Source organism: Pteronotus mesoamericanus, unplaced genomic scaffold (genome assembly GCF_021234165.1).
Source record: "Pteronotus mesoamericanus isolate MK-2021 breed Mesoamerican mustached bat unplaced genomic scaffold, CSHL_Meso_final contig_25, whole genome shotgun sequence".
Taxonomy (NCBI): Eukaryota; Metazoa; Chordata; class Mammalia; order Chiroptera; family Mormoopidae; genus Pteronotus; species Pteronotus mesoamericanus.
The window spans coordinates 3,578-557,865 of NW_026555105.1; the positions used below are offsets into that span (position 1 = coordinate 3,578).

Here is a 554,288-nt window from a genome sequence, read left to right on the forward strand (position 1 = left end):
GTTGCAAACCAGGAGCCGTGGAGCCCCAAGGCCTTTCTGGCCGTTACTAGGCGTTTCTGGAGGGGCGCGTGCCGTGGTCTCGTGCGTCTGGGAAAGCTGTGGAAACAGAGCCGGCCAGCGTCCCCTCCAGGGCAGGGCATCGAGGGCCACCCCTGCTGCCGCCCGTGTGAGGCTCTGGGGCGCAGAAGGGCCTGTTGCAAACTCAGGATCGACTAAAACTGGGACACTTGCCCCGGCTGGTGTGGCGCAGCGGCCTGGGCGCCGGCCTGCCAACTGAAAGGTCGCCGGCTCAACTGCCCGGCAGGGCACACGCCTGGGTTGCGGGCCAGGTCCCCTGTTGGGAGCGGGCGAGAGGCAACCACACACGGATGTTTCTCTCTCTCTTTCTCTCCCTCTGCCCTTCTCTCTAAAAATAAATAAAAGTTTTACAAAGTATATAAATAAGTAAATAAATGGAAACTGGGAAACTTTTCGGTGGAATGTCTTGTAGGATGCTGGAGTGGCCGTCCACCTTGCCGAGGGGACATTTGGGTCCACTCGGCTGTCCGCCCTTTGGAATTAGAGCTGAAGGGCAGGCAGGGAAGCAGGCACCACCAGGACCAGGTCCGACGTTGCTGTACCACACGGCCAGCGCTGGCTTCCACGCCCATTGTCACCTCATGGCCCGAGATGGCTGCCTGCGCTCCAGCCCTCACATGCATATTTGACAAGGAAGAAGGTGGAAGGGAAAACACAAGGGCAGAGGTGGTTCCCTCTCCCAGAACCTGCTGAGCACCTGCTGCCCCACCAGGGGAGTCAGCTCTCCGAGGGTCTGATCCTGAGGACACGCCAGCCACCTCCTCAGCGGCCAGAGCGTCGCCCCCTCCCGCCCTGGTGTGACAGCAGTTTAGCCGAGTGCATAACGCCAACCCGAATGAAACAGAGCGCCCGGGGGAGAGATCACGGGCAGCCGCCTGACAGAGGACCTGTGCTGACACCACCCAGAGCCCTGTGGCCAGGCCTGCCTTCGGCCTCCAGGTACCCTCCGGCTTCGGCCCAGGAAGGCCCAGCACTGTGGACACCTTGTGAGGCGCGGGAAGAGGGCCAGTGCCGGGGTCAGACAGAGCTCCCGGCTCTCAGTCCCTGACACGCTCGCCACATTCAGCCTGGGCCCCCGCCACGCACCCCCGCCGCGCGCCCCCACTGCGCGGCCCAGCAGCGGGCGGGGCAGGAGCCGCGCGTGATGTCCCTGGCAGCTGACGTGCTCGCAGTGGCGGCCTGTGGTTTCTGTTTTCCTGGGTGTGCTCTGAGGGCTGGCAGTGGCTTCCTCTCGCAGTACCTGCTGGGCACCTGCTGGGCACCTGCTGGCCCACCCTCGCGGGGCGGGCGCGGGCAGGGCGCGTGCCCTGGAGAACGCAGGGCGAGCGGGGGTTCTGGGCCTTCCCTCTCTGTCTTCCTGGGGGCTCCACACAGGGACCGGTGGGGCGGGCAGGAGCGGGAGGACAGACAGCTGGGCTGGGGGTAAATTTAACTTGCCGGAACTGCTGGCCAGGGAGCTGCCAGGCGCGGGGGCGGGAGGGGAAAGTTCACACAGCCTGGGGAGCGGGGGTGGGGTGCGGGGGGGGTAGTGCGATCCAGTTCTCTTCCTGCCAGTGGGGGGCGGGGGGGGGCTGGTGGCAAGGCCCTCCCCCAGCTCCTGGCAGGAGCACCATGCTCCGAGGGCGGGGTAAGAGACAGCAGGCATTTGGGTTTTCCTGGTGATAGGCGTGCCCCCCGCCGCTCCATCCGCTCCGTGGGAGAGGAAGGCAGGGGAGGGGAGGAGGGGATGGAGACAGACAGCCAGGCACGCCCCGCGCCTGCCCTCCCAGCTCACCGTGGAGGGCGAGGGGGCCCCGGCAGGCTGGACAGCGGGCTCGGAGGGTCAGGGCTCACAGCGGGGCAACCCGGGTGGCGCAGGGGGCACCGGGCTCCACAGACTGCCCGGCTGTCGCCGTTTGAAGCTCCTAATTTGGGGGAGGGGTCCATGTTTCCGCTGGGCACTGGGTCCCCCGTTCTGTGGTCATCCAAAGCGAGGAGGGTTCAGGGCAGGATTCGGGGCCAGGCTGGCTCCGGGGAGGGGGCGAAGGGGCTGGCAAGAGGCCTCGCACTGCGCCGCCCACGCCCAGGGAGGGCAGCCTCCCCAAGTCGCTCGGCCCAGGGGACCCCCGGGAGGCTGCCCTCCAACGCACCGAACCTGGCATCTCCAGTTACTCCCTGGCTCCGGTAACAACATGACTTTCCGGGCTCCTAGCCAAGCTGCACATAGTAGGTGCTCAATAAGCTGCCAGAAGGTGGGGGGAGGGGGTCTGAGCCGATGGCCAGCAGCTGGGATGAAACCGGCGGCCTCACGCACGTCCAGGCTTGGCCGCTTGCTGAGAGAGGGTTTCTGTGGGCCTCAGTTTCCCCGGGGCTGGTGAGGCCGAGGAGCTCCTGTGGGTGGGAGGGCATGGGAGCGGCTCCTGTGACACATGGCTGGTGTCCTGCCCAGCACCCACCCTGTCCTTAGGAACAGCCGCAAGTCCTCCTGGGGGGACCCCCACCCCCAGGCTGACCTCACCTCTAGCTCTGGACGGGGGCCCGTGACCGGCACCCGGGACAACGGCACACCCACAGACCCGGGGCCGAGAGCTGTGGGATGTCAGCCGGGAGGTGCCGCACGAGGGGACGGCTGCGTGAGCAGGAAGCCGGCCAGCATGGAGGGCAGAAGGACACAGGCTCGGGGGAGAGGCGCCGGCTCCTGGATCCAGCCGTGCCTGAAGGAGGGCACTGCCAGTGGACTGTCAGATTGATGCCCGTTGAACAGTGGTTTCCGCGCCCCTTCTCCACGCATGGGGAGGACAGCCAGCTGCCTGGGCCCCTCCTCTCTCCATCAGGGAATCCCAGGCTGGCACCACCCTCCAGCTGGCGCGCAGGTGAGCCTCCCAAGGACAGACTCCAGGAAGCCCCAGACGGTGCCGCCAGGCGGCTTACCCAGTGTTGCATCATGGTGCAGGTGGGAAAACTGGGCACAGGAAGGAGGAGAGCCCCCAGGGAACCTCATCGCTCGCCACAGGGGCACCCCCAGCTCGGCCCAGGTCGGCCGAGCAAATTGAGAAAAGGCGAGAGGATCGTGCAATGCCAGGAGAAGGTGGGCCCACGCTGAGGTCTGGCAGGGCTGTGGGGGAGTGGGCGAGGGTCCCACAAGGGTGGCAGGCACCCCTTTCCCCGGGGCCGTGGGAGAAACTCCGGTGGCCCCCGCGACATGCAGAAGGCAGAGCTCTGGTCTAGGGCTCAGGGCTGGGACTCCACTGTCCTTGGTCGGCACCCAGAGCTGCACTCGGTGCTCCTGGCCGTGGCCCTTGCGAAGCGCAAGGGGGCCAAGCCACCTGGCCGGGCAGGTCCTGAGCAAGCCAGCCAGCCTCCCGAGCAAAGCCCCAGCAAGACCGAAGAGGGGCTGCTTCCGGGTACCCCGGCTCGGCCGCGGCCCGGACCCCCAGCCCTTCCCCGCTGCTGAGCTCCCGCCGGGCCAAGGCCTGGTGGCCCCCGCCCGGCCTGGGGGCTGCCCGGGAGGGGCCACTGGTTCCTGTGCTCTGGGTGACACTGGCGCCCAAGCCCGGGGAGGGGGCTGACTCTGGAGCCGCCTTCTGACTTTTACCCTGGCCCAGTGGACCTCACCGTGGTTCAGGGCACCGAGGAAGGAGGGGACACGTCTCTGATCTGACCTGTCCCCATGGAGAGAGAGGAGACAAGCGCCAGCCTCCTCCAGGAGCCCTCACTCCTGTTGCAAGTCAGAAACACACCCCCGAGACACACAGCCAGACCTACCTGTCACGTACAGTCATGCACAGGGAGACACACAGGCACACGCCCTGCCCCTGGGGGTGGCCCCAGCCCCCTGCTCCCTCCCCCAAGGCCCCAGGGGACGCCTTCATTAATTGGATCCCGCGCCTTCGACATGGAAGCAGCGGCTCACCCATTATTTCCGTGCCAGGCAGCGTCTCCCCACGGAGCCGCGAGTCCCCAGGGATGGCGGGGAGCAAACAGGGGGCTGAGGCCCGGCTCCGGCTCCGGCTCCCGCAGGAAGCAGCTCCCCCCGCGGCCTCCTGGCAGCCCCTGCGCTGTCCCCAGGGGCCGCCTCTGGAGGAAGCGGGGCCCAGGGCGCCATGGGGGGCGAGCCTGCCCAGGGGTGGGACCACAGGCACACAACACACACACGCACGTTCCCACGCACAGGACCGGGGAACCTGAGGGTGTCTGTGCCAGGAGGCGGAGGAGCGGCGCAGGGAAGACCCCGGGCGGGGGCGGGGCTGAGCCTGAGGGCTGGGCTGGGGCTGAGGAGTTCGGGCAGGACGTGGACCGGGCCTGCAGAAGGGATCGGGTCACCCCCAGGGCCACCCCACCGGGTCACCGCAAGAAGGCCCGGAGCAGGACAGGAGGCTGCGGGAAAGTCGGGTTGGGACCGCGGGTCCCTGTCCTGTGGCGGTCCCAGGGTGGCAGGCTCAAAGCAGGGGCACACGGTGGTGGGGACAGGACCCCCAAGGGCAGCCAGCGGCGGGCCAGGGCCGGCCAGGGGTCCAGGCAGAAGGACGGCTCGGCGCCCCCCAAGCTGAGGCCGCAGGCGGGGAGCTTTGGCCTCCCGCGGGGTCTCCCATAGAGCCCTCGGCGCCCGGCCCTCTGGGGCACAGCCAACAACACTTCCTGGGCCCCCGGGGGCAGCCGCCAGGGACAACTATGACTCTACCCACCTGACGGCCCTCCCCCTCCATCCTTCCGCGCCCTCCACGGATGGTTCAGACGGCCGTGACCCCCAACCCACGACCCCCACCGCGGCAAGCTCGGGCAATGCCACCAAGGAAGCTCGAGCCAGGCCGGCGGGGCGGGGGCGGGGGCCGCTGTCGGCGGCTCCCCCTCCGGCCTGGGGAGTGAAGGAAAGGACGGAGACACGGGGGGCTTCCCGGGCCGTCCTGCGGCGGGTGAGGTGGGCGCAGGGGGACAGACGGGCAGAGGCGGCCCCTCGCTGAGCCCCAGGATGCAGCCGTGTCTGAAGCCCACCCCCAGGGTTTCCAGGCGAGGGCAGCAACGAGCGCGCCCCTCCCCGGCCGCGCCCCAGCAGCGGTGCCCTGGCTGTGCTGGGCTCGCCCTCCTTGCTGCTGCCTGGACCCCGGGCCCACGTCAGCCCTGTCCCTGCGGCAGGGGCGCCCGGCTTTTACCCCAAAGCGGTGGCCTGGGAACCGCGCTGATCACCCCACCCCCGGCGCCTCAGGCCGTGCCGAAGCCGGTTCAGAATGTCACCAGGAAAAAAAAAAAAAAGGGCAAGGAACAAAAAAGAGAGAAGCCTGCATCTCTCTGTTGCAACGAGCTCCCGCAGGAGAAAGCCAACACCGGTCCTTCAGAGGGTGGCAGCGCCGGCCTCGGCCATCGCGGGCAGGCCAGGCATGGCCGCCCGCTGCCTCGTTGCTTCTCGTTAGTGGCGTGTCCCCACGCGCAGGGGCCGAGCTCTGCGGAGACAGCGCCAGGCCTGCCGCGGGTCGAAGGAGGAAGGCTTCTCTAGCACGGGGAGAGGGTGGGGGCAGAGCCCGCCGTCCGTGACAGCACCGGTCACACGGGACACGTGAGACAGTGGCCCGCCAGCCTGACGCGGGTGCCCCGGCGCTGTCTCCGGCCCGGAGCTCCTTGGGCCCCAGGCCCGGGCGGAGGCGGGCGGCCGCCACGGGGCCAGGCTGCGACCCCAGGGCCGCGGGCCGGACCAGCGCCCCTCCAGATGGCCCGCTTGGTGCCCGGCTCGACGCTCTGCCTCCGGCCGGAGCAGCACCCCCCGCCGCCCGCCCCACCGCCGGCTCCTCCCGCAAGCTCCCCAGCCCGTTCCCACCAGCGCCGTTCTCGGGGCGCTCGAGCCAAAGCCCTGTCAGCCCCGACCCCTGCCCCTCCCCCACCCTTCATGCGTCAGCTTCCACACACACCCCCCGGCCCAGTCGGCAGGAGCGTCGTCCTAGATGCCAAAAGGTTGGGGGTTCGATGCGGGGTTGGGGCCCGTGTGGGCGACCACTGGTCGATGTTTCTCTCTCATATCAATGTTTCTCTCTCTCTCCCTTCCTCTCTCAAAAGAGAGGCAGACCCCCAGCGTCTGGCCAGGTGTTTGCCCCCTCACGGCCCTCGGCCCGGCCACCATCGTCCTCGGCTGGAGGACCGCAGCAGCCCCCGGGGCCCTCACCCTCGGGGGACTCGTGGGCCCTGCAGCGGGGGGGCCCTGCCAGGCTCTGTCAGCACCGTCCTGGGCCCCCTCCCAGCCTCCTTCCCACGGCAGGGGGAGTGCAGCTGCCCCCCAGCCTGAGCTCCGGCACGGCTCCCCCACTGGAAAGGACCCGCACACAGTGCGCCGTCGGCGCCCCGGGTTCTGTCCCCAGCCCGTGGGGCCCCCTGCGGGGGGCCCCTGCCTCTCCCCGGGGGGAGACGCAGAAGAGGGGGGCACACGGACGTGCTCGCTCCTCCTCCTCCACTCTCCAGCGGGCTCCCGGCCTCAGGCGTCACCTCTGCAGGGGGCGGCGGTTGACTAGGGCGTGACCCGCGTCCTCATTCCTTCAGGGCTGAGCCCTGCTTACTGCTCCTTCTCAGGCTGGGGGTGACGCACAGTCCTGTCATGGCGTCGGTGGCTCAGGGACACCACGGCCCCAAAGTCCACTGTTGGGCCCCAGCCTCGCCTCCTCCTGCGGGTGGGGGCCATCAGAGAGCCTGGCTCCCCTGCCCACAGCTCCCGGCCCGAGGGGCCGCACGGCCTGCCCAGGAGGCAGCCGCAGCTAGTGTGTCGAGGCCCCTCCCGTGGGCCCTCGGGGCAGGGACCTCTAACCCCGCAGAGCCCAGAGGTTCGAGGCACAATTTCCCCAGTGGGTCGCTGGCAGGGGGCCCGTGGGGCCAGGCCAGCTACTGTCCCGGCCCTGGGAGCTTGGGCTCTTCTTGCTGGGCAGTGCTGGGTGTCTGGCTGCACCCCTAGGGTGGCGCCAGATCCGCCGCTGGGCCCCCCGGGAGGCCCTTCCTGGGTCCCTGAAGCGAGCTGCTCCAGGAGCAGGTGGCAGCCACATGACCGGTGTGTCCTCGTCTGGGAAGCAGGCCCCGGGATGCGTGGGAACCCACACCTGTGGACCAGGCCGCCGCGAGCCCCCGAAGGCAGTGCAGCCTCCATGGGCGGGGCGGGGAGGGCCGCCCACACCTGAGCAGGTATGTGAGGGCTGTCCAGCGCGGCAGGGCCTAGTGTGGCCGCCTCGCCACCAGGTGGCGACTGCTTCTCCCAGAAAAGGTGTCACACCGGGGCTCAGCGGCGTCTCAGTGGCCGGTGGGGTGAACGTCCAGAGGTGGCAGGAGCCCGAGCAACCCAGGCAGGTGGGAGTCCGCCCTCCTGGCGCAAGTTCTGGGGGCCTGTGCCAGGGCCTGCTCAGCCGCCTGTCCCCTGCGGGTGCTTCCTGGCGGGTGCTGGCGTGTGGCACAAGGGTCTCTGCACTGGGGCCCGCTGTTGCACGTCTGTCTGCAGGGCTGCAGCGCCTTGTCTCCGCCAGGCCCTGACCGGCCCTCGGGGACCTTGGCCACTGCCCCCGAAGCCGGAGCTGTGCTCGCCCGGGCGGCTGCCCTGCCCACACAAGGTGCAGGGCCCGGAGCCTGCAGTCCCGCCCACTGGGAGGAGGCGCCCCCTCCGCTCCAGCTCAGCAGCAGATGCCAGAGGCCTCGCCACCAGGGGCTGTTGGCGACCTGCGCCCACGGGGCAGGCTCCCCTGAAGGGGGGCGCGCAGCACACCCGGCCCCAGGGCCCGCGCCCTCCGTGCCCGGCCTTGCGGCCCCCCCCTCCCCGCCAGCACCTGGCACCTGCACACACGTCCCTAGGACTGTGTGCACCCTGCTCTTCCCTGGCGACGGCAGGGTGCCCGATGGCGCGCTCCGTGGGACCCGTGGACGGACAAGTGGCAGCCAGCCCACCCGTGGGCGAGCCAGCTCCTGGGGATGGCTGCGTGCTCGGTTTTGCAGACCGGCGAGGGTCTGCGTGTGAGCGGGGCCTCCTCGTTGGACTGGGCGTATCGGCCCCAGATGCCGACTGCTTCAGCGACGGCCAGGCCAGAGCCCCAGGCCGCTCCCTCGGTGCGGGGTCCGGGAGCCCGTGAGTGGGGGCCTGCCCTCTTCCCCGGCCTCAGCCAGCCTTTCCCGGGGTCCCTGCCACCCTGGGCCTGGGCTTGTTGGGACAGAGCCTCCCCAGGGCAAGATGCCCTTTGGACAGCCACACGGGACCTGCCTTATCCACCCTGAAACCCCGTGGCTGGGTGGGCCCCCCCCCGGCAGGACACTAGGCCTCAAGGGGTGGCGCGCTGGCTGTCCTCAAGGCTTGGCCAGGGCTGTGGCCATTAAGAGGGGGTGCTGGCCTCGTGTGGCCTCGGGGAGCAGTGTCCAGCTCTGCACAGGGCCCCCGGGTCCCACCCCCCTCCCAGGGTGATCAGAGTAGACTAGCGAGGCCATGCAGGTAAGTGCCAAGAGGGGGCGCACACCCCCGGGGCTGGCCCGGCCCTTTCCTGAAGGGCTCGTTCCTGAGAGGCTGGGGAGCTGCCCCCACCTCTCTGCCGTGTCCCCAGGGCCTGGGGCCTACGGAGCCCGGCCCCCACCCCAGCCGCAGGGGGGGGGGTGCGAGACCACCAGGGAAAGCCCCAGAATGCAGGGGGCCCCAGGGTCACCAAGACTTTAAGGCGCCACCGCCGCACAGGCACCCCCTTTACTCGGCCCTCCACCCCAGACAGCGAGCCACACACACTTCCCAAGGTGGGGCGCTGAGCCTGGGGGGGGGCAGCCAGGAGCGCGAGAGCCAAAGCTCCCCTCAGTCCACGTTCAAAGCCCTCTCCTGAGGCCAGCACGGGGGAACAGGATGGCCGGGAGGAGCCGGGGCTGGTGGGGTCCCCCTGCAGGGAATGGGGGTGCCAGTGAGCCGACCCAGGTCCAGGGGCTCAGGGAGGCTTTGACACCAGGAGCCATGGGTCCGGCCACCCTCGAGGACGGCGCACAGACTCTTCACCTTGGCCTGAGGGGGGCCGGCCCGGGCGCAGCACCGCCTGCCCATCACATCGCAGGGCGGGTGCTGACAGGAGGGCCGCAGCCAGGCCCTCCGAGGGGCCGGGAGAGAGCACCGTGGCTCCCAGCTGTCCCCCGGCACAGGCTGCAAGGAGCGATGGCCTAGTGGGCCCCCTTATGCTGTGGGTCTGGGGTCTCCTCCCTGCGACCAGCCCAGCCCCCCACTCCCCAAAGTTTCTGAAGCGCATCTTGGGGCTGGAAAGAGGGGTGGGCCCGCAGGGTCCGCAGGCTGCGTGAGGACAGGAGCGCCGGGGCGCGGTGAGCCGGCGTGAGCCGGCGCCCCGGGGGCCGCCTGCAGCCCCTGCCCCCGACCCGCGGTCGCCGCCCCATGCGCAGGCGCGCGCGCCCGTGGCGCCTCTCAGGCCTCCGCGGCCGGGCGACTGGCCCGGGCGGGCGTGGGCGATGCCGGCTTTCCTCCCCTCCGACACCGGCCCCTTCGCTGTCGCTGCCTGATGGGCGCGTGTCTCCCGGCCGTTCTGGAGCCCCAGCCTGACGCCGAGTGGCTGTTTCCCTGGGCTGTGGGTGTCTGTGTGTGTCTGTGTGTGGGCGTGTCTGTCTGTCTGGCTGAGTCTGCAGCCGACTCTGTCCTTGACCCCGACTGTCTGAACGTGCCGGGGGGAGGAGCGCTGCCTTCCTTCGCTTCTCCTCCCCCATCCCTTCCAGCAGGCGCTAACGCAGCGGCAGCCGCCGCCTTGGCTGCGCCCTCGCGCAGTGACCTCGTCTGGCCACGCAGCCGTGACCACCGCACCGCGCTGTCCGCCAGGGGACCTGCAGCTGCCGCCGCTCCCCCCTCAACGTGGCCCCCCCGCCCAGCCCGCTCAAGCCCCGGGTCGGCACCCTCCCCTCCCGGCGGGGTCTGCTCGCTCCTCGTCTTTCCTTATGTAACTCCACATCTGTCTGCGCCTCGCGGGTCACCCTGGACTCTGCGCCGGGCCCTGCCCACAGGAAGACTGAGACCCACAGTCCCACGCAGATGCAGGCGGAGCGGACGCCGGGCCCGCGCACAGGCTCACGAAGACCCCTCCCATCCTTTCTCTCTAAGACGCCTCCTTCCCCAGACCCCCTGGCCCGAAGAATGGAAGAGGAGGGGCCCCGCGGGGCAAGCGCCCCTGAGCGCGCGAAGGGGTGTTTTCCCATCCCCACGCCAGGTCCCCACAGACATCCCGGTTCCCGGCAGGGGCCGGCAAGGGTTCGCCGGGGCCGAGAGGGCGCGGGGCAGGCCGAGCGGCTCCAGTGCGCACGGGTCGGCTGACAACCGGAGAGCCCCGGCCCTGCCCCCGCCGCGCCCGGCCCGGCCCGGCTCCCAGCCTGCAGCCGAGCGCACCCGCGCGGGGCTCGGCGGCCGGTGGGCACGCGGCGCTGTCCGTGGTGCTGCCGGCGCCGGGCGGGGCGGGGGCGGGGCGGGGGCGGGGCGAGGGCTGCAGCCAATGGCGGGGGCGCTGCGCGGGGCGCGGGGGGAGGCGGGCTGGGCGCGGGGCGCACTTGGCTGCGCGCTGCGCTCGGGGCGCACAGACGCTCTGGCAGCGGCTTGGGCTCTGGCTCTGCTCCTGCTCCGCTTCGGTTGAAGCGGTCGTGCCGCTGACCCCATTCGGCCCGGAATCCGCCCGTTCCCTCGGTGCCGACCGCCCCGGCCTAGGCGCCCGCGGACCATGCGCCGGGCATCCCCCGGGGAACCCGGCCGGGCCGAAAGCCCGCAAACACCAGGCTCCCGGCCCGGGGCCCCTCCCGGGCGCCCGGCCGGCGTTCCGCACCCTGCCCCGCGCCCCGGCGCCGCGTGAGCCGGCGGGGCCATGGAGCGCGCGCCACCCGACGGGCCGCTGAACGCGTCGGGGGCGCTGGCTGAAGAGGCGGCGGCCGCAGCGGGCGGGGCGCGCGGCTTCTCCGCCGCCTGGACCGCGGTGCTGGCCGCGCTCATGGCGCTGCTCATTGTGGCCACGGTGCTGGGCAACGCGCTGGTCATGCTCGCCTTCGTGGCCGACTCGAGCCTCCGCACCCAGAACAACTTCTTCCTGCTCAACCTCGCCATCTCCGACTTCCTCGTGGGTAAAGCCCCCAGCCCCTGCCCGAGTCCTGGAGCTCCCGGCCTGCCCAGGCAGCGGGAACTGGAGCGCTGAACTAGGGTGCCTTTTGCTCGGGCACACGCCCCTGCGGGGGGCCCGCCCTGGGGAGGGCGCGTCCGGGACTCGTGGGCGCAGTGGGCGCGGGCGAGGTGCTTTGCCTCCCCGCCGCGGTAAGGAGGGTGGGGAGTGACGTCCCTGGGGAAGGGGCCAGGGCAGGCGGGCGCCCAGGGAGGCGCAAGGCTCAGCGGCCTCGGGTGTAGCGCTGGCTCCTGCGGTAGCCAAACAAAGGCTGCGGCGGACTCAGAACGCGCCGAGGGCGCTGGGGGGAGGTTTGGTGGAGGGGACGTGGAATGAGGAGTTTTAGAGCCAGGTTGGGGGAAGGGGCCGTGGGAAAGGCAGGGGTGGGGGTGGGGGTGGGGAGAGACTCCCAGGAGCGCGCTCTCACGTGTCCGTGAGCGGCTGCCGGTTGGGAGGCGGGGCGCGCGGAGGGGGCCTGAGCGCCAGACACCTGTTGGGGCTGCGAGGAGGAGCTCGCGCCAGACGCTCCGAGCGGGGCTCGGCTGTGACCAAGTGCCCTGTGAGCCAGGAGAAAGGCTTCCCTGGTTTCTGAGCTGAAGAGGGCAGGCTGTTGGAAGACAGGACAGGGTGTGGGACCCAGCAGGCCAAGGCGAGGGAGGAAATTCTCCTTCTTGCTCCCTTCGGGGACTGGAGGGCTGGGCAGAAGGCAGCCTGGGGCACACAGAATCCAGGGTCACAGGCTCACTGTACACGGAGGCCCCCCCGGCACTCCCCGAAAGATCTCCCCTTCTGCCCCCAAGTCCAGGGGCGCTTGCGGGGCTGGGAGCTGGGCAGGGCCGGAAGGCCAGCTCAGGGCAGAGCGGGTGCCTAGGAGGCTGAGGGAGTGGGTGGGTCGGGCGGCGTTGCTGCCGCGAAGGCCTCTGGGCAGCGGTGCGTCTGAGCCTGGCCAGGCCCAGCCAGGCCCAGCATGGCCCCGCTCCCCCACAGGAGCCTTCTGCATCCCCCTGTACGTGCCCTACGTGCTGACCGGCCGCTGGCCCTTCGGCCGGGGCCTCTGCAAGCTGTGGCTGGTGGTGGACTACCTGCTCTGCACATCTTCTGTCTTCAACATCGTGCTCATCAGCTATGACCGCTTCCTGTCCGTCACCCACGCCGTGAGTCTGGGGCGCAGGGATCCCCACGCACGCCCGGGGGGAGAGGTTGGGAGGGGCCCCAGGAGGCAGCCGGCGGGCGGTGGCTGCTGCTGAATGGAGGGCACTGCCCGGGGAGCGTGGCCCCCACCAGCCTCGCGCCCGACAGGCCGGGGGCTCTGTGCGGCCAGCTGCCCGCTTGGCAGCCGTTTGCCGCCCGGGGCTGGTCCTGGCGCAGGCCGAAGGCAGCGACTGGACTGGGCGTCAGGCGTTCCTCTCCCGGGCGGGTCCGAGGCCTTGGAGCTGAGGGCGAGTCTGGGCCTGAGCGCCTTGGGGGCATGTCCCGTGTGTGTGTGTGTGTGTGTGTGTGTGTGCAGGTATCTTTCGTGCGTGTCTGTGTATCTGTATCTTTGTGCGTCTCCCTGTGTGTCTGTGTGTGTCTATGTATCTGTGTCTGTGCGTCTCCCTGTGTGTCTGTGTGTGTCTGAGCCTGGCTGCTCCCTGGGAGACAGCCATCGGCTCCTGGCTCCCCAGGTCTCCAGGAATCAGGGCCCGGAGCTCCCTGGGCCCCCGGTGTTGGTGCCGCTTGGGCACGCGGTGGCAGCGCTGGTGCAGGTCTCTCCTCGCCCTCTCGTCTCTTCTCAGTGCCATTGTCTGGCACCCGCGGGCCCTCTGCTCAGGGGCCACGTGCGTCCCGTCGAGAGAGGCGGGGACAGGGCGCCCGGGGCACGGGCTCGGGTCAGTAGGCCTGGGTCGGACCCCAGCTCTGCCCCCTGGCCGGGCCGCCGCCCTCCCTGAACCATCGAGAAAGAAAGTGGGGAGAATGGTGGGACTGTTGTGGGGACTAAGAGAGGTGACATCCGAAAGGTGTTGGGCACGGAGCCCGGTGTCCCCTGGGCACTGAGGAGACTGGGACAATGACAAGCACCCTCGGGGAGCTTGCAGTCGGGGGGATGGTAAGCGTGCAGCCTGGCTGTGGGACGTGCGGCCAGGCATCCGCCAGCCCAGGGTTCCCTGGGGGTGGGGAAGGTCGCGGGGGGTGGGGCAGGGAGGAGAGGGGACGGGGATGCCGGGCGCTCAGAGGGCCAGGGGCTGCAGGGGGCCCCCGGTCCTGCAGAGCTGCTGCCGCTGGGGACAGCCGGCCGGCCAGGGCGCGCTCCCCGCCGCCCCCCCCCCCGACGCGGCTCGTCCCACGTCCCACGGCAGGTCTCCTACCGGGCCCGGCAGGGCGACACACGGCGGGCGGTGTGGAAGATGGCGCTGGTGTGGGTGCTGGCCTTCCTGCTCTACGGGCCGGCCATCCTGAGCTGGGAGCACCTGTCGGGCGGCAGCTCCATCCCCGCGGGCCAGTGCTACGCCGAGTTCTTCTACAACTGGTACTTCCTCATCACGGCCTCCACGCTCGAGTTCTTCACGCCCTTCCTCAGCGTCACCTTCTTCAACCTCAGCATCTACTTGAACATCCAGAGGCGCACCCGCGGCCGGCTGGACGGGGTGCGCGAGGCGGCCGGCCCCGAGCCCCCGCCCGCGGCCCAGCCCTCTCCGCCCGCCAGGCCCTGCTGCTGGGGCTGCCGGCTGAGCGGGCGCGGGGAGGCCGTGCCGCTGCACAGGCGCGGGGCCTGCGAGGCGGCGGCGGGCCCCGAGGCTGGGGGGGCGGCCCCGGGGGGCAGTGGCGGGGGCACCGCGGGCTCGCCCACGTCCAGCTCGGGCAGCTCCTCGCGGGGCACGGAGCGGCCGCGCTCGCTCAAGCGGGGCTCCAAGCCATCGGCGTCCTCGGCGTCGCTGGAGAAGCGCATGAAGATGGTGTCCCAGAGCGTCACCCAGCGCTTCCGGCTGGCGAGGGACAAGAAGGTGGCCAAGTCCCTGGCCGTCATCGTGAGCGTCTTCGGGCTCTGCTGGGCCCCGTACACGCTGCTGATGATCATCCGGGCCGCCTGCCACGGCCACTGCGTCCCCGACTACTGGTACGAGACGTCCTTCTGGCTGCTGTGGGCCAACTCAGCCGTGAACCCGGTCCTGTACCCGCTGTGCCACTGCAGCTTCCGCCGCGCCTTCACCAAGCTGCTCTGCCCCCACAGGCTCAAGGTGCAGCCCCACGGCTCCCTGGAGCGCGGCTGGAAGTGAGCGGGCCGTCCGCGGCCGCTCCGCCGCCCACGCCCCGCGCCCTGGGCGGCCGCCTCCCGGGTGGGAGCCACGCTCCGTCTGCGGCCCCCCTGTGTGCCGCAGTGGCCGCAGGCCACCTGCCTGCGGCCGAGGCAGCCCGGCCGGCGGGCGGAGGGGCCCTGCTGCCTGAGCTGGAGTGGAGGTGGCCGGCCCTGCCACCCAAGCCCCAGGCCCACCTCGGAGGGTCTCAGCCACGGTGTCCGCCCCCCACAGACCGTGTGACGGCCAGTGATGTCCACCCTTCGCACAGCTGCTGCTTGGTGTGTGCTCCGCGCTCCCTGCCCGGCCGGCCCGCCCCTGCGCGGGCGCACGCCGCACATGCCTGCACACACCTGCACACCTTCCCCGCCGGCTCCAAGCAAGCTGGGCCACCGGCTCTGCTGCTGGCTGTCCCCTGCTTTGGTCCGGCCCGGCTGCTCCGGCCCTCTCCCCTCAGACTCTCTGTGCCCCCAAGTGCCGCCGGCCCCCCCAGGAGCCTCGCTGCTGTTTTCTGCTTTTCCATTCCCGGCGTTTCAGGAAGACAAAGAAGAAGAAAACACATCTGTGAACTCGATGTTCCTTGGATGTTTAATCAAGAGAGACAAGATTGCGGAGCGCTCTGGGCAGGATTGGCAGGTGTGGGCTCCCACGCCCTCCCGCCTCCGGCTGCTTCCGGCGGAGCCGCGCCGGCTGCTCCTGCCCCCCTGCCCCGACCGCCGCTCCGGGTGTGGCCGGAGCCGGACGCCTGCTCCTCTGCTCAACCCGTGTGACCTGGGGCTGTTGGTCCGAGGGCCCGGCCCTGCCCTGAGGGTTCTGGGGCTCGTGGGGTGGTCGGGGGACCGGGGCCAGGGTGCCTCGTGGAGGGGCTGCTTCGCCACATCTCCCGCACCCGTGGGTGCCCCGCATGCTCCGCCTCCCCTGTGCCCGCTGTGCCGGCCCTGCCGAGCCCGAGGCCCCCAGTAAAGTGTATTTTTTATTGGTGCTGATTCCTGAGAACTTTGTGGGGGGCGGGCCTCAGTGGGGCCCTCGGGACCCGAGACCACCCAGCAGGCGGACCTGGTGCACTGGCCGGCTCCAGCCTCGGCGTCCTCTCCCATGGGGGCGGGGGGCGGCTGCCGTGGGGGGAAGAGCGGCCTGGCTGGCGCACCAGCGGCGTTTAATCCTAGGAAGGGACAGAGGCCCAGCAGGGCCTGCCCCCCAACCCCCAAAGGCTCCCGTCCTTCTTGGCTGTGCTCTTCCGTCTGGGAGCTTCTGGGGGTGTGGGCCCCGTGGGTGGGGGTGAGGGCCGGGCGCCTGGTGGGGAGCCGTCCCGTGCTCAGGTCCAGGGGCGGGGCTCCGGGCGCCGGGTGGGGAGCAGCGCCTGACGGGGCTCCGTGGGCCCCGAGTGGGGCACCCCTGGCTCCAGCCCAGGAGGGGCGCCCCAGCCCAGCCCAAGGGAGCAGGGCTGCCCTTTAAATATCTCCCACGGACCCCGAGACCTTCCTCCAGGTTCCTCAGCTGGCACGCCTCCCCTCCGTCCTGCTCCGTGTTCGCGAGGACCCCCGGTCCCTGCAGGCCCCTCCCCAATGACCGAGGGCTCCTCTGGAGTCCAGGTGCTGTCAGAAGCCCAGGCGGCAGCGAGCGCAGGGGACGGTGGCGCAGGGACGGCGGACACCGCCGTCTGCAGGGCCCAGAGCTCGGGAGCCCCCGTGGGGGCTCTGCCTGCGGGCCGGCCACCCCACTGGCCTCGCACGACCCAGCCGGAGCCCCTGCTGGCGTCTGTCCCGCAGCCCAGCGCCAGCTGAGCAAGGACAAAGGACCCGTCCTCCATGCCGACCGCACAGCCAGCGCACGAACTGCCCCTCCGCCCAGCCTGCTAAATGGCTACAAATTGGAGGATAAAAGCACAGGCTTTCAAGCAATTTTGCCTTCAATCTCTGGGAAGTGCCGCTCGGGCCGGCCGCTGCGCGGGCGGAGGACAGAGGCTGGCCCGAGATTGGACCTGCGCCTGCCTGCGGCAAACACACGGGGCGGGGGCCCTTCCTCCTCCAATCCTGCGCTGGCCGCAGACAAAGCCTCCTCTGCCCCCGCCTGTCCCCCGCTGAGAGTGTTTACTGAGCACCTACTGTGTGCCAGGCCCGCAGCCAGGAGGCACAGAAACAAACAGCGAAGGGGGAAGCGGCTGGGCCCACGGGGTGCGGACCACAGGGGCGGCCCCGCTCCGCTCCGGCGGCACCGAGGGAGCCTTTCTGAGGAGGCGGTGTTTCACTCACCGCACCTGCAAGTGCGGGGCTGGCCGGGGCCGGGGCGGGCGGGGGCGGGTGGAGGCCTGGCTCCCTGAGAGGCACAGGCCGGGCTGGGCATGGGCTGCAGGGCCCGAGGAACAGCTTCTGGGCACGCGCTGGGGGAGGGTCCTTCCCCGCCTGGGACAGAAACCCTACGTTCTCAGGGTGCCCAGGAGGCAACCCCTGACCCTTCCCGGAAAGGCCCAGCCAATCTCTGCTCCCTCCGGGGGACCAGGGCCGCGGTGGAGGGGCTGGGCTCACCCCAGTGGGGTTCCGGAGCCGTGGGACGGGGGCACCCACGTGGCAGCCTGGCCCCTACCTCCCTGCACCCCCACCCCAGGCAGACCTTCACGACGGGGCTCGGGGACGCGGACTCTCACCACCACCCTGCACTGGAGCAGCAGGGGTCCTCGTAGGCACCCCCCACCCCGGCGGTCACGCCCGCAGATGCGAGAGCTGGGGCCCCAGAGGCGGGGACGTGCCTGCGCCCCACTCGGCAGTCACTGGGGCCAGGACGCCCGTGCACACCCCGCTGGGGTTCTCCCCAGGCCCCACAGCACTGCGCCCTCCTGGGGGACCACCTCGCGCCCCGGGTGGGAGCAAAGTGGGAGACGCATCCTGGCGGCGCGCCCTGGGGGGCCCGGGGGTTGGGTGCCCATGGGCTCCGGGGTCTGAGACAAGGACACCGCCCCCGGCGCTCGGGTGGGCAGAGCTTCAGGCTCAAGTTTGTCAGGCCAGCAGCGACCGAGCACAAAACCGTCCTTCGAAGGCGCGAGAGGGAAGGGGGAGGAGGAGGAGGACAGCTTCGCGGGGGAAGCGGGAGGTGGCAGGTGGCGGCGCTGAGGGAGCCGCCTGGGCTGACCCCTCGAGGTCACACCGGTTTCCAAACTTGGACTTGACGGCCTCAAGTGCTTGCGCTTTAAATGCTGGGCGGCCTTCCAAGCGTCCGGCAGCCTCCGGTTCAGAGCTGAGCTGCGGGAACAGTGAGGGGGCGCGCCCCGTCTGCCACCCTGGGCCCCAGCCCTGGCGGCCCCCGCTCCCCGCGACTCCCCACACCATGTGGCAGAGCCTGATTCCTGCGATGCCAGGAGGGCGGGCAGGGTGACCGTGCCCCCCCCCGGCCCCTCCCTCTGCCCAGCAGGATCCCCGGGCTTCCTTTGGATGGTGTCGGCCCCCCGCCCGGGCCTCAGCTGCTGGCCCTCGTGCGGGACAGGGCAGCGGGAAACAGCAAGGCCCAGAGGCTTCGGTGGGGACAGGCCAGCCGGGCAGGAGGCAGGGTCGGAGCCCAGTGCCTGGGGGAAGGCGGGCAGAGCCGTGGCCATGGGTCGCCAGGGCCACGTCCGAGCTGCTGAAGGAGTGCGGGGTGCCTCCCTCGGGAGACCCCCAGGGCAGCGGGGCGGCCGGGCTCCCCCGGTTTTCCCAGGCCCTTCCTGTGCCTGGGAACAGGTGCGTGTCCACTTGCTGCCTGAGGCCCCGGGACGACAGAACGGGAATGAGGAAGTGACAGGCACGGGAGGGCCGGAGAGCTCCCAGAGGCTGGCGGGGCGCGGCCCCTCGGGGCGGGGCTGCTGCGGGGTGTGCAGGAGCCCGGCGGGATGCGCGAACTCTGGAAGGCGGGGCGCGGCTTCAGCGCTGAAAACGGGGCGGCTTGGGAAACCCTGCGTCCCGAGGTTGAGGCCCTGCGCTCAGAGCTGCCTCCAGGGAGGCCGGGGCACCACCCATCGGGGCGAAGAAAGGGGGGGCAGCCCCTGCAGGGAGCTCAGCAGCACCCACGTGGGAACAGCAGGCCAAGGTCGCTGGAGATGCTGCCTCCAGGGACGCTGGCCTGCTGCAGGCGGGACCGTCGGCGGGGGCAGGCGCCGGGACCAGCATGGCGCCCAGGGGCAGAGAGAAGACGAGGCGACAGAGGGCCGGGCGGGGTCAGCCCCCGGCCAGGGCGGCGCCGGGCCCCGCCGCACACGCGGCCGGCCTGCCTGCAGACCCAGCCGCTGGGGGCGGGCACGTGAGGGAGCGACGTCCGCGTCCACGGGCGAGATGTGGATGGTGGTGCCCAGGCAGATACAGAGGCAGCGGCCGAACATCATCAAGGCGGACGATTCTCGTGGAAGTAGGCGGAGGGGCGGCGGTGGGGACGGGGGCGTTGGCGGCCCAGGACGGCGCCTCAGGCGTGAGCCACGCAGCGCCCACCGCCTGCCTTGCATAAATGTCTTCACGGCGGAGGACACCACCCACCCCCTTGTCCCACAAGCAGCTGCGGCGCCTCCCCTGGGCCAGATCCTGAGGCTGTGGGGCCGCAGCCAGGCAAGCAGAGACCGCGCCCTCCCTCAGGGCGCTCCCGTGGGGAGGCAGCTCCCACGCCCCCTCCACAGGGCGCAGCCCCTGAGACCGAAGGACGCGGGCGCCTTGCGCACCTCAGGCCTGGCTCCCCGTGCACGGAGCCGTTGAAAGCCAAGCGAATGACCGGACACAGAAGCCACCTCTGGTCCTGGAGCACAGAGCGGACCCCGCGGGACCGTGTGGGGCAGTGGGGGCTCGCGTCCCCCCGCAGGCCTGGCGTGGGAGCAGACATGGGCTCCCAAACGCCCGTCCGTGGTGCGCTGATGGCCCCCGTGTACCCACCCAGGACCCTGTGGCTGATCCCCAGGGCCCAGGCCCCGCCTCCTGAGCCCCTTCCATTCCCGCCACAGCCTCCCCGCAGGGCCCTCAGGGACAAGGCAGAAGCAGCAGACTTTATTGGGGGAAACAGCAGCTGTATTTCTTGGACAAGCCAGAGGGAGGTGGCGGCGGCGGCAGCAGGGAGCCCAGCCATCGCCACTGGGCCCCTTGCGGTTGGGGGGTGGCGGCTGTCGGGGCCCTCAGCCAGGTCACTCCAGGAGAGAACGTGCCCCGCCCTGGCCAGCCTGTCCCCCAGGGCGCTCTGAGCTGGCGGCAAGTCTGGTGGCTGGCGTGGGCCCAGCGCCTCCCACCCCCGCAGGGACAGTGTGGTGGGGACCCAGCGGGTGTCCCCGCAGACGTGGCCCACGGCCCACAGCCCACCCGGGAGCCCCGCCACCCGCAGAGAGCTGTGAGCTGCACAGAGGAGCACCGGAGGCCGCGTCCCCGGCCGGATATTGGGTGCGCTCGGTCGTGACGCCAGTGCTGGGCTCGGCTCCCCGGCTCGGACAGCTGGGGACAGCGCGGTGGCGCCCCCCTGCTTCCCCAGACGCGCGTCTGAGAGGGGCGTGGCGCCTGCAGACGGGGCCTGACCCCGGCAGCTCTGCAGCTGTGGCGACAGCCAAGGACTCACAGGCCCACCCGTGGCAGCCGCTCCCTGCAGGCTGGTGCTGAGGAGCCGGACGGGCACCCTCGACCCGGTGCCACATGCTGCCCGGCACAGGGCCGTCTGGTCCGTGCTGCTCGGGTGCTAGTCACGGGGACGCGCCGTCTCTGCGAGTCGGAGAGCAGACTGCAGGGCGGCCGCGCGGAGCAGGGAGGCGGCCTTGCCGCTCCGGCCCGACAAGCCGTGTGCTACCACCGGAGCGGCTGGCGGCCCCGGGCCAGCTCGGCGGCCATGCTCTCATCGTGCAGGTCCTTGAGGCGCAGCAGCAGCTCCTCCAGGTTCTCCCCGGTGACGGCTGACAAGGCGATGGCCGTCCCACCCAGGCGGGCCTGCAGCGCGGGCAGGTTGGCTCGCGCCTCGGGCAGGTCGGCCTTGTTGGCAACGATGACATGCGGTCGCTGGGACAGGCCCTGCTGGTACTTCTCCAGCTCGAACTTCAGGTCCTCGACCTGGGTCCAGGGCTCTGGGGCCGCCAGGTCCACCACGAACAGGAGGAAGCCGCAGCGCTCGATGTGCCGGAGGAAGGCCAGCCCCAGGCCCCGGTTCCGGTGCGCCCCTCGGATGATGCCCGGCACGTCGGCCACTGCGGGAGACAGGGCGGGGCCCCGGGGTCTAAGACGTTCCCTTCAAGGAACACCTCAAACCCAGGCCATTTGGTTTCCTGCCTCGGTGACTCTCAGTCCAAATGCCAACGGCCGGGCTCCAGGAGGGCGGAGGCATCGAGGAGGAGCCGCAGCCGCCTCGGGTCAGAAACGTACATGCACAGCCTGGGATGGGGCAGGAGGGAAACCGCACTCCGGGGCAGTGACAGGCCCGCAGCTGCCCAGCGAGAAAGGCCAGCTCTGCGTCTCAGAGGGCAAGCTGCATGCCTATGGCTCTGGGGGACCCCCTCACGGAGCCCCGCCCCCGCACGCGCCAGAAACCTACCTGCCACCTGCTGGTGGTCCTCGTAGTGCACGATACCCACATGGGGCTTCAAGGTCGTGAATGGGTACGCGGCCACCGCTGGCTTCGCATTTGAAATGGCCCGGAGGAGTGAGGACTTGCCTGCATTGGGAAATCCGACCTGCGAGACAAGGGACATGCTGCCACCTCCTCCGCCTGCGCCGGGCCGGGGCGGGGAGTCTCAGGGCCGGGCACCGCACGGGCGGGGCACCACTCCCAGCCGAGGCCAAGGGATGCTGGCTGCTGGGCGGACAAGCTGGGCCGCTGCTCTCCTGCAGGCCAGCGCCCACCCCGCCTCCGGACCCGTTTCCCACGGCTCAGCGTGAAAGGCCCCCTCCCCCCGCCGGGGCTGTTGGTGACACCCACCATGCCAGCGTGGGCCACGGTCTTGAGCTCCAGCAGGAGGACTCGCTCTTGCCCGGGTTCCCCAGGGGTGCAGGTGATGGGCGCGCGGTTGTCGTTGGCCAGGAAGAAGCGGTTGCCCTTTCCGCCTGCCCCGCCCAGCGCGGCGACATACTCATCCCCTGGGCGCGACAGGTCGGCCACGACCTCGCCTCCTTCCTTCACTAAAGTGCCCACGGGGACCTGGGAAGCAAGGTGGCATCTGTCAGGTGGGGCCGGGCTGCTTTCCCGGTTTTGGAGGAGGATGTGGGGGGCGGGGGGGAGGGTGTGCAGCGAGGCGCCCTTCGCAGAGCCCGGGAGTTCCGGGAATAAGGTCCCAGCCCGCCGAGGACGCCACGGGCGTGGGGACACCCTGCGAACCGCGCAGGCAGCCTTTCAAACGGGGTTTCTAACACAGGAGGTGAGCGGGTGCATCAGGAATGCAGAGCTAACCCGCGAACAGGGGCCCCTGCCTCAGAGGGCCCAAGCGGCGGGAACGGAGGCGAGAGCGGCAGGGCCCCGTGGGTTCCCGCTTGGTAAATGCAGTGACTGCGATTTTCTGAACAGGGCCCGCACGCACAAGGTGCACATCGGCACAACGGCCAGGCCGGGGTTTGCTTTGTGGGGGACGGCGCGTGGCCCAGGCCGGACCACAGGCCTGGGCTCGCCGGGCCGGCTCCGCCGCCGGCGCTTACCTGGACGTAGAGGACAGCTCCGCGTCGCCCAAAGCAGTTTTTCCTGCCACCGTCCTCTCCGTCAAAGCCCTGATACTGGGACAGGACGGAGGACAGCGACTTCACCTGCCGATCAACTGCAAGTGAAGAGGGAGAACCTTCACGTTCCTTTGGGTTACAACAAGACAGGCTGCCCGGCGCCACCTTTCCCAGGTGCAGGGCGGGGTCCCCGAGAACACGCAGGGGGACCGGGCGCGAAGCCGCTGCAGAAGCCTCTGCCGGGGCAGCGCGCTCTTTTAAAATGCTAACTTCTTGCCTTCTTTCAAAAAATACAATTTCTGAAAAATTCACAATGACCCCTAATGCCGTCGATGTAAACACAGCTACACTTTATTATGCTGTGAACATTTGCAATTTAAAAATAACTACGTTTTACTGTTGCGATGTTTACTAAACTTCGAGTTTACTGAGCATCTTGTGCTCCAAGTGCTGAGCAGCAACACTCTCCCTGCACTTCCTCAGAGCAGCGAACGTTCACCCTGTGCCGTGCTGTACCTTAGGTTTCCTGACAGTAAGGAGTCTCCGTTTACCTCAAACCAAATTAAGAAAAGAAAACCCGCTATTGGAGTTGGGTTTTGGTGCGTTATTTAAACGTGAACATCCACATAATTTAACAAAAATGATGCCCATTCCTCAGTTTTTGGACGCAGATTCCCGCCAGGATAAGGGGTTCCCGCCCCGAGGCGCGCGCCCCGGCCCGGGCTGCTCCCCAGCACCTGCCTCTCAGGACGACATGGCCGCCGCTGCCGCCGTCGCCGCCGTCGGGGCCCCCGAACTCCTTGCGGGGCTCGCTGTGGAAGCAGCTCGCGCCGTTGCCCCCGCGTCCGCCTCGGACCAGCACCCGGCGGTGGTCCACAAAGTGCCTTTTCTGCGGAGAGCGCGGCGCCGGGCGTTACTCAGGCCGCCACCCTCTCGAGGGCCGAGCCACGTGTCACGCATGTCGCGTGGACCTTCGCTGCCTACGGTGGGCTCCCCAATGGGAAGTGCCTCTCCAGGTCCCCAGGGGGCTGGAACGAAGCGGCGACTGTTTGATAACTACCCGCTCACACGACGAGAAGATCGGCCGCCCAGGAAGCCAGGTGTGGCATCGAGGTGCCAGCCGGCAAGCGCACGCCTGCCTCCGGCTCCGTACGCACCGTGCGCACAGACAGAAGGCCACCTCCCGGCCCCGCCCCTGGGCCCAGGGCGTCTGCTCCTCCACCCACTGCTTCCTCTGCAGGCCTTTTTTTAAGAAAACACAAATATTTAAATCTTGTTTGGCCACACTGCGTGGAAAAACCATGAAATACTATTTTAAAAACTTTGTCTAATTTCGCCCTCTGTCTAAGTCTCCAAAATCCACCTGAGGAGCCCGGGGAGGGCAGGCCAGGCCTGACACGCGCGCAGAGACGGGGGCAGCAACCGGGGCCGCCCTGAGCGCGTCGGCACGGGCAGCGCGCTGACTGGAGCCCACTTCGGGGGGCACGAGGTGGGGCCGAAACCCAACGCGGCTCTTCCTGAATTCGGCTGAAGCCCCCGCCGTTTGCTGAGTTAGGAAAGACCAGGCCTGTGGAGAGCATCCGTGGCCCCGCGGGACGGGTCTCGTCCGGCCTCGGGCCCCATCCCTGCGCCCGGCAGCTTCCGTGGAGCTCGGGACCCCTTCCGCTTCCTCGTTGCCAGCACCCACCTGTGCCCCTCCAACAGCCTAATCAGAGCAAGCGAAGGCCCGACAGCGAGGCCTCAGAAGGGCGCCCAGCGGGCAGCTGCACAGGCCCTCCCCGCAGGCAGCCTCACCAGTTTCTTCTCGGAGAGCGGCTTCTTCCCGGGCGGCGTCTGGGCGGCGCGGTCCGCGCGGCCAAGCGAGAGCGGCCGGGGGTCGGCGAGCCATGGCGGGGGCCGGCGGAGGGCTGCCCCTGGGGACACAGTCCAGCGCCCCAGGCCCTCGAACACGCCCCGCCACCCTGCTGGGAACAGCCTCAACGGCACCATGGCTCCCTAATGAAAGTCAAATTGGCAAAATAAGGAGCCTGGACATCAAGCAAATGAAATCTCAATGTGCGTTTTTGAAACAAATAAGTAAACCGATGACCACGATCTTGGCGCGTCCCTGGCCACGTCGGACCCTGAGTCGTGTGAGTCACGTGCCCCCATCAGCCTCTGGGCTACTAGGGGGCAAGATGTGTGTGTCAATACACAGGATTCACCGTTCACCGCCGCGACCGGAGGCACGCCCCGCGGGATAGCCCACATCTGCTACGTGAAAACGCCACAAAGGAAACCCGAGCCTCGGGTCGGAGCCCTCGAAAGCGCCCGTCCCCTCGGACGCTCTGCCGTCGCCTCGTGCGGTGCGAACGTCAGGCCAGGGGCAAACAGCCCCTCCAAATAGCCTGACAGCACACGAAGAGATCCAAGGAGAAACTAGGAAATGTTCTGGCCTGCGTGACCGTGACCGAAGGACACACCAGTCCATGGGCTGCTGCTAACGAGGCGCGCAGGGGGCCTGCGCGGCCCTGCCCCTCACGCGTGGAGGGCGCGTGCCCAGCCCCCGCGCCGCCTGAGTCCGGGGAGAGTCCTGAGCCGCGCGGATGCTGTGTTTCCCCTCCTACGTGCCTACGGTAAAGTTCAGTTCACAAATGAGACACAATGGGGGACTCACAACAACGACGGGCAATAAAGTAGAACCATTGTCACAACAGGCACAGAGCCCCGTGACGGCGGTTGCTCGCTGGCTCGCGCGCCCGGTGTGATAACCAAGGTGGCTCCTGAGGGACTGACCGCCGGGGAGGTGGAGACGCTGGGCCAAGGGAGGGGTCATGCCCGGGGCGGGTGGGAAGGGACAGTAAGAGACTTCATCACGCTGCTCATGACAGCATGCAATTTAAAACCCGTCCACTGTTTGTTTCTGGAATTTCCCATTTCCCATTTCTGAATGTCCGTGGACCGCGGCCAAGTGAAACGCAGAAACTGAAGCTGGGTAAGGGAGACGCAGCCGTAGGTCTAAATGCCTCTATCAGTTAAGAAGAAACATCTGCGATCCATGAGGCAAGGTTCCCCATCAAGAAAGAGAAAAGGTAACTCGGAGGAAGGAGACGATAAAGACCAGAAAGACACGGAACAGAACGCGGGCAGACCGTGGAAGCCGCGCGGCAGCCCCACCCTGGCCCGCTGGGAATGTAAGCAGGGCAGACAGCCCTCACTAGAGGGACCGAGAAAGTGAGGAGACACGAGTGATAATGTCAGGAATAGAGAGAGCGTCACCAGCACAAGCCCGGCACGCAGCAAGGGCCAAAGGACGCCAGGAGTGGCCTCAGCCCATAGCTCAGCACAGCCCATGGAACGTTCTGGAAAGAGGCACCTGACCACACAGACCCACGAAGACAGAGAAGTCTCGGCCGGCCCGTGGCTGCTAACGAGCGGAAGCGGTCATAAAAGGACATCCCCAAAAGAAAACTCCAGACTCAGGCTGCCTCACTGGTAAATTCCACTAAACATTCAGGGAAGAAGGGACAGCAACCGCACGTGAGCCATTTCCAGGAGACAGAGGTCGTGAGGCCACACCCGACCCGTGTCACAAGGCCAGAGGTGCCCAGGACCCAAATCTGACGTCACAGAAAAGCAACTGCAGCCCGGAGCCCTTGGGACCGGGGATGCGGAAGACGCGTCCAGCAGACGCACCCCAGGACCACGCAGGACGACTCCTGGGGCGCAAGGTGTCGCCAGCAGGCAGGCCCCACACCGGCCGTCACACACGTCTGACAAATGTCACGCCCACTCATGAGTGGGGACATGAAACCTGACGGGGAAGGGGGGGCGCTGTCAGCCCGACAGAGGCCGCGGCCAGCGCCACGCCCGCGGCCCGACGCCCGCCACTGCCGCACGGCGCTGGCTTTACATGTTTTTTTGAGGAGGAACAAGCTGCAGAAGCTCTGATTGTTTCCACAGAAATCTGTAAAACTTGACTATACGAACCGAGCAAGGCTGCGGGTTACAAGGTTAACGCACAAAAATCAACTGTACTCTTATAGATGAGCAGCAAACAGCTGCGTTGGCAGTAACACCAGTTACAAAAAGTTCCTGGAAGCAAGTTTATGATAACATTTGAAACCTCTGCCTCCCTATTTGCAGGATGCGGTTCTGGGCGTCTTTCAGGGATTAGGTCATTGAGGCTGTACAACAACTCTATAAAGAAAATGGGGAAACTGAGGCAACAGAGGGCAAGTGAGGCACCCAAGCATGGGCAGGGGTGGAGTGTGAAAACAGGTCGTTAAAAGAACACCCAACTCACCGGTTAGCAACACTGCAGCGAAGCCCGCTGTGAAGCTCCGCCGCGGCTGCGGGTCGGGCACATGGCGTCTCGGCCGTGGTGACGTGAAATCTGAAGGAGAGCAGAGCAGGTGAGAGGGTGACCCACGGCAAAGCCCCCCAGAGACCTGACCTCTCGACGGGCCTGATTTGGAGCCCTTCCCCGCTTCCCACCCTGCGGCTTCCGGGCGCCCCCTTGCCAGCTAAGCATGTGCAGCTGTGACTCAGCTGCTCTATTTTTCCTTCACTTTCCTTCTAATGCTGCCCCTACACTGTCCAATAAGGTGTCCACTAGCCACACGTGGCCACTCAGTTTAAGTCAATAAGAATTGTAAAAATGTAAAAACTCAGCCCCTCATTCCCAGCGCCCAGACCCGTGTGGCCCGTGGGTGCCGCCCTGATGGCCACGTGTCCACCGCCACGGAAAGTCCCACTGGGTTGCGCTGGTCTGCACTGGCCGTCTACCCCCCACTGGGGTAGCCCAGATGACGCGGAAGCTCTGGGCCGAGTCGGAGGCACAGGGGCGGGGACTCAGAAAGACTGCCGACTGCAACCGACAGGCAGCGAGGGCCACACTTCAGACGTCGCGGCTTTGAAGCCCAGCTCTCCCAGGCCTTGGGAGCCATCATTTGCCAGGACCCTCTGCTAAGCCTCGCACGGACGTTTCTAAGTTTATTCCTCATGACAACCGTGTGAGGGGGCGGTAGTACACTTGGGCTATCTTGTTTGCTTTTCCAGAGCCAATCGGAAAAAAAAATTTATTTTTAGAGAGGAGAAGGGAGGGAGGGGGAAAAGAGAGAGAAACATCAGTGTGCAGTTGCCTCTCATGCACTCCCACCGGGAACCTGGGCCTGCATCCCAGGCACGTGCCCCGATGGGAGTCAAATCGGTGACCCTTTGGTTCGCAGGGCAGCGCTCAATCCACTGAGCTGCACCAGCTGGCGCCCTCACCCACTTTTGACCCTGTTGCTGTAAGGGGCTCGTTTGCCTTTGGCCAGAGACTGGAGGGAGGAGCAAGAAACGAGGAGAGGGACTTCCCTGTCTGCCTCCCGCGTTCAGACTGACGTGGAGCCGGGTCTGCAGGGCGGTCTTCTGCAGCAGCCCCTCCCCTTATGCTCCGGCGTCTGGGGGTGGAAGCAACTCCACAGTCACCTCTCCAGGCTCCACCTCCACCGGTTCCCTACACTCTCCCTTTACAAACCCTCCTTAAGTTATCCTACGTGATGCGGTCATGACTCCTGACCCACACATTTTCTTGTGCCCATTTTAAAGCAGGGCAGGCTGAGACTCAGTGCGGAGCTGCCCGTCCAAAGCCCTCTGGCCTCGCACGCAGGCTGCTGCGCCGCACTTCACAGCAGGAGTCTTCAAAGTGGAGCTATGCGCACGCAACCACCTTGCGAGCATAATTCCCGAGGAATAAAACAGCTCTGAGCGCGAACCTGCATAGAAAAGAACCGTGTTCTGCTGCCCCTTCCTCCTTCAAAAAGCGCAGGCCAACCCCACGGCTGACCGGCGTGAACATGAAGCCTCCGTCTGCGTCTACAAAGACGCAGAGTGGGACTGTGGACCCCAGCCTTGCTCCGCAGGCGGCGGCGTGGTGAGTGAACTCACCGGAGAACGCCCCATCCACGGAGAGCTGCATTGGCAACAAAACTTTGTTTAATGAAATGTTTATCAAAGCCTGGTGTGTGCTTACGCTGTTCCGTGCCACCGTTCATTATGATTAAACATCTGGCCCTGGCTGGTGCGGCTCAGTGGACTGAGCGCTCACCTGCCAGCTGAAAGGTCACCGGTTCGATTCCCGGTCAGGGCTCCTGCCTGGGTTGCGGCGGGTCCTGGTTCAGGGCGCGCGAAGGGCGACCAATAGTTGTTTCTTTCCCTCTCTCCCTCCTCCCCCTCTCTCTAAAAGTAAGTAAAATCTTGAAGAAAACGTTCAGTATTGAGGACCTTGGGTCAAAGGAAACGCCGCACCCCCTACGTTCGGGTGCGCGCGTCGGGGGCGGAAGGAGCTGGGAGACGGCACGTGGGCCCCGCAATCCGCTCGCTCGTGCGCACGCGCGCGCCGCCGGAAGCCACGGGGTCGCGCGCACGCCCGCGGTGACCGTCTCGCTATTCGCAGGACGGAGATGGCGGGCCGGTCGGCGCCGCTGGCTGCAATTCCGGGCCCCTCCCTCCGCCAGCGCCCCGGCCCGAGCCCCTGGAGGCCCCGGCCCCTCTCCCGCACTCACCCACTCGGAAGGGCACAGCACTTCCGGGGCCTCGGCCGCCCGCAGCGGTTACTTCCGGGGCGGTCCGGACCGCGCCTGCGCAGGGCGCCACCAGTGCGCCGGGGCGGAAGGCGGTGTGCGGAGTCTGCGCCGAGCGGGGGCTCGGGATCTAGGGGTTGGGGACCGGTCACGCCGAGTCTGGACCGTGGGGGCGCGCTGTCGAGGACCAGATGGAGACGGAGGAAGACCGGGCCTCCGTCCACCTCTGGATTCCCGGCTCGGCCAGCGGTCTGCTTGCCGCGTCCCCGTCCTCGGTCACGGGTGGTCTCGGGTCACCTCCCGGGCCCCTCCCCGTCACGTGTGCTGTGGACCGAGCGCCCGGGGTCAGCTCCCTGCCACCGCGGGCCATCACTCTGTACCGGACAGCCTGCCCTCAGGCCGCCAGTGGCCCGTTGGACACTGCCAGGTAATAGGTCCCCCAGGAAGGCGACTCTCCACGGGGACAGTCACCTGGGTCCGGGTACAAATCACGGGGCATCCACCCCTTTTGACATCGCAAAAACTCCCTTTTTGGGATGACTTTTGAAGAACCAGTTTATTAATTACACCAAAACCGTAAACAATTTATACGCCAAACTCTGGCTGGGGGGAGAAAAATGAACCAATAAAGATGATGTTCAAAACATGTCCTGTGCTCACCGATAAGACGAACCCTGACCTGTTCAATAAATAGAAGTGAAGTGAAGCAATGGCTGAACAGTTTAAAACAGAAACAGAATCGGCCTTCCACGTTGTACAATTCTGAGCAGAGGCCCGACACTCAAAGCAGTATTTATAAAACCGGCACAAACAGACGCCGGCGCAGGCTCCAGCTGGAGGAGCCTAAGGCTTCCCCGGAGGCCCGGCGGGGCGCCTCAATACGGTTCTCGTGACGCTCGCACGAGTGCCGAGCACTTCGTAACGGAGCCCGCAAGTGCCGAGCGTCTGTAGACCAATGTGAAGTTGTCGGCGCGCGCTTCTGGTCGTTTTTCGAATTCGCGACCTGTGAGGTGCCAAGGACAACAGGAGGGAGGACAGTATCAGTTCCCAAGTCTGTCCTCGCATCGCCACTGGCTTCCATGACAACACAGCACCATCCGCCCCGCGGCGGGGCACAGACAGTCCGTCTTAGCCGAAGCTGCTGCCAACGCTCAGGTCCCGGCAGAGAAAATGTAACAGTTCACGACACACAGAGTTGCTGCCATCACGTTTTCCCCACAATATTACTTAAAAAACGGACAACACATTAAATAAACATTCTGTTATTCATCCTTAAATATATTAACACCAAAAATCATGTATAAATTAGGAAATAAATGTACAAACTATTTCACAAAGTGCTTTTTAAAATATATACACAACATTCAAGAAATTCTTAATGTAAGACATTTCAGATTGAAGTTTTGGGATAACTTTTCAGTGTCCTTTTCAAAAAGTATTCATACAGCACATGAACAAACCACACACACACACACACACACACACACACACACACAGAAGGCGTACGGCCAGGATGACAGGGAATAAAAATAAGCTAGTTTCACATTATCTAAAATGTTTAACATTTTCAATGGGAAATTTTAGTCCCTGATTGAGTTTGCAAATTAGTTCTACGAAAACTGTCAGGAAATAAGAGAACAGGATCATCAAGGGAGATGACGTTGCTACCACCTGTGCCATTTCAGCACTTAAGAACTCCCATCCCAGTAATTTAATCGAGACAATGTATTTTTAAGCCCTTACCAATGTTAAGGGTTTTCAAACCCACATGCCTACAAAATAAACACTTCTATCCTGGTACATCTGATGTACAAAGAACTGGATTTTTTTGTATTTTCTTGGCTGTTCTTGGAAATACATCAGCATCTATCCAAAGATGTTTTTAAAGGAGTTAAAATGGATATTATGAGCCAAGTGAAGATTGATAAAATGTGTTACTTAGTGAAAGGTAGGATTTTTCTTCTGACCCAGTTTTTCCCAGTGAGCTCTCTATAATGTTTGCACAGAAATTAACATCCTGGAAATGTAAAAATTACTCAAATTTCTCTCTATGAAACCTTTCCTTTTCACTAGGAAGAACAGAGTAACCTCAGTGGCACTCTTTTTTTAAAAAGAAGTGAATTTTAGGTCTCTCTAAAAAAATAAATAAATAACGCTGGCCGGCACATCTGAACAGACAGGTCCTGGGAGAAAGAATGTAAAGTGAATAACTTGCCAGCTGTGTGGGAAACCTGGTGCCACTGTTTCCAGCTCAAAGTTGAGAATGGGGCACGTTAAATACGCAGACCCCCACAATGATCCTCAGACTGACAAGGGCCGGAGCCCGGGTGACGTTGGAGAGCTTCCCCCCTCCCTGCCGGCCCACAGCTCCCTGGTCAGGCTCGACCGCGGCCTTCGTGGACGCGCATCGGCGACACCGTCGTTGATCCCTCTTTACATTTACGACAAGGACACGTAACCTTCTGGACAAATGGAATTGGCTGGAGACGCAGGTAACGGGTGAGCTCGGGAAGCCACAGGGCGGTGCGCAGCCTCTCCGGTGCCGTGGATCAGCCTTTCATGGAAGCAGGCCCACAGCACATGGAGCCCCGCCCCACCCCAGGCCCTGGCCGAGGTGCGCCCAGGGCAGGGCGAGCGGCTGAGGTGGGGTCGCCCGTGAGAGACGAGTTTGCGACCCACGTTACAGCTGCATGAGGCGATCTGGACCCAGGGCCTGTTTCTATGGAAACACTGACTATGGCATCTCGTAGGTATGTCCCATCGCTGGGCACAGAACACTCCGATGACGAGAGGACCCCTAAAGCTAGCTAGAAACATCGAGGTGGGGCGAAAAGGGACCACCTCTCCCTTCCCGTATGGACAGATGAGACTGTACACAGCACCAGGGACGTCACACCAGCAGCGCGCGGTCCCACGCCCCGGCGCACGCGCGGCGTCCTACCCAGCATGAAATGTGCACGTTTCACATGCAACACGCGTGGGGTGAAGGGGCAACCGACAGGCCACAGTTCCTCAGAACTGCCACAGGCCCGGGCACACCAGTGCAAGGCTCCGCCAAGATCGCCTGTCCCTTACTGCTGGTAATTCCCGTATTGGCCCTGCAAGAGACCAGGACAGAAGTCACAGCCCCATCCCTCCAATGTCTGGGGTGACACAGGGAGGGGGCCCAATGGGAACAAGTGGACGTCTCCTGCCCTGATCTGCAAAGGGCCCCCGTGCAGGTCCACGCCGGCCCAGCCACCCTCGCTCTGTCCCTCGGCCCCTCGGGGTCCTCTCCCTAGAACTATCTGCCCGGCTCCATCCCGGCCCCCACGCAGCGTCTGGCCCTGTCGGACGAAACCCAGTCTCTAAAGGTGCGGCTGCCTGTGTCTCGTCACCGTGTGTCCCCAGCACGTAGCAGAGAGGGCCCCGGCGAATCTCCACGGCCGGAGAGAATGCCAGACTCTCTGTGGGTTGAGGACCTAGAGAGCCACCTGTCTGACCAGGGTGAGCTACACGTGGAGGTGATTTTTTAAAACAGGGCCAGAGAGTCACACTCTGGGAGGGACCCTGGAAGCCAGCCGGCTCATCTCCCTATTCCTCGTGGCCAGAGGAACCTTGGTTACGTGCGGGCAGGCACACGGACCGGCGGGCGGGGAAACATCCAGACAGCTTGCCTGTTCGTAGCCATATGGCCGCTGCTGCTGCGCGGATGGGCCGGTCTGCGACGCCCTGTAGCTCCCGTACTGTTGGCCTTGTCCTTGCTGGTAGCTGGAGTACTGGGAGGGGGCTCCCTGGGCTGGGCCTGGGGACAGAGCAGCCATGAGGCCGCCTGGAAGGCTCCGGACAGGGGACCCGTGCCTCCGTGGCCCGGCCTGCACAGCAGGGGCACTCACCCCCGCGGGTGGCCGCCGCCCCACACCCACGCTGGGTCCCCTGAGCACTTCCTGTCACGGTGGTCACTGTGACCACGCGAGGTCACAGCAACCAGGGAACACGTGTGTAAGATAGACAGCGATCCTGTCTGGGGAGACTGAGCTGAAGGCTCTGGGAAGGACCCAGAAAAGCCGAGTACGCTTTCTGAGGGTGCTGCTCAGTCCCGACTACGAAGGGCTGAAGCAAAGCCTCGCTCCCTCTTCCCTTCCTCACCGTGTGCCAGCATCACCTGGGAGCCTGACAAGAACCCCCACAGGGGGGCCCCCAGGACACCTGATTTCTCAGAGGTCCCAGGAGGCGTCAGCAGCAGGGCAGGCGGAGACCCAGCGGCCTCGATGAGCTCCCTCAGAGGCTGCGGCATGCAGCGCACGCAGGGAACGGCCGGCTCCGGTTGGCAGAGCGGCGAGGGTCAAGTTTAAGCTAAACTGAGAGGCTGCAGGTGGACTGTAGGGCCGCTCACTGATCTCACTTTTCACAAACTTACCACCTACTCTTTTGGGTCACACCGGGTTGGACACGGCCAACGCCAGAACCCAGCTACCCTCGCAGCTTTTCTGCACACCCGAAACTGTTTCCGAGTAAACGTGTCCTCGGCGTGTATCCGGAGACAGTGCTCCCACCGCGGCGTCTGTGTGGGCGGCGCCCCCTTACCGTAGCCTGGCTGCTGGCCCGGGTAGCTCTGCTGGTTGGGGTACTGCTGCTGGTACCCCGCCTGCTGCTGGGCCGCCCCCTGCTGGTACCCCGCCTGCTGCTGGCTGTACTGTGAGTTCCCTGGGGGGCGGAGGAGATGCCGTTCGTCAGTAAACGCGGCCGCGCACCAGCCACGAGGAACGGACAAGCGACCGACTCGCTGGCTGACATTTCCTATAAAACCGCTGCTTTCCGAGCCCGGGTGCACCCCAGGGACCCCATGGGGGCTGTTCCCAGGAGGAGCCGCCCGCTGCTCCCAACGTCCACCCACAGGCAGGTAGACCAGTCCCCATGGTGAAACCGTGAGAAGAGCCCAGGATGCCGGCTCTGCAGCCACAGGGCTTGGGGTGTGGGGGGTCGGGGCGGCGCAGGCCTGGGCTCTTTGATTTCAGGAACAGCCAACGTAGCCACCCCTTTCAGCTTTAACTTCAAGGGATTCAGAAACATAGAAAAAAAAGCCCTGTTTGGTGAGGCTCTGGGGACTGAGCGCCAGCCTGCGAGCCAAAAGGGTCGCCGGTTCGATTCCGTCAGGGCACAGGCCTGGGTTGCGGGCCAGGCTCCCAGTGGGGGGCGCGCGAGAGGCAACCAATCAATGTATCTCTTGTGCCTTGATGCTTCTCTCCCTCTCTTTCTCTCTCCCTATCCCTCTAAAACAATCAATAAATACAATATTTTTTAAAAAAAAGAGAGAGAAAGAAACATGAAAAAGAACGGGGCGCACCGCAGGGCCAGGGCCCGGTCGAACCTCGCGCCTCCAGCAGTCCGCCCGGCCTTGCGGGGCTCTGCCCGCACTGCGAGCCTGCCAGGCCGTCGGAGCCCCTGCCCGCCGCCCGCCCGCCCGCCCGCCGCGGCGCTCCTCACCGCCCTCATAGTAGTGCTGCGTGGGCTCCTCGAAGGACCGGTCGTAGCTCTGCTCCGAGTAGGACGACTGCTGGTAGGCGTAATCGCCGTGCCCTGCAAGCAGACGGCCGCCGGCAGTCAGGGGCCGGGCCCCCAGACCCGGCGGGGGGACAGCCACGAGCCAGGCGGCCGCCCTGCGGGGTCGGGCAGCGGCCAGAGCCGGGCACAGATGGGTCCCCGCAGAGGGCGCCCACAAGGGAGCCCGCTGTCAGTCCCCTTAGGGAAAACGCAGATGCCACGCTGCCCACGGGTTTCCGTGAGGACTGACCACATTCAGTGCCCGACAGCGTGACAAGTGCCGGCGGCCGGCGGCCGGGAGCGTTGCCGCACAATGCCCATCGTGCCGTCTGCCCTGGGAGGTGGCCCCTCAGAGGCCCTGAGCGGGTCTCAGCCCCACCCCCAATCACACCGGGTCCCTGTCTGGGAGCCCCTCCCGTCCCCAGCCATCGCCTCCGCCCACTGTAAAAGCCACCTCCAAAGCCCCTGGGACTACTAGAGATGACCGAAAGGTGACAACAAAGAGGAAAACCCTTGGCAGAAATTAACGCCGAGCAGCTGGGAGCGGCGTGTGACAAGACACGAGCAGCCCAGCCAGGTCTGCCACCGTCCTGGAGGCATTTCATGAGGCCACTGTGTCCCTCCAAGTGCCCACAGCCACCTGTTCAGAGGGTGGCACAGCCCCAGCCCGGGACTCCGCTGCCTCTTGGGGAGAGACGGGCAGCCCCGGGAGGCGCGTGGCCGCGGCTCGTGCCGGCCGTGCCTCTGGGCAGGGATCGGGCTCTGCTCCGGTCACGCTCGGGCACGGGGACACTGGGTGCTGCCACGCCGGCGCGCGGGCCCGAAGCCTCACCGTCCGCATAGTACTGCTGGCCGAGCGGCTCCGAGGCGGCCTGGCCGTGGCTGTACTGCTCGCCGCCGTAGTACTCCTCCTGGCCCAGGTACTGCTGCGACGAGCCTGCGGCGGGGGCGAGCGGGCGGCGTGAGCGGGGTGGGGCGGGGGGCCTCCGCCCCACAGGCGCCTCCGCGGCGGGGACGCCAGCCCAGCCCTCAGCTCCCAGTACTGTCCACCGAGACCCAGCGGCCCACGCCCGCCCGCGAACCCCACAGCACGCTCTGGCCTCGCCCAGCCCCGGGGAGGCGTCGGCCCCACGCGGCCCCAGCCCTCGGCCCCCAGCGCCCGCGCACGGCCACCCTGCCCCCGCGGTACCTTGCTGGGAGGGCCGGTAGGGCGCCAGGGGCCGCTGCCCCATCATGCCGCTCCCCTGCCCGCTCTGGCCCATCAGGGCGATGGACGGCTGGCCCTGGTAGTGCTGGCTCCCGCCCTGCGCCGAGCTGTAGTGGGACGCGGCGGCCTGCTGGTGCATCATGGACACTGGGCGGCACGACAGACCCGGGTGACGTCCTCGCGTCCTCGCCCAGGCACGGGGCGGCCGCCTTCTCCTGGGCGAGCGTCCCCCGCTGTCCCTCGGAGCCCCGCCCCCGAGACGGTCCCCTTTCGTCCCCGTCATCCTTCCTACCCGTGAAGCTCGGCGCCCACTCTCACAACATGTGGCGCTCAGACAACGCCGCCTCGACACCCCGCCACCTGACCTGTCCTCTCGTGTCCCCCGCTCAGAACCCTCCAGTGCAGCAATGCCCAACAGAGCGGGACGGGAGCCACGTCACAGAGCAAAGGGAACGGGTGACGTCCGTTGTGGTTACACCTTTGCTCGACCTAACGCACGCAGAGTATGCGCCTTCTCCACGTGTAATTACCGCTAGGAAGGGGAGGGATGGCTCACCCCGCTTCTGTGCTGAGTCTCTGGAACCCGCTGTCTGTCACTCGCAGGCCACCACGCCCAGGCCTGATGCCCCCAGCGCTCGGCCCCCAGCGCTCGGCCCCGGCCGCTCGGCCCCGCCCCGCCCGCCCGCTTCTCCACGCCACCCCCGCCCGGGCAACCCTGAGCCTGTCCCCTCAGCAGGCACAGGGCGCCCTCCTCAGAGCCTTCCCGGGGCCGCCGCGGGGAGCAGCCTCGGCCCTCCAAAGCCGGGCCCCGTCTGACCTGTGCCCCCCACCCCGCGGCCCCAGGGAAGGGCCCGGAGGAGGAGGGTGGCCCCCGAGCGTGCGAGCGGAGAGGCCCGGGCGGGGCGTTACCTGGGTTGGACTGCATGTTGATGTTGGCCCGCGACACGTAGTTGCTGATGGCGCCCTGGCCCTGCAGGGGCACGCTCTGCGAGCCGGGCCCCGAGTGGCTGTAGCCAGGCCCCGAGCCGTGGCCGCTGCCCGACATGCTCATGGAGGTCGTGGGCAGCGTGCTCTGCGCCGTCTGCTGCATGGACACGTGGTTCGGACCTGCCGGCAGGGACCACGCGTGAGGAGGCGCCTGCCCCCGTCCGCCGCTGCAGGCTGGGCCTCCCGGCCGGATGCCCGGGCTCCCCGCAGCCAGCGAGCCGCGTGGGCCCTGGGACGCTGGGATGGGGCCCTCCGCAGGGCCCGATGGCCGTTGCCGCCCTCCCTGAGCAGACAGGGGCATTCGTGTCCTTGGGAGGACCTCCCCACGGACCATGAGGCTCTGGTTGGACGCGGCCCCGCCCCGAGGTGCCGGCCACAGCGGGGGCTCTGGAGGGAGGGCTGTGTTCCCCGCAGGCCGCCCCCACCCCCACTCCTGTGCCGGACCGCGGCCCACCCGCAGCCAGGGCCTCCGTGGGCAGAGGGGCGCCCATGCCCAGCCCTGCGGGGCCGCCCGGGGGCCCGTGCTGGTGGGGTTGCAGGGACCAACCACAAACCCGACGTGCCGCCCGGAGGGCTCACCGTTGCCGATTTGGCCCTGCATGAGGGAGCTCGGGGGCAGGCCGGTGCCGATGGCGTCGCTGAGGCTGCCCTGGGAGTGCAGGCCCTGGCCGGAGCCGCTCTGGGACAGCGCCCCGGGGCCCAGGCTCATGTTCTGGGTGGGCGGCTGCGGGCCACAGGGGGGCACGGGAGAGCGGTTAGCTCAGGCGGTCCCCGGCGACCAGCAGCCACTCCACAGATCTGTCCCGCTGACCGTCCCTGTGAGGGGAGGGCCCGCCCCGCCTCGCACCCCGTGGCGGCCTAGGCTGTGCCAGGCAAGACCTCCGACCTCTGCTCCCTGGCCGGTGGCCGCCTGACTGTGCTGGGCAGGGGTGGGGCCCCGCGCACCCCGCCACCCCACCCCGCCACGGGCACTCACAGCGGGGAGCAGGGACTGCATGTTCTGGTTGGAGTCGGCGATGGTGGCCAGGTAGACGAGGTTCCGGTGCAGGATCTGCTGATACCTGCAGGCGAGGGGCGCGCGGTGAGTGCGGAGCCCGCAGGCCGATCCCCTGGGTGAGAGCGAAGTCCACCCAGGAGGGCCTCGCCCTGCGGCCAGTGCCGGGATGGTGACCCCAGAGGACCCCCGGGGACGGGGCGGGAGGCAGAGCGCTCTGCGGTCCAGGGTGGGCCTGCCGGGGGCGGGCTCCCGTCCACTGACAAAACGCTGCGAAGACCCCAAAGTGGCGGCCGAAGGGCGGGTGCCACCCGGTCTCTTCAGAGAGGGGCGTGGACAAGCCCTCCTCCAGGTGAGGCCAGCTAACTTGGTGCCGCCCTGAAGAGGTGCCGGGGGAGACAAGGAAGCTTAGTGTGACGTGGGACCACCACCCCAGGTGGGTGAGGCGGCTGCTCACCCGGGCCGCCCTCCAGGCGGCTCTGATGCCCGGCTCCTGCACCGGCTTTGCCTGGACGGAGCTCGCTGTCCCTGGTGTGTCCAGCTCCTGCCCAGGGAGCCGCCCGCAGCGTCCAGCCTCCCCAGCAGACCCCTCTCTCCCCATGCTCCCATCCCCCCGCCCCCGCGCTGGGGAGCGACCTGGGGCAATGCAGCCACCCTCCAAAGGGCGACACTCAGCGGCCTTCGGTGGCCGCAGCCCAACGCCCCCAGCACTGGGCAAAACCACAGCCCGCACCGCGGCAGCTGGGCGGGGGCACTCACTGGGCGCACTCGGCCGCCTTGCCCTTGCTCTGGTGGTCCAGGATGCACTGTATCAGGTGGTGGTTCTCGTCCAGCATCTGCAGGGGAAGCAGGCGTAAGCGCGGGCCTAGGTGAGTCCGCGGTGCCCTGCTGGCAGCGGGGTCATGTCCTCGGCCACTGGCGATTCGAGCCACTGCCAGCCCTTAATGTGCGGGCCTCCTATGTCTGCGCTGCCTCCCTTATGTGGAACCTCGGCCGGCAGGATGGAGCCCTGTCCGCAGCCCACCTCCCCAGGGGCGGGCCCAGGTTCTCTCACCTGCAGACGGGTCCCACCACCGCCGGGACCCCCCAGCCCCGCACACCCGCCCAGCGTGCGTGCGTTCGGAAGCCACGGCATGGACCCCGGACCCTGAGGCCGCGCCTGAAGGGTGTGAGGTCAGCGAAGGCCAGCGCTCTGGGGAGGCATCCCTGCAAGCACCGTGCGGACCCGCAGGAGCCAGCTCTCCAGGGCGGCCACACGGGGCGTGGGGGAGGGGCTGCACACCGGGCGGGCCCAGGGGTACGGGCCCCCACCCGGACGCGTGAGGAGACGCAGGAGCCTGCGGGGTCCCTGTCCGCGCAGCCAGCCTCCCGGCTACACCCTGGAGCTGAGGCCCCAGCACACGCCGCCTCCCGTCCAAAGGCCTTTTCCCAGATGCTGTCGCCGATGGGAAAGCCTGCGCCTCCTGCCTCCGCTGGCTTATGCCCCGCAGGCAGGCTCAGCTCCGTCAGCCCCCAAGGGGGTGAGACCCCGGCAGTGAGGGGGGCAGGGAGCCGTCTACCTGCCACCACGCGGGCGCCACCACGCGGGCGCCCCCACACGCTGCCCCAGGGCCACCCCTCCCCGTGCACCACGGCCGCCTAACTGGGCTCGGATGGGGGTTCGGCCGCTCGGAGCCTGGGGCCCACGCTGCCCACCAAGGAGAGAGGGTGGCGCCGGAAGGGGCACACGGAGCGCCTGGCCCCAGGACACCGCCGGGCACGGCCAGCCGCCCCTCCGCCCTCGCCGCCGCGTCCCCAGCGGTCCTCTCGCTCTGATTTGTATTTCCACTGCCACTTCCTCCTCCTCACACTGTTCCACTCCGTCCCCACTGCGGAAGTGGGGCCCCAGGTCCCCGCCTGGGCCCAGGAGAAGGGGTGCCACCAGGGGGCGCTGTGAGCCCAGAGCTGCCAGCCACGCGCACCTGGGCTCAGGTGCCCGGCGTTCGAACACGCGAGGAAAGGGCGCCGCTGTCATCCGCACATCGCGGCTCTTTCCTCCAGGTTGGCTGACCAAGGAAGACCACCGTGACAGAGCCCCACTCCTGGGACGCTGCCCTGAAAGGCCGCACGGGTCCGGCCCCCTTGCCTCGCGTTCCAGGAGAAACGAATTCTCTCCAAGGACACAGGGTCCACGCCACCACTTCTCTACACAGGCATTCCCCTCCAGGGGCAGCAGACGGAACCACGCCAGCAGCCCCCGCCAGGTCCTGCGCCCCCAGAGGGGGACGACGTGCAGCTCTTGCAGCCTTTATCAGCTACAAAGTTTATCAGCTGGAGAAACTGTGACAAAACTTACCAGCATGAGAAATTGTTACAAAATCTGCCAGCATGAGAAAATGTTACAAAATAGGACCAAAAAACCAAAACACCAAAAGGAAGAGGTGGGGCACAGGGTGCCTCCCAGCCCCGTGAAAACCCGCAGGAGAGGAGGCCAGAGTGGGGGGCAGGGGGGCGAACACGCCAAGGGGACACTGGCTGAGCCGCCAGCCCTTACAGAGCCGTCCCCAGTGAGGATGGGCGAAACAGGCAACGAGGGACGAAGGGACCGGGGCAGAGCCCGCTGTGCCGGCAGCAGTCCTCCAGGAGGGCATGGACGAGGGGCAGCTGGATCCGCGGGCCCTAGGGTGCTGAGCGTGACCCTGAGCCAAGCTGGGGGAGCGGCACCAGAGAAGCCGCCAGGCTGGAGGCGGCTGACATCCCTGGACCTTCCCCACGGCTCACCTGGCAGGAAACGGGGCCGCGTGGGCTGGGGAGAACGGGAGTCTGGGAGGAAGCACACAGGAGGCAGGAGGGCACAGGCCCTCGCGCGTGTGGACGGCGGGAGGAGGAGCCGTCATCAAGAACCGAACCGAACCTGCGGCTGCGCGACCGCAGGCTCCCAGCCTCCAGGAGTGTGAGAAAGAACTGTCTGCTGTTCAGGCGCCCTGCGCCCCCTGCCCCCCTCCAGCCGCGGAGGAGCCCACGGGGGCAACAGACAGTGCCCAGGACTAAAGACGCCCAAGCAGCAGCCCCTTGGTTTAGCCATGAGAGGGGCGAGAGGGTGCTGCTGGGAAGCGGGAACAGCACTCCCGATTTTCCACACCCGTGCGCTGCCTGACGGGTGTGCGGGTGAGGTTTTGGCGCATGGAGCATCTAACCAAGGAATGAGAGAGGTGCCAGCAGGGGGACCTGGCTGCCTCTGGGCCACCACCCAGCAAAGGGGGCCAGCCCCACCCTCCCAGGGCTGCCCAAGGGCTGGGGGGAGGAGACAGCGCCCCCTCCCGCGCCTGGGGAGGACGTGCTTTCATAACAACTGCCTGAAGGATCAGTTAAGGGAGGCTCGGAGTCCACAAGCCGGTTTCAGTGGGGGGACAGATCTAGTTCTTGAAAATGGCCAGTGTACCTTCCTTACCAAACCAGCCCACGGTCTTGATGACAACGAGTTCTGGATCTGAGCGAGCCTAGCGCCCCCCCTCCCCGCCCCCACCGACGAGATGGCCCTCCTCTACCCCCGCGCCCCCACCCCAGCCCCGCGCCCCTGTGCCTGGACCAGGGGGCAGCGCTGGCTGGGTTCCTACCCCTGCCCCGGCTCTGCGACCCTGGGCGTGGCAGCTGCCCTCGCCGGTCTCACTGCCCTACTCCCGGCCCACGTGGCGGGCGCCCCAGGTGCCCACCTGCCTGTCAGCTCCGTCCTGTTCCCGTGGAGCTGGTCTCTCCCTGGTGCGGGAGGGACAGAAGGGCAAGACGCCATGCTCATCCCCCCAGAGAGAAAACTGGTCAAGAGCCCAAAACAAACAGTGACAACGAAACTTAAGTTTATTAAGCAACTGCCTGTGCCAAGCAGCGAGCGGGCACCTGCAAGCCAGCCAAGGGCCGGCGCCCCGGGCCCCTCGGAAGGGCCAGGCCCGGTCTCGCGGTCCGGGGGCGACCGCGGCAGGACTCCCTGGTCCCAGACCCGCGGAGAGCCGCGCGGGGCAGGCGCTGGGTCCGAGGGCCACAGGGCTTCGCTGCGACATTGCCGTCTCAACCTCAGAGTTCCCTGTGGTTGCCCCCAACGCGCAGTCCCGCCTGCACCTCAGCCGGCAGTAGTGTGGGTCACCACCAGCTGAACCACCTGAGCCCCCTACAGCCACAGCCGCTGACCGGCGGGCACCCAGCTTCGCCCTGCCTCCGCTGCCTTATCCATGAAATGAGGGCGGCAGGATCTACCACGGGGAGTGAAATGAGTTAATATCCGCAAAGCCTTCGGAACAGCGCCGGGTAGGCAGTAAGCACCACGTAAGTGCTTAACAAATAAAAAAGCCCCGCTTTTAAGTCTGTGTTGCTGCTGCAAAGACTAGTCTCTCTGCTGCGCAGAGTCGACTGAGGCTCCTCGTTTGGGAGACCAGCCTCGGCAAAGGCGCAGACGAGGCCCACAAGGTCCCAGGGCTGCGGTCTGGGCGCCGCGGAGTCCTGTCGCGGAGTCCTGTCGGGATGGGAGAGGCCCTTGGGAACCAAGCAGCCCGGCTGTTAACCCCCCGAATTCCGAACTTAGAAATCAACAAACCCACCAAAGACATCGAGAAAATTCAATCCGAAAGACTAGCATCGTTTTTTCTTCTGAATTTGCCTTCTAAAGAAAACACCAAAAAATTTTAAGTCTCAACTTAAAAGCTTAAGGATTTTGTTAAAGGTGCCCCCAACTCCCTGTAAACGTGCTCCCTGGAAAACCACAAGGCCGAACGCAGACACGCGGGGAACGGCCGTGAAACGAGTCCTGTAAGTTAGGCGAGGAGCCCGGCCCAGGTGTCACGTTGGAAAACAATTTGAGAAGCGCGGAAGGGCGGCGAGGCTGGGGCAGTGCGGGGACCCCGAGGGGCAGCGCGCTCCCCAGAGGGCCGCGGGGGAGCCGCAGCCGCGTCCCACACTCGGGACGCGCCCCTTTGTGCCTCGGAGCGCCAATACCTTGCTGAGAGGCGAGCGCGGCCGGCTGTCCGGCCGGGTCCCTGTGGCCCCCGCTACCCGTCCACTCGCCAAGCTCTGCGCTGAGGCCAGGGGCCGCCCTCAGGGTTGCGCCACTGACTTAGCCAGCCAGTTGGGTCCCCCCTGCGCCTGTCGTGGCCCGGCTCTTATCAGTTGGGCCAAGGCGCCCACTCCGCAGACACCACCCCAAGGGCTCCGTCTCGAGGGCGCCCGATCACGCCGCTCTGCGCTCGTCCGTGGCGCAGGGTACCCGAAGGCGGCGGGTCCCCACTGCGCCCGGCTTGGCCCACGGACACCACCTCGGGACACCATCGCGAGGGCGCGCAGCCCCGCCGCCCTGCGTTCCGGCCCGCGATCCCTGCGCACCCCGACCCCGAAGGCGGCAGGTCCATTGCGCCCACCCTGGCCGCGGACACGACCCCTCGGACACTATCCCGAGGGCGCCCCGCACCGGCGACCCTGCCCGCAGCCCCCGCCGCACTCGGCGCAGGCGGGCGGCAGTGCGCTCACGGGCCCCGCGGGGTCACGGTCGTCGGCTGCGCCCCGGCTTTGTTCGCGCCCCGCGCCCGCCGGCTGCCCGCGCCCCGGCCCCGCGCGCGCCCGCCCGCACCCCGCGCCGCCCCTGGCCTGCGGGCCCCCGCCCACCTTCTGGATGGTTTGCTGCGTGACCTCCCCTTTGCCTCTCGGCCGGGCGGACGCGAAGGCCACCGACATGGTCCCGGCGCGGGCTCAGCCCGAGATCATCGGGGTACCTTCTCCCGCTGCGCTTCGCCGCCTGAGGTGTTCATTCTCCGCAGTCGCTGGGGGGCGGGGGCGCGGGGGGGTGCCGCCTTGGGCTCGTCCGCCCCGCCGCAGTCGCCGCACTGCCCCCAAGCCCACCTCCGCGCCGCCGCGCACGCCGCCCGTTCCCGAGGTCCCGCCCCGCTCGTCGCCCCCCGGCGGTCGCCCCGCGCCCCGCACCGGACCCGCCGCGGACGCACCGTCCCCCGCGCCTGGCTCTCGGTGGTTCGCCCCGACCCCGCCCCGGCGCGCGCACGTCCGCCGGACGCTGCCGACGCTACCCGACGCCGCCTGAGGCCTGCAGCGCAGTGGGCGGTGCCGGGAACCTCGGTCCGTGCGGTGGTGAGTGTGCGCTTTTCCCCGGCCTTACCGCGCCGCTCGCCGGCATGAGCTACGACCGCGCCATCACCGTTTTCTCGCCCGACGGCCACCTCTTCCAAGTAGAGTACGCGCAGGAGGCCGTGAAGAAGGGCTCGACAGCGGTAAGCGGTGAACGCTGCGCCCAGGCCGGGGCAAGGGCGGCCGGAAGCGAGCGGGCCTAGGGGCGCCGCTGGAGTGTGGGTGGCGCGGGGATCCGGCCGGGGCTCTGGCCAGGGGAGCAGGGGAGGGCCCACGACTTGAGGAGCGCCTAGGATCCTGCGAGGTCCCGCCCGGCTGCTCTTTGGGGGCGCGGAGAGGCCCCGGGTTGGGGGGGGTGGCGGCCGCGGATCGATAGGGTCGGCCGGGGCGGTCGTGGCCCCGGCGCGGCTCCGGACAGTGGAGGGTCTGCAGGAACCGCGTCTCTCTCGGTCCTGGACGCCTGGAGCGCGGCATCTGCAGCCGGGCGGGTGGGGCCCGGGCGCGCGTCCCGCCCTGAGCTTCAGCCAGGTGGCGGTGCTGGCAGTCTCCTCTTTGTAGTCGGATGCTTTCTGTCCGACATTTAATGTCGGATACCTTTCGGAATTAGCACCTTGGCGTTAGTTGGACGCCGAGGAGCCGTGGCGCTGGTGTTGCAGAAGGAAGTGGGAAGGGGCACGTTGTGCACGGTGGGCCGGGGAGCCGGCGGGAGAGGCCGGTTGGACGGGACTGCTCTCCCAACATTGGATTGTCACCAAGGGCAGTTGAGGTGGAGGTTTGCTGGTGACCGAAGAATGTTGTGCAGACTAGCGAATTGGGTGTGAGTGGCGAGCTTCCCAGTGCCACCTTCCTGTCCCCTCTTAGTAGCGCGGAGCGGGTCGGCGCGCCTGGGCGAAGACGCCATCTTGGCGGCCGCTCCGAGGCCCCGCAACGGGCTGGGGCGCCTGCTCTGGGAATGTTGAGCAAGCAGGTGACTTAGGTGAAGTGCGCCCGGACCGGTCCCCGTTAGGGACTTCCCCACGAGAGAGAGCGCTGCTGTGGAGGTGCAGGTGGGCTTCCAGAGCAAAGGCGGAGCGGGGGCGGGTCTTGCTCTGAGCTGTGTGCGGTTCCACTGACCCCCCCCCCAACAAGGAGCCCCCCGCCCCCGAGGCGGGCAGTGCGCGGATCCACTGTCCTGTTGGCTTCTGAGCGCATTCCTCCTGTTTTGACCACCGCTTGAAATGTAAATCCTGGGGCGTCTTGGAGACACCTGTCAGTTTGCTTATCCGTCAGTTTCCCTTCTGTCACCTGGTATTTCAGAGGTTTGAGCGCCCGGCAAAGGAAGCACACACAATTCTGTGAATTTTGGTGTTTTTGATCCCTGAGTATCTTTTGAAAGTTAGGCCCAAAAACCCACGGTGTGGCCCACCTCAGCTCCAAGAGGACCAGTGAGGAGGCCACGGGCCCCTCCCCTCGTGCAACCTCACCCCCGCCTTTTGCTGAACCTCCCCCCTCTCTGGGCCCCTCCCTGGGGAACCAGGAAGCCTGGGGACACGGTGGGTGAGGAAGAGCCGGGAATCACACCCTGTAGACCAGCGCTCCCCCCACACGGACATTTGGCAACCTGTGCAGCTGGGGCTCCTGGCTGGCGGGAGCAGACACGGCAGCCGACCCACGGCCCCCAGGCCGAGGAGCCCTGCTTTCCGCGGATGGGCCCGTCTGTGTCTGCGCCCGCGCCTGCCTGGCGGCAGCGACTGACATCTCTGTGTTTTTCACGTCCCCTCCTCCCCTGTCCCGTGTCAGCCGTGAACACAGCGTTGCCCTCCCGGGAGCAGGTGATGCAGGTGTCCATCCCCACAGCTGCGCATGGCGGCCGGGGGGGGGGGGCGGCGCGGGGCGGGCGGGCACAGCCGCAGAATCGCAGCTTTCAGGACACCCGGGTTTCGTGAACGCCAGGGTCTCGGGCTGCCAGGCCGCACGCGGGACTCCGACTCTGTGGGTTGGAGGGACACAGGTGCAGGCTGATGACAGGGCCGTGGCTCATCGGGGGTGTCGTCACTGAAGCTACGACGTGCCGGCATCAGTGGGGCGCGACGCTTGGCCGCGGGCCCGTTGGGCCCCCCGGGGCGCTCGGCCGCAGGCTGGCCCGCGCCATGGCCGGGGCCGGCCCTGAGGTGCTGTGCCGATGGTTCTCGCAGGTCGGCGTCCGAGGGAAAGACATCGTCGTCCTCGGCGTGGAGAAGAAGTCGGTGGCCAAGCTCCAAGATGAGAGGACGGTGCGGAAGATCTGCGCCCTGGACGACAACGTCTGCATGGCCTTTGCGGGTGCGGCTGCGGCCGGGGCTGCGGGTGGCGTGCGCGCCGGGCGAGCGGCGGCATCCTGGTGGGGGCTGCAGGGGGCACTGCCCGGACGCGGACACTGTAGTCACCTCCACAGTCATCAGCACGTCCTGGTCGTCACTGTGGTCTAAAGAGAGGGCCGGCTTCCCACGGCTACTGCGCCTGCGCCGTGGGGCCCGCGGGCACAGGTCTCAACTCTGCTCTCTTGGGGTCCAGTTTGGGGGCGCCCAAGTCTCCTGCACTGACCCGGGGCCACCCTGCCCGGGTCCGCAGGGCCCGACACACACCGTCCTCGGTGCCCCCGGGCGGTTCACGGAGGCCGACCAGCCCCGCCTGGTCCGTCTGGGTCGGCGCCTCGGATGGACCCAGTGCAGGGCCGTAGGGGACCCATGCTGTCTGCTCTTGTGACCTGTGTCTCCGAGCAAGCGCGGCCGACACAGTGATGTTGTCTGCTTTCACCGTAGGCCTCACTGCCGACGCGAGGATCGTCATCAACAGGGCCCGGGTGGAGTGCCAGAGCCACCGGCTGACGGTGGAGGACCCGGTCACCGTGGAGTACATCACCCGCTACATCGCCAGCCTGAAGCAGGTGGGCCCTGGAGGGTGCCTGCTGCGTGGGGCGGGCACGCGCCCTTCCCAGGAGTCGAGGCCTGCGCGCGTCCCACGCCCTTTCCTTGTGCGTGTGTGCTCTCACTGGCCCAGGCTGCTGGGTCATCCTCGTTGACGGGCACAGGGCACTGCAAGTGCCATTCGGAGAAAGTGGGCCGTCTTTAGAACCAGGTGTTCCCACGCCTCCGCGTGGCCTGGGCTGTGCGCTCCACGGGGTGGGCCAGGCCGGGCGCACGCGTGGCACGGCTGTCTCAGGGTGGGCGTGGGACGCGGCAGGGACGCTGATGGCGCTCGCCTGTTGCGCTCGTCCCTGGAACTGGAGTGACCTGAAGCGGGGCCTGGGGGTGTCCTTGCTCCTCACTAAGCGCAGCTGGGGCGTCGGTGGGCTCTGGGCCCGCCGTGCAGAGACGGCACAGCGACCTGTCCCCTTTCCCGCCAGCGCTACACGCAGAGCAACGGGCGCCGGCCGTTCGGCATCTCCGCCCTCATTGTGGGTTTCGACTTCGATGGCACCCCCAGACTCTACCAGACGGACCCATCGGGCACGTACCACGCCTGGAAGGTGAGGCCCCGGGGGTGGCGCCTTCTGCGCGTACGTTGGCCTCGTGCTACGAGGTGCGCACACAGCCTGCTCGTCCCACGATGCTGCCACTTACGCGGGAGGGAGGGAGTCATGCGGCGGTGCTGGTTGTAAGAAAGGGTCAACGAGCTGCGCGGACACATGGCTTATGGTGAAAGGGCATTGCGTCTCTCCGCAAGGAAGGAGCCTCTGTCAACGGGGAAGTAGCGTGTTGCTGGGGAGAATTGGTTCGCTCCAAATAGCCCCGAGGCAGGCTCGGGGGGAGGCCTGGGGCCCAGCCCACCGCTCAGCCCAGCGCAAGGACAGGGCTGCAGGTCTGGGTGGCGGCCACAGCGTTAGGCTGGCTCTGGATTGCCCTGTTCTTTGCCATGGAACACACGTCTCTTTCAGGCCAATGCCATAGGCCGGGGTGCCAAGTCCGTGCGTGAATTCCTGGAGAAGAATTATACTGACGAGGCCATCGAAACGGACGACCTGACCATCAAGCTGGTCATCAAGGCCCTTCTGGAAGTAAGTCTGCCTCTGGAATTGGGGTGAACCGGCGAGGCGCCTACGTTGGGGCGGTGGCCCTTGGGCTGGGTGGCCGGGACGGAGGCCGCGGGGGCTCGCTCCGCTCCAGCAGGCCCCGCACACAGCCGGTGCGGTTTGGGCTCAGCTCACAGCTGGCGCGCGGCCTCCGAGGCCACAGCTGCTGTGAGAGCCGAAACTAGTATGGCTGAGCCCCTGCTGGGGGCCCGGGGAGGGGGCGCGGGCAGGCGTGGCCGGGCTTTCTAGAGACCTGGGTGATGTTGGAGGGAGAAGCCCAAGGCAGGGGGGCTGGATGGATGCCTGGGCCCACTGTGCTGAAGGCGGCCTGCAGGCGGGGGCGCAGAGGCTGCAGGGCCTGGGACTTGAGTGTGTCCGCCTGGACCCGAGGGCGGCAGGGCGGGGAGCTTGCTGGTTTGGTCCTGGGGTCGCTGAGACTGTCCGAGGCTCTTCTCTCACGCCTACCCCTCCCTCCCCAGGTGGTTCAGTCAGGAGGCAAAAACATCGAGCTGGCTGTCATGAGGCGCGACCAGCCGCTCAAGGTAAAGGCCCGGCGTCTTGCCTGTAGCAGTGCACTCCCAGGACCCGCGAGGGGGGCGCCGGCTCCAGTCGTGGTGTGGCCTTGGCACTGGGCGGCGCCCCACAACCAGGGCGGGGGGATGGGGAGCGGAAGCGAGCGCCTGGCGCTGATCCCCGTGGTCCCAGGTGGTCCTCGCGTGCCTCCCCGCACGCGGACAGGCCGGTGGCAGCTGTGCGGGCGGCTCCCGTGGCGCTGGGATGCCCGGCCCAGAGCCCAGCGGCACCTGGCTCTGCCGCGCTGCGGGCGCCCCTCCCCCAGGGCTCACCAGAAACTCTCTCTGGTAGATTTTAAATCCTGAAGAAATTGAGAAATACGTTGCTGAAATTGAAAAAGAAAAGGAAGAAAACGAGAAAAAGAAACAAAAGAAAGCATCATGATGGATTAAAATGATCTTGCTGGAGTGATTTTTAAATTCAAATCACGGGCGACTCTCCGGACGACGGGGCAGCGTTTCCATTCTGTTCCTCCGTGCAGCCAAGCGTCTACAATAAACTGCGTTTTTTACCCTCGTCTTCCTAGCAGATCGTACATGCCCTGGGCGGACCTGACCTGCCGCAGCTCCCGGCAGCGGTCTCAGCCCACCCCCCCCCCCACCCACGGGAGTGCGCCTGGGGGACGGAGCTGTGGGGGCGGGGCCATGGGCGGGCCTTGGGGCCCCGGGCACTCCTGATCTGGGTGGAAAGCTCATTTCCCTCCTGAGGGCTTCCAAACAGTCTGTTTTTTGGGCCTTGCTCGAGCTCCTCAGCACAAGGGCAAGGTCACGAGCAGAAGAGCACTCGGTGTAAGTGTTTGGCCCTGGCCTTGGCCGAGGGGCAGCTGTTGTTTCTGAACCAGCCTTGTATGTCTGGTTTCAGAGGATTGTCTTAGCGTCTCCGGTTCCCTGCGCCCTGCCCGCTCCGAGGCCTGCGGGGCTGCTGTTCCACCTGCTTCGCTCTTTGGCCAGCAGCAGAGTCACTGCTGAGCCACAGAAGCCCCCGTGAAAAGCCAGCTGCACTGCCTACACAGCCTTGCGGCTCCGCCCCACAGCGGCCCTGCCGCCAGCCCTGGCGGCAGGTGAGTGGCTCTGGGGGCTCTGCCCTCAGGACCCCAGGACCCACTTTCTGCGTAGCCCATGCTCCCTGACCCCGTGCCCCTGCCTCCTGAAGGGCAGCCAGGAGGCCCAATAGCTCAGCAGGGAGCAGGCAGCTGCCCCACGGGCAGTCCCAGGTGACTTCCACTTGTCTAGCAGAGAAAATGCCTGGATTCCAACTGCTGCATCACATGTATACAGAACGCGTGCATTTTTCCACGTACAACGTGCAGCATCTGCCCCGATTTTTTGAAGAATGAGGATATGCATTGTACACGGGTGCAATGATGGGCATAATCACCCTCTGTGTGCTGTGCACAAAAACCTGGGTCTGCATTATACACCCAGCAAAATAAGGCACTTTCAGCCTTGTGCTCGGCTGCCCAAATCCAGCATGTACATACGGGACCTCTGTATTGGTCAAGGACGCCAGGAGCTTAAAAACATGGAAGGCAGCCAACAATCTGTCGCGTTCGCGAGGCCAGGCCCAGGTGCTGGAGGCCTGCTGCCTGGGGGGCCGGGCAGGCACCGAGGGGGACACCGTTGACTGACAGGCCCCGGTCCTGGGCAGCGGCTTCACAAGTCACCCCGAAACCTGCTCCAGTGGAGGGGATGCCGGGAGCCTGAAAGCAGCTTTTCTGTGTGGTCCCAGGGCCCCGTCCTGGGACAGGATCTGAGGCTGAGATCGGGCAGGGGGCGCCATGGCGACCAGGTTCTGCCTGGACCAGCCAGGCCGAGCATCAGTGGACCGAACCCGGCCAGGCGGGGCTGGCTCACACCGGCGTGCAGACAGGATGGGGGTCAGGCAGAGCCCAACAGGACCATTTACTTTCAAAGCAGAGAAGAGAGTCCTAAAGTCTGCGTGTTTATTTTAATTACAATTTACATTACTCCCAACAGAGCTGCCCCATTGCTATGTTCTAACTCTCAGCCGTTAGGTCCTACAAAAATAAACCCAAGCTTTTACAGTAACGTAATACAGAACCAAAATCCTCAGAGCTACCTGGGGGTCAGTGACCAGGTGCTCCGCTGACCGCGACGCCCTGCCCCAGGGGGGCGCATGCTTGTACCAAGGTGCCCACTTGCTCATGCGACAGTTTATAGCCCACCTCCCTCCACCCGCCTACGAAAAGAAAACTATTTACAGCTCAGAGGAATGTGCTCTCGGTCAGCGGGGCTCACAGAAAAGACAGGCTGGTTTCCAAGTGGAGGAGATGCTGGCGCTGGCCGGAGCCAAGCCCCACACAGCCGGGTCAGGGGCTGGCCGGGCGGAGGACGGGGACGCCACCCAAACCTGATGCCCGTGGAGCCAGGCTCCGAGCAACACAGCCCCCAGCCCGGTGGGTGCCCCCCAGTCCTGCCTCCAGCACCCCTCCAGCCTCCGGCAGTCTGCGCACCCACACACCATGATCTGCGGGACCCTCGCCCTGCCCGGGCCCGGCTGGCCCTGCGCACCCCTGGGCTGGCCCTGCCTGCCTCCTGAAGCCCCACCGGTGGCAGTGCAGGTGCCAGGCCAGCAGCACCAGGGCCAGCGGGGCAGCAGAATGCGCCTGGCTGCCACGCAGCCACAGGAGATTTGGTTCCACTTTTAAAGTCAAAGTGAAGATCGAGCTTTCGCTCTAGAAATTTTTTTCAAAAGACCACAACCGTAGTTGAGACTGCAGAACTGAAGAGATCCCGAGACCCCAGGGGTCCCCAAAACTCCCCGAAAACAAGCAGAACCGTGCCCAGGTTGCGGGACGACCAAAACAAAAGTAGTAACAGCGACCCAACATCTGTCTCCCGTCGGTGCAGCGTCCTCGCCCCGCTTCTGTCTGCCGCTGCTTTGGCCAGAGCCTGCAAGAAGGGAGGTGACACCACATGACGCACCGCACAGCCTCCCGCCCGGCCGGGCCTGGGCCGCCCGACCTGCCCTCCACCCGGCACAGGAGTCCTGTCCGTGTGCACGGCACCCAGACCCTACGGGCACATGTCGCCTGGGACCTGTCAAAGAGGCAGGACCACCTGCACCGAGACCCTGGCTTCTCCCCAGCCCTCCAGCTGGCCCCATGCGAGTAACAAGCCCCCGCCCCTGCACAGGAGCCCACTCCCACAACGCTGGGGCCCCGGGAACATGGTGGCGACGCGGAGGGTCAGGGCCCTCGGCGCTAAATATTTCCAAAGAGGCTCCCTGCCTGGGCACCCCCAACCCCACACCCTCCCTCAGTAGACATCCCCAACGTACCTCCGGCCGCCTCCTTACACCCGGCCGGTGCCAGCTCTGTGGGAAGTCGGGTTGCGCCGCGCGGGGCCGCTGCCCCTGCCCCCTCGCAGTCCGCCCCGGAACCCGCGGCCACGAAGAAACCGCCCTGACACCCCGAAGGTCTCCGTGTTGAGCTTCCTCTCCTCGGCCCACGTGGTCCGCCTGGAACTGAGCCGGACAAGGGCGTGACCCTGATGGTAGGGCGCCCACCCCCGCTTTCCGAACCCCGGAAGGACGGACAGGCGGCCACCGTGCTCCCCGAGCCCTCCGAGGGGTGACCTAGCCAGCGCCCCGCCGGTTCCTCGGTGGGCCAGGCCTGCTGAACAGAACCCACGCTGCGGTCACTCAAGGTGCACTCGTGACATGCGTGCCGGGCCCCTGAAATCGCCAAGACTGCAGCAGGTCGTGACCCTCCCCAACGGATCACTATGAGGGGCTGAGCTAGACAGGCAGGGCCCCCTGACACGAGCTTAAGCTCGGCCCCAGCAGCCACCGTGCTCCCCGAGCACCCCCGGCGAGGACCCGTGCCCTCCCCAGCCTCCCTTAAGGCGCAGCCGCTGTCCCTGCTGCCCTTTGAGGCCGACACCCCGCTCCCTTGCGTCCCGGCAGCAGGCCCGCGGGCCCCACCATCAGAGCCGTTCAGGAGCAGAGCCTCCACCGCGTCCCACCCCGGCTACGGGCCGGTGGCCACGTGGGGCTGCCCAGTGAAGGCCCACGGGCCACCAGGGCAGTGGGCTCCGATCCGGACTCCCCGCCTCTGACAGCTGCCTGCAGCACTGCAGGCAGGTCACCGGTCACCCGCCTGTGCCCCTGCGCCCCACCCCCACCCTCATGGCCCGGAGGCCCAGCCCGCCCCTCTCGCTCTCGCCGCCTGCCACAACCCCCCGCCCGCCTGGCCGCACCCCCGGTTCTCCCCACACTTGCATCTCACGTCTGTGTACCCCCCTCGCCGCGTTCCCCATCAGAAACCCCACGTGCGGGCGGCCGTGGCCCTCCGGCAGGCTGCCCGCGTGCCCGCGTGCTCCGAGTGGGCCTGGCCCTCCATCTGCAGGATGGACAGACCGGAGCTTGACTAGCACACCCGCTCCGCACCCTCCAGTCAGTCTAGTTTGCTTGCATGGCAATGTCTGAGCCCCATCAGCTGGGTGCTACAAAGCAAGCCAAGACTGGGCCCCAGGCTGCAGCCATCGGGTGGAAGAGCACCCAGAACAGAGCCCTATGAACACCTCGGCAAGTGGCCTCTAGTGGCAAGAGGCCCAGGCTCCCAGGGCCAGCTGGGGTCCAGGAAGCCAATCCCCAGTCACCGGCGGGGAGGGGCTCCAGGCTAGCCCCCAGGAGAGTGAGGAGGGGGAGCAGCCGGGACGGAAGCAGGAGGACCTCCAGCAGACCCGCGGTGCCTGTGCCGCCCGTGCCAACGCCACTGGGGCCGATGCATCCGCCAGGGCGAAAACGCAAGCAGGACCCATAGAGATGGACCCTGAACGCGGCCCTCGAGAGTCGACTGCGATCGCCGAGGGTGGGCCCCAGGGCCCCGCGCCCACCCCACCTGGTCTTGAGCTCAGATGAGATGTTGTCAAAGAAGGACTTAGACTTGTCATAGTAGCAAGAGGGCCCCAGGTGGTCCTCCTCGGCAGGAGCCTCGTCGCTCGGGGTCACCACTGCTGGGTCCTTCTCCTCCCCCTTCTCCGCTCTGTCATCTGCACAGAGGAGGCGCACCCTAAGCCGCGGGAGCAAAGCCCCCGTCCCGCCGGCCGCAGCTGCCCAGGCGGGGTGGCCCACCCACCGGGCCCGCTTTGGTAACCCCTCGGACCGCGCAGCCCCCACGGCCCCCACGGCCCCCGCCCGCTGAGGCTGTCGTCCTTGGACCCGCTCCGCGGACACGCCTCAGGGGAACGGGGGCAACTTTCACATGAGGCCTCGGACCTTTGAAATTCAGTTTCTTCTTAAATTCCTTGTCCAGCTCCTCTCGGTTGAACTGGGCGTTCGCACTCTCAAAATCAAAGTCGCCCTCAAACTTGATCGTGTTCTCCTTGACATCCGTCGGGCGGCTCTGCCCTCTGGAGCGGTTCCTGGCTCGTCTGTTCCCTGAGAGGAGAAGTGACAGTCACGGCTGGGAGCCGTCGGCCGCCATCACTCGACGTCACTGAGTGAGAGACAGGCGACAGGGGACCGAGCACGCCAACGCCACGGGCCTGAGCCCGGGCGCCCGCGCCCCCAGGGCAGCGGGTGAGCAGTCAGAGAGGACCGGCCGGCCCCAGGGTCCAGGGAAGGCGGCGCTGGTACCTGATCTCCTCCTCTGGGGCCTCCTGTTCTCGTCGTTCACCTGCCCTGGTGTCTGCGCAGCAGCTGGCTGAACCACGTCTACGGCACAAGAGGGGACTGTGAGGCAGGCGCCTGCCAGGGCAGGCACTACCCCAGGGGACGTGTAGCAGGGGCCTGCCTGGAAACGCCCGTGGCGTTTGGGGGGGCACGGTGCCCTCCACAAGGCCCCCGAGCAGGGCGAGCAGGGAGAGCAGGGAGAGCAGGGGCGGGCGCCCCCGGGAGCGCGTGTTTTAGTACCGCTGGCGCTCTTGCCACCCGGTGGGGCCGGGCGCCCGTTGAGCTGCACCCCCACGGCGCCCTTGCTGCCAGGTACCAGCTTCTTGGCGTTCAGGCTATCGAGGGAGCCAGTCTGGACGGCCTGTTCCACCATGGGGCTCTTGCCGGTGGGGACTGACGGAAAGCCGGCTCCTGCGTCGGGGAGGAAAAGCAGGCTGGAAAAAACGGGGAGATGACTGCTCCCCACCCCCGTGGACACTCGCGTTCTGGCTGCAGGTCCGGTGGGGAGGAGCAACCACCCAGGGAGGATCCGCTCAACCCAGGCAAGGCGCGCAGCAGGACCCCTCCTCTGCGCGAGGCCCCTGCGGCCAGGCCGGCTCAGCCAGGGAGCGCCGAGCCCTGGCTCTGCGTCGGGGCACCAAAAGGAGAGACACCTGGCCACAAGCGATCACTCCCAGGCGGTTTAGAAACAGCCTTCCAGAAACCACCACGCTGTGGCCCCAAGGGGGCTTGGGGGTCCCAAGATGCTGGTGTATTCTTGGCCCGAGACCGTGTTTCTGCCAGTCCACGCCGAGCAAGAACCAGCCAGCCTGGGACTGTCCAGAAAACGCAGCGGTCAGCCACTGGAGCCAAAGGGGAGAACACTGCCGTTTCTGCGTAAGGCAGGACCAAAGCAGAAAGGACGAAACGACACGCGCCGACGACGGCACCCGGCCTGCGGCGCCCGAGAGGGACGGCTCGTCCTGAGGACGCGAAGGCTCTGGGGCTGCCCTGGGCGGCGGGGGGCACCGCCAGGCCCCGCACAGCAAGGGTCCTCGGAGCCACACGAGTACAGAAGAACACACCCTAATTGGCAGCAGCTGCCTCCCCGCCTTGCCCAGTCCTGGCATGTGGTGCCAGAGCACAGGGGTCGGGGACAGAGAAGACCAGCCCTGACGAACCTCGGGCACCTGCCCGTGAGGGCAGCCCAGGGCGAGTGAAGGTCACACATTTTGCTGTGTTCCCCTGTGGGGCAGAAACCACAGAAATCCCTGTGACTAACCCCTCGTAACCAACGTGCCCCCAGACTGATTGGCACAGGGTCCCTACGCTGGGCACAGTCCGAGGCGCCCCCTGGGGCTGCCACCGCGCCCAGCACGGCCTCCCCGAGACAAGCGCCCAACTGCTCCGCACACACGGACCTGGACAGCGGGGGCAAGGACCCGGGGCGCCTGCTTTCTGTGGGCGGAGCAGCTACACTGTCCTGCCGCAGCGTGGCTTCCAGGTTCCTGAGAACAGCTGCACATGCAGAGTAACTTGGGATGAGGGAGAAAGCATGGCTCCTTGGCGGCCACAGAACACACGCAAAGCACGGACCAGCACTGCCCTGGACCACGTCTCCGCCACGGTGTGGGCGGAGCTCTGCCTCCGGTCACACGTGTGAACACCAGACCTCGGGCAACACAGGAAGAACTGCTGCCAGCTGAGGCCCAGCAACGCCCACCGGGCCGGCGCGCCCGCAGACCGGTGGTGCTGAGCAGCGGGGACACGCTGGTCATCAGGACACACTGCCCACCTGTCAACAGCTCAGGCTGGTCACCCAACTTTAAAGTGGCGTCATCCTCCGAGACCTCCCGAGCCCCTGATTCTGCCGGCTGAGGAACACACCGCGGGTCAAGGCGGCGCACGGGGGCCTCCCTGGCCGGAACGGCAGGCCCTCGGGAGACAGCGCCCTGCGCGGCGGGCACCGCGGTGGCTGCCCCAGCGCAGCCGGAACAGGCCCCAGGAGCAGCGCGCGCAGCGCTCCCTGGCTCTAACCCTCCTTCCCACAGGCACTACTAAGTCAGCACCACACGCTAAACCAGAGACACGGCTCAGCTGACCAGTGGGCTCGGCACACTCTGTGACGGCCACCGTCACTGCGGCATACGCTTTACCCCTCGCTCTCTGGACGGCGAGACAGCGTGCAGTTCTCCCCGACTGCCATACCCTTGGAAGCGAGCTGGTGTGGCTCTGAGGACATGTCAGGCTCTGACACAGGCTGTGGAGATGGAGAGGAGCTAGGGCTGGAGGCTGCGGCTGAGGCTGGAGGGCTTACCAGCTTCTCTAAAAGGAGAGAGAGGAGAGAAGAGCACAGAGAGAGGGCACAGGTGAGGGATGAGAAGCCCGTCCTGCGCCCGGCAGGCTTGGGAAGAGCCGAGCGTCCATCCCAGGACGCTGTGCTCGCACAAACCTAGCCGAGAACCTTGGGGAGCCGGCCACACCGGCGGCAGCAGTGACGACAGGACTTTCAGAGGCCAGGGCCCCCCGGAACCACCAGGGCCGGCCACACCCTATCGCTACAGCAGGACGAGGAGCCGAGGCCGCGAGCTCCGCGGGCCGCCAGCGTCGCAGAGCCATGGCCGGGCTGGCAGACCCTCGCTCTGTGTGTGGGGGAGTCTTACTCCAGGGCCATCCCACCTGAGGAAACAGATTTCTGAGCGAGGCGCCGATGGAGACCGGAAGGGGGTGGGGGTGGGTGCTGTGAGTGTTTTACGTTTACGGGCTTACAAACGGGTAGAAGTCACACACGCGGCAGTCACACCCGGCCGTCGGCTCCAGGTCTTCGAAGCAGAAGTGCCACGGCCTCCCCCCAACCCCTGCCAGACCGACATCCTCGCAAAGGTGGGTTTGGGGTGTCTGTTCCAAAACTCAGGCTCCATCTCCCTGCTCCCAGTGCCCAGCCACCGGGCGCCCAGCACCTGGCCTTTTACTGAGTCATGTAGCACGTGCGCCCCACAGGCTGAACATGACAAGAACGCGGTGTCCCCCCCGCAAGCTGAGGCCTCACTTCCTAGAGGTCAGAGCGTGGCAGCCTAGCAGAGAGAACGGGTTACTCACCGAGGCCCAAGGACGCTGCGTACTGCTGGCTGAGCAGGGAGCTGGCGGCCAGCTGGCTGTAGGGCGGCATCCCTCTGAAGGGGCTGTAAGGCACGTGTGGCTGGAAGGAGGAGCCCGAGCCCAGGGAAGACTGAGCAAGGGGACACACCAGTGAGATGGCGCCAGGCCCTCCTGTCGCCCTGCCTGGAGAACACCGTTCAGACAAAGGCGGCCACCCCTCTGTCAGCCACACAGACTGGGGTGGCTCCTGGGGGGGGGGTCCCTGCTGCTTTCTCTGCGCCCCCCCCCAGCCCCGCCTGTCCCGGTAAGTCTCAGGCGCGTTTCTCCCGACTCAAGCCTGGGGCTCCCCACCACCTGCAGTCAGGCGGCCACCCTTGGATCGGCCCTGCCCCCCACAGGGAGGAGAGCAGCTGTGGCCGGGGATGACTCTCGGCCCCCAGGCGCCCCTGGGGGCTCCTCCGCCCTGCACCCCCTGAGCCCCCCGCAGACGGGCTGGCCAGGACAACTTGTGTGGAAAGAAAACACTGACGCGGGCTCCCAGCCATCCCTGGGAAAACACACCCAGGACCAGTCCCTCAGGCGAGGTGAGCGCCCCCAGCACCGCAATTCATCCTCTGGGCAAAGTCGGGGAGGAGCCCGCAGTCCAGCCAGCGCCCGGCGCCACTCACACCAGCCCCTGGGGCTTTAGGCTGGTCCAACCCGGAACTGCGAGACAGGCAGATGCAATTCCCTGCACACACCTCCTCCGCCCCCGCATTCGACCCCCACACAGTCCCGCACACACACAGCCTGTCTCAGCCCACACGCGCACGTTACCGCGCGCCGTGACACAAGGCTTTCCACGGCAAGAGGAGCCTGGACAAATTCTGAACAGCTTTTCATTAAAAGGCCACTCCTCGACTTGAGTGCTCTGGCCAATCACGTGATTAGGAGCTCCACTTGGGCACCAGCTCCTCCGAGGCACCGCGACCCCACGGAGCAGAGCCGGCACTCACTTGGACGATGGCAGGGTCCTGAGGGAGCGTGTGCGGAGCTTTCGGAGGCTCGCACACGGTAATGTCTTTGATGTCACTTCCCCGGAAAATGATGTACTCGTAAATTTCCTCTCTCGGAGGAGCAGGCCTATCTGTGGGCCGGTCTTCAGTACCAAAGGACCTCACTTAGGAGCAGAGAAAAGACACGTCAGTGGCCGTCCCCAGTCGCGTGCCTTCCAGCAGCCCTCTGGCGGCGGCCACTGCCTGGGGCGCCTTCCGCAGCCCAGGGCCGGGCCGCCACATGTCCACTCCACCACCGCCTTCCAACTGCCGATCCCAAGACCCCCACTGGCAAAGCTCCAAAAAGTCCCGGGTCGCAGACGACGACAGGGAACGCTCCCGCTCCTGGCAGCCTCACGGAGCTGTGTCCCCAGGTGTGAGCACAGGCTCTGTGCTCGGCAGAACGGGGTCTGCCCTGCAGAGCCCCCTCACGTCCCCACCCGTGGGCGGAGAGCCCACCGGCTGCTGTCTGACCTCACAACACATACCCCGCAGGTTCCTCAGGAGAGGACTGAATAGATCGGCAGAGTCACCCTCCCCATTCTACCCAGCCAGCCTGGAAGGAGCCCTTGCAAAGACAATGGGGGCGCAGACCTTGACCCCCACCGCCGGCCTCTGTGCCTAGGTTTCTCGACCGGAGTTGTTTCTGGACCCCGGGCACAGGAGCCCAGCCGAGCCCCTCCTCTGCGGGCCCCTGAGGCAGCCTCTGTCTAGTCTGGGCACGGTCCCTGCCTGGACCGGGCTGCTTTGGGTCGCAGCTTCTCCACCTGGGACGTCAAGCCAAACGCAGTCAAGCACCCAGGGCAGGAGCGAGCGTGCACCTCGTGACAGGGAACCACCTCCTGGAGCAGTGGCCTCCCGGCCTGCCCGGGAAACTGAACACCGGGCTCTGAGTGGGGACAGGCCCCGAGGCCTGGGGCCGCCCGCTGCCTGAGGCGCGGGGCAGCGCGGCCTTGACCCCTAAAGGCCCAGGGGCGGGTTCTCCAGCCAAGAGACCCATCCCACGGCCTCTGCAGACCGGGCTGCCTTCGGCATTTCTCTGGAAGAGAGGCAAGAGAGGACACTCGCCATCTTCCCTGGAGAACGAAGACAAAGAAACTTCCAGGCCACCTCCTGCCTGCACAAGGCCAGGGAAGAGCCACAAGGCAGCCGCCTAGGAAGCCTCTGTGTGTCCCCCAGGGCGCACAGGGACGGACCTTGCCACTGAAGAGCAAACCCTCCGACTGAACGCGGGGCAGGGTCGACAGCGCTCCGAAAGGGGGCACCGGGCGGCCGAGGCGGCCGCCCGGCAGTAGGTCCCGCTCGGAGGCGGAATTAGTTCAGGCTCGAGGCCCTTGGGGCCTTAATAGGTTCCAGAAGGGCTCGCAGGAGCCGGCTCTTCGCCCCCGCGGCCTTATGGGGAGAACCCGGGAGACTCGGGCCCTCGCCCCGCCCCCGCGGGGACCAAGCTCCGGCGCCAGCTGCCCCTCCGGCAGGTGGGGAGGCTGCAGCCCAACGACCGACCCCCACCTGCAGAGGTGGGCTCCGCGCAGGAGGAGGGGCGGCGCCGCGGGAGCTGGACCCGCCCCACCTCCCCACCCTAGCGCCGGCTGGGCGGGCCGGCCGCGCACAATAACGCCGCAGCTGGGGGAGACTATTGTCCCGGCCAAGCCCCAGCGGGCGGGGTGGAGGCCGGTAGGGAGGGGAAAGGGGACCCCACGGAGGTGGGAGCAGGCGGGGGGCGCCCGAGGGGCGGGGGTGGGATACCCGGAGCACAAGGGCCTGAGAGGGGCGGTCTGGAAGTGTGGGCGAGGGGCGACCGGGAGTGAGGGCCTGCGGGGGACGCGTGGCCGGGGGGCGGAGGTCAGGAAGGCGACGCCGGGCCGGGGGCCTGCGGGGGGTCCCAGGGGTAGGGGTGGGGGTGGGGCCGAGCTGTTGGCGGGCGGGGTCGGGCGGTTGGGGCGGCCGCGGGGCCGCTACCTTTGGCGAGCGCCACGGTGGAGTTGTCCGTGTCGATAGTGTAGAGAATGCCCTCGTAGCGGATCTGCGCCTTGGAAATGAGGCTGATCTTGCTGCCCAGGTACGGGGTGCCCGACGAGCCGCTCATGGCGACGGCCGCCCGGCCGGGCCCGGCCCGCTCGCCTTCGCTCGGTCGCCTCGCCGTCCGCTCCGCCTGCGTACCTCCACACCGCTGCCCGAGGGGCCCGCGCGGGGACCAGCTAGTGAGTGGCGGCGCGCGGCCGGGGTCTCCGAGGGGAGCGCGGGGGAGGAGGGGCCGCAGCAGCCACATCCGGGGCCTCGCGCCGCCACGCCCCGCCCCTCACGCTCGCTGCCTATTGGCGCACTGCGCTGACCGCCCTTTAAATATGGCCGCGCCGACCGCCTGGGGGCAGTCCACGCCCAGCGCCTGCGTAGCGCGCCCCGCCCGCCCGACAGGCTTTCCCCCACTCTCCCCCTCCCACTTAGGTCGGCTCCCGGCGGGCCCCGCGCTGGGTGGGAGCACGGGACCAGGCGGGCGGGTCGGGGGGAGGGGTGGGAATCGAGCGTCGCGGAATGCGCGTGCGCAGGGTGGGCGGGCAGGCAGGGACGGACGAACTGGGTAGGTAGGCGGGGTTGGGAAACGGGGGCGGGGCGGAGCGCGCGTGCGCTGGGCGGGGAAGGAGCTCTAGGCCCCGCCTGCCGCGCGTGCCGGCTCCGCCCGGGCCCCGGCGCCCGAGCGTGTGGGCTGTTCCCGGCTGGCCTCTTGTTTTCCTTTTGCAGACTCGTGTTCGCACCCTAACACTCCCTGGGCCTGAAGGTCGACCAGCTGGGGCGCGTCGCGACACTCCCCTTCCCCAGCATCGGGGAGGCGGGGCGGGAGAGTTCCCTGTCCTGGGCGGTGAAGCGTGGGGATTCCCTGTCTTGGGGGATGAGACCGGGGTTGGGGGTCCTTGTCCTGTCGGAGGTGAAGCCGGGGTGGGGGTGGTCCCTACCCAGCGGCGCGAAGGCGGAGGCTCCTGTTCGGGGGGCGAAGTCGCAGTGGGGGGAAGTCCCTGTGTTGGGGGGTGAAGGCGAGGGCCCAGGTCCCTGCCCCCCGGGGTAAAGGCGGGGCGCCCTCCGCGCGGGGCGCAGGAGCAGCTGTGTGTAACGAGCCTTTCCGGCATGTCAGGCACTAAATAAAACGAGCTGAGTGCTTCTTCCCTTTAACCCTGCTCCTCCCCCAAACCTGCGCTGGCGTTCCCAGTTCTTAAAATAAATCCCTCTGCCACCAGGGCCTCAAAGCCCCGCCTGATCTGACCTGCCAGTCGCCTAGCCCGGCGCTCCCGACGCCGGGCCGCCCTCTGTGGGCTCAGACCCGTCTTCCCCGCCCAGCGCTCAGCTCCAGCAGTGACTGTGTGTGCGCCCTGCGCTTGCTTTTTGTCTGCCTCTCCCTCCACCGTGCACATCAGGTCAAGAACCACTGTTGATTCCTGGAAAAAAGCTCGGTGGGTGGTGACCAGTATTTTATAAAAATAAAACAGAGTAAGTTAGAAAATATCAGGGAACCTCCTGCACAGAGTGTTGTTTTATGAAGCAGTTATTTCACTGAATGCACAGTATTTAAGTGGGTGCTTGCTCAAGACGTGAAATGTGTTTCTTTCCACGAGTGCTAGACAGAAAAAAGGGGAGGCCACTTCAGAGAACTCACCCACCAAGCAACACAGGCGCGCCGACTCCCCTTTTCCCAGACAGTCCAGAGGAGCAGGCCCCCTGGTCTCACCTGCCCGGGCAACCTCCAGGAATAGAATGGTAATGGGTTTGAGAAAAGGGAGCATTAGAAAAGAAAATGGAAAGGTCTTCAAAGTTATCCGCTGAAATATACATGTGCATTCCAGAGTTGCTTCTTGGCTCCTGGAAAATTCTACAGGGAGAATGGGTGTAGCCCAGCCCCAGGAAGAGAGGCCAGTGCCCCGGGGCTCTCCCTTCCCCAGGCGCGTACCTGTCTGCAGTAGGTGCCCGCCCAGGTCCCTGGAGCACCCCATCCTCCTTGTCGCCCTTTCAGGTGCAGGACATGACATGCCCAAGCTCAAGGATTCCATGTCTCACACCTCCTGGGTCTGAGCCACGGCCTCTGTGTGTGTTGGGGCTGCATTCTTCCCCAACAGGAGCTGATTCTATCTTGGAAAAGGGAGTTGGACCCAGAACCCCCGGGCCAGGGTGGGGTGTACTTCCTGGACACCTCCCGGAGTTCATCAGGCCCTGGGCGTGAGTGTAGCTGGGGAGCTCCGGGAGGATGTCAGCCGCAGTGCAAACAGGTCGGCAGGACAGAGGCCCAGGGATGCCAGCCCTGCCGTTCGTTCCGGGGTCTCCCACCCAGAGCGGAGGGCGCTGGCGAACGGAGCTGGTGAACGGTCGGAAAGGGGAGCCCTTGTGCCACACACTAAACTGGACTCAGGAGCCAACTGATGCGGCCTGTGTTCATGGGACGGGGCCCACCTACCCGGCACCTCCGACAGCTGCTCACAGTGCCCACCCACTCGGCGATCCCCGAGCCCGAGACTCCTGCGCAGAGGGGTATAGAGAGGCAGGCTGAGAAGCTGGGAGACTTGGGCAGGTCAGGCTCCCTGCCTCACTCTCCATTTAGCGAGTGGAGATTACAGCTCCACTGCCTCTCTCTCTCGTGGATGTGAGGGTCCTGGGAGATATTGTCTGAGAAGGGCTCTGAGGGGGGCCGTGGCCCCTACATCAGAGGCCTGGCGTGCGGAGGACCCCAGAGGCAGCTGGCGAGGTCTTCACGGCAACCACGAGGCGCTTACTAAGTACCTGCTCTGTCGGGGGTGGGGAGGCGAAGCGACATCCAGTAAAAGCAGCTGTGAGTTTGTGGACCCGGGACTCTGCCCTGGGGGCCACCACCAGCCCTGCTGGGGTCACACGGCCAGGGCCCTGCAGCCAGTGAGGGGCACACATCACAGAAAACACTCCCGTGACTCTAACGGACAGCTTCAGAAAGAAGAATGCACAACCGTTGATTTCACAGGTATTGTTGCTCAGGGGGAGCAAAATGGAACAGGTGAGTTGATTCAAAGAAACATCCCTAACAGGTGGCCCACAGATGCCGCAGCGGTCAAGGCAGCGGTCTGAGGTGCAGGACTCAGCCAGTGAGGCCGGATCTGGCACTGGGAGGGGCGGGTGTAGGTGCTGGTTCCTTTTGTGAAAGTCCCTCCGGGGGAACACTCGTGACCGGAGCACTTTCACACCCGTGTTACCTTGGCGCCGGCTCTTCACGCTCTTCCTAAGGGGCTGGGACGGTGGGTCCCACTCTGCCAGCCCAGTGTGCCTGACCCCTCTCCAGTCCTGGGAGGCGGGAGGCTGCCCTTCGGAGGCCAGGAAACTGGCCAAGGACAGGCGCTCAGCGGGGTGCGGGGAGGCAGTGAATCAAGGGACTCCCTCCTTGCATCCTGTCCTCTCTCAACCCCTCGCAAAGGACACAGGATACGAGCTCCAAGGCTGGGGGGCGCCAGCCTGGCCGAGCCGCAGCCCCGGCCGAGAGTGGAGTCCTGTACACACAGTGGCGGTGGCGGAGACCAGGGGAGACGGCCCGGGCCTCCCAAAGCCCGTCCTCGCCGGGCAGTGCCCATCCGTCTCGGCGGAACCTGCCGGCTGAGCCTGGCAGCTGCGTGGGGGTGCGGCCCCTCTCCTCCGGGATGCGCCCAGCCATGGGGTGGCTTAACCCGTCACAAGCCTGGGGGCCTGGCCAGGGTGTGGGGACAGCTTCAGAGAAGCACCTGTTGTCTCGTGGGGGAGAGAAACCTGCGTTGCGTCCCCGGGGACGCGCCCCACCTGCACACTCAGCTGGTGCAGAGGCCGTGTCTGAGGGGCCCCCTCCCGGTGCCCACCCCCAGGGGCCCCGGGTTCCCAGCCAGGGCTGCCGCTGGCGAAGCTGCCAGGCTCAGCTAAGAGCTTGGCCTCCTTGGAAGGCCGCTGAGGCTCCAGCAGCTGGGTTTGAACTTGAGGTGAGGGCCCCTTAGACGCTGCTAATGAGGCCAGAGCCTCTCCTCTCGGTTTCCAATTGTTTGCTAATTGCCCTCCCCTTGTCATTATCATCTCCAAGTCATTGCCACTTAGTTAACAGCCGTCGGGGTCCACTGCAAAGGACCGAGGCAGCTCCTGTCACGACCCGGCCGCCCTCACCGCGGCCCCTCCACCAGCCCCTTCTTCCGAGTTGTCCCCAGGAGGGTGTCAGCCCCGGGGGGCCAGCCAGCCGGGCTGTATGTCCACCCCCCGCACCAGGGACAGGCCTCCTCACTGACGGGCACAAACCCATCCCCCCCCCCCCGGCCGCGGCGTCTTGGCTCCTCCTCCTCCTCCTCCTCCTCTCAGCTCCTCGGCCACCGGGAAGCAGGTGCCCCGAGGAGCGGGGGATGCGAAAGGTTTCTGGAGAAGTCGCACCTTCTGGAAAAGTAGGGAGCGGGGTGGGGGGGCGACCACTGACGGAGGTGGGCCAGCCCAGTGAGCATCTCCAGATCACACCGCCCGCTGCGGGGGTCCCCTGCTGGCGGGAACCGCTGCCCTTGTCCCACCTCCTTGCTCAGCAGTGGCTGGGGTCACCGCGGAGAGCGCGCCCTGGGCTTGGAGCTGGCCGCTGGAGCCGGCCAGGCCACGCGCCCCGTGCCGCTGGGCGGGCGCCCTCCCGTGCGGGGGTCGGCGCAGCGCTCCTGCACTGGTACAAGAGGCGGTCGGCACTTGTGGGGTCTGTCCCCTCAGGGGACTGGCCTGCCGTTGTCCCCAGGCCCGCTCTGACGAAGGCTGGCCTGAACCCCGTGCAGACTCTCCAGAGCAGGTGAGCCCCTGAGGGCGAGGGGTCCTGACACAGACGAGAGCGCCGCCCGCCCCCCCCCGCCCCCCGCCCCCCGCCCCTGCTGTTTGCCCCAGAGTCGACTTCTGGCCCAGCAACCCCGCCCCGAGGGAGGGGCCCCAAGAGAAGCGAGGACAAACGTCCCCACGAAACCTTGTGTGCGAATGTTCACGGCAGCTCTTTTCCACAACCGAAACGACCCCAGTGTCCCTGTGAAAATTCCCTGGGCTGTGCCCTCTTCAGTGTGGGTATTTTACTTTGCAAACAAGTTAGAAGGTGAAACACTGAGCGGTGCTTCTCTTTCTGTTATAAGAGAAGGGCACATGCGTGGAAGAAAATTTGGAAATTGCGGAAAACATGCGAAGGAAAAGGGAAGCCCTGACCAGCGCCCTGCCGGCTCTTCCTCGGCAGCCTTTTCCTAGGGGGCCAGAGCGGGGCCATGCTGGTCAGCAGCTGGGGGGAGCCGGTGGGAGCCGCCGGTTCTGCTTCTGGCCCATAAAACCCACTTGGTCCTGGTGGCCTGGGAGCTGGAGCCAGGGCAGACATTCCCTCGGGGTCTCCAGGTCATCGGTTCTTGTTTCAAGAATGTGCCTTGGTTCTTTCTCACAAGGCTCAGGGACAGCGAGGCGTCCGGCTCCTTGTGAGAAGACTGGACCCCTACCCACTCCAGAGCCGGCCCGATCACTGTGCTCTGTAAGTTTTAAAAAGCAACACATGGCTCTGGCTGGTGTGCCTCTGTGGGCTGAGTGCCGGCCTGCAAACCAAAGGGTTGCAGGTTTGATTCCCAGTCCGGGCACAGGCCTGGGCTGCAGGCCAGGTCCCCAGTAGGGAACGTGTGAGAGGCAACCACACATTGATGCGTCTCTTTTTCTCTTTCTCCCTCCTTCCCCCTCCCTCTCTAAAAAGAAGAAAGAAGTGGTCCATCCGTACCATGGACTATCATTCAGCCTTGAAAATTGGCCTGGCCGGGTAGCTCAGCTGGTTAGAGTGTTGTCCTGATAAGCCAAGGTTGTGGGTTCAATCCCTGGTCAGGGCACATAAAGGAATCAACCAGTGAATGTAAACAAGTGGAACAATAAATCGATGTTTTCTTCTCTCTCTCTCTCCCTTCTCCTTCCTCTCTCTCAAATCAACCAATAAAATAAAAATGTAAAGAGGAAGGAACTCTGACACCTGTTACAACATGGGCGGACCTCGCGGACGTTACTCGCAGTGGTATGAGCCTGTCGCAGAGGGACAGACGCTGCGGGACGCCACTCGGCAGAGGCGCGCGGGGCCGTCAGACTCACAGAGACGGGCAGCAGAACGGCGGGGCTGGGGCTGGGGGCTGGGGGCTGGGGGCTGGGGCGCTGCTGTTTAACGGGGACAGAATGTCCAAAGAGATGAAAAACTTCTGGAAATCTATCACTCAACCATGCAAATGTTCTCAAGTATGAAACTGCACACTTAAAGGGGTTACGATGGAGGATTTTACATCACTTTGTACCACACTTAGAAAAAGGGCTGTTGCCAAGAGGGACGGCTGCACTGGGGGTCGCCCGGGCCTGGTCCACGCGCTCCCACGTGGCAGGGGATCTGGGCGCGGGCTGCCTTCGCGCACACGGTGGCGTTTGCCCCAGGCCGTCCGGCTCGCCGAGCTGCGTGCGCAGGGAGCCTGACACCGTCTCTCACCAAGTCTCCCTCGGGTGACATCTGCAAAGGACGACACCCAGCAGTCAACACGCGCACGAGCCGCACACCCGCTCAACGCCGCTGTCTGGCGGGCCGCCTTGTGTGTGCCCGCTCCACGGCGGAGGGACATTCGCTGGGGGGTGGCTGTGGGCCGGGCGGCTACGGCTGTCCCAGCCCCTTCCCTGGAGCACGGCGGGCGTGCCTCGGGGCCGTCGCCCGTGGGGACAACGGCTGGCCCCAGCCGAGCGGCGGGCGGCTGTTGTACTCAGGGCCCGTTTCCAGTGCCTGCTCTCGTCAGCTGGTCGCCTGGGTCCTGAGGGGATGGTCTTGGCGGTGGGTCCGGAGCAGTTTCATCCGCCTTCCCTGGTGACCAATCCTCCCCGCTGTCCCCTGTGGGGACTTGCCTGTCCTAGTCTTTTGTCTCTTCCGATGTCACGCAGGCCTTACTCAGCAGACAGGCTGCCTTCCCATCCCTTCGGTCCGTCTTGCTGAGGTGTTCCAGAGGTGGTCCGATTTACTGATGCTTCTCTTTCTAGGGTTTAGCACTTTGGGAGGGATTAAAAACTCTTCACTTCCTCCAAGCCCTGGCTGGTGTGGCTTGGTGGACAGAGTGCCAGCCTGTGAACCATGGGGTTGCTGGTTTGATTCCCAATCCAGACGCGTGCCTGGGTTGCGGGCCAGGTCCCCCACATAGTGAGCGAGAGACAACCACACGTGCATGTTTCTCTCCGTCTCTTTCTCCCTCCCTTCCCCTCTGCCTAAAAATAAAGACAAACAGTACAAAAAAAAAATCTTTACCTACTCCAAGATCATAAACACATTTCCTTCTAATAGTTTTATTATCTTACCATTCCTTTGTAGATCTTGGATTCAGTGGGGGTTGTTTTTTCTGTACGGTGTGAGGTTTGGGTCAAGACTCGTGCTGCCCAGGGCGGGGCCAGCTGCCCCGGCACCAGTTGTGTGGAACAAACATGCTTTCCCACTGCCAGGGGTCATCTACTTCGTCATAAATGAGGCGACGGAATACCCGCACCCTACTTCATTCTGCTGGCCTGTTACCTGCTCTTGCAGCGCGGCCCTGCTCTCTTTGGTGCCGCAAGGACCCTGAAGGGCGGAAGGGCAAGTCCTCGGCTGGGTCCTTTCCAAGGTGACCTTGGCTGCATCGGACCCTTTGCATTTCCAGAGGAATTTCAGAATGAACCGGTTGTTGCCTCACGTCAGCATTAACACTGAGATCCCTGCCGGCATCGCGTTAGTTGCAGCCTATGCATTTTGATGTATTTTCTTCCTTTAAAAAAAATTTTTATTTATTTTTAGAGAGAGGGGAGTGGAGGGAGAGAGGGAGAGAAATATTGTTTGGGTCTTGCACGCCCCCAACCGGGGACCTGGCCCAGCAACCCAGGCTTGTGCCTTGATGGGGAATCCAAACAGCGAGCCCTTGGTTCTCAGGTCAGCGCTCAGTCCGCTGAGCCACACCGGCCGGGGACAATGTTGTATTTTTAATAACATGGTTCCAAATATTTTCATATTTCCCCTTGATTTTCTTTTTGACTCATGGGTTATTTAAATATCTCCAAATAACTAGAGTTTTTGGAGCTGTCTTGTTGATTTTAATTTCATTGTAATGTAACCGAAGGGCATTTTGTGTGATTTCAGTCCTTCCACCTTTACTGAGACCTACTTATGTCCCAGCATTTGGTTTGTCCTGCTGAGTGTACTATGTGCAATAGCACAGAACGTCTTGGGTGTCGTGTTTGATAAATGTTAGGTCAGATATTAGTGATTGATAAATATTAGGTCAATATTAGCTTATAGTGTTGTTCACATCATTTGTGCCCTGAGTTTTTTGCCGTTGAGGAGAGATGGGTGTTAAAATCCCCAGCAATAATTGTTGAATTATCTGTTTCTCTGTTTAATTCTGTCAACTTTTCAAAAAACGACTGGTGGTACGTTCTCTTTTTGAAAATTTAAAAAAAAATTATTTATTTTTAGAGAGAGGGGACGTGAGGGGGACAGAGAGGGAGAGAAGCAGCAGTGTGCGAGAGAGACATCCGCCAGGTGCCTGTCACATGCCCCCTGTGGGGACCCAGCCAGCAACCCAGGCACGTGCCCTGACCAGGAGTCGAAATGGCGACCTTTTGCTTCACAGGCCAGCGCTCAATCCACGGAGCCACACAAAGCAGGGCTAACTTTTATTTTTGATTTTAGAGAGAGAGAAGAAGGGTGTGGGGAGAGAGAGAGAGAAACTCGGATTTGTTGTTCCACTCATTGACGCATTCGTTGGTGGATTCTTTGATTCTTGGATGTGCCTTGTCCGGGGACTGAACCCACAACCGTGGTGTATCAGGGAGAACACGCCAATCAACTGAGCAACCCAGCTAGGGCTCAGTCTGCCATGTTTCGCTTCACGTGTTTGGCAGCTGTTACGATTTTGTCTTTTGGATGAGTTACCGTGTTTCGTGATGGCACGCCCCGCTGAAGCCGTTGTGTCCGGCTGGCTGTCTGCGTGGCGCGTACGCCTCTCCCTAGAGCAGCCCGGCGACCGGTTGCTGCCCCCGTCGGGGGTTCATCGGCTGACGCCTGCGCATGTTCTGACCGGGGTCTCACACCTGCAGCCTTGGTGCCTCAGGATGACACTGTAACCGACCAAGCAGCCGGACCAGGCCCTTTCTTTCTTTCTTTTTTTTTTTTTTTTGGAGAAAGGCTAACATTCTCCATTTCCTTGTGTACTGAGTAACCTTGGACTGTACCCTGGACACTGTGAGTGTTACTCTTGTGCTGATGTTGGATCCTCTCAGGTGAACTCAGGAGTGTTGAGTCTATCGTTGTGGTATCTGTGGCAGCCCACCGCGCGCGAGAGATGTCCCCTGTGAGGAGCTCAGCCCTCCCCCGACCTCCTTCACCCTCAGCCCAGCCGCTTGGACTCCGCCCCTCGCCGGTCCTGCAACATCACCTGCAGATTTAGGCCCTGTTTACAAGCAGAATCTGGGGCTCTCCTTTTCCTGCGGGTCCCCTCTAGGATGTCCCCCTAGTTTCCGGAGGGTGTCGTTGCCCCAGCTGTGTCTTCTGGCTCCCAGGGCAAGCAGACGGCAGGTGTGTGGTTGGTGCTGTGCGCGCCCCGCGTGGTGGGGGCTGTGGCCTGACCTGGGGCCGGAAGCTGTGGAAACCAGCAGCTGCGGCGTATTCTCTCCTCCCAGGCGCCGACCCCGCCCGTCGCCCGCCGGCCCGGCACGCCTGGCGCAGGTGCGGCCTGTGTGCGGTCCCGGGGTCAGTCTGTCTGCGGGGCAGCTCCGCCGGCGCCCTGGAAACGGAGGCCCTGCTCATCGATTTCCGTGACAAAACCCTGCTGGGACCTTCAGATCCTTTCTGCACTGAATTTGTACATCACATCAGGGAGAAGTGACATTTTGACAATATTGAGTCTTCTGATTCTTGAGCTTGGTTTGACCCTCCCTATGTCTATTTGTCCTGTAATTTCTCAGTCCTGTTCTATGATTTTGTGTCTATGGGTCCTGGGCTCTGTTTTGTTAGTTTTGTTCCGAGGTATTTGGGTTTTTTGATGCTCTTGTAAGTGGTGTCAGTTTAAAAGTTTAATTTTTTACACCTGAATTGCCATTAAACGGTCAGAGCCTAATACTATGGGTTTACGGAATAGACATCTTGTCCAAGCAATGGGCACTCGCTACAAAAACTTGACCAACGACTAACCCCTGGCAGTTCCCAGGGCACCTGAAAGGAGGCTACAGGTTTGTGGGGATCAGGCTTGGGCTGTGTATACAGCGCTGCAGCTGAGGGAGGCGCCACGGATGTAGGCAGTGACCACAGCCCCGAGCCGCTGTACGGAACCACGGGGTGAGCGTCGTGCCTGGCCCGGCCGGCCTGACAGTGCCACACTTTCCAGCGAAGGGGCGCCCGGATGTCACCAGGCCGCGAGAGGACTCGCTTGAGCGCGAGGCTGCTCCCCGCTTGCCCCGGGCGGGGGTCCAGGAGGCATCGAGAGAAAGCCGGCCCGTTGGGGGGACGTCGGGAGAGGGGCGCTCCCAGCGGAGCTGGGATGCGCGCACCTGTTGTCCGAGCGAAGCTAGTGAAGTCCATGCAGAAGGGCTCCGGTCAGCCCTCGGGGGCGGTCACCAGAGACACGGCTGCGGGCGAGTCCCCCGAGGGCGGCAGCCAGCCAGCCCCCGGCCAGGACGTCGGGGACAGTCTCCAGGGCAGAACGCCGGCCTCCGACTGCCATTTGGGAACAACACTGAAGCAGTGGGGCTGCTGTTCAAGAGGCCGTGTGGACGGAGGGGCCGGTCAGCTGTGGCAGCGCGGCGTCGGGCAGCTTTGAGGTCCGCGCCCTGGGTTTGTCCCCGAAATGAGAGACTTGGGTCACTGCCTTGACCGGCCCAAGCTTCAGTTCCCTCTTCTCCCGTGCATGCTCGGCTCAGCGTGGGGGGAGGGCTCAGAGCCTCGGTCTGGGTGTCACAGCGGCCACCCGCCCAGGTCGGAGCAGCGTCCCTCTCTTGGCAGGGCAGAACGGAGGGCACCCACTGCAGGCCCATCAGGGCCCAGGCTCCTGCCTCGGGCTCCAGCCTCTCGCAGCCACGACGCTGGGCCGGCCGAGGGGCGCCTTCGGACGTTTCCGGAGGGTCTTCTCTCCACAAGTGGGCAAACGGCCACCTGTGTATTGGGTTGAGAACCGTCCACCCCCCACTCCCCAAACTCATGTGCACTGAGAACCTCCCGTGTGACATCCCTTGGAAATAAGATCTTCACACATGTAATTAATTAAGGAGCTGGAGAGGAAATAATTTTGATTTTTTAAAAATCCTCACCTGGGGATAGGTTTATTGATTTTTGAGAGAGAGGAAGAGGGGGTGAGAGAGAGAAGAGAGAGGTTGATGTAGGAGAGAAACATCGATCTGTTGCTTCCTATCTGTGCACCCAACCAGGCATTGAACCCACAAACTTTTAGTGTGTGGGATGACCCGCCAAGCAACTGAGCCACCCGGCCAGGGCTGAAATAACTTTGGATGTACATGGGCCCTAAATCTAATGACTGGTGTCCTCATAAAATGAGAGGACATGAAGAGAGAAGCCATGTGAGTAGGATAAACGTCTGCTAAGTCCCCGAGTCTGCGATAACGTTCCGAAGGCCCTAAGAAGTGAATGTGTGGGTGTTTACAGATTAGTTCTGTGTTCATGCTCTTGCCTGCGGGGTGCTGCTGGCTGGGGTCCGAGGCCCCCCGGGGTGAGTAGGACCCTGGGAACCGCCCCCCCCCCCCGCCCCTCGCCCCATGTAGCTGCATGACTTTCTTCTTTCTTTTTTTTTTAAAGGTTGTTTTGTTACATAGTATTTCAGGCAGACAACAAATGCACAGGTAATAGAACACACTCCATACCGTTTGCACAGTTACAGCCAGCTGTGAAATGATCGACTCTTGGTTATGTTTATTCTTATATTTAAGTGAGCATGTCTGGAGCTTTCTCTGCATTATGGAAAAGACAATAAACTTCATAAACTTCAAGGGCGCACACAGCTGCCAGCCTGGGAGGCTGCCTCCAGCCTGCAGCCAGGCGGGTGCGGAGGGGGCCGCGGGGAGGCCGCACTGCTTGGGGTTCTGCCCTACTCTCCGCAAACACCCTCCATGTTTAAACCTGGTGTTTATATTTACACTCGTTTTCACTCCCCTCTTTTCCTTTTTGTGGTCGTTGCGATTTTACTTTCAGGCTACAGAAGCCGTTACTGCTCCCGGCAGCAAATGAAACCACACAGATATTCAGAGAAAATTTCCCGAGTCCCCAGGGTAACCCACTGGCAGGCTGGCAGGCTGGCAGGTCCCCCCCACCCCGATTAGGGGGAGGGCGGAGCCGAGTGGCTTCCGCACCGCGCCGTTCCCTCCCCGGAGAGCACCAACCAGCCGCTGCCTAAGCTGTCGGCGGCTACCACCTTCTCCTGGGGGCGCAGAGGACACTGCCTCCCCCCCGGGAAGCTGGGGCAGTGGGGGCAGGGCACAACGCTGAACCTCCCACACTTCCTGCTGGACTGGAGGGTGCCCCAGAGGACTCTGGGGGGTGATGTCAGCACCGATGCGGGAAGAGGCCTGGTGCAGAGGGGAGGGGCCGGGGCAGGCGCTCAAGGACGCACGGAGTCCCGTCGGCGGAGGCCCGGGGATCTTGCTCTACGGAGGAAGACCCCCGGGGCCGCAGGAATGGCCATGGGAGAGGGCCGCGCCCGCGGGATGGCGTGGGGGCCCCGGAGTCGGGGCTTCCTCCCCCAGGCGCCTTGCAGCCCGCGGGGGGCGTTTCTACCACGACTCCCATCTGAGTGTTTCAAGGGCGTAGAAGACCCCGTGTTTCCCACGATAGTGTTGCACACGGGGCTGGGCGCTGAAGTCGTCCTGCGGACGCTTTGTGGGGCTCGCTCTGAAATGTTCTAAATTAAGATCTTACGATTCCACATTTCTGCTCGTTTCACGGGCCCACGCAGGGCGGGGCTTCCCTTCCTGCCTTCTGGGCGCTCAAGTTCAGGTGCACAAGGCCGGTCACACGGCAGGCGCACTGGCCCTGACACTCCCCGGGAGGCACGTTCCTGCGCTCCGGCCCCCACCGCTCCGTGCTTAGAAGCTGGGGGGCGGGGACTCCGCGGACCGGGCGTCACCACGCGGCTTTCAAAGGCCGCTCGGGCCGCCCGCACCCAGTCGTTTTAGGGCGGCGCAGGCCTCATTCCCGGCGCCACGTTTCCTCTCTGTGCCGAGCTCGGCGTCCCTGCCTGTGTCTCCCATTGCCGGGGGACACTCCACAAAACAGGGAGAAGAAAGCCGCTGGAAATGCCCCAGGACACCATCTTTTGGTGAAAAGCCAACGCTCCCCCCCCAAAAAAAAACAAACACAGAACTTTATCCAAAATATTTTATAACGTGCTCGTAAACACGGGTTCCGGTGACTTACAGGAAATAAAGGACGGAAGAGGGGCTCCGGCTGGCACCGGTCCCCGCGGCGCGGTCGGCTCCCTAAGGATCTATCACACGCGTCCGGGGACCGAGCGGCCGGACAGGGTGGTCGCCCCGGGGAGACATCGGACGGGCCCGACTTGGGCACTTGGTCCTCCCTGCGCGCCTCGCAACGTGATGCGCCGGGCCGTGTTCCGGACACCCCGCGGGGACGGGTCAGGTCCGCGTTCGCCCCGCCCGGTGCGCTGGCTCCTGCCCCGCTGCCACCACCCCGCCCGGAGCAATGGCGTCCGCCGCCTCTCTGCCCCGGCCCACATCCTTCCTGAGCGCACGGCCCCCGCGGCGGCGGCGGCGGCGGCGGGGAGGACTTCGGGGCCGCGGAGCACGGCGCCCCCGCTCCCTCGCCCGCCCGGCCCCCCGTCCTCTCCCGTCCTCTCCGGCCGCAGCCATTTTGGAGCGAGCGCAGACAAAGAGCGAGCTCCGACGCCGGGCTCGGCCGGTGTCCAGCACGCTGCCCGCCCCGATCTGCCCGATGGCCCGCACCCTTACACTCTGTAGCGACCGGGAGCCCACCGCCCGCCACCAGGCCACAGCGCCCGGCCGCCCGCCCGCGCCCCGGCCTCTGCCGCTCGCAGCCATTGGCCGCACCTTTTAAGTGCGCACATCGGCCAATCACGAGCCGTCGGCCGGCCGGGCGGGGGGCGCAGCAGCCAATGAGAAGGCGCCGGGCGGCGGGCGGGGGCGGGCGCGCCGCCGCGCCGGCGCAGTGCGCCGCCGCGGCCCTCCCCCCCCCGCGCCGGCCGCCCGCGCCCCCCGCCCGGCCGCCGCCCCCGCCCCGCCAGGCGCGCGCCGCCCCCCGCCCGCCCCCGCCGGCTGCCCGCCTGCCCGCCCGCCCGCCCGGAGCCGCCTCCCCGCCCAGCGCCGGCCGAGCGGCGGCGGCGGCGGGCCGAGGAGGAAAGATGGCGGCGGGCTCGGATCTGCTGGACGAGGTCTTCTTTAACAGCGAGGTGGACGAGAAAGTGGTGAGCGACCTGGTGGGCTCGCTCGAGTCGCAGCTGGCGGCCAGCGCGGCCCACCACCACCACCTCGCGCCCCGCGCGCCCGCTGCTGCGCTCGGGAACCACGCCGGAGCCGGAGCGGCCGAGGGCGCGCCCGCCGCGGCGCCGGAGCCGCCCCCCGCAGGTACAGCGCGGCGCGGCCTGGGGCGGGCGGAAGCCGCCGGGCCCGGTCCTCACCGCGCCGCCGCTTGTCCCCGCAGGGCCCGCCGCCAAGCTGAGCGCGCTCGAGGCCGGCGCGCCGCCGGGGCCCGGGACCGGGGCCTGCGCGGGGCCGGGGGCCGCGCCCGCCGCCAAGCCAGCCGCCCGCAACGGCCCGCCTGGCGGCCCCGGCGCCGCGCAAACTTTGAATGGGAGCGCCGCGCTGGGGAACTCGCTCCGCGCCGCCGCCGCCGCACCTGCTGTCAGCCTCCTGCACAACGGGCCCCCGCCCGCGCCGCCGCCCAAGCCCGCTGCCGCCACTGTCATCCAGACGCCGCCCTTCCGCGGCGCCCCCGCCGCGTCCGCGCCCCGCGCCCCCCTCGCCCCCCGCGCCCCCTACTGCGCCTGCCGCGCCCCCCGCGCCCGCCGTTGCCCCGCCGCCGCCGCCCGCCGCCGCCAGCCTCGTCCGGCCGTCCGGACACCCGGCGGGACCCCCGGCGGCCGCGCAGAACGGGGGCAGCGCTGCGCCCGCGCCCACCCCGGCCCCCGCGCCCGCCCCAGCCCCGTCCCCGGTCCCCGCGCCCGCGCCCGCTCCGGGCCCCGCGCCCTCCCCCGCGCCCGCTCCCGCCCCCGCGCCGGCCGCCAACAGTCAGCCCGGGCCCGCCGCCGCGCCCGCGCAGGTGGCCAAGGCCGACTCGCCCAAGACCGCGGTGCAGCCGGCGCCCCAGCCGCCGCAGACCCTGGCGGCCAGCTGCCCGGCCGGCACAGGAGCCGGCATGATCCTCGGGCCAACTATGCAAGGGGCGCTGCCCGCCGCCACCGGCCTCCCTCCGCCCGCCCCCGGGACTCCCACCGGGCTGCCTAAGGGCTCGGCCAGCGCGGTCACTCAGAGCCTGCCCAGGACTCCCTCGGCCACCACCAGCGGTATTCGGGCCACGCTGACGCCCACGGTCCTGGCCCCTCGCCTGCCACAGCCGCCTCAGAACCCGGCCAACATCCAGAACTTCCAGCTGCCCCCAGGTGAGTGAGTGGCCGCTGGGCGGTCTCTGCTGCCCCAGCTGGGAGTCCGGGAAGTTGTAGGACTGGAGAACCTAAGGTCATGGGCTTGCAGGAGCCTGCAGCAAGTCAAGGTGGACGTCTGCCCAGGTGCCGGGAGAGTCACCCTGTGTGTGTGTGTGTGTGTGTGTGTGTGTGTACATGTGAGAATTTTTGCACACCCCGTGTGATGTGGCAGCTGCGATCGTTACCTTGTGCGGTGGTTGGTTTTATCTCAGGTCTACAGTTGCAAAGTTTCTGTGCCGGGGCTCACAGTCCCTCTGCTGGCCCTGTGAGTCCCTGCCCCGGTCCCCTCCGCAGAGAGCAGCAGCAGCAGGGGCTCCCGGGGCACCTGACTGCGTTGTGCAGGGCTCGCGGACACTGCCATGGTCCTTGGTGCTCCCACACCGGGCGAGCGCCCCTCTTGGTTCCGGGGTGAGGCCTGTGGCCTGCCTTCCCACTGGGCTTTCCTGCCCTGTGCCACTTGGGCTGTGATGGTGTCTTCTGATGGCGGTCCGGCAGCCCGATGCCCCGTCCTTCAGGCTGAGCGGTTCTGCGCAGAGAGCTGCTGCCTCCCTGCTGACATGGGGGTGACCGAGATCCCGGGGTGCCTTGGGGGGTCCTGGGTGCACGCCCTTCCCGGGCTGCAGCGGTATTTCAGTTTTTCTTGTCGTCACGGTAACGCCAAGCACAGTGTGGCCCCTGAAAGGACCATGGTTCCTTTGGGTGTTACCGTCCAGCGACATTAGCGGTGGGCACGCGCCCTTCGGTCGGGGGTCTCTCGGAGGCACGGACGGGCAGCATGTGTGTTCTCCACTCTCGGCTCCCTGCCTCCTCTCCGTCCTTTCGGGCTCTTCGGTGTGACAGTGCGAGATCCCCACAGCCTGACGCGTCGCGCTGCTCCGTGTGGGGACCCTCAGGCAGAGAGAAGCGGGGGACCCTCAGGCAGAGAGAAGCTTCTCGCTCCCGGCGCCCAGCTTGCTGCTCCGCCCGCCCCGCCCCGCCTGCGTGGACTGCGCGCGAGCTTCTCGGGAGCTCCTCCTTTGCTGTGTAGTAACATGTGCTGGTGTAGCAGCTGCCGCGGTGGCAGGAGTAGTAGAAACAGCACCTCCTGTGTCCCCGTGTCCCTTCGTGCTGGCGGGAAAGAGCCGTGGGTCACCCTGAGAAGCAGCCCAGCCTGTTAGGAAAGAGAGGCGTCCTGTCAGAGCAGGGTTGCCTGCGTCGCAGGCAGGGCCAGGGCCGTGGGGGGTGGTCGGGTCTGCGCCCGCCGGGGTGGAGAGGCCGCGTGATGTGAGTCACCTGAGCGCGGAGTGTTTGCGTCTGAGGCTGGAGGGGACTGTTGTTGACGTCTGCTCCGCTGGTTTTGTGTCTCTTGACCTTTTAGTGGAGGGCAGAGCTGGTGGTTGGCATGGCTCACAGGAGGGAGTACCTGGAGGGAGTGTGCGGTGGGGACTGTCGGGGAGCGGTCCCCTGTCCGCGAGCGTCCCCGCAGCGGCCCTGCCGGCCTCAGCACTGCCTGGCCCCGCCGAGCGCGGCCCGCGCACTGCCCTTTTGTTGTTTAGACCTGGTGTGAGCTCATCCGTGAAGCAGGCGAGGTGGGTGCTGGCCCGGCCTCCAGGGGCTGTGAGGAGGCGGTGTTTGGGGTTCCCGGGACCTCCTTGGCCTGAGTCCGGCCCCCGCCTGCTCTGTTCTTGGGGGAGGAAGCCGCGGTTCGGACGCGGTGACCGTCTTTGTCTTGGGCGACCCCGCACGCACTCACACCTTCTGTCCTGACCCAGCGTTAGGGATGCCGCCCGCGACAGCAGTGGCAGGTAGAGAGACAACTCGGTGACAACTGCGAGAACGCGGGCTCTTGGCCTGAGGTTCTGAGTCTTTGCACAAGTCCCGGTGTGAGAGCGGAGGACAGCTCGTGTTGACATTTGGGTGACAGATGCTGAGGGCTGCGCTATAAAGGGCCGAGTGCTTTCTAGAAAGTAAAAAGTTCCTGCCTGTCCCCCCGCCCCCCCCCCATCTTGTGAGCAGGGGCTCTGATTATGGCGCCTCATTTTAATAACAGTGGAAGCAAAAAAAAAAAAAAAGCACTTAAAACTACGCTCAGTACCTGAAAGCAGTGTCCTCTCCTGAAAGTACCGTTTTAATTCTGTCAATCGAAGTGCTAGATGGGAGTGTCCCAGTTACATAATTGATTGGCCAGGAAATACTACGTTCTGCCTGACGTCTCCTCCCTGGGGGAGACTGTCACCGTACAAAGGTGCAGGGCTGAAGCCGAAGTGACTTACAAAGATGGCCGGCAGCACGTTCTTGTCGCAGCTGTGACACAAACGCGTGCAGGGGTCGGGGTCTCAGGGTTGTCGAAGCCGTGCAGGGGCGTCAGGTGCGATGGCGGGCTGGGGGCCGCGGGGGCGTGTCGGGGTCGGCCCTCTGGCCGCTTCCCGGTCCGTGGGGGCGGGTGGGCTGTGAGGCCGCGCACGCGAGGCCAGGGCTCTCCCAAGGGCCGGTGGCACCTGTCCCTCTCCTCTTTCACACCCCGTCTGTGCGTCTGTCCGGCCTCCGCAGAGGCTTTGCTGTCTTGTGGCTCTGAGGTGTGGCCAGTGTGCAGGTGCTCTTCCCGGGACTGGCCTGGGTGCCTGGGCTCTGGGGACGTTGCAGGGGCCTGACCTGGAGCGACCTCCGGGGCCTGACGTGCTGGCGGAGTCCGGGGTCCAGACGCTGCTTCACCGCCGTGCGCACTGGATGGCGTGGTGGGAGGGGAGGGGTCTGTAGGTGGCCGAGGGGGGTGTGTGGGGCCAGCTGAGGCTGGAGGGTCGCCACCTGCTGGGTGCTGGGTGGTGGGGCGGGACGGCCCTGCACCGAGGCGACAGGAACTGGAAATTCCGGTGGCCGGCCTGGGCGGCCAGGGCTTGGGCCCAAGGGACGCGCTTAGGAGTTGAGGCTTTGCTGTTTGAGGGCGCCCTGGCTTCCCGACCTGGGCTGGGACGCGCGTGTCCTCGGGGCCTCGGTTGTCACGTCTGGCAGGAGCTGGGCGTGTGGGGAGCCTGTGGGGTTGCCTTGGGTTCGGGGGGGCCTTCGATCCTCGCGTGCTTCCCGCCCTCGCGGGTCCCCGACCGGCGCGCGGCTGTGGCGGCAGCGGGGCTGCGGGCGGCCCGTGCCCACCCGAACCCTGCCCGGGACGGGCCGCGGGGCCGGCTCCGCGCCTGCCTGAGGCGCCTGCTGAGCTGGGCGGTGGGCCTCGCACACGCAGGGGCCTGTCCTGCCGCCGGAGGGCGAAGGCGCAGCTGCCTGCAGAGGGCGCGGGCCCAGGCGCAGCTCTCGCTTTAGGCCGGAGGCCGTGACCAACTTTCCTCTTCCTGTGCTTAGGTGGCAGTGACACTTGGAGAGAAGGACGACGACCAGCTCCCTGGGACCGTCCAGCCGGCGCCGTCCGGGGGCCAGGCTTGGGGTGATGCCCTGCGTGTGTCGCTGTGTTTTGGGGCTGGTGGCCCCCACATTTCGGCAACAAGCAGGAGGGGGCCTCTGGGCGGGCTGTGCAGAGGCCGTGGGACCGAATTTCTGGGTTTGAAAAGCGGGCGGCTCCCCTGGCGCCTCACAGCTGGCCCCGGGTCGGGGGGCGGGGGCCGCAGGCCCTTGTTTGTTCAGGCCGCGTAAGAAGGGGTGCGGAGAGCCGGGTCCTGGCCGGGTGGGTGGTCGGGCAACGCGAGGGGCTGGGGGGGCGGCTCTGTCACCCCCAGGAGGCCCCAGGCCTGACTTTCGGGGGCCTGCGGGAGTGGCCCTCGGGCTGCCCCGGGTTTTGGACAGCGGGGCGCCGGCACCCCCGCCTCTGGCAGTGGTGTTTGGTCAGCAGGGGACAGAGGCGGGCCAGCGGCCGCGGCAGGGCCGCGTGTGTCCGAGCCCGCGGGGGGGCGGGCGTCGGTCCGTGCCCCCGCCGCAGAGTGCGTGCGGAGCCGGCCTCTGTGAGGAGCCGGTCGCCGGGGCGGCGGCCAGAGCGGCCCCGCTGGCTCCGAACCCTGGGGGCAGGTGTGAGGGGGTTCAGGAGAGTTGCCTGGGGTCTGGGAAGTCGGCGCAGTCCTCAGCAGTGCTCCGGCTTTCCTGGGTGGCGACGCGGGGCGGAGTCTCCGACCCTCCGTGGCTGTGGGGACAGTGATGCTCGGGGCCGTCGGCTGAGGCTGTGGCCTCTGCTTAGCGGGGCCTCTGACCCAGAGGACGCGGGCGGCGGCGGCGGCGGCACCTGCCCCGGACCCTCTGCTGCGGGCGCTGTGCGCCTGGGGCGACCATGCTGGGGGTGGCGGGACCCCTTTCCCGCGGCGGCGGCTTGTCTGCCTCGGCTCCCGCGGCGCACGCCCTGGGGTGAGTGCCCGTGGGCCCCGCGGAGGAGGCGCGCGCCGTCCGGCGGCTCGGGGCTGGGGCCGTCTGCGCCAGGGCCTCCGACGCCTTGCGTTAGAGCTGGTGATGTTTCCACGTCTTTGGGTGCCTGTCCCATGTAACTGGAACACTTGGGAAATTGAAAGTTAATAAAAATTGCCCAAACTTGAAAAGTGCATGGACCACCCCTCCGCTTGTCTGTCCGCCGCCTCTGGCTGCCCGCCCGGCTGCGCATTACCGCGTGTGAGCGGACGGAGGCTGGGGACAGGTTGTGGATGGGGGCAGGGGACAGAGGCCACGGGGCTCCGGCCCTGCTGCTGTGGGTGTTGTGAGCTCAGCCGCCTGCAGCTCCATGGGTCTGTGACCTTCCCTCTTCCGTCCTGAGGTTAGAGCCTGGACGGCTCTTCCGGCCTCTGCCACGTGGCTGGGGACGGAGGGTTGCACATGCTTCTCTGGACCCCTGAACTCGCGCCCAGGTGAAGGGGGGCGGGGCGGGGTATCCTTCGACCCTGGGTAACTCGCACCCGGAGGGCCTGTGCCCACAGGGTTTCAGGCCCAGGAGGTCGGGAGAAACGGAGGCGGCTCTTGCGACATCATCAGATGGGTGCCAGGCTTCGGAACCTGAGTGGCAGGCAGTAGAAGGTTCTCTAGCTGGAAGTGACTTGCTTGGGGGGTCAGGGGTCTGAGTGGGCAGAGCGGGATGGTGGGAGCCGGGGCAGTGAAGCCCTCCCCCCGGGGCTGCGTGCGTGCGCGTCCCGGTGGTCAGCGCGGTGGCCGGGGTGGCGGCCTGAGAGACTGCACACTGCAGGCGGGGAGAGGGCTGGTGGTGGCGGCGCCGTGCCCTGCGGATGTCGCGTCTGCGTGGGTGAAGGGAAGGAGGAGGCTCTTCCCGCTGCAAAACTTTTGCTAAAGCCCACAGGGCAGGCAGCTGCTGGGGGGGAGTTTTTTTTTGTTTTTTAAAGATTTTATTTATTTATTTTTAGAGGGAAGGGAAGGGAAAAAGAAAGGAAAAGAAACGTCCGTGTGTGGTTGCCTCTTGTGCGCCCCCTGCTGGGGACCTGGCCCGCAACCCAGGCCTGCGCCCTGCCTGGGGATCGAACCAGTGATCCCGTGGTTCTCAGGCTGGCGCTCAGTCCCCTGAGCCGCGCCCGCCGGGGCTTGAGAGGTTTTTAAAGGCGCAAGCTTGTGTCCCCCGGAGGGGCTTCGTCCTTGTTGGCTCCACCAGAGTCTGCACGCTGGTGTCCCGGTGTTGGCGCATGGGGTCACGGGACAGGCCCGCTGCCCCCCGCGCGCCCGCCCGCCCGCCCGCGTGCAGATGGGGCGAGCCGGGGCACGTGAAGGAGGACGGTACTGGAGCGCGAAAGGGAAGTCGTCCGGACTTCGCTATTAAAAATTAGCTATTTGAAAGTGAGCCTTCTACCTTTATTCAATTATAAAATTAGTTTGTTCACTGTAGGAAGTTGGGAAAGAAAGGAAAACTGAAGAACATGAAACTGCTGCGCGCTCACCTCGCCTCGCTGCGACGCTGTGGCGCCTGCCCTCTCAGCCTGGCCCCCGGCCGCCGCGCTCCGACCTGCGGCCGGGCCTCCGCGGTCCCCCAGGTGCGACCGCCCGTGCCTGCCCGTGGTGGGGTGCGTCCGCCCCTCGGTGGCCTTTGAAGTTCCCCTGTTCTGTGGCCCTGGGGCACCGGTGGGCCAGCGTCCCCTTGCCTGTGATGCGTGACTCTCGGGAGGGTGCCGTGCAGAGCTGCGTGCGTCTGGTGGGTTGAGCGTCTCCCCGGCTTTCGTACGCACGACCTCTGGAAGGCCTGAGGATGGTGCTTCAGAAACCCACTCGCTCCGAACGTTCCCTCGAGGGAGCCGGCTCTGGCGCGCGTTTGGTGTCCGTGAGGGAGTCCACTCTGGCCCGTCCCCACGGCTGCCGTTCATTGGTTCCTGCCGGGGAGTGGCCGCGGGGGCCGCGGGGGTCCCGGTCTTGCCCTGCCGTGGGGCCGGCCGCTTTCCGCCCGGAGTGCGCCAGCGGCAGAGCGAGCGGCCAGCCCGGCCACGGGGCCGAGGGGCCGAGGGGGCGCTGCTGGGTGGCTGGGGGAGGCCCCGTGGGCAGCTGCCATGGGAGCTCAGGCTGGGGGGTGGGGGGAGCCCGCTGTGCGCAGCCCAGGGCCTAGGTTCTAGGCAGAGGGCCCGAGGGGGTTAGCGTGCCAGGCCTGGCTGGAGTGGGTGAGTCGGGGGGCCCTGTGAGGCGGGTGGGGGCTGGCCAGCGACGGAGCCGCCGTAGCCAGCTGTGCACGGGATGGAGGCACGTTGGGGAGCCGTAGGAGCATCCAGGCGGGGCGGCAGACACCCCGATTGTGCCTGTGGGTGTGGAATGCAGGGCCGGCGGCGGCTGGGGCTGCATCCAGGTGCGGGCAGGTGGCCGGGCCCGGGCGCCGCTGGGGCCGCAGAGCGCTGGGCACGTGCTCGTAGGACGAGCTGACGGGCTTGAGGCAGCGGCTGAGGGCGGGTGTCCTGGGCTGGCTGAGACGGGGACCGCCTTCCCAGGGTCCGAAGGGAGGCGCGAGGACGGGTGTCCCCGTTCGGATACGCTGAGTTGGAGACACCTGTTCCCGAGAGGAGGTGGCCGAGGTGTGTGATGCACTGACTGTTACGCAGGGCCTCAGGGAGAGGTCAGATGAGGTCAGAGGTCAGACGAAGCCAGGATCTGGGTCGCGGCTTTTGATGGTGTGTTCGGTCACAGGACATGACCCCATGGGAGTCTGGTGCTGGACGAGGAGAGGCGTCCTCCTGGGCGGACTCTCTGGGGCTCGGGGCACAGGGCAGAGGTGGTCGCCGAGGAACGGGGGCGGCCAGGGCTCGGGGAGCGGGGTGGGTGCCACCAGGCCTCAGGGGGAGAAAGCGGGGGCACTTGGAGAAGCTTTTTACAACGTAGGAGTTGCTACCTTTGTTGTTAAGGGAGCAAGGACCTTTTGGCTTTTTTGCGTTTTTATTTATGAGATGACTTTGCTCGGATGTCGCTCCCGATGGACTCCGGAGGCGGTAACTCACGGGGCTTTGCAGCCTGGGTCTGGGTGGTCCTCGACGCCCCGCCGAGCGCTGCCGGGGTCCCCCCTGCCGCAGGCCTCTGGCGCCCGCGGGCCTGTGGGGAGGTCTCCCTGCACGAGGACCTGCGGCCAGCAGAGGCCTGCAGCTTTCCAGGGACCCCTGAGCGCCCCCTGGAGGGGCTGGCCGTGTGCTGCCGTGGCTGCTGCCTGGGGCATCTCTCATGAACAGGTCCTCAGATTGGATGCAGAGGGGCCAGGCTTTATTGATGTGCTTTTAGAGAGAGGGGAAGGGAGGGAGAGAAACAGCCACGTGTGAGAGGAGCATCAACTGGTTGCCTCTTGTTCACCCAGCTGGGGACCTGGCTGGCCCGCAACCCGGGGATGTGCCCTTACCAGGAATCGAACCGGCGACCTTTTGGTTTGTGGGATGACGCCCAGCCCCCTGAGCCACAGCAGCCAGGGCGGGCCCAGGCTTTTTAAAGAGACAGCCCCCAGGGGGGTGTGTTTGCGTGCAGGAGCCCAGGGCGGGTCCGGTGGCTGCTGGGCTTCTCGGGTTGGCAGGGGCTTGTCCTTTGCGGTCCCACCCTGAGAGGCGCAGAGGGTCCTGCGGGCTCTGTGGCGGCCCCGCGGGCTGGGGGCAGGAGCAGTCAGGAGCCGTGGAGGCTGCCGTGCTGGTGGCCCCGTGCCCAGGGTGGGCTTGTGAGTGCAGCCTGTTTGTTGGTCAGGAAACGCTGACCGAGCCCCAGCTTGGGCCTGACCGACCTTGTGTCCTGTCCTTGCTGGGCCTGTGGGGACCACATTGGATCCGTCCGCAGGGGGCCGTCCTGCTTGCACTGTCATTTCCGAAGTGGAGTCTCAGCTGGCGCTCTGTGCCCCAGGCCGGTGCTCGGTGCCCCAGGCTGGCTCTGCTCCGGCTGGCGCTCTGTGCCCCTGGCCGGCTCTGTGCCCCAGGCCGGTGCTCAGTGCCTCAGGCTGGCTCTGCCCCTGGCCGGCACTCTGTGCCCCAGGCCGGCACTGCCCCAGGCTGGCACTGCCCCAGGCTGGCGCTCTGTGCCCCGGGCCGGCGCTGCCCCAGGCCGGCGCTCTGTCTGCGTTTGCGCGGTGGGCGCTGCAGGGCTTCTCTGCTGCTTTGGGCTGATGAGGTAGCAGGTCGGGGCCCTCGTCGCGCACTCGGCAGCTAAGAAGCTCGGTTCGGAAAGTCTGCTTTGAAAGCTGCGGAGGGACGTGGTGAAGGCGGCCCCCGACGGGCCTCAGGCCGTGGTCCGGCCCAGGCGGCGCAGAGGGAGCCCCGGGCCCAGGCGGGGTCCCTGGTGCCCTGCCGCTGACTCCTGTGTTCTTGTCGCACTGCGCAGGCGGGAAGCCGCTGACTGGAGGCCCCTGAGGCTGCTGACCCGGCCCAGGCCCAGGCGGCCCTCGTCCAACAAGGGCTTCCGGCCCAGACACGCCTCCGCGTGGGTCCCTGAGCCTGTGCGGCGGACGGTGCTGCCCGCCTGCCTGGGACCTCCTGCTCTGGGGAGCGCTGTGTCCCTCGCTGGGCTTGGCCTCGCCTGGGCGACCCAGGCCGCGCCGCTTCCTTGAAGGCGCCTACGCAGGGACGACCGGTGAGAGCCCAGGCTCGCGCGGTGGCGCTTTCCCGGGCCACGGCTCTCACCGAGGCCGTGCCCACGGGTTTTGGCGATGGGGTGGGCCGCCCCGAGCCCGTGCAGGCGGCACTCCGTGGGCTCCCCGAGGGCGCAGGGCACGGTGGCCGCCCTCGGTGCGGCACGTCAGCGCTGGTCAGCGTGGCGTGGGCGGGGTGGACGTGCCTGTGGCCTTAGTCAGGAGTCTCCCCGAGGCGCTCGTGGTCGGTCCCCGGGCAAACAGGCCGGGGCTTCGGGAGGCCTGTAATTGAGACGAGGGACTGGGGGGGCAGGACCCACGTGCGGGGACCAGATGTGCGGCGTCGAATTAGTCACAGCCTGCGGTCCTGGCGTGGCCTGGCTTATTTAGGTGCCACTTAAACAGATTACTAAGCGCCTGCAAACGCCACCCTGGAAGCGTCCCTGTGACTGTCGGCCCCGCCTCTCTCGCCCCCTTTTCCCGCCTGCCCTGGTGGATGGCAGGACCTTGGCCGCAGGTGCGCTCCACACGGGCGCTGGCCTCGCCCGCCCTCCTCGGCGCCGTCTGCGGAGTCCCCGGGGGCCCCGCGGGGCGGCCTGGTCCTGGGGTCAGGCGAGTGCCACAGGGACGTCCCCCCCTGTCGCGTGCCGGCGGCCGCTGGGGAGGTGAGGACGGCGCTGCCTTAGGGTTCGTCCCTGGAGGCTGGGTGGGCCGGCCCCCAGGGGAAAGTGAGGCCGCTCCCTGGGGGTTCAGACCATGACGTGGGGACCCGTGTTTCCGACGGGGAAGAGAGACGCGAGTGGGGGCTCTAGGGACGCGTCTCCTGCTGTTCCTGGGCCGGCTCCTCGGAGATGGGAGGCTCCAGAGCAGCGCTGGCCAGCGGAAGGGAAGCGCGGGCCACACGTGCGTTCGGACGCAGCTTCCTTGTAGCCTGTCAGGAAGCACAAAGCACATGAAGGCACCACAAGGCGGTGTTGATTTCCTTCACGTATGTGCTCGCGGCTTGATTCCTGCGTGTGCCTTGACCGGGACCGACCCGCAGCCTCGGTGTGTCCAGACGGCGCTCTAACCCGCGTGCCTCCGGCTGGGGTGGCGGTGCTGGTGGCCGTGCACGCTGTGGACCCCCACCCCCCGGTGCTCCCACGTCCCCCACCCCCTGCAGTCGGGGCTGCCTGGGCCGCAGGTGCCCCTGGCTCTGGGCCGCGCTGGTGGGACCCGCATGTCTGCGCCCTCGGCACGGCCCGGGCGGGTGCTCGGGGCCACCGCAGCCCGTGGGGGTAGTGCCGGCCACAGGGGCTGGAGAGGGGAGCGCGGGGCAGCCAGCAGGCTGCAGGGGAGGGCGGTCCTTGCCGCTGTGGGGCCCGAGGTGTGGGGTCACACCCCTCCGGGAGGTCAGGGCTGAGAGGGCGGGAGCTGGAGCTGGCGGGAGCGGCGTGGACGCGGGGAGGGCAGCCTGGTCTTCCTGGTGCTACCCCTTGTGGCGGGGGGAGGGGAGCCCCCCCGTGGGGGCGGCGCCGAGGGTCTGCGAGGTGTGGGGGAGGCAGTGGGTGGCCCCGGGCTGGGCTGCAGGGAGGGGCTTGGGGACCAGAGGCTGTGGGCACTCCCGCCTCCTTCCCTGGGGGGTGGGGAGGCAGTGGCGCCCCGGTTCCGTCGGGGGGGTGCGCGCTGGGGGGCCTGGCCACTGCACGTTGCCACACAGAGGTCCCCGCGGAGGCGCTCTGGCCGGAGAGCAGGGTCTCAGCCAGGGCAGCTTGTTTGGCGAGTGCGGTGTTGACAGAGGTGGCCAGGGCCAGGGTTGGAGGTGTCACCACGGCGCGATGGCCCTGTGCAGAGTGGGAGGAGGGCGGGGCTGAGAGTGGAGCCGGAGGGAGGCGTCGGGCTCGTCCAGGGCAGGGCCCCGGGCACCCTGCTGGCCCGGGCTGGGGCCCTGCGGGGGCTGGTCCCAAGTCGCTTGCTTGCGGGGAGGCTGCCGTGCGAGCAGATGCTGTGTCCTGCGTGTCTGAGGACCTGAGATGGAGCCCTGTCTGCTGCAGCCTGATCCCCACACGCGGGCGCCACGTCCCGCAGTGTGTGTGGGCTCCTGGGCGCGCACCCGTGGCTGTGCCGTTCGGGGGTGGATAGCCCAGTCCCGCAGGTCAAGCGTGATGTCTCCTCGGGCTTCTGTGGGGACCCCCTTCGCTTCTGAACAACTTCCATCCGGCCTCTCTCTGAGGCGCCTTGTACCCGTGCCTGGATGCTCTGGGGGCCCCATCGGCTTGGCTCCCCTGCCGTCCCAGCCTCGTCCCCCATTGCTCCATGAGAGGGGAGCTCCGAGGGTCCCCGGCGCCCAGGATGGCAGGCGGCGTGGTGCGGGGAGGCCCACAGGACCCCACCTTATCGGGGCCTTTCTGAAGCGCCCGGCAGTGCCGGCTTGTCTGAGCAGGGGAGACGCGGGCGCAGAGCCGTGGGGCACCCAGCACCCATGTCGCGGGGGTCAGCGGGGACTCTGGATGCCGGGGTGCCTCATTTCTTAGGAAAGGACCTTCCTGCCCCTAATTCTCTGCCTAGAGCCTGGGCACACGGCTGCGGTGCGCTGCCCACAGGCCCCCTGGCCCCCGTCCACATGGTTCCTGTCCCCCACCCCCAGCCCAGCCCTCATGTCCGCGCCCACCCAGGCCGCCGCCCTCCTTGCCGCCTGCAGCGGGCGCTCCCTGCCCTGCCCCTCTTCTCAGCGGTCTCCTTCCCTCTAGCGCATCTGGTGGAACCTCTGGTCCTTCCCGTCCCCTCTGCTGGGGGCCGGCACCACGTGAACGCCCTGCTCCCGGTTCTGTAGGTCTTGGCGGGAAGGGGTGTGGAGAGACGGACGGGCGGCTGCTGCCAGCGACCCACGGCTGCTGCTCCGTGGGGAGGTTTCCTGAGGGGGTTTGGGGCCACCTCCCTGGAGGCTCCGGTACTAGGAGAAGCAGATATAATGTGTTTTTCCTTTCTCCCTAAGTAAAGATAATTTGTTTAGAGCAGTTTTAGTTTCACAGTTGATTTACCCGCCCGCCTGCTGCCGGCGCCTTGGTGGCTTCTTGTCCTGTCAGTCAGGGACGGAGCTGCCGTGAGCCTCCACGTGCCGGTGTTTGGGAGGACGCAGCTCTCGACGCCTGTGGTGAGTTCCGGGGAGCGTGGGTGCTGGATCACGTGGGCCTGTGGAGTTTTGTAAGAAACCCCCGAACTGCCTTCCAAAGCGGCTGCGCCACCTGCACCCGACCAGCGGGACCGAGCGTCCCCGCGGCTCCGCGTCCCCAGCGGGCGCGTGGTGTCGCCCCGGCTCTGGGTTCTGGCCGCTCTGACAGGGGTGCGGTGCCGTGCCGTCGCGCAGGGTTTAGTTTGCACGTCCCCGATGGCGTGGGGTGGGCGTGTCCTTTCATTCGCTCTTTTGCCGCCTGCGTGTCTCCTTTGGTGAGGGGTCTGTTCAGGTGTTTAGCTCGCTCTTTAACCAGTCGTTTGTTTTCTTACTGGTTTTAAGGATTCTTCGTATATTTTGGAAAACAGTCCTGTATCAGATGTGCCTTTTGCAAACCCCTCCCCCTGCGGGGCGTGTCTTCTCGTGGTCTCAGTGGGGGCTTCCGTCACGCAGACACTTCTAATTTTAATTAAGTCCAGCTCATCGGTTTCCCTCTCACCGGCTGTGGCTCCGGCGTTGCAGACTGAAAAGGTCAGCGCCAAACCCAAGGCCACCCGGGTTTTCTCCCGTGCTGTCTCCTGGGCGCTTTCTGGTTCTGGGGCCCGCATGTGGGCCTGCGGCCCGTCCCGGGTCGGTGCCGTGAGGGGCGCGGGTCCGTGTGTGGGTTCGCGGTTTTGCACGTGGGCGTCCAGCGGTGCCGGCACCAGTTAGTGAAGGACGGTCCTTCCTCCGTCGAGCGGCCTTTGCTCCTTTGTCAGAGGTCTGCTGACCCTGTTTGCAGGGGCCTGTGTGTGCCCTCCGCATAGCGACCGCGTGGCCCGCAGCCCCACTCCAGCGCCCGCTGGTCCCAGGCCTCTGCGGGGTGGGGGGGGCTTCCTTGGGGGCGAGCGGGAGCGCCGGGGGCCGGGCTGCAGGCCGGGAAAGCCCCGTCCCTGCCCTGCAGGCAGTTCTGCCGTCCCTGCTTCGGGGACCGAGGTCAGGAGGGGTTCCCACGGGAGCCACACGCCGCTGCTCGCTGCCCGCGCCCTGCAGGCTCGGCTGTCCAGCCCCACCTGGGTGGTGGGCAGCGCTCCGTCCTGGGCTGGGGTGGGGAGTGGGGACCGTGCAGGCGCCGGGCCGTGGGCCGTGGTGCCCACAGCCCTGAGGGCGGCCCCTCAGCCGGGCTGCAGGTGTGCCGGCCACCCGGGTCCTGTGGCCCACGGCCCAGCCTGGCCCTCGGAGGCGAGCCTGGTGCACGTGGTAGACCGTGACCGTCCGCAGTGACAGAGGGGCCTCCCGGTGGTGGGACTGAGGGGACGCGGTGGCACACAGCGTTGGCGGCCCTGCCCGCCTGGGTGGCCGGGGGCGGGGCGAGCCCTGGCAGAGGCTGGAGGTGGGAGCAGGCGGCCAGCAGCAGCAGGGTTTGGTGTCCTGGTGGGGCCCGGGGCACACTGCCGGCCCCTCCGGCTCTGTCACCGCCCACGGCCAGCAGGCGACGTGTGTGGTTGTCGTCCCCTGTGCTCTTGCCCGGATGCCAGGCCCCTGCCTGTGGCCCAGCCTGGTTTGTCCCAGAGCAGAACGGCTGCTGCCCTCAGGGCGGGGGGCGGGGGGCTCAGCGCCAGGCATCCTGGGCGGGAGTCCCTTTTGTAAGGTGTCCCCGTCCCCTGCAGCTCTCTGCACGGGCTCGTCACACGGCGGCCCGGGCCGCTCGGGCTAGGCCTTCGCCGGACGGCCTGTGGGCCTCACTCTCCCTCTGTCGCGGGAGCCTCCCTTCCAGGGGCGGGAGCGTGGGCGGCACCACGGTCTTCCCTGTGTCACCTCGGAGCCTCGCTCCTGCTGTGACTCACCAGCTTGGGAGAAGCCGGGGGCCGCGGGGAGGCGGCCTCCGTGGGGGCGGCCCGTTCCGGAAGGCCAGGCCGGGCCGCGGGGCTGGAGCACGGCCGCTGGCCGGCCTCCCGAGGGGCCGCGGGCCCCGATCCGCCTGGGGACTGCAGAGTCCCCGGAAGTGAAAGTGCGTCCCACGTGCAGAGACCCTGAAGTTCCATCCTGAAGAAAGAGTGACTGTAGAGAAACCGGGGGCGGCGTCTGCGTGGCGCGTTGGGTTTCTTGGGACCGGCGGCACGAGCCAGGGCGCAGGGCACAGGGCGCGGGACTCGGGCATCGACGGGAAACCCGCGCTGGCTGGCAGGCGTTGCTAAGAAAGCGGAAGGGGCGTGGAGTGAGGGTGCAGCTGCAGAGAACTTGTGTCCGGGGGCGGGAAGGAGGGACCCCCAGCTCCAGGCAGGAAGGGGCAGTTCTGTTAAGAACGGCAGAAGTGTGTGCAGACAGGAGGAGGTGTAAAAGGAGCCAGCAAGTGTGTGAGCCATGCCCACGTTCCAAAGGGCCATGCCAGCCCCGTGGCACCCCCAGGAGATGCCACCCCAACACGCTGGCACGAAGGGACCCCCTCCCGCCCCTCCCGCGGTGGACGTGGAGGCGTGGAGCCAGCGGGACCACTGGGCAGCGTGTCCTTGTGTGTCCAGCAGTCCCGCGCTGAGAGAGGGAGCACGTGCAGGTAACACAGGTTGGGAAGCTTCGCAGCTTTACTGATAACAGCGCAAACTGGAAAGAACCTAAAGGTTTGTGAGGCGGCTGGTCCGCGCCCTGGGACGCACTCAGCGACGCCTGCTTCGCTGTGGGGCCCTGAGGCTGTTCTCCCCGGGCGGGAAGCCAGGTCCCGGGGCCCCTCCCGTAGGCGCGAGCTTCTGGCGGAAGCTCGGCTGCAGCAGCAGGGTCGCCGCGGGCCCCCAGGCACAGGTTGGCGGGAACCTGGGAGGTCGCCCTAGTGGCAGTGGCTGTGCACCCGTGCGCGTGCGAACCGCCCCCAGCGGGCGCCTGCCTGGGCACGTTGCACCCTCTCTGCGCTGCCCCTGGGTGGGGCTGTGTGGGAAGGTCACAGGGGCCTTTTCTGCCTGCCCTGGGGTCATGCAGTTTGGGAGGAGGGCTGCATGGGGGTGGCGGCCGGCGTGGCCCTTGTTGGTGTGAAGGCCAGGTCAGCGGAGCGAGGCGCTGGGTGGCGCGCTGCCCGCCGGCAGGTCTGCGTCTGGTAGCCGGACCTCCCCCTTTCCTTTTACAACTAAGGCGGAGAGCGGAGCGGGGCCCTGCTGGCCTGCGGGTCGGGGGGTTGTGCCTGGGCCGGGCGGCGAGGTGGGGGCGGCAGGCAGCCCTGTCCCCCCTGCCTCGCCTGTCCCCCGGGGAAGGCCGCGGGTCCCTCGGGGGCCGTGCACCGCGCCCGCGGCCCTGGCAGTGGGCGGTCCCGAGAAGGAGCCGCGCACATGATCTGTGCTTCCAGGTTTTCAGGTATCTGCTTTCTTCCCGAGTCCCACGTGCGCTCCGTGGAAAACGCGACACCGGCAGAAATGTGTGGCGCGGGGGGGACAACATTGGCGGTGTTCTTGTCCCCGAGAGACCTTCACAGTCTCCCCCGACATTGTCCCCTGACTTCTTTGGTTGGCACGACTTCCACGGACATGCTGTGAGGTTCTGTTCGCGTGTCCAGGGCCGATTGAGTGCCCGCCCTGTGCTGGGCACTGTCCCCGTACAGGGGAGCACGTGCCACCAAGTGCGGACCCCAGGAGGCGGGGCAGGGCAGGGCGTGGAGGGGAGCGGGGGTTTGCGGGGTGGCGAGGGCAGCCTCTCGGAAGACGATGGGGCAGGGAGCCCCGCGTGCCGGCCCAGGGACCTTCCCGGTGGCGGGCTGAGCTGCACCCCGGGAGCAGCCGGAGGGGACAGTGGCGAGGGATTGAAAGGGGGGCAGCCCCGCCCCGCGCCCCCTGCCGCCACCCGCGCGTTTCCCTCCACGCGCAGCCTGTTAATGGAGGAAGTCACCACCTCCTGTCGGTGCCACAGCGAAGATGTCGCCGTGCTCAGGGTGCTGTCTGGCGCGGTCGCAGCAGGAGAGCTGGCGGTGCGGAGGGGCTGGGCCAGAGACCCCGGCCTCCGGCGTCGGCCGGGCGCTGGGCGGGGCGCTGGGCTGGGGCGCGGGGTGTGTGCCCCCTGCGGCCGCCAGGCGGGTGGGGCTCCTGTCTGGTTGCCTTCCCGGTGACGTGGGACCGGGCCCATGGGCCCTGAGGTGCTGCAGGCTCACCTGCACCTGTAGGTCAGCGCACACGCACCTTTTCGGGGGTGTAATCCGCGCGCAGTGGCATGTGCCCGCTGCGCGCGTCCCGGCTGAGTGTTGAGAAGTGTGTGCCCGTCTTCCCACCATCGCCACGCGACGTGGGCGGCCCTGCCGGCCCCCGGCGCCAGGCCTGGCGTGGCGGACCCTTCAGCCTCTGCCCGGTAGTTGGGTTTGGTCTTTCTAGAATCTCACGCAGTCTCGGCTCACAGGCTGTGGTGTGTCCTTCCTCCTCCGTGGGCTGCTCATGGCAGCGGCGTGTCTGTACTGGCTGTGGCCCACGTTCGGACACGCCGTGCCCCCGCCTGTGGTGGGCAGGAGCTCCCGTGTGGATGGATGTGCCCGCTCACCGCCCTCGGGCGCACGCCGGGCGGGGGCCGAGCCGCGTGGCCGGTGTGCGATCTGCCTCTGCAGGGGCCGCCGGCACTAACCCCGCGTGGCCCGGGGGTGCCGTCGCCCCGTCTGCCACACGCGTTGTCCTCGCTGGGGCCGGGCCTGTGCGCACGCAGCAGCACTCACCCTCCGTGCACAGCTCTGCGAGGCTGAGCCGCCACGCGAACCGTGGCCTGTCCCCTCAGCACGCTGCCGTAGCGCGCCCCGGGGAGCCGGCCCCCTCCGCCCTCGTCCCCGCGCTGCCGGCCCCGTCAGGACGCTGCTGCCCCTCGGAGGGTTTCGCGTCTCTGAAATGGCCGTCCCGTCCGGCCCCACGTGCGGAGCCGGGGCCCGGGAGCCTGCCCCGGGCGCTGCGGGTGCAGGAGGCCCCGCCCTCTCTGCCGAGGCCCCCGGGCACCAGCTCTGCACTGTTTGCAGCCCCGAGTGTTAGGAAGGTGCTTCTCAGAGACAGGCCTGCGCGTCTGCGGGGGAACCCGAGGTTCCGACTCTCTCGGGGGGACACCAGGAGAGGGCTGTGCGTCTGGCAAGTGCCTGCCAGCCCCCCGAGTGGACGGTCAGGCGGTCCAGAGCGGCCGCGCCCACCCCCCGCCCCCCGTCGGAGTGCTGTTTCCCATCCCTGCCCAGCGCTACTGTGGTCAGTCGCCTTAACTTTAGCCCGTTCTGGGTGTGAGGCCAGCCCTGTGAGGCTTTAATTTGCATCTCCCCAGTGACTAGGGCCGTGCGCCTTTTCACGGGCTTATTGGGCATTTGCATATCTTTGGTGAAGCATCTATTCAGATTCTCTGTCTGTGTTTTTAAATGGGTTGTTTGTTTTATTATTATTGATTTGATAAGAATTGTAAAAATACATTCTCACTGAAGTCTTCTGTGAGGTTGGATTGTTTCCTAAACACTTTCTCTGGGCCTGTGGCCTTTGCCTGCGCCTCACAGCGCGGTTCTGAGCGCGGCCTTTTGCTCCAGGAAGCCTGGCGCTCCCTCCGCTTCCTTGAGAGCTCCTGGGTTGTCAGGGACGCCTGTGCCCAGTGCGGGGCACAGGATTTCCCCCCATGTTTTCTTCAAGAAGCTTTTATGGTCCTCGCTGTCACCCGGTCCGATTTAAGTTCCAGATAGTTGTAAAGGAAGGGCTGAGGTTTACTTATTTTCTGCAGGACACCCAGGTATTCCTGCCCTGTTTGCTGGCTCTGTTGGTCTCTGGCCACGTCTGCTGAAAATATGTGGCCCCTGTCTGTTCGGGCTGTGCCTGGGCTTGTCCTGGGCCGTCGTTGGCACATCTGCCCCAGGTGGTAGAAACTTGACCGGTGTAGCCCATCGGACGGGCCAGGGCTGAGACTGAACCTCCTCCCCGCTCTTTTTCAAAAGTGTTTATGGCTGTATTTCCCTATGAGTTGTAGAATCAGCTCGTCCGTTTCTGCAGAAAGTCCTCCAGCACCTTGCCGGGGACCGGGTGGGGTCTGTGTGTGGGCTTGGTCACAGTCTCCTGGCCCACGGGCGTGGTCAGTGCCCCCGTTTCTGCAGGTCCTTCAGAGCTGCCCGCACCGTTGTTTCGGTTTTCAGTGCTTGTCCTTCACGTGTTTTGCGAAGTAGGTCCTTATTTTCATGTCATACAAATGGTGTTTTTGAAGATGGCAATTTCCAGTTATTTGTTGCTGGCATTTAGAAACATAACCCCTTTCTGAGTACTGATGTAAATAAACCCCGTGGCCTCCCTGAGCCCACGTGCCGGTTCTCAGCGGTGCTGCGGCTTCCTCGGGGCTCTAAAAGGACAGGCGCAGTGCCCGCCATGCTCCGCCCCTCCGGGTCAGCACGCGCTCGGTCTCGTTCCTGCCGCTCGGAGCAGGCGGGGGGCGGGCATGCGGGCACCACGCTTCCCGTTGGGGGGCAGTCGCCGCCCCCCCGCTCCTGTCCCATGGCAGCTCTGGGTTTTCCGAGAGGCCCCTGGTTGGGCTGAGGAGTTCCCTTCTTCCTCGTTGGCGCGGCCTTGCGCTGTGAGCGACGTGTGCCCTTGGCCAGTGCTGCTCTCCCTTCGCTGACGCTCTGGACCTGTGTGGGTCCAGGGACCGTGTCAGCCTGTGTGGAAGTGTGTGGCATCAGTCAGGACCCCTCTTCCACCTCCTCGTCCCCCCCGCCCCGGCAGGGGCCCGCGTGTGCGTGTGTGCGGGGTCCTTAGGCACACCACTGTGTCTGGGAACCTCTAGGGGACGTGCTGCTGAGGCCCCAGGTTTCACCAAGACTGGGCGCTGTCTGTGTGGGGAGGCGGTGGGGAAGGAAGGTGTCGGGCCCCAGCTGCGTCTCAGGCTGGCCTGCTCTGCGACCCCCGCCCTGGGGTTTGCAAGGGCAGCCGGCAGGCGTGGGCCGGAAACCCCGTCTGGAGGCCAGAGGGAGCCGGGAGGCAGCCGCCTGTCGTGGGGCTTTCGTTGGCGTGTGTATGTGGATCAGCCGTTGTCTTTGCTGGTCCTCGGCGTGGAAGCATCGACGGCCCCGGGGAGGTGGCCTCGACCTGTGCGTCAGCCCGGTCGGCACTGGCCTCTCATTGCTCCTGCCCTGCCCGGGCCGGCTGTGCTCGCAGCTGGGTTGGCGGGCGCGCTTTGAAATTCTCTTCTCTTCTCTTCTCCGGACAGCAGATAAAAAGCCGGGGATACCGTGGACTGACCTGGGCGCTTTCCTGTGCAGACAGGCCTCCCGCGGGATGTCACGGGTGCCCCCAGACGGGGGGTTTATGAGCAGTGTTCTCACACGACTGGAAAATGATTTCGATTTTGGGGCTGTTTTAAGTTATGTGTGCGCTCACACTGTGCGTGTTAGACTTGACGTCGCGAAGCTAGGCCGTGTTGCGTGCGGTGATGAGACATCTGTGCCATCCCTTGCGTCTGTTCAGTGGACGTGCCGGGGTTCACAGCGCTGCCCCTGGCTCTGGGCAGTGAGGACGCACCTCGTGGCCCCTGTGCCCCCGTGCGGCTCCCAGCCCGCCCGGCACCCGGCGCCCGGTCACACCCTCTGTTGCATGTTGTCCGGTCTTGTCTGCCGCCTGGCCAGCTCCATGCGCTGTGGTCCTCTGGCTGCCCTGCTGGCCCAGACCCGGCGGGCCCTGCACCTTACGGCCCTGGTGGGTACGTGTGCCCTCTCCTGAGGCCGGGGCCATGCCCATGCCCACACCTGGCACTGCGTGACTGAGACTGTGCGTGTCTGCAGGGGAGGCCGTGGGGTCCCGGGGTAGCAGGGCCCCGCCACGAGGGGCTTGTCCCCGAGCCCCAGGGCAGATGAGGGTGCTGGGACTGCACCCGTTCACCTCGTCCATGCCTCCCCTGGCCTTTCCCCCAGCCAAACTCGTGCCATCTGTGTTTGCGTCTGGAGAGCAGAGCACGTCCTGGCTCCGGTTTTCATCAGGACAGACGGCAGCCTTAGAGGGGAGACGTCCCACACTCCGCTCTCCCCGCCGACTCCCCTGTCCTGACCGGCTCATCAGAGCGCTGTGGCTCGTAGCGGACGTGGGGTTGGTGTTTGCGGGTGCCAGCCTGTGCCTTCCTGCGTTCTTGGGGACACTGGCAAAAAAGTTGGTGGCTTCTACCCGTTGGTGGTGTCTTACATGTTCAGCGCGCCCTGGGGAAGGCGTCTGGCGGGTGCGAGGGGCTTCGGGTGGGAGCGCAGAGCCGCTCTGCTTCCAGCCCCGACGGGCTCGCACGCCCGCACTCACACCCTCGCCCCCCACGCTCGCTCACGCTTGCCGTAAATTGTACATCACACGTCAGTGTGTTTGTGCGTTGATAACTTTGTAATCGTACCAAAGTGTGTTAGTCATTTAAAGCTGTACTTACAGAGGTATAAGGTGCTGCTGCGTGTGGGCGTGTCGGGGCACAAAGCAGCCCCGGAGGGATGAGGGCGGGGGCCGCCAGCCCCACTCCGTGCACCAGCAGTGGGACCCCTGTGGCCATGTGCTGCGGCCACCGCGTGCTCTCCCCCGAGCAGACCCTGTCCTCGGGGCCCTGGGCCCACTTCCCTGTGCAGCCCGGGGAGCCGCAGCTGCAGGAGTGGCAGCGCTGAGCCGCGCTCGTGGGGAGGGGCCGCGCCGACGTCATCAAGGCAGTGACATTGCCTGCACGGAGGGCTGTCGCCAGCTGCCTGGCTTGAGAGTGGCAGGAGGCCGTGGTTCTACCTGAGCAGACTGGTCACGTGCCCTGGCAGGGCCACCGAGTCGGAGGGCGGGTGGCCCCTGTAGCCTCTGTGTCGGGGGCAAGGGTGAAGGGCCGGGGCACTTACTGTCGCGTGCGCGTCCTTTCCGCGTCAGTAGGTGACGTGTGCCCACTACTGTGTGCCAGCGTGTGCTGAGCTGTCATGACTCTATGACTTAGATGTTCGTGAAGGTGAAGTTGGTGGGTGTGCAGTGAACCGACGCAGAAATGCTTTTGCCAAGGACACTGTCCCGTTCTGAAGGCACAGAACCGGAGAGGACAGTTCCGTGGGGAGGACTGTGTGGCCTGGGGCGGCCTTCCCTCTGGGCTCCGGGCTCTGTCCAGGCTCCTCCTCCGCCCGTCTTTCTGTGGGTGCCGCGCGGGGTGACCTCAGGGTGAGTCCTCCGCCGTGTTTCAGACAGTGCCTCTTGTGTCTCTGCTCTGCTCCCTTCTCCGGGTCTTGCGAGCCAGCGTCAGGGCTCAGGGGCAGTTCCCGTCTGCAGGGCTCGTTGTGCAGGGCTTTGCCTGCTGTACCTCCGCTTCGCAGACTCTGCCGTCCGCCCGTCACGGCGCTGGCGGCCCTCGCTGGGCGCAGGGTGAGCGCAGGACTCCGGGCCCTGTGCCTGCCATTGCGTCCTGGGCCGCTTTCCCAGGTGACGTGCCCTTCCAGGGCCGTGTGTGAGAACAGTGCGTGCAAGGGACCGTGACGGGCTTGCTTGTGCTGAAGCGCATCCCCAGCAGGGATTCTTCCAGGGGAAGGTCCTCAGGCGCGTCCAAAACTGCCTGGTTCATGTGCTGGGCAGCCTGGGCTGACCTACATTTTCGTTCCGGATACAGTAAAAAAGTTGGCATGAGAGGCATCAGAAAACCTGCTCCTGGGTAGGAACACTTGGCCTCGCCTTGAACTTTGGTGGGTCAGGGAGGGGAGGGCCCGTGCAGCCCTTCAGATCTGGTGACCGAGCCTGGGCAGAGATGGGGGACATGGTCTCCCACTGCTCCTGCCACTTACCACCCAGGGGGGACACCCTGGGCCCCCAAGCAGGTGGCTCTCGGGGGCCCTGTGGGAACAGCAAGCGTGCGAGGTGCAGGCACGGCTGGCGGCGAGGCCTCTGTGGCGCTGGTGGGGGCTCCACGCTGCGCAGCATGACCTTAAAACCTGAGCTTCCCTGATAACGAAACACAGAAACTAGCTTGAGTTTCCACTGATAAGGAAATTACAGATACCTTCTGGGTGAAATACTATGTAACCACCGAAAATTATGTTTTTGAAGAATGTTCAGTGACAGGACATTCTTATGATGTAAGGAGTGAAAAGAAGAGAATACATTGCCCTGGCTGGACTGGTGGGGCTCAGTGGATTGAGCGCTGGCCTGCGAAGCAAGGGGTTGCTGGTTCGATTCCCAGTCGGGGCCCAGGCCTGGGTTGCAGGCCAGGTCCCCCGTGGCGGGTGTGTGAGAGGCAACCGCACATGGATGTTTCTCTCCCACCCTTCCTCTCTCTAAAAATAAATAAACCTTTAAAAAAAAAGAACACAAAGCTGAACACCCAGAGGACGACCTCGGTGGTCTCTGAGCACGCTGTCCCCGTGCGGTGCAGGCAGCCCTGTGCAGCCCCAGTGACCACGGGCGGGCGTGGGGCGCTCATTGGGGAAGGTCCTTCCTACTTGTGTGGCTCCTCCTTCCTCCAGTTTCCCCTCACGCACGGAATGAGAATGTGGGTTGTCTCTCCTTGACTGAGCGCGTCACTCCTTGTGCGGACTGTGGCCGTGGTGTCCTGTGACCCGAGGGCAGAGGAGGGGCACCGCACGGAACTGGCCGGGGGGCTGGGGGCCTCGGCCTGGGGGTGCGGGGAGGGCGCCCCTGCGTGGTGGGTGTGACCAGGGGCAGAGCCCCAGTCTGCGCCTCCTGCCGTGCCCTGGCTGCCTCTGGGAATTGACCTGTTGGCCTCACTTGGCCACGCTGGCCGGCAGGCAGGCCGGAAGGGTGTTTTGAAGTGGAGGCTGTGTGCTGCCCCCCCTCCCCCGACGTGAGGGCCGGGGGAGCGTGGCCCATGGGACGCAGCCCTCCTCGGCCTCCGTTGGAACGATGCGCCAGAGGGCGCGTGCGGCGTGGGGGAAGGCGCTGGGGGTGCCAGCCGCTGCTTCGGGGTGCCCCCGGCCAGCCTCGGTGGGCCTCTGAACGGCAGGTCCCTTCCCTCCTGGGTCAGGGTGGCGGGCGTCCCCGGGCCCAGGGGCAGCCTGTAAGCTCAGGCTGTTATTTCTTCTCAAGTTTTCGTCTGAAATTCTTCAGTTACATTTTGAGAGAAAGTTGTGCCTCTTGGCCTCTGCGTAGATCCTGGGCAGCTACGTGTTGGGCGTGAGGAATCACACCCAGAGTTTACGAGATCTGGAGCTGTGACCGTGTCACCGGAACACGGCGCTGGCGTGGCTGTCGGTGTTCCGACGCTTGCAGGGCCGCTGAGCGCGTCCAGCTCTCTGTCCGTGACGGCGATGCACTGTGCCAGGGCAGCCAGCGGGGAGCCCCCCCGATCCCCGTCCCGGGCCCCTACGCCAGGCCAGCGCGTGCAGACACTCCCCTCCCCTGGGGGCGTGTGCAGAGCAGAGCGCCTCACCGCATCTCGGCTGCACTGCAGCCTGGCAGGTACCCGTTACTTCTGTGGTCCTTCCACTTTCTGTAGATGTAACTTTTTAATCCCCAAAGCACCTGGTGGTCGGCGTACATGTGTCGACGGCTGTGCTAACGAGTGTGACGTTGGGGCGGTAAGCCGTGGGAACTGCCGAGCCTCACTTGGTGCTGGTCCTGCTGGTGGGGACGCTTGGCGTCCAGAATCCATGAGAAGGAGCAGGGGGTCCCGCATGGACGGATGAGCGTGACGGCTGGTAGCCCCGAGAGGATGGCGTCGGGGCGCTTACCAGGCTTTCACTTTCGTGGTCTCCGTCCCAGGCGTGGCCTGGGTGGCGGCGGGGCGGGCCCCTGACGTCCTGCGCCTGTGCCCGCCTAACTGGGGCACTGGGCTGGGGAGGGCAGCCTGGTCCTTGGCTGGGAGGTGATTTCAGCGTGGCTTCGTTTAAAAGGGATGGCCGTGGACAGAAGAGGTGGTTCTCTGGGGGCTGGGGTCAGGGCGGGAGCCCGAGGAGGGCCTGGCACTTCGGGGCTCCTGACAGGTGCGGGAGGGGGGCCTGGCGCCAGCAGGGCCCTCAGCCTGACGCCCCTTCTGAGAATTCCTCTGCCGGCCGAGCCCTGGGGGAGGGCGGGGCTCGGCCACCAGGGCGGTGCGACGCCCCCACCCGGCCGGGGTGCTGGGCCGGTGCTGCAGCCCCGCCCGGCGGAGAGTGTGGGTCCCCTGTCACGGCTCCGTCGTGCGTGGAAAGTCAGTGCGCTGTTAGACACTGCCGTTGCTGCGGCTGATCACCTCGGGGCTCTCCACTCGCTTGCTGGTGTTTGAAGCTAAAGTGAATGCCAAACCTGCGCGCTTGGGTTTGCTTTGCAGCCGTGTGGCTCAGGCGTGTATGGTGTGAGTGGTTCTCCCTGTCTGCGTGGGGGGGCCCCTGCCCCCCAGCTGAGGACACCCCACAGCCGGAGGGCACGGCGCCTGGGCTCCACGGGGTCCAGCTGCTGGAAGGAGGAGTTGTTTGGGGCTTCGCAGGACAGCTGGCTGGGAAGCCCCCGGGGGTGGCCACACCTTTCAGGTCTCAGCTGCCCGTCAGGAAGTGGGAGGGGGAGGGCTGGAGGGACCTGTCCCGGGCAGTGTTGGGTCTGAGGCCCCAGCCAGCAGCCTGTGTGCGGGAGAGGGTGCTCCGGGGGCTCTGCTAGCCCTGGGTGTCCTGGCTCCTCCCCGAGGGTGTGCCTGCCCCAAGGCTGCGCGGGTGGCCGAGGAGGACAGCGAGGCAGGCAGGAGCCGGCTCACAGGCAAGGAGGTACGGTTGTTCCCCAAGTTCTGCGACGCCGGCCCTGCCCGCGTCCTTGTCCCGCGCTCCATCCTTGGCAAGAGTTTCCTCGTCCGGTGGCTCTGTCTCACCCCGGTCCCCCTTCCTCCTCAGTGCCGCCTGGCCTCTCGGCAGAGCCACTGCTTCCTGGGCGCTGACGCCAGGTGTCCTTTGTCCCCAGGTATGGTCCTCGTGCGCAGCGAGAATGGGCAGTTGCTCATGATCCCTCAGCAGGCCCTGGCCCAGATGCAGGCGCAGGCGCACGCCCAGGCGCAGCCTCAGACCGCCGTGGCGCCCCGCCCCGCCACCCCCACAAGTGCCCCGCCCGTCCAGATCTCTGCTGTCCAGGTGAGTGCGCGCCCCGTGCTGCCCCGGGTGCCTGCGGCTGGCGTCCGGGACGGCCCTGCCCGGAGGGGTCGGCTCTGAGTCCCCACGTGGGGACGCTCGCCCCGGCCCTGCCCTTCTCCCCGTGACTCCACCGCCTGTGCCTCGGTTTCCTCTCTGCAGCGGGACAGCGCAGTGGTGCTGATGGCACCGGCCGGTCCACACCTCTAGCTGAGGCCCTGCGCTGGCCTAGCGGTTAGGGGCCCCGGGAGAGCGCCGGCTCTCCCAGGCGCACGCAGGCGCGGGGCTGTGCGGGAGGACGGCCCGATGCAGGAGAGCGTGCCGGGCTGGCCGCGTGTCCGGGCCCTTGCTGTGGCGTGATTTCCCGGTGGGCATGGCCGGCACGTCCCGCCCCTGCCGTCCACGAGGCCGTCCTGGCTGCCGCTGTCTTTCTGCTGTCCTCGGCTAGTCGGCTGGCTGGGGGCTGGCGCGGGGGCTGGAAGCCTCTAGAAGACGCCTTCCTCTGCGACCTTGGCCGTGCTGCCTCTGGGCGGGCGTGCCTGCGCTGAGGTGGCTCAGGGAGCGCCCCTGAACTGGGGTCTGCGGCCGCTCAGCCCGCTCCCCGAGTCTGCTGTCAGGTGTGAGGCGGGCGTCGGGGGCCCGTGGCATCCTTTCCGCTCTGGTTGCGCGCGTCGGCGTCCGGCTGTCGGCCTCGCGGTCCTTTTGCTCAGGACTCGAGCTGCCTTCCTGTCGGGGCTCAGGTGTGACCAGTCTTTAGAACCAGGGACACGTGCTGCTTCTTGCCTTGGTCACTCCTTTCCGTGTTTGGGCACGAGGTCCCAGGAAGCCCCCACGGGGACCGAGTCCCCAGATGCATGTGTCCTTTAAGGACCGCGTCACCAGCTTTGATGAAGGCGTCTGAGGCATTTCCCTCACACACTGCAAGCCTGCGCTTTGCCTTTGGTAACAAGCACTTAGAATTCGGGCGGCTCTGTTGAGAATTGTGCCTGAACTGTAGACGCCCGAGAGTTTCTGGTGCTGTGTTCAGGGTTGATGTGGGGAGCGCTGGGTGGTGGGCAGTCACCGTTGCTCCTTTTAGATGAGTCTCGCTTGTTTTCTAGGCACCTGGGACCCCGATTATTGCCCGGCAGGTGACCCCAACGACCATAATTAAGCAGGTGTCTCAGGCCCAGACGACGGTCCAGCCCGCGGCTGCGCTGCAGCGCTCGCCCGGAGTGCAGGTGAGGCGCGGCGTCCTGGCCGCGGGGACCGGCCGCGAGGTGCGTGCAGGGCGGGAGGCAGAGTCTTGGGAGGAAGGTTTTCTGAAGACAGTGGTTTCCCCTGACGATGGGCACACGCTGGGCCAGGGCTCCCTCTCTCGGAAGCTGCGCTGAGTCAGCTGCTGGGGCACCTGCGGGAGCTTCCCCCCAGGCCAGAGCCTGTCGCGTCACCTTGTTGACGCGTGACTGTGAGGCTCCCCCGAGGCCGGGACAGCCCCGAGGGGGGAGTCCGCGTGTACTGGGCGCCTGCGAAGGCCGCTGGTGGCGGCGCTGCCATGGACCCCGTCCTGGCCTCGCTGTGCACGTGCCGTCCTCACTGGGGCGCGTGGCAACATGCCCGCCCCTGCCCGCTGAGCTCGGGGAGACGGGAGGGGCTGGTGGCAGCCGGTGGGGTTGGAGCAGCCAGAAGCAGGGCGGCTGCAGCGGGCGAGGTGGCCTTTGGAGTGAGCGCGGTGAGCGCAGGGCTGTGGCCTCGGCTGGGTGTCGCCAGGCGTCTGCGAGGGCCAGGACTGCGCTTCGACGTGTTGCCGGCCCGGCGTGATTTCCACGGCAGCGCTTGGCAGCCGGCTCTGTCCCCTCCTCTGGACGAGGAAACCGCGGCCCGGGGAGGGGGGTGCGTGGCGGGTGGAGGGCCCGGAGCAGCCTGCGCCGGGCTCGCCTCTCCCTGCGTCCTGTGTCCCTTCCCCTCGGGCGTCTGCACTGGGTGTCGTTTAAGCTGGGAAGCTGCGCCCAGGCGTCGGGGACTTTGCAGGACGCCGGCTTCAGCCTCAGGTTCCGTATGATTGGCGCGTCCGCGTTCCAGCTCGGTGAGAGGCGTTTCTAGAGGGCGGTGAAGCTTAGTCAGCTCTGCATCTGCTTCTGTGCAGTGTCTCAGTGTCGGATGTGGGGACAGGCTTGGTGTGAAGAAAAGCTTGGGGGAGGGGCGCCCACCCGCCCCGCGTTGCCCCCTGCTGCCCAGTGGCGGCGGCGGCGGCGGCGGCAGCGGCAGCGGCGTGGTCTCCCCCTGTTCCCCCCGAGGCTCGAGTCCGGGGTTTGCCGCTGCTGACAGGCAATGGTTCAGGCTTCACATTACCAGGGACAGAAGACAGGCTGTGCAGGAAGCCCGTCGGGTTACCACCTGCAGCCCCCTGGGCCCCCGAGCGGGTGCCCAGGACGGCCCGTTCGGGGGGCGGGGGCCGGGTCAGTGCTCCGACGGGATGCTGGGACGCCCACCTGAGGCCCGCGGAAGGGTCGCACTGTCCCTGCCCCCAGGGGTCGTAAGAGAGGGGTGTTTAAAGAATAGGAGGGGCAATGGAGAAGACCGGTGAACACGGTGGCACCGGGCCGGCCTCGCGGCCGGGCGCCCGTTAGTTCAGCACGTGGCCCTCTGTCCGGCTCCCGCCCCGCGCTCCCGTTGTGCGCCAGCCTCTCTTGTGCTGCTTCCTGGTGAGGCTCCCGGTGGGACTCGCTCTCGGGGAGCAAGGAGGGGCCGGCCCGGCGGCCGTGGGGCCGGGGCCCCAGCGTAGCCCGCCCCGGGGCTGCCCTCCCGCCAGGCTTCGGACTGCCGAGCGGGGGCGTTCCGGCTGTTGTTTCTCTGGTGGCTGTACTTTCTGAGCACGAGGTCTGGTTCGCGTGTCAGAGGTGATTTGTGTTGGTCACCGCAGGACTTTCAGGACCCACTTCCGAGAACCAGGTTCTTTCCGTCAATGGGCCTTCCCGGTTTCCGCTGCAAGTGCGGACTCTACGTCTCGGGCACTGAGGACGGCAGTGCCGGGTGCGGCCTGCCGGTGTCTGTGGGTCCCCCTGCCTCTACACACACGGCCGGCAGGGCCCATCGCGGAGGACGCGCGCCCCCCAGGCGCACGGCCGCTGCCTGCAGCCTCTGTTCACCTCGTGTTTTGGGTTCTTGCAGCCGCAGCTCGTTCTGGGGGGCGCTGCCCAGACAGCTTCGCTTGGGACGGCGGCGGCTGTTCAGACGGGGACACCTCAGCGGACCGTCCCAGGGGCCACGACCGCCTCCACGGCGGCCACGGTGAGTGCTGCCCCGTGCGCCCTGCAGGCCGGCCGCGTGGGTGGAGGCCCCGGCAGTGGCGCTGCAGGAGGCACACGCGGGCCGTGGGAGCGGCGCCCGCAGAGCAGCGCGCCCGTCGTCCCCGTTCAGCGCCTGCGGACCAGGCAGCGCACGCTCCCGGGAGCGTTTTCCTCTTTCTTTGCCGCGTGTTCCCATCAGCCTCAGTGGCCGTGGCCCACACCTCAGCGCCTTTCATTGCGCGTTTGGGCAGATGCGGCCTTTCTTCCCGATGGGCAGCATTGCGCTGCCTGTCGCAGGGACCCGCCTCTGTGCGGAGCGGCTTTGACCTGGGCACCGCCCTGGCGGGGACTTGCCTGCTGAGCGGGGTGTGGGCGGGACCCCCCATGGGCGCCCGTTGGGTTTGCCCCGCTGGCAGCAGGCCAGGAGAGTCCCCGTGGCAAGGTTTAGAGGAGAGAGACACGTTTCCCACGCGTGTGTCATAGGTAAACCACAGCGGTGATGAGAATCTGCTTCTGAGGCTTTCTCACTGGCGTCTTCTTAACTTGAATTCAGGAAACGATGGAAAACGTGAAGAAGTGTAAGAACTTTCTGTCCACGTTGATAAAGCTGGCCTCGTCCGGGAAACAGTCCACGGAGACGGCGGCCAACGTGAAGGAGCTGGTGCAGCACCTGCTGGTAAGAGCTTTGTCACCAGTTCTGTCCTGCAGGTGACATGAAGGCCGTCCTGGGGCCCTGCAGGAGGGCCAGGCGCCTGGGCAGGACGTCCCGCCAGAGCCCCGGCGTGCAGGGCTTCCCTTCCGGAGGTTTGGGGCCTACATGGGGTGTCGTGTCCAAGGAAAGGTGCCCTGACCCCCTGCCCCTGTGCAGCAGCTCTGGCCGTGACGGGGAGGTCCCTGCGGGCTGATCTGCTCCTGGCAGCATGTCGAGTGACAGCTGGGTGAGGGGACCAGCCGTGGGCTGGCCAGCGCCGCCGCTGAGCGCCCAGTGCGCGGCCGGGACACGCTGTTGGCCAGAGCCTGCAGCGCTGACGCTCCGGTGGCCTCCGTGCCGCCAGGCCTGGCGAGAGCGCAGGGACCGTGGGCCCGGAGAGTGGAGCGCACTGGGCCAGGGGCTCGGGCCTGGGCTCCTGTTCGCGCAGGGCCTTCATGTCTATTTCATTTTTCAGGACGGAAAAATTGAAGCCGAAGATTTCACCAGTCGGCTCTACCGAGAACTCAATTCTTCACCTCAACCTTACCTTGTGCCTTTCCTGAAGGTAACGGCGAGGCCCGTGGCCCGTCCCTGTGCCTGTCGGGGCAGGGGGTGGGGTGGGCCGCACAGTTGGCACCTGCGCGTTGGAAGCTTACAGTGCCCTGTGGCTGGGTGCCCGCTGTCCTCTTTGAAGCGTTTTTGGGAGTTGGGGACCTCAGCGCCGGGGGTGTGCTGGGGCGTCGCAGAGCAAGCACAGGGTCAGTGCGCCGGGTGGTCCGTGGGGGGCCCTGGCCCACCGGGGACCCCGGGTTTCAGCAGCACCGGCTGCCCTTGAGGGGGTCTCCATGCCCTGACGTTCTCACGGGCAGCGCGGAAGCGCCATGCTGTCTCCCTGAGTGCGGTCCCGCTCGGTGCCGGTGGGTGGGGGGGACTGCATCAGACGCCCGGCCTCCGAGGCGGCCCCCGCGGGCGCTGACACCTCCGCTCTCCAGCGCGCGTTTCTGCGTTGGGGAGAGGAGACCTGACGCTGCTCCGCCCGCCGACCCTGTGTCTGCTTCCGCCCAGAGGAGCTTGCCCGCCTTGAGACAGCTGACCCCGGACTCCGCGGCCTTCATCCAGCAGAGCCAGCAGCAGCCGCCGCCCGCCCCGCAGGCCACCACCGCGCTCACGGCCGTGGTGCTCAGCGGCTCCGTCCAGCGCACGGCCGGGAAGACGGCCGCCGCCGTGACCAGCGCCCTCCAGCCCCCTGTCATCAGCCTCGCGCAGCCCACACAGGTTGGCGCTGGCAAGCAGGGGCAGCCCACGCCACTGGTATGCAGGCGACAGCCCCTCGCCCTGCCCGGCCGCCCACCACGGCCCCGGGAGGCCTGCGGGGCAGCCCTGGGTGTGCGCTTCGCGGTTGGCTCGGTGGCCGGGTGCGGGCCTCCGTTCCTTGGCGACATGATGTAAGCAGGTGGCCAGTCCCTCACCTGTGTTGTTCGGGGTGTTCCTGGTTTAAAGGGACGTGGTGTGCTTGTAGCGACTCTTACCTGGACGTACCTTGGCTTAGGAGCAATGGTCCAGCCCCAAGAAACAGTGTGTACTAGTGCTGGTCGCGCAGGTGGCCGTGGGGGCCTTTGAGTTGCAGTGCAGGCCGGCTCTCGGCGAGTTTGGCCTTGGTGCCCGGCGGCCGCAGAGGCATCAGGATGCCGTTGCGCGTTCGTGGCCGGGTGAGCCCGTCCTCGGACGGCTGCAGCCACAGCAAGGCTATCTTTGCTCCTGTAGGCGGATCGGGGGCAGATGAAAAGAGTTTGTTCCTCTAGAGCCACTTACAGGTGAACATAGCACAGGCTCCTTGGCACTTACTGGCAGGTGTGGAGTGTTCTTTATGGTGGCCCAACATCGTGACCCAGTGGGTGATCGAATCCACATGGGGCCCTGTCGCCTGCTCAGGGTGAAACCTGCTTGGATTTTGCCTGGATTTTCAGTGAGGAAGCAGGGTGACCGGGTGGCAGGGAGGTTGTGAGCGGTCGGGGCTGGAGGTGCCTCGTGGCAGCTCCATGTTCCTTCTCACTCCCGAGGGGTGGGGGGGGGGGCACATTGCTCCGCCTTCTGCTTTTGTGCAGCGTCGCGACAGAGCTGCCCTGTTCAGCTGCCACGGGGGCTGGTTTACGCAAAAGCTGGCTTCTCTTGAAGAGACCCTGTGGGAAGCCACTCTCTGTCAGAGGTCAGCCTTTGGTGTGTGGCGTGTGTGACGTCACCAGTGTTCCCGGGCTTCAGAGGCCGCGTCGAGCAGCAGGGTCCTTTCTGCGTTCCGCTCTGCGGGTTTGGTGTGCATGCAGTCAGCCTTGGGCGGCCGGACCCGGGCCTGACCGGTTTCCTGCTTTCCCTGAAGCCTGTATAGATGGGAAAGCTGGGAGCTTTTCCCTGGGTTTGTGGCTAAACCTGACCTGACGCGTCTGAGGTATTGCCTTTACTCATCCTGCACAGTGCGAATTTTTACAGGTTTTCTTGCAGAAATAGCTTGTTTTTAAAGAGAGGGGAAGGCGGTGGGAGAGGTGGACAGAGAGAGAGAGAGAGAGAGAGAGAGAGAGAGAGAGAGAAACATGGATGTGAGAGAGAAGCACCCATTGGTTGTCTTTCATTGGCACCCTGACTGGGGACTGAACCCACAACCCACAACCCACGCACATGCCCCGACTGGGAATCGAACTGGTGACCCTTCAGCTTGGAGGACGATGGTCAGCCCGCTGAGCTGCACCCGCAGGGGCTGCAGAAGCCGTTTGATCCCAGGGCACTGCCCCACCCGTCTAGGCTTGCCCCGTAACACACCCACCGGGTTACCCTTGGAGACCTCAGAAGCTGGGTCCTGAAACTCCTGGCCCAGAGGTTTGGGCCTGGCTGCGTGAGGGCAGCTGTGTGGCGTTGGAAGGGGCCTTCGTGTCAGGGCCTCGCGGGGAGCGCTCAGTCCCAGCAGGGGCGGGGTGCCGCTGCGTGCCGGGGCGGGCCTGGCTGGGCAGGGGGACAGGTACAGGGGCAGGCAGGAGGGCGAGTGCGCGCTTGGTGGTAGAGTCAGAGGCAGGCGGAGCCCCGCGGGCCGTGCCGCGAGGGGAGTGCCAGGCGCACAGCCGGGTGGGGCTCTGGCCACATCTGGTGGGCAGTAGGAGAGGCCCGTCTTTAGGGTCAAGTTCAAGGCAGGATACAGGGAATCTAGCCTCGCCCCAGCGTGAACGCCACCTCACCTCTTAGAGAAAGTGAGGAGGAGAAACAGAGACTTGCCCTGTAGACCCCCGTGGCCATATCACCTCCCTGACAGGTGGGGGGAAGTGGCCTCTCCCCAGCTGGGTCATGTGCTTGTCCAGCCAGCGAATCTGACCCGAGGCGCTGGTGGGTGCCGGTGTCTGACCTTGTCCCCACCTGGGCCACGGCAGGGGGACGGCTGGGGACAGGGCATCAGCTGCTGCCGCTGCTGCTCACGGGGCGGTGGCTTTGCCTCAGGTGATCCAGCAGCCGCCCAAGCCCGGAGCCCTGATCCGGCCCCCGCAGGTGACGCTGACGCAGACGCCCATGGTGGCCCTCCGGCAGCCGCACAGCCGCATCGTGCTGACCACGCCGCAGCAGATCCAGCTGAACCCGCTGCAGCCAGGTGAGGCCGTGCTGCCAGGGCCGCCCGCCGCCTCCCCGCCCTCTGGTCTTCTTGCCCTTCTGGGACGCACGCAGAGAAACCGGCCCTTCTAGCCGCTGAAGTGTGTGCGTCAGTGGCGCTGACGACCCCGCGGTGCTGCCCACCGTCGCCTCTGCCTGGCGGTGCAGGAATCAGAGGCTTGAGGGACGCCACCTCCACTGTCACCCGTCAGTTAGAGTCGGAAATCCGTCCCCTGTGGGACCCTGAAGGCAGTGGGTGGGGACCCGTCCCGCCTGGGTGCTCCAGGCACTGGAGCCGCGCTCCCGGTCTCCGCCATACGCGGCAGGACACGCGCGCACGCACGTCAGGGGCCTTCCTCTGTCCCTTGTTTTGCAGTCCCGGTGGTGAAACCTGCTGTGTTACCTGGAACCAAAGCCCTTTCTGCTGTCTCGGCCCAGGCAGCTGCTGCTCAGAAGAATAAACTCAAGGAGCCCGGGGGCGGCTCGTTCCGGTGAGGATTTCCTCTGTGAGGCCCCAGGACGGCCATCGGCACAGCCTCGCGGCCCCGTCTTCCAAGAGCACACAGTCACGCTGCGCGCTGCCTCATGCCCGCGGCGGCCTGCTCGGGGTCTCCCGGCCAGGAGTCCAGGTGTTGGGCGTGGCAGGGGAAGGGCTGCCACGGTGACCACCATACGATGAGGCCGTAGGAAGTGTCAGGGGTCAGGAGGCTTTGCAGGGCCTTCCGCTCCTCTCTGCCTGCGAAGCCTGGCTCGGGGGCAGCGTTGCGGTGCAGGGAGGGGGGCGTGCTGCAGCCAGGGTGGGGTCCCCCATAGATCAGCACTGCAAGTGGACAGGCTCGGAAGCCTCGGCTTCCCCTGGAGTGAAACGCAGCGTGGAGGGGGGCCGCGTGGCCCCTGTGGGGGTGTGGGTCGGAATGGGGCGCGCAGCGGGAGGGGGTCAGCTTGTGGTTCCGTGTAGACAGGTCTGAGGTCGGCACACAGGGAAGGGCCCCGCCCCCCCCACCGAAGGAGCCAGGAGCAGTGACACCTCGTGGCAGCGAGCACCCAGGTGGTCAGATCTCACCTTCTAAGTGTGCAGGGCGCCTCAGAAAGGCAGCCCCGGGGCCTGGATCAGGAGAAGGCGAGGGGGCTGGCGTGTCTCCTTAGGTCAGAGAGCAGGGCTGGGCCAGGTCAGAGCTCACAGAGGTGGCCGGAGCGGCTTCCCTCCTGCTGGCCGCTGTGTAGGAACGGACAGTACCCACGGCGAAGGCAGGAGGTCAGGAGCCCATAAAAGGAGTAAACTGATAGTTTACAAGGAGTGGGATGTGGCACGCTGTTTCCGAGGGCACACGCGTGCACACACACTGGGTTGTCACTAACCAACCCTGAGGGGCGGGGGGCCCTGATGGTGGGGAAGCTGGCCGGAGGCCTCAGGGCTGGGGCTCAGAGGACATGTTAGCGAGGGGCCTGTGAAGCCCAGTCTGCGGAGGCCGAGGCAGTGAACGGGGCATGACCTGTGTGAAATTCCTGCTGAAGGTGCGTTCCCACATCTTGTCATGAGGGGACCTCAGTCCGATGGAAAACAAGGACAAACTACAGAACAAGTGGCCCGTGACCTTCCAAGCGTGAAAGGCCTGAGGGTCAAGGAAGGGCTGCGGAGGGCGCCCAGCCTAGGGAGGCAGAAGAGGCGCAGAGGGAAAGGCAGCGCGTGGCTCCGGCAGGGCCCGCTGCCGTGGGCGATGCCCTGGGCCAGTCAGCCGGAAAGGGCGGGTCAGCGTGGCTGGGGGTCTGCGAGCGCGGGGGGCCTGCTTGCTGAGGGCGCCTGGCTCTGCCCGGGATGCCTTTGTCCACAGGGGGCTCCAGGGCGCTGTGTCGGGTTTTCAGCGCACCCTCAAGTGGCTCAGGAAGAAGTTCTTCGTGTTGTGCGCCAGCTTCCCTGAGAGTCTGTGGTTGTATTGTGAATAAGTGAATGATCGTGATTTTACAAAAGGGTTCCACTTGGGGGAGCTCCTTGAGCAGTGAGGAGAGTATCGTTGGGTTTTGCTGTCTGAACTTTGGGGGAAGCCTGTGCTCACACTCATTCATCTGTATGCAGAGACTCACGTCTGCTCTGACCCCGAGTGGGTGTTCCTCTAAAACACCAGGTTTACCGTCCAGGAAGACCCTGGGCTTCCTCGGTCAGGTGACAGCGCGGTACACGAGGCAGCTGGTGGGACACATGCCCGGGCAGCCACGCGCTGTACTTTCTGCAAGGGGCCCCTCCACCCCCAGTCATAGCCCCTAAGTCGGGACCAGCTGAGTGTGCTCCTGCGGCAGCCCTGGCTCCGTAGAGTCATCTTCTCCTCTTGTCTGAAGGGACGACGATGACATCAACGACGTGGCGTCGATGGCTGGAGTCAACCTGTCGGAAGAAAGTGCAAGAATTTTAGCCACAAACTCTGAGTTGGTGGGCACACTCACGCGGTCCTGCAAAGATGAAACCTTCCTCCTCCCAGCGCCTTTGCAGAGAAGGATATTAGAAATAGGTACGTTCCAGCCTCGTGGCTGTCACTGGATATCTGTATCCCTCTGTGGGTTTGGTGGGCACCACGACCCTCGTGCTTAGGGTCAAGCTGCCCCGCCAGCAGCTCTCCGCCATGTGATTTGGCCGGGTCGTGCCGTGCCGTCCATGCGGTCGGCGGTGACGGTGCTGAGCCCGCGGGCCTCCCGGGGCTGCCCGAGGCTGCGCAGGGCAGCCGAGTGGGGGGGGAGAAGTGCTGAGATGCCTGCACCGTTGCCTGGCCCCCAGGTAAGAAACACGGCATCACGGAGTTGCACCCTGATGTGGTGAGTTACGTGTCACACGCCACGCAGCAGAGGCTACAGAACCTCGTGGAAAAAATATCAGAAACGGCCCAGCAGAAAAACTTCTCTTACAAGGTAACGTGCTGCTCTCCGGACGGGCTGTCCTGCTGTCCCCGCACAGGCAGGCGGCTGTGCCGGCTCGTGGGGGTTCCTGCAGAGCGGGGTCTGGGAAGATCCCCCTCCTGTGGCCGCACAGTGCTGTCGGGCTCCATGGCCCAGGCTGGGAGGGTGGAGAGGGGCAGCCAGACAGAGGCGGGGGTGACCTTCAGCTTGGACACGATGGGGTCTTGGGCCTGGGTTGCCCCGGGGTTCCCAGCTAAAGCTGCAGGCGAGGGCTGCGGCCCGCTCCAGTGACTCAGACATCGGCCCTTGTGTTCTGTGGAGGGTCAGCCGCACCAGAGGCCCAGGCTCCATAGCAGAGGTCAGAGCGCACGCTGCTTGCTCTGCAGCTGCGAGCACTGTCCACGGGCATCGTGGGCAGCACAGGCCCGCGCGACTGCACCTGCAGAGCGGCAGTTAGAATGGAAGCGGGGGCCGTTCCGCTTTAGAATGTTCATGTTACTGTAAAAATGTTTAAATATCACTTGACTGAAACATCGAAGTGTACGCCGAGGAACGTCCCCGTGAGCTCACTGGGCCTTTGCCTCCTTGTGTGAAACTGCGGCGCACGTCGGGTGCAGTGTCGGGGTGCACGGGAGGGATTCAGGTCTGGGAGGCAGCGCTGTGGGGACTGGACCCCGGGAGGGGTTCACTGACTGTCCCATTGGGTTTCCAGTTCGTGACAAACCCTTTTTTCACCTTTGTAGGATGATGACAGATATGAGCAGGCAAGTGATGTCCGGGCTCAGCTCAAATTTTTTGAACAGCTTGATCAAATTGAGAAACAGAGGAAAGATGAGCAGGAAAGAGAGATCTTAATGCGAGCAGCCAAGGCAAGTGTTTGCAGTTGGCCAGGGTGTCCTGGGTACCCCAGTCGGCCTCGGGGGTCCATTCAGCCAGTGTTCTGGGCACCACGGATGCCCTCTGAGTTCCTGGGTGGCCAGAGTGATGTGTGGGGTGCCGCTGGGAGCAGGGCTCAGGCACGAGGCCTCAGGAACCATGGCATTTAGGGCAGGGCCTGTCCTGGTGCCCTATCCTCAAGTCCCATCCAGTTAGGTCCCTGCAGCTGGCAGGCTTGTCAGAGACCCTGTCTTTGTTTTTCTGTCCAAATGATATCGCTTTTAGAAGAATTATGTTTGTTTTTATTTCTCATGATATGCAATACAAATTTTATCTTTTGGTCTTAAGCATTTAAACAATTTAATATGTTTTCTGTCATGACCTTGGTATTGTTATATTGTAAATAAGATAATGCGTTTGTCAGGTGATGAACCTTTAGGACATAACTTACATTTCTTCTTTATTTCTCTGAAAAATAGTCTCGGTCCAGGCAAGAGGATCCGGAACAATTACGGCTGAAACAGAAGGCGAAAGAGGTAAGGGCCTTTCGTGGTCAGGGAACCTTGTCTGCCACTGGAGATACGTGCACATTCACCCAGAACATCCAGCAGAAGAGAGGGGTCAAAAAGATGGCATTTCTGTAGCTATTTAATGTGTTTTGCCCTGGCCGGTTGGCTCCGTTGGTTGATTCTTAGTCCTAGGCACGAAAAAATTGCAGGTTCATCCTTGGTCAGTGCACATACTAGCTTGCAGGTTCAATCCCCCTTTGGGGCATGTACGGGAGGCAGCCAGTTGACGTTTCTCTCACACGCTGATGTTTCGTTCTCCTTCTCCCTTCCTCTCTCTAAAATCAATAAACATATCCTTAGGTGAAGGTTAAAAATTAAATAAGTGTTTGCACAGGTGTTTTCCGACTTTAAATTTGTGGTAATTTCTCATGGGGTGCATTTAATTTTCATATGTTCTAAATTTGTTCACATGTTCTGAGTTTTTTACAATGAGCATCACTCTCTGTATTATTTTTCTAATTGTAGAATATGGTTTCCATTTAAAGAAATTTTAATTTAGAAAACTTGTGCCAAACTCTTGATGTCTGTGTGCCACATTGTAGTGAGAAGACTGTTCTTGTTCCCTTGTCACACAGATGCAGCAGCAAGAGCTGGCGCAGATGAGGCAGCGTGATGCCAACCTCACCGCTCTGGCTGCCATCGGGCCCCGCAAGAAGCGGAAAGTGGACTCTCCGGGCCCAGGCTCGGGGACAGAGGTACAGCAGCATGTGGGGCTGGAGGGGACTGTGGGGCACCTGGCAATTCACCTTCTCGGGCAGTTAGTCTTACACACGGGAGTGGCTGTTCTTATGTGTGTGCTTGACACGTTCCATGCAAATCAACTTAATTTGTGAACATCACTTGAGCTGCGTTCCTTCTCGTAAGACGTTTAATCACCATAGTTGAATATGATAAGATATAGTGATTTTGAAAAGAATATGGGAGATGGTAATTCTCAGGAGAATGGCCCTCACGGGGTAGCTGTTCTTACTGGATGGGATGGGGACCCACACAGGGAGCAGTCATTCCCAGCACGGTGTGTCTGTCCAGGCTTGTCAGTTTCCTGCTTGCTTTGTTGGCATGTTTTTATAGTTAGAAACCCAACCTTAAAATATACTATTTTTTGCCTTAAACTGTCAGTTCTTTTTAACTAAATTACAGGAAGAGAAAACCTTTTCCCTGATAAGGTCCTACTTCTGTACCATTTTTGGTGTCTACTCTTCCCTATTCCTCCTGCCTGTGTCCATTGACAACACTTCCTTCGTTGTTACAGTGCTGTTTGCAGGTGGTCGAGTCCTTGCTTCTCGTTACCGAAATGGCTGTACTTCTCCCTCAGTTTTGAATAATGTTTTCCCTGAGTATAAAATCCTGGGTTGACAGCCTGGTTTTTTCTTTCAACTCTTTTTAAACTTAAGATTCAATTTCTCTTATATTCTTGAATAAGCCAAGCAAATTGAGAGCTATATCACTTTACAGAACAACAGACTACAAAGGATAAGCGAATCCAGGAATTAGCCATCCTTTATGTTTTCCCTCCATTCCTTGAACCCCCTTCTATTTTACCCTTGGGCACATTCAGTTTCTAGTGCAGTGGTTTTTTTTGTTCATATGACAAAAAAGAAGAGAGGCTGTATGTGCTTTGCTGGATTGCAGACTCATGTTCTTAAACCTGATAAACAACCACAAACATGTAACCACCTTTCTACTTCTCAGAGCTGTTCCTCCATTGTTATCTGGGTCCCAGCGGAAGAGATTACAGATTAAATTTCCAGCCTTGTGCCTGTCTGTCTCACTTCTCTGCCTGTTTTTTTTAAGATTGTCATTTTAGTTTTTAGAAGCCTCTTTGTGCTATATTACGACTTCATTCTCTTAATATATAACCTCAGGGTTTTTAGATCTGTTGGACAGCTTTTCCCCTCAAATTTGGAATGTTTTAGCCTTTATTTCTTCAAAATTCTTTTCTGTCCAGTCTTATTTTTTCTACTGGGACTTTCAGTTGCATGTATATTCAATCTTTTTTCAGACCGGATAATTTTTACTGATTCATCCTTGTTCCCTGACCACATCTCCAGTCAGCTGTTAAGCCCCTTCAATGAAGTTTTTATTTGCTAATGTGTTCTGTAGCTCTAGGATTTTCATTTAGGTCTTCTTATGGTTCCCATTTCTTTGCTGAGATTCTTAGTCTGCCCACTTGTTGAGACCACATTTTCCCATTATTCTTTAAACCTGTTGATAAAAGCTGCTTCGTCAAGTCCAGCATCTGGACTGTCTCAGGTTTATCTCGGTTGGCCGCCTTTTTCCTTGACTGTGGGTCACACTTCCCTGTCTCCCTGCATGTCTAGTGATTGTTGTTTGAAGGCTGGATATTGTGCGTGACACATTGAGTGACTACATTTTATCCGCCTCTGAAGAGTGTTTTAGTGGGCAGTTAGCTTTAGTTTTCACTTTGGTGTGAACAAAGTGCAAAGATCATGGCATTGCTGGAAACCCCTCTGACCTAGTAGACTGGCCCGCAGACTCTGCCTTTCCTGCCCAGGCTGGTGTTAGCCGTTGTTAGGGTAGGTCTCACTTTAGGGGGTGATCCTTACTCCTGGATGCCAGGAGTGTGATTGAGGTTCCCCCCTCAGAGAGGCTGGACTCCAGGGGGGATGCGTTTGCTCACTCAGCAGTGATGTGCTGCATGGTTCTCTGTAGTCTGCTTTTTCCCTTTAGCCTCCTTTAAGTCCCAGTTTAGGAAGTAACTGTGTATTTAATACTGGTGACCAGTCTGTATGTTGATGTCTGTTTAGTTATTTTGTTTTTCTGAATCTAACTCTACCATACTTTTTTGGAATGGTTCACGGGGACACCATTCCCTAAATTCTCGCATGTTGATACCCGTGCCCTTCTTACTTGAAGGTCAGTCTTGACGGCCATAAAATCCTTGGCTCACATTTCTTTTCTTGAGAACCTTACATTGTTTCCTGGGATAAAGTGTTGTTGTTCAAGCCTCATGATAATTGCATTTCTCTCATATGTTGTGTGTTTTTTATGCCCAAAGAATTCTTTTCCTTGAAGCTGTTACTTTTAGTTGGAGTTGCTTATTCTGGATTGGGTTTCTCAGTACAGATTGTGTCCCTTCAATGTGCAGTGTCAAATCTTACTTTATTCAGGAACATTTTCTTTAATGACTTTTTTCTATTTTGTTTTCCCTCTTCAGAGATTCCTGTTATTCTGTGTAGTATCTTCTTTGCCTGAGTCCTTTCAGTCTCTCTCCTTTTAAAAAAGAATGTATACTTTGCATCTTTTTCACCTTCATAATTCTGTATTAAGGTCTTGTGCTTATTTGCTCTTGTGTTCTTTTTAGTTTAGTCTTTTTTTCTCAAATGAAGTTTTCTAACTTCCGATTTTTGGCTTTGTGACCTTATTTCTAAGTCTTGCCAAATCTGATTTTTGTTGTTCTTTCATGCCTGTAATTATTTCCTTACTGTTTTTAGCTTGTTTTGAATGAGCACATTACAATTTTCACCTGTTTGGGTGTTTTCGTTGTCTGTACAGATGCCATTCTGCTCCTTATTCTCTCTTTTCCTCTTGTGTGGGACTCAATTCTGACGCTTTTCAGTTGCTCGCTTTTGTGAGTTTGTTTCCCTGAGCTCTGCAGAGGCAGTGCGGTTCGAGGCAAGGTTGTGCCTTGATTGGGCTCCTCGAACATTGTTTCCATGCAATGTAAGTGCGGGTGCTCGTGTCCTTAGAGTCCACGGCTCGGCTCCCTGCCCTTAGTGACCTGCACCTTCCCCTGTCCCCGCGGTCCTCTCCTGCTCAGCTGCGTTCCCTGACTGGGAGCGCGGCAGGTCCTGTGAGGGCTCCCAGCGCTGGGCTGCTGTGTGAGTGGGCAGATCCTCCCAGGTTTAGCTCCTGCTCTTGAATGAGCCTGCGCTTCCAATGAAGGCGCTGGCCTCGGGGGTTGCAGGCCTGGCAGTGCCCAGTTGCCTCCCTCTGAGTGTCCCACACGGCTTTGGGATGCCATTCAGGCGTGTGGCTGCTTGTGGTTCATCTTCGCTGGCTTTGTTCTCAAGATGGTCTGCTGATTTAGGTTTTGCTACCTGGTTGCTGTGTTTTCTCTGGGCCTTTGGCAAGATCCTAAAAAATGCTGCCTGTTACTGTGTCACCAGAATGTCAATGAACTTTCAAAATGTTTTTCTTTTAATTTAAAATAGTTTCGAACCTACACAAGAGTTGCAGAAATAGTTCAGTCCTCATTCCCTCTCAATTATGGACACTATCACATTTTCTTCCCTCCCAGCCTCACGTATGTGCGTTTGTGTGTGATATATATTACATATATATATATATTTTACATTTATAGGGTTGGGCTAACGTAGGTTTACGTTGTATGCAAAACAGTGTATTCTTGTATTATTATTCATTATTGTATTGTTTCCATCCGTGCAGTCTGTTTTGATACGCAGCCTGTCACCCCAAAACACTAGTGCGTCGGCCCTGTGACCCGCCCCGCTGCACCGGCGCTCCCGGTGGCGCCTCTTTCTCTTGGGCGCCGGGTGCGCGCGCCCAGTTAGTCTCCTCCGCGTTGCCTCCTCCGGAGCATGAGGTCGGGCCCGGTGCTCTGCTTCTGTCACCAGCCAGGCGGCCCCCGTGCAGGCCCTGCACGCGGGTGACCTGGCGCCGCGGGCATCCGCCAGGCCGCTGGCGGCGCACTCCCCGCTATGCCTCCGGGAGCGATTGGCCCTGCGCGCGACGTTGCTCTGCAGCCCGCCGCTTGCGCCCGGACACCGCGGCGGGCCTGGTGAGGGGCGTCTCTCTCAGGCCTTGCCTGCCGCCCTGTGTGCGGACTGGGGGGCTCCTTTTGAGTTCAGCGGGTGGTAACCAATACTCTCGTTCCTTCTGGATTGGTCACTGGACGCCTCTTCACACTGTTTCTATGTCCTTTGGCAGTGGCGCCCCCATCCTTCAGCGTCGCGTTTTTACCAGCGAGAGGCTCCGGGCGCTTGCACACCTGCCCCACCCCCACCAGAGGCTGCGCCTGAGCCGAGAGGCCTTTCAGGGCGGGGCGGCTCCTCAGCGGTCGGAAAGGATGGGCGCGCACCGGTGTCTGCGCCCCTGTGCGCCTGCGCCCGCCCGTGCCTGCTTCCGGAAGCGAGCTTTGCGGAAGTCCAGGCGCGGGTTGCGCGCTCCGCGCCCACCGCCCCCCCCCGCCCCCCCCCGCCCCCGCGCCTTTTTCCAGCGTCCCGCTGTGGCCTCTGGGCCCTGAGGCGAGAAACCAGTTTCCGCCGGTTTCAGCGCATTTGGTGCTTTGCTCGATGGAACTGATTTCCCACTCTGTCGGCCGCCGGGGTCCCCGAGTGAGGCAGCGAGGGTGGAGGGGACAGGCATGTTGATTTATTCCTCAGTCAGGTCGTGAAACGGCGGGAGTCAGACGAGGCGGCCGCCTCCGAGGGGGCGTGGCGCGGGGGGGTGCTCGTGGGGGGGGGCGGCGGACTGGCTCGAGGACAGAGCCCGCGTGAGGCGGGGACGAGGCTCCTCGTCGAGTGTGCGGTGCAGCGTCTCCATGCGAGGCCGGCGCCTGTGTCTAAACGTGGGGGCTATGAACGTGGTGCGTCCGTGAGAGCAGCGCCGAGCCCGGAGCTCAGTGTTTCCTGTTTGAATCCTCGACGAGGACCGGCGTCGTTGCTTTCGGAGGGAGGGACCGGGAGAGAACCGTCGGCCGGACGGCGCCACCTTTGGGCGCCGGGCGCCGCTCCAGGCAGTCGCGCCCCGGTTCAGAGCTGTGCTCGGCGTCTGCACCCCCGCCCCCCTTTTTTTGTTAAGTATAGGATTATTTCCTCAGGCCATGTCTTTAAGTGTTTGTTTTTTTTTTAATTTGAGTTAATTTTAGACATACAGAAAAGTTACAAAAACATTAGAGGGTTTCCGTAAATCCCTGACGCAGTATTTTCCAATGTGTATCATTGGTGTGACACTGTTCGCTAACGACTCTCTTTCATTTTGTCTTTCAGAACTTAGACTCTGTGTATTTTTAGAGGGGAAGGGGCGGGGAGAGGGAGGGGGAGAGGCCCCCAGGCGCGGCCGCCTCTCGCGCGCCCCCTGCGGGGGGCCTGGCCCGGCGGCCCTTCGGTTCGCAGCCTGGTGCTCAGTCCCTGAAGCCGCACCCGCCGGGGCAGGGTCACAGTTCTTTACCAGATGGGTTATTTGCATCTCGTTCTGTGGTTTGATTTTTTTTCCTGGTCTTCTCACCCCCATCCTTTTCCTGCTGCAGGGTCCTGCCCAGGACCCCTCCTGGCCCCCGGGCTCCTCCAGCCCGTGGCAGTTCCTCATTTTGCCCATCTTTTCTGACCTTGACACTTAGGGAGAGTACGGGCCGGTCCTGTGGTACAGCTCCTCAGTTCGGCGCGGCCTCAGGAGTCCTCGTGGTTAAACCCAGGTTACGTGGTTTTGCTAGGCTGTCACGGAAGTGGCTCTGTGTCCTTCTGGCCCTTCCTGTCAGGAGCCCTGTTGCTGGTGACCACTGGACACTTAGTTCAAGGGGGCCCTGCAGGGGCCTCCGCTGTGAAGCTCCTGCTTTTCCCTCTGTCATCAGTATCTCGCGGGAGACACGGGGGCCCTGCTGCTGTCCTGCATCTCATCCGGTCACTCCTGGAGTCGCCCGCGTCCGCTGTCGCTGCAGCGTTTGCCTGGTGCCCCCCACTGTTCATCCGTGGCGCTGCTGTTCTGGTGGGGATAGTTATTTTACTCTGGCGACAGTGATCCATCACTGCCATCTGTTTTGTTGCCCAGGTGGCCCTGGCTTTGTTCACTGTGCCCTCCTCCAGGTTGGCTCCTGTGTCTTTTCAACACGACACGTTGTTTTTCGAAGATTCCTTTCACGCGCGGCAGACTGTCACAGGCTCATCTTTACTGTTCCTGCTGTAACGGTGGGTCGGCCGTTGGTCCGGGGAGCCCTGGTTCCTTCTCTTGGAGAGCCGTTCCTGGGGAACAGGCCTGGCCCCGGCCGGCTCCTGCACGGAGTCCTGCCCCCAGCCCTGCAGGCACCACGCACACAGCTTCATCTGCCTGTGTGAACCTGCGCTGCGTGCACTGGGCTCGTGCTTGGATCTCACGTTCAAGTCTGAGGTCACGGGGCTCCTCCCAGCGACCCCCCCCTCTCCCCATGGGAACCTGCGTTTTGTCATCCAGTGGGTTGAGTGGCTTGTTCAGTCCTGGCGGCAGATGGCGGAGTTCGGGCTCGCCCGGCACTGTGCGGAGGAGGGGTGCCGTCTGGGCTGTAGGGCTCTGTTTGGCTCTTGTCGTGTTTCCGTTTTGCTGTTGCAGGCACGGTCCTCGTCCTGAGGTCGCCTTCCAGGGTGCCCGTCGCTCATTCGGTGCAGCGATCTTCTGGTTGCCGTCTGTGTCCAGCTGGGACTCCCCACACCTGGGTCAATTTCCGTGGCTGGAAAGCGCATGGGGTGAAGCGCAGCCGTGGTCTGATGGAGCTGTGCACACGCCTGCACTGGCTCCTGCACCCGCTGCCTCCTTCCCACGTAGAGCCCTGTGTGCTTTCTGGGTCCCCTGCCTTCTCGCCATCCGCAGAGCGCCATTTCACGTGACATGTTCCAGGCTCACTCGGCCTCACCACAGAGGCGCCCTCCTTAGGCTTTTCGTGGTGCGTGGTGCGTCACTGGCCATGCGCCGCAGCCTGGTCGGCCGCACGCTCACACACAGGCGGTGCTGCCCTGTGCACGAGCTTCTTTGTGGTGTCGGGGGTAGAGGTCAGTGCACAGGGGGTTGGCTGGGGTGCCCCAGCCCCTGCCGGGGTGCTGCTGGTTGGCACCCCCCATCGGGGAGCCGAGGACCTGTCCCCACAGCGGCTCCAGGGAGGGTGTCGGCATAGTTCCTGATGTCCCAGTCTGAAGGGTGATGTGGCGACTGTGCAGTGGGCACCGGCGAACAAGGCACGTTGTCTGGACGGGATGTGGATGGAGCGCGATCCATTCCCTCGCGGTGTGCCTGTTAATTGGCCGAGGAGCCTGCTTTCTGCTTGCTTTGTGCGCCCGCCGCGTGTTGAACCAGGCGTGGTGTTCAGAGTCTGCGGACGTCCATGGGCCTTTCTCCTCTTTGCTGCTCCGGCAGCGTTTGCTTTGTGGCGGGGGTTGCCGCATTGTTTGGTGCATCTGTCCGTAAGTGTGAATTGTGACATTTAGCATCAAAAAGTGTCTGCCTCTGTTCATTGGGCTTGACGTTTGCTGTCCTCGGTCAGGACTGTCAGCCCCGATGGTTCTGCCCCACGCTGTCTTCAGACTCTGGCCCGTGTTGCAGGTGCTCCCGCGCAGCCTGTGGCTGGGTCTTGTTCTTGAGCCGCATTGGGAACTTTTCCTTTTCTTAGGGAAGTGAAGTCCGTTCACCTTGATTGATGTGGCTGACCTCTTCGTCTTGACTTCGTCCTAATGCTTGATAAGTGCATGTGTGTTTTCATTCGCTGTGTTTCTCTAGGAAGGCGTGTTGTTTGCTCTCGAATAAACAGTGTGTTTGTATTTCTGAAGGTCTATAATTGTATTCTAGTGGTTACTTTTGCACATGAACTTTTTACAAGTGTTTGTTCCCTGGTTTTCACATAACTGTTCTTTGGCCTCTTCCTTTCTGTGGTGCTGCTGTGCGGTCATGTATTACCGGTGCTCGTTTCCATCCGGCTGTCCGTACGCCTGTCTCTCCATGCCATGGCTTCCGCCCACCCGCAGCCTGTGCACAGTGCCGGGCACAGTCTGCAGGCATGCGTGTGAGGCGTGGTCCCCTCGGCCTGCGGGGGCAGGCGGACTGGAGAGCAGCGGGGGTCCGCCCCGCCCCCGCCCCCCCCCCTCGCCGGGGGCTCGGGCAGCTGTGAGGAGCGGCCGGCACATCTGCTTCAGGCTTTTGCGTCTGCGTTCTCTTTATGCCGCGGGCTGCGCCCTGTCTTTGAAAGTGAGTGGCGCTGTGAGGACAGTGGGGGAGGGCTTTTTCCAGGGCCCTCTGCAGCAGGACCATTTTGTTTTCTGTCTCTGGAGTGTTTCCCTTCAGCCAGGCTCCATTCCCGAGCGGGCTGCCCTCTCCGTCAGGGCTCCGAGGGCGCGGAGGGCGCTGCCCGCCCGTCGGCACGGCCCCCCAGCGCTTTGCGCGCGCTCTCACCTCCTGCTCTTTGCTCCTGCTGTGCTGCAGTTCTGAGTGTGTTCTCCCCCGGGGACCTGCAGTGAATTTTTTCATTTCTGAGATACTTTCGTCTTTTCTTTCTGCTTATTTCTTGTGTTTAATGAACTATTATTTCTTTCCGTTTTTAAAGTTCGTTCGTAATTTTTGTATTTTTAATTTGTGGTAATTTTCCTATTCTCAGATGCATATATATACATACACATATATTTTATTGTTGAAATTGTTGCCTTAGAGTGTTCTTGTCTTTCCAGGCTGTGTGTGTCTCTGATGCAGGTGGAGTTTCGTTCTCTGACTTTTTGCTGTGGCTCTCTCTGCCCGGGCTCACCTCTTGTTTCGGGCCTTTTGCAAGATCAGCAGTTCGTTGGCGCCCTCTTGCGGCAGCACTGCCCAGCCGCGGAAGCTTGGCCGGATTGTTATTGGGTTAGGCTGGCAGGAGGGCACATGTCCTCTGGGGTGACATTCTGGTCTTGCAGGACCTTAACCTGCCCTGCTCACCCCCAGGCTCTGAGGCTTCCCTCCTCCAACTCTCGCACACTGGCGGCTCCCTCACCCCGTTTGCGCCGTGCGTGCCAGGCCAGCTTAGGGCGTGCAGATGGGCGGAGCTTCCTGGTGGAGCTTTTGGACCATTCCGCCCCCCATCCCCCGCCTCGGTCCCACCTCTGTCAGCCTGGGTGCAGCAGGCACCACTGGGGACAGGGCTTCGCTTGCTTGTTCTGTGGGCGTGGGCACTGCCCATCCTTTGATGGAGCAACGTCCATGCAGTTGGCGTTTTTTTCTTGTTCCGCATTGGTTTTGGGGAGACAGTGGGGGGTCGCGGGGCAGCTCACGCCAGCGATGGTCATTCTCTCAAGCCGCATCCCTGAGTCGTCTGCCTGTGTCATGGCTGCTGTTCTTCAGAGTGTTCTCAGACTGCCGGTCCTGGCGTGAGGTTGTAGAGATGGGGTGCAGGGTCAGGGAACACGCTGTTGGGGGGACACACGGAGCCCGTGCTGAGCATCACTGTCAGCCCGGGCGCTGGAGCAGGTTAGAGGTGCCTGTCACCGGGGCCCCTTTGCAGTGCCCTGGCCGCTGTGGGGGTGGTGCTCGCGCTCAGCATCCTGGACGGGTCCTGGGGGCCCGGGGGGGCCCAGGAAGTGGGGGGCAGCGTCGGCCAGTTTGCCGAGGACCCCCCGCCTGCAGGCCTCCCACGGGCTCCCTCGGGGCACCGCTGTGGGCGCCCCCAAGCCCTGCCTGGCATTGGATGTCGTCCGCCCGTCAGGCTGACTAGAGGCTTTGACCCGGGAAAGTCTGTCCTGAGGAGTAACCACCTTCTTGGCCTGTCCTTTCCTGAACCCCTTGTCAGAGCAGGACGCTAGTGCTCGGGGACAGTGTGAACGACACGCCCAGGGTCAGTGCGTCCGCCTCGTCACTGCCTGCGGGACAGGCAGGTTCTGTACCTCAGGCCCCTGCCGGGGCTGCTGCGGGCGGAGCTGTCGGGCACCCGGGCCCAGGGCTTCTTCCCTCAGGTGTCCCCACCCCGCAGGCTGGATCCCCCTCCGCAGCGAGGGTGCCCTGGCGTGACAGGCAACGTCTGCCCACCGATTTGGGGGAAATGGGGAAAATAGCAGCCATCTGTGGAACGAGAGGGCATTTGAGCTTCAAGTTGGGTATCTCTGAGCCCAGGGTTTTTATAAAAGCCCACGGACGTGAGAAACGCTGGCCGGACCTGGCCGCGAGGCGCCTGCTGTCCTGGCCCTGTGGGCGCTTGCTCATCAGGATTTTTGGTGATGGCTTTGATTTTTTAAAAAGTAATTGCATTAAAACATGTTTTAAAAAGAGAGATAGTTGACTTACAATATTACATTGATTTCAGGCATAGTGATCTGCTCTCTGTGTGTTACAAGGGGTCCCTGTGGTAAGACTGTGCAGCCACCGCCTGTCACCGTGCGGAGACAGCACAGCGGTGGCGATGACGTCCTCTGCGCTGTTGGCCACGCCCGTGTGACGGGCTCTGTGACTGGAAGTGTGCCCCCTGTGCCCCCTGCTACCGATTCCACCCATCCCGCCTCCCTTGGCCACCATCAGTTTGCTCTCTGTGTCTGCAATTCTGTTTCTGTTTTAGTCATTCATCTGTTTTGTTTCTTAGAAGATACTGTTTATCTTGATTCTGACTCTCACCACCTTTAAATCCGACGCCTGTGGCGCCCGCCTCGCCCTTGTCTGGTTGTCAGCAGCTGAACGGAATTTTCAAAGTAGGACCATCAAATGTGGTCCAGGTCGACAGCGTCAGAGACTCGTGGCCCCCGATGGAGGAGCGGTGGCTCTGCTCCTCCGCGGGGACACTGGCCGCCTGCGCTCGGACGGGCCGGGTGGCCGCGTCTGCACTGCACGGTGCACCGCAGCCCTGTCCCAGGGCCTCCCCGGTGTCCCTGCCTGAGACTGCCTGTGGCCCCGCCTGCCTGCGCCTGCGGGCTGACCCAGCCCTTCCCTGACCCGCTTGTTCGCGTCGCAGCCTGTCCAGGGCCGCCCACGTCTGTCTCTGGAACCGCTCTGTTGGGGCCACTGTGGGGACTTGGGAGGACCGCCCGGGAAGCCTGGGTAGTTCTTTCAGATGAGGAAAAGCAGTCACCAGAAGTTTCCCAGGGTGGCTCGGGATCCAAGGGGGCCCGCAGACAATGGAATTACTGGTGGAAGTCACACCTGAGACAGACAGGTCCCCCACGCCCCCCGGGAATGAGGCTGCGGTCCGCTCGACCGGGCCTGGCCTCGCCTGCCACCTGCTGGCCACTTGCAGTGCTACAGCCTCATCCCTCTGCTTCCACCTTAAACCTTGAGAAAATGCTGTAAAAATACCATGGTGGTTTTGTACTTGAAATGTGCACAAGCACCTTTAACCATCAGACTCAGACACTTGGCTGTCACTCCACATGGGAGAATGAGCGCTGTCTGGTTGGGAGCAGCGTGGTTCGTGCCAGAGTGTCCGATGGGGACGGTGCCGTGCTGGGACCACAGGGTGCTGCCGCCGAGCGACACACAGATGCTCCCAGGGGGGCCCCCGGCTCCATCTCTGAGCGTCAGAGACGCAGACCCGCCAGGGGCCCGGGGTGCAGGCCTCCCGAGCCCGCTCAGACCAGCAGGGATTCCCCTTATGTCCGTGGGAAACCGTGGTGACCACGGATCGCTGCGGCCCTGCCAGCTGACCGTCGGCCTCTCTGGTTCTGGAATTTAGACCTTGTGGCATTGGTAATGTGCCTCTGTCATTGAAGGAGGGATGCCGCGCCTGGCCCCAGGCACCGCCCCCGCGTGAGCCCCGGCTGCCAGGAGGTCGGGGACGCTGGCCTCAAGCCCAGCAGTGGCCCTGTTTCCCTCCTCAGGCCGCAGGGGCCAGAGTCTGAGGCCCGCGGGGTGGGGAGGGGCGGGTCAGCGAGCCGAGCAGCCCGCAGCCTTGCAGCCCCGCAGGGCGTTTGTCCCGCCTCGCCCTCCTCCCGGGGCCTCCCGCAGCACGTCATTGCAGGGAGTGGGCTGAGGATGGCCCTGTCCCCGGCCTGGCCCCCCACCGTCGGCGTTCCTGGGGACCCTGGGGGAGACTCCCTGCCCCCGGGAGTGCTGTCCGGCCCCTCCCCTGGCCCCGCCCTTCCTGCCTGCCCTTGCGCGGCACTAACTTGGCTCTGTTCTTTCTCGCCACCAGGGGTCGGGCCCCGGCTCGGCGGTCCCAGGCAGCTCTGGCGTGGGAACCCCCAGACAGTTCACACGACAAAGGATCACACGGGTCAACCTCAGGGACCTCATATTTTGTTTAGAAAATGAACGCGAGACAAGCCATTCACTGTTGCTCTACAAAGCGTTCCTTAAGTAGCACAGGACGGGCGGCATCTCGTCGGAGACGCCTGGGGACGATTTTATATATTTGCAGATTACGCCTTTTTGTAACAAGCAAATGGGATATTGTTTCAAAAACAGCCACCTCTTTGCAATGGAACCATTTTATATTCCTGTTTCTAAGTCAACTCTTCAGTCGGAAGAAAACATGTTTCTGTAACAGAGAACACAGCGGCCCGCGGGCGCTCTCCAATAAGGACAATTAAATCCTAACTCATCCTTGATTGAGTGGCCTTCTTGCCAAACAAGCCATATATAAAAACTGACGGAATCGTTGAGCAAATAACTAGCTGCCCTCTGTCAGCTCCTAGCGGTTTCTACATGATTTGTGCGTTTGGTTTTAGTTCAGCCCCACTCCCTGCGTAGGTGTGTGTCTGCAAGCCGATGACCTCATTTCATTTATTTTATTTTGTATTAGTCAGTTGGCAAAGCAAACTGATTTTAGACTATTTATCTCCCCCCGCCCCTGGGTTCCGAGTTCGCGATCCTCGAGGGACACGATCCGGCGGGGCCGCCGCGGCGTCACTGTCCGGCCTGGCGGAGCTCGCCCCGCGGCCCCTGGTCCTGAATGTGTGGTCGGCATCTGTACAAATGCATTTTATTTGCTATAGTTTGTAAAGCTGTAAAGTTAAAAGAAATGAAAACCTTTTCAGCATAAATATATTTTACTTGCACTGTGTTTTTTAGCGAAAAGTGAAAACTTAGATGAAATAAAATCAAAGTTGAGAAGAATCATCAAAAGACTGTTTCTCAGTGTGAATCAAGTGTTGAAAAATGGTCGGTGTATTTTGTCAGTAATTGTACATAATTTTTGGCACATGACATAAAATGGCTATGTAAACTGTAATTATTTTGCTACGAGACTGTGCGCGAGCTGCGGCCCGCTTTACAGATGTCCAGAGCAAAGCCCTTCTTTGTACCTATTTTTTTATTACAAATATACTAATTGGTTCTTTATATTTTCAGAGGTTATTGTATTAAATTGTCTATTGATAGTACTTTTACGGCTGTAAATACTCGGGCTTTCTCCGTGTGAGCCCCACGGTAGACTTTAATTCGCGTGAGTGTGAGCTGAATGATCAGTATTTTTTACCGACACCTGAGAACTGTTACACCTTTTATTTTGTCTTTTAGGAAATCCCGTCTTTCCATTTTTTCATGTAAATTTTGCACAGTTACTTGTTCATATGTAAATATTTTACTTTCAAAAAATGAAGTTTTTAATTGCTATTGTTTTATATAGGGTTGAAAGAAAATTAACTCCTTTATTAAAAACAAATTTATCTGTATTTGCTTTGCCTATGTCTCCCAGTTTCCCAGTTTCAGATTCTGCTGCCACAGCCGCAGGCCTGGTTCTGCCGAGGTGCTCGCTTGTTAGACTCGGCACCCGACACCCGGCGGCCTCGGTGGCGCTGCCCTCTCACCGAGGAGGGCCTGGCGGGCGGCGAGCCGCGGGCTGGGTGAGCCCGACCTCACACGCGCCCCCCGCCCGGGCTGCCCGGCCGGACGCGGACGGGCCGCGCTGTGTGGACCTCGGGGGTTCCGTCCGAGCAGGTGAGCCGGGCACTGCTGGGCGAGGCGGGTAAGGCGCTGGGGTGGGGCCTGGGGGCCCCGCCCTGATGGGGGCCCTGAGGGTGTGGAAGGCGGGGTCTCCCAGCCGCCCTCTGCCCCGTCTGTCAGTGAGGGTTCCGGTGGCCCCGGGCCAGGCTGCACCGCACCTCCTGAGGGACCGTCCGCACCTCCTGAGGTCCTGAGGGACCGTCCGAGGCTCAGCTGCCCGAGTCCCCCCCCCCCCGCCGCCCCCTCCCCCTCTCCGGGGCCGGTCGGTGGCGCAGCTGGAGTGAGTGTCTGGTTTCACACTGACTTGAACCAGTTTGACGGATCTCCCGCAAAGGGGGTTTATTTACAAGTCACGCTGGGAAACACTGCTCACCGTGTGCTGCCTGCTGTCCCCGCGCCAAGGCTGCACCGCCCAGCACCGCAGAGAGGCTCAGGTGACAGGCAGGGATTGTCCCAGTTCCGGGGGCCAGATGTCCCTGGTCCTGGCACGGCAGGGTCATAGGTGATGACTGTCCCGGGTCCCCCCAACTCCTGGCTTCCTGGCATCAGGTGTTCTGGGCTTGGGGAGCATCACCCCTCACTCCTCCGTGGTGCCTGTCGTCTCGCCAGTCACTGAACCGCAGCCACCAGTGACTTCAGGTTAACTCGGTGACCCCTGTACAGACCCTCTCCCTGTCGGGTCACGCGGAGGTCCTGGGGTCAGGGCTCCAGCACGTCTTTCTTGGGGTGGGGGCCCCTGTGATGGCAGGCGCTCTGCCTCAGTGGGAGAGCAAGAGTAGAGGCAGGATTTCCCCAGGCCACCAGGTGGCGGTGTGGGCCCTCGGAGGGCTCCTCTGGGGGGAGGGCGGCTCGGGGTGGGAGGGCAAAGCTGGCTTGACGTGGACGGCGGCGGGGGCAACGGAGGGCGGGGGCCCAGGAGTCGGGGGGTGCGTGGGCGGCGGCACTCTCGACACGCCGGGGGTGGGGCGCAGGGGAGGGGCCCGGAGGCTGGAGCAGGTGGGGGTGGAGTGCGTGGAGGTGGGGCGTGCGGGTTCACGTCCCCTCTTGGGCTGCCCAGCTCTTCCCCGCTGGGGTAAGAGTCGGCACCCTGCGCCCCTGGGGACGAGCCTGGGCCTGCCTGGGGTCACGGGGCCCCCCCGCAGCTCTGCGCACCCTGGGGCCTTGATCCCAGTCCCAGGCGCTCTTTCTGGTGGGGACCGAGAGGTGCCAGGGCGGGGCGGCGGCGGCAAAACCCGATTTTCCCATGTTGAAATTGTGGGTGGTTGGGAAACGGCCCCCAAGAGAGTGGTCCCCATCCCCGGAGCCCGTGACGTGACCGCATTTGAAAAAGGGTCTCTGGGTGAGATTCAGCTCAAGATCTCGAGGTGAGACCCTTGTCTCCTGCCTGGGTGGGCCCTAAACCTAGCGACAAGTGTCCTTGAGAGAGGGAGGCAGAGGTCAGGGTGACGCGGTCACAGGCCCGCGCCCGGGCCGCCGCTGTCGCAGCAGGGGAGGGCGAGCCCGGAGCCCAGCGGGAGCCCGGCCCTGCCCGCACCAGGGTCCGGCCCAGGGACTCCCGTCTGGGACTTCTGGCCACCAGATCAGGGAGGGAATGAATCGGCCCAGGGAACTCGCCCTGCAGCTGGTTCAGCGTTCAAGGTGAGCTGCGGAGGTCGAGTCGCGGCTGCGGCGGTCACCAGGGGTCGTCGCCGGGAGAGCCCTCCGCGCCTGGTGCTGCCGTCACGTGGCTTTCTCTCTGGCACAGCCCCCTCGGTGGCCCAGGGGCAGGGCTCTGCGTGGCTGGTCATGGCCCGGGGCGCAGGCTGGGCCTTCCCAGCGGGCCCAGGGGACCCGTGTCCTACAACGGCTCCTGACCACGGGCCTGTTTCCACGGCAACCATCCCCCAAATGTGAAAGGAAGGGAAAGGCAGGGTGGTGGGAAGCAGAGGCCACTCTGGGCTCCAGCTGCAGCGAGCTCACCCTCCCGCCTGGTCCCTTGGCCAGTGGGCTTCTGGAAGTTTCCCTCTCCCTGCGTTGCTGGCAGAGTCCCCCCCTGGGGACTGAGCCCCCTGCTCTTCAGGGGCTCCTCCCTGCTCCTGGTGACCGTGGAACCTAAGAGGCCAGTGGGCAGGAGCCCGGCCACGCCCTGCCAAGAGGTGGAGCCCAGAGGAAATGTTCAGGTTAAGGCGTGTGACGGTCAAACAGTTGTTTGAAGAAATCAGAGAAGCAGGGCAGTCAGGCCACAGGAGGGTCCGGGTGGGGAAGCCTCTCCCGCAGAGAAGCCTGGGGACTGGCCGCCCGAGGGCCTTCAGCCTTGCAAGGGGCGGCCCCGCGGAGCCCTGAGCCCAGGAGCGGCTGCAGGGCCGGCCGCCTGGGCGCCTCCCCACGGCCGAGGTGGCCGGGCCGGGTGGGCGGGGAGCAGCGCCGCGGGCCGGACCCCGCCCCTCTGTCCCCACCCTCACCTCTGAGGTAAGTTTCCGAGCAGACGACTTACTCCTCAGCGGGCAGGGGTCCCGGCGGGCACTTCGCGGAGCCACAGAGCCGCAGGGCCAGCACCGCGGACAGCGCCCGCAGCCCTGAGCGGGGAGGGCGGAGGGCGGAGGTGTGGGCAGTGGAGCGCGCCGTCTGCTGCCCTGGGTGGGGGGGAGTGAGGAGGGGGACGCCGGCCTGAAGGCGGCCGCGCGTGTGGCCGGCTGCTGGGCCACCTGGCTCTGTGGGTGCCCAAGGGCCTTGTGGCCCCGACTGTCGTCCTGGGGGCCCACCCGGCGGGGCCCAGTGCCGACCAGACGAGTCACTGCTTGTGAGGCCACCGGCCCCCAAAGGCCCCTCCTGCTGACTTGACTCCTGACGGCTGCGTCGGACGAGAGCCCTGCCCGCAGGCCCCCGGGAGCAGCCCGGGCGGTGGGAGCGGCGTGTGTGCCAGGTGCTCCAGGGCCGCCCTCCTCGGGGAGACTTGGGGCTTGGGTCCCCTCACAGAGGGGCCGCTCACCCCGCCCCCCGCCCGCGGACCAAGGGGCCGGCAAGGCCCGTTCCCTCTCCCGAGAGGCTGCTTCACACCGCAGGCTGGAGGGCCCAGGGAGGCCCCGAGTGTCCCCTGCACCACCCCAGGCACGTCGGGCCGGCCGGGTGAGCCGCCCGCCAAGGCCGGGGCTGCGTCTCCGCCCGTGGGCCCTCGGCACTGCCGTGGGGGCCCGGGGGGCTGGATGGCCCGTGCGTGGCGCGTTCCTGGGGACGGCAGCCTGGAGGGCAGAGTGCAGTCGGAGTGTGTCTCGCCGTCTCGCCGGGAGACGCTGCGCCTGGGCTTCCAGTGCCGGCAAATTCACGACCGCGGCCTCCCCACTTCCTCCCACTCCATGGCGTCTCCTCTCGGACGTTTCCACACCCAGGTCCTGCCTCCGACCCCGGCCCCCAGCCTGGCCTCGGCTGTCGGGGGCTTGGTGCTGGTGGCAGGCGGAGGGAGGGACGTGCCCCGTGTGAGAGCACGTCCTAGGGCCCAGGGGGGCGGCAGGGCAGGAGGTGGGGCGCCTGCCCGGAGCCAGGAGAGGCGGGGGCCACGTCACGTCCCTCAGCGGGAAGGAGGGTCAGAGTGGAAGCCGTGTCTGCCTGGCATAAAGCTGCTCCCATGTGGACATGCCGGGACTGGTGTGACGGTGGCCCCCTGCCTGCATGTGCCGCCAGCACTGCCGTGGGCGGGGGGCGGTCACTGTCACACCCTGGCCTGAACCACGGGGGCCTCTCACCTGGTCCCGAGTCTCGTGCGTTCTCCTCATCGCAGCCCCCGGGACGGCTCGGCCGCCCCCCAGGGTCTGCCCCACACTTACCCAAGTCGCCCCAAATCCGCCCCCGCCCGGCCTCCCCCGGCCGCGCCTCTGGGCCAGCCCGCCTCCCCTGTGCGGGGGTGGGGGGCGCCCATGAGCAGACTCCCCCAGGGCCAGGCCCCAGGGCCTTTGTCCCCGTCACAGAAGCAGCCCTGGCTGCCGGCCTAATTGTGACTGTGTTAGCTGACCGCACCTCCACGTGAGCAAGTGGCTAATTGCGCCTGTAATTACCAGCTGCCCAGGAATCAGCCCCGGAGTGACTTTCTGTTAGGAAAGTCACCGTGGATGCACATTCGTGCCCGAGCACGGGCCTGGGAGGGGAAGCTGGGGCCGGGGACGGGCGTCGGCAGGACGGGCTCGGGGCTGACTGCCGCTCAGTGGTGGGCGACGAGGCGGTGCCCAGCTTTCCCGAGTCCGGTTTCTCTGTGGGTCTGGCCTCCCGGGCCACTCGGGCAGGTGGGCTCTGCAGTGAGGCGCTGTCCACGGGGCTCCGCGTGGGGCTGTGGGACCAGGAAGATCTGAGCCGCTGCTGGGGCTTCGGCAGCCCAGACTCAGGCCGGGGTCCAGGGCAGGCTGGGTCACGTGGCCAGGTTTGGCCAATCAGAGTGTTCCAAGGCCAGCCGAGCCCCGGTGGGGTGGGGTGGGGTGGGCGGGCCTGTGTGTGGGTTCTCCGCCTGGGATCAGCAGGGTGAGCGAGTTTGAACCAGGCTTCCAGGGGTCTCATGAAGGTTTACTTGTGATGTAGGACAGGGACACACACACATGTTGTCCCCGTGTTGTTAGCTTGCGTCCGACTGGCTGAGAACGTCGACAAACTGAGACGCGGGTGCCGGGGCGGTCTTCGCATGCTCTCCCTGGGCCTTGCGGGCGGGAGGCGGGGCTGGCTTTGCTCCCCGTGGCGCGCCCAGCGCCCAGAACCGGGCCACAGGTGGAGCAGGCACGCCCAGGCCCTGCGCCGTGTGGATGCGTCCCCCCTCCACGCTAGTCCCCACTGTGCTAATCAGCTCTGCGTCCCCGAGCGCCACCAGCTTCCGAACATGGGGACAAAAACAAGGCAGGTGAGACCGACTATTTCAAAGGGGACTTTATTTGCTCCTTGGAGCAGCGTGCCGGGCCGACCCGCGCCAGGACGCGGCGCCTCAGAGCCGCTTCTCCCTCGGACCCAAGACCAACCGCCAGGTACCAAAAACACATGGAAAACATCGACGTGCTTCCCTTTTTTTCATATTTTCTTTTCTTTTTTTTTTTTGGTACAAAATGATACAAACGACAATACAAAATAGTTGTGCTGTTGACGATTACAAAAGAAGTCGGAACGTCTGTGTAACCGCGCGATGCTTACAGTTGCAGCGTGAACACATCATACTCCAAAACCTTTCCCGAAACAGCCACGGTCATGCGGGCTGCTGCACATTTTGTCCATTTCCAAAAGAAACATGCAAAAAAAAAAAAAAAAAAGATCTGCATGGAGAAGGAGAGAAAGGAAAAGTAGAACGCGTTCCAGTTATACAGAGAGGCGCCCGGTCTGCGGCGCCAACGGCCGCCCTCCCTGCGTCGCATGCGTGAGCTACGTCACCTGACGCCTGTGCACGCGAGAGCTTGTCACGTTTTGGGTGTTATTCCTTTAAGCATTGACAACAGTTGGGACTCCCCTCCCCCAGCTTTTGACCTTGCAGAGAACGGAGCTGTCCTCCCCAGGGACTGAGTGCTGGCTGGTGCTCCTACTAGGGACACTGAGGCATGTCTGGGCCTAACGCTTGGCCCTTACCCTGACACTTTGGATGTGCTGAAGGACACAGGAAAGCGGAGGCCTTCTTGCAGACAGGGGGGCCCCGGGCCTCCCGACCCTCCGCCCGCCCCGCCGTGCCAGACCGTCCTGCTCACCGGACAGGCTTCCGGGGAAAATACACCTCGCCCTGGCTCTGTGCCACGGCCCGGGCCGGGCCTCCACACGAGTGGGTCCCCTGGCCGGGGACACGGATCTACAGGCTACGTAAGAGACGTTTGACACTGATTGTACGCTTAGCTAACACTGACCTGTTGGCCTTGGAACAGGGTCCCGGCACGGATCTGGGAGGGGGTGGGCGCAGCGCTCTGGGGGCGGGGACAGACCTGGGAGGGCCCCGTCCCTGTCCCCGTCCCCGTCCCCAGCGGGCTGCTGTAGCCTCAGCCCTAAGGAGCCAGGCCCCTGGCAGTGATGAGAGGCGGGGGAGGGGAAGGAGCGGAGGGAGGCTCACGAGTCAGGTGTGGATGTCCCGGGCCTTCTCGCTGTGGACTTGGCAGAGGGGCTGCGGAGGGGTCGGCAAGGGCTCGGCGCGCGGGCTGCCGCGTCCCGGCCGGGCCGGCCAGGAGGCCTTGGGGTTTCAGAGAGAAGGGTCCCCAGCAGCCTCTGCTCCTGAGCCACGTTCACACTTAGAACTGGGCCCGGAGAGCAGACTTGCCTCAAACAAACAAAAAGAGCCCAGTGGCCTCCCCCAGGCGGACCCCACCAGGGGGCGCTCGCCCGGCCACGCCCGACGCTGGACGGTCTCTACCCGACCCGGACGCCGGACGTTTTGCATAGCACGGCTTAGGACGGGGCCGGGGGAGGGGGTCCTGGCCCCATGCCCTTGACAGGCCACCCCCTGACATGCCGCACGTGACACAGCGACCTCCTCCCTCCCTGGGGAGCCACGCACGGGGCCGGAGCGCACAGAGCCCGCCGCAGACCCTCCGTCAGACCCGCCGCCGCACGCAGCCCGGCTCGCCTCCGGGAGAAGGGACGCAGCCGGCGAGGAGTTTGGTTTGGGGAGGACCCGGACGTCCGCCGGGGACGCACGCCGGCGCTTTGCACACCGCACGCTCGCTCGGGTTCACCTCCAAGGCCCAAGCTGCTCAAGGAGGAGGGCGTGGCCACGGAACGGGGGACAGGCCGTGGGAGGAGGAGCGGCTCCAGGAGCCACAGGGGGAGGTGGGGAGCCCTTGCCTTGCTGCAGCCCGACCTCCCAGGCCCTCCCTGTCCCCGGGAGCAGGCCAGCCCCCTCGTCCTTCGTCACCTGGGACTCCCCTCCCCCAGCGGCTCTGAGGCCACGTCCTGCCCAGACCAGTGGCACCGGTGTCCCTTCCTCGGGGGGCCTGACAGGGACCGGGCTCAGGGACCGCCCCTGGGGGGCGCCCTCTCCCTGTGTCCTGCTGGCCGGCGGCGCCCTCCTGCCCAGGGATGCCCGGGGTGCTGCTTCGCACCCAGCACAGGACCCCGGTCGCAGCAGGATCTCCCGGGGGTCCCTGGGACACAGCCCGCCGCCGCCCGCCCTGCGGAACTGACTGCCCGGGCCCTGGAGTGAGTCCGACCAGCGCCCTCAGGGCACGTCCAGCTCCGGACCCTGAGCCGCGACCCCTCCGCAGCTGCTGGGCGCCGACCCGGGTCCGGGGGCTGCTGTCTCCAGCAGGTGCCACCCCGGGCGTCGTGGGTGGACGGGCGGCAGGATGGGGCTCCCAGCAGGTCATCGCGTGCATGTGCGCTCCCAGCATCGGAAAGCTCTGGTCCGGCCGCGTGGGGGGGAGGGGCGGCACAGAGGCTGCCCAGGCCTTGGGGTCTGCCCAGCCCTGGAGGGCTGGTGGCGCTGGGCGCGGCCGGGGGCTGGACTGGCGCGTGCCCGCCGCATCTGCGACACGTTCGGTCTGGAGGACAGGTGGGCCCAGGCCAGGGTTTGTTGGGACGCTGGCTGGTTTGAGCTGTGGCTTCTTGGGACCCCGTACAGTCCCGGACCAAAGGTGTTGGGGGTGATAGCTATCCCTGGGAGAGGCCTCATGGTTGACTCGGGGGACACAGGGGACAGCCAAGGACAGACAGCCCCTGGGAGCCCCACCCACCCTGGCTGTCTGAGCATCTGGGAGTGAAGGCAGGTGGCCAAAAATTCAGAGACGCCGGACGCACGCGGTGGGGCCTCTGGCCACGGCTCGGCCGGCTCCGGGGGGACAGGGAGGCCCGGCCGCGTGCGGCCAATCGCGAGGACGCAGAGGGGGCTGTTGCGAATTTGACCCCACACTATTTTTTCTTTGCAAATTTTGTCAAGGCGAGTCAGTCACCCACTTTTTTTCTTAATAAAAGGCCAAAATATAAAAAATAAAAAAAGAGACGACGTTTCCCCCGATTCCTAAGTTGGTGCCTTCGGAGCGAGGATGAGCTGGGGCTGGGGGCCTGTCTGCGTTAGTCACTCCTGAGTTTGCGGGAAACTGATACATGTACCAAAAGGCACTTTCATTTTTTTTTTTTAAACAGTGCTTCTGTTCTAAGAAATTCAAGTTAAGACAGAGTGCCTCTCACTGTCCTTTAGTGATGAGTCAGCTACCGTGATGGGCGGCAGGGCGAGACGTGTTCATGCCACACAGCTCAGTGTCGGGGGGCGGGGGCGGGGGGACCCCTAGCACACCGCTAAATGACGCGTCGGCAGGGCGGGGGGCACCGGCGCCCCCCCAGGCCTGCCCCTCCGGCGTCCGGCGTCCGGCGTCGGTCCGAGCGCCGGTCCCGCGGTGGTCCGGGGAGGAGAGGCCGGTCAGTCCTCGCCGCCCCCGTACATGTCTGCCAGCTTCTTGAACCGGGGTCCCCAGTCGTTCAGGTAGTTGTAGTCTTGGTCCCCGGAGCTGGACGAGTTCAGGGAGCTGACCGAGCCCGCGGTGGAGCCGCTGCCCTCGTAGTCGAAGACCAGCAGGGAGTCGTAGGGGGGCGCCGTGGGGTCGTTGTCGGCCGCCCGCAGCCCCTGGGGGCCGTGAGACGCCGTTAGGGCGGAGGGGGCCTGCGGAGCAGGGGGTCGGGGCGGGGGAGGCCCACCATCGGGCCCTGCGTGCCGTAGGCGCTCAGTGAGTGCTCCCTGTGTTTAACCGAAGGGCTTCTCAGAGGACGGAGCAGGGAAGGGTGTTTGTGGAAGCCGCCGGAAATCAAACGGTCAGCGCCAGCCTGGGGGCGGGACGGGGGGCCTGGGCGGGGCCCGTGGCTGGCGTCCAGCCCCTCCCGGGAGGCCGGTGGGTCCTGTCTCCCTGGCCATGGTCACATGGAGTGTGCGCCTGAGGTGGCCAGAAGTCAGAGTTCTGGAGGTGTTAACTGTCCCCATGAACACAACCTGGCAATGTAGCCGGCCTGGCTGCAGCCGCGCCCGGCGCCAGCCTCCGCCCTTGACTGTGGCCCCCGACGGGGGTCTGGGGAGCGGTGGGGACAGGCCCCGCCCCGTGCCTGTGGGCGGGACGGCTCGGAGGTGCAGGGTCGACACCGGCTCTGGGAGGTCCCCGGGGCGGCCCCAGGGCCGCGGGCTGTCTGATGCGCCCTACTCCGCCACGCTGACCATTGCTCAGCACGGCCTCTTTGGCAGAGTCCATTCTTACTTCCTCAAAGGGTAGTCAAGGGCGGGCTTTCTCCCTGCGGGCTGGGGGGGCCGTGCTCTCGGGGATCTAAAAGCCCTGTGACATCAGGGGCCGTGAGTGCTGCCTGGGCCGGGCTGAGCAGGGGCCGAGGCCTCGCCCGTGGCCTGGGACGTACCGTGGGCTGGGCGACCTCTACCTCTCTGTGGGTCCTGCCTGGGTTCTGCCCTGCTTCACTGATGGACGCAGGCGGGGATGTGCATGCGGCTGGCCCCCCCCCAACCCCGCCGGAAGCAGAGGGCTGGTGCCGCACGTCCCTTCGCGGCGCTGGTGCCGACGGCGAGGCTGGCCCACGGCCCACAGAGGCCAGGCCGAGTCTGCGTCCCCTCAGCCCCCGGGCCCCACGGTGGCCTGTGTGTGTTTGCAGGGTTTTACTTCTGGGGGAGGCCTGCTCGGAGCTCCCCTCTGCCCGAGCACCCACCTCGTTGATGAAGTCGCCGATGTCCCCCGGGTGGGGCACCACGGGCCTGACCGGGTACTGGGGCTCGGCGCCCACGGGCCGCTCGTCCACCCGCCGCACCCCGGCCGCCTTGCTCAGCGCGTGCTCCATGGCCTCGGGCTGCTGCAGCTGGCTGAGGTCATAGTCCTGGCGGGACAGGCGGGCGGAGGCACGGGCGGGGCATGGGCAGTGGACGCAGGCAGGGCCCCGGGAAATCCGCGGTCCCGGCCCTCCTGTCCCCTGGTCTGCCTTCCCGCCTGCCCGCCGCCTCTCTGTCCGCCCGGAAGGCACGCGTGGGGCCCGTGTCCCCCAGGCCGCCCTCATGGGCCTGGCGGCCCCACAGGGGACCCCACTGCCCACGCTGTGCAGCTCCCGCGCGTGTTCCTCAGAAGAACTGGGAGCCGGGGCCGCTGACACCCTTGTTCTTGGGCGGGGGGCTCCGCTTTAGTTGGGTAAGGACTTGCCCTGAGCCCCCCATGGCCCCGGCGGGCCCAGCGTCCAGCCCGGCAGCTCCCTGCAGCCCCGCCCGGGCGCGCTGCCCCTGTCCCCACAGCCCTGGGGCGAGGGTCCGTCCTGCCCGGCCCGCGGGGCGCGGGGGTCCGGGCCCGCGCTGCAGTGCGCACCGGAGGTGGGCCGCCTTCCCGCTGCGACAGAGGACGCGTCGTCTTCCCACCGAGACCCCCGAGGGCGCGCGGCCGGCCTCACCTGGTCCTCCTCGCCGCCACCCTCCTCGTCGTACTTGAGGATGTTGTCACGCACGTCGTCCTCGGGGTCGATGAGCAGCTGCTTGGTGTGGCGCTCCTTCTCCCGCCGCTTCATCCACACGATGAACAGCAGGACCATGGCTGTCGGGGGTGGGGGGGGGGGCGGGGGCGGGGGCGCCGTGAGCCGGACGCGTGCGCCGGGGCGAGCTTGCCACGCCGTGTGCCCCCCAGCATGAGCACGGGCGGGCCTGTGCGCATCCGTGCGCGCGCGGTGACCGTGCGCAACGCTCCGGCGGGCGTCTGCGAGGGCCCCGAGGCGGGCGGGGCGGGGAGAGGCGGGCGGCCGGCCCGGCCGGCCCGCAGCGTGGCGCGCGCCCCCACCCCCGCCGACGCCCGCCCGCGGCGCCCGGCCACTCACTCAGCAGGAGGACGACGCAGACGAGGATGGCCGCGATGGCCCCCGTGCCCAGGCCGGCCGCTGCCACCGCGCCCACGGCCGTGCAGTCGCCGTTCTCGTCGCACGGGCACACCTTGACCTTGATGACGGACGTGTTGGACAGCGGGGGGTTCCCCGAGTCTGTCACGACGATGGGGACGTCGTACACCCCGGCCTCCAGGTAGAGGATGCGCAGGCTGAGCTGAGCGTAGTCACCTGGTGCAGGGGGACACGCGGGCTCTGTTAGCGGCGGCCGGCCCTCCGTCCACGGCGGCTTCTGGAGGAGGGACGGTCTGGGCGCCCGGGGCCTCGGCGTCCGCCCGGTTAGCACGCGCAGGCGCACGCACACGGGCACGCGCGGGCACGCGCACTGCATTTCACCGTAAAGGCAGAAGACGTTGGCAACTAAATGACGTTCCAACGTGTAGGATGAAGAAATTATTTCCTTACTCTAGGAAGAGTTTTACCAAATCACTTATAAAGCAAAAAACGTCAACGAAAAACAGGCAGGGGCACGGAACAGACCATTCACAGAAGAAACACAAAACAGCCAAGAACTCTGTGAAAGAACGTCCACCAGGGGTTACGACAGAAACCGCAGTTTTGGCTCAGAAGCTGGGAAAATGCCTTTTCAAACAGCAGCGTTCCCGCGTCAGTGAGGCGGGGGGAGCAGCTGCCCGGCCGGCTAGTGGGGTGGGGAGTGCGGGCCCTTCCGACGCAGCTTCGCTGCGCTGGCAGAACTTCAGGATTTGGGGCCCTTCCATCTGCCCCCCCTGCTGCCCCTCTGCCAGGGGACGGGCCCGGGGGCTGCGTCCCAGACTCCGCTGGAGTCTCCTGGTGCCCCGGGTGGGGCGGGTGGTGGTCTCACCGTTCAAGCGGGTGATGGTCCAGTTCCTCCGCACGGCGGCCGGCACAAAGGGCAGCTCGAAGACATAGGGGCCGACGTTGGGGTCGATGTCGGCGTCGGCAGCGGTGATGTTGATGGCGCTGAGGTGGGGCTTCTCGCAGATCTGGGCCTCCCTGGGGATCAGCTCGGGGGCGTTGTCGTTGATGTCGATGAGATAGATCTGGAGGGTCCCGGTGCCACTGGCTGGGGGGATCCCTGTGGGACAGATGGGGGGTGACCACGTGGGGCCACGCCTGATACTCCACGACCACCGGACAGGCCACAGCGCCCCCTGGGGGGCCCCGTGGCTGGGTCCTGCACGGACACCGCCACCACTGCACACGTCAGGCGGACGGACAGCTCCAGAGCACATGCATGCACACGCACGCACACGCATGCACACACACTGACTGCGGCCGCCGGAGGCGCGCCCTCAGCGCTCACAGCCACACTCGCGACCCCCGCCCTCCGGGGGCCCCGGAGGCTCTGTGGGGCCCCGCCTTCCCCTGCCCTCCAAGGGTCCTGCCCTCCCACCCCCAGCAGGGCTCCCGGGCGCTGACACCCTGCGCTCAGACTCTTGTAACCAAAGGGGGAACCCCGGGAGCCGTCCATCTGCGGGACGGAGGCGTTTGGGGTTGGGTGCTCTCCCCAGGGGCTTCCCCCGCGCGCCTGTCGGGGGTTGTGCCCGCCGCCCGGGGTCCCCACGCCTCCGCCCGGGCCGACAGCGCAGCAGACGCGTGCTGGGCGGCAGAAAACGTGTCATGTCGCCCCCAGGCCTGGAGGGGCGGTGGCAACCACGTTCTCGGGGCAGCCGGGCCTTGTGGGGCGGCCCTGGGCTCCGGCGCCGCCGACACCCGCATTTCTGGGCCGAGGCAGGTGGAGCGTGTCAAAAATACACCCCGTGGCACGTTCCCGAAAACACACCGAAGCCCCCCTGCGACGACGTGGCTCGGCACCCGCCCCCGGAAGCCGCTGCGTGGCGTGCAGGACGACGCTGCGCACAGCCAGGAGCTCCCCGGCGGGGGCTGTTCACCGATGGGACTGGCCGCCCGTTTGGGGGCCCTCCGCGTGTGCCCCGCTCCGTGGGGCCGCAGATTCCGTTAGCATGTGCTGTGTCCTAACTGGGGTCCTCGCCGGCCACCCCGCCGGCCCCCGGCTGCTTCCCTCTCGCCCTGCAGGCCAGCTGGAGGCCGCTGCCCCTCCCCGGCCCCCCGTTTTGTTTTCCTCCAGCACTTCCTGCTCCTGAAACGATCAGGTCGACTTGTTTCTCACCTGAGCCCCCAGGGCAGACTTCCGGGTTGTCCTTCAGTGTCCGTTTCCCTTTCTTCCTTAGTAAAAGGAATGGGGGCCCCCAAATTTATCTGGGCTCATCCCTACCCAACCAGCAGACTGCATTTCTCAGCACCCCCTGCAGCGAGACATTGCTTCGTGAGCTGTGAGCGCAAGTCCTCAGGAGGGCAGGGGTGTGTCCTGGCCCTCCCCACTCCTCCTCCTGTTTGCCGGAACATGGCCGTGATGGCAGGAGCACCAGCAGCCGTTCTGGACCATGCTGCAGCTCGCCAAGGAGGCAGGAGCGGCCAGCGTGATCTGGTGTCTCCAACCTGACCACGGGCTGCCCGCCTCCTGCCTTCTTTGATGTGGGAGGAAATTAACCTGCCGTATTCTGCCGTGTATGGTGCGCTCCTGTGTGTACCGCGCGCCATGTTTTTGTGCGCATCATATGCGGGACTATCATACCCCTTATTATGCCCATGGTGTGTAATCATCACACCCACATATAATGCGCATCCTTATTTTTCTTTCAAAAACTTGGGCAAAATATGTGCGTTCTACCCGGCAAATACGGCAACCGTGGCGCAGTTGCTATCATCGCCCACAGCTGACCCCAGTGCTAGCCACACACACCGGCCCCGGGATGCCAGCCGTGCACGGGAGGGGCCTTGGTGCGGCCCGTTCACGGGGCGGTGCCGGCACAGAGCAGGGCTCCGGGGCCCAGCCCGGCGGCAGTGGCAGCGCTGCCTGGAGCCGCCCGGGCCCCAGGGTCATCGGCAAGGGCTGCTGCGCTGACGTGCAGGCGGGCAGGCGGGGAGGCTGAGGAGCAGGTCGCCCGCGACAGGGCTGGGCAAACCCTGGCCCCACGGCCGCCATCCCCGACTCCCCCAGCGCCCGCCCGTGAGTGGCCATGCAAACGACCAGATGGGCCCGAGAGCGCCGGCGGTCAGCCGGGGGACGGTGCTTTGAGTGGACGCGGGGAAGGCGACGGCCTGGGGGCCCCAAAGCATGATGGGGCCCAGGCCCCCCGCCAGCCGCCCCCTGGGTGCCGGTGGGCCTCCCTCGGTCTCCCCGCCAGAGCCCGCGGCGCCGGCGAGCACCCGCAGCCCCCGGGTGGGCCGTACCGTTGTCAGCCGCCAGGAAGGTGGCCTCGTAGACGTTGTTTTTGATGTAGAGGGACTCGCGGTCGAGGACGGCTGCCGTGGTGACCTGCCCGTTGGTGGCGTTCATGTGCAGCCAGCTCGCGGGGTCCGACAGCTTCGAGTACCTGTGGGGGGTGGGCACGGGAGGAAAGGTGCCGGCTGGGGACGGGGCGCCCGGGGTGCCCGCCGCGCGCTGGGTTCGCCGTGGCTTCCCCTGCAGGGGAAGGTGGGAGGGTGGCGACCGGGACTCATGGTCGCCGAGGTGGAGGGGCTGCGTGTCCTCACCAGGACCCCAGGGGCAGATGCTCTCCTGGCTCCCCTCACAGATGGGGACACTGAGGCACAGGTGAGTGACCCGCAAAGTCGTGTGGCTCGTGCGGCGAGGCCGGCGCGATGAGACGCGCCGCGACTCCCGACGTCGCTTGTCGGCCCGGACGCCGCCCGCCTGCGGCTGCGGGCTCGTCCCCCAGCCCCTGGTCGCCTCCCCTGGCCTGCGTCCCGGGGGCCGCGACCCCCGCTGTCCCCGGGACTGGGGCCCCTTGCTCCCCCCGCCGGGAAGGACGCCGCAGGTGGGGCCGGGGTTGCAGGTCCCATCGGGCGGGCGTTCGGGCTCCTCTCCCTGGAAGGGGGCTGAGGGCGAGGAGCCCCGGGCGCGGACCCACCTCACCGCCTGCTGCATGAAGCGGTCGGGGTCCACGGCCGAGAAGGTGGTGAGCGCCGTGCCGGGGGGCACGCCCTCCTCCAGGCGGATGAGCTTGTGGTTGGAGGGGAAGTAGGGGGCCTCGTTGACGTCCACGACCGAGATGGTCACCCCCGCCGTGGACTGGAAGGACATCTGGATGCCGCTGGCCAGGGGCGCCTGGTTGGCCACCATCACGGTGAGCATGAACGCTCTGTTGAGCTCGTAGTCCACCGCCTGGAAGGGGGGCGGGTGAGCCGCGGGGCCAGCGGGGGTGCCCGGGGCTGGGGCGGTGCCTGCAGGGCGGATGGTCAGCGCCCCCACCCTGTCTGTTGGTGCGTCCCCTCCCTGCTCTGCGCCCCAATGGACACCGTCCCCTTGTCTCTGGCTTCCTGCTGGCATTGGCCAATGGGAGGAGAGAGTCTGGGCGAAGGACTCCCGGCTGATAATTGCTAGATGGGTCTACAGTCTGTCGCTAAGGTTAATTCCTTAATGCGCTTGATTGTACAGAGAGAAGGGTTTAAAAACTAAGTGGGTGAGACCGCGAAGGGCCCGGGCCCAGAGACGAGGCGCAGGTCACGGGGGCGGGAACCACTGCGCGGGAGGGGCCGGAGGCAGCGGCAGGGGCCGGGGCTCTGGGCCTGCTGTCCCGCCGTCCCCTACAGCCCCCCACGGCCCCGGGTGCCCTTGGGAACCCTCACCGCCTCCAGGCCTGGCCGCCCTGCCCGCCGCAGGGAGGGGGCTCCCTGCTGCCTCGGGAGACGCAGTGACGCGCCGCCTCCCCCCACGGCGCGCGCGTCCTCACGGCCCAGCTCGGGGCCTGGCGCTCAGCGTGGTGCCGGGGACGTGGGGGACGGTCCGACGCCCCCCGACTATCACGCTTGCCCACCACCCGGCGCGATGCTGCGTGCGCTCAGGCAGGTCTGTGGTTATGGGGGGGCCTGGCCCCCGCCGCCGCCCGTGGTGTCCCCTGGCAGACCCTCGGTGGCCCACGCGGGCGGCCAGCCTGTCCAGGCGCACAGGGCAGCATCGATCGCCTGTCACCTCCCTCCTTAAGGATTCCGCCGGGGACTTCCGTCCAGAGGCATGGCCGCCCCCTCGCCCCCAGGGGCGAAGGTGCGAACCTCCCTCCCTCTCTGGACTTCACATGCGTCCACGCGCACAGCACCCAGCTGCGCCCACGCGGCGTCAGGTCCGCCCCGGCCGCAGCTGATGCATCAGCCCCCCCGCAGCCGCCCAGGTCCCTTTGAGAACTGGCCGCAGACAGCGCTGCTCTGTTTGAATGCGCCGTCCCGTAAAGTCACGGCGTCTTGGTCTACAAACGAGCCACTAAAGGCCGATCTGCCTCTTGTGTCTATGGGTCTGTGTCCCTGGAGGGCGTGGGACAATGGTGTGTGTGAGGTGCTAAAAACTGTCCCCAGCCCAAGTGAGGGCGCCTTCCAGAAAGACTATTATGGCCAATAAAGTCCACAGGAGAGAAAAGGAAAGCAGGTTTGTCATGGAGGAATCGATAGGGAATTTGCTCCGCCAGCTCCAGTGAGCGCGGCAGGAGCCACGCCCTCCCCACCCCAGCGCGCTTCTGGGGACTCGGTGGTCCAGAGGGCCTGAGAGCGGGGACGCGTCGGCCTGGGTCGCCCAGAGACGCCCCGGAAGGATCCTCAGATGCTAGCAGAATGAGCCCTGGCTTGTCATTGCAAAAGTACTGTCCCCAGGGGAGGAGTGGATAAAGGGACTGCCGGACATTTACACAGTGGACCCCTGCTCGGCCGTAAAAGAGAAGAGAATTTCACCCTTCGCGGCAGCGTGGACGGGCCTGGGGAGCGTTAGGCTCAGTGAGCGTCAGAGGAAGACAAACATCGTACGATTTCACTCAAACGTGGAATCGAACGAACACACGGAACTAACAAGCAAAACAGACAGACTCAGGAGGAGAGCAGGTGACAGTTGGTGGCGGGCGGGGGGGGGGGCTTGGGGGTGGAGGGACCGAGCAAAAAGGAAAAGGGCTGTGGACAACAGTGTGCTGAGCGCGGGGCGGGGAGGGCTTATCACGGGGTTAAATCGTAATGGAAAAAATGCAATTCAAAGAAGAACAAGGCAGACCCCTCCAGGACCAGGCAGGCTTTGTCTCCGGATGCAAGGGCAGTTTGACGCCAGACAGTCTGTCTGTGAGTGGATCGTGCCCTTCGGGGAGGGGATGGGGGTAACTTCCTGGGTGGGGTCAGCTGCTGGTCACATGACGGGTCTGGGCGGAGCCCATCTCTGCCGCGAGTGGGTTGGGCGCCATCCTTCGTCCCTGGGTGTAGGGGGTGGCATGCAACTCCCCGGAGGACCATGTCTGCTGGATTTGTCGTGGGGCACGTGCCGGGGGTGGCCCGGGTGCCCGGCAGGAAGCGAGGCGAGCACCCACCTTCACCACGGTGACCAGGCCCTCGTTGGTGACGGGGTCTGTGCGGATGACGAAGTGCCCCGAGGGGTCCCCGCTGATGATGCGGTAGACGGCGTTCCAGTTGGGGGAGTGGGGCTGATCCCGGTCCATCACGGTGAGGTTTGCGACCACCGTCTCTACCCGGTTCTCGGGGACTTCCCCGGCGAACTGCAGAGCGCGACAGGGCAGGTGTCACGGACCCTTCAGAAGCCGGAGAGGCCAGGAGAGACGCCCCAGCTGCCCCGGACCTGGGGCTCCCGCAGGCGGCCCTGCCTGTGTTCGCGGAGACCCCTCGGGATGGGGCTGAGGCTCGCTCTGCCCTGCCCCATCCAGGCGGAGCCTTGTCTGCACGCGAGCGTACCCCAGGCCTCTCCCAGGCCCCTCAGGCCCGCCCCGTGCCAACAGGGGCCGACGCCCACCCGGGGACACACGGGACCCGTGGGGCGCCCGTGCAGGGTGGGCGTGAGGAGCGGGGAGTGGCCGCCCTGAGCAGAGTCTTTCTGGGCCCCCGCCCGGCGGCTGGTCCTGACGCCGGCCTGGGTCTCAGGGTCAGCGCCGCAGCGAGCAGGTGATGAAGCTGGGCACTCGGCCCTTGTGACAATGAGGGCTGCCAGCCACTCCCGTCAGTCGGTGTGGCCCATGTGGCGGGGCAGTTACGGGAAAAGCGTGTGCGTGCGTGTGCATGCGTTGGTGCAGCATGGCCCCAGAAACCTGCGCACCGCGCCCCTGGCGGGAGTCTCGCTCGGCTGGCTCCGGGGCCCGGTGGCCGGTGCTGTCCTGGCCCAGCTCAGAAGGGCCCCGAGGTCACCTTCCTGCTCGGCTGTCCCTGCCTTGAAAACGGTTATGGTTTGTGGACAAGGGGCTGAGTTCTTATTTTGCAAATTCCCATTCTGCGAACTGCGTGGCCAGTCCCGTCACTGTGTGGTGTGATTTAGAGGCACAAAACCCGGAGACGAGGTTTGTGCAAACACCGAGTGATTCCCGGCTGTATCCACAGCAGAGAGGCCCCAAGAGGGACGGCTGGGCAGCCCCCGCGTGCCCGCGCCCGGCCCCGCCGGGTCCCCGGGGTTGCCTGGTTCTTGCCCCCGTTTATTGCGGCGAGAGAGGTTAAGACCCTGGGGAGCCACAAAGGGGAGGGGTCCAGAGTGTTCGCCCCAGGGCCGGGCTCCGTGCCAGGGCGGGCCTCCCCCAGGGGCGACCCCTCGGCCCGGTGCCGCTGGGGGTCGCAGGAGGGCTCGGCCCTCGTCCTCCCAGGATCCCTTGCACCGGCCTGACTTCAGCCAGGTGCCCGAGGCTCCCCGCCAGCAGCCCCCGCTGAGGCGCAGTGCCCCTCAGTCCTGGCCAGGCGGCCGCCTGCGTTCACACCCTGGAACGGACTCGCTGCCACTTCCTGCCCGGGACGCCCTCCCTGCACCCGGAGGCCCCAGCCCGGCTGCAGGCCTGGCCGCTGCCCCTGAGCGACTTTCAAAAGCCCAGGTGCCTGTTGGGGCGCGTGGGGCAGCCAGCTGCGCGGCCCCCACCACCCAGGTGTTTTTATGGCTTCTGCAGTGGCAGGTGACAGGATCCCATCCGGTGTCGGAGACGGGGGCCAAGGTCCCTGTGCCTGGTGCAGCCCCCGCACCTGCTGGCTCCCGGCTCCACTTCAACTCCAGGGCAGACTCAGGTGGTGTCCCCGGAGGGCCCCCGCCTCAGCCCAGCTGGGAGGGGCCGCCAGGCCCGGCGAGGCCCCGTGGGAACGTGTTCCCGTCCCCGAGTCACGGGCCTGCGGTTTCACAGCACAGGCGGTGCTGTGTGTCCCGGGTCTGATCCCTTCCAGGCGTTGGGGCGAAGTGTATTTGCAGAGTCTATTTAAATTCATGCAAGTTTAATAAAGGCTCCTAGACAGAGGCCTAAGCCGGTAAATCCAGTGTAGGATTTTCATAGGAGCATCTCCCCGGATGTAACTAGCTTTCAATTGCGCGAAGGCAGTGATCTGGGGAGGGAAGAGCTTTAGGAGTGTCCTCGCCCGGAGGGTGAATCCAGAGTATACAGAGGCCCCGGTCCCAGAGGTGGCGCGCTCCAGATCCGGGCGCGCTCCTCGCAGAAATCCACGTGCTCCCAGGGGACGGACACGTGAGTGTAGAGGTGGATTTCGGGGGGGACGGTGAGCGTGGATGCTGAGCGAGAGGTCTGACACTGGCAGCCTGTCACACGCCCAAGACCCCTGGACCCTCCAGCGTCCTTGCCACACGGACACCACACCCCCAAGACGGCACTTTGTTTCTGCCCCAAATTCCCGGATCCGTTGCTGGTCCCAGCTGCCCCCCTGTGCTGACATCTAACTGGCTCTCCCAGCCGGAACTCAGGGATGCGGCACCATGATGCCCAGAGCCGAGACCGCTGGCCCGGGCGGCCCCCGTCCTCCCAGGATGTGTTCCAGGCCCCCCACCCCGGCCTCGGGTGGGAGGAGCTGTGCACGCCCAGGAGGGGTGCCCACACACAGCCTGGTGATGCCGGGCGGGGCAGGAGGGCCTGGAGGAGCCGACTCCCGCGCTAGGGGCCTCACGCTGGGTCTCCAGGGCGTCCCTTGCGGCTGAGGCCTTGGGAGGGGTCTGCAGGCTGTGCCCCGGGACGACCGGCCCTCCAGGAACCTCCCCCCGCGCCAGGCTCACCCTGAGAGAGCTGAGTGCCTCGCAGCGGGCAGAGCGCCCTGCAGAGCAGGCCGGGCCAGGTGAGGTTTATTAACCTTTAATGGGAATCAGGTTGCGCTCCACCCACCGCAGTCTGGGCTCCGGGTTGGTCCGTGAAGGACCGCCTGCTGCGCGAGGGGTGTGGCCTGCGCTCGCCCCCGCCCACCACCGTGCCTGCAGAGTCTCCTAGAACGGCCCCCCCCCCGCCCCGGCACTGCTCCGGAGGGGACAGGCCATGGGCCATCAAGAACCCAAGAACTTAAAAGATGCCCAGAGATCCCGGGTGGCCCGGAGCATCTGCCGCTGGGACGGAAGACCCGCACTCAGAGGAGCAGCGCGCTCTGCCTGGGTCCGTCTGGACGAGGTTCCAGAGCAGCGACGCCCACTCGGGCGGTGGACGTGGGCGGAGCTACTGCGGGGGGCGGGGGGGACGGGCCGGGGCTGTGCTGGCGGGGAGGCTGTGTGTCTTCACGGGGCGGAGAGGGTCGTGGGCGCAGACGTGGGGAGATCCACAGGCAGCTCTCCCGGACTCTGCGCCCTCGGCCGCGCGCCCGTCAGACCCCGGGAAAGGGGACAGAGCTCTGTCCGACGCAGAGCGGAGGCCGCAGCCCCGGGGGTTGACGAGACCATTGACTTGGGCTCCTGCTCAGTCAGGGGCCGGCCCACTTGGACGTAAGGCCTGGGTGAGGGCTTTGCCTGCCTTGTGCGGGGCCTCCTGGCTCCCCATCCGGCCTCAGCCCCCCATCTGCGGGGTTGCCTGTGCACCCCGCTGGCCACAGCTTTATCCGGGGCACCTCGGTGCAAGAAACCCCACCTGTGGGTGGGGAAACTGAGGCGCAGGCTGAGATCGGGAGCAGGCTGGGGCTCTGAGCATCTCAGGCTGCTCTCTGAGGGCTCCTGCCGGACCCCAACTCCCTGGGGTGCCCCCCGCGGCGCTCTACACCAAACCCAGTGGGACCTGGGGTGACCAGGAGGGCGGGGCTGAGCCCTGAGCTGCCTGGGTGGCCACGGCGGTGCCTCAGGCCAGAAGCCCATCCTTCCCTCGCATCAGGGGCAATCGGCTTGGCTTCCCCGCCCCGGTTTCCATGGTGACCACAGTGGCCCTGAGGCTGGCCCCTGGGGACCCGGGGGGCGGGGGCTGTCACGCCCCGGCTTTGGAGGTCATCGGCCGGCACCGGGACAGCGTGTGCTCCTAGGAACAGTGTCCTCGCTCGCACCTGGGCCCCTGCCCCTGACCACCTGAGGCCTCTGGCTCGGAAGATGGGCCTGGGGCACCGTGGGCTGGCCGTCCGCATCCCTGGCCGCGGCCAGCTCACCCCAAGGTTGCCGCGGGCAGGGCTCCCGCTGTGCGGGATGCAGGATGAGCGGTGTTCCCCCGGGAGCGCGGTGGGGGCCGCGGAGCTGGCCCAGGCCCCGCCCCCCGCGGCCTGGCGGGCCCTGCAAACAGCCGGGCTCCCGCCACCGCCGCAGAAGGCGGCACAGGTAGGAGGGCGGCCCGGGGCGGGCCAGGCCGGCACGGGGCCTGGGGCCCGGCACCATTGTTCTCCCAGGGCCCCTAGGGAGCTGCCCTGCCCCCATGTCCCGAGTCCCCGGGACACGGGCCCTGGGCCGGTCCTGCCATTGAGGAGCTCAGGAGGCCTGCACACTGCGCCCTCCGCGCGGCGATCTGCGCTATGACCACCAGGTGGCGCTGCGCCCTCACGGCGGAGCGATGCAAGGATGTGGGATTTGGGGACTCTGTGGCCAGAGAAGGGGGTGCCGAGGCGCAGGGAAGCAGGATGATGGGGTGATCAGAGGTGGGGCTGAGGCTCGTCAGGGGGACTCTGGCCCGTGAGATGCCTTCACAGCCAGCTGACTGGCCCGCCGGAAAAAGAAGGGGTCCCCTCGCTGCCCCCTCTTCACTGCCCCCTCCCTTAGCGACTGAACTAAAGCACAGCCCCTGGGCGCCCGTCCCAGTCCCAGCTGCCCCGCTCCCAGGCCCTGTGGCTCTGAGCAAGTGACAGCCTCTCTGGGGCCCGCGTCCTCCCCCACCTAGTTCTGACCGCACGGGCTGGGCAGCGGGCGTGGGCTGCAGCGGCCATTGCCTCGGCCGCCGCGCCCCGCGGGCCTATCAGAGGCGGCCCCGGCCCCCGCCTGGCTCTGCGACCCCTCTTGGACCCTCCCCGCCCGTCCCAGCCCCCGCCCTGCCTGCCACCGCGCTGCTGGACGGGCGTGGGGGGCCCAGAAAGACGTCCTGGGGACACAGTGCTTCTTGCCAAAGACCTGGGAGTCGTGAGCGAGACCCAGCTGGGGGTGCGGACAGGGCAGAGCCGGAGGCCCTGAGGCCGCCGCGCGGCACAGAGGGGCTCCTCCAACGCGCTGGGCTTGAGGGTCTCATGCGAAGGGGCCGCCTGGGGACAGGAGCCTCGTGGCCCGGCAGCCCCACCCTGGGGACGGTCCCCACGTGTGGGCGCGTTGTCTCTGTGGCTTGTGGGCTCTAGACCCAGGGTGGGCGTCCAGCAACCTTCTGTGGGTGAGCGGATGAGTGGATGTCCACTAGGAGGCCTTGGTCACTTAGGCCCGGCCTGGCCGCCACCCACTGGCCGAGCCTGACAGGGAGGAAGGTGCCATTTGTCCTCATGCCCCTGCTCTGCCTTCTGCTCACAGAGGTCGCGGGGGGCCAGCTGAGGTCCTCCTGCAGGGACCCCCTGTCCCCGGCCGAGGCCCCACCCGGGCACCCCCAGCAGGCCCATGGCACACGCAGCCACACGCGTGCCTCCAGGAGTGGCTGGGACAGCGGCCCCTCACTGGGGCCCAAACGCCACCGGTCCACTCTGCCACATTCAGAAAGAGGGACAAGCTCTCCCTGCCCTGGGAGCCTCTGGGGGGCCACCCATCGCTCCCTGTCCGTGCCGCTGTGCCAGACTGGAGCGCCGGCCGGCCCCTGGCGGAGACCCCGGCAGTGCCGCTCTGCATCAGCACCCCTGTCCGGGGCCTCTGTCCCCCCGCCGCGTCTGTCCGGCTCCTCCTATCCGCCACCAGCAAGGACAGAAGCGTGACCAAGTGTCGGCAAGGGGCTGGCGTGGCCCCGTCCCTGTGGGGCCCCGGGGACTCACCGTGCTGGCGGTGAACTCCGGCGGGTTGTCGTTCACGTCTGCCACGGTGATGATGGCGGTGGCCGTGTTCGAGAGGCCGTAGTTCAGGTTTCCCTCCATGTCCGTGGCCTGGACGATGACTGTGTACTGCTGCACTTTCTAGAAGGAACGAGTCGGGAGAACGGGGTGTGAGTGTGGGCCCGTTCACAGGCTGCTGACCCTTCTCAGGAAGGAGCGCGAGTTCGCCGTGGCCCTCAGGGCCAGGCCCGCGGGGGGCACCCTCCCTGAGGGTCCACGCAGGCCCCGGAGCCGGCCGCCTCTCCCCTCGGTGGCTCCGGCTGTTGTGAGTAGGGACTGAAATGGGTGCCCACAGAGAGGGGGACACGGGCCAGGAGCAGAGTGCCACATGCGGTTTGGAAAGCCACGGGCAGGCAGTTTGGGGAGCAAGTGGGCGATGACCCCAGCCACGAGCCGGGAAGGGCCTCATCCCCGTGGCGTTTCCAGCGTCCGGCGGGCGGCGGCTAGACGTTCACACGGGAGGCAGGCCCACCTCCCTGCTTCGCAGGCGCGGGGGGGTGAGCCGCGCTGTTCGAGCCAGGCCCAGCAGGAGCGCGCGGTGCTCGGGGCCGGGGCGCGCGAACCGCAGGCCCCGCAGCACCTGGCCCTCGCCACGAGTCCCAGGGCAGACGCCCCGCGTCACAGAGGCGGCCTTTCCCACACCCCTGCTCGGAGCCAGCGATCGCAGGTGCTTCTGGTGTGGCCGGCGAGGACAGGCCTGGTGGCGGCTCTCTACCGGGACCACAGCCCACCCCCGCTCCCTGGCGCCGTCAGGGGTCCAAGGCAGAAGGAGACCTTATGACATGCCTTCCAAGTGACCAACTGTCTGGGGTCCTACTGCTCCAAGAGGCTAAGGGAGAGGCCCACTCCCAGCTGTGTGGCTCGGGGCGTGGCCTCAGGCTCTGGAAGGAATTAATTACCAAGAGCAGATGCTCATCCAACGGTCTCTTCCCACCCTCTCCCTCCCTCCCTCCCAGACCAGCCACCCTGGTGGCAGGTGGCAGAGCCAAGAACGAGCCCGGCCAGGGCCAGAGGAGTCTCAGGCTGAGCCCAGCCCAAACCGCCCCTCCGTGGAGCTGAGAGCTAAATGAACAGAAACCAGCGAGTGCCGTTTGAGGCGCCGCGTTCTGCCGTGCACCTTTGTGCGGCAAAGCTAACCGCTCGCACCGGAACCCTCCCCGCGGCACCTGAGGCCGCGGGCCTGGCTGCGGACCCCTCTGCGGCCTCGTCTGAGCCCGGCTCCCCGTGCCCGCTGCGCAGCCTCCCTTGGTCCCGCCGCCGCCGCCCGCTGGCCTCTGCACGAGCTGCTCCCGTGGGGAACGCTGCTGCCCCTGCGGTTACGGCCGGCTTCCCCCGGGCCTTGGCTCAAATGCCCCTTTCTCGCGGGACTCTCCCGACGCTCCGCCCAGCCGGGCCCCCACACCCTCCCTGTCCCCCGGCCGGGTCCCGGGTCTGTCACGCCGTCGCCTCGCTGCGCCCGTGCCCCTGGCTGCCTCAGGGACCACGTGCCCCGGGGACATTTGTGGGCCGTTGGGAGGTGCCGAGGGGGCTGTGAGCGGCGTCACGGGAGTGGGTGCCATGGGCCGACCGCTGCTGATCTGTGCAAATAAAGTTTTGTCAGTGTGCGGCCACGCCCCCTCGCTCACACACGGGTGGTGGCTGTTTTTTAACGACCACAGCAGAGCGGAGAGGCTGGGACAGAGACTATGGGGCCTGCAGAGGCCCCAGGGCTGGTGTGCGGGGTGGGGGCGCGGACCCTGGCGCCCACCCGCCCTCATCGCCGCGGAGACAGGGGTCAGTAGGCAGCCCCTCGGTGCCGGGTGAGGCAACACAACCTGGGACGCTCCCCAGGTGCCGCGGGTACTGGGCGCAGCAGGGCCACGGTGCGGGAGCCACCTCAGAGACAAGGGACGCACGCACACGCCTGCTGATGTGTATGCGCATGCATAGTGCATGTACACGTGTGTACCCGAGCATGCACGCGTGTGTTAGATACGGTGTATCCGTGTGGATCCATTGTACGCTCCGGAGGGCATGCCTGTGTGTGCAGAAGGCCGCCACTAGAGGGCGCGCTGGCCCTGCTTTCGGGCCCGGGGTGGGGTCTTCCCCAGCCTGGGTCGGGGCGCGAAGCAAACCCAGCAAAAGGGAGGAGATGCTGGCGGGGACCCCCGCCGGACTCAGTGTCCGAGCCCCGTCCCAAAGCGCCGGCAGGGGCTTGGGTTCCTCCGCGAGGCCTTCGGCTCAGAAAGCGTACTTTTCAGGCTCAGCTGCAGTCGCCGGTTCCTTCCCCCCACCCCCTGCAGGAACGGGGTCGGGCGGGAGTCGGGCGGCGGGACCTGTGCGTGTCCCGCGAGCTCGGGCGTCCCCTGGCGCCTCTGAACACGGAGCCCCTGTCCGGCCTCGTGCCATCTGCACGCAGGGGTGGCCCTTGCGGGCCAGGCCTGCGTTAGGAAGCCTGGCCCGGGGGGTTGCGTCCTGGCCCTCTTGCTGGGCACCCTGCCAGGCGCCGGGCGAGCGCGGCCGGTCAATGCGTCTGGAGAGCCGGACGCGCGGGCTGTGCTGCAGCCCTGACCTCGGCCGGCCTGCCCGGCGCCCGGCGCCCAGCGCCCCTGTTCACCTCCCGGCCCGGGGGGGCCACAGGGAATTTACCAAAACGGGACTCGGCCACTTTCAGGCTCAAGAGGAGGGATGAAGCTGGAGGAGGCTGTCCTGGGGTCTCGCGGCCTCCCCCAGCTCCGCATCCGCCTTTTGCTGATCAGTGGCGCGGCTGCGGCCGGCCCTCCGTGCCCTAGAAAAGCACCGAGCCTCCTCCGCGCCCTCCGCCTCCGGCTCCCACGCGGGGCGGCTTCCCCTCCCCGAAGGCTGCGCTTCCCTCCCGCGCTGGAGGCCCTGCTGCAGCCGCGGCCCTCAGACCCGGGGAGGCAGCGCCCGGGGATGTGGCCACAGGACTCGCAGAGCAGACGCCGCGGATGAGGAACCACCACGGGCTCGGTCCTGTTCACTCGGGGCATCGAGACGCTCGGGTCCCCAAAGCGGCCGCCGGCGGACATGACCCCGACGTCCCCAATGGAGGAGTGAGCGCCCGGAATGAAGTCCAGCCCCACGACAGGACGATTCAGCCTCAGAAGGGAGTCGAGCCCCCCAGGGCCCCGCCCACCGTCTGGCTGGGAAGCCACCACCTGCAGCCGAAGTGCCCGGAGAGGCCTGGAAAGCAGCGTCCGGGATGAGCGGCCTGCGGTGGCCGCTGGGTCACTCCGTCCGCAAGGGCAGAGTCGGGCCGGGAACCCAGGAGCACAGACAGGACCTTTTGAAACATTTTATTTATTTTTTTAATTTATTTACAGAGAGGGGCAGGGAGGGAGAAAGAAGAAGAGAAACATCAACGTGTGAGGAATGTCTTGAACACCTGCTGGGGACCTGGCCCGAGACCCAGGCCTGTGCCCTGACTGGGGATCAAAACGGCGACCTTTTGGTTCGCAGGCCGGTGCCCCATCCACTGAGCCGCGCCAGCTGGGGCTGGACAGAGCCTTTTAGTGGGTGTTTTTCCTTCCATTAGAAGGATGATGTGATTTCTCTTGCTTTCTCTTGGGCTCGCTGCTTCCTGGGAGGTGAGCAGAGGGAGCTGGCGGGGAGACAGCGCCCGGAAGCCCCGAAGTGCTGGAAGCCGGGGTCCCCGTGTGTCTGGACGCATCCTGTCGGGTCGCAGCCCTGGCACAGCGCAGTCGCACACGCTGCCTCCGCCCCCGCTTCCTGCTGACGCCCCAGACGCTGGGCCACAAAACTCGCAGCGGTGAGCCCGCCCTCCCTCCCTGGAAGAAAGCCCCTCCTTGGAGCCCAGGCTCCGGCAGGACAGGCCCCCGGATGCGGGGATGCCACGGGAGGGGGCTCAGGAGAGGGGGGCGGGTCACAGAGATGGGGGAGCGGGCGGCCCAGCACAGCGGCCAGAGGTCCGTGGGGATGACGGAATCGGAGGCCGGGTCAGGGGTCCCAGCTTCCACGGTGAGTCGAGCCTGAGGGGCAGCTGAGTTTTATTCAACAGCCGCTGACGCTCCACTGGTGACGGTTGACCGGTCCCTGTGGTCAGGGCGTGCTTGTCCCCTGCCCGGCCCCAGTGGTCGCCGCCGCAGAAAACTCCTTTCTCCTCATGGAGGGGGGGTCAATGGCGTGTGTCCGGCCAGGCACAGCCGCGGAGCCACGCAGGCCTGCCCTGGGCCTGGCGGAGGCCGGGGGGCTGGTCCAGACGCTCTGCAGAGCCCACCCGGCAGGGCCCCCTCTGGTCTCGTTGGGCGGACGTTTCAGGTCGAGGAAGGCGATGGCCGGCCGCACGGGGTTCTCGGAGAGGGATGGGCTCCGCCAAGGAGCGCGGGGCCAGCAGGGCCGGCGGGGGGCTCTGGGTCGGCCGGGCTGCTGGGCGATCGGCCCGTCCCAGCAGGCTGCCCGGCCCCACGTCAGGAAGCCTGGCAGGCGCGCGGGGCCCCCGCAGAGGCGCCTCCTCCTCCGCACACGAGAGACACTTGAACCGCGCGGCTCCTCTGAGTCTCTCCTGACATTTTAATCGCATAGAAGCGCTCGATTTACATAGCTCTGCCTAATTAGACACGGTGGCAATTACGTGTGTTGATTTTGCCCTTCCCCGAGACGGCTTCCTCGGTCGAGCGGGAAGCGGGTTCTGCAGAGGAGCGTCCACAGAGCCTCCCCCTGGGCGCCATGGCCCACCAGCCGTGGGTTCTACGCGCTCACGGAGGAAGGAGGAAGCAGGCGCTGCCCACGTGCCCCTTCCGGAGTCGCTTGTGTGGATGTCCGGCCAAAGCCAGGCCAGCCGGGTCCTGAGGAGACACGGCCCACGTGCGCCTTCCCTTCGGCCTGGAGTCCAGAGGGTCTGAGGGCAGAGGCGGCACCAGCGGCTGGGGGGAGGGCTGGACGGCTGCGCAGGAGGCGGAGACTCGGTGACGAGGGACATGGGGCAGTCGGGGTGGAGGGTCATCGGGGATCAAGAGGCCACCCGCCGCTCCCTGCACCCCGCGCCTGTGAGTGCCGGAGGCTGCCTTCCCCGAGACCCCGCGGCCCAGGGTCCCGGCACAAGGGGCTGCCCCGCCTCGTGCTCAGGTGATTTCTCAGGTGCGGGGCTTCCGACTGAAGTCCTCCCACCGCCCGTTCTGGGGCAGCTGACTCCCTGCTGCGATGGGAACACTGTGTGCCCTGTGCAGAGAGGGCGGCGGGGGGCCGGCTGGGAGGCATGCGTGCGGCGCCGGCCTGGCAGCCAAGGACCGGAAGGCGTTTTTGGCGGGACTGATGTTCACTGTGCTCCCTGAAGTCAGGGCGCCCTGACAGCCCCCGGTGACAGGCACCCACGCCCCCCGGGCGGCGACAGAGCCCGGGTGCCGGCGAGCCTGCAAAGGCAGGCGCCCGCAGCCGCCGGGCCGGGGCGCGCTCAGGTCCGACGCCAGGGACGTGCCCCTGTGGCGGCTGCAGGCGGACGGCTCCGCTCCAGGGCTCGTGTCTCGGGTGACAGCTGGCCGGCTCGGCGCCGGTCGCACGGATCAAGCCCGACGGCCCCCCGGGCCTGCTGTCTTGTCTCCCTGATCTGCCGCGCCCGCTCTCAGGGAACGCGTCCCCTGTCAGCTCCAGCCTGGCTCCCCCTCTGTCAGGTGTCCCTGCGGTGCCGGGGCGGGAGGCCCGGGAGCAAGCCGGCTTCTCAGAGAGGGGCCTTGCGGGCGGCGAGGCTGCCTGCTCGGTCCCTGTCCCAGGCCCAGACAGGGGCTCCCGGTGGACGGCGGCTGCTGGGGCAGGGCTGCGGGGCAGAGCAGGGGAGGCAGGGGGCAGCCTAGCGTGCACGGGACACACGCTGCACGCGACTCGCCATTTGCCCGGCGCTCCGACCCAGCTGGGCTCCCCGTGTGGAACCCAGGGGTGGGCACGGCCACTCCAGCCGACGCCGGAGCCGCTCCGGGGGGCCGGGGGGAGGGTCGAGACGCCGAGCTCGGTGGGCAGGCACCCAGTGGACTGGTATGTTTTCAGAGATACCTTCCTCCGTCTGGAGAGAAATGCTGTGGCTAGAGTTCTCCTCCAGGGAGGTCTGGACGATTAATATACGGCCCCTCACAGCACACAGCGCCCGGCCGGGTGGGGCTCCCCAGGCTGCCGGGGAGGGGGCGCTGCCAGGTGTTTGCTAAAGGGCTGGAGACGACAGGCTGGAAGGGTGGGCGGGGGCCTCCCCTGCCGTGCCCAGCGGGCCTGTGCTCTGCCCCCTGTCCCCTGCCTCTGCCCCTCCAAAAGCCGCCCATTCGTCCACAAATAAATGAAAGTCAGGAGCAGCCCCCTCTTCGCCCCCAACACAGCACAGCTGGCTTGGGGAAGCCGAGGCGTGGTGTCCTGAGCGGGCTCAGGCTGGGGAGCCAGCAGTTCCTCCGAGGTTCTGGGGTTCGGGAGTGCACCCCCGCTGTCTGCGGTCCCCTCCTCGCTCTGCAGAGGCTCTGGAAACACCCTCAGCCCCGCAGGCCCCACAGCCCCCGAGCTCCCGCCACCCGGCCCCCGCCCCTCGAGCACACGCGCGGCACATGCTGTCAGCTCCTCGGAAAGCGCGGCTGGGCGGGGCTCCGTGGGGCTGGGGGCAGGGGTCTGCGGGGGCAGCGAGGCAGACTGCAGCTGCTCCCCAAAGGTGGGAAAGCACCCGTGTGAGACACGCCTGGACATATGTGTGTTGCTTTTTGTTTCTGAGCGACAAAGGGGAGCCCTCCCCGCTCAGGGCCGGCAGGGCACCGCAGGTGGGGGGAGGCCGGGGGGGGGGTTGGGTTTGCTAACGTCTGCGAAGACCTCACGGAGGGGCCTGGCCTGGCGCTGCAGTCACGGGGTGGGACGCTTCCCCAGCCCAGGGGCGGCAGGCTTCTAGGAGCCTGGAGGGGCGGCGCCCCGCCAGGATCCCCGGACCTGCTCCTGCAGGGCTGCGTCCCGCTGAGCAGCACCGCCCTGCGGTCACTGGGGGGGGGGGCGGGGGCCTCGCCGGGCCTCCAGCGCATGAGCGAGAGAGGTGCCCAGACTGGCCGAGGCCCCCACCCCCACCGCCTTGGCCGTCCTGGCCTCCCAGCCGGCGTCGGCCCGCCTCGCCACCCCGCCGCCGGCCCCCACCACCGATGGAAGCTGCTGTGCCCCGAGCTCAGAGACGTCCTCTGCGGTGCCCCCGGCCATGAGCCGGTGGGGACCCTGCCTGTCCCCTGCGGAGTCGTGAGGCTGCACGGATTACCTGTCACGTGGCCGCTTGACCCCGCACCTGGTTGTGCCACGCGGTGCTTCCCGGGATGGGGCGGGCGGGGCTGCCCACCGCCTGGCAGGGAGCCGAGCCTGAGACCCAGGCTCCAGGCCTTTGGCACCCTCCCCCACCCCGCCCCCGCCCCCGCCGGCAGGACCCCGCGAGTGGGACCAGCTCAGGGACTTGGCCGGGGGTGAGCGTGGCGCTGGCTTTGCTGAGACCCTTCCCCCAGGCGGGGCCGGCCTCCCGGTCGCTCCGTGACCGGCCCCTGGAGAGCGCGCTCTGCGGCCCTGCGGCCTTCGTGGGCCGGGCCCGGCCGCCCCCCGCCCGCCGCCCCGCGCGCCCGCCTCACCTCCCGGTCCAGGCCGGCCGCCACGGTCACGATGTCCCCTGTCTCGCTGTTGATGGTGAACATGTTCTGGGAGGGGCTCTGCGGGCTCTGGGTCAGGATGCGGTACCGCACCATCCCGTTGGCCGTGGCGCCGTCGTCGGCGTCGTTGGCCGTGACGGTCATCACGTAGGTGCCTGCCACGGAGAGCAGCTCGGTGGGCGCCACGCGTGCACCGGCCGCCGCCTGCACCTGCTCGCCGCGGCGGCAGCGCCGGTCGGTGGCCGGCCCCCCCACACCCTGGGCTGGTGCCGCCCGTCCCGGGGGGGCCCCAGGGAGCCGCTGGAGGGCCCTGTGGAGTGCAGGGCTCGGGGGGGGGGGGCCAGCTGCCCGGACGCCACCCTTTCCCGGCCGGGCCGACCCGGGCTCCGGGGAGAGGCACACGGGGCAGCGGCCGGGCCCAACCTGCGCCCCCTCCCGGCCCACCGGGCCCCCAGCTCCGCGCCCCGCGTGTGCTGAGGCTCGGCCGGTCCCGCATGGAGTGTGGCGGGGACTCAGGGGCACGCGGTGGAAGGCAGGCCAGGCCCGTGCCCAGGCCGGGCGAGCGGACAGCGCCCGATGAGCCCTGGAGGGGGTGGCGGGGAAGAGCCTAGAAGAGCCCGGGGGGGGGGGCGGTGCCCGTGGGACGCAGGGAGTCAGAGGGGCGCAGTCGGGGTGCACGCGGGGCGAGCGGGCGTTTTCATTCCGGAGCCGGGGGCTGGGAGAGCGGCCCGCGCCCTCGCTCAGGCAGGGCCTCGGTGTCCCCGTCCACTCATTGGGGCTGAGGTCTGCGGGGGCCCTGGCGCGCCGCCTGCCTGAGAGTGGCCCTTGCAGGTCCTTCGGTGTCCGCGCGTCCCCGTTGGGAGGCCCTGGTGGGACCGGGCGGGGCCCCGGCCGGCGGGACCCAATTTTCTGAGCTGTTATTCCTCCGGTCGGAAAGTTCCCGTGTTCAGTGCACGGGCGGGCCTTCCGTTCCGGGGTCACCGCTTAGAACGAAGCACTAATCAAGCACCGATCAGGGTCTGAAGCCTGCTGGCTCTTCGGTTAAAAATAATGGAAGTCACATTGGATGTGAGCAACAACACCCTCGTTTTGTGCTTCCTGCTCCGTGTGCTCAGAGGACTGGTCCTGGGGCTCGGCCCCCTCGCAGCCCTGGCCCCCCTCAGCCCCTCCCCGACGTGGGGGGCCAGGGTCTGATCACATCAGTTCCTCACCCAGCCGAGACGGTAATGACTTTGAACTCGTGCCACACAAAACTCCTCCAGCTTTCTCCCTGCCTCCCTCCCTCTCTGCCCCGGCAGTGGTGGGGGCGGGGCGGAGCGTGGGGGGCGGTGCAGGGGGCGGGGCTCTGAGCACGTGGAAACCCTGATCAGCTGGGCCTCTCCTGCCGTGGGAGCAGCTGGACAAGAAACCCCTGTTTCCCACACGGGCCCCCGACTGGCACACCAGGAAACAGGAGCTCCCGGGGGACACTCTCCCAAAGCTTCAAGTCCGAGGTTCCGAGTCAAATTTCCTGGCTCCCGGGAGGAAGTTCCGGGGAGAGAGTGTGTGTGTCCCCGTGGCTCAGCCTCTGCCCGCCTCCCACGCTGGGTTCTTGCGTCGGTTGGGTGGTGAGAGGCTCCTCCTCCCGGGCCCTGCCCGCGGGTGTGTGCCCCGCCCCGGGGTGGAGGACGCAGGCGCCTCTGCCTCTGGACCCCCATCTTTCCACCCAAATGCTTTTTAAACCAACTTTATTATCGATCAGTGAAGTAGGGGGAAGACATTTTCCACTCGGCAAATCCCCGCCTAGGAATTCCGCAAAAAGGCTGAATCACGCCCTTGGCGCCCACGCGGACGTGGCTCCCGCCCGCCACGATGAGGTGCTCGCCCCGGGCGCCGCACCTCCGCCGCGCACCTGCTGCAGGCGCGGCGCAGGGCCCTTCCGGGAAACCCCGGGTCAGGCGGGGTCCGTCTGCCCGCTCGGGCGCTGGGGGCGGGCTGTGCTTCTTGCCTCGTGTCTGTGTCACTCTGGCTGTCCCCGCTGTCCTCACGGGGCCTGCACCTCATCCCCTCTTCATATAAAGACAGGGCCACAGGGCGTCAGGCCCCCCGCCCCCCCCCCCCCCCCGCCCCCACCTGCCGCATTTAACTGCTCACACCTGCAAAGGCTCTGCTTCCAGACGAGGCCCTGCTCCGAGGCGCCGGGTGCACGTGACTTTGGGGACCCCTGTTCCGGCCCTTCAGGGATGAGGCTGAGGCTGAGGCTGAGGCGGGCGGTGGACAGGCCAGATGGGCCCGGGCCTTGCAGACCAACCACGGTTCCGTGGCCTTGGGTGGCTCCGCAGGGGCCGGGGCTCGGGCTTGGGCTGGATCCGGGTGTCACTCCCAGCACCTGGCTCCAACCGTCACCGAGCCGCTCAGAGCCGGGGACCCGCCCCCAGAGCCCAGGTGTCCCTGAGGGGGTCACTGGGAGGAGTTGAAGAGCCACCGTGAGCTGGGTGCCCAGGGAGTGGGCAGGGTGGCCCGTGTGTCTAGGAAGGTATGACCCTGGCACTGAAGGTCCCCAGTGGGCCCCCAGCTCCCTGATGCCACAGGGAAGAGCCTGGCCGCCCACGGAAACATTTGCGCACAGTCCCTGCACATGCCCTCTGCTGAGGGAGCTGTCACACTGGCATTCAGGGTCACCCTGGAGCAAGCGAGGCCACACTGTAACAAGCGTGGTCCCACGGGACACGTCGCCCCATCGCCTGGGCTGCGGAAGCGGGAGGCAGCTGCCTCCCAGGCCTGCCTGCGCAGGAGAAAGACAGCCTGGAATTTTTCTCAGCAAATGAGACAGAACGTCGGGATCGTCTGCCGCCGGAGGAGGGGCGCGGCGGCCGGACGTCGCTGTATTCATCCCGGTGACAGGAGCGGAGCGAGGCCGGGCGGGCCCTCCGAGGAGGTCGTGCGTGCACTGCCAGGCGCCTTAAAGGATTAATTTCACCAGCCTTAAATTGCAGTTTAATTTGAAAACTAATTCAGCCCCATAATTGGCTTTCTGCTGAAATCACTGAGGCTAAAGATTTAAATTCTTAATATTCAGATGACTTTCAAGTATCTGCGCCATCTGTGCGTCGGTCCGCAGTGTTCATCTCGGGGGTCCTCTGCCAGCGCGGAAATAAAATAAATAAAGAGATGGGCCCACTAATAGAATAATCTATTTAAGCATGAGTCCCGTGTCCTATAGAGGAAGGTTTCTTTGCCTTCATTCGCTGCTTGTAGGTTTCTCTGCCGTTTAATATTTCAAAGTGACATTAATTTCAAAACATATAAGACAGGCCCTCACGCCACCACGAGGGCGAGGGAGGCAGGGATTCCACCTCGAACCTTTTTGAAAAAGAACTTGGAGGCGTCTGCTCTCGGGAAGTTGGAGAAACTGGGCCAGGCCGGGTGGGGGTCGGGGGCAGCCTCTGGGGTTCCCCGCGGGAGAAGGGCTGGCGGCAGCTGGTGCAGAGGCTGCGGGGCAGACTTTCTCTGTCGGTTTGTTTTAAAATAAGACCAGGGAAGTTTGAGCCATGATAGAAAACCCAGGCACCTCTGTGGAGTGTCCTGGGTCTCGGGGAAGGAGGCCCTGCCGCCCTTGTTAACAAGACACCCCCCTGCCCCCCAGGCTCAAGAGGGGGCTGCCAGCAGGGCTCATTCATTTTCTTTGACTGCTTGCGGCTAATTTGCCCGCCTACCGCCTGCCTCTGCCCCTCACGGGACCGCGGGGACTGGCCATCCAAGGTTCTGGCAGAAATAATGTCGCATCCTGTTCCCTTCGCTTGCCCTCGCCTCACGATCCTGAGACAATCAATCGAAAACACGATTCACCTTGTTGAAATAACAGCCCCAGAGACAGAACTGTGACAGCCGCCGGCAGCCGCGGAGCGATGATAGATGTTCGTCCTTGCTGCCCCAGATGGAGCCGCGGCTGACCCCGCGGCGGGCGGCTGGAGGGCGGGCGGGGAGGCCGGCCGGCGCCACGTGCTGTGCCCGCTCCCGCCTCAGCTGCCCAGCCCCGCGGGCCGGAGCTGGACGTGCCCCTGGGGCCAGCACCCCCGGACAGCAAACCTCCGCCAGCGGGGAACACGGCATAACCACGTTTACGCTCCGAGCATCGCGCGGGCCCCCCCTGCGTATGGAAATGGTTTGGGGTTCGTTTGAACTTCAAATGAACACCGGTGTCCTGTGTTTCACGGGCTGCTTCTGGCAGCCCCAGGGAGGCCTCTTCCGTGACACGTGGCCCAGCGTTCTCGTCCAGCCCACGCCGGACATTTCTCCCAAGGACAACTCACCCCTCCCCGTTGGAGACAGCGGCACAGGGCTGTGCTGCTCAGACTTGGGCGCCGCAGAAACCACCTGGGAGGCGCGTGCGCCTGGCCGGGGGCCCCACCCGCAGGGTCTGCGTCCGCGGGTCTGGGAGGCAGGATTCTGCGTTTGGAACCCACCCACAGGCGACACAGCTGGTCCCCGGACGAGGCTCCAGCGGCCAGGGATGCCGACGCCCCTCTGCACCGCGGAGCCTGGCTGCTGCCTTCGCCTCTTCGGGCCCTGGTCTCGTCTTTGCTGGAGGGGGCGGGAGGGGCCTCCCCGCCTGCAGCCGCCTCCCGCCCCCCCCGTGCACCGGCCCTGGCCCTTCTCTGCGGCCTGGTCCTTCGACACCTCCGCTCTCGGCCTGCGCGCCCCCTCGGCGGAGGTGCCCCGACCTGCGGGGTCCCCGTCTGAGCCGCGCTGTCGCCGTGACACCCGTGCCCTGGGTTTGGCTCATCTCCCGCCTGTGTCCCTGTCCCGGCTGGGAGGGCCCCGTGCCCCAGCGCAGCGCCTGCACGCGGTGGGCGCTCCGCGGGCACCCGCTACATGGACTCATCGGCGGGCGGGGCTGGGGCCTCCCGATCCCCGGGGCGGCGCTCACCTGGCCTGGAGCCCTCGGCCACGGAGCCGTTGTAGACCTGGTTGAGGAACTCGGGCCGGTTGTCGTTCATGTCGATGACGTAGATGTACAGGTCGATGGGGTTCTCCACCTTGTTGCCGTTCATGTCCACGGCGTGGGCTCGGAGCTGCAGGGCAACGCGGGCGGGGTCAGTGCCGGCGCCGCCTCCGGGGCCAGCACTCCTGGCCGTCCAGCCGGGGAGTGGGCGCGGCCGCTCTGCTGCGCGCCCTCCCCAGGGAGGAGGTACGGGTGCGCGCTCGGGCCGCCCGGACCCCGGTGAGGGACCTGGGCGCGGCGCCGGCACCGTGGGCGCGAAGCCTTCTTTCCGGCCACCCCGCACCGGCCCAGCTGCGGGTGCCCCGCCAGCGAGGCCCCGGGCGGAGGTACTCACGTGGTAGGAGGCCCGCTCCTCCCGGTCCATGGGCCGCGTGACATACATCCGGCCGGACATGGAGTCGATGCTGAAGACCTCCATGGGGGGCTGGTCGGCGCCCACGCCCGTGACACTGTAGCGGATGGGGATGTCGTTGTCTTTGTCCGACCGAATCTGGAGGGGGGGCGAGAGAGAGGGGGTCCGTCGGCGGCGGAGTGGGGCGCACGCCCGGGCCCCGACCCCGCCCGTCTTTCCTGCGCACCTGGGGCCTCAGCGAGCACCTCACCCACGCCGCCTGTCACCGGGGTTTGCGGAGTGCCCCCCGTCCCCCGACACCGCATTCCGAGTGAAAGGTTCTGCAGGCCGTGGGGGACGCCCAGGCCCGATGCCACCGAACCTCAGAAAACACAACGGCGAGAAGACAGCAGCCTGTGCGCAATTTGAGGGGAAAAGGCTGGGACCCAACGCATTTACACCCCTGAGGGTTCATCTGCGCGGGAGGGCAGGGGATGGATCTGGTCTTTTGCTCCTGGGAGCGAGGCCCTGGCAGGGGGTGTCGGTCCCTGAGAGGCGGCCTCGGGAACGGGTGCGGCAGAAATGACATGGGCCCAGCATTTAGGCACAGACGTTCGACGCTGAAAACGGTCGCTGGGCTAAATGCAACCATCAGAATCATTTTTATAGGAGCTGTATCTTTGGTTTGGAGAAACAATCAAAGAGCGGCGATGTGGGCCCCAAACACCCGGAGGGTTGGCGCAGACTGAGACCCGTGGGGAGACGTCAGAGCAGATAGGGGCGCGTGGGGGCTGGGGGTGCGGGCGGGCCACGCCCAGGCAGCGCGTCGCGGCCGACCAGGTATCGGGGTCGTGCATCGGTCTTTGGGGAACGCAGAGGACCCCCGAGGGAGGACGAAGACGCACGTTTGCTTTGGAGGAAGCCAAGGCGCTCGATGGTGGGGGGCAGGTTGGCGCCGTGTCACGGACGCTGGGGAAGGCCCCAGGCCCCCGGGAGCGTGGGGGCGTGTGAGGAGGCGGCGGAGATGGGAAAGCCATTCCAGTGGGGTCGCTTTCTCAGACCGGCATCCACCGGGAACACGCCTCCAGAAAATGCCGCGTTAGCGCCGGCCAGGTGGCTCGGTGGGTTGGAGCATCGTCCGAACACCAAGAGGTTGCGGGTCGATCCCCAGTCAGGGCACGTCCGTCCGGGAGGCAACCACTGGGTGTTTCTTTCGTACATCAATCTCTCTCTCAAATCAGTAGGTAGATCCCCGGGTGAGGGTTGAAAAAAAAAATAATAAAGAAAATGCCAGTTTAAATCAAAGCCCAGGGGACCAGGGTCCCATATTATAATAAAAGGGACCACCATGAAAACCTCAGGAAGGTTCCACAAAGCGAAATCGAGCCGGGCCTCTTATCGGAATAATGCAATTAAGACTTAATGCTACTACTTAGAGACATTTAGGAATTTTAAAAACATTCTGAAATAACCATGGGGTTAAGTAGGAATCAAAACGGCATTTAGAGGCTATTAAAAACCGGCAACGGCAGTGAGACCACATCGCACAGAGAAACCCGAGGAAATCGGCCGGAGGCCGTGTCTTGGCGCCTGCCCCGGCGGCGGTGGCAGGGGGGCCCCGCCCCCGCCCCGGCCCCACGGTCTCACTCACAGCGCCGGGCGTCCCAGGACAAGGCCCTGAGCCCTCTTCTCACACGTCTGTCTCTGCTGCCCCCCGGCAGCGTCCCTCAGACCGAGCAGCCGCCCCCCAGGCAGCCGGGCAGGACTCAGGCAGGCGGCCGCCGAGCCGACAGGGGTCCCGGTCACCCAGCTCTGCTCCGGGGGGCGGTGCACAGAGAGGTGGCCCTCCATGGCCGAGGCCCATCTCCTTTCCTCCCGCGGGGGGTTTGCATCAGGAAGATTTGGTCACCCGGGAAATGGGGCAGAAACCGGCGAGTCTGTGTCAGAGAGAAGCAGGCCTGGGGCCCGTCCTTGGCCGCCTGGGCGGCTGGTCCCTCCGGGCTGGGAGAGCGGCTTCAAAGAGACCACACGCAGCGAGGAGAGAGGGGAGCCGAGTGACTGATGTAAGCAGTCAGTCAAGGCTCGCGGCTCAGGAGACGCCAGTCCTGCCTTCTAGGAGTGCGGAAGGTTCCAGAAGGGTTGCTGAGTTCGGGGCTTATTTGACTGTAGGCGAAGAGGGGCGCACAGCTGGCCCTCAGAGGACACTGGCCAATGGGAGTGGGAGGAGGGGGGCGTGTGAGCGGGGGATGGGGCCATGGTTCTGGGGACGGGGGTGGGGGGTGAGGGTGGAGGGCTGGGGCCTGGCGGCCTGGGTCTCCCGCCCCGGCTGGTGGACAGACGACCCGCCGAGCAGCCTCCACGACATCCTCTGGGCCAGACAGCCCGTCTTTCACAGGGAAATTCAATTATAAAACTGCTGAAAAGAACCCACTGCATATTTAAGAGATTCTATTTTTCGCAGAGAAATCTCATTACGTTTCGACCATCGGGCCGCATGTTCTGAACTCTCCAGGCGCTGTTCAGCGAGGCCAGCGACGCCCGGCGCGGGTGTTCCGCGCAGCGAGCCCTCCTGCCGTTCACCGTGTCAGGGAGACACGGTGCGCAAAGGGATGCGCCCGGCCAGGGGCCGCGGCGGCGGCCGCGGGGCCGTGAAGGAAGGGTGCAGACAGGCCTTTTCATCGCGCGTCTCCCTTTTATGATGCTGCTGAGAATTACGCTCTTTTGCATTTGTTATTAAAGGACACAACAGATGGTAAAAGGTTAGTTTAAAGGGACGTCTCCATTAAAATAACTTATGGAGCCCGCGGCTGCGGTCACCCAGGGACATCTGCGCGGGAGGCCGGCTCCCGTCCTCGGCAGAGGCTGGGTGGACGGAGGCATTCGGGCAGAGTCCCCCCACGGAGCAGTATTTGCCTAATTTCAAATGAACTTGAAACTGGAGAAAAGTCACCGCGTGTGGTTTTGCATTGCAAACACCTTAGAGATTTAGCCCCGAAGCAGCGCGGCAGGAGCGCGCGCGGCGGGCGGCCGGCCCACCCAGGCTCCGCCGAGGGGACGGCAGGTGGCGGCTGCGCCCGGCCCCACCTCCCGGGGCCTTTCCGCTGCGCCTTCCTCAGCCCGCCCTGCACGCTGTGTGACGCTGCGTGACGCTGCGTGACTGTGCTGGCCCAGGCTGGAGGGTCACAGCGTGGCCCCCGCGGCCCACGGGCCGGGAGAATTAGAGGTGTCCCCAGCAGGGGCCGCCCCCATGGCAGAGTGTGACAAAGGGTGTAGAGGGAGGGACGGGGGCAGTGAGAAGCCCCGTGGGAGGACTGAGGAGTCCCACCGAGAAAGTCAGGGTCCAATGGGGTGCACACGGCTCCCCGACACGCTGGCGCACACAGGCGCACCCACGCACTTGTGGGTGCGCGCGTGCCTGCGGCTGGCCGTCTCAGAAGGCGGGGCTGCTAGCCCCTGAGCGGGTCTGCCCGTTGCTGTGGCCTCCCGGGACCCCCGACCGGCATGGTAGCCACGCTCCCCGAGCCCTGCGGTCACTCCCTTCCAGATGGACTTGCTTCATAGCGAAGCGCCTTAGCTCTTTCTCCGCCCTCGATGTTAAATCCGGAGATTTCCTGAGAAAACAGAGCGTGAACTGTTCTTTCCAGCACCTGCCGGGCGCTCTGAGCTGCCGGCGCAGCCCCCTCGTCCCATCCATCGGTCCGGAGCCCTGAGTCTGAGGGCGGAGGCTTCCCCCTGCCCCGCCCCCTCCTGGGACCGGGCCTGGACGCAGGTGCCCGTGGCCCGCCAAGAAGGGAATTGTGTTTGAATCCCACCCCGCCGAGCGCAGAGGTGAGAGACCGTTTCACGGGGATGTGCCTGCAGGGGGCCATGGCCTCAGCCGACCGGCCACTGGCCCTTCAGCGGGGCGGCTCGGCTTCCACGGGGGCAGTCCGGGTTTGCTCAGGCTCATGGGCTCTGTGCACACCCGCCTGGCTGAGCCTTGTCCCCAGGGACGGCGTGGCCAGGCCTGACAGAGCAGTGGGGGGCCCGGAGGGGCGCCTGGTGGGGGCCGGGCGGGCAGGGCGGAGACGGGGCCTCTCCCCAAGCACCACGCTCGCTGCGTGAGGGACAAAGAGAATGAGTAGAGAGGCAGGGAGGGTGGGGAGGCAGGGCAGGGCCGGGAGAGACGCGAGGTGTGCCCTCTGCCCGCCCCCGCCGGCGGGCCTGGTGCATCGGGGCCGGGCGTGGGCCCTGCTCTGCAGAGGACGGCGGGGTTCCAGCCCTGGGTCTCCCAGAGAGTCCACCCCTCGCCCGGCCTGTTCCGCAGGCAGAGACTGAGGCCCCGAGGGAGGACACCGGTGGGACAGTTTCAGGGGTGACTGGAGACCCGGGTCCCGTCTTGGTCACGTGCGTTCCTAGGAGCCTCAAAAAGCAGCAAGGAAGCTGTGGACAGGGATGCTGAGCCTGGAAGGTCCTCCCAGGCCCCTCGGCTCAGCCGGAGTCACCAGCCCTGGTCGTCACTGTGCGTGGCTCCCAGGCCCAGGGCCGGAGCTTCCCTTTAATTGTCTTGGAAAGTGACTGTGGAGCTGCAGGCGAGTCCTGTGTGCGCCTCTTTCAGCTCGTGGTGAAATTGCATGGAAAAGCCCTTTGTCTCGGCCCTGGGTGAGCAGCAAGATCCAGCCACGACGAAGCCGTTCTCAAGGTAGCGGGGCCGACGTGGGGCGCGGGGTGGCTGAGGACTCCTCGGGTGTTATTCCCGGCTCCTCCTCGATTCCTGAGCAGCCGTCTCGTGAAGATGTTCGCCAGGCGGTGTTTCCTGGCCCTTTGCCTGCACGGTGAAGTTCAGCCTTTGATTACTTTCAGTTCGGCTCCTGTAACGAGCAGGACGCCTCGCACGGTGATGGGAAGAGGCATCGGCTGCATCGCACCGACTCCGGCACACGGCACCGTCCCTCGTTTCCTTCCGTTTTATAAATCATGGAAACCCCTCCAAGTCGCGCGAATGCTAATGAAGCTACGAGCATGTTCTTACAAAATTGGCTGGCGGGGGGCGGGGAGGGTGAATGAGACGCTTCTCAGCAACGCCCCTCAGGTTGAACCAGGCAAACGAGGACAGGCAGCTACTGAATTTTGCGTTGCACCCCCGTTGTGACTGGTCTTGGGGACACGGTCAGGCAAGGGGCGCCCCGCGCTGCCCTAGCCTGCCGGCCGGCCCAGAGCCACGCGGGACCGTCAGCGTCTCTCTTTTGAACGTGGATCTTGAGTCAAGAATGAATCAGGGAGAGCCCAGCTGTCCCCGCCCAGTGCCCGGCCGCGTCCCTGCCAGTGCGCAGAGCCCGGGGACACCAGCCGGCCAGCCTTCCCTTCCGGCCCAGGGGGTCCCGGGAGGGCCCTTTCTGGACTTGCCTCTGTCCCAGCAGGCCACGCCTCCGGCGACCCAGGTGCAGCGTGGAGCGTTGACGCGCTCTGGGCAGGGAGCTGCGGCCAGAGGGCGATGTCACCGAAGCTCAGCTTTCTGCCCCCGGCCCAGGGAGGCCCACCGATCTTGGTCCCGGTGCTGGGTGGGTGGGGGCGGGGGGGCAGTTTCCCACAAGCACAACCCGAGCCCGGGACCCTCCTGTGGGCAGCGGACAGGGCAGGAGACAGGAGAGAGCCGCCCGGCCCAGCCCTAGGAAGCGGGAGCGGGCGCGTGAGCTGCTCCAGGGAGAGGGGAGCCTGCAGGCGGGAAAGCCGGCTCCGCGGGCTGCCCTGGGCTCCCAGGCCCCTCCCACCATGACGTCATCGCCCTTCGTCGGCCTGTGGTGGGGGATGGAGTAGCAGGGGCCCGGGGTGGGGCTGGGGGCCTGTCCGGTCCAGCCGCCTGCACAGCCCTTGCACGGCTGGCGTTTCCTTGCTCATGTGGCTTGCCTTCCCTCTGTCCCCGTGGGCGGCGCGCTCAGGAGAGCTGTCCGGCGGGGCTGGCCCAGCACCGGGCCTCACTGCCTGGACAGCCTCCTCAGGGAGGGGCGACGTGGAGCGGACAGTCCAGGCACATGGGTGGCTGCCAAGGAGCTGCTTGCACTTGACAGTTAACAAGGGCTGTCGTGGCGGCGGAGCCGGAGCGGCAGCAGCTCTTCCTCCCGAAGACCCGGGCGGTCTGTTTCTCTGGAGAGGCTGGCTAACACGCCGCCCTCTCCCCCTCCCGCCATGGACGGGCCGGTCACGCCGTAGGCCACCGGCCAGGTGGGCTACACGGGATCTTCAACCTGCTGCCCTGGAAGTTCTATGCTCAAGAATCATGTGGGTGGGATGTGCACCTCCTGTTGTGTCACGGGGTCTGTCCAGGGATGGGCGGTCCTCATCCGTCAGGGAGAGGGACGAGGGGGCGGCCGGCCCCTCGGACGGGCCCAGGGGCCTCTGGCCGGCCACGCTGGATGGAAGCCGGACCTTCCCACCAAAAACTTGGTGAAGCCCGAGTACTTTTCAGCGACACCCTGGCTGGGGACATGCCCTCTCGTGTCCGCCCCCTCTGGACACCGGGGCGGCCGCTGGCTGGACCACAGCCGCGCGTGCCCCACCGCGGAGACCCCGGGAGCCACAGGTGTGCCGGCGTACTGCCCCCCTTTATCCGCTTTTATTTTAGCACCGTAATAAAAATCCTGATAATCTAAACACGGCAATAGCTCTGCTCTCTAGAAACGGCTCTCCTCCCGCGATTGCTGCCGTCGGAGGCTCAGCAACAACTCACCACACGAGACAAGATGGTTATTGTGCTAAAATGAATAAATGATAAAGGTTTTTATTCCATGAGTGATTTTTCTAGGCATCAAGATGCTTTTTATGTTGTCCCCGCGTAATAAACACATAACTCACCGACACATTAGAGCGCCGACCTTAGCATTTGAAGGCACAGTCACTGTGAACCAGTAAATTATTAATGAGAGGGTGTCTAAAATTAAAACTGCAAAGCCCCGCCTTTCTCCCTAAAGAAGGAAATAAAATACCTGGTCACTCGCGAAGCCAAAGGAGCTGGGGAGGCACCTGCCTGAGGAGCCTCCTTGTGTGTGACTGCGCGTGGGAGATGGCTGATTCTCCTTCCCTGTGTCTCCCGCTGTGGCTAGAATTATGCCAACTCTTTGCTGCCCCCGCCTCCCTTGTTCCTCGGGGCGATCTGGGGCCCATCTCTAAAGGATGGACCATAAGGGATAGTCTGTGAGGATCCTGGATATTTTCGCTTTCCCGACAACACGTATGAAAAGAAGTGGACAAGATGGCAGGCGCACTGGCAGCCCTCTTGCAGCCAAGAGGACACAACGCCAACTGCAAAGGTGGTAGAGCTAGGAAATAGAGTCCCCGAGGGCATCAGTGAGCTAGTGAACCATCACCAGCTCCCCCTTCACTTCTCTTAACAGGACATAAAGACAGAGTGCTCAGGCCACTGTGGGTTGGACACTCTGTTCCTTGGAAGGAAAGCAGCCCCAAGGGGCAGAGAAGAGCAGGGTGTCCTTGCTGCGGGGCAGGGGGCTCTCGGCGGGGACGCAGGGGCTGGCTGGCCAACCCCAGGGCCTGCTTCTGAGGCGAACAGGGTGCCTGTGCGTGGAGGTCTCGCAGGTCTCCTCCGGACGGCAGGAGAGAACCTCACTGGCGCGAACATCTTCGTGAAGCCTGTTTCCATCCGGGTGCTTCCGGGCCCAAGTGCTCCAACGTGGGGGTGTGGCGGGGAGTCCTCTAGCGACCGAGGTGGCTGGAACCCTCGGCTGTCTCACCCCCGCAACCCCTGGCTGACCCCGCTGGCCGCGAAGGCAGTCCTGCCGGGACTTCTCCGGGGGGCCCGGCTGCTCGGCTGGTCCAGGCCGCAAAATAACAGCTACGGGGCTGAGCCCCAAATTAACATGCGCTTCATCAGCAGGGCTGAAAGGGCTCTGCGAGCCGGCCGCCCCCACGGCACGGAGCGGAGAGAAGGGCTGGTGGTCACGAGCGTGTTGTGCGTCGTCCCAGCGGCGGCAGCTGCGACCCTCACGCGAATGGCGGCGATTGGTCGGCGGCAGGGGGGCCCACGCGGGTCTCGGAAAGGGGCTTCCTCCGCGCTGGGGTGCACAAGGGCCGATCTCTACTCAGCCTCCCCCACACACGCGCGATCGTCTCCGTGACCTGTCTGGGGGAGACGTGGCCGCTCGCGGGCGAGGGTCCGCAGCTGCAAACGCGTCTGGGGTTTCCCTCGGGAGAGCGAGGCATCTCTGGAAAATGCGCCGCAGAGGCGACGGTGATCCCCGGCCCTGGGTCCCCCCCTCTCAGCCAGGACACCCTCAAGGCCGAGATGCTCTGCAGGGAACTGCTCCAGGAAATGAGACGAAGTCCTTGCAGGTCCAAAGGCCCTGGACCTTGCGGGGGGGGGCGGCAAGAATGGGGGGGAGGCCAGAGGCCCGTGAGGGCAGGCGGGGTCCGTGGTCTGGTGGGGATGCGGGGGGTCTGGGCACTGCGGCGGCGCCCACCTCAGCAAGCTCCGGAGGGTCGCTGCCGGCTCCTGGGGCGGGGAGGCGGACGAGCAGGAGGGCTTTAGAAGATCCCACTGCTGGTTTGTGTCATGAGTTCGGGGGCCAGGCAAGGCCATCGGGGGGTGAAGACGTGCTGAGAGGCTGCCTGGAAGAGCCAGCCGCACCTCTGTCCCTTGGTCCCCAACGCCTCAGGGGTCAGCAGCGCTTCCAGGCCTTCCCACGCCTGCAAGTCACACCTGGAGGCTGGAGGGCAGCCCCACATGACTGCAGCCTGAGAGAGAGCCCGCGGGTCGGCGGACAGTGGGCCCCAGCTCTCGGCAGAGAGGGGGGGCGGTGGAGGTCAGACCACCTGGAATTCTGTGACCCAGCCCCAGAGTCCCGTAAGCACACGGCTTCTTGCGCGCTTTTCCTGCTAGAAGGTTCTATGGAAACAACAGCAGGTGTTGCAACCGGGGCCGGGGACGTAAATAGCCCCTGCAGGCCCAGGCTCGGCGGTGGGGACAGAGGGGCTGGGGGGCTGAGGGCAGCCTGAGGCCAGCGTTCAGCCGGCGGAGGCCGCGGCCGCGGATCGCGGTCTGTCAGGAGGACTTCTGCGCCGTTTGCAGCCGAGGCGACCGCGGCCGTGTCTGTGACCCGTGACCCTCCGACTCCACCCGCCCGGGGACAGCTCCTTCCATGGCTGGCGGGTCGCCAGAAGCCAGGGGCCGCCTCCTGGCTGCAGGGACAGGCACGGTTGCAGCCTGCGACAGGAGCTGCCTTTGGAAACCAGGGTGCGTCTCCGGTGGCAGAAATGTGGCCTCCGTTATTATAAAAATTAACATCTCCCAGGCTAGAAGAAAATAAATTTGGTGTTTAAGGGAGTGGAAAATGGAATTTTCCATCCTTTCTTCCGAAGGATCTCCGCGGAGCTGTGCCGCCTGAGCCGCTGCTCCTGCCACTGGAAAATGGAGGCGCGCTGAGAGCTGTTTACTGCTGCTTGCGTGCCCCCCACCCCGGGAAAACGGCGGTGGAAGCAGGGGCAAAGGGTCAGGGGGTTTAGCTGGGAAGGGCGGCTGAGCCTCCGGAAATCAACTACATTCCCCCGTTTCCTTCCTCCCAAGGCCGCTGTGGGGACCAGCTCAGGGCCCTGAGCACCCTTCCCCAGGACGTCGGCTCCAAAGCGGAGCCGCACGGGAGCCTCTCAGGGCCTCCTGCAGAGGTGGGGGTCGCCTCAGAGAGCCCCCGCTTGGCTCCCTGAGGCTCCTGGGCTGAAGGCGACGTGAAGCACCTCCGTGCCAAGGCCAAATGGAATTGCTGCCTTGAACCCCCTCCTGTGATCAGCAGCCGAGGGGACTTCAGTAAAGGAGGCCAGGCGCCGCCAGGCGGCCGCCGGGAGACAGTGCGCACAGACCGGGGGCCGGGCCAGCCTCCGCGGCCCCGAGCTTTCCACTTCTGGCCGGGCGCGTGTTGCACTCGATAATCTAGGATTAATGGTTTCAAAGACCAAACATCAGAAAACCAGAGCTTCCCGGGCTTACGCTCGAGCTTGGAACTTCCCTGCCTGGGGCCGCTGGGGCCCAGACGCAGGGCCGAGCCTCGAGAGGCTCGCCGCCCCCTGCGTGGGAAGCCGATTCCAGAGAAGCAGGTTCTCCCGGGGGCGGGGGCCGGGGAGGGGGGGGGTGCTGAGGACCATGGAGTTTAATCCACAGCGTTCACGGTCCTGCAATCTGAGAGGGGGCTGCGGTCTCCTGTGGGCACCTATGTGGTCACGGGTGCGGAAGCTGCTGGTACTACTACGGGGTCACTGCTGGGGCTGCCCCGAAGCGTCACGGCCACAACGCACGGCACACGTGGCCTGGCCCCATCGCCTCGGGTGGGGTGACCCCGGCGCCCGCTCTGAGGCTGCTTGGCCCCCCTGGGGGGTCGGGTCAGCCCTGGGTCTCGGCGGCCGGTGAGAAGGCCTTGGCGGGCCGCACAGCAGGCGCGCTTTCCGCCGGGAATCCTTCCGCGTCCCCAGCGCCCGTGGGCCCGCACACGACGTCCACACGACGTCCGCGCAGCCTGTGCGGGGGACGCAGGTGCATTTAGGGCGCAGGATTTTCTGACCCTTTTCACGGGTCCTGAGGCCCTGGGTCACTGCAAACCCAGGCAGGGGATCGCCGTGTCACGGAAGAAATTCAGTCCCAGGAGCTGCGTCCTGTGTCCGCACCTTCTGGGCACACGGGCGCTGGACACCCTGGGCTGAGCAGAGGGGCCCGGCCCGCTGCGCGGGCGCACGCAGGACGCCTGCCGCGGGAGCCAGGGGGCACCGAGCTTCCCTGGGGTCCTCGTGCAAAGAAAGGACAGGTTGACTCTGTCCCACTCACCCAGGGCGGGAACATGCTCCCTTGGAAACGCGCGCTCAGCGCCCCCGCCTGGCCGGGAGGACCCGCAGAGGCTGCCGGTCCCGCCCCGTCCCCGGGGAGGCGCAGGGCTGGGAGCTGAGGCTGGCTAACGCCCCAGCCTCCTACACGTCTATCTCGTGGACGTCCCTTTGAGGGGGCCCGTTTTCATGCCCCTGGGAAGCGAGGTTTGCCTGTTCCCTGAGGAGAGCTCCCGGCACCGGAGCTCCGCCTTCCGTCTCTTGCACTGGAGTCTTCTGCAAGTTATCTTGGGGTCTGCGGGGCCGCTGTGAGAGGCAGGGCGTGCACTGGCTCACGGGGGCGGGGGTGATGGTGGCCGACACCAGACCGGGGGCTGTGAGCGCGCGGCTCGCCGAGCAGGTCCGCCGGCCTTGCTCCCGTGGGGCAGCCCTGCGGCCAGCCTGGCCGGCCTGGCTCCAGTTCGGCTCTCACGCCCTAGCTGCGTGACCGTGGGCAAGTGACCTAGCTTCTCCGCAGCTCAGTTTCCTCATCCGACGCTCAGTCCCTCCGACCTGGGGCGTCGGGGGCCAGGTGAGAGGTCCCGGTGGGGAGCAGCGGTTGGGACCTGGGCGCTGTGATCACCCACAAAAGCCCTCAGCAGCCCGAGACCCCGCGCGGATTCCCCAGGGCGCCCGGCTCGGCGGGGGCTGCACGCGCTTCCCCGCTTGTGAGTGGAGCAGCGGGAACGGGGCGGGGCCCCCGAAGTACTGCCGGGTCGGGAAACACATTTTAAACACCCCCGGAGCCTTGTTGACACTGCGAATTGTCAGAACTGAGGGGCTGGCCAAGGGCCGCAGCGGTTCTGTTTGAAATCCGTGGTGGGAATAACGTAAGACCGCTCTCCGTGGGAGGAGGCCGCACGCCTTCTGCACAAAAGCGACCCCGGGAAGTCGCTCTCCCGCGTCCTCCGGGGGGCATGGCGGTAACGCGCCATCTTCTACGGGAACGCGAGGAACACCTGCTGGTGGGTGACTGGCCCCCGCGCCGAGGGGGGGAGGGTCTCCAAGGAACCTCAAGGCCGAGTGTGGGCTGGTCTGACCTAAAATACAGCCCCCTGCGGAGGTTAGAGGGCACGCCCCACCCCCCGCAGCCGGCGAGCCCTGTCCAGGCCTGTTCGCTGGGCAGTGGGCCTCTCGGGGCGGCAGCTCACAGCGGCTCCCGTCTTTGGAAAGCTGACCTTGGCCAGCGGGAGCCCCACCAGGCCGCCGGGCCCGCGACAGCTGCGGGGACGGGAACACGGGGGGACGCGCCAAGGCTGGTCTCCGGCTGAGGCCCCGTCCTTGTTCGGCTCCCTTCTCCCTTCTCACTGGTCACCCGGCCCCTCCGTACAGGTGCCCGGTCCCAGCCTGAGCTCTGCTGCCAGGAGCCAGGGCAGCGGAGGCCGCCCCGCCGCGAGCAGAGGAGCTGAGGACCCCAACGCCAGAAACGGGTGGGGCGGATGCAAAGCCGCCCGGAGCATCGGGCGCGAGCCCCCGGGGGAAAGTCCTCAGGACAGGCGGCCAGGCTGCGGCTGCCGGGGCGGCCCACGCGGGCGCTGCTGGGCTTGCTGCTGTGACTGTAGGCGCATGCGAGCTTCCTTTTCTCGTCACGACGGCACAAAAGCTAAGTGTGGATTGGCTCGTCCTTGCTTCCTCTCGTCCAAGGTTTGGTCTGCATTGCTGGTGAGTGCTGACCCCGTGCCCACCCCGGGAGCGGCCGTGTGAGCCGGGCACGGGCGTCGCATTCACAGACCCACGAAGGAACCTGAGGGGCTGCGTCCGGACCCGCGTCTCAGCGGAACTCGTTTCTTAAGCCTCAGCCTTCCCGCGTTTCCTCCAGCAACTTCCCGTCCACCCGGAGCATACCCTCAGCAGAGGCTGTATTTTTTTTCCTCTAACAGTTCGGGGATGTTTGTGTTTTCTAAAAATGTGGTTTCTGCTGTGTTCTCCCAGAACGGGGGGCTGCGGAGGGGGCGGCTGTCAGCACAGCGTCGCCGTCCTGAGGGGCGAGGCGCGGCGAGCTGGTCGGACCGATGTCCTTTTTGCGCCCGGTATGAAGGCAGCATCATCTGCAGAGCGGGGTGCCACCAGGGTCTCCGTCCTGCCCGGCAGGCCCAGCCTAGAAACTGCCCCGGCTGGACCCTTCCCTGGACTCTCCTGGACAAGCCAGAGGGGGGACGGCAGCTCCGCCAAGGGGCTCTGAGACCTTGGGGGGGATGGGGTGTCGGGGGTCGGGGAGCTCCCAGGGGTGGTGGCCCCGGCTCCGGAGGAATGGCTGTTTCTGACTCAGATACGCTGGCAGCCTTTGGGGCCGCTCTTGGCTGGTCGGGGGGCTGGGGAGGGGGCTTGGTGGGGACCGAGGAGATCAGGGGAGGGGCCGAGGTGGGCACACAGTCTCATTGTCATCTCGAGTGGGTGCGGCTCACTTACTATGTATCCTGGCAAGCCCACCATCGAGTGAATGGGGTCGGAACTTGCGCCCAAGAGACCAGGCCTAACCACGTCCCACGCTGGGCTCGTGTTTTAGGGGGACACTTAAAAACATCCTCCATCCAATTCCATTTGATTTCAGCCTCAACGAGCGGGCGGGCGGCGCCCCTTGACCGGCTTCGTTTGAAGAGCGGGTTTCCAGCGGAAGCCGGGCGGGCTGTCCAGCGGCGCTGCAGCGCCGGGCACTGAGTTCACATCGGGTTTCTCGTCCGCTGCGTGAGCCGCGAGGGGCCAGGGAAGTTTGTCTTCCTGGGTCCCGTGCATGTTGCCACAGCACCGAGGACCGCGGGTTCCCTTGATTTCCGAGTGGAGCTGGCAGCCGGCGATGTTCCTGGAACCCCCTGAGCAGCGACAGAGGGACCCCTCCGCGGGGGGACCGGGTCCCACAGTTTAATGCCAAGTTAAAGGTGCTCCGCCACGGGTCCCCTCGTCACAGCCACTGCTAATGACGTCCATTTCCCAGGTCCCCTGCCGGGACCGGGCGAGGTGTTTGGCGATGGACAGACACACGTCCGCTTTAAACAAGAACACCTTTTTTTGCTGTCATTTTGGGGGTTCTAGTCTCTTGAGGCTTAGAGAGGGCAGCCTGTCATTGAACATGGTTACATAAAATGTCCTTTAAAAGAAACTTGTTTAGATAAAAGGTGCGTTGATTTCGATAACAGCGCCAGGGAAGCCATAGCGCACGTGGCATCCAGCCAAAGGCGGGAAGCGGGGAGGTGGAGCGGGAGGGACGCGGGGGCCAGCACAACCGTGGGTGGTGACGGTGACGGTGAGCGGGACCCCGCGTGGCAGCGGCGTCGGGAGGGAGGAACAATGACAGGGAAGCCGCTCGAGGTGCCGTGCGGGGTTGCTCTTCTGTTGCAAATCACATTAGGAATGAATCCTGCATCTATTCCTCTTAATGTTCCGAGACGTGGCGAGACCGGGGAAGGGCAGAGCTGGGACTGCAGGAAATCCCTGCACATCGTTAAGATCGAGCGTTAGTCCCTTAATGTGCCCACGGTCTCAAAATGATGTCTAAGTGGAGGCTTTTCCCTGACAGCAGGGCACCGCGGTTACCCTGTGTCTTTGCGCGATCCTTGGCTCTGTCCTTCTGCATCGCTACATTGGAAACAGACGTATCCCTTAGGTGCACCAGCAGAGTCGCCTCTGGACGCGCAGACCGCACTGCGGACACCATGTTCTTGGACCCGGAACTCGGCGGGGTGAGAGCCGGGCAGCTGTGGCCTCCCACCTGCCACCTGTCACCTGGCCCGGTATGCTTTCTAGCCCACGGCCGCCCACAACCAACATGCAGACCCAACGTTCAGCTACAGGGTCCCGGCGGGCGGGGCCCCTCCCCCCCGCACTGGCCCGCCTCCAGTGGCTGCCGTGTGGACTGGGGCGCGCTGGTTCGCCGGCCACCTGCGCGCTGGAGATGCGTCCAGGCCAGGAGCGCCGCGTCTGTGGCGGGCACCCCACCCAGGGCGGCCGCGGCCCCGGCCCCGCTGGCGCACCCAGCACGCGTCCGGAGCGCCGGCATCCTGGCCAGGCCGCAGGCCCCCTGCTGGGTGGGTGTGACTTTGACAGACAGCACCAGGGGCTCTGAGTCTTCTGGCTTCGCGGAGCATCTCGAGACAGCTCAGGGTGGATCAAGTGCCACGTGCAGACAGAATCCTCTGTCGCCTTCCAGCTTGCTGGCCGGCCCCGGACAGGAGGCATCTTCCAGTCGCTGTGTCCTGCGGCCTTTGTCCTTGGAGCCTGAAGAGTCGGAATCCCTCAGCGCGTCTGTTCCCTTCTGTTTATTTTCCCCAGCGCTTCTCGGTCATTCCGACCCGGCCCACGGCCGCTGGCCTCCCAGAGGGCGGGCACTGTCGAACCTCACAGGGCACAGGGATGGTGGACCCCCGGCCGGGAGGCGGGGAGCCGACGGGGAAGGGGCTCGGGGAAGCAGCAGGGGCGTGTGTCGCGGCGGCGGTGCCGCGTTCTGGCCTCGGTCCTGCTGCTCCAGGAGCCGGGGGGTGTGGGGAGGGGGGGATGTGAACGGCCAAACGGATGGACGGATGGACAGGCGGATGGACAAGTGCACAGGTGGATAGATGGGCGGGTGGACGAGCGGACGGATGGGCGGACAGGTGGTCAGGTCGGCGAACGCACGTCCCCCCTTATACCAGCAGATTTCAGACTGAGCGTTAGGAATTTGTGTAAAACGTGTTCAACCTGCATGGGAGACTTGCGACCTACGTCACCTTGGATTCTATTATTCCTGTTTCTTTAATGTTTATTGAATTTGCTTGGCTGACATGGCTTAATAAAACGGCACAGGCTTTAGGAGATCGACTCGCACTCCCTGACCAGACCGTGTCAAAAGCTCTGCCGCAGCGGCAAGCTGTGGGGGGATCCCTGAGAAGTGGGGGGCTCCCACAGGGGGCGGGAGCAGCCAGGCTGGGGGCCGCAGGGCCGCTCCCAGACCGAGGGTGCAGTGGGCCCGCGACCGCAGGCAGCCCAGCCCGGGACTCAGCCCGGAAGCTGCAGGCAGCGCCGCGGGGCTGGGGGTGGGGGCCTGTGCGGCGGGCTGGGCAGCGAGGTTTTCTCCCGGGGACAACGGGGAGACAACAGAAGGGGAACAACGCGCGGCCCGTGAGCTCTGCGGGGCGGCGAGGGCCGCCCGCTGTCATCCGCGCCTGACTGGGCGCCCTCGATCCAGGGACCCGGGGTCTGAGGAGGACTCCAGGGCGGACACACCGCTCGGGCGCCCCGCAGGCACGTCCCGGGCTCCCTCCGCGCTCCGTCTCGCGCAGGCGGACTTCTGATGGACGTCGGTGGACAGGCGACCTGGGCCAGCGGCGGTGACCCGCCGCGTCCCTGGCGCACACCTCGCCACGCGGACCCCAGCCCGGAGCAGCCAGCCCCTGAGCCCTGGTCTCACAGGCCCCGCCCACGGCGCCCGGGCAGAAGATCCATCAACCTTCACGGCTGGATATGAGGCCAACGGGCACAAGACGGGAGCCAAGTGTATCAGGGAGATGCGAGGACAACCCTTGATTTCAACCAGTCTAAGCTCGTCTGCGTTGTCAGGGGCGAGGAGCGGATCTGGACAGTCCTTCCAAGCCGCCCTCGCGGCGGCTCCGCGAGCCCGCATGCGTGTCCTCCACACGGCTGCTCTCGGGGCGAGGGGCCGCGCGAGGGCCGCCTTCCAGTCTCCTCGTCGGAGCCCCTTCTCCAGGCCTCGCTCCCCGCAGGCCCCCACGATGGGTCCGCACGGCTTCCTGTCTGTCACAGTGTCTGTGCCCGGCGTGAAAGGGCTCGTCTCCCCAGAGTGCTGCCCCCTCCCCGCCTCCTGGAACCCATTCCCACGGTTGCCCTGGGCAACCTCTCAAGTTAACGAATTCTGAATTTTTATGAGACTCGGCTACGAAAGGCGCCCTCTTCTTTCAAAGCTTGATGTTATCCTCGCTCCGAACCTGGCCAAAGTCAAGCCCAGTCCACCCGCGAGAGCAGCCTGTGGATTTCAAAGCCTTGCGTTTGTCCGCACGTGGAGGGACCTGGTAACATGAAGGGGCCGGCTCCGAGGGGTGAGCAGGAAGCTGCCGGCCTGGTGGTGAGAGAGGCCATGGACGGACTTGACGTCCGTGTCTCCGGTCCCCTGCGGCACCCGGCACCGTGCTGGCCCCCGACCGTCCCGCCCAGAGCCCAGAGCCGGGATTAGGGGGCAGGGAGGGCTCGCCGTCACCGGGCGTTCCTCTGCCGCTTCCCGCGGGACGAAGGGCCTCCATCCGCTTCCCCGGGGAGGAGCCTCCCGTACGCCCCACGTAACTTGGACGTGGCCGGATTCGGTGGGCGCACCACGCCGAGGGCGCCCGCACTGCGCCCGGACATGCAGGCTGTTGATTTGCCCTGCGTGGCAGAGCATGTGCTAATGAGGAGGCTTGATGTTCTTCTGAGGAAAAAGCCTGCACTGAAGAGCGTTTTTTGGCGGGGCGGGGGAGGGAGAACATTCTACCTGGTCCTCTCCCTCCCGTTTTCTGTCCAACATATTTTATCAGAACGAAATGCCTCCAGGAGCAGCCGATCGCAGTGGGAGCTACCAGGGCTCCACTGTCCGTTCTGATCCTGCAGCTGCGTCGCACTCGCTGCGTTGGGGTCCCCCTGGGGCCGCGCCCCAGACTCATCAGCTCCCAGAGGCGGCAGCAGGCAGAACGCACCCAAAATGGACCCCTCGTCTGTGCAGGGCAGGAAAACAACGGGGGAAGGCGGAGAAGGGAAGCAGAGAGTGATCACGGGGGGCGGGGTGTGGGACGCGGGACGGTGTGTGTGCATGCGTGTGCATGTGTTTGTGGGCTTTCTCCCTCTTTTTAATCCTTATCCGAGACATTTTCCATTGCTTTTTAGAGAGCGGGAGGGAGAGGAACAAGGATCGGTTGCTCCTGTCGGTGCCTCGACCAGGGACGGAGCCCACAGCCCGGCGCGTGCCCCGACCGGAGCCGCATCCACGACTTTTCGGTCTGCAGGGCAGAGCTCCAACCCACGGAGGCACACGCCGGGCTGCGGGCTCAGTTCTCCTGTCGTGACCGGGGGTCCATCCGGAAAGGACAGGTCTCACAGCCACCGTGACAGGGGTCCCGTTTTCCATCGCTGAGCAGCAATCGCCCGGAAGAGCCCAGCCTGGCCTGGGTGCCTGTCTCCAGTGGGATGCGCGCCAGTGCCCGGCTGCGAAGCTCCGGGAGCCGGGACCCTCGGCGCTGAGATCCCATCAAGTCCCACGTGCCACTGCGGCGGCGGCCGGTGGGTGCCCAGGGCAACAGTCACGGCTGGGATTGCTCCACGCACTCACTCACTCACGCGCTGGTTCATTCCTTCACTCACTCATTCACTCACGCACTCATTCACTCACTCACTCACTCGCTCATTCACTCACTCACTCACTCACTCACTCACTCATTCCTGCGCGTCTTCAGCTCCTACAGCGCCTACTGTGTGCCAGGGCTGCTGCGCTCTGGAGATGCAGGCAGGGCCTCTGCCTTCCGGGGGCCTGTTCACAGACAAACGAGGACCCAGCGTGAGCCAGATGTCCTGAGTGCGCTGGAGAAAATGAGGCAGGGCCGGTGGGGGGGAAGAACGGCCAGGCGGGGGGAAGCCTGGCGACGTGGGGCGGACTGCCCACCGAGGCCGCCCGCTGGGCGCCTCCTGGGCTCCGCAGCAGGGCCGGGCCAGGCAAGGGCAGACGGGACACGCGCTGGTCTCGCCGGAAGGGAGCCGCCCCCACAGACGCCCTCCCCCGGCGCAGAGCGGGGCGGCGCTTCCTGGTGTCCCCCACAATGGATGCCCCACCCCCCGTGGCTGGGTTTTGGCCCAAGGAATTCAGGTAAACTGGTGCACATCCACCTGGCAGGCCTGGGGTCCTCGCGCTAGGCCTGAGGGACGCCCCCGCACGACCGTCACAAGCGCAAGACGGAAGCCTCCGCGCGCGAGGTCTCCAGGATGCCGGGGACGCTCGTCGCAGCCGCCGCCCGGCGCTCAGCCCCGCCCCACCCCGCGCCCACAGCCGATTCCCGTGGCCCAGTCCCGCCTGCAGGCGGCCCTTCCCGCAGCGCTGCCAGACATGCCACGGTGCCTGTCCCGGGGGCAGAGGGCAAAGTCTCCCGCGACCACAGCAACACTGCCGGCGAGAGCACAGCGCGCCGGAGCTGCCGGGACGGCGTCCCTGCTCGGCGGAGTCTGAGGCTCTTCTCCGCTGACTGGGAAAGCGCGGGCGCGTCCCCTTCCCCGACGGCGCCAGCGTGGAGGGTCCACGGCCGGGTCTCCGGGAGCCTGCGCCCACGGGGGCTCGGCGGCTCTCGGTTCGGCGAGGCCTGTGTCACCCGGGCCGAGGTCGCTGGCCTGTAGCCGCGCGGCTGGAAAACGCAGCACACCCGCATCAGAGCATGCGCATGCCATTGTGACATCGCGAGAAGAAAAGGCCCCTCCCCATCACCACGCCCAGGGGGCCCGTCCCCAGCCCCGAGCCCGGAGCCCTCTGTGGGTCTGGGGGAACTCGGCTCTTCCTGAGCCTGTGACCAGCTCTAACCCTAACCCTAACTCCCCAGCCCTGGGGACCGCCGGAGGTCGGTCAGACAGATGTCCGTCCAGCAGAAGACGATGCAGCAGACCCCGCAGACCCCGGGCACCCTGGCGGGGCGCCCTGCCCCCGGACGCCTTGGTGCCTTCCAGCCCCCTCTACAGGCCTGCGTGCGAGGGGCACAGAGGAGGAATGTTCCGTGCGTCTGCCCTGGGGTCCCAACCCGAGAGACTCCGATGGCTCGGATACAGGACAGGCCGGCCCAGCTCAGGGGCCGCCGAATGTCACACGCGTACCCTCTCGGGGGGAGCCGACGGGAGCCCTGGCGATCCGTCCCAAGCTCACTCCCTCGCTCGCTGTGGCCTTCCTGGCCTGACCAGAGGCAGCGTCCACCCCGCGGGGGAAGGGCTGCGTCCCCCAGGGCCGCCCCGGCCTCGGACGCCGATCCCCGCTCGAGGGGCCGCCTGTGCTGACCTGCTGGCCACACATACATCGGCGCTCTGACGACCCCTTGCTTGCCTTGGATTCGCTGGCGACGGCGGCTGGCAGAATTGGGAAGCACAGTTTCCTCACTAGATTATTGGTTGATGGTCAGGGACACAGGCCGGGAACGCGCTGACCGGAGAGGCACGCGGGGCCAGGTGTGGGGAGGGGCGCGAAGGTCCCGTGCACCCCCCCGGGAGCCCCATGCGTCCCCACGTCCATGGGGTCACCAACCGGGAAGCGCTCAGAACCGTGCCCTTTGGGTTTTTTACGGGGGTTTCACGACACAGTCTCAGTCTCCAGACTTGGAGCTTTTCACCAAGATCATTGCCACCGACCCGCCACCGTTGGGTAACGGGAACAGTTATGACTAAGACGTGCGAACAGTCAGACCAAAGGCAGGTGTCTCAGGTCAAAGGCCGGAACCGAAGCCCCGCCTCACGCCCCCCCACTCTTGGGCGCTGTCCTGACAGCCACCGGGGAGGGGACCCCACTCACGCAGCCCTGGACAACTCGACTGCCGCCGGCTGCCCCAGCCTGTGTCGCCCCAGGAAACAGTCTGAAAAGGCAAACTCTTGTCCTTCGACGCCAATTGCAAACCCATCCCAGGTGCCGGGAACGAGCCGTCAGACCTGGTCAGCAAGACCCGCGGGGCGTAGTGGGGGCCCCCTGAGCCCGCACGATGCACGCACAGGAGCCTGCGCTTACCCGCACCAGCTGCTGGGGGAAGGGCCCACGCGAGTTCTCCGGCACGTTGATGGGCGGGATCACCCAGTCCCGCTTCTGTCTCCGCAGCCCGCTGGCGTGCGGGGGCTGGGGCCAGGGGCGCAGCGTGTCTCTCGGAGGCTGGGCCGGGTCCAGGCCCGGGGGCGTCCTGCCTTTCCACGGCACCTGTCGGGGGGGAGGGGAGAGACAGAGAGGTCGGGTCAAGTTCCGCGCGGAGGAAAAGGCGTCGGTGCATAGAGATCGACAGAAAGGCGGGGCGGCGTGGGGCAAGGGGCCCGGGGTCCGGGGGGACACCTAACGGGACGCCCCGACACAGAGAAAGCGATTACAGAAGGGATCGGGGGCAGAGAGCACCAGAGGAAGAAAGCGCAGCGAGCGTTTCACCAGCAGAGCAGAGCCGAGCTCCACGTCCTCCCAGATGGGAAGAGGCACGGAGGGGAGAGGGCTGTATTTTAACTCAAAACTCCGGTTTGTGAAAACATATCCTGGAAGCAAACGAGGAGTTTGGAGCCCCTGATTTACCACGAATCCGACCATGGGTGAGCGGCCTCGCTATATAAAGAGTCCTTACAAATCAATAAAAAATGTGAATTGTTTATAACCGGAAAAAGACGCGAATAGATACGCAACAGCAACGTGGAGATAAGGGGTCAATAAACTTCTAAAAATGCTCGTGTTTTCCAGTAACCAAACAATGCAGATCAAAGTAATGCATCCTCTCCACCTACCAAAGTGACAAGATTCGCCTGGCAGGACCCTCGGCCCGGAGCAGCGGCCCGCAGAGGGCGGCAACGGCGCCTGGGGCTCGGCGGGAGCAGACCGGGGCCTTGCAGGCCGTGTGTGAGGGTTCGCGGGACACCAGCTGTGTCCTGAAGTCCCGCACGACTCCAGCCACTTCCTCCGCGAAGGGAGTTCCGAGGGTTTCCACGGGGTTTAAAGTGGGGAGCCCCCAGGTCTGGGGGCGAGCCCGGGGACCGTGTGCTGTCTGTGCTGGCGCCGATGGGCCCCCCCCCCGCTGCGCGCTGACCGCAGCCCGCCAGCCGCCAGCCCGCTGGCGTCCGGCGCTTCGGGGCACCCCCCGGCCAGAAGTCTGTCCCAGAGCAACTGGGTACACGTGGGCCAGAATCTCTGCAGTAAGATGCTCACTGCAGATGTTTTTAATAATAATGTTATATATAAAAAAATAATAAAAATACAAGAAAAGATCTTTGAATGTCCGATAGTAAATGATTAAGTGTATCATCCCATGTTCTCTTGGGATTTACAGTCACTAAAAGTTACTCTTTGAAGACTTGGACATGGAGAAACATCCTTAATACACACGGAGCATGAGTCCTATTTGTTTTATTTTTATTTATTTTTTAAATCCTCGCCGAGGATAGTTTATTGATTTTAGGGGGGGGGGGGGGTGGCAGGGAGGGAGAGAGAATGAACCCCGCTGAGTTTCAGACTCGGCGCCCTAAAGGGTTCCCACAGACCCTCCGAGAAGACGCCCTGCTTCCTCTCCGTTTGCTTGGGAAGCGTTTCTGTGGTGTTCACCCCCTGGTGGTGTTTAAATAAACCGCCTGTATTTCTACTATTTTAAAGCTGTGAGACAAACACACTAACAAAATATGAACCGTGCCGACGATAGAGCGTCCGGTCACTCTCAAAGGGGTCTCCCGGCTGACAGACGCCACCCGCTGAGGTCCCTGCTCCGCGTTCCCGACCACACGGCAGCTCAGCGGGGTGACAATGTGACCTCTGCGTTACTGTTACTGAGAACTACACGCGTGCAGGTGACATGGGTAGACATCCGTGCACACACGCAAGGACGCGGGGTGGCGTGTCCCGCGGCACCGCGATGCGGAGGCTGGGCGCTCCTTCGCGCAGCCCGGAGCCTGTCTGCTCCCCGGCCTTTGGTTACAAAGCGCTCATTTCTGTTCCCTCTCCCCACCGAGTCTCAGTCACTTGCGCTAAGAGTGAGACTTGTCTGCTGGTCGCCAAGACGGTGAATTACTGGGGGTGGGAGGTGGGAGCTTCCCCAGGCCGGGGCCTGTGCTGGGCGTGGGAACCTGGACCCCCTTGGGCCTCAGTTTCCCCACCGGAGGGGCTGGCCCTCTGTGCAGTGGGGTCCCCAGACAGCTGGGGCGGGGCAGTAAGCCGGGGAGGGTAGGTCGCACCATGACGTCACTGCCCCAGCGCACGCCCGCTTTGCGTGGGCCGGCCCCCCTTGCAGGGCGTGAGCCCCGCTCTGTCTTTGGCACGTGGGGGTCTGGGGGGTCCGGGATGGGCGGTGCGAAGACCCGCCCCAGTCAGCTTGTGGGGGGGCCGGGCGTTCTCTCTGGGCGGGTTTCCCAGCCTCAAGTGCAGGGGCCCTCTCTGTCCAGAGGAAGCCACGAAGTCCTCCCACTGAGGGGCACGTCGATTGTTCTTTAGGGGAACAGGTGGCAGCAGGTGAGCTCAGGAGGACAGAGGGAGCCGTGGGAACAGGGACAGTTTTCCCTGGAAGGCCGAGGCCCCGCTCCCACGGGCAGGTGGCATGACGCCCAAAACCCCATCGGTGCCGCCCCCACGCCCGCCCTAACCCGACCCCAACAATGACCCCCCGGCCTGCCCGCCCTCCTGCCGCACTCGGCCCTGCCACGCCTCGCCCGGGGCGGGGCTGCTCCCTGCGTCTGACGGGCAGTAATGGGCTGTGACTTGCAGGTGAGGCCCCGGGGGCTGGTCTCATTCCTTCCACCACTGCTCACAGGTAAGAGATGAATAATGCACAATGGACCTGAGGCGGGTTTTAAATGGTCACCCTTTTTTTTTTTAAAGTAAGAGGTAAAAAAAGTGTTGGGGCGGATGGCAGTCACGCCACCTCCAATCGCTGGGCAGAAGGTGTAACTGATCCATGTTTTTATCGGCCAGCCACTCGCCGGCTGGGACGCGGGAGGATGAAGAGCCGGGTGCGCGGGGCTCCGAGGCGCCGCGCTGGCCCCTACGACCTTCGGGGTGACGCTGCGCGGGGGTGTGATCATCTGGGCCGCCTTCGGTGCAGGCGCCCCGGGGCCACCCCGGGGCCACCCCGGGGCCTCCCGCTGTCGGCTGCGGTGGGCGTGGACCGGCTGGCAGGTGGGTGCACAGCGAGTTTCCGGGGACAGGAAGCCCGAGGGCGGGGCCGACCGCACACCTTCCTAACTCAACCGACTAGGTTCCCCAGGTGGGGTCCAGGGTGCTGCGCGGCGGACGTGCCCCTGAGACGCTGGGGACCGCGGGGGAGCCCCTGGTGCTGCGGAGGTGGAGGGAAGGCTGGGGACCCGGGGAAGGGGCGGCGCGTGGGAACAGCCCAGCCAGGCGGGAGCCACAGGGAAAGCCGGGGCCCTGGGGCAGACGGACCGGGCGGTGGCGGGGTGGCTTCCCAAGCAGAGGCCGCTGGGCGGGGGTGCCCTGCTGCCGTGTGTGGGGGGAGTGACGGTCCCCCGTTCTCTGGAGGAGGTAGCTCAGCAGAAGCTGCTCCGCTCGGGAGCCGGCCCGAGAGTGGGAACTGCTTCACAGCTCCTGGCTGCCAGCTCCCGACTGCCTCTCCAAGGCGCGCCCAGCAGCGCCGACCTTTGAAGGTGGGGTCCCAGGTGACAGCCCAGCGTCCCCGACAGGCCATCCCACCCGGTCAGGCCCTGCGCTGACCCGCTGGGCGTGTCCTTACAGCCTTAAATTCCGCCCCCACCCGTTTGGAGAAAATGGTGCGGACGCAGGTCCACCTGATTCGATAATGCAGTTTACGGGAGAATTTCCAAGCCAGGTCCCCGTGGCACCCGCCAACCTGGCAGGGGGACCGCCGACGTCTGCAGGGCCTCTCCTTCGTCCTGGGGTTCCAGGGTGGGTTCGCCCCAAGGGGTGTCTCCAGCTCTCAGTTCCCAAGACAGCGTCTCCCTGGGAAGGCCCCAGCGCCACCCAGTGTCTCTGGCTGGCAGTGCAGCCGGGCGGACCCCGAAGGCTGAGAGGCAGGCGTCTCTGGGGTGGGGCGCTGAGAGGCGGGCTCCCCCACTGGCCCTGCCCCCTCCGGGTCTCCTCCACCGGGTCTGCCAGGCCCTGCAGCGTGCGGGTCATGCGGGCTGAGGGAGGGGCATCCCCTCTGGGTGCCCCGGCCGTCCCCAGCACCGCCTGCGGCCCCCTTTCTTTCCGGCCGACCTGCCCGGGACGCCGTCCAGCCTCCGACTCTGCGGCCCCTACAGCGTGTCACGCACAGACCCGTTGATGTCGTCCCAGCCGGCTGTCCCTGGATGGCTCTGAGGTGTGGGTCGTGCGGGCCAGGTCCCCCCCGAACACGGCACGTTGCAGGGCCTGGCCCCCCGAGGCTGCTCATTCTCCAAGGGAGCCTCCTCAAGACGAACCCTCGGGGAAGCAGGGGCTGCTTCTGTCTTGTGAGCAGACGCCTTGTGTGGTCGGTCCCTTACTCCCCGGATTTCGGGGCCACTTACGACTCTTCTGCGGATCCCGCTCCACGGCCTCCCTGTTTTCTCTGCTCCCGCCCGGCGTCAGGGGGAACGTGCTTCAGTGAAGGAAACAGCGCGTCCCTCCCTCCCTCCCTCCCCCCCCAAATGTCAGACCTGCTGCTGACTGCCACTGAGATAATTAGATTTCTTTTAAAAAAGGCACTAAAATCTATACGGATAGTTCATTCCTGTAGCTCCGCCTTCCCTTTCAATATGCGTTTGAAAAATGGCACGTTTTGCTCACCTGCAAACACGTGTATTTAAAATAGTTAACTGGAGGCCCGAGTGCAGCCCTCTGGCTGGTTTCCATGGCAGCTAAGGACGGACAGAATGCAACTGTATTTAACAAACGCAGAATGAATCTACGGGAGGACACCTCCGCTCTTCACGAGCAGGCGCTGCGGGCCGCTGTGACTAGCCCGCGCGTGACGCCGGTTCTGGAAAGGCACTGAGGGGCTCTTCTGCGGCCCAGGACCCTGGGGGGCTGCGCGCGCCGTGCGCCCCGCCCCCGCCTCCCCAGCAGTCTGCCCTTCTGATTTCTTCTTAGAACGGGGTCGCTTTGGGAAGTCCCACAAAAGTCCCACAGAGCGAGGTTTCCTGAGTGAAGCGGTGTGTCCACTTGGACGGGAAGGCTTACGGCCAACACTTCCACCCCTGCAGTCGCCTTGCCCGGCTCGCCCGCGCCCACGGCAGCTCTGGGAGGTGGGGGCTGGCCCACTCCTGCTTGCGCCTGGGGAGGGGAGTGCCCAGAGGTCCAGGGACGGGGCCCGGGCCAGCACGCGGGCCCCAGGTCCCCTCGGCTCCTTGGCTGGGGGTGGACGTGGCCGGGGTGGGCGTGGCCGGGAGGGTGGGCGTGGCCCGGGCGTGAGCTGCCCCATTGAAGCCGCGTGGCCGGTTCTCCAGGCAGCTTTGACCCACCGCCCTGGCCGGGTGGGAAGGCGTCCCGTCGTTCCCCAGCAGCGTCAAAGCCGCATTGCTCAAAAGGCCTCTCGCAATGCTCACCCCCTTATTCCTTTTAGCCTTGTCTCCCCCCGGAAAAGTGAAGCGAGAAGTCCAGGCGCCAAAGGGCGCAGCACCCGGGAGCAGGCAGGACGGAGGTGAGACCGGCAGGGACGCCCGTGTGCAGGCCCATCGCCGCCTTATGGGCTAGGATGGGACGCCGCCGCTCCGCAGAGAGGTGGGAAAGGAGGCGCCAGATCGTCGGACACCCCCGTGTTGCGGGGGAGTGGTGTGTGTGTGGCATGTGCCCAGCCAGGTGGCTCTCCCCGCACCCCACACCCCCAGGGCCCGGAGACCCCATGCCTGACTGTGGACCGGGGTCTCCCCGCTGGCACGGCCGACCCCTGGCGCCGCACCATTGCCGGGGGGCGTCCTGGGCACCGTGGGGTGCTGCGCGGCACCCTGGCCCCCGCCCCTGGCCGCCCGGCACCTCTGTTCTCCCCGGCTCTGACCAGCCCGGCGTCTCTCCCGTGGGCCCTGGTGGAGGGCCTGCTCAAGAGAATGGAGAAAACTACGTTTAGCGACGACTCTCTGAGTCAAAACTACCCTTCTGTTTACAGGGGGAAAAAAAAGACACTCGCAGTAAAAAAAATTAAATTAGTGAGTGAAGCCAAAATGTGTCGCTTTTTCCCAGAGTTGTTAGCAGTGGAAATGAACGGCGCCGTTCACCTTGGTGTCAATTAGTGAGAAGAACGGGCCGTGTTGTCTGCGCAGATGATTCCGGAAGCCTTGGCCAGGGCCAGGGAGGGGCCTGACTGAGCCCCGGACTCAACCAGACCAAACCAGGTCGGCTGGCGGCCCCACCCCCCGGCCCCCGCCACTGTCATCCTCGGAAGCTGCCCTTTCTCACCCCCGCCCCCACTGCCCTGGGGACCGTCCGCCAGCCGCCTGCGCCCGCGGGGGCCCCTTTGTCTTGTCCCCGTCAAGTCTCATTGGGACAGTGCCCTGGCAGCATCCTCCGTGGGGACAGGCCTGGGAACAGTGGCCAGCGACATGCGCCGTTCTTCTCCCTGGGGCTTCTCAGCCTGGCCCTGGAGGCCGGGCCCCTGCGAGGTCATGTGCAGCCGGAACACGGTCTGAGTGTGGCCTTCTCCACCCTGGGGGCCTCGGCAGGGGGTGAGGAAGTCAGGTGACAAAGCGTCAGCCTGGGGCAGGGCCTCAGTTAAAAAAACACGGGTGGGGGAGCGAGGGTTGAAAGCTGCAATTGTTATTTTGGGGAGCTTTGCTCATCCACTGAACACCCTTCCCGAGGAGCGGGGTGCCGAGGGGGCTACGGGCTCTGCTGGCCGTTGGGGCGGGTCTTTGCCATGGAGAAATGCACAGAAACACACGTGGACACGCGTGTCTGGGCCCTGGCAGCCAAGCGCAGGCCGCGCCTGCTCCTCAGGGAACAGAGGGTGAGACTGTGGGGACCGGGCGGGGGGACCCTGAGGATGGGGGATCACGGGCCACAGGGAGGGGAGCTTCGTGGGCCACAGGGCTGAGTTGGGGTCTCGGCGAGCCCTGTTCCCGCCGGTCCCCGAGACCAGGCGGCTGTACAGGGGGCTCTGAGGGCGTCTGGGGCGCCGGGCGGGGCCCCAGGTGGGGCTCACGCCGCGCCCTCGGGGTGCCAGGGCTCTGCCTGCACCCCTGGGCTGAGTCTCCACCGGGGCAGGAAGACACGGCTCACAGCCCCGCTCTGAGTGTCCGGGGCGGCCAAACCTGAGCACCCGAGACGCCCCTCGTCACTGAGCCGAAGGCCAGGGCGCGAGGTCAGGTGCGGGCAGGCTGGCTCCTGGGGGCCGTGGCAGAGGTTTCTCCAGCCCCCGGGGACTCTGGGGGCGGCTGGTGACCTTCGGGGCTCCCGGCAGTGGCAGTGCCGCCGCTCTCTGCCTCCGCCGTCACCCGGTGCTCTCCCTGTGCCCGCGCCTGCGCCCGCAGCCCCCGCTTTGGGAGGCCGCCCGTCACGTTGGCTGAGGGCCCCCTCGGCCACCTCGCCTGCACCCCTATTTACCAACACAGCCCCTTGTGAGGCCCCCTGCGTTAGGACTTCGACCGAGGAGTTTTGGGGGGACAGGACTGAGCCCACAGACCTGGGAGGCAGAACCCGGGGAAAGAATGCGCGGCGGCCCGGGGGCCGCCTGGCTCCGGGACGCCTCCGGCCGGGCTGAAGGCGCGGGTCGACCCAGCGTTAGTTTCATAAACAACAGTTTCTCTTTTGCAAACTACACCCGCGGGCCCCCCTGCGGCCTCCAAGCCGAGGCAGCCAGTCGGATGACAGCCGAGGGGGACCTTTGTCTTCAGTATTTACTGCTCGATTCCCCGGGGGCCAGCGGAGCTCTGGTGGGAAATATGTGACCTCATTTGCATTTTCTAATTGAATTGCTATCAGCTTTCCTGCAAGACTGCGCACACAAAAAGTCTCCCCAGATTCCCCATGCCCGCCTTTCAGTCGTTGCTAGGAGCAGCGCGGACAGGAAGGGGCGAGGTTGCCAAGTTTTTAGCGTCCATCTGACTGTGAAGCTGGGGGTTCGTCCAACAGCCCAGAGAGCCGCTGCGGGGCGGCGAGGCGGGGCCCGGACCTCCGAGATGGAGCCGTGCAGAGCCGGGGAGGGAGGGGTCCCCACGCCGCCGCGGTCCTCCGGGGAGCTGCTTCCAGGCCTCTTCTGTAAAGCTTCCTTGCGTAGACTTCCGACACCGCGAACCGCTTCTTTCAAGGAGGCGGTGTTCCTAGACCCTTCTGCCAGCAGAAGCCTTGCTCACCGGGCGCCCATCGGAGCTGTCCCATCCCAGAGTCCTCTGTGCCGCGTGCCTTGCTAAAGAAGGTGTTCAAATTGTGAATTATAAACTGCCTGCCGCCCTGGCTGGAGTGGCTCAGGGGACTGAGCGCCGGCCTGAGAGCCAAAGGGTGGCTGGTTCGATCCCCAGTCGGGGCGCAGGCCTGGGTTGCGGGCCAGGCCCCCAGCAGGGGGCGCACGAGAGGCAACCCCACATCATGTTTCTCTCCCTCTTTCCCCCTCCTTTCCCCTCTGTATAAAAATAAATAAATAAAATCTTATAAAAAAAAAAACCCCAACAAACTACCTGCAGAGAAGTGCTTGAAACATCAGTGAGCAGCTAAATGATGGTCACAGGACGAGCACCTGCTCCCCGGACCGGCCGCCACGCAGCCGCCCGCCTCCTGCCTCCCACAGGCGAGCTCTGTCACGACCGTGATGCGCCCGGACCTGCTCATGGTGTCGCCGCTGCTTGGCGTCGGTGCGGCGAGGCCCTAGCCCGTGGGGAAGTCCGTGTCAAAACTGCAGTAAGTTGTAGGACCTCCAGCTGGTGCCCCCGGAAACATGGAGGGCCCCCGGGCATGGAAAGCCCACGCCTTCGGTGGCAGGAGCGCTGAGAGGCGAGGACGCGTCCTCCCTTCGAGCACAACAGGCGCTCCTACCGTCCGCGGTGAGCGGACACGCCCCGTTGGTGCCCGGAGGTGCTGCACCACGACACCCTCCCACCCACCAAGGAGGGCAACTCCAGCCGCCCCTCGGCCGCGCCGACATCTGGTTCTGCCGGCCGTTCCCAGTCACCCTTGGCCTGCACCGTCCTGCTCGGGTGACACGTCTCCGCGCTGACCGAGCCCGGCCTCGCCTCCGGGGACGCCTGCCCCTCACCTGGTTGCCCACTTTACCTGGTGGTTTGACACCCTCTAGCCACTCTGACGGGCGCCCTTCAGTTGCAGAGTGTTACAAATACAGTGCCGCCCTCTGGCCCCCTTTCTCACTCTCCGACGTACGTGCTCCGGGGGGCGTATGAGCCGGCTGCCCCACGTGGGGCGCCCCCGCTCTCGGCCGGTCGCCCCGTAGATGCCCAACCACCTGCCGGGGCGCCGGCCGCGGGCATGGCCTCGCGCCCTGGCCAGCACCACGTCCTGAAGGCCGGTCCGTCCTCCGTTTCTCCGAGCAGGGCTCGGCAAAGGTTTCCTTCAGGGGTCAGAGACTTAACTGTTTCAGGCCTTGCAGGCCGAGGGCCGAATCCAGGGTGTTCCGGTGGGGCTCGGACGACGCCTCGCAGTCGCAGAGGCCGCCGCGCTCAGACTCGGGCGGCCAGGAGGCGCGGCAGGCACGGCTGGGCCTGCGGGCTGTGGCGGGCTGACCCCTGCCGCGGACGGCCGCCCGGGCAAGAAATCCAGGGTCCGCACCTCGCGCGTTTGACCAAATCCGTCAAATCGTGTTATGTGAACTGGGTGAATTTTGTTGTATAAAAATGACACCTTTATGAAGCTGATTTTTTGAAACAGTGGATGTTTTATTTCTGGGCTCGCGGCCCTGGCCTGCGGGTCCATCTGACCGTCTCTGCTCCCAGGCCACAGCGTTTCCCTCCTGTGGGTCGGTGGCTCTCCCGGGGCGGGGGGCACGTTTGGCTCCGGTTGCGTGTGCGGTGGCGGGGGTGCTGCCGGCCTCTGGGGTGGGGGCCAGGGCCCTGCAGCGCAGGACGGCGCCCAAACGCCATCGGAGCCTTGGCGCAGAAGCTGCTGGCGTCCTGGCGTGTCCTGCTGTCTGACAGACTGAGCCCGTGTTCCTGTTGTTCCGGGCCATTCTTGGCCTTTGCATTTCCGCTCAAGTACGTAGAGCCAGCTCTTTACCCTCCTAGGGACAAGAGACAGCCGCGCTGGGACGGCGTGGGGTCTACGGGAGCCTTTGGGCGGGGCTTTCAGCCCCAGGACATCGACCCTGCGAAGCCCGGAGCCCGACACGTCCTCCTTCTTTAAAGGGTGTCTCTGAGTTTCCCAGTGATCGTCTTGAACGACTTGCTTAGGCTTCTTCCTAGCTGTACGATCATTTTCAGTAGTATTGCGCTTCATATCTAGTTCAAATTTCAAATTATTCATTCCTGGTCGATAGAGGTCTGATGGCTATTACATCCTTGCTATCCTGGTAAGGTGTCTACAGATTCTTCCCGGTTTTCTACATTCACCATCGTACAAGCTGCAAATGTGTTCGTCCTATTTATTCTGCCCTCCTTCTGTTGCCTAACTTTGACCTCCAGTGTGTGACGTAGGGACGACAGTGCCTTGTTTCCGATGCCCAGGGAGGTTCTGGAGACCCCCATGGTGGGCTGGAGGTTTGCCGTTGACTTTCCGTAGACTCCCTCTGGGGGGTTAAGGATGGTCCTGCCTTTTCCTAATTGGTTGAATATCTTCACCCTGAACAGGGTTAACTTTTACAGTCACTGGTCCTGCGGTTTTCACGCTCCAGTCTGCGTTGAATTGCCTGGATTAACTTCCACGTGCCAAACCAACCTCGCGTCCCTGGAACGGGCCCGTGTGCCCACGATTTGCCCCACGGATACATGGCTGGATTCCAGTTTGGTCACATTTTGCTTCGATTGTTTTCCCCCATTTACTCAGGAACGAGGCTGGCCTATAATGACCCTCTCTCTTGCTGCCTTTTCGAGGTTTTGCTGGCTTTGGGCAGAGTTCTTGGTGCCTTTGACAAAGCGCCTGTTGGTTTGGGGAAGCCATTCTTCTCGTTCAGCATCTGGACAGGCTGACACCGGATTAATTTTAGCTGCTCTGTAAGGCTTGGGTAGAATTTACCGGCGGAAACATGACGCTGTGGGCATTTCTCTGTGATAAGGATTTTAATTTAAATTTTGTTTGGAATAATCAAACAGTTCCGATTTTATTCCCATGTTAGTTTTGGTAAGCTGTATATTTCTAGAATGTTACCCGTGTCTTGTATGTTTTCAAATATATTGGTATAGATTGTGCATAACACCCTCCAATGATCTCCACGATGTCTGTGAAATTGGTTGTGAGGCCCTCTTTTCCTTTCTGACTGTGATTGCATTTTCTTCCTCCCTCCCTCCCTCCCTTCCTTCCCCGGCCAGACTGGCTTCATAGTTTACTGAGGCAACTTTTGTCTGTTGATTCTTTCTTTTTTTTTTCTCTTGGTTTTACTATTTCCTTCTTTCTACCTGGCGTTTCATCTCTTGTTCTTTCTACAACTTCTTGAGATGAGCGTTTGGATCGCCGATTACCTGCCTTGATGGGGAAGCCTCGGCTCAAACCTGCAACCCCAGGGTCCAGCTCCTTTAGGACGCTGGGCTCAGCGGCACCTACAAGGACATGTGACACTCCTTTCTGGAACACGGACTCTCCCATGGAGCGGAGGCGGTGTGGTCCCCGGGCTCAGCGTCCCCACCTGCAACCCCGGGGACGTCTGGGTTAGATGAGCTGGTGCCACTGGGAGCAGGGTCTACGGGGCATCCTGGAAAGTCAGGACGGAGGACTCTGGCCTGAAGTAAGGAAACAGGACGTCACGGGACATCACGGGGGGCCGGCTGGTGGCGGCGGAGGCTCTGCCCGCCGTCTGTGGGGCCTCCTTCTGCGCACCCAGGGCTGAGGCCCCTCGGTCGCCCGCGGCGGCTCAGCGGGACGCTCCGCCCTGGCAGCCTGGCCCGGCGTTGGTGCCGCGCTCCTGCCGGCGCTGCCTGATTGCAATCACCTTCCCGGGGGGATGAGGGGGATCGATTGTCTCAGAAGCCTCTTCATTAGCACGCCTAGCAAAAGCGGCCATTATATTTGCAACGAGTGCCTTTTGTCCGGAGTCCTGGAGAGGTTTCAGGGGGCCTCCTTGCGCACAGGCCATGGGGGAGTGCACGCAGGCGGCGGCGGCCGGCTCCACCCGCCGGGAGGCCCCCGCTGCCCCGGCCCCCACCCCCGCCCCCGCCCCCCCAACGACCCTCAGGGCACGGCTGTGCTCCTAACTCCGGAAAGAATGAAAAAAATGAGTCCTTTGCCTGGGTTCCGTCGCCCCCGAGGGGCGGCCCTGGTTTTGGGGGACAGGGCTGTTAGAAGCCAAGCAGGTGTCTGGTTCCAGGCCCTCGGGGTGTCCTTTCCGGCAGGGTCAGCTCATCCCCCAAACGCTGTCACCCCAGGCCCCACCTTCTCTTCTGCTACCTGACCCGCGATCCCTGTATCCCAAAGTGGGTGCCCTGGAGCGCCTGGCTCGCAACACACCCTGGGAAGAGGGTTCCTCGGCCCCCGGGTTTGGGGAAACCAGCAGACTGTGTCCCGCCGAGGCTCGGACAGCTCATCGTGGATGGTTCTGGGTGAACCTCAAGCCAGGCTTTGGGCCACTTGGTGAAGCCCTTCGCTGCCCACGGGCCCTTTTCCGAGGGACCCAGGGCTGCCAAGGTCACCTTGAGCTGCTGTGCCACGTGCAGCGTCACAATATGACGGCCCACGGGACTCACGTGGACCGTGAGGGGCTCCACACACTTTCCCCCGCCCCCGGCCGTCCCTCAGACGGGTGGGCGTGAGCCGCCGGCCAGCGGGGTGGCGGCGCCTCCGCTGGCCCTTCCGCCCCCGCGCCTGAGGCCGCTGCTGCAACACGGGATGGGCAGAAGGGGGCCCGTGAGCCCTAACACTGAGGACTCCGGGGTCAGCCACGGGCTGCTGGGGCACACAGCGGCGAGAGAGCCCCTTAGGGGCCAGGGGGGGTGAGCGCACCCCACCGCGTCCTGCAGGCACGGCCTGCGGGCAAGTCGGGGAGGCGCTGCCACAAGGAGGCGGGGGTCGCTCGATGGCTTGTGTGCCTGGGAAGCCAACCCCCTCCCTCCCGCCTCCTTCCCCGTCCCTGCAGCCCCCCATCCCCTCCCTCCCTTACGCCACGCGTGCGCGGGTCTCTCTCTCTCTCTGGATCGCGCTGACGCCGGCCGCTCCGGCTGTCCTGTGCGGTTGGCCGCGGGGCCTCTGCCTCACCTCCCGTCCCTCCGGGCCTCAGGGCCCTGGCCCCGGGCGGGAGCAGCCGCAGCAAGGGCCGGGCCCGGCACCTGCCGCCAGTGCGGGGCGCTCACCGCAAGTACTGCCAGGGATGTACACATGGCGGCGGCAGCCTGTAAGCTGAGCGCGGGCCGAGTCCCCGCCAGAGGGTGGCCCTGCCTCAGGGAGGTGGACAGGCAGAGGGGACCCCCAGCCGGCGCGGCCCACGGAGCAGTCCGTCTGTCGGCGGGGGCCTTTGCAGGGGCCATGCGCTGAGCCCGCCGCGCGTGGGCTCCCTTACCTGGTGTCCGGAGAGCGCGGACGAGGTCTGGGCCACCAGCAGCCGCACCACGGCAGCCCAGCGCTCAGCCGCCTGGCCGTCCCACGCGGTCACCGTGAAGGCCACCTCCCTGGAGGGGATCCACAGCTCCCGGGCAGCGAAGACCGTGCCGTCCGCCCCGACTTTGAAGTCCACGCTGTTGGTCTCATATTGCGTCCCCTCGGTCCCCACACAGCTGTTGAACTTGACTGCAAGAGGAGGGAGAGAAGGGTCAGGACCCTGCAGACGGCGGGCGGGGCAGCAGCCGCGGGGGTGCCTTCGAGGCCGCGGGCTTGGCGACATAGAGCCTGTGCGGACCGCCGCTGCTGGGCGTTCCCTCCCCTCCCGGGGGCACGCACAGGCCTCGGAGAACAGAAGCGAGAGACCAAGGACACGCTTGCGTGAAACCCGAGACTCAGCTGTGCGGCGTTCCCGCCAGGGCCCGGCGGTCTCCACCTGGAAAATGGCTCCCCAGCCCGCTGCCTGCACACCTGCCCCGCCCCGGGACACGGCGGAGCGCGGGACGGGCTCGCCTCCGCTGTGCCCTCTGGCCACTTCATTCCTCGACACGGGCCAGACACAGAGGCCAGGGTCCAGCAGGGCGGCGGGGCCAGAGTGGGACCGGCAGTGACCGTGGGGCAGCAAAGCGCTTTCTCGGTGACCTGGACGCGGGACGCAGGCTCGACGTTGCTTCCCAAACACTATTCGGCGCCGACGGCCAGCCCCCTAAGGAATGACTCTGTGGCTGGCGGGTGTCCCTCGGCGGGGGGCCGGGGAGGGGAGACACCCGGGCGCCACGCATGCTCGGCCCACGAGCCGCCTGTGCCGCTGTGAACCGCGAGGCGCCTGCCGCGGGCGTCACGCTCTGCTGATAAGGGCGCCGGGCGGAGTCGCCGAGTGTTCACACAGACGTGGGCCCCTCCGCAACTGCGAGGGGAGGCCTGGGTTTTGACGTGACTTCACGGCCACGGCTTCCTTGATTTAGTTACTATTTATTCTAGAAAGAGAAGAAAGCAAAGCTCCTCACTCTCACGTTGGATACCGTGTCTTCCCTCTGCGCTCCCTGTGGACAGTCGTCGGCCCTGAGGTGCTAAACGACACGCGTGTTCCCTCGTCTGGAACGCTTCGCCTCAGACAGCGCCCCCGCCACCTGCGCCTCCCCCTGGGGGTTTAATACGAAGACGCTTTCAAATGGGACGGAACCAGGTGTTTCCGCCCCTTCTCCCGCGGGCGGGGGCCCCAGTGCCGCACGAATGGGGTCCTCCGATGCCTGACGCCGACTGAGGTTGCGAGCGGCTGTGGTCCCACGGAGCCCCCCCTGTGACACCCGGAAACCCCAACGTCCAGCTGCCCTGCAGCCGCGCCCGGGCCGGTCGGCTCCGTCCAGCGGGCTGTGCTCACATCCTGCCCGAGCACCTGCGCCCTCCCAGAGGTGGGCGGGGGTGGGGGGGCGGCCGCCAACACGATGGGGGGCCCTGCCACTCGTCGGCAGGGCTGGGGGACCAGCTTCCGGAAGGAGGGGATCAGAACCACGCGGCCCCCGCAGGGTGCCGGGCCGCGGCCGCCCCTTCGGCAGGACTGGTCCATCAGGCGTGTTCTTCCCGGACACCCGGGCCTTCGTGACGCGCGAGCGCCGTGGACCCGCCCGGCTGAGACCCTGGGGGTCGTGGGTGTATCGTGCTCAGCACACCAACGTCCCGCAGAATGTCACCGGCGCTCCGCCTCGCCCTAAAAACGTGGCTGAGCCTGGGGAGGGCAGACGCTGGGGAGACACGGCCGAGGCCCTGGGACCGGGGGCTCCAGTCCTCGGGATGCCAGCGGCCGTGGCCCGGCGCCAGAGGCGGAGGCTTCCCTCTCCCTCGGCTGCTGGAGCCGCCGGGCCACGCCGCCGCGGCGTGGGCGTTTACCGATCTCGCGTGCGCCGTCCTGCGAGCCGTCTCTGTCTCCTCTTCAGCCCCCCTCCTTCCTCTTGCACCCTTTCAAAAAGTGCGTGTTGGGCGAGCATCGATCTGTGCAGGCGAAGCACCCCAGGAGCTGCGAGGCCCGGCAGGGGTGGGGCGGCCCCCGGCGGGGACCCCGGCCCTGCCACCCGCGACAGGCCCCCGGAGGGAGGAGCCGCCAGCGACGGCTGCCACCGCGTCTGGGGCCGAGAGGGCGAGCAGCCCCGGTGCCCCGTGCTCTGTTGAGACTTTTCTTACTGTATTCGTTTCTGCTCTTCTAAGAGTCCTGTGGAATCGGTAGAAAACGTCTCCCTCCACGTATTAGATAAAATCGTCCAGTATGGAAAAACTCGCAGTCCGATTTAAATTCAGAATGACACGTGTATCCCGGCTCAGCGTAGGGCGTCCCGGGACGTGCCCTGTCTCCCGCCCGCCCAGCGCTCGGCTCGAGCGCCCGCAGGGCCGCAGGCGGCGGCTGGCATCGCCCCCTTTGCCGGCGAGGGCCTGTGTGAGTTACGGAAGGCGTTCCGCGGCCGTGCAAAGGGGCAGCAGGATCACACACACACACACACACACACACACACACACACACACACGCTCACACGTAAGGAGGCCACAGTTAGCAACAGCCGGTGGCAGCCAGGTGCAGCCCACAGTGTTGCCTGGGGCAGAAATGAAAAGGTCGTGACATCAGACGGGGCGCTTCCTGAGGACGCGCAGGGTCTCGGGGCCTGCCGTCCCCGACCCGCACTCGGAAATCCACGCAGGAGGGATGGCGCTCTCTGCCGGGAGGGGCGGGCCATCCGGGGCTCTCGGGGGTGGTTCCCGAGGTCCAGCCGCGTGGACGCCTCCTTTTGGGGGCCAGTGTGAAGGAGGGCGGGAACCCGGGGGGGCGGGGCCGGCCAGCGCCGAGGCCTGAGGGTCACGCCAACCTGGTACCCAGTGCGCACTGTGGCGCGAGCGGGCCCTCGGTTGCGCCTTTTCTCCGGGAACGTGCAGGAACCTCCCTCCAAGAGGATGGTGTCCCCCAGCCACCTGGCTGGGCCCCAGCGGGGCCGTCCAGCGCGCATGTCGCAGTCTGTGCCGACAACGTGTGTCCACGGACGGAAACGCACGGTGCCCTCATTAGGAGGCTCCGTGTTAACCCTTTACCCTTGTCATTTTTAATTGCTCACTCAGAGAGGAACAGAGGGGACCGGGAGCCGGAGACGGGGAGCAAGTGACACTCAGAGCCACCTCCTTGTCGGCAGCGGCCTGCCTGACATTTCTGGGGGCAGGACGCGGCGCGGCCCCGAGGCCGGCGTGCTGGGGAGCGGCGCTGTGGCTACGAGAGGAGACGTCGCCTCTGGTTGTCTGCTTGTTAGGGGGACTGAGAGAGCTCCGACAGGCCGGAGGTGAGCGCGCAGCGAGGACTGTGCCGGGGAGCACCATGCCCCACGGCCCGCGGCCCCGCCGCCTCCGCGCCTCCGCCCCTCCCTCCGCCCCTCCGTGCCTCCGCCCACCCCTCCCTCCGCCCACCCCTCCAGGCATCCATCCACCACCCGTCCCTCCATCCATCAACCACCCACCCACCCACCCACCCGTCCCTCTGTCCATCCTTCCGTCCGCCCCTCCGCCCCTCCGCCCCCCATCCCCGCACGCAGTGCCTCTCCAGGGTAAGCCCAGGCCCCACCCAGGGGCTGAAGAGTTGGGGGAGGGCAGTGCAGCCCCAAGGTTGTTGGGGACTGTCCTCTGGCCCCCAAGGCGGCCACCAGCCTCCCTGCCTCACCGTGGCTCCCAACACGGGGCCGGCCTGGGGGCCGGGCTGTGAGCGGGGGCGGGGGGCGGGCCCTCCCCTCCCCACCGAGGTCTCCAGCCCCAACCACCAGGGCTGCCTGGCCCGAGGAGGTGCTTGAGAAATGTTCGTTGGATAAATGCACAAATTCCATTTCCCTCCCCTTTGAAAATGAACGTCCAATAAGCTATCGAGCCACGAAGAGACACGGAGGAACATTTGATGTGTGTTATGAAGTGGCAGGAGCCAGTCTGAAAAGGCTGTGCACCGTGGGGCCCCACTCAGGGGGCATCCGGGGAAAGGCAATAGGAGGGGGCAGTGCCAGGCCAGCGTTGCCAGGGGTTGGGGGGCACAGGGGGGCACAGAGGGTCGGCGGGGCCTGGCACTGCCCGGGGAGACGCCGTGAGGGTGGGTGCGTGTCCTCACACATTTGTTCAGACCGCAACACTTGCCTCGCCCAGAGTGACCCCAGTGCCAGCCGCGGGCTCCCGCCGATGACAATGTATCACCATCGGCCTCTCCATTTAAACCCGGGAAGCTGCGCAGGGGAGAGAGGGGACGCGGGACCCCGCACTTCCTGCTCGGCTTTTCCCCGAATCTAAACCTCCTCAAAGAGATAAAGAAAAACGGATGTTCGCCCTCCGTGAGACGCACCGCCTCCAGAGGAAACGGTGTCTCAGAAGTGTTCAAACTCCCGATGTAAAGCAAAACACTGAACGCTCTTTCATGCCGTTTCACGGGCGGCCGGGAACAGGAAACCAGCTTCCCCGGGGGCTCCCCGGTCCCCAGCCGGAGCCGCGATCTGACACCGTTACCGACACTCTCCCGGGACATGCTGTCCAAAAAATCAGCCAGGGCGGTAACCCACGTGGGTCCTAGTCGGAGCGGCTTGCGTTTCTCGGTGTGTCCCCCTCCCACCCGATACTGCCCCGATAAACTCTAGTATTTAATATTCGTGGCACTTTTTGAAAACCGGGGGCGCTGACGGGGGTGGGGGTGCTGCGCCAGGAAGGCTGCGGAGCTGCGTGCGCCCCGCCCGGGGCCGCGCCCGCGGGGCAGTCCTCTGGGCTCCGGAGCTGATGAGCAGCCCTTCGTCCACACACGTCCACACGGGGCTGGGGAGACGCGGGGGCGGGGCGGGGAGGGTCTAGATCTAAGGAGGGCCCTTAACGCAGTTCTTGGCCTGGGGCAGTCAACGTGAGGCCTGAGCTCCCTGTGAGTGTGTCCCCCTGATGTCCCCGGCAAGTGGGGCAGAGGGGCTCGTGCTGGTGGCGGCGCTAACAAACCTTCCCACCCGCTCACAGAGGGAGGCGGCCGCCGTCCAGCCGCTGACGCGCCGACACGCCCTGACACGCGCTCAGAGCGCGGTCAATAAATAGCCCGCTGCGTGCCCTGGTCAACCAAAACACCCCCAGTGGGGCCACCGTGAGTCGGGGGCTGTCGGCAGGGGTTGTGCCCTGTGCCCGGAACTGTGGCCCCTCGGTCAGTGCCCAGGCCACCTCACTGCGTCCCCACAGCCTAGTTGGCCGGCGAGGGCACCGAGAAATAAAGACCGGGCGGGTCTGACCCCCCAACGTGGTCTCTGCCGTCAGGAAGCCTCCGTGGAGGAGGAGGGGTCCCCGAGAGGCAGCCGATCCAACGTGGCCCTCGGGTAAGAGCGTCCGGGCAGACCCACTGGGCAGCGTGGCCCGACCCCAGGAGTGGGCGGGAGCCTGGCCCCCGGTGATGGCGGCCGAGCTCCTGGCCACTACCGGCCTCGCTCTCCTTGGCACACGACCCACATGTCCGGGGGCCCCCGCCATGCCTGGCGCTACAGGAACACGGGTTCGCAGTGCCCTCTGCGGACCCCTCCCCTTTCCTGAGCCTCTCCCTCCGAGGCACCCCCGAAGTTGCGGCACAGCGGGGATCGGCGCCAGCTTCTGGCCTCACGGTGTGGAATCCGCAACCTTTCCTCACCCCTCTCTCTTTTTAGGTCACAAACAAACACACAGACACAAACAAAACAGGCGTGGCTTTGCCCTTGGCCTTGGGTGTACAAATCAGAAGCTGGGTCTGGGGTCATGAGCAGCCCCTGACCACCATGAGATGGCCGCTGGCCTCATGGCCAGGCGGCGGCCGGCGAGGATGGACCTCGCTTCCAGCGGCTGAATGTGACCGTGGCCGCAGGCCGAGCCCCGCCCACGGCCCTTCCTGTCCGAGACTGAGAGGGACACCGAGGCTCCCGGGCCAGCCGGGCGTCGGCGTCGGGAGAGCCGCAGACCGTTCGCAGACCCAGTGCCGCGGCTGCAGTGGGCGAACGCCTCCCGTCGCACGGGGTGGCGCGGGCACCCGTTTCCCTGACCCCCAAAGTCCAGAGTCTTCGGGGTTCTGATTGAGGGGCCTTGGCGGGGTCTGAGCTCTGCGGGAGCAAGTTTGGCGGCGCCAACACCCCTGCGCGGGATGCTCCCGCTGTGACGTGTGTCCCTGAGTGGGGACGCACTGCCCTCGGGGTGGGCCGCGCTCCGTGGGTGCGAGGGGCGGCCCGAGGCAGCGCGGCGTGGAGCCCTGGACGGCGCGGAGGCTGGGTGCACCCCCCTGCACGGCCCGGGGCCCCAGCAGCCGGCGGCCCCTCTCGCCTGGCGCGTCTTCAGCCTCTGTTTGCTGAGACGGAGTCCAAACACGACCCTGAACTTTACCAGCCGTTCCTTTTGCAAACACGTGCGCGCTGGCCTCCAGCCGCTTTTCTAGAGCAAAGATAAAGGGGTCGGGAAACGCAAACATCGTCCACCCGGCCTCAGCCGCACCGGCCGCCTGGCACCCGCCCCCTGGTCTCCCCGGGTCAGAGCTGCCCGACCTGGGCGCACGCACGGCGCGCTGAGATACTGGGGACCCCCGGAAACGCGCAGACCCCGGGGGTGCCCGCAGACCAGGGGTGGAACCCCCTGGTGTCCACGGTCTGTCCCCAGGCGCACGGGGCCGGGCTGGCCTGGAGCAAAGTGTGGTCGCCCACAGTCACCCCATGGCCCGGCGACAGGCAGGCACATACGTGTTAAAAATGCAGCTGCTGTACTGGGGGCACAAGGTGCCAGGAGGGGCCCTGACGGGTCCCGCGGCCCCGGGAGGGTCCGGGAGGAAGAGGAGCCCTTGGCAAGGGACACGGTGACTGGGGCCCCCCGGACGCAGGTCTGTCTGGGGCCCGAGGAGGCCCCGCAGGGACGGGACAGAGGGCTTGCAAGAGGGAGCGGGCCAGCACGGCACCCCCGGGCTCCTTCCCAGGACGCGCCCTGATGCACGTTTGGGCCCTGTGGTCGCCTGGGACACGGGGACGCTCTGCCCGACGAGGCCCGGGGGCGCTCGGGGCGCGCGGTGAATTCTGCCCCGACCGGAGAGCAAGCCCCCCGTCCCTCGGCTCACAGGCCCCCGAGGGCATCCCCGCCTCAGCCCCGCCGTCTCTGTGGAGGCCAAGCACCCCCCGCTGCGGGCCGGCTGCTCCTCTTTCCAACCCTGGTTCTAAAGAGCAGGAAGGAAGCAGACTTCACCGGTCACGGCGCCACTGTCCAAAGAACGTCCACAGAACGTCCGCAGAACCGAGGGCTGGCATGCGGGCGGGGCGGAAACACAGTATCTCTTAAGTGACAACTGTATATTATCCCCCTCCTGGAAAACTTTCAGCGCGTGCTAGGGCATTAAAGGGTCCGGGGGAGGTGGTGCTCGGTGGGTGGGGGGACCTGGAAGAAATGCATGCTGGGAAGCCAGAGTGTATCAGTCAGCACGAGGCAGGGTAGGCTGAGTAACAAAGACTCCCCAAAGCCTGTGTGTGCCGCCATGGCCGGCTGGGAGGCTGCAGCCGTGTGATCCTCAGGCTGCTTCCACGATGGCGGAGGCGGGGAGCATGGGGCCCCGAGGAAAGAGAATTCACGCTTGCTGTCACCTCTCCTCCTGGCGGAGGCAGGTGGGGAGTGCGCACCCCCCTCGGTTCCCATTCCTTTGGCCAGAGCGGATCGCATGCCCAGCCCTAAGCGCAAGAGCGAGGAAGTCGTTTCCCGCCATGCGTGGTCGCAGCCACGTTGACAATGACTGTCACGCCGCGTCCCGGCCGCCTCTGCCGTTCCTGCACAGACCAGCCGTGTTTAGAGGTGTCGCTGCACGTTTAAGTTGCGATTTCCTTCCCACGATAAATAAAATGGCGCTTTGAAAGATACGTGCCCCAAGCAAGGCCGCCTCTGGAGAAGGGGGCGAACGCCACGCCTCCCTCCGCTCTCGGCGGCCCCTTGCCCTCGGCCCGGCTCTGCGTCCGTGAGCCCTCGGCCCGGGCTCCCCATCTCTCTGCCTTTTTGGTTGGCGATGCTCCTACCTTCCCCGCCACGAGCTGCATTGCAATCCCAGTGCCGGGGACAGCGGAGCGCTGGGCTGGACCTCGTAGGGACACATTGGCAGAGCCCTGCCCACCTGAGCTACCTGGTGGTGGCTTCGCCCCTGGCAGGGAGAACAGCCAGTTAACCAAGTCATTTTGGAGGTGACGGGCCCCGGCCCCCTTGGTCCCCGACCCGAGCCCCGTCCAGGGACACGGCACGGGGTGGTCGGCATGCGGGGAGCGCCGTGCAGGCGAGGCCTTCATCCCGCGGTGACTGGGCCTGGAAGAAGTTTGACGGGAAATCGTGATAAAGAATTGTTTTTTAATCTAACGGTGAAAAAGTTCAGCCAAATGTATAAAAATTATATGACATTTTACGCCTCATTGTAAATTAAAATGTGCAGGAAGACCAATGAGCCAGGAAGGATTTTTCAGATGATGCAGACACGGGGACGGGGGAGGCTGCCCAGCGCAGTGTCCCCGCCGGGGCCTCTGACTGCCGCCCGCCCAGGTTCCAGGGGCCTCACCCCCGCCTAGGGGTCCGCAGCAGACGTGAGAGAAGGTTCCGACTTCCCCGGGGCGGAGAAGGCACCCCGCTGAGAAAGGCGGCCTTTGCGCTGGACTCTTCCGGCCGCTGAAAAGAGAAAAACCTGTGTGTGACGCTCCGATCCGTCCCCTCAGGTCCTGCGACGTGGGCAGCGCCGGCTGCGTGTGTCCGCTGCGACAGGTGACAGCAAGCCCAGCGTGCTGCCTTGCCAAGCAAGGGCTGGCGCCGGGAGCCAGCGGGTCGGGCTGTGTGGCTGTGCGGCGCTCGCCGAGCCCTGCTGAGCGTCCTGGCCATATCCCACCCCGTCGACCGACACCCACAAGCCTTGAGCCGCCTTCCTCGCCTGGAGGGGGGCCCAGGTCCCGCAGAGACAACCTCTTCCTGGGAGGGCGTTCGTGACGCGGGGAGGAACGGGGCCAGTGCCCGGTGTCCGAGGCTGCCCGGCGACAGCGCACCGTCCGCACCTGGAGGCACGCAGAGCCGGGGTTGGAGGGGGGACTCTCAGGGCATGTTCCCGTCCAGGGCACCCCCCGCTGCCAGCCTCCACTCCTGTGGCCAACACGCAAAAGGCACGGAAGGACACACGACGCCGGCTTTGACCGTAACCGGAGGCAAAGCCTGGATTCCTAAGCTTATGAGGAACCTCAGTGCGCTCTCCTCCTTTCCACAAAAGCGCGGTGTCCCCTCCTCCCCCGCAGCCCCCTTCATCTCGCGGCCAGAGCTCGTCTTAATTTACAAAACATCCGTGAGCGGACACCAACCCCGGGATTAGGGATTACTGTTCTTCAAAAGCAAAGAACAAAGGCGTTCGCTGGAGACTTGCCCTGTCCGACAAGGAGAACACGGTGTTCACACACACACTTCGGGGGGCCCTGCCGCCCCCCGCCCCCGCAGTGCCGTTGTTGCTCCTCGGGGGGGCTGGGTCGCGGCGTTGTAGGCGAGCCCGTCTAAACACAGCTTAAGTGCGTTCTGCACGCACAGCGCTAAGGCTTTGTGGTTTTAGCGGCAATTATGTGGAGGAGCCAGATAAAGATGCGGAGAAATTATCTCTCTGGGTTGGGGGGTGGGGGGGAAGCCAGCAGAGGTTAATGCTTTGGTGAAATATTTCCGGTTATTTCACACGACTGTTTTGTAACATCCCTCATGTTTCTGCATGTTACAGGCTCTTCTGGAGGAAACAGCTTGTGCTGTTGAAGAAATAGACAGCTCGCGGCCTCCGGGCCTGACCGGGCCCGCGGAGGGGCTGCCTGGGCTTCCGTCCAGGTGCCAGGCGCGCGGTGGGTTGCGTTCTGTGTTGGGGTCGGGGTGGGGGGGGGGGTGGGTTGCAAAAATGGCCAAAATGTAAAAATAAGCATCTCTGCTCAGAGCCCGCTGGCCAGCGACGGGGACCAGGTGAGGATGGGGGGCTCTGTCACCTCGCCCGCCGACCACACTTCGGGAGCAGCGACCCAGCAGGTAACCAAGTCCCAGGCGGCCGGCCGGAGCCCAGGCCTCCGCGGCGCGTGCCCTCCGGCGGGCGCGGGCTGCAGGTGTGCGGGCGGCGATGCCCCTGCGGCGGGGCTGCGTCTGGGGCCGCTGTCCTATGGGCAGGCGGGGCGGGTTCGGGGGGGATGTGCGCGTCCTGCTAGGGCAGCGCGTGCGGAGGGGAGCCGACGCCACCCTGGGCCCGGGGCTGGGCGGCCCGCCCGCCGTCCCCAGCGGGGGGTCCGGGCTGGAGCTGCTCCTCGCTCTGCGTTTGGCATGGCGACACCCGCAGAGGAGCTCCCTCCGCCACGCATACCCGCGTCGTCTCCTCGAGTGCCCAAGGGGCTGGGTGTCGGGGAGGCAGTGGGACCCTGGGACGGGGCTTGTCCCACAGGACGGGCTGGGGCGCGGGGAGGTACAGGCGTGCTCTGGGGGTCCCGGGCAGCACCAGTTCCCGGCCCCCTTTCCCCGAGAGGCCCGACGGCTGTGTGCGCCCCTCCACCCCGCGCGGGATGCTGGCTTCCCTCTCTAAGACGGAGCGGCCGCCCCCAGCTCGGCATCCAGGATGCGCCCTAAAGCCCCCACGACGCACCTCGGCCACTGTTTTCTCTGGAGAGGTCTCTGGCCTGGTTTTCATCACAGGGGGAAATGGCTGGCCAAGGCCCGCTGACCGGGACAGCGCAGGGGCTGTGGGGCCCCGCGCGACGGGGCCCCGAGGCAGCGTCTCCCAGCCCCTCGGGGCGGGGCAGCCCAGGGACACGCGAGCAACGCCTGCTCCGCCATTGTTTCAAAGTTTCACACTCACGGCTGGTGGCAAACTTTCCCCTCAATACGCAGACGGTCCTGCCTGAGCCTGTTAATGAAAAAACTCTCACAGCTACAAAAACAGACGTGATCATCTGTTTTCTAACATTCGGAGGGGAACCTGCAGAGGTGTGAGGTGCTACACAAGTGAGAATAATTAGCTGGTGCCATCTGCGAAAGGGAGGCGGGAGCGGGCGGAGGCCCTGGGTCCCCGCGGGCGTCCAGCCACCCTGTCCGGTGCAGGGGTGATGGGAGGCGGCCGCCAGGCTCTGGAAGGGTCTGGGACTTCGTGCCCGCCTCCGCCAGGGGCCCCGGCTGCGAGCCCGGCCCGGAGCTGCGTCAGCTGGGCGGGTGGATACGCCCAGAGGCAGGACGGGGGGGCCGAGATGTGTCGCCCTCGCTGATGGGGGGAAAGCACAGCACACAACTGCTCCGAAACGCGAAGCCAACGACGCAGCAGCTCCTGTCTGGCGCTCCTGTCCGCCTCTCAGACGTGTGTGGGCTTAGGAAACCCGAGCGGAGGGCCCGAGACGCTCGCCTGGAGCTACTAGCGACGACCTTGGTTTCTTACAGGCAGTGCCTGCCATTCGCGTGCGCTCGGGGGGGTGGGGTGGGGGACGCGTCACCCAGCCCCCGGGGTTAGGGGCACCTACTGCAAGTCGCTGCGGCTCGGGGTGCGGGGCTGCTGACAGGGACGAGGGGAGGCTGTTGCGCGAGAGCATTCTCGTTGGAAAAGCTGAGAATCCCCGGAAATTTCTCGACCGCCCACCCTTCTAGAGGCCTGCGCTGTCTCCAAGGACGCAAGGCGGGCGGGAGGGCGGGGATGCGGGGGCAGGCGCTCCGAGAGCGGGGAGGAAGGTGACGATGCTGTCATGCTGGCCTCCGACGTCGCAACCCCTGCTCAAAGGACCCGACGTGGCTCCTCTCGAACTGGACCCCAGAAGCTTCCACTGAGCGCGGGACACACCCACGTCTCTCCGCTGCCCCTCCGCCCCCCGCCCAGGCCGCCCGCCGAGTTTCCAGCCCAGGGTCCACGGCGTCGTGGGCCATCACTGGAGCGTGCGCACGAGGCTGACGCAGACGCGGCGGGGACCGGGGACGGCCTGGGCTGGTGTGGCCGCCTGACCCGCCTCCCTTACCGGGAAGCGTCCCACGCCATGCGGTCATGGTGCCCAGGCATCGGGTAGAGCCCGTGGCCAGCAGGTTATATAGTGACTGGCCGGTTAGCCAGTGATCGGTCGGTCTGGTGACGGGTTTGGAAGGTTCCCTTAGATCCCAGAGGAGCCCTTCACAGCCCCAAGCCCTTTCCCAGGATCCATCGGGGCTGGCTGTCCTCAGGATCATTTTAATTGGGTAACTGGAAAAAAAAAAATTCCTTCTTTCATAAAGCTCCTGGGCTCTATTAGTGGAAAGACTTTCAGGAAAACGAGCTCGGTCTTGACCAGCACCCGCATGGGCCCTTCTGAGCCCCATCCGGCACAGGCCAAAGGACGGCCGCTCGCTGGTGGAAAGCGCAGCATTAGAGCAGAATCTAAATCAATTTCGCTGATCAACTGTTGCACAAATGCTCTAAATGGCTACAAAGGGAGTCGCGCGGAGCGGGGACAGGTCCTCGTGACGAAGCAGCGCTGTTACAAGTGGCCGCCCGTCCCATCTCTCTCCAGCGCCCGGGGACTCGCTGGCCTGAGCGCGTGTCTGAGAACATGTCCTGGTTCGATCCAGACATGCGCGTTAGGAACCGTGGCCTCGCACACGGCCATGGCCGGCGAGCCCTCGGTGGGCGCCCAGGGATTTTCTCTGCTCGGTTTTCCCCCAGAGCCATCGCTTTAGGTCACTCCATCCACCCAAACACGTCCTTGTGGGGTCCGCGGGCCAGGAGCGGAGCCAGCGCCCTGGTGCCCTGGGAAACCACACGTTCCTCCGATCGGTCCCTCGACTCAGCTCGAGGATGTGGGCGGTAAGAGCCAATGTGAACGTTGCACACCCTCCTTCTGCCCTGCTGGGCCTCATCTCCCGCGTGCCTAGAAATTTCCTTGCCCCGCAAACAACATGAAGAAAGTTCCACCTCTCCCCCGCCCGTCCCCAAGAAATAAAGGGCTTTCTTTTTAGAGTCACATAATAGACACGCTAGGAAGGCCGTAACGGGTGCTTACTTGTGTTAAGGGTTCAGGTATTTGTATCTATGCCTGCGCTCGCACACATACATGCAGACACACGCAGTCATACATGTGGCTTCCCACCGCTTTTCCTTTCCTCTCTGACCTGGGCTGGTGGCTTCTGTGCGCTCCCAGCGCAGAGGGCAGAGGGCAGAGGGCAGAGGTGAATACTAAAAGCAAACCCTGAACCCGATGCCCCCGCGCCCAGGCCAGCTCTCCCTGGAGACATCTTCGCACCCTAGGCTCGCGGGACAGCGGGGCGCCCTCCCTCCGCCCGGGGCCCACGCTGCCTGCCCAGCCCTCCCCTGGACCGGGCTGCGAGGGGAGGCGTTTCCCAACCAGCGACCTGGGGATTTCGGAAAGCCGAAGCGAGTGTGTTTGCTGGGAAGGAGTCCTCGCAATTCACGCCGTCAAATCTACCTTAAAATAGACTTCTTTGTGCTTAAAACCACTAAAAAAGCCGCTCCCTGGCTCCCTTGTGGAAGGAAGACGGACTCGGGGACGAACGGGCTGGGGAGCCCACGAGCACCTGGCGCTTGGGCCCCACGGAGGAGGAAGGTGCCCACGGCCCGGTGCCCGGACTGGCACGCCCGGCGGGCAGCCTGTGTTCCTCGTGGCGCCGGCTCCTCTGCGTGCGGGGTGTGCGGGCGTCTCCCTTGCGGGAGCTCCGGGTTGTGCGAGAGACTATTTTTGACGACTCGCCTCCACAGCGGGAAAGGTGAGCAGACACTGTCCGGCTCTGTCCAATGGCTGCCACCTGGTGACAGAAATAAAAACGAGGACAGGTGTCTGAGGAGGGAGAAGGCCGCCTCCGCGCAGCTCGGGAAAGGTGGCGCCGTGTGTCACTGCGTGCGGGACGTGAGGCTTCAGCCACTCCGGGACCCTGGGTGCCGCCCGGGCGGGCGGCTGCTGTCGGTGGAACCCCTGGGGCAGGCCTAGGGGACGGTGCTGCCGGTGGAGCCCCGGGCGGGGAGATGCTGAGACCTCGAGACAGCCTGTCTGTGGGGGACCGAGGCACCGTGGGGCTGGTAAGGACACTGGTCTGGCTTGAGGGGGCTGGTGACAAGTTGCCACCCTCCGTGGCAAGCTCGCCCACACGCCACGCTCTTGGGGCTTCTCTCTGAGCCTTCGGCAACCTGGGCTCCGAGTCTGTTCACGCTATGGTGTGGCCCTCACCCCACCCCCCTGACAGGGTGGGGACTTGTTTCTCGCAGTTCGGAGGCTGGTGGGGTATCAGGCGGGGGTCACGTTCACAGACGGCGCCTCCTGCTGCGACCGCACAGAGTGGCGGGGCGGGGGCTCTCTGGGGTGCCTGCTGGGCGGGCCCGAGTCCCATCCCGGGGGCCCCGCCCTCACAGCCCACCCCCCAAAGCCGCACCCGCCGACACCGTCCCATGGGCTAGGATTTAACAGGGGGTTTTGGGGATGCAGTCAGTCCACGGTGTGCTCACAGGTCTCCTTAGCCAAGGAGACAGGGGGACAAGCAAACGCTGGACTAAGGAGACGGCTCTGTCAGGGGACCGGCTGTCGCCGAACACCAGCCGCCTGTGGGCTCCAGGAGTTTCAGGGAAATCCTGCGTCTTTCAGGAAAAGCTGGCACGACACCCATTCTCTTGGCAGAAAGGTATGTGAAATGGCTGGTCCGTTTTCGCTGGAGAAAAGCATCCGGCCCCCCGGAGCTGGACTGGACCTTCATTTTGCCTTTGGTGTTTATGAGCATCCTCAAGAGTCACATTCCCCTCTTCTGAAAGGCGGGAGGGGTGTCCGTGCACACCCCCCCCCTTCCCCTCACTCCCGCCTGCTGCCCAGCCGAGAACCCGCATCACCCTCGCACTTGCTACCAAGACGGGCCGTTGTCAGAAATACGCCAACGGCAGTGCTCAAGGGGCGGGGGGCGGGGGGCAGCGCGTGGTAGCGGGAGGGACACCGGCCACGCTGCCTGGCCGAACCTCCCGTCCGCAGGCGCCGTGCTGTGTGACCTCGGCAGGCCACTGGCCCTCTCTGCGCCTCGGTGCCCGCACCGGTGAAGTGGAGCCGCAGCGAGCTGTGTGGACGAACGGGCTTGTCCCCAGAGGGCTCAGAGCAGCCTGGGGCAGGGTGAAGACGACACCAGGGGCATCGTCCCGGCACCGCCGGGACGGCTGGTGCCGCGCTGCGACTGCTGGGCCTCCCCCGGGGTTTAGTGTCAGCGTCACCGTGTTGCCTCCTCCGCCCGGGCAGCGCCTTCCGCTGGGGGCGGAACCGGCCCCTTCCCTTCCTCACAAGCGCCCCCACCAGCGTCTTGAGCTCTTTGGGCTCCTGAGGCCACAGCAGCGCGTGAGACGCACACTTGCGGCCCCGCCGGGGCCTCCTGACTCGGAATCCTGTGGGGGTGGGGTGGGGGGGGTGTCCCCTTGACTCGCCTTTAACTCGCACGCATCCTCCCCCAAGGGAACCACAGATGGCCCTGCCAGTGCCTTTTTGGGCAGATTAGCTTCTTTCACTGGCCCCGGTACAATGCCATTGATTTTTATTTCATGACAAGTCCCGTGAAGCCCCCATTGCCCTATGAGGTGAACGCCCTGTTTGCATTATTAAATATTCTGCAAATATCTTCATTTGGAGACCCTCTGATCCACGTCCCTTCAGCAAAACACAGCGTGACAACGATCAAACCGGAGACGAGACAGCTGAGTCCCCCTGGAGCTCTTTCCACGAGTGGCTCGCTGTGTTCCCTGTCCTGCGACCTTGCCCCGCCGCCGGCACAGCGACCTCTGCCCTACATTTCCCTGCGCCGGGAGCCGGGGAGCAGCTTATCCGCCTCGTCAGAGGTGCTTTACAACGGCCTTTTGATGAGCGAGAAGAAAGGGCGTAAAACTAATCGCGTGAGACGGGCATTTATAAGCTGCTTTGAAAATAGTCCTGTGGATTTATCTTCATCACCCCTAAACCCTGGAAATCACTCAAAAATACACCCGCAAACATGAGCACCAGTTACCATCTGAGGCCGCAGAGCAGCGCGTGTTGGGAGCCGAACTTTCCTCTTTTGGATTTAGAGCGGGGGAGGGACGGCCTTGTGTTGTTAGCCATTAAGTGTGTGTGTTCGAGTGTCACAATGAGCTCTGCCGGCAGAGGACAGAGCTACGCACGAGCCAGGCGGGCGCGAGCGCAGAAATGCTCCTGCTCCGGCGCGGGCGCGGGCGCGGGCGCGGGCGCAGAGTGACGGCCCGCACTGGGATCCCCACACGACGACCCGTGGGAAACGCGGGCCCTGGGCAACGCGGGCCCTGGGCTTCGAGCCACGCGAACGTTTGTCGGGACGGGCTGGGACCCAAGAACATTCTAGATGCTGGGGACAGCTCAGCAGCGGCCTCAGGGCGCTGGACCATTGTCATCTCCGCCTGGCACGTCCCCGTGGGCGTTTGGCACAGCGACGACAAGGAGCCCCAGCCTTGGTGGAGCCCGGGGGGCCGTGTATCCGACGGCACCGCGCGTCCTGGTCTGGCCGTCCCAGCGAGACGCGGGGCGGTCCGAGGGCTTGCCCCCGGCCGCACGCCGTCCACTCAGGAGCGAAGCTGCAGAGCCCCCGAAGCCCTTGGGGATGGAGGCTGGACACACCCACCCAAAAGGCTGAGGGTTCGGTCCCTGGTCGGGGCCGTGCGGGAGGTGGCTGATCGATGTTTCTGTTGCTCTCGCTCTCAAAGCAATAAATGTATCCCTGGGTAAGAATGAAAAGGAAAACCCCGAAAGTGCCTGCAGGTGCTCGTTCCCTGCCCCCCACAGCCGTCACCTGTGCCCGCGGTGGCCGGGAGCAGAGCTCACAGCACGCGGCGGGGCAGGCCGGGCCGGGCCGGGGGGGAGCAGGTGCTTTCCGGTCCAGGCCGCCTGCAGCTTCTCTTTCTGTTTTCTGTCTTGGAGAAGAAAGGCACAAAGAGAGCAGGAGAAACATCCCTGTGGGGTTGCCTCTCGTGCGCCCCCTGCGGGGGACCTGGCCCGCGACCCCGGCCTGTGCCCCGACGGGGGATCGAACCCGACGCTCAGGCTGGCGCTCAGTCCACTGAGCCGCACGGGCCGGGGCGAGGCCACCGACAGCTTCACTCTGAGGTTCTAGTCAAGGTTTACACTGGCGAGACCACACTCCCTATAAAATTTTACATCCTGCTTTTATTGTTTAACCTAATTTCATAACCGTTTAATGCCATTTAACTCTCTTCTGCAAACATTTTTATTAAGTGTTAGGTGCCAAATGAACCTCAGCCACGGATTCAGACACATCTGATAGAGAAGACAGTGTCAAAAAGCGCAAAAGAACAGGCGCAGAGATCAAATAACTTTGCATGTGACTGCTCTTATAAAAACAGTACGTTGCTACTCACGCAAACTAAACACCCGGCGAAGTAACTAAGGTTCTTAACACCTTAGTTGAACTTCCTTTGGAATAATTATGGGGAATGGAAATGCACTTTTTTCCCAAATGAAAAATCGCCCCAGGAATCACCGTCTCCAGCATCACCCAGGGGACAATAACCAGGTGAAGTTACGTTCCCAGAGTCTGTGGGTTTGCATGGATTTTTCTCAAACACTAATGGTGGAAACGCATACGATCATTTTTCAGGCAGCATTTAATAAAAGCATTAGAACAATCCACACGTAATGACCTGATGATTCTATTTTTAGGAATTCATTCTAAGGACTAACAGACAAAAGCGAGACTGATTAAGAGTGTTCATCGTTGTATTACTTTTCACATCAAGAAATTAAAAGTAGCCCAACTGTCAGACACAAAGGACCGGTTAGACGACGGTTTCCTGCAATAGCGATTCGGTCACTTGAACTGCGGGCGTAAGTGCGTGAGCGGGGCAGGTGCGCACGGCTTAGCGGTACCCGAGCAGGCTGCTGTCCCCACGGAGAGCCGCGCCCCGTGCCACAGAGGAGCCCACACACAGGGCGGGGCCGAAGCCGGCTTACGGCTGTGAGGGCGTGAAACACGGCGGTCATTCCTGTATTCTTGTTTCTTAGTTACTGCACCATTTTCCACGTGAAGAACCGCAAACCCACATTTGCCCCGCCCTTTGCTCACATGCACACACACAGAGCAACAGGTGCGTGCGTGGAAGGGACATGGGTGAGTCCTGTGGCAATTGTGCGCAGGTGCTGGGGCCGCGGGTGACTTTTCTCTTCTCCCTGTACTTTGTACTCGTCCCACTGGGACCCTGTGTGATGCACGTGACGCGGCGGCAGAGGTGGTGGCCGGCCAGCGCGCCGGCGCGGACCCCGATCGCCGGTCGGTCAGCGCTTCTCTCTTCGGTGCTCGCAGACGAGAGGCCTCGGCCAGGGGAGCCGCGGGGCAAATCCGAGGACGGGCGGGCTCTGGCCTGGCCACCCAGCGTCCGCCCCGCCCCCCCCCTCCCGCCGTGAGGACCGCCTTGGTGGCAGGACCATCGCAGGCCTCCCACCCCCAGGCTGAGCTCTGCTCCCCGGGCGCTCCCGAAGCGGGGCTGACGGAAAGCCAACGCCGAGTTCTCACGCTGCCATTGCAGACCACGGAGACAGAGGGAGGCTGAGATGGGAGCACCACCACGATGCGCTGGAAAATAGGCAGCACAGATTAAGAAACGACGGAAGGCTCTTTAACTTGGAGAAGAGGAGGCTGGCGAGAGCCCCCCACGGCGGGGGTGACCAGGCGGCACTTCGTGTACCTGCGGGCGCGGCAGCCCGCCCGGGGTCCCCGGCGCTCCCGCGGTGCAGCCGGAGCTCCTGCCCAGGCGGGATGGCAGTCCCCACACGGTCGGTGGGCCCGCGGCCTCCGGCGGAGGGCGGGCTGGCCTGGGGCTGCCGGCCACAGGGTCCGGTGTGACAGACACAGCCCTCTGCTCTGGGATGCCCTGCGGCGCCCACTCAGGTCGGGGAGACTCCCGCAAGAGGACGCCGTCCCTTTGGGTTCGGGCCGTGCCCCCAGGGAGGGCAGCGCCCTTCCCAGAGCCCGACGCCAGCTGTCGGAAGTCGCTGTCGCGGCAGCCACGGTACCAGCCCGCTCCCGGCGCGGCGCCGGATGGCCCCCGGGCCCCGCGACACCGGGGTTGGACGTCCTCCAGACAGCATCTGAGGCTCGTCCCGGGGAGACGTGAGCGGGGGCGCTGAGGGCCGCAGTCACGCAGCCGGCCTGTGACGGGGCCTGTGGGTGAAAACCCTCGCTAACGTCTTGCACCAGGGAGGGAGACTGAGCTAATTGTTAGCTCTTGGAAAAAGCGAACACCACAGTACTTATTTCTGGATCAACAGTACTCAAGACCTGTAATTATTGCTGCCTCTCAGGATGAAAACAAACCTTTCAAATGCAGTGCAGACGCAGCCGAGGGGCGGCCGATGCGGATGCCACGGAGGAGTCCTCCGCAGCCGAGGCCTTGCCGGTCTTACTCCGGACTCCGTCCGTTCCTAGCGCCGCGCCTGCCGTCTGGGAGACGCTGGTCAGCACTTTTTAGAAAGGCGACAAATTTAATAATAAAGCTCCCTGGGTAATAGCGAGATGAACTGGTTAATGGCAGCATTTACTCAGATGCTTCTAGAGATCCAAGATACGTGCATAAGGGACGTAAATACACACCAGGTGACAAGCAGCGCTCGGGGACGAGGACGCGCTGCAGGCGCAGGGCATCGGACAGGCACGAGGAATCCGGCCGCAGGCTGTTCGTGGCCCCTGAGCTGGTGCAGCTGACTGCCCGCGGGCACGTCGGCCCTGAGGGACATGTCCGGACGGAAAGCTGGCCCGAGGGACGGGCCGGGCGGAGGGCGGAGAATGGCACACGGGTGGGGGCACGTCGCGGACTCTGAGGCGGCCGCTGGGGGCAAGCGCCCGGGAGCGGTGCTGGCGTGGAGGTCAGGGCGCACTCACGCCGCTCGGGACACCGGAGGAGGGCTCCCGAGGCCGCGCGCAGCGGCCACACGGGAGGGCCGCCCTTCCGCTCTGACTGCCTGGCCCGCCTTCAGCAGGAAGCCCCCGCCCTGGCATGTAGTTGGGTTCCCCTTGGCGACCGTCCACGCGCTGGTCCCGGTGCGCTGCCCGGCGGCGGTCCATCCCCAGAGGCCTCTGTGGCGTGGGCTGGCCCCACCCTGCCTCGCAGCAGTTTCCAGCGAAGTCCCCCCCCACCCCGCCTTCCTCAACTGGCGCAGGATGGCCGTTTCCTCTAACACCTACAGCTCCGTGTGCGCACGATGTCCCGACATCAGCGGGTGACGGGAGGAAGACGCTGGCGGACAGGGACAGGGCCTGTCCAGCTGAGAGGACGCGGCACAGGAACCCGCGAGGGCCTGGCCCGGCAGCAGCTGGCGGCCACGGTGTCCGCAGCATTGCTCGATAGATGAGAAACGCCGCCGCCGACGCCAACAATCAGGAGAGGGGACGCACCCAGCCCTGGTGGAAGGACCCGCCCCCCTGGCCAAGCTGCCCCCTCCTGCCCGGCGTCCCTTCTGAGGCTGCAGGGCCCTCCAAGCCCCCATTCTCCGCCACCAGCAGAGAGAAGAGCCTCCTGCTGCCGGGGGCGTTTTTGCCAGTCGCGCAAGGCGGGCAGGAGGGACGGCCGGGACCCGAGGCCCGGGGGCGAAGGCAGCACAGGACCAAACGTCCCGCGGATCCACCCTAAGCCGCAGGGCGCCCGCCGACAAGCCACGTGCAGCCAGCGCAAGGCCGCCCGCCGCCCGCCTGCAGACGCAGAAATGCAGACCCGGGGTCCCTGAGCAGCCACTTCGCCCACCGCCCCGCGTGACGGCCCCTCACGTCCCTTCCCGCGGAGCTGCCACTTGCGGGTCAGGAGTTGTGAACAGATACGGAACCGAGAGCTGCAGAGAGAGAGACCGGCGGCAGAGCCCAGGCTCCTGCGACTCCACGAACGCGGGCCAGCGTCTCAGGCTGAGCTCCTCTTTGTCGAGCCTGCCGGGTGATGAGGGTGGAACTTTCTACCAGCAGGGAGCACACGCACGTCTCCGCTGCGGCTCTCTGCCCTCAAGCTCCCCCGCTGCCGAGCCCTAAGGGCCACTTCCGCCGGTGCCCCCCTTGCAGCACCCCGGTCTCCCCCAGCGGGGCGTGGCCGGGACCACATCGAGACATCTTCCCCGTGTCTTGTGGCGGTGGTAGGACTTCCCCCTGGTGCGCTGGTCTCAGCTCCCCGGCGGCCCCCCAGAGCAGGCTCCCCTCCCCTTGGGAGGCAGGCCCTCCCCTTGGGGGCCACCGTGAGCCTGGCCACAGAGTCGCCTGCGCAGCCGTTGCTCGGGCCCTCTGACGAGCCGGCCTCCCGCCTCCCCGCACAGGACGGCGTGCCCGGCTGGGCCGTTTCCATGTCACGCAGATCAAGAGAAGTAAACGACTCGACTCGGCACGCCCACCCCCTCCAGCTCAGGAGAGCCCTGGCTACCGTCGCTGGGACTGTCTGCCGGAATCCGCTGCGCAGCATCAGAAGCCGCCAGGTTTCCTGGGGAAGCGAGATCTGTGGCTCTCTCCCTCCCACCTGCCCTCCGAGCGCACCGTCCGCTGAGATAAAACAATGGCAGCTCCTCTAAGGACGTAATTACTTCAAAACTGAGCAGAAGGCCAGCACAACAGGACAGAAGCGCGTGTGGCTCGGCCCCTGACAGAATGCCTCGGATCTGAATGACGAACTCAGTATCTCTATCACCGGAGAGGCAGCTGCCTCCGTGCACCACGCGTTTACCGTGGAAGGGCGCGCGGTGAGCAGCCGGCGGGCCTCCAGCGCACCCAGAGGCGCTGGGCGGCCCACGGCTCCGGGGGTCCCGGAGGGGCCGCGCCCTCAGCTCGCCTGAGGACACAAGCCGTGGAGGAGACCCAGAAGGACCTTTCAGGAAGACGGTCTCTTCCTCTTTACACCCGTGCAGGGACACAGCCCATCTGGGGACACGCACAGCCTCGATTTACCTTCAACCCCCCACCACCAGGGAGCGCCCAGTTAATCAGGGCGAACTGTCACCCAGTGTTTTCGCCGTGTCTTCCGAGACGCCGTGAGTTCCAATGAATATGGTGAACCGTTTTATTTCGGGTTGGGAGCAGGAAGCGCGGGGCAGTTAGCAAGGGCCCAGGGAAACAACAGAGCAGCACCCGGGGAGGGGACCGTCCAAACAATGGTTCTCGCTGCACTGGCCGGCGGTCACATGGAGGGGGAGCGGTGCCTGAGAGGGGACAGCTGTAGGGGATGCGCTGGGAAGCCCAGGGCGAACGGTGGGCCCTTGAGAGCCCAGAGCACGGTCATACCGACGGCCAAGAGGGAAGGTCCGGCGCCGACGCCATCCGTTCATGTTCCCCGACAACGTTCAACTCGCTGCCCTGCCGTGAGCTGAGAACGGTGGCCAGGGCTGTAACGCTCTGGCTGCGCGGACGCAGCGCGTTCCGGGTGGGAGCAGCTCCTTTCTCGCCTTCATTCACTCGCCCGCACCTGCGCCTGCTCGTCCTCCGGCCTTAACAACAGGCTCACCTCTGGCGAACGTTGGCAGGTGCCACACACTCTGCTCCACATGAGGTGCCGCACGTCCCTCTCATGGTGATGCCACGCTTGCTCCATCCATCGCCCTGGCTGCGGGGGCTCAGCTCCTGTTCCCCGCGTGTGGAGGTGCGGGTCCCCCGAGGTCTTTGGGAACGGTGTGGGGGGGGGGTCCGTGGTCAGGGTTTCCCAGGCCGCCACGTGGGTTCTACACCGAGTACCTCTGCTCTGGGCTGCGTCTTCCCAGATGTCAAAGCAAAACCCTAAACCAGCCCGTTCCAAGGCATCTACCTCACGGCGCAGGCACAGAGGGAAGGCAGGGAGGCTGGCACGCGCGGTGCACCCTGAAGTGCACGTGAGGCGCCTCACGCTTCACCAGGTGCTTCTGCCGGCGCCGTGGGGGCCGCCGGAGCCCCCTCTCCTCGCCGGTCTCCAGGCGACCCCACGTCACCTCTGACACCTCTCCGTAGCTCCCTTCCCTTCCACATGCCCCTGCAGAGTCCAAAACCCCCCCTGCGCTGGCGGACCCCGCGGTCCTCCTCCACTTCCAACACCACGCCCGCTTGCCATGTGAGGCGGCGGTCCCCTTCCCTGCACCCACGGTGGACGCCGTTCTCTTCCCGTCTCTGGGTGGCCTGCAACTTCCCACGGCTTCGGCCCTCCGGCCTCACCCCCTTTCCTTTACCCATCCACCCAGCGCCTGCCCCTCGTCCATCTGTCCCTCTGCCGTCCACCGTTTGTCCACCTGTGCACCCACCCATCTGTCTGTCCATTCATTTATCCATTCACCTATCGCCCATCTATTAATTAATTCATCTTCCACCCATCCACATTTATCCACTCATCCATCCACCACCCGCCCCTCACCCATCCTCCATCCTCCCTCGCCCACCCACCTATCCATCCCTATGTTCACTCTGTTTCTCCAGGTTCCATAGAAGGGCCTTCCAGGCCATCAGTGATTGAGACACACGCCACCTGGGTTCTCCCTGCGGCTCTGCTCCCCCCGCCCCGCCCCCCGCCCCCGAAAGGCCGGGCGGCACGAAGCACACTCCCTCCCACGCCTCCTGCCTTGTCATCTGGCTGCCAACCCAGCTTCCAAGAAGCCAGACGCACTTCACCCCCAGCCAGGACCCAACGAGCCCTCCTCTTCTGGAAGCTTCGCAAATCCTATCGCTGTCAGGCCAGTCTGAGGTCAGGCGTCGTGCGCCAGCTTTCTGAGCGAAGACGCTTTGGGGGCTGGTGCGCTGCCTGTGACCATCTGTCTTGAAGCTCCTACTCAGCTGTTAGCTAATAAAACAACCACACGGGGAGATGAGGAGGTTCGGAAAAGCAAGGAAACAAACAAATTCTGCGGCTCCCGGGAAGGGGTGGACGGGGAAAGCTGCAGTTTGAAGGGTGGAGCAGGAGCTGTTGATGGAAATGTTCCAGAACCCTCTCTCCACAAGCCCTGCCTGTGGCGGGCTGAACAAGCAGATTCCACTGTCCACGCAAGACACCAGTGGCCGCGCGTTCACAGAGACCGCCCCGTGTTAGCGACAAGCGCTCCCGGTCCCGAGTCAGTCCACGGGCTGGGGCCCCAGGCTGGGAGGACGACCGCGTCTCCAGCGAGCGGAGGACGGCGTGTGCAACGCGGAGGGCGCGTGCGGCGTGCAGGCTGCGTGCGGCGCAGAGAGTGCGTGCGGCGTGCAGGGTGTGTGAGGCGCGGAGGGCGCGTGCGGCGTGCAGGCTGCGTGCACCGAGTATACAGCTCAGGGGGCTCCGGACAGCGAAGGAACAGCGGCCGGGGGGAGGGCTCTTGGAGGGGCAGGCGCACCGAGCGAGCTGTGCTCTCGGAGACGCCTGTGGCGTCCGGCCTCCGGGCCTTCACAATCCATAATTTGTAATCAATTACTTCTTCGAAGAACCTTCACTATCCCCGGGCACGGGGCAACCTGGTTTTGCAACTATACAAATCCGATCAACGTGTAATTTATTTTTACGGCCCTTTTCTTATAATGCCGCAGACGCTTTCTGCTGAACGAGAACAGGGCTGGCGTCTCAGAAGGTTTAGGTGCTTGTTGAGACGGGAGGACGGCAGGAGAAGGGAAGAGGGAAAGAGAAGGGAGACGGCGGGAGGCACGGGTGCGCCCACCCAAGGCAGCGAGAGGGCGGCCCCTTGGTTACTGCGAAGGCTCCAGCTTCAGGGGGAGCGGCTCACGAGGGGAAGGGCCCCCACCGCGAGGCCAGGTCTCCCAGGCGCTGTCCCGGGGGCGCGGGGTCAGACCTGAGTGGCCCCCGGCCTCGCCTGGACCACCCACAGCAGCCTCGAGGGCACGCGCGGCCAGAGAAAGACCGTGGCAGTGCGGCCACCGTCCTGCGTCTTGGCTGCGGTGGCGACCACAGGAACCGGCACGAGTGACATGGCAGAGAACAGGGCCAATTCCCTGGCTGTGGCTCTGCGCTGTGGGGGCAGAGGACAGCACCCCTCGGGGAGGCTCGGGGTGCAGTGCATGGGACCCCATGTGCGCCTCTAATTATTTCAAAATAAAAAGGGTTCTAGAGGGCCCTGTGGGATGGCCTGGGCTCGGCTGCCCCTTCCAGGCGCCTGTGGGCGCCGGGAGCCCGGCCAGGGCCCCGGGAGGGTCGGGCAGCTGGGAAGACCAGGCCATGTCCCACGGGTCTGCGTGTCCCTGAGTCCTGCGCTGGATCACAGGCGCCCGCGACCCCCACCCTCGGCCTCTGTCGGCCCAGCGGGAAGGGCAGAGCCCCTGCTAAAGATCCGAGACCACCCGACGCAGCCACTTTGGGGGGCTGGGCGCACTTGGCTGCAACGAGGAAGGGGTTTGGGGGACACGCAGGATGCCCTCCACATAGGCAGGTCACGGGGTGCATGGCGCGGCCGTGTTTGGCAAGACTGAGGCACCTCTGATCGTCCCCACGGTTCTGGCTGCCTCTGGCAACGCCTGGAAAACCCACCGCTGCCCCTGAGGATCATTGTTAACAGGTCTCCCTGAAACTGGAAGATAAAGCCCCAAGTTCATAGCTGTCTCACGTTCATCTGTAACGTGAACAGAAACACCCGTAACTAAAGCCACACACATGGGGGCAGGTCCAGCCACTCCACCTTTGATTACGGCTCCTTTTGCCTGGTGGGGGGGGTTCTCCCTAGACCTTGGAGCCCAAGCTCCAGCTGTGGCCGGTGCCCACGGCCTCCTGTCTGCGATCCCCCGGCTGCTCGGAGGGACCCTGGCAGGAGGTCGGAGCCTGGGTCAGGCGGGGGGGGGGGGCGGGGTGGGGGTGGGGAGCAGGTGGAGCAAGCGCCCCTCAGCCCCAGGCTCCTGTCCACTGCGGGGCTGCAAGCGAGGCCCCCCCCCCCTAGATCTGCAGAGAGGCTGCCTGGTGGGTCAGGGGCAGAGGCCCAGACACACCTGCCAGACGCCTCTGCTGAAAAGCACGTGCCACGCGCCCTCACCGAGCGTTTATCAGGCGCCACTGCAGGCAGGGCACCGCCAGAGACGATGCTGTAGAGACAAAAATCGTCCAAGACCCTCTCCAGCCTTCAGGACCTGGCGCGGCGCCAGCCCGATCGTCCAGTCCGACCGGCCACGCGTGCCTGTGGGGGCCGGTTACGCGGCCGGCCCGCGGGTCTGCGATGCAAAGGCCCTGCCGTCAATCCGGTCACCCCCCAGCCGCGCCTGAGCCTCTCAGCCCGGACCGCGCCTCCGTGCGCGAGCTCGGGCGGCCCCACCCGCCAGGCCCATGGGCGGGGCCGCAGGCCGCTGTCCCGGCCGCTGTCCGGGCCCACCCGCGGTGCTTGCTTGGGTCTGGAGGAGTGACCAGGCTCCTGGCAGAAAGCCTTTCATGACTACGAATAAAATGTGAATTTGGCCTTGGCTGGTGCGGCTCAGTGAATCGAGCGCCAGTCTGTGAACCAAAGGGTCGCTGGTTCGATTCCCAGTGCGGGCACAGGTCTGGGTTGCGGGCCAGGTCCCCAGTAGGGGGCGCGCGAGAGGCAACCACACATGGATGTTTCTCTACCTCTTTTTCTCCCTCCCTCCCCTCTGTCTAAAATCACATAAATAAAATCTTTAAAAAAATGTGAATTGGTGGGCACACGGGTAGACTCGCAGTTGTGCCGACAACCCCGGGGTCCAGCGGGCAGCCAGGGGCGCGGGAGCCGCCACCAAGCGTTTCTCGGAGGCGGGAAAAAGCAAGGAAGCAAAGGTGAGCATGAAATGCACCAAAGAGACCGGCGTCTGCCCCCCCCCCCCCCCGCCGCTGCCCAGGAGGCCTTCGAGGGAGCAGAAGTTGCCCCAGACACTTCCTCTGCCCCGACCCCTCCGTTTACTGTTGGGCCCCTGCGTAGCCCACCAGCAGCTGTCCCCAGTGCTGGTCTAGCGACCGCGTGGTGGCTCGTGGGTTTTTATGTCCGGCTCTCCCACGGCTGCCTCTGCAATGGACCATCCCCTGGGCAGCTGCTGTCTCTTCTGTCCCCGGCTACATCCCTGTACTCAGGACCCTGCCTGCCACCTTGGAGTGCTCACAACGCATGCTGAGCAGAGTGGGAGGCCCTCCCGGCGCCGGCTCAGGCACCACGCCGCCCTCGCCGGCACACCCTGTGCTGTGGAGGGCGGACGCACCCCGCCCGGGGGAGGACAGGGCTGAGTGCCCACGTGCTCTGATGCGCGCCATCCTGTGCTACCCTCTCGGCGACTCTAGAAGCTGGGAACAGAAGTCAAGACTCCGCAAACGGTGACCTGAGAACTCGCAGTCAAGCCAGAGCTCAGCCATGGAGCCCCGTGGGTCACAGTCTCCTCGAGCTTTTGTGTTCTTCTCGGAAAAACAGAGCAATGACCCTAAAACAGCCCTGCTCTGAGCACAAGGCTTGGAGGAGGGACGAGGACGCTCATCTGGGCTCCGGAACAGCAGGCTCCGAGGAGCGGAGGCCGTGGCCACAGAGGAGTGCCTGCCTCCGCCGCCAGGTCTAAAAAAACCTGGGAAAGAAAACAAACATGGCGCTCCTTGTCCTGTTGCAAATGCCGCTGTGTTCGCCGCTCTCAGGTTCGCGGCTGCGATCGGCCGAGACGAGCACTCGCGATAAGCAGATGGCATCACCGAGCCCCCGGTGTGGCCACGTTCCCAGGCTCCCCACGCCCACGCCGCCTTTCTGGAACAAACGCCGGCGCAGGCTGCTCAGAACCGTGGACACCACAGCCACGGGCCCTTAATAAACGTGCCAAGTGGGTTCAGCAAATGTCAGCGATTTCCGATGTCTGGAGGGGGGAAGTTCTCATTAAACATTTGGATGTTGAATGAACATACTAATTAAACACGCGAGAAAAACAAACTTGTTCGAGGCGGAGGCCCCCTCCCCTCCGTCGAGCGAACAGGACAGGATCACGCCCGGACCTCGGTGCCCTGGGGAGCGGGCTCCCTCGGGGGGCTCCAGGCAGAGGCTCCCGGCCCACTCAGGAGAGACACCCCCTGGTCCTGCCCTGGTGTGCCTGGTCGGAGTAGGGGAGTGGCTTCCTACCTATCCCATTGATGCATTCACCTCAAAAGGCACCCAAGGGGCCCACGGAGATCTCCAGCCCGGGACTCAGGAGTGAGAGCTCCCTGACTCAGACCCTGAGCCTCACAGGCAGCCTGTAATTACACATCATCAGGCTCCACTCATCTGCCCAGTCACTGTGCAGCCTGGCCAACTGGTCGACCCGCTCTCTGCCTCACGTGCGGCAGGTCTCATCGCCAGGACATCGTGGGCTGGTGCCGGGAGGGGAGTGGCGTGCCTGTCCAGGTGAGCGTCCGCTGCCTCCCCGGGCCAGCCCCGGAGCACGCGGCACAGCCCTCGCAGGCGACCGCCGCCCTCCCCGACCCCCAACCCGGCGCCCAGCTCTGGGTGAGCCGTTGGCCCCGCTGGCCTGCTTTCTCGCCAGAGAAGCCCTCACGGCTTCCCCTGGGTCGTTCCCTCGGCAGCGTCTCTGTCCCTTGACGTTGACACCGTGTTTGCCTCTCCGTCCTCCTCACATGGGGCGCCTTGTCTCTGGTCCCTGGGTCTGGCCACTGAGGGGTGGCCCAGCCTTTCCGAGTTTTTGTGCAGCTCTGTGGGCTCGCAGCCTCGGACTGCTCGTCCCGATGGTGGGGCGACAGCGAGTTCAGACGATTAAGCGCAGGTGGGCAGAGCGGCGGCCAGAAGAGAGGAGGGCCCGGCTCCAGAGGTCTGCGGAGCGAGAGGCGGAGGCGCCGAGCCAGGGGACTGGACGTGAAGCCCGGGAGCCCCGTCCAGGGCCCGGGCCTCTGCCCAGCGGCGTCCCCGGCCGTCCCACCCGGACACGTGGAGGGCTGTGTCCCCTCCCAGGCTCTTGTCTTTTGTTCTCGAAATACAGTCGCGGCTTCCCATTGGGTAAATCCATTGTGGCACTTTCCAGAAATGGCCAAGATCCCTCCCCGCCAACCAGTGTGGTGCCGCAATTTCCTCTCACTCAGATTGTGTGTGCGGGTGGGCCCGGCGGGGGGCGGGGGTCCTTGGAGCAGAAATGAGCAGGGAGCAGGCGTCTGTGGGGCCGGGGCCGGGAGAGGCTGGAGGCCGCCGTGCTGGGCCCGGACAGACCCAGGTCTCCGAACTGGCCGGGAGATGGACCCACGGCACTGACCTCCCTAATTCCGACACAAATGCCCTAAGCCAACCCTGCCCGGCGCAAATGCAGACAGCCGGAAGCTCGGGGGGTCTCGGGGCGCCCTGGCCCAGGGCAGGGGGCTCCCAAGGCGGACCCTGCCCCCCGGGGCCCCCACAGAGCCTCCTGTAAGCCCCTGAGCCAGGGGAACTTGCAAAAGCCGCACGGTTTTTAACCTCATCTTACTGTACCAGCGCCGATTTCACGGCCGCCAACCGCTCGTGTGTTGTCTCCCCGTTTTGCAACTGCGTGAGGTTGTGTGTCCATTTAAAAAAACACTGTAAGGAAAAATAATTTATGAGACAATCGTAAATAATGGGTGTGGGGCATTAAATGTGTTTTCTGATAGCGCTTTCTCCTTCTTAAATGGACCCAGAAAGCTTTCTGGACTTAAAAAGTCCTCCTGCGTGCTGAGGACAGCGGAGCTTCCTAGCACTCCTGGGGAAGGAAGGCGGCAAACAGCCGTTAGAGGGGGCGGCGGCTCGCCCAGAGCCTCTTGGGGGCGGGGCGGCCCCCACGGTGGGGTTCGAAGCCCATCTGGCCCCCGCGGAGGGAGGGCGTGTTTGTTTCCCATCATGCTGGCGGTGCGGCCACTGCAGGCCCCAGCAGCCGCAGGAGGACAGCAGGCTGTAAAGGGCAACGGACCGGGAACAGGCACAGCACTCTCTCGTCTCTGCTCGGTCACCTTCCCGCGCAGCCCACGGGCCCAGGGGTTACTGAGTCCACCAGGTGCACAGGACCGAGAGCCATGAGCGCCAGGCAAAGCCACCGCTGCGCTCTGGCCCTGTCCGTCCAGCTCTGGCCTGTGGCACTGGGTGGGGGCAGCAGCTCCAACTTCACAGGCACGCTCTTCTGGGTCCCGTGTGTCCCGCACGGTGAGCACAGACGCTGGGCGGGCCTGCCTGTCCTCGGAGCCTGGGGACCACGGTGGCCAGACTCCCCTCCCCTCGCGGGTGGCGGTCAGTTCCTCCTGGTGGGCGGATCACACCCCAGTCCTGGCGTCAGCAGCTCCCCTCCCCCCGCTGCCCTGCTTCTGGTCGCCTGCGGCGCCTGCCGGGCCTGTTTCCAGGGAGGCAGAGGGCCGATGCCGCCTCTGTCTGGGGATCCGGTCAAGATGGCGCGAGGACGCTTTGTTCACGTGCGACACCCGCGTCCTGTGAGCAGTAACTCGAGCTCTCCCCTGCCCTCAGGCAGACGCCTGCGCAAGTGTGCGCAGCGGCGCTTCGTGGAGAAGCGAGGGCCGGCGCCTGGCGTGCCGCGCCCGCGGGGTCCACGCCATCATTTCCAGCCCAAGCCCCGCACTGTTCCGCTTCCCCGCCTGCACGAGCAGCCCTTGCTGCCCCCGCCGTCCCCGCCTCTCCCGAGAGACGCGCGGAGCGTGCAGGGGTGGCTTCGTGACCAGGTCACTGCCGCAGCTGCCGCACGGGGGGCAGCCGGCTGTCACCTGCCTGTCCAGGCGGCGATGACAAATAAGCCCCCCACACGCATGTGCGCGTGCGTGGTGGGGTGCACAGCGGGTGCGCTCTCAGGTGCAAGGAGGGGTCCCGTTAAAACGCGGGGCCCGGCCCCAGCCGGTGCCGGTGCTGGGCATCCAGGGACTGTCCCCGGAGCCCCAGGCGCTCGACGGTGTTTGTAAGTCAGGGACCCCGCAGGCGTCGCCCCCAACTAGCAGCTCCCGTGCACGCAGGATGCAGACTGACAGCCCACCAGGAAAGAGCATAAATATGCGGTTCTGCTTATAGACAACATCCACAATAGGCAAACGTACGGGGACGGGAAGCACATGGGTGGTTGTCTGGGGCGTGTGCACGCATGTGCGTGAGTGTACGTGCCCGTGTGTGAAGAGGGGGTGGCCAGAAGGAAAATGGGGGACTGCTCCCGGGGGCAGGGTTTATGCTGGGGTGATGAAAAAGCTCTAAACTATTACGGCGATGGCCACGCGGCTCTGAGAACGGGCTACAACCTACGCCTTTCACACTTGCAGGCGGGCGTTGCGTGGTGTGTGAACTGTACTCTAATAAAGCGGACAGCAAAGGCGCTGTCTGCCCTTGTTACGGGGGCGGCTCTCACACTGACTGAGCGGCGGCGGGCGCATGGGCGAGAATCAGGGCGGACACGCTAATGGGCACAGGTGCTTGGCACGCTCTTCTCGCCCAAGCCCTTCCCACGGGACAAGCCAGCTCGCCCCAGGGCGTCTGGGTGAGATGCAGGCAGTCGGCGTGACTTCACCAGACCTCGGCCCTGACTCCGTTTCCTTTAACACTCGGTGCGCCGAGAGGCGGGGGCTCCACGGGGGCCTTGACGCTCGGCGCTTGCGCGGCTGCCGGAGCTGCCGGCTGAACCAGCTCCGTCCTCACGGAAATGACTTTTTCTCACAAGAACCCCCGATCAGCGACCGCAGTCCGTCACAGCGGAGTGTCCGCCGCACGTGCGCTCGCCGACGAACACAGCGAGGCTGTCACTGCAAGGAAAACCACCGGCCACACGTGGTGCCAATGATGAAATGAGAGCTTTCGAGCAAAAATCAAGAGTTTTGGGAAACTCGGGGCTGCCGGCGGGAGCGGGACCGCTCCCCAACAGTCACGGGCTTTCCTGATGCGACCGGGGCAGGGGGAACAGCCGCGGTTTTTCACACATGCAGAATGGGAGCCGGACATGACTCAGAAGACCAGCAGTCAGAGAAACCGGTCCGCGGCGGCGCGAAGTCACGCATTCACACTACAAGATAGGCCGTCAGGTTTAATGTGACAGCGGCTGATCTCACCCCTGATCCTCGTCCCCTCGCGCACTCCTGGGCACGGCAGCTTTTCCACAGAGAACTTCTGGAAGAACAGAGAAAGTTCTGGATTGTCTCGTGGGCTCACCTCCCCGCACGTTACTGGTTGAGTGACGTGAGCTACGAGCTTATTTTATTCACCCACAAAATTTTCCAGCAGAAAGCCAAATCAGATAGTTTACCCATTAGACACAAAGTACAATGAATAGGATAGAGTGAGGCCGGCTCAATTCTTTCCCTTCTACCCGCCTTGAAAAGCTCGGGCGGAGGAACAATCGCTTCTGATTAATTTGAATCTGTCTTAAATCCGGCCGAGCCTTTTTGTTTTTAACATCACTCGACGTTCAAGCAGAAGGAAGACTTGCGATTCTCAAGACAAATGCTCTGAGTCTTATTTCGATCTCTCCACAAGAGCGCAGAAACCTCCAGGAAGCCTGTTTGTCAAAAGTTAATCAGAAAGCAGGAGATTAAATTTTTTCCTTTATATTACACACGCATTCAAAGTTTAGGAAGAAAAAAAAATCCTAAGCCCATAAATCATGTTTTACAAATTACTAATACTCAGGGGACAGATTAAGACGTGCAAAGAAGTCATGTTTAAGTCTCAGATGTCTAAGTACACACGCATCTCTGATCTATTGCCAAATGCCTCTAAATAAAACAATTATAGATGTTCGCGTGCATTTGTTTGCGCGGCTTGTGCGTCGCAGGCCGGGGGCGCGCTCGGAGCTGCTCAGCAGAGGGAGCGGGACGGAGCTGAGCCCTCGGGGCGCACCGTCAGAGAGAGGCAGATAAAACGATTCAGACATGAAATACAGCAGCCGCAGAGGCTGTGAAAATTTATGAGGCGCCAGGTTGTGTTGGCTTTTCCAGGGAAGGCAGGACAGGAAAGGGGGCCACATTACCGAAGGCACCGAGGACGGCTGTTTTCGAAGGAAAGCTGAGCAAAGCAGCTGGAGGAAAGGGTGGGTGTCCGGGCGTGGAGCGGGGGTGGGGGCGCGGGCGCAGACGCAGGTCCCCAGGTGTGAAAGCCCGCAGACCACTTGAGTCTCAGGTCCAAGTGGAGGACTCGGTTCCCCTGGGGTTTATAGAACAGCCACCCGGATGGAGCAGGGCCCTCCACTGAGAATCCAGGGTCTGCGCCCGAGCGCAGGGCTGGTCCGTGTCAGCGCGCGAGGGACGAGGAACCCTCCCCCGGCCTCACCGCCCTCTGTCCAGATGCTGCCCCGCGAAGCCGGCCCCACACTCGGACGCTGGGGCCCGAGGCCAAGGCGGCTTCCGGAAGACGTCACCGCTCTCCCCGGGGTGAGATCCGGCGCCAGTTGCGTGAGCGCATTTCAGAAACCAGCCGAAAACCCCGAGTCTTCCCAGTCGTCCACGGTCAGTCTCTTCCCCAGTTCCGCTGTGATTAATAGGAGGCGACACGCCCGGAACGGTGCACACGCCAGGCCCTGGCGCAGTGTTTCGGGGGTGCGGCACAGGGAAGGGCCCCGCCGTGCGCCGGCAGCGACCGTCGGTGAGCGTTGGTGAGCGAAGCGGCTCTGCCCAACAGCGCTGGTCCGTCCCCGACGTCCCCCAAAAGGGACACAAGCCTGAGCCCTTCCACGTGGATTTTTCACAGGAAGAGTCAACACACGAGGCTGGAAACACAGGGCAACTCCAGGGGGAGAATCGGTCAAAGCGGGGGCGTTGGGCTGGACCTGTGCCGGGCGACTTGGACGAGGGAGGTCATGCAGGTGTTACTCCTGCGATTAAACATGAATTTAAAGCAATAGATGTCAGTGAAAGAGGCTGCTTTTTGGCGGCTTGATTCTCCTTCAGAAAAGGCTCCATGAACTGGGTGCGCTGCTGCGCGGCCGCCCGCCTCCCGCTGACCCCACAGCAGACCCTCCGCCCCCCAGCAGTGCCTGCGGTGGGAGACGCTGGGGGCCTGCTGGTTACGGGGGCCCTGCTGGCGGGGGAAGGACAAAGGGAAGAGAAACAGCCTCTTCCTCGCTCTCCACCCGGGACTCGGCTCTGATTGGATGTGCTGAGACCTAGCCCTCTTCCGAGGTCTCAGCATCCACGTTATCTCCTTAAACCGGTTTGGAATCCATGTAACGCCCAGCCAGGAGCTGCTGTGTCCCCGACACCCCCCCTCTGCTCCCTGCGGGCAGGCGTCCCAGTGCCTCTGCCAATGAAGAGGCAGCGGAAATGTGGGGGCAGAGGTGGAGTGGGGATGCGTCCCCATCGAGGTGTCCGCCTGCACGGGCCTGCGGCGGCCTCCACCTCCGGCCATCAGGCCCTCCCCGCCTTCCGGGGGATTCCGCCCCTGCCTCCCCGGAGCCCGCGGCCCGGTCTCCACGGCATGCCCCCCGGGCCTCCCCCTCTGTCCCCTCCCGCCCTCAGCCCTGCCTCAGTCCTCAGATGCAGAGCCCGGGTGCCCAGGAGCACTGCCCACCTTTCCCAGCCCCTGCCGACGACGCCCCGGCCCCCAGTCCTGCCGCGGCCGCTCACCAGGCCTCCTTCCTCAGCCGGGGGTCGCCCGCGAGGCTGGAGCGCAGCTTCTTCCGCCTGCACGCGGGCTCCGTGGAGGCGCACAGGCGCGGTCCATGCTTTGTCCCCAGGACTGTTAGCGCACAGTGGGCGTTTGTTCAATGAATAATGAGTGAGCCACAGATTCCTGTAGAACTGTTATTTAACTGCTCCGTGTGTGTGTGTGTGTGTGTGGGGGGGTCTCCCATAACCTGTGATCTCTCCAAAAGGCAGGCGGGATGGAGGCCGCTGTTGCTGGTGGTTATGAAGGTGACGAGGGTGGTGACGGTGGTTATTACCGCGATGATTTTGGGGATGATGGTGAGGATGCTGAAGAGTGGAGCGTATACTCTTCAGCACCCATAGCTCCCTTGGTTCCGTTCTAAGCTTCTCATGTGCATGAACTCGTGACGCTCACGCAGCCGTGGGAAGCACCTCCCTTCGGCAGAGGGGGAACCTCAGGCGCAGGAAGCGGGAGTCCCTTTCCGGAGTTTCCCAGCCGGGGAGAGGCGGAGCTGGACTCTGAACCTCGCAGCTTGGACCACAGGCCACGCCCTCAGGCTCCATCCCAGCTGCCTTTCCGGAGAACTAACGGAGCTATGGCAGGGAGCACACGCACACACATGCACGCACACGTGAGTGCTTAGTACTAAATCATAGCACTAAAGTAGCCTGCTGTGGCTCATCAGTCACTCACGCGGACAGAGCTGGGGGACCAGAGGGCCAGCCGCTTTGGAAGCGCCCACTGGGTGCCACGCCCCAGGGCCGCCAAGCTAGGTGTGGCCCCGCCTTTGCTCAGCGGGGAGGGAGGGGTCCTGTTGACGTGCGTGCGTGAGGGTCCTGGGAGGAGTGAGTGCAGTGCCCATTTGTCACTTTGGAACCCTGCCTCTCCCTTGGACGCACGACCGCAGCTCACGGCGCGGACACTCACAGGCGGCGACCTGGACACGGAGGCACCGGGTCTCCCGCAGTGGGCATCTCAGCGGCGCCCGTGGAGGGCGCTCGGGGACCAACGCCCCCGCAGAGCGTGCAGCCCGCCCCGACAGCCTGCCTGCACGGCTCCAGCAGACAGGGCCCCGCATGCTTCTAAGGCAGGAGCGAGGTCTGTCTTGCACATGCAACCCCGCACTGATGGTGTGGTAATAAAAGTGTACACGCTTTTAAAAGAAAGAGTTTGTCTTGACTTTATACAGAATTCCCCTGCCTTGGACACCAGCCTAAGAGCCCACAAGCCAAGCCTGCCCGCGGGGGCAGCGCTGGGGGCAGGGGGCTGGGCCGCCGCAAACCGGCTTGTTTCTGGCTGATAAAGCGCCACACGTGCCGAAGGCGCTGGAAGAACCTCAAGCGCGCAGATGTTTATTTTACAGTTTTCTTTTCCGTAAGAGCGTGTGTGCAGTTTAGTTGGCCATTTTATTTTCCATGAAAAAGTGCTTTTGGCTCCAAGGGCTCCTGCGCAGCTCTGGCCTAGAGGGACGTGGGTGTCTGGAACCAGCCGCCCAGCCTCGCACGGCACGCAGACTGGAGGCAACGGCAGGGCGGCCCCACGCCGCGGTTTCGCCCGATGCCCGCGCCGTGCTCCGCGTCGGGAGTGAAGGAGGGAGCATGGGCGGCTTGCCCACGCGGGCCCTGAGCTCATGGACTGCAACCCGGAACCTGGCACCTTGGGAAGGCGGGTGTTGTGAGGAGATGCTGGGAGGTTCCTGGGCCGCGCGGCCGGGCGTGGCCCTCCCGTTGGCTCCATGCAGAGGGTGGGGCCGGGGGGGCCCGGGCGCCAGGGTCCTGGAAGGAGTGAGTGTGGTGTGTGGCCGACAGTTTGGGGCCTTGCCACTCCCCCAGGAAAGCCTTGCCCCCCCATTCTCAGGTGTCGGGTTTGAGTGGGACAGACCGTGCCTCCTGCCCGGGCCCCCGTGGGCCCCCGAGGGCCACCCAGCCTTGCCTGTCCCTCCGCCACAGTGGCTCAGGGGTGGCACTCACCCCTGACCGGGGATTTGGGCCCTCTCCTTTCACAGGCTCGGGGGGCGCCGCCTCCTCCTGCCCTGGGTGGGGCGGGCGACAGGAGAACCCCGACCTAAAACTAAGGACGAGGCACGCGCTAGGACGGAGGCCACGAGAGACACCGTGGTCGTGGTGGCATCGGCTACTTCCAGGCTGATTCTGAGTTGGTTGTGTGTCCCTCACCACCCAGACGTTCAGCGGAACAGCAGGTGGGGGCGGCATGCGATGACAGGGAGGTGGCCTGACCGGGTCATCAGCCGTCTGCCTGGCGGCCGCGAGGACACTGTCTCGCGGGGCCGCGGGGTGTGTGTGGGGAAGCGGGTGTCCGCGGAGGAGCCGGGCTGCAGGAGTTCTCTCTGGGAGGGGCTGCGCGGGGTCTGCCCGCACCCCCTTCGCGCCGTCCGAGTTCAGCCAGCGGCAGTGTGCGTGTGGCCCTTGGTTTTGCGTTAATCTGAAAAGAAAGCTGGCGGCTCCACGCAGTGAGGCCGCAGAACGCAGGGCGCAGGGCGCGCCGGGCAGGACCAGCAACGGTTTGAACTCCCGAGCGGCCCCGCCCTGCCTGGTGCCCGCGGAGCAGCAGCACAGCTGCTCTGCCGTCTGGGGGCCAGGGGGTTCCCTCCCCTCTCCAGGGGGCGCACGGTCCACGGAATGGGCCAGCCTGTGAGTGACTCAGCAGCCCCTTCCCGGGGGACAGCAGCCAGCGAGGGGGGTCGAGAGCCACAGTTGGATGTGAGTGGGGTCAGGGGTCAGGACGCCGAGAAAGGAAGGCCCTGGCCGTCAGGGGGGCTGTGTGGGCGGGAGCTGGCGGGGGTGGGGGGAGCCCGAGGAGGGCGAGGGGATTGGAGGGGTGACAGAGGGTGACGGAGGACAGCTTCGCCCGGCTGTGGCTCTGCCTCAGGCGGGTTTGCTTCGAGACGATACGGGCGAGGGCGGGGGGCGGGGATCAGAAATGTTAATTACGCGATGACACTTGCTCCGTCGTGCACATCTGTCCTCCTGAGGCTGCCAGGCCACTGCCAGGAAGACTGAGTCGGCCGAGGCGGGGGCCACCTCCTCCCAGCGCCGGCTCCCATGGCCACTGGCACCGTGGGCACCCCATTCCGCCCGCGCTCCCGGGGCCCCTGGTCCCAGGCCCACGGCGGTGTCCCAGGAGATGGGGGCTCCGCTCAGCTCCCGGGGCTCCCGGTTAGTCTCTCCCCGGTGCAGACCCCGACGTGGGCGAAATGCGCATGGCTGGTACAGGTGGGCGTCGCCCCACGCCCCCGCAGCCGTCAGCTGAGCTCCCCGCGCCGCCGCCGAACCTCCTCCTCACTGTTGCAGCGCGTTCCTGTCTGGCGTCATAAATAAATCAATCTCCCAAGACCCCCAAGGCCTGCGGCTTAACGGGGCAATTGGGGTCTGCATTTCAACGCTCAGGGGCGTGCTCCCTGCTCCCCGGAAATGGGTGCCCCCCAGGCTGGCTCCTGTCACTCGCCAGGCGGCAGATGGGGGTCCTGCCGGGTGCTGAGTGGGGGCGACGAGGAAGTCTCAGGGGGCTCCATCCAGCCATCGGGGATCGCCCCGCAATGTCTGCCTCGGGCGCCGCAATCTTGCCGGCGACCAGCCACACGGGGAGCCGTCCAGGTGCTGACGAGGCAGCAAAGCGCTTCGGCGGCCAAACAGGAACCAGGGCAGCCGAGCGCCTGGTCGGGGCAGCCGAGCGCCTGGTCGGGGCAGCCCGTTAGGCCATCTCAGGCCCCTCTCTCAGCACAAAGGGACTCTCCTCTGCTGACCCCGAGCTGCCGGCTGCACGTGCCCCCTGGCTGGCAGGGGTGGGGCCGAGGGTGGACGGCGCCGCCGGCCTACAGCCCAGGGAGCGTGGCCCATGCTTCACATTCATACACACCCTCCCGCCCCCCACCATGAGGAGGCAGAATGAAAGCCACGCGGAGGAGCCACCTCCCGGGGGCGGCATTCTAGTTCTTTCTACGGCTTTGATTCCGAGCCCGCCCCCAACTGCTTCCGGGTGGGAAGAAAGGCTCCGGAGCTTGGCCCCCGTCCGCCCTCCCCTCGCTTCCCACCCTCCAAACAGCGACCCTGAGAGGAGCCGCCACGCCTTACCGCCGGAACCCCTGACCGAGCAGGGCGAGTCCCCCAAGGGCGGTGGCCTTCCCCGTGTCTTCAGCCCCATCCCATGTCCCAACGCCACCTGGCCAGCTCTCTGCTGAGCTAAACCCTAGTGACTCCTGAGGCCCTGGGACCGCAGGGGAGCAGCCCCGCCTCCTGCCGGGGTCACCCGGCACCCCAGGGTCTCAGGAGCCAGCAGATGTCTGGAAGGGGCCAGGGAGTGGCTCTCCGGCGCGGTGGGGGGACAGTCGCTGGTGCGGCCACTCGGTGTCACTGTCGCCGTGTGCAAGGATGGGAATGATGGGCGTGGCTGTGTGTCAATAAAACTTTATTCACAAAAAGAGGCCGAGGGCCATAGTGTGCAGGCCCCTGCTCCACAGAATCATGTTCCCTTCTTCATTCCCAGGTTTTTAAAAGAACTTTTTATTTATTTTTAGAGAGAGGGGAAAGGGGACGGCAGAGCCCCGCTGACAAGAGCCACCAGGGAGAGGGCGGAAGGGAGAAACGGGGCCCTGAAAAGCTTCCATCCCCCCCCGCCCCGAGCTGCCGGCGGGATCTCGCTGCTGCTCCACTTTTGGGCGCGTCAGGCACTCTGAGTGGGCCAGGTGTGTGGCCACTTATAACCGAGAGGGTCCAGGTGCAGAGCGTGGCTAATAAAAACATGGAGTTCGGACCCCATCTAGGCGTCTCCTGGTGCCCCACGTTGGAGGGGCAGAAGCCCCCGCAAGCTCCCTCTCGGCGCACGAGCTGCCCCGCAGGCTTTCCTCTCTGTCCCCGAGGGTCTGCCCCCAGCGGGGGCCCTGCCGTGTTACGCCACCCCCTGGATCACCGCCCCGCGCGTGCTGCTCAGCTCGCGCGCACGGCAGCAGGCACGTCCGTGAGAGCCCTGGACCTGGTCCAAAGCCCTCATGGGACAGGGCGGAGCTCACAGAGCCGGGCCCATGGTCCGGTCCCTAGAGCTGCGCTGTGAGCCCCTCCGTGGAAGAGCCGGCTTCAGCCCCAGCCCGTGGCTCCGTGACCGACGACCGTGGGGTCAGCACGCTCTGCTGACAGCAGTCACTGCCTTCCCCTACCCGCAGCACTTGCTGGAGCTCTGAAATAGTCTTTTTACTTAAATGAAAACTATGTTTAAAGTGTGATTCCGTGAGATCCACCACGTGTCCAGGGCGCCCATCGCCGGGGAGAGGCTGGCGGGAGCGGGGGCTGGCGCAGACCCCAGCACGCGGTGGGAAGGCTGGGGCCGCCGTTCCTGCCTGGGCCGCGGTGCCCTCCCCACCCATGGACGAACCTCCGTCCGCTCCGCCCCGCTGGGCTCCGCGGGGCTCCGTGCCCGGTCCCAGCACCCGTGTGGGGAAGCTCGCACGCTGCGTTGGCTCGATGAGGATGGCACAAGGCCCCCCGTGAAAATGCAGACGTTGGCTGGGTGACAGTGAGGAGCCCTTGTTTGTCGGGAGCATATGGGCGGGGCCCGCGAGGCGGGGCGGCCGCGAAGTACCTTGGCAGCCACACTGCAGAGCTGGAGCCAGGAGCGGCCCGTGGGGCACCGGGCCGCGGTGCCAGCTGCTGAGCGATGGGCTCCTGGGGTTCTGCCCGGCGCGCCGGGACTAACCGGCTGGGGTGTCCTCTCACAGGCTGCTGGCTCCGGGGGCCGGGCGCGCCCCGACCAGCCAGCCGCGGGCTGCGTCCGAGCCAGGCGCTGCAGCTGCTTCCAGGGCGGGCGAATGTTTCCCCACCCCCGGGGGAGTGGGGTTCCCGGCAGCGTTGGCCACGTCAAACACACACAGCGCCCCGTCTGTCCGGGGAGGGTGCTGATCAAAACTGTGTCCGCGTGTGGTTTACGTGCACAACCGGAGCTGCGACGCGAGGGGCCTTCCACCGCGCGAGGTCCCAGGACACACAGCGGCTCTCTGGAGACCCTGGAGAAGCGGCAGCAGCCGGTGCCTCAGTGTCCCTCTGCAGCCCGGGATGACACGCTGGTGTCCCCTCACGGGGCTGCGGTGACGAGCCAATGGTGTGATCAAGGGACATGCCTCCTGTGGGTACCGGGACCTGGTGCGATTCTGGAAGGTTCCTGGAGAGGGAGGGGGCTGAGGGGATGGGCCTGGGGCGGAGAAGGGCGGTGAGGGGACAGGCTGTGCGGTTGTGTCTTCCTTTCTGCTCCTACAGTGAATTTCTCAGCTGCCCCTGGACTCCCAGGCTCCCGTGAACCGGCCTGGACTCCACATCACCCAGGACGTGTCCCTGTGGGAGACCTGTGTGCACCCCTCCAACTTCCTCCATGGGGGCTGGGGGGGCCGGCCCGCCCACAGGCCTGGGCTCTTGCAGGGACCTGAGACGCCGCCGGCTGTGTGGCCCTTGGAATGCAGGGCCCGGCCCCGCCCTGCTCCGGGGCTCCCCCGCCTCAGGGCCCCGGGGGGTGGGCGCCCGGTCCTGGCCCTGGTGAGTCCGGCGCGCCCTCCTGGGCTTCGCGGAGGCGGTCACAGCAGGCGAGGGGTGCCGGCACCCCCTGCTCTCCAGGGCCTCAGAGACGTTTCCCGGCTGGCAGAAGCGGCACACCCGCAGGCGCCCGAAAATGTCGAAGGACTGGGGTCCAAATTCCTGTTCTGCCCACGAGTAACACTGAAGCCACGAAACCAAGTCACCAGCACATCTCTGGGCCCTTGTTCCGGGCTGAGAGGCACACGTGCCACGTGGCGGGTCATTCCAGCGGCGGCAACACCGTGACGCGGGTGATGTGTGCTCAGGGCAGAGGGGCCTGGGGGTGGGCCACCCCCCTTTGCACCCCCTGAGCAAATGTGGCAAATTGTCGGCCGTGGAATGCACCGTCTCTGGGACCCCCTGGGACACACAGACCCGCTTGAGCACAGAGAGGTGACGCCTTCCTGGGGGAAGCTGTTGACGGTCATCACCCGCGAACGGCTCGCTGGGAGAAAGGAAGCAAACACTGCCGCCCCCCGGGCAGTGGCAGAGGACCATTTGCGTTTATTCTTGAGCGTCATCACGCAAGCCACCGCGCAGGGACGCGCCTCCCGCTGGGCTCCCCACATCGGTTGAGCAGCCCCGGGTGACGGTGGCTTTGTTTTCCCTGGGACTGAAGCTCCACCGAAACAGCCCGGTGACCTCATTGGAGAGAAAACCCTCCGTCACAGTGCACGCCCGCCGTCACCTTCCCAGGGCAGTGCAGGGCCCAGGAAACGCTGAGCTCACGCCCAGACCCCGAACAGACCGCCTGGCACCTGCTTTTACGTTCCCATCCTTAAGCTCCGCCCCCGAAGGCCCCCGCTTCTGGAAATCAGCACAGATCAAGCCTGAAGGAACCGCAGGGCTGCCGGGACCGAGGCCCGTGATGCCAGCGCCGCCGCCGGCCTGGCTGAGCGCCGGTGTGGGCTGGGCGGCCGGCTCGGCGTGGTGGACATCACTCGCCCCTCCCCGGCAGCCCCGGCTCCTGCAAACGCTCCCCGGGAATTTTAGTGAAGATGCTCGTACACGTGTGTATGCCGCGTTCCTTCCGCTGCCCTGTGGATCGGGCGGAGCCCAGCTCACTGAGGTGGAATCGTGGCTCGTAACGCCCCCTCCCGAGCCCGCTGCACAGCACCCCAACCGACAGGCCTCAGATATTGCCCCGCGCTCCGCCGGCCCGCAGCCTTTTCCCCAGTTACCCCGCCAGGCGTGCCGGCACCATAGCAACCGCCTCCCTCCCGAGCAGGCACCGCGCGGCGGAGGGCTCAGCGCTCCCGAGGACCGCCGGCTCGAGGGGCTGGTGTCCCACGTGAAAGGCTGCCCTGGGCCCGCCAGGAGGCCTCGCGTCCATGGCGATGCCGGCGGCCCAAGCACGGCCGTGCCAGGCAGGCCCGCCTGGGTGGGTCTGCAAAACACCCAGCCTGTGCTGTCCCGAAGGGGCCGGCCGGGCCCAGAACTGTTCCAAGCGCAGGAGCCACCCGGGCGCCGTCTTGGCGGGGACGGGGGCACAGAGGGCACGGGGGACAAGTGGCAAAGCGGGTGCGTGGGCTGTAGATCAGAGTGGGGGCCGGGGTGAGTCCATCAGCGCGTGGACTGCGGTTCGGCGAGAGGACAGCCCTGCCCCAAGGGCACACCCGGAGCAGCGTCCAGGCGCCCAAAGGCGGGGTGTCTGCGAGTTGTCCCTCCGTCGCTCAGGAAAAGCAGTGCGCACATGCGGGCGGGTGGCAGACAGACAGGTGGACAGAGGGCAGGCCCCGCGCACTCCCAGGAGGGAGACGGTGACAGGAAACTGGGCGACGAGAACAGGAAGACGGGGCGGGGGCTTGGTGCCGTTTTTGCAACTTCTAAGTTTGAAATCATTTCCCAACGAAGCTGGAATGATGACCGTCATGCGCACACTTGCCCTGCGCTCGAGTCCCCTGTGTTATTTCGCCGCCTCGGCCCCCAGGGGCCGAGGGACCAGAAGCCCCGCGTTGCCACGGCTGTGAACCGCCCTCCTCCCGGCCCCTCGGTGGGAGAGGTGCGGAGGGAACCGAGGGGGAAGCTGACTGTCCGCCCTTCTGCCCCCAAGCGCGCTCTCGGGGGCGCTGTTTGCACTGGACGCTGACAGAACGGAAACACGGCGTCGGGGTCAAGTCAGGGCCGGCACGAGGGTGGGGGGGCCTCAGATTCAGGCCGGCGCTTCCCTGGGACGGGGTCCTGGCCTGACTCCTGCACCTCCCCATTGCCCTGGCCGCAGGGGGTGCAGTGGGCGGAGACCCACCACCACCCGCCAAAGGAGGGGAAGAGATGCCATTTCATTATTAACCAAGAATCACAGTTGGCCTTAGTACGCTATTATCGCCTTGGTAAAAAATTCGTTCCGAGTGCAATGAACGTGAGGAAGGGAAATGAGCCCGCCGAAATTCCAGCGCGAGAACGCAACGGCGCCCGTCCTACCCGGCAATTTCTGAGCGAACCCCCACCGACGCCGAGAACCGCTTTATTGTCACAGCTGGAAGTTTGTTTTGAATTACCTTGATAATAATGCGGCCGTTCATTGAGCGTCGGCGCGCCCCGCGGCTAATGGATCTCGGAGGCCTAATTTCTGAAATACGGCGCCGCACGGTTATTGTGTGACTGGAATTAGTGACGCTCCGCCAGAACGGAATGGCCCGGGCCTGTCCTTGCGTGGTTCCAGAGGAGGCGGCTGCCATTAATGTTGTTAACAAGACTTGGCGGGTGCGGGCGGAGCCACCTGCCCGGGAAGTTCGCAGACAACCAGCTCCGAGGGCTCGGTGGCCCCTCTGTCCTGCCAACCCAAGGGCATCCGGAGGGTGGTGATTCCGCAGCTTGGTTGGGGAGACGCTCCCTCGACAAGGGTGATTTTGCGCGAGAATTTTATCATCTCCTCTCCTTCCTCAAAGCTATCAGAGCGCGGCTCTCACACTCAGAAACTCCATCAGCAGATAAGTCTGTCACCAGCAGCTTGCGGATGTGGGGCATGTAATGCTCCCTTCCTCTCCCAGGCAACCTTGGAACCGAATGAGCTCTTCACGGCCGGCGCTGTCCTGGCCAGGCCACTCGGAGCGGACATGTCTTCCACCCACGGCCGGCTGACCGTGGTCTCCGAGTGGAGGGGCCCCGCTGCCAGGCTTGGTCAGCACTTGCGCGCAAGGGGCTATGCCCACCCCCCGGAGCCCCCATTGCACCCGATGGCCCACGGCTGCCTCTGCGCCCACCCGGGGCACCGGACCCAGGAACACGCCACGGGAAGGTTAAAAATAAAATTTTCACTAACTCATCGGAGGAGGATCTTCCATTGCAACAGACCCTGAAATAAATTTCCCTTCTGATGAAATGGAAGACGATCCCTTTCTGTTGACCAGGCCCCCAACTGGGGCAGAGACCGTGGCTGTGATGTCGACTGAGCGGAGCCGAGCCGCCACCCGCCTGTCTCAGGGGTGGACACCCGAGGGGTGTGCCCCCTTCGCCGAGGGCTGAGGGCGCCCGTGGATCCCCGTGCGTGGCCCTGGCACCCGGCAGTGCTCTGATGGGTGGGCTGGGGGTGCCCACTTCCCGCGGGGATGCTGCCACATGACAGGGGACAAGCGCCCTGTGTCTGTTCTCAGACGTGGCCCAGTTAAGGAAACATTCACGTTCACGCTTGGGCGCTGGCCATTTCCCTGGAGAGACTCTTCTCACATTTAATAAAAAATCTGTGGGAGGACTCCGCGGTGCCCTGGCGGCTGCCATAACCCGGCCTCTCTGCACGAGGACGGGACAGCGCCCCCAGCCTGACACAGAGGTTTGAGGGGCTCCCCCACATCCTGGACCCTGGAGGCACATAAGCTGGGAACCTACAAGAGAACGCAGCCCGCCCAGAACCACTCAGCAAGGAAAGTGCCAAAGGTGTGATTCGAACCCGGGTCGCCCTCCTGCCCAAGTTCCCAACATGGCTGCCCCCTTTCCTGGAGGGTGACCCCTGGGTCTCCGTGAGTCCCAGAGGGTGGTGCAGCCTCCACATCCCGGAGACTTTGCTGTTTGTGTCAGCGCCGTCAAGGGCTTGGGATGGTTAACACCCTTCCGCGTAAAGATTGGGGCGGGGAATGGGGATGCTGCCTGCCCTGGAAACCCACGGCAAAAGTCCTGAATTTAAAGTTCGTCCACGAACAAGGCAAGTGGTGGCCAGGCATCTCCCTTCCAGCCGCCCAGCCCCTTCCCTCCAGGCGCTGTACAAAGATGCGCCTACGGTGGCACCGTGGAGCTGGCTCGAGTCTCTGGACAGATGCTGGGGGACACGTGTGTGTCTCAGACCCTCTCCCAGGCTCCTTCCCAGCAGAGAAGGCTCGCGTCCTTGCACGAGGTCTGGCCTTTGTGACAAAGTGGGGGGAAAGGGGTGACGATACCCCATCTGTCACCTTCAGTCCTGCCCCCAACACTCAACCGCTCTGACCAGCGAGGCGACGGGGTATTTTATATCAACTGCTATTGGTTCAGCCTCACGGTCAGGGCGGTTTTCCAAGACGGCAGGAAAGTGCCTTCTCATCAACACACGGAAGCAGGGAGAGCGTCTCCCGGGCCGCGGTGCGTTTGCAGAGCCGAGGCCCGTCGTGGCCGCAGGGCGCCGCGTGCGTAACTCCTGTGGGCCTCACCTAGCCCGCGCCCCGCTGCGCGCCTTCCGTCGCCTCCCTGGGGAACCCCGGGACCGTTCGTAACTTGGAGGGACAAGGCGCAGAGCGGGTGTGCTCGGGGAGAGCCTCGGCGCGCGGTCGTCGCTGGCCACTGCCTCGAATGCGCCCGAGGTGAACGGCGTTCCAGCCGCCCGCCGGTTCTCGAGACACGGCACCGCCGCCGCTCCCCGTTTCCCCACGCATGACAGTTCCTTCTGGGAGAACAGCGTCGCGGTGGACCCGTCCACCAGCCTTAAAAATCTTCCACGGTTGGGCTGTGCAGTCAGAAACAACTAATTTCTGTCTTTTCGCTGTGAATTGCTGTGGAATAGGTGCTTTTAGAGGTGATGCATTTGCTCAGCCTGAGGATTTAAGTTTCTGTAAACACGCTTTGATTCTTTAATAGTCATTTGAAGCCACTAAAATGCCACCCATCGGTATAAAATGGTGTCCCCGGAACGGGGTTCCATAGTTAAAAAGGGAAAATTTTAAAAACATTCTAGAGCTATCGGAAGAGGGGCTTAATCTGAACATCTGAAACAAAGACCCCATTTCTTCCTGGAACCCCTGCCCCGGACTGACCGAAGGCCGGGACCCTCCGGGCAAAGGAGGCCTCACCGTGACAGGCCACCACATTTCAGGGCCCGGCAGCCACGTTCCGAAGCGTTAATTAGTCTTTCATGGAATTTGCCGCCGGTTCCCAAATGTATACTCGCTGGATGTGGCCGCAATGGTAGCATTTCACGGGTCTTTTAATGTGCTGCGCTGCTTGGCCTTTAAAAGGGTCCACGGCACGCGGTCCCGGCGGCTGCTCGGCACGGCGCGTTCCTGGCGCGGCATCTGCTCTGGGCTGTGTCCCCCCGGCTCTGGCAGTGGCCTTCCACGTCGGGCCCTGCGGGGCCTCCAGTGCTCCTGGCTTCCCGGCAGCCCAGGGTGGCCCGGCCTGCCCACGGATGGCCTGCTGACCCACCTTCTGATCCGTCAGCGTATTTCATTCCTTTTTTTAAAATCCTCAGCCTGAGGGTGTGAGCATTGATTCTCAGAGACAGGAAGGCAGGGGGAGAGAGAGAAACATCGATCGGTCGCCTCCCCTATGCATCCCGACCACGGTTCGAACACGCAACCCACATATGTGCCTTGACCAGGGATTGAACCCGCAAACTTCTGGTGTTCGGGATGATGCTCCAACCGCCTGAGCCACCCGGACAGGCCCGAATTCCCCTTCACGTAAATTTGACTTTACTCAGCAGCTCTATTTGCCAAATCCCAAGATCCCCGTAGTATGCCCCTCCCCTAAATGTAAAACTCAGGTTTTAGGGGTCGCTGGCACGTCCCTTCTTGGGAGCAGAGACGCGAACCAGTTCTCACGAGCAAACTGTCGGCGGAAGGGAACTTCAGCGCAGGGCCCGAACCTAGTTTATTTAGCTGGTTTCTGCTTTCTCCTCCAAGACGATCCCTCTAGGCAGGAGGTCAAAGTGCCGCCGGGCTGGTGGGGGGAACGGGGGTGGGGTGGGGGGTGAGGGGTGGGGGGTGGGGGATGGGGGGAGCCCGCAGTGTGTGGCCAGGGGTCTCGGTTTGTCCTCCCAGCCTGCTGTCGCTGATGTGGGTCCCGCCACTGTTGATGCAGAGGGTCACTGTATGGGCCTCGCATCTGCTGTCCCAGTTAATGGACACGCGCCCCCCCGGCTTCCCGTCCAAGGTCCCGGGAAGTCCCTGTCCCCTAAATCTCAGAGTGTTCACCGAAGTCACCGCAGATGCCACCTCGCCACTCCTCTGGGCTGGAGGGTCCTCTACGGGGCTGCGGGACATGAGCCGCATCCCTGGCTCCTACCCACGGGCGGCAGCAGCACCCGCCTGGCAGGTGACAACCCAAAACGTCTCCCGTGACCCACGTGGCCCTGAGGGGTCACGCACCTGCGGGCCCCTTTCCCCCGACGCCAGCCGCGGGTCTCGGAGGAAGAGGCAACCTCCTCGAGGTCTCGGGGCCCCAGCAGGCAGCACCTTCGCACCCGTTTTAGAGCAGCTGAACGGGCGTCCTCGCTCGTGTGGGAAAGAACCGGGTCGGGGCTGGGGCTGTGGCTCCCGCCTGCCCTCGCCCGTCCCCCCAGCAGCTTCAGGGCAAGGAGGGTGCCAACTCCGTGAAACAAACGTCACAGCGACCAGCGTGGCCTCGCGCCCTCGTGGCCGCCGCCCGGCATCCAGGAGAGCTGCTGCCCGGCCGCCGGCTCCTCCGATGCGACCCCTCCCCCCGCGCCTCGGCGCCAGGCCCCGGAGGCGCCGTCTGGTTGTTATGGCTTAAACTTTTTATTTTTTAAAAAACAGCTGAAGTTAGAAGGAAACCACTGCTCCTTTTGGCAGTGCCGTACGTGACAAGTGAAACCTATTAAAATTGCGAAACCGGCAGGGCTGTGTGGCGTTGGGGGGTTGCGTCACCCTGTCATTGCTCGGCCAAACCCCGCCACCTACTCGGGTCACGGGGACGTGAGACTCCACTGGTGGAGCTGCACCACCGCCTCCTGCCGGGCCCCGGCCACGGGCCGGCCGTCTTCCCTGGGCAAGCACATGTCCTTCCTAATGGTCCTGCCGAGCAAGAGCCCTTTGTTCAGGGGAACAGACAGGCCCCTTCACAGCGCTCTGCTCGCGAAACTGTCCCCACGTGGCACCCAGAGGTCCCTCAGCCGCGAAGGGCCTTTCGCTCTTTGCCGACACAAAAAATTCCCCAGTTTTGTGCAAAGCAGGAGTCACTGCTCACGGAAAGGGCTGCTCGTCCTTGTGGAAACCCTAATGCTCCTCGGACGCAGGGAGCAGGCACCGCTGGCAGCGCACGGGATGACGGAAGGAGCTTGACGCCCGCTTGTCGGGACGCGTGCCGGCGGCCTCTGGTACGGGCCGGGGGGCGGCTCGTGCGCACGGGCCCGGCACCGGCTGGGGCAGCCGCTGGGGCGGCCGGTCCGCTGCGGCAGGGAAGTGGAAAACGCGCCTTCCCTTGGGCCCCACAAAGGCAGCCAGCGGCTTCGGGGTGGGCGGCTCCCGGGGTCTTCGGAGCCTCGAACAGGCGCATGGGACCCACCGCGGTGGCATTTCTGGAGACTGCGCCGCGCCAGCGTGGCCCGTGGGGAAGCGTCTGCAGGCAGGGCTGGGGGGTTGGGTCTCTCAGCAGCTCCAGGGCTGCTCGGGGCCTCACTCGTTCGCTCCTTCGTCCACTCACCTCCGCGGCCCTGGGCGCCTGCGACGGGGCGCCGGACGCACCGGCAGGCGGGGCCCGGGGCTCCCCCGGCTGCTTCTCCAGAGCTGAGCCCCAGCTCCCACCCCGGCCGCGGGTGGTTCTCTGCCACCCAGCTTCCTCCCTCGGGCGGCAGGACGCGGGCAGCGCTGGCTGCCGGCCGCCCCCTCCCACGCGGGGCCGCCCCAGAGGCATCGCCGAAGGTCGACCGGGGGCCCCGGGTTTCCGTTCTCTCCTGAGCCCCGCACATCACGTCGCTGGTTCCGACTCTCCCCGCATGCAGTCCACTGCCAAACGCTCTGCACCGAGAGCTCTCTGGACAACAACGGATTTTTTCTGAGCCTGACCCGCCCTGTGACCCGGACTGGGGACCCAGGTCTGTCCTCTCTGTGTTAGAAGCCACGTCCAACACGCGGGCCTGTGCACACGGGTCGAGGCCGCGGACCCCGGGGACGTCCCCTCGGCGGGGGTGTCTGACTCCGTCGCCCGTGCCCGGGGCCACAGGAGACGGGGGGGGGGGGGCCCGGGGCCCCCTTCTCCTCTCATTGCCGCTCGCCCGCCTCTGCTCCTGCTTCTGAGCCTCAACCTCCTCATCTGTGAAGTGGGCGGAATTTTAACCGCCTGGCCGGGGCCTCAGGGGTCTGGGAGGTCAACAATGGTTCAGGCTCAAGTACGGGAGGGGCCGTGTCCCTCTGGATCGGCGGAAGCCCCATGGGAGCAAGTCCGTGATCGGGCGCACGGGACCCAACCAGGGGTTGTCCCGGTGACCCGCCGGGGCCGAATCCTGAAGGGAGGGGGTGACCAGTCCTTGCCTGCCAGGGCCACGCCGGAGGCTGCCACAAGGGGGCGGCATGCTTGCCCCGCGGTGCCCACCGGGGAGGCCACAGGAGCGCAGGGAGGGCACGGGGCTGGGAACAGGCCCCCAGAGAAACAGGCCCAGTCAGTGCAGATGCGGAGGGGCCGCTCCCGCGGCCGCCGCCCCCGCAGCCCAGCCGCACAACAGCCGCGCGTGCCCTGTCCTCCCCCCACCCCCCGTCACTCCCTCCCTCGCGCGCCCAGAGCAGGGGCCTAGCCCGCCCGCCTGCTATTTGCGCTTTACCGCCTTTTAAGCAGCCGAGCTCAAGGTGGAAGGCACCCACCGAGGCACACATGTTGTCACGGAAACCAGGCAAACCGGTGCATTGGAACTTCGGCCAGTCTCTCCGTCCACCCCAGCCCCGGGTCAGCCCCGCCCCTAGGCCCCGACGGACGCCGCGCAGGGTCCCGTGAGGCGCCAGAGCAGGTGGGAAATGAGGGGGAAAATGGGACAACCTCAGCGATACTTTCTGCCCCAAAGGACTCGCTCTGCGGCAGAGTGCAAACAGAATTTACCCAACGCACAGAGTAAATGCCTCCGAAAATCAATATTTCCAGCTGGATGTACAAATTAAATGATGATATTCAAGTGCGAGATTAAAACAATGATTTAAGATAGAAATTGAGTTATATTATCTCACGCCTGCCTTCCACTGCATATGTTACTAGAACAAATTTGTTAGCATTCAGTCAATTTATCTCCCTAAATGGAAGGCGGGGACTGCTGCCTGAGAGGCTGGAGAAACGGGGAGACGCCCCCCGGAAGTGTGCTTCCGAGGGACCGACCGCACGGCCGGCGCTCATCCGGGACCCAGGCGGCCCGGGGGTCGCTGGCCCTCCCCCTTCTCAGGGCCGCGGGGTCCCTTTCCCGGCTCCGTCCCTGCAGGCCCGAGGGCCTCATGAGCCCCCCGCCCCCCAGCACAGGCGGGTACCGGGCCTGCACCCCGCCGTCCTTGCTCCGGCCACGTCCCCACCCTGGGTTCCCTTTGAGGCACGGAGGCCCATTCGCGCCCCCCGAGTGGCCCGCTTGGTGGCGCAGCGGGAGGTGGCGGGCTAACCCGATGCGTCTCTGAGCGCGGAGAAGGCGGCCAGAGGGAGGCGGCGGCCGCCCTGCATCCCGGCTCAGGGCGGGTGCCCTTGGACCCCTAGGTCCCCCCGCCCAGGTCCAGAAAGGCCCTCAGTCAGGCCCAGCTCGCTCTGCTGCCGGCACGGCAGGGTGGGGCGCTCTGCGGGACCACGCACCCCATTCTCAGCCCAGGGCCGTCTGCGGGCTGGAGGCCCGGGTGCTCGCTCCGCCCCGCGGGGGCCTGGCTCTGAGGCAGGCCCCAGGCCGGCCCCCCGCCTCCGCCCCCGCCCCCGCTCTGGGGCCCCCAGCTGCTCAGAGTGCTTCCTCTCCGAGCATGTCCACGCCGCCCTGAGCTCCACTGGGAGCTCCCCACTCTGACCATGTCTCCCCCAAGCTGATTCCCCGGGCACCCCTCCCACGATCTCCTGGAGCCCCCTCTCCGCAGCCGTGTGCCCCTGGCCCCCCACCCCCTGGCACGGACGCCCAGGGGTGGTTGGGGTGGCCACGAGGAAAGCACAGGATGGAGCGGGTCCCACCACAGCTCCAGGCCCGAGGGACGGCCCAGCCTAGGTGGGGACAGTGGCCTAGGCGGGCGTCTTGCCTTCACGCTGTGAACCTGAGCCCAGAGCCGGGCTCTGCCGAACTTCCGACCCCCAGAGCTGCGACCTCGCAAACGGGCCTGTGTTTGAGCTGCCATGTGTGCCGTCTCTGGTTGCTCGGCAACCGAGAGCGAAGGCATCCATGGACCTGGCCCAGACTGTGCCCCGACACCCCCGCGGGCACCCTCCGGGGGACCGCGTCCCCCCAGCCTTCTCAGCAGGGACATCAAACCCTCAGGGTTCTGCTAATGAGCACGCGCGGCGCTTTGGTTGCTTTGGTCTGGTTCCTCGGCGGGCAGAGCACGTCTGATCGTGTTCTTTCGCCATTTCCTTTCGCGTTTCCCCATTTACGTCCCCTGCCAGTTCCGTCCAGCGGTCTTTTCTTACCCCCCTGTGCGCGAAGCAGGTCCTAAAGACGCGCTGCAGTTCCCACAAGGGTGGGGAGGACTGAAGGTCAGGGACCCCCAGCTTTATTTACAACGCGGCCCGGGATCCACGCCTGTGCTTCGTCACCGCCCTGTGCGTGTGTCCAGCACCCGGGCCCTCAGACAGTCCTGCCTGTGTTAAAATCAGGCGAGGGCAGAGGAGCCTGCAGGCGCCTTAGTTTGGGGGCCGGCTTGCCCGGAGACGGGGGACAGAGAGACACCCCCACTCACGCCCGCGGACCTGCGTTGCCTCCCGTGCGGGCCGTGTGCGGGGGGCGCCCTCGGTGAGCGGCCCAGGAGAGTGCGCAGGGCGCCCCGCAGCCACGGGAGCGCAGCCGGCACGGGTCCCGTTTTGCTCGCACGCGAGTTATCAGCGTGGCCTCACGTGGCAGCCAGCCTCAGGCCGGTGGCTGTCACAGCTGGAGACTCCGGAAGATAAGAACAAACTTTAAAATCCTGGATAAGCCTCACTTTACTAATAAGCAGTTTTAGGTTTTATCTAAATCCTGCTTTGAAAGCTGTGAGTAAGCAGATTCCTGCCTCCGACTTCCAGTCTGTGTCAGAGGCCCCTCAGCCCGCGCCCCAGGCTGGAGGCTCGGCTCCCCGCCTCCTCTCCCAAGTCGCTGCCTCGGTCCCCAGGAGCCGGGGCGCAGCCAGCCAGTGTTGCCTCCACTGACCCCACCAGGACGGGATGGGAGGGGCCTTGCTTTCTGGTGGGTGCGACTGAGTCCCCGCCCTCTGTGACCTCGCCCCCAGGACGGTCCCTGAGCCCCACTCAGGAACAGGTGTAACGTTTATGTAAATTCAGTGAACATTTTAACAACACACATCGTTACGTGGCGGGCACGCAAACACGTTCATTTTCATTCATTCGCTCTGCCCGACAGCACTGGGGCGGAGCCTCCTGTCCGTTGACCGGTGGGGAAACCGAAGCCGGAGAGGTTGCCCGAGTGCCGAGCTCTGGAGCCGGAAGCCACGCAGCAGGCCGGGCCCAGGGTCCCCGCACTCAGAGAGCAGCGGTGCGGGGCACGTTGCGATGGTGCTTGTCCGGTCCAGGTCTGTCCCCCCGACCCACGCGTGTGGGCTCTGGAAACGCCAGCGGCCAACGCGGGCGCGGCGTGTCCCGGTGGCGTCATGTCAAAGGCGGGCTCAGCACCCCCGTGGGGGACAGGGCTGGGCAGGCCAAATCTGAGACGAAAGGATGCCCGGGAGGGAGCTGGGGGGCCTGGGTGGAGGGGGCAAAGGGGGAAGCTGGGGCAACTGTAACAGCGTAAACAGTAAAAAGCTTTTTAAAAACGAGGCTTGTCACGTTTGTCTTCACCTGCTGGGTCACCCGCAAAGCTGGGCTCCCTTCCCTGGTTCTTGGACGCACTTTGCCGGCGGCCGGGCTCCGCCTCGCGGGCCTGGCGAAACCACCCTGCTCGGTCCCCAGCAGGAAACGCCGCGGGGCACCCACCTCCCAGCCAAGCACACGTTCCCCGCCGGCCGGTCCCCTCGATCGATCTGCTCTCCTACTGGGGGCTGTGTCCAGTCCCCAGAGACCTTCCTGCAGGGGCCGGGGTCAGGGGCTGCTTTGCCAGCACCCAGCGCGGTGGGGACCGTGCGCACCACCGGGCCGTCCCCGCTCCGCCGCCTCGCCCAGCCCGGCTCTGCCCGCCGCACGCGGCTTTCACCAACCTGGGAAAACGGGTATTGTCAGCAAAAGGTTCTAAGAGGGGCATCGGGGAGCAAAAAGGCTGTTCACAACAGCTCAAGGTCAAAAGTAACACAAGCGCATCGTGCCCAGTAAATGCTGCTCCCGCAACGGCCGAGAGCAGGAGGAGGGAGGGCAGACGGCGAGCAGGACCTTCTCGGGGATCGCGCCGCCGACGTTCTGCGCACGGGCTCTGCGCCCCATTCCCGCGCCTTCGCAGGGAGGCATAAAAACCGATATTCACCCCGGGATTGTGCAATAAATAGAATTTATTAAAGTACTTGTGAGGCGCCTCCAGTGAGAAATTCATCTCTGATCCAGATTTTAATAAGGATTATATAATCATAATGAGACTGTAATAAAATAGCATTACCTGAATAATCCATTTTATTACCAGTTTTATTATGAGTTCCCATTTATTACAATTCACTGAATATTTAAGGCATATGTAAATGATGCGGTATAAAGTGTACGAGGAACAAGAATTACGGTGCACGCTATGTAAATTTATCTTCCCGGCGCCCAAGGTCTCCCGGTCTCCCAAGTTTCCACCATCGGAAGGGGGCTCAACAGGAGCGGAGGAGCGTGGCGTCGGGTCTCGGGGCGAAGCAGAGCGTCTCACCGTGACAACATCCACCCTTCGCAGGACGCGACACCCGAGGTTGGCGGGTTAGACCTTCCTCAGGGAGAGTGCCTGTGAACTGAAACCCGAACAAGTCGCCAGGAAACGTTTAGCTTTGGTCTTTGTTGGCAATCTTCCCGACACGTCCAGTTCCCTCTGTTACTCCCACAACACGCGACCCTGCGCAACCGGTCGTCAAGGACCAAGACGACACGCTGGCCCAACACAGCGAAGGCCAGGCGGCCGCTGGCCGCTGCCCCTCCGCCCCAGAACCGGGAAAGGCGGGCGGGATGGCGGCTGTGCCGTCCGTGTCCTGACGGTGCCTCCGCCCGTCGTCGTTTGGGAGTTTCTGGATTGTCTGCACAGCGCGGTCCGCCCCTCCGTTTGCAGCCCGGTCTCTCCCGCCCGGGTACGTGGCATCGCCTGCTCCCTCCCTCCTCTCTCTCTCTCTCTCTCTCTTTCTTCTAGGTGTGCCCTGTCCTCCCGCCAACCCATCAGCCCTGCTCCGGCCTCGGCTGTCCCTGCTCCGGGGACAGACGCGCTGCAGATGGTGCCGCGTGTTTGGTGGCACTGCTTTGTCCTGCCACTCTCCCCAGGAAGCACAGTTCACAACACAGACATGGGACCAGGCAAGGAGGGGCCGGCCCGGCCAGTGCCGCCTAGTTCCGTGACTGCGACGAGGCGTTGGGCCCTGTTAACTAACGCGGCACTCGGGCGGCCGGGGCCGGGAACGAGGCGCCGCGGTGAGGAGAAGCCGGGCGCCGGGTCGCATCTGCCACAGAGCTCGCTCCCTAAAGGCACGGGGGCGGGGCCGTCCCGCTTTCGCAGGAATATACAGACCAACACGTGTGACCCGCCACTCGCAAAGGGTGTCGGGCAGGACAGGCGATTCTCAGGCGTCACGGGTCCTGGGCCCCCCCGGCGCATGGGCGCATGACCGCCTGTCCTCTGCGGGCGTCTGCAGGGACCCCGCCCACCCAGCACAGAGGCCTCCGAACGCGCCAACGTGGATGAGAAAACGAGGGGCGGCCCCACGTGGGGGAGGGGCGGCGGCGGCAGACACAGGAGGGCTGTCCCGGAGAAGCCATCGAGTCCTCGCTAAGAGGGTGGAGCTCACGTGCGTACTGCCAACAGAGAAGCACAGGGAGGCCTGTGGTGGTGACAGACGTGGCTGTCACCAAGAGTGCGCGGATGGCGACACCATGTACACACAGGCCAACACGCACTCAGCTGCTACATTAACTGCGCGCAGTGCTCGGCACACAGACTGAGAGAGCCGGGGGGCGGAGCACAGGCGCTGCACCTCAACCGCAGCTCCAGGTTACGGGGCCTGGGGCGGTGGCTCGGCAGGGCCACGGGGGTGTCAGGGTGCGGGGCGCGGGCCGGGCTCCTGCGGCGAAAACCCACAGGGACGTGTGCACGCTTGTTCGCTTTGCTGCACGTATTGGGGCCGGGGAAAAGCTTGGGACTGCCGGCAGGTGACCTCAAAGGTTCGGGGTCACCACGAAGTGCTGGGAGGCCCCGCCCCGAGCTCCCGGAGGCCCCGGGCACCTCTGTGTGCCGCCGCTGCCGCCCGAGTCAGGGCGCCCGACCGACAAGCTCGAGTCCATTTGCAAAGTGCTTTTCGGAAGAGCGAAATTAGATTAGAACACTACATTTGTTAATTTTTCAGTTGCTCATTAAAACTGACATGTCATTTGATTTTGACAGAAAACTTTTTATCTTGATGTAAGGCTGTAGGCTCTTTTTTTAAAAAAATAAAGCTATATTTAGGGAGTTCTGAAATATGACATCTGCAGTAATGAAATCAAAACCGCTCTCTCCATCATTCATATCTAAGAATCACAAGATAAACCATCTCCCCATAACATTTACACAGGAAAACAAGCAGGGCTGTGGTCTTTATCTAAACTTTTGAAAGGATGAGTCTGCCTGGCCCCTACGGGTGGGCTCAGTGGGCTGGGCGTCGTCCGAACGGTGAGAGGTCGCGGGTTCAATTCCCGGCCAGGGCACCTCCCTGGGTTGGGGCTTCGGTCCCCAGTCAGAGTGAGTGCGAGAGGCAGCGATCGGTGTTTCTCTCTCACATCGATGATTCTCTCCCTCTGCGTCTCCCTCCCTTCCCCTCTCTCTAAACATAACGAAATAAAATTAAAAAATTAAATACAAAGACAAGTCCGCCCCAGGGGAAGGGGTTCCACTAAGGAGTTCAGAGCCCCCTGGCGGCCGTACAGGAGGGCGGGGCGTTGGCACACAGGACGCAGTTCCAGAAAGGTCTTTGCTTCCCTCCTACGTGACTAGGCCTCTCTCGGCTGCTCCCTGATACAGAGCGGAGTGGGCTGTGCTCAGTCTGCAAAGGGGAGGAGAATCCTCCTGCTCCTGAGAAGTCAGAACAGAGGAGTCTGCTGGGCGGCGACCGTCAGACAAACGGGGGCACCGGGCGCGAGACCCTGGGGGTGGGGGCCTGTGTCCAGTCCCCTCCTGTGCATTGGCCACGTGCCCCGGGGCCAGGGAGCTGAGGGCTTGGACCGCCACTTCCCCGTGGGAGGCAGCTGGCTCCAGCGTGAGAACAGGTGGGGTCCAGGGGCCCACGCCCTGGCGGGACCCCCGCCCACGTCTTGCAGGTGGAGGTGTCTGCCCTCGGCCTCTCTCAGCACCAGCAGCTGGATGAGAGGACACCAAGGACGCGGGGAAACCGCGGGCGTGAGATGGAGGCGTCTTCCTCTCGGAATGAGGGCGGGCGGGGCCCCCCGCGGTGTCTGCGACAGGAGCAAGCGGGACGTGCAGAGCTGGGAATGCAGGGCTTCTCGGCTACTGCAGCTGATCCCTCCGGCCCCAGCAGCTTCTGCGCAGAGAAAGCGAGAGCCGCGCGGCTGGCGCTGGGGGCCAGGCACGTAGCCTGCCTCCCTCAGCCACTGGCCGCCTCCCCCTCCCTTCGCTCCAAGCAAGTCCCTGGCCGCGGCACGTGGAGGGGTTTGGCTCAAGTGGTCTTGGACGCAAAGGACATGCTTCCTGGGGTCACAGCCTTTTCCGAACGGCCTGCAGGCCCCTCCCAAGGCATCTCCGTGTCCCCAGAGGTGCACCCCACGGGGGCCGGAGCCACACTCCCAGGCCAGCACGCGGCCCCTGAGCGATGGGAACCCCCCCACCCCGGGATGCACGGCGCAGACCCGAGGGCGGGGCAAGAGGCGCGTGCCCTCTGACCCGCTCACTCCCAGTTGTTCTCAAAACCCTTCCCCAGGCAGCTTGATTCTCCCCCAAAGCTCCGCTGCCCCCGCCCGGCCTCGTGCGCCTGGAGACGTCCAGTGGCGCTGGGTTACGCAGGGGTGACCGAGCAAACGGGCTCCCGGGCGCAGCCAGGGAGCCCCCGCCCCGTGAGGTGCTACCGGAGCCACAGCACAGCGCCCCCCGGGAGAGGGCCTGCGGGGCGCAGAGCAGCGGGCGGCCGGACGCGGACTTCACCGTCCGTGCGAGATGGAAGGAGTGGGGAGCGAGGAGGGGCAAAGAGAGGTGATTTGTGTGTGTGAGACTCTGGTTTCTTTTCATTAAAGGACAGATCGGAGAATTTGTGTCTTGCTCAAAGCAAGAACTCCGCCTACAACGGCTTCTTCTAACGGCTGAGGACGGAATGCCAAGGGTATGTTCTTTTAAAACATTTTAATCATGGAACAGTTTATAATGCAAAGAAGTTTGCCAAATCCGCGCAGCGAGTTCCCAAGTCTTCCCCAGGGTCCCCAGTGACGGCACGTCCCGTGACTTGGGTCCCGATCGGGGGCAGGAGAGGAGGGCGCACGGTCCCACTCAGGTACAGAGCACACTCGGATGTCACGGGTTTCCCCCCGTCTTTTTAAACGGACACATTTCATTGACCGTATTCTGAACATCTTCCTTCTCGGCGGGGGGCACCCCAAGCAGCAGCGTGGCTTTTCGGTAACAATACCCTTCTGGCTCCATCGGCATAAACACGAAGCAGCACAATTGACTGCAAACACGCCACTGAATTTCCGCTGAGCGGCTTTGTTTAATAGCTTTAATAACCGGCACCACTAAGGTCAGCGTTTCGATACGGATGAATACGCGGTTGCGCGCTCTGCGGGCTGCCCGCGGTTGTGATTGGAGAATGCACGTGCTTCCCGCTGTCACTCACAGGGGACAAGCCCGGCCTGCGAGCCTGGCGGCACCGGGTGGGGGGCACCCAGCGCCGGATCCCCAGAACTGACGCCGAGCCCGCCCCGCCTGGGGTGCTTTCTGCGCAGACACCCCTCTTCCGGGTCCATCTGCCCCGCCCACGCCCGCCCCGGGGCACTGGGCAAGGCCTGGTGACATTTTTGGTTGTCACACGGGGGGAGGGGTTACCGGCACTCAGAGGGTGGAGGCCAGGGGTGGGGGTGACACCCCACAGTGCGCGGGACTCCCCCCTGCAAAGAGGGGCCCAGCCCCGAGGTTGGCGGGTCTCGGGTCCCACCCCTCACGTGGCGATTTCTTACCACCCGAGGTTCTAACAAGAACTTCTTGTTACCAAACTTCCAGGAATACATACAGTGGTGCCTGGGTACTGGTTGTAAATTCCTTCCGGAGCTCGGGGCGAGTGCTGAAACGGACGCATCCCAGGCCCGCGCTGGGCGCCAAGACGTCTTTTCCTCGTCAAAGGTGACGAGGGCAGGGTTAGCCGCGTTCTGACGCCAAGGAGCAGCGAGGTGTGGCTGTCCGCGTATTTGCCGGGGGCGGGGGCGGGGGACAGAGAAAAGGGCTGGGAGACTGAAACGCGTCTCTTCCTCAAGTGTTTCATATTATAATATGCATCCGGTTCATTTGTTTTCTTTAGTTTTTCATTTGAATAATCTGGAGCAGGGAGGGGTGCGGACTATTTTTTTTTGTTTTTCCTGTAAAATCACATTTTTAATAGGCATCCGCGCACCAGATGCGGCTCAGCTGTGTTTTCCGCCCCTCCCATAAAAGGTCTGGATTTAATTAACTTATCAGCATTTTCCTTTGTTCCAGTCCCAGCTCAGTTAATTGCATTAAATGACCAAATGGATTTGGAAGGAGCCCTCAAAGGCGTGTAGAGCCCTAGGCGCCTGCGAAGTGCGGGCTCCTACGCGATCGCAGTCCTGTGACGTTGCAGGCCTAACGGCAGACCCGCGTCTGCAGAAGGCCCGCAATTCGTAGACCTCGGACGGACGCAGGCGCCGCGGCCTGGGCAGGTGCGGTTGAATTCATCAGAGAGCTTCCTTCTTTACACGAGAAAACCCCGACCAAGAGGCTGGTTTGTCCTGGCACGCGCCCGTCAGTAGCTCTTCGATGTGGGCATCAGTGCCCCCGATGTTAACTGTTTTCGGGGTTCCTTTTGTGGTGATGGACCTGCAGGACCGGCTCCCGTGAGTCCTGCCCCGTCTCTAACGAGACCCAGAACGAAAGCGCCGGTGTCACCCTGGGAACCCTGTGCTGCTCCCCGCACAGATGGGCAGGGCAGGCGGGACCAAAGCCGGAGCCCGGCTGTCCAGGAAGACCCGGCGCTGAATCCCGCAAGTCCCACCCGAACCCCGCACCCGGGAGGCAGGGCGAAGCCCCGCCTGCTGTCTCCATTCCAGTCGATTTGGAAATAAAGCCTTTTCTTCTCTGAAACGCGGAAGCCACAGCATCGGCTTCCCCAAGCAGCGGGCGGCGAGCCCCGGCGGGCCGCCAGCAAAGCAGGCCGGGCTCTGCGAGTCCGCGCGGGCCCGGGGCCTGGGTCTTCCTAAAAGAAGCCCCTCCGTGCACCGCACCGGCTGACCGCTCCGATGAGAAGCGGTCTGCCCCATCCCCGAGTCACTGCGTCCCCAGGGCGAGAAGAAGCCCGCGGTGCGGGTTGGGGACGAGGAGGCCCGTGTCCGCTTCCCTCCCTCGTGGCCCCGAAGGTCGTGGGCAGGGTCACACTGCCCCGGCTGTCCGGACACAGGGCCAGGGTGCCGTGAGCGCCAACGCCGGGGAGGCTCGGGGCCGAACGCTGGGAAAGGGCCTGGGTTTAGCCCCAGAGAAGTTCAAAAGGGGCGGGCAGCCTGTGGGGAGACTGGACAAGCCAGAGAGCGCGGTGGAGAGGCTGGGACGGGGTCCAGGGGCCCGTGTCCCTGGCCAGGGCCTTACACTTTGCGACCACCTAGAGCCTCTTGACCACCACGGCAGAGCCGCTCTCCAGATGATGAGCGTTTGGGCCAGAGAGCCATCTGTATTTCCTGAGGCACAATAAGCCTGTCACTCTGGATGTGGCTCTGCCGCCGGGCACGTCCCGCTGACCTCAGGCACGGTGAACACTGGGCTTCAGGAAAGATGTGGTGCCTTAATTAATGCCCAGGGCTGTTGCAAAGACGCGTGACAAAGAACAAGGCAGAGCGGGCAGCGGCTCGGAGGCCAGGCCCGCAGAGCCGGGCAGGGCGGCGGGGCGGGACCGCCGTCTGCCTCAGCTGCAGCTGGTGCGGCCGTGCTGGGAGGCAGGCCTGGGGCTGTCGGGCTCGGGCTCGTTCAATGTGTTTTTAGGAGGAAAGAAAGCTCATCGGGTGCCTGAGAGGGTGAGAGTGGGAGGGAGAGGGAGCAGGGCTGCAGGCGAGCGCGCGAGGAGCCACGGGCCACAGCGCCGCCGGGCGGGCGAGGGTGCCGGAGGTCCCGCCCCTCGGGGGCAGCGCGTCAGCCTTTCTGCGCCTCGGTTTCCTCCCTGGAGGACGAGGTAACAGCAGCGCGTGGCCCGGGGCTGCTGTGGGCTGAGATGGGGGGACGGAGAGCAATTTCTGAGCCCAGAGCCGCACCCTGGACGGTCCTCGCTGCGTAAAGGCGGCGTGGAAGGCAGAAAGCGGACTCGAGAAGGGGGCCCACGCGGACCCTCCCCTGAGGGGTGGGGCCCGGAGCACCGGCTCTGGGCTAGGCAGAGACGGCCCTCCCGCCGGGGGCCTGTGCGGACGGGGGCGCCAGGGAGACGCCCGCGGCTGCTGCACGCACAGGCTTCGCTGCTGGGGGCGGGCGCGCCGGCTGCACTGGTGGACGAGAAGCTCGCTGGTGTCCTGATCCTATCAAAAAACCACCCGAGTCTGATGGGCTGAATTTATAATGGGCCGAAACCAACCAACCAACGCGCGCCCTCCCTTGATGTCGAAGCCTCCGGTTGATCGATGGCTTGGCCAAACCGTTTCGAGCGACACAGGACGAAGCTTTGTTCCCACAGCCCGCAAGGGGGGCACGAGAAGGTCCCGTGTGCCCACGGAGGTCCCGCTCCATGACAGGCGGCGACGGAGCCCGCAGCTCGCGCCCAGGCCTGGCAGGGACCCCCGGGGCGGCAGCAGTGGGGCTCTGCATTTCTCGTTCAATTCTTAAAACACGCCTTTCATTTTAAAAGTCTTAGACTGACAGAAAAGCTGCAAAGCCAGCCCCGGTCCGCTCTGTGCCCGCCTCCCTATGCTAACGCCTCGCCTCTGTGGGGAGTGTTTGGTGAATTCACGGACAGACGTCGATATGTGATTACTCACTGAAGTCCACGTTCTTTTCAGATTTGCTTAGTTTTGTGTCCCAGGACCTCGCCCCGGATCCTGCGTGACCTTGTTCTCATGCTTCCCGAGGCTCTGCGGGGCGGTGACTGTCCGAGACCTCCCCTGTTTGGGAGACCGGACAGGGTGGGGGCTCCTGGTCAGGTGTTGCGTAGGAGGGGCCCCTTGTTTTTACGTGCATGACTGTTTGTTGTCCCCAGAGCGGGAGCTTGTCCCCGGGACGTGGAGAGCCTGCCGGCCCCGTGGGCTGGTCGCACACCGGCCCCCGGCCCGGCGCCCCCGCCGCCCCCTCTGTGGCCTCCCACGCTCACGGGAAGCTCTTCGTCTGCACTTGGACGAGAACTAAAAATAAACCGAATCCACTGCCGACATCGATGTGGAGGGAGCTAATTCAGCGCGGCGTTATCTGGAGACCGTTATTATAATCAAGATGGTTCTGTCTTGTTCTACAATCTGCTAATTAGCTGTGGCACCAGAAGCAACTCTGGCTGTGGGAGACGTTACCTTTGGAGAAAACGCGCGTCTATAAATGTCAGTGGAGACGTGTGTGTGTGTGTGCGCGCGCGCTTGTAGCTGTTGCATCTGACTTAAACTACATTTCACTAAAAAACTCACAATATGTTGCAAACTCGCTTAGGAAAACAACAACAACAAACCCCCCCAGGACTCTCCAACTGAGGGAGGCGTCACCAGGCCCCGGGTAAGGCCCCGGGTAAGGCCCCGGGCGCGTTGCGGGCCCTGAGTCCAGGGGCTCCGGCCCCTCTGGCGGCTGGGCGGCTGCGGCCCTCGGTCGGAGGACACAGCCCACGGAGCTGGGGCTCCTTTCCCGTCCGACGTGCTCCCACGTGCTTATCTTTACTTTTGTGGCCACTGTCCAGGGAGACAGATGCAAAAAACAAAACAAAACAAAACAAAAAAGCCCCAACAAAAAACGCTGCCAAGGCCGAAGTCTTCTGTTTCTTTTACGAGTTTTATGGTCTCACGTTTACGTCTGCCACCCGTCTTGAGTGTGTCTGTCAACGGGATGGGAAAGTGGTCCGGGCTCGTGGTTGTGACGCGCGTGTCCCGTTTTCCCAGAGCCGTGAATCGCAGGGACGGCCCTTCCCCCCCCTCCCCGCGTGGCCCCTCACAGATTAACTGACCGTTTCATTTTATCCCACAACGTCCGATAAAGGGGGACGCTCTCACCCTACGAAGCCGGCGCCCTGATGCCCCGCCCCCGGTTCCTCCCACAACATGTAAAGCCCGACCGGCCCCGGGACGCGGCCACCGCCCGTCCCGAGGCAGCGTTGGGAGAGCGGGGCCGGCCAGCGCCCCTCGCCTGGGGCCCCCAGAGCTGTCACCGCAGGCAGGTCCCCCTCTCCGTCCAGCCCCCCGAGCCTTTCGCTTTCCGACCCCGGCAGGACGGCTCCCGTCCGTGGCTCTCAGACGCGACCCTGCGCCCTGCAGGTGCCGGGTGCACACCCGCGGAGTCCAGTGTTTGGTCCATTTCAGCCTGACTCCTGGAGTTGGCAAAATGGGGGGGTGTGTCCTACGGGGGGAAAGGACAAAAATAACGTAGGTGCAGTTTAACCCTTCAGCAGCCCCTCCCCCTGATTTCTTGTTCTAAAAACCCCCCAGAAAGTCAGCGGCCACGAGAAGCGGATCCCCAGCGGTCAGCAAGAAACAGGAACTGAGGACACCGCACAGGACAGCAGGCTGTTGCAACGCGGGGCGTTCATAACACTCCAAGTTCAGGACTGAGCTTCTCCTGCGGCTGGGTGTTCAGAGGACCCAGAAAGGCCTGGCGCTTTGTCTCCTGCGCCTCATACGAAAATAAGACGCGTGAGCTTCTTGACCGTCTCTGCAACGTGTAAGCTTCCCAGGCGTGATTTTGGAAAAGACTCATTTCTACCATCATATGCTGTGCTGTTCACTCCCCTCCGGAATCTTTGTCAATATTTAACGCTAACGATACAATCGCTTGACTGTTGGCTGGTATTTGCGTTCAGGACCCCTCTGGGGAGACATGCGTGTCCGACCCTGGACGGCGCGAGGCTGATTTGTGGCTTCGCGTTGCCTTTGTCTAATTGAACCTCCACGTTCGGCTGCCACCTTCCGACTCCTCAGGGACTGGCTGACGCCCATATATCCGGCATCTTTCTCAGCATACCGGCAGCGTTTTTCCGCCTTTCAGGAAGATTTTCAGAGAACGGAGGCTCCGTGTGGACCGTGGCTGCGACGGAAGGAGCAGCGGGCAGCACGACGCCCAGGACGTCGCTAAACGCGAGTCAGACGCTGCACGTCCTGGGCGTGAGCACCCTGTCCCTCTCTCTCGCTGTATCTCTCCACCACCGTTTCCCGAGCGCCTGCTGTGGGCCAGTCACAGCCAAGCGCTGGCGCCACACGGAAGAACAAAAACAGCCCCACCCACGTCCCCCTCCCCAGGGGCACCCGCCCGTGTACACGGGTGCCGTTGGGCGTGACAGGGGAGCAGTGCACGTCCGTGTCCAGGGCTCCCACGCTAACGAAGTCAGGGGCCGGCCGCACAGGCGGGCGGCAGACCCCTCTGCCCACAGCGCCACTTTCTCTCCTTGGGGTTGCAGAGGAGAGGCCGGGGCCCGCCCGCTCCCGGGCTTCCCAGCACGTCTCTGCTGCCGGGCTCCAGATCGTGCGACCCCGAGCAACCGCGCGGCCCGGCCGGCCAGGACGCCGTGCGCGGAGCGGAGAATCGCTTCCCCACACCCTTCGGGCGGGCGATGCCGGCCCGGCCCCTTCCCACCCTGGTCTTTGCTCAGCCGCCCCTGGCCGCCACCTTGGGAGCCGCCACGCAGCCCCTCCGCTGCCCCGCGTCCTGCCCGTCCTGCGCGCCCCCAGCGCAGACCCTCCTCCCGAGTCGAGGACGGCAGCCGGAACTGGGCTGAAAAGGCACTTCCACGAGGAAAATGCGTCCCGCCTCCCATCGCCCACAGAACGCTGAGCACGTGAAACAGGGCCGCGGGGCCGCGAGGGAAGGAGACACGCCTCCCCCACGTCGGAGCGCCCCCACATTAAATCCAACCCTGGTCCCGGGTCCAGCCCTCGGGGCGGAGCCGGGAGACCAAGGAGAAGGCGCCACGTGGACTTGAAAGTGGAACGCGGGCTCCCCACTGCCTCCGCGCCGAGATCAGGGACAACGTCCCCGTCCTTTGCCATCGGGAGGAACCAGGGCCGTTCTGCTTCTGGTACCAACGAGGTCATTAGTCAGCCTGGCACTTGCCCATTGGGCGCGGTGCAGGGAGGGCCCCTTACGATGCCGAGGGCGGGGGCCGCGGCCGCTGGGGAGACGCGTGTCCCCCCGGCCTGTCCCTGTTTGGGTGAACGATGCGGTGAAGCGGCCCGGGGCAGCTTCCTGACCCCTCTGGGCCCCGCCGTCTCCACAGTCAAAGTGGGGGTACGAGCCATGTGTGCTGACAGGGTTGAGAACCGAATGGGCTGATGACCAGAGACGTGGCCTCTCGTCAGCTCGGTCCCTCCCCCCGAGGTCCCTGCCGCATCGATGCCGGTGCTCCCTCCGGGGTCGGCCCCGGGTCACGCGGGCCCCCCCGGCCCGTCTTCTCCCCGTGGGCGCGTCACGGCAGCGCACCTCTGGGGGGCGCTCTGGTTTGTGACGACGAGGAAACACCCCGCGGGCGGCCGTCGGCTTGGCTGAGGGGCACTGGGGGAAAGTGAGAGGCGCCCCAAGACGACCCCATAAATACCCAGGGGCAGCGTCCCCGAGGTAAAGTTTAAGAACCGACTCAGAGCCTCAGTTCAGTGTCTCTGCAGACAGTGGGACAGACACAGAATCTAAAAGCAGCACCTGACAACGCGTGTTTGCCGCTGGACCTCAGGCCACACCCGTCCCGGACCCAGACAGGGCCCCGGCTCTGGCCCCGGGTGTGTGGCCACGGAGCCTCCCCCGCGGGGCGGGGCGGGGCGCTGCTTGGGCACTGGACGCTGCGGTCTGGGCCTCAGAGGACCTCGGCGACACCTGTGAATAGTGCGGTGCCCGTCCTGAGGACAGCGGTCCCCTGACCCAAGGTTAGGGCACACGACGCGGCCCCAACGCATGGGAACGGGGCCTCTGCCCAGGGGAGCCCGAGAATTTGGGGGGGGGGATTCCCCAGCAAACCGCCCCCGCCGGCTGTGCCCAGCCGACCCGCCTGCCCTCGCCCTCCAGCGTGAGCCGAGGATGCTCAGAGCTCGAAAGGCGGGACACCTTCGCACCGTGCGAATAAACGCCGTGTCAAACGGAGTTTTGGAACACTGTGTGCATTTTACCCACAGGCTCACCTGACACGGTGGCATCATTGGGCACACGAGTTACTCAGAGTGTGGCTTGTCGCACCTCGGAGCCAGTTACCCTACAGCCAAACGCCATGCCTGACTCGAGGGCGTGACCTGTGTCCTTACGCGACATCACCGATGGCGCACGTCCGGGGCCTTCCACAGACTGGGGGGTCGCGGCACGGGCGTGGCCCGCTAACACCCGCCGCAACCGGACCCACCGGCCTTCCCGCACGCGCCGTCCTGCCAGCCAGTCCACGCGCGGCCGGGCTGCTTTCCCGGACGCTTGACGCCCACGCCAGCAGCGGGGCTGGCGTGCGCGTGGCCTTCTTTTCTGTGGCCCTTTGCCCTCCATTGGAGTAAGGCCGCCACGTTCGCAGCGAGGCCCGCGGCCTGCAGTGCCCGACTTCCGACGCTGGTCAACGCCGCCGGCCGCGGCCCAGGCCTCTGAGCAGCCGCCTCCCCCAGGCGTGAGGCAGCGTCTCCCTCGCCTGAAGGACCGCCAGCTGGCCGCGCAGGTCCTGTCTCCTAAAGCTGGTCATTTCATGGGTGGCCTGCCCTTCCGTCCAGTCTCATGGGAGACTCAAGACCGCTGGTGCCCCCTGTCCAGTCCGCCCCTGTTCTAGCAGGGACGGCACTGCCCACGGTGCTGGGACTCAGCGAGGTCTCCGGGAGCCCCCTGGAGTCCCGCTGCGCCCTCCGAGGGACAGTCACTCGCGCTGTGGTTGTCTTTGGCCACAAGGATGCCTCCCGTGGGCTGCAGCTCAGTGCTGTCCCCACTGTCTCATCCAGCAAAATGGCCAAACCCCCACAGAGAACTCTCCGCTGTGTTGCGTCAGAAACGCGGAGGACGCGGTGTGACCCCCCCCTCAGTCTCTCCAGCGGCGGAGGCCACCGGCATGGGCTCCCTCCTTCGGACGTCCGCCCTGGCAGCGCCGCTTTCTGCCTGGGATGAGAAAGAAGGGGAGAGCGTGTCTCCCTCTGCAAGGTCCTCACTGCTCCCATTCCGCTCTGCCCTTCGGCCGCCAGGAAGCTCACAGCCAGGGGACCCAGGGCCCGGGGAACCCCTTCGGCCCGGGGCTGGGCGCGCCGAGCAGCGGTTCCCAGCGGGCGTGCCCTCAGGCTCCGACGCACGCAGCACCCAGCTGTGCCGTCAGATATTCCACCCCTTCCCTTAGATTGTCAACTAAAAACCAATGACAACAGCCAACACAACAACAGCTGTCTGGTGTGAATCTATCAAAACTATGCCTATTTTTTTTGTCAGATTGGGAAAAAATATACATTTTTTGGTGCGCCGCAGAACGTCAGCGATGAGTGTCTGTGGGCGCGGGGCAGAGGTGGGAAACGCCGCCTGGGACAGTCGCCGCGGCTCCCCAGGGCGCATCTGCTCCGCGCACGTGGGCACGTGGTGTCCCTTTCCCTCCGTTTCACTTTTGACCCCTCTGAGCCTCTCCCCGCTGCGAGGGGTGGACGCGGCCCGTGCTCCCGGGGATGGGACTGCCAACGGAGCAGCTTTGCTGCTTCTGAAAGCTGTCACGCAGGTGAGTTTCCCCGGATCCTCAGGGAGCGGCCCCTTCCCGCGCTGCCTCGGACCCGGGCGGCGTCTCCGGACACGCACGCCCACGCAAGGCTGCACCTCGAAGCTGTCTTTCAACGCGCAGAGGAAAACTGCAGGTCGTGGCCTGTGACAGTTTCTTTAAGAGAGGACACTTTTGAACCGGTTGCCACAAACCAAAGGTGCCACCGTGGCCTGGCTGGGAGCCCGCCCAGGGACAGCCTGGGAGAGTGGGAAAGGGGCACCGGAAAACGCTCCGGCGCAGGAACGGCCGCTGCCCAGCCGCGCGCGAAACAAGGCCGCTCAGCCCGCCGGCCGCCAAGGGGGAAACTGCCTCACGGCGACGGGGTTCCACGTCCCGACAGGCCCTGCGCCCCGTCCCGCCGGGGGCACCCGGCCCTCCGAGTGGGTCTGCTTTCCGGGCCGGGCCCAGGCGAGCAGCCCGCAGCGCGGCCTTTCTGGTCTGCCTGTTCCCGGGGCCCGGCCCCGCTCTCTCACGTCCCTCCCCGCTGCACCCGCACAAGCTTGGACAAGAAAGATCAAGGGACGCGTGACAAGCCGGGACGGTGAGCCCGGGGCCCTCAGGGGGGCTGGGGACCTACGGTTCGGGCCGACGCGCTCACAGGGACCTCGGCGCCCTCGGAGGAGCAGGGCGGGGACGCGTTCTCGCAGCGATACGGCGGGTGACGGACTCGTGGCGGATTCACTTACCTAGGAGAGAGAGAGAGAGCAGAAAACAGCGTATTAGCTGAGCCAGCGGGCTGTCCCCTCTGCCTCCCTAAGGGCCGTGGCGACGGGACAGGTGTCGGGGAGTCGCCACGACGTGGGGGCAGGCGCCGTGTTCCGGTTTGCAGGGCAGGCCGGGCGCCCGGGACCCGCTCCCTGCATGTTCCGTCCCCCTCACTGCCGCTCTGCCAGGGGAGCCGGGTCATGCGGAGGCCTGGGCTTGACGGTCAAACACCCGGTCCGACTATTCCCACCCGGGCCTCAGCATCGGACAGGCAGCGGCTGAACACCGGTAACCTGGCGTTTCCCGCCGAGGCCGCTCCTTCTGCACCTGGGCGTAACTGCCCTTCCGCACCGAGGCCACGTCGGACATGTTTTACCTCTATTAATTTAAGCTGCAGGCTTAGCGGAACCTTCGACGTTGAAACCGAAGCTTTAAACATCATGGAAGGGCAGTTTGGACCGAGAGGCACAAGCAGACACAGCCTGGCGAGGGCTCGAAGGAAGTTCGGTCCTGGTGCCCGGAGGAGCAGGCCCACCGGAGGAGCGAGCTCCTTCTGCCCCCGCCCCCCAGCCCTTCCCACGCCGGGCCGGTGCCACGCTCCGCGGTCCGACCGCCGTGGACACGGGAGGGACACGGTCCCCCGGGGAGACGTGCTTGGTATGCTGTTCAAAGAGTCCAGTGTCCCAGGACCTTAAAAGTAAGGAGTCTGCATGTGCCATCTCCAGGCCGAGAGGGCACGGGGGCCCCGAGGGTGCAGGGTTGGGGCTGGCGTTCTCAGCGAGCACCCAGCACCCGGGTCCCGCCGGCTCCCGGGCCACGAGGTGGCAGGGCGCGTGCGGGACACCCCGTGGTCTCAGGAGAACACGGCTTACGGGACCGACGTGAACATTTACAGAAAAGGCCGCCCCCCGCCCCGTCCCACCATTTCACGCTCCATGGAGCCAGGCTCCCCACGGGCCGTTCCCCCTCCCGGCCGCCGAGGGGGTGAACAGAAGCTGCAAACACAGTCATTTCTGTCCCGTGTTCTTCCCGCCTTCACGCACACGAGTGGGCGCAGGGGTCCCTGGAGGGCTGTCCCTGCAGCCTGCGGTCGTCCGGCGCCCCGGCCAGGCAGACGCGACCGGCGGGGCACCCTGCACGCATGCCCGTCCACTTGGACCGTGCGCAATCTCAGTGAGCAAGTACTGGGGTGGGCTCGGCGCGCAAACAAGCGCGCCGGCTTGCTCGGCGGTTCCAGAAGCAGGCGGGAGGCGGGCCCGCGCGGCCGTGGTTGCCTCGCCGCAGCCCGCCCTGGGGCCGCCTCCCCCCCATTCCGCTCGGGCCCCACGAGGGACCGGGTTCCCGCTTCCAGCGCGGCCTCGGGATTTTCATTCCTGGGCAAACACAACGCGAAGGCAAAGGAACCGCCGGCAGCCCCCGCCCGACCCTCCCGCAGCTCAAACGCCACGTCGCCAGTGCTGTGTTCGGAGACCTCCCGGGACAGGCCGGGCCTCCCCGGCCCGCGCTTCCGACTCCCTCGCACCTCCACGCGCATGCGTCTTGCACGTTTTGCGTCCCCTTTGGCGCGTGAACTCAGGGCCCTAGGCCACGTTCCTCCTGCCGAGGCTCAGGGACAGAACCGCATGGGGCACGCAGAAGCCAGGCGGCCACCAGGCTCGAATGAAACAAATCAATAAACTGCCCTCCTTCTGCACCTTGCCCCCAAATGACTGGTGCATGGCCGCCGGGGGTCACATGCTAATTTGTCAAAACAGCAGGTGCACCTCTGCCCTGTGCCCCTCGCCCCCTGCGGGCCCCGCACCTGGCTGTACGAATTCAAGTCTTTGCTTGCTGCAACCACCGCTCAACGCGGGTCTCCCTGAGGACGCCCGTCCTCGTGCCTCAGTTTCCCCACGGCAGAACCTGCGCCCGGCAGACAGAATGCAGCCAAGGAACGGAGGCTGGGAGCGCACAGGTTGCCCCATGGTCTGTGCTTCACCGCGGTCAACAGGCCCAGCACGCTGCCTGCGCCAGCCATCCACGGCCTGGAGAGCCGACACAAACGCACGCGCGGAATGACGTCACTCTTCGACAAGTTCCTTCCTCTCCTGCGCTCCGTCACCCAAAGGCGATGCCTTTGACTGGATGTCGCTTAGAAAAATTCTCAACTGCTACGTAATAATATCTATTAGGGAGTAATTCAAGTTCTCCCATATATAGATTTTTGTGGATACAGACTGTTTCGGGAGAATTATTCTCTCACACGTAGTTTATTGAAAAGCCCAGTGCTAAACATTGCACTTCTTAACACAAAATTGCTACCTGCAAGGAAATAGGGGTTTTTGAAAGGGAGGCAGGGAGAGAAAAGCCTCCTAACGGCGCCTTACTGGACCCACGCGAGTTGTCTGTGCAGTTTGCAGGGGGGAAGGACTAACAATGCCTTTGTTAAAGAACAAAGCTTCCCAATAAAGATTCGCTTACGGGTTCATTCCTAGCAGTGTATGGCTTTCTGACTCCATTCCAGGTTTAGAGATTTGGGCAATTTGCGCGCAGTGTGTGAGAGCCGAGACCGGGATTTCGCGGTCGAGGGGAGAGAAGGTGAAGGCAGCATTTGACCTAAACTTCTCTGACATTCAGGACACGCAGAGGCGCTGCTTAAACCCCCCCTCTCCCCGGGAGCTGGAGTGTGAGCTCCAGGACCTGCGTCCCTGGGGACGGTCCCATCGCGCCAGGGCGCCCCGCACCCACTGCTGCTTCTCACGGACGTGGTGCAGGGCGCGGCCGCTGCCATCTGCCTGCGCCACGGCCACCGCGGCCACGGGCAGCCGCCGTGGGGGCCTCTGACTGGCGTGGCTGGTTCTAGGACGTCACACGAATGGACTCACACGCCAGGCTCTCTGTTGAGCGTCTGTGACCTCCCACGCTTTCACGCTCCGCCCACGTGGCCGCGGGCCCCGGTCGGCTGCCCGGTGCTGCGCGGCGCTCCCTGCACAGGGACCGTTTGCTGTGGGTCCCCTGGGCCTGTGGAGAATGAGGCGGTACAAGCCTTTCATCCCTCGTAGGTAACGCCCGGGAGAGGAAACGCTGAGCCACGGGGCGGGGGAAGGGTTTTCTTTTTTGTCACCGGGAATTTAAGAGCTAAAACAGCAGCTCCCAAACTTGGTCCATTACTACCACCTGAAGAGATTAAAAAGGGCCAAACCAAACCAGATTCCTGAGTCCCCCACCCTCCGACTTAGAATCCCCTGGGAGGGGCCAGGGGGCTGCATTTCTTATAAGCTCCCCAAAATGATGGGGACGAGGGGCCGTGTCCGGGGGCCGCTGGCTGGCTGTGGAGCCGGGGCTGGGTTCTGACCCCGAGACCCGCCGGGCCGGGTCCACACAGCCCGTCCCTGCCGCTGCGCATGGGTCGGTACTTCCGCCGCGCGGCGGGAGCCCAGGCGGGGGCACTTCCTGGGGCCGCGGGAGGATGAAACAGCTTCGCGCCCGCGCCGCACTTGGGGCCGGGCCTACGAAGCGCGGAACGCAGGTCAGCTGCTGTCAGGACCGGCCGGCCCGCTGAGCTGACCCCGGCTGTGATTCAAGGTTCGCCTCCACCTGGGCTGCGGCTCCCTGTGCTTGGCGCTCATTGCCCTTGGGGAGTGGGGAGGGGCAGGTCAAGTTTGGGGTCAAGTCGAATGCTACTTTGTCACAACTTTATTAAACAAGTAGCCTGGATCTTACCATCTGTCTCCATTCCCAGGAGACGCTGGGGGTTCCACAGAGTAACGGCCGACAAGCCAGTGGAGACCCTCTGAGGGGCAGAGCCCTTCCGGGGACTCCGGAGGAGAGGTGTCCCCACCCCCTGGCGAGAGTCTGGGAGATGGGCAAGCAATCGATGGCCAGAGCCCCAACAAAGGTCTGCGAAACCCTCAGATTCACTGACACCTCACAGATATCAACGGACGAGCCGCAAGGTAACACATGAAGTCATGAAGTGAAGGAATGCATTGTTTTTATAAAATGAGGGAGGAATTAAAAAAAAAAAAAACCACAACAGCCTGACTGGTGTAGGACAGCAAGACATACCGATCTGCCTTCGCACCCGTAAACACGATCAGCTCCTCAGGCCCCGCGCTCCGAGCACGAACCGTGAGAAGCAGAGCAAGGCCCCGGGCGGCCTTCTGCGGGCACTCACAGACCCCGCCGCCTCCGGGCGAGCGCTCCAGGGACCGAGGCGGCCAGCGGGGAAATGGTCTCTGATTTCTGAACGTGCCATCAGACACTGTTTCAGCCTCACGACCTGGGAGACTGAGGGACAGGGTCCCCTCGCAGGGACCACGCCGATCCCTACCTCTCTCGTCTGCTCCCTGAATCTCTTGCCACCAGTGAGCCCCCACGACACTCACACAGAGCACACGCGCGTCGGCCTCCTGAAGTTGTCCTACGATTTCAAGGAACCCCGCCCGCTCGGAGTTCTACCACGAGCATAATCCACGCCAAGGGCGAAGCGAAGCAGCCACGCGGCGGGACACCTGCCTTTTAGCCAAAGCTGCGTCCGCGGGGACCCTGTGACCTCCAGGCGTCTGTTCACAGGGGTGCTCAACAGGTGCGTTAATTTGGATGCACTGGTGAGGAATTAAAGACGCTTCCGTCCCACGACAGAGCCTGGATCTCGGGGACGGCTGCCGTGACGCTCACGCGTCCCCGCCCTTGCAGAAGGTCAGGGCATTGACCGCTGGGGAAGGGAGTGGGGGTCCACTTCTCAGAGATGCTCTTGCCGACACTCGGCCAAGGCCGGCGGCCGGCGGCAGCGCCATCTGCAAGGGAGAAGCCGCTGAACGAGCCGAGGCCATTCCCACCCCCAGAAGCCCGGACAGAGTCGCTGCCTGTTGGCTGTGGCCGGGAAGGACAGACACACCGATGAGGCTCAGACGCTCCTTCTGGAAGACCAGAGCCCAGCCCATAACTTCTGAGCGCCTACAGGCCGTGTCCGCGGGCAGGCCTTGGCCACCAGCAGCCGGAGGTCCATCCCAGAGCCGGCTGGCAGGCGCCGGGAGGAGCGGTGTCTCCAGTTAGGCTTCCGGCCACAGTGGGGATGAGGAGGGGGGCCGACCTCCCAGGGCAGCATGGGAGGTGTATGGCACGTGGTAGGTGCGTCTCAGTGGCTGCGGTGGCTGCTGGTCCCCTCCCGTCGACCTTGTGGGCCACGGCCCATCGGAGTCCACATGAGAGCTGCGCCTGGGGCGAGGAGCAGGTGCCCCTGGCATTTAACCCCATGGGTGGGCAGTCAGCTAAGTGACAGGTAGGTCCTGTTGGCAGCAGCGTGGGAGGCAACCAGGGGAGGCAAAGCCAAGCGGGGAGGCCTGCTGTGTCCGGAACTTGGGGCCCCGGATCCTCAGCACCGCGCCCACCCCCAGATGCACGGAAGCTGCTCCGCCTGTGGTGTGTGTGGTTCCGATGGAACAAGCGGCTTCCTAAGCATCTCCTTATGAATAAAAGAAATGCAAGCTGGGGACAGACGCAGACAAGTATTTTGGAGAAGGTTGGTACGCGTGCGCTCCCGCCTTCTCCCGCTGCCAGGTCTCCAACAGCACCTGGCGTTGCTGGGACCCTGCAGCAGCGTCTGGCTGCGAACCTGCATTTTGCAGAGACGGTGGCGGGCGCCGTGGATTCCAGAGCAGGAGCCACGGCCGCGGGCTCTCCGTGGCCATGGGCACGTTCTCCTGGAGAGCGAAGCCGCAGGCCCTTGGCTGGGGACCGGCCGGCTGGACCTCCAAGAGAGGAGGGGAAGAGAAACAAACACCGCAGGCGAGAAAGAGAGAAAGCCACGGATACGATGTAGCCGGAAAGAAGACACCGTGGGACATTGGCGGGTAAAAATTGATGAGCTTTTCACCGTATTTGAAAACCATTTGCTCAAGTCGTTCGGTTCCTGGAAAACAAAGCACGCGTAGAGTCTGATGCTCCCTTTTATGCACAAAGTCCGCAGGAGAGTGGGAACGAGGGACAGACGCGGCTTCTTTTAAACTGTCATGCGTTTCCGGCAGCGCGTCCCTTAGACTCTGCTCCGGGAGGGAGCCACGGAGCAATGGGCTGGGGGTTTGCGCAAGCGCCGCGCACCCTCTGAAGAACCTCCTGCTGTGGGTTTCTGGAACAAAGGCTGGAAAGCCCGCGATCATCGGTTCGCCTGCGGAAGAGACCGGGGCGGAAGGGATTTAAAGCTGCGCGGTCCCCTTTAGATGTGACGGCAGGGAGCTGGGAAGCCGCCCTCCGCCCACAGCCCTCCCTGGTCCTCAGAGTGCTTTCCCGTGACGCACATATCGAGGATTTTCCGGCCCAGGGCCATGGCGCCCCCTCATTGCCCGGGACGGAGCATGTGCCTGAGGCGCCGCAGCATCCCCAGCATCAGTAGAATTGTTGTTCCAGGGTGACGCGCCCCGGTCCCTCCTGCCACGTGGATGCTCGCTCCCATCCGGACCGCGAGCCCTTCCGTGGCCAATTTGGACATCACCTGCGACCCGGCTCTGACCACAGCACCCACAGGCGGGCGCAAAACCACCCTGCCAGAGGAAGAGCCCTCAGGAGCTGAGCATGCCACCGCGCCGCAAATTTATCTCGCGGGGGTGTTCGCTTGTATCCACAGTACAACAGCCACTGCGCACACACGCAGATGCCAGGGAGCCGGGGTGGGTGGCCGCGGGGCACGGGCTCACCCCAGCCCTCGGAGGGCCCGCAGCTTGGGGGGTGGGGGCGGAGGGAGGCTGTGCCCGAGAGCCTTCCAGGGCTCCAACGTGGAACGTCCGCGTTTCTGGGCCAAGTTTTCTTTCTTTTTTTGGGAACACAGCTCCGGATCCGGGCCTTCAAAGGCGACTGCCTCAAGCGGCTGGGCCGGGGTGGGGGCCCCTTCTCACGGCCCTCCCTGCGGCTCAGCCGCGTTTCCTGTGCGGATGGCACGTTGTCGCTTGTGCCTCTCGTTCTCACTCAGAGTGACGGCGGAAGGAACTGTGGCCGCGCAGCATGGGCCCCCCGAACCCCAGCACGGAGCCTCCGGGGCGACCGCAGCGCCCCAGGCTTCTAGGATAAAGGCCTCCTTCGTGGCACGGAGCCGCCCGCGTCCGAAGTCATCGCGAGATGGACGGCAACCGGGGCTCGCGCTCGGGCTCGGTTTGCCTGGCGTGGCTCACCGTCTTTAGAGATGTTAGGAATAAATCGCATCAGGAAGCTGGTTTCTAACACAGCAACGACCAGTCCCCGGTTTACGGCCGAGCCTGCAGCGTGGACTCCTGCTATGCATCCGAGCGGCGCGGCCAAGTCTCGTCCGCGGCAGAAACAGACAGTGTGGCCACGGCACGGGGTTCCTTAAAGGGCACCCACGCCGCCCAGGCAGTGTCCAAACACACGAATGAGAAGAAGAATAGTTCCAGGGACGGGAAGTTGAAAACAACTCTAATGCCTCCCGCGAGGGTTTGGGTGTCTCCCCCATGACCCAGGGCCCTGTGGCGGTCAAACCCGTCTCCCCTCCCACCTCGCTGACAGGAGCCGCCCCAACCGCCTAGAGACACGGCGGCGCTGCTCCCAGCACATGCGGGCCAGCGATGGTCACAGCCCGAGGCGCTGCGCTGCTTTCGTTTCAGGAAACACCGATGACACGCCATCTGTTACGAGAAAGATCTCACTGAGGGCGGGTTTTCTAAATATCCAGACTAGGGAGGAAGTTGACACGTGTTGTCTGTCTCTCCCCCGAGCAGCCTGGACCCTTCCCGGGAACCAGAGCGCCCAGGGCTCTGTGCCGCTTTGAGGACAGAATCCCTGAGGCGATGAGCTGAGGCGCCGTGAGGGGCGGGAGGAGAAGGCTCCCTGGTTATGCATTCGGAGCTGATCACCAAAATCAGTGTTCCCGCGTCCCCGACACGCAGAGAACAAGAGGCGTGCGTGCGCGCGTGTGCCAGCCATTCTGCACCCGCCGCCCGACTAAGGTCGCTCTAACAAAGCCACACGGACACGGCGGACTTATTTCTCCGCAATGAGTTTTATCACAAGCGCACGGAACCGAGAACGATAAGCAATCTGCTCAATGAACCAGAAATTCAACTTTTTGCTTATGAGGACATGAGGGCGCCTACCGGTTACAACGTGAGCTCCTGAAATAGGTTATTTCTGGAAGGGGAGACGTGAGTGGGGGGCACACGCTGGCCGAGGTCGGGCGGGAGACGCGTGGCGGCTGTCACTCCCTGATGCGAGGGCCGCGCTGCGCTGCCTCGGGGGAGGGGACGGCGGGGCCACCCAGCCCGTCGGTCCTGGGCCCGCCCGCCAGGCTCTTCCCTTGACCGATGCTTCTGAGTCCTTGGCTGCAAGAAACCGTAACTGCCCCCAGAACAGGGGCTGATGAGTTGAGCCCGAGTGAAATGGCAAGGTGAGGGCGGCCCTGGCACCAATGACGAGGTCCCCGCTCCCCGGGGTCCCTGTCTGCGTAGGCGGCCACTGCGGCTCCGACAGCGAGGCAGGACCAGGACCGCTGACCCCACTCGAGCTGCACGTTGCAGGGGATTGGCCGGCGTCCCCAGAAGAATGAAAACTGTTGAGCGTCGTCAGCTCCTAACGGACGCCCTGAAAAAGGAAGGCTCAGCCCTGGCGGGGTGGGCCGGTGGGTGGGACCATCGTCCCGGAGACACCGAAAGGTTGAGGGTTCGATCCCCGGTCAGGACAACTAACTGATGGATCTTTCTTTCTTGCATCCATGTTTCTCTGTCTCTCTCTCTCAAATCAATAAACACATCTTAAAACACGTTTTAAAAAGAACCAACTCGAATGGAAACCTGGAACGTAGCACGTGCTTAACAAGCGTTGGCTTAGTCGGTTCTGATGTGCGAGACACTGCCTGCTGCTCTTGACCGGTTCGATCTGGGCTCCCCTTAGGTCAACGTGGTGGCTTTGAGAATCTGCAACAAAGACGATGATGGGGCCTCGGCAAGGCGCCTCCCTCCCCCCCGGAGGCCCGCGGCCCCCGACCGACCCCGACGTAGCCCCGGACCCTGCGGGCGGCAGCGCCGGGGGGCGAGGGGCTGGCTGGACTCAGGTTGGCAGCGTTTGTCGAGGCGGCTGGCACTCACGGAACGGCCAACAGTGTCCACAGCCTTGAGTGTGTCACGGCCGAGGTGGGGGGGGGACCGGCACGGGCAGGCATTTCAGACACGAACGGGTGTTTTCAGCCACTCTGAACAAGCGACAGTTCGCCTGGTCGGCTGTCTGGGCCACGCCACGGCACAGGGGTCACCCTTAACCCGCTGCCACCCCGGGCGGGAGGCTGCAACCTCTCCTCTGTGGAAGGAGCTGGTGGGCCCTGGGTGCTCGCTCGGGGTGTGACCGAGCCGTCCCAGAGCGGGCTCTTCTCTGAGTCACGGGTCTCATGACAATCCCTGTCTCGTCTTCTCCCTTCTTGGCCATATTTTAGAAGGAAAAAGAAACCTGCAGAGAAAACATTATCTAACAGGACTGCAGCGAAGTTACCTATTTTGGTCAAGCCAATCCAGCTGTGTTAACAGATTGTCAAACATCTGGAGAGAAGGTTAAGAAAACCCCTTTCAATCAAAGCATCTGGCGCCTGCGCCTCTAGGAACACGGACTCTGCTTGGTTCCCGGCAAGGACCTGACAACACCCTTCCCTTTCCCACCGGCTGCCGCGGTGGACGCGTGGGGGGCGCACAGAGAGGAAGTGGAAGTTCACGTCCCTCCAAGCGGGGGTGGGGGGGCGGAGCGCGTGACATGTGGTCCACATGCTGAGCTCAATTGGACGCATTTACAGCCTGGAAGACCGCCCCACGGCGAGATGGGAACCTGTCCCTGGCAAGTCGCTGTCTCCCTCAGTGCACCCACGCCCATGAAAAATATGGGGAAGTCAAAACCTGCCTCCCTCCCCCGAAAGGAAAGGCCGTGTTTTATACTCTTTGAACAACGTGCCAGGCTGGAGAATCGGTCCTTCTGTCTCATCGTTTCTAAGTGTCAAAACTGAAAGGAAGCTCGACAAGCACAAGACTTGCCCACGATGAAAATCGAGTTTGCAAGGAGTGATGGAAACAGAAATGGGGAGATGCACGTCCAAACAAAAGCCTGGCCATTGAGCGTCATGGCTGAGAACAGAGCAAAGGAAGCCTCTCCGAGGCGCAGTTCCCTGCGACAAGTTTGGCGTCTCCACGCAGCACAGACCCGTATAGAGACGCCAGGCCGGCGCCGTCTGCCGGGCACAGCCTCGCGGCGCCCTGTGCTGTAACGTTCAACAGGATCCGGGGGTAGTAGCCTCGTGACCGTGGGTGGTACCTTTGGTTTGGAAACACTCACGTGCTTGTACTGGGAGGGGATGTGGGGAAGTTCCACACAAGCTGCTGGCTTGGCGCCCACGTCCCCCCGCACTGTCCCCCGCCCGTTACCGTATCTCCTAGGACAGGGCTTCTGTGCCTAATTCCGACAGCAATCTCATTCTTCCTGGAGCCCTGATAAAAAGTGGAAGCAGCCTGTTAGCTATTCTCATATAATCAAGATGCAGGCTCCCCAGCAAATTCCCTACAAACCCTGCCTCATTCCCCGAAGGATTGAAACACACACACACACACACACACACACACACACACAGAGCCCCGCCCCTCTGGCCTGATCAAAGTGCCCACTGACATGCAGGCGTGCCTTTTAAATGTGCAGGCACATAGAATGTGCAGGCTCTCAGGAAGGCTGCGTGTGCTCTCGGGACCTGCTGAACGCGGGACCCAGGTCCGACACCTCCAGACCTCCTTCAGCCTGTCGGGCGGGGAGGCCTACCCTGACCAGCCCTCCGTGGGGACGCAGAGGAAGCCCTGCACACTGGTGACAGGGCAGAGCCTCTCCACGCTGCTCAGCTGGCGCTCGGGCGCAGCGCCGTCTGGGTGACCCAGCGCCTGGGGGTCTCTGCCTTCCCGAGGACGCTGGTGAAGCGAGGGTAGAGGTCTAATCTGTTACCAGGTTTCGGCAAAGCTGAAGGTGGAGAAGCTCCAACTCCCTTCCCATCATGCCTTCTGTCGCCAGCTTTGCAAAGCCCCAGCACCTCCGGTCCAGGGTTAATTTTGGATTTGTTCATTAATCCGGCGGACACCTCGTCCTTGACAACTTTCTCGTCCAAAGCCTGACTGTTGTTCCATGCGTGTTAATGGCGGCAACCCTTTCACAAACTCAGTTCTTAATGGCGTCTTAATTTTCCAGGGCTTCACGTCGACGCCTCCACCCTGGGAGCCCGCCCGGCCCCGTGGCACCTGGGGCGGCCAGTGCTGGATGCCTACCCTCCGATCACCTGCCACTCGCGGGGGACAGAGAGCCCGCGCTTGGTCAATAAGGTCACTCGCACATGGCACGCGCCTCCAGCGGGGACAGTTCTCGGTCAGCGCACAGGTTAAGTGAACAACCTCGCCACTGCAGAAACAACGCGGGAGGACAAGACACCAATTCCAGGGAGCAGCGGTTTCAGGACAAAGTAATCAAGGACCCCTCCCCCCGCCTCCCCACCCCTCAGGCCCCTGAGGACAGCCCCAGGCCCTGCACCCGGCCACCTGCCCTCCTCAGCGTCGGCGGCCCCTCCGAGCCCCTTTAGAAAAGCGCTTGTCACGGGGCCTGGGGCCTTGCCCTTGTAGCGGAAGGGAAGTCGGTTTTAATTTCCTACAGAGATACTCTACGGAGGCGCCTTGCCCGCGCTGAGGTGTCAAGTTCTGACAGTCGCTATGTTATTTTTCAGGGAGCGAATGTAGTTCATTAACCCGGGGAGCGGATGACAGCAGCCGGGCCTGGGAAGATCCCTCCCCTGCACGCGTTCCAGTCGCAGGGAGCACAGAAGGCCGATGGGCTGGGAAGTCCAGGCTTAGGGATTCTGCCTCTCTAAACCCAATTCGCTGCTGAAGTTGCCACTGTTCCCTCTGAGACGGAGCGGGAGGGGGTGACACCACAGTGCAGCCCAGCTCTGCGTGGGCCCCTCCCCGGGAACCGCCGCCCGCAGCCTGGGGCAGGACACTGCTTGTCGGGCCCCAGGAGTCGCCGTGAGTCCACAGCGACGGTGGCACAGGCACCGCTGCCTGCGGGGGAGAGAGACCCGTCGCCTCTGCCGGCGCGCAGGCTCCCAGAAGCCAAGTTCGGCCCCCGCGGCAGGCGGCGCCGCCAGCCCTTGGACGCCCCTGGGACACCCACTGCCCGCATCCCCCCGCCCCCGGCCATTCCGTACCTGGGGACACCTCTGTTCACACGGACGGGCGGCCTGGCCTCTGCAGCCCAGGAGGGCTCTGTCCCCACACGCGGACCGGGCGGCTCTCGAGGACAGTGAGTCTAGGCTCGGGGCCCAGCCGCACCCCCTCAGGGCAAAGCCGGGAGCCAAGCCTCGCAGCCTCTGCTACCAGGCCTGGAATGGAGGGAGCCGGCGGGCTCCTGGGCCCAGGTGAGCGAAGCAGGTCTCACCTGCAACCACCTGGGCCCCCCTCCGGACTTAAAGGGGCCGAGCAGCCTCCGTGGGCGAGGAGCAGCGCCGCAGGCGGCCTGTCCGCGTCCTCGGTGACGGAGCCGAGGGGCCGAGAACACAGTCTTCACAGCGGGGTGTTCGCCCCGTGCCCCACGCCGTCCCCCTCACGCTCCCCACCTGTGCGCGCTCATCGAACAGACGGTTATCGAGCGCCTACGCATGGAGACCGTCGACGGATTGGCAAAGCGGGGTCTCCGGCCCGGCGCAGCCAGGGGCTGAGCGCGCAGTGTCCTGGCCCCCAGCGGTCGGGGGTTCCGCCCCTGCGGGCGCTTCCTGGGAGTGCGGCCCTGGGGGAGGCCCCGGGCCGGAGTGGTTGGCCTGGTGGTGTGGCGGCCGGCGGGGGGCCGAGGTCCTCTGTGTCCCTTTCCCCGTCTTGGTGGCGGGAGGTGCAGACAGGTCATTTCTGACAGCGTGCACCTCGGTCCCCGCACGCACCCACGGGCCCGAGTCCAGGGTCCCAGTGCTGCTGCAGGGACAGACAGGGGGCCTGGGAAGGCTCGTGGTTCTTCACGAAAACAACAGGAAGGGACCTGAGAACCCAACCCCGGGCGACAGCAGGCTGCCCCCGGCCCCCGGCCCCCGCACCTGTGCCGCCCGCCCCACGTCTGCGCCGCCGCCGGTCCCTCCGCTTCAGCATCTAACCCAGCACCCACTGGGAGCCCCCGTCACCCACCGGTTCTCAGCGTCTGCTGACGTGGGCACCCTCTGGTGAACAGCCGGGGCCGGGGGCCGGGGGCCTGAGCCGCCGCCGGCCGCGGTGCGCCCGACGAAGGACCGCCGCCCACAGGAGACGGGCTCTGGGCTGGACGCTGACAGCCGCCCAAACTCGGCCCAGTCCTGCCAGCGTGTGGGGGCTCTGGCGCAGGGCTCTCATGGCGGCTTCTCCTGGGACCCCGCAGTGACACCCCGTGCCAGCCCCTGCCCTCCTGGGATGGCCCTTCTAGAGAACGCGAAGGCCAGACCCGCCAGGGGGGAGCTAGGCCCGCCCCTCAGGCAGCGCAAGCTCAGGAAGACCCCGGGGCGGTGGCAGACGTGGGAGAGGAGACGCCCCAGGGGACTTGGGTAGTAAACTAACAGCGACAAAAGTAGCCGCCAAAGGGAGGTCTGCCTGGGAAACTTGCAGACAACAGAAAACACAAAGGCCCAGAGGCCGGAGGCGGGGGCGGGGCGGGGGCCAGGAGGTGCGCAGGCGAAGGGTGCCAATCACTGGACGGGCAGATGGCACGAGGGGCGGGTCCCACGGACGCCGCTTCACCGCCGAGGTTTCCCTACCACTCCCATCGCCACCATCACCATCATCCTCACCGTCACCACCACCCTCCTCCTCCTCAACATCGACGTCGCCAGCATCGTCACCCCGTCACCGCCACCACGGAATTTTGGCTGCTTCGCGGGTCGCCCGTCGCCGAGTGCCTCCATGGCCCGCCAGCGCCCCCAGCTCCGCTCCCCGGTGCTCCCTGCTGCCAGGTCCCTTGGAGGAGGCTAACACCAGCCGCCCCTCCGCCCCAGAGATGGCGTGGGGAGACATGAAGCTCCGCTGAGCAGACAGGCTTATTGGAGGCGCTGTCGGCCTGCGAGGCGTGCAGAGAAGCCGGCTGCAGCGGCCACGTGGCAGATGTCTGCGGCGACTAATTGTTTCCAGGAGGGCCCGTGCGCCACAGTGACACATTGACGGGTCTGTGAATGCCATGCAGGTCCTCACTGTGTTCCAACGCCTCTGCGTTGGCAGAGACGGCGCACGCAGGCCCGCCCCCTGCGAAGGGGGCCCCCACCCCCTCGGAAAGGAGAGCTGCCCTACGGAGCGCCTCTTGCCAGTCGGGGATTTTCCGACAAATTAAAACACCAATTTTGCCAGTCGGGGATTTTCCGACAAATTAAAACACCACTTTTTCTTTGTGTGGCAAGTCTCCGTTTATCACCCCGCTGTGAATCCAGGGCCCCCGATCTCCGTGTGTTAATGTGCTCACCCCCAGGAGAAGCTTTCCTGTTATTCTCAGACGCGTCGCTGCACTTACAGTGTGTATGGTCACACCCACGATGCACCCCACGCACAGGGCGCATCGGATCCGGAGACACCGGGGGAGCTTGCGCGCGGGGCTCCGCCCTGGGCGGCCTCTCGCGCGGCCCTGGTCTTCTGCGGCCGCAGGAGCTCTCTGTTCAAGGCATCCGTTCTGTTCAAGGCTGTCTTTAGTATTCCCAAGATCAATTAATTTACACTAAAGTGGCTTAAACGTGACAGAGCCGATCGCTTCCAGCAGGGTTCTCAACCCAGGCACTTCCGGCCCCCTGGCCGGTCATCCCGCGCCGCGGGTGTCCTGAGAGGCTGGGCGTTCAGCAGCCTCTCTGCTGCCTACTCCGCGGATGCCAGCGGCACCTCTCCCAAGCTGTGACACCACGGATGTCCCCAAGGATGGCTAAATGATCCCTGGGAGGGACCCAAATGATACTTAGGGTTAACGATGTCCATTCGTGCCTGAGGTCAGAGATGGTGAGCTCAGCACACAGGTTGAGCAGCAGGATCCTGAGGGTTTTTTAGGTACCGTGATACCTAAGAGACTTCCACCCAACCACCCCTCCATCCGTCCATTTCTCACTCATCCGTCATCCACTCAGCCTTCCAACCACCCACCCATCCACCCACCCACTCACCCATCTATTCATCATCCGCCCACCCACCCACTCATCCATCCATCCATCCATGCACCACGTTTCTCTGGGCCCTTCACACATGCTGGGGCCCCACATCTAACTGTGTCCACAGGCGCGGGCAGCTGCCACCTTCCCAGGGGCCCGTCGGACGAGCTGCAGGCCCCTCGCGGGGCTGCCAGCAGAGCCCTGCCTGGGCCTTTGCCGAGCGAACGTCCCTGCGCCTGTGGCTCTCATTGCAGGGACGCTCTGTGTTGACTTGGGAACGACCCGCGTCTTGATTGTGGTGGCTAAACAATCTACACGTGACATAAAGTTGTCGAGAGGTTTCTGGGGTGACGAAAATGGTCTGAAATTGGGTTGCGGGGATAGTTGCGCGGCTCTGTGAGTCAACTACACACCGCTGGACCGCATTCACAGAATGACTTGCACGGTACGTGAATTATATTTCAGTAAAAATCCCGGACCTGCCATTTCCTTTTTAAAAATTACTATTTAAAACTTTAAATCGTTCAAGTACAGTTGTCTCCACGCCCCCGTGGTGCCCGGCCCCATGCCGTCCCCAATTACGTACAATAGACGTCCCCAAAATGAGAGTCGCTGCCCGCCCTGCTGAACACCGTGCCATGGCCTCCGGGGGTGTCCGGCCCGGCAGGGGCGCCCCTCGGGCCAAAGGCCATGTGTGGCGAGGGTGGGCACTGTGGCTGGGGCCTGAGACCTCTTGCACCCTATCTCTGCCCCATAACTGCAAGGCGTGAGGTCTGACGTCTTCGTTAGAGATGGACTTCAAGGCCGGTGGCCCTGGAGGGACACCCCCAATAATTTCCACCCGGTGTCTGATCCCCCAGGAACGGCGGGGTCCCCTGGGGCCAGACGGGAGGAACAGAAGAGGAAGCTGACGCATGAGCCCCTGGCCCTGGGACGGACGCCTCCCCGCTCGGGCGACTGGCCCACGCGGGGAGGGACACCGGGCGCGGGGCCTCGGCCGCATGGCAGTGACCGTCGCGGGGCCACATGCAGGCCACCTGCGCGGGCTGTCGGTGACTCGTTATGAAAGACGTGCAGGTTTTCTTACCGCAGGCAGTTAACTAGTTATTAATAAATGAAAGAGAGCAAAGGGAGCCAGGCAGGGAGCTGAATCCACTGGGAGGCGGGAGCTGTTTGCTTCACGCGCCCCAGGGGGCCACATCGTTTCTCCGCCAAGTCGGGGGCACGGTCGGGCTTGTCTCACGGCGAGAGGGACGGCGCGGGGGCGCTGTGAACCCGCCGGAACACAGGGTGCCGCCCCGCTGTGTCTGTGTGGGAGTCCTTCCAGTGCTCTCCTCGCGATCCGTGGGAGAGCCTGGTCTCCACCCACAGCAGTTTGGGTTGTAAACAAATGAAAGTGGATCTGCAGCCCCCTCCCCCCTTCTCCCGTTGTGAGCGTGGCCGGGGGCCTGGCTCCGCCTGCGCCCCGCCCCTCCCGCCACCTGGGAAGCCCGGCTGCGGGCGCCCTGCTCGGCCGAGACAGGACGCTGGCCGACGCTGGGAGCGGTCCGCCCCCGGCCGGGCCTGAGCGCGTCTGCGTGCGACGCGGGTGCCGCCCCACCGCCGCCGTGGCCGCGACTGGGAGAGGAGGCTGCAACAGTCTCGAGAACTGTCAATTGTTCGTGTTCCTAGATATCAAACGGTGACATTAAAATTACTTAATCTAATATCCTCCGTGTGCTCTTTCACGGGCTTTTCCCCCTTCTTTTCAAATGTCTTATGGCTTATTATAAACTGGTATAATTACTTCCCAGGAAGCCTGATTTTCATTTCTTCATTTTCTTCTTAATAAAACCTTTTTCTCTACAGTGAGCCTGGGAGGAGGCATATCCCTAGTCTAACTTTTAAGAAGGCGCACGATTAATTAAACGCTCGCTCCGCTCCCTCCGAAGTGTGTTATTAGAGGAGGCGTGTCCACGGGCGCTGGGGGCGGTGGGGGCGGGGGGGGGCCCAAGGCCCTGCCGGATCAGTGTTGCCCCTGGAACACCTGCCGCGTCTGCTGCCAGCAGCTCTCTCAGGTCTGCACCTGCTGGCGCCTGTGTCCCTGCCGTCACGGAGGACGTGTCCCGAGGACACACTGAAGCAAAGAAGACCGACCTGGCTCTGTGGGTCTCCAACTTACTGCCACACAAAATGCCGGAAAGCTCTCCAACCATCACAGGTATCGAAAGACCGACTGGAAAACAAGATGCTGCTGGCAAGGCCGCGGGAGAAGGCGCCTCGACAACCCCCTCCACCTTTGGAGCCCGTCCGCTCCGGCGGGTTACCAGCCGGCCCGCCCACCGGGTTCACGCAGGAGGCCGGCGCGGGATGCGTGGAGACCCTGGCTGGTGCGCGGGGTCTGAGGGCCTTCACGTCCATTCCCACGAGGATTAGCCACTTTCTCACACATCAAACGACACTGGGAAGCTGCTTAAGCTCGGCTCTTCTCCGTCGGGCAGGGCACGGGAATCTCTAAACGAGGGCCTCGGGTCGATCTCGGCCGCAGTCAGGTGTCGTGTTGTACAATCCGCTGACGTGAGGGTAATTCCCAAGATGCCAGGAACTTGACGTGTGAGCCCGGCCCCCCGTTTCTGGCCACACGGGGAAGAGGACATGCTGTTATTTGATTCCTACCTGAGCGGAATCTATCAACAGGCACAGACGCTGCCGCGGGGCCCGGGCACGTGGCCGACCCTCTCGGTGGACACAGAAACACACGCGTCCAGTCCTCGGGCCGGGGCCAGAGCGACTTTCTAAGGACATAAAATGAGCGTATGAAGGGCTGACAATAAAGTTTACATTTTATAAACTGAAGTGAAGTGTCAGGCAGTTATCTGGACAGTTGATTTTCAGATGGTTTCTGCCTGGATCATCCGCGAGCCCTTCAGCGAGGGCGAGGCTGGACGAGGCGTCTGGATCCCCGAATGGGGGCTGGGCGGATCAGGCGTCGGCTCGCCCAGGGCAGCGGGGGTGGAGGTGTGCTCGCGACGGGGCCGGGGTGGGGGGGCGCGGTCCCGTCGCGAGCTGTCTTGTTGCTGGGACCTGCGCTGGTGGCCCACTCATCACGGCTCATCGCCGGCCAGCGCCGCAGGCTCCAGGGGAAGGCCCCGCCGGCTCCCGTCTGCCGCGTCCTGGCTCACCTGTCCAGCGGGGCGCCGGTCCGGCTCCCAGCCGTGGACTCGGGCCCTGAACCCGGAGGGCGGCCCCAGCGGAAGGAGCAGCAGGGGGAGGGAGATGCTGATAACGCCACGTGGCTCCCGTCTACAGCACGTTCCAGTACACGCGCAGCCTCTGTGCCCGCGTCCCGCTCAGTAAATCCTGGCTGGGAAGGGGGCCGGCGGGGGGGGGGTGTCTTGTTTCTAGAGGTCAGAGGCCGATGTGAACCACGTGGCACCCAGCCTCGGTCCTCTGCCCAGTGACTAGGGAGGGCGCTGGGATGGGCTCCTGCGTGTGGGGGCGCCGCCTGCCTTGGGGTCTTGCTCGGCCTCCGTCCCTCAATGACCCAGAAGCCCGAGAGCGCGGCCCCGCGAGGCCTGTCCCGCGGGTGACCCCAGGGAAGCAAGTCACGCAGACATCTGACGTGAGGTCCAACATTCACTGACATGACCCACGCGGGATTCCTCAACACAGCTTCCAAGAGTCCACGGAGAGAGATTTGACCCGAACGGCATCGCCACCGACACTGCGGACATTAACACGCCCCCCCTTTCTCCTCCGAACAAGGGTCCCGACTAGTCACAGGTGTGGAACTCAGCTCTGTTACGGGCTGCCCAGCGCCCCCCAAAAACCCACACGGTTCCTGCTGGTCGCACAAAGCTGGCGTGTGCAAAACGCCTGCCCCGCCCATGCCCGGAAAATTACAATAAAGCACGTTCTGAACTGGTTGTGGAAATCGCTGGATAAGCTCCTACGATGACTGTGCCATGTATGTGTGACTGTTAAAAACAGGGTAGAAAACTCTGTACCACGTGAAAAACAAGCACAGCCCAGGGCGGGGGGAGGGTCGCTTTGCAGCCGTGAGTCCGTCAGACGCAGTGTTCCCTCTCACGTTATTAATTATTGTGCTATTTTCCACGCGGACAACTGTAAACCTAGTTTTGCCCCACCTTGTACGTGAATAACTTGGGGGTGAACCAAAATCGTGTGGTCCGGTTCTGCTGCTGCAGGTTTAATGGAGGAGTCTAGGAAGGGTATGTGTAGAGCAAGCTATCGAGGGGGGCGATTTCACTTTCTTTTCTTAAAATTCTTTTTTTTTATTGTTGTGCAATTACAGTTGCCCCCGTGTCCCCCCATTACTCTCCCCGGCCCTGGGTTTTACGTTCTTAATTCTCACCCATTTTTATTAAAATTTTCAACCATCAACATACAAGACTATTACAGAGAATGTTTAGAGAGCAATCGCAGCGGCTGACATCTTCTCTTTCTCCCTGACTAGGAGATCGTGCAAAGGGATCATTTAGCAAGATGGGCTGCACATTCCGTTCGAAACTGTCCCTCTGCCGCGTGGGATGAGGGTGAGCCCCGGAGGGCAGGGGCGCGGGGTCCTGCTTAGCAGAGGGAGCTACGGCGAGCCCCCCGCAGGGCAACCGGAGACTGGAAATGAATGGCTTTAATTTCCCCTCGGCTCGGGGCTGGTGGCGGCTGCCCAGCTGTCCTCACTGACCCTCGCTGCCAGGCCCGCCTCGGGGGGAGACGTGTGTGCTGTCCTGCCGGCCTCCCGGCGCAGCCTCAGCCGGGATGCGCGCTGGTGGGGCTGGCGCCGGAGGCAAAGTGGAGATGAAGGCCTGGACGCGCCCCTGGCCCGAGGCCGCGCGCCACGGTGGGCAGCGCCCCCCTGGCCCGGCTGCCGCCGGGGAGGCTGCGTGCGAAGCAGCAGAAGCCGATGACGACCCAGGTGAGAAGGAACAGGCGCAGAAACCCTGCCTACGCAGGAGCAAGCCGCCCCTGCACGGGACCTACGGCGTGATGCGGTCCCCGCCGCTGTTTCCCGATGGAAATTTAAATATTTCAGCGCCTTTTCATTTTGTTCTGTGGGCACTGCTGCTGTTATTATTATCACGGCTATTTCTCCACCGCTCAACTCAACGTTTGCCCTAAAAAAGAAAAGAAAAGTACAAGCAGCCTTTTCCAAGGACCAGAGAGCGCGCCTCGGGCGCGCAGGGCGGGCGCCGGGTCACATGCTCGTCACCCGGAGCGGCGCCACGAGGTCGAACACAATGCGGGTTTCCGAGGCCCTGTCCGTTGAAGACACCGCCTGCCCCCGCGCGGCGATGCTGCGACACGCGGGGCCCCGGCCGCTTCGGTCACGGGCGAAGCTCACGGGCCAACTGCCCTGTCCTGGCGAAGGCGCCTGCCGCCCTCCCAGGGGGCACAGCCTGTGACGGAAGCACCAGCGCAAACGGAAATAAAAACACAGCCCGGGGGGGTCAGAGGAGCCCGTGCTGCGCTGTGCGCGGGGCCGCTTCCCGGCGGGCGTGAGCGGCAGCCGCTGCCAAACGGTCGGAGTTTCTAGCGGTTTATGTTTTCCCCTCTGTTGATGTCTCTGTTCTGCCCATGTTTGCTTAATGGAAATCCCTAAGGAGGCTGTAGAGGCACGTTCCTCACGGTCGGCAGAGGTGACGCAAGCCGTCTGCGCCCGGGTTCCTGGGACGGGGGGTTCAGGGCCACGTCCCTGGGCAGTGGCCTCTCGGGAGCATCGTGGGGCGGGGGAGGGGTCCGCCGGCCCGGCCGGTCACCCGACTTTTAAGATCTTTGAGGCCCTTCTGTAAATGGGTTCTGTAGGGAACTCAGCGCCCCTGTTGGGAAAGGGAGGTGCACGTGAACCGGATCATAGGAATCCAGGGAGACTCGGTGCGGCCCGAAAAGCGAGGGTCCAGAAAAAGAGGGAGGGAGACCAGGACAGAGAGAGGTGTGTCTGGGGGAAGTGACAGTCAGGGAGGACAGGGAAGAGACGGACGAGAAGGGGAGACTGAGGAGACGGGACGATGAAGGGAGAGCGCCGTGTGCGCAGCAGAAACACGGCTGGGCAGGCGGCCCTGAGGGCAGAAAACGCCGCGCGCGGAACCGAAGGGCCGCGGGAAACGAGAGGAGCCCTGGCGGGTGAGGGTCAGTGTCGGAACGTCCTCCCGAAAAGCGAAAGGTCATGGGTTCGATTCCCGGGCAGGGCACATGCCTGGGCTGCGGGTTTGGTCCCTGGTTGGGGTGCGTGCGAGGCAGCTGATCAGTGTTTCTCTGCCTCCCTCTCCCTCCTTTCCTCTCTCTCTAAAAATATAATGAAATAAATTTTTTTTTTTTAAAGAAAACACAAGGAGAGACACACTGTGAGCGAGGCATATGAAACGGTTTACGAACAACAAAGGATTCTTACAGATCAAACAGGGCAAGATGTGTGTTTCCGTGGAAGAGAATAAGCAAACAAACCCAGAGAGATAACTAACTCACAAAGAAAAAGCAAACCGTCAAGGAACAGCAGCAAAGACAGCAGCACATGCAAATGTAAACAAGGGGCTACAGGATTCCCCTAATGAAGCGGCAGAATCAGCCACGTTTATAGCACATGTGTACAAATGCACCCCTCCCCCACACCCCCCGCGGGACGGGAGGCAGCCTCTGGGATCGAAACGGCCCCGTGCTGGACGCCTGCAGGCTCTCCCTGCCGGGCCGCTGTTCCAGCTCCCCCGCTGTGGTGTGGCCGCGAGGCGGCGGTCAGCTGGGCAGACGCACAGCACAGGGACGCTGGCCCCGGCACCACCGCCCACCGAGAAACGGAAGCAAGCCAACGGACGCGAGGGTAACCGGCAGCTGCCCTGTGGAGGAATATTTACGTAGCTGTGGGTGTCTGGTGACACGGGACAGCGTGTTTGTAAGTGCGGCTACCGATTCGTTTCAAATCGCTTTAATGTAAAATGCGGGGTATCTATCTTAACGCGCACAGTTCTTTTTTATTGGAAAGATAACTTTTGCATGCAAGACGATTAGTCAAATATTTACTTATATAACATTAAAGCTTGTGGTCCTACTTTTAAAGAATATATTAGTAAAACCAAGGTAAACTTGTGAAAGTAAGTTTTGGAGGAAAATAGCAGTTGGCCGTTTGGTGTAAGAAGTGGATTTTAACTGAACGTCGTTGGCTAACGGTCCCTGGTGGGTGGCCCTCTCTCTCTCTGTCCCGGTTGGATTACAGACGTGTAGGTTTCAAGGTATCTCAGTAAAACTGTTGCAAAGCATCGCCCACGTTTCCTGATCCTTTAGGGTGTGCATTTCGCAAGCTTCCATGTTCCGTGAGAAAATACCTGATCCGTTGCTTGCCTATTAAAATTACTTTCCCAAGTTAAACACCTTCATACCGTAATCCTATTTCAGTGGGGAAGATGTGCTGTATCATTTCCCGAAAAAAATCTGAGAGTCAGTAATCTTTGCTTTATAATAATCTTTTTTTTAATGGTCAGGCATCCAATGTCAAAGCTTTATTAAATTTCTGTTTATTCTCTTTTTGATTTTATTTTGACATACGGGTTGCGCTACTTTTATTATTTATTTTATTTAAATTTTTTAAATTGAGCAATAATTGGGAATAATGGACAGATAACTGCGTACGTTTAAAGTGTTAACAGTCTTCTTTGAAGTGGGCCTGGGACTCTTCATTTCTACATAAGCCGCCCCAGGTCCCCTCCGATTTCGGCCCGATGGCCCATCTGCCACCTGGAAACCCACGTCTGGTGCAGGGGGCGGGGCGGGGGGCGGGGCCGGAAGGTTCTGGAGGGGAGCACGAGGCCAGCACCCGCCCAGACTCCCCGTCCGGCTGAGGGCGGGGCTCGCCGCCCACGTCCTTCAGGACAGCGTCGGACCCGTGGTCACTTACTTCAATCGGTGACACAGGGAACCCGCGTCGCCCGTGTGAGCTCTCCTGCATGTCACAGCTTTGTGGCTCTGCAAGGCGCCTCATTCCCCCGTTTACAACTGAGAGCACAGCTGAGGGTGACAGGGAAGCTGCTGTGAAACCTGCCTCTGCAGAGCTAAGAGCGGCGCTGTCCGGGTCCCTCAGCCCCGTGCCGCGTGGGCGGGGGGCAGGAGCCCTTCGGGCTCTCCAAGTGTCCGGCCCCCCGGCCGCCGCGCTAGGCCTGCCTCTCGGGGGCGCTCGTGCGGCCGGGCTCGCCCGCGTGCTCGGGCGGCCCCCGTGGAAGGGACCGGCCCCGGGGCAACCAGGCGCGGCCCCACGTGCACCAGGCCGCTGGGCCCTACCCCTGGAGCTGGGCCTTCAACACCAACAGGCCCCTGCTGGGGGGGTGTGGGAGGCGGGCAGCGAGGCTCTGGAGGGGCAGACCCGAGCGCTGCCTGGCTCTGCAGTCCTTGCTCTGCCCTTGTCTGGGCAGAGCCTCTGGCAGCCCCCGTGCGGCCTCGGGGGGCAGACAGCCAGCCACTGGAGCCGCGAGGAGCGGAGAGACAAGAACAGCGAGAAGCTTCGTCTGCGTCAGGAGGGCTGCGCGTTCCTCTGCAACACACGCAACACACACACCCAGACAAACACAGCGCCGTCCTGCAAGCCCGGCCCTGCCCACAAATGGAGCGAGCGGTAGCCTTCAGACAGGCTCGGTTAGTAACAGCCGCTGTCGCCCGATCGACGCCCGCGCCCCCCGGCTCCCCTCCTGAAACGCGCGGCAGCTAACAGGTCCCGTCGTCGCCGCTGTGACAGCTGAGCGTTGGGGAGGAGGAAGGTGCGCTAAGACAAAAGGGATAATGACAACGAACCACCAGAACCAGCCCTGGATTTAAATGTTTGAATGTTTTAATTGAGAAGAACAATGGCGCCTTGAAGTGTCTTCGCCGCGGGACTGACAGCCTGCCATTTACTAATCAGCGTTGGTAGCAGCCGTGCGGGTTTGACACCAAACACCCGGTGACGGGAGACGATCCCCACGCGGCAGCCGCGTCTCGGGGCTGACTTCCCGGGACGGGCGGCGCGGGGGCGTCTCGGGAGCCGCTGCCGCACAGCGGAGGGGCGCGCCGCTCGCGGGAACGAGCGTCCTGCGGGGTGACGGTCCGAGCTCCGGGCCCGCCGGGTGAACCGGGTGCTGCCCGTGCAGGCGGCGCTGGAAGTGGAAAGTTGGCGCTTTTTTCAAGAAGCCCCTTCTTAAGGTGGCGCCTCCCAGCCAGGGGCTGGCGGGTCTCCAGGAGCCTGTCGGGGGTGTCGGAGAGGCCTCTGATTGTCACAGCTGGGGGCGGGGGGGTGGAAGGGGTGCTGCTGGCACGGAGTGAGTGGGGGCCAGGGATGCGGCGAGCACCCCGCAGTGCCCGGGGCGCCCGGGGCCCCCACGCCAACAGCGCCCAGGTGACCAACCTGCGCGACCCAGGCCTGTGACTCCAGGAAACAATGCACTTCCACAGATACACATTCTTAAAACCAGCTCTACGAGGGCTAAACACCTTTGCTCCTTACGTTATTTGGGGAGGTGCCCTGGCACGCAGCTGCAGCCTCCCGACACCCTCGCCTCCGTCCGGCGTCCCCAGCGGGGCCCCGCCCAGCACCCTGCGTCTCGCGCCCAGAACGCACCGCGCGACCCGAGGTGAAGCCCCGGACACGCCACGGGGCCTCGCCCCGGCGCCTCTGCGACTGGGGATGGTGCCTCGCCCTGCAGCGAGCTCGTTGGAGTTCACGCAACCTGTCATTTCTATTTTTTACCATACAGATTGTCACAGCAGGATAAAAAGCATGAAGCGGATGGAGAGGCTTCGTTGGTCTCACAATGATGACGTTTGTTTAGCGCCAAACTCCAGGAACGGAGTGTTTGGCGGTCGCCACCCAGGGAGGTGGGGGCCTGTCCCAGCCCGTCGACCTCGCCCTTGAGCCGGGTGCACCCTGGCTTCACCCCGAGGGCGAGCCCGCCTCCCCGGCGCGGGGTCCTGCGGAAAGGGCGCCGGCACGCGGCCCTTCAGACGCATCTCGCGCAAACCCGCCGGTGCTTGCGCGTTCAGCAGAGGCGGACGGAGCCCGTGCGCGGGTGAGCGGGTGGAAACGGTGGCGTTAGCTCTCGGGAGCCCGGTGGGGCTCGCTCTGGGCGGTCCCCACGTGGGGGGCGCGTCTGCTGCGCCGCTGCCACTGGGCGGGACGCCCAGGCCCACAAACGCGGTGTCTGAGGTCCTGCCCTAAGTTCGAGGCGTGAGTTTTTCCGAAGCCCTTTTTGGTTGGTTCGAGAGGACGCCGGGAGCCTGAGGGAACACCCCTTGAAACATGAACAATTCTGTTGGACCCTCTCCTTGGACCCAAGGGTGGTAAAGTGGCAGCTGCGGAGGGAGAGCACAGGCCGCTAAGGGGGTCACTCCTGCCCCCGGCGTGGAGAACTGTGGCTTTTCCACCTGAGACCGACACTCCAGAAAGGAGGCGCATCCGAAGTTCTCTCTGAACTCGACAGACGGTTCCGTCTCTGACTCAGTCTCTGTGCCGATGGCCCGGCCGCAGACCCGCTCGCTGGGACTCGTCCCCAGAACTACATGCCGCGACCGGTGGCACTGAGCCACCCATCGCGGCTGCTGGGCGCTCCCCCCTTCTTACCCCGGGGACACCGGGACACCTGCCAAGGGCGCCAAACTCAGCACGCGCTCTGCAGAGTGTGACATGCGGTGAGGGGACCGTGGGGTCCCACCCGGGTCCCAAGGAGGTCCTCGTCACGGATGATGACGCAGACCCTCAGACACACGGTGAATCCCTGAGAACCAGGGCGAACACGTTACAGGCAACCGTGCTGGTCAAATGTTTGGTCAGCACTTTATGTTGAAAAACAAAACTAAAATTTATTCAAAGTACATTGTGTCATGTTTATAAAACTTCAGTTGTAATTTGCTACTGAACGCTGATTTTCAGAAGGAAGGCGCGGCCCAGGGGGCCCGCTGACGAGGCCACCGTGGCCGGCGCAGACCCGTCTTTTAGTGCCAGTTGGAAAGAGAGCGGTTTTTATTAAAAATGGTCTGCATTTCGTTAATTCCTCGAAGGTGCTTCGTACTCATTTAACGTTTCAATACTTCTCTTTGGATGAACAGATGAAAAATAGATTTGGCCCCTTGGACGGCACCTGGCCCAGCCGCACCTCCCCGGCGTTGTCAGTAACGGGGGTGGGATTCCTGCCGCTTCCCAGCATCCCCTTCACGAACCCCTGGGTCTTCCCATTATGTGCACGGTCGCCGTGCAATCAGCTTCCCTTGCACACGGGGCTTCCTGTGGGCCCCCAGCGACACTGGGCCACCGGCTCAGCCAGATCCAGGGCGGCAGGTGCGTGAGGCTGAGCGGCCACCGCGGTGGGCAGGCAGGCAGGCAGGCGGCTCGGAGGGGGACTTCGGCGCTCGAGAGGTCCGTGCCAGGACGGCCTTCCCTTCCCGCCGGGCCTCGGAGGGAGCGTGGGCGTGGGGCCCGCCGCCAGGGCTGTGGTGGGTGGTCTCCAATGACAGCGACGTTGACCTTCCTTCTCTGTTCTCGGGGGCTGCTCTTATCACCAGATGGGGGCCCCGACCCCCTCCCTGTGAACCTGGGCTGGGCAGGGACTGCTTCACCCAATGGGACGCAGCAGGAGAGGTGTCCCTGCACCGAGGGGGGGCACAGGAGCCAGGTCCCCTGGGGCCTCTCGCGGCGCAATCCCCGGGACCCCGTCCCCCGGCTCTGAGAGGCGTGCACCAGGCCCAGCCTGCAGGCCCGGCCCATCTCCCCGCCGACGCCAGCACCCGCCGCCAGCCGCACAGGACGTCAGGGCTGCCCGTGGTTCGCGGTGCCTCCGCCCGATCTTCTACTTGGCCCTTCCGGCCCTACTAATCTTCACTATTTGTTGGGAGCATTAAAAATGAATCAGGCTGCTTCTCCCAGGTTTCGGGGATGTTACTGACTTAATTAGGCAGCAGGACGTGTTTTTGGCAGAGGGTGTGTTCCGGGGTGCGGCTGGGGGCTCTCTGCGCGCCACCCACACAGGGCTGCGAAGTTTGGCCGAAAGGGGGCGGAGCGCAGAACGTCCTCCGCACACGTCGCGTTCCCGGGCAGCTCTCCCCTCCCACGGCCCGCGCGCGAGGTCCCGCCACCCACGCACAGACACACGGCGCCGCCGCGCGGGACTACGCCCACCATCACCCCCGCGCGCCACTCCGCACGCCCACAAATCCCCGATCAGAGAGAGAGTCTGGAAGGGAGTGCTTCACGCATAAAGCAATTCTTCCAGAGCAAAACGTGTCCCGTCGGCCCCCCGAGGAGACTGGTGCGCGGGGTGCAGCCGGGCCCACGGCAAGGCTCCCCGGTGACCTGGGGGGCACGAGCAGGCCGCTCAGGCTGCAGACGCTTCGTGGCAGCTGCGTTCCTACTGGAGAGGGTGCTTATTTCTGTGAGAGGGTACAATGTGAAAAGCAGTAAGACTCCTCAGGTGCTGGGCCTTCCGTTCCCGGCGTGAGCGGTAACATCTGACCCACAAACACGGCGCTGCCCCCGGCCCTGTGCGAGGCCCGTCGCTTTGGGATGATGCGTGGGGCTCCTGTGTTCTAAGGGGACATGGGCGGGCCCGGGGGACCCCCGCCCCAGGATGGGGCCTCTCCACTACAGCAGTCATGCCCAGACCCGGCGACTTGATTCCTTTGAAACGGAGCACAAGGGACCCAAGTGACACAAGAGAAGTCACCAGGCAGTGACACCTGGAAGCAAAAGAGAACCCCCGTCTCTTCCTTGGCACCTGAACACACTGCAAAAGCGTTTCTGTAGTTGGCAGGGACAGTGTCCTCCCGCGGCCGCGAGGCCGGCGCGCCCAGGCTCAGACTGCGACCTGCCATCGCGCTTGGCTGCGCCCTCGAGAGGAGGGCAGGCATGTCTCCCCCCCCCCCCCCCCCCCCCGCCCCAGCACAGCGATTCTGCTGTGTCACGGGGAGGCAGGAGGCAGGCTGCCATTCCCTCCGCTAAACGCTACCATGTTAAGCACCGTTTGAAAGAAAACGGGGATCTTTCCAGAGGAAGACAACAGACACCAAAAGGGCAAGAAGTGCCTCAGGGGAAGTAGCCGGTCCCTCCCGTGGGCCTAGGACCAGCTGGAAGGGCCATTTCTCCGCGGCGGGGGGGGGGGATGGTTAAACAGCCGGAGCTGGAAGGGGCGCAGCAGGCCCTCATCAACGGCCAGAGGCTCTCTGGTGCCTGGGTTTTCCCTGCCGCCTCCCAAGGTGGCTGCTGGCCTGGCTGCGCCGGGCAGAGGGGCGCCCTGCTTCCGACAGCCGTGCTCGGGGGCAGCCCGCGTCCTGGGCGCTGTGCTGAGCGCTACGCCGCCTTGGAGGACGGACCAGGCCGGGTCCTGCCCTCCGCACTTCCTGCGGGAGCGCGGAGCAGGGCCAGACAACCACACTGCTGTGTGAGGAGAATTGGGTCTTTGTCCGTGGTCCCTGGCACACGGAGCCTCTATTCCGCCCCCCCAGGATTTCCTGAGGGACAGGGTGTCTTTGTCATGCTAATGAGGACACTAGCTGCTGGCCCCCAGGCTTAGGGCGGGGGCGGGTCACCAAAAGGATGACCACAGGCCTAGAGAGTTGGGAAGGTCTTCGGCCCCGCCTGGCCTTGGGGAGGGGCGGACAGCCCTGTGGCCGACGATGTAGCCAACCGGGCCTCCCCACGACACCCCGCTGGAAACTCCGCCCACAGGACAGTGGCGGTCCCTGGCTGGTGACCGTCCTGACGTGCTGGCAAGGGACGAGGTGACTCCTCCCAGGTCTCACGCGCCTGTGTTCTTTGTCATCATACTGCCTTCCCAAGCGCGGCCCCCCGAGCCCCCTGAATTACCGAGCCCGAGGGCTCCTGGGGACTCTGGGATTGGTGACCAGTTGGTCAGGAGTGCAGGTGGCCCAGCGGACCCCCAGGACAGGCGAGTGGCGCCTGAAATGGGCGCAATCTCTTGGAGGACTCTGCCCTCCCCCGGGGTCTGAGCGACCTCTGGGTAAGACGCCCAGAGGGCGTCGGACCAGCTGCGTTGACATGGCATCGTCAGTGACCTGTGCAAACAGCAACAGTGACCGCGACGGTGTCCGAGGGGGGCGGGTGAGGCCCCGCTGAGGCCAGCAGGGCCGGACCTCTCCCGAGGGGTCAAGGGCAGCTTCCCCGAGGACCTGGGGGCTGAGCAGGGCCCGCCAGGCTGAGGAGCGGCGTGCGGGGCGGCGGGAGCAGCACGTGCAAAGGCCCCGGGGCGGGGCTGAGAGGAGACATGGGGCCGGAGCGGGGAGCGCGAGGGGAGGCCGCCCAGGCGATGGAGGGGGTGCAGCCCCCCAACCCGCGCCATGGGGCCCCCACTATCAAACCCTGCCACCTGGCTCCAGCAGCCCGTCCTGTGGCCCCCCAGGCCCTGTGGTGTCTCAGGTGCGGCAGCTGCTCGGGGCTGTGAACTCGTCCTGGGGTGGAAGCCGCCGAGGGAAAGGGGCAACCCGTGTAAACGGCCAGGCCCCGCAGCCAGGCCCCGCGGTGGGCAAGGAGGGCGCCGGTCGCCAGCCAGTGGGGTCCGGGAGCCAGACGGCGGGTGAGGCTGGGGCGCCGCTGGGGGGCCCTGGCGGGGTGTTGGGTGCACCCCCAGCTGGAGGCGAGAGCAGCCGGGGCCTCCTGCGGGCAAGAGGCTCCGCGGCGCCGCGTGGGTGGGGTCGGCCCGGTGCCGCCTGTAAGCGAGTCCTGGTTCTGACCTGCCCCTCCGCCTGGTCCCTCGGCCTCACCTTCTCCTTTTCCACTCCCGTTGGCGGCACCTCACGCTCCATCCTCCGTCATGGCGGCCCTGTGTCCCCAGGCGGGGGACCGGGTGAGACTGCACGCCCTTGGAGAGCCGGTGGGCCCGGCAGAGCCCGCCCCCCTCCCCCGCCCGGGACCTCAGCCCAGGCAAGGGCCGCAGAAGGCGGTTCCCTGCAGCTGCGCTCCAGGCAGGACACAGGCCCGCGGTCTCCGAGGCACAGGTTCGAATCTTGCTTCCCCTTTTTACTTCTGTCCTGGGCAAGTCACGCCGCCCCTCAGAGCCACACGGGCACAAAACGCAACCCGAGCCTCCGGGCGTTCTGACGCTGCGGAGATCACACAGACCCGGCCCGATCGGGCTTCAGCGAAGGGCCAACTGCTTCCACTTTGCGTGAATGGGGCGGAAGCACATGCTGAGAAAGGAAAAAATGGGCAGGTTGTTCATCACAGTGGGGTTCCACAAAGGTGAATGAATGGATTAGCAGAATTGCTAACAAGACGTGTATTAGAAAGGCAGGAAGGAGCAAGAAGTCCGAGGGCCCACGCAGGACGCGACCGAGGAGGGCCCCCCACGCGCTGCGCGTTGCCTGACAGACGCCTCCGGCTGGCACCGCCTTCCCGCCCCTTGCCCAGGAGCCCACACTTTTGTCCCTCGAGGCCCGTTTGTGACGTTCTCCGATACACGTAAAGGCCTGAGAAGCAGGCACCCCCGCCTAGGACGGGGCCCGGGCCCGCGCCCCGCGCCCCGCGCAGCGCCCTCTCCAGGAAGGCGGCCGGAGCAGGCAGGGAAGCTCCCGGCGCTGCCAGTGCTACCTCGTCTGGTCTCATCACGCGGCGAACGCGCACCGAGCTCATGAATGCGTCGCGACGTTCCACAAATCACCCACGTTTATCCCCTGGGGCACCTTTAACTCGGGGCTTGGAGTTACAAATGGATTCTCCCATGGATCTGTTATTCTCTCCAACAGCAGAGGGAGAGGCGCTGGCGTACACAGCGCTTCCTAGGGCCGTGCGGCGCTCCATCCTACAAAACCCAATGAGGGTCACTCAGAGAAACCGCGGAGCTGCGGCGTGTCCACGGCAAGCCAACGCTCCCTGGGCGGTTGTCCAGGGGTCCAAGGTCACTGGTCGATGGGACCCCCGGAATTCCCCAGAGCGGACTGTGTCACTGAAGCCCCTACGTGGATGTCTCTGGAGAGTTCTAGAAGGTACAACCTCTCCAGGTCCCAGTGGATGAGCTTCGGCAAGAAATGCCGCCTTAGGCGGGCAGGTAGGCGGGAGGCCGGAGACCCCCAGCATTGGCGCCCACCCCGTGGGTGTGCTCTTTTACTGAAGCCTCTCAACAATGGCTAGTTCTTCCCACGAGGGCGCTGCACAGCCCCTCACGCCTGCCGCGCTGGCGTGGAGCCCCCCGTCGCCTCGCCCCTCGGACGGAAGGCAGGCAGAGGCCCGCGCGCACACGCCGCACGGTTTATTTTCTCTCCTTTCCTCCTCCGGCCCAGCTCCCCGGGCCTCCCGCGGCCGTAGGCAGGAGAAGCCATCACAGGGTCGCACAGCCTCGCCCTCGCAGGTCGCACTTCGGCATCGGCTCGAGCGAGTTAAGAGCAGTTCTGACAATTCCAGTCCAAAGGTCAGCAAAGGCACGACTCGCAGGACCAGACCTCAAGACCCACTGTACCGGCGCTGTCGCCAGGCGGGGCTCGGGCCGGAGGACAGCGGCTGGAACAACGCGTCGGCCGGAGCGCTGGGAGGCGGGGCCGCCCGCGAGGGCTGGCGGGCGTCTGACAGAGCCACCGCGGCAGCTTCGCAGGGTAGAGGAAGTCCTTTTCAACAGACGGGGCGGGAGGACTGGCTGTTCCTTGGAAAAGATATGCTGGCCCTTAACTCACGCCGGAAATAAAGTTTAACCTAAAACAGGTCATAGTTCTCGACGTAGAAGCGAAAACCCTAAAACTTGTAGAAGAAAACAGGAGAAAATAAATATATATCATGACTTTGCAGTAGAAGAAGATTTTAAGGTAGAACACACAAAGCATGAAACGTAGAAGAAAAATGGACAAGTTGGATTTTGTCAGAAATAGAACTTTTGCCCTGGCCGGTGTGGCTCAGCGGGTTGGGCGCAGGAAGTGTCTCCCGTGCGGTTGCCGGTTGGGGCACAGGCCCAGGGTGGGGGTCAGGTTCCGGGCTGGGGGTGCGTGAGAGGCCACCGACCGATGCTTTTCTCCCGCTCTCTCCCCCACCTTTCCCCCATCTAAAAATAAAGAAATAAAACCTTTAAAAAACAAGTGGAACTTTTACTCTTTGAAAGACACTCTCAGGGAAAGCCACCGAGTAGCAAACAATTTTTTAAACATATATAGACAAAAAATCTACCTACGCTGTATCAAGATCATTTTCAACTCAGTCACAGTAACACAAACAATAGCATCTAAACACGGGTAAAAGGTTTAAGCAGACACTTACACAGAAACGTAAATGGGCAATGAGAACATCATAAGGTGCCCAGGTCATCGGTCTCCAGGGAAATGAGGTCCCGCAAACACTCGCCAAACCGGCCAGGACTGACCGCACCGCCCGCCGGGCAGGGTGCGCGCCTCTCCCGCCTGCGGGGGAGGAGGAACAGTGCAGCCGCTTTGGAAAACTGCCGGCAATTTCTTAAAAAGTTAAACGCGCCCTCCCAGACAGCCATTCCACAGCCAGGCGCACTCCCCAGGCAGGTGATGCATAAAGGACTCGCGAGCAAATGTTTTCAGCATCTTCATTCACAGTAGCAAAAGCCTAGAGACCAGCAGAAACGTTCGGCAGCAGGTGAATGATAAAACGTATCAAAATGTATCTCCGCACAATGGACTCAGAGACAAAGTAACAGCAGGCAGCAACAACGGACGCACCTAGGTACATTCAGAACACGGAGGACCCGAGAATCACCAACCCCAGGGGAGGGCGCGGGAGAAGCCGGGCACAGAGGAGGATTATTTACCCGAAGATCCCATTTCCGTGGGAGTTTTGAAAACACCAACTAATGCCTAGGGACAGCGAGCCGCTCGGTGGCAGCCGGGGCCGGCAGTGAGCAGGGGTGGCTGTAAAGGCGCAGAGGGGGCTTTCGGGGACGTTGGGAGGCGCTACATCTTGGCTACGCGGTGGTCCGTGAGCGTAGACCCCTGTCAGAAGTCATGCAAACGTACGCTTTAAAGGCGCACAGTGCACTGTGTGTAAATTTTACCTTGATGAACTAGATTTAGAAAGGAGTCATTCTGACCAAGATCTCCTCCACTTGCAGGAGCTTCCAAAGCCAAGACTAGCCAAATAGGTGTCCCCGTACTGTATTTTATGATTTGAAAGAGACGGGGAGGGCAGTTCCATGGGTTTGTTTAGAAGAAAATTATGTCGCCCCGGCTGGTGTGGCTCCGTGGACTGAGTGCCGGCCTGCGAACCAAAGGGTCGCCGGTTCGATTCCCAGTCAGGGCACAGGCCTGGGTTGCGGGCCATGTCCCCAGTAGGGGGTGCGCAAGAGGCGACCACACATGGGTGTTTTTCTCCCTCTTTCTCCCTCCCTTCCCCTTTCTCCAAAAATAAATAAATAAAAACTTCTCTTAAAAAATAAAACAACTCTATCAATGGACCTTTAAAGTGAAAGCCCCCCCCCCCCTTCCCTTCCTGACTCCCTCGGAATGGAGACCCTGGCAGGTCCAATGTCACTCGGGCACAGGGAAGTCATGTGCCACCACTGAGTGGAAGCCACAACCGCAGGGAACTCGGCCACACTGAAGGGGCCCCCCTTCACGGGCGGCGTCGCGGGCACTTGGGAGCGTGGGCGGCTCGTCACCCCGGCGGCTTGGAGCCTGGTTCCGCGGGGATCCTGGGGCCTGGGGCTGGGAGCACAGCGGATGGGGCGGGCTGCCTCCTCTGTCTCTCCCCGGCAGGGCATAAAGAACACGCTTTTAGCTAAATGAAAACTGAAGCGTGCTGGAGGACTGTTACAAATTAGATGCAGGCCACCAAATAAAATTCAATTTCCAGGTGATGCGCAGCTGCAATGTGTCGGGAGAAGCTGTTTTGCATATCACACCCGACAGCAGGTAATAAGGAGAGAGGCAGGACTTGTGACCGATCTGTCACGGGCGACGCTGGGACGGTCCCCTTCCCTGCCTGCTCTAATCTCGCCGCTGCAGCGTGGATCAGGGCGTGGCGGCCCATGTACAATGTCACCGTCCCGTCGGCGGGGCGGGGCTGCGGCAGCCTCGGCCGAAAGAAGGGCCGGGAGCCGCTAGATGCGGCCGTGCTCGCGGCTTCCCCACTTCCTCCCGCGATTACACGCCGAGCCGCCCTGCTTTCGCGGCCTTGGCTCTGCGGGCGGCCTGCAGGCAGAAGGCTGGCGGCACGCCGCCGGGCAGGCTTCAAAGCGGGGTGCAGCCTCCGCGCGGGGAAGGCCGCCGACGATCCCCCTCCCTTGTGCGCGTGCACCCACTCTGCGTGGCCCTTGAGACATGCCCCGGGACCCATTCTCTCGTTATGCCGGCCTGTCCAATAGCAGGGCTCAGGGAAACGCTGGGGCCCCACAGGCCCCCGAGAGCGCTCCGGCCGGGGCCGCTGCGCTGCGGGCGGCCGGCAGGCAGAGCGGCGTCTCCTGGGAGCCGGGCCGCGGCCTCGCTGACGCCGGCCTCCGCGGGTGGGCCCCGCAACCTGCTCCAATGAGCACCTCCGGTGAGAGGCACGGCTCTGTGCCATCCTCTCAGTGCCCAGGGGTGCCCGCGCCTCGGGGCCTCCTCCGGAGCCACTCCCCTGCGGACAGAGGCTCGGAGGGCGGCTTCAGGGCAGACGCTTTGTGAAAGTCTCACCCATACCACCCATCCACCCATCCGTCTGTCCGTCCGTCCATCCGTCCATCATCCACCCATCCATCTGTCCGTCCGTCCCCCATCCGTCCATCTCTCCATCCCCCCACCCATCCCTCCAGCGGACACTGGGCACTGATTTCCCGCCCGGCCCTGGGACACAGAAGTGAGAAGCCTCGCTGGGCGCTGTGCCCTGTGTCTCCAGCGCACAGCTGCCCTTAAACAAATTGGCGCCCTCATGGCTCGGAGACGTGCGAGAGCCTGAGGGCCCACGCTTGCCCTGCGGGCGCGGGAGGCCTCCGTCCCTGACCCGCCGCGTAGCTCCGGGCATGCGGAGTAAGCACCCTGAGGCCCAGCCGGTCGGATGGGTGTGGGGCAGACAATCACAACCTCTACGCGCAGGCCCGTTGTAAAGATTGAACGAGTTCAGAAATGGAGGACAGAGCCTGGAGAGAGCAGTCAGACAGACGGCATCATTCTTACCATCTTTTCATTGTCGGCCCCGTGAACAGGGGGCGATGCAAACAAGCTCAGTGGAAGGTAAGTTCTTGTCCTTCACACAGACTCCGGGCTGTGTTCGTCTGGTACCGGCCTCTGCGCCTGGGAACTGGCGGTGCCAGCCGCCGCGGACGGAGGGCTGCCTGGCGCGGGGAGGGGGCCCTGCCTGTCATGAAAACTGGTCTGGATCTGCATTTCCAGGCAGGAGCACCCGCGGCTCCCGGCACAAGTTCTGCGCGGGACCCCGAGGCAGCAGCCTGTCGCGGAGGACACGCGGAGGACACGCGGAGGACACGCGGAGGGCGCGGTGCGGCGCGGCAGGGGCGGGGGCTGGAGCTGGGCGGGCGGGGAGGCGCAGGGGGTCCGGAAACCGCCGCGCCCGGGCCCCAGTGTCACGCATCCAGGGTGGCTGGCCCGGAGATGGAGGCCGAGGACAATGATGCTCTGATTTCTGCCTCAGCCTCTAAGATCTGCAGGAGAGCCTCTCACACGGCGGCCTCTGGGTCTGTTCGTGCCGCACACATGCCCCGCCCTGGCCGTCTGAGACGCGGGCCGCCGGGCCCGGCTGCAGGGCCGGGTGGACAGACAGCGCCGGGCGGGCAAAGTCAGCCGCCACCGCGCGGAACCGGCGTTCCTCGTGACACACAGAGCGAGCCCTCTTCCTGGCCACGCCGGGAGCTCGGAGCCGGAAAGACGAACAGACACAGCGTTTCCACCTCAGAACTCGGGAATGCAGCAGGGAGCCGAGCTGTCGGCGGCTGGCTGGTTCTGAACTGCTGTTCCGGAGCTGCCAACTACTCCCCCCTCATTAGGCCTGGAGGTGCTACCACACACAGGGCGTGCGTGTGACACCGGCGTTGTTAAAGGAAACATCACCCCCTGGGGAACGGTGACTGGTAGCGGAAAAATTACTAACAATCAGCCAGGACTCCATGCTGGTTTTACACAAAAGGTCACAACCTAGCTCTTTACTTAGAGGAATATCTTCAACTCGAAACCCTAAAACCAGGCCGCCCCCGCCTCCGCACTGCGCCGGAGATGATCGGGAGGGGGCCGTGGAGCGGGGGCTGGGCGCCAGCCTCGACTCTCCCGGAGACCGCCGGCCCGCGCGCTCTGCCACCTTCGCGAGGTCATCCGCCCCGTCCCCTCTGAGCGCTCGGGAGGGCCCAGCCCGCTCCGCGGAATCGCAGCGTCGCTGACAATTTCCAAGATCCTCGCTGGGATCTGCCCGCATGCGTCACACACGGGACAGAGACGCAGGTGACGGAGAGGAATCCGCAGATGGGCCGTGAGCTGTTGGGCTGGGCCTGCCGCGCAGGGCGAGGAAGACCCGAGGCCCCAGAGCGCCCCTGCAAGCCAGGTGGCCCGGCCACCCGCAGCCTCTCACGCAGGGGAGGGTGCTGCCCCCGGGCGGGGCCGCATGACTGCCGTGTGCGTGGCTCACAGGTAATGTGTCACAGGGCGTGAATGCCTCATTTCTCCTACATTTCTCACCGTGCTATATTAAGGCGGAGTCCTTCCCAGGCAAAACTGCTACAGTCGGCAAGATTAAAACACCCCGTTCTGGAACGCGGTCAATAACGTGGTCGCAACCATGCGCGGTGCCAGGCGGGATCTGGAAATACCCGGGGGAACGCGGGGCAAAGTGTGTGATTGTTTAGCCACGACACTGTGCCCCGGAAACCAATACAGAGCGATGCTGAACGTCAGCTGTAACTAAGAACTGGAAATTAAAAATGCGAAAGGAAACACACCTTGCTCTGTTGCAGATGGGATCGTTCTTTTACGGCCAGGTTTTTTAGAAAACTGGCAACCTCCATTAAATATACAGTGCCTTCTTCGCTCCTGTGTCTTTAATTGCTTTTAAAGAGTAAAATGAATCTGTCTTCATCACTTTTTTCACTGCGAAGAGCGCGTGCGGCATCCTGTGCCCTGGCGGTCACGCCTACGTCCCAGCTTCTCCTGGTCACAGGCAGAGGGTGCGGACGCGCCGCTGGTTCTGCGGGCTGCGCCCGAGTGACCCCTGACGCCCCTGCGGAGGGGCGGCTGGCCCTTCCCGGCTTCGCACTGCTGACAACAGTGCTGCTACGAGCCTTCGGGCTCGTGACTCACGCGTTTCGTGGGGCCTCATCGTAGGAGCGGAGGAGGGGGGCCCACAGAGCAGGTGTTAAATGCGTGTGTTCAGCTTTAAAAGACCTGCCATGTGGTTTTCCAAAACGGCCGGGCCATCTATTTCCTTTTTAATGGCAAAGTAAGGGAACAAACTCAGGTAACTGCAAGTGGCAGGGAGACCCTGTCACATCGTCCGGGTGCCGCCCTGGGCTCCGGGGCCTGCGGGGCAGGGACTACACCTCTCCTGCGGAGACATCGCCTTCCACGGCGCCTCGGGGACAAGATCAGCCCACCGGCAGTCTCTCCCCTCCTGCTCCTTCATCCCTCTGAGCTCCGGCCCGCCCCCCGCCCCCCGCCGCAGGTTGGTCCTGACACAGCCCCCTCTGGTGTCAGACACGGCTGGTTAGTTAACGCTTCAGATATGGCGGCCAGCAAGAGGCCGTGGCCACCGGCCTTTTCCAGACGTGCCTGTGAGTGTCGAGGTGGCCTGGCTGTGACTGGCACACACGGCCGGCCACAACGGCCAGCGGCCCCGCACGCCAGGAGGCTTCCTGAACGCCGGACACGTGCCCGGCCTCAGGGACCGCGTCACGTCACTGCCGCGCGCCCTCTGCCTGCGCCTGTGCAGCCTCCGTCCCCACCCTTCTCCCCACCGTTCGGGGGTTAGACAAACGACGGGAGTCTGGAGAAGTTGACGTTCCGAGAAGTAAACAGCTAGAGAGGCGAACGGCTAAAGATCCCCTCCTACAGCCGCGGAGCTCATTCACAGCCCGGCCAGACGCCGCGGAGAGAGGCGTCTGGGCCGGAGCGGGCTGGGCCTGCTGACAGTTGTTAATAGCAATCAGCTCAGAAGGGGAAGTAACGCCAGCCTGACTCCGTGCGCCTCACGCAAGGCGGCGACCCCAGCAGGTTGGCTGGTTCAGAGAGAGGGAGGGAGGGAGGGGGAGGGAGGGGGGGAGCAGGAGGAGGGGGTGGGGGCAGAGCGGACTGGGAGAGACAGGGAGCGAGGCGCCCCCACGCCTCCGTCGCTGCCCCCGCCACAGGCTTCTCTTAAGGAGAAGGAAACAGGCCGGGAGGCCAGGTCTCGCCCACGCGGCTGCGGCTGGCTCCGGGGGCCGCACGCTGCTCTCCGGGCACCGAGGCCAGGCTGGCCAGCCCTGCCGCACCAGATGCCGGTGTCCAAACGCCTGCCTCGGGCCCAGAGCAACTCCCTCCCGACGGCTAGGTCAGCCCTGGCACGGGCACCCCCACGTCGGGGTGCAGACCCGACTCTCCCCAAGGGCACGGGCCAGGGAAAGAACTGTTTACGGTTCATCCCCTCAACGAAACAAAGCCACACAAAACCCTGCCTGTTATAGAAGTGGATAAACCCACAGCTCTTGAAACCGCACTTGGTAAACTCTATGTCCGACGTCCGTTAATGATGGAAACCCTCAACAAACTGGGGGTGGAGGACACATGCCTCACGCGGTAAAGGCCACAGGCACCAGGCCCAGAGCCAACACCCCCTTGAGGGGGACGGGGAAAGCTTGTCCTCTAGGGCCAGGACCAAGGCAGGGACGCCACCCCACCAGTGCTCCTCCCCGCGGCCCTAGATGTCCCACCGGAGCAACGAGGCAAGAAAGCAAACGCCGTCCACACTGGAGAGGGAGCGAGACCATCGCCCTTTGCGGGTGATATAATCTCACCCACAGAAAACCCTAAAGACTCCTTTCCAAAACCTGTTGGGGCAATAAATGAATTCGGTAAAGCTATGGGGCACAAAACCAATAGGTAAAGATCGGTGTGTTTCTTCGCACTAACGATGCACCCTCAGAGAGGGAAATGAAGAAAACAGTCCTGTTTACAATTACATCCGAAAGGATAAGGTGCCTTGGAGTAAACGCAGCCGCGGCGGCGGCCGGCCTGCGCCGGGGACGCCGAACGGCACCGGAGACGGAAATCGGAGGCGGCCCGGGGAGACGTCCCACGCGCGGGCGAGGAGGAGGAGGGACGCTGAAGTGCGCCTGCTGCTCAGCGTGACCTGCAGCTGCCATGCGACTCCTAGCACAGTCCCCGCGGCATCTTTTACAGAAGTAGGAGAAACCGCCCTAGCACGTGCATGGAGCCTCGGAAGACCCCCACCGGCCAGAGCAACCCGCGAGGGAAGAGTGGAGCGGGGGCGTCACGCTCCCCGGGCCCCGGCGGTAGTGCAGGGGTCACAGAGCACCGCGCTGGCACAGAGCGGACACGCAGACGGAAGAGGGCCCAGCAGCAAGTACCCCCACATGGCCGATTAACGTGCGATGTAAGACGGGGAAGGGACAGTCTCCTCCACGCCCGGCGCTGGGAAAGCCGGACGGCCGTGCGCGAAGGGAGGACCCCCGCCCCCGTCTTACGCCAGCAACACCATTCCACTCAAATGGGCTGAAGACGTGGGCATGAGGCCCGAAACCACGGCACTCCCTGTAAGAAAACCCGGAGAGTCGCTCCTCGACGCTGGTCGTGGTGATGATCTTTTGGATTTGGCACCACAAGGCAACACAAGCAAAAATGGGCTTACGGGGGGGCACATCAAACTAAAAAGCTCCTGCACAGCTAAGCCAACCATCAGCCGAGGGATTCCCTTTCAAAGTTTCCCAACGGGCGACACTAGAAAGCACGCAGCTCCTTTCAAAGCCCCAGTGAAGGTGTGGGCGCGGTGCCGTCGCTGCCGACATCACGCTGGAAGGGTTTCCGGGCACACCCGTGGCACACAGAGCCGTGGTCGCCTGCTTGAGATTCACGGAGACGTTCACATCGTGTTTCCTCTTTAGAGCGGCTCTAAAGCCCCGGGGAAACGGGCTACAAAGTGCCCGCTCGGGTCGGGCCCCGGGCCGGCTCTGAACGGCTCTGAAGGTCCCCGGGCCCTTCCCGGTGGCCCTAGCCAGCCCGCCTGTTTTCATGCTGGACTTTCAATTTGCATCTTTGAAAAGGCAGCATTTGATCCCGATGCACCGGTCTGGTCTGAGACATTTAACTGTGAAGAACACATTTGAGTCCCTTATTGGAGAAGGAGGGGACCCCGTTCAATGTGGGCGTTCCTTGGAGAATGTCACAGCGCGTCCCTGAGTCCCAGCTGCTTCCACGCTGACCTGGCGGCGGTTCTGACCGGGCGCCTGGTTGGGGGGAGCTCAGGGCTGGGCGCCCGGTGCCTGGGGTGGCAAGTCCACGCCCGCTTGGCTCCGCGGGAGCGGCGGAGGCGGGCCGCCCGCGCCGGGCCTTGGAAGGCGACGGGACTTGGGCACGTCCACGTGCATTCCTTTTGACAAAACACTGGCAGTTTTCTAAACTGCTCAGTTTCCAGAAGCTCAAATGCCACTCTGGGGTCACGAAGCCTGGAGCGTCAGGCCCCTGAAAGAACCCACGTCCCAGCCAGCCATCGCCTCGGGGCCGCCTGGCGGGGCTCCTGGACGCGGAGCGGGGGGCTGGGCACTGAGGGTCACAGCTCCCGCGCCGCAGACACGCGCCAGAGGCGGGCTCCACGTGCCGCTGGAGCCCCGCTAACGGAGGAGCCACTCTCCCTCCGAAGGCCTGGCACGCCCACGGCGGCGGCGGGCAGGAGCAAACGAGGAGAGGCCGCCCGGCAGGGCACCAGCCTCCTGCCCCGGCTGCGGCCCCAGGCTCCGTCGGGGCTCCGGGTGTCACTGGGCCGGGAGTTCGTCGTGCCCAGCACGGGGTCGGCTGCGCGTGGAACCTGCAGTTTCCGTCGGGAGGCGGCCTGAACTCCCTCCTCCCTCGGAAGGTGGGGGGAGGTGCAGCCTGCGTGCCCTCAAGTGCCCGGTTTTCAGGCTGAAGCCGGGCCGACCTTCCCACACACACAGCACTAACCCCGGGTCGGGCCAGCCCCCCAAACACTTCCCATCAGCTCGGGTGGAGGGCCGGGAAGGGCCCCACAGACGCCGGCACCCTGCCCCCGGGGGCCTGCCAGGATGTGAGTGCGTAGCCAAAGGGACTCCGCCGGTGTCGTTAAGGAGCTTGAGACGGGAGGTGACCCGGGTTCCGGAGGCCCAGTGTCCTCAGGGTCACTCTGGGGAGACTGCGCCCCTCTGCAAGGGAGGGCCGAGCGCTGTGCCTGCCTTTCCTGAGGCTGGGCCCGGCACAGGGGACGGGAGCCCGGGGTTAAAAAGGGTGTCAGCAAACCAGGGCAGCGGCCCGACCCCGGCTGCGACCGGCTGAACGTGTGTGCCCCCCAAGGTCACGTGCCGCAGCGCCCCATCCCCAGAGGGGGACCTGGCGGTGGAGCCCCCGGGAGGTGTTGGGGGATGACGTCATGAGGGGGCGGGGTTAGCGCCCGGACAGGAGGGGAAGAGCCAGGAGGCCCGCTCTGCCCGTGAGGACGCGGCCGCGCGCCGTGGTCAGCGAGCCGGAAGCTGCTCTCGCCAGGGGGCACGCTGGCCGGCACCTTGACCTGCGACCTCCCCCTCCGAATGAATGGCCAGAACGGATCGTCTGCAGTTTAAGCCGCCCCGTCTGGGGTCCTGTCGACACAGCTGCCAGAGCCGACGGAGCCACTGGCCTCTCTGGTGCCTTTGCTGGAATGTTCTCTCATTGTCCTCTGCTGGTTCCTTGACAGCGTCAGGTCCCAGTTCAAACCTCCTCGCCAGAGGCCAGTCGCGCCCCCCAATGCAGAACGCCGCCCCCCGGCACCACCCTCCGTGTCTCGGCCTTCAGAGCCCCCAGCACGGCACTGGTCTCCTAGCAGGAAGCCAAGAGTGTGCCCCCTGGGACGCCAGCTCCCCGGAGGGCGGGTCCCCTTCGGCCACAGCACCACTGGGCGCCCCGGGTCACCCCCTACCGGGCCCAGGAAGTACGTTCCGGTGAATGAATCCAGCGCATTCATTCCCCGCGCCCTCTCTGCTGCCGAGCAAAGCCACATCCCGACATCTGAGAAACCAAAATCCTGACTTGAAGCCCAGGAAGCTGAGTACAAGGTCTTTCTTCCAAAGGAGGATCTGGAAGATTTGCTGCAAACCCAGGATTTGTGTGACAAGTGGCATTTATGATCCATAGAGAGGAGCACGTGGTTCAGCCTCTCAACAGCGACCGCTTTGCTGTCTGCCAGACTTTACATGAATATTTATCATGGGGAGGACCTCGGGGTGGGGGGCGAGTGCAGGGCCCTGATTAAATCTGTGTTTCGGCCTCAGGTTCCTTCCCCTCGGTTGCAGGTGTGAGTTAACCGGTTGACACGTGACCACGGGATGTCCCACCACAGTGACCCTGTGAGTGCGTGTTCCCTATTATTTCACAAGGAGGGGTGAGCCCCGGTCTCTGGGGTGACCCGCGGCACCGGCATCAGCATCTAAGACGTGGGGCACGCGCCACGCTCTGACAAAGGTGGGCATCGCCCTGTGTCATCGGTAGGGAGGCAGCCCCGCCCACTGAAGGACGCCGTGGGCGGGGACTCGCCGGGCCAGGGAGGGCGATGGAGGGAGGGGGTGGCCGTGGCTTCGCAGGGTGGGAGGGCCTCAGGCTTTAGATGTTGCCTCGAGGGCCGCCCCTCCCCCAGCCAAATCAGTCTGGTGAGGGCGCTGAGATTACCGCGGCAGCAACATCAGTAGAAGTGACGCATGGCTTCCTTCGCAGTGCTCTTCCTGCGAGGAGCAAGATGTCCCCCTGCTCCCTCAATCCGTGAAGTCCCCGGACGTTTGGCATTTCCGGGGGAGAGGACGTAGATCCATGGGAAATTTGGCCTTAAGGAAACAGGGCGCCCCTTCCCCCGAGCCCCCACCCACGTGGCCTCCGGTCCTCGCGGCCAGGGACGTGGACGGCGATCGCGTCCTCTCCTCTGACCGTCATCGTTGCTGTTCGGGCTGGAAGCCCCGGGCCTGCGCCAGGTGCGCCGGGCGCCTCTCACACGGCGCGACGTCTCAGCCGAGGCGAGGAGCGTGAAATACGTCGGAGGCCTTGATGCGAACCGCTGTGCCATTACGGCGGAGAGTGAAAGGCGTGGGAATGAGACAAATTGCCCTGGCTTTTCAGAGGCATGTGTGGTTCAGGACTTCGACAGCTGTCATGCTGGTTTTTGGAGGTCGAGCAAACAGAAGGGAAGCGGAGGGGTGGGAGGGAGGGGTGTGCTGTCGGCGGCAGGGAGGGAGGGGAGGCGCCCGGGCCAGGGACCCCGCACGCCCGGCCCCACCCGCAGCCCCCGCCACCCCCGACCCCCGCGCCTGGCGCCGCCCTGCGTGATCAGCGGCGTGGGAGATGACGTGGCCCTCCCATTAGTGCCTAACTGAGGCTGTCAGTCCCCTAATTGCCTCAGTGCAATATAATTAATTAAACACAACATGTGGAGATAGTCACACAGGCTGGGGATTGCACACCGGGGTTTCTAGACTTTCCTGACAGAGCGCGCCCTGCCGGACATTTCGTTGTTCGGTGCTGATGCAGGGAAAATGGCCTCGAGGGCGTGTTCCACGCGCCCTTTGGGGTGAGGGGGTAAAGGCCACCGAAGGCCCATTGTCCGTGCAGAAAATGGTCCCGAGCAAACTCCGGAGCACAAGAGCACGTTGCTGGTGCCGGGGGGCAGACTTGGGAACGTGCGAGGCGGGCACAGCCCCCGGGAGCCCATGGCCCCGGGAACCCTTCAGAGAACGACACAGCGGAGGTCTGGGCGGAATAAGTGGTGTGAGAGGGACCCGGCCCTTCCCTGAGTCTGGCTTCCGTGAGATATTTTCACTGCAGCCCGTGCACCCACGTGGAGGTGTGGGGCGCAGAGTGGTCAGAGGGTCCTGCCTTCTACGGGGGTGACCGCATGCCTCAGAATAAGATGAACACCCGAGAGAGTAAAGCAACATCAATGTCCAGAAAATATAAATGCTACACCGTATGAAAAGCTGTGTGAGGCCTGGGTCCACCTGTACACACAGACATACCCTTAGACTCACAAAGGTATGTTAGCTGGTGTGAATGAAGCTCAGAGGCTGGCAGTCGAGGAAGGTTACAGCGGCCGGCATGGGGTGTAGACCCAGCCTCTTCCTGTTTCTCTGCTCTGTGTCCATCTGATTTCCATCGTCTAGGTTACCTCATGGCCCAAGGTGGCTGCAGGACCTCCCGCCATCACTTCAACATTCCACACAGGAAGAAGGTAGAAGATTGAGGGAGGGGAGGCTCCCACAAAGCATTTCCATGTAATTGCACTGGGGGCGCCTTAGTTGCGTGGCAACACCTAGCTGCAAGGGAGCCTGGTAAACAAGCCTATCAGCTGGGGAGATTATTAGCTTGAAGTGCAGCAGTGACCCGTGACATTGTGGACGCGGGGTGTCCTGCAGCCTGTTCAGGGCATGACAGGCGAGCTGGGTGTGTGGTAGGACCAGGGGGGTGTGGACAGCATCTCTGTGCCGTCCCATGGGACTCGGGGAGTCAGCCTCATGGATGAGGACCCTCCTTGGCCACAGCTCAGGGCTCATGTGCAAGCCCCACTGTGCATAACATGTTTATGACAAGGGACCGGTTACTTTCCTAATTTTTCCAAGAGCCAGGATGTCCCCTGGCAAGGACCTGAGTCAGGAAGGCAGTCTGGAGGCGGTCCAAATGTGATGGTTTTCTGGAGCCGGCACCTGAACCCACCAGGACAGCCTGTAACACACTCCAAATAGGTCCCCGCTTGGCTGGGGTCCACGGGCCCGAGGCAAGGGTGTCCAGCGCGGGCGGGCGGGCTCCTCCTGCGGGCAGACGTGGGAGGGGCTCGCGCCACGCCTCGGGTTGCTGGGAGGTCGAACGCGCCTGGTCACAGGAGGGCTCAGGGCCAGAGGTGGAAGGCCACCGCGCCTGCCTCGTTGCTCTAACTTGCTGCCCACAAAGAAGCTGCAGGGTGGGTGGTACCGACTGGCGGGCGCGTCTCTCCCCCATTCTGTGGGTGAGACTCAGCCAGGAGCCCAGTGCCAGTGGCCCATGGAGGGCCCTGCCTGCTTTTCTCCAGTGGCGGGGGCTCCTCCCCTGGCCATCAGTGCGCCCACGCCAGCCTCCCCTCCGCCGAGGCCCCAGGGAGACAAGTCAGGGCCCCGAAGAAGAGAGGCCTCCGGCGGCCAGGACACCGGCTGCCCGCGGGGCAGCAGCCTGCCCGGCCCACGTCAGCCTTGCTGCCCCCAGGTCCTGGGAGCTGACGCCTCAAAGCCACCCCCGCCACTCCTGTCCTACGGGGTCTCCGGGACATCTCCTCACGCGGCGTCACCCTGCTCCGATGACAATAGTCTAGCCTTCCCGTTGTCTCTTTTTGCAAAACGCACTCTTAGGAATCACGTCATCTCCTTGCTGCGTAAGCTGCAAAGGTCTAGGATGCAAATCTCCCGTAACGCAAACCTGGGCCTCCGTACACAGGTAAAGCTGAGAACCCTCCGCGGGGCACGTCCCGTGGACAACCAAGGCTGGTCGACGTGAACACGCTCGTCCAACGCGGACGCAAGCGTATGGGCCCCGCACGCGGACAGTGAGTGGGCGCTGCAGGGAGGGGGCCTCCAAGGTCACGCGCCCAACACTGCTGTCGCGGCTCACACCGCCATGGTGTGCGCAGCGGGCCAGGCCGAGACCGCGCTCCCTGCTCACAGTCGGTGCTCCGCGGCACCGTGAGGCCGATGTGTGTATCCGTCCCGTGGACTGGGGGTGCTTCAAAAACAGTGAAGGCACCACAGCCAGGCATTTGAGAGGTACAGCCTTCATGACGCGGTCCTGCAACTTTCACCGGCGTGAGATGCCTGCGCGCCCGCCCCATGTCCGCCGCAGCCCCCTTGGCCGATTTCCCCAGGCAGGAGCAGGTGCCCAGCAAGGCGCTGATGATGCCAATGCCCACAAAGCATGGGGTCCCCATTCGGGCAGAAATTATTTACCTTTCTGACAGAAACTGTAGTGTAATTTCTATGTGTGCCAATAAAACTTTATTTACAAAAACAAACAGAGGGCCAGATTCAGTGACCCCATTGCTCATCCTAATCCATGCTGTCAGTCAGCCACATAATGAGGTTTAAGACCGCGGAGCACAGAGTAGGTTTGATAAACCTAAGCTAGAACATTGGAAATCACTACGACCACGGGAAGTGTGGATTACGCCACCTCGTTAGGGACAGCACGCGCCCTCGTGGGCCTTCAGGTGGCGTGGCAGGAGCAGGGCGGGCAATGCCTGGAAATGCTGAGCATTTAGACTGTCAGTAACATTGTTAACAATGCCAGGTGTGTATTAAAAACATCATAATATGAGCAAAAACGTTCTTCTACTGTTAATAAACTAAGTAAACATTTATTTTTTCTCACCATGAACACGATTTGCATTGTGTGCTTTTACTAAATAACAGCGACGGGGCAGCTGCTGGATAGAACGTATGGAATGACGAGCATCCGTATTTGGGGGCAGTTTTTCTTTTCACAAAGCCTGAGATTTCAGGCCACGGAGGGGTGAGGGCGCCCCTGCCCCCGGGCCCCGCAAAGGCGCAGCCCGGTGCCCGCACGTCAGCAGCTTGTGGTCCTCTGCGTGTCAGATGCTCGCCAGCGAGACCCCCGCAGCCCCGAGGTGGGCGGCCCACCTCCTGGGGTCCCCTGTGGACCTTCTTCCTGGTTGCAGAAGACGGGTTCCGCCGCCCGGGCTGGCCCACGCGAGGACACACGAAACAGGCTCAGTGTCCTGCAGGTTTCACTGTGGAAGGCGAACTAGGACCCCCAGGTCACGTAAGACCATAAAAGGGTTTTCCTAGAGAGATTCAGCGGGAGCGGGAGCCATTCAGGAAGGAATGAGAAGCGGAGTAAGTGGCATTAATCACCGCCTGCGCCCAGGAGGGCGCAAAGTGCCGCTGTCCCCACACCTCCTGCGGGCAACGGGCGTGCGGGTCAGGGTCCCGAGCCACGTCTGCGCGCCCCAGGCCGTCCACACCGCCTCCGCCCTCGGGCCTTTGTGTCAGTCAGCGGCTGTTCTGGAGTCAGGTGACCCGAGGGGTGCAGGGCGAATGCTTCGGACAGGTCTGCAGCCCGCGGGCGCCACGTGCGCGCCCTGCAATCCCGGAATCAGAGCGCGCCGCGGCGTTTCTGCTGAGCGCCGGGACCAGGTCCAAGGTTCCCCGAAAATGTCAAATTTAACAGCACGGGGAAATGTCTTCTGAGCCGGAAGATGAGAACTCAGGGGAGTTGAATTAACAACGCAGCACAACATTTTACCAAGTAATAGGACCATATTTCCCCGTTATGGGACACTGCTCAGGGCCGTACTTAATCTCTGGAGTTTAATGAACTTTTGAAACTACTCCATAAATACTCACGGCCCTGACAGGTACTGTCGTGAGATAAATCCAGCCCTACTTCAGTGGACTGTATCATTTCTGTTATTAAAAAAGGTCAATTTTCATATTCAAGGAACCCAGTTCTCTGGAAAATAAGCGTCTGAGTTCTGCACGTTCTGTCCGCCGTCTCTGCGGGGCCGCCTGCCGGGCGGGGCCCGGGCGTGAATCATGGACGTGTGGGGTGGGCGTCTGCCTCCGCAGAGGCGCCCGGCTCGGCTCAAGGGCCCCCGCCCAGAGAGGGCGCGGCTGGGCCGGTGCCACTGCGGTCGCCGGCCACAGGGGACAGATGGCCGGACGGCCCAGAAGCGGCTGCCGCTTCTGCCTCGCAGAGCCGGGCCGCGTCACAGCAGGGTTGGCCGGCACGCGGAGCGAATTCGCTCCACACGGCTCTCGGGCACGTTCCGGAAGCCCGCCACGCGGCGGGAAGCCGCGCGCACCCCGAACCCCCCGCGCTCAGACGGGGGGCACCCACGGGACGGCTCAGAGGGCGCCCGGCACACCAGGCCTGGAGCAGGGGAGAGGTGGCTGGAGACCTTCGCTCCCCACTGACCACATCATCCCCATGTGCTGTCACCGAGGGCCACCCCCCATTGTCTCGTTACCACCCTCCTGCTGACGGCAGGACAGTGCAGGGTGCCTGGCAGGGATCAGGTCCCCAACCCGGTGGCCATGGTGCCCCCTCCCTCCGGCCTCTGGCCGCCCCCACGGGCATGTGAGGAAGGCTGCTGGCCCCGGCACACTGGACGCAGGGCCGGTATTGAGGGACAGGCGCTGTCGGCCACTGTGGCTTCCGGCCCACAGGGCTCCGAGGACAGTCTGCTGGCGCAGACATCGTTTCCCCATGTTTTAACCTCAGGGCCATCCTGCTGACGCTCCCAGGGACAGAGGAGGGTGGCAGGCAGGCACAGGTGTGCCAGAGCCAGGGACTGGGACGCGGGGGTGCCCGGCACACACCCTGGGCCGCTGCTGGGAAGGACCTGGGCTCAGACCACCCCGGACCCCGTGAGCCAAACAGGGATCTCCCCGAAGACTACAGGAGTGGCGCTTAGACTGCTGGGGACCCCGGGCAGCCCCTGCGACGCCCCGCGCCCAGCGCGGCGGTTCCGCGGGAGTGCGGGGGCCAGGAGGCCGCCATTCCCGTCCTGCTGAGGGGCCCGAGCAACCCGCCACGCCTGGCCCTTCTCCCGCCGTGGGCGGCAGGTGAGCCTGGTCCGCGGGCCCCCCCGACCCGCAGCCCCACGGCACAGCCACGCAGCGGCTCGGCCCACTGTCCCTCCGCGCGACGCTGCCGCAGCCCCTTTCGGGGGGTTACTGCCTTCCTGGGCTCACTCGCGTGGCAGGTCACAGAGGGGGCATGTCTCACGGCGTTTTGGGGAGCAGCCTTTGAGCTTCCAAGTGCTCTGAGGCCTGAGGGCACGTGTAGACAATCGCACGGGGACCAGGACGTGCCCCACGGGACCAGGACGTGCCCCACGGGACCAGTGCTGGCCGGCGGCGGCAGCAGCGTGGGGTCGCCGGCCGCTCCTGAGCACCACAGCCTGTCGGCTCCGCTCACATTAATTAATAAAGCCTCGGTCAATTGTAATTTTTAATTCCAACCCTGTTTCAGAGGATTTGGGAAACCGATCCATTTGGAAAAAGAGTGAAAACAGCCCCATAATGTCACAACCGAGCGCGGGTTTCTCGGACGTGGCCCGCGACGTTCTGCGCCGAGTCACCCGCGCGGCAGGGCCACCCTGGGACCTGCGGGAGGTGCCGAAGCGTCGCCGGTCCCTCCACGCTCGGCGCCAGCAGCCACCCGCCTCCCAGCTCCTGACACACAGAACTGTCTCGGGGCCGCGCCCCGTGTCCGCGGCCCGGAGGGCAGCGGGCGGACGCCCTCTCCCTCTGCTCTCTCCACGCCCTTCAAACCGAGTCACGCCAAGTACATGTTCACCAAATCCCCACGAAGGACCTACTATGTGATAGGCATTCGGTGAGAGAGAGGCTGCGCTGAGTAAGAAAGACGCGCTCGGGCTTTCGAGGGAGCGCACAGGTAGGTACCCATTGTAAAACATGCCAAGGCGTGTTCATCGGGACACGGGCGGGGCCCCCGGGGCAGCGGTGGCTCGGACAGGCCGCCCCTGTGGTCAAGGGGAAGCGGTGGCCGAGGGGCGGGATGAGCCAGCCCAGAGGGAGGGAGGGAGGGGACCTAGTGTCCGCTGCCCTCCTCCTCACAGAGCAGAATCGCAGCTGGGGCGGGGGCAGGGCTGACTCCCCCGCCTCCCGGGATTAACCGCTGGCCGTTTCCTGTCTCAGAACGAGAACAGACACAGCCACCGGGACCCTCGCTCAGCTGAGCCACGTGCGGCTTAGACGGCTTTTAACGATCCTCCCGCACGCCGCACCCCTGACACTTGACGTGTCTCCCGGGGCAGAGCAATGCAAATGTGAGACGATTTCACTTCTTGGCTCTGTGTCCCGAGGCCGTTGGTAACTGTGAAAGACGGAGGCAACGTTCACATCGCAACGTAAAGAACTGGCGAACGACGGCGCGTTGTGCCCACACAACAGCACAATCGAGGCCGTATCCGGATACACTGAGTTTCCGCGAAGCCGCTTCAGGAGCTGCCCTTCATTCACCGGAGGCACCGGAGTACTGCGGCGCGTGGAACGCGTGTGTCTGCGTGTGCACGCGCGGCGCGTGTCGCTTGGTGTTCGAACATCCGTCCGCTGTGTGGGACGTGTTGAAAAATCCAGTTGTAGCGCGGCGTCGAGTCAATCTGTGTTGAAGATGCTGACAAGGTGGGAGATGGGGGGAGACGTGGGTAGGCGGGTCCCAGGTCACACACACACGGCATCAAGGACACGAGGAGACGGCGACCCGGGTCTGCCAGCAGTGACCGAAGTCCAGTGCCGCGGGACGCGCACGAGGGGGCTGTCCGTGGCGCTCAAGTGTCCGCGCTCTGTGACCCTTCCGGGCGCAGGTGTGAGTGAAAACCTGCAAGTGCCCCGAGATGAGGCACGCAGCTGTCACTTTACTACAATCCAAACCACCCGAACCAAGCGGCATGCGCTTTCCGAATCCAGTGAAACATTTGGCCGTCGACGTCAGCTGGCCCTTCTGTCTCTGCTCATAATAGCAGTTTTTAAGGGCTCTCGGGGAGGCGTTATCCGGCACAGGGGTTCCCCTGTTACTTGAGCGTGTGAAGGCCAAACTGGAAGGAGAACAGAAGAGGCGTCAGTAACTTAATTCCGCCGGTGGCGGGCGGCCGGCCGGCTCAGAAGTTCAAAGCGGGGCTTTCCGAGGTCAAGGCCCCAGTGGCTCCCGATCCACTTGGAGCCCCCTTTGTACCATCTGCCCCTTTTTTTCTGAGCTTCCGGTCATCGCGTGCGGGGACAGGGCACACAGCACGGGCAGGGGCGGGGGCGGGGGGCGGGGGGCGCGGAGAGCATTGATTTCGTTTGATTTCTTGTCTTCTGAAGCCAGAGCCTCGCTCGCTGAGGGGATGTTTCTGTTTACCGTCAACTGCTGGGTTGTGTGCGATGAGCTAATTATTTCCACGCAGCCTAAAACCAGCCCGGAATAACTGTCTACAATTTTCTGCATTTGCTTTTTCCCAAAGAATGTGTTTTCCTCCCTGAAATTTCAAAGCCCCAGTCCCTGATTGGGCCCTGGTGATATCATCTATCAAACGAGCAGGAGCTCGTACGGAGCGTCAGTCACACACACCCCGGTGACCTTGGGGACAGGACACTCCAGGCGTCTTCGCGAGGCAAGCAGGGGAGAGCCGAGCCACCCTGAGGGTCTCCACCCTGAAGATGCTGTATCCTGAGGCCCTTTGCGACTTCCCCTTGCAAAGCACCATTCTGAATTCCCATCTGCCACATTCAGATGGTGACGATGTCACCCGGTGTGGCTTGTCATTTTCAAATAATTGCTAGATTATGAAGGATGACACCCCAGTGTTTTCACGACGTCCGCCCGCCTCCTGCCCCCCTCGGGGTATTTCTGATGCTCCTGAAGCAGGTTCAGCAGAGACAATTCCGAAGTAACCTAGTCCGGATGCCACACGGCTTTGCGGAACCCCCAAACCTTTCCGACGCCACAGCGGCAGAGGGCCCGCACCCCCTTTTCTTGCTGTTAAAAACTTCAAGCTGCAGTAGCCACGCGGGCAGCTCCTACTGGGCCACTTAACAGTTCAGATGGCGTTTAAAATGCATATCCGGGGCTGTGAATGGCAGCTTTTTATTAGAACCGCCTCCCTTCTGCCGGCGAGACGTGATCTTGTCTTTGCGACTTGTCAGCAGCATCTTGAGGGACCTGGGGGGGTCCCCGAACGGTGCGGGGAGAGGTGCGGGCACGGGAGTCTGTGTGTGGTGGGTAGCAAAGCTGTCCACAGACTCGGGGTCGGTGGGAGGGCGCCAGCGCTGCCCAGATGTGGCCCGGCACGGGGGGCGCCCACGGCGTCCCTTCGGCCATCAACGCGGCGACAAGGGCATTAATTTGGCTGTGATCGTTAAACTGTGTACAGGGGGATGGATTTTCTGAACGGTGCAGCGTGGCATAACCTTAGCGCAGCCCACGGAAATCATTCATTACAGAGAATAAACAGCTTAACGAGGCGGGAAGCTCCCAGCAGCCTCCCCGGGAAGGTGTGGCAAAGCAGGGCGGGTGACGGCTGTCACTGAGCATGAATTATGCACAAATAACACCCTTAATATCATCTCTTCCTGCGCACTGCTGCTTTGGTGGGATATTCGGAGGGACGGCTTCCCGGGACAATATCAAATTAGCCTGTGCAATAAGAAACGAGTCCGCAACGGAATTACCCACACAATTCCCCGCGTCAGCTCCCCGCGTTGAACAAAGGCCGGCTATCGCCGGGTTTCTGCGAACGGTGTGTCCTCATCCCAAGCCCTGCTCCCTGCCCGCGGTGGCTTTCGTTCTCCCTGAGGCCGACACTTCCCTTCTAAAGCGGCCGATGGAGCCGAAGCGCCACGTGTCCGGGCACCGGGCTCAGCGGCGGGGCCGGGGGACGGCGCCCCCAGCCTTCCCATTGCCCCTTCGCAGGGTTCTTAAGAGGCTTGGGCGATGAAGCGCGGTGCCCCAACACCCAACTGTTTTCAGCAGGGCCGCCCCGCCCTGCAGGTTGGGTGGCACAGCGAGGCGGTGAGGGGCGGGGCGGGGGGATGTTTATTCCCGTTCCGAGGGCGCCGCCAGGCTGCCTCGGCCCCCAGGGAGCCGCGTCCCAGGTCTGCCGCGTGACCTCCGGGACTGGCCTGCCAGCCCGAACGCTGGCTTAGCTTCCGTAACGGCAGAAATCACAGCCCTCGCTTCCCCGCCCTCCTGGGCACTCGTGGCGAGAAACGGCGGGTTAGTGACCAGGGCCGACTGCCAGATATGGCAGCGCCACGTGGCGGCTCGCCCGTCAGTGACGAGGGGGCAGCTGGTCCCCGGGCCCCGCCCTGCCCCGGCAAGGCAGGCTCGCCAGCTGCTCTCGTGGAGCCTCCTCGCGCCCACGGCCCAGCCAGGCATTCTCACGGGGGAACCAAACAAACAGGACTCAGAGGATGGGACACTTGCTGAAAGTCTCGCAGCTGGGTAGGGGCCTGGATCTAACCAGTCCGTGGATCGAACCAGTTCCCCGGGAGGGACGCGTCCTTGGGCTGCGTTATAGGTCACCAGCAGGGACAGGTGGGCCGAGACTTCTCTCTGGTATCTTTGCAGCTCCCCTGCGAGTCTGTAATTATTCAGACTAAGAAGCTTATCGATGAGCTAAGCCATCTGTGCATCTGTCTGTCCGCAACGGTGCCCAGTGGGCTCAGCGCGGCCTCCGAAAAGGGCAAGTCCACGCCACGTGCCTGGCACCTGCGTCTGGCACCTTGTTTGGAAAGGGCACATTTGCAGGTGTAATTGAGAGTCTTGTGGGAAAGACATCGTCCTGGATTCGCAGGCTGAGCCCTAAATCCAAGGCCAAGGGGCCTTCGGAGAGACGCGGAGCGGGTGACATAGCGCAGGAGGGAAGGCGCCTGAAGACAGGCAGAGGCGGGCGCCCGGAGCCGCCGGATGCTGGGAGAGACCGGAAGGAACGTCCACACGGGCCGCTGCAGGGTGCCCGGCCCGGGGACACCTCGACTCCAAGTCCCGTCCCCCGCGGTTGGGTACGGCCGCCGCGGGAACCTAGCGCACTGCCCTTCCAAGCGTCTACGGAAGGAAAGCGAAGCCCCTGAAGGTGTTAGAACCGCTCTCCTCGATAGATCTGTTCAGTTCAAGCAAAACCAAGACATTAAAATACCCTAACGTGACAAAGTGGTCCCACTACGCCTTCTGAATGAAGGACAGTCCCAACCTCCTGCCCACTCATCGCGCGGCCACGTCAACCTGCCTTCCCGACGTGGTCACGGGAGCTGCCCTTCCGAGGCCCAGGCGTGTTTGTCTTGACACGGGGCCGGCGGGCCGCTGTGGCCCGGGCTCTGACACCAGCGCCGCCGGGGACACCTCTGGCTCTGAAGGGCACTTGAAACGAGGGTCATGCAGGTGCTCTTTCCAGGAACCCAGATCACGGTCCCCACAGGGACTTGGAGACACCCGGCGACTCGCCAACCACAGGAAGCGCCTCGCAGGTGGTTTTGTTTCATGTCTGAGTCAAGGGGCGCAAGCCCAGCGTCCCCCACCCCAAGGCAAGTGTCCAGACCCCGAGGAACCTGTGTGTGGCTGTGTTACTGACGCGGCGAGGCACCGTGGAGGCTAAGCTGCCCTGAGCGTCCTAAACACCCCCTACTCTCCATGGCACTGGAAGGTCCCCGCGATGACCACAGTGTCCTCGTCCAAGGCGCACGTGGAGGAGTCCTGGCGCTGGAGGGCGGCCGTCAGCCCAGGGCGAAACCAAGAGGTGAAGATGTGGGGTGGGGGCAGGAGGTGCGGCCACGCAGAGACCCTCGGCCACGTGGCCGCTCAGCCGTCGGCTGACGCTCGGATCGGGGGAGGACCCCCTGGACTTGTTGGAGGCTGGGGGGCCCCGGCAGAGGCGGTGCCAGCAAAGACAGCCACCCTCCGTGGCTTCCCTGAGCCCCGGTTTTAGAGAGAGCCGCAGAGTCTTCAGCAGTTGCAGAGCGCTGCTTGCAGAATAGGATGCTTGGCTGCCCCTTCCAAATCCCCAGTTACCTTGGCAACACAGACATGAGCGACAGCGGCCTCCCCCACGCGCTGGTGGCAGGGGAGCACTCGGGTGCTGGGCGTCCCCCAGCTTCCCGCCTGGGGTGACAGAGACGGCCCACGGGCGCCCCGAGCAGGCCTCCACTCAAGCGGGGCAGCCCCCTCCCCCACGCGCCGGCACAGCCCAGAGAGGCCGTGGGGCAGGGATGCTGGCGGGGTCCCGCCTGCGCGGGTGGTGCCTGGCGGTCCCAGGGACCCCGGCCCCGCTGTGCGTACCTGGGTGGCTGAGCCGTCTCACCGTGTCCCTGAGCCTGTGCCCTTCCCCTGCAGGGGGCAGTATCGGCGTCCTCGCCAGGGGCTTGCCTGAGGGCCTGGGCTAAGGCAGAGGGTCGCCTCGAACGGGTTGGGGAGGGCGCTGTTGCCAAACACATGGCGTGGGAAGAACACAGGAGCGCCCTGAGCGGAGGCCGGGCGGCCCCCACGGCTGGGCTAAGCCCCGCCCTCTGTGCCCCGCCCACGCGTCCACGCCCCGGCGCCTGAGCGTCACCCCTCTCCCCGCCCGGGCGGCTCCCAGCCTGGCTCGGCCACGGCGACGACCAGCCGCCCGGGCCCCCTCTCCCGGGGCCCCTCCCAGCGGGGCGCACGCTCCGCCCCGCGGCCGCCCGCTCGCAGGTTCCGGGCTCGCCTCCCCAGCGCGGTGGGCGCAGACAGCAGGACGCCCTCGCCGTCTCCGCCTCGTGGCGCACACCCGCAGCCCCGGCCGCCACCAGGGCCGCCGTCGCTCACGCGCGTCCCTCCCCGCTGCCGCGTCTGCCCCGGGAGAGTCACCGCGGCCACCGCGGCCACGCACAGCCAGGACTCTCACAGCCATCGTCACCGCCGCCACCCACGCTGTGACCGCCTCCGCTCTCCCACAACCAGGGCTGCCACCACCGATGCGGCCACCGTCACCCCCGCCCCCCTGCCATTCCCCAGCGCGCAGGAGGCGTCAGGCATCTCTCCACGTCGGCCTCGTAAAAGCCCTGCGAGGCGGGTACTACTACCCCGTTTCATGGCTGGGAAAACCGAGGCCCGGGCGCCGGGGGCAGGGAGTGGGGGAGCCCGGACCCAGTCCAGGCTCTGACTCAGGCTACCGCTCTTCACTGCGACCCCAGAGCGCCCCGCACCACCCCCCCCCCAGGGCGCCGGGACCCCCTAGGCGTCACGTCACGGCCACGAGGGGATGCCCGCGGCGACCCCAGGTCTCGTCTCCTACCCGCGGTGGCCGCCGTCGCCTCTGGGCAGGGGCGCCCTCTCCCTGTCACACGGCTGCGCTCATTCCTCTACCGCCCTCTCCTCTCAGGGGACCCCCTCTCCGTCCCCCATCGGACCACCGGCTCCAAGCTCCACGCCTGATCCGCGGCAGGTGTTTGACAAACGCTCAAAAGCTCTGCGTGGTGACCGGTCGGAGCCGGCGGACTCACCCTGTCAGGAAACCCCATGGTCTTTGTGGCTCGAACCCATCCCCGGCCCAGGCTGCCCCCGCGGGACCCCCTGCTGGGCGTGTGCAGGCCATGTCCAGTCCTGCCTGCGCCCCCTGAGGAGGACAGCGCGTCCCCCGTGTGTGATGGGGGGCCCGCCTGGGAGTTTATGCAGAAGCACACGCACGTCTATTTTCTCCGAGCTACCGTGCATTTGCATGGATCACATGGACCCTCGGTGGTTCAAGTCACTTTACAGTGCGGTGGGCCACCGACCGCACAGCCCCCGGGGGGGAGGGCGATCGCCGGGATTCCGCAGCTGACAGGCAGGCCCGGCCGCCTCGCGCGCTGGCCCGAGGTCACCCAGAAGTCCCCGTACAAATCTGGAGTAAGGAGGGGCAGCGCCTGGTTTCCGATTCCGCCCTACGAGAGCGCAGACAGAGCAAGGCCTTCGATGGTTTTACCTGCGCTTTCCCCCCATCAAGTCCCAAGGGCCCTGAGACCATTCGTGACAACAAACGCAGGGAAGCCTGCGCTGCGTGACCCGCGAGAAACAAAGCGCAGCGTCGCTGCCGTTGGAGCCACGAAGGGGCCTCTGAACAAGCCTCTGATGATTCAGGGCGGGCAGTGAGAGGGCCCAGCCCGTGTCCGCATCCAGTGCCCGACGTGCGACCGGCCACCCCGCCCACACCGCCGCTGGCGGTCCACTCGGCCTCAGAATTGTCCCGGCCTGGCCTTGGCTGCGGTGATGGTCACGTGCATGAAGTCATGCCACTGTGCCCAGGCTGCAGGCCAGGGCAGGACACGTGTGTGCAGGGCCTGGGAGGGAGTGGCGGAGACACAGAGGACACGCCCTGCCGAGGGCGCTGTGCCCTGCCCGCCACCCCCGCCCGCAGAACTGAGGCCTGCGGAGCCGGGCAGGACACCGGCCAGGAACATCACTTGGTGACAGACTGGATGAAGTGTTGACATCTGAGCGAATAAACAGACACAAGGCCGTGCGCGAGCGAAGGCAGGGGGCCCGGGCCTGGCAGGGCCGGGTCGTGACTCCGTCTGGGCTGCAGGCGTGACCCCGCGTGCCCGGCGGGGCCCCCCGTCGCCGTGGCCGGAGTCGCTCAGCAGCGAGCGTGTTCTGCTGCCCACACGTGGGCCACCCCTGCGGCGTGACCTGGGGGCGAGGCCTCCTCCTCGTCGTCTGAGGCCAAGCTGGCGCCTGGCCAGCTCGTGGGCCCACGGGTTCCGCAGCGGCCGGGCCCCCTCAGGCGTCCAGGGACCCGTGGGCGCCCCTGAGGTGCCAGAGGGCCAGCCAGGCTGGGGGCCTGCTCCTGTGTGGCGCCGCTTTTCAGAGAGGAACCCGTGTCTCCCACCTGAGTGTGGCCAGGGAGACGCTTCCGCAGACACACGTCCGGGAACCGCAGGCGCCCGCCGCCCCGGGAGGACGTGGCGAGGGAGACGCACAGGCAGAGCGTGAGCGTGAAACGCACGCCGTCTTGTCCTCGCGGCCACCGCGCTGGGAAGGAAGGGCCGAGGCCGCAACCCTGACGCAGCCGCCTCCGTGTCTGCGCGTGGCGCGGGCCGTGCCACCGCCGTGTGACTTCAGGACGGGCGGCGGAGTCCCGTGACAGGGCCAGGCCACGGGGAGGCTGTGGCATGTGGCCGTCCAGGGAAAGGGGACGGGGTGGCGGATGCGGGCCCAGAACACTGACCTCAGACACGGGAGCACGGTTCCCAACGCGTGGGTTTGCTCAGAGAGCATCGGCTCGCCCCTGCAAGGGCGCCGTGGTCACAAACACGGGCGGCCGCCTCTGACTCAGCCTCACGGGGCCGGCGCGCGGCTGCCAAACAACAGCAGCACATGTCTGGCGGGGCAGGCCCTGGAGGGGCCCAGGAGGGGCGGACACATACATCACCGCGGGAGACGGTTCCAGACTCGAAATCTGCCTCCAAGATGTGCCCCGACTCCGCAGCGGCCTGTGCCCTGCCCTCCCGTGTCCCCGGAGCTCCGGGCGGACCCCGGGTCCCACAGGAAACTGGCGACAGAGCCGGAGCCAGGCCCGGTCCCTGCAGGAGGCACGGGCACCTCTTGCAGGGGCGCTGCTGTTCCGGTGCAGAAGGCGCCGGGACTGTGGGGCTCTGGGAAGACAAAGAGTGGGGGTCCCGGGGACACGTGGGGCTGCCCATCGGCTGGCCCTTCGCGCCGGTCTGGGCGCCGCCCGGATGAAACGCGCCCACAGGCCCGCGCTGCTCAGGGGAAGGGCGGTGGTGTCCACTGAGTGCCGGCTGCATACACGGCCGTCCCAGGAAAAGAGCCTCCGACTCGTCCCGCCCGCAGGCCCACAGGGCCCCTGCGTGGTCCCCCGGGAGATGCTGCGCGTGGTGAACGCCCCGGCCCCCACTCCGGGGGCGCCCATCTCCTCTCCCCGCCGTCCCTGCCGCGCTCTGCGCCACCCGGGCCACACCAGGCAGGGGCCCCCCCAAGGCCCCGCGGGCGCCGAGCGCCAGGCGGCCATCCGATTACACGCTCCAGCGCCCAGCCCGCTCGCTCCAGAGAGAACGGATCCATTCATTAACACCAAGGCCAATTAAAAAGCAGGCAGGCTCCCAAGGAAAGAAAAACAAAACATAACCCCAGCCTCACGTTCCCACCCGCCCCGGGGAGCCCGCTCCGTGACCCCGGCCGGCACAGCCGCATCCCGGGGAGGAAGGCCGGGCCGGGCCAACGGGGAGGGACCCGCGACGGTCACCCTTCTGTCCCCGCAATGACGGGAGGTGGCTCCCCGGTTACGCGAACCCTCACAACCCCCCCAGGGCGCCGAGCCCACCGCAGCCCGCGCCACCCCGAGTTTTATGGAGTCATTTCGTGTACTTCCATTACAGGGTTTGATATCTAAGCGACCCTGGGAAATACGGCCTCTCCCAAGGGCCTCCGCGAAAACAATACTGCAAACCCACCGCCGGCTATTGCAAAGCCGGAGATCTAACCAGTATTTAAACACTGGCAGGACGATGAGCTGCGAGCCCTGGCGGGCGGCCCGGTTCCAGCCCCTCCCGGGACTTGGCCGCGACCGACGTCTCTGTGCTTCGAGGTCTTGGTGGGTGTGGGGTCAGAGGCCTGCCAGTCCCAGGCGGGCCATGGCCATGTGGAGGGAGGCCCCGGGGTGCCCCGGCCTCGGGAACACACCCCGGCTCTCCCGCAGCCTGCCCCTCCCCTGCGCACGTCACGCGTGTCCCCACCAGTGTTGATGTCGGAGCCGTGCGCTCTAGCAAGACACAAAAGGGCGCCGCTGGGGGCCCAGGGCCCGCTCTGGGCGCTCAGTGCCAGGGCCCTCGGGGCTGGGAGGCTCGGCACACGGGAGGATGGACAGACAGGCGCAAAGGCCCTCGTCCCCTGCCTTCAGCCCCGCACCGCCCTGCGGTCTGCGGCCCCGGCGGCCCCTCTCGCATCCTGCTCCGGCGTCGGTCCCATCACCAGCTGCTCAGGGGCTGCTCCTGCCGCTCATGGGTCAATGGAGCATTTCCCTCCTCAGGACGAGAGCCGACGGCAGGCGCTGCTGCGCGGTCAGAAGGTGGCGGCCGCGGCCCCCCCCCCCGTCTGTCCGCCTGCGCGGGCCCGTCCCCACTCGGGGCAGATGGAACGCTCCGTGCGCGCCTCTCGGAATCTCCGCACGACAAACACCCAGGGCCCCGGGCTGGGTCTCGGTCTCAACACGGCTGTTGGCGAAGCTCTGCGACCCTGGCCACGTCTCCGGCCCGGGTCCCCGGGTCTCCGGTTCGGGACGTTAGACGGGCGCCCACAAGAGGCCGCAACCGCTCCTGGGAGCTAAGGGCGCCGCGCGGCTCCGCAGGCTCCTGCTGTTGGATTTTCATTCCAGCCCTTTCATTGGACGCCCCGTGGCGCGGGGACCAGGCAGCTACGCTCTTCCTGGTGCTGTGGTTAAAATCATCAGCTCACACGCGCGCCGTCCTTCTTCATCAAAACAGTCTTCCCCAAACGCAGTTCATCTCCCTGGGGTCGCTCTGGTTGTGTTTCGACAGATTCAGGGGGGATGCTCTTCTGTTTCGTGTTAGACGCTGAAACCGCAGGCTCCGCTGTCTGGTCCGGACCTGAGCGCTGAGGCCTGTCTTTGTCCCCCGAGCCCCTCCACCTCGGAGGCCACGCCTGGGCGGCGGCCTCTTCGTGCCGTGACTGCCCAAACGGACCTTCATCCCCGTGCCTATCCCGCCACCCTGTGCCCATGGTGCCCCTGACTTTGAGCCTCTTGGGCAGAGCTGTCTGCCTGGCTCGCGGCAACCAGGAATGAATGACAACGAGCGGGAACGAGCAGCCGAGGGCGGGAGGACTCGGCCGCTGGACCGCAGCTCGCCCTGGTACCCGTCTCCGTGGGCACGCGCCGGCCCCCGCGGGCACCTCCCTGCTTCCTCCCGCCGGAGGGGCTGCCCCCGCCTCCCGGCGCCCTCTCTCTGGGTGCCCCCCGGGGGTCGGGAGCCCACTGGTTCACATCTCACAGCTCCCGAGTGCCCCCGCACAGGCTCTTGCGCGTTCGGGGGATGCGCCCGCCTCCTCGCGCTGCTGAGAAAGTCCGGGGCTCACGCGTCTCGCTGCCCCAAGACCCTGAATCTGCAGAGGGAGGGCCCCAGAGGCAGCCTGGCTGGGGAGGGATGACTCCGGCCGTCGTTCGGGTTCAACGAGCCAGGAAAACTTGTGAGGCGTTTTCCTTCGCGTGAGAACCAGGGTCTTGCCAGGGGCCCCTGATTCCAGCTCCTAGATGTTATGTGGTGTTCCCGCCACGATGTCCCCGTCTGTCCCAGTCTCTCACAGGAGCGGTTTCATCTGTTGTCTTATCTGAGCTGATTGTGGCTAATTACCCCACAGAGAACGCCCTCCCCAGGCCTTTTCCTCCGCTGCGTCATCTTGCAGGGGGGACGTGGGTGGCGTCGGCTTTTGATTTGGCCCCATCGCCGCCGGGCTTCAGGCAGGCACGTCGCAGCCTCTGGTGGGGCCGCGGGCGCAGAACGGAGCCTGCGCCACTCTCTCCGCGGCCGGGGGACAAAGCGTCGGGAAAGGGGGCGGTGGCAGCTCCACAGCCCTCGCCCGCCAAGGAGGGGCTGCCGGGCCAGGGACACGGCCACACGCTTCATTTGCCCCTTTGTGGGTGGAACAAAGGCGTCACCCCGCCCCCGAGCCCTCGGAACCGCCGCGCTGGGCGGTGAGAACAGGCCCGCTCCGTGGCGGGGCCTCCATCCGTGTGCTGGGGACGAGGGCTCCCAAGGCCAATGTTCCTCCAGCGAACCCAGCATTTGGACCAATGCGGTTTTCCCAGGAAGGAAAGCGAGGAGCACACACGTGCACACACGCATGCTTGCACACATGCATGCGTACACATGCACACTCACACCTGCACGCACACTCACAGAACCTCAGGGGGTGGGCAGGGCGGCCGTGCGGGGAAGCGGGCCGGCCGTTTGCGGCGCTCGGAAGGGACGGGAGGCACGGAGCCGCCACCGGTTCCGGACGGCCGGTCCCGCGGGGGCGACGCGCGAGCTCTGTGTGTCTGTAGGAGAGGAAAGCGGAGATGAGAACTCACTGACCCAGAAACTTCCCACGGAATTAATGACCACGCTGCCAGGGAGGAGAGGTGGGCATCCGTCTCTGCTGGCTGCTGCTGGCCCCTCGGCCTCGCTCGCTCTGCTTCCCCGCCCGACCTTCACGGCTCAGGGTGTGGGCGAGCCGGACGCCCGATCGGAGCCCCCGGCTCCCAGTGTGGGGCGCCCTGTGGCCCTCTCCTTCCCGTGGGCCTGGGCTAGCATGTACGGAGAGCGTGCTGCAGGATGGCTGCCTGCGGGCCCGTGGGCCTGCGCCGCCTCCTCTCTGCCTGCCACTGCGTTTGCCCCGTGGTTGCCTTGGTGAGAACTCTCGTGCGGCCGGAAGCCCCACCAGCCAGCCCTTGAAGCAAGAAGCAAACGCCATCTTGAGACAGGCTGCAGGAGGCCTGGCCGGGATCAGGGAAGGCCGGCCCCGGCCCGTCTCCCCGACACACGCAGGGCCTCGGCGCGTGAGGGGCTGTGGCTGAGGCTTTTCTGGCTAACAGAGCGGTCTCTGGGGCCCTCGTTTAGGCAGCAAAGGAACCAGGAGGTGGCCGAGGGGGCCCTGAGTGGCTCAGCCTCCGTTCAACAGATGTTTACAGAGCCTTCCCTCTGCCAGGGCCCCCAGGAGGTTCTGGGGCGTGGCCTGGAGCGAGGCAGCCCGGGTCCTGCCCCTGCAGCCACCGGGAAAGACGCGGGGCTGCGGACTGCGGCTTCGCTGAAGCCCCCGCACGCTGGAAGGGCCCGGCGTTCCCGGAAGTCAGGGCGCAGCGAGACGAAGCGCTCGGCCCACTGGGCGGCCAGAGAGGACAGCGGGCGGTGCTCCAGGCGCGCCAAACGGGCGACCCTCAGCGGAGGGGTCCGGCAGGGATCCTGGCGCCTCTGCGCAGGGACAGCCCGGGGGCTCAGCTCAGGGGCCTTCTGAGAGTCCCACGTCCCCGCAGAAGGCGGTGAGCACACTTGGCGTCCATCAGTGCTAACGCGTGTCATTGGACAGAGCCTTGGTGAAAACCGCTCACGAGGTAATGCTGGTCTAAGTGTTGAACGTAACAAAATCAAACACACTTTTCATTTCAAAGAGTTATTTACGAGCAACTACCAAGAAGCTGGGTGTTGTTGGGGGTCCCAGGGGAAAAAAGTAAAGACAGAACCGCAGCCCCCACCCCCTCTGGGAACCACGAAGTCTGGGTCAGAGGTGACCGGTGGGCCTGCGGTCCTTCCGGAGCCGCGTCTGCTTTGTGTGGCCTGCCCGGTGCTTCCCAATGTGGCCTGGGCTGCCAATATTTTAAAATGGGAACTTTCTCATTTATTTACCGAATTCTGGCTTCGCCTGAAAAGCGTGGCAATCTGGCAACACTGGGCCACGTTTTGTGCTGCCAGGACCACCTGCTGGTTGTGACGATGGGTCGTGACTGTCCCGTTTGTCAGCTTCCCCCGCCCTCCGGGGGCTGCCTGGCAACCGCACAGGCCCCCGATGGATGCGTAAGAAGAGACGCAGAGCGTTGATGCCACAGAGTGGACCACAGCCCCTCACACGCGGGCCCCCGCAGAGGGAAGGGACAGCTCCTGGGGACCCGAGAAGCTGAGAATGCCACAGCCCAGCGCCCTGGCGGCAGGTGGCACTAGGCTCGATCAGCCACGCCCTCCCAGAACGTCCTGTGTCACCGGAGAGGCAAGGAGGCGGGTTCCCACCCCCGTTTCTAACCGGGCGCCCCAACGAGCGGGCGGGACCTCGCCGCTGGCTGCGCCGCCCGAGACGCCAGCTGCAGGAGTGGGGGTCGCGTGCTGAGCAAGGCAGGCCGCCGACACGCTGGGCCCTCACCCCGGGACCCCCCGAGGCGTCCGAACCAGCTGAGAGTGTCCCGCCTTTCTCAGCACGTGTGGTTCTGGTAAGAGCATCTCTCCCTTCCAAACAGCTGCCTCGACTCCGCGTTTGCCAAATCTGTCCCGTTAATCCCAACCTGCATCCAATCTGCTGACTTTCAGGCTCCCAAACTGGCTGGTTTCCCAGGGCTTTGGCCTTTTCTTTTGTTTTTTTTTTTTAAGGGATATTTTCTAATAGATGAAAAAAAAAATCCTTTTCATGCTTCACTAATGCAAAAGCAGCTGAAGCAATTTAGCTCGAACTTTCTCAATAGCTTGTTACAATCCTAATTAAAACATGCCCATCCGGCCCAGGCGGCGGGGAACGTCCCGCCAGGCCGCCCGTCAGGTTCTGGCTGAGCATCCACGACCAGCTCAGCCGAAGAGCGGCCGCAAGGCTTTCGCTCTTCGTTGCCTCTTGGAGGAAACGCGGGCAGACAATTAACGGGGAAGGGATTAAAGCCAAAGAGGCGACAGCGTGGCTCCGCTTGGCCGACCTCAGAAACCACCGGGCGCAGGGCCCTCGGGCTCTTGGCTGCACCGGGGGGCGGGGGGCACCGAGCATCTCGTCGGTCGAGATCTTGACGTATAAAATAGTGAGAACTTTCTGGAAACAGACTTTGGCCAAAACGCACGGTTTGCTTTGTTGCCTTCTGACGCACCGGAACGCCCCCACTGACGACAAGGATCGTTTCCAGAACAATCCGCCCATGTCTTGTTCCATAGATGCCGGTGTCCTTAGAGGCTGGGAAGAAGGCAGGGCGGTTTTCCTAACCTCCTAATGCTTTTAGGATTCCATGGCTTCTGTGTACGCGTGTGTGTATAGATAGACGGCTACGTAGCCGGACAGATGCATAGATACACGACTGAGAGGTACGTACACGCACAGATGCATTAATAGATGCATAGGTGACTGACAGACACAGATGGAGATAGAAGTATAGGTAGGTGGGTGACCGACAGAACACGGACACCTCGGTGGGCAGAGACACGCTCAGGGGACGGACACAGAGGCCGCGTGGGGACTCGCCGCGCACACGAGCCTCCCTCTGCCGTGTCAGCGGCTGCGCTCGGCGCCCTCACCGCGCGCGTCTCTCGCGGCCCGCCTCTCCCCTGGCAGCGGGCACCGGGCGGCCGCTCGGGTGTGAGACAGAACCATCTCTGGGGAGGCCCGAGCGAGAGCTCAGACGGACCCGCAGTTTCCGTTTCAGACACACGCTCCCCGGTCAGACTGTTGGGGCCTGTCTTAGACGGAGAGTAACCACAGGAGGACCTCCCTGCCCCCCGCCCCCGGCTTGGTCCTGCGGGGTCACTTCTGAGCCCTTGGGGTGACGACAGCACCCCACTTTCTAAACACCTCCTTTTCACGTCGGCAAAGGCCTTCCGGAGTCCCTGCTTGGCCGCGCGCGCCGCCCCATGCGTGCTGCCTGGACCGGAAGGGACCTGGGCTCTTTGCTAAAGGGGCAGAGGCCGAGCGCCTCCCCCCGCCCCCAGCCCCGGGCACAGCGGGTGCAGCTGCTTTCGGGAGAGCTCACTCCCGGCGGCCACCTCAGACGTGCTGAGCGAAGCCCAAACCCCAGAGCCAGCGCAAGTTAAGTTGGCTTTGCTTTCCTTTATGAGGAAAAAGCCTATAAAACGCTAATGCCCGGCTCCCCGTGCAGCCGGCAGTGCCTACTTACAGGGCGTTTCCGGGACGGGAGCTGCCTCCGGACAGCTGGCCGGCCGGGGGCCTGCCACCCCCCTCCCGGGGTCCCGCGTTCCCCTCCGGCAGGCGCGCCCCTTGCCAACTTCGCCGTGGCCCAAGACTGAGCAGGCGTGTGGGGCGGAATCTGAGACAGGCCCTCGGGGACCAGCCAGCGCGCGGCCGCCAGGGTGGGCAGGCCCCGGCCGGCTGTGCCCCGGGCAGCCAGTCCAGAAAGAAAATCCTAGGCCAGAGGCAGGTGGGAGGGGACAGTGGGAAAGCCTCCCTCTCTTCCCTCTTGACTATGGCACCTTCGCTTTCTCTCAGCGACAACAGTGACGCGTCCGGACTCCCCTCTGGACGCCCGCCCTGGGCAGGTGCTTCCCCAGACCCTGGACACCGGTCCTCCTGTCCAGCTTCACGACGGCCCACCCGGCGGGGCGGCCCCCAGCCCACAGACCAGGGAGCTGTTCGGAGAGCTCAAGGTGCAACTAAGAGGCAGCTGTGGGGCTCGGCGCCCTGACCTCTGGTGGGGACACAGGTGGCAGTAGCTGCCCAGGGCCGAGGTCCGCGGGAGCACGGGCTCCCGGCTTCAGGACCCGGTGGGGCCATCTCCCTTTCCTCTCCTCGGGACTGTCCCCGCAAGGCTGGGCCGTGTTGGCACGGGCCCCTGGCTTGCAGTGCTGGGGTGTGTCTGGCCTTGGGGCTGATACCGGGCCCGGCTGCCCGAGGCTGCCCACCGCCGCGGCCTGGCCGGAGAGGTGCACGTGGAGCCAGCCCCAGACCGCTGGGCCGCCCCCTCCTGCAAAGTGACGTGGTCATGTGCCCCCCGCCCCCACACGCTTCATTTTGGGGTTTTCTTCTTGACAGATGAATCGGCGCGATTTCCCCAGGGGGCTGTGCTGGGGAGTAACCGTGTGTTCTCCCAAACGAGGGCTCAACCCTGCGGACGGCGGGCTGTGCCCCTGGAAGGGGGCGAGCTCCGAGGGCCTCCCGCCAGCCTCCCGGGACGGTGCGCCTGCCCCCGCCTGCACGTGCCCCGCCCGGCACCCGCGGCCCCGGTGCCGGCCACCGCCCTGGCTCCTGGCCTTGCCGCCCGAGACGTGGGTCAGGGCTCAGGGCGGGACAGCCGCCCCGCCCCACGGCCACGTGCTGGGAGCGATCTCTCCTCGCCCACCCCGTAAACGTCACAATAACTGGCTCTCGCCTCTGGGGGCTGTGTTGCCCCTGATTCAACCCACAGTGAACAGCCGCCAGCGCCCAGAGGGTAACCCTCAGAGCAGACAGGCACATCCCGCCCGGGGCGGGGCGCCGGAGCCCACCCCTAATTCTACGGAGTTGATAGGCGCTCCGGCGGGTAGGGCTTGACAAGTGCACAGCCTCCTGATTCGGGGTGTGCCGCACGCCCAGGTTCACAGGACCTGAGACGCCTTCGGCCCAAAGCCCCAACCGGCCGAACCAGCGGACGCGGGGGAGACCAGCTTCTTGTTCTGGACCAAGAAAATGCCGCCCGCCGGCTGTGCTCAGACAAGGAGAGGTGAGCCGACATTTCGCAAGACTCCCGCTCGGTTTATTGTGCTGCGTAAGCACCTGCGCTTCCTGACTCAGCCCGACGGCGGACTCGCCGGAGCAAGGGCGGCGGAGCCCCCTGCAGCTGTCTCCCAGCGTCCCCAGCCGGCGGAGGGGTCTGGGAGGGCCTACTTCATCCTAAGTAACACTGACAGCTGACGCTAACGATTCCTTCTGTGATTTGTCATGTTTATATTTAGTCACCACGGGGAGAACCTGGGGAGCCGCTATCCTGTTATGTTTTTTCTCTCTTTGGTAAAGGATGAAGAGGAAGAAAGGTGTTCATAGCTTCCCCCCACCCCGCCCCCGCTTTAAGCAAAATCCAAGTAAGACCGTTCGGAACAGGCTGAAACGGAAGCTTGTCCGGCCTGACCAGACACACGCTGCTGAAGCCAGGTCGGCGCTGATGAGACGCGGCCCCCGGTCGTTCCGCGGGCGAAGGGTGGTTTGTGAAAAGGCTCCTTATGTTCGAGGACCCTGTAGGACGACGCTGACACACTCCCATGCCTTCCTGGGGCCCGAACATCCGGCGCCAGGGACCGAGCCACGGAGGCCTTCAGCCGGGACTCCGGGATGAAGGAGACACGAAGCCAACCCACGCGAACGTGTCTGGGGCCCCAACGAAGCCTTCCACAAGCCGCCGAGAGCCTGGGCCACTGGTTCCTGCGGGCACGCCAGCCAGTGCTGGCCGAGCCCAGAGCCAGCGCGGGTCCCGGCCGACGCGGAGCGGGCGGGAGGCTGCGGGGCTTCCACGCACGCACCTGCCTGGTTCTCCAACGCATCGTAACTGCGGGTGGAGACATGCCCGGGTCCTTGCACAGATACACGTGCGTGCGCGCACATCTTCCGGCACAACTGTTCGAATCCGCTAGCCGAATGCCGTTCTTTCTTACGTTCTTGGCTCCCAGCCAGTCGCTCGGTGTACTCTGAATGGAGGCTGCGTTTTGGCAAAGACGACTCCGCTGTAGTTTCTTTTACCTTAATTCATAAATGCCGCGTCTCCGTTTCCAGCCGGGAACGCGATCCTCAGTGGGGCCGCGCGGCGTGTGTGGAGCGGCGTGACGTCACGACGCCCCCGGGTCCTGTGCGGGGGAAGCAGGGCCGTGCCTCCCCGGCTGTGGCACTGGGACCCCACAAACACAGGCACCTAGAAAATCGGGCGAGCACACCCCTGGGTCCCGCTTTCTGAGTTGCCGGTGAGGGCTCAGAGGAGAGGCCAGCCCGACGGCCCCGGCCTTGGAGGGGAGACTTCAAATACTTAGTGTTCGTTCATTCTTTGAGTTACTTTTCCCATTTTTAAGGCCAAATGTGCAACAGGGTAAATTTCATTTAAGACGCGACCTTTACCGGGGGCCGGGAGTGCCGTGCTGAATTCTAAACGACACGTGTCCTTCGTGGATGCGTCTGCTGCCCCCCGTCCGCCCTGCCCCCGCCTCGGTGGACAGTTGGGAAGATGACCTGAGAGGTGGCCGCCCGCCTGGTACCCTCTGGTCGTCGGCACCCCCCGCAGCGCAAAGGGTCCGATCGCGCAGCCTCATCTTTACCGTCAGTGCCCGCCCAGGAGGGTGAGGCGCGCCTTCCCCTTCGGACCCGACACGCAGGCCTGGCAGTCACCCAGGGTCCTGTCGCCAGGCTGCCGCTGCCAGCTGCACAGGCTGGGGCCGACGCCTTTTTAAAGAGTTTGAGGAGCACTAGACCCTCGACTAAACAACCAGGCTCCGGCCCGCGCCCCCAGCCACGGACGCCGGGGCCCGACAGGGAGCCGCTGGCTCTGAGGGCGCCGCTTGTCCCCCGGCCCCCGAGAGCCACGCAGGCCTGGCTTCCAACCCGTGCCGGTCCCAGCCCCTCCCTCTCGCCTTGAAGATGTTCTGTGCCGAAAAGGGTCATAAAGATGCAGCAAACAGATGGACGGACACGCCGGCCCACCTGCCAGTCACTCCAGTGACTCAGGGTCCTGTGCACAGCCCGTGGCAACTCATCAACCCAGGGGCGTGTTGCCGCAGGGGACGGAGCCTCTGCCCTGGGATCACGGCGCTCGCCAGCCGGCGCGCTCGCGCTGCCCAGACGGCCGGGATCCGCAGCCCCCACCTCGCTCCCGAACCGCAGCTTCCGTCCATACGCACAGACGAGCGTGAGCGTGGGAACGTACGTAATCCTTTCCCCACGGTCGGGAAATGCTCTATTTTGCCTGCGTCCCCACCCCTCCGTTCGGTCAACAGTAGGCCGTAACATTGTTTTCTTTGCACGGGAGCCGTTCATTTCTCCCCCGTTTACATCACTGAAGCGGGAGGTCAACAAAAGTCGGGACAATGACTGAGGTTTAAGGAGACCACGCTACGTGGGCGGCACAGAGGCACCTCCCGCCCCCTCCGCCCCCCCGCGGGCGGGTTCCTTGTGGAAACAGTGGGACAGGCGCAGAAGGAACAGCCGGCAGCCACCGTCGCTCGCTGCGATGCCTGCGGCTGGAGCCGACTGTGGGGACACGCTGGGCGGCACGCTCTCCCGTGTCCCTGCATGTCGGAGAGCCCAGGGAGCCTCCGCCATAAGGCAGCATCTTAGTGTTCTCGCGCCAAGTCTGTGACTGCCAGCTGGCCCGATAGCCGAGAGGCCGGCTGGGCCCGCAACGCCCAGGGCTTTCTAAGAACAGAGTCAGACACACATCCAAGGGCTAAGAGGCTGCCTCCTGTGGCTCGGAGCGCACCCTGGCCTCTTGACCCAGCAGTTACCTTCAGATGAAGAACTGTGACACATGTCACCCCAGAACCGGCCAAGGGACACCCACGACACCGCCCACGGAGAGACCCTCTCGCATTGTCCCGACGGGTCCTCGCCCGGTTCCCCACGGGGGCGGTGGCTTCCTCCTGTGCGGGACAGAGGAGTGCTGGCAGGTGGCCCGCTGGTGGCAGGTTCGGGGTGGGCGATTCACCTGTGTCTTTGCATAAAACTGTCCCCGGACGCCCCCCGCCGGTTCAGAGCGGCTGACCTTCCTCTCCCAACACGGAGACCCTCCCGGAACCCTGGGGCGGGGTGACGTCTGCCACACAATCACCGAGCGTTTTTGGCTTCCCGTTCCACGGAAGGTATTAAACGGGAGGATTACACTCACCTGGGTTTTTTTAATTATGTCAAAGAGGCTTTTTGGGAATTACCATTCCTTAATTAACTCATCTTCTTAAACTTGGTTAATACTCTTTATGTTCATAAAATGAACTTGGATGCAAGGAGACGGCACGTAAAAGCTGCAAGCAGGTGACGCTTTGCATGTACAAGTCCTGAGGGCTTTGCTCTCCAGCCTTCTAACCTGGTCGGCCTGCGTAGGGGGCCAACCCCCTGGCCTGGCCCAGCTCCCCCGGGGGCATGTCTCACAGGCTCCCTCGGACGGCGCGCTCCGCCGGGCCACACGCAGCCTGGCTCTGCCTGGGAGGGGACCGCACCTGAGGAAGCGCCGGGGTCCCCGGCACAGGTCCGGCGGAGGCAGGGAGCAGCGAAACGCACATGTTACCCTCTGCTCCGGAATCCGCACAGCAGGGGCGTCCAACCTCTAGGTCTCTCTGGGCCACACGTTAAATACACACACACTGACGAAAACAACAACAACAAAAATCTCATCGCGTTTTAAGTAACTTTACGATTTTGTGCTGGGCCACGGGCTGGGTACGCCTGCTACAGAGCCCTCGCGCCTCTCTTGCAGAGTTTAATGCGGCCCAATCATTTTTACGCAGACCCCGAATTCCACCTATTCTGAGGGATCCTGACATTCGAACCTACTGTGTGTCTCCATCGAGTCCATAATGAGACCAACCGTGTTTAACTACGAGACATTTAAAACTGGCAAAAAAGTGCAACGAATACACCCCGCCCCCATCTAAATTTAACGAATGAGACCGTGCCCCAGATTCGCCACAGCCCTCGGGAATGAGCGCCCCGTGGGGCAGGGGCCGCCGGCCGCCTCCCGTGCCCGGTCTCCTGAGGCAGAGCCGCGCTGCTACGTGGAAACTGGCTGGCGTGTCCTCTTCCCGCATTGACGCTCTCATTCCACAGGAACCCATTAGACAAAGCGCAGGGTTGGAGGGTATTTTGAAACACCGTATCGACGATGCTATTCAGGCGGCCCACTCTGCAATTTTTGTCTACCTTGATGTTACAGATTTATCCATGGGGATATGTTGCTACAAATAGCCCATTGCAGAACCGCACTGGCTGTTTCCATGTGCCACCATTTAGGCGTTATTCCCCCATCGGGCTGCGCAGTTTGCCTCAGTTGGCTTGTTCTGGCCATTCCGCACCCCATGGCAGGGGCGCTCGCGGGGGGCCGCGTCCAGACTGTGTCCGGGGGAGAAAGCCTCAGACAGGACTCGTGTCAGGAGTTCCGGGTGCATGAAAGGAAGGGCGGGGTTTTCTCGAAGGTTCTCAGTCTCCCCGTGATGCTCCCTGGCCCTGAGAACAGCCCCACGGTGGAAAAATGAAGGCTTTCAGGAGAACCACAGGCATAAGTGGGAAGTCTCCTCTCCAGCACAGCCTCCACCCCCGTGTTGGCCAGGCGCGCGGGGCTGTTGTAAAAGGGAACCGCGACGGCCCGTCGGGGAGCAGCGTGTCGGGGGTCACACGTCGCTCCCTGAGGAAAGCACACGCGGACGCCTTCAGGGGACCGAGCGCTGCCGGGCAGGGCAGGGGTGTCGGGAGCCAGTCCCGGCCCACGCGTGCCGAGGACACGCGTTCCCCGCGAGAGCGCCGGCGTTCTCTGTTCTCGGGCCCCGGTCCTTGCTCTGATCCTATTTACGGCGGGCGGCACAGCCTTCCAAGACGGAGCATCTTTCCCGAAAGTGCAGGGGCGCCTTCATGCGCTCGCAGATCCCTGGGTGTCTTCTCCGCAGGCTTTTTCCAAGCTCTCCTCTGAAAGCAGCTGGACGGTGAGCGTTAAAACATATTTTGAAACGAAGTCCGTAGAACAGGAACGGCTGGAAAATTAGTCTACAAATGGCCGCGAGCTCGCTTCGTGGTCACACAAAAAGGGCAAACCTAGCCGCGTGGCTTTCGGGGGGACAGCTGGAGGTGGCTCCAGCGACTCGACGCTCGCTTGTCCCCGGCTTCTCTGCACACCCTGTCAGCCGCCCGCCCAGGCCGGGACCGAGCCCTCGCGAAAGCCCCTGACGAGGAGCAGCGCTCCTTGGATATCTGCCTAGTTAATAAGAAAACTGTAAATGCTACTGTGAAATCACCAAACTCATTAACCTCCTGCAGTTTGAGAAAACTAAAAACTCCAGGGCAGAAATGCACACATTTCAAAATTACCGGAGGAAGGACGGCAAGAAGAAGGAAGCGCCATTTCTATCTGTCTTCACCGCGGTGCAAGTCACCGGTGCGGCGCGGGCGTCGACGGCGGGGGAAGCGCGCGCTGGAGTGAAGTCGCGGCTCGAAGGAACCCAGATCCTGGAGGCGGCCGAGGTCGCGGCACGGGACGTGCGAGGGCACAGGCGGGGCGGCCGGCGAGGACTGCGGGGTCCGCACTGACAGCCGTCCCGGTTTTTGGCTCAGAGGAAGATGGTCCACAGACGCACAGGTGGCTGCACCGGGGACGACTGGCCTCCTGCCATCAAACGCTCCGTGAGGACCTACTGTGCGCACCGCATTGGCGCTGAACAAGGGAGACTGAAAGAGGCCTCCAAAAGCCCCCCTGGGAGGGGCCCCGTCCTCTCTCCAGTGTGGAAACTGCTGTTGTGGGCCCCGGAACACCCCCAAATCACAGAGCGCCCCCTCTGCCCTGTCACAGGCCCGGTGAGCGAGCTATCGGCTCCTGGCTCAGCTGAGCCTTTCCCTGAACAGCCCGCGACATTGAGGACGTTTGGGCAGGCACTTGGGCTGCAGACGCAGGCTGAGGGGACGTGGACATGCAGCAGGGAGAGGCAGAGCCGTTCTGGGCGCCGGGGGATGGGAGGGGGGCTGAAAGCGAGGGGACAGGAGCGGGAGGCTCCGGTTGGTTTGCCCCCCTTAACGCTCTTGGCAAGAGTTTCACGCCCCACCGCTGAGGCGGGTCCTCCCGCCGAGGGAATCCATGGTCGTGCTCCTCAGTGGGGTGGCCAGCGAGCAGTCCGCCCCCACCCCGGAACCGACCGTGGCCAAAGGCACCTGGGCCCCAACTCTCCGGTGGGAACGGGCGGAAGGGAGCCCGGTGGGAAATCCTCAAGCGCCCAGTGCCACGTCACACAAGGGACAACCGGGGGTGGGGTGGACCTTACTACTGCGCCCCATCGAGCCCCGTCCGGCCGAGGGACCTCGGTTCCCGCATGCGCTCCACATGAAACGTTAATGGGTGTTGTGCCTTCTCTTCCACACGGAGCCTTGGAACCCAGCCTGCCTTCTGCTCCCACGGCCGCAGGCCCTGCGCCGCCCTGCCGCCGCGGCCTCAGCTGGACAGCGCACGCCTGGAGCTCGGGGACCTTTGCAGAGCGGGGCTGGCAGCTGGGGTGTGGGGGCTGTTGTCCTGGGTCCAGCAGCCCTGTCGGGGGCCCCCTCCGCCCCCCCCCGGCAGCTCCGCCCCTGCCCCGCCCGGCGTGTGCCGGTGATCGCCAGCGGCGCTCCCTCCCCGTTTCTTCATCAGAGCTGCTGAAGCGCCTCTAGAAATAGTCCCGCGCTGGCTCTCGGAAGGCTGCCCCAGGCGGTCACGGCCCAGGCAGGTTTCCTGAGCGCAGAGCGGCAAGGCCCTGTGCAAACACAGAAGTGTCTGGTTTGGTCCAAAATTAGAGCCTCCCCCAGGCGGGGGGAGGACAGCTGGGCTTTGTTTTGGGACGGAGCTCCGGTGGCTGGCGGGCAGGGAGAAGAGGCGCCTCAGACCCCCGCGGAGCTGGGCGGCAGCCTGCGAGCAGCCTCGTCCCCAAACGCCCGCCCTCTGAGAGCAGCGGGGAGGCTGGGGCCACCCACGGGCAGGAAGAGAAACACCCAGAAAGAGGCAGGCTTCCTACCCCACAGACAAGAGAACAAACGGGCGGCTGTCACCCTAAGAGGGGGTGGGGGCAAGTCAGAGGTCACTCCACTAGTGGAGGAAGAACCCAGCGCAGCGCAGGGCGGCGGGCGCCCACATGGCCTTCCCTGCGCCCGGCCCGCAGGCGCTGCGGCCCCGCGGGGTGCGGCTGAGACTCGTGGGGCCCGGCGCCAGTGGGGCGGCCCGGCCGGTCGGAAGAGGCAGGGGACTGGGTGGCGGTGCCCACCGCCAGGCTCGGGGCGGGTGTCAAGGGGGCCCTTTCGCAGGCTCTTTCCAAAGGACCCTGAAGACGAGCCTCAGCCCAGCAGGCTCGGCCGAGCTGCTGCTGGAAGGGCCTTGCCGTGCGACCTTCGCGAGCAGCGACTCTGTCCTCCGGGCCTGCCCCCGGGCTGTCTCCCAGGCAGCACAGCACGCTGACCCCTCCCTCTCTGCGGGGCGGCCGCCGGGCACCGCCCAGGGCCGAGCATGGTGGCCAGGGCTGCCCGTTGGGGGAGCAGAGGGAGACCTCAGCACGCTCAGAGCGGCAGCATCGGGCAGGGGTTGGCGCTGCACGGAGCTGAAACGGCCGGTGGACCGCTCCTTGGTCGGTCTCGGTCCGGCGGCCGGCGCCGGGGGCGGGCGTGAGCTGAGAGGGCAGTGACGGGGGCCCGCCCCGGCGAGACTCGGGGAGAACGTCCCAGGCACGGGGTGAGCCCATGCACAGCGTTGATGGCACAGGCTGGACAAGTGTGAGGACGGACAGGACGGCGCGGCCGGCGCCCAGGAGCTGGGGGAGCGCGCCAGGGCCAGGCCGGAGGGCGGAGGCGCTGGGTGAGCCTGTGGAGCACCGTCCGGGCCGAGCGGAGCGCGATTCAGTGCGCGCGTTTTACATGGCCCCTCTGGGCACCATGGGGACAGGAAGGGGCGTGTTGAGGGGACTGTGGTCAGCGGGGGACGGGGGGGGGGTGGCTCTGGCAGCAGGACTGGCCCAGGACGCGGCGTCGGGGGAGCGGGTGGCCTTGCTGCAGACGTGCCTCTTCACGGGACCGGCGGCTACAGCTGATTGCTCCTGAGCCAAAGCACAGGCTGCTCTGGTGACGACCAGAGCCTCCACAGGCACCGTCCGGGGCCCGCGGGACACGAGCGGGTGACTTCCCAGTGGGGCGCGCACTCAAGAGCCTCTGACGCTGAGGCCCTAGAAAGACGTCTGCCACACGGCAGTGGGCTCAGGAGAGCGGGAGGCAGGGAGAGCGACCGTCCCCACTTCTCGTTGGTAAAGGCGAGTGCGCGGGGGCGGTGAGCTGCCAGCCGCCTGCCAACGGCACCAGGGCCCGGGGCCTGTGCGGGGCCAGGGTGCCGGGGGTCACGGAGTCCGCGCCCCGGGCTCCCACCCGCCGCGCGGCACTTTGGGAACAGCACCTCGCAACACATGTGGGTGCACAGCCGGTTCAAATGCAAGACGCATGGGAGCGTTTTTATTACTTATAAAACGTAACAGGAGTCTCGGTCGTCACTTCTACCCCATAGACACGGCCAGCTCCCTCCCTGAGCAAACTTGTTGAAATGAGCGATTTTATTAGAAAGGAGTGCACGTCCCCCCATCATCCCCAGTGGGAAGCGGGAGCCCCTCCCCCCCGCCCTCACCTGCTCCCCTGGGAGCGCACGGTCTGTTCTTCATTTCCCCCTGAAATTGTTCTGTGACACCTGTTAGCACAGAGGGGACCCAGCCGCATCCCAACCCTGCCGCCCACCAGCGCGGTCCTTGCACAGGCGTCATCCTGCAAACTCGCGTTTTCCACAAGCTGTTGCTCCCCCACCAAGGCCGCGCAGCTGCTGGAGGGGCTGCACCCCCGCCCCCCCTGCCCGCCGGGCCGCCTGCTCCCCCGCTGTGCGCGGCCGAGGCAGCTCTCCGCTCACGCGGGGTGGCGCCCCCGCCCCTGTTGTCCGGGCAAGGGACCCTTCTGTGAACGCGCCGCCACGCCCAGGAGTGTTTACACAGAAGCTTCTAGAAGTGGACCGGCCAGGGCGTGTCCAGTGCCGTCGAGGACCACCCACAATGCTGGGGGGCAGGGCCCACCCGCCCCCTGCGTGGGGGCCGGCTTCCCCTCGGCCGCCCGACCGAGTCCCGGTGCTTCGCGTCGGCCAGCCCGGTGCGGACCCGGGAGGGCGGCGCTCACCCCGCCTTGAAGTGAACGGGCGCCCGTTCAGCGGCCCCCAGCCACCCACCCGCCTCCCCCCCACCAACCGCATGTCCACACCAACCACCCATGAATCCACACAGTGCAACACACCCCAGCCCTGCCGATCTGAGCTCTTGGTCTTTTTGCCCTGATTTAAAAGAGCTCTTTATTTATTAAGGCAAACTGTCAAGTATATTAAAAACACGTCCCCGAGGTTCCTGTGGCTTCCTGTAAGATTTGAATGGTATGCTTCTGACAGTCAGGAACGTTCATTTTGTACAAACGTGCCTGTCTTTTTTCATGTGGCTTCTGGGCACATCCATGTTTCAGATAAAATACGAGGCTCCTCGGCAGCCACGTGCCTCCAGCAGCCCCTCGGGCAGCACCTGAGTCCCGGGCCACGTCCCCCCACCCCTGGCTGCTGCCAAGCGCGGGAGAAAGGGCGAAGGGACAGCGAATCTCCCCGGTGGAGGTAAACCTTAAACCGTAAAGCCAGTACAAACGCGCCCGACGGACCAGTTATTTGGATGTGACCTCGAGGAAGGCAATACCCGAGGCGGGACCACAGTGAACTCGGCGCACCCCCGGCGGCCGTCCTGGTCCTCCACGTGTTTGCGGGTGACCCAGGCGGAGGCAGAAGGGCCAGTGTGTCCGCGTGTACCTCGCCTTCTCACCATCGGACACCAAATCAGTCCCCCCCCCCCCCAAGGAAATGACAAATAACTCATTTTGTGATCCCAACGTACAGGAGCTAACACAGCACAGGCTCTGTCCCGGGCACAGGCTGTCACCCCCAAAGGCTCCCTCCCTGACAGCGGGTCCGCCCACCCCACAGGTGGCCACACGGGGTCTCCGGTGGCTGCACGTGTCTCCTGGAACGCCCCTGAGCCTCTGGGGCCAGGGAGGAATTTTAATTCCACGTGGTGTGACTTTAATGCTAGTTACATGTTCTTACACGGAACCGGTGAGACGGTCATTTAGTTTACACACGGTGACACACTCAAGTCCCCACTGCATCTGAGGAGCCAAAACGCCAGGCCCTCCAATCTGGCTGGACGACGCGGGCGGTGCGTTTCCGGGACAGTCCGCCACCCCCCAGCCCGTCCCGGAGGTGATGGTGTATTTCACACGAATGACCCTTCTCCCTAAGCAAGCTTCCTGTTACGCGTGCTATTTTGGGCCCGTGGGCCAAGAGAGTTCAAAACACGCCACTCATCCATTTATTCCTACAACGTATATTCATGGAAACCTTCCTGGAACAAGTCGCGTCAGTGGAGAAGGCTGTGGAAAGAAACCGTTAATTACCGGCCTAAATAAAGATGCGGCGGGAGGGACTCAAAGGCGTGACCTTGTTCCTTCCCTGCGCGTGCCACCTAAAGCTGGCGTCTGAAGACGCCAGGGCAGAGGACGGCTTCTCCCCAGGATCCGTCTGTCCGCTGGGCGCCGTCTCCTCCCCCGAAGGGTCGGGATGGCGCTGCCACCACCAGGGAGATGAGAATTTTGGGAGCAGGGCATCTCGCTGACGAAGACAGCGGAAGGGCTCCGTGGGGACAAGGACGGCGAACCCCACGGAGGCGCACGTGTGACCAGCGGCACGAGCGGACGTCACTGCAGCAGCCCGGGAGCGCGTTCCGGGGAGAGCGGCCCTGGCGGATTTTTAGATAAACCTGCAGCGCGCCTGTGGACGCGGCTCGTTGTTGCGCCTCCCCGTGGTGCTTGCCCGTCACTGTCCCCAACCGGGGCTCCTGGCTCTGCATTTACTCCAGTTTTAGAAATAACGGGCCACGTGAGAGACTCTCAGCCGCACTTCCAGGCAGGCGCTTTCCAGGCCGCTGGGACGCACAGGAGGGGCGGCCACGCCCACCCGAGGACCCGAGGACCCGAGGACCCGAGGACCCGAGGACCCGAGGACCCGAGGACCCGAGGACCCGAGGACCCGAGGACGCGAGTCCTGGAGCCGCCCCACCTGGCCGGCATCTCCGCGTGGCCTGCCACGCTGAACAAGTGATTAGAAAGCGCCGTTTCACAAGCGCGCGGCCGGTCTCCAGGTCTGAGCGACAACTCAGGAGTCACCACCCAGCCCTGCAAAGGGCAGCTGCTCCGGTGATGGCTGGTCCCAGCTTCTCCTCCGTCCTGTTCACGCGGTCGGCGTTCCTCAGCTGCCTGCTCACCGGCCTGGGCCACCGAACCCTCCTCCCCCACACCGGGGGCCTAGCGAGGTAACCGTGCGGAAGGTGCCGCGGCCGCCGCCCGGAAGCCGTGGCATATGGCAGACAGGCTGGGTGAGCGCGCGGCGGAAACCCGATGAGAGGGGGCTGTCGGCCCTGCTCTCCCCTCAGCCCGGGGCCCTCCCGGCTCCGCGGGGTCGGGGCGGGGGGGCATGTTTGCAGGGCCGCCTGAACCTGATTTAGGGGGACAAGGGGACTTCTGCAAGCTCGTGAGAGCCTCCAAACGATAAACTTAGTTAAGTGCGGTCTCCATCTGTGAGCGCCAGCTCCCCTTCCAGCTCCGATGTTCCAGAAAATGAGGTTTTCCTTCTCTTACCTCTCCCGACAGAGGGGGTTTAGAAAGCCCGTCTGGGACACCCACCCACCCTCCTGTTGTCCCGCAGGCAGGCCCCCCAGGGACCGCCGACCCTGATGACTCCAGAAGCCCACCGGCCCGGGGAGGGGGCAAGGGCGAGGACAGAGGTGCCCCTCGCCGCCCGCGTCCCAGGCGCGCCCTTTCCCGGAAGCGCTCCCGCTACCCCCGGGACAGAGGATGGCGGCCAGGCGCAGGCCCGGGGCCCTCGTGCGGTGACCCGTCTCCCACTGCCCGGCGTGGGCCACTTTAGGCACCATCCACCTCTCACGCCCTTGAACCCGGGGAAGGACAATCTGACCGCCACCAGCTGGTGCCAAAACGGGACGGGTGGGCTCCCGAGGCTGGGCGCTGGGAGGCGGCTGGCTCCCATCTGCGGTGACCAGCATCCCCAGGGCCGGCTTTTCCTCTGTGCACGGGCTCCGCGCTCCCCGGAAACAACCCTTCCGGAGACTCCTCTGCTGGGCACCAGACTCCTGCCTGGCACCCGGGGGGATGTGGGACGTCGCGTCTCCCCCGGCCCATTCCGTCACCAGCCCAGCCCCCCACGATTGCCGGGGCCCGGAAATGAGAGACACCGCCGGAGGAGGGGCCTGGGCTGGGCCCTGGGGACAGAGCGCAGAGCTGCCCGCTGAGCAGCCTGTGAGCTGGGGCCCTTAGCGGCGCCCTGGGGGCTCAACAGCAGGCGGGGGACAGGGTGGGATGCGAGGCGTTGAGGGGGGCACGGAGGGGGGCTGGTGCCGGCTGTCCCACCTGCACCCCAGGCTGCAGGGGCCGGAGCTCCATTCCGGAAGGCGTCCGCGTGTTCCTGTGACATCAGCTCTAGAGGCAAGAGCGAGCTTTTATTTGCCAGTTTGACGGCAAGGGGACAGAGGGCGGGGCTCAAGTCAGGTTCCCTGGATTTCGGGTTCAGGGCGGGGGGAGGACTTGGGGGCTTTCAGCGATGGGTCTTCCTGGACAGCGCACGCTGCAGTGGGCACGGGGCGCGGATGCAGGTTCTGGTCACGCCGGCCAGGGGTCCCCAGGGTGGCTCGTCAGAAACGGGACGGGACCCGCTGGAGCTGGTTCCACGGTTCGTCGTGCACTACGAGGAGTCCCTGCCCCCTGGCTCATGCTCCTCCTCGGCCAGCGCGGGCTGTCGTGTGCGCCGAGGGCTGCTGCGCGCAGCGGGGGACTCGGGGGTGGGGTAGGTCAGACCGACTGCCGGGGGCCCCCAGCTCACGGAGACCAGGGGAGAAGGAGGCGGGAAGGGAGGGAGCCTGGGCGGGGGCGCCCCAGACCCCACCCGGCTGCGTGACCCCTCCCGCACCCCGGTCTCGGGTCTGGAGGCAGCGAGACTCCCGCCTCCCTGGCTCTGCACACGTGTGGTCCATTTCATTTGCGCCTCAAGGTTACGTCCCTGATGTGACACGGAAGCGCCCGCTCACCAGGTCTGGCCCGGTTTTGAGCAACACCAAACGCCACTTACGAGGCAAATAAAACCCACGTTGTTTCATTGGCAGGACACCAGTGGCAAAACGCCATTTCCAGGTCACCTCCTGGGAGACCAGACAAGCCGCCCTGTCCCCCCTTCGCTTAGTCGGCGCCTGCTGTGCGGTGACTTTTCCTTTCTGTTTCGGTCACTTTCCTAGTTTGCTTCGTTCTCACCGACCTAGTTCGCCGCTTTGTGTTTGAAGGTGAGAAATTCCCCGTTGTATTTATCGCAATTATTTTTTCCCAATCTGTTAGCCTTTTTAGTGGGAAAACGTTCTACAACTTTTAAAAAATTCTTTCTTTCAGACCCAGGCGCCTTTTCCTGATTCTTGCCTCGGGCTTGTGTTCGGCAAGCCTCTCCCGTACGTCCGGGCCTGGGGCTCCGATAAGCACGGGCCGGCTGGGTGCCGCGAGATCAGCCCACCCCCGAGGGCGGCGGCTCGGGCCCAGGCCCCTCGCCCACTGCGCTGCAGCTGCGCCGTCCTGCGGGGGCGGCCAGGGCTCCACGGGTGGGCAGGTGGCCTAAGCTGCCCGAGCGGCACCAGCCTGGGGATCTTTGCGGGGCCGCTCTGACCAAGAGGAAAGGCGCCCCGCAGGCCACCGGGCTGCAGGGGCCAGCGGAGGCCCGCAGGTGGCCGAGGGGTGGGGGGCGGTGTCTCCCGCGCCGCGCCCCCAGGGACGCCCCTGACTGCGCCCGCCACCATTTCTTCTTCCCAGTCGTGACTGAACCCCTTAGGCTGCTCTTGGACTTGGCTTCGCTCGCTGCTGCGTCCTGGCCCCGGAAGGCGGTGCGTGCTCCAGAACTATCAGGTGAATGAGTGAGCAAGGTGATCTACACACTAAGGCCTCTCCTCCAATCTCCTCCTAAATATTGCAGGGACGAGCATGTGTTTCCTGGAAATGGTAACAGGAAAGACAGCGACCGATCTGGGGAATGGTTCTGGAAGTCTCATGCTCTCGAATGATCTCCCTTCCATTTTCCTCTGGTTCTTCTTATGTCTCCAAGTGGCCACCCTGTTTGCAGCAGCCCCCCAGCCTGACGTGAGCCTCCTTAAACACACGCTCAGAGGGGAGAGCTGTGCCCCCGGGGCCGCTGGGAAGGAAGGAGGACGGCCCCGAGTGGGTGGTCCCTGTGGGGAGCCCCTCGCACACCTCGCCGACGCTTCTTCACCTGGGCTCCAGGCATGGCCCCCCCCCCACGCTGACCGCACCCCTCCCCCGCCCCGCACTCGGCCCAGACATCGCAGGACCAGCTCCAAGGGGCTCCCAGGACCTTGTGGGCTGCAGGTGGCCCCTGGGCAGGGCCAGCCTCAGGACAGGCGACCTTCACGGGCGCCCAGGCCCCGGCGCTCCAGGCTCTGCTGCCTCACCGTGAGCCTCTGCCTGGTCGGGAAGGGGGCCCCACCTGCTCCCTGCGCGCCGGCCCCCGCACGCGGCTGTCAGGGCGGGGGCCTTCGGGCGTGTGCCCCGGCGGAGCCTGCGGGCCGCGAGCTCCCACGGCCCAGCCTTGGATCGGCCTGCGCGTCCTCCGATGCACAGGAAGGGGCTGTTTCAGGAACCGAGGTGTTTCTGGCAGCAAAGACGAACCGCCAGAAACCGCAGTGGCCGGCCACTCCTCCGCCTGCTGCTGCCAGTTCACCTTTGCCGCCAGGCCCCCCGCCCCCTGGAGCTGCCCGAATAGGTGCACGTTAGCAACCGAAAACCGCACGCCGGGTAAGGCAGGGCGCAGCTCCTGGGGTCGGGGTCACGCCGCCACCGCTCCCGCCCGCAAAGCAGCGGCCGCCTCAGCCCAAAGCCCCCGGGTGCGCTGGCACGTCCGACCTCGTCTGGGGTCTGCAGGGAGACGGAGGCTGTCTGCACGGCTCCTGCGCACAACGTGGCACAAGGGAGGCCGCCCCTGACCTCCCTGCCCCTCACTTGGTGCATGTGAAACCACGCCCCCCCCCCCCCCCCCCCCCCCGCCGTGGCTCAGGGCAGCTGCGTGACAGCCCAGGTGAACAGCGTTCGACATTGAAGGGCTCACTGCACGGCCCCTGAGAAGCGCACCGCCCCTGGCGTGGTTCACACTTGCACAATATGCTACACACGCTTAAAATCGAGGGGCTCACGCGGAGCCCACAGAAACATGCGAGAGGTATTGGCCTTTCCCCGCCGGCACCGGAGCTCCGCCGGGCACGCTCCACCGCTCCGAACTCCCCTGACCTTAGGAAGCGCCGGCCCTTGCTCCACGGCGTGAGGAGGGCCGTGCTGCGCGGGGCACCGGGCAGCGGGCACGACGGTCAGGGGGCCGGGTGATGTCACCCCCGGGGACACGTAGAGCGTGGGGTGCTCACAGAAAGGGTCGCTCTAGGGCGCACGCAGGGAGGGGCTGTGCCTCCACCAGCCACGCGTCGGTGGTCACAGCGCCGCACCACGGAAGCCAGGCGTGCGCCAGCGGAGGCCGCGGGACTCCACGGGCTGGAAGTTCGGGGCCGGGCGGAATGCACGCGGTGCTGGCCCCTCTGGAAGGGAGCGGCGAGCGGGAAAGGGTCCGGGGGGCAGCCCTCGTCCGCTCTTCCATACGGCCGACGTGCCCAGTGGGAGGAGCTCAGACAGACACCTGCCCACTCATGACTTGCGCATTTTTTTTTGCATAGTTACCGGTCAAGCAAATATTTTACAAAATGCGATGGCCTCAGAGCCACGCAGCGAATTGGCCACGTCCTGTAGAAGAAAGGGACGTGCCGCTGCAGGACGCAGAGGTCCGCCTGTGACCTTCCGAGGCAGCCCGCTGTGACAGGGCTCCCAGCCACCGCCCTCCCCGTCAGCCTTGGAAAGACTCTCGAGATCGACGGACGAAAGCAAAACCCTGAGCAACGAGGAGAGCGGCTCGGAAGCTTCCGGACTTTCCCGAGTGACCATCCGGGGCCGAGCAGACATGGGCTCCTCCTGCTCGGGCTCCGAGCTGCGTTAGCAGGCCTGGCGGTGCCACAAACTGTGAAAGGCGCAGAGAAAGGCCCGCAGCAGGGTGTCCGACGGCCACGGAGTCCAGCAGCCGTGACAGGCCCGCGGCCTGTGTTGCGCCCCTTGGGTGCCCAGAGGCCCATGCTGGGGGCTGCACGGCCAGACGCGCCTCGAAGCTGCCGTGAGCATGAGCCCCGGACACGCACACGCCTGCCCGGTGAGACGCTGGCCGAGCCCCTGGGAACGCGGAGCCGTCCTCCACAGGCTCATTTCTGTTCCTCTCAGCAAGCGGGGCCAGGGGAACCCGACCGCGGTGGCCTGTTCTGATCTTGAGGGAACGCCAGCCACTTGGCTGCACGCGAGCAACAGGCTGGGCGGTCTGAGCGTGTGCAAGCAGTGGCTGCACCGGCCCACGGGGCCGCTCTCAGGCTGTGGGGAGCGGGGAGAGCCGGAAGGAGCCATGGGGTGTATGTACAGTCTCAGGAGCCGGTGCGGGGACGTGGGTGACGTGAGGACCCTCAGGGGTGCGGTGTGGGTCCCAGTCCAGCAGCGGACGCGGTGGCTGGAAGTTGGCGGACGTGCACCTCCCCGGCCCCAGCCCAGACCCGCCGGTTCAGAGTCTGCACTTGAACAGGTCCTGATGCCATTTGTGGACACATTCGACGTGAGGAGCCTGCAGACAGACAGACGGTAGCGCTAGATGCCCCCATCACACCGGAAACGGCACCACAGGCTGGGAACACAATGCTTCTCTACCCCCGGGACGAAGGGGGAGAATCACAAAATGAAAAGGCAAGTGCACGCGGCAAACACGCAACACTGACACACACAGCCCCGCACACGTCTCCGTGTTGAGTCCGGAAAGCAGGTGGGTCCCACGGGGAGCCCCGATCTTAAGCTCACCCTCAGGGGACACAGGGCACGGCGGGGGGGACTGCCTGCCTCGGGATGATGGGGGGCCCCGCCTTGACCAGGACCTTTGGAGGGGGAGGGAGGGACCCTCCGATCTTGGAAGAAGAAAGGCGTTCATGACGACAGACTCTGACACCCAGGTCCCGGAAAAGCAGGCACCGGACAGACTTCCGTCCTCGGTTTGTGACCCAATGGTGTGCGCTGAGCTGGTCCCTGACCCCGGCTGGTGCGATTCCAGAGGCCTGCCTGCAACGCCTGAAAGGCGCACGATGGACGGACGGACAGACAGCCAAGGCACCTGCTCCCAAGTGACGGAAAGGGCGCGGCGCCCAGCGCAGCTGCTGAACTGGAGCCCACCGTGTGGCCGGGGGCGGGGACAGCGCCCGGCCGGCCGCCTCCAGAGTGGCGGTGGCTCCGTCCCGTGTCCCTGACAGAAGGTGGGGTTTCCTCCTTCCGTCAATGGGACCTGACTGAAAAAGCTGAACTGATCTCGTCTCACCTCTGCACCTGCCTGCAGGTACGTGAGTTTCGATGACGCCCAAGTCGTCCAGGAGACAGCGAAACGTCCAACAGTGCGCGTCAGCGCCGGAATCCAGTGTGAACGCGCGCGTTTCCAAACCACGGTTGTTAATGAAACCCCGAACTTTCCGACTTTAATTGAACTAGATAAAGATTAAGGAGCTGAGCAGCAGCTGGCTTACGAATCAGCCCTCAGCAGAGTTTTACGTTGCACTGAATCACCGCTTTTGTAAGCGTCCTAAATTGTCCTTTATCTTCCTAATGCAGAGACGGTTCGGAGGCAGCACCAGGCCCCCTGCGTCCCTGCCGCCTGGAATGGTTTGATGTGTGAAGTCTTAATAGCAATTTTAATAATATTGTGATCTATACGTATGATGTATATTCAATAAATTCTGAACACTAATTAGAAAAAGGAGTCGAAGCCTTCATGTGGCCTATTTTTAGAGATGAGCTTTATCACCGGAGATGCATCCCTGGAGGGGACCGACGCCCAGCAGAACCCAGAGGCGGGGGCAGCTGGGGGGGGGGCAGCGGCGCCGGGCGGTGCTGGAAGCAGCGTGAGCTCGGCGGGCCCAGTCAGCCCCAAGGTCACCGCAGGCGCAGAGCGGCGGCAGCCCCGCCTGTTAACCCTGCAGCCGCTTCCAGACGCTGCCGGCTGCTGTCTCCCGGGTGGGATGGCCAATGGATGCCAAGTGCACCCACGCAGGTGCCCTTGAAGATGCGCCCCGCCTGGCTTTTCTGTCGACGCCCACGTGACAGAGCCACCGAGAGCCTTCGTGGACCGACTGCTGAGGCAGGCGGACTCGGGCCCTGTTCCTCCGCTTCCTGGGCTGCAGCTCAGCCGTGGCTCCCCCGTCTGTGTGGTGAGCCCTCCGGCGAGACCACGACACAGCCCGCGACCCAGGCTGCACATCCGAGGCCACAGCGCTTCACGGCCACGGCCTCTCTGGTCGCTGCGGAGACCTGGGAGGGTGACGTGGCTGAGTGGGCAAGTCTGCGGCTTCCCAGTGGCTCCTGCGAGCAGGCGGCAGTGTCCTGCCGCCCATCTGCCGTGGCGGGCAGGGCCCGGCCCCCTGAGGGGCGGAGGACACGGGGCGCGGGTGCCTGCCCGGGGACGGACGAGGCCCCCGCCGAGGTCTGCGGCAGGCTCCGACGGTCCCCTCCCCTCCTGGACTCCCTGGGCCCCCGCCACCTGGGCATCTCCCTGTCCCTGGAACACGCCCCGCTCAGGGCCTCTGCCAGCGCTGCTCCCTCTGCCCAGAAACTGTCCCCTCACACCCTCACGTGTGTGACTGGCTCCTCTCCTCACTCAGGTGTCCCCTTAACGCTGTCTCACCGGACAGGTGTGCCCCGCCTCCGGCCTCGCCCTGGGTTCCGCGCGGCCCTGTGCCACGCACTGCGAGCAGGCGGAAGCGCCTGTTTACACTCTGAGACACCGTCAGCACCTAGGACGGGCCACGCTTGTCTGCTGAACGAACAAGCACACCCGTGCTCCCCTTGAAGATTATTTTAACAACGTGCTTCCACAGGAGCTGGTCCCCAGCCCAGCCGTCTTGCTGCGAGCATCCGCCCCCACGGGTGGAGGCCGGCCGACCTTCACGGCCCGTGAACAGGGGCCCCGAGACGTTTGTAGGACGCCCGTCTGCTGGTCGTCGCCTGCACACAGAGCGTCGCTGTTTGAGCCCCCGCAGACGGGGTGACAGGCGTGCGCGCAAGAGCTGCACCGGGGGGCTTTCAGGATCGAGCGCTGCGACACCCCCGAAGCCACCCCGGCGCCCTCACGTGCACCCCGCGCGCCTGGGGTGAGGCGGTCGCCCCGGCAGCACTGTGGGCTGTCACTGTGGCCGCCCGCTCGCAGGTTCTCCCAGGAGGTCACTTCCGGGGGCTCCTCGGAAGGGCAGTGACTCACCCAGGGGGGCCAGCGCTTCAGCTCCGCCGCGTCCCCTCCTTGGCTTCCCAAAGCTGCCGCGGCCCCGAGTGTGTCGGACGCCTGCGGCCTCCAGAACTAACTGCCACAACCCGGGGGCTTAATCAACAGGACGTCACCTCTCCCAGGTCTGGAGGCCAAGTCCCTATCAGGGTCCCCAGGGTCACGCTCCCTCTGCCACCCATGAGGGCCCCGCTGCCTATCCCGGGCCAGCCTGCGCTCCCCGGCTTGCGGACGCAGCGCGGCCGGGCGCACTGTTTCATTCGAGTCCGGCCGCCTGCCGGCTCAAAAGCAGCGGCTTCGCTCGCACCTGGGGGATGGGTGGCGGGCCTGAAGCCACAACGGGGGGCCACGGGAGGGACCCAGGAAGGAAGGAGTCAGGGCCAATGACCAAAGCCGAGAAGAAGGGGAGCCAGCCTGCCCCCCGCCCCCCCTGCTGAGGCGTTAAACCCGGGGAACCCGGCTCACTACCCTGTTACCTCCTGTGTCACCCCTTGTCACCAAGCAAGCCCCACCCCTTTTCATGCAAGAGCAGAAGCTGCTCCGGCCCAGGCCCCCCGCTCTAGGCGCCCTCCGCCCCCAGCACCCCGGGACGAGGCGCCCGCCACCTGGCCCTGTGTCCCTCACCATGGGGATGCGGGGAGCAAACGCCAGCAGAGCAGGACCAGCCGGCCCTGGCAGAGGGGGCGCCGAGCCCAGGCTCCCTCTGGGCTGGTCCCTGCACCCAAGCCGCTGCATCCCCGCCACGGTGGGGGGCCCGCCATGCGTGAGAATGTCTCCGAATTTTCCACTGGGGTCAGGAGCGAGAACAACTGCACCTTCTGAAGGAGCGCGTTCCATAAACCAGTCTCCCAGTCTAGCCGCTGGAGGGAAGGGACGAATCCTGGCCTTTCACGTGCCTTCTGTCCTTTCCTAACAGCCCCCGCCGACACGCAAGGCGGCCGAGCCTAGGACTTCTGCCTCCGATCGTGACGTCACCACTGCCGCCGACAGCGGGCACCCTTGACCCTCTGACGGGGCAGCCGGCACTGCTTATGTTTCATCGACCGGCCGCCCGGCTCCTCGGCAGCAGCCCCTCAGGCCCAGGCAGGGCGGCTGCGCGCCTGCCGCGCAGCCGGCAGCTGCCATGGCTCCCCGGGCTGGGCCTCTAAGAGGCGCCGCACGTGGCCTCCTGGGCCCTGCGAGCCGTGGCCGTGGGCAGCAGGGCCTGCTGGACAAGCAGGCTCGTTCGCTGGGGGCCGCTCTGTGTCCTCTCCCCTCCTCTCCAGGGCTCTGGGCACCTCGAGGACGTGATGCCATTAACAGGGCACCAGCCTGTCCGCCCTCCCTGACCCCAGCCCCACAGGCCACCTGGTCACCCCCAAACCACGGCCACAACCTCAAACACTGAAGGGCAAGGAAATTAGGTTGTCAGTCAAGAGTGACAAACATGATTTTTCAGCTAAAATGGTTTACACGGTTCAGCGTTAAGGGCCTGAACCAAAGACAAGAAAATCCCATTTTTATGGATCTGCCAGGAAGTATGGCCGTTCTACGCAAGGGGACATTTCCACGCCAGGGGACATTTCTGAGAACCTGTAACCAGAGAACTCTACTGAGGACCAAGTTGTTTGGGGAAAACAAAACGAGGTGAACTACGCCAGCAGCTTCTTTCGCAGGCAGGTCACAATAAATGAATTACCTTAAAGGCCGACCACTGTCTGTCCATAGTGGCTGTAACTTTCTTTCACCCTATGACCTCAACTGCATAGAAAAGCTGCAGCCCCCAATGACCTTTCACCCCAGCCGGACATGCAGGCGACACTCACTTCTAGAAGAGGGAGATGACCCCGAGCCGCGCTACCTGCGCTGGCACCTGGGCGTTGCCGGCTCAGCGCAACGCGGCCACAGACCCTCGTTCACAGGAGCCCAGAAACCAGGGCCCGGGTCGCGGTCATGCTTCCCGCGTGGGATGCCGTGGGCAAATTTCCCAGGCAGCCTCCCCTATTGGGGCCCAAGGGTGCAAGGACACGGACCCACGGCCCAGGGCCACGCCCAGGCACCCGCAGCCCCGGGTGAGCACAGCGGGAGGGGCAGGTCCTCATGCCGCCCAGTAATCAGGCCTGTGACACCCCGTTCCCGGGCTGTGAGACGGGGCGGGGGAGCCTGGGATCCCCCGCGAATGCCACGCCGCGGGGGAACCAAACAGGGAGCAAGGGCTCGGGGCACCCCCTTCCATGCTCTGAACTGACGTTCAAGAAGAGCTCCCGGGGGCTGAGGGGTGAGCGGCCTCCTGCCCAGCGCCCCACAAGGTCGCTACCCACGTCCTGCCCCTTCATTTTGGGGTCCCAGGTGGCTGCGACTGCGCCCTCCTGGCCGCAGGCGAGAAGCCTGGGCTCAGGAGGGCGCCGGCGCCAGAGGCAGGGAGGGAGTCCGCCGCGCATCGCTCCCTGGGCACGTGCGGTCCCGTCCCGCGATGCTCAGCCTTTCACGACACCCTCGGAGCTCCGGGACGCCCCCGGGAGAAGCTGACGCCGGCCGCGTTTAAGATGATTCCTCTCGGCTTTTCTGGCCCTAACTTGCCCGCCCTTCCAGCGGGTCGACTGGCGCCTCTGCTGTGGACACGTGGCCGCCACGGAGTGTCCCAAACATGCCGGGCTGGGGAACGCCCGCGCGTCCCCAAAGATGCGGCACGCGCGACTCCGAAGTCGGCCATTAACTGGGCAGCGGCGCGGCGCGCGCCGGTGCCCTCACGCCTTCCTTCCGCTTCCGGTGTGTGTGACCGAGGCCCACAGGCGGGCCGGCTTGCGCGACGCGGCCGCCGCAAGTCCCGACCCGAGCTTCGCTCCTCAGGGAGAATCTCCGGAGCTGCGGCCGAGTCCCGGGAGCTGCGGGCGGGCGCAGCTCGGGGCGTTCGGCCTGGAAGGCTCCACGGAGTCACGTGACGGGGTGGCCGAGAACACTGGCTTTCTCGCGACCCGCCGGAGAAAGCACCCTGAACGCTCCCTCAAGGGCAGGTTCCCTTAGGGTCGCCCCTCTGTCCCAGTCGGTGGGAGGCCGGGCTCTGACCACAGGCCTGAGCAGTGTGGCCACGCCCAGTGTCCGATGACTTCTGCCCCCGGCTCTCCAGACGGAGTCCAGAACGGATGCGACACAGCGCCGCCAGCCTGAGCCGGGACCTCCCTTCTGGTCCCCCAGGCACCAGGGCGGACGGGACCGCGGAGCAGGCTATCTGCTGCCAGGGCTGCCTGCGTATTTTGTAAGGGCTCCCCTCGCCGCTTTGACCCGCTGACCCGGAAGTGAACGCTCCGCTAACCGGAAGTGAGTCCCATGAGCCCAGGATTAGCGGTGAGACTACGGCCTGGGTTCCTTCCAGAGAATGTCGCCTCTCCGTGTCCCTGGGCAGGGAGAGTGACCCGGTGGCAGCCGCAGCGCGAGGGCGCAGGCCTTCCGGGAGCCGCGCCATTTTGCCTAATGAGGCAGAACGCTGGCATTTGGGTTTCACGGCTGCGCAGCGGTCCTTTGATTTCCTTATCTGGGGCGAACAGAGCAAAAAGGCAGGAGTCGTTTCGCGCGTGACTCCAGATTTGCGGTTGCGGGTCATTAAATTGAGAATTGAAGACACTATCCATCAAGGCTTAATCGTGTTCCGTTTCCTCTATCTTCCCTTCTTGCGGCCGGCGTCACGGCGTCTTTATTGTCTGCCCAGTCAAAGAAGCTCCGCGGCGGCGTCCCGGGCCGGCTGGCCCCTCTGCTTCCCCCGGGTCCTGCGGCCTCCTCTGTGGCCGCTGGGCTGGGGGACGTCGCCTCCTGCGTGCCCCTGGCCTCTGACCCGTGCGCCTGACCCTGCACTTGTATGGTCCCAGTGCTTGTCCAGCACCCAAGGCTGTAGGACGCAGCTGTGCCGCTTTAGAGCTGTTTGACCTTGACGATGTCCTCTGAGCTTGCTGGGCACCGTTTCCTCGCCTCGCCAGTGGGGCTGATGACAACAAACCGCGGCACGTTGTTAGGCGGGCTACAGCATCCTGTGCTCAGAGCGACGGGACGCAACCAGGGGCCATTTTCCTTCCCACGCACAGGCCAATAGGACTGTGACAGCGGAGGATCTGACGCAGGAGCAGAAAGGAGGGGCTGTGTCAAGTCAGGGGGCCCCCTCCCTGGGCCACCCCCCGCCACGCCGGCCCGATGCTGTAAGTGGAGTTTTATTGGTGCCCAACTACATTCATTTATTACGAATGGTCTGTGGCTGCTTTTGAGCTACAGTGGAAGACTTGAAAAAGCCCCAAAGCCTAAATCAGCGACTGTCTGGCCCCGTACAGGACAGGCTAGGTGACACTGATCTCAGGCGGCCGCCCTTGTCCTGGACGCTACTTTTACCCTTGATTTTAGGCCTTAGAAAGCCCCACCTCCTTGCAAAGGATCTGTGTTGGGGGCTTCCGCCTGTTTGGATGGGATTTACTTATTACCGTGTTCTACCGTGTATAATGTGCACCTGGGTTTTTGGACGAAACTTTCAGGAAAAAGGTCTTTTGTTTTAATTTTTTAATTCAACTTTTTGAAATTTATGTATATTTAGAAACAAAACCAAGTCTCGTATTCCAGAGTATTATTTTGCATATAGATATGGTTGCTTTCTGGAGTTATACTTTTAACACGTAAGCGTAAAGAAAAGAATTAAGAACATTTATATAGATACGGAATTAGCGCTGCCCACGTATAATGCGTATCCTTATTTTTCCCTCAAGAATTTGGGCAAAGCTTCGACATTTTACATGGCAAAATACGATAATATAAACAAATGGCCACTGGTGAAAACAGATTCTGCCAGCCAACACCTCCGTCCTGTGGACGCAGTAGGCACGCGTTAGCGCCTATTCAGCACCTATGGACACGCTGGAAGACTGCGCCAAGACTACTTGAAAAATCCCTCAAAACTCCCCTGAGGGACTTAGGTGGTGACTGAGCTAAGACGCTCAAGCTGTGTTTGTAGATCGAAGACAGATGTTGGCTTTCCCCCAAATGAATCTCTGCATTCCAGCGAGGCCATTCCAATCACCCTGATAGAAACACTGACAAACGTGAACATAAAATCTGCAAATGAAAGGAGAGGGCAAAACATGTTTTTAAAATGCTTAACCTCTCCATTAATGAAATAAATGTCTTAAATAATGTCATCTTGCACCTGTCACGGGGAGACATCTTTAAAAGGTCGGCTACCTGAGAGGCCCCAGTCAGGGAGGTGGGGGTGCATGGGCCCCCAAGGCCTCGCCGGAAACGTGAACGGGCACTGCCTCTCCGCAGCACCCTCCGGGCGTGGGCCCGGGGCTGCGTGACAAGCAGGGCCTCTGGAGGGGGGAGTCTGAGCTCCGCTCCTAATGCATCAGCATCAGGACGACATGGGCCGGGGGCGGCGTCTGCACAGGTTTTCTTCACGACGTCATCCTGAGGGGCGAAGAACGGGGAACGTCTTTCTGCCCCATCACACGTGCCACACACGTGTGCACGTCACACATCCAGTTTCATGTATGCACTTGCACATGCCACGTGTGCACAGGTGTCACATGTGACCATGCAACACATTTCTATTTGTGCACACTATGCACAGAGCACCAACATCCTTTCATACGTGCACACACTGCACCAACATACCTGCACATGTGTATGCACATTTGTAACCCACACATGGTACATGTGCATGCATTACTACAGGTCACTTATACCACACCTACATGCATGCCTGTGCACACACATGAATGCACACCAGCCACAGGCGTGCACATGTACACAGCACACACATGTGCCCACACTATGACACACACAGCACTTGTGCACATGTTACATGTGTGCACACAGACACACATGGCATGCTAAGTGATTACTGGTGGTTTGTTCAGGGGAAGGAGATGAAACTAGAATGATGTGGTTTTTTCCCTTGTGTGTATTTTTCTGTTTTTCAAGGTTTTAAAACATTGTTTTGGCATTTTAAAAATACAAACTGTTCAATTACAACGAGAGGAACAGATGAAAGGAGACTTTTCCTTTCAAAGAGACCTGTCACCTACAGCGAGCTCCCAAAGGCGGACCCCTGCTTTTGCCCCCGCCGGCCGCACTCCTGGCCGGCCTCTGCTCCGCTGTCTGCCTCTTCCTCCGGGTGCCTCTCTCCAGAGCAGCGGGGATTTTCAAGGAAACATTCAAACAGATTCCGAAGCGAAGACAAAACTTGCTAAACTTGCACATGCAGTGCGTTTTGTGCTGTGTCTGATGTCAGCAGGCAAGTTGGCTGACTAAGACGTAACTGGGTCCCCTGGGTGGAGGCACAGCTCTGGGTCTGTCCCCTCGTGATTCCTGGCACTCTCCTAGAGGGGGTGGCAGTCACACGAGGGGCTTGCCTGGCTTCTCCGCATGGCCCCATGTCGCTGCCTGGACCAAGGCAGCCTCCGGGCAAGAACGCACGGAGGCCGTTCCAGGGACCCCGCCACTCACGGCCCGGTCGTCAGCTCCCCGAGGAGGTTCTTGTCCTTGAGGCCACCGCCCCCCCTTGAGCTGTCCTTTTCTTCCCAGTGACCTCTCTCCACAGAGAGCCAGAGCCTTCCATCAGAGCTGGCGTCCACGCAGTCACCTGCTGCCTGAGAACGAAGTCACGCTCACGGACTGGCGGCCTGCGGTCCGCCCGGGGACCTTGGGACCCACTGCGCTTGGCTCACGGAATGTCACATGGGGAATTTTTGCCTCACGGCTCCTTGGAAACCAGAAGTGTCGGCCAAACCTGCGTTCCCAGGGGGCCTAGGCAAGGGCACCCCGTCCGGGGGGCGAGGCCACCCGATTCCCCGTCTTTCCCAACCCTGCAGTCTCCCCTCTGCCCCTTTGGAGACCCTAGTAACCACGGGACGCCTGGAGCAGAGGACAGGGCCCGTCACTTGCTCACTGATCAGCCCTGACTGAGTGTCGCTCTGAGCCCTGCGCCGCGGTGGCTGCAGGACACTGGGGCCCCTGGAAGCTGGTGTCCTAAGCTCCCGGTATTTTGGCACAGGGTGGGTGTGAGCGCGGAGCCGAGGGGCAGCGGGCCAGTGTGAGGACCGAGCCGTCAGCTGCGGGGAGGACAAGCCCCCAACCTATGCCTGGTTCCCCCCACCGAATGCAATGTTCCCGAGGCGCGTTTCTGAATGCGTCTGGGCTGCAGTGGGGACGGGGAACAGCCCTTAGGAATGGCTGCCACGGCCGCGTGGCTGCTACGGGGCCTCCCCAGAGAAGGAGGGGCAGGGCCAGTGAGCAGAGCTGCACCGCGGCCACGGCCCCCACAGGCCCCTCCCACCCCCACCGCCTTCAGCTGCGCTTGGGGGAGAGCAGGCAAGTTCACCCAGAACCTCCCCGAATGAGGGTCCTTGCCACTGGACTCTAAGCCGGTCCCACTTCCGAGGCAAAGCTCGTCCCTGAATTAGCCAGCCCGGTCCGGGACCACAAGGGCGCCTCCTCCTCCAGAGCCTCTGGGCTCCCACGGGCGCGTCACTCAGAGGACAGTGAGGGGGACCCGGCGGGTCTCAGCTCCAGAGGAGAGAGAATGTGCTTTGCAGACCTCCCCCACCCCCTCCCCCGAGCCCCCCAAACCACCCGGGTTTCTCTCACCTTCCGGACACTGATCCCTGAGCCATTTCCCGGGGGCCGGGCCCCTCAACAGCGGGACGGTCCTCCGCCCCCAGCCAGGCAGGCTGCTGCCTGAAGTCACCGAGCATGATGACAATGCGTCCTCAGCCCAGGGACACAGCATTTCAATCACCGGAATGAGCCCTTTGGTGCCGGCCACAGGCCAAAGGTGAGACCCCGCTGCCCCCTCAGGGGAGAGGCCTCGGGCGCGGCGGCGAAGCGGGGATCGCGACGGTCGGTGAGGCCTCCCCGTGTGGCGCGGCTCCGCACGGTTGGGACTCAGACTCGGTCTCCTCAGGTGGGTACAACTTGACAGAGGTGCCCGGCTCTCCGCTGTGAGATGGTACAGCGGCCCAAGCTCCCTGCGGAGGGGCGGCGGCGGCAGGGTGGCCGGTAGGCGAGCAACTGGCAAAACGAAACAGAGGTCACTCTCTGGGCCCCTGGGCCCCTGGCTGGGAACTGCCCAGCTCGCAGGAGGGCCCGCGGGGTGGGCGTTCCCCAACGGCGCACACGCGGGCTCACCCGGGCTAGAGCGCAGACCCGGACCCCGGGGAGCGCGGGGCTGACGGGCGGGGGCCCGGCCAGCACTGCCCCGCGGCTCCCGAGAACCGGCTGGGAGCCAGCGCCGCCTCTGCGTCACGGCGGCCCTCGAGTGGGCGGGGCGGACGCGCGCCGAGGGGGGCCGCTGGGCAGGCAACGCCCAACGCCGAGCCTGTCGCTGCTACCCGGTCACGCTCGGGACGCCTGAAGGGGGTCCAGGGCTGCGCCTGGAGGGGGGCGTGGCAGGGGGATGGTGGGTGGGGCACGCAGCATGGGGTCCCCAGGATGGGCCCAGCGATGGCTACAGCTCCTCCGTGTCCACCCCATTTAGGGAGTGAACCACCACCAACGAGCAACGACGCGATGTATCCAAGAAGAGGATGGCCCTCGATCCGTCTGCCCCACAGCTCCTGGCCCCGTGGCCTCCTCAGCGCCCTGTGAGGTGTAACAGGCCCAGGCTGTACCTCCAGGGCCGCCAGCGGGGCCTCCTCGGACATCCAGCCCACCAAGACGTCGGCCTTGGTCCCGCGGGAAACGGCAGTTCAGGCGAGCGGGTCTGAACACCAGCCCCACGGGGTGTGGCACTGTGGGCATGGGCCTGTCACCTTCCTGGTAGGGACAGGGCAATGGCAGGAATATGGGATCACACGGATCCACTGCTAAGTGTGGCCTCTAATCCTCCCCCACCCCCGCCCCTGTAAACCCAGGATTACGCCCCAGTCGGGAAGGTCCAGCCCAGAGCAAGTGCCGCTAATCCCGACGCGTGGGGCCGTTGCGAGCCAAGGCCCACACCCAGCCCTAGTCCAGGCTCTGCAGGTAGATTTGGCTCAAGGCCGCAGACATGCACTCGGGCCCCACGTTCCGGTGGCCAGTTCAAGCGGAAATGAGACTTCACGCTCAGGAAAATAAAAATAGATGAACAGGATCCAAGCCAACCCGCCCGGAGAGGCGTCCTGTCTGTGCCCAAGGACAGGCCCTGGGAGTCTCCCCGCACAGGTTGCCTCGTCGGCTCGGGGAAGCCCTCCACTCGGTTTTTGAACGGCGAAACCACAAGGACCTCCCCGCGCCCTGGACGCCCCCCAGCAGTGCGCCCAGGCTGCCAGCGGCACGGGCGGGACCGCCACCCTGCCCCGCCCAAGACGCCCAGCCTGACCGAGCGCCCACGGCAGGAACCCTCCCATCACGTCGAAAATCAAACCGCTTCCCATAGAGAGGCCCCGCCGCACAGAGAGCGGCCCGCTGGGAGGCGCGACAGAGACGGACCGCGCGGGCGTTACGAAGCTGGCAGGTACGCGTCCGCCGCCCCGGCTCCTTCACCCAGACGCAGACCAGGGTCCGCGTCCCACAGGGTCTCGCCGCCGGCTCCCCCCACCCGGAGAGTGGCTGGGAACGTCCCCGACACACAATGCTCTCATCAAAGATGCCATTTCCCAACAACAGGAGTTTTAACCTGAGTGACATTTAAGCAAGAAGGAAGTAATATTATTTCAAAACCGATAAGGCAGAAAGGCAATAAGACAAGCCCGAGATAACAGCGTGGTGGGGCGCCTTCCCGAGAAAACAGCCACCTCTCCGCGGCTGGGGGCCACGTGGTTTCCTGCCCAGGAGAGGAGGGGCCCCTAGGCCCCCCCCCCTGCGGCCACAGCCTGTGTCTGGGGAGCGGCCCCTCCCGCCGCCCCGGCTGCGGGAACTGATTAATCAACGCCTCCTGAGGCCGCGGCCTCCGAGGGCCTGGGGACTTTTCCACAGCACGGTGCCCTTGCGGAGCTGCCTTTCAGAGCCGGTACCAGGACCCCGGACGGGCTGGCAAAGGGCTCTCCTCTCGGTGCTGCTTTTGCGGGGGGCGGAGGAGTCATCAATGATGTCATTCAAAGTGAAAGAAGGAAGCGGCCGAGGGTGAGCGTGGCCTGCTCCCAAGTCCTCCGGTCTCGGGCCGCTCTCCGCCCACCTCTGCCCCGCCCCCACACAGCTGCGGATTTAAACACAGCCCCTGCGAACACACGTGGTTGGCCTCGGGGTCCCAATGGCCCCCTAAGCCGGACCGTGGCATCTCGCACAGGGACCTCGGCGACCCTCATGCTTGTTTTTCAGGCGGGAAAAGATGAAGCCGAGACTCACCCTTCGGCAGAGCCGGCTTGCGGGGGCACCTCTTCTCACGGTGCAGAGGGGAGGCTCGGCCCCCAGGCGGGAAATCAGCGGAGCACAGGAGCTTTTCAGGGTTTGAGCCAGACCCCGACCCTGCAGGCTGCGGCCTCACCTGGAAGGTGCCGGAGCCTAGGCCCGTGACCCCATGCGAGCCCCAAGGGGGCCGTGTCCCGCTCACAGGAAACCAGACGGCCAGGTCCCCGGCCCTTCCGCGGCGCTGACTCTGCCCGGCTGGACATGAGGGGCGCCACGTAAAAGGACTCGGCGTCACACAGCGGGAGATGCCAGACCGAAGGGGCACCGAGAAGTGGACCCACTGCGTGCGATTGCTTCCCCTGAGCACACAGGCACGGCTCTGCCCCTCAAATGTGTGCCCCAAGGGATGGTGCCCGAAACGGGGGGAGAGGAGGAGGGAGGCCCTTCTCCCCCGGCCCCTGCTTTGTCCCAGAACCCCTGTGTGCTGGAGCTCCGATCTGCACAGCGGCGACACCCCCATTCTAGCTTCAGCAGCTGCAAGGAAAGTCTGACTGCCACGTACTTATTTATTTAATCCTCACCCGAGGATATGTTGATTTCAGAGAGAGGAAGAGGGAGAAAGGGCGGGGGAGAGGGAGGCAAGAGAGAAACATCAATCGGTGATCCGTTGCATCCTGACTGGGGATCGAGCCTGCAGCCTAGGTCTGCGTCCTGACGGGGGGTCAAACCCGCAATGTTTTGGTGCTCAAGATGACACGCCAACCAACAGAGCCACTGGGTCCGGGCACTGGCACCATAGTAAAAAATCAGGGATTTTTGGAGAATACGAGGCTCATAGAGTTTCAAGGGCAACTACCCACCCCGGGGGGCACATCAGACGCCCAAGTACAGCTCAGGTGTGTTGAGGTGGACACGTCTCCTGCATAAGCGTGTGCCTGCGATCGCCAGGACTTGGGAGCCTGGCTACTCGTGACACATGTAAATCACAAAGACTCCCGAGCAACACTGCCACCCGCTGAAGGTGCCCCCGCCTCCTCTTGAAGGAGCTGTCGTCACTCAACCGGGAGGGAAAGGATACGGAAGCTCCCACTCCGCCCCTCCCCCCCACCTTCAAAGGATCCTAGACTTCAAAGTGGATTTCAAAGGCCCCTGCATTTTTGGCAGCATGACATTTCATGTCTTATACGCTACTTTTATTAGCCAGGGTTGTAGAAAATTGACGTTTACCAGCCATTAACCTTTCAAGCATGTAACTCTATTTTTCCCCCCATCTGCAAGGATACCTTACGTTTCTCCGCGGATCACTCCTCGAGCTGCCCCGCTCCTTTAAGAAAAAAACATCGCTGGGAAGACGCTCTCTTCTCAGGAAAACACAAGTTCTATAATTTTACGGACTTTTGATCACAATTTTATAGCCTTCAGCCTTTTGCCGCTCTTCTGTTTTTATCTTAAAATATGAGAACGACATAAGACAAGTTGTGTAATCCCTTCTTTGTCTCTGAGGGAAGGTGGGAGAGAAAAAGATAACTTAGAAAAAGTGGCCTCACACAGGGAGAAGGCGGCCGCGCGGCTACCTCGGGGTGACTTGCTCTCTAATGCCATCAAAACGTCACGCCGCTGGCGTTCAGTGGGCTAGGACATAACCCAATCATGCCACTGGCCATTAATAAGTCATGATGCTGAGAACTGATGTACCCCAGCGGCCGCTCTCCCCATGAGCCTGCGGGGCCTTAAACAAGTCACTCCATAATTTATTCATCCAATTTTAAAACACACCTTTTGCCAAAAGGTCTCTGGCCACACATAAGAATGTAAAGACCAAGAGGATAATAAAGTCCCCAAACAAAATCATAAAAACCCATCGCATCGAGCCGCCGTCCGCTGGAAAGTGACCATCTCAAAGGCTGGCTCGCCACGTCCGGCGGGCCAGGCTCCGGACGGGGGAGTCTGGGGTTGGTTGTCCATGGAGAACGGGGGCGGGTGGCCAGGGGAGGAGCCCCCGGCTCTGGGCGACCCTGCCGCACACCAGGAGCACGGCGTTTTCTCGGAGGGTCGGCTTCCTGCTGATGCCTGGCTCTCAGGCCACGTTCCGAAGCCTCAAGTGAGGAGACAGGAAGGGCAGGGTCCCCGCTGAGCCGGCCTGCTGTATACATGGCAGAAAACAGCGACAGTGAGGATGGGCCAGCCCCGGCGCTGGGCGTTCCGGGGACCGGGCACGCGTCCCGCTCGGCTCACAGGACCCCACCCCCGGCGCCCCTGTGTCTCACCCCCTCCTGTGGGAGGTGCCGCTGGAGATCACACAGGTAAGGACATGTGCCCGGTGCCACAGAAGCCGATCAGACCCTGGATGCCTGGAGGTGCCCGGTCTCCGGTGGGGGGATCGGGGCTCCGGGGACAGACGGGGAGGGTGGAGGGCTGGCCTCAGGGGGCAGGCTGCCCGCATAACCTGGGGCTCCTCCAGGACAGGCTGCGGGAGCTTGAACGGGTGGCCCCTGACTCTCTGCGCATCAGCATCCCCTGCTTGGTAAGAGGCGGCTGAGAACGCGCCGACTGCATGGGGTGGTCGTGCGGCTGAGTCCGCTGGCCTGGGGGGCGCCTGGTGCAGGGCGCAGCGCACGCGGGCCGCAGGGATGGGCGCCATGGGTGCTGCGGCCTGGAGGGGCTTCCCGTGCGGGACTCTGGTGCCCCGCCCAGCGGCTGCACGGAGCAGCTTCCCCCAGAGGTCACTCAGAGGAGGCCGTCACGCCCCTCCAACGAGGGAGCCAAGGCCCTCTGCAAACATCTCGCTGAAGGACAAAAGGAACGGGCAAGGGTGTCCTTTCAAGTCCTCGCTGCGCCGTGCAGACCAGCCTGAGCATTAGGACAAGCCCGACACTGTTTACCTGGCAGGTTCCAAGGACAGAGCCCGTCCCCTCCGCTCCCCCCGCCTGGAGAGGCGTCAGAGGCAGCCCGGGGCCCAGCTGCAGGGGTGGGCGGGGCAGCCACGACCCTGCTCAGCTGGGCCCGTAGGACCTGCAGCCCCGCAGCTGCCCACAGCTCCTGTCCACTGAACACCCAGGGGGCAGAGCAGCTTGTGGGTGTCATCAGGTACGTGGGAGGCCACCTGCAAAGAGCTGCAAAGAAGAGACAGGGACAGGGATGCCCCCTTGGCAACCGAGCTCTGCAGCTGCCTTGCCGAGCAAGCGAGCAAACCTGGGCTTGCCAGGGAGCCAAGCAGCCAGGCAGCAAAAGCGCGGCTGCCGGAGAACGAGGAACGCGACGCCCGGAGCCAGAGAGATGCCTTTTTGCGTTGGCACCATCAGGCGGTGCCGGGGAGGGAGAGGCATGTTCTTCCGCGAAGGCCTTGCAGCCTGGCGGCCATGGCCCCGTCCCCGGGCAGCGGCGCCCGCCGCCCACTCCCGACGCAGATCTTTGGATGAGCAGAACAGCCACTGTGGCTCCACGAGATACCACTGGAGCTTTAATCCTCGTTAAGACCCCCCTGACCGGGGACGATAACAAGAGCGGAAGCAGCGTGCCTCAGCCAGCGGCGCTCTGACGAGGCCCACGCGTCCCGCGCTCTGGACCATGAAACGCTGCATCGCTGCTCGGAGGGGCCTCGCTTTGCCAGGCCGGCAGCTGCAAAGCACAGCAGCGTTCTAGCTGCCACCAGAGTGGCATGGGAGCCCCGGTTCCCCCGCAGACACCCCTGTGGACGTCCCTGTCCCCCAGGAGGCGTGCCGGCCCTTAGAAGGCTGGAGCTGGGAATCCCGCAGCCCGTGACCTGCAGGCTCCCGCGAGCGTCGTATTAAACGGGCCGACGCCAGACCACGGCCCCAGGATTTCTGATGGGTGCGGGTGAGAGGCCTGGAGGCCGGAGTCTGAAGATCAAGGTCCCCCCGCCCCTCTCCAGGGCTCCAGGGGAGGCTCCTTCCTGCGTCTCCCAGCTCCTGGGGCCGTGGGGGTCCTCAGCTTGTGGCTGTTTCACCCCGGCCTCTGCCTCCGTCTCTCATGGTCTCTCCTCTGTGAATTCTCTTCTCTCTCTTACAGGGACACTCGTCACCAGACAGAGGGCCCACCCGGATACTCCAAGAGGATGTCATCTCGAGACCCTTAACCACACCTGCAAAGACCCTTCATTCTTCAAACAAGGTGGCAGTCGCGGCACTGAGTGGATGTGTCCGTAGGGGCTACTGTCCCGCCCACCACAGCAGGTTGGGGTGGGGCCCCAAGGGCCTGCTGTGGTTCCCCAGTTACGGGACCACGTTTGGTTAACTCCCCTACCCCCGCTTTGCAGCTAAGGAAGCTGAGCCCAGAGACGGCAGGGCCCCCAATTCAGACCCCTCCCAGGACCCCAGCCGGGCCAGCTCGCGCGCCCTGGGGCCTGCGCAGCAGAACCTGCCTGTGTGCTCAGCGCTCGGCAAGCCTATGCGGCAGGCCCCGCCCCGCTGCCCAGGCAGCTCCGCCTCCCTGGTGTCCAGACTTACGCCTGGGCAGCGAACACCAACACCACCCCCAACCCGACGTGTTTCCAAGTCAGGGGCCCACACCCGGGAAGGCGCGTGTCCTCCATCTCAGAGATGAAGACCGAGGTCCCTCTGGGCCAGGCACGGGGTCTGCACGCCCACCCAGGACTGCGACGGCACTGAACGGCGTCCCCAGTGGGCCGCGGGTGGACCTGGTCAGGCCCCAGTGCCCCTCCGGGGCGCCGCTGGCCTGGCGACACCCTTCCTCCTGCTGCCCGAGGACGTTTACCTGTCCCCGAAGGCTTACCTTAATCCCTGCTAAGTCCCCACACGCCGCTGCAGGAAAACAACAAAGCCGAGCAAGGCAAATTCCAACCTCAGGAGATCAGAGCTGCCGCCCCGCCCGGCCTGAGGCAGCTCGCCCATCAGTCTCCGGAGCCGTGGGGACACCGCGGCCGGAGCCGAGCACAGACCAGACCGGCGGCCGGGCGGGGCTGCTGGGACGAGGCCCAGGGCCAGGGCACAGGAGGGCGGGGCGGGGCCGAGGGCTGGAGCTGGGATTCACAAGGGCCTCCCCTGCTCCTGGGTCCCTCAATCACCGGGCCTCAGTTTCCCCCACAGGGAAGCGGGGGTGCCAGCACGAGTCGCTGAGGGGCCTCGGGGATTGAGCAAAGAACGCAGCTCAGGGCCCCCACAGAGCACGGAGCCAGGGAGGCCCCAGCATCACACAGGCGAGCAGAGGCGCAAGGCGCCCGCCGCCTGGCCCCCAAACCGCTGCGGGGGGTGGGGATCCAGCTAAGGGCCTTGAGGCAGGAGACGAGGGATCCTGGGCTAAACAGGTGGGCCCAGCGTCACCTTGGGGTCCTTCCACGTGAGCAGAAGGGAGAGTCCCAGAGAGGGACATGAGTGTGGGACAAAGGCACAGAGCCAGGGAGCCGCGCCGGCCCGGCCTCCGGAGAGGGGGCCGCCGGCCAAGGACAGCGGCGCCTCCAGAAGCAGCCACAGGCGGGAAACGGCTCCCCCCGGACCCCCGGGAGGGGCCGGCCTGACCACACCTTGGTTTTCGCCCCGGGGGCCCCTGTCGGGCTTCCCACGTCCGCCACAGCGGGATGAGAATTTGTGTCGTTGCAGCTGCTCCGTCCGCAGTCACCTGCGCTGCGCTGAGGAACGAGACGACCCACCATCCCGGCAGCCTCCGCCCTGGGGAAGGCAGGGTGGGGCGCGGCTATTCACACAGACCTCATATGGGCGGGGGGGGGGGGGGGGGGGGGAGCCCTGTGCCCCGGGGGGGGGGGGGGGGGGCTTTGGGCCGCGCATTGAACGAAGGTGCACGTCAGCGTAGGGCAAGTCCTCAAAAATACCAGCTTGACCCAGATGGAGGCTGAAGGGAAAGGACCTTTGGTGCCACACACTGGTCCGGGATGAGTACCTGAAGTTTGTTGTGTTTTGTTCTTTTTTGTTTAAAAAGGGGCGGGGGAGGGAGCCAGCCTAAGACAGCCTGGTACCGGAGGCCACCATGAGATGGCAGCCTAGAGCCCAGGTAAAAAGTCACCGCAATTTGGAGCCTTTTGAGGAAGAGCAAATGATTTTACCAGCCCAGCTTCCAACACACCACGGTCCCCCATTGAGGATGAAAAGAACAAGCAAGTGCCACGAGGTTTTGCAAGAACACGCGTGGGAGAACTTCATCCCTCTCGACGGAAGGAGACTCGCTCCGCTCGCGGTATTTTTTAGAGCGGAATTCACGGGAAGTAAAAATCACTCCTTCAAAAAACCAGAGGAGGTACATTCTTTGAAAAAACAAGCGCGTGCTTGCTCACGCGCTCTCAGGTTATGATTGGTTCTGGTATCTATTTTAAAAAAGAAAAAGAGAAAGAGAAAGAAAGACCTAGAAACCTAGATCAGAGGCCCCTGCAAGCACCCAAGACCCCAAACCGAGGCAGAAAGGACCTCCTGCAGACAGAGGGCGATCTCACACGTACCCCCCTCCGCCCCCAAGATACGGGGCGGGGGGCGGCCTCCTTCCGACTGGACTCGCCCGCTTTCCTCATGATCCCTAATCAGGAGCCTTGTTCCTGTCCCCAGTGCTTCAAGCCACAACGGGAGGAATTCGTGACGATGGTTCTGTCGTCGTCACGAAGTCCTATGTCCGGCTCCCATGTTCCAGGTTTCCAGAACCGTCTGGACGGCTCGGCGGGGCTGCTCCCTGCCGCTCGCCCAGCGCCGGTGGAGCCTGAGGTCCTTGCCCAGGGAGCGCCCGCCACGCTCCCAGGATCGGAGCTCCTGTTGGCGTCGAGGAATCCGGCTTCTCTAATCCCAGGGCCGGTGCTGCAAGGGCAAGGCGCCCACCGAGTCTGGAGCCGCTCCCGACGGGCCCACACCCGTCTGGGACGGCTGTGAGGCCCCTCCCGATGATCCCCGGGGCCCGTCCGTCCGTGGCTCACGTCCGGGATGAGGGACTCCCAGCGCGTCTGAAGGCTGATCACTGCTGAATGCAGAGCGGGCCCCCTGCACGTTAGAGGGAGCCTATGGGTGAGCAAGTTGTGTGCCCTCGCTAAAACGTTACCTCCCTGGAAAGGCTTCCGTGAAGGTGACAGAGGACGCCGTGGGCGGAGGGCTGGCGCACAGCCCGGCCGGGGTTCTGTTACTACGTCATAATCACTCAACGCCGCCTATCCTCTCATCTGAAGGTGCCACCAAAACACCTAGTTCTGAAATGCAACGCTTTTTTTCTTTTTTTTAAATTTACTTATTACGTTTGGACCTTTAAGGAACATATACCATTCGATATGCCACTAGTTAGTAAAAACACACTCCAGTTTGGGGGAAGCGTCCACGCCACACACCGTCTCGCTCCTGGCCCCTGAGACGTGACGAAGGTCATCAGAAAGGCAGGCCCTGACCTGGGGGGCCCCAGGCCTGGAGGTCTGGGGTGGTTCGATGGTGGTGAGGCAATTTCAGGTGGTGGAACTTAATTCTCAGCTGTTTTTCTTCTAGAACGGTCCAAATCATTGTGAAGTTACATACTCCCTTGCAAGAGTATTCCATTCCTTCAGCTTTGGGATCTATCCTGTCTTTGGAAATCTTGATTAAAAAAGTAACTTTTTTTTCTGCTCAGTAAGGACGAGTACATCCCCAACATCAATTATAACAAAAAGTAGGATAGCGCATACATGCCACGTGCACTTTAATGACTATTTCATAAGCCAGGCACTCTCTGCGGAGACTGTTTCTCAGTCCATACAAGCCACGTGTGGTTGTAGGTACGCTCAACACTTTAACATAACTTTCGGTTATCTGACATTGATTACAAATAAAAAAGGGTGAGGGAACAAACATATACAGGCTTGTGTTCTCAGGAAGCTACTCTTTGTGGCGGTCAGCAGGAAAGGGGACTTTCGGGGCGCGTTGATGGGACTGAGACGGTTTGGGTCCATGGCTCGGTAGGCGCCCCAGCGCAGGGCTGCATTTCAGGGCAGCGTGCGCAGCCTCCAAGTGCACTTCTCTAAGAGAGGGGGGCACTTTCTTAATTGATTTAAATGCCGAGGCCGTCAGCAGGCGAGGGCTCGAAAGGAGACCTGAGGAAGAGAACCAGCGTCACGACCGCATAAGGGAGGGGGCCACACCACGCGGCCCACGATGCTCCCTGGTCCGAACGCCTCGGGTGATGCGACCAGGAGAAGAGAAATCTTAGAGCGCACACCACGCAGCACCGTTAAAACTCAGGAAACATCTCTTCGTTCACGGAAGGACTTAGAATGCATAAAACAAGGCAACGTTTATCCTTCTTTCTCACCTTCTGCTACGGGGTCGGCCCCTCCCTCTGCCCCCCCCACCCGGGAGCAGACGTGCCTTCCTCGCTGCTCTGTCGATGTCCAGAGGTTTCTGCGAGGTGCACCTCCTTGGTCTCCGTGGGGACGCTTCCGTCCCCTTTCTCGTCTTCGCCTCTTCAGCCGCGTGTCCTTCCCCAGGAGCGATGCCGCTCTGACCGCGCTGCGCTTGCCCGGCCGCCGCCACTGCCACCGCCGGTTCCTCCTGCCGCCTGCGAGCCTGCTTCTCCGCCTGTGCCATGTCAGCTGCGACTGTCTCCACATTCACTTCTGTTTTCAAACCACACAACCTTTTAAGTTCATTGTTAAATGAATTTGTGCTCTTGCCCTGGCTGGTCGGGCTCCGTGGACTGAGCGCCGGCCCGAGAACCAAAGGGTTGCGGCTCGATCCCCAGTCAGGGCACAGGCCTGGGTTGCGGGCCAGGTCCCCAGTGGAGGGCGCACGAGAGGCAACCACACATGGGTGTTTCTCTCCCTCCCTTCCCCTCTCTAAACATAAATAAAATCTTTATAAAAAATGAATCTGTGCTTTCCAGGAATTTCCTTTCCTTTCCCTGGCGTTGCTCCTCTATTTGAAGAAGTTCAGCTTCTAGTTTTCGCTGATAAACCATGAAGGACTGGACGTGTCGTTTGAGGACTGCATCCTAGCTGCTGTGACAACCGCCCGGACGTCTGGCACCGCCCTCTCACCGAGGACTTCACTGACGAGGCGCTGGCTTCTCCGTGAGCGGGCGGTGGCTGCGTGTCTCCCTGGTAAGCCATCGTCATAATCACCTGGACGGTCAGCGGGCCGGGCGCTCGCCTACGGCTCCTTTGTCCGGGCGTGGCCGCCCCCGTTGACTCTCTGCCTCTAAAGCAGCTTCTGCACGACCCTCTGCACGTACGTGAGCAAGGTAGGCGGGGGGCTACGGTGGGCCTCATCGATGCGTTGCGCTCTGTCTTTCCTGCTTTGTATTTGCTTAAATGTCCTGGTTTTTCATCAGCGAGATCTTGCTCCGTGCCGCCGACGGTCTTGCCAGCCCCCCAGCACGGCGGGTCGGGGTCGCCGACAAGGTCTGGTTGGCAGGGAAGAGGGAGAGAATGGGCGCTGGATGGCACCGTGCCGGGTCTGTCATTCTGACGCCACGTGGCTGGCTTGTCGTCAGCATCATTACCTGAACGTTCCCGGCAGCTCCCGCTCCTCTGCACGTGACGGCGGCTCAGAAACATTACGGAGCCAGTGTGTCCGGCTCCGTCGTTGCTTCCTCTCACGATCCTGGCCGCTCACCTGCACCCTGGCCGCGCACCCGCACCCCGCACGTCGCGCCTGATGCTGGGTCTTGGGTGCAGGTGCGATAGGACTCTCTTCGCTCTTGCCTGTGCGTCTGGTGATACCTTCCGCCCTGGAGGAGTTATCTGTCCACACGGACGTGGGTCCACTCACACTGCACGGCACACAGGCCGTTTCCCACACGCTTGTAACGGCACGTCCGTGCTAATTCTGGCCATGGCTGTTGCACACCCGGACGCCTGCTCTTGCGGCCCTCCCACTCTCTGTCTTGTTATGCAAACAAGCCATTCATTCAACAAGGCACTGCCTGTCCCCTCTGCCTCAGGAAGGGTCCTGGGACCCAGGGAAACCTTATTGGCAGGCACTGCATCCATTCCTCCTGTCCTCCTTCCTAAAACAGAATCCCAGTTTGACCAGGTGATGGCTCATAATAGGTCGAAGCCTCACGGGACAACCCAACTCTCTGCTTCCCAGCCTCCCAGCCCTTGCAGCTGAGCACGACATGTGACCTAGTTCTAGCCAATGAGAACTTGTGCAAGGGCTCTGAGAAAGTAAGTTCCCGATGCAGGAGAGAGATGCATATGCTGCTACCACTCCTTCCTTTTTCCTGCTCCGAACTCAAATGCAATGTCTGGAGCCACAGCACCCAGTTTGCAATGATGAGGCAATAAAGTAACAAACTGAAGGTGGTGGAATGCTACCAGCAGATATTAGGCACACGGAGGTGCCACAGATCTGCTGCTCCTCTTCACTCTTACGTGAGAAAAATTACTTGTTTAAGATTCTGTCAGTTGGGTTTTATCCTCTTGGCCGGGAACATTCCAAAATGACCTCAGGGGTAAACCGGAGCAAGAGGGCTGCTGTCCTCATGCACCTTACGGTTTACGTGAGAGAGGTGCTTACCCAGGTGATATAAGTTGTCCAAGGAGGAGGCAGAGTGTGGTGTGATGGTCACAGGATGGTCCCCAACTGGCGGGGGCATGGGACAGGGAAGGCTCTTCTGAGGAAGCCTCAGAAACAGAGCCCACCTCCCTGCAGTGTTTCAGCTCACCGCACCCACTCTCCTGGGGCAATGTCCAGGCCCCACCCCCTCCTGCGACCAGCAGATAAGATGTCGGCTCACCTGTTACCCTTTCTCCGGGAGCCTGGGGAGACAGGGCAGCCGCCTCCTGCATTCCCACGATGCCCCCAGGCACGGCCCATCCCTGCCGGGGTGCCGCTGGGAAGCTGGTCTGGCGTCTCCCGGAACCCTGCCCCCCAGAGAGAGCGCCCTGCAGGCCGCCAGCCCAGCCGCGGCCTCTGCCGGGCTGACGGTTAATTATTAACACAGCACGGAAACGGACACCGGCTCACAGCCGCCGGACAGCACCGGCCCAGAGAAAGGGCCGTTCTGGCCTAAGGACAACGACTGAGCCACCGGCTCAGACAGGACCAGGCCCCAGTGATCGCGGCTGTAAGTGGATGATCATGAAAACAAAGCTACCGCGCGGGCACGTATGCAGCTGTGTCCAAAGGCGCACCAGCCAAAGCAGAGACTCGGGGGACGCGGGCACACTGGGGATCCACTAACCGGCGCCTCGCGCGGCTGTGCAGCGGCAGATCTGCTGTGCAAAAGGTCCGCGAGACCGTCGTGTCTGCCCCCTACCGGGGAAAACTATCTTAAGCCTAATTAGCATGAAATGTTTAGAATGCAAATGCTTTTCATTAAGACATAAAGCAAAATGCCACGACATTTCTCCCATCCATTCAACGTAAGTACGTTAACGACTGTGTAACAAGCCGCCCTCTGGAATCCGGACGTCTGGGGTCGCCGGGCGGCTGGCCCAGGCCTAGGGCGGGCCGCCGGGCGGCCGCTCCCAGCTGACAGCGTGCCCATCGGAACGGCCACCATGTGACGTGCGCTTGTCAAAGAACGGCTAGGCTCTCTCCGCTGGAATACCGCAGTTAGAAGTTGTCGCTGCCTACTCGACTTGATTCCCACCGGAATTAAACAAATCTCACACCTTGTGTTTATTTTTGACACGCGCACGTCTACTGCGCTCTTGTAGTTTGCAAAGTTTCCACGCAAGTCGAGAAATTTTTATCGGCCCTGGTTTGAGAGTAGGTCAGCTTTCGCCTCCATACTTGCGACACTGCTTCTGAGATGAACGAGCTCGCTTTGTCCCCGGGGTCCTCCACCTTAAGAGGGGCCACAGGACGAGAATGGGGGGCGGTCCCACGAGGTGCAGGGGAAGAAGTGGGACTCCGGCCCCCGGGGGAGGGCGCCCCGCAGACTCCTGGTTCCCGGGACCCCCTCAGCAGCTCTCCTCTCAGCCCAGGCGGGGCCCCGCCTCCTCTCGCTGATAAGCAGGTGCTTAGAAAATGAGTCTCAAGTCCCCAGATCCTGGGAGCCGGTCCAAGGTCTCCCATAATGACGGGCTCTTCCTCAGCCCCCACCAGGCGAACACTACCTGGACGTGGGGGACTGGCCAACACGCGGCCCGTGACTGAAGCTCCCCTACCCACCGGCCAAGAGCTGCGGCCACCAGGACAGCGAGGACGCCCTTGCTCAAAATCTCACACTTTATTGTAGAAACGACAAGAATCTGTCATTCTCTCCCGTAGTGGGGAGCACCTGTCATAACTAAAATAGAGGCAGTTCTTCTGGAATTCCTCAGTAACACAGACACGCTCGCACCATTTCCTGTTCGGCTCGTACCTGGGGAGGCTCGGGGACGCTGGCTGCAGGACACGCGATTGGGGCCACCTCCGCCGCGTTTCCTGCTACAGCGCACTGAGCCCCAGAAGAGCGCCCGGGCGGTCCCCACAGGCGCACGGGGATGTGCCGCAACCCCCGCGACCCTGCAGGCTGCTCGCCTCTCAGCGCTACAACCACACGACGGGCCGTGCCACAGCGGCTCCCGAAAGCCCCGGCCACACACGCCTCCTCATCAGCATGTCCACCCCTTCCGGGTGCACCGCCTGGGGATGTGCATTCTTTATTGCTTTTTGTCTGTCTGTCTGGTCCTCAGTGAAAGATTCGAGAGCGCCATACCCTGGCTGCAGCAGTCAACTCAGGCGATGACCGATAAGAAGAGCTAGAATCGGTGCAAAATAAAAGCCTTGACTCAGGTAGCGGGACCCCGCGAGTCAGCAGGCTCTACCTCCCCGGAGGACCCGGAGACTCACCTGCTCGCCGGGGCGGGCTGTCAGCGCCCGGGGAAAATCCCGCCCTCCGCGCCTGCAACGCTCACCCGGAGCCGAGGCCTGAGGACCCTCAGTCCTGAGGATCACGCTTCATCTCAAGCTTGCTCCCTCCACCCCTTTGCAAGCAGCGCAAAGCCCCTCCCGGGGAACTGAAGCGAGGAGGGAAGGCCGGCCGAGGGTAAACCCCAGGGTAGGAAGAGCTGATTAACCTCCTCTCTCACGCAAATGTAAAGTTTAATCAGTTTGTCCTGAAAGGCAAACAGATCAATACGCACACTGATCTGCTGTCCCGTGAGCTGCGGTGGGGCCTCTGACGGCGGGTCCCGCGTGTACGGGATCCCGCAGTGCCCGGGACACTCCCTGGCGGCTCCCTCCTGTGCCTACGCGTTGCTGGGGGGGCAGCCAGAGGGGCGAGCACCGCAGTTGCAGACAGAACATCCGTGGGCTTAGCTACCCCCTTTCCCACAACACCGATTGCTTTACCGCGCATCGCAGACCGAGCGTAATTCAAGACCCCGGAATTTCATACATAAAAATACCTAGGAAGAGAGTCCCCCTCTGCACACTACTTGGGTGACGCCGCTGCGTCCGAGTTCCAGCTGGCGGCCCGGGAAATGGTTTCTCTCACTCTGGGCAACAACGAACTGTTCACCTGCGACTGGAAGGCCTTCCCCGTGGCCCCGGCCGCAGCTCGCTGACCTTGAGCAAAGAGCGGGCCTCCGGGGGCCCGGCCCTGCCCTTCTCCATCCAAACGTTCCCCAGTGCCGAGCAAGGTGAGGGCTTCCTCCCTGCCCAGGCCCACCCTACCTTTGAGGAGCTTCTCTCCTTCCAGAAGATTCTGGGAGATTAATGCTGTGTAACCTTCCTCGGAGAATCCAGCCTCGCAGGTCTCCCTGGCTGTAAGATCCCCACCACGGGCCTGAGAAAGGAGAAGGAGAGGTTAGAGCAAACGTCAAGTTCACGGAAATCTACTCCAAGGGCCCGCGGGGGGCACGGCTCAGCTCCCACGGGCAGACCTGGGGGCACCTCCGCGTCCACCAGGCGAGGAGCGGCGTTGGCCAGGGGCTAGGGCACGGCAGGGTGGGCGGGCCTGTCCCTGCCCTGCAGCACCTGGAGGGGTGAAAGCGTGAGTGTCCAGGGGGCAGCAGGCCTGAGCCAGACGTTGGCCAGTGACGGCCGAGAGCGGGAGGCCGGGAGCAGCAGTGCCCAGCCGCCCTCCTTCGCTGCGATGCCCCCGCTGCGGGTGAGGTGGGCCCGTGGGCTTGCCCACCAGGGAGCGCGGTGGGTGGGGAACAAGAGAGGCGGTTCTCCAGGACTTGGCTCAGAGGGACCCGCGGAGGCCGGGGCCACAGGTAGGAGGGTGTCCCCCTCCAGTGTGCTCCGCCCTCCCCCTACTTTCTCTGCTGCAGGTCCGCCTCCGGAGCCCCGATGCTGCCAGGCAGGGAGAGAGCGCTCCCCCGACTGACAGGGAAGGGTGGGTGGGTGCCCTGTGCTCTTCGCAGCGCCCGGGCTTTCCTGCCCAGTGGGAGGTGGCCTAGAGCCCAGCGCAGGCAGGCGGCACAGTGGCAGGAGGAGGGCCCCTCCCAGGCGGGGGAGTGGGAGCCGCAGGTCAAGCGCGGGGCTGGGGGTGGAGGGAGAAACAGCCACAGGGAAGCCAGGCGGCCCGCCAGTCGGGCCGGGGCGGGCAGCAGGGGCGAAGCCCGCACCCCGCAGTGGGCGCCTTTGCTGGCCGCCCATCAGAACGCGCCTCCCGCGCCGCGGCCCCCTCCTCCGCCAGCACCCGCCCCGGCCCGAGGCTGCCCCGGCCCCGGCTCCCGCCGGCGCGGACGCGGGCGCCCCCAACCCAGAAGCAGCAGGGAGGGAGAGAGCGCGGGGTCGGGTCGTTCTTTGGGAAAAGCCCGGCACCGCGGCTCGATCCTCGGGCACAAAGCTCCACGGAGACAGGAGCCGGGGAGGCGCACTCGCCCAGGAAAGTTTGGAGCCGCCCCCGGCGAGTGCCGAGCGCACCCCGTGCCCGCAGCCGCGGAGCGGCCTGGCCGCTGGCGCTGGTTTATTTCCGAGGTTACAGCGCGCGGCCCAGGAGAAGCAGCGAGGCCGAGCGGCCACGAGAGGGGGTTCCTGCAACTCCCTCGGCCCCTCCGCCTCCCACCGGGGCGCCCCGGGCGCAGCCCGCACGCCGCCCCCCGGGCCGTGCCCCCCGCAGGCGCGGAGCTGGACTGGGGATCCGGGCTCGGGCTCCGAGGGAAGAAGGAGAGCGCCAGGACCGCGCTCCGCGGACACCCTCGCTCTGCGGCCGCCCGGCGCCGGGCTCCACGGCTCCGCTCCGAGCTGCGAGGGCCCCTCCGGCGTCCCCCGCGCCGCGAGGACTCGGCGGCGAGGCTGTCCCGCGGTCCCCATCGCCGCCCACCCCCAGCGACGGTCCTTGCCGGCCCCCAGAAAACCTAGGCGGGGCCGCGCCGCGAGCCCCGCAGCCCCGCCAGGGGTGGCCAGACCGGGTGCCCCACGCACCCCCACGCCCGGCCCGCTGTCACCAGGTCCCCGCGCCCGCAGCCCCGGCCCGGCTGTGCGCAACAACTCTGGAGGCACGCGGCTCGTGGGCGATGGAGGGCGCGCCGACTCCGCCAGCGGGCAGCCTGCCCCGGCGCGGGCGAGCCGAGCCCCGGGCAGCGGCCGCGGACCTGGGGCAGCCGAGCGATGCTCCGCGGGTCTGCTTCGGGCACAGCTCCCTCTGGCTCCTACCCACCCGGCCGGCTACCCACTCCCGCACCGCCGCTCCCCGCTGCCTCGGCGGCTCCGCGCTCCTGCCCACCGCAGGCGGCTTCGCGGGGCGCGGGAGCCGGCTGGATGCAGCGGGGCGCGCGGCGAGGGCCGGGCAAGCCCGGGAGAGCCTCTCCGGGCGTGTGCGCGCCCCGCCGGCTCCGGGGACGACCCCGCGCGGCTCGGGCTTCTGAGCAGCCGGGGCGGGAGGCGGCAACTTACCCGAAGCGCGCCGGAGAGCGAAAGCAGCACCAGCAGCACGCCGGAGCCCGCGGTCATCTTCCCCGCTGCGTCGCGTCCCGGCGCCCGCCCGCCCGGAACCCGGAGCCCGGAGCCCGCTCCTCGCCGCCGCCGCGATCGCGCCGCTCCGCGGGCCCCGCACCTCCAGCCCCGCGGCGGCGCGCTCCTTCGGGCCGGTGCGTCCGCCGGCCTCCCAGCCGCCCGCGCCTCTGTTCCGCGCGCTCCGAACCGCAGGTGAAGCCGCGCGGTCGCCCCGCCGAGGCCCCGCCCGCCGCCCGGCCCCTTGCGCTCGCCGGCCTGACGCGGGCCTTAAAGGCGCCGCGCCCCCTGCGCCGCGCCCGCACCTCGCCTCTGCACCCGCACCGCGCGGCCGGGCAAGGGCAGGGCGTCTGGAGCCCGAGCCCGCGTTAGCCGAAGGGGCCTCGGACGCCCCGTTTACAAGGAAAAGTGTGTGCGTGTGTGTGTGTGTGCACGCGCGCGCGGGGGGTGGGGTACTGGTGGGGGGAATAGGGGCGCGGAGATCGAAGAAGGCACGGGGATTCCCCCCCACGCCCCGGACACCCCTTCTGGATGGGGAGCCCCTGCTGCCGGCGCCCAGCTTTCCCTCAGGGGCCACGGTGGGAGCGGACACTCTGATGTGACCTGTATTTTTCAGGCGCCTTCTCACCGACTCCCGGGAGGCAGCCCCCCCTCGGGCCAGGCACCCACGTTTAGCCAAGAGGGGACCCAGGCTGTGTTCAGGCCCCCAGGCTGTGCTGACCCTCCAGGGCCCTGCAAGGACCCCGTCCCAGCCCTGCTGGCCGCGGCCTCGAGGGCCCGGGAAGGGACCGATTCCTATTGGTGCAACAGACGCACTGTTAGGCCTGAGAAGCCAAGGAAGAAATTAGACACCCCCGGAAAGGACAGGGAAGGAAGGGACTCTGGCAGGCGGGCGGGCGGGCGGAAGCGCGGTCAGGGCGGCTGCACCGGCAGGACCAGGGTCTCTGCCCCCGTGACTCCAGACCTGGGGATCCTTCTTTCAATGGATCACCAAGCGAAAAACAGGCACAGCTTGGGAAGTGAGAGGATGCCTCTGCGAGCTTCCTTTCAGCTGGGAGATGTAAAGGAAAGTGGCTTTGTTTGCTCAGATGGTTCACAATTTCTTTGTCTTGGTTTGGGGGAGCTCTGTGCCCAGGATGCACGAGTTCTGGTTTCAGGACTACACTGCAAAGGAGGGGCAAGAGGAAAGAGGGGAACTGTTCAACTCCAAGGTCACTGCTGAGCTCTAAGGTCAGGGTGAGCTTCGGCAAGAGGGCCCAAAAGCTGCAGACAGAATGGCCCCTCCTCCTCCCCCCAGAACTCACAGGCCGGGACGGTGTGGCCTGCTGGTCAGCGCGCGGTGGGCCCGCCTTCCAGTAATCAGACGTGCGGTGGCTCAAGAGGCGCAGGGGGAGCTCTCGGCCCAAGAGGAGGGGTCACATTAGTGTCTTCTCGCCCATAACTGCGCAACTAGTCAACACGCCTGCCTCACGTCGCCCCGAATCGCCTCCGTTCCCCGCACGGAGGTGGGACACGCAGCAGGTTACCCATTTCCCAGGCCGAATGCGCTGGGTGCGTCCTGTTCGGACTCATGCCCAGAGGGGCTTTGTGGGCGAATCCATCTGAAACCCCACCAGGGGGGACCTCCGCGCCGAACCACAGGCGCCCCGCTCCGGATGGCCTCCTCTGCTTGCCTGTGTGCGGGGGCGTCGTCCCCCACCGCAGGGAGAGCTCACCCAGGCTCCCCACGGGCGTCCGGAACGTCCCTCGCTGGAGCCGGCCTCCCTCTGTCTTCAGAGGTCTGAGCGGTGGGGCGAGGGCTTTGGGAGCAGACCCGTCCCAGGGCGCAGCGCGGGCTCTGCCGGGCTCCGTCCAGCTGATCGAGTGCCAGTTGGGAGAGAGAGAGAAATCGGGGTTGAGTGGGACCCCGAGGCCCGAATGCCAGATGAAACACGTCTCCCGTTTCCTGTCTCCCGCCACTGCGCGCTCGGCGTCTTGGTGGCACTGGAAGGGCACAGCGGCTTCCAGGCTGGTAGGCACCCCCAGCACCATGCGGCCTCGGGCCAGGCCCAGGCCCAGGCTTTGGAGCCCACGCCTCAGAGTCCCCCGGACTCGGTAAGCGGGCACTGTGGTCACGCCCATCAGACAGGACGGGCCTGCGGCGGCTGCGGCGCTGCTGACGGGACGGGCCTCCTCGCCCAGGCCCGCGCCCCGGCCTGTGGCACGTCCCAGGCGCCTTTGGTGGAGGGAGCCCGTTGACACAGCACAGCGTGGGGGCGCTGGCGTCTCCAGGAACACGAGCCAGAAGCACTGCAGCGGCGGAGGGGAGCCCAGCAGAGAGCATCCGTTTGTCAGAAGCGCGAGCACTCGCAGTGGCTGAGGCGGTGCGGCTGCGGATGCCTTCAGGAGGAGGGGGCGTGTGAGCTCCCATGCCAGGCGGTGGGTTTCAAAGGCTGGCTTGCAGCCTGGCCCCCGCAAGGCAAGGCCCCCAGGCCAGCAGCAGGCGCACCCTGCAGGGGCTTGTTACAAACGCAAAATGGACCACAGGCGACACCCCAGCCCCCCACCCCTGCCCCATGGAACGCTGCACGCTAATGGGCTTCCCTCCACCCCACCTCTGCCCCGGGACAATCTGCTTCACACTGGGGGGGGGGCTCCTGCAAAGTGCCCTGCGGACCTGGAGCTTTGGGGTCCCGGCCTGGGACCTGGCCCTCTTGCAAGCTCCGGGGTTCATGTTCATGCACGCCGGTGTCGGGGCACCGCTGGCCTACCCGGCGTCAATAGGCAGCCCCTGGGAGCTTCCTGGCCAGCCCCCCACCCCCGACCTACTGGCTGTGGGTGTCCTGGGGGGAGCCTGGGAGTCAGCACTGGGCGGGAGAGACGCTGCGCGGCCCTGAAGGCGATAGCCAGCCGCCCCACCTGCCCAGCGCCTGCAGCAGGCATCGCTGGCACCTGGCTGCTGGCGAGGAGCCCCAGGGAAAAGCGCCCTTTGTCCCTAAGAGAGATGAGGAGAGCGCATGGGGGCGGGTAGCTGTGAGCGCGCCCTGGGCCCCCGTGAACTGGTGGCTGTGCCTGGGCCACAGGGGGTCGCGAGGCTGGCGGGACCGCCCTCTTCCCCCCACGCGTGGAGGCGAGCCTGGGAGGGGGCCATCTGTGGGAGCAGAGCGAGCGCTTCCACGGGCCTGTGTTTCCCTGCCTTTGGCTCGGATGTTCATTTGTTTTCCCCCATTTCTCATTATTTTTGTAGACACTTCACTGTTACATAAAAAGCTGTTTTGTAAAGAAAACAGGGAGATGTAGCAGAAGGTGCGTTTGTCGCAAAAGGTGTGCTTCTAGAATAAAACAGCCTTTGTGGGCAAATGAAGATATTCCGGGCACCGAGGAAACAGAACAGGGAAGCGCTGGCTCAGAGGAGAAAGCATGAGACAGAGAGAGGGACAGAGAGACAGACAGGCGGACAGGCAGCAAGCGGAGCCCCCCGCCTTTCAGTCCGGCGACGCCCGCTGTGGGGGGCCGACAGGGGGCTGACCTCCTTCGTACCGAGCTCGCCCGCCCCGTCCACGGCTGCGGGGCAGAGGAATGAGACCGGGGCGCGGGGAGGGCGCTTCCCCGTGGCTGCGCCCGGGACAGCGGTTTAGGGGGCGGCAGGGGCGGCGGGGGCGGCGGGGGGGCAGGGAGGACGAGACAACAAATGTCTGAGGAGAGGAAGCCAATTAAACAGTCAAGTGGATAATATTAGATTTAAAGGGAGGAAGAGAACAGGGGAAATGCTGGAAATATGAGTGCACCAGGAGTGGCAATAAAACACGCGAGAGACCAAGGAGACGGGGAGGAAGTGGAGGATGGACTTCACAAGCTCAGGCGTCTGCTGGGAACAGGAGGCTTCCTGCTGGCTGGGGCCGCTGTCCCCGCGCAGCGGCGCTGGCCTGTGGCGCCTCGCTTGGATCCTGTCGGGTCCCATTTAACCTGGTGTTTTATGGGACTTGGGGGTTCGCTGCTGATCACCTGCCCCAGGACCCAAGTCCAAGTGCCATGAAGGGGCGGGGCTCCCCGCCGCTGTGACCGGGCTCAGGCGCCCTGAAGACCCAGCCTCGGCCCGCTGCCCAGTGAGGCGGCTGGGGACACAGCCCCAGCCTCAGGACGCGGGCCCCCGACGCGTCCGCCCCAGCAGCGTCTGCTGACGGCCAGGGTCCTCCCTGGCGGGAAGGCATCTCAGCCCCGCAGCTATGATGCGGGACGTGGCTTCTTCTGGAGCCTTCCCCACACAGCGGAAGAAGAGGGGGAACCAGAGGGCCCCCTGGGGAGCTCGGTTCTTTCCCAGGTGCCCGCGTGGCCCCCAGGACCACAGGCACCTGCCCCCCCACAAAAGGTGAGGGAGACCTGTCCAAGCCGCCACCCAGTGTCCGTGCTGGGCGCGCTCGGGCCGCGTGCACGGATGGACGAGACAGTGGCGTCCGGGCTTCCAGAGAATCGTGCCCAGGCCAGGCCTGCTCCCCGGGTCCCTGCGGGGTCCCCCGAACTCACTGATTCATCCAGGCGCCGACGACACGCAGGTGCTACCTTCTGTTCCAGGGACGCAGCTGGGGACAGGAGACTCGGCCTCCGTCCCTGTCGACATCACAGTCCAGCGGGGAGTCAGGCAGACGGCGGGCGAGGGCGGCGGAGCCAGCGACATGTGCTCAGCGGCAGGGCCTGGCGCGTTCTTGCACGGAGTTTCTATCCATCCTGCTCCTGGAATGGGACTGACGGCCGCGGCCCGATTTAGGGGCGAGAAAACGCACTTGCTCGGCCCTGGGGTTAGAACACAAGAGGCGTCGTCTGCCGGGGGCTGTGTGCCACAGCGTCTCTACGAGGTGCCCTGGGTGGTGAATTTCCCACTTTAAAAATGAGTAAACTCTCTATGTCAGAGCAGGTTTGCATTTGCAGAATGTAGGGAGGGTTCTCGTAGGCCCGCTCTTCCCCCCCCCCGGCTGGCCCCTGCACCCAGGTTCTGCGGCTTGACAGGCCTCTTCGCTGTGCTACATTGTTACAATTGACAAGCTAACGTTGGTACATCCTTAACTAACCGAAGTCCTCACTGGGGTTCATTGGGTAAGGACATCTCGCTTGCCTCCAGTCTCCCTGGGTTTTTATTTATTTTTTAGAAGATTGTTTAAAAAATTATTTTTAAAGAGAGAAGGGGAGGGAGGAAGAAAGAAAGAGGGGAAGAGAAACATCCATGTGTGGCTGCCTTTCGCGCGCCCCCTACTGGGGACCTGGCCTGTAACCCAGGCCTGTGCCCTGCCCAGGGATCGAACTAGTGACCTTTCAATTCACAGGCAGGCACCCTATCCACTGAGCCACACCACCTGGGACTCCCTGGCTTTTCAAATAGTGAAGACTGAAGACATTTCTTTGCCACCTCCCTGCTACGTGAATGTCAGATAAGCCGGTGGCTTCTTTCCTGACCAAAGTGGTTGTCGGGTTCCACAGCACCCTCCGTCTTTGGCTTGGGGGTGGGGCAGGGCGGGGGGTCTCGGGGCAGCTCCCTGGCATCACTGTTACCTCCATGGGCTAGCCACGCAGCACCCGCGCCTACGGAGGACGCCCATTGCCAGCTGAGTCCTGGGACCACCTTCCGCAGTGCGGATTTTTATTCGTAGGTGCTGTTTCTCAAAGTCTCCCTCTCTCCCACTTTGGTCCTTATGGTTTGGGAGTTGGGGGGATGAAGCCCCCACAAGTATAGTCTCCTTCTTTTGGGGATTTCAGTGACGACATTGATTGTTCTCGCTTCCACATATGAATGAGTGCTGGGAAGGCACATTCTCAACCAACCCCCTCAGGAGAGTACGATCTTGGCCGACCCCACAGCCGGCCCTGCCCGGGAGCCAGTGTATTGCGCCGGAGGGGCCGTGTTCAGAGGAGCGCGCGGGGCGGGGGGTCCGGGGCGAGACCGCGGCGGGCGGGAGGGAGGCTGGTGTCGCCGGCAGCTCCGGCTCCCGCATCAGGAGGTCCCTGCCAGAGCCAAGCAAGAAGGGATGCGCCGCCTCCCCTACAGACTCCGTCCAAGGCCAGAGGCTGAGCGCTTTACACGCAGGATCTTGTTCGGTTCCCACGCCCTTGTTCTGGAGTGACATCCATCATTGTCTCCATTTATTCAGGGAGAAACGAGACCTGGGAGGGGCAGCTCTGCTCGAGAGAGACTCCGGAGGCAGCGAGTTCTCTGCTCACCTTCCCCCGAGACTCGGCATTGGTCTCCCCCCCCCCCCGCCCCCCCCCCCCCCCGCAGGCTCGGCTGGCCCTCCTGCCGGCTTGGCCGAATGGGGCGGAGCTACCCTGGGGTCCCCTGAGCTCAGGTCACAGACGTCCTCGCAGCCCCCACGGAGGCCTCGGGGGGCAGGCTCTCTGGGCCCCTGAGCTGCCTGTGAGAAGTCTCACCACCCAGGGTCACGTGCCGGGGCGGGGCGGGGCTGCCCGCCTCTGCCAGTGGCTCCAGGACTGGCCAGGGCAGCCCATCCTCCAGCCGAGTAGCCGAGTGATCTCCACCGACAGCCGGGAGACCCATCCATCCCCATCTGGCCGGACTCCCCGACCCGCCAGGCGGCGGGTCGCCATCAGAGGCAGGTGTGTGAAAACATCACGTTACAGACGGCGACTTGTCACGCGGCGGCAGATGACCATACCACTGCCCGGCTGAGGCGGCGGCGCACCCAGACCCGCACCGCTGTCTCCGAAGCCGGCGCCCGTAGCTGCGGACACGGCCCAGATGCACGAAGGGAACCCGGGCGCACCTCCGCGGGGCCTCCGGTGCAGGGCGCTCTCAGCCCCCACCCCCGGCCCCCGCAGCTGTCCGGTGTGGTGCGTGGGAGGGGGCGTGTTTATCCTCGCAGGAAACAGCGGACCCGAGACAGCTGACTTGGCGGCACATGCACTGTACACACAGCCCTGGACCCTGGACGTCCCGCCGTCCCCACGGGGGCCTGGCCTCTCAGGCAGCTGGAGGGCAGTGGCTCTCTCAGGAGGCCCCGGCTCGGCGAGCCCCCCGCTTCCCTTCACACATGGAACGCGTTATCCGCGCACACTCTTATTTGCAGGGGAAGCAAGACGAGAGTCATGTGTCTCATCTCGTCGTTCCCCTCCTCAGAAGGAGGTGAGGAGGGGGAGGGGCAAAGACACGAGAAAAGGGGCGAAGCAAAGCCCTTCAAGAGACTGAACGCACCACACGTCCTTCCTTGGGACCCTGCCCTGGTGTTTCCTAAACACTGAGCAGCCGGGGGCGGGGGGAGGGTACGCAGGCCGTGGGGGGTCGCTGCACATGTGTTAAGTCTGGCGTGACCCCCAACCCGAGGGGAGCTGGGGACACTTGGCGCCTGTTATTGCTTCTGGCATAGAGACAGCACCCCAGGAGGAAAACATACCCGGGGAGGTGGAAGCAGCACGCGAACCACCTCCAAGATGGCAGCTGGGGAAGCAAGCCCGGGCTGCTGCGGCTCCTGCGCCCCCTGCCGCCGGAGGCCTGGCAGGGCGGCGGCCCCGAGCCCCGGCCGAGGGACCGCTGAGTTCGTCAGAGGGTGGCCTCTGTGAGCTTTGCTCTCCGACGGCCCAGCCGGCCATGGAGCGGCCGTGAAGCTGGGTGGAGCAGCACCGAGAAGGGAACTGGGGGCAACCCCCCCGCCCGAGGGTAGCCGGGCCATCCGTGTGTGCCGGGAGCAGGCGCCCCGGTGCCCCGTCTGGAACCAGCTCGTAACACACCTCCCACCTGTCCTGTCTCCCTGCTGCCGGAAACGTCTTTATTGTTTTATGAATGCGCATTAATTAATTATGTTTTTCCTGTGGTGAGAACAGTTAACACGAGACTATTCTCGTAACCAAATTTAAAATGCACAGTCCTGTGCTGTTAACGTCGCGTGCACCAGCGTCCGGCAGAGCTCTTGAATCTGCTCGGCCGTTCACGCGGCGACAGTGGCCCCGTCTCCTCCCCCTTCACCCCCTCGGCAGCCCTGTGCAGCCCCCGCAACCTCTGCTCCACTTCCTGTGTGTTTGCCGCATTTAGATCCCTTGTGGAAGCGGACTCATCGCGCATTTGTCTCTTGCCTGGTTTATCTCGCTGCGTGTAACGTCCTCTGGGTTCGCCTGTGCGGTGGCGCGTGGCAGGCTTTCTTTCATCTTATAAGGTGCGGTAACCTTCCCTGGCACGTGTACAATGCATTTCCTTTATCCGCTCACCCATCAGCAGACCTTCAGGTGGTCTCAGCCTCGGCTGCGGGGACAGAGCCGCAGTGAGTGTGGACGTGCCCAGGCCAGCCCGGGACGTTGTCCACGACAGATCCCACGCCAGGCCTCAAATATAAGACGATCGAGAGCACCTTGGTTATCCTTTCTAATCACAGTGGAATGAAACTAGGAAGGAGTGGCAGAAGGAACGCTGGAAAACTCACAACTACATAGAAATGTAAAAACACAGTCTTGAACAACCAGTGGGTCAGAGAATAAATGAAGAGGGATTTGGGAGAAAGCCTTGAGGCAAATGAAAATAAAACACAACAGAAAACTTAGGAGAGACAGCCAAAGCCATTCCAAGAGGGACATTTATAGCGATAAATGCCCACCCTTAAAAAAAAAAAAGATCTCAAATAAACACCTCTGGGAGCTATAAAAAAAGGGAAAACTAGGAGCAACATTAGCAGAGGGAAGGAAATAATGAAGATTAGAGCAGAAATAAGTAAAGGATTAAAAAATAGAACAAAGCAGCAAAACTAAGAGTTAGTTGTTTTTGGAAAAATGAACAAACTCGATAACACCTGAGATAAACTAAGAAAATAAGAAAAAAAGGAGAGAAGACTCAAATAAATTAAATCAGAAATAAAAGAGGTGACAATACAATTGATCCCCCAGGAATGAAAAGGGCTGTGGAAGAGGTTGCCATGAAGGACTGTACCCCAACAAACGGCACAACCCAGAAGAAATGGGTGGATTCCTAGACACATGCAACTTACCGAGGCGGAATCAGGAAGAAACAGAAAATAACCGAGGAGACTGAGTCGGTCATCATAAACCTCCCAACAAAGAAAAGCGCAGGACCGGGTGGGTCCATGGGTGACTTCGACCCAACGTTTAAAGAGAAATGACCACCAATCCTCCGCAAACGTTTCGAAAACATCGAAGAGAACAGAACACTTTTGAGCTTGTTTAATAGGCCAGCATTACCCAACTCCAAAGGCAGAAAAAGACACGATAGAGAAAACGCTTCTCTGTTGCCATAAGGCGATCACCTCGTGGCACACAGGCACAGACACTCGCAGGAAAGGCCAGTGCAGCGGACGCGGCAGCATGTTGGAGGGTCGCACACCTGAGTGGGCGGGGTCAGCCCCGGGGATGCGGGGATGCTTCAGAGGGAAACGCCAGCTGATGTGCCGCACCACAGCGACGGAGCGAAGGGTAACACCCTGGCTGTCTCGATGGATGCGGAAGGAACGTTTTGATGACATTCCAGACCGTTCCAGGATACAAACCCCCAGCAAACATGTCAACACGGCGAAGGCCATGCCCGACAAGCCCACCACCCACAGCACACTCCGCGGCGAGAGGCTGGGGGCTTCCCCTTCAGGACCGGCACGAGGTGAGGCTGCCTGCTCTCACCGCCTCCGTCTAACGTAGCGCCAGACGTCCTCGCCCGAGCCGTTGGGCAAGGAAAGGATGGAAGGCGGCCACGCTGCTGAGGAAGAAGGGGATCATCTCTGTTTGCAGATGGCGCATCTTATGTGCAGAGAAGCCCTACAGGCTCCGCACCATAGCCCTGTTAGACTTAACAAAGGAGCTCAGTAAAGTCGCAGGCTGAAAAGGAAACCAACGCGCAGAAGTCGCTTGGGGTCATCTTTAGACAGGCGGCACCTAAGTCCTCGTCTCAGGCTCTGCGTTCAGGGAATCCCACCGAAAGCAGAGAACCCGAGACGAGTGCCTGTGCGTTGGCGGGGGCCCCCCTCCCCCGGAGCAGGACGGACTGGCCCTGCTTCTTGCATGGCCGCAGCAACAGATTCTGCAAAGGAGTTTCTAAGAGCCCCGGCTGGGGGCGCTCAGTGCACTGAGCGCCGGCCTGCAAACCAAAGGGTCTCCAGTTTGATCCCCAGTCGGGGCGCAGGCCTGGGTTGCGGGCCAGGTCCCCAGCAGGGGGCGCATGAGAGGCAACCGCACATGGATGTTCCTCTCCCTCTCTTTCTCCCTCCCTTCCCTTCCCTCTAAAATATATAAAATCTTTAAACAAAGTTTCTAACAGTACAGTGTTGGAACAAACCATATTTCTATAAAATAGAAAACCTAGTCTTGGTTTTCAAACCACGCAACTGCTGCGGGGCTCCTAGCCCCCCAATACCCCTGAATTGAGGAAAGGAATGGCTCCCGTTCGAAGGCAGAGGCGGGCCGCCACGCCAGCCCGCGTTCCCCATTGTAACCGGAAACCCCAGTGTCTTCTGAGCGGCGCTGTCTTCCTGAGGCCTGGAACAGAGGGCTTGGTCACCCGGGGCACAGAGTTCAGTGGCAGCCCCCCACGCCCGGGGCACGTGTTTGCACAGCCTTCTGCACAATTGTGTGTGTTCACTTATGTGGATTTTCCTGTGGCACTCAAAATGCCGCTCACTCCAGCTATGTAAACTAAGTAAAATTAATGGTTCGCCTGAAGTCAAGTGTATTCACGCATACTGTTCAGGGCCGCGGGGAGAGGGAGCCCGTGGCAGCCGGCGGGGCCAAGGGCCTGGGCGTGTGCTGCGTTCTCTGGAGCAGAGGGCGGGGCCGGGAGAGCCGGGCATGCGGCGGTCAGCAGGCTGGCTGTCTCCGCGGCCGGAAGAGTGGGTCCGTGGGGGGGGAGGCGGGGTGCAGGGGGCGGTGCTGCAAAGGCTGGGAGGACACAGTGGCAGAGGAAGACCACGGAGAAAAATGTCTGTCCCTTTTCATTTTAAAATGATCCATTTCCTGCTCACATTCGATGCGTTTGCGCTCAGACAACTTGACAGATTGGTCTCACAAAGGATAGCTCCAGAAGAATCCAGAGACGGCCGCTAACTTGCAGCCAGACGCTCGTGGATGGAAAGAAAGCGGAGCAATTGCAGGCCGGGGAGACTCTTATTCTTGGTGTTTGGGTTCCGAGCTGTATTAGCAGGATTTTTTTATTTTTCAGTCAGAAGAGAATGAATCCCAACTCAGATTGGCTTATATTTAAAACAAAAAATACAGGGTCCAGTCAAAGTAACGCCTGCTTGAATGTGGTTGGTAGAGTAATAACATGGGTGTAATAATTTATAGTTTTAATTTGAACATTTCACCTAAAATGTCACAAGCTGTGCTTGAGTAGGATATTGTTATGTTACGCAATTACATGCTTATGATTTTGTAATAAAAGGTTTTGTAATAAAAAAGGAGTGTTATGTGTACTGGATCCTTCGTATTGGTAACCCAAGAGCTAAGCTCAAGTAACCCAAGAGCTAAGATATGTGTTGGCTTCAGGTATAACCGGATCCAGGTGTTCAAGAGATTTCTCTTGACCTCTGGACTTTGACCGCCTCGGTGCCATCTCTTGCTACTACCCAGATGGCCACCAGCACTTTGACATTTGTTCCCTGACCTCTAGTCCCAGCCACAGGAGAACTGACCCATTCAACCATCTCAGCAAAAGTCCAGAAATGAGGCTCATTGGACCAACCTGGTCCCCGGTTCCGGTGGCCCTCTGAGCTAGTGACCGGTCCACGATGGTTCAGTGCTCTGGTTGGCCAGGTCTGGGCCACACGACCACACGAGGTCGGGGCACAGCCAATCAGCCTGCCCTTCCCTGATGAGGGAGAAGGAGCTCCGGTGGCCGCCGAGGGCCGCTTACAGGGGAGGGCTGGGGGCCAGACGCCACAGGCTTCCGCGGAGCGAGGACGCTGAGTCCCGCCCTGGGGCCTGGCCGGGGTCTTCCGCTCACAGCCCAGGGCCCCGCTTCCCTCGAACGGATGTCGTTTGGGTGTGTATGCCCCGTCTTTCCAGGTCGCTTGCTAGGAAGCGGCTTTAAAAGAACAGTAGCCGCTTCGCTGTAAGCAAGCAGCTTATCCTTCTAGCTGGAGCCGCGTGAATTATTCAGACCGGCTGCTCCGAGGCACCTTCCCGGGACTCCAGACCCCAGAGCGGGGCCCGCGGGGCCGGGGTGCACCCCTGTGGCCTGCGCTCTCCTCCACTCTCTCCTGGGGGCGCCGTACCTCCGGTGCTTGCCTTGTGCAGAGTGCAAAGTGCTCTCTGCTCAGGTCACCAATTGGGAGCTGGTGGGAGCCAGCGTGCGTGGGGCGGCACTTCTAAATCAAAACCCCAGTGATGGCGGCGACATTTCACCTTCACGGGGCGCAGCTCCAACGAGCGGGGTGAAGCCGTAAAACTGGAACAAAATGGAATTTCAGGGGTGTAGAGGGGGCGGGGGTTGGGGGGCGAGGTTGCCTTGGGAACATAAATTCACATGCATTATCAAAAATATGGCCCGAATCTAAAGAACTTGGCGCGGGTCCAGGAGACCAGCAGACAGCAGATTCGTGTTTACCCAGCATGCTTCAGTAGACTTTCAATCTATTTACAGGTATGCATGACAAACCGCCTTGAATGTATGAGTTACTGGCTCTGCTATAAGTGAAATTAATAATACGAGCTGGAGAAGGTGTAGCCATAACACGTCCCTGAAGTCAGTTAGGCTTGGAGACCAGAGATGGGTTTGCAAGAGAGGGCGGTTTTGAACAGGTACGGCATGGGGCCGGTTGACCGTCCTCTGGGGTTATCTAAACAAGGAGGAGGTCACCGCCCCGCTCGGGCGATTAGCCAGTAAATAAAACTGGGAGGAGAGGAAGATGACAACAAAATCACGTCCCTCCCTGACAGTGCTTTGAGGGGTCCGCATACCCACCTTGATCACCAAAGAGGGCGCCGCACAGCCAGGGGGTCACCTCTTGTTTGCAGACGAGGAAAGGGAGGCAGAGGATCGGTGGGCGAACCTCCGAATTTCCCAGAGGCGAGAAGGGGTGGGTGGCTGCCTTCAGCTCTCGCATGGAGGCCACCCCAGCGCCACCTCCTGAGCTGGCCGCGGGCAGTGCCTACGGGTGCTCCGGCGCCAGGCCGCAGCCACTGGTGACCTCCATGGGCTTTGGGGCCCTCTTTGGTCTTGTGCTTTCCTGCAGACCTGTTCCCCAGACGGCACCGTCATTGGTGCCTGAATGTGGCTGAAGGAACAGGGGACTGTCCCCTCCAACCCCTGGCAGCACACGGGTCGTCTCTGCACTCTTGTAAATATTTGTGAATACTCGTCCAGGCAGTGGGCATTGTTATCACTCTTCCTGCCATTGATGAATGAATGATGCTCAGAGAGAATGTCGCCCCCCCCCACGACCCCCCTGCCCCGAGCTCCTGGCAGACAGCGCGCCTGCCCACCGGCTCTCCTGGCCTGCCCTGCACAGGAGATTCACAGAATGTTCTTTACAAGAAGTAGAAGTGCGGATATGCGTTCTCTTGAAATGCGCATGCACACACACACACACACACACAGTTCTATGCGCTCCACAGGCAGCACCTCGAAATATGAAACCTGAATAATTCACCCCAAACTGGTGTCCGATTGTGTCAACCCCCCGAGGCTGACAGGGAGGACCGCGAGGAGTGCGTCTGCCAGCGCCTGGGGCTCCCCGGCCCTGGGCGAACACAAGCGAGGAAGAACGGGACCCGGCGGGAGGGCGAGGCCGCCCCTGAGCCAGCTCTGCCCGCACGGGGAAGGCTTCCCGATTGTTTGTCAGAGGCCAGGAAACCCTGTAATTATTGAAATAAAGCCACGCATCTGTCATGTCAAGTAGCTGGCAGTGTGACGACGTGGAGGCACAACTCACTGTCAAGCAATCGCGTTGAGGGCGCTGTGCCTGGCAGGGCCTTTGTTCGGGCAGCTAACGGATGCTGATCACTGTCAGACCCCTTAATGGGTGGCCGTTATTTGGGGAGACGTGCCTTTTATGAGCGTTCAGAGACCCTCGAACAGGGTGGAATCGGGCCAGACCTTCAGCTTCCCCTGTCTTCAGAACTCGGGGACCCGTTCCCCTGAAGACAACGTTGTCGAAGCCCTGTCAGCATAACTTGACCTGAGTTGACCTGGGCTACCCTGAGTTGACCTGGGTAGACCTGGGTTGACTTAGGTTGACTTCAATTAGCCTGGGTTGGCCTGAGTTGACTTGGGGTGACCTGGGTTGTGTTGGGTTAGTTTGGGTTGACCTGGGTTAAGACTGGGTTAACCTGGGTTGGGTTGGGTTAGCCGAGGTTGTCCTGGGTTGACCGAGTTTGACTTGGATTATCTGGGGTTGATCTAGTTTGATTTGGATTAGCATAGGTTGACCTGGATCGACTAGGGTTAGCCTATATTGTCTTGAGTTGACATGAGTTAGACTAAGTTCACTTGGGTCGGCCTGGGTTGAGTTGGGTTAGCCTGAATTTGACCACTCCCTCCAGGCCCCGCCTCCCTTGAGAAGGCTCTTGGAGGATAAGTCTTTGTCCTTGGGAGGGTTACCTTGGGGTTACATCTCCTCCTCTGAACACACCTGGAAAAGATTTGGGGGGCATGGGAGATACCAGGGGCTCCAGCAGGGCAATTTGGATGAGTATGACTCTATGCGCCATGAGAACAAGACTAAGAATCAGGACCAGGGGCAGAGGGAGGTAGATGCCATTCTGGAGATTTCCTTTCAGAGAGAATGATGCATGAGTGCACTGCCCGCTCCTTGGCTTCCTGGCTGTGTGACCTGGAGTAAGTGGATCAACCTCTCTGAGCTTGGCTTCCTATTCCTTAAAGAGAGAACGTTGGCTTTCCTGTAGGTACAGGGTAAGGCAGTGCTGACTCTGCTCCAGGGAACACTTGGCAAAGTCTGGAGGCATTTTTGCCATCACGATGTCACAGCTGGGGCCAGGGCAGGGTGGGCAGGGGGTTGCTGATGGCATCTCATGGAGAGGGGCCAGGAACGCCGCCCAGGGAGGTTCCACTGCGAAGACTCATCGGGCCCCTTACGCCAACGGAGCTGGGCTGGGGGGCTCGGGCGCCGTCTGCAGTGGGCGCTAGTGCCTGGAATCAGAAGAGCTGCCTCACCCCCAGCTAATGCGGAGGGAGGAGGGGCTTGCCGGCCCAGAGGGAAGTCCTTGCCTCTTCGTGACTGCAAGTGCCTGACGGTGACAGGCAGGCTTTTGGGGACAGTCACTTTCCCTCAGTGTGACACAGATGGGCTGTGCCTCCCATGTGCCTGGCATGCAGGGGACAGCAGGGGAGATCAGGGCCCGGCTCACCTGGAGCTCTCATGCCGGTGGAGGACACACATGGACACAGGACCAGCATCCCGGCCAGTTTCCAGGGACACACATGCGAGGAAGGAGACGGTCTCTGGGGGACATGTCTGCGTGGTGGTGGGTTGGGGGTGGGAAGGCCCCTGAGTAGAGACTCAGGAGCGTCCCGGGCTGAGGGGGTGGCCCCGGCTCAGAGCGGCCTGCAGTGGCCTGGGGAAGACACAGGAGGCCGCCCCTCCCTGGCCTGAGCTGAGTGGACCGTCATGCATGTGTGACCTGAGCAGCCACTCCCCATGACTAGGAGCAGCCGGTCACAGTCTCCCTTCAGTGTCTGGAATGGAGGCCAGGGCGAGGGTCAGTGGCTGGTGGCCGGGAGCCCAGCGGGACATGTCGTGGGCACGGGGCAGTCGGTCCTGTCCTGTCTGGACAAATGGCGAGCTGAGGAGGAAGCAGAGGTGAGCCGGCGTGGGACGAGGGGCCGGACCGCGCGAGGGGCCACAGGGCCTTGAGCTAAAACAGCCGGTGCGCCGGCCAAGCCAGACGCTGAGGAGCAGACGGGGTCTGGCGCCGCAGTAGGGGTGTGACCGCCGCCACCCGCTCACGGCTGACTGCTTCCGGGTCGCTCGGGGCGCCTCGTACTTGGGCACCTGGCTCTGAAGCTGCCGGGGTGGGAGCGGGGGACGCAGGCGGGTCCCTGTCCCCACAGCAAGGGCCCTTCCGCACCCGCACCCCAAAAGCGGCCTCCCATGCCCTGCGTCACCATACACCCCGCAAAACGTGCTTAGTGGAGGGTCCGGGCCTCTGGCTGGGGGTGCGAACGCTCTCCCGGAGTCTATGTCCAAGGCTTTGTCTTCAAACTCAGGAGAACTTAGACTTTTGCTTTCTCTTAACTATGAGATGAGTGTTTCCCTGGAATGTGTGTGTGTGTGTGTGTGTGTGTGTGCATGTGTGTTTCTCTGTGCATGCATGCAGATCGATGAACGGATCGTCTTTTTTTGCCAGTTCTCGTATACAGATACACAAACATGAGGCCAAGCCACCGGCCTCATCTGCCGTCCCCTGCACGCCTGGCACGGGTTCTGGGCCTTATCGATACCCATGCGTGTGCGTTATTGAATTTCCTTTCATTCATAGTTTGCGACTGCCCGCAAATTCCAACATGGATCCCCCATCCACAGAGACCTCCAGGGGCAAAATTAAAAGGTTCCTTAGAAAAACTGCCTCCCCGCCCCCGACTCGTGCCCCAGTCATCAAAACTGGCCCCGAGACTTGGCACCGGGTGCAGCTGTGGCTCTCGGCCACTAAGTGGCACTGTCTGCAGCTCGGCCTCCGCGGGCCTGGGCTTGGGCGGGGGCAGCTGCGCAGGAGCGGGGGCAGAGGTCCCACTTGGAGTGACACCGGCCTTCCCACGGGCCGGCCAGCGCGGGCGGATGGCAGAGTGCGCGCCCAGAGGAAACGCGGGCGCCCGGGCGGCGGGGGCCGGGGACCGGGAAGGAGGGAGGAATTGACTGGCTGGCGCCCACAGTCAATTGAGTGGCGAGGCTGTGTGGGCAGCGGGGGCTTCGGCTTCACCTTTGGGAAGTGAACGCGCCCAGGGCCGCTCCTGCTTCACAGAGCTCGGGCGGGCGTCCCAGACCAAACCCCGTCTCCGGCCCTGTCTCCTCCTCGGAGCCCCCGCCAGCCACAGCACGGGCCGCAGCAGGGTCCGAGTCTCCCCAGGGTCCCACCAGGGGCCCAGCTGGGACCTGGGGCCTCGCAACGCTCCCCGGGCGAGTGAAGAATGAAACTGAGCGGCACTTACGGGCAGAGTCGCTGTCCGTGGAGGCGGCCGGGAGTGGTGGTCTCCCTGCCGCTGCGGCCTCGGGAGGTGCCCGCGGGCTGGGCCCCTGGCCCCGCCTCCTTCAAAGCCACGGTGGCGGCGGTTGCCGTCTCTGTCGCGGCCGTCGGTCGGACCTTCCGTCTCGGCAGCTGTCTCTGACCGCAGCTGGGAAAGGCCTCCGCGTCTAAGGACACACGTGGTCGCACTGGGCTCACCTGGGCGATCAGGGCACCCTCCCATCTCCAGGCTCGAACCCCTTGTCGCACCCGCCATGTCGGGTCGGCCCCCGGAGGGGCGTACTCAGAGGCCGGGCCTCGGGAGGAGGGCGTGTGCGGGGCCCGCTCGCCAGCCACGGAGCCCGCGCCTGCCTGGACTTGTCCGCCCCAGCTGCGCGGCCGCCGTTTCCAACCACGGTTTCTCTTCTGTGGCGCTTCCATGCCCGGCCTCCCCGCCCACTGCCACCGGCTGCTGAGTGTTCCCCCATTTCTAGCTGTAGAAACGTTGCCTCCATGTTAAGGCTCCCCAAGGGCTGAGCACCTCTCTCACGGGGCTGAAGAGAAGACACCCTACAGCCACCTGCCGCCGCCGTCATGGTTGCCGGCTGTTCCGCCACGGTTGGGGGGCCGCTGGCCTCCTCTGTAAATTGAGATCAGACCCCGAGGTGACGGGGGCTTCCCAGGGCCCCCGCGAGGGAGGCCCCGGGGGACCTGCCGGGCTCCCCCGTCTGGCCGGGAGCAGGCCCGGTGCGGCCGGGCGGGCTAGCGGGGCGGCTTGGAGTGGGGGTTTTGTGAGAATATGCGCCCCCTTCAGGGCACTTTCTACCCGACCTGACTTAGTTCGCTCAGAGTGTGTGAGGTGGGTTTTTAAATGGAAATCTTTGCTCGCGCCCCGAGCGCCTTTCCCGTTGCGCAGGGAAGGGCAGCGCCTGTGAGGGGGGCAGGGGACGCGGTGACGTGGACGTGAGCCCGTTTCCTCGGAGGGCCCGTGCTTGTCTTGAAGGAGAGGCCGGGAGGGGGAATCGTCTGAAGTGTCAACGTCGGGGAAGGAGGGCTGCCTCCCCCGCTGAGGGTGGGAAGGGGCCGTGTGGGGCTCTGGTTGCGGGCAGCGTGGCCGTGGCTCCCGATGGGTCAGCGTGTCCGGGAGTGGCAAGCGGCGGCGGCGGAAGATGCGCTGGTGCTCCCGGCGGGGTCGGCTCTGGCTGCGGTGAAGCCCCGGGGATCCTCGCGAGCGGGACACTGCTGGGCTTCTCCTCCACGTCGGGACACGGCTCCGCCTCTCGTGGCTGAGTCTGTTCTCGCTCACTGTCCCCAGCCTCTTCCCAGGACCTCCGGGGCTGCCGGGCCAGACCGACCCTGCAGAGAGGCTGTCGGGAACGGTTCTCTGGGCGCTCTCTCTGTCATGCATGCACACACATGCACACATGCACACACAGGAGTGCACCCTCTCTCCCTCACACACACACACACACGGGCACAGACACGCACAGGCACAGCCTCATTGGTCAGTAGTTTTTGCTTTGACAGCTAAAAATCTAGCAGGAAAAACCAAGGAAGAGGCCCCTTGCAGCGGTGGAGGGTGTGGCTTGCTGGCTGTTTCCATGTTTATTTGCCATCGCTCGGTGCAGACCTTGTGTCAGGACGGAGGGCGTGCCTGTGATCACACGACGGCGCAGGCTCCCTCCCGCTGTGTGTGAGCTCACACACTCCATTACCCTCCCCGCAGCCTGTGGGGGCGGTGCCGGGCGCCGTCTCCCACGAGGCACCTGCCCCCTGCCCCCTGCCCACGGTCAGAGGACGAGCCTGTGAGCGAACAGGCCGGGAGGTGGGCCAGCCAGTCACGCCCCTCTGTGTCCCCACGAGCTCAGCCCCAGGCGGCGCACGGCTGCGCCCCAAACGTGGGGTGGCAACGTCCAAGAGAGACAGGATCACCCGCCAAGGCCAAGAGACAAAGGAGCCGGGCAGGGCTGTCCGCCACCCTGGCTGCGGCCCAGGAGGGTAGATGGGACCCCGTGAGGGCCCCGCCCCCCGGGTTCCTGCGTCTGTGTGGGGCTGAGCCCCTGGCTCACACGCTACCAGCGATAACCAGGGACACAAGATCTGCCTTTTACTCCGGCCGGAGAGGCTCGCAGTGGGGCTCTGGGCAGGGGCCTGCTAGCGTCCCCTCCCGCTGCGCTCCGCTCCTGGGCGTGGAGGGCTCGGACGCCGGGCCCCGCGGGGTGCGGGTCCGCTGCTCTGAGCCGTGCTGAGCGGGCACATCCACGGGGCCCGCGGCTGGGGGCCGGGCGGCACGGTTGTCGCTTTCCGGGGCCCCATCTCCCTCTGGGGTGATGAACGTGTTCTGGAACCAGACAGAGGCATATGGGCAACACCAGGGCGCGTCGGTGCCGCTGAGTCGTAGCTGTGAGGATGATTAAAATGGTGAATTAAAAAAAAAAAAGATGGGCAGGGTGCCTTTGTGGTTATAAAAAATACTTTGGAAGAATGTGATATATCCTTTTTTTTGTATTCAAACAATTGCATAACTTTTAATCCACAGGCTTTTGACTAATATGCATTATTTTCACCCCATAACACGCACCTGTTAACATCCAGGGAGCATGGCTCTTGGGTCATTTTGAGGCCCAGCATCCATGCCCCTTCCTAGTCTTGCTTCAGCTTCCTTCTGGGGAGCAAGCCCCACGGGGCTGCGGGGGCCGGGCGGGAGGCCCGGGGCCAAGGGCAGCCGCCTCCCCTCTCCGCCCCCAGCTCTCCGAGCGCCGGGCCGCGTCCTGGGCTGCCGGCTGCTCTGCTCTCTCGGAACTCCGGCCCTCGAGCCCGTGGCCGAGACGGGGGGCCCTGTGTCCGGGACCCCGCTGTGGCTGCGGGGGCTTCCTTGCCGAAGCTCGCTCCCCCAGCCACCCCCATAGGGACTTTTCCAACCCTGGACAGCGGTGCCCAGCCTGGCTGTGTGTGGAAAGCCCCAGCGTAGATTTCTAAAAATTCCAGTTCCCCCGGGCTCACCTCCAGAAACAACACTGAACTCATCTTCCCACGATCTGGGGACTTGGCATTTTTAAAAAAGCTCCCTGGGTCATTCAAATGTGAAGCCAGGGCGAGGCTCCAGCTGCCCCTTCCGGGCCCCCGTCCCCCTTAATGTGGCTGAGATCAGACTCTCTTGGGAATGAAGACCCCCATGGAGCATAGCAGTGTGCCGTGGAACACACATTGGGGATGGCGTCGGTCCTAAGGGCACACGGCTGGGGGAAGCCCTGGATGGCTTTGCTTCTTGTCTTTCCTCTGGAGGGAACACTGTTGAGTTCACAGGGTGGGGCCTCCCTTCCCCGCCGGGGGGGGCGGGGCGGGCGCGTGTGCGGAACAGGTGGGCGGGGCTTGTCCCGCGCCCTTTTGCTGACGAAGAGCAGCCTCTGCTGAGCAGACATTTAAGATCTGCTCACCCAGCCCTTGCAAGGGCTTTGGGAGGTCACTTTCAGCAGGACCTCCGTCCCGCGTGATCGGTGAAATAACTTCCGAGCCAGTGCGAGGGCTGGAACACGGGCCCTCGGGGGAGGGGCAGCATCTCCTGCCGAATCTGATGGGAGGGACTCGGGCAGATTCCCGCGGCCCCGGAGCCGGACCTGGGCTGTCCTGGTCCTGGGAAGCCCCCTCGGACAGTGTCCTACATATCACCTGTCACATGCAACCTCTCAGTATGAGGATCAAAATGTGCAACTGGTGAGTAAATCTATACACCTCATTTTCCTCGTTTGAAAAGGTCATTCAGTCTGCATCCCGGTCTCATGCATCCCGAGATATTCGTGACCGCCAGAGTGAAGTTGAGAAGCGCGAGTCTCGCATGGCTTTTATGGGGCCAAATGACAACAGCTATGAGGCTCTTTCTTCACTGGACTCTCACAGGGACATGAGATGAAATCCCGCCGGAGGCTCTGCCTAGAATGCACAGGGCAGTTGCTACCCAACAAGATGCCCGTCTGTCTCAGGTTTCGCTGACCCTCAGAGTCGAAGGGCATTCTGGGAGGTACGTTTCTAACTGGTGGCTGTAATCAGCCCTCGTATCCTTTCTGCATGCGCAGTGGGCCACCCCAGGGCACACGCTGCAGCTCAGGGACAATGAGCGATGCACATTGACAGGTTCAGTAGCCAAGGAAACAGATGCGCAGCCCGCAGACCGAAGGGCTTTCTGACGAGGTGACAGGGGAGGGATGAGCAAGCGCAGCTCTTCACGGGGGCGGGGGTCCGTCTCTAGACCCTGGGCGTCGGGGTGCGTCGGGCCACGGAGCCCTCGTGTCCAAGGCCGACGGCCCCGGGAAGGCCATCGGCACGTGGTGACCCCACGCCCATTCCTTCCGTTCTAATGCAGGAGCCCCTGGCCAGGTGGGGGCATTTACATTTAAATCAAGTCAGAGGGGCCTGGGCCACGTAGGTAGCTGAGCTGGTTAGAACGTCATCCCGATACGTCAAGGTTGCAGGTTCAATCTCCGGTCAGGGCACATGCAAGAATCAAGCAATGAATGAATTGAATCCGTAAATGGAACAACAAATCAATGTTTCGCTCTCTCTCTCTAAAAAAACATCAGTCTCCCTGGTCTGTGTGGCTCAGCTGGTTGGACCATCGTCCTGAGCACCAAAAGGTCGCAGGTTCGATTCCAGGTCAGGGCACAGGCCCAGGCTGGGGGGTTGGTCCCCGGCTGGGGTGCGTACGGGAGGCGACCGATCGATGTTCCTCTCTCTTTCGCTCGCGTTCCCCTTGTCTCTCTCTAAAATCAATACATATTTTCTCAGATGAGGATGAAAGAGTCAATCAATAAATTAATAAAAACAAACTAAACTCAAATAGTGGGTTCCCGAGTCGCACCAGCCACACGTCGAGGGCTCGGCAGCCGCCGCCGCGGGGCACTGCCGCCTGGGACGGGGCAGGCGCGGAGCATGTGCAGCATCACAGACGGGTCTGTGGACGCGCCCGACCCACGCCCTCGGTCCCCTCGGCCTCTGCCCTTCGTGCTTCCACGCCTGCAATGAAATAAGCAACCGCCAGGGTGGGAGGGAAGTCTCGCGTGCGTGTGGGACTCGGCCGAAACTCCCAACGAGCCGCCCCCCGCAGGCCATGAGCGATCAGGGGACTGTGCTTCTGTCTGCACGTGAGCGGTCGGTTTCATAACCGAGTGCCACGCTCAGCCATCCTAATGACCCTCCCACCCACGCGCCAGGCCAAGTGATGAGGTAGGTGGTCTTCTGTGCATTCCTCTGGTCCCTGTCCTTTTTAAAACAGATTTTATTTATTTATTTTTACAGAGAGAGGAAGGGAAGGAGAAAGAGAGGGAGAGAAACATCCATGTGTTGTTGCCTCTCATGCGCCCCCTACTGGGGGCCTGGCCCGCAACCCAGGCTTGTGCCCGGACTGGGAATCGAACTCGCAACGCTTAGGTGTGCAGGCCGGTGCTTAATCCACGGAGCCACATTGGCCAGGAGGGCTGGTCACTGATTTTTGATGTAAATTCAAAATCCCTTTTGCAGAGACACCTGAACGGGGACAATGCGAGAAGCACACCATACGTCGCAGGTGGAAGTTTCCCCGCACAGAAGGCCGACCTTCCGATGACCTCTGATGGAAGTCTGTTAGAAGCCCACCGCGCTCTAGGCGCAGCGAGACCCTGGGCGGGGTTCAGTGCTGGGAGCCGGGGAGCAGCTGGGAGCCGGGGTGCAGCTGGCTTCAGCACCTGCCCTTGACGGTCCTCATGAGGAAGGGCTCAGACCTTGAGTTTCGCCAGCTAAGCCCCCACATCCTCAGCTCCGGCCCCCAGGGATCTTCCCTCCCCACCCAGGTGAGGAGCGGGGGCATGCGGGGCTCCGGGGTGTGCTGGCCTCTCCTCCTTACCCCTGGGGCCTCATGGCCCCAGCCCGCTCCCCTTCCCCAAATCTCCGTCTCTCCTCCTCTAATGGAGTATCGGCCACGGCAGGAGCTGCTCACGGGTGGAGGGAGTCTTCCTCGGTGGGGCGGGGCCTCTCCAAGCGCACCTGGGACGTGCGGGGACGTGTTCCAGACACGGATGCACCGCGAAGGACCACGGGCTCCGCGGCTCGGGAGCCCTCGGGCGTGCATGCGGGCGGGTAAGAACCTCGACCCGGGTCTCCCTGGGCGGGCCCGCGTGGCGCCCAGTGGGGACGCTGGCTTGGCTTCCCCAGCTCCGCCTGCTTTTCCTGGCCCGTGGTCCCTCCTCTGTCTGCGAAGCTGGCAGCGGCGGGGGCCGGGCCCTGCCCTCGGGCCACTCGGCTCTGCTTCCGGGTCTTCCTCGGACCCTCGTCTCCGCCTCTGCCACGCCTCCCCCACGTCGAGGGGCTGCCGTGACTGCCCGGCGCCCAGGGCCACCCAGGAGGGTGTCTCCATCTTAAGGCCGGCAGATTGGGGGTCTTCACTCCACCCGTGACCTCGTTCCCCGGTGCTGCGTACCCTGCCACGTCCCAGGTTTGGCAGGTAGGAACGTGGACGTCCTTTTGGGTAGGCGTTCTTCCGCTGAGGCTAGGACGGTGCGAGGCGAGCAGGCGGGGACGAGCTCACCCGGGGACGGCAGAGACATTGAGCTACTCCTCTGGGCTTTTCTACGGATTCCTGCCCTTTATCGGGAAGGTTGACGAGTCAACGCATTGAGTCTTGTTGACCGGCTGCCTCCTTGTTTCTCAGCCACGCGCAAGGGCCACGCGTCTCTGGGAACGCAGGCCGTGCCAAGGGGAGCGCCCCCCACGGCGGAGGAGCGGCTTTCTCCCTGCCCCCCGCCGCCCCCCCCCCTGCTCCCCGCCTTCCCCAGGTTGTTCCGGGGTTAGCGACCAGGAACAGATGTGACTTCTTTCCCTCCTGAGGTACACTTCAGACCTGTTCATGTCTGATTTTGTCCCCCTTTGGTGGCCCTGTGCGCGTGGCGCCCCGTTTACTAACTCGTTCCTGAGCAGGGGAGCTTCGGTAACAGGGACATGATGGCCGAAGACAAGCAGCGTTTGTTTAATGACAGTGGCTTTCCAGTGTGGCAGTTAAGGAGATTATTTAATGAGGCCGAAGTCAGCGCTACTTAACATCGCATTACTTAACGTAGCATTACGGCGTTATTTAATAAAGCCCGTTTTAAAATGATGCTGGGGAATTGGGCGCCTAACGCTCATTATGGTTAATGGTTCTTCCTACCTGGCCTGCGCTCGGTGGCTCCGCGTCCTGGCTGCGGCTCCGCCCCCATGGAAACGGGCTTCGCGCCTGTGCGCGGGGCGCTGGCCCCGGCCGTGGGGCCGCGGCGACGTGTCCCCTGCAGCTCATTCTGTTTGACTGCTGGTGGCACGTGAGGGTCGTCACCCAGGAATGAGGTAAACATCTAATTAGTCTTTATTGACTTCCACCTGGGCATGTAAATCTCGGGCACAGGGAGGGCTCACCGGCCCTGGGGTCTCAGGACTGGTGTTGATGCGTCTGAACAAGCCGCTTTGGCCCCCCCACAGGCAGCCGGAGGCTGGATGGCTCGCGGGTGATGCTGGGAGACGGTGGGTGCTTCAGCAGGGGCGGCCCGCCTTCGGGCCTCTCTGGGCCACACCGGAAGAAGAAGAGTTGTCTTGGGCCACATGTTAAATACATCGCGACATGTAATAACAAAAAAAAAATCTCATCATGTTTTAGGTAAATGTACGCTTTTGTGTTGGGCGGCGTTCACAGTCGTCCTGGGCTGCAGGCTGGACGCCCCTGCAAGGAGAATGCAGAGGGAACGCGGCAGGGTTTCTGCCAAAAGCCACGGGCTGTGTGGCGGCCATCGTGAGAGAAGGGCTGGTGGCCCTGGAGAATGAGCTGTCTGGGACTGGACCTTGGGGTGGGGTCTGAGGACAGCCTCGGGGGCCACCTCCCCCGGTGTGGCGGGCTGCGCATTGGTGTGACTTCAAAAATCAGCTCCGCGGGGAAGGGGACGCGCTCACCTGTGGCGCTGGCTCCCTGTGCTCGCCTAGAACACCGGACGTGCTCAGCACATGATTATCGAATTTTTGGCCAGGGCAGATTTCAAAAGGACTGACTTTAAATGTAAAAGTAGGTGTGTAAGACCCATTTCTTGGCAAGTGGCTGAGGTCCAACTAAACCTGAGGTGAGCATAAAAGAAAATGAAGAGGCGGATATGGAACCGAGTGGCCGATATGGCTGCAGAGTTCAGGCATGGCTGGATCCGGGAGCTCAAGTGACTTTGTCAGGGTTCGTGTTCTCTTTTCCTTTTCCCTTTGCTTTCCATCAGGGCGGCTGTCTTCGCAGGCATGTTCCCCCTCTGGTGTCATGTACCCGGGGCTTACCACGCTGGAAACCCAGCAAAAGGAGGATCTCTTTCCCAGCAATTTCCAGTCGAACGTCTGTGAAGTGCCTCCCTGGCCTGCCTGAGGCCGGAGCAACGAGCTAATTCCTGGCCAAGGGTCGGGCTCTGCAGACTCCGCGTCCCCAGGTGTGGGACCAGCCTCCCCTGAGCACGGGGACCCAGGGTGGGGCTTCCCAAAGGGAAATGGTGCCCTGATGCTCAACCACACGGAGCAGGGGCAGCTCATCTTCCCCTGTGGGACGGTCACCTGCCCTGCCAGGAAAGCTGCGGACGACGGTAAAAGCAGAGCCCAGAGGCCCGGGTTTGGTGAAACGTTTGCCGCCTGGTGGTGTTGTGGTTTTGGTTAAACACTTCCCTTCTGATGCAGCCGCTGACATCGCTGGGCCAGCCTCGCAGGGCTTCGGTGAGGGCCAAAGGGGACCACGCTCTCCACGATGCCACCCTGTCCCCGCAGCGCTCTGCTTAGGCAAAACGCGCCGCGACCTCGGGTTACCCCATCGATACAAAGCGCTCCATTCAGCTTGAACTTCAGAAAACACAGGGAGTGCTTTTCTAGTGTAAACGTGCTCCGTGCGGTATTTGGGATGTACTAATATTTTTTAAAAAGTGTTGCATGGGACGCATCTATACTAAAAACCATTTAGCTGACATTCAAATTTAACTGGATGTGTTTTTTTTGCCCTTAAATCAGGCAGCCTTCCTGTGATCCCTCTATTGGACCCCCACCTTCCACTCCCCAGCCGCCGAGCCTGCGTGTCCTGCTCCTCCTAGGGGCTGGGCAGGTGGCGTCCCGACATCTGGAAGCCGCCTGGAGCCGGCCAGCGTGGCTCCGGGCCCACAGCCGTCACCGGGAGACGGAGCAGAGGAAGACTTCCCCCGAAGGCGGGCCCGAAGGATGAGTCATTTTCCAAATGGAAGGTCGAGAGGATGTGAATTACATGTATTGAGCCCTGAAGGGAATTTGGGGAGGGAGAAGGGTTTGTTTTCAAAACCCCAATTCCCAAATTAAGGAGGTATTTTTGTGCAATGTAAAGAAAATTGTCTTAGACTAAATAAAGGCAGCGTGATTTCATGCATTTGGAATCAGGCACGTGGCAGCCATTTCCGGACGGTCCCAGATACGCAGGCGTGCTCAAAGACCCTCAGTCCCCTCGTGTGCTGGGAACGTTTACCCCGGTGTCCTGTGTGCCGGGGGCGGCGGGGCCCTGGGGACGCGGGGCCCGCAGACCCTCAGGAGGACCGGAAGTCGCAGCTAAGTACGGAAGGGTCAAACGAGGCGCTCACGCTACCTTCCCACCTGCTGTCATCGTTTCCATTCGGGCAGGAGCCGGCGTGGACGCTGCGGTCTCTGGATGCAAGACAGTTGGTGAGACAGTCTCCGCACCGTCTCCACCAGCCGCCTGGTGTCCTAAACTCTGGTGCCACGAGTCCCTTAGCAATCACTCTGGGCAAGGGAGAGCATCGTCAGGGAAAGGCGGGCAGCCACGCCTCAACCGAACGCCCCGCCGCGGGGGGCAGGCCATGGGCAGCAGCGACCTGTGGACCGCCAACGGAGCACCCTGGAAAGGACGTTTCCTTTCAGGAATGATTCTCCTGAACCAAATCGTGGGGAAATGATCGGGCAAGCGTATTTGAGGGACCGTCTGCAAAATGCCGACCCTGCGCTCGTCAAACAATCGAGCCGGGAAAGACCAAAGTGAAGGCGAAGTCAGGGGAGCTGGTCCAGATTAATAAGGGATTAAGGGAATTTTGCAGCCAGAGGCAGTTTTTGATCCTTAATTGAGCCTGCGTTTCTTCCTGGATTAATAAATGAAGCGGTGGTAAAAGACGTCATCAGGACAACTGGGGACATGTGACTAGGAACAGAATTTCAGACACCGAACTTAGATCCACGGCGCGTTTCTTGTGTGTGACAATGCCGCTGCAGCTCTGCAAAAGGCTGCCGGCGTTGTTAGGAAACACATGTTGAAACGTTTAGTAACAAAGTGTCTCGGTGGCTGCGGGATTCAACCGACCTGGCACAGCGGTGACCGGCGTGAGTGCAAGGGTCGCCGTCTACGAGTCTGTGCACCTGCGTGGGGTCCTGTGCCGGACTGGCAGCACCAGGGGCTGGTGTGCTCACTGTGACGATTGCGGGTGGGCTTGTGAGTCTGTGTACCTACATACAGACACACGGCACCTCAGAGACGTCGGTGTTCTGGCAGGTCAAACAGGTCCTGCAGAAAGGAGAGCTCGCCCTCACCGAGACGCGCGCCCAAGGACCCTTCCCATCAGCGATGACAAAGCAATCCAGAAACAAGCTGGCTGTCCACCCATCCGCGATTGGAAAGTGGGACATTTATAATGTCGAATTTTATGCAGCTATTAAAAAGAATGCCTTCCAGCAGAACGGTGGGCTAGATATGACAAAACGCTGCCACTGAAACCAACCAAAAATGCTGGGGGAAAAAAACCCTTTAAAATGCATGATGTGTCAGCAAGAAAGTCAATTACCCTTGCAGGCCGGCAGCTGATTATTCCTGGAGCCGGAGAGGCGATAAGCGCCAGAAGCCGGTCCTGGCCGCAGGGCATCGGCAGCGAGCGCTCTCGAGCGGTGGCGGCGTGAGAGCCTCCAGCTGCGGGCGCCCGGCAGAGCTCGGATCTGTCCGAGGGGCTAAGTCGGCCAGGAGCTTCTCCCACTGCAAGCTGGCCCCCGCCAAAAGGGCTGCGCCCCAGTCCAGGGGGAGGAAGCGGCAAATCCACTCCCCGCGCCTGCTTGCGTGACCATGGACCTCACACCTCGAGGCGGGTTGGAGACAGGAACCCACTCTGAAACGGGTGGTGTGTCCTATCGGTCCTGGGTCTCCGCCGCAGCCAGGCTCACCCAACTTCTTTCCGCCGCCGGGCTGGGGGCGCCTCTGGGCCCCACTGGAAGAAGAAGAGTCATCTTGGGCCGCACATGAAATGCATTGCGACCCATGATCACAAAAAAATCTCATCGTGTGCTAAGTAAATGCACACTTTGTGCTGGGCGGCGTTCACAGCCGTCCTGGGATGCATGTGGCCCGCGGGCAGTGGGTTGGATGCCCCCACACCTTTCTTTGGCACGTTCCTCTGGGGGTCACGCATAGTCCTCACCTGTCCCGGGAGGCGCTTACGTGGGTGCAGGCGGTTCGCCTCTCGCTGGGGCCTGTCCCTCTCCTCCGCCCCCCAGCCCTGCCTGGTGCTCACCCCAGAGCCCCTTCAAACGCTGCTCTCTGCTCTTCCCGCTCGAGAGCTATGGCCCTGGCTCCCCAACATCCGGTCATCAAGATTCCCCTCAAACACCAGCCTCCTCGACGATGCCTTCCTCGCTCCCTCGGGGAACATGCCGTGTGTCCCTGGAACCCGGAGAGTGATGACATTATCCCAGGGTTTCCTTCTGTAGAGACTTGTGGTGGCAACGTCTTTGGAGTCCAACAGACCACGGCTTGAACCTTCACTCCGCCATTTCTGACTTGGGGGCCACAGGGAGCGCGAGCGAACCGGGAAAACGTTATCACATTTGGAAACAACTCCGAGGCCCTGGAGGTCCGTTTGCCGACGGCGGACATTGCTCCACGTTAGAGGCCCCCAGTGCTGGCCAATGCTCGCCCCTGGGTTGTTGGGGGCTGGGAAAGAGTCCTCGGCATTTAACGCTCGTACCTGTGGCACTGAAACGCGCCCAGGCACCCCTGCATCGCTGCAGCAGCTCGCGGGGGCCACCTGGTGGGTTTCTAAAAAAAAAAGAAATACCCACGCCTGGCACCTTTCTGGGGCGTCCTGATCTCGTGGAGCCGGGCAGCCCCCATGCACCAGGGCGTTTTCAAAGCTCCACGCCACGGAGAGACCTCAAAACCTGCAAGGCGCCCGTGATTCTGCCTGGGCGCGTGGGGGCGTCGGGACCAGCTCCGCTCACAGAGCTTTCGCCAGGCGCTCCCCAGCGTGGCAGCCTCCAGCGTCTCCGCTCTCACGTGTCCCCTAGAAACGCAGCCCCCGTCCCGCCGCGCTGTGCGGAGCGCGAGGGTCCGCTCGCCCGCGAAGGACAGGGAGCGAGTGCAGCCGTGGCTGTTCGGAGACCCAGCACATTCTGCTGGGGGTCAGGGCAGCGGCTGCCTGCGTGCGCCTCACGGACACAGGCTGCAGGCTCCACGGGTGCCCTTCCAGAGCCCGGGCTCCGGCCTCCGTTTCATTTTGCTGCGGAGGGAATGTCATTTTACGGAGTCTCAGGACGTGCCAGGGTGCTCCTAGAGACTCTGATTGGCCGGTCCAGGGTGGACGTTTCCAAAACTTCCTGGCCCTTTTTGACATTTTCCACATCTCCACGTAAGGTTTTTGAAGGTATGGCATGGAGTTCGCTGTATGAACGTCGTTTTTGGTTAATTCTAACGTCAGTTCGGGGTTGGTTTCAATCCGGTACTCGCATCGCAGGCAGTGCATTTCTGTCTTTTGTGTGTCTGGATGCGTTTTGTCTCAGGTCCCCGCGTGTGGTAGGGACAATGGAACATCCCCATGGGACCGGGGTGGCCGGGAGGGACTCCAGTGTGAGCGAGGACGTCTCCAAGGTGACCGAACGGGGTCACGGCCGGCGGACCTCCCCGTGGCTGTCTGTCTGGGTGGACAGCAAGAACCACCTCTGTGTCTTTGTGTCTCCTTGGTCCGTAAACTTCTAGGACATCCTATACCTACAGGTAAAGGAGAGATGCAGAATTAAACAGGCTGGGGCGGACTTCTTCCGCCCTGGGGAGCGGAGCCTGGGGCCGAGGTGAGTTTTGGAAAAATGAAGAAAATTTCCTGTGTTAAATATGCGCAGCAGTTGGCCGAGTTTCATACCTGCCACAATCATTTTTCTCCATGAAAAACCGCTGCAGGCGGTAGCAGCGGCCAGGTATTACCGCGTAACAACCGACTGCACCGCCTCGGTTGCACGTGGAGAAACGCGTGTCTTCCCACCGCTTTCCTGTCTGCGTGCAGACGGGGCTTGGCTGGTCTCGCCCGGGCTCTGCCCGGCGCCCGAGCCGAGGCTGAGGACCAGCACGGTCTCCCTTCGGCCCACACTGCACGGCCACAGCGGGGCACGCGGTCTGACCCGAACCCTGGGCTTTGCTGCGGGCTCTCCGTGTGGTGAGAGGAGCCGACAGGGCCGGGGGAGACGGAGGGAAACGGGGGACGGCCGCCCCGCCTTGGAGGGGCACAGAGAGAGGGAGGCCGACGTGGACCCGTCTGGGAAGAAGCGCCCGGAGGAAAGACATGCCAGGAACGGCTTCCCAGGCGACGGCAGCGGCCCGAGGCAGGGGAAGGTGAGTCTGAGCCGCGATGAGCTCAGCTGCAGACGCTGCTTTTCTGGCACCACGTGGCCTGATCCCGCGCTTCCCCCATCGTGATCTTGGCTGTTCCAGTGGCAGTTCCTGCTTTTCCATCCGGACGAGTGAGGTGACTGCTTGATCTTCATGTGAATGCGCCTTTCAATAGCCTGTACGGTGCTGCTCGTTAGACAGAATGAAGGCACAGTGCACCCCCGGCAGGAACCAGCACAGTTATTCTTTCCTATGGAAAATAAGCACCGCGTTCGAAGCAGTGTTTCTGGATGCGCCCCCCTCTGAGCGGGGGCCTCAGCCTCCCCTGCACCGCGCCCCTTTCGGAAGACGGACAACCGCCGGATCCCCACGCGGGCCGGGCGACCTCGCCATCCACAGCCTCGTGCCGGTGCCGTAGCAACAGGAAATCGACATCCTTTTGTAAATGGCTTTAAAGTACTTGACGTGGATGCCTCCGTCCCTTGAACAATGAGGAGGTGGCAGAGAGACATCTGTGTTACAAGCCCAGCTTCGGAGGGACCTGAGTGGGGAGCTTCAACCCCAGGAGAAGTGGCGTGTGAAGGAACCAAGGCAGGGAACCCTCGGTGCCAACTCGCCTGCCCTGTTCCAACAAACTGAACGCAACGTCACACCCCGGACGGGCGTTTGGAGCTGAATGACGTAATGAGAGAGCTCCCGCCTCCTGGCTCCCTCGCAGCAGATGAAGCCTTGTTCCCGTGGAGACGTGGCTCCGTGATTTCCACGGACGGTGCTGGTGGACGCTGGGCGGCGCTCGTCACTGACGCCAGCAGGGCCACCACGCGCCCCGCCGGCCCCTCCCAAACCCGGCTGCCCCCTGCCGCAGCGGGAGAAGCTCCTGGCACCAGGAGAGGCGGAGCCGGATGCCCTGGGGGTCCAGGCACCCTGGGACGCGTCCCCTGTGGGTCCCTGAAGAATCTCAGAGCGGGCGGTCGGCCTGGGGACTCGGTCAGCAAGGAAAGGGCAGCTCAGGGCCCAGTTGTCCCTTCCTGAGCAATCCCGTCACGGACCAAGGCGGATGAGCCGCCTCACTCCGCTGGGCAGGTGTAGCCAGAGCAGGGGGCTCGGGTCATCCCGTGGACCGAGAGGGGCGGGGGGGCGGCTTCCCATGGAGCCTCACTGGGGTATTGGGCTCTTGGGTTACTTTTTGCCTTTTTCCAGATTCACCCTGAAACCCCCACCTGAGGGACTTTAAACAGGAAGGGGACAGACACTCCGGTGCAGGTGACCGAGAGGTCTGAGTGCGGGGCTGGCTTCGGGGGGCCCTGCCGCGTCCCCATGGCGTCTGCTCATGGCCGCACGCCTGCTGGCTTCGCCACTGGCGACAGTTCCGTTCTGTCACGGGGTCGGACTGGGGGCCGCCGGGCCTCCCCGTTTCGTAGTTATGTTTTCTCCTGCTCTCGACCAGCAGGCCCTCGGCAGGGTGGCGGTCTGTCCCCGACGCACCCTCCCCCCGTCAGCCCTTCACAGAGGCCTTCGAGGACTTTGCGGTGACGTCCCCACTTCGAGTGCCATCAGGGACCCGTGGTTGGCACTGAGTCCCAGCACCTCCCATCTCCTATAAGCCTCACTTCTGCGGTGACGGTCACATTGTCGCCACAGGTCCTCTGGGAGCCTCTGGCATTGGCTCTTTTGTCCTTCGATACTATTCTTACACGCCTCAGAGAGGGTCCTGGCTCGGCAGTGACGCCGTGTCCCAGAACCTTCGTGACTTCCTTCTTCCGCGGGACTCGGATCGACTGTGCTCCCTGGAGCCCCGGGGCCTCTCCGGGGAGACGTGCGCGCAGGGCAAAGCCCGGCTTCCTCAGTGTCCCCGGGACACCGCCGGCAGCAGACGGGGCAGGTGTTTATTTTTTGAAACATGAGTTCACAATTTAATAATCGCATCACTAGATCAGGGAAACGCATCTCATCCCAATGTTAAAAAGGCATTTCCCCCCCATGGAACACGTCTGTCTCCGTGTTTGGCTGTGACCGCAGCTGGAGCACTTGCCTGGGCCGCCGAGCCCCGGGCTGCCCTGGGCCTGACCCGAAGCTCGCTCCCCCTTCCCAGGGAGCCGCGCGGGGCCGGGCCTGGCGCCGTGTCCTGGGAGGCAGGGCTGAGCCAGACCGGCATGTGGGCTGGGCGCGGCGGCGCGTGGGCTTCAGAGGGGGATGCACACAGCGCGCTTACGGCGCCGCCGGCAGTGCCAACCGCGGAAGCGACGGGGGGTTGGACCCCAGGCTCTGAGCAGGGAAAGGAAGCCACGAGTCACGGGTGTCATGGGTGCTCCTCTGTCTCCAGCGCGCGCCTCTGTCCTGCTCCGTTCTGGTCCCACCGCCCGCCGTGGGAGGGTGCTTCGGGGGGACGTGAGTGGCCCTTCCGGGTTGAGGGGTCAGGTTCTCTAAGACAAAATAGCCCCCGCCCCTGAGACATGGCGGTTGGGAGTCACAGACGCCCAGGAAGATGGATGATACTTATCCAGCTGGGCCTCCCTGGGGCCGACTTTCCACCCCTCCCCTCACCCCGTCCAGACTCCAGGCCCCCGAGCCTGTCAGGACAAGCGTCCTGGCTCCCCGGGGTGGGCCGCCCCGCACGCGGCTGTTCGGAGGTTGAAAGACCCAGAAGGGAGCCCCAGGAAGTGCCCCGTCTCGCGCGGGCTTAAGGGCCTTCTGTCCCCCGACAAGGCCAGCAGGACAGGGGTTGCCGTTGGCCTTTCTGGTCACGGGTGACACAAGCACACGGTTGGGAACCTGCTCCCGCGGGAGGTCCCGTGTGGCCAACCAACGCCCATCCTGGAGGTTCTCAAGGTGGCACTGGACAGCCGAGCTGGGGCGGGGTGGGGGGCGGGGGCGCCTCCTTCCAACACAGCTCTTCTCAGCGGGCTCGTGGAAACTCTAACCATGTTATATTGAGATATTTAATTTTAAAACAAAATTTTCTTATGCTATCTCCTAGGAATATAAGAAAACAAAAAATAACCCCCCCCCCCAAAAAAAATCCCTAAAGAGCACAGTCCCGCAACGCAGCGCCGCACGCAGCACAGAACCGCGGCCTGCGGACGGAAAATATCAGCAATAAACGTGCCAGTCAACAGAAGGGGCGCCAGCCGCAGCTGCGCAGGGAAAACGAGGTATTTGTCAGGAACAATTACCCTTCAAGCAACTTGATTCTGGAGGCTTTCTCAAAAAATGAGTCAATCAGAAATAAAACAGCTGCTTCGGGCGGGGGAGGGGCGCCCGGGAGGGGTCGCGCGGCAGAGCGGGCGCCGGGGGTCAGCGGCCGCCGCGGTGGGCTCCTCGCCGGGCGCTGATGGAACTCAGGGAGGCAGCGCCAGCCTGTCCCGCCGCGGTCCCCGCCTGGCCCTCTCACTCAGGGGAGTCAATTTCCCTGAGGGGTTAAGTCCAAGGTTGACGGTTGAAATCTTGTCCGCGGGTTCCGTGGGGGGCCCGTGGGGGGTCCTCTGAGGACCAGCGTCCCAGGCAGTTTGAACTGGCGTCCCGTCTCTTCTTCTCGGCAGTGGAGAGCCAAGTCCCGCTGAGCACTGGGACCCCGATGGAAGGTGAGCTTGGGGTGTCATTTCTGCGTTGTGCCGACCCGCCAGAGCACGGAGCTGCGGGATGTCCCTGTGGGGACTCAGAGGCGGCTTCTCTCGAGAGCCTGCTCTGCGCGGGGCTCTCCGTCAGCCTCGCGGGGCGGGGCGGGGTGGGGGACCGGCTGAGGGGATGACAAAACTTGCTGTGGCTCGACCTGGGGGACAGAGTGGAAGGTGTGACCCCCGCCAGGTGCCCGGCCAACCAGCACCGCCCTCCCCGTGCGCGGGCCTGGGTGTGCAGCTCCCACGCGGCGGCGCCTCCGCCTGCCCGCGGCCTCCTCGCGTCTGTGGCCGTGCTCCGTGCGCTGCGAGGCAGCCGGTGTCTGTGTGTCCGATCAGGCCGATCCTCAGGGGCCTGAACCTCCTTCTGCCTTGGGGCCTGGGACTCACCACAGCCTCACCACGTCTCCGCGCTGCGACCAGGCCCGGTTCCTGCAGCGCATGTTCTCGGCAATGCTTTTCCGCGTCACCGGGCACGGGGTGGCGGGAGGCGGGCGGGGGAGCTCGCGGGCCCGGGTGTCCGACCAGCAGAGGAGGGTTCCGCTCCAGCGTTGCACACGCGGCTACATTGTGGCACCTTCCCCGCTCCCTTCCTTCCTTGATACATTGGCCGGTTTCTTAGATTGTGCCCTTGCCAAATGCCAGGGTGAACTACACGGCGGTCCCTCCGCGGCCCACGGGGAGTTGTGTCCGTTTAGAACTGATCACTGTCGTGTCCACAACGCGCCCCCACTGTCCGCTGGTCAGTAGTTTGCCTCAAGCCCAAAGCTGCTGACCAGGGAATTCCGCAACCACGGTGAGTACATGTCGTAGGACAAATGGTGGAAAAACTGTCTGTCTGTCTGTTTGTCTGTGACGCTCTACTTGGCACTCCGGGCTGTCCCCGCAGCACGTTGGGAGTCCTTTGTCATTTCCAAAGATGGTCCCACGGGGACAAAAGTGCTGGAAACCAGCCCCGCAGCCTTCTCCCTGCAGGTTCCCACCGGGCACACGGGTCTGCGGCCGTCCGTGGGCTCACGGGGCCCCCGCGCCGGGAGGCCGCGCTGTGACATCTGTCTGGGAGGGGAGCCCTTCCGGGCGGAAAGGGGACCAGAGTCCCTTTCCCACAACTTGGACACGAAGGTAATTTTCCAAAGCTGGTGGCCCGGGGCAGGAAGGACCCCTGTGGTCCCAAGGCCCGGGGAAGGCTGGCCTGCCTTGGCCATCGGCCAGGAGTCAATTGCCATGGAAACGCATTCTTGCCTCGTGAGCAGAGCCCGCACTCGCTCGTTACCGAGGCTGTAACGCGTGGGAAGGCCGCGCCGGGTTCTGTCTATTCCGTCAATGCCGTGGAGCTTCGTCTTCATCAGGCTGCTTGCCGGGGCCCTGGCTCCGCCGGCCGGTGAAGACGGCGCAGGACTCGGACAAGGGCGGCCCTGCCTCTTCTGTTCCCTCTTCCCTCTGCGTCGGCCCCTTCCACGCTGGACCCCACGCCCTCTCCCCTCTTGTTCAAACACGTACTTGCCGAGGCCCCCACGGCGCCGGACACTGAGCTGGGCGCTGGGGAAATGGGTGAGAGAGACGAAGTAACAGCTGGCATTCCCTCTCGCGCGGGGGTGCCAGCGACGTCACAGGAAGTGGGCCAACAAATGCACTGGTGACAGGCAGGGAGCCAGGAAGCAGTGGGACCTGGGAAGGCCGTACGGGTGCAAGGGAGGGGGCGTCCGTGAGCCCGGCGTGCGGGGTGGGGCGTGTCCGCGTGGGCATGGGTGTGCGTCGCCAGTGAATGTGTATGGGAGTGTGTGGCTGGGAACATGCCTGTTTGCGGTGTCCCCGCCAGGACCAGGCGGGGCCTTGGGAAGGAACGGGGCATGGGTGGCTGGACAAGGGACCTCGATAGTGTCATGCGAGTTCCGGGAACTTTTTGTGTGTCGGTTTTCCGAGGAAAGAATTGTGCCATCTGCAGGTAAAGATGGTTTTACTGGTTCTTTTTGAAATGGCACGCCTCTTAGCTTTTTGTTCCTTTTAATTTTCTTATTTTATGGGCTGGGCCTTCCAGCATGGCGTTGGAGAGGGGCGATGATGGGGACACCCTTGCCCAGGTCCCAGTCTTGGGGGAAAAGCATGAAATCGCTCAATGTTGGGTATGCTAAGCTGTAAGCTGTTTGCGCGTTTTTAGTTTTCTTCTATTTGGTCAAAGTTCTCTTCTGTTTCCTAGTCTGCTGAGGCATTGTATTATGACTCAATGTTGAATTTTGCCTGGTTCAGTGTTTTATATCTATTATAATGATCTTTTTCCTTATTTATGTTGTTGATAGAGTGAATGACATTATTTTACTTTGACTATTGAACCAGCCTTGCATTTCTTGGATGAACCCCATTTAATCAAGATGCGTTGCTTTTCTCAAACATCAGTGGATTCAAATGGCTTTATTTTGTGGAAGATTTTTGCATTTATGTTTATGAGGAAAAATGGTCTGTAGCTTTCTTTTTGCTTTTCTCTTTTTGGTAATATCTTTGTCTGGTGTTGGTACTGGAATAAAATTAGCCTCATAAAATAAGTTGGGAGCTGTTCCCTTTTTTGTTATTTTTAGACGACATTATGCCAATTTGGTACTATTTCTTTCTTACATGTTTTATAGACTTTGCCAGTAAAATAATCTGGATTTGGAGATTTCATTTTAGAAGGGTTTTTTTTTTTTAAAAAGTCATTTAATTTCTTTCATACATCTATTCAGGCTGGCTGCTTCTTCCTGAGTGGGTGTTGGTAGTTTGTGTCTTTCAAGAAATTGGTGCATCCCCTCCAAGTCACGGAACTTATTGGTATAATGTCATATGCAGTACTTCCTTATCACCCTTCGTATCTGCAGGGTCAGATGTGATAACCCCTCTTTCACTCTGGGTTTTGACAATTTGTGATGTGCTCTTCTCCTTGGCCTGCTGGCTACAGTAATGCTCATTTGTAAGGACCAGCTTTTGGTTTCTTTGATTTTTATTGTCTTTAGGTTTTCAGTTTTTTTGATTTATGTCCTAAATTTTATTATTTCTTTCCTTCTGATTGTTTGGAGGTTAATTGACATTCCTCTAATTTCTCAAAATGGTAGCTTAGGTATTGATGTCAAATATGTTTGAGATAATCATGCGATGCTATAAATTGTCCTCTAAGAACTGCTTTAACTGCAACCCACATAGTTTGACATACTGTATTGTTATTGTCATTCAGTTCAGAATTGTTTTAATTTCCCCAGCGAATTCCTTTTAACTATCCATGTTTTACTGAGAAGTACATTATGGAATTTCCAAATATCTCAAGGTTTTCCACATACATTTCTGTCATTGATTTTCTATTTTAATTCAGTCTTTGAGAATACGATTTACATGATTTCTTGTCTTTTAAGTTTATTAAGGTTTGCTTTATGGTCTGGAGTCCAGTACCTCCTGGTGAATATTCCGTTCACACTTCAGAAGAAAGTGCGAGTTTTGCGGTTGTCGGCGGAGGCTCTGTGAATACGGGTGAGGCCCAGCGGCCGCCTGTGTCCCCTGCACCGTAACTGGCTTTCGCTGCTTGTTCCATCAGTTACTGAGCGAGGTATTGAAGTCTCCGGCAGTGATGACAGATTTTTATGTCTCCTTTCAGATGAATCTGTTGTTTTTCCTTCTACTACTTTGAAGCTGTGGTGTTCGTTGCAGACACAGAACGTTGTCTCTTCTTGGAGAAGTGACCCCTTTATCCTTCGGTTTCAGCCTTTTTGTTCCGGGTACTAGTCCTTGTTCTGAATTCTGTCTTGTGTAAAGTGAGCTCAGCTGCTCTAGCTTTCCATCGGCTGTGTCTGCGTGGCATGTCATTTGCCATCTCTCAATGTATCTATGCCTTTGTATTTAAAATGATTTCTTTTAGACAGTATCTAGTTGATTCTTACATTTTTAAAATCCCACCTGACAATCTCTGTGTTTTAGCCATTGTATTTAGACTATTTACATTTAAAGTATTTATTGATATATTTCAATAAAAATTTACCATTTTGTTAGTTATTTTCTTTTCATTTCCATTGTTTTTGTTATTTTTCCCTCTTTCTGTCTTCTCTAGGTTTAACTGACCATGTTTTGATTCCATTTTATTTTTTCTATTGATTCTTTGTACCTCTTTTTTTTTTTGGCATGTTTGTCCACATGGTTACAATATGCACTTTAAAAACCTAAGTGTACCTTCAAACAGTGCTACTTAACACATAGTGTAAGGGACTTACAACAGCATGTTCCTAACTCCTCCCTCACAATCTTTGTACCACTGTTGTCTTATATTTCACTTTTATGTACACTGTATGAACAATACATATGTGTTTGTAGGAGTGTGTGACCCTACCTGTATCTGCTTCACACGGACATGCTTGCACACGGCCTTTATCATTTAGTTAAAAGTTACATTGTCTTTTCCTACCAGGGTACGTGCTATCAGGCACCAGCTGCCTCACATAAGAAAATGCATGGGTCTCCTTTTCCCTGCAAACATCTGTCTCTCCCCAGGTTTTGAGCTTTTTGTTCACTCTGCAGCTGAGGCTCTGAGACAGGTTCAGGACGAGCCGCTGGCCGGCAGTTTCTCGGTTCTTCACTTGCTGTCAGCACGGAAGTGGCAACTCTCCCCGGGGCCCCTGCGTCGCGGGAGTAAACACAGGCGCCTCGAGCTCCGCTTTGCCTGAGGGGCATTTCCCTCCCTTGGGGCCGGGCAGCTCCGCGATGGGAGCCTGATGCCCTCTGGCTCTCGGGCTGGCGTGCCTTCTGGGAAGCGGGCAGAGGGCCCGCCAAGGCCTGGGCACAGCTGCCGACTGCGCCTTGCGCTAGAAATCCCTGCGATGTTATCGCACCTCTCATTACTTTCAAGCTTTCTTTCTTTTAAATTCCACAGAAGTTTAGACAATTCTTCAAAGTGTCCTTCGAGGGACAATTATGCCTGGAATCAGGCCGATCGGGGTTCAAATTCATGTTCTACTATTTCTAGGTGAATGACAAGACCACTTTCTTTTTTAAAATAGGTCTTATTGATCCCGCTGTTAGTTGTCCCAGTGTCCCCGCCTTCCCCTCAGCGTTCCCCCCTTGGTTCATGTCCCTGGCTCATCCCCGGAGGTTCTTCGGTTTCTCCATTTCCTGTACTATCCTTAACCTCCCTTTGCCTCTATCACACCTAACAACGAGCAAAGTCACTTTCTTAATTTTGTTACGTCTCCTTGAGAGGGGGGCGGCCTTGATGCGCAATAGTTCATTCCTTCTTTCTCAGACGTGACAGCCGATGCAGGCGCCATCTTGTTTTGTCTTGTGTGGTTACACCTGTCCAGTAATCGATGTTTGAATAGCTCCATGAACGACTCAAGGCCATTTGTTTCTCTAAGACAGAGTCTTTGGCGGGCACCGATGAAGTGCCCAGTCCCTCTCCACTCCAGAATGGCCGCATCTTCCTCACCCGTGTGTGGCCCTTTCCCACGGGGCACAGCGGGCCCTGGTCCTGCGTCCATTCGAGGCAAGGCCTCCACCACTCACCAAGACGTTCACACTCACAACCTGAGCAGCGTTCCTAACCCTCCTTTCTCCTTCACCCTCGCATTCAGCCCCCTCAGACCTTACCCTTGTCTCCTACACGCACTCCTCCCTCCGGAACGACCTTCCCCACTTCGTGCCTTGACCTAGGCCCTGAAGTACAACTCGGCTTTGTTCCCTACGGCCAGCTGAGACCTCGCTTCTGGTTGTCTTTTATTGTTCACAATGGCTGCCAGTCTATGTGCGTCTTTGTGCTTTTGTGGTATTATTTCTCCAGCGAGACTGAGACGTCAGACCGGGCCGGTGGGTGTGCACATCCTAATTTTGAAATAATATGGCCCAACTGCCCTGCAACATTTTTAAAAAATCAAACTAAACCAACCAAAGCAAGGGAGGAGGCCCCACAGATGTGCTCTCTCTAAAGTGCTCATGTCCCCACACCTCCGGCAGCGCCGCGTTGAGACGACAGGCTGGCAGCCCCACCGTCCCCCTGAGGGTAACAGATGGCAGCCCTAGCAGCTCAGGGACCGCGGCGCGGTGGGGCAGCGCCAGGTGAACAGGTCCTGGGGGACCCATGAACAGGAGGAGACGGTGGTGATACCGCGCATTTCAAAAGCAGCTCGATTTGCAAAGTCTGAACGACGACTGCCCAGCAGAGTTCTATTTCCAGGCCACCGCCCTCTCCGCTGGGCACGGATCCCCATCTGGTCACCGCCGAGCCCACGGCCTCCATGCCCGGTGTCGGAGGTGACGGTGACGGAGACACTCATCCACCGCGCAGACAGGGGCCTGCCTGTGCCGCCCCAGCCCCACAGACGCCGCGTCTGCAAGGGGCCAGCCGGCTGGGCTGTGCCCGGCTCTGCTGACTGCGCTTGACCTTGCCTCCAGCTCCTGATTTGCATAAGCAGCTGCGCTGGGGCCCTGCCGTGGCCCACAGTTGCGTCTTGGCTCCTCTGGCCCCTCCCGTTGTAGCAGGGCCTTCTCCCTCCTGCGCTCTCTCTGCCCCCCACCCCACGCCTCTCTCTCTGACATGTACACACTCCCACAACAAAACGCAAAATCATAGCGGCCTACGGCCCCCACCCCTGTCCTTGCCCCAGTCGCCCTGTAGGATCTGCGGTACTTGAAGCAGCTCCTGTGGCCCTAACGCATCAGCTGTGCGCACGCCCTCCTGCTGTGTGTGCGGGAGGTCGCCCTGGGGACTTTGTCGGCCGCAAGTCTTTGAAATCAACACACACCGCACCCCCAGCACCTTCCCGCCCTCTTCTCCTGAGCTGCTCACGAAACTCCTGCCGGCTCGCAATGCACGGCTGTCTCCAGGGGATCATGCAGGTGGGTGGCGCCTGTGGCCACCACACTTTCAAGAGCATAAGGGGGTCCCAGACACCCCACAGGCGGGGCAAGCAGAGGAGAAAGAGCAACTCTGCAGGGAGGGGTCCCGGGGCCACATCCTCGGCGCGCCCTGGCCTGCGGGCACCGCAAGCAGCACGGGGTGGGGGCGGGACGTGGCTGCGCTGCGGCCCAGGACGGACGCACGGACACGGGACGTGAAGGGGTGTCGGTCTGAGGCTCGAGAGGGCGTCCCTCGGGTGACCCGTGACGGGTCAGCCCATTTGAAAACTGCAAGGAATGACATAGGAGGAGATGAGAGGAAGGAAGACGGAAATTCACGAGCAGGGAGCGACCGAGAATAAAAGAGACGCTGGATTAGGGGAGCAATCAAGAAGCAGCGTGACTAAATGGCTTACTTATTTTTAGGCGCAACAGAATTTGTCAAGTAGGGCACCAGTTGATGGATTCAGTCGCTCGTTGAACCCGAACCTTGCTGAGAGCTCCGGCGGGATGCGCTCCGGCTATAATGCGGAACCAAGTGGCTAGGACCCCAAGGTTCCTGCCTCCCCGGAGGTGCGCTTCACTACAGTAAGGACGTAAATAGTTAGATAGTTACAAGCTGGGAGGGTTGCAGACACGGAGAGCACGTGCAGAGGTCCTGGGGCGCATGGGAAGGGTGTGTGCAAAGTCCTGAGACGCACGGGGACAGCGAGCAGGAAGAGGCGGAAGTCAGGGAGTGCCAAGGGTAGGGAAGTGAGGAGGCCTGAGGGTCACGCAGGTCGTGACCCCCGCGCTGGCTTTCTTGGTCTGGTGGTTGAACAATAGGAAGCCCCCGAAGGCGCAGCGCCGGGTGGGCGTGTGGCCGGGCGGGCGGGCGGGCGGCCAGATGTGCTGCTCGGAAGCCCCCGGCCTGAGCACGCGTGGGGGCCTGCCCGTCCAGGCAGGTGCTATCGGGGAGGAACGGATGTGTGGCTGACGTGCCCCCGCTTCCTGACGTGGCGACCTGTGGTCTCCATAACGCGGGACGTCGGCACGCGGGCGCCTGTTTCCGTGCTGACTTCTCGATTTTCATAAATGCAAATGAACACGCTTATCTGCTCTATAAAGACTCAGCATGTTTAAATAGCCATTTTCCTGTTGGTGATTCCAGGGATGTCGGGTTCATTATTCTCGCGGATAGACTAGGCGTTAAATCCACAGGGAGTCATTAAGAGATGGCGCGCGCGCTCTCTCTGTTTGACCGAAGCGGCAGTTGCAATGTATTTATTCAGGATTTAGAAAATGGAATTCAATTCCTCGTGAAAGGGTGTGAAAAGTAATTCCTATTGTATGTGTAGGACAGACAGAGCTGGGGGGCGGTGCTGACCTGGGAGGGAAGGGCCCCCCGTGCCGCAGGCTCCCTGGTGCTGGCTGGCAGATGTTACTGCGAGGGCAGACCCCGCGTAATCACTCATTTAATTCTGTCGGTGACATGCAAGCACCACGCAGGCCGGCGGAGGCCACTGGGCACCTTAACAGGGACGGCTTTCTTTACGCAAGTTGTCTGAAGGGACAGACGATGTTCCTGTTAGGTGCTCGTCCTGTGGCTGGGTCACGTTCCCCTTAAGTAGAAAGATGCCGTGAAGGGATAAGCCGGGGGAGGGGACGGGGAAGGGCGCGCCGGTCCCCTCTGCATTGTGCCGCTTCCCAGTGGGAGAGCCGGGGCTTCCCGCGCCAGGCGGGCCGGAGCGCTTTGCCAGGGGGCTGTCCCCGCGGCCGCCTTGTGCTGCCTGGTGCTTGGTGGCTGTCTACCAAAGAAAGCGGATTTCAGGCAATTCTTAGGGACATGAAGACAGGATTGTCCACCCCTTCGAAAGGCAAAATGAAAAACAATGATGATTTAAAAACACCGAAACAGTATAATAAATAAAAAAGAACCGACGGATTTCCGGTTCGGCTCTCCAGACCAGAGGCGACGTCGAGCCCCCGACTCCCCCCCTTCCGTCGGCCGCCCAGCCTAGGCGTCAGGTGAGTGGACACGCAGAAGCCTCCTGGGGACCCGTGCCCACAGGCAGGCGAACGGGTACACGGCTCTCACGACAGTGGCAGGCCCCAGGGAGCAGTGGGAGGACACCCCCAGTGTCCCCGGCACGCGGAGGTTGTAGCAACAGCGCTACAGTAAACTTCCCCCGGCAGAAGTCGGGCCCCTCCCGGAAGCAGCACAGTTCAGGCCCAAAGGTGGTGACATCTCTCTTCGCGGGGCGTAAAAGGCATGCACTTTGCTCGCGGACGAGAGGCAGGAAGGACGCAGAGCTTGGAGCGACAGGGGCTGTGGGTGTCCAAGACGGGTGTTGACGTCCCAGCACGAGCTGAGACAAAGGACAGGAAGTGCCCAGTCTCTGGACGAGAGCAGCCCCAGCGGGCACCTCGTACCTGCGGGCCGGAGGCAGACCCGGCGGCTCAGGCCGTTCCACACTCACAGAAGTGGCCGACGCGTGATAATGCCCTGCAACGTGTGGGCAGCCCCACGGCTGCGTCTGGAAGCAGATGGTGTGTCCTGGTGACGCTCAGGAGCCAGCCCGGGGGCTCTTCGAGGCGGGGCCCCGGGGGCGTCCCACGGAGCAGGACCCTGTTCGCCGGGGAAGCAGCTGCCGGCCCTTTGCTGATCAGGAGAAAATTCCAGAGTTCAAATGAAAGGTTACTTCTCGCAGATGCGCTGAGGAAGCAGGAACGCCTCACGTGGACTTTGCTGCTGGAACTAGAACGCAGGCCCTCACGTGGCACCTCAAGCGACTTCCCAAAAAGCCTGGAGGCATCCGTGCCGCCCCGGGAGCCCGGGAGGATGAGGCCGCCTGCTAGAAAGTCGGATCCGGGCCCCAGGGGGGTCCTCAGACGCCTGCTCGTAGACGGAGTGCGGTGGGGGCCCCTTCAGGCCGTGGGCGTGCCAAGCCTGGCGGCTGCGTGGCGAGGCCGTGGGCTTGAGCGCCGTCTGGCGAAGACCCGCTTCTCTCTGTTTATACACACAACCCGGGCGTTCAAGGGACCGTACGTGCCGTTCCACGGGAGACGCATCTCAGCTGCCTTCCGGGCGGCAGGCGAGCCCCGAACAGAAACCCCCAGCCCAGTCTCGTCTCCGGGTTACCTACGAGTTGAGCTGAGCCGAGCACAGCCCTCCCTCCGGTGGCCCTCGCCCCCCCGAGGTCCCCTTTCGTTCTGATCACCGGTGCACTTGGTATTCCTATCCAGGGCCTGTGGTTTGTTCCAGAGAAAACCCCTGCCCCTCCAATGGAGGTTCCGCTGGGCTCACTGGCCTCCCTGAGCCGGCGCTCCGTTCACACCGATGTCCCGCGATAGGTGCTATGGCTTAAAGCTACGGCTGCTGTGGTTCTTGATGGGAAAGGCCAGGTCGGGGGGTGCTCTCGTTGTCTCCCAGTGTAGCCCTGGGTGTGGAGACGCCACCGCCCAGTGGCTTTGTTAACTAGTGAGACCCAGCTGCCCTCCCACAAGAGCAGGAAGGGGAATAGCAGCCACGTCGGTGGAGGGAAAAGCAAGTTTACACTGCGGCACGAACCGTGAAACGCTTCATGCACCAGGAGCGAACCGCACGTCTGCTAAGGATGTGCTGGCAGCCGCTCTGTCCCCTAAGCGCGTGGCGGGTGCGCGCAGGGACAAGGGCGGGCTTTACCATGCCTCTCGCTTTCTGGGCGGCGGACACCTCTGCACAAGCCCCTCGCCTCTCACATCCTTGTTTCAGAAACGCTGCTCTGGATTATTGGTGCCAATTAACTGTCCCATTTATCTGGTCCTGGCATCGAGTCCTAAAAGGCAGGTCCTGGGAAAACATAGGTCGCACGTGATGACGATGATGATGATGGTCATAACATCTCTGTGCTTGCTTTGGGCTCCATATTTTATGTTACCTAGTGGAATTCTCACCAAGTGTGTTATTTTCTCATTTTATAGGAGAGGTTTGGCAATCAAATAACTTTACCAGCCTTGGGCGGGTGGCTCCGTTGGTTGGAGTGTCATCCTGTGCACCAAAGGGTTGCCGGTTCGCTTCCCAGTTGCGGAACATACCTAGGTTGCGGGTTCGATCCCCTACCACGGTGCATAAGGGAGGCAACCAACTGATGTTTCTCTCTCTCTCTCTCCCCCTCTCCCCTCTTCTGACTCGAAAAGCGATGAAAAAAATGTCCTCAGGTGAGGATAAAAAGTAACCTTTCCCAGACAACACGAGGGGCACCAGGGTCTGAGCTCCGCACGCCCCGCCGTCCAGTTACGCAGCAGCGTCTCGCCCGGACAGCCCCCCGTCGGCCGCCCTCCCTCCCTGCGTGCCCGGGGTCTCTGGTTGAGCGTCAGCAGGTCACGTCCTCTCCATCGCCCTCCAATGGCCCCGAAAAATCGCTGCCGGGCGGACGGCGGCAGGAGCCCTTTCCGCTGAGACGTGTCGAGACGCCTCGGGGGGTCGCGGGTCACGGAGACGCGCCCCAGGCTGCCTGGAACGGCTCCCCGTCCTCCCACGGAAGGCGCTTGCTCCCCGCCGCCAGACGCAGCTTCCATGTGGGGCCCAGGTCGACACCCAGGAGACGGCCGGTTCCCGTGACCTTGGCAAGTCCAAGGTCACTGGCTCACTTTTGAGTTGCTTTGCCAGCCCTGTGACTACGCAGCCCACCTGAGGCCCCGGTGCTGGTCCGGCCTGTACTTTGCACGGAAAATAGATGACTATATAAATATAAATATATATGTACACATCTCTCTCTCTGCTTGCCAACCTCATGGCTTCAATCTCTCTGTGGGGGTGACAGTTGAAAACGGCTCCATTACAATCCCTGAAGCGTGGCTTCTGTCGGGCTCACTGTACACTCGGCCCATGGCTGTCCCGTCCCTGGAAAAACCGGTCAAACTTAGATAATAAAAGGGGTGTTGAGAAGAGCATGATAGAGACCATTTAAAACACTCATTTCCCACGCAGGGTGGACGACCATCCTGTCTCCTTGGCGCGGGTGCCATCCCAGGTGCGTGGCGGGCGTTCCAGAAGGCAAGGGATCGGTTTCCTCCCTGGGCAGCTCCGAGGACGCCGCCCCGGCGATCTTTGTGGAATCTCCACGGCGATAGGGAGGCAGAGGTGCCGCCACCCAGAGACGAGCGGCCAGGGGCCGGCGGCCTGCGTCCCCCGCCCTGGACCGAGCCGGATCGAACCGTCTGATTGTCTAATTGGTCAGCTGGGGACGAGGGCTACTCAGATGCACGCGTCCTCTCGTACAAGGGGTCTCTGCCGCAGACACCCCCCGGCCACTGCGGCCACCACGGGTAGAACACAGCGGGACGTGCGGGGAGGACAGAGACGGTTCCTTCTCACGCTCCCACCCCCCACCCCGCTCCGTAGCTCTAGCCCATTCTGCTCCCACAGGACGGTGCGCGGGTCTTCATTTTCCACGAAAAGCCAGGAATCCAGACTTTCTATGTGAAATCTCCCAAGTCTTCAATATCGGCAGGCCATTTAAAATGCAAAACGAAATCACAAGCCGAAGAGCCCAGCAGGAGACGCGGGTGGAGGAACCCCGGAATGTGCACCTGCTGGGTCCCCAAGATCAGAGGGACCCCCCTGTTTCCTGAACCCCATCCATGACAGGAGCGTCAGTCTGGGCGCCCGCTCTGGACAGCATGTCTTTACGCTCACGCGTTTTACCCTGGGTTTATTAATACCTCCGCTTGCCCAGGTTACGCCTTTGCCTCACGACCTCGCGTCGCGCGAATTACTATTAGCGGCAGCCTGAAATGATGAGGGGTCTCTGTCCTACTCGCATTAGTGCACTCACTTCCTGCCCCCCTCATTTTTCTATATTCTATACATACGCTAACACCTATTGGAAGCTTCACATGCATTCAGCACCAAGCAATTTATTTAATAGAGTGATTGCTTACTGCCCTTCGCCACAACTGCATTTAAAAGGTATCGTTCTTTGATTTACTGGTCTGGCCTGCACTCCCTCCGTGACGCTAACGTTACTTGACTTACCACCCAATCAATAATTCCACGGAACAATTGCTTCCCCCTGAATGCACCTGCCCTTGTCCTTAATTTCTTCGCTGTGATTCCCAGTCATCGGCGCTAAGTCCCCAGTGCAGCGCGGCCACGCCTTCACAGGGTTCGGCCGCTCGTGGAGAGGGATCGCGTGGGGCGCGTGAGGCCGCCCACGCCCCGGCTTTTCCGTGGGTCTGTAGCTGCTTCTCTTTCCGCTTTTCATTTTCAATCCTTCCATGCAAGCTATTTAATGTACGCATTCGAAAGTAACCTCATTTCAAATTCATGTGGGTTGTCATTAAAAAAACCCAAAAAACAAAAAAACCAAGCCACATACGTATCTAAATGTGTGGTAAACACCCCTGCTCCGTGGGGTGTGGGGGAATTCAGAAAACGCTTCCGATAAATTTTCCGTGAAGGTCCGTGCCAGGCGGGAACCGTGAGATAGCGAAGCTACAGGAGAATGCCAGGGGCCATGGCTTTTTCTAGCAATTTGCTTTTACAAATAAAAGATGTGCTCTCGGAATTGGATACTGACAGGGGTACCTGGGAAATCGACACGCGCCGTGTCTGCACACGTGTCTGCATACGTGTCTGCACACGGCGCTCTTAGGTTCCCAGTGCCACTGAGAAGCAGGCTCGGTGGAAATCGGCGGTTTTATTAGCATGGACAGGGCCCAGCGCCTCGCCCTGCTCAGAGGCTCTTTAATGAGGCTGCTGCTGCTTCAAACACAGGATTTTGAAAAAATATTGAATAAATGGCACGCCAGTTCTGTTCAATCATGGTTAGTTATCTATTTTCCCCCCTTTTCTCTCCAAACAGCCAGATAAACAACCAGAGCGCCTGGCTGCCCCATCGTCTTCTTACGCAGGGTGACTTGCTCCCGGGGAAGCCGCGCCTGTGAGGCTGAGTCGAGGCTGCGTCCTGGGAGCGCCCGGGGGCCCCGCCCTCCGGCGCCTGCAAAGCGGTGGCTCCGCGGCCTGCAGACCGTGTTCATTAGTGTCACGGTCGGCGTGGCCCAACCCTCGGCACTCCTGAGAGCTCTAATTAGACGGAGGGAGTGATTTTTAAACACTCCAGGCTGTGGATGCCTCTCACTTTGCAAAATAAATCAAGCTTCCCCTGCATGTCTCTGGGCCCTGTGGGCTGGAAGACAGGAAAAAAACAAACCAGAAAAAGAAACAAGAACCCCCACAACCTGTCCTTGTTTGCATTTCTGGGACTCCCCTCGTTAAGGTCAAAGGCACAGTTTGTTGTTGCAAAGGGTGAGGGGAGGACATGGTGACTTTGTATCCAGTTCCATCGGCAAGCCCCTCAGTCGCCAGGCCTCAGTGGGGTCATTTTCTTCTCCGAGAGGAGGGAGGCGTGGGCAGCTTTGGGGAGGCCCCGCTTCCAGCCCCCCGCCCGTACCTCTACCCGGCTGTTTCACTGCTTGCCGCCGCGCGACGGGGGGGCCCTGTGGCGTAGCGTCTCCCCGGCCGTGGGGGCACAGGGGGGCCGCCGCCCCCACGTGCGCGAGCGATCCCCGGCGGTGCCCTCGGTCATGAAGGGCCAGGCCGCCGAGGAGGATGCGGCCCAGTCCACGCGCGGACACGGGCGCGTCGTCGCGCAGCGCTGAGCGCAGAGGACCAGCCGCAGGGTGACGTGCGTGGCAGCCCCCTAAGGCTGGGAAGAGGGCGGCGGGGAGACGAAGCCCCCTGCGTGGGCACCGGGGTGCCCAGGTGTGGGCCATCCCGCACATGCGCCTCTCTCAGGTGCATGTGTGCACGCCTCTGTGTGTGCACGCACCTCCCGGACCACCACACGCGCACCGGTTTTGTGCCTTTATCTCGGGTCCCCTGAGAGTCCACAACCGGCGCAGTCCTCTTGGGGGCCACGCCCGGCCGGCGGTCCCGCCGAGGCCGCCACGGGCTCTTTCTAGAAGGAAGGCTCCGTGTTTCGCTGGAGTCCCGTGGGGAACGGCGCCCTAACGCGTGCAGCTCAGCGTCTGCTGACGCGGACGGTCGGCCCGGCCGGGGCTTCAAAGGTCCTTTCCCTTTGGGCCGGGGAATCCTTAGCAATTTCGATAATAACAGCATCACTAGTGTTTAATGAGCAGGTCGTATCCTCTCGTAGCCGCTCTCCAGGTATCACCTTGTGAAAGCTTCAAAACACCCACTGGGGGAGACGACACGGAGATCGTCAGTTTATGGCTGGGACCCGCCCTGGCTGCTCGGGGGCAGGGGCGTGGGGACGCGGGGCAGGCGGGCGCAGGGGCGTCTTCAGGCCCGTGGTGCCTGGGCGGGGCTGTAAGTTGGCGGCACCACGCAGAGAAACGCGGAGGAGGTCTCGTTGCAAAGGAAAGCCAGGCGGCCGCCCCCAGTGGGAGGCGGGTAGCCAAGCAGCCGCCGCCAGAGGAGGCAGCGCTGGGGGCCCGTCAGGCTGGGCGACCTCCTGGTTCGTGGGGTCTTTCTCACTCTGGGGCCTTCCCTCCCAGATGCACCCACCGTTGGAGGGTCCATGGAGCTGGACCTGGAGCGGCCCCTCCGCTCCGCCTGCGGGGGTGGGGGCGCGGGGCTGGACCGTTTCTGTCATTACTGTGCAGGACAGTTAGGACACCACGCGTGCTGATCCGGCCAGGGCGCGTGCTGTACTTAGGATCCCTTCCCGTTAATCCCGGCAATCATCATAAACCCTGGGGTTTACCAGCTCTGCGTGGGCCCTGCCTCGGCGGCGAGCAGGCGATCGGACCGCCCTGGCCGGCGGCCGGGCCACTCCGTCATTTTAATGATGGGGGAAACAGCACGTCCAGAGGAGATGGCTTCGCTCCCTCCCTCGCAGCAGAGGCAGGGTCCATGCCCGGACGGAGAGGACGCCCCATGCAGAAGCGAGGGCTCTGCCTGGAGCCCGGGGGACCCTGCGCACGCCTGGCGTAACGTGTCCAACCGGGGCCTCATCTGTCCGGGCTCTGGCCTCGGTGTGGGCTCTGGTCGTCCGAGCAAAGGCGCGCACGTCCCCAGCCGGCCCGGTTCCCGTGGCAGGAAACCCGGCGGTGTCACGGCACGGGCTCCGCCCCCAGGCCAGGCCAGTGCTGAGGCGTGGGTGGGGGTCGGGGCGAGGAAGGAGCCTGCAGCCCCGGGAGCCACGTCTCAACCTCGGCCGCCCCGGCCCCTGCGGACGCGTCCTGGTCCTGGCCCAGGCCCCTCAGCGGGGTCTCTGAAGGGTCCGCCCTGAGCTCAGGTATCTGAGTCTCGGCTGGCGTTGGGAGCGTCACCCTGTGGCTGCGGCCTCCCGGAGGCGTCAGCAGGCCCCCCCTGCTGTGCGGGCAGGTCCGACCCCCCACTGCCGGGCCAGCGTGGCCCCACCCCGCCAGGAGCGGCTCTCGCCCTTCGCCCGGCTGCCCCCTTCCTCACGTTCAAAGGCGCCACGTCCTCCTCACCCCCCGGGGCTCCCGGGAAAATCTAAATTCTCTGCCATCCTGGCGTCGCGGCCGCCCAGGCAGCTTGGCTCTTGCTCGGCTCTGCCTTTTGGGCAAGGACCCTGGTGTCCTCAGGGGGTGAGCAGGAGACAGAGAAACAGGGTCACGTCTCTGAAGCTGTGTCTTCTCCCAGGCGGCTGCGCGAGACCCCACGACGTCATGAAGGTGGGGGCGGGCTCCCCAAAACAGCACGTTTGGGGGTGCCTCGCTTCCCCTCCTGTGCGGAGTTCTGAGCTCACAAATGTTTATTTTCATTCTGAGCTAACAAACTTTCTTTTAAAACGGCTTTTGGCCCCACCTTGGCCTTCACCTGAGTTCAGCCAAGCGGAAAGCGCCGCCGGGGGGCCGCCCACGGAGAACGGGAGGGGACCGCGGGAGCCACACGCGCCGTCCGCGAGCACAGGTGCGAGAGATTTTCACTTTTTATATTATCCACTTCGGAATTACTTTCTAATTATAAAAAGCCATATTATTTCATAATATAAATTACACGCAGGTTACAAAGGTTTGTAATTAGCATAGAATAAGAATTTACCGGGGAATAAACGCGCCCCACCTGTTTAGAAACAGCCTGTACTCTTGAACACGGTGCGTGTGTTCCTGGTAATTATATTTGCACTAAGATTAGTCTACGAAATCTAATTTTCCCCACAAAGATTATAAAGATAATTTTTAAGCCAAAGCCTGTCCGCACCACAGATTCTGAAGGTGCAGACTCCAGAGTAGAGTTGTTTTCAGTTGACCGGTCAGTCCCACTTTGCCGGCTGTGTCCTGAGTCCTCTGTACTTAAGGGCAAATCGGTGCGGGGGGGGAGGGGCTCATTTTGCTGCATAAATGGGTCAAATGCATCAAGAACACAAACATTTATTTTTCCCTGAGGCTCATGATGTCCTGCTCTCTGTCTATGCAGAGCGGAGACAAACACGCTTTGTCTTTTGATTCATAATTCCCATGCTGGGCGTGGGAGCACATGTATGGCCTGCGTGTTCATCTGTCGTCACTGTAAGACGGCGCCTGAGCACAGCCAGTACGTTAACGTCCGTAGGTAATGCCACTTGACACAGTCGTACGCTTCGTTGTTTTAGGAAATACAGAGGAAAGGAAGCACCACTCCTGAAATAAAGTTTAGGGACGTGGCGAGAACCGCCACATCCAACATTCTGGACCCATTTATCTTATGATTTTTAAGAAATATTAGAAATACTCGCAGCAGCAAGCTATCACTAGAGCCGTCTGCAAGATAAATTAGAAACAATGGTATCTTGCTTTTGATTTATGGCACAGAAAATGTAAATGCGATCCTATGAATAGTACTCAATGGGCGCGCGCGCCAGCCATGGGTCCGGTGGTTCTCGGGGCTGCGAATCCTGCGCCGTTGGTCTATCAATAGGCCGGTGGCCGGGAACTTCGGTCAGTGGGACCTCCTTCTCTGGAGGAATCGGGGACACGTCATCGTGTCTCTGAGGCAGCAGCGGGAGGAAAAGGGGCTCGTCACGTCCCGGAGGGCGCGGGTGGAGGCGAGGGCGCACCCGACTCAGGGGGCTCTCAGGCGGCAGCCGCAGGGGGCGCCGGGCGGGGCTCGGCGAGGCTCCTCGCCGCGGGACGCCCCGGAGCTCGTCCCTCCGGGAGCGTGGGGCCCAGGGAAGGCAGGCCCCTGTCTGACCCCAGAGGAATTGATCCCGTCCCGGCCGCTGAGCGCGTGGTGCAGACCCCAGGCGACAATTCACGTGACGGGAAGCCCGTTTCCCCCGGGGGCGCCCGGGTCCGGTGAGGCATGCGGGCGTCGGAGCCCCGCCGGGGGCCAGGCTGGGGGTCTCTGGGCCTGGCCCTCCTTCCTGAGGGTGGGGGTGTTGGTGCGTGTGGGGGACAAGAGCTGAGAGACTGGGCGTCCTTGGCACCGTCCTCGTCTCTGTTTTCACCTGATGTCACCGGAGTCCCGGGCAGCGATGACGCAGACCACGGCCTCCCTCGGAGGGTGCGTCCTGTGTCCCGCACGGAGGCCTGCTGCCCAGCTGCGAGTTCCCCGCTCCACGCGGCCGGCCGCCCCCTCGGGTCGAACCGTCCCCGGTGCTTCCGGAGCACGGTGCTTAGGGTGGCGGTCGGCCTACCGACCTGCTGAGAACCGGAAAACCTGTCCGGTTCCTGCTAATTACGGAAACGGGCTTAACCTGCATGCGCGTGGCCCGCGGCCACTGCGGGACAGGACGGTGACCCTGGCCGGCCACCTCCCGTTGGCCTGGGTCCCCTCGCTGTTTCGCAGCTGCCGCAGGAGACCCGGGGAGGACGGGGAGCCAGCAAGCGAGAGGCCGGGCGTGCAGAACGCGGCCTCCCATCGGACGGTGCAGACAGGAGCCCCGGGAAACAAACCTGGAAAGATAAATAAGGGCGCACATCTCCTGGAGCAATAAAGAAAACTTTGACATTTAGAGCCAGTACGGCATCCGAAACAGATTTTTATCTCCGTTTTTCATGTGCCCTTTAGTTTATGGAGCACATTCAGGAAAGCAAATAAAAGGGCCGCTGCAGCGGGCAGGCTGTGCATTTTGCACGCGATGGAGACATCGTGGCAAGGCCTGGTCGCATGTCGGTAAATAAAAGGATTTTCTCACAAGAGGTAATCAAACAAATAAGAAATACAATCGCCGCCGGGGAGACAGACAGCTCCCTGGGCCTTCTCTCGGGAAGGGAATGATCCCCGGGCAGGACAACCCACGTTTCCCTCCCTGGTCGGCGTGTCTCCTGCTGGCACAAGCAGGGACCCGGGTCCCCCGCCTCCCGGGGCCCGAGCCCTGCGCACACCACACGGCCCCGCGTGGGCTCAGCTCTGCTGCTGCGTGAAAAGCGCGCTGCCTGCTGGGACTCTCAGCCAGAAGCCCCCTCCCGGGCTTTCAGACGGCCCAGGGCCCTGTGACGACCCCCGTGAGGGCCTGGGCACAGGGACAGAGGGCGGGCGGGGCGGGGGCGAGGGCGGGTGTGTGCGGGGGAAATGAGCGCCCCTCGGACCACAGCCGGCAGGAAGCCCCTGCTGGGCGTGGCGCTCGGGGCCGCCGCTCCCAGAACTTGGCGGTGCGCCTGCACGAGCCTCGTGCCCGCTCCCGCTGTCTGTGCACCTCCGGGAGCTGCTCTGGGGTGACCCACAGTCCCCCCCACTCTGTCCCCTCTGCACACTAAGCCACCTGGTCAGGCTCAAAGGGCACGTCTCCCTCTTGGATCGGAGGCCCTTCGGGGACCAAGCCGTCAGGGGCTCGGAGCCCAGTGTGTGGGCCTTCCAGCCTCACGTGGAAAGAGGCGCCTTCACACACAGGCCGCGGAGGTGCTGCCGGCCTGACCCCCACAAACACAGGTCGAGGGGCCAGGCTGTGGGGTCCCCCTCTTTTTCTTGTTCCTCTTCATCCATTGGAATCCACCCCTGGCCAAGTGGAAGCCAGGGCAGCAGAACGTAGACCCGCGACTTGGTGGCGATACAAGACCAACAAGGAGGCGCCACTCAGAGAGATCTTGCTTCGGGCCGCTTGCGGTCACCTGCACGTCAAGTGCAGCATTTGGGACGTTGCCTGTCCCTCTCCACACCCCCGTGGCGGCCCGGGCGCCAGGGTGTCCTGGGGGGTCGCCGGCTCAGCGGATGTGCCGCGCCGGTCCTGTCTCTGTGCTTTTCAGAAGTAAAAGATGTCATAATTTATCTCGGTGGAACATGCGCTTTGTTCAATGACAGGGTAATTAGACAATTTTTTCAGCAGACACGTTAAATATATACTTATGCATTAAAGTTCTGTGTCTCTGAAGAGCTCTGTGGATTTGTTCTTTACACTCGAATCTTCGCCTGTTGAGAGCCACACACAACTCAACTTCTATGCCAAAAAAGTAACGGGAAGGAGAAAGGAAGGGACGGTTTCCATGTGCAAAGTCCAGTGAAGAGGTGGGCTGCTTAGGGGGATGGGGGCCCACACGTGCACCGCCCCGCGCGCACAGACGTGCACACACACACACGGGGAGATGTGCACGCATATGCGTGCACACACAGATACACCCAGCGCCCTCCCCAGGCTGGGCCGGAGCGCCCCCACCCCGCCCCAGCGAGCGCGCCCAGGGCGGCCCTCCCTCGCTGCAGGGCGACCGCGCGGCCGAAGCAGCCTCCGCTCCGCCGGAGGCGCTTGGGGAGACGCGTGCGCTGCATAATGAGCATCCTGCTAACGTTTCAGAAGCGCAGCGTCGCTTGTGAAAACCCAGGGTGGTCCGGCCGTCTCTCCCGATGGCGATGGCGGGTGAGAGGGGTTCCTGGTTCCCGCCCCGCTGGGACGGGCCGCCCCGTTCTTAGGGGGTGGCTTTGTCTTAGAGCGGAGGCTTCCGCCCTTCGGATCCGCCCCTGCCGTCCCCTCCCCCCCGAGGGGCGGGCCCTGAGCTTGGCTCCTCAAAACCCCCAGACTGACCTGCTGGTGCCACGTCCACCGCTGTCCCAGCGCGATGCGCGGCAGGATGAGCGCCCTTGGGCCTCGGGCCACGGGCCACGCTGGCTTTCTGAGCACATCCTTCTGTCCATCCGCCTGTGGGGGCGGGGATGTGGGGGCGGGAGCTGCAGGCTTTTGAGGGGAGGCCGCCCTTCCCGGGAGGCGTTCTCTGGGCCGCGTTCAGGAGACTTGGGGCGTCACTGTGAGGCGGGACGCGCATGTCCATCTCTGCCCCCAGATGACGAAGGTGATCCGTTCACGGCCCGGATGGGGCTCCGCTGGGCTAATTTAATTTTGAAAAAGTTCCCTCGCGTTCACCAGTGGGGGCCTTGGGGCTTCTTCCCAACGTGGAAGGAGGGCGCGCTGACCCGCCCCCGCGCCTGCCGGGCCTGGGAGGCTCTGGAACCCCAAGAAACTGGCCGTGCCGGCCCAGCTGCCAAGGAACTGACCGCACGCATCTGTCCTTCATCCCCGAACAGGCCAGAGCATCAGCAGTCGTTCGAGCCGGAACAAAGCTCCGAGCCACCAGGGTCTCTGTGACGACTGTCACGCCGCGAACGGCGATGGGAACCTCTCTGCAGGAAGCGTTTCGGGCCCCAGAAGACCTGGGGGCTGCTCTTCCTCGGAGAAGCATGGCCTTCCACACACACCCTGACTCAGCAGTTCCAGCTTTGCTCCCGGAAACAGCCGCAGCCTTTCCTGCCGAGCGGCCGCTCAGACGCGGGCGCTCGGCCCGGCGCCGCGGCTTTCCTTCCGGGAGAGGCGCGCTGCGTGGTGGTGGTGGAGGTGGAAACACACGCACACATCTTGTCGTGACGCAGCTGGCAGCCCTTTGGGGAATGTGCCCGGGGTTGTTTTCAATGGGAACGTGGAGCCCTTAAGTTCCCTGTCCTCAGTCCCCAGCAGCACGGGACTGAAATATTCTCCAGAAGCCTCTGCGGTGCCTCTCACCTCCTTCCTCCTCGGCGAGAAGGCTCTGCTGGGGTCCGGCGAAGGCCGCCGGTGCTCACGCCAGGCGCGGCGGCCGGGCACCTCCCTCTCCTGGTCGCAGGCGATGCCGTGGCCTGAGCTGGAGGGCTTCGCGCTTTCCTTTGAAATGTAGCTCGTTACAGCAAAGCAGAATGAAATAAAAGGACTCCGGAGAGGGAACAGATTGTTAGCTATAGATTAGAAGCTCGGCCTAATCCTTCACCAGCATTAAATATTTAACATAATCGCACCGCAGGTGCCAGGAAGATGTCGGCATTGTTTAATTAGACTTAATTAAACATAGGGAAGATCTAATGCTAAGTCAGGTCGAGGTTTTTAATCCATTACAAAACCTCCCCCTTTAGGCCCCTGTCTCTTTGCTGGGTTGCTCTCCCCCCGTTATTAACCAGAAAAACGTGCCATGGCAGAGTCGGAAAGGCGGGCGAGAAGGATGGAGATGCACGCACACGTGGCCGGGCTGTGTTCACGGGCCAAGGGTGGGGACAGTTCAGTGGCAAAGCCACTGCGTGGACATTTGACCACCCCCAACATCCATAAGGCGGGCGTGCATCTCCCACCTCATAACTGATGTGAAATATATTAATCAGGAACGGGCACACTGGAGACTTTAATCTGTTCCCCTATATTTGTGCACATGTGTTATGTGTGCTTGTGTGCAGCACATGCGTGCGCATGTCTGCGTGCGTATGTCTGCGTGCGTGGGGGTCAAGGACAGCTTTCAGACTGGATTTTCCGCATTGAAAACTAACCCCAAAATGGGACGGCTCATACTCCGACCGGGCGTGCCACCGCCGACCCTCAGACCCACGGCTGGGCAGGCAAGCGCGTAGGTACGCACAGGAAACATGTGGAGATTTCCTGTTTACCATGGAAATAGAATCTTTTTTGATGCCAACACTAGAGAGTGAAATCGTTATTTCAATTTCCTGCACTCCATGTCTCCGAAATGAAAAGAAGGTCGCAGGCCCTCGGAGGGCGCTGGGGCAGTCCTGAGGAACACGGTGTTCACGTGAGTCATTTTCTTCCACTGTTCCCGCCGCCCGTGAGGTGGCAAACGTGCGCGTCTCCCAGGAACGCATCTTCGCGACGCTCTCCCGGCGGCTGCCTCGGGGCCCGCGGCGCGGGCGGAGGAGGCGGGACAGAAGCCTTCGCGGCTGCAACGGCCTGGGAGCAGAGGTGGGGCTCGGGAAACTCACCCTCAAACCTCGTTATGGCCGGGCCCAGGGGCTGACCTGGACGGCTGTCTGCGGCGGGGTCGTCTACGGCGCCCCCGCCCCGCCCCCGCCTCAACAACTGCAAAAATAGAAGCCTCCCAAGGGGGCCCTCGGTACCAAGGAACTCACAAAAGTGACATTGAAGAGAGAGACTTCACGGTGTGGGCAGAAGTTTGGTGAAGCCACGCTGCTGTTGGTGCCACCTGGGCGTCTGAGCGTGAGGGTGGCCTTGCTGTCTTTGGAAGCCCGGGTATGCGGGAGGCAGGGGTCTCAGCCGTGAGGGGCGGGGTGGGGGCAGGGCAGAGGGAGGAGGAGACCGGGCTGGAGGAAAGCGGCAGGGTGCTTCTGCCGCAGTCACCGGAGGGATGGGGTCCCCGGGGCGGGAGTGTCCCCTGGTGGCAGTTCTGCTGGTGGGGCCTCATGGGCCACCCTGCGCCTGGCATTCCTCGTTGGCTTCCAGTTGATTCCGTGAGCACTCCCAGCAAGACGCCTGTGCCAGCCTCCAGTGGCTGCGTGACAGGTCATCGCAGCGTCGTTGGCGCCTTAGGAAACGACCGCTTATTCCCTTCCAGTTCTGCACCGGAGCTCACGGGCCTCAGGTCACGATGTCAGCTGGGCGGGTCCCCTCGGGGGTCCCGGGGGGAGTCCGGTTTCCTGGCCTGCCCCACGCTGGAGAGGCCGCTGCCTTCGATGGAGCGCGGGTGCGCGCACACCAGTCCGCTCTCTGCTCTGTCATCACACGTCCTCCTCGGACCCTGGCCCTCCCGCCTCCCTGTCGCCGGGCTGCTGTGCCGACGCCAGGCCTCGCGGTGACCCAGGCTAACCTCCTACCCGTGGCCCTCGCTGGAGGTCCGCCTGCCAAGCCTCCTTTCCCTTGCGCAGGACGCCACCTGAGGTCCCGGCCATTACAACCTGGGGAGCAAGGACCCCGGTCCGCAGGGCCTTCCCGCCTCAGCCCTCGGGGGGCTGAGCCTGCTTTGGGAGGGAGCATTGTAACCAGGAATTGCAACCAAGTGTATCCAAGTGCTGACTAAGGGCAGCTGGCTGGGCTCAGAGCGGCCCCTTTGGGGCGTGTAAATGCGCTGTTTGTGTATCAGGGAGGCCACCTAATGCTACTGCAGAGAGGAGGCTGGGGGGTGCCCCCCACACGCTGCTGGGGGCGGTGCAGGGCGGCGAGGTGACGAGCAACTTGACTCTACCCTCCACGCTGTCTGCTTCGGCGTTACTTTAGGGTTTCGTGTTGCTTTCACTCCACACTGTCAGGCACGAGTGTGGGGCTAAGCCCTCAGGAGGCCAGTCGGTCTGGAGAGGGTGCGACACTCGTCTTCGGCAAATCGGCCCAGGGCGTGAAACCGAGTCACCACAGTCCGGCCGTTGGCCTCCGCACGGTCCCACGGAGGCGCCTTGTCCTTCGCGGGCACAGCGCGGATGCTATTTGCATAAATAGCATCTTTAACGGAAGTGGCGATTTTCCCGTAAAAGCTGAGAGGGTTAGTTTTTGGAAAATTAAACTCTGCTAGTCTCTGAATGCAGGCGAACCTCAGGGTCTCCTGCTGGTCACTGAGAAAAGGGCAGAGTGGCCTCTCCTCCAGCCCCTCCACGTCAGCACCTCTGGACATGAGGTGGGACATGTGGTTTGAAAACATCCTCCGGTGGCCGTGGCGGAGATGCCTGGCTGTTGTCTGCACTGTGGTCCGGGCGCCGGCTCCATCTGTCCGCAGAGGGGAGGCTCCCCCAGGACCGGGGCGCCTGCCCGCGGCGACGGCTCGGCGTGGTCTTGGGGTCCGTGTCAGGGCAGTGCTTCCGGGACGTTGACACGCGTGCTCTTCTGGGACACGGGCGCCGCCGGCCCCACTCCCACTCAGGCTGCGCTTCTTATGGCGAAACCGCAGAGAAGGAGAAGGGGCCCGTAGTGGACGGCTGAGTTCCAGGGCCGAACTGGGGCCCCCGCGGGGCCCACGGCTGCCAGAAAAGCCTTCACGAATCCGGACAGGGAAGCTCCGGCCTGACAGACAGGCTCAGGGAAAGGCCATTGGTCGAAGTCAGTTTTCCTCATTTACCCGGACAAACGTTGTCTACGTTTGGGGTGAGAGAGAATCTAGAGGAAAGTAACGTGATGCTGGCCGGTCTCCCCTGGGGCCGGTTTACCCCCTGCACATTGGGAACCCGGTGGAATGTTCTGGCAATTTGGGGACAGAGAGGGAAGGGCGGTGTCCAGTCGCAGCTGGGCCCCGGGAGGAGCAGGGCCCGCGGTGCTGCTCAGCCAGCAGGGTATTTAAGGGAGAGAGGGCGGGGGCAGCGGCCTGGGCGCCCTTCTGCTCGGGGGGTGGAGAGAGTCCAGGGTGTGGGGTCCCCTTTCCCTCTGCACCCTCGCGCTTTGGGGTGGCCTGGGGCACGGCCGCCTGCAGCTTCCCTCCTCATCCCCCAGGACCCAGAGCCTCAGCAGCAACAGAAAGGCTTCTGGCAGGGCCGCCGTGGACCATGAAGACCGCTCGGCCCCCGGAAGCCGGTCCCTGCCCGCGCACTGCCCCTCAGAGCCCGGTGGCCCGCCCTGCCCATCTGCTCGCCACGACCTGGCCTTTCTGCTGGAGGCCTGTGGCCGGGCCCCCCTCATCCCACAGAAGAGTGTCCCGCCCTCCTCCCAGCCGCTCCGGGCCCTGCCCGTGTGGACGCGTGAGCCCGAATCAGCCCACCGGACCCAGGTTGTCCGTAGGTGATCGGTCATCTGCCCTGCGCCTCCCGGTTCGTACAGGTACAGTGCTCGCTGGAGCTCTTCGGGGGCTGGGCGCACGGCTCACCCTCCGAGCCTCAGCGCCCCCGAGAGGCGCACGTGCAGCCCGCTCGCACGCCGGTCCTCGCTGGGGCAGTCGGGGGGCTGGCGCCAGCCGGGGAAACAGCCCCGACCAGGTCGCTGGCGGGTCCTTGGCGAACGTTCACGCTCCCCGTCTGCTCCGTGACATCTCATCTGTGGAAGGCAACCATCACATCTGTCTTGCAGGTTGTTGTGAAGATTAAATTAAATGAGATTTGTAGGTGAAGCCTTTGGCACGGCGCCGAAGCAAACGGTGAATGAGAGATATCACGGCGCTTATTTTATATGCTCCCCAAGCCCCAAATGAGTTACTTTAACATCACTTTAAAGATGAAGAAACTGATTTGACACAGACATTTATTTTTACAGGAGCCTTGAGATATTCTTTCCTTCCAGCGACCCCCACCCTGCGGCCTGGAGGGTAAAGCTTCTAGGCCTTGGACCTGGTCACGTCAACTCTCTTCTCTTCGGTCTGGCTCTCGCCGCCCCCAGAGCAGAGCCCACGAGCTTCCGCTGGAGGAGAGCGGGCCAGAGGACCCACGCCCCGTACTTCTCCAGCCGCAGAGCTGCGCGGACAGACGTGTCTCTGTCTGGTTGTTCCCCTCTGGCTACCGCACGCCGTGTGGGTTCACGCATGCGTGTTGTGCACTCCGATCCCTGACACACGCGGACCTTGTCTCTCTTCCTGGCATGTCCTCTCACCTGGAGCACCCCCCGCCCGGGCCATTCTCACCTGGGCAGTTACTGCAGGCTCCAGAGGACCCGCGCACGCACCTACCCCTTTCCCGTCCGCTCACACAGGCCCATGGGACCAGGCCACCCTTGCACCACCTTCCGCGGCTCCCAGGCTCTGGGGAGGCAGCGGCTCGTCTGCCCTTGAGTGAGAGCCCAGGACCCCAGGTCCTGGTGTGTTCACTTGGCTGCCGTGGCCCCGGCCAAGCCCAGCTCCGGCACGAGGTGGGGCCTGGGTCCGTCCTTGTGGAAGCAGCCAGCGGGCCGTGGGGCACGCGTAGGAGCCTCGCTCGCCCTCGGGGCCTGTGGCTCCCATCTCTGAGGGCTGCTGCTGTTCCTACAAGGTGCAGAGGGTCGCAGGTCCCGCGGCGCCCAGCCCTGCACCCTGGGGTCACAAGATGCGCCATTGGCGGAACTGGAGTTACTTGTGTGCTGACGCAACGGCGGTTCCTGGCCGTCCCCGCTGCCCCCTCCCTGGGAGCCGTCCCCGTGGCTCAGGGCTGCCAGCAGCCACCTGGTAAAGGCGTCGTGGGAAGACTGGCCTTATCCACCATCATAACCATGTATCCTGGCAAAGGAAGGTGATTCCTTAATATGTGGGCCAAAATTCCCACACACACTCACACAGACACATGCGCACACGCGCACACGCGCACCACACCACGGACGAGACCGAGGCCAGGCTGTCTTTCAGCTGTGACGCCCAGAAAGAGGCGGCAGGTCTTCGCCAACATCTGTGTGTGGTTCCCGGGAACGACCGTTCCATGCCGAGGTGGCCTTGCAGAACCGAGGGCGCGTGGAAGCTGCCGGGGGACAGTCAGCCCCACACGCTTCACGGGCGCTCCGGGTGCAGGCGCGCGCGCCGGCAGGAGGCTGGCCGGGCCCCGGTTTGTGGTGGCGGGTGGGCTTGCAGCCCTGGGTCCGAAGGAGTGAGGATGAGGTCCTGCCCAGCAACCTCGGGGCCTGGACGGGCTCACATGGCCTCCCCTTTGACCTGCAGCCTCTCCGGCCACATGGGCCCCGAGGGGACCTCAGGGACCCGGCTCTGTCTGGCACAGGCTGGGGCCAGGTCGGAGCTGTGACGCATGGTGATTAGCTGCAAGCTAGAGCAGCGTGACAGGCACAGGGAGAGACATTCCACCCCGAAGTCTCCACCGGAGATCAGCCGGTGTGTAAGACCAGATTAAACTCATCAAATAGGCCACGTTGCGAAATGGGCTTCTCTTCCCGGCACAGATGTGCTCTGGGGCAGGGGCAGAGATGCTGCACACACCCGAGATGACATTATCACAGGCTTCTCTGACCTGCTCACGTGAAGGCTTCCAGGGACGTGGGTCCGTATTAGCATCAGAAGGGAACCCAAACATTCCGGTCTGAGCTGGACTCTGGCCACGTGAAATACCCGAATAGGTTCTGTGCGTCTCAGTCGCCACCCACGCGGGCTCTCCCGGGCCCAGGGACGCCCGGAATGGGTGGCCGCCGCCTGCACGAGGTCTGCGCTGCCTTCCTTCCCAGCCCCCCCCCGCAGCACCGCCGTCTCACTTTCAAAGCATCAAGTATCTCCCTGTTGGGATGCTTTGGCGTGAAAGGTGTCCCACGGAGCCAAATTGCCTTCTTCCCTTTCGCTAAAACGTCTCCTAATTCCTCATCGCTCCACTCTGAAGGGAACACAATGAGGGCATTCAAGCCGTCTGGCGTGGACTCCCGCGTAAATATATTGTGAGCGGCGGGCTTTGTTCGGGAGGGCTGACAGCTCGCTCCCAGGGAGGGCGCCTCAGACGGACGCGTTCGCGCTGACGGAACATCCTCCGAGGCAGATTTCAAGGAGCGGAGGCTTTCAGCGGCGAGGCGGCCCCCGTGCCCTTTGTGCGAAGCCCGACTGACGGCTGCGGCGCTTACTACCGGCGCCAGACTCCGGCGTCTGGGAAGCCCGCTCTGCTTAGTCCTCGCTGGGATCCCGCCTTCCTGATGCCGTCGCCTGTGGAACAAGAAGAGTGAAAGGAGAAGAAACAAGCCACGTAATCTCTGATTCTTCTTAGGCTTCTGGCGGCAAACCCGCCCCAGCTCCACGCAGCACCTTCCGACACAATCAAAGGCTGGAACTGCAAAGAGCTCAGAAAATAAGGCAGCTTTTAGAAAGCAGCCTGGTAACCTGAGTCCTGAGCGAAGTCTTCGCTCGTTCATTTGCCGTCCCCCAAAACCAACTTGGAATCGAGGTCTGATTTTTTTTTTCCCTCGAGGGGAGGCACAGGAGTTGGAGGGGGAAGGCCGCCGTGCGAAGTCCTCGTCAGAGGCAGCGTGGCAGGCAGGGCGTCTGTGTCAGTCACGGGGTTTGCGTGAGCTCCGACGCTGCTCGCTTCGCGGACGAGCACGGAGTGAGGAAAGTGGCGCTGGTGTTTTCATAAGGTGGGTCAGACCCTCAGAGGCGCCCACACAGGGCTCGCAGGTGAGGCCGAGGCCTCAGAGGGGAAACCGCACACGGGCAACTCCTTGCTGGCCAGTCGGAGGCCACCGGAACGGCGTGTCCCTGCTGTCCCTGACTCGGCCGGTCATGGACCACTGCGTCACGCCTGTGCGCCGCCAGCCATGCCAGCTCGTAACGTCAATGACGGGGTCCCTCTTGAGGAGGCCATTGAAACGAGCAGCTGTCATTCACTGCAAGTGTGACCGCGGCCCTCGTGAACGGGCAGGCGGCACGGTCCGCGTGTCAGTGGGGTCTCCGGCTGTCGCCTGCGCAGCCGTGAGGACCAGGCTGACCGCCCCCGGGAGGGACATGCGTGATGGCCCGTCTATGTGCAGCCTTGCTCAGCCGCCCACTGCCGAAGCCTCTGTATGACGCCCACAGGTTTGAAACGTCCCAACCCCGGTTACCTTACAGACAGAGGGAGGGAGGGATGCGGCGAGAGATTGAGCCGAGGAACGGAACTGAAGCAACAGGAAGACAAAGAGAGAGAGCATTCGCGACCGTGGTGGCCACGCCGGTCACGTGTCCTGGGGACAGGGTCTTCACAGGCACGTGGAACACCCCGCTCGGGCCACGGGCACTTTCCGTTACAAGTCGACATGATGCCCCAGATTTTGGATCAGAGACGTACTTGCAGAAGCCCCACGTTGCCACGGCCCGTCTCCGGAAACAGAAGCCTTGGACCCGTCTGAGTCTCGCTACCCGGAGGCCGGGGTCTTGTCGCTGTGCCCCGCCTGCTTTGCATGCAGGTATGATCGTGGAGGGAGCCAGAGTCAGGGGGCCCTGGGGACAAAGAGAGGACTGCGAGGGCAGTGGCCGACCGCAGAGCCCAGCGGGCATTTGAGGCACGAGACCGATATGCACGGGGCAAATTCCCAGGGAGCGGCAAGAGTTTACTGCTAAGCTGCATCATTCAGAAGAAAAATGCTTAATCTGAGGAAGAGATTCCGGGAAGACTGAGGCACCGCTTTCCTTTCGGGGCTGTGTGACCGCTGGCCGTCCCGGGCATGACCCCTGCCCCAGTGCCCCGTGGACCCAAGCGGCCGGGCCGGGCCAGCCGCGGACTCGGAGGGAAAGGCGGTGTGAGCCGGATCCGGAGGCGGCGAGGGGGGCGGAGGGGCCGGGGGCGCCTGTCACCGACAGCTTTCCTTCCTCTCTGCCGTCCCTGACCCTGAGCTGCACCCGCCCTGGGAGCCACGTCGGCACCGCTGGGCTCCTGAATCTGTAACATGAAGTAGAGGAGCAATCGCCTGCCGGGGCTGCAGCAGACAGAGCCGACCCCCGGCCCCACGACGGCCCCTCGAGGGGCCTGGCCCGGGGCGAGCAGGGCCCTTCGCCCCAGCCCCCGGGGTCCGCGTTCCCCGCCGCCTCGTGCTGCCTCTTGCTGGCACGTGGGAGGGGACGACCCCGCACCTGCATTTCCTCCTGGGGAATGCGTCTGTTTACTTCCTGTCCGTGAGCAACGGGCGGGGAGACGTGCGGGCACTGACAGACGCAGTGGCGGAGGGGATGGTGGGCTCGGGCTCCCGCTCGGTCACGCGCGGCCTGCGTCTGCCTCTTCGCATACGTGCCCCGCCCGAGGGGCCCGCAGAACGTGCGCCATCCAGTCTCTGTGTTGTACGGCGTCGTCTGCAGCCTTGCATTTGTCTCCATGGGAGTTCGGCCGAGGAGGCTGCCTCTGCCCAGGGAAACAGGCTCGGAAGCTCGGCTTTGTCTTTCGCCAGGACTCTCTCCATCCTGCCGACGGGATGGCACGTGCGTCCCGTTTCGGAGGAGCCGAGTGACACTAGGACCGATGCTGGGTTACACCGGGGCCTTTCTATCCGCCCAAGGATGGGCACGCCCACACGCTCATCCGCTGTCTGCAAAAGGCCAGAGAAGAGGGGGCCGCTCCATCCCCACTGTGCTGAAGGGGAAGCCGAGTCCCCGCACAGGACCGCGCGGTGGACCCTGCACGCGCCTCGCCGCTCCGCGCTCCTCCGGGGCCTGCTCTCGTGCCGAGTCTCTCCAGTCGCAGGGCCGGGGCTCATTCCTGAAGAGGTCGGGGGAGGGGTCACTGCCCAACTCATTCACTTTCGCTTTCCAAAAAGGCAGCTTTATGAGCCCTGTAAACAGTCATCTAAACGCAGCCCTTTTCAAATGGAGGCGGAGCTGCGGTCCCAGACCCAGCGCAGCGCCTTGCAGGGCTCATGCCTCAAATCTTAGTTCGAACTGGACAAAGTAACCTTTTGGCCGGGCCGAGGGCAACAGTGTATCCCAAACAACTGTTTGCAAAGGTAATAAGAGCAGATGGCGATACCAGATCTAAAATTAAAAACATTTATAAATGTTTTAATTTAAAATTAAAAACGTTTATAATCATCGACACTGTGTTACCTTTTCTGCATGAATAGCAGCATCTTCCTGCTACGATCGGAATTGTCCCCTCCCTTCCTCATGGCCGCCCCTCGCCTTTGTCTCCTTCTCATCAGAACACTATTGGGCTTCTGCCTGAGTAAGACCACGATAGCTGTTCTTAGGGATCTCAAATAAATGCTCGCGGCCTCTCCCTTTGGAAGGCAGCTTCACGTTTATGCTCTTCTTTCAGACCGACGTGCTGGCACGAGCGTGTCCATGCCAAAGCGTTTCCCAAGGAGCCGGTGACTAAAAATGCTGGCGGTGGCGATTCAGTTCCGATGCTCGGCGCCCGTCTGCTGCCTGGTGACCCCCGGCCCTAGCTGGAGTCTGCGCAGGGACCTCGCTGGGCGCCCCCAAGCCTGCTGGCTGCCTAAGATGCGTCTCTTTTATTTAAGGGAGACCCGTCCCTGTGTCCAACGTCTGAACAATACCCACAGCGTTTGCCGTAACTGCAGACACCTGGCATGTCTTAATAAAAAAAATAAAAAAGCCCAAGAAATCTGTGGCCTAACAGTTTGCATTCGACTCTCTAGGGAGGACATCTGTTGGATGAAATTCGCAAAGGGGAGATTGATTCCCGACGCCCCGAGTCACATCTGTGTGGGGACAGAGGGTGGGCAGGCTGTGGACTCGGGCGGGAGGGCGTCTGCCAACAGCCAGACCCTGTGTGAGTCTGCACAGGGCGGTAGGCGGCAACAGCGCCTCTGTGTGGCCCTCACCGCGGCGGTGGCAGGCGGGCAGAACCCGAGAAAGCTGAGGAACCGATACCGAAATGACACTTGGCAGGGCCGGTCCGGAGGTCGGCCCGCGGGGATGGGTAACGTCAGACCCCGGGCCTGAGACTGGGAACTGGGCCCCCGCCAGGGGTGGGGGGAGGGCTGTTCCTGGAAAGAACGGGAGGCACAGGGTTTGGAAAAGCTCCGCCCAGGGTCAAGGCCAAGGCCAGGGGTGACAGCTGTGAGCAAGGGCACTGGGCTCTGAAAAGCCACGTGACCTCTTTCCTCCACACGGAGTCTTCTTCAGCCAGAGTGTCCTGCGAAGTGGCAGTCACATGGGCTTGCGGAGAAACAGTCTCTAGAACATCGGCTGGACAGTGTCTTCGCTTAAAGAAAAGCGTCTTCCTAGCCCCTGGCCGGCGGCTTCTTTGTACATATCTGAATCACCGTATTTTGCTGTGTATAATGCGCACCCCTGTTTTTGTGCGCCTTATACATGGGAACATCATGCCCAGCATTACATCCATGATATGCCATCATTATACCTGTGTAGAATGCGCTCCCTTATTTTCCTCTCAAAAATTTGGGCAAAAAAGTGTGCATTATACACAGCAAAATATGGTAAACCCCTTTATTAAAAACACAGAAGAGCACACACCGTGGAATTTATATTCCTGTGTTTTCTTGGAAACTAGAATAAGTACGAGTTAAGCAGGCCCTGGAGGGAGGGAGGTAGAATATGCAACTCTGTTCTCACGGGGACATTTCAGAGGCCACCAGGGTGGGGGCTGGGTGATGAGCGATAGGGCTCAGTGTGAACATTCACGTCACTCCTCTGGGCCGCGAGGGGGTCCGCGGGGAGCACTTGGCGGTGTCTGGCACCGAAGGCCTGCTTTCAGCATCACCGCAGGAAGGGGAACTGCTGTCACTTAGAGATGCCCTGGGGTGGCTTTAAATTCCTCGCCGTGTTTGTTCCTTCGTTAGGAGAGTGCCTCGCGGCGCCCACGGAGTACAGTCGTGAGGAACGCCCACACGCCCACTTCCTGCCCGGCCCCACGGTCAGGGCGTAAGCTGGGTTTCGGCCTGTGCGTCCGGAGAACGGGGCCCCCGGCTGCGGATCCCCCGGCGTCCCCACCAGCGAGCAGCGGATGCGGAGGGGGGCCAGGCTGAGCTCGGGGTCCAGGGTGGGGGGCACGTGCCTGGGCCGCTTTCCTTTGCGGTTATGGCCGCTAATGTTGAAGGTCAGAGGAAGGTTGTTTCTCTGGTGTAAGTTCTTGCTGGGGTTTTTGCGGTGGCTGACATGTGGCCTTGCTTACATACCTGTGTGCCAGGTACCTACGTGGGCGGCGGGGCGGGGGGCCGGCCGGCGGGCGGGGCCCCTCGGCCTTGCTTTCCTCCTTCACTGGGATGCAGGGCCCGAGAAGGCTTTCTCAAGCACGTTTCTTCTTACCTCGTTCCGTGTACGTGAACGGCCAATTTCTAAGGCACGAGAATAAAATGCGCTTAACACTAAAGCTATTTTAAACTTAATGTCAATTAAGTTCCCTATGAATAGCCATTATCACTGTGCAAAGTGATGACTAGTTAGCGAGGCCCTGCCCGCGGACGGGGCACCGCGCGAGGCAGCAGCATCCCCGCCCGCGGCACTGGGCCCCCGCGGTGCTCTCTGCGCTCGCCCACCGGAGACGCGCCGCACCGGCTCCTGGCGGCCGCCGGCCACAAGCTCTGCCTGCAGGCCTTCGGGCCAACGCCGCCCCGGCTTCAGTTTCCTCATCTGGAAATGCGCGTGAGGGCGGCAGCCCCAGCGAACATGGGCCCACTCCGCTCACAGGAGATTGGGGCGCAACGCCAGCGCACACACGCGCACCTCTTCCTGTGAGCGTCAGGAGTGACTGAGCTCGTTATCTCCCCTCTATAGCTGGACAGACGGGCAGTCTGAGGCTCCGGGAGGCTGGGGGCTTGCCCAACGCACCCAGCTCAGGGGCCAGGCTCTTACCTGCAGCCGGGGGTCGGGGCGGTGCTTGAAGAGGCTCCATGTCCCCCTGCTGGGGAAGCTTCTTTGGCTGGAAGCAAGTTTCCTCCTTGGGAGGCGCCACCCCTCAGGCCTGCGTGGAGCCCAGGCCCTTCAGGTGTTAGGTCAGCACTGAGTGAGCGGGTCTCACACCTCCCCTGAGCCCCCCGCCCCCGCCCCGGTGGCCCCAGGCTCACGAGACCTGGCCCGGCACGGGCGACCTCGCAGGCCTGGGGGCCTGTCACCGGCAAAGATAGAAGCAGTTCGCCCTGTGTCCTCCTCTTTCTTATGGAGCCAAGAATAGCTATTAATTTATCCATCTGTTCAGCATTCACTTGTTAGGATGTGGGACTGAAAACTGGCCTGCTTTTGTTTTTAAATGTTTTTCCCCAGTAAACGCACACGAAGCCGTCCCTTTGGCTCTGAGCGCATCGTGGCCAAGCGCACGTGGCCTGGGACTGTGTTCCCTTCGCCAGTTGCCCCGGCGGCCTCCGACCCTCCGGGGTTTCCCCTGCTCTCAGCTGTGCAGGGGTCCCCGAGAGTGACCCGTGCGGCACCCCCTGCGAGGGCCCCGCTCGGTTCCCGGCCTCCAGAGGGGCCCACGGAGCCGCGGGGCGCTGCAGACTCCTCAAGGTCACAGGGACGAGCGTTCACCGGGAGTGCGACCCCCGAGCCCCGGGGGCCCCGTCCGCACAGGGCCGCTCTGAGGGAGGCACGTGGGCTCCCGGCGGCCAGCAGCCAGGCGGCCGGACCTGGGACAGGGACTCGCCCTCCCGCTTCTGGGGAAGCTGGGTGAACAGCCAGGGACATTTCTGATGCGGCACTTCATCATCGCGCCTGAAGGGCTTGCACGCAAATTTCCAGAGTAACTATTTAGATGTCTTGGAATTAATATCTCACGGCTCTTGTAGCCCTGGAAAAAAAAAAAATGGAATATCAGTCAGGTATTTAGTTGCTAAGAAACCGGTGCAGAGGCAGGCGGCCCGTTCGGAGAAGCGGGGCGCTGCGCTGGCGGAACGGAGATGCTTGCTCTGTGGAGAGCGCTGCGCCCTCCCACAAACCCCAGTTTTTTCTTTAAACAAAGGCGCTGTCTCCAGTTTCTTATCACGGCCCCTGGTTTCTTCAGGGAAGAAAACACGGAAACCGAACCCCACGTCCTCCAGGGGGCCGTGGGGAGGCTGCGTCCACGGGCCCCCGCTGCCCTTCCTTCACCCCTGGGGAGGACCGGCCACCATACCTGCACCTTCTGACCTCACACCGGCCCCAGCTGGTGGACACGCGGCGGACACGCAGTGGCCACGCGACCAGAGCTGGGACGGCCAGATTCTGAGAAACTGGACCTGGAGGGGAGAGGTTCTCGTGGGAGGGCTCTCTCCAAAGCAAGCGCACGTGAACTGGGGGCGCCCGGAGGCCGTGCCCCCCACTGGCACGGGCTGCAGACAGAGCAGGGTGGGGGCAAAGCCCAGGCTGCTGAAGCCCGGAGAGGCGGGTCCCTGCCTCAGCCCCCCGCCCGCCGCTGGCCCGCCCCTCTGACCTGCACCCCGAGAACACGCGAGTCCGTACGATGAGTCCTCCCCTCCTGGCGCACGCCAGCTCAAGGTGTTTTCTGTGCCCCACCACAAGAAGTCCCCATTGACTCCCCCCGTCATTGGAGCACCCTCAGAAACAGCTCCGCGTTCTCCTCAGGGACGTCGGTGTCCCCACGCTCCGTCTTCACCGTCCTCTGAGTCATCAGCCCGGCTCGCTGGGCTCTCAGAGACCCGGGTTCTCTGCTCTATTTTGGGCCCCCTGGCTCTGCTTTCCCGGCCTCTCAGCCAGAGCCACCCTCCGCCCCGGCAGATGACACAGTCGCCATCTTTGGGGACCGCCGGCTACTTGCCAGGACCGCAGGTGGGAGACAGCTCAGATCCTGCGGGACAGCGGAGCGAGCGCTCAGGACGTGTACGCTCGGAGCTGGCCGGGCTCTGAGCCCTGGTGCTACCGTTGACGAGGCACGTGGCTTTGGGCACGCGAGCCCGCCTTTCTAAGCCTCGTCTGCCACATCGGTAAGTCAGGAAAACAATACCGTTGTGTTTGAGGGTTCAGTGAGGTGATCAATTGTTGGGAATAGGACCGTGTCCCCTGACCCCATTGCCTATTGGAGCCCCAACCCCTGGCGCCCCAGAATCTGACCTTATTTGAGGGCAGTCTTAGCAGAGGGGATCCAGGTAAGATGAAGTCACGTGGGTGGCCTTGGCCAACATGTCCTTACTGAAGGGGGACTAGGGACAGAGACAGGGACCCAGGAGCATGCCAGGCGAGGACAGAGCGAGCTGGGGAGACACGTTTCCACGTCAAGGACATACCGGGACAGACTGGGGCCAGAGCCCCCTCACGGCCTCAGAGGAACCAGCCTTGGCCGCCTAGACCTGGGCTGACCTCCGTTTTGTCTGGAGATGAACGGCCCGCCCAGCCTTCCGCAGCGAGGGCACGCGCAGGGACACGCGCCATGGGGCAGGCCCGCCCTGTGCACATAGGGTCCCGAGAGTCCGCAGGGCGAGGTGGCCTGGGAGAGGCCGCCGGGCCGGGCGGGGCCGGGCCCCTTTCAGATGTCCCGGGCAGGACGTGCTCCAGCCAGGTTGAGATCAGGGCAGCCGGCACTGACTCTTGGGTCAGACGCTTCTTGGCCCGAGGGTCCTGGCTGACAGGCGAGAGAAGTGAAGCTCAGCCTCCTTGCCACAGTCCTCCAGCCGCCTTGCCTGGGGCCAGGCGGGTCCAGCCCCAGGTCCTCCGCCCCCATTCGACGTGAGCGCTGTGGCCTGAGGCACCGCGGGACCGTGGGGGGCTCTCGGGTTGGAGTCCTCCCCCAGTGCACTCCCTAGGGACTCTGTGCTGCATCCGGTGAACGGGAGATGCTGCTTCCCCCCCCGGGGGTGCTGCTCAGAGAGGGCACCGCCCTGCCCTGTGGCTCCTGTACGTCTTTCTTTACCAAACTTGTCACTTGAGACACATGGGCTGCAGGGGCGTATGAGGGACTGACGGGGACACTGGAGGCCTTTCTGTGTTGCCTCTCCCCTGTCCTGGCCAGCCTCAAGGATTCCACCTCCTGCAGAGAAAATTGTCCCCTGCACCGTCTCCCCGCCTCCCTTCTTGCTATTCAACTCCCCGCTGCCGACTCTCCCCTCCTGACGGCGCATCAGATTGCGAGCAGGTTAATGATGCTCCGTGAAGACGGTTCCCACCCCGGGGAGTCCGTGCTGCCAAGGGGCCGTTCCCATGGCGACGGTGTACACAAAGCAGCTCTTCAGTGGTCGCTGGGTCAGCCACGCTCTCTCTGGGTGCAGCACTCCATGCGTGGGCCGTTCTGCAGGGGACGCTGGGAGCAAACACATGTCCATCCTCCTCCGGCACCGACATGGCCTTGGCCTCTCCCCTGCAGGAGCTTCCGTGTCAGAGCCTCGCGGCAGAGAAGGCTCCGGAAAGTTCTACACCCAAAGCCTTCTCTAGCCTCGGAAAAAAGCAACTAAAGCAAGGACAGCCACATCAGAGAGTCGTTCCCCTTGTTCACCACATCCCAAATCTTGGCAAAAGTTTTTATAAAACTTTTCAGAAAGAAAGCAGTGCGTTTCCTGACACGGGGGAGCAGATGTGTACGCACCCTACGCCCTGACGTGGACTCAGTTCACCGGAGTTCAGGCCCGGGGGGCGCCGGGGAGCTGCGCCCTTGCCGCCCACCCCACGGGGCGTCGCTGCAGAGACGCCGCCTCTCGGGGCGCCCGGCAGCCCGTCGCTCCCCGCATCCTGCGGGCTCCCTGGGGAGCCCTTGAGGGTCGCTGTTCAAATGAGGAGAAAGTTGGTTATAAATCAACGTACTTTTCAAAGATATTAATCCAAGGGAAACCTGATTTTGTGTGAAACGGGGGCTCCCCTGAGAAGTGCCCGGACTCCAAGGGAACAACAAGAGCAGCAACAAAAGCGTCTCTTAAGCCAGGGCCCTAGACGCACGTTGCAACATTGTGACACCTGTGTTCCTGCTCGTCTCTTAGACCGTCAGGCTCCAAAGGTCTAGATGGCTTGACGCAGGGGAGTCCCTGAGAACCGGCACCCACGTGGGCTTCGGTCCATCACGGGCGGCCCCCCCTTCTCCTGCCGAGCAGAGCGCGCAGCCCGTGGGCCAGCCGCCCCCCAAACGCCACAGCGGGTCCGACGTGGCGGCAGCCAATACCCCCCGGCAGCGAGCTGAGAGGCGGTGGCGCCGGCCCCAACCTGTGCCCCTCTGCCCGTAATGGCCTATTTGAACGTATCGGCATATGCGGACGCCGGTTCCACAAAAGGTATCATCAAGTGTGATTGGAAATCAAACTGCTATTTCATTAATGGGCCCATTATCAGGCAACGCGGTGGCTGGGCCCAGATGCCTGCACGCTGTTACTATAGCTACCCCTGCCCAGCTGCGCTCCCCACAAAGAGCATCCCGGGCCGCGTCCGCCGGGGACTGCGCTTTGATGGACATAATTAGGTGATCGTTATTTGAACGCTTTGAATTGGCGGAAAACGCTGCGAATGCAGATTGCGGAGGGAGAGGAGAACCATGTAACTCCTATCCTTCCAGGTGTTATTGTTCCTTAAAAAAATGAACACCGCCAGCCCCGGGTCCCTTCCCGGAAACACTGGGAGTCACGATTTCGGCAGGTGGGCTGAGTGCCCTGCAGGCAGCCGCGGGGAGGCCGGCGGCAGGGCCGGGCGGGACGCAGGGAGCCGGGGCCTGCGGCCACACAGAGCAGCGCCCGTGTGGGGTGTTTGTGGAGTAAGTCACATCTTCGGGGTCTCTCTTTCCAAGTTGGTGGAAAACAAGTCAAGGCCCTGAAACGTCGAGGACGAGGCCTCTGCAGACCCGGGGACAACAAAGCCGGGGAGATCAGCCACCTGCCAGGAGCTGGTCTCACGGCGCCGACGTGGAGACAGCGAGGGAGGAAGGCCCCGTCGCAGGGGACAAAGGCCCAATCACGGGAGGGCAGGAGGGGGCGCTATGAGCCGGGAGTGGCCTGATCTAATTTCAGGCTCTGGAAGAGGCTTCTGCCCGCGTGAAGGGCAGTTTGGGGTCAAGGACGGCGGGCGGGGGACGCAGTGGCAGCTGCAGAGGGAGCCAGGCGGGGCAGCCGGGCTGGAGAGAGGTGGCAGGTCAGGAGGGAAAATCAGTCAGTTCCAGACGCAGCGCCATTAGCGGGGGACGGGGGACACTCCCTTAGTCTTTGTCCGCCTACGACGGCCCTTCCTCCGCGGGGCAGCCTTCCTCTGTTCCGTCCCCCTCGTTCTCCGAACCCTGACCCACACCAGCGACAGGACGGGAATGGTGGGCGTGGCTGACGGCCTCCGCCGTGTGCCAGGCTCCGCCCCAGAGCCCTGCGGGGCCGGTGCAGCCAGTTCCTGCCGCCAGGACCCGGGGCCAGGGCGCACGCCCCAGCTCCCTGCACCCTCGGGGGCGACAGCTCCCACGCTGCCCCCACCCCGGCTCCCCAGGCCCTCCGAGGCGATGGACCGCCGTGTCCCACGGGGCCAGCTGGCCTGACGACGCCCCTCCGTTCCCATCTTTTCCTGCCCCGGCCGCTTCTCTGCTGCTCGGGCTCCCTCCCCCATAAATCCCAGCCTCCGGCCCTGCATCTCGGGGACACGGGGTGAGGGTGGGGACACTCGTCGCGCCGTGCAGGTGGGCGGGTGGCCCCGTGGGCGCTCCACGCGGGGTCTCGCCCACCATGTCCCTTCACGTTGCTCCGCCAGCCAGCAAGCGGGAGGGTGTCGTCCTCGGGGGCCCGCTGGTTGGGGGCCCAACGTGCCTGGTTTTCTGGTCCAGGAGAAACGGGGCTGGTCACTGCCCAAGAGGCGATATCAGCTTCTTCCCCTCACAACTCTGTGTGGTGCGCCGAGCCTTTCGCGGGCCTTAGAAACCGAGGCGGGGGCGGGGCGGGCGGCCAGGGCACGCTGGGTGCTTGTCTTCACACCACGTGGGTGACCTTTACCCTTCTCTTGTTCGAGAAATTCACAAGCTCCGTGGCATTTGGGATCGCTGCTAGCAACATCGTCCTGTAGCCTGTTTTTCCGCCTGAATTTAATTAAGTCGAGAGCGATGTCTCCCCTATGAGATAAGCCAAATATACAGAGAGACCGGGACGTCCTTTAGAGGTTGCTTTCTGCTCTAGGTCTCATTGCGAGCATTTTCTTTAAACAAAAAAGAGGAAAAATTTAAGGTTATTTATTGGCTGAATTGCCTGGCACAACATCCTTCCTTTATTAATCATTACTCCTATTTCTATGGAAACGGGACCCAAGCAATCAGAAATTACCCACGATTTTCTGCTGTCAAAGGTCACTCATGAGACTGGGCAGCTGAGGTGAATCCCTGGGAAGTGTCAGAAGATTATATAATTATCTACAAAGCGTGCTAATCGCGCGGAAGCAAATGGCTTTTCATTTCTGTGGCCGTGCTTGACCTCCGAGCACAGAGAGTCCCAGGCAGGGGGGCAGCGGCCACTCTCTCGCTAATGGGCCGGGGTAACTGCTGAGATGTGGCGCGAGTTTTGACAATTGCAGATAATTAATTTTCTGGAATAAAAAAAGCTCTGCCACCTAGACGGACGGCGAAGAGACGAAACCGCCATTGAGAGGCAGCGCCTGACGTCCGCGTGCGGCTCAGGGGAACGGGTCTCCGGGTCGACGGGAGGGTCCCCCAAACGCCGGCCCTCCTTTGCGCTCTCGGGGGGGGGGGCAGCTGGAGGAGTCGGGGAGGGAGGGGCCTGTGACTCACGGCTGCACCCCGTGACCTGGAAGCCGGTGGAACCAGGATCAGGACCAGCCGGGCACCGTTACGGAGCGAGCCCCGTTCCAGGACAGAAACGGGCTTCCCAGACCGCGGCCGGGAGGGGAATTCTTACAGCCTGTAAGAGCAAAGGGGACACAGGCCGACCCTCCTTCAGTAGCCAGCGTTTGCTCCCGGAGGCCGGGCCGCCCTCAGCTGCGCCTGCCCCTGGTGCGGAGTCCGCCCACGCCGGAAACCGGGAGTTCGAGTGTCACCCTAAGGCGATACTAGTCATACTGAGGGGACAATCGCCAGCACCATTGGCAGGGGCTGTTCAGGGGACAAAGCTCTTCCACTCACCATGTCCTGTGAGCCCCATAATGAGGAAAGAAAGCAGCCTGACAGGTGAGAACAGGCTCTTCCCCTATGAACAGCCAAGGGCCCCCCCCGTGTCGCCTGCGGGACCGCCACGCAGCCCCAGGTCGGGGCAGAACCCCTTCGAGGCCCCTGTGCGCGGACGCCCGGCAGGCGGGCCCCCCACCCGTTGCACACTCGGCGCCTGTCTTGCCGCCTCCTCGTCCGGTCCCTGGCTCGGCACAGCCCCGGGCGGCTCTCCGTTCCTGTCCCCTTTCTCAGAAGTCCCAGAAGGCACGGGTCCGTCCTGGGTGCTGCTTTAGCGCTGTGGATCCCCAAAGGGACTCTTACATTTTCACTGGTGTCACCGACGTCCTGGGAAAATATTTTCCCCTCGAAAGAGGAAGAGGACAAGAGGCGGAAGTGCCGCCCGGAAGCGCCGGGAGACGTCGCTCTGGGCACGGAGGCCACAGCCCTACTGAGCTGCCGCAGCCAATTCCAGCCGATGGGCTCGCGCGCTGTCGGGGAGGAAGCTAATTTATCCCGTTGCTGGAACATTTCATTACATCAAGCTTCTCCTTTTCCTCCAGCTGCCGAGAATTCAGAGTGAAGAGGGAAGGGAGGCTTCCGTGGCCCCATGCGTCGGCCCTTCGTGGCCACGGGGGTGGGTGTCACTGGCCAGGCACCTTCCTGCCTGCGATGGCGTCTGCCGTGAGGACGCGCGGACAGCCGCTGGGTCGCCTCCCTTTGCTTTGCTGGCTCGACCTCCTGGGCACTTCATGGGATGAGTGACAGGTGGGGGCGTAAGGTCTGTTTTCCCCGGGGAAGGGGCTCTCTGCCTTTGCGCCCTCCTAAGGCTGCCGGTCCCTGGGGAGAAGGGATGGGGGGGGCAGCCTCGGCTGGTGGCTGGCGACACAGGCATGGGCACTGGCCTCACTGTGTGCTGGCCGTGGTCCTGAAGCTCCTGCAGAGAGCCCTGGACTTGAGTTTCCTGCCTGGGTGTTCTCAGCACCAAGGCCTCTGGCCGGCTAGCCAGGCTCTCTTAGTTTCCTTCTTCCCATCTGGCGACTCGGGACGGTCCCGGCCACCCGGAGACCGGGCCGCTTGCCAAGCACGTGTGGGCCCCGCGGCGGTGCTGCGTACGCGGTGTGAGTCATTGTTGTCATTGTGCTACTTCCACGGTCATCGTGCCTGGGCATTCCAGTCCTTAGCGGGTCGCGAGCCCTCAGTTGATGTGGATGTTACTGTTAGTAGTAGTCATTGCGCACAGCCTCTCTCTCTCTCTCACACACACGCACAGGGGCTGGGGGAGGCGGGAGAAGCCAGCGCGGCAGGATGTGCAGGCTGGACTTGGGTGTGCACATGCGTGGACCTGGGACACAGCTGAGGCTGCTGTCTCCTTGTCCCCTGCATTGAAACCTCTCTTGTCCCCAGTGGTTCCCACAGCGTGGTCAGCGTTGCCAACACCCTTACCAGACCCCATTCTAGACGGGCTGGCCGGGCCCCGCTGCCCTGCATCCCTCTCTGATGGGGACCCCCGATAAACGAGTGCCCAGGAGCCTTGGGTGCGTGATGACCCAGGGAGGTGGGGACTAAGGGTTGGGGACAATCTACGACTCAGAAGCGGAACCTTCTGGCTTATAAGGAAGAATCAGACGCCTGCAGGAGGTGGAGAGAATGCAAATAGAGAAGGAAGCCCCGCCCCCAACGTTTAATGCCCTGTGCAGAGGTGGCGGCTGGCGCTGCGCTGCCGGGGGTGACGTTCTGGGCGGTGACACTGCCCTGGCCAAGCCTTGGGCCGCCACTGGCGCAGTTCCAGGAGGCGGAGGGGGTTCGCTTCTTGCCTTTTTTCTCCTTTTTTTCTTTCTATTGTTCATTTCCCCCCTTTATTTAAAAATATATATATAACTTTGCTGGCTTGTTACTTTTCTTTTCTCTGCATGAAAGGACAGGGAATGAAACCCTCAGTGAAGCCGCCGCCGATGGTCATGGATTTGCTCGATTTCCAGACATGCCCTTTGGTAAATTGCCCGGCATCCAACACAAAGATTAATATGTAAAAACTACATCCCTGGAGATTATTTTATCATCTTCAAATATGCTGTTAGGGGGGCCAAATCCAAAGCCGTCCCTAGACACATTCGCCCCAGTTGTCAAATGCATCTTTTGGGGGGTTGGGAGCTGCGGGGGGAGCAGACGTGTCAGGATGATCCGATCAGCAGCCCGCGATCAGCGAGGGAACGTACGGACGCGGGACCGCACTAGAACGAAGCGGGACGCAGCATAAACAGCGTGGGAGCACCCTCCCCCGCGGCCGAGACTCGCAGATAGGAAGACAGTGCCCGAGACCAGACAGCATGCGACAGACGTGGGCGACAAGGCATCGCGCCGCGGGCGGTGCCCGCCGCTCGGGGGCCGACGTGCCGGGGGGGCCCCGGGAAAGAGGGGCGCACAGGCCTGTGCCCCGCGATCCCACCCCAGCCCCTGCCCGGGAGGGGAAGCTCAGCCCGTCTGCTGGAATGTGGGTCGGGGACCACGCTGTTCTCAACAGGGAAATTGCGGGACAACACTAGTCACCCCTGGGGAGGGGACAGAATGGGGGCCACCGGCGGCAGCTGTTAGGACCAAACCGGGCTGCACACAGCAGCTCCGACAGGTCTAAAAAATTCATAGTCTACTGAGGAGCTCAGACAGACCCGTGCAGTCTCATACATGTTGGATGACTCGCAACATGCACGCGCACGCGCACGCACACACACGCACACACAAATACTAAACAGAGGCCAAGAGCTACGCATTGAACGATTCCACCAGCGTCTTCTGCAGGCGGAGGGTAGAAAAAGAACACGGTACAGAGGAATGTAAAGAAGTGAACTTCCACACATTCATAATGTTGTATTAAAAATGTGATGCTCAATCACTAATTAATGGCATAAAGGAGGAAAGAGAGGGAAGGGGGGCGCTGGCGGCAGCAGGGCCCAGGTGCAGTGGGCTCCCCACCCCCGCCGGCCGTGCGCTCAGTGGTGAAGGCGCCTCCCGCGGGGCCGCGCGGAGACAGGCCGGCAGGCCTTTCCTGCCCCGCCTTGGCAGCGGTCTTCGCACGGAAGACAGGGGGGTGCTTGTCCATTGTTCTTCAAGAAAGTATTATTGCAGAATCCTGCATGCCTCACAGTCAGACTTCCGAAGCGTGTGGCCGTTTCTGGACCAGGGAAGCCGGCGCTGCTCTCTCCGAGCGCCGACGGCCGTCCAAAGCGCGCGCTTCCCTCCCCCAGGCCTGGCGAGCGGCGCTTCGGGGCGGCGTTCTCGGGGATGGGCGGTGGGTGCCGTCCGCGCTATCGCTGCTGCTCAGTGGACCTGAGGGGGACCCTTTCCAGAAGGTGGGATACACGGACAGAGTTTCAGGCCATTTTCCGAATTTGGACCCTTACGGTTCCCTGGGCGGCAACGGCCCATTTCTTATTTCTGACCATTTCAAAATTTCCTTTTCTCCCTTGGTTTTCCCTTTTTTGACTTGGCTGTGCCTGCACAACTCGGTGTCACGTGTTTGAATTTGCATTCATCCTGCCTGGGGCGTGATGAGCTCCGTGGATCGGAAGACGGTCCGTGTTCCGCCCGTTTAGGAAAACCCCGACCGCCGCACGCTCGCTCGGCCTCTCCGTCCAGGGCTCCGGCGGCTCCGGTGGGCGGCCTGCGCTTGTTCGCCCGCGGCCGTTAAGTCCCCCTGTACTCCCTCTGCCTCTGTGGTGTATTTTGCATAGTTTTTATTTCTCTGCCTTAAACATCACTCATTTTTCCCCCTCCAGTGCCCATTCTCTGTTAAGTGCATTCAGTGGATGTTTTTGTATCATAGTTTTTGTATTATATTTGCAGTTATAAGATCACCACATTTTTAAATAGTTTCCATTCACCCACGGAGACACCCCATCTGCACGCTCACTGCGTCCACCTTGTCCTTTGAACCCTGAGACAGACGCGTGGCGTCTGTTTCCGAGTCCTCATCCAATTGTTCCCACTTTGCTTCATCTTCAGACACGGATGGAATGTTCTGTCCCCATTTTTTGGTTACGTCACATGTCTAGTAATTTTTGCTGTATGCTGGACACCGCGGGTGATTCGTCGCGGTGAGTCCGGATGTCGTGGTCTCTCCGCAGAAGAGCGGCGGGGCTTGTTCTGGAAGGTGGATCAGCGTTAGCGGTCGCGCCTGCCTCTAGTCTACGTCGGGGTGGGTCTAGGGACAGGGTAGCTCTGGTCCTAAGACTGGGCCCTGACTCTGCCCTGTTCAGCAGGGTATCTCAGCTCTGATGGTTCGCCCCACAGCCCCGAGGAGCAGTTCTCTGCCAGGCTTTCCAGAACCTTCCCCCACGCCTGCGCAGTGTAGATTCAGCTGAATACTCAGTGGGACCCCTGTAGATACCTGGGGCTCCCTCTCTGCACAGCTGCCCCGCCGGGCGCCCACCGGTTCCAGCCACGTCGTCACCCCCCGCCCCGCGCCGGGCACTGATCAGGTTCCTCCGCGCAGGGAGCCGGCCGTTCTTCCTGAAGCTGATTTCCCTTCGGGGCATTTTGGGAAGTCCTGTTGGAGAGCACGCCTGGGAGGTTTTGGATGTCTCCTCCTTGTCCCCTTGATCTCAGATGCTGTCTCCTGTTCAGTGCCTGAGACAGGTGGACGTGAGAGGGGATGAAGTCGCTCTGATGGGGCCAGACCCGGAAGCTGAGCCTGCTCCTGAGTCTCATTTCCTGGGGGACACCGGACCCTCGTGTCTGTCCCCTGCTCACAAGTCTGACTCCAGCTCCTGTTAGAATCAAGTCACGTTGATGCTTCTTGTGCATCTCTGGGTCCCGGGAAAAATCCCTATAGTCCGTTGCTGGTTACATAATTACCTCTTAACCACTTACATTGAGAATGTATCTGTCATTTAACAAATGTTTACCGCGTATCTGTTATATGTGCCAGGAGTTGCTACTGGTGCTGTGGATGTAGTTACAGTTGCGACGGAGAAGACCTTTGTTCTCAGAAGAGCCTGTTCTAGTGGGAGGCAGATGAGAAGCACAAAATAAATTAGAATAGTTCAGATGGCGCTAAAGGGTAATCAATAGGCTGCCAGGAGGTCACGACCACTTTCAACCTCTTTGTGGAGGAAACACCGGAGGGAGCTCAGCAGTTCCCGGCCATGGGGGGTTTCGTCCCCGACCCAGGGACGCGCTCACCGTGGCTGGAGACATTTGTGATGGTCTCCGTGGGCTAGTTGCTCCTGGCAGCTAAGGGGTAGAGGCCAGGGACGTTGCTAAACATCCTACAATGCCCAGGGCAGGGACGGTCCCCTCACCAGAGAATTATCTGGCCCAATATGTCAATAGTGCCAAGGTTGAAAAACTAGGAAGCTTTCCAAATGCCCTTGGTACTTGAATCATTTTTATCGGCCATGAAGTCGGCTGTAATTCTGCTAGCGCCTTATTGAGGTCAGTTTAATAGAGTGAAAATTAAACTGGGAATGGGGTGGGGAATTTTTTAGCATCAAACTGGGCATGCCCCGGGCTTTCTGCAATCTTGATTACATTGTCAAAACATCCCATTTCACAGGCGGAAATTAACCCACGTTATGACCTCCCTCTGTGTCTAAGCTCTTGTTGGTCGTGAACTTGGGGAAGCACTTACTGAGAATTTTTATGGATCTGGGGCTTTATGGGGCTCTACGGAGAAACAGCCAAGTTGGCTGTTGCCCTTGAGGGGTCACGCCGGCGCCCAGGGTAATTCTGCTCATATAAGCCAGTTACCGCCGTTTAGTGTCCCCCAGCTTTTGGCTGCGCCGCCAGGGAGCGTGGGCTCCAGGGGCGGCTTTGGAGGAGGCAGGGCAGGAGCCAGGCTTGCACTCGGGGCCGCGATCTGAGTGCGCAATGGCTGCCTTGCCCGCTCGCTTCCAGCGAGCTCGGGAGCCCAGAGGCCGAGCAGGCAGAACCTTTGCTCTTCAGTGCGCGCGGTGCCTTCTCTCTAAAGAGGCTCGGAAGTGAGGGGTGTGGGATTCGTGTTGACACAAAGCCGCCTTCAAGTAGAGTGTGAGCCTCCTTAAATAATAATCGAGCGCTCCCCGCGTGGGGGCCTGTGCGCGTCGGCTCCCGAGACCGTGAGCAGAGGCTCGCCACCCCTGCCGCTGAGATCCGTCTCTCCAATCTTCTTCCCAGAGTGCTTCCTTCTCACGCCGCTGTGGAAATTGTTACCAAGCAACAAGACCCGTCTGTGCGGTGAGGAGCCGGGAGTGCGGGCCACAGGGCCGGCCCCTCCACTTTTGCCCGCGGTGGTGCCAGCCACTCTGGCTGCCGGGGAGCAGGCGTGGTGTCCAGGGAGGGTGGGCGGCAGGGGGACCCCAAATTAAACATGAGGAAATGAACAGCATGTCCTTACAAAATGATGGCAGGAAAGGCCGGACGTTCATCCCTTTGTCTGGAAAATTGTGTCCATTTTGGTCTCCGGCTCCAGGAGCAATGGAGATGTCCTGCCGTGGGACCCCCTGGGGACGTTTGGATGAGAGGACTGAAGACCCCAAGCCACGTCCAGCCGTGCGCAGACCACAGGGCCCCTGAGCCTGGCGAGATCCCCTCAGGGGCCTCTGGGAAGGAAATCCATGGGAGCCCATCCACACCACCCTGTCCCCGTCACGGCCCCGGTTCTGACGCGGTTGTCTCTGCTTCTCCGGCCCTGGGAGGCGCCGTGCGCCCCTCATTCCGCATCAGTGTGGGGGGTTGGTGGACGCGTCCCGCTCTCTCTCCCAGTGACAGCTCCTTCCAGGGGGAGGCTCAGCTCCGACGGGGGGGCGGGCGTCCTAGGCACCACTGTGTCCCCTCTACTGGAGCAATTTCTTCCCCGACTGCGTGCCCTGAATGACCCATCTGCTGCCTTCCTGGTTTCCGCCGGGGCCACATGCCGCCGACACCACCTCTCTGAAAAGCATCGATTTGCTTTCCAAAACCTCAAACGCATCAATGTACAGCGAGCAAAGGAAGCCGCACAGCAGAAGAGAGAAAGACACCTAAGGGTACGGCAGCTGGGGACCCAGAGCCGGCGAGGCCTCTCCACAGGCTGCCGAAGCGTGAGGTGCGTGGGCCACTGCACTGTCTTCCTGGGGAAACTGAGGCACAGAGAGGCCGACCGCAAGTGAACGCCTTCAGGCTGGGCTCCCACGAGGAGGCCCGGCAGCCGCCCTGGGCTGCGTGTTCGGGCCCAGACACAGGAGCCCCCAGGCGCTGCCGGCTCAGCGCACCTCCCCCGAGACACCCTTTCCTGTGTGGTGCAGGTGGGGCCTGCTCACCGGAGTAACATCAGCCCAGAAAGGGGAACCGGGCCCACGTCAATGGCCTGTCAAAGAGTCACAGTCGTCCCCCGCTCTCGGCTGACGACGCGCTCCAAGGCCCCCAGCGGACGCCTCAAACTGCGGAGATACCGAACCCCGGACATGCTGGTTTTGTTCCAACCCTACGTTCCTGTGATATCGTTTAATTTATAAAGTAGGCGCTGCAAGGGATGAACAGCAGTAACTCATCCTAAAATAGAATGATCGTAACAATACATCGACTTAACAGTTGCGGGAGCGTGGAATTGTTCAGTTCCCCAGGCTGCCGTGGACACAGGTGCTGCCGTCCGCGACAGCTGAGGTGGTGTCCGCGAGGGGACGGCTGCCCGTGGCTCGGGGGGGCATCCGCAGGGTGGGCCACTCACACGCCAGGCGCCGGTGCGCGCTACCCTCCCGCCCAGCCCTGGCCGGGCGCCCGTTGGGTGGGTGCGTCCTGCACACCGGAAGGCTGCGGGCGTCATCCCTGGTCCGGGCTCACCCAGCAGGCAACCGACGTCCCTGTCTCACCTCGGTCTCTCTCTCTCTCTCTCCCCCCTCCCCCTCTCTGAAGTCCGTGTGCATACCCTCAGGCGATTCCGTCCTTCTCTGAACACATCCGTGCTCCCAGAGCGGGGCACCTGCTCGGACAACACAGCCCTGCGGGGCTGCAGGGCGGGGCCAGCGGCCAGGTGGGCGGGGCCAGCGGCCAGGTGGGCGGGGCCAGCGGCCAAGTGGGCTGCCCCAGGTCTGGGCGGCGGTCCCATCCCATGAGGCACAGCAGGTACTGTGCCCAGGGCCTGGGGAAACATTTCATTCCCTTTAAAAGCAGCAGAAACAGACTCCAGCCCGGCATGGCCTGGAGTCAGGGGACCGTGAGGGCGGGGTGAGTCTTCAGGGTCTGGGTTTATTTCACAGCAAATGCCGACCGACCAGCTGACAGGCTGGTGGTGGGGTGGCAGGTCAGGGTGCGTGCTGACTTTGGGGGGCTTTGCTCTGCCGCTGAGATCCACGTCCTCTCGCCCGGCGTCATGGGCCTGTTGCCTCAAAGCGGCCCCCAGCCCAGCTGCGGACGTGTCCTGCCCAGGGGAGGGCCCCCCCGGGAGCCTGAGCCACGCTGGGGGGGGGCCAGGCTGCCTGGAGGAGCTGTCCCTTGGAGTACAGCCCAGGGCCCCTCGATGCTGCCCATGCACAGACGTGGCCTATCGGACGTCGGTTCTCGGCAGCATCCTTGGGGGCAGGGGCCCGGGGCTCCCGTTTGGCAGCCAAGGTTGTTTTCCCCGGCCACCGCTTCCCCGAGAGCCGGCATCGGGGCTCCGCGGCGGAGATCAAAGTGTGTGTGGGAGCACCGTGTGACCCAGGCTTGCACCCCGGCCGCTGCCAGGGCGGGTCCGGTCGTCTGGGCGCCTTCCGAAGAGGACGCGGCCCTCCCGCTCTGGCTGGCTCCGTCCAGAGCAGCTCAAAGAGCAGATGCTTCAAACGCCGCCCCCCGCCCCCTGCTGCTGTGTCCGTGGCAGCATCTCACGTCCCGGGGCCCTGGCTCGGCTCCGGCCCGCCGCGCTCGCACGCACGCACGCCCAGGCCCGCCGCGGGGGGTCGCGGCAGCCGGCTCGGCCGGGAACAAGCAGCTTCAGCCGGTAATGAGGCTTCTGCGCTGGCACTGGGCTTGGCTGTGGGACCCAGCTGGAGACTTTCATGTCAGGTTCACTTTGTGCGGCTTCTCCCGGGTCTGCATCAGAGGGTGAGGCGTTTGGAAAGCCCAGTTACAAATGTTCACAGGACGGTCCAAGGCGGCTGAGTGCCGTTCGCTGTAAAAATCAGTCTCTTTCCCTTCTTTGCCTGGTTAGGAGAAAAAGGTGTTCCCTGGCCTCTCTGTCTCCTGTCACCGATCAGGCACAAGGTGAAGGGCTCAGGGACCATGGGGTCAGCGTGAGGGTGTGCGGGAGCAGTTGTCTTCACCAGCGCTTGCTCCTGGACAGTCACGTGACCTGCCGTGAACTGTGACCTTGGGTCATGGGAGACAGACTTGTAGGAATTCCCACATTACCACTTCCTGCGCAGGTCACGGCTGTTCTCCGCTGACTTGCCCGCAGGCTGCCCAGGCTCTGCCTGGTCACCTTCAAAGTCGGGGACCCTACGAATTTTCAAGAAGGAACTTTGCAGAGCTTGCATAAGCAGGGATCCTCCTAGACCTCGTCCCCAGCCCCTCCTGTGCATGGCTTTGAGCTCTGGTCCCCACGACACGCAGACGGAGAACACACTCTCGTCCAGAACCTGCGTTTGGAGTACTTGGCGGTAACCCCATGACCGCGGGCCCCCAGCAGGGGGCCTGCCACGCCTGCACCCCCAGCTGGGACAGGCTGCCTCTGGTGGATACAGTGTCTCTGAGCAAAGCAGAGGAAAGCATCCGTCTGGGGAGGGAGGAGCTGAGGCGAGGCCGGCACGGCCGGAGGGCAGCATTTCTGGGCAAAGGAACAGGGGACCCAGGGCGCGTGGGACTGTTCGCCCGCATCCCCCCCTCCCCGCCATGGTCCGGGGAGAGTGGCCCTGGTCTTGCCAAAGAGGCACATGTGTCCTTGGAAATTCACACACGCATGAGCCTGCTGTCCCCTGGTGGGGTCGTGCTCACTGGGCAGCGAGCGGACAGCCCGGGAGTGGCCTCAAGAGCATAATGTCTAACGACACCTCCACCTGGGGGCGCACGTCTGTGGGAAGCGGAGGCTCTCAGTGTGGCCGCGTTTAGGGTGTGAGGAGCGCGGTAGCTCACGGGAAAGGCTGCCGAGTGGAGCGAGGATGAGAGCCGGGGTCGGAGGGGGTGGAGCCTGGCTCCGTGGTGCATTCGCGGCCTGCGGTCCCGTCCCCTCGGCTCTGAGAGGGCGGGGCAGCCCCGCCTGCGAGTAGCCAAGTGCTGCGGAGGAAGCGACTCCTGCCGCGCCCCCGGGTGGGCTGCCGCGCCCCGTGCGCCCCTGACGCGGGATTAGGGCGTCCGATTCCTGTGTGGCCCAGATTCAAAGTATCTTGAATTCTCAGTGGGCAAAAGCCCTCAGGATCCTGGTGAGAAAATGGGGGGTTTTCTTGACCTTCCGGGGAAACAGTGGAGATGTCAGCGCAGGAGGCAGAAGCTACAGGCGGCGGGAACGCAGACAGCGACTGGATAGGCGAGTCAGGGGCTCGTGCAATGGAGGGTAGGTAGGGGGTGGACGCTAGACCTGTGGGCGGCAGGCTCTGCAATATGACCTGGTGGCAGCCGCTCTCACGGTGGTGGCAGGGGTCAAAGAGCGAAGGGCTGCGCCTGGTGCCTTTGCAGGTTCCGGGTCGAGTCACCGCTGCTGGCATCCCGCTGGCCAACGTACGTCCCCGGGCTGAGCCAGAGTCGGCCGGAGGGAACACGAAATCGTAGGACAGAGGCTGGGCTGGGCACAGGGGGCCAGCAGCGGAGGTGTGGAGGTGACCGCAGCCGCGGGCATGCGGGGGGGACGGCGCTCGAAGACCCGCTCTGGACGGCGCGGCCTTCCTCCTTACCCTGCCGCCACCGAACGACAGGCCAACAGCCACGGCCAGACACCGCGGCAGCGCTGAGCGTGACAGGGGACCCTGGCCGGAGGGGCAGGGACTCTGGAGGGGTCGGCGAGGGGGAAACCGAGTCTGACAGTGAGCCCGGGGTCCTGCGGCGGCTGGAAACCAACCACGCCGAACGCGCCTCCGGAAGAGGGGGAGGCCCCGCCTCGGGCCCTGGGGACAGAGTCTGTGGGCCACCCGTTTTTCCGGTTTTCTCAGCAGCACAGGCTCACATCACACAACGTTGGGGGCTCAGAGGCGCCTTTTGCGGGACCGACGTCTTGCATTTGGAGGAAGCGAAACGGAGGCGGTCGCCCAGTCCGGTCGGCCTCTGCCGCGGCGTTAGGGGCACTCACTGTTCCTCATGCGAGGCCGGAACGGCAGGTGTGTGGGTCCCCGCCGCTCCCCGCAGTGAACGGAGGGCCGAGGCTGGTGTGAGGCCTGGGGGTGGGGAGAGAGGCCACCCTAGGGAGGGCGTCCCGAGGAAAGGGGGTCCTCGCTGAGCCTCCCGTGCCATCCCAGGGAGCCAGGAACCTCGGGGTTGTGTTGGGGCCCAGGCATTTGCTTTCGCTCAGAAACCAGCCCCCTGTAGCAATTCCGCTGTAGCGGTTCCGCTGTAGCGCGACCCGTTTGGCAGGCTGGTCGCCGGTTCCGCCGGCGGGGGCCCTGCCTCCCTCAGCTTTGTTTCCTCTCTGGAGAGTCCCCAAAACTTGCCCTTAAAAGAGCAATTTCTTCTGATGAAATCACCCATTTGCTCTGGGTACCGGGCTTGTTTTATGATATTAAATGTTTAAGTTTAAAGTTATAAATGGACCGTGAAGTGCTGATGGGGGCGATTAATTTGTTTTTATTTTGCGTGCGCCCGGCTGCGGGGATGGCGGTGTCGAAGCGGACCCAGTTATAGTCTGCGACTGGGGCGGGCAGCCCGGAGGGTCAGTCCCCAGCGCTCGCTGTGAGTGGCGGCCACTGACGTCCCACGCAAAAGGGAGGCGATGCCGGGTGTGACCAGGGCACTGAGAACAGAGTTGTCCGCTGCCCCTCCCCCGCCCGCCCTTCCCTCTTTCTCTCAGCCCACGACCTGGCGGGTCCTTCAGGGTCAGCTGATGCGCCAGCCCCAGGGGGCTGCCGGTGGGATGTCTCTGCCTGAGCCGTGAGCCCTGCTTCTGGCTGTGGGATCTGGAGCTTCGTGGAAATTCCTCAAGCCTCAGTTTCAACATCTGTGAAATGGGCAGTTGTCCCACCTGGCTGGCAGCGGTGAGGTGCCTTGGAGGCCCAGACTGTGCCCCCAAGGACAAGGACGCAGATGCGGAGGCTGGCTGGGGACTTCCCTGAACACCTGACCTCCTGGGTGCCTGTACTGCCTTTACTGGCCTCCAGGACTGGAAAGAACAAGGTACAACCCTTCCTCTCCTGGGGACAGAATCAAGGTGCTACTCAGGCAAGCAACGGTCAAAGGTCGAAGCTGAAGGCGAAGCCGGCTGGACGCTCGCCAGGGCCGGGCTCCCGCCTCCCCCGCGGCCCCATCGGCCAGGCCTGGGGTCCGGGAGCGGGTCGGTCAGTCCGTCTGCCGGTCCTCCCCGAGCCCTCGCTGTACCCACCCGCTGGGGGTTGGGGGAGGGGGTGCTGGGGGCTTCAGGGACCTTGCTCCTGCCTGCCAGTCACCGAGGCAACGGTCAGCTGGGTTTCAAAACACCGCTGCTCATGGCGGGCCGGGGCAGGGTGACACAAGAAAACGCAGCAAGAACCACCGCGGAAGAGCGCGGCTGGCTGCCGGGGTGTGTCCGGGGCTGACGGAGAGGCATCGGCTCAGGCTCTGCAGCTATTTCTCCTGCGCCGGTGCTCAGCTTGGGCGCCCAGCACGCAGCCCCCGGGCCCCTTACACAGGACACTTAGGCAGCAGGTACGAGAGGCAGATCGGCCCTCCAAGTCAGGATCCTGTTTGTGACTTTGTCTCTGGTTGCCATGGTGATGATTAAGGTATCAGAGGATTATCAGTTCCCGGAGAGAAGAGACCTGGAGGCCTCGCCAACCTGGAAGGAAGGAGAGGCCTTGCTCCTAAGCAATCGTTCTGAAAAATTCAAGGGGAACCTCCGAGTTACACGCTCGCTGGCAACTGTGGGGCATCGCAGAGTCTTCTGCTTGGGGTCGTGCAGCGAGCAGCTTCTTAAGCTCGAAGCTTGTCGGGGGGCGGGGGGGAGGGGGGAAAAGACATTATAACGAAAGAACAAAAAAGGGGAAATGAATGAGAACCGTAACGGAAGAGCGGAGAAAACGCAAAAGTTGAAATATAGCCGATAACAGGGCACAAAACCATTAAGTGGCTTTTCATAAAAGGATCACCCCCCAAAAAACATACAACTGGGAGAGAAAAATAATTTATTTTTATCAGGAGGAAAAAGCGGATTGGCTGTCACCCATAAGCAAAACCCCTCCACACACGAGCAGTCCATTTGGGAAGGAAGGTTTCAGTGGGGCCGCCGGCGACAGAAGGACCAGGGCGGAACCTGACCTGCGTGTGAGCTGGACGTTTTCCATTGACCTGTCAGACCACCAGCTGACAACGTTTCACATGAGTGCGTTAAGCATTAGACATAAAGAAAACCCTTAAAAATGTTTGTCACGTTGAGAAGTAACTGCACTGTGGACACCCTGGTTTTATACCCTCTAAAAAGACCTCATCCGAAAGACTGTCTCCTCGCTGATTTGAATTTCCGTGTAGATTGGGGGGCGCTACCCCGAGCACCGGGTTCCCGGCGGCGTGGCGCCGGCTGGTTTGGTTCCTCGCTGCACCCTCTCTTGGGGTCAGGGAGGGCCCGCGGTGCTCTTCCCGAGGGCGGTTTTGTATCTGTTCCCCGCCCAGGCTGAGACTGACCTGTAAGCAGGTGCTATAGGAACACTGAGCGACAAACCTCCCCGGAACTCAAAGGCTGGAGACCGCACGCGTTTCCTTCTCAGCCGCGCGTCAGCGCGTCCCTTGGCCAGCCCTCGGCGATGCGGACGCTGCAGGTGGCCTGGACATCTGCTAACCAGAGCCCCTCCGGCGGCTCAAGGGCGCCCCGCTCTGTGCGGGCGCTGCCCGACAGCAACGGAAGCCCCGCTGCCCACTGCCGCCCTGCGGGCGAAGCTCCAGAGGCCAAGGTTTGGTGATAAAGGAAAGGAGTCTTTACTCAAAAGCTTTCCAATTTTGGAATTAGGGCCTTCCACATACATGAGGCATCAAGCCTATCAACTAAGGCTAAACTCTAACACCTGAGTCCTCCTGTCCGTCCCATTAGTTTTAATTACCTTATTTGCTATAGGGTCAGTTTACAAACTAAAACAACATAAAATACAAAAGCTACACAATTTTGGAAGAATGGCAGGCTTCTGCCTCAGAGCCCAGAACACCCAAAGAGGAACAACCCTGCCATTGGTCTACGTGTCTGTTCTTAGGCCAGTACCAGACTGTTTGGATTACAGTGGCTTTGTAGTATAGTTTCATGTCAGGTATTGTGATCCCTCCTACTTTGTTCTTCTCAAGATTGCTGAGGCTATTCAGGGTCATTTTTGGTTCCACATAAAGTTTTGAAATCTTTGTTCTAGATCTGTGAAATATGACATTCATATTTTAATAGGAATTGCATAGAATCTATAAATTGCTTTGGGTAGTATGGACATTTTGAAGATGTTAATTCCTCCAATCCATGAACATGGTATATGCTTCCATTTATTTGTATCTCCCTTAATGTATTTATTTAGTGTTGTGTAGTTTTTTGAGTACAGGTCTGTTATCTTTTTGGTTAGGTTTATTCCTAGGTACTTTATTTCTCTTGTAGCTAAAGCAAATGGAATTTTTTTCCCCCTAGTTTCTGTTTCTGGTGTTTCATTGTTGGTGTACAAAAATGCCTCCAATTTCTGAATATTGACTTTGTATCTCGCTGTCTTGCCAAATTCATTTATTAGGTTGAGTACTTTTCTGTGGAGTCTAAGGGGTTTTCTATGTACACTATCATGTCGTGTCAATGGGATGGAATAGAGAGCCCAGAAATAAACCCATGTCTATGGTCAATTAATATTTGACAAAGAAGAAGGAGCATAAAATGGAGTAAAAATAGCCTCTTCAATAAATGGTGTTGGGAGAGCTGGACAGGTACATGTAAAAAAAAATGAAACTAGACCACCAACTTACACCATGCACCGGAATAAAATCAAGATGGATAAAAGACTGAAATATAAGTTGTGACACCATAGAAGTCCCAGAGGAAAACAGGCCGTAAAATGTTGGGTGTCCCATGCAGCAATCTTTTCACTGACAACATCCTCTAGGACAAGGGAAATAAACAAATGGGACTGCATCAAATTAGGAAGCTTCTGCACGGCTACAGAAACCATCATCAAAATGAAAAGGGAGCGAACTGTGTAGGAGAACATACTTGCCCACAATACCTCGGAAAAGCGCTTGATCTCCAAAATAAACAAAGAACTCACATGACTCAATGCCAGGAACACAAACAATCCAATTAAAAAATGGGCAAAGGACTTCAACAGACACTTCTCCAAGGCGGGGCATCCAGAGGGCCCACAGACGTATGAAAGGATGCTCAGCGTCACTAGCCATCAGGAGATGCAAATTAGAACCAGGAGATAGCACTTCACACCGGTCAGGACGGCCGTCCTAAACAAATCAACAAACACCGAGTGCTGGCGAGGTTTGGGAGAGAAGGGAACCCTTGTACACTGTTGGGAATGCAGACCGGTGCAGCCCCCGTGGAAAACAGCATGGAATCTCCTCGAAAAGCTAAACGCGGAACTGTCTTTTCACCTAGCAATTCCACTGCTGGGATTATACCCTAAGCATCCTGAAACACCAATTCAAAAGAACCTATGCGCCCCAATGTTCACAGCAGTGTTATTTACAGACGCCGAGTGCTGGAAACAGCCTAAGTGCCCGCCGGTAAATGGGTGGATGAACAAGCTGTGGCACATTCACACAGTGGAATGCTACGCAGCAGAAGGAGAGAAGGAGCTCCTACCCTTCGCGACAGCGTGGATGGACCTGGGGAACGTCGTGCTGAGCGAAATGAACCAGACGCTGAAAGACAAACACCACTGATCTCACCTGGAAGTGGAACCTAATCCACAAAACAAATGAGCAAAATCGAACCGGCGGCAGGGAAATAAGGCGCAGACAGACGGTCCGAGAGGAGGCGGGAGGCGGGTAAGGGGAAAGAAGCGGAAAGGACTGGTCAGGGAACGTGCACGGACGGCCCACGGACAAGGGCAACGGTGTGGGGACTGACCGGGGGCGGGGAGGGGGAGGTGGACAGCGGCGGGGGAGAAAGCGGGACAACTGTAACAGAACAACAATAAAATAGTCGATAAAAAAATAAAAGAAAAAAGAGAATAACGATACCACCCTCTGCCAGGCCAGCCCACTCCCAGGCTGCGCCCGAGTTCCTTCCCACCCCAAATCCATCCAAACGACCTTCGGGGGGAGACGCGGGCAGCGGCCGCGCGGTCATCCTGGCGTCCTCGAGGGCGGAGCGCCCCAGCCCGGGAGCCCGGAGCCCGGAGCCCGAGCGCACCCGTCGCAGAGAGCCCTGGGGCGCCCTTCTTTGACTTCAGATCCTCCCGCCCACAATGCCATGCGCTCTGGAGGCGCTCAGCTTCCCAGCCAATCCCGCCCCGGGCTGCTCACTGTGGCCTCCGGCCACCTCCCCCTGGGGACCCTCCCCGCGCCTCCCCCCGGGATCTGATCAGGTCCCTCGGATTGCGGGGACCCTCTGCATGGCCGTAGCCCTCCCGGCTTGATGAAGAACCTTTTTTGAGTCCTTACCCGAGGGCACGCTCAGGGAGACAGGAAGCGGGTGGTGGGGTGGGGCGCGGCAGCGAGGAGCATCCCCGTGAGGGAGAGGCGTCGGTCGGTCGGTCGCCTCCTGTCTGCGCCCCCGCCAGAGGCTCATTTCGTTCATCGTCTAATCAACCGCAATTCATTGAGGACAAAGGGGAGAAAAGGGCGCAGAAGGAGACGCAGCAGGAGAGACGGGGAGAGGACCGCGGAGGGGGCGCCGTGGGGAGGCGCCGGAGGCCGGCCTCCGGGCCTCGTCGCCCGGGCGGACAGGCGCCCCTCACGGGCGTTTCCAGCTCAGGCGCTCGCCCGCGCGAGGTGGTTCGACGTCGGCGCTCGGAGGGGCGCCCGGTGCAGACTGGAGCGGCGACGGGGGCCCCCGGCTCTGAATGCCTGCGACAGTGACAGTGATGGCCGGTCCTCGTGTGTCTCCGTAACCCTGTCCTTGGGGAAACCACACTCTGATGGCAGGAATGAGCCCGGCCCAGCGCTGTTGCGTGCAGACAGGCCCTCGTCGGCCAAGCACGCGGATCAGCCACCCTCTAGGAAAGCCCCCTCCCACGTGCCTGTGAGAGGAGCCCCTCGCCGCCATCCAAGGAATGCGTCTTCGGGGCCACGCTGACGGGAAGGAGCGTCGGGCGCACAGGGAAGCCGGTGGGAGGGGGGTGTCCACCCGCGTCCTGAAGCCGCCCCTCCCCCAGGGCCCTTGGCGGGAGAAGAAGGAGGGCTGCCTGAGACCCTTGCCACCACCATCTCATGCCCACCTGCCGCCACCCCCGAGGGTTAGTGCCTGGGGCGAGCGCAGCCTCCGGGCCACAGAAACGCGCGCCTGCTCCCCTGGCCTGGGCGGACCCTCCGGCAACCGACATCCGCCCCCGGAACTCTGCTGCCCCTCGCACACCGCGCGCCTCCTGCCCTAGACGCAGGCAGGGCCCCGGTGTGGCAGGTGGCGTCCCGCCTCCCACACGCGGTCCAGCTGTGTCCCCGTCCCCAGGCCTGTGACTGGGCCCCGACAGGGCAGGGGGGACCCTCCGATGCCACTGAGCTCAGGCTCCAGAGGCAGCGGGTGGCCCTGCGGACCCCGGTGGTTCCCCAGGGCCACCACAAGGGTCCTCATCAGTGCAAACAGGAGGGGGGAGGGCCTGGGTGACAGTGACAGAGTGTCCGCCGGGACCACGGCCGCTGAGTGGGGAGAGGGGACCGTGAGCCAGGACCCCGGTAGCCTCTGGAAGGAGCCGCCCGGCTGACACTTGGGCCTCTGACCTCCACAAGCGGGCGAGGGCGAGGCGTGTGCTTCCGGGGCACAGGGACAGTGGCGAGTGGGTGGAGCCGCGCCGGAGGGCCCCCCCCCCCGGGCTTCTGCACAGACCCCAGGCCTGGGACCTGGAGCCAGAGGGGTGGCGTCTCTCCCTGGGACCCACCACCCTGGCCCCCATGTCCTCGTCTGCGGAGCTGGGATGGTTCCAGCGGCCCCTTCTCCACGGCTCACTGAGGCCGCGGGGTCGCAGTCCGCCCTGGAGAGGGTGCAGGCCCCGCCAGGGGCTGGGATGGCTTCGCCGTCGCTGCTGGCAGCCCTCACCTGTCCCTCACGCTATGGGGCCTGCTGGCCAACAGGGGGACGCGCTCTGAGACTGGAGACTGTCCGTGCAGAGAGGTGACGGAAGCTCCCTCCTGGGCCAGGGAGAGGGGACAGAAGGTGCCGGACAGGGAGTCAGACAGGGAGCCGGACAGGGACCCTGGGACCCCGCCCCTGTCGTGCTCCTTTGCCGCAGGGGGCTTGGGTGCTGGACGTCAAGGAACAGTGCAGGCGTGACCGATGGCAGACTCGGGTGACGGGCCACCCTCTCTGGACGCGCGTGGGCCATGGCAGGCTCGCTGGGCTTCCGTGAAGCCCGCCGTGCACAGGCCTGGGCGGGGGGAGAGCTGGGGTAACCAGAGGGCCGCTCGATGCTCCGTGTGCGTCAGGGCTCTGAGGCTGTCGCCCGGCGCGGCGTGTGGGAGCGGGGAGCCTGCGAAAGCCCGCTCCGCGGCCACGTTGCTGAAAAGCCCCCTTCCGCTGCGTCAGCGGCCAGGGCCCCGAACGGAGAGGTCCCCCCGCCGTCTTCCTCGGAGCTCAGGCCTCCGCCGCCCACTCCGAGGGCCCGCCGCAGTCAATGGGACGGGGGAGGGACCCTGCCACCCGGTGTGGCCCAGGGGCGCCAGCAGGGCGGAGTCTTGGCAGGTGGCCTCAGCCACGTGAATGACCAGACAGAAGGTCTGGTGCCATCAGAGGTGGGCACCCCAGCCCCTCGCTAAATCGTCCCTGAAAACCGGAAGGCCCTCCTGGCAGATTTCAAATTGCATTCTTGTCTCAGATATTAGAAATGTGGGCGCTTTGTACATCTTATTTGCTGAGAGCTCTCTGGTCACCTAACTGAGATTTATTTCCCAAGTCTCAGCTGGAAAAATTAGGGAGATTATTTCTTGGGGGAACATCTCCAGTTACAACGTGTGAGCATTTTATTTCAAAGAAATGCGTCTTTCCCTTTTGATCTGCCTTTAAAATCCACCCCGCCACACACCAGAGTCATTTCTGACAATTCTGCCATCAATTAAGTCTCCTGCCGCGATGTGCACAGACACGGTGCCCGCACGGCCGTAAACCACGCCGGGCCCGCGGGTCGGCGGCGACGGCAGGGAAACGGCCTCCTCGTTCCGACGGGAGCTGGCCCCGGGGCGGGCCCGGCGGCCCGGGGGGCGGGTGTGCATTGCCTGAGTGCGTGCACGTGGGTACGAACGTGCGCCTGTGTGTGTCCACACCCCCACAGGAGCCTGCATGTGTGCAAGTGTATGTATGTGTGCACACGGATGCAAATATGTGCACGTGTGTGCACATGTGTTTATGAATATGCCTGCTAGATGCATGTGTGCGTGTGAGTGTACGCACGTGCACGTGCCTCGATGCCCTTGTGCGCCCTGCGACAAAGGCGGGGCCCGCGGGCGAGGGGCCCCGGGGGGCCGGGCAGGTCCGGAGGGGGCTCTCGGCTCTGCCCTGCGTCCTCACTGGGAGGGTGGTACGAGAAGCCGTGCGTGGGCCGAAGCTCGTTGCTTTCTCACTAAAAAAGGTGAATTTGATTGTAGGTAAATTTTTTAAAAACCAAAACTAGGGGACAAAGCAGAAAGGCCTCTGTCTTATGGCTGGTCAGCTTTTCGCCGCCTTCCAAGGAAGCAAAGTGTCCGGCGCAGACATCCACCCGTGGCGAGGGGCCCCGCCTGCCTGGGCGGACCCGTCCTGCGGGGCGCACGGTGGGCGCTGCGGCTGACCACGCGCTCACAGTCAGGGAGCGGCGCCTGCCTGGCAGTGGACAGAGGTGTGGCCTGACAGCTGCGCATCCACCGCGTCCAGATGGGAGGCTCCCGGCATGAGGCAAACAGGCTCAGACAGGTGTGGAGCCACGCAGACGCCCAAGGCAGCGCAGGAGAGATGCCACGGCTGCAAAATTCCCCTAGAAGAAAAAAAAATGTTTAAATGTGAGTCAAAGCTCTGATTAACCAGAGCCAGGCTGGGGAGCACATTTCACTCACGAGCGTGTGTTTCCCTCGGTATTGTCCACTGCCCACTCCTTGAAACTCGAAAGAGGTTAAGAGCTCTGTTTCAGCCCAGGTTTCAGCTCTAAGTCACAGGAAACCTAACCTAATAACCTAAACCAAAACGGAACATTCTGGTATTTCCAGGATGGCTGATCTACCATCACTGATGAACTTAAGGACGATATTCTTTCATCTTTCTGTTCTACCATCCTGTTGGCTTTAATTCCCAGACTTGCCCCTCATGGTTATAAGGTGGCTGCTGTAGCACCGAGCATCTCATCTTTAGACGGTATCATCTCAGGCAGGAAAGAGAGCACTGTCTGTGCCTCCTTTTAGCAGAGAGAACACCTTCTCCAGGAGCCTCTTAGCCGACTGCACTTCATGCCTCAATCCCAGCTTACGTGGTCACATGCAGATTGTTTTAGGAAGCCTTAGACTTATCACTGTCAAGTGGCTTGTAATTTAGAGGAGCTGGAGGCTGGAGAGTGACCCCCGGCGCTTCTAAATTACACGGTCGCCTGCTGCTGCGTGAACAACATGGATTTTTATTCTCTAATTAAGGAGGGGAGGCAGGGTTGGGTCCACAGTAGCTGCCAAGTTCTTTTGTGATTTACACAAAGTGAATTTCATAGAATTTCTTTGGCCTTTAATTCGGCACATCCTGCTCCACATTCTCACAGAGCTTTGGATTGAAACGGGAAAGGGACTGCTGACTTACATTCAGGAAAGGAAGTGGCCGGTGGCCGCACAGCCCTGGAGGAGAAGCTTGCAGGCTGTGATCGCCGATGGCGTGGGGCGGGGGCAGGCTGGGGAGCCGTGGGTCATGAGGAATGATGATCCCATAATCATCTTGAACCAACAAGGAGTTCAGTAATGTTCATTATAGCCTGCCCCAAAGACAGATGGGCGCTTCTATATTTAGAAGTCTGTTCAACAAGGAGGATTTTCATAGCAACCAGAAAAATGTTTGCTGATTACTTCTCAGTTAACTTTAATCATTCATTCATTTGATTAGCCGGACCATCTTGCCCAAGTCTAGCTCTTAATTGAGACTTCCCATTTGTTCTTGCAAAGCCAGAAAGCCAAAGAGAACAGGGAAACGAGGAGGTCTCACGGCGCCGCCACGGACAGCAGACTGAGCTGGCGGCGGGGCTGGGGGCCATCCCCGGGGCCACGGCCCGGAGGTCGCGCTATTTCCCTCCACAAATGTTTCTGAGTCCCTCCTCTGTGGGCGGGGGGGCGGGGGGGCTCTGTGCGGGCACTGCTGGGAGGTAAAACCGCAGGGAGCTGGACCCTGGGTTAAAAATCTCCTCATCTAGCAGCGGCGGCGATCGCAGCACCCACAGGATTACAATGCGCACTGTTTGTGATGAGCGGGCGGGGAACGTGGGAAGAGGTGGCCGGCAGGTTCAGGATGGCGGGGTCAGAGCCCCGTCGGTCCCGCGCAGTTGCTCTGACTAAGGTCTCGGGGCCGAGGGTGCACGGCTCAGGCTGTTTCCCGGAGGGGGGTGGATGAACTGAGTTCACTCCTCGAAGTGTAAGGACCCGTCTGAGGTGTGTGGCCTTCCATAGCTCGGCCTGGGTCCTAGAATTAAACAGGCCGTCCCCAGAGGGGACCTGCGGCGGACTACCCAGCAGCCCTCATGGGAAGCGTCTGTCTCCTGCTTGACCCCCGCAGCGCCCGCCTCTGCCTGACCCGAGCCCCCGGTCCACAGCACACACGGCTGGTTTAGCAAACTATTACGGTAACCGTGTGTGTCTCGCCATCGCCACCAAGGAAAAGACCTCTGAGGTGAGACCTGGAGACCAAGAGTCAGCTGTTCAGGAAAAGCAAGCACCTTCTGCCCTTCTGGAAAATGCGTTTGCTATTAGCGCATCTTATCACACCCCTAAATAGTTCTGGACCCCGCGTCCAGGAAGGAGCGGGTCCAGAGCAGCCCGGCCCTGCTGGGCAGCAGGAGGGGCCCTTCCCGTCGCCCCCGCCCCTGCCCCGCGCGCTCCTAGCTGGTCCCAGAAACTTCTCCTGCGCTTGGCCTTCACTTTGGATTTAATTAAAACACCAAGGTCATTCCCGGGCTATCCCAGAGCATTTGGAGGTCTGTTCTGATTTTATGGCTCCCATTAAAGCTCACTGCAGGCCTGTTAAAAACGTTAACTGCCGTACGGGAAGTTTCCAACTGCGTTAGCTGCCCTTTGCCTTGTGGGACAAAGGCATTGGAACCTCCTCCGTCGCCCCGAACTGCCGTCCGAGCCGAGACAGCGTGCGGGGCTGCCGGGGTCCGCTGGGTGCGGGCGCGGTCCCGTGGACGCCCGGGGGGCCGACGCCCAGGGCCTGACCCTTCCTGTAGGAGACCCCGCTGTGGGGGCCCTGCGGCCCCGGACAGTGTTGAACGACCCCTCGCGACAGACCACGGAGCCCTTTGCTTTTCGTGGACGGGCAGGCGGACAGGGACCCACTGGCCGCCGTGGAGGGGCCAGAGGCCCTGGGCCTCCTCTCTGCCCAGCAGGCTGGACGCAGCCCCTCCCTCCTACACGCGATCCCGCTGCGTCTCGCAGCCCAGCCCTACGGCCGCCGCCCCCAGATCCATTCCTCCTGCTCCCCCCTAAATGGGGCACGTGATCAGACTCTGACAGCACCCCGGTCACACACGCCCTGTCCGCAGGCTTGAGAGCCCTCCTCGCTGCCCCTTCCTCAGCGTGTGGCCTGACGGGGCAGGCCTTCGTTCACTCATTCACGCACGCACTCACTCACGCACTCACTCAGGAACGCGTTCAGCAAATGCCGGTAAACGCCCCCGCTCCCAGCCCCCCCGCCCCTGCGCACTGCGTGCGGGGACGGGACGGAGGACAAGCAGCCGGCGGGGGTGGGGGGGCCGCCCTGTGGGACGCGCACTGAAGCAGCCGAGTGGGGGCCGTGGTGTGGGGCGCCGTGGGGGGGCCGGCCGGGGGCCTTCACTAGCTGGTCAGCAGGGGGGGGTCTGCGCGTGGACGAGCCAGGCTGAAGGGTGTTCGGGGACACGCGGGGACTGGGGAGCGCCAGGGCCGCCTCGTGCTTCATTTGGCAGGACCAGAGGCGGCCCGCCCTCGGGCCCCTGCGCCCCGACCTCAGGAACCCTCGGACCGACCCCGCCTCCCTCCTTCCCCTGGATCAGGGGGCAGACCCTGCGGTGGCTGCAGGGGCCAAGCCGGTCCCGGCGGAGGCAGGGCCCCAGGGCAGGACTGCCTGGTGCGGACGTCCATGCTCGGGCCACCGCAGGGCTGGGCCGGGGTCCCCTGGTGGGCACTGCGCTGTCCCCCGGAGAAGTCCAGGGCATCGCCGCTGGAGTCTGCGGGAACGGGGAGGAGAAGGGTCTCCCGGGCAGAAGCGTGGCCCCCGTTTCCTCATTGTCCTGGGGATGTCACGCTGTCATCTCCCGGAATTCCGGCGAAGACGCAACGCAGCCACGACGAAGTGCGGATTCCGGGAACCGAGCCAAGGACGGGTCCGGGGTGGCTGCTTAAGAACGGGAATGTGTGTTTTTTTGTTTTTGTTTTCGTTTTCACCGACCTCGGAAGGCGCCAGCCTCTGCGTGTGGCACGTCCACAGCCGCCGTGAATCTCCCGGCCGCGGCCGCTCGGCGCCCACGCGGGGTCAGGGAAGCAGCCCTTGCCGGCGCCGCTGTGGACTGGGGACGGGTCCCGCGCCCGACCCGCGGGCCGCGTCAGCGCGTGGGGCTGCCTCGCCTGCCTCCCGGGAGGCCCTCGTTCTGATTTGGAGCGTTAGTTTGAGCAAAAAGCGAGAGCAATGAAAAGGCCGCCGCAGACGAGCGGTCCCTTGTTTATTGATTTTTTTTCCCCCATCAGGTTCTTTTATGCAGACACACATTTTATGATGAAGCTCCAGTTTCCTTTTACGACGATAAATAATGCATCACTTTCTGTGTGGCCCTGCGTCCGGGGAGGCCGGGGTGTCCCAACAGGTCCCGCTGCTCTGGGTCACAGTTCCGAAGTGACGATCAATTTCTCTCTTTCTGAGAGACGGTGCCGAGATGGCTGGCTGCGACCCACCATCCTAATTGCCAATTAAATTCCACCGTGTGCTTCTTTGATAGCGTGTTTTCTCTCAGCCTGAGGACCTGAGTCCACGGGCAAACGGGGAGCCAGCCGTGCCCTGACCAGAAGTTTTCGCGTGACTGTCCACCTGCAAACCCCTCTGTTCCTGTTGTCCCCAGTGTCCCTGCAAAGGGAGGGTGCCGCGGTTGGGAGGGTAAACGTGCCCCGCGAGTTTCCCGGACAGACGAGCCGCAACCGAGCAGGTAAGGGGCTGTGTGGTGCCCCCTGCACCACATCCCTGTGAAGCTGCCAGGGCCTTCGGTGGGGGCGCCCCCTCACTGAGCCCCCCAGCAGCCGCGAGGCCGTGCCCAGGCTCCATGCGCCCCGGAGGCTCTGAGCGACCGGGGTGGCCCAGGCGAGCGGGGGCTCCGTGGTCTCTCGTGAAGGGAGAAGAGGGTCCTGCGGTCGGAGGCCCGAGGCCTGTGGTCTGAGGCCGGGCCGTGGAGAGCTGGGCCCGCCCGCCGTGGCCTTGAGACCCACGCGCAGGCAGGAGAGGGAGTCCCCCGAGGGGAAGGGATGCTCGTAACGGGACCCGAGCTTCTCTTCCCTCAGCCGCCCCCCCGCGCCAAGACGCGCCCGCCTTCCCCAGGCCCAGCCGGAAGGCCCACATTCTCCCCGTGACGCCCGAATGCCACTTCCAGGAGGTCGACAAGTGAATTAAGGAGACCATGTTCCCAGGGCACCTCACACGAGCCCAGAATCCGGACTCAGCCGGACCCCAAGGCCAGGGCGGTTTCGGGGGCCCGTGACCTCAGCGTGGACCAGGGGCGGCGACAGGGGGCACCACCTGCCTCCCACGCAGCGGCCCTTCGCCACGTCTCTCGCGGCTGCCCCGCGACGGCGGTCGTGCCCGTTCCTGGGCGGCGATCGCAAACCTAGCGGCTCCCTTGCCGAACCAGTTCCTTCCTGTGGCTCTGAGACGAGCAATTTGTCGTCTGTTATTTGAAGGCAAATCGCTTTAAGTGTAAGAGATAACAAGACAAATGGGCAATTGGATTTTGCGTGAGGAGGTAAGTGGGCGATTTGCGCCGGCAAGGCTGCTGCGAAGCCTTAAGTGTGTGGGGGGTGGGGACCGAGGAAGTAGTCGGCGGGGACAGCCATCTCGGGGCCTCTGAGGGGAGCTCGGGAGGGCGGTCGCGGACCAGGGCCTGGCCTCGCGCCTCCATGGGGCCCTCCGTGCGGCGCCTCAGGCGGGACCCCAGGCCACGTAACCGCATCAGCCCAGGGGGGCCCGAAGGCCATTGTCCACCTTGGAACTGATTTTTTCGAGTACACTTTTTAATGGGACAAGTATTGATGCTGTCCAGAGCAAGCCTTCCTGGCGCTGCACCCCGGTCCCCGGAGCCCTGTGCCGCGGAGAGTGTGGTGCCGGCTCCATTAGTTCCAATTCTGCAGGGGGAGCCTGAGGAGCAATTGCCTCTTCCCATCGCCAAGATCTCCCGGCAGAAGCCTCGCGCCCCAGCCCTGCAGAAAGCCCCGCGGCGCCGACCTCCGCCCCGGAAGCCTCTCGTCTGGGCCGCACGGCCGGGAAGGAGGCTGCGGGGACCGCCCTGCAGCAGGTCCCGCGGATCTGGCCCCAGACGCACTGCCGGAGTTTGTACTTTGGTCGCGGTTCGAGCACCAGCCCAGCATGGCCCCTCTCCTGCCCGCTCTAGTTCCAGTCTTTCTAAGCAAGCATGTTTGTGTTTTCTATCCTCAGTTTGGTGCTGGAGCTGCACTCAGCCGGGCCTGCTGGACGACGCACAGGTGACGGGGTGGGGGTGGAGGGGGGGCAGGGGCGAGGCAGGCTGGGGCGCCCCCAGAAGGGTGTCCTGCCCCTCGCCGCCTTGCCCCATGTCACACTCAAGTCCCTGCAGGTGCGGCGTCCCAACTGGAGCCCGCGATCCCCAGCACCGAGAGGCGTGGGAGAGCTTCCCCATTAGGATGTCTGCTCGCACCTGCGGGGAGCCGGAGGCACGGAGACCAGGCGCGCCCGCTGCGGGCCCCTCAGAGCCGACCTCAAGCCGACGGGCAATGCGGCGTCTCGGAGGGACGTCCTCGCCCCACACCTGTTCCTCAGTGCTCCCGTGATGCGGGGCGTTGCGCCATCTGTGCACACGTGTGTCCACGGCCACGGCCACCTCTGCCCCAGCAGCGCCGCCCCCACTTCCTCTGAGAGCCCTAGAAACCCAGGCCGAGCCATGGATGCCCTTGGACCTGGAGTCCGGAGCACAGCCATACCTGTGCGCCCAGCGGCGGCGGCCGCCCTGGGACCCCTGTGGTTCCCTCCACCGGGCGCGGGGGCTCCGATGGCTCTGGGCTCCTCCGCGTCCTCCCTGCCGCCCCCCAGCTCACCGCCCGCCACTGCGCAGGAGAGCGAGCCTTTGGGTCACACGCTGCGCTTCCCACGGCGGCCGGGAGGGGCCCTGCTGGGCGTCCCTGCCCTGAGCGCTGCCGCCCGGGACGCGTTTTCGGTGCTGCCTCTGTGACCGGGGCCAGGGAGAAAGACGCGGCATCTGTGCAGGTCTCAGTGACCCCGCAGTGTCACGCCCCAAAGAAGGGACATGAAGTGTCCTGGGCGTCTTTGTCATTGTGGGTGACCGAACAGGTGACCTCCCAGCAGATACTGATAGGCCCGCCCACGGATAGACCAGCTCCTTCCAGCAGTTTCACGGTCAAGTTCAAGCCCGCCGGCCTCCCTCCACCCCCCACACCCCACCGTGGCTGCTAACGGCACGGCCCCTCCCCAGCGGCAGCAGCCCCCAAGGGCGCCGGTGTAGCCATAGCCAGGGTCCCACTGTGACCGCCCTCCGTCCTCCATCCACAGTGGGCTCCGGGGCGGCCGACGCTCGCCTGATGGCCGCGGGGCTTTCTGTGCTCACCCGCTCCAAGCGGGCGGGCCGGGGACCCAGTGGGCGCGGCGCAGGGGGCGGGAGCTGCTGGGGGAGGTGGCACCGCCCCTGCGGGGGCAGCGCCGGCCCCTCGGCCAGGGAGCCGCCCCCGCTCCTGCTTGGAGCATCTTCCGCTGCGTCAAAGCTCCGTGGGGACCACAGAGCCACGGCCCGCCTCCCACCTGCCAAGCGGGTGCTGGAGTTGGCACAGGGGTGCTCGTGCACGTCTTAGGTCTCAGGACCTTTCCGCCTGGACCCTGGGGAAGGAGGAGAGCAGCCGCGGAGGCCCCTGGCGGAGCCGGTCCGGCGCCGTGACAGGCGGCGCAACGCTCGCCGCGTCGTGTTCTGCTGTTGGGGGCGCCCGCGATCCCGGTGCGGCGCCCGCGTCATGGCAGGCGCCCCGCGAGCTGCGTGACAGTGCCCCTCGACACCCCGCTGGCTCCACCCCGGTCTTCCCTCCCCGGCGCGGCCGCCGCAGCTCCCACAGGCCCCGCGCCGAGCCCTGGCCTCCACCGCCTGCAGCTTCTTTTCATTGCCCCTTGGTGACGCGCCCTGGGCTCCGGGTATGCACGCCCCTTGTCCCTCTGTGGGCGTCCAGGGTCCTTGGCTGGTTGGACTTGGGCGTCGCATCGACAGGCCCAGGGCGAGAAGGAGGTGCGTGCGTCTCCTCCCCCAGGGACGTCGGCAGAGCGGGAAGCAGGTGCAGTCTGAGGGCAGGTGGACTTCGCACTCAGCATGAAGGTCTGAGCAGACTCACTGGACCCTGCGGGGAGGGGCAGACAAAGGGATGACCTGAGGGGCAGGAAGGGCGGGCGAGGGCAGAGGAGGAGGGAGAGGGGGAGACAGAGAGACAGAGAGAAAGAGATACTGATGGATTGGTTCTCCTTATCCTGGGGAAGGGGCGCAGGCCAGAGGTTCTTAGCCTGTGGTGGCAGCTGGCTCTCTGGGGGGAGTGGGAGGTGCCTGCCATGGCGGCCCTCATCCTGGGCCAGTGCCCTCCCGTCCCCGTGTGGCACAGACGCAGCGGTCCCTTCGAGTTCATCTCCCTGCTCGGACAGAGCGCACGTAAGCCGTGGCCAGCGAAGACTATGGACGAACTTCTCGGCTTTCTAAAGGATCCTCCCGGGCCGCTGGGCATGGCTGAGCTTCCGTGTGATGCAATCTCACACCCCCCCGAGTTTGAACTTGCTGTGCACTGTGGCCGCCCGAGCGGGGCCTCACGGGGCCGGTTGGCAGGGGAGGGACCCAGGGGCCGAAGGGCCGCCATCTGGCAGAGCCGCGACCCGGCCTTTTCAGAGCGAGGAAGTGGGGGCTCCTTTCCCGACCCGAGGAAACTGGTTTGACTCCGCCATTAAATCCCTCAGTGAGTCTGTCTTCTGAGCAAAGGCTCCGTGGCCGCTGAGCATGCCTCCATGTGGCCAGGAGCGCCATCCTCCCTCTGCGGCGCGGTCCGCGGTGCCCCACACAAAGGGAAAAGAGTCCGTCAGCGCGGCTCAGGAAACCTTCTTGCCGACGAGAGGCTCGCCTTTTCATAAAGATGCGCGCAGCTGGCTTGCATATCCCCAAGCCCTTCGCAAGCTGCACATTCATAAATAAAGCCCCAAGTAGAATTTGAACGCGAACTGCCGTAGCCAAGGTGTGAAACACTTAGCACTAAACAAACCCTCTCTCTTGTAGCTGTTTCATAAACAATGGGATTAAACACACCCAGGGACGCAGGGAAGACGGGAGCGGGGCTGCGGGCGGCGCGGATCCACTTGCGCGTGCCCTTCCGGCTTCCGTCAGCCCCGGACGCCGGCAGACACGCATCCTCGGGTTCTGGGTGTGAGTTTTCTTCCCTTTGCTTGAGTTCAGGAAACAGTGATGGTGAACGTATTTTAGCAGGTCGTTTACTAGGGTCCAATCTAAGCGTACGTTGCCTTTAGGGTGACGTGAGAAAGGGTCTGGGAATCTGCGGGGGTCACGGTGAGCTGGAGAGCCGTCCGAGGCGACAAATGAGGTGCTGTCACAGCCACCGGTGGCCACAGACCCAGAAGGCTCGTCCTAGGTGATGTGCGACGCCGGCAAAGGGAGCGAACACCAGGCCTCACAGTGTGTCCACATGGTCAGCTCTGTGGAGAATTAAATTCCGGGCTTGAAAATCAGCCGTGTTTATTGTTTGGGGTGGGGGGCGGGGAGAGAGAGAGAGAGAAAGGTGTCAGATTCAAAGGCCTAACCGATTCAAATTTCCTTATTTCCCCATAAATAGCTTACATACAAGTTCAGCTTTTTTTTCTTTTCTTTTCTTTTTTTTTTTGGCAAAGGAATAAATTTACACATTGGCTTTTTAACACATCCGTTCTCTCTGCAACTCCACCTCCCTAAAAGAGTGCCCGTGTGCACAGTATTAAAATGTGCCATTACAAGGCGCTTAGAATGGCCACTTGGTTCCCGCGGCTTCCCGGAGTAGCTGCGCGCCCGCCCGGCAGCCGGAGGCGAGCCTCCCCTCCCGCCCCCCCCGCCCCCCCCCCGCCCCGGCCACGCCGGCCCACGGCCCGCAGAGGGTGTCGTGGCTCGCCAAGTTAGAGGCACCGTTTGCTAACATTCAGATCTTTTGTGTCGTGTCCAGGTTCCACATTAAGCAGTGGGCCCCTCCAATAGCGTTCCTGGGGTTGTTTCTGGAAGCATTGTTCGTACTTAAATGCTGTTCCTTTGAGGAGGAGATAAAGGCTGGAAGGTTTTGTCAAGAGACAAATGGTGGAGGTAGTGAAAAATCTCAGCCTTTTATCGCCAAAGGCCTGAACCGCTCCCACAGTAGCCAAGCGCTTCCAGACCACGGGACACACTTAATGACGGAGGCGTCAGCTACGAGGTCCGCAGAGAGAAGGCCTGCTGGCGCGTGGTTGCTGGGGTCATAAATAATATGGGTGTAATAATTTATAGTTTTAATTCGAACATTTCCCCTAAAATGTCCTACGGTGCGCTTGAGTGGGATATTCCTCCGTTACAGAATCACACGCTTAAGATTTTGTAATAAAAGATATTGTCATGAGAAAGGGGCATTAGCAGCACTGGACCCTGTAGGTTAAATCGATGACTTTAAAACTTTCTTATCTGCCCAGGCGGCCCAGGCGGCTGCTCTGAGCGTGCCCCCTCTCGGCCCGGCCGCGCCTCCCACCGCGGGGAACACGCCTGCGTGCCGAAACGGCGGGGCGGCAGGACCCGGGGCTTCGCGCTTGCTGACTGTGCAGCCCCCTCCGCGCTGCACGCCCACAGGCGCTGTGTCCTTACACCCCCGGCGTAGAGGAAGACGCCGAGGCTTAGGGAGGTGGTGTCTCTGCTCAGCGCCTTCCACAGCCGGCCGGTGGAGGCCGCGGGTTGGCGTTGGCTGGCCACCGAGCCTGCGGTGGCCTCACCCACACACAGAGCCCTCCACGTCGACGTGGGGGAGGTTTGTGTTGTCGGGCCCATGGAGCTTGGTTTTCCACAGGCGCTCGGTGGCTGTTTACCAGGGACAGCTCAGCAAGGGGCAGGTGGACTTCTTCAGTGACATAAACAGACCAGCCCAGTGCCTGTGCCTGGCCCCCGGAGCACCTGCCCTGCGCGCTGGCAGCCGGCGGACAGGCCGCGTCTGGCCCCGCCCCGGGCTTGGTGGGATGCGCCCCTCGACCGGGGACGGGACCCAGGGTCGTCTGTGGAACAAGGCCCCCAGGACCTAGGCCACCGACTCATCGTCTCCATCGCCTGGGGCGGCGGGTGGCCCCCGTTGCTCCTGGGGAAGGAATTAGGTCTCGTGTGTTTGCAAAACCAAGGCCAGAGCCCCGGAGCTATCAGAGGCCCCGAGAGGAGGTAAAATGTGAAAAGCTAACATTTTAATAAAACTGCATGGAGCGGCAGAGTGAGAGAGAAAGAAACTCAAATCATCTGGGGCCCACGTGGGTGAGGAGGGCTCTTTCCAGAAGGGACAGAGTGTCCCAGGGTGGCCCCGCGGACCCTTTTCCCATGGGGAGGCCGCGGTGGCGGATAAGTAGCCCCCCGAGGTAAGGGACCGTACGCTTATGGGCAAGCAACAGGGGACGATACGGCCGCGATTCTTTGTTACGGGATTTTGTGGGTAAAGGAAGAATACGAGGTTGGGTTTTTTTAAAAGCAGACAAGGCGAGGTAGGGAGGAAGAAATAGACGGCATGCTGTGTTCCTGGTTTGTTAAAACAAAGCCAGGAGCAGCTTTGGGGTTAAAAATGGAGAAGTTCGGTTTCACACTCGGCCGGATATGGGATTCCACAGACCCTTCCCCGTGGAACTCCTCCCCGGAGGACGCCCGCGACCAGGGCCCACCTGGGGACGCCCGGGCGCCCTGGGGAGGGAGGCGGGGCCTGCGCGCCGAGCTGGGGGTGGACGCTGCGTCCTGCTCCTTTTCAGGGATCTGCTCCCCGGGAGATGGCACTCTGTCCCCTCCGCCCACGTGGCTCAGTGTCACCGGGAGAACGGGTGGACACGTTTCAAGGCTGAGTTTGCCCCTCCCCTGCCTGGCTTGCTGCGGACCCCCGGCCGCAGACGTGGGGACGGCCCAGGTGTTCCCGCGCGGCACGTGACTGGTGCGCCGCGGTACCTCCAGGCCGAGGGGGACCGTGGCTCTGTCCGGCTCCCCGCCGGGTCATGGGAAGCGACTGCCGAGTGCCGTAAAGAAGTGACAGAAGCAGCCGATAATTTTTCAGTAGAAAGTCCAATAACACGCAAGGCTCGGGGAACAGTGTGAGATCCGTCTAGATGTGCTGGGCTTTACAGGGGGCAGGGGAGCGTGGGAGACACGCGTTTCAGAGGGGGCCCCTTCTGGGCGGGCGGGGCTGAGGGCAGAGCGGGGCTCGCAGGTGGTTCCCAACGCCTCCGCTCTGCAGCGCGGGTGGGACGCACGGGGGTTCTCATCGTTGTTACCGTTAGTGATCAAACATGCCCCTCGACGTTAAGAAGACGGCTTCTCTCTTTTTGGTGGAGGCCCTGGGAGGCTGGGACGGGACTGATGGAGGCTCTGAATTTGCACGAGTACCTTGGACTGCGACTCGGCCACGGCCACCGAGGAAGCCTGTGTCCCCACAAAGTTGCAGGTTCCCCGGGTGCCCCGCACGGGAACCGGCTCCCTGGCCAGCCTTGCTCCGGGTGGTTTAACGCGGCTGCTGGCGCCGGGTGGGGGGAAACCCTTGCTGCCTCTCAGATAAGGAGACCCCCGCCGAGCCTGACATTCCTACAAAGAACAGGGGGCCACTCTCGAGATGACAGATGTGTTTATGAATAGGCCATAACCTCAAAGAAAGCCAGGCTGACGTGGGACCGTCGGGCCCATGGCGCGGCTGCTGGGTGGCGGATAAGCAGCCCCCGCTGACCGAGACATGTCAGCCATCGATCTGTCAGGGGCAGCGTCTGCCCACGAGCTGCGGACACAGAGACGGGCAGAAGGCCTGGGGCCCCAACTGGGCGGCTATCAGGACTGAAATATTTAAAAGGCAGACACGATTCAAGGTTATCCCTCCGACAGCAAACACAGCTCCCAGGAGACACCAACCACCAAACGGTCAGCCAAAGGACTCGGCGGAGGGGCACCTCTGCACCCTGCCCCACCGCCCGGGGACGCGGGCGCGCCGGCGTTGGGAAGGTGCCCCCGCAGCGGAGCCGGGCTGCGGGAGCGGCGAGAGAGCCGTGGGAGCCCCAGGTTCGCCGTGGGCCGCAGGCACGCCTTCCTGCAGGACCCCCTTCTTTGGAGGACTGTCTGCTTGACCCTCGCCGAGGGGGACAGACGGGGCGACCGCCGCGCCCGGGCCCCTGGCTCAGCGGCGAAGGTGGTGGGGTGGGGGTGGGGGTCCCATCTGTACGCGGGGCATTGGTGCGCGACCCGCGGAGAGGCGGCCGCTTCCGGGGAGGGTTTCCGGGGCCTTTCTGCTTGCGGCCTGACCTACGTGGTCCCTGACGGCGGGAGGGGGCTGCCGGGCCCTGGCGGCTGGGCCCCGAGGGGCAGGCGCATTTGCATTCCGTGCGAGGCGGGCGCGGGCTCTGGAAGACCCTTGCCTTCCTGAAGGGGCGGCGGGGGCTGGAGCGCGTGCTAAGGGCAAAGGGACGGATTTGCCGAGTCCTTTGAAAGCCGGCTCGTCCAACTTGCAGGGAGCCGTCAGTTATCGCTTCGAAAGACCAAGGCCGAGCAGAAGCGGCTCGGGAAAGATGAAGAGCACCTGTCGGAAGGAGGCGCACACGCTCGGCCTCCGTGGGGAACGGCAGCAGCCGCTCGGCCCGGGCGCGGGCCTCCATCGGCCCGGTGCTGGGGGCCCCTTTAAGCCCTGACTGGTAACCGCGCGTTCGCTAAGCGGCCCGCACCATGACCTGGGGAGGGCTGTCCACCCCCTGTGCCAGCAGGGCCCACCGAGAGCCGCGGACGCGGAGGAGAGACGTGGACACGCAGCGTGGGGCCCCCACGCCGGCCCCAGCAGGCTCCCCGAGGAAAAGCTGCGGCCCCACTGCAGACAGCCTGCCAATGAAAACAGGTCTGAGCTCCTCACGTGTCTTCTCCACTTATTGATCCCCATTTTACAGCAGTGAAGCAGGCTCTCTGGGCGGGGGTTGGGCGCATTTCAGGGAAAGGGCCACAGGAAGGAGCCCGGGCACCAACAGGGAGCGAGAGAGCTGACGCCGCCTTCTGTTGGGCTGAGGGAGGGGGACGCTCGGGTCCTCAGCTCAGCAGCCCTGCCGCCCCGCCCCCTCGTCTGTCTGTCACCTGTCCTGTCAATCACAGAAGCTTTCAGGGACAAGTAGATGATGAACACAGAGCAGCTCGAACGGTGCACGGAGGTGCGTAAGCGTAAGGTAAACGTTGCGGCTCTACCGGACTCCACAGCAGGACCAGCCCTGCCTCCCAGCCCAGGGGCCCCCGAACCCCGGGCCAGGGGGCAGCCCCGGTCCGGCCTGTTAGGAACCCGGCCGCTCAGCAGGAGGTGAGCTTGAATGCGATGCGCTTGAATTGTCCCCAAAACGCCCTCCCGCCCCCACCCCGTCCATGGAAAAGCTATCTTCCATGAAAACGGTCCCTGGTGCCCAAAAATTTGGAGGCCACTGTCCTTGTCGACAGTATTTAGGAAGAAACGTGGTCCTGGTAGGGGACTTCAGAGCCTACCCAGTAGCCATGCATCACAGGAACAATGACGGCAAACGCTGGCACCTACGGAATCTCCTGCAATGCGTGCTCTGGGACAGCTGTTTTTTTTCATTTGTTTATTTTGCATGTTTTTCTCTGCAAAAGGGATGTCATTTCAGCCTTGCAAACACCCACGGGAGTCGGAATATGTATCCTCATTTTAAGATAGTGACCGCGGCTCGGAGGGGCGCGTCGATGCACGCGGCCACGGGGGGCCGGAGCGGGACTCGAACTCCAATGCCCCGTGTGCCTGGCCGCCCGGGGCCACGGCTGCAGGGGGCCCCGTGCCCGCCTGACGGGAACCGCAGGGTCGACAGCCAGGCTCCCCGTTCCCACCTCATTACCCTTCAATGCATCAAAAAAAAAAAAAAAAGAAAAGAAAAAGAAACACTCTGAAAAGGCCCCGCCCACTGTCCTCCGGGGCCTCCCTGGCCTGGGCACCGGGCTCGCGGGGACTGGTCAGCGCTCTGCTTCGAGTGGACACATGGAGAAGCCCCGTTTCCTGGGACGCCCGCCCACCATGACGAGCGTCCGTCTCACCTGGGGCAGGTGTGACGATGTCTGTCCCCTCAGCAGGAGAAGCGCCGCGGGTCGGAGTTCAGACACAGTGGACTCGGGACGCGGCCCTTGCCTCCCCCGGCAGCGGGTCAGAGCCCGGGGAAAGGGGCTCACACGTCTCGTCAGGTCGGAAAGACAACACATCTGGAACGCGTGTGCGCACTGCGTTTTCGTTTTGGGGCTCTAGAAACACTGGCCATCAGCGTCCCCGGCTTATAGGTTAAAAAAACCCCTCGAGGTCTTCAAACGAGAGTTAAAGGCCTTGCAAAGGGTCCCACCCCCGGTTAGAGTAACTCGGAGACCCCGGACCCAGGGCGCGGGTTGTGGGGGGTTCTGGGGCCGCCGGGGCAAGCCCGGGGGGCGTGGCGGGGAGCCCAGGGCTGGGTGGTTCCCGCGGCCTTGGGGCCTCGCACAACCTCGCCGTCACCCCGTGAGCGCAAATGCCACCCATGCTCGGACAGACACGTCACGAGAAGGCAGACCCTTGTCTTAGGAACCGTGCCAGTAGCTTCGCCTTTGGGGCCGAGGTTTCACTCTTTGGGACCTGCTGACCTCAACACCCGGGACCGCGCTGCCCTCGCCCTGGGGTCCTCCCCTGCCCCAGGTCCACGGCCCCTGCCCCACCGCCGTCCGCGGCCCCGCAGCTGCCGCACGCGTGTCCTGCCATCGTGTCTTACGTGGGCGCGCAGGGCTGTCCGGGCGGCCTTCTGACCGCCCCCAGCTCCAATGCCTCGCTGTCTTCCTAAGATTCGGGTCAACCCCACTTCCCGGTCGCCCACCGCTGCCCAACGAACCACCCCCAGTCTTAGGGGCGTCACAGGACTCCAGGCATTTATTTTGCCCACGGATCTTCCGTGTGGGGGGATTTGGAGGAGATGGCTCATCGCCCCCCGTGCACAGCGTCAGCCGAGGCGCCGGGACGGGGCGCAGGCTTCGCTTCCCGGGCGTGTCCTGGGGGACTGGGGCCAGGTGCCCCTCCCTCACCCCCGGGGGCCGGGGCACACGGGCATCCTCAGGCCATGGCTGCCGGGCTCCAAGAGGACAGGCGGCAGCTTCCGTCTGTGACCCAACCTCACAAGTCACACAGCGTCCCTTCCTCTGTTGCCACCCATCTGCCTTGCGTCAAGGGCGGGAAACACGGAGCCCCGGCTCCCTGGGCGGGGGCCCTGAATGTCGCCTTATCAGGAGGGCGTCGGGAGCCCTGGCTGGTGTTGCTCAGGGGATTGAGTGCCCTTCTGCGAACCGAAGGGTCGCCGGTTTGATTCCCAGTCAGGGCACAGGCCTGGGCTGCGGGCCAGGTCCCTGGCAGGGGGCTCACGAGAGGCAACCGCACACGGATGTTTCTCTCCCTCTCTTTCTCCCTCCCTCCCCTCTCTCTAAAAATAAATAAATAAAATATTTAAAAAATATTAACTAGTGCGGCCGTTTTCGGGAACGACCGTCTGCCGCGGTCCTCCAGGAAGCCTCCTCCACCCCGACGACCAGGCGACGTCACCTTCGCGGGGGTCCCGGGAGACCCCGGGCACATCTCTGCACAACGCCCCCGACGCGCCGTCGAGTTTCCTCCGCGGGTCAGCACCTTGCCCGCCTCGCCCCGCACCCCGACCGCGGCCCGCCTGACCTCAGGCTTTGCAGACCACTCCTCCGTAGCACCCCGCCTCCTGGCTCCGGGCCGCACGGAGCGGGCAAGGACCCATCCGGAGCAGTGAGTGACTGCTTGGATGGCTGGGGAACACGAGCCTCCCTTCCTTTTTCTTCCAGTCACCTGGTTTTGAGATATTTGTCCGGTGGCTTTGACTGGCAATTTCCCCACCGGACCGGCAGCAAAGACAACGCCCCCATCACAGGTTTGGGGAAGGTCGACGCCAGGACCCAAGGAGCTGCGTGCAGAACGGGGGGTGCCCTCGGGGGGGTGTGGCCTCCACTTGGGAGGGTGCAGGGTTGGGTGAAGACAGAGGAGAAGAAAGTGCTAGGTAAACACAGAAGAGATACAGAAGGTCCGCACTGGGAGCCGCTGATGGGCTCTGGGACCATAACGACGCAGTGACGCCAATGTCACCGTAGGCTCATGGACAGAAACAGAGTTGCGCTGTAACAGAACAGCAGTATTTAAGGACCTGCTTTTACGGCGCCTCCTGGAGGAGGGGCTCGGAATCGAACCTTAACTTACAAGATCTTCAATCACTTCGAAAGGGCAGGGGGCTGTTTTCTTCCAGATGAGAATGTGCTTCCCATAAGTCGTTATCCACTTAGCTCCGTAAATCCGCCTGTAAGCACATAATTCATCGTAAATAAATATTGCCATGGAGACGCAACGAGTATAATAATTTTAGAGTGTTTACCCTATAGGAGTGTTTTTAAGCATATGTATTTACCACTGTGTCTCAAACCCGTAAGCCTTCTAATGAGCGAGACTCTCAATATTTATATGTTGATTATCATCTTCCCAAGCACAGGGCTGCCCACGGAGCCGGGAAACCACGCGAGATCGTGGGAGCAGCTGACCCTCTTATGTCAGCCCAGCTCACAGGCTCTCGGGGCTCGCTGAGGGCCGGCGCGTTTCACAGCAGCCCCGCGAGGGCCGGGCGCTCCACCGCCCCGTCCTGTGAGCGTTGGGGGAGCCATGGGCGCCGCCCACCGCTGACGACGCCATTGCTCTGATGGCTCAGGGGGGGCCAGGGGCTGGGGGTGGGGAGGGTGGGCGCGCACTGTGTTGAGTTTTACATGTTTCTCAGCTTTCCCTTCTGAGATAGGGTGACTCCCAACAGGCAGAGGCAGAAGCTCCTTGGGGTCCTCGGTGATTCCGGGAGTGGGAACAGACCCTGAGACTCTCAGGTTTGACGGACGTGGCCTTGTGTCCTGGGAGGACAGCATGGTCTCCGCTCTCTTCCCTGGGGGAGCAGCGGCCGACCGGGATAGGGGAGGCCGTGCGTGTGTCGGGGGGACAGACAGAGAGAGAGAGGAAGAGGAGAGGAAGAGGAGAGGGAGGCTCTTTGGGGTCTGCACGGGCGGAGCCTCCGTGCCTAGCAAACTCCCGCACACTCACGGCTTGCAGCCGGGCAGACTGCCATCGGAGGCCCGGCCTTCGGGCTGGGCTGGGTTGGGTGGCCCGCGCGGTCCTGGCCGGGCTCCCTGCCGCCGAGGTCCACTCCGCTTGCCCAGTCACCTCAGCCCGCAGGGGCCGGCTGGTGTCGGCCCCGGGGCCCCGGCTCTGCTGCCCGCGGTCTCCCCGCTCCAGCCGGCGCCAGGTTTGCTCGTAGGCCGGGCAGGTTCCGGAAGAGCGAGCACAGTCTCAGGGCTTCTCGAGGCTTCCGAGGGCTGAGGACGCGGACCCTGTTCGTGGGTCGGCTGCGGGTCTCACTGCCCAGGGCGTCGCGGCAGCAGCGAGGGGAGCCGCTTCTGCGCACGCACGCACGCCCACGGGAACTCCCTGCAGCCCTGCCACGCGGCCCCGCCTTGTTCGCGCAGGCGCTCGGCCTGCCCGCTCCTCCCGCGAGCGGCATCTCGGTGCCCGTGCCCGCGGGTGACTGTTTTCTCGGGAGAGCGGTTGTTTAAAGCAAACACGTCAGACTTTGTCTTCAGAATGCGCCCCCTCAGCGTCTCACGTAAGGGGCATTGTTTGTGAGAAGCAGATGTTTGAAATTATAACGCGTTTCTCCCCCAGTCAAGGACGACTCGGGTTCCTTAGACTGCGCTCCCGGAGCGCACCTGGACGTCGCGGCTCCGGGCACCTGGCAGGAAGGCCCAGCACCGCCCAGCCACGGGAGGGACGCGGCTCCGCCACGGTCACGCTCCCTCTCACACACACCGCAGCTGGGAGGGGGTCGGGGCTGTGAACCCTTCGGCGGCGAGACGGCTCTTTTCCCGGCGACAAGGCGGGCGCTAACGGGAATGTCCACGTAGCGGGCGGGCTTTGTCCTAAACCGGAGGAGGGACCCGGAGGGCCTCTCCGCGCCATAGCTGGCGGCTGCAGGACCTTCAGAAAGAAAATGGTTCCATCATCATCAGCGTTCTGCATTCTCTTCTGAAACCGCAGTGTTTGATTTTAAAAATAAACATGAGCATGTGTCATGGTGTCGTACTGCCGGCTGGCGTCCACACCCTTTTGCCAATTCCAGGATTTTCCAGCCTCCCAACCCCAGAGCTACGCCGCGCAATTGCTCAGCTCCTGTGGCCACCCAGCGGGCCGGGGCGGGGGAGCCCGGTGCCGGCCGCCGGAGCCCGACTGGAAGACGAAGCGGTTCTCGGGCCCCCCACTCACGGAAAATCCCCCAGAGCATGTTAGTGCGGAAAAGTCACGCGCCTGTTCAAGAAAGCGTCCTACCTGTGCTTTCCAGAAGGGTGTCGGGCGCGGGTGCCTCGCTGAGATTAAGACAGATGCACTGCCTCTGGCTGCGTCAGGTGTGTCGCGGGGGACATGCGTCCCGTTCTGAGGGGCCATCCGTTTGAGTCCCCGCTCTTGGGGCCCCCGGCAGCGGGCGGGGTGGTCTCGCCGGCCTGAAACTGGGCCCAGCTTGTTTCCACCGCCCGCCTCCCCACCCACCGCCGGCCCCTGGAGGTTTGGGGCTGCGTCCCCTGCTGCTGCCAATATCCCTGAGTGAACGGAGGCTCGGTTTGTCATTGATCCCCTGGATGGACGGCGGTGACCTCCCTCAGGGGTGGGCCTCCGCGCGGGGGTGTGGGGCCCAGGAAACCTTTGCTGGTATCCAGAGACTCAGCGGGGAGCCTCCTCCCCCTCCTCCTCCCACGATGGGCAGCCACGGGGGGAGCTGAGGCTGGCGGGGGGCCGGGGGGCGGGGGGGCGTGGTGCTGCGGGGCGTACCCCAGCCACAGCGCTTTCCGTATTATCCGCAGTCACCAGGACTCTCCTGCCCCCGCGGGGCTGTCCGTGAAGGATCCCAATAGACAAACACTTCCTGCCGAGCCTTGGGTGTCAGGGAAGACCTGCAGGGAGCCTAAGGGGTGACTCAGCTTTTCTAGCGCTCTGGCCTGGGAAAAAAGTCCCAGTTGCGATTCCTAGGCTGCTGTCAGTGAGGTTAGTTGGGTCCTGCGTGGAGATGGGCGGAGCTGGGGGCTGAGGGCCGTGGGCCGGTCGCCGCTGCTGCAGAGACTGCGGGGTGGACACCAGTCTCCTCTGGCGACGTGCTTTGCTTGGCCAGGTGGCAGCTTCCACAGTCCTGCTGCCCCCATAGTGTTAAGATTTCTGCACAGGGTCCTTTGAAGGAGTGGGTTGGCGGGGGCACACATTTGCATGTCAAAGGGGCCCTGGGACCCTCCCTCCCCTTTGCAAACTGCTCATTAGACGTTCAGTTTGTAAACAGGGGCGCAGCGGGCCTTTGATTTCGGCCTCTGGGTTAGCCTGCAAACCCCCACGCCTTTGAAGATGAAGCACTGGAGTTATCGACTTATTTACTAGCTGTGTTCCCGCCTGGCAGAGCCGAGGTGTGAAACATCCCCCCTCCTCCCCCCAACCCTGGGCAGAATCGGCACTGAGCCCTCTTCCGTCGGCACAAATAACCGAAATCTGTCAAAATGCGCTGAAGAATCAATATTGAAGGCGCATTTTAAAATCGAAAGAAAAAGTGGTTTACTCCTCTCTCCACGTGCAGAGTGGCAGAGGGAGCGCAGCTTGAGGTGCCCGCACATCTCGTCTCTACTGTCAGCGCGTCTGTGACTATCGGCCCTGTTCCGGGGCCGGTTTTCTCCCTGGAAACACCGGTGGGGACCCTCATGTTGGAGGGCTGCCCGCTGCTCCGATGAGCCACACCGCCCGCCGGTCAACGACAGGGATAAGAAGGCACGGGCTTTACTCCACGAGAAGCTACTAACGTGACAAAACCCCCCAACGCGATTTGGACATGGCGTCTGCATCGGATTTGAACAAATCAATTGTAAGGAGACGTTTTTAGGGCAACCGGGGAAATCTGAATAGGGATGAGCTCTCCGGCGACGCGAGGAAAGGATGCTTATTTCCTGATGCTGAACAACGCTGCTGGGGCTTCTAAGTGTCTCTCTCTTTAAGAGACAGGCCCCGAAGTGTTAAACTCGAGACACATTGTCACACTGTCAGGAACTCATTTTTAAAATGCTGAAGCAAAGAGCAGTTGAAGCAAATACAGCTAAATAGTAATAATTATTAAATCAAGGTGGTAATGGAGGTTTATTATGCTATTCTCTCTTCCTGAGTGTTTAAATTCCTTTCACGATAAAAAGTTTAAGAAGGATGTTATGCCTAAAGTTCCATGCATGGGCCTAGAATGTGGCAGGGGCCCCGGGCACGGGGCGCTCAGGCCTTTCCTGCCCACCAGCGGGCACCTGCCGACGGTCCCCCTCCCCGTGGGACAGTGACCGGGGTGGGCGCCACCCGCACCCTCAGACAGGCGGCCTCCGTTCAGAGGCGAGCAGATCCCCTACTGTTCTCCAGACCGCAGACAGCATGTGGGTCTGATCGCGCAGGACTGAGACTCAAAGTCCACGCGGTGTCTACTGCGTGTCAGGGCAGGGGACGGAGCGGCCCCCGACCCTCTGCCCCTCCCACGTGCTGACGCCCCACCTCGGACAGGCCACTTTGCCGGGCACGACGCGGGCTCGGATCCTGTGCCCCGCTTGGGCCGCTGGGATGTGCGTGCGCAGGCGAGCGGAGGCCGGCAGCCCGTGGGGCGTCGGGTGGGCTGAGGTCCCCGCCCCCGCTGGGGGGCACGCCGTCTGTACCCCCTTCTCTGCCCGGATTCTGCGGCTCTGCACCCCAGAGCGACCCAGTGGCCACGGCAAGAGTGTCACGCGGGACCCGGCGTGGGCGGCAGGGGAGTCCAGCGCGTCCTGCGGGGAGCTGGCGGTTTCACCTGGCGTGCCAGCTGGAGAAAGCCACCGTCCCCCTTTCAGGTCCGGCCCACGGTGACGGAAGCCACAGCTCAGAGCAACAGAAGGGATTAAGCAACCCCGGCGGGGAGCCTCCAGCGGCAGTGCCACCGCGGGGCGAGCGACGTCCGGCCGCGCCCGCCCGGTTCGCTGGGCGGCACAGTCCCCCGCGGGGACACAGCCCACGGTGTCAGCCAGGAAGAGACGAGAGAAGGCAGAACAAGCCACAGCTCACGGCGGAAAGCGAGGCTTCTTAGAGATGGAACGTTCTTCACGTGTCAGAGGCGGACGCCGGTCTTTCCCAGTCCGGGGCTTCTGGCTGGAGCTGCAGACGGGGAAGAACTAGAGGAATTTTCAAGTTTCTCAGGTCTTGAGCTTAGAATAGAGTTTAAAATAACTATAATTATGAGAAGCTTTGAACACCCAGATAAGCAGAGAGAACAGTGTGGGGAACACGGGTCCCCGTGGATCAGGGCCGTGTTCCCGGGCCCCCGTCCCCTCGGAGCACCCTGAGGCACATCGCCAAACCTCGGCATCTGCCTCAAGTCCTTCAGAGACACGGGGCACGTTCTAGGATGTGCCCGGCCGGCCGGCTGGCGGTGTTTCTGGAGATGTCCGCGCGAGACCCTGGGCGGGGGGAGGGTAAAGTGCTGGCCCCAGGGCCCCAGGCTGAAGGCCCTGAACCAGGATTTCCCGCTTGGTACCGGGAACACACATTTCACAGGCCTCACCTTGGCCTGGATGCACCGTCAGCATGAGAACCCAGGAATCCCTGCTCTTGGCCCCTCCTGGGAGGGGCCCACCCCCCATCCCCAGGTCCCTGCGGCCCGAACATGCGGGTCCTCCTCGAGTCCCAGGGGCAGAGTCATCCATGGGAGGGCGCGGCGTGCACAGCGCTCCCCGTCCTTCCAGCGAACACTTTCTCTCCGGAAATGGAAAACCCCGCCGCCGCCGCGCCCGGGGCACCCGCTTCAGGCTCCAGCTCGGGAGGCCCCGGAGGTCACTGTGACCGGTGATGCAGGAACGGGGTCGTGGGGGGCGGCGCGGGTTAGGGTCCGCCTGGCGTTTCACAAACGGCAGCCACCGAAGTGCGTCCCGCATGCCTCGCTGACCCTTCCAGGGAACTATCATTTCCCATTTCCCGAAGAAGAGGCTGAGGTTCAAAATCTCCCACACACAGCCTAGAATCACCCCGTTAATGGTGTGGCCAAGTCGGGGGCCCGTGTCTGTAACCAGTAGCCTGGAAAGCCCACTGACGGGGTTGGGGGGGCAAGTTTGGCCCAAGATTATTTTTCTTTTCTGAAGATTGTGCGGCATGTGGACGGCATAGCACCGGCTTCAGAGAGCGAGCGTCCGCTTCTGCTGCGCAAGGTAAGAAATTTCAATCAGATCGGGGGCTCGGTTGCCATGGTACCAGGAAAGTACACTTTCATGCAAAGCGATTTAATAGAAGTGAAAATGCTTGCCTTCTAACAGAACACTGTGTTTTGGATCCCATCCTCCAGCGGCGGGGGCTGGCGGGCGCTTCCTCGAGGCCCGGTCCCCCGTCCCCTCCTCCCTCTCAAGGCCACGTCCACGTGCTGTCTGCACGCACGTCTTTCTCCTGCCTCGTCTGGGCCATCTGCTCGGTGAGGGCGGAATTTGGGTCTGGTTTTTCTTCACCCTTTTGTCTGCATCTTCTTGCAGAGTTGAGCACAAAGCAGGCGCCCAGGGCTGCTGGTCGAGTGAATGGAGGGCAGCTGGAGGGCAGGGAGGCTGACCGGCAGGGGCTAGAGACAGGTCTACCTACCGTCCCTCCTCTCTATCGTCTACCTATCTACGCATCTCCCATCTACCTATCAACTGTCTATCATCTATCTATCTATCTATCTATCTATCTATCTATCACCTATCTACCTGTGTATCTATCTACATCTATCATCTATTTATCTATCAATCATCTGTAGATAGATGTCTCTGTCTATCTATCATCTCATTTTCTTCACCCGTGAAATGGGACTGATGATATCAGGGATCTCACAGGGTCGTTGTAGGGTGAGTGTTAAAATTGAAGGGGCCAAACTCTAAAACTAGGTCAAGTCTAGGCCGAAACAAGAAACAGGAACTAGGAACTAAGCTGAAAGACTAAACAACCTCAGGGTGCTGTAACCTGCAGATGGGACAAGAACAACACGATGTGAGCAGACTAAGGGGAACAAGTTGACCCAAACTAGAACAAACAATACCCCAAGATGAAGGGAAGAATTAGAGCCCCCCTTAGTAACAAGATAGGACAACGGTTGAGCCTTGCCTCAGATAAACAGCCTGACCACAGAGTAGGGGGGCCCAGTAACAGCCTTGAACCCAATCAGTAGAAAAGAAGCTGCCTAAAGTAGCCTATCGCTAACTGCCACTTCCCGCCCTTGTATCCTGCTTGCTTGCTCTGCTTATAAAAACCCGTGTACCCTTACAGCGGCGCGCCTTTTTCCTTTCGAGGGAAAGGTGGCCCCTGCGCAGGTAAAACTTGGCCAAATAATAAAGCGTGTGTGATCAAACTCATACTTGCGGGGATCGTAACAAAAATGAATGCACGATAGTCCCCCTGTCCACAGGGGACACGTTCCAAGACCCCCAGTGGGTCCCTGAAACAGCGGACAGTACCGAGCCCTGTATATACTATGTTTTTTGCTGTATGTCCCTTCATACCGACGACAAAGTTTAATTTCTACATTAGGCGCAGTAAGAGATTAACAATAATGATACGATAGGACGATGTGTTGGCACACTGTAATACACGCTGTGTGAGCGTGGACTCCGTCTCTCTGATGACCGGTCTGAGGCCTGAGATGGGTCCTGTGACTAACGGCTGGGGGTGGGGACAAAGAAATGACTCATGTCCCGGGGGACAGGCAGGACGGTGAGACTCTTCATCATCCTGCTCAGAACGGCGCGCAGCGTAAAATCGATGCGTTGTTTCCTTCGGGAATTTCCCGCGGAGGGCTTCCTGACCGTGGCCGACGCCGGGGCGCCGAGACCCGGGGACCGCGCAGCACTTGGGGCAGAGTGCGCGGCACAGAGCGCCGCTCCCAGATCACTTTTCTTGCCTTTGCCGTTTATCTGAGAGGCTTCCGATTCGGAGGTCGAAGGCGCTGTTCTGCGGTCCTCAGGATTCAGGGGCCTAGGGTCGAAGCCAGTCTCTCGGGTCGCCGGCCCTTTCCCTCCCGTCTGGAGGTCAGCGCCGACAAGCGCGCCTGCAACGTTAGAGTTTAACATGGAGGCGTGTTTCTGCCTTGGACTGTGGAAGAGGCTGGAAGGCCCCTCCTGGGGATGAAACATCTGAGGCGGATTTATGCGGATGGTCACAATGCTCGGTCAAGTCCAAAAGTCCTCGAATTGTACACGTGGGCTGGGCATATGTTAGGTATGTGAAGCAGTCCCCAGGAAAACGGTTTAAGCCCTGGCTGGTGTGGCTCCGTGGATTGAGCACCGGCCTGCGAGCCAGGAGGTCGTGGGTTCGGTTCCGTCAGGGCACAGGCCTGGGTCGTGGGCCAGGTCTCCATTTGGGGGCGAACAGGTGTCTTGCCCTTGGGTAAAACCAGAGTGCTGACTTGCTGGGCGACAGGCTGGCATTTCCCTCCGCGGCCCGCGAGCGCTCCCCCCGCCCCAGGGAGCCGCTCCAGGGGTGGAAGGGTGTCTCCCTGCAGCGGCTCCGCGGGCTCGCTGGGCACTTGCATGTGTTTTTTTGTGAAATGTCTGTTCAAGTCTTCGCCTCTTTTTAAATCCTGTTGGTCGTATTACTGACTTAATGGAACTTTCTGTGGAAGGTATTTTTCTGTCTAGGCTTTTGGTCACACGCGCACATCGTGAATATTTGTGAACCAGGCTGGAGTTTTCTTTGTGGAAAATCTTTTCATAACAGATTCAATTCATTATAAAGACACGGGGCCATGAGATTACAGATTTCTTCTCAGGTCGGTTTGAATGCTTCTTCTTGTGTACGTTTTGATAAGTTACATGCTTGGAGAATTTGTAATTTCATCTGTCTGACACTCGTGGGCATTAACTGATGCACCATGTGCCCTCAACGCTTCATGGCTGTAGAATCTTAGCGCTGACCTCTTTTTTATTCCTAATATTGGGAATTTAAAATTTCTCTTTAAAACTAATCGGTGCTAGGAATTTCTTCATTTTATTAGCACTTTCAAAAATGGTTGGCCTTTTCTAATTTTTTTTATTGTTTGCTTTCTACTTCATTGATTTCTACTCTTACCTTTGCAATTTCCTTCTTTCTAATGACATTGGGTGTGATTTGCTCTCTTTCTAGCCTTTCAGGGTTTCCGGCCGGGCTGGCGTTGCGTTTTCAGCTGCGGCAGAGTTCGGCACGGCGCGATTGGACTCCTGGTTTAACTCTGGTGCTCAGGGTCTCAGGGGTGGACCCAGCCCTGCCTGGGGGATGGGGGGTGGGGTGGCTCTTCCCGGCTGTTCACAGAGGCCGGGCAGCCTCCGCACACTGGGGTGACGGGTGGGCGGGGGTCCTTCCGAGGATGAAATAAAATCCTGCCAATAACGCTTTACGCCGAGGGCCTGGAAACTGAGAACCCTCTGTGAGCAGCATCTGAGCAGGCCTCCCATTCAAGGGAGTTCGCGCCTCAATGCAGAAGGGAGGGAGCAAACGGGCCACCTGGGCCGCCTACGGGGTCCCCGGCGGGGGAGCTTGGCCTGCAAGGAGGAGCCCCCAGCGCACCTGGGGGGCTGCTCTGCCCCCTGAGGCCTGTCTGTCCTCCGGCGCATCTGGAGGAAGCTCCCACCTCTGCCGGGAAATGAAAGGAGTGAATTCTGCTTTCAAATCTCGGCTGAACTCTTTTCAACGCTCGGGCCCTTTAAAGCTATTTTTGAATCTAATTCTATAGTAATCTTTTAATATGATCCGATTCAATCGTGAGTCTTAAATCTCTCACACCAAATGCGCGTGCATCCATCACACCCTAATTCATTAAAGCATCTTTAGATGGGTTTAAAGAGATGTGCCGCTTCCGGCTCCAAAAAGCTGAACTTGTCAATCAGCCGGTTTCCCGAACCGCGGTTTCCCAGCCCGAACCAGCGTGCAGCACGAGGTGACATGCGGCGCTGCGCAGTGACGTGCCGGGACGTGCGTCCCGTCCCCCCCACCGGGCCAGCTCACACACCCTCCGGAGGCAGAGCAGGATGGATGTTTTCGTTGGGATCCCTGTGCCAAGAGGCACAGGCATCTTCCCGACGGGGACCCGGAGCTCGGGAGCACATCCAGGAGGGTGCTGTGGCCTCGCTGCTTGTCTCTGATGCCCCACACGCCCCATGGTCTCCTTTAAGTTACGACAAAAAAATGGTGGCCGGTACTGTGTGGCTGGTAGCAGCTTGGTGTCCACTGGGCAGGGAGGAGTTCTCCTCCGAGGGGTCACGAGTCAGTGTCCGCAGACATTTTTGGTGTCACAGTGGGAGGGGGTGCTGCTGGCATCTGGCGGGGAGGCTGGGGCGCTGTCGAGCCTGGCACGGGGCCCAGGGCGGCCCAAGGCGGCCCCGCAACACGGAGCGGCCCTATCAGAGCCATCAGCGGCGCCGCGGCGGCCCCCGGGAGGCTCGGCTCCTCACTTTCCACGTCACAGACGCGACTCTGAGAAGGTCCGTCCTGGTCGGCCCCGCGGGGCTTCTAAATCACCTTCCTAGGAAAATGTTTCCTCGTCACAGCGCTTGGTCCCCGAAACGCTGACCCCCGGGGGATTCCGTGTGCAGCCTGATCTGAGACCTGTGTCCCCGGAGGGCGCAGCTGTGGGCCCTGCTGTTCAGGCGCCCAGATGCGTACGCTGAGGGGCTTCTCTCCCCCATCCCGGCTGCTGTGGCTTCGCTTTCCCGTGTCGCGGTGGTTAACGGGACGTGTCAGCTCGCCTGGGTCACGGGGCGCCCAGACCCTTGGCTCCACCCTGTCCCAGGTGAAAGCAACATTTGAACCTGTGGACTGAGGAGAGCAGATTGTGCTCCCCGCTGCGGGTGGGCCTCGCCCAATCAGTTGAAGGCCTGAGCAGGCCCGAAAGGCTGAGCTTCACCTGGAAAGAAGGCTTTGACCTCCCTGGCCTTCAGCCTGGGACGCCCGTTTCTCATGGCCTTCGGTCTCAGCCCAAGTCCCGGGTGTGAGGCTCTCTGACTGGAATGGCACATCGGTGCCCCGGCGGTTCCAGCTGGCCGGCCACGCGCCTCGGGCCTGCTCAGCCTCCCAATCCCAGGAGCCAATCCCTATAACAAATCTCTTTATCTATGAGTCTCTTGGTTTCTGCGTCTCTGGAGAGCCCTGACTAATACGCATGTATTGATTTTTAAATCCACATTTATTTCTGCATATGCTTTTTCCCCCCATGGCACTTTTGCCATTAAGTGGTGCCTTTGTTTTGGCAGCCAGGACGCCTTCTGTGGGGACTGCCCTACTCGCTGCGGTCGGGGGAGGGGCTCAGCCGTCCCCCCGCCCCACGTCCTACCCGCATGAGCACAAGGCGACGAGCCAGGACACAGGTGTTACTCCCGAAATGAAAGAAGAGAGGCTACCTGCACACACAATTTAATAAGAAATCAATTTTATACCCTCATTGTAATAGAAAGGTCAACCGAAAGGAAAGCAGTTTCTAATAAAAGCGTAGCTGGAATGGAAGCGTTCAGGAACGAGCGCGGCGGAAGATGCGGGGCGGTCAGCCGGCCCCTCCTCCGGGGGATCGGCGCCGAGAAGGGCAGAACCGACGGCACGTGTCAGTCAGCAGCTCAAACCCACCAGGCTCTTCAGAATGAGAGCAGCTCCTGGTGGGGTCCCCCCCAAATTGTAATCTTCCCTTGGTGCCCACAGAGGCTGCTTTCCTGGAAAATTCACTGAGGGTTACAGCTGCTTTGTGTTGCTTGCGAACCGGCACTGGGACGCCAGCCTCGGATGATTACGCACAAGCTTCCTCCTGCACGGGTGTCTGGCTGGACGCGGGGGCCTCGCGAAGATGGGGCACGTCTTCACGCGGCGGAGGGCCTGGCACCCCGAGTCCCCACTCCCCTTGCCAACGCCAGAAGCGCCCTCTGGTTATTGTGACGCCAACATTGTAAAATGCCCCCAGGGGCCTTGTGATGCTACAGGGAACCACTGGGCAGGCGCCTTCCCTGCCTTGGAGGGGGCTGCCCCGCCGCTGGGGCCAGTAAGAGGGGGTTAGGGGCTCGGTTTGCTGCTGCCGTTCCCGCGGCCCTCTGTGGGCCAGCCTGGGGGCCTGCAGTGAGCTGGGCAGGGGAGCGTGGGACCACTGCCGTTCCTGGATCCAGCTGTTCCTGAAGGTGGCTCCACCCCTACACTCAGAGCTCCATGAGCCAGAGATGCCGCCAAAGGCATTCGCCAGGCAGCGGCCAGGACTGTGATGAAAAGTCTATCAAAACAGCGACTGTTCGGATCTGAACAAAAGCTTCCCCGACCCCCTGTTGCACAAAGGCCCTGCCCTCTTCACACACGTGCGTTTCAGACACAACGCCCTGCTCCCACTGAAAATGCCGCTTGGCTTCGGTTTAGTGGCGTGCGGCCTAGCTTTCCGTGGGCTGTAGTGCCATCCCCAGCGTCAGTTAATCTTCATGCTGATTTTCACAAAACCGGAACCACTCGGTCACGGGGTAGGAGCGACGTGGGATCAGCCCATTATGTCTGAAGCCATGGGGGACACCCTGCCATCCCAGGGCCTGTGCTTTGGCGTGCGCTCCTTCAGGGCAAGGCGACGAGTCCTTGAATGCAAGAGGATGAGAAGACGAGAGGCCCGCGGTGGCCGCCCCGCAGTGAAATCGCCTTCGCCAGGTTCCCGTGGGCCCGGGAACCCGCTGACAGTCGCCGGCGGGTGTCCGGGAGCCAGGAGAAAGGGAGAGGCTGGGAGGGCCTGCCGGGTGCTGCCCTCGCCGCCGCTGTTTGCACAGTATTCGCCTTTGTTTGTCGGGAAGATGATGCTAAATCCCAACACTCAGTCGCACCTCTGCGTTGGTAAAAAGTAAATCCATCTTTCAAGAAAATCGGCTTTATCAGTTTAACCTCCTTGCACGATGCGTGCGCACAAGCCCCCTCCGCGCCTCCCCAGAGGACGCTTTGCTTCCCTTCCAGGATGGCGGGGACAAGGGGCCCGGCCAAGCGGCTGCTGGAAGCCACAGGGGCCAGCGCCCCGCCTCTGAACCCTCCCATGGGAACTGGGGACAACACGGTGGGGCTTTTCTCCTGCTTTCCGCCGTGGATAATGAACCACCGTGCAGAAAGCTAAAGCCAGCTCCACGCTTCGTGAGTTTTTCTTTGAAATGAAATGCAATTTCCAAAACTATTCACGGGAGACCGGAGCCGCTCGTGAGGGCGCACGCCATCGCGTGCGTAAAAATGGAGTCACAAATGGAGAATTGTTCAAGCACGCTGCTCTGTTATGCACGTGTGTGTGCATGTGTGTGTGCGCGCCCACACGTGTGCTTGTGTGTTTTGAAACCAGATCAAGAAAAACTGCCTTTTCTTATGACATTTTCTAATATTTATAAACCACCACAGCAGATCTCTTACGCACGCAAGGCGGGCCGTCACTTGCCTGGAAATTACACCGCCCATTTTCAGCGCCGTAAACAGTACTCAGGATGCAGCGGGCGCAACTCATCCTGTAGTTGGCAGCGTCACCAGCAAGGGTGGCTCAGGAAAGGGTGATGTCGTCTCTCTTCTCAGGACCGGACTCCAAACGAATTGCCCGGGCCAGAGAGAAACGGTTCAGCAAGTTTGGGGGGAGAAATAAAGGAATTAAACTGACCCTGGCTTTTCCAGGAAACATCGAAATGTAAGCGTTTGAACCTGGTGCTTGGTCACAGCTCTGGTGGAAATTTGCGTCGTGCCTCTTAGTCGTTGGTTCAGCGCGATGCTTCCCCAGGTGTGCCCACACCTGTTTGCGGGGCAGGCCTCGGCTTCTCATGCGGGGCGTTTCGCTGGGCGCATCCAAGACCTGGCTTTTTCAACGCGCCCCTGTCTGCGGTGACGTGTGGTACCGCAACGTGTTTGGAGCTCCTGATTGTATCTTAAGCGTGTCTGTCTCTGTCTGTCTGTCTGTCTGTCTCTCTCTCTCTGAGTCACTGGCTGCATATGGCTGGGATGGGAGAACCTCAGAGAATTTTTCTTGTCATTGGCTGTTAGAAAAGCAACATAAACTTTGCTTTTCTTTGCAGATTCAGATACTAACTGGTGTCACCCCAATACAGTCCATTTTTTAAAAAAGCGCAGACAAATGATTGTATCTGGAGAGAATCTGAGGCCGAGAGACGGGCCGTCCTCTCTGGCTTTAAATGAGATCCTGTATCGCAAGGAGTCGCACCGACCAGCGGATGCTTCCCTCCGGGGCCGAGCGGGGGGCCGGAGTGGCGGACGCCTTCAGCAGCTCCGTCCTCGCATTGGAAGCGAGTCTTGGATGAGTTTGAGAAACCGCGTGTCCGCCCTCCGCCCTTCCCTTTGGCGCGCGCCCCCAAATTCTGCAACGGGGCCTCTTTCTTGGGAAACTCCCCCCTCTTTTTCAGCTCCTCCTACAGAAGAGGGCACTGCGGTGAGATGGGGGGGCAGCTGATTCCCAGGACAGCCGACGTGCGGGCTCCTGGGGGCCCTTGAGTTTTGTCTCCGTTCTTAATAAAGCACCAACTTGGGCAAACCGCCTAGAAACTTCGCTTGGAAACTTGACCCTGAAAAATTCCTTGGTTAGAAATAATGGGATTAATAATGAGGCCTATCTACGCTAATAAATACACTCTGGGGTCGTGGGGAAGGGTAACTTCTGCTGGCCCGGGGAGAGGGCCCTGCGGGTAGGCCGCCCTGCGACCGCTCCCACGGCAGCCGCCCGCATTGCGCGGGTTAAGAAGCGGCAAGGCAGACGGAGGCCCGCACCGTGGCGACGCCTCAGAGACGGGGAGTCCGGGGCAGGGGGTGGGTTTCCTGACTCAGGAAACGGGAGGGAGACCTGGGGGTCTCGCAGCGGCCTTTCCCACGCGGACCCACGGTCCCCAGGCGGGAGGGCGTTGGATACGGGAGGCGCCTGCAGCCGGGGTGACGAGGATCGGCCAGACCCCGGGAGGAGCCGGCGGCCTCGGCAGGCCGCCCTTGACACCGCCTGAGCGGGCAGCTGAGGTGAATTCGGCACAGAGAGAGCTAAGCTTCGTCCTTGCCGCGGTCCTTCTCCACACGCAAGCATTCTCCACGGTCCCCGAAGGGACCCGGGGCTCCGGAGGGGTCCGCAAGGCCAGCACTAAGCTAATCATCACCCTGGGACCTCGCTCGCCCTTCTCCCTGGCCTGTCGCGGCAGTGCCGGCAGGGACGGGCCTCTCCTTCTCAGGGCAGAGGAAGCCACGCTCAGGGCAGGTCTTTCTCATGTTAAAGTGGGGTCGTGTGAGCGTCAGGCCCCTGTGGAGGAGAGGAGCTGGACCTCAGGGCGGCCAAACCAGTTAGCATTTGTCCTCACTGACCGGCTGAGCTGCCCTTTATGAGGCCAGAAAGGGGAGCTTGGGGGCATCCGGTCTGACCCGTGCGTCTCAGCTGCGGTGTTGTGCCGTGAGCCGTTCCCGGGCACACGGAGCCCGGCAGAATTCTGACACGGCGGCTGTTCTCCAGGGGCGCGGGGCTCGGGGAAAACAGGACTCTGTCACCTCAGAGCCAAAACCTGCTCAGAACTCCTGCGGGGGCTTCTGGAGGCGACCCAGCACCTGGCCACAGCACCGGCCGCCACCAGACCTGCACGCTGACTCTGGGCGCAGGGGGATGCGCCGTCCGCGCGGGGGCTGAGTCAGAGCGGCTTCCGGCCGCGAGGTTCCCGCAGGAACCAAGTGAAGGGTTTGCGTCACTCACGTGCCTACAAGTGAGTGTCGGAAGGTCTGGGGCCGCCCGTGGGGGGCCGCTGATGCCAAGGACCGAGGGCCCTTCTGTCCCCCGTGTCTCCTTGCTGGCCCGCGATGTCCGCCTTCAAGGTGGAAAGCCAGCTGCTGGGCTCCAGGACCCAGTGTGGCTCCAGGGCCAGTGTGTTCCAGGCCCAAGCTGGCTTTGCTGTTTTGTTCCAGAAGCAGCATCCTTCCTGCAGACTTCGGGGTGACAGCCCTCGGCAGGAAGTGGGTCACAAGGTGGTACCGCGCTGTGGGGGTTTCTGGAAGACTCAGTGTGTTAGAAAAGTGACTCGCGGCATTGCGAAGCTCCGCGAGCACGGAAGCCTTGTCTGAAACGCTCTCGTGCATGTATTCCACAGGCCTCTGTGTGTCTTAATGGGAAAGTAGTGTTTTAAGTAATTGATTGAGCCTCCCCCGCCCACTCCAATGCTGGGTTAAAACTGAGGACAGGCCTTGTCCATTTGGGGACCTTGGGGACAACTGGGCGCAACCTAGGCCCTCGGAGACGTGCTTTCGTGGACTCTCCCAAGACGTGCTAGGTAATGATCACTTTTTATAAACTCGCGCTAATTGGGCTTTGTAGACTTGCAAACATGGAACCTGGGGGACCTGAAGTTAGAAACGTTATGGATTTTCAGTCCAGAGAAAAATGTGCGTGTAGAGAAAAGAAGTTCAAATATAGTGATGTCTAAAACTGCCCTGAAGAGAGAGATCGATTGTTATTTGATACATCAAATAATGACGAAATGGCCAGAAGACTTCGGATTTCCCAAAACAAAAGCTGTGATTGAAACGAGCGCCACCTGGGTCCCGTGCCCCGCGGGCCGTGGAGCGGGCTGGGACGCCGGCGTGGCCGAGCCCCTGCCGGCCCCTCTGGGGGCGACAGGCCTGCGCTCTCGCGCCCGGAGTAGCACAGCGGGCCCCACGGTCTCCAGGCCGTGGGGCTAGAGTTGCTCCGGTTCGGCAGTGCCTCGTCCCTTTGACCGTTCACACATCCACCGAACACTCACCGCTGAGCCCCCTCCGTGCGCCGGGCGTGCCCCGCGGAGCTGAGCATAGGGGACGGATTGCAACACTCGCAAGTCGCTGCAGGCAGTGATAGGCGCTGAGAATTCCACGAGACTCGGTGGTTATCGCCTCGGAAAGCGACCAGGGGCTGCCGTTCGTCGGGGTGACCGGGGAAGACAGCCCCAGGGAGATGCTGTTTAAACTGGATCCAGCCCAGCAAGGCCAAAGGCGTCCCATTTGGAGAGAACACACAGGCCGGCCACTGGCCTGTCGGCTGAGGCAGACACGCGCGGCGGGGACGCCTGGGCGGGCGGACGAGGTCCAGGAAAGGCCGGGGCCGCGCAGGGGGTCAGGGTGGGTGCTCGGCGGCGCCCGGGCCCCCGTCTCCCCCGAACACTTCTACCGGTCGTCCTGGGCGGGCCCTGCTCTCTGCTGGCTCTCCCGAGCGTCCTCTTGTACCTGACGGCTCTTCGGGCAAATGAACATGTGGCCCTGTCCCCTGAGTTCTTGTCCTCATGCCTTTTGATATTTCCTGCCCGTGTTTTGAGACTCTCGCTACCCTCGTCACTCCCTCCCGGTGGGGGCCCTGAGTACCTGTCCAACCCGGTCCCTTGAGCCAAAGGAGCTGTTCAGATTTGCGCTCGCTGTCCCGCCCCGGCTCGGTCACCACCAAGGCCGTGGCTCCGTCCCTCGCATCCATCCGTCCGAACTCTTCTGGGCGCCTCGTCCGCCAGGTTCGGGCCGCTGTGTGCGGGCCGCGGCTCCTAGGACGCCCGACCGCCACAGGCTTTGTTCCTGCTGAGCACTCCGTTTTTCGCAGTTATTTTCACCCTTTGAAATTCCACTCGATTCAAAAAGGAACAAAACTCATAAAATAATGGTGACGAAAGGGTGAAGGGGAGCAGGGCCGCGCCCCGAGAGCTCCGCGTTCCCGAGACTTCCGTCTGGGGGCGCAGGGGGGGCCCCGTTCCACCCAAACTAGGTCAGCCTTTGCTTTTCTCTCTCCCGCTTAACCAGCCGCTCGCGGGCTGGCGGTTCCTCCTGGTGCCTGTAATGAGAAACGTGCCGCAGCGCAATTACAAAGATGAAAGCTCGGCGAGCGGGGGCGGGGGGCGCGGCCGCTGGAACGAACCGCGGGGCGCGGGGCCGCCCGCTCCGCTCGGCTCCGGGGCCTGATCAGACCGGAGGTGCGGACCCGGGTCCTGGGCAGCCAGTCTTGCGGGCCTTTGTTCGTGACGCCGGAGACGGCGTTTTCACTCCATAAATCTGAAGTCTTTTAATGTGATATAAAGGGAACCGGCACTCAGGTGATGGCTGTTCATACAGCAGCTCTGAGGCGTTTTACCTGGAAGATGAAGGCTCTAGGGGAGCAGCACTGCCTCCTTCTGGCCAGTGCGTCCACTGACCTGTGCGCCACCTTACACGCCCCGCCTCCCTCCATGAGCGAACCCGCCCATCCGTCCCCCATCCGTCCACACACCCATCGCTCCACTCATGAATCCGTCCATCCACACACCTACCCCCCTCCCATCTCCTCTCTTCCCTCCTTCTCTCCTTCCTTTCATCCTCCTTCCCAGTCAACATCCATTTTCCTGGTGTCTCTGGGATGTTCTGGGAACTGGGAGTCAGCAGAAGCCCAACCATTAAAGTCCCGCCTCCGTGGGGTTTTCATGCCACTTGGAGAAGAGAGACAATAAACGTATGTGTTGTGCGCCCAGGGTGACAAAGTAGAGCCGTGTGGTCGGATGTGGCCCTGGGGTCGAGGCCTTTCTGGCCAGGGGCCATGGCAGCCGTGGCTTGGACCGTGGCCTTGTGTCCCTCATCACGGCGCCGCCAGGGCGAGCACTTCAGGGAGACGCAGGGAGGGGGCGCGGGCCCAGCCCAGGCAAGGCCCCAGCGCCTGCCGGGAAGGACGGGGATGCGCGGCGGAGCCTTTGCGGCAGACGCGCGGGATCGGGAGCCACGCACTGCGGCCGCTCCTGCGGTACGCGCGGGTGGGGGCGCCCGGCCTGCAGGCCCCACGCCGGCCCCGCCGCCAGTGCTCGGTCCTCGTGCACCCGGCGCCCTTGGTCTGCCCGGGTCTGGCGTCAGCCCGCCGGCCAACGGGAAAGCTCGGGGCTCCCTGGGGGCTGTTCGTGCAACAAACACCCGTCGGGCTGGGAGCCCTGGCCCCATCAGGGCCTTCGCTGCTCTCAGGGAGGGGTGCACTCCTTGGGTCCCCCCCACGGGCCCTCTGAACGGGCCTTTACTGGAAAGAGGGTTCCCGGGACCCACCAAGCTCTCTGACAAGAGGCCCCGGCAGTGGGTGAGGCAGGGTCCCCGCGTCCACGTGCCCCCTTCGCTAAGGTGCCTCCTCCAGTCAGGGTCCTTCCCCGCCCCGTTGGTGTCCCCAGTGCTCTGTGCCCTGGGAGGGGGTGGAAGCACGCGGCCTGCAAGGCCAGCAGGGCGGTGACAGGCCGGTTATTCACTGGCCAACGCAGGGAGTGCTGGGGGGCGGGGCGCACGGGGGGCGGGGCGCACGGGGAGGGCAGGGCCAAGTCTTTGCATAGCACCGGGGGAAAGGAAGGGTTCCCAGGCCGTGCCCTGGCCCCCAGCCTGGCCGCAGCCGGCCTGGCGCACGCAGTTGCCCTTCCCCGAACCAGCCTGGAGCCACAGCCGCCTGTCACGGTGGTGGATTCCAGCAGGTGCCACAGCGCCCGCCTCGGCCGATGGGGGGACCGCGTTTGGATTTAGACTCATTTACTTGGCAGTTGTGCGACCTGGACAGTGGATTGTTGGCACAATACATAGAATTACATCAACAATAAAAGGTGGCCGGAACGCCCGTCGGTGGCCCTCAGCAAAACTACGGCAGCGGAAGGCGGCAGTGATGAGGATGCGGAGGGTGTGGGGCTGATGGCGGAGGGGAGGCGGGAGGGGCTGCTGGGGAGAAGGAGCAAGAGGAACGGGGCGGGGCGGGCGAGGAGGAGGAGGAGGAGGAGGAGGAGGAGGACTTGTGGCAGTGGTTTGCTCACTCAGACGCCAACGGCCAGGCCCGGGGAGGAGATGTCCGTCTGCGGCCTCATTAGAGCCGTGTCCTTAATGAGCTGAGTCACGGCCAGTCCTGAGAGAGACACTGAGGTGCCCCGTGACCCAGAAGCCCCCAGACAGAGGGACTCTGGCTCTGCCACATGTCAGAGGTGGAAATGCCAGAGGACACCCTTTGGCTTCTTGGATAATTACCTGAATTTGGGTCTCTCCGCTCTAAGACGTTGTGTTTCAGGGAGTTCAGGAGAGAAGCAGGTGCCAAAGCCGGCCCTGTCACCGCCAAGCCGGCGGTTGGTAGGATTCCCAGCCGCATTCCTCCTCAGAGCTCCGGCAGGGACGGCGCTGGCGGGGGGCGGGGGGAAGGGCGAGGCACTTCAGGGGGCAAAGGGTCCAAAGGGTCCCTTAACATACTGCCACAGTTCGCATTTTCCTCTGTGCTCACTACTGTACATTCACAGTGTGGTACCAGCCCCAACGGGGCCCGAGCTTGGGTGGGTGGGGACCGCCGCCCACGAAGCGCACAGCCCCGGGGGGAGGGTGGGCAGAGGGGCGGGTCCTGGCCTCGCTGCCGCGTGCGGCCTGCGCTGGGTCGGACCCTGGGTTCTGCGGAGAGTGGGCCTGCGCTCACGGGACCCTCTGCATCCGGGGGCGCGACACCCATGCTCTGCGCCCCCCGCGGGGTGACTGTGGTGACCGGGGCGCAGGGGAGGTGCGTGGCTGGGGGGCTGCGAAGTTTTAGGCACCTAGGAAGTGAGGGCATTTGACAGATCGGCCCGAGATCACAGAGATTAAACACTCAAAGCAAAGAGTGTATCTCTGAGGTGCGCTTGAAATAGTCCACCCCAGGCTGCTCGCAGGCCAGGGCAGAGCTGGGGTCCCCGCCCGGCCACCTCTGACTTTGCCCGCCTCCCCGCCCCCCCTGCTGTTGTATCGACTTCAGGGGGACCCGTGAAAGACGGAGGGACACCCTCTCCTCCGGTCTCCCCTTCGGCCTTCTCTTCACCCACCGACAGGAAACACGCCGTGCCCAGCACGCCCCAGGCGCGGCCTGGGCACCGAGGGTGCAGAGGAGCAGGCAGGGCACTGTCCTTGTCCCCCGCAGTCCCAGCCAGGCAGCCCCTCCCTGGCTGCCCGCAAGTGTCGCCTTTCACGCCGCAGCTTCCCAAGGTCGTGCCTGCCCGGGGCTTGTCACTGCCCGTCCCGGTCGGCCAGCCCTGGGACCCTCTCCCAGCAGCCCTGCCAAGTCGCCCGGCCGATAGGAACACCTTGCGGACTGGAAAACCCCGGCCAGCGGGACTCAGGCTTCTACCGCCTCCCTAACAAGAGGGCGGCTGCGAGCCGACGCTGTCGTCAGTGAGTTCCCCGACGGAGAGAGCCCTCGGACGGGGTCTCCCCCCGACCCCCACCGGCAACATGATGGATGGGCCCGCTCCGGGGAAAATTGGACATGAAACTGAATTTGCGGCAAAACAGTTCATTAATAGAGGCCAGAGCCTTGAAGGGGCCGGATAGAGGAGCCAAATTCTCATTTCCCCGGGGCTGTGCCTTTCCGGGAACATAGGGACACGCCTTTGAAGGCTGATTACACGTCTGCCACCGAGAAGGTGTTCGAGGTCAAGCCAGACCCAGGCGCCAACGTTTGAAAAATGCCTCCGGCTTCCACACTTGACCCTGTCAGGTCCTGACAGCATGACAAGGCTGCCCAGTTGAAGGGACGAAGAAAGAGAGGGACACAAATTCTAGAGAGAATGAAGTGCCAGGAGGCTCAATTTCCGTGCCGGGCCAGGTGAAGCTGCTGAGGGTGCGGGCGCTGATTTACTGTTTGTGCCGCGGGCCAAAGTTCTCTGAGAGGCAGCTTGCGCGATAGGCGGTAAATTAAGTGAAGCTGCTCTACGAATTTGCATTAAATCTTACATTGGTTTTAATATTTAATACATCATCATGAATCGCATTTTCACAAACCACAATAGATGTTCAGGAAAGGCTTTAAGAATGGGTTAGTTTATTATTATTGTTGTCAATTATTGCACTAAAATCTTCCTTTAAATACAGCGTGGAGTCTGTTGCATTTTACTTGATCATATTTAACAACAAAACACGACCAAAAGTCATTGAGCGCTTGACATCGGAGGAGCTGGTCCAATGCGCAAAGGGCCACTTTAATTTCTGTTACCAGAAGAGTCGAATCAGATCCCTGAAGACGCGAGTAAGTATACATGCTCATTCCCTCCTGATTTATTCTGTGGTTTTATAGGAAATCGGCCAGAAGGTCGATAATAAAGCGCGAAGCAAGCAGCACCAGAGGCAGCTGTGTGCGGCGCGGGGCTCGAAGGTCAGAACGGAAAGTGGTTCGAGACCCTGGATACCCGATGTCCTGTGTCATGACCTCAAAGGCCCCAGAGACATGTTTTCAGCCGGTCACGTGTGTACACCGCTGTTGGCTCTTGAGCTCCCACAATGTGCGAGAACGGGACTTGACCTTGAACGCTTTCTTGGTGGCAGAACGGTAAGCAGCCATCCAAGGCGTGTTCCAGGGAACCCTCCACTGGACAAAGTCAGGGGAACGAGGAGCGGGCCCCTCCCTCGGCTGGACCCCGACTGCCGCTGGCACGGTTAGCCGGGCCCAGGCGGAGCGGAGGCGGAGGCCGCTGCCTGGGTGTGCGCAGGGGCGGCCAGAGCGGAAGCTCCGAGAGCAACGACGTGCTCTCACCCCCGCGGAACTCAGGGCGGCGTTTTTTCAGAACCAGGGACAGCCCCCAGGAGCGCTGGCAGCCACCAGAGGCCTGTTCTGGGGGGCGGCACAAGGCAGAGGCAAAGAGCCACCGCCTGCAGCCCCTTCTGCGCCCTGGGTCCCTGATGCACGTTAAACCACACGCCCATGCCCCCACGACACGCTTTAGGCGCACCCGCGAACGGCCCGCGCGCTCTGCCAAGGCCGGGGCCACACAGGCTCCGCAGCCTGCGGGGCCGCCGCCGCGGGCCCCTTCTTTAGGTCACCCCTCCCCCATGGGAGGAGCTCCTGGCACCAGGAGACCTGGCTCACTCAGCACGTCCCCTCACAAGCAGCGTGGCTTTGAGACAAAAATAAAATAACAATAAAAACACACAGTCCAAACAACTTCCAGTTTCAAATTTATCACCCATCTGAACGCCCGGGCTGCGGAAAGCAGCGATAACGGGAAGGATCCAGGGCAGGAAACGTGCGGCGGTGCCCTCCCCGGCAGCACTGCCAGCTTCCCACGCCTGCCGGGCCGTCTCGCCGCAGCCACGGTGTCTGTCCCCTTCGCTGGGGGTTGCACAACGAAGCAGCGCTGGTTTGAATTTAGTTCCCCGTCACCTCTGAGTTTGCAGGGCACTAACGTGAGGCCCTTGGGTGGCTTCCAGGGATGGGAGCTGCTGCCTGAGGGCCCGGAGCGCCTCCCCGTCCCCACTGGGGACGTGTGGGGATCGCGCCCCTCAAATATGCAAATATGTCACGGTTTCTGGATAGGGCACACGGCCTGGATCTCTCCGGGCTGCTTGCTCAGAATGAGGATTTTCTGACAGTTTGAGCACAAGAAACAATGAGAGAGAGACAGAGATGGGGCGGGGAGAGAGAGAGCGGGCGGGCGGGAGGGAGAGGAGTTTGGGAGGATGTGTGGGCAGCGAAGAGCATCACATTTCTCCTTCTTAAAAGAGACGCCGCAGCTGACAGGCCCATCCTTTATTTCTGCATTAGGGTCTCCAGAGCAGTCTTATTTAGGTAGCAGTCTTTTAGAAAAGATACCGTTTTCAGCAAAACACACGAACACCGACTCCTCTGGGGCGACCCTCGCCGCAGCGGTGCTGCGGACGAAGGCCTGCCGAGCGCTGCTGCCCGAGGGGGCGTTTTCGCCGCCTGCGGACTTACAGCCCTGCTTCCCGTAAAGCCTGGGACGAGGCCTCATCCCTTAAAGCTCAGAAGGAGGGGCGCCCTGGGGTGGGGGGGGGGCAGATCCTTTTGGATTATCTGTCGTTCCTGAGCCAGGTGGGCTGACTGAAGGGGCACAGGCGTGGTGGGGTCACGGCTGGGGGGACCCAGGTGGGGGCTTCTCAATACAAGAGGACAGAACAGTTGTGAACATTCATGCTTCTACCGACAGGCCAGCAGAACACGTGAAGCAAAACCTGGTAAGATGGAAGGGAGAAACAGACAGCTCTCTAACAACAGCTGGAGACATCGACGCCCCGTCTCGGTAATGGATTCAGCAGCCAGAGAGAGGACAAGGAAGGAGAGAGAAGTAGCACAGCGCAGCTGGACCCGACAGACACACAGAGAAGGTGCCGCTCGACGCCACGCCACGCACGTTGCTCTCCAGCGCTCGCGGGACGCTTTCCAGGATAGAGTCTGTGTTAGGCCATACATTAAGTTTAAGGAGACTTTACAAAATAAATCTCACGCGAGGCACCTTCTCTGACTGTGGCGAGAGGAAGCTAGAAATCAGTCACAGAAGTAAAACTGGAAAACCGACACATTTGTGCAAATTTACTTATCAATCAAAAAGGAAATCACAGAAGATATTACAAAATGCCTGGAAACAAATGAAAATTAAAACCCAACATACTGAAACGTATGGGACTCAGCAAAGCAGGATCAAGAGGAGAGTTACAGCTATAAATGCTTACGTTAAAAAACAGGAAAGGTCTCATATCAATGTCCTAACTTTACGACGTCAGGACCTAGCAAAAGAAGAACAAGCGTAAACCCAAAGGCAGCAGAAGGGAGAAGAGAATAAGCATGAGATAAGAGGCGACTGAGGTAGACCGTGGGAAGATCAATCGAGCTGACAAATCTTTCGCTGGCGAGACTACCTACGTGGGTAAACACGCGCCCAGTATAAGTGCCTCTTTTGGTAACTGTTTTCTTCTCTCGTTTAATTGCGAGGACAATGGAAAAAGAAAAACAGCAGTTATAAAACTGCATTGATGAGTATAATGTTTACAACGTAATTTGCATGGCGATGATAGCCCAAAGGAGGGGAGGAGAACAAAGCTGTAGGAGCGAAGTGGCTGAGTACCCGACGGCAGCTTGGTATTCCTCCAAACCGGGCTGTGTGCTGCTCAGGGCGGATTGTAATCCTCAGGGAAACAACGAAGGAAATAACTAAAAACTACAGTGGAAGACGCAATAAAGAATCTTAAATACCACCAAAGGAATAAAAAGACCTACGATACAGAAAACAACAAAACGGCAGATGTAAATTCTACCTCATCAGTGATTAGATCAAATTAAAAATGATTAAACACTCCAATCCAAATCAGAAGGCTGAAGAGATGGAATCTGTACACAATGCGGTCGATCCCTACTGTCTACAAGAGATGCCTCGGATGCAGAGACCTGAAAAGATGAAAGGTAAAGGCATGCCAACTGCGTACCACGCACACAGTAAGCAAAGGAGCCCCGGAGTGGCCCCAATAATACAGCCAAAATTCACTTTGTGCGTAAGATTGTTCCTAGAGACAAAGGCGTCTATTTTATAATGCAGACAGAATCAATGCGCCCAAGAGACACATTGATTGTAGACATAATTCCACTTAACAATAGAACCTCGAAGTGCACGAAGGACAGACAAAATTGCCCGAGAGCCAGACAATGCAGCGGGAGTGGGAGACAGCAGTGGCCGGTCCCGCAGGCAGGCCCCTCGGAAGCGAGAGGCCGCAACACCGTGAGCCCAGTCGGAGCCGGCCCGGGCCTGCCGAGCGCCGCGCCCGAGGAAGCAGAGCCCCCTCGCTTTTAGGCTTGTGCAGAGCCTTCTCCCCGACACGCCCGTGGCAGCCTGTGAAGCACCGTGGAGTGCATTTCAAGGATTAACATCTCCCGTGTAGGCTCTCCGGCTACTGTGGAGTTAACGAAAATTAAAAACAGGAGAAAACTTGGGAAATTCACACAACACTTGGAAATTAAACTGCACACTTCAGCCTAACCAATGGGTCAAAGACGAAAAGACTCTGAAATGAATTTAAAACACACACACACACACACACACACACACACACACACACACACACACAATGTGCCAAGTCTGTAGGGTACAGCTAAACATTTCTTGGGCATGTTTAAAAGAGAAAGATTTTCGATCCATAACTTCGCCTCCCACTTTAAGAAGCTAGAGAAAGCCGAGGGGAGGAACCGGGGAGCCGGCAGGGCCAGGGGCGGGGGCGGGGGGTTGGAGGTGGGCGTGCAGCGGTCAGAGGTCAGAGCGGAGGCAGGTCCCACAGAGCCCAGAGCCATGACAGAGCAAAGAGTCCGGCGCGAAGGGGAGGTTCCGGGCACGTCCCTTTGTGATGGCACAGTGAGCGATTTAGGGCTGTTTCCTGGAGGTCGGTCTCGGGGATGTGGGAGGAGGCCGTGGGGGCCCACGGGGCGCGCCGTGGCCCAGGGCCCCGCCTCCAAGGGGACCCCTACAGAGAGAAGCGCAGGGCCCCTTCCCGATTCTGCTTGGGCACACACTGGGAAGACAGGCCTGTGCTTGTCGGGACAGACACAGGCAGCAAAAGGAATTTTCTCTTGGCAAAGATTCTCCGGGGACTTCGGGATCTTGGGGGTTAATGTGTTTGTGTGTGTGTGCGTGCGTGTGTGTGTGCTTTGGGGGTGGTCTCGTTTGTTGCTCTTAATCTCCTTGTATTTTTGTGCTGATCCCTGTCTATGAACTGGGCAGCCATTTAAATAAAGGCACATCCTAAAACTGTGATAAACTACTACAACATTGCATCCCTGGAAGGGGGCCAGTTTGTCCTTGTCTATCTATTTAAAGATTTTATGTATTTATTTTTAGGGAGCAGGGAAGGGAGGGAGAGAGGGAGGGAGAGAAGCATTGGTCGGCTGCCTCTTGCACACGCCCACCCAGGGACCAAACCCCCAGCCCAGGCCTGCGCCCCGACCGGGAGTCGAACCGGCGACCCTTCGCCCTCAGGCGGACGTCCAGGCCTCCGAGCCACCCCGGCCAGGGCGCTTGTCATTTATTTTTAGTTTTCCAGTTGGGTGGGTGAAAAGTGTTCCTTTGCTTTGTTTGAAGTTACATTTCCTTTATTAATTTTGATCAATAGGTTAAATTCATTTCCTCTTGTTAAATGTTTGAGTTCATTGACCATTTTTCTGTTAGACGAACACGTTAATGAAGATTTCTGCCGCAAGGACATGAGTGCTTTGTCATGTACAAGGCAAATATGTCCCCAGTTTGCCTTATCTTGCTTAGCGTGGTGTGTGTCTGTGATACAATGCTTTTCTGTTGCCAAATCTATCAGTTTTTGGCATTTAAGGTTTCTAATGTCACGCTTAGAAATCTGCCCCCTTTCGGCAAAATTGTGCACCATGCTACTAAATGTTCTCTTAGGACCGCGATAGTTCACTGCTACCTTTAAGTGCTGATGCTTCTGGATTGATCTGATGTAAGGAATGCAGTTTTGAAATAACTTGTCTTAATCCAATGCTTGATTGGCTCCGTGGCCCCTCACCGACACGCCACGCAGCGCCGTCTGTGGGCCGGGCGGCGGAACTGTGCGCGAGCTGCTTCGCGTGCGAGGGACGCGTTTTTGTTCTGTTGGTCTGGATGCGTTGATACCTTTGCAAAAATGCTGTTGGGATGGGGGTAAAATCCATGTACCCTAAAACGCACCATCTTGGCCACTTCACAATCCCAGCTCGGGGGCCCCGAGGGCAGCCACGCTGTCGGGCCACCGTCAGGCCAGCACCCGGAACGCGGCGTGTCAGCAGCAGCGTGGCCACGGCGCCCCGCCGCACCCCGGCTCGCAGACGGGCGCCTCCGGCCGCGCCCCCCGGGCCTTTTCTCTGTGCGCCTCCCTGTGCGCCTCGTGTCTCTCTCTTTCTCACAAGGACGTAAGTCCTATCGGATGAGGGCCCCGCCGCACGGCCCCATGTCACCCTAATCGGCCGTTTGAAGCCCTCGTTTCCAAAGAGTCGCATGGGGAGCAGGGGCTTTAACACGTGAGTTTTGGGGAGGACACCGTTTGGTTTGTAACATGCACTGTCCATCAAAAGGTACAAATGTGCCCACCAAGGGTCCTGGGTTAGGCAGCGACACCCGGGGTGCCACCTACAAAGTCCTCAGAGGACTGGAAACCGGGGGAGCTTTGTGGGGGTGGGGTGAGCGCAAGAACAGAGGGGGCAGAACAGACTCAGACCCGTGGGTCCTGCCTGGGGAGGAGGACAGTTGGGGGCGCGTCCCCGCAGCCTGCCCTCTGGCGGGAGCCCGGCCCGCTCTGGGCTGTGGTCCCCCCCGTGTGCAGCTGTGCCCGCGGCCCGGGGCGGACGCAGGTGCCCAGATGGAACCGCACGGCAGACGCAGCGCTTGGCGGACAGCCCGCTTCCTTTTGGATGAAGACGCCTCGCTGCACAGCGCTCGGTGAGGGGGGCTGCACCCCTGCTTCCCTCTGAAAAGTGCAGGTGCGATTTGAAGCCCCCCTTTGGGACAAGTGGGGCTCCGCGTCTCCTCTCCAGCATGACGTCCGGGGAGGGACCTTCTGCGAGGTGGATAAGAGGCCCGCGTGCCTTGGGAGAGCCAGGCGCCGCCAACGGCATCCCGGCTGTGGGTGGGGGGGGGGGGGGTCGCCGTCGGGCTCACTGGGAACGCGAGTTTCCGAATGCGCGGACGTGCTCTCCTAAGGCGGGTCTGGGCTGGGGCCGCTGGCTGCGCACAGCGTGGACCGGCTGCGAGCCCACAGCCGCAGCCCCCTGCCCCCGCCACCTGCAATCCATTTTCCAGGAAGTTACGGAACTGAGCGGGGGGGCGTCCGGCCACCTGGTTCCCTGTTCTCCCTCCACGGCAGCCGTCTCCGCAGCAACCCCTGCGTTGGCCTCGGCAAGGTGACCGGGGACTCGCTGTAAATCAGGAGCCTCGCGGTGACCTCATGGCGAGGACAGTCTGCGAGGGAACACGGTGTCTGCGGGGCTTCCTGAGGGAGGGCCCCTGCTCTGGCGCGTCCCCTTCCTCCCTGCCTCCCCGGTCTCCCTCCCCAGCTCTGTCTGGGACTCAGGAGTGAGGCGTAGTTTCTCTCGAAGAGACACCGCCGCCTGGAAACACCTCAGTCCCTGGGCTGCGGGCTGACCGGCTCATCCCCGGGGCGACGTTCTCCAGCTGGCGGGGAAAGTGGAGCCTGTGCTGAGCATTTTTAAGTCATTGGTGACGGACCGGGTAACAGAAGTGGGCGTTCGCATGTCGTACGGTGCGATGTGAAACGCAGGGTCCGGGGTGCGTGTGTGCGTGGACATGGAACTGTTCGCACATCCATCGAGCGCTCACGTAGTCGCGGCCGAGTGTGCCAGGATTTGTTGGGGGTTAACGTCTGACTATGGAAAATTTCAAAGACACGAAAAAGGGGGGCGAGCCATTTGACGATCCCTCTGGCCCTGTCCCCGGCTTCTGTGCATGCGTTTGAATCGCGTGTCAAGCTCCTCATCTGGGAGCTCCCGGCGTGACGCTGGGGACCAGGTGAAGCTGCGTGGCACCCTGCTCTCCCTTTGCGCCCTTGAGGTTTCCCTGCCGACGCGGTGGCAGTAAGCGTGGGTGCCACCCCACCCCTTAGTTTCCACAGCGAAGAACGGAGGGGCGGCCCCCAGAGGCCGGTGGTCAGGAAAAAGGGCCCAACGCCTCGCTGTCCCCGCCCCTGGATGGCGGCCCGGTGTCACATCTCTCCTTCACAGACGGCTCGTGGGACGCGCCTCCGTGGCCCTTCGGGGACCGAGGCCCGAGGTCCCACATGCCGGACTCCCGTTTCGCCTGTTCCAGGTGCGACCGTAGGAGGCAGGGCGGCCCTCCGCCCGCAGAAAGGTGGCCGCTCTCGGACTGTTGTGCACCACGTTGGAGACTTTTCTCCTGAAACACACGGGCGGGGCAAAAGGAGGCAGGGGAGCGATGCGGGGGTGAGCCGAGGAACCCAGGACCAACCCCCTGACACCGCAGGGTGCCCGGAAATAAAGGGAACCGCGCTGAGGACACGGGCGGGCGAGGGCCCGCTGGGAGCCCCCCTCATCGGCCTCGGCGAGCGGCTGGGGGCCGCCCGTGCCCACGCGTGGACCCCATGCTGACCGGTGTTCGCAGGGCGGGGGGGCAAGACAAAGCTTCCGAGCGGCACCCACCAAGGGGCTTCGCGTATATAAACAAATTCTCGAAACAAAAACTAGGGGCTCTCTCGAGCGTCCTCAGTAAGCGATTGCTGGTACCGACTGGAACCCGCTCACACCATTCGCCGTATCTCCACTCAGAAGCGACCCTGAAAACCCAGCCTCAGTGATTAGAGAACGACCCCACAAATGCTGTTCAGACAAAAAAACGCCGCGAGGAGGCGCGAAATCGGATTCCGGGACCTGTGCACGTCGCTGACGAGGTTTTTACTCGTACATAGAAAACTGGCAAACGGGGGAAAAAAGCGAATTGTTCATCAGGGTTTGGGGAATCTCCTTACTTTCTTTATTTTTTATAACTTTCTGCGTTCCCTGAACACACATGCGTTAATTTTACATTCAGAGCAGCGTGCTTACTTCGGAATGAAAACAAATCTCTCAAAGCTTCTAGGAAGGGTGGCACAGACAGGGCTCGCGAATGGCATCTTACCAGGACACAGGACCCGGGGACGGCCCGGAGTCTCGTTTCCTGCCGGCTGCGCGGGGGCTCCCGTCTCACACACGGAAGCCCTGTTCCAGAAGGCTCTCTAGCCCACCGCGCGCGTTCCCCCGGCTCGCCCGCCACTTCCGGCGCCTGCCTGTGCGGTGCGAGCATCAAACCAGCCTCCCTCACCTGCCACCCGTCCCACCGTGTCTGCCGGTGTAGCCGCCTCCCCCGAGCACGGTCCCTCCCGGTGGCCTGCGGCTTGGGCGGCAGCGGAAGCTCCAGAGAGCCGAGCGGGCGCAGCCTTCTTGGCCCGCGTCCCCCTCTTCGGAGAACGGCGGGGGCGGCCTGACGCCGCTTCCCTCCCTCGCCTGAAACGCCCGTCGGAAGCCCTCGCAGGTGGCGTGCGGGAGCCCCGCGCATCCCTCTCGCTTCCTGAAAAGGCCGTGGAGGCCTTGGGGAGCGTGTCTGGGAGGCCGTCCTACCTGGTTCAGGGGAACGGGCTCTGGAGCACAGGAATCCATTACCTAAATTAAGCCCCGTCTGTCCGTTTTTAATGGTGATAAAGTGGGAAGGCTGCTCCGTGAGGCTGAGACCATAACTCATGGTAGATGGTACGAAGAAGAATTTAATTCAGCTTTATCTTCATAGAAAAATCCCAGAGACAAAAAAACCCCCACCAACGGGAAATCGTGGTTCCTGGAGAGAGTGAGTTTCGGAATCGGAGCCTGAACGGCCCTGAAACGGCGTCCACTCCCCCCAAACCGCAGCCATAAATCACTCGCATGCCGCGCACCGTTTTCTCCAGTGGCTCCAATTAACGGCTGACGAACTGAGGCGGCTGGCGCACCCGGGTCAGTGCGGGGAGCTCGAAGATGCTTATTTGTTACGGGGGATCGGACGGGCTTAATTCCGCTCCAATTTGTGTAGCATTGAGCTTGACACTTCCATCCGTTTAGTTGCCTGGCACTCCAGATCAGATATAATCCTCACTTAATAGATCGGAGGATTAGAGACTCCGCAAGCTGTCTGGGAACCGCGTATCTGGTTTGAGAGACGTGCGTGTGGACCCCGTGAAGTGTTTAGCAAGGACTCGCCCCCGCACCGCCTGCCCCGGCGTCTTATCCGAGGATCCCGGGGGAGGCTTGAGTGCGCCACAGCTTGGGGACGGCGAGGCTGCGGCTGCGCGGACGTGGCCTCTGCCCCGCCCTCCTCTCCCGTAGGAGGCAAAGGGTCAGGTGTTTTAGGCGCTGGCGGCCACGCAGTCTCTATCTCAGCTACTGGATGACCGGCCCCTGGTGGCCGCGTTGTCTCGGTCTCTGCTGGCGTCGTCTCCTCCGGGTGTCTGTTTCACAAGGATGCAGAGGACCGCGCTCCGGGCCCGCCCACGCCTTCCGGGGTAACACCCTCCCCTCAACGTCTCAAGCGTACTCGCATCTTTTGTCATAAAAATCCCCTGAACAGGTCCCAGGGGTTAGGATGTGGACCTGTCATTTGGGGGGGGCTGCCCTTCAACCCATTCTAGGCGGCAGTGGCGCATTAGGACACAGACTGCACGGTCACAGCCGTGTCCTTTGCAAAAGACTCGAAATGACTCCCAGCAAAGAGCGGCAGGTCTCGGACGGGACGAACACCGGCGTGGCGTCCCCTCGGTCCCCGTGCGGGTCCTGCAGAGGCACCCCGGGACGAGCAGGAGAACGAGGGAGCCCCGACGCCCCAAGGCTCAGCGAGGGCGCCCAGAGCCCGTCCCCGTCGGCGGGACCCCCGCCCCCCGCCCGGCACGCCCGCGCGGCTTCCCTCCCCGGCGTCTTGTCCGCGGGCCCCTCCGTGGGGGCCCCGCCTCCGAGCCTGCGCGCAGTTCGCACCGTTGTCTTCTGGGGTCTGAGCAGGAGAACGAGAAAAATGATACATTCGCCTTCTGAAGTTTGGTCGATTTTTGCTTAGGGAAGCGCATTTGCTACCCGAGGCGTAGGGGGTCCCCCGAGGATCATCAGTCACTTCGGAAGCCAGGAGACATGTGTGCAGCAGGTGCACACGGCCCCGTCCTCAGAGGCTCCTGCTCGCCTGAGCCTCCTGGGCGCTCGTTAGAGCGGCGCATCCGAAACTCCCCCGCCCTTGGCGGGAACGAGCAGTTCAGCAGAAAGCAAGCTCGTTTACTTCACACTTAATTTAAGTCGGAGCCACGTTTTGTACCCTTTGTCCTCATTATACGACGCTGCTGCCTGTGAGACGGGGCGGGACGGGCTTGGCCAGGGTGGGCGGGGCGGACAGGCTCAGGCCGCTCGGGGCTTCAGAGAGTCCTGGGCGTCCAGGGTGTCTGAGGAGCAGGCACTGAAAATGGAAACCGCTGTTTCAGCAAACAGCCAGGTCTCCCGGAGCGACGCGCGTGAAAACGCACACGCGAACTAACACGGAAGCGGCAGAGCGGGACAGAGAGCTGTCAGAGTGGCCACTCCTGTCCGGGGGGACACCTCCCTGGGGAGCCCTCCGAGGTGGCCCCGGGAGAGCCGGCCCTTCAGTGCGGGGGTCGGAAGGCGGCGCTCCCCACGGAGCCTCAGGAGGCCGGGTCCCTCCGTGGGCGGCCCGTGGCCTGACCGCAGCCCCCACCTGCTTGTGAAAGTAAGGTTCCCCTGACTTTCTGTGCTGGGCTGCCCTGCCGCTGAGGTGAGTCGCTGCGATAGAGACAGAACGTCCCCCCGAACCTAAAACACGTGCTGTTCGTCTCCTTACAGAACAGCAAGGCCTGCGGTGGCCGGGGGAGGAAGGGCACGGGCGCGCTGCCGTGGGCGGGGCGGCGGGGCGAGCGCGGGAGCCCAGGGCTGGCCACGCCTGTGCTCACTGGCCACACCCGGGGGGCACAGGGGCCGGGGTGGGGGGGCTGACTGTGGGAGGGAAGGACTTGCGGGAAGCCCCCCAGAGCACAGCGCCCGGAGCACGAGGAGTGAAGAGCCCTCAGCCCCAGCGACGCGCCTGTCTCCCGCGGGGTGAGGGGTGTGGGCCTTCCCCTGCAGGCCGCGGCCCCGTTTGTCCGAAGGGCCCGGGGGACCGCGCGGGGCTGCTGGCCGGGACCCTCGCGTCGTCTTCTCGAGGTGCCTTCAGTGCGTGCTTCCCGAGTCCCTCCCTGGTGCCCCCGAGCCGACGGGAGCAGAAACGTCCCCTTTCCCTGTCAGAGCTGCAGGGGGAGTGAATTATCGGGCAATTTCTGAGAGGGCCATTTAGGAAGAAGACATCAAATTTAAGGGTGACAATGAGTGTTCGGAGGTCAAAAGAATCGGGGAAATGACTTCATAATTTTTCTTTTATAAAGGCGATCCAAATAATGAAATAACAAATGTGCGAAGCCGAAGTCCTTTTTCTCCTCTGGGTATTTCGTGCAGCATAAAAACATGTCTTTAGAGCTTCCTTTGAGTGATTTAAAAGCTGGACGGAGCCAGCAAACAGGCTGCATGTGCCCGGCCGGCCGTCATTTATCTCCCGCGATAGCGAGGAGAGCGGCCGCCGCCTCGCCGCGTGCCGGACGCCGAGGGCAGAGCGCGGGGCCCCCGGCGACGGCACAGATCAGTCCTGCGCATGATGGATCCTTCCAATAACCGGGCTCTGCCAAGGCAGGATCACATCATGGTCGTTAGCTCCCCGTCCTCTGTGCAAATGGGTGCCTCGGCGTCTTCGCCGGCCGCGCCCCGACCGGTCACGAGACTTGCAATTTCATCGGCCACGTATTATTCCTTTTTTGCCCTCCAGAAGCATAGTAGGTGAGGTCGAAACCTGCTGTACGATTGTTGGGAAAGGCAGGGAGGTGCCAACAGAGCAGAACTCGTCTCACCCAGGAAGGCGCCGCGGGCTGGCCTCGGACGCCCCGCTGGCGGGATCCCCTCCCTCCGTGCGCGCAGGGCGGCCGGCCTGCCAGAACCAGCGCGCCGTCCTTCGCCGCGGTTCCTCCTCCGCCCGCAGCCCCAGCCTTCCCCCCGGGAGGCCCCTGCCCTGGCGGGTTTACACAGCGAGGGTTTTGTTGAATGGATTTCGTCCGCCTGCGCGTGCACGGGGGCGTCTCTGGGGGGCGTGGCGCAGATCCGCGACGCAGTCACTCCCTTGAAGTGATACAAAGTGTGTGCGCCTGTGTCCCGCACTTAGCTTCTCCTCTCCTCTCTTGACGGTCACCGAGAGTCTGTTTTTCCCAGCCCGTGTGTCGGTTCGCGGCTTGGTGTGCGTTCTCGTTGGCACCTCCGTGAAGTCTCTTGTTCTGGGAACACGAACGTGGACTTGCAGACCACAGGTGGCCCCGTCAGGGCGGCAGCGGCCTTTGCTCCGCCAGCCCTCACTGCCCCACGACTTCTCCTTTCCTGCGTGGGGTTCCGGGGCATCTCGTGCTGTCCTGATGGCCGTTTCCTTAGCAGTGCGTCTGCGCAGCCTTCTGTCCTCTCGGATTTGTTCTTCTTCACACAGGCGCCTGCTCCTGACGCTTCTCTGTTTCCGTTTTGGTCTTCTTTCCTTTTCTTGCTGATTTGCTAGAGTTTCCTCTGCAGTCTACCTAGGACCTCTGTGAATTATTTATGTGGTAAATTTCAACACCAATTATTTAGTCATTAGAAGATAAAACAAAGCCCTGGCCGGAGGCTTGGTTGTTGGAACATCATTCCATACACCAAAAGGTTGAGGGTTCCATCCCCAATCAGGCCACATACCTAGGCTGCGGGTTCGATACCAGGTCACGGTGTGTGAGGGAGGCAACTGATTGATGTTTCTTTCTCTCTCTCCCTGAAATGAATAAACACACCCTCAGGCGAGGATTAAAAAGAGAGAAAGTAAAAATAACTTATAGGGGAGGCCTAAAGTTCAGGCACCTTTTATTATGTCTCCTGAGTGTGAGACCCCGCACATGCAGGCCACACGCCTTCCCTCGGCGAGCAAACCAAACTAACGTGAGGGCGCATGGCGCGAAAGCACAGGAAGGCAGGGCGCGGGAGCCACAGGCGCCTTTAAAACATAGCGACGCTGGCCCGGCCACTGCCCGGTCACAGGACCGACGCCGGCCTCAGCCTTCACGTCTGTCTCGCGGGCGGGTGTGGGTGGGGACACCCTGGAAGCCAAGGGCAGCTACGCCGGACACGCAGGAGTGTGGAAGGTGTTCATAGGAAGCCCCTGGAACTTGAGAGAATTCAGATGATGGATGGACAGACGGACGGACGGATAGACGGACAAACAGGTAAACGAATGGATGGATGAACAGAAGCATGGATGGGAGGGTGGGTGGACGGATGGATAGGTGGATAGAGAGAGAGAGAGAGAGAGAAAGCGAATGGGCCCATCCCTAATTACGCATATATTTTTGTCTTTCCTGGGCAGAAATGAAAGTGACCGTAGCCACTGAATCGGAATCAACATGTACCGGCACGTTAACCGGGTGAAGACAGTGTCTGTCTTAGCGTCGCACTTTGCCTGCGCGCCGGGCAGAACCCGCACCTGTGAGCGCAGGTGGGCGCGTCTGTGTCGGTCCGCCTTCCACAGGCGACAACCGCGACAGCCCTCCGTTGGCGGTGTTGCGGGTGTGATTCAATTTTATTGTTTCCCTGTTGCTTAACGTTTTCCTACTTTCTCTAGAGTTAATATGCAATTACGGGCATGATAATGAAAAGATAGAATGTACTAAAATAATATTTATAGAGCATCGAACAGCTTAGAAAATGTTTGCAATATGTTAACAAGAGGCACCTGTGGCAAAGCCGCATCTCCATCCCGATTGCAACTGTTGTTAACGAAACTAAAGGCAGGAGCGGACGCCCCCGGAGCCTGCAGGCCCCCGGAGCTCTGGCCCGCCCCCGCCCCGGCCCCGGCCCGGCCCCGCCTTCTCCCCTCCTCGCCTCTGCCGGCGCATGCTCCTCCTCTCTGTCCTTCGGAAATGTGTTTATCCTCCAGATGGCACTTTGCTTTGGTTCAAACACTTCAGAAGCCCGGCACAACTTCAGTTGTATGCAAAACATTTTCAGGGGATTGTTCAGCCGGAAAATTCCACCTCCTCTCCCTTGGACTCCGGGGTCATCAGGGATGTGAAAGGAATTCCGTCGACCTTTCCTCAGCAGCGGCCCGTGTGCGCGCCACGTGTCGCACGCGCACCGTGCACACAGCACACGTGCACGCACACCAGGGCTTCCGCCGGCGCAGGCCATGCAGGCCCCGGTTGGCACCCGGAGGAGGGCCCGGCAGGGGCCCAGGCTTGGGCTGCGGCCTGGTCGGCCCGGGATGGGCAGGCTGCTCCGCTGCTGTGGACCTTCCCTTTCCTACCCCCCTCTTCCGGGTCACCTGCTCCTCCCCCGACCAGAGCAAGTGCTCCGTCGCCTGTGCCAGATGTCCCTGGGCGAGGGGACGGGGCTCCTGGGGGCTGGGAGCGGACAGCCACGAGCCGGCCCTGCAGGGCGCCTGCTGCCTGGGACGTCCCAGAGCTGGTGAGGCGAGCGCCAGCCCAGGAGCAGAGCCCTGGGCCGGTGGAGGGCCCGGCCGGGGAGGGCCCAGCTGCGAACGCCCCGGCCTGGGCTCTCCCCGAAGCCACTCCTGCCGGGGCGTCGGAACAGAACTTCCCCTTCCGCCCACCCGCTCTCCCCGGCCTTCCAGGGCTCCTCGCGGTGGCCGTGGGCCGGTGACGTCAGACTCTGACGCCCCCCTCCGGGAGATCCTCCCCTCGCACATTGCACGTGGCTAACGAATGTCGGCGACAGTCGTGGTCGTCCCCGCTGTCCCCAGCCTCCTCGTCCTCCTCGCCCTCCTGCTGAGGACGGTGTGCACGGCAGCTCGGGATTCGAGCTCCGACGGGTCCGGTGTGAGCCTCCGGTTCCCTCCGTGCTGGCTGTGAGAGTTCAGGCGAGTGACAGATCTCTCAGACCCGTTTCTCCATTACAATGGCACGCACCGCCTCCTGCTGGGGGTCGTCTGACGCGCGCACACACACGAGTCTGCGTGTGCTCCTCTGCCCTCCTCTCGTGCTCCGAGACCGTCGGGCCGCGGCCTGAGGAGCCCTTGCGCTGCGATCAGGGGAGAGGTTTGGAGCTCCGCGGCCCGCTTCCCTCACGCGGGGGGGGGGGAGGCCCTCTTGCTTCATTTGTTAAGGGGCAGGGCAGCCTGTGCGACCCGTGTGCCGGCCTCCAGCCGGGGCGGCATGGCCGCACAAACATGCGTGGGTCCAGGGCCACCGAGGTTTGCTGCCGCGGCCGGTCACCTCCCGCGGGGCACGCCCCCCGGGCCCTCGCTGGCGTTCGTTTCTGGCACCTGCCACCTGCCACCGCGGCGGGGCTCCGCCATTTTATTGTGCGGTGCTTACACATGTCTCTTAAAATTTTTTCTTGTTGTTAAGAATTCTGGGGGCATTCCGGAAAGCGCCATGGCCACGCCTGTTTCTGAATGCTGGCTTTTCTGTCCCTGCTGTACCACCTGCACATCCCTTACAGAATCTGGGGGCTGCCTCTGCCAGAAGCGTGGGCTCAGGGTCAGCTGGCTGGGTGTCGTGGTGGACGTCCGGGCGTCCGTGCACAAGACTGGGCAGCGGGCGCCACGCTAGCAGCGAGGGCAGGCGGGCGGGCGAGGGAGGCGGTCCCCGTGCTGGGGACGCTCGCCGTGGGGAGGCCTCACGCGGACAGACATGCAGAGCGGCTGGCGCCGCGGGGGCTTGGGCCCAGGGCCTGCAGACAGCGACAGGCGGGGGAACCCAGGTGGGGGTGGTCGGGATGGGGGGAACCCGGCGAAACACACAACCTGGTCTACGGGGGGAAGTGGACGCAGGTCCCAGGCCCGCGAGGCTGGGACGAGTTCCTCCGCCGAGCGCACGGCAGCCTGAGCACGCGGGGTGTGCGGGGTGTGCGGGCTGCCGGGAGAAGCGGGCGGTGACGCAGGGAGCTGCACGCGGGCTCGGGGCGGCGGCCCTTCTGTGTGCTCCCTGGTCACGGCGCCCCCGCCGCGTGTCACGATGCCATCGCTCGTCACATGCGGCCGTGAGAGCCTACCCGGGGCAGGAAAGACACGACACCAGACTTCCAGACGTTCCCAGGAGGCCCCGATTCCCGGGTCTGTGCTGAGACCGAAGACTCGGAGCCGCGGTAACGAGCCCCCGGGGGGTTTGTTACCTGGGAAGCGTGGCAGCGCGCCCAGCCGGCGGGACAGAGGCGGACCGTTTGCAGCTAACGCCAGGCGTGGCCCGGCGCAGGATGCTGGGTGGGGGCGGGGGCCTGCGGGGGCTGAGAGGGGCGCGGGCGGCCCTGGGGGGCGGGGAGCGGGTCTCCGCAGCTGTGACTGGGGAGAACTTGGCCAGGTCCTGGCCGCTCCAGTCACAAAGGGCTGCAGTCGCGGCCACCTTTCTGCTCTTCAGGAAAACCTTCTGTTGCCGCCACCTGTTGCGACGTGGAATGAGTCCCTTCGACCCTCGGGCTCAGAGGGCGGTCGCCTTCACGGAGATAAGAAACGAGGCATTTTACGTCACAAACTCTTACTGGAAGTATCTGGACCGGAGCCAGACAGGTGGCTTCTGGAGACGTCCCCGAGGGCCTCCTTTGTTTCGGGAGAGACGCCGCCATTGGCCGGCGCTGCGGGCCGGTCGCTCACCTCCAGGTGGGCTGTTCCCGGCCGCGCGGGCTGCTGTGTTGGAGACTTGCCCTCTGAAGGTTGGAAGGGCTCGTAAACATCGTTTATCTTCATAGCTGCAGGGCTCTCCACCGAGTGCGAGCTGCCAAAAAGACCATCTCCCGCGCACGATGTCCCCAGCAGGAGGCCAGGCGGGAGGCCAGGTGGCGGCGGGCCAGCGGCGAGTGCCGGCCGGATGCGGGCGCTGGGGCGCAGGCTGGACTCCCGTCCGCACGTGCCGGGACGTCAATCCCTTGAAAAGAGCATTTGTCCGCATCGGCCGCTCCCAGGAAACGAGCTTCCGCACCTCCTGCGGGCGGCAGCGAGTCCCTCTGCGGTGAGCGCCTGCCTGTGTCACGGCCCGGCCTCCCGGAGCACAGCGTGGTGTCGGCTCCCCAGGAGGCCCGTGGGCCCTCCGGCACCGCCGAGCGGGGCCTGTGGAGCGATGCCAGGCTGCGTGTGTCGTGGATGCGAATGCGGCTCCGCGAAAACCTGCGTGAACGTGGGCGTGCAAAACTGTCACGTTCTGTCCTGGCCGGGGGGCTCGGCTGGTTGGAGCGTCATTCCGTACATGGAAAGGCTGCAGGTTCGGTCCCTGGTCAGGGCACGTACAGAAGGCAGCGGATTGATGTTTCTCTCTCTCTCTCTCAAATCAATAAACATATCTGCAGGGAGGATTAAAAAAAAAGACAATAACCTCGTCTTTAAGAAAAGTGTAATGTCATTCCATTTTCCGTAATTCAGTTTGAGTCCATGATACACCCACATTTTCCTCTAAAAAGAGAAAATATAGTCGCGTGGAAGGTGGTGCCGCCCGGTAACGTGACGTCCCCGCTAATTCAGGCTTCAAAAGCATCGCATCCAAGGAAACTCCTGCTTTCTTCGGGTTTTCTCCCACGGGCCTCGCAACCTGTTGTCCAAGGACCCTGCTCCTGGAGTCGCCGGGGAAGGGGCAGCGGACCCCGCGCTTCGCGCCACGTGTGCGGTGGCGTCATCCCGACAACCCCCTCGAGGGGCCGTCCTGGCGGCTGCGCCCGTCCACGCCTGCCGAGCCCGCCCCGGGCCCCGCCCGCACGCCTGGGCCGCGCCAGCTGGAAGCTAAGGACACATCAGAATTCCTATTGCTGAAGCATTATGTTAAATGAATATTTCAATGAAATTATGCAAATGGTATTTGTCGACTGGGATCGGCGCTATTTTTAGCACGGCTGCCTGGCGGCCCGCGGGGTCCGCGGCCTGCTCGCCGGCTTTGGGACGGCGATGTGGAGACAGCGCCCTTCTCCCCCGTCTTGGAATTTTACAGCCCCGTTTGGTGGGATCCTCGAAGGATTGGGGATATTGACAAGCCCCATTTTAATGAATTAAACGTGAATGTCCTAACCACATAAAAGATGGTCTTTATTTAATCCTTGGGGAGCTATAACTATGTCTTTTAACATTTCAAAAAGAGCGAGGGTGAGAAATGATGTTGGCCTCAGCCCACAGCCATCTAAACAACCGTTCTAGCTGCAGACATCTGAGAATATGCTTAAGTATAAAAGCAATAAAATACCCCAAACAAGCACAGAATAGAAGCACAGAAGAAGCTCCCTAAGTCACAAGAAGCACCATAAAAATACTTAAAACAGAGACACTGAGCGAGCTCAGGAGGGAATGGCAACGTGGGAGCAGAGACAGCGTCGTGTGAACTCATCTCCCCGGCGCTGACCTGAGTCCCGTCTCCACGAGCCAGTCGTTCAGTCCGCGTCAGCGGCCGCCCCAAGAGCCCCGCCCCACAGCGCGCAGGGAGCCCACGCCTGGAACGAAGGCCACCGAGGAGCCCCGGCCTGGAAGCCGTGTGTCCGGGCCAGCAGGCCAAGCGAGCGCAGTCCCCAGGCGCTGCCCTCTCCCCCCGTGCAGTCTGCAGAGAGGGCGGCTGCTCAGGCGCTGGGGGCCCTGTGCCCGTCTGCAGGAGGAAGTCTCCGAGCAAGGAAGCAAGGGAGGCCCCCGTCCCTGCTCCCTTGGGGATCCCTGGCTCCCGCCTTCCTGCTCCCGGACCTTCTCTATGCTTGCGCCGCACGGGTTCCTGCTCAGGGCCAGGGCTTTAGGAGAAGCTAAGGGCCCCCAGAGCCCTGGCTGGGGCCTCCTGGGGGGCGCGTGAAGACGGGAGCTGGAGTCTGGGCCACATGTCTGAGGCCAGTGCACGCACAGCGGAGGTGGTGATGCAACATCTCGGCACCTCTCCCGGCGGGGCTGTGGGGTGTCCTCACCCGCCCCCCAGAGCCCCCCAGCCCCAGCCGATGATAAGCAGCGGCGGAGGCTCAGTCCAGGCAAACTGGACACCGTAGCCTCACGCCGAAGCCACAGCGAGGCCACCTGTCGGTCCCCCGGGCCTCTCTGTGGATATGGGTCCCGCCAGCCAAGCTATGAAGAAGCTGAAAGTCCCCTCTGGGCCCGGGGCTCTCAGCTTGTTGGCTCCAAGTTTATGACTCAGACACAAAAGTGCTTCTCAGAGTCCAGAACCAGGAGACGAATAAATCCAAGTTTACGTCAAACCTAAGACAGAGCAGGAGGAGGAGAATGTCACCCCTGACATCCTCCCAGTCACGCAGGCACACGCAGTGACTCTGGGCGGGCAGGACGAGGGACCCCCAAAGACGCCACGTCCCCACCCGCTGAGCCTGTGAGACTCCCGCCTCACAGAGCAGCCGGCGTCGCAGGTGCGACCCAGCTCGGGACCTTGCATGGGGAGATGACCCTGGGTGACGGGGGGCGGGGAACCAGTGTCATCACAAGGGTCCTAATGAGAGGGGGCAGAAGAGAAGCGGGGAGAGACGCACTGTGGGAAGGACTCGGCCGCCCCCGCTGGCTGTGGGGGCGCAGGAGGGGCCGCGGCGGCAGCCCTGGCGTCCCTGGCCGCTGGAGGGGCCCGGAAGCGGCCGCTCCCTCGGAGCCTCTGCGAGGCCTCGGTCCCAGCCCCGGGTCCCAGGCTCCGCCCCCGCCCTGTCCGACAGCTCGCCCTGTAGCCCGGGTGACGATGGCTCAATGGGCTGTAGCCTTTTTACGGGGCGCCTGTGACTCCACAGGGTCGCGCCCAGCGGCCAGCGGGACAGGTCTCCATGGCCCCCATTTACCCCTCAGGGTCACCCACGACGCCCCCCTGTGACCTGGTTCTGTCGTCCGTGGGAGCGGCTTTCCGCGTCCCCACCGCTTAGACACACGCTCCTGCCTCCGCGTCACCGACTCATCAGCTACTTATCACCTACTCAGCCCCCACCCACTCGTCACCACTGTCCCGCTGTGACCCTGGCAGCCTTTGTGTCCCCACCGTGAGGTCCCCAAGGGTGCGAAGTCAGCATGATGCCTCGCACGTTGTAACTAATGAATTGATGAAATCAAACGCGTCCCCCTGCCCACGTCCTTGACCGAGCGTTCCAGCCCGGTCCCCCTGCCCACGTCCTTGACCGAGCGTTCCAGCCCGGTCCCCCTGCCCACGTCCTTGACCGAGCGTTCCAGCCCGGTCCCCCTGCCCGCCCTGGTGCCCCCACCCACGCGGGGGGCGGTGACACTCTCGGATTCTGGCTCTGGGCCCTCCTGGAAAAGAAACAAGTCCAACCGCCAGGGGCCCCAGCAGGTGCCGTGCTGGGTCCGGTTCCACCAGCTCAGAAACGCGAACGATGAGCTCCACCCCCAGCCCAACGCAGAACGAGGGGGACAGAGAGCCGGGCACAGGCCGGTGTCTACGGCCGGATCGGACCTGCGAGGCGACAGGCGCAGGGCCCTTCGAGATGGCGCCGTGGGCTGAGGGGCGTGGCTGGGAGCCCGTGGTTGGTTCGCGCTTAGGTGTTTCCTTCCCCTTTGGGGCAGGTACGGGAGTAGGAGCTTGTATTTATTTATGGTGTCGCGTGGCAGTGTTTACGTTCCCTGCAAGTTTCTATGACCCTCTGGGGCACAGCCGTTGGCTTTATGTCACCTGCTGCCCGTCAGCCCCAGGCACAGAACAGGTGCGAAGTCAATATTTATTGAAAGGGTGTCTATAGAAATCTTTATCTGCGGGATGAGTCTGTTCACCAGAAATGCCTGCGCTGAGGCTCTGCGGCTGCGCGGCCGCTGTCCGGCCGCGGGAGAGCAGGAGGCGCTGCTGGCTGTCTGCACGTGCTGCCTCCTGCGGGGTTGCAAAGGTCCTTTCCCTAAGGAGGGGGCGGGACGGCTGCATCTCTTCTTTCGGGTTCTGAAGACGGTTTATTTCCCGAGGTAAAGCCCGTGAATTGAAATAGCAGGGTTCAAAGTTTCGGTACCCTAACCTCGTTTCGCTAAAAGCACTGTTTTTGTTCCCGGCGGCAGGTGCGGTGGCTCGGCAGAAGGTAGGAAAAGCGGAGGCGAAGTTCCAAAGGAAAAACAAAGGTTATCTCTGAGCCTGTAATTCAGAGATAAGCACTATTGGCATTTTGGTGTTTTTCCCCCAAGTCCTCTGTGTGTGTGTGTGCGTGTGTGTGTGTGTGTGTGTTTATATATATATTTTTAATTGATCGATCTTAGAGAGAGAGAGAGAATTGGGGAGAGAGAGAGAGAGAGACATTGACTCGGTGTTCCACTTATTGATGCATTCATTGATTAATTCCCACACCTGCTCTGACCCAGGATTGAACCTGTGACCTTGGCGTATGGGGACGACGCTCTAACCAACTGAGCCCCCAGCCAGGACCTATGTACCATTTTTTCCTTAACATCACAGTGGAGGAAATTCCCCACATGGTTAAATCTTCTCATTGTTTCTAACAGGAGGACAGAGTCCATCATAGGTATGTGCCATGATTTATTTAATACTCACGTTTTGGGGCAGGTTAGCTGCCTCCAATTTTTGCTGTCTTATCTGATGGTGAAATAATGACCTGTTCCCAGAAAGCCCGCTGACAACCTGCGACTGAGTCCCCACGGCGGCCGCTTGGTGACAGAACAGGGCGCCTTGTCCTCTGTAGCCTCTTTCTTTGTGTCTCTGCCGATGACGCCCGTGCCTCACATGCACACTCGCCTGCGTGTATCCACGTGTGGTGGGTGTGCACAGTGGGGTGAATACACCTGTGTCCCCGCTTCCCATCAGAGTGTGAGGTGCCACCGTTGCCCGAGAAGCCTGTCTCGTGTCCCTGCTGACGGGCGACCCTCGAAGAAGCCTCTTGTGGACCTGTCTCCCCGGAGCTCTGTGCTGCCTGCGTTGACTTTACCTAAGTGGAGTCATCCGACGGCCTTTGTCATCGGCCGCCTCGCTCCGGGTCGGGCCTCTGTCATCTATCCCCGCCGCTGGGCGTGGCAGTCGCTGGTCACTGCCAGTCCCCTGCAGCAGGGCTGTGGCCCGGGGGCCAACTGGCCGACCACCTGCTTTTATGTTTAATGATGTTTACACTGTTCAATGGCCCTCTTGTGCCCGTATCACCCTTGGTCTGGCCTCTTGCTCACAGAGCCTGACATCGCTGCTCTCTGGCCACGTGCAGAGGAAGCCGGGGGGCCCCGCCCTGCGGCGGGCCATTGCCTCGCGCGCTGTGCTCGGCGGCCTTTCCCAGTGGCGGTGGGCACTCAGGTGGCTCCCAGCTGCGGACGACGATGAGCAGCACCGAGACAAACACTCCACCGTCCCGCAGGCTGGACGTCCAAGGCCGAGGTGCTGGAAGGTGGCCCCCGGGGCCTCCCTCCTTCCCTCCCACGGCCTTTCCCGTCCTGCTGCCCATGGGCCCAAGCCCGCCTTCTTAGGAGGACGCCCGTTGGGTTGGGTCAGGGCCTCTGGGAGCCTGATTCTACAGGCACCTTTACACTCAGGTCCAGCCTCCAAACGGTCACACGCGGAGGCCCGGGAGTCAGGGATCCCACGTGAACTTGGAGGCGACACGGGTTAGCCCACAGAGAGGTTCAGGCTGAGGCGACAAAAGGCAGGGCGGTGCTGTTATTCAGTGTCCCCACTGTCCCCAGGATGCTCTGGGCCGTGGGGACGGGGGCCATGGGGCCTCAGGGACGACCACGGCGCTGGGGAGGTGATTCAGGGGCCTGCGGTACACGCGGGACCCACGGTGGCCGGCGAGCCTCGCAGGGCGGGCCCGGCCGGCTGCGGGGGCCTCAGCTTCCAACCGCGGTGGTGCCGGTCGTGATTGCGACGCCACTGAACACAGGTGGTGCGTAGAGACGCAGCCGTCACACTGGCCTGTCCTCGGATCAGCACGTGCGTCGCGCATCCAGCCACGGTTCTGGACTCTGACTAAATCCCACACCAGCCGATGAAACGAGAGCGCAGGGAAGCGGCTGTTTTTAAAAAAGGGAAACTATGCTCAGTGTTTTGGAACGTGACTAGGAGCATGAGCCGTCCAAGACGGGGACCTCCACGCTGCCGATGCCAGGGGACCCGAGGGGCGGGGCCGTGCCCGCCGCCCATCGCCCCCGGGCTGGACGGAGCTGGCCGCCTCCCGGAAGCGCTCAGACGTGGAGCCGGGCCCGCGCCTAAAGAAAACGCTGCGGTTTTCACTTCAAAAGACGGGCTAAGAAAGCGTGTTTGCACACTGCAAGTTAGAATAAATATTTTAGATTGTTTAATGAGTCTTTGTTTTAACTGGCTTTTCAATTAGCCTACTGGCACGGATCCTTCTGGAGCCGGACAGGAGGGCGCCCGGTGGGCACCGCGTTCCCCGAGCTTTGGGGGATTAAGCGGGAAGTGGCCGCCCCGAGCTCGGCGCCCCGCGCACGGCGCACTAGGGAGCGGCGGCAACGGCCCCTGCGTGTCCCTGGCGACGTCCTCGGGAGCCTGCCTGCGCACGACGGGCTTCCTGAGAGGGCGGCCCAGCCGCAGGGCTCCTGCCTCCCGCGTAAACACGAGCATCGCCCTGGGGGTGACGCCCTGCCCCACCGTGGGCACAGTCGAGTCCCATTCTGCCTACAACGGAGACCGCGCGCCCAGCAAACCCAGGAGCTGAACACAAATACGAAGTGAAACCGCAGGGGAAGAGGAGCGGGGGTGGGGGGGCCCGTAGCCAGGGAGGATCGCACGAGAAACTGCGTGGTGCACACGGTGAGCTTCCGACGGGGGCTGGACGTTGCCCCGTGGCGTTCCTTGTTCGCCTTGCTCCGAGAAGTAGAGACCCGCGGCCACCCTGCTGCACGGGCGGAGGGTCCCCTTAGCTCGCCAAGTGCCCTGCTCGGGTGCGTGGGGCTCAGGTGCCGCGAGGACCTTGGAAAGCGCCGCGTCAACTCCCCAAAAGCCGCCCGTTCTGCTAGCTGGCTGGACGCGGGGATTCTCCGGAGGAAAAGGGGGTGGGTCAGTCCTTCTGCCTCCTGTTTCCCCAGACCCGAGCTGAGAGGTCCTGGCTTCGCAGGAGAACATGGAAGCGTCACTGTGTGAGCCTTGCCCTGAGGTTTACAGGTGGCCGGGACCTGCCCGTCGGGGAAATGTCTCCTCAGCAGGGGGACCGCCCGGTGTGCAGCCCTGGCTCCGCAAGGGACAGTGTTGCCTCTGGATAGCAGCGGTATGAGGGGGGATGTTAAAAACATCGTAACGCGCTCTGCGTATTTCACTTTCAAGCTTTACCAGAATTAAATTGGGGAGGGGAAAAAAAAACAACCCAACCACATACATCCAATCTCTCATAACAATGTTGCAGAAAACCCAATGTGTTTCATTTCATGGTTAATTTATTTTGTAATTATAGGTCTGTTGGTAAACAGTACAACAACATTTTTTTCATTTTTCTTATTTATGCCATTTAGGCTCTAAATGTTTTCACTGTGGTGTGAGAGCTGTTTGTGAAGGAAGCTTCCTAACGACATTAATTCAAATGAGACGGCCTGCACTTCGTGGGTGTGCGCGTGCACTGCTTCGGCGCGATCGGAGCGCCTCGGGAGGCTTCTTTTTGAAGAGGAAAGAAAATGCATATCATCCACTTCTATTCTTAATTAAAAGTACACGTTAAAAAGCAATATTAAATCTGCTATTCCCAATTTTAAAAAATTGCATTAGCACAAATATTTTCATTTCCAATCTGGGCATGTGTGTGCGCGCGCATATTTTAGAAGAACGGATGTCAGAATTTCTCACAGCAATTTCATCCGTACGTTTTCGTAATCGTGGGCTTGACTCGGAGACAACCCCGGGCACGGGGAGGCGCTCACGCACGCAGGAGGGGGAGAGAAGCGCGCCCGGCACGGCCTGTTAACGACGCTTGTCTTTGGGCGCCGAGCCCCGTGCGAGTGTGAGTGTGTGCGGTGTCCGACGCGGCGCGCACCATGTCGCGAGGCGTGGTCCGAGCGCTGCCTGGCCGGTGCCTGCGGGTTGCCGGCCGCCCCCACCCCAGCTGCTGGGGCTGCTTCTTGCCGCTCTTTGCTCCCAGCTCTGCCTCTGCCGCCGACGGAGAAGCCACGTCTTCTGGGCTGCATGTGCTACATGCCCGCCGCCTTCCATTTTTGCTCCTTTATAGTTTTTGTCATCACCATGGTAATGGAGGAACAGCGTCCTCGGATTTTGATGGATGGAATTTCTAAGGGGCTCCCCCCACAATTTCAGTGGTTATGGTTTTGGCTTTTCAAGACAAGGCTGCGGTTAATAATTTTGCGCAAATGCCTCTTCCGTTGCTCTGCTGGCATCCTGGGCAGAGGGGACCAGGTGTGGGATTCTGTGGCCAGGCTCTTGGAGCTGAGAGTCCTCGGTTTGGAGAGTGCATTTCTTCCCTGCGGGGGTGGGGGCCATCCTGCGCGCCCTGGGACAGGAAGCACTCTGGCGGGCGAAGCTCTGTGAGGTCGCGGAGCAGCTCTGCGCCCTGTCTGCAGGAGGGGCCGGGGAGGGCTTCAGGCCCAAGACTTCAAAGGTTTCAGCGACTTCAATGAAAAGCACTCAAAGTAATTCCACAGGAGGCCGTCAGAGGGACTATCCTGTCGGGGCTGGGAGCCGCCGTGGGGCCTGGCAGCAGCCCGCAGCCCGGAGCGCGCCCGGTGTGGGAGCCCCGCGTCCCTGCACGGCCGCCGGCGCCCGCGGGGCAGAGAGCGCCTCGCTCTTCTCTTTGCTGTGGCCTCTCTCCTCCAGCGGCGACCTGGGGCTTAGATAGGCCTTTGGGGAGACACCTCCCGGGGTTGGCTTGAAGTCATTCCACACCAGTGTTTGGGCCACGATGGACTCTCGGCAGGAGTCTAAGGAAGCGTCCCCGCCTCTTCCGATCCCTTCGATCCTTTCGAGCGTGTTCCTCCAGCAGAGCCGGCCGAGGCCGCGGTCTGGAAGGGCGACGTGGGCGCGGCCCGCGAGTCCTGGCCGCTCCCTGCGGCTCGCACAGGGGTGGGGCCGTCTCAGGGGCTCTGTCTTCGCCCAGTCCATGCGCGGGGCCTGTCCCAGAGCCGATCCACCGTGGTGAGTGACCAGCTGTCCGTCCAGGACCCCAGCCCGATGTGCATGCGGCTGAGGGGACAGGACCGTGGGGCACGCGGCGGGTGGGGGGTGCCGCTGGGAGGGTTGGGGAGGCACGGCCGCAGACAGGAGCAGCTGAGGCGCCTCGGGTGGGACTTCGACCTTGTTACGAGGGCACTGAAAATCCCCAGTGTCAGGGAAAGGGCCTCCGAGCCTCGGGGGTGGGGGAAGAAGCAGGTCTGTGTCCACCCATGTCCCCGTTCAGAGGCCTGGCGCACCCGTCTGGGAGGAAGGGCTGCCTTCTGTGTGAAGTGACAGGGACAGACTGTGGAGGGACATCCTGAAACCCCACCCACACCAACAGTGTCTTCCCCAGAGGCTGCGCTGACGCGTCCTCCGAGCGGGCCTCATCTCCACGCTGGCCGCACCGGGGTCGCGCTGAACGCTCCACGTTTTACTGTAAAGGTCAAGGTGAGAGCCACCAGGAGCCACGTATCTGCGATGTTCGCAGACAAAAGGTACCCCTCACAGCCATGTAGAACAGCTGGTCATTCTAGAAGACTTGGAAAATAGCTTCCTAATCCCCGACACCCAAAGGACGCACGTGTTGTCCACTCACCGGGGTGCGTTAACCACAGTGGATTCACAGCGGTACCCTTCCCTCTCCAAACGGGGGCAGAAGAGGCTGGGCTGGGGAGGAAAATACGGCCCCACGCCGGACACGGGCCTGCGACATATCATGCATTCCCAGCACCACCAAGAGCTAATGCCCTGAGAAAACAGATGCCAGCCCCACCTGCACGGGCCGGGAGGAAATGGTCAATATTTCATTAAACAGCAGTCCTCAGACATCTGAATGGCTCATCTGTCCCATTTATGCCGGTTAAAATGAATTCAACCTATCAGGGCCAAAAGCATGGTTAATGTTTCTTGTTTCCTTGCAGGCAAGCGCGGCAGACGGGAGGTCTCCCTCTCGGCTGGGGCCGGCGTTCCCGCCCGCGTGACCCGTAAACTGCTTGTGTGCACATGGCCTTTTCTCATTGGACACACACCTCGTAAACGCTGCCAAAAAGATGCACGAAGCGGTCTGCGATGGTCGCTTTGGCTGCGCACTGAGCGGGAGGGGGTCTTGCTCTGAGGGCTCGCTGGGGAAGGGAAGCAGAGGGATGGAAGGAGAAACAGTCCCCCGAATCCGGGCAGGCAGAGTTCGCGAAGTGGGGGGGCCTGACAGCGACAGCGGGCCCTTGCGGAGCCCCCGCGGCACGCGGAGGACCGGGCGGTGGGCTTTCCGGGCGTTTGCTCACTCAGCCCAGGGGCGACGCCCTTGCGGAGCCCGAGCCGGTCTTGCTTCCCCACCGGGGCTCCCTCGCGTCCCCACGCTCCCTGCCAGGTGCTGCAGAGGGACCGCAGCCCTCGCCGGGGTTAACTGTTCATTAGTCTCTCGACCCATGATAATGAGCAGAGCAGCGCATCCTGATTAATCCCCATCGGGCGGGCGGGCGAGCTCCTTCCGAGAGGGCTCCCCCTTCCCGGGGGCCACCTGAAGGGAGGAAGAAGCGACAGGCCGCCTGCGGTTCGGCCTCAGTGCCACCGATGGGGCAGAGCGCCCTCCCGATGTCCCCTCTCCCACCGCAGCCAGCGTCGGCTCCGCGTGTCCGGCCGACAGCACCGTGTCGCCGCCTTGCGTCTCATGCTCACGTGTCTCTGGTCGCGTGCGCTGCAGCGAGTTTTGAAGACGCCAGGCCTTTGTGGACACATCGCATGAACATACTCATTTTTAAATTTTTTCCCTCCCTCATTAATGGAAAAAAGACTCACAAACCCAAGTGGGGAACGGAGGGGAGGGCGGCCACCCTGCACGGAGACTGACCTAAAAATACAGGTTCACATGGCCCTGCGGTTTACCTATCAGGCCCGGGATGGGCCGCGTTGCCACCAGCCGCCGGAAGGGAAGGCCCTGCCTCTCACGCCCTCGTTCCGGGGGTGCCCTGATCTGTTTTGAGGGCCGATTATAGTTCATCAACAGAAAGCAGGGATTTGGTGGCTAAGCCTTAAAAGGGTTGCATATCATGCTGGAAACAAATCTCAGATTACGTGCCGTGTCAGCAAACACCCGAAAGGCAGTTATTTTGAAGACTAAGGAGCAGCAAAGTGTTTCCTTACTTGGCCTGTGAGCAAAAGGGTGAGGGCCCGTGGGTCGCCGTTCACGGAGCTTTTGCCGGAGCTGGGACACGGAATCCCGCGAGCCTGGCAGGGTCCTTGTCACCGGGAACCACGGCTCGGTTACAGTCCGCGGACACTCACCGTGGCCCACGCCGCCAGTGACATGGAGACTGATGTTTTGTTTTGGGCTCCGTGGAGGGGGCGGCGCTAAATGCCGCCGCGCGGGGTAGTGTTATCTGGGGCTCTCAGACCTCCTGCGGTGAAAGGCCAGAGTGCCATTCTTCCCGTTGCCAGGTTCTGGCTACTTTAGATCCGTTGGACGTGCAGAACCGTCCAGCCTTCACCTTTTGGCGTCTGCCTGGTTTCCTGAGCACATCGTCCTCGAGGTCCGCCCGTGCTGCAGCCTGTGACAGACTTCCCTTCCCTGTTAGGCGTCGCATGATGTCCCGTCACATGTGCAGGCTCTCTGAGCCCGCTCATCTGTGGGTGGGTGCTCGGGCTGCCGCCACGCGGTGACGACTGTGAGCGACATGTCTAGAAGCACCCGCCCAAGACACGGGGCGGGGGCGTGCTGGCGTCCCTATGACTGTCTGCTTTCCTTTTGGGGGAGTAGAACTGTGGGCCACAGGAAACCTTGTGGGGCCCCTCTGCCCCACCCGCCAAGGCCGAGCAGGCGTCCTGGGTTGCCGCCCCAGCAGGCCCTCCCCTAGCACCCCAAGACACACTCAATGTCTGAAAACTGCACGAGACCATCTACGGCATTGCTAGGCGGACGGGGGAAACCACGCGACAGTGACAATTGAGGCAGAAGGAGCATCGGGCAAAATCCAACACCCGGCTACGATGAAAAGAAGTCTGAAAGATAGAAAAGGGACGTCTTGCACATCAAAAAGATAATGTATGGAAAACAAACAAAACCCATAGCAAACATTATGCTTGATGGTGAAGTACTAAGTGCTTTTTACCCAATATTTGGAATAAAACCAACATGTCTGCTCTCATTCAACATATTGTTGGAAGTTGTGCCCAATGCAATAAGGCAAGAAAATGAAAAGCATCCAGATATGAGACAAATAAATTAAACTGCCCCTTTTGCAGAGGACATGATTCCTTTGAAAAAAATCTCTTAACACTAATAAGTGAGCCCTGGCCAGTGTGGCTCAGTTGGTCGGAGAATAGAATTGTAGAACCCCATAGTAGAACCCCATAAACAGAAAGGTCAGGGGTTTTAGGTCCAGTCAAGGCACTGGTGGGGGACAAGAGATCTACATTTCTCTCACATCAATGTTTCTCTTGCTCTCTGGATTCAACAGACATATCCTAAGGTGAGGATTAAAAATAAAACTAATAAACCCTGGCTGGTGTGCCTTAGTGGATTGAGCACTGAATTGCAAACCAAAGGGTCGCAGGTTTGACTCCCAGTTGGGGCACATGCCTGGGTTGTGGGCCAGGTCCCCAGTGAGGAGCACACGAGAAGCAACCACACATTGAAATAAATAAATACAAATCTTAAAAAAAGTAAAACTAATAAACAAGTCATTTAGGTTGCAGGATACAAACTAAACACGCAACACTTATTTTTTTCTATATAATATATAGCACAAACAATACTAGCAATGCAAAATGGACATCGAACCAAAGTGCACTACCATTTGCAATTGCTAAAATAAATAGTTAGAAATCAATGTAACACTATGTATACAGCACGTGTGCAGAAAAACATAAACACTGCTGAAACAAATCAAAGACCATCTAAGTAAGTGGAGAGTCACACATGTTCAGGGAGGGTGAGACTCACATCGTAAAAAGGTTCATTCTCCCATAATTGCTATGCAGGCCTAACACAACTGCTCTTACAAGCGCAGCAAGATTTTTCAAAAATGCGTATGGAAAGGGAATAGAATAAGTAAAACAACTATAACAACAAATAAAGTAGGAGAAATCTGAGCATCTGATTTCCAGGTGTGTTATAAAGCCACAAGAGGTCAAAGGGATGCAACAGAACACTCTGGAACAGATGCTCATGCACGTGCCAGACTGACCTCGGCATTCTAGGCGCGCCATGGCCTGCAGGCGGTAAGACGCCCCCCAAGGGCCTGTGGGCAAAGGGGGCGGGGATCTCTGTTGTTTCTCACAATTGCACATGAATCTATAATTTTGTCAAAATAAAAACATCCCCCCCCCAAAAAAAAACTCACTCATATAAAGGATTTTTACAGGGCTGATATTAAAAGCATTTCTGAACCCAACCTCACTTGAATTAAGGGTAGAGCAAGGTTTTTCAGTAATAAAATCCGGGAAAAAAAATCAAATTTGCTTTTTGCCTGCGGCCGATCAATATCTCAAATGCGCACAACTGGCTAGGCTGAAACAAAACCGCCTTCAGTGAAGCAGGGAATGCAAAGCCAGGTTGTTAAATCGTTCCGGACTTAGGAAGAGAGAGAGGGCAAGGAGGCGGAACGAGCCAGCTCCCAAACAAGCGTAAACGTGAAAGAAAACGGTGTCTTACGGAGAGAGTCCTGTTGGAATGTGTTGACTCAGACGTATTTTATAGAAAAATGAGTAAATTAATTCACCATGGTTCTGTTGAGAGTGTTTGACTTAAACACAGAGACATCTTTGTATTACCTGGACTGCCGTGCCCTCGTTTATTGTGAGAATGGAGGCGAGTGCTCCGGGCCGCGCTTCCCTATGGTCCACACTCGGATGCCTCGGTGTATCAGTATTTGGGGGAAGATCTGCCTTCCCTCATCAGCCAAGGAGGAGCTCCTGTGAGGGCCATGGGTGTCCAGGGTGCGCCCCGAGCCCGAGGGCTTTTCCTGAGTCCCCTCACTCCACAGGCACGCGGCTGAGGGACACAGGCCCCAGGCGACAGCCTCACGCGTGTCCCTAACAAGGGGTCCTCTGATCCCCTGTTTTATATGCAGTGGTTCTCCCCTGGGGTCTGTCCTCCTGGGGACAGTCACAATATCTGGACAGGGTATTGTCTGTCCTACCTAGGGGGGCTGCCCCTGGCACGTAGGGGTAGAGGCCAGGGGTCCTGCTAAACACACGACAATGCACGTGGCAATCCCACCACGGAGGATAAACCAGCCCCCAGCGGTACCCCCACCACCACTGAGAAAGCTGTTACAATCGGAGCAGCTGCCGCTGAGAAGCCAAGTTGTTTGCTCCACGTGGGACACCCCCCTCCCAACACCCCCGCCCAGCCGTAGCGTGGCCGAGATTTGAACCAGGTCTGCCTGCTGTTTCCCACGTTCTACCATGTGGGACCCACACCATCAGCAACGCTGATGCTTCTACATGGACCCCTTCAAAGGTCGGCCGCCTGGAGTGCCCCAGGCGTGAGGGGGGGGAGCGTCCAGCTGTTGGTGCTACGCCTACTAGACCTTGTTTATGTTTTTCTGGGCTTGTCCCAGCTTCTGACGTTGACCCCTGCTCTGTGGGGGACCTACAGGTGGAAGTCAGGGTGACCTGCTTCTGCTCCCCGCAAGGCACGGCTCACCCACAACATGCGGTATTTCCTTCCCCGCTGTTCCATCATCTGATGTTTTTTTTTTCTGAGTCTGGGCAAAAAAGATGAGGCTGAGAGAACAAATTTAAAACTAATCTAATCGTAAGAAAACAGAGGCCAGACCCCCGCCCCTCTGAGCAAACAGCACTTTATTACTTTTGTCTCTGCCCGCGACGGCGCCTTAATTAGCCCCGGGAAGCAGAGGGCGCTGTCCGCGCCGCTCCTTCCTGTCTCGCTTAAACAAATAGCAACATTCTCAGAAGAGAGTCTCTGCCACCGCGGATGACGCTATTCTCAATAAATTCCGGCCGCGCTGCTATAGTAACTGTCTTAACCATGATTAATGTGGGAAACATTAGGAAAGCATGTTATTATTATTCTAAATTAGGTTTTGCTTGAATTAATTTTTATGCATGGTTACGAAGATGTGAAAGAGTTTCTGAATTGCGAATTGTTCCATTTCTTCTACGGAGATGAGATGAGATTGGGGGGCAAGGGGGCGCCCCGCTAAAGATCCTGAGTTGGAGTGTCTGCCTACGGGCCAGCGTATTCTTAGCCGGTAGCCCGCCAAGAAGGCGTCGCGCGCCGCTGAGGAGCCGCCAGCGCGAAATTTCCTCCCAGCCTCCCCGCCCCGGAAGGACCTGCGAGCGGATGCGCCGAGCTCAATAACGTCCCAGCGTCGGTGCGGGGTCAGGAGGGCGGGGCAGCCCCTGCAGAGCCAATGACGGCTCTCCTTTCTCTTTCCAAACCTGCTGCTCACCAGTGGTGCTGGGAATAGCAAAAATAATCCTGTTAAGCGGCGTTGCCTGTTTACTGAGTCCCGGGCACGCACTAAGGCTCCCCATTCGTTCGTGCCGCAGAGAGGGCCTGTCCCCGGTGCAGGGCCTGGTGGGGGCCGACAGGCCACAGAGCGCTGGCCTCCAGCCTCGGGGACTTCCATCTTAGGGGACTGGCAGCAGGCGCCTGGGAGGGAGGGGACAGGGGTTGGAGGTGATCCGGAGAGAGGGCGGGTTTGTGCTCAGACGCGGTAGGGCGAGTGGGGCATCGGGCGGCGAGGAGCCTGGCTTTTCCTCTGGAGAAGCTGAGAGCCCCCACGGTTCAAGCAGAGGAGGGACCTGCGTGACGTTTGTCCTCACGGGCCCCCCTACGGCTTCCTGGGAGCCCCGTGGGAGCGGCTGTCCCTGGTGAGTGGGGTTTGGAGGTGGAGACAGCGGTCTAGCGGAGAGATGGTTTGGTCTTACATTTGGTGGCTTTACCTTTTGTTTTACGAGTCCTTTCCTTTCCCTAGGTCACAAAGACGTTACCCAAGATTCCTTCTATGACTTTACAGTTTGCTTGCCACCCCTGGCGCCTCAGTCCGCCTGGCGTCATACCCGCCCCATGGGCTGCCAGGGAGGAGCCTTTTCGAGTTTTCCCTCTAATGGGAGTTACTGTCCTCAACACGATCTACTAAGTAAAGCCTCCACTCCCCATGATTCCTGTTGTCACTGTCCCCCCGTGTTCAGCCTCCACACGCGGGCCTGTCTCTGGCCTCTGAGCTCGCTTCTGAAAATATTCAGAACACACTCTCCCCGCCTGATGTTCGCCTGGTGTTCAGCCACCGCCTCTCCTGGGCTTCCACGCTGGGACAGTCACATGGTCTGTGGACCTGGTGGGCGGGGGTTTGCCTGGAAGCCACGCCCACCCAGAGCCCCGGCAGGAACTTAGCTCCGCCCAGACGTGGCTGGATTTCCGGGCAGCTGTATTCCACTCAACTCCAGCGACACGTGCTCCCCAGTTAGCCTCCTGGAAGCCAGATCCCCAGTGGCCCACGGCCCCGAGCAAACATCACCCAGAGGGCGGGACGTCCAACGGAGCAAAGTCAAAACAGAGAAACGGGAGTCCGGACTCGTGGAGGTTAAAATATCTTTCTTCTGCAGATCGGACAGAAGCGTGTGGCAAAATCATCGGGCGTCCTTCCGGACCCCTGGGAAAATCCGGGACCTTGGTGCTTGCGCTTAGATTCCCGGAGACCCCGCCTCTGCCCATCAGTCCCATCGACTCTGACCGTCGCCGCCGCACCTGCTGCAGCCCGGCGGTGGCCCCCCCACACCCTTGACTCCCCCATGGGACGCCGCCCTCCCGGTCTGGCCGCCGCACCGGTCTTCCCCCAAACCTCCCGACATGGGGCCCATGCAGGGCTCAGCCCTGCCCCACCGCGGGGACAGCCAGCGGGCTCCCCAAGGAGCGCCCAGCCTCGTTTCTGTAAATCCCGCCCTACCGGGAGAGCTCCCGGAAGGCCACTTCTGGCCAGGCCGCCCCCGCCCCAGGCCACAGGGCCACGCCCTCGTACCTGAGTCACCTCCCCCCTTGATGACCAGCCCGCGTTTCGGACGCACCGCACACACAGAGTCCGGCTCTCGCCCCGGAACAGTCACTTCCTCCTCCCCTGGGCACTGAAGTGCTGCTTCCAGGTGCGAAGGCCAACACGGCGGGTCTCCCGGGCTCCCCTTCTGCAGAGGGCGCTTTGCTCTTGAGAACCCGCCCAGGATCCAGCCAAGCCCTAAAAACCACGGAAGGGGAGACGAAGCGAAACCCAGGCCAGGGAGGGGAGGCGCGCTGTGTCAGCCAGGGATGGCGGCCGTCGGCAGGGGCAGACGCCCGGGTAAGGTTGCTGTCCCGGGGGGGGGGGGGGGGGGGGGGGGGCGTGCTGCCAGGAGGAGTTCGCAGTGTCTGCAGCTCCCAAGGGATTTACAGGGGCAGCAAAAAGCAACTCACGCCACACAGAATGAAACAACAGGCGACTCCACGGGGGGAAGGGGCAAAGGTTCTGAGAAGACGGCTCACAGAAGAGGGTTCTAACCGCCCTGGCACCGAGGAGGCCACGCTATTCAGGAATCCCAGACATTAAGGAATACAAGGAGGCAACGCTGTGTCAGAGAGGACACACCTAACAAGAACACAGCCGCCACCAGGAACCGCGGGGGCCAAGGCCCTGCCAGCCAGCCCACCGTCCCTTAGCCCCACGAACGTGGGGAGCTCGTTCCCTGTCACAAAGGTTCGCGACAGCACAGGCAGCGGCCTGGTGGGGACCGGGCCTCCATGCAAGGCGAGATACGGCCCTGCCCTGGGGACAGAGCGGGTCCTGTGTGGAGCTGATGGAGCGATGCCAGAGAGGGAGGGGCGCCAGGCCGGCTCTGCGGGGCGCGGGCCCCCAACTGGCGCCACGTGGGGGAGGGGCAGGGGAGGCAGGGGGCAAGCGAGGCAGAGGGGGACAAGGACGATGCCCCACACTCTGTGACTGACTTGGGACTCAGCACCCACACGTCACCTTCTAGGATCTGACGTGGCCAGGGAGCCGACGGGTCCAGGCCTTTGCCACTGCGCGGCCCGCGGCTGGGAGTGGAGCTGCCTCCTAGCAGGACGGCCGCCGCGGGTGGACCGCCGCTGCTGTGGGCCGGGCCGGGCGGTGCCTGGGATCGAGCTACTCAGACAAGGTTCCAAAGAGAATCGTTACTATAAGCGAGTAAAAAAGTGTCTTTTTTAATGTTATTTTTAAAGTTTTCTCCTTTATTTTTAAAAAGATTTTATTTATTTAGTTTTAGAGAGGGGGGAGGAAGGGAGAGAGAGAGAGAAACATCGGTGTGCGGTTGCCTCTCGCGTGCCCTCTGCTGGGGACCTGGCCCGCAACCCAGGCAGGTGCCATGACTGGGAATTGAACCTGCGACCCTTTGGTTCATAGGCCGACGCTCAGTCCACTGAGCCACACCGGCCTGGGGCAAAAAAGTAGTATTTTTTACGGAAACGTCCATCAAGTCCCAGGAGGGGGCCCCTGAGCCTGGCCGGCTGCTGGCCTTGCCGCGCGCCCGCCTGCCAGCTCCCAGCCCGACCGACACCCCGCGCCTGTGCGTCCCCTGCACCGCCTTCCCCTCCCCGAGCCAGAGCGTGTCCACATGCCCTCCGGCTCTCGTGTCCACTGTCCCTTCTTCAAGGAAGACTCCCCGACCTCTGACCTTGGTGACATTTCTGGTCACATGCCTCCTTTCCCCGCTTGGCATTCTCCAGTGCTGACCTCTCGCTACCCTAATTAGGTCATTAATGTTTAATTAATTTTAATAGCAGCCTGTCCGGTCGGATCCGTGAGCCGGGAGAGCCTTTCTCGGGTCACCGCAGACACCTAATGGCACTTCGTACACTTGATTGCTGGAACGACCGGCTGTCTGAAGGAAGGAGGGGCCTGGGAAGGATTCCAGCTTTTTCTTGGGCGCAGCTAAGGTGCGAGGCTCAGGAGGACGGGGAGCTGAGACTGTCTGGCTCCTCCGCGTCTCTGCGGTCTCGACGCGCGGGCCGGCCTGTGGCCCTCGCCGGCCGTCCAAGCGGCGCTTCTCCGGGCCCCTCTGATGGAGCTCGGGAAGCACGTCCCCCCGGTTTTCCTGCATTCCGCCGGAGAGGGCAGGCGAGTCTCTCTCTCAGATAGCAGGCCTGTGTGCTTAAAACCCATCTCAAACTGCTGACCACACACCTCATTTGAAATAAAACAATTTGGTAGGGACAGTCTTAAAATGCCAGAAACCAAAAAAAAAAAAAAAAAAAAAAAAAAAAAGATTATTTCTTAGGAACCAGCAGCTTATTTTTAAAACTTTTCAATCGCAGTGGACATGCAACATTATTTTGTTAGTTTCAGGTGCAGCAGTGCAGAGTGGGCACGCATCTGTACGAGTGTCACTTTCGAGGCGGCCCCCCGAAGCCCGGACCCCGCGCCGCACGTGGCATTGCAGCCTGGTGGGCCCGCATCCCCTGTGCCGAGCTCCCTCCCCGGGAGCGGCCCCTCCTCCGGCTCCTCCCCTTCCATCCACCCCCCCCACTGCCCCCCCCCCCGCCCGGACCAACTCCGGCCACCGGCAGCCTGTCCTCTGTGCCTACAAGTCTGTTTGGGTTTTGTCTGTTCGTTTATTCTGTTCTTTAGATGCCGCATATGAGTAAACTCATATGGTATTTGTCTTTCTAGCTGCTAGTTTTCAATATTTGCTGTGGAATGATGATTGAGATTGCGCGTTGTGTGCGCGCGTGCGCTGTGTTTATACTTTTTTAAAATGTCCTGAGAAAATGTTTGAACTCCGTTGCTCATCGGCCTCCTGAGCACAGCTATTTCCAGGGCTTCCTACAGGGTCAGGGGTTGGTGCCTGGGGTGGGGGGCGGGGGCAGGGAGAATCCACGGGGATAAGTCACCTGGTCCCGCATTGCCGAGGTCCGTTCCACTTTTCCCTCAGCTCTGAAATGGGCGCGAGGCGGACCCTTTGTTCATTGTTGGCTTATTTGTTTCTGTTGGTTACTTGCTCTTTATTACCCCTTAAATGGAATTACGTGCGCGACATGACATTGTATTTAACGTTTGTGTTGAGTGGGCTCGCGAGGGACTCGGCGTGCGTGGGACCCCACCCAGCAGCGGCTCACCCAGCGCCAGCAGTTCCGCATTGTGCACTTGTGGGTTGGGAGCACCCACTTTTCCAGCCCTGAGCCCAACGACCTTCTCGACCCTCCCAGGTTTCCTGCGTTTTCTGTAGCATCCGCTTTTCTGTGTCCCCGGAACGGTGTGACACCGTTGGCGGGCTGTGCACCCGCCCTCTCTCCAGCACCCGTTACTGGGCGGCACGGGAGGCGCCCGCCCGGGACGCAGGTCCGCCCTGGGAACGCCGGGGGGCAGGCTCCGTCCTCGGCTTTGCCCCGTATGTTCACCATACCTGGAACAGACAGCGCCCGCTAATGGCTCTTTTCGTTTTCAATTAAAAAAAAATACAGTTCTTACCTAATCTCATTTACTGCATTTTCTTCATCCCTTTGAACCCTGGATGCAGATCAGTAATCATCGTAACGCTGCGGGTCTCGGGGTGTTAAAATAACCCCAAATCACATTTTAAAGACGGAGCTCGGAAGGGAGGGGTTTCGCAGAGCACAGCCCCGCTCCCTCTGCTTCCACTCTGAGCTCCTGAGAAGGGACGGGGGTGAGGGGGCGGCCGCCTGCGGATTCAGATCCGGACCAGCCGCGGCTGCCGGGGGGCAGGGAGTCGCAGAAGCGAAAGGTGCCCTGGGCCGGGGCCACTTTCCTGAGGCTCCGTGTCAGGTGTCACTCCCCAGCAAGGATTCCAGGCGGCGTCCGTTGCTCCGCAGCACAGCACGTGGGTCACCGAGAACCCAGAGAGGGCCCCCGGCCTTCTGCCGGGAGGTCCAGGAAAAGGCCCCCAGCAAGCCAGGGAGTGTGGGAGAAATAACCTGTCTTTCTTTGTCCCCTTGTGTCTCTCCCAGCCCTGCCTCTGAGTGGCCACAGCCACCTGCCACTGTGCGCCCGTGACATGGGAGGTTCCGACACCGAGCCACAACCCCCGCTGTTCTCAACAGAGAGCGGGGAAAGGCTCCTCGTCGAGGCTGGAGTGCGAAGGGGGTTCCCGGGGAGCAGAGGCTGCGGCAGGGACCCTCCGGCTCTGGCACAAACCGACACAAGCCCAGCCAAGCCGTGCATGGGCAGCCCACGCCCAGGACACCGGGCGGAGAGGCTGCCCCGGAGGAAGCTGTCCCAGGTGCCGGGCTGGGCCCGAGACAGCTGATGAGGAGATGCCTTACGTGTCCTCTGAGGGTGCAGGAGGCAGAGCCAGAAGGTCACCGTGAAGCTTAAAACTGAGCTCACACGGCAGCCACCTCTGCCGGAAGGCGCGGACCACGACGGACAGATCGAGGGGTTTGTAACGGGACTCACAGCATAAATTCAGAATGTGCTGAACCCGATCCGGAACAGCCCAACGCACAAACCAGAGAGAAAAGGCGACCGACTGTCAAGGCAGAGACAGTGGGCAAGTGAGCCAGGTGTTGAAAGGACGAGGTAACGACATTAAAGCAGCCGCAAGAGCTGTGCTCCAGGAAGTCAAGGTAAAGACACTTGAAGTAAATGGAAAGGGAGAGTTTCTCAGAATGGAAGCCAAGAGTATAAAAACAAATGGAAATTTCAGACCTGAAAAATATAGTGTCTGAAATGAAATTCACTGGTTGAGCTCAAGATCCGCATGATGCAAAACAGTTACTGGCTTTGAAGCGAGACCAAGGGAAATGATGTCACCCTAAGAACTGAGAGAGAGAAGGATTTAATGAAAATTAACAGCATGTACTGAGTAATATCAAAAGGCCTAATATTTTCAGCAGAGTAAGAAAGAGAGGAGAAAGAGATGGATGCATACCAACTTTGAAGAACTAATAGCTGAAGATAATCTGAAAAGCAGGGAAAGGGATACATTTATACATTCAAGAAACTGAACAAACCCCCGGCAAGATAAACGGAAGCACAAAGCAACGTAAAACCTCAGAGCCGTACTTTAAAGTGCTGAAACCCAGAGACAGAGGGGAAAAGGAAGAAAGGCCCGCGAGGACCAGGACATGCCCCTCCGCGCTGGCCGGCCCGGCTCGGCGTCTGGCAGCGCGCCCAGGTTGCCGCACGCGGCGGTCCTTCTTCTCCAAAGCTGCCTCATATCCTGTTGCACGTGTACACGCCGTCTTTTCTTTACCCATTTACCCGTCGGTGGACAGGAAGGTTGTTTCCACACGCTGGCCCCTGTACATAGCGCTGCCTCAGGCAGTGGGTTGCTACTCTATCTCCGCATCCTGATCACAGCTCCTCTCGATAAGCTCCCAGAACTGGGACCGCTGGGTCATAAGGCAGTTTGTTTTTAATGTTTTGAGGAACCTCCACGCTGTCTTCCTCAGCAGCCGCGTGGCTCTCGTTCCCGCCGACAGCGCACAGGCGCCCGGTGTTCCCGTCCTTGCCGACACCTGCTGCCTGTCCGCTTCGCCATCGCAGCCGCCCTCTGCGGCGCGGCCCTGCCCGGCGGCTTTGATTCGGCTTCTCTGACAGCTCGCGGCGGCCAGCACCGTTTCACGGGGCTGTTGTCTAGGTGGAGGTCCGCTGTGGAGAAATCTTTTTCAGAACTTTAGCCGGTGATGGTGATGAAGGTGGTGATGAGGATGAAGGTGATGAAGGTGGCGGTGATGATTTCGGTATTGAGTTGTAGAAGTGCCTCATTTATTTTGCATGTTAACGCCTTGTCTGATACATTGTTCATGAACGCTATTCCGTCCCATTTCGTAGGCTGCCTTTCCACTCTGGACGGTGTCCTTTGCTGTGCAGAAGCTTTTAGTTTGATGTGTATATTCGCTCGATTAGTTGTGGTTTTGTTGCCTGTGCTCTTGGGGTCGTACTCATGGAATCGCTGACTTCCAAGACCAGTCTCATGAAGCTTCTTCCCGCACCTGGTAAAGATCGCAGCCCTACCGGGGGCTTGGAAACCCGCAGAGCGCGGGGAGGGGGCGCTGCGGACTCCACCAGCTCTGCGGGGAGAAGCGGCGCGGCAGCCACAGCACCATGGCAGCGCCGGCCCCGCGTCCCCCCGTGGGCACGGGCTCTCGAAAAGTCCCTGCGAAGGACGTGCAGCGCGCCTGTGGAGGCCGCCGTTCACCTCCTCGGGGACAGAGGCCCCTGGGCTGGGGACAGAGCGGGGCGGCCGTTCCCAGCTCCCGTCTGACTCACGCAGACTCGGGGGCCGTCGGCGAAGGCAGGCGCTGGAACGCAGCCTGATCCCCGGCCCTCCCGAGCGGCCTCTGAATTTACAAATGGAAACTTGCCGTCGCCAGTGATCAGAAGTCCGTTTGCTCCCTTTTATCCCACCGAGGGGGCAGATCAAATCCTGTGATGCTCAGGCGTGGGGCGCTTTTCCAAACAGGCCTCGTGGGCCCAGGCGTTCGCGCGGGTTTAACCCTTTCCCCCTCCCCCCACTGCCGCGGGCCCCGGCCAGGACGCGGCCCGGAGGGGAGCAGCAGGCTTCTTTTTTTAAATCATTTGAAATCTTTCAACTGCAGCTCACACGCTACGCTGTACTGGTGTCAGAGGCGCAGCAGACCGATTAAGCACTTGTATCACCTTCGAAGTGACCCCCCCGACAGGTCGGCGCCCCCGACACCCCACGCAGCTGCTCCGGTGTTGCCGGCTCTTCCCTGCGCTGCACCCGCGTCCCCGGGGCTTCCTGCCACTTCCAGTCTGTGCTTCTCGATCCCTTCACCGTTTTCTCCCAGCCCCGCTCCTCCCCCCAGGACGGTCCGAGAGGGCGTTGTGCCGGGAGAAATAACTCAGAGAAAGACGGGGCCGTATGGCTTCACTGACACGTGGCACCTTAAAGGACCCAAACAGGTGGGCAAACCCAACAGGAATCGCGTACGTCGGTCCTAGGAGAGCCGGGAGTGCGGGACACCCTTCCGCCTGGACGGCACGGCCGGGCCCTGGGCGTTTTGCTCCGGCAAGAGACTTTCCTGCAAACAGTGGAGAAGGCGTCGTGCCTCAGAAGAAATGGCACATTTTCATCCAACGGAAAAGCCGGCAGGAAAAGGGGCGACTAAACGCTCGGCATGAGGTTCGTGTTCTACGTGCAGGGGGAGCCGACTGCACCTCCCCGGTTACCTGGTGCCCGACAGTGAGGCGGCTGTCACTGCTTCGGGGGAAGCCGCACCGGAACAAAGGGCCCATTGCCGGGGGGACCCGGGCCGCCACCCGTTCCTGAGAGTGACTGTCATCTGGAACTGCCACTGGGGACGGCAAAGGCCCGCAGGGCAGGACAGAGAGGGGCGGGGGGGCCCGGGGCTCAGCCCCACGGCTCTGACCTGCGGCTGCCAGGCCCCTCACGCCTGACTTTAGCGCAAAAATTCAGGGTGGCGTTTTGCTGATGCGCCTAAAGTGGTCTTCTGGGGGCTGTTGAATGTGGCTTAACCATAGTTAAGGCACAAGGGACAAGGATCCAATGGGAATCTCGTCTAAGTCATTTTGATAAGTGAACCGCTCGCCGAGGCTCTGTAATTGCTGCCCCATTCTCCCATTGTTCCACCCAGCAGGGTCCTCTAAAAGGACATTAATCAATCACAGGCGATGGGACAGTTTTACATTTTGCCAGCTTAACAAAACACGGCCCCGATGAGGCGTCGCCCCCGTACATGCCGATGAGCTGAGACCGGGCGCCTCACGCTAATAGGCGGTCGATCTCTCCAATTGTGCTCTGAAGAGCGCGCCCGCTTAGCTCCGGGTCGATGGACAAGTGGAATGTCCACCCTTTCAAACGCGAGAGGACAAAGAGCCTATTGGTGCGTGGGACTGCAGGTTCGATGGGGAAAAAAATGTATGCAAAATGGGGAAGGCCCGGCCGGTCTGCTCAATGGGAACTTCCCGCAGGTACATTTGGGA

General features: G+C 63.2%; 7 protein-coding genes across 8 annotated transcripts; 3 read left to right on the forward strand and 4 right to left on the reverse strand.

Annotated features, from left to right (window-relative positions):
* Positions 1–10,883: 10,883 nt before the first annotated feature.
* On the forward strand, positions 10,884–14,425 carry HRH3 (histamine receptor H3). The gene is made up of 3 exons (XM_054573332.1): positions 10,884–11,136; positions 12,159–12,325; positions 13,508–14,425. Exons 1-3 carry the CDS (start codon positions 10,884–10,886, stop codon positions 14,423–14,425), a joined length of 1,338 nt encoding a protein of 445 aa, XP_054429307.1.
* A 5,060-nt stretch (positions 14,426–19,485) lies between these two features.
* On the reverse strand, positions 19,486–28,669 carry MTG2 (mitochondrial ribosome associated GTPase 2). The gene is made up of 8 exons (XM_054573333.1): positions 28,596–28,669; positions 26,351–26,440; positions 23,860–24,060; positions 22,807–22,954; positions 22,048–22,163; positions 21,338–21,556; positions 20,954–21,092; positions 19,486–20,609 (listed from the first exon to the last, which is right to left on the reverse strand). Exons 3-8 carry the CDS (start codon positions 24,052–24,054, stop codon positions 20,215–20,217), a joined length of 1,212 nt encoding a protein of 403 aa, XP_054429308.1. The 5' UTR covers positions 24,055–24,060; positions 26,351–26,440; positions 28,596–28,669; the 3' UTR covers positions 19,486–20,214.
* Positions 28,670–30,322: 1,653 nt separating this feature from the next.
* Positions 30,323–43,086, reverse strand: SS18L1 (SS18L1 subunit of BAF chromatin remodeling complex). The gene is made up of 11 exons (XM_054573542.1): positions 42,950–43,086; positions 38,084–38,160; positions 37,307–37,391; positions 36,910–37,054; positions 36,253–36,450; positions 35,326–35,490; positions 34,969–35,073; positions 34,080–34,172; positions 33,180–33,299; positions 32,270–32,397; positions 30,323–31,711 (listed from the first exon to the last, which is right to left on the reverse strand). The coding sequence occupies exons 1-11, from the start codon at positions 43,016–43,018 to the stop codon at positions 31,685–31,687; spliced, it is 1,212 nt and encodes a 403-aa protein (XP_054429517.1). The 5' UTR covers positions 43,019–43,086; the 3' UTR covers positions 30,323–31,684.
* A 287-nt stretch (positions 43,087–43,373) lies between these two features.
* Positions 43,374–48,537, forward strand: PSMA7 (proteasome 20S subunit alpha 7). Its single transcript, XM_054573334.1, has 7 exons — positions 43,374–43,566; positions 45,598–45,724; positions 46,204–46,328; positions 46,788–46,910; positions 47,319–47,438; positions 47,933–47,995; positions 48,318–48,537. The coding sequence occupies exons 1-7, from the start codon at positions 43,471–43,473 to the stop codon at positions 48,408–48,410; spliced, it is 747 nt and encodes a 248-aa protein (XP_054429309.1). The 5' UTR covers positions 43,374–43,470; the 3' UTR covers positions 48,411–48,537.
* A 1,427-nt stretch (positions 48,538–49,964) lies between these two features.
* LSM14B (LSM family member 14B) lies at positions 49,965–60,108 on the reverse strand. 2 transcript variants are annotated; one of them, XM_054573543.1, is made up of 10 exons: positions 59,735–60,106; positions 57,737–57,900; positions 56,742–56,871; positions 55,851–55,967; positions 53,904–54,074; positions 53,628–53,705; positions 53,268–53,429; positions 52,891–53,041; positions 51,327–51,512; positions 49,965–50,938 (listed from the first exon to the last, which is right to left on the reverse strand). In XM_054573543.1, the coding sequence occupies exons 1-9, from the start codon at positions 60,042–60,044 to the stop codon at positions 51,341–51,343; spliced, it is 1,455 nt and encodes a 484-aa protein (XP_054429518.1). In that variant the 5' UTR covers positions 60,045–60,106; the 3' UTR covers positions 49,965–50,938; positions 51,327–51,340. The 2 variants fall into 2 exon arrangements, with proteins under 2 accessions (XP_054429518.1, XP_054429519.1); XM_054573544.1 differs by lacking the exon at positions 55,851–55,967 and having other exon boundaries at positions 59,735–60,108.
* Positions 60,109–74,136: 14,028 nt separating this feature from the next.
* TAF4 (TATA-box binding protein associated factor 4) lies at positions 74,137–126,664 on the forward strand. The gene is given in 18 exon segments (XM_054573546.1): positions 74,137–74,376; positions 74,378–74,734; positions 74,736–74,953; positions 75,023–75,393; positions 100,355–100,521; positions 101,619–101,738; positions 103,669–103,788; positions 104,341–104,463; positions 104,954–105,043; positions 105,544–105,789; positions 107,956–108,103; positions 108,479–108,593; positions 110,437–110,606; positions 110,870–111,000; positions 111,732–111,857; positions 112,344–112,400; positions 113,009–113,128; positions 125,233–126,664. Coding segments are annotated over 18 exon segments (3,087 nt in total). The 3' UTR covers positions 125,401–126,664.
* Positions 126,665–135,315: 8,651 nt separating this feature from the next.
* On the reverse strand, positions 135,316–377,567 carry CDH4 (cadherin 4). Its single transcript, XM_054573335.1, has 16 exons — positions 377,511–377,567; positions 375,339–375,450; positions 196,932–197,158; positions 183,422–183,604; positions 162,892–163,047; positions 162,483–162,627; positions 157,556–157,728; positions 149,922–150,059; positions 144,140–144,325; positions 141,716–141,969; positions 141,036–141,178; positions 138,622–138,855; positions 137,736–137,969; positions 137,319–137,458; positions 136,596–136,760; positions 135,316–135,519 (listed from the first exon to the last, which is right to left on the reverse strand). Exons 1-16 carry the CDS (start codon positions 377,565–377,567, stop codon positions 135,316–135,318), a joined length of 2,751 nt encoding a protein of 916 aa, XP_054429310.1.
* Between the last annotated feature and the right edge of the window lie 176,721 nt (positions 377,568–554,288).

What these genes read in the sequence shown, in the direction of transcription:
- MTG2 (XM_054573333.1), bottom strand. Translation starts at nt 24,054, where the DNA reads ATGGTGCCGTTGAGGCTGTTCCCAGCAGGGTGGCGGGGCGTGTTCGAG. An exon ending in CGCTCTCCGAGAAGAAACTG is followed by an intron (nt 22,955 to 23,859) that starts GTGAGGCTGCCT and finishes CGCTCTCCGCAG; the next exon opens with AAAAGGCACTTTGTGGACCA. An exon ending in GAGCTGTCCTCTACGTCCAG is followed by an intron (nt 21,557 to 22,047) that starts GTAAGCGCCGGC and finishes CTTGCTTCCCAG; the next exon opens with GTCCCCGTGGGCACTTTAGT.
- PSMA7 (XM_054573334.1), top strand. Translation starts at nt 43,471, where the DNA reads ATGAGCTACGACCGCGCCATCACCGTTTTCTCGCCCGACGGCCACCTC. An exon ending in ACATCGCCAGCCTGAAGCAG is followed by an intron (nt 46,329 to 46,787) that starts GTGGGCCCTGGA and finishes CTTTCCCGCCAG; the next exon opens with CGCTACACGCAGAGCAACGG. An exon ending in GGCGCGACCAGCCGCTCAAG is followed by an intron (nt 47,996 to 48,317) that starts GTAAAGGCCCGG and finishes TCTCTCTGGTAG; the next exon opens with ATTTTAAATCCTGAAGAAAT.
- LSM14B (XM_054573543.1), bottom strand. Translation starts at nt 60,044, where the DNA reads ATGTGGCTGCTGCGGCCCCTCCTCCCCCGCGCTCCCCTCGGAGACCCC. An exon ending in GGGTGGCAAGAGCGCCAGCG is followed by an intron (nt 53,706 to 53,903) that starts GTACTAAAACAC and finishes CTTGTGCCGTAG; the next exon opens with ACGTGGTTCAGCCAGCTGCT. An exon ending in GCCCCAGAGGAGGAGATCAG is followed by an intron (nt 53,430 to 53,627) that starts GTACCAGCGCCG and finishes TTCTCCTCTCAG; the next exon opens with GGAACAGACGAGCCAGGAAC.
- HRH3 (XM_054573332.1), top strand. Translation starts at nt 10,884, where the DNA reads ATGGAGCGCGCGCCACCCGACGGGCCGCTGAACGCGTCGGGGGCGCTG. An exon ending in CATCTCCGACTTCCTCGTGG is followed by an intron (nt 11,137 to 12,158) that starts GTAAAGCCCCCA and finishes GCTCCCCCACAG; the next exon opens with GAGCCTTCTGCATCCCCCTG. An exon ending in TCCTGTCCGTCACCCACGCC is followed by an intron (nt 12,326 to 13,507) that starts GTGAGTCTGGGG and finishes GTCCCACGGCAG; the next exon opens with GTCTCCTACCGGGCCCGGCA.
- SS18L1 (XM_054573542.1), bottom strand. Translation starts at nt 43,018, where the DNA reads ATGTCGGTGGCCTTCGCGTCCGCCCGGCCGAGAGGCAAAGGGGAGGTC. An exon ending in CCAGCAGTACTATGCGGACG is followed by an intron (nt 34,173 to 34,968) that starts GTGAGGCTTCGG and finishes GTCTGCTTGCAG; the next exon opens with GGCACGGCGATTACGCCTAC. An exon ending in GGCCATATGGCTACGAACAG is followed by an intron (nt 31,712 to 32,269) that starts GCAAGCTGTCTG and finishes GGTCTCTTGCAG; the next exon opens with GGCCAATACGGGAATTACCA.
- CDH4 (XM_054573335.1), bottom strand. Translation starts at nt 377,567, where the DNA reads ATGACCGCGGGCTCCGGCGTGCTGCTGGTGCTGCTTTCGCTCTCCGGC. An exon ending in GGCCGAGGGCTCCAGGCCAG is followed by an intron (nt 157,729 to 162,482) that starts GTGAGCGCCGCC and finishes TCTCCGTGGCAG; the next exon opens with GCACCTACGTGATGACCGTC. An exon ending in TTCATGCAGCAGGCGGTGAG is followed by an intron (nt 141,179 to 141,715) that starts GTGGGTCCGCGC and finishes CACCCCCCACAG; the next exon opens with GTACTCGAAGCTGTCGGACC.